The 548,825-nt window shown below is 36.5% G+C and overlaps 3 protein-coding genes and 1 long non-coding RNA gene across 20 annotated transcripts; 3 read left to right on the top strand and 1 right to left on the bottom strand.

The window, feature by feature from the left end:
- The first annotated feature begins 84,388 nt into the window (after positions 1-84,388).
- On the top strand, positions 84,389-305,147 carry LOC134746637 (dual 3',5'-cyclic-AMP and -GMP phosphodiesterase 11-like). Of its 9 annotated transcripts, none has more exons than XM_063681094.1 (20): positions 84,389-84,849; positions 125,768-126,055; positions 183,970-184,111; positions 193,152-193,262; positions 198,164-198,338; positions 215,830-215,975; positions 237,641-237,791; positions 257,450-257,557; positions 258,920-259,057; positions 265,033-265,143; positions 285,382-285,540; positions 289,477-289,611; positions 294,052-294,201; positions 294,894-294,953; positions 296,286-296,552; positions 297,726-297,835; positions 300,034-300,222; positions 300,969-301,197; positions 301,448-301,531; positions 301,931-305,147. In XM_063681094.1, exons 2-20 carry the CDS (start codon positions 125,926-125,928, stop codon positions 302,246-302,248), a joined length of 2,913 nt encoding a protein of 970 aa, XP_063537164.1. In that variant the 5' UTR covers positions 84,389-84,849; positions 125,768-125,925; the 3' UTR covers positions 302,249-305,147. The 9 variants fall into 9 exon arrangements, with proteins under 9 accessions (XP_063537164.1, XP_063537161.1, XP_063537162.1 ...); XM_063681091.1 differs by having other exon boundaries at positions 198,146-198,338; positions 294,894-294,944; XM_063681092.1 differs by having other exon boundaries at positions 198,146-198,338; positions 296,298-296,552.
- LOC134746706 (uncharacterized) lies at positions 235,325-453,648 on the bottom strand. Its single transcript, XR_010128257.1, has 3 exons — positions 453,616-453,648; positions 391,921-392,224; positions 235,325-235,474 (listed from the first exon to the last, which is right to left on the bottom strand). It is a non-coding gene; the product is annotated as an uncharacterized LOC134746706 (long non-coding RNA).
- On the top strand, positions 308,580-382,867 carry LOC134746648 (long-chain-fatty-acid--CoA ligase 5). Of its 7 annotated transcripts, none has more exons than XM_063681147.1 (15): positions 308,580-308,951; positions 310,989-311,039; positions 361,750-361,904; positions 368,288-368,411; positions 368,982-369,125; positions 369,357-369,482; positions 370,093-370,292; positions 371,954-372,154; positions 373,631-373,848; positions 375,069-375,219; positions 376,731-376,841; positions 377,207-377,374; positions 377,586-377,729; positions 378,237-378,410; positions 379,812-382,867. In XM_063681147.1, exons 2-15 carry the CDS (start codon positions 311,027-311,029, stop codon positions 379,947-379,949), a joined length of 2,067 nt encoding a protein of 688 aa, XP_063537217.1. In that variant the 5' UTR covers positions 308,580-308,951; positions 310,989-311,026; the 3' UTR covers positions 379,950-382,867. The 7 variants fall into 7 exon arrangements, with proteins under 7 accessions (XP_063537217.1, XP_063537215.1, XP_063537211.1 ...); XM_063681145.1 differs by lacking the exons at positions 308,580-308,951; positions 310,989-311,039 and adding exons at positions 351,613-351,711; positions 359,455-359,724; XM_063681141.1 differs by lacking the exons at positions 308,580-308,951; positions 310,989-311,039 and adding exons at positions 351,613-351,711; positions 359,455-359,727.
- LOC134746633 (cGMP-dependent protein kinase, isozyme 2 forms cD4/T1/T3A/T3B) lies at positions 390,665-526,051 on the top strand. 3 transcript variants are annotated; one of them, XM_063681075.1, is made up of 12 exons: positions 390,665-391,056; positions 440,755-441,464; positions 477,269-477,435; positions 501,437-501,656; positions 507,535-507,676; positions 512,788-512,879; positions 513,288-513,434; positions 514,872-515,191; positions 515,956-516,043; positions 523,165-523,349; positions 523,647-523,863; positions 524,319-526,051. In XM_063681075.1, the coding sequence occupies exons 2-12, from the start codon at positions 440,980-440,982 to the stop codon at positions 524,482-524,484; spliced, it is 2,229 nt and encodes a 742-aa protein (XP_063537145.1). In that variant the 5' UTR covers positions 390,665-391,056; positions 440,755-440,979; the 3' UTR covers positions 524,485-526,051. The 3 variants fall into 3 exon arrangements, with proteins under 3 accessions (XP_063537145.1, XP_063537146.1, XP_063537144.1); XM_063681076.1 differs by lacking the exons at positions 390,665-391,056; positions 440,755-441,464 and adding an exon at positions 472,426-472,978; XM_063681074.1 differs by lacking the exons at positions 390,665-391,056; positions 440,755-441,464; positions 477,269-477,435 and adding an exon at positions 494,746-496,581.
- The last annotated feature ends 22,774 nt before the right edge of the window (positions 526,052-548,825 follow it).

The raw sequence follows: 548,825 nt of genomic DNA, 5'->3' as shown, positions 1-548,825 counted from the left end.
CATTGCCTCACTTTCATCGTGCCTCACGAACAGCCGAAACCAAATGATTGGCCAAGCCGACTAGTCGGCCATCTGAGCACCGACTAGTCGTAGTAGGTATATTAGTATCATAGAGTAACTTATACTAGAGCGGTACTGTCATAGTAAATTTTGTAACCCCAGTAAATTCACTGCCATCTGTCGACACACTTTAAAACTAAAAAAAAATATTTATAAAAATACGATAAAATGTATTTAAATATGGATAAATGATTTTTTTTATTTGCATTAATTATTTTTATGATTTTGACCCATGTTCTTTCACTGATATGCGTTAAAATTATAAATAACAAACGAAACCGTCAACGCCCTCTATACGAGTGTAGGCCAAAACTAGTGGCGCCCTCTGATCGAGAATCAAATTTTCGTGATTTTCGAGGCATGTTTTTTCCTTAGACTGTATCAATCTATTACGGAGTTATATCTATCTTTGTTAGTATGGATAAATAACACTTGCACTGCGTGTGCTATATCAAAATCATTGCAGACTTATCTTCGTCTAACTGTTATCGTCGGAAAGGAATAAAAATTAATTAAACATTAAATAATGAGAGCGCTTCGCAACTAGAAACAATTATACACTCTAGGTACATAAATTTAATTAAATAGACGTTAAATAAATAACGTCAAAATCGAAGTTACAAATCAAATGCAAACATTAATTGCAATAATATATTTATAAACATGTTTAAAATTAAAATCGGGTATCATTTTATATGATAAATAACGGCTTATATAAAAATAAAAACATATGACCAAAAACCACATATGAATTTCAGTAATCCCGTACGAGGATATCCCGCGTTAAAAAATATTTGCACAAATAATAACTTTATTTCTATCTATTCACCAAACGTTTTCTCTCAACGGCGAAATTGTACCTATTATAACTTGACCCCTAGCATGGTAACAACTGCGTGGTCGTAGTGCAGGTTTATACTAGTCATCCCGAGTAGTTGTCTTGAATAGCCGAGTTCGGGCAAACGTGATTGGATACCACGCCACGATTTCGAGTTTCCGTTCAATTTGAAATTTACTTAGGACGCGGAGATTATGGCGGCCGTTTGCGGAGTGGACCACAACAATTCATATGTGGGGAGAATTATGAGCACAAGATACTCGTTTACTGGTCCGGTGCTCAACATTGCCAACTACGCAATACATTGGTCGCCCTTATGATTTATTTTCCCTGAACACACAAGCTTAAAATCCTCTTTTAACCCCCTTAGGGGATGGATTAATAGTGTCTTTTGCTGTAATAGTGTCTTTCTACAATGTCCCTCACTCACAAAAAAAAATTCGTTCCCGGTACAAACATTCATCCTAAGTTCAAAAATGTTTTGCTGTCTCAAAATTTGTAAGTAAATACTTATTATCTTACCGTGCTAACAATTTATTGTGTTTTTACTATGAACTTTAATAACAGAAGATTTTATAGTCAAAATTAGTATTTAGCTTAATAATTATTCCACGATAATGTTGTGTACAATTGTAATGTGTAAGTTGCTTATGTAAGAAATATTTTACAATGTTGTTTGCCTGCATTATGTTATTGTACCTATCAAAATAAAATAAAATAAAATAAAATAAATCCCCCTTTTTACCAACTTAAGAGATGAATTTTTAAACACGCTGATTTTCGATTTCTTCTATTTTAATAAAATACCTTTTTACGAAGTTTTAAATTCCTAGCTTAAAATAAAACTTGAACCCCATACAAACTTTCATCCTCTTTTTAACCACCTTAGTTAATGTTTTGTTTTGTAGTTATACCTAATGTGTGCAGATAGTTAGTAAAACAAGAAAACAATAATACACAGTAACCTATACGAACACTTTCTGAACAACCGAGTGGTGAGGGCTTGGAACAACCTCCCAGAAGACGTGGTTTCAGCACAAAATGTGAACCAGTTTAAAAATCGTTCCGTGGTGCTAGAGAGTCGTGAAAAGCTTGTGTCGGATATTGAGGGCACTCTATCCAGAGTTTCGGTGCGGGGCCGGGACAATTTAGTGCGATTCAACCCCACCAAGACACAAGTTTGCGCGTTCACCGCTAAGAAAACCCCATTTACTGTGGTCCCACAGTTCGAAGGCACAGCCCTTACCATGTCAGGGAGTATTGGGATCCTCGGTGTCGACAACTCCAGTGACGTCCAATTCCGTAGCCACCTGGAATTAGGGAAGGCTGATCTGGCATCCAAAAAACTCGATGTGCTCAATATAGCACGGCGATACTTTACTCCGGGGCAAAGGCTGCTATATAAATCGCAAGTCAGACCCCATATGGAGTACTGCTGTCACCTTTGGGCAGGAGCACCTGGATGCCAGCTTGGACCCTTCGACTCAGTCCAAAGGCGCGCTGTACGAATCGTCGACGATCCCAAACTCACAAGCGGTATTAAACCTTTAAGTCTAAGGAGAGACTTCGCCTCCTTTTGCGTGTTCTACCGCTTGTACAATGGGCTGTGCTCCGAAGAACTGTTTGACATGATGCCAACGGCCGCTTTCTATCACCGCACCGTTCGCCATCGGCAGGGTGTTCATTCTCACACCCTAGCACCTAAATGGTCGCGTACTGTGCGGTTTAAGAGGAATTTTCTCCCGCGTACGCTTCGGCTGTGGAATGAGCTCCCTGCCGAGGTTTTCCCGAGGGGCTACAGTATGGGGTTCTTCAAAAAAGGAGTGTACAGGTTTTTAAAGGGTCGGCAACGCGCGTGTAATATCTCCGGTGTTGCAGGCGTCCATAGGCTACGCTAACTGCTTACCATCAGGCGGGCCGTATGCTTGATTGCCACCGACGTGGTATAAAAAAATAAATAAAAATAAAATTGACATGTACTACTCGTTTAAGATTACGGGATAGAGGCCATATCGGCTGTAATAACTGCCTGCCTGCTTATTATCTGGGAAACCGAACTTTGCTCGGAAAACATATAAAAATTAAAAAATGCGCGTTTTCCAAGATCCCTGATTTAAAAAAATTTGGCTGTTTCATACATTTTGGCTGGTCCATTATCTATGGGAGGGTAATTTTATTTTTCGCAATTTCATGGTTGGTCCCACAGTAAAAGTTGCTCAGTATAATCCCAAAACCTCCCTGGCAACGGGAATGCACTTATTTTTTAGCCACCCTGTATATACCAGATAATAAGTCTTCAAACTAAAATAAAATTACCTAAGTTAAGGCTAAGGTAATTTGTGGGTGCGAGTGATGTGTGTTATCATTATCGACAATTTACCTGATTATCGTTTAGCTACATCTTACTTCGCAAACTAACTGGTGCAACTTGGTGCAAAAAAACATGATGGAGACGAATAAGACTAGACAATTTTTGTAGTTAAAAAAATCTACACAGTCATCCACCGCGACAGCGTGAAACGAATCACAAATACTGTCGGAAACAATGTGTTAATAGTTATAATAACACCAAGGTTTCTGTTGCCTGCCTAAACAGTCTACAAAGTTTAACCTTTTCGACGCCGTGACAAACACAAAAGCTGTCATCCAGACGCCACGTCACCGCAGTGTCAAAACTGAAATTGAACTTTATCCCTATGCATGTAGGTGCATGTAGGTCTATGTTGCTCTGTGATCTATGACGGATTAATCTTTGGCGTTAGACCTACGGTGCGTATATATCGGTCATTGGCGTTCAAAAGGTTAAAAACGTATTGCATAAGCCATGTTACGAAAGATTTAGAGGCATCAACAATTTGAAATAAGTTCGACGCAACTACACGGCACGTGTAAGAAAACGCAGAAGGGTCTGTCGTAAACAAAACGTCGGACCACAGATTCCTAATTCATGGAAAACTCCACTGAGCCTTCACGGTTAGCTGGCCAAAACTACAGACAAGTCAATAATACAGACAGACGAAAACTTACAATAAAACAATAAGGTTAATAATAAAATGTAATCCTGCGCGTATGTGGCACGTCTTTGTAGGGTTAATAGCATTGTATAAGAGTTATAAGTACATTTTATAAGATATATACTCCATGTTGTCGAAAATTACACCATTTTTTATATTATTTTTTTTACCCTACTAAGTGTCCCACTGCTGGGCAAAGGCCTCTCCCCTTGATTTCCACGACTCCCGATTTGGTGTTTCCTCTGGCCAGTTGTTCAGGAAGCTGTCCAGGTCATCTCGCCATCTCCGTTTGGGCCTGCCCCGTCCACGCCCCTCTACCGGCATCCACTTGGTTGCTAAGCCCCACCTCTCCGGATGCATGCGGTAGACGTGACCGGCTCAGTCCCATTTGAGCCTAGCGGTTTTCTCGCCTACGTCAGCGATGCCGGTTTTTGAGCGCAGCGTGGTGTTTCTTATGCGATCAGCTAGTTTAACACCTAGAATGCTGCGCTCCATAGCGCGTTGGCAAACCTTCAGTTTGGACTTCTGGATCTCTGTGAGTGACCAAGTTTGGGCGCCGTAGGTTAGAACAGGCAGAACACACATGTCAACGAGTTTGCGCTTCAGTGACAATGGAAGGTTACCCTTCATTAGCTCTTTCATAGACCAGTAGCTCTTCCAGGCATTTTGAACACGGCGCTCAACTTCCTTGTCTTGCCTGTGAAAGAAACTAGCTGGCCCAAGTAGATGTACTCGTCAACATAATGTATGATCTGCCCGTCTACACCAAAATATCAAGTCTTTATTATTAACTAGTCGCTGCCAAAAGTGACCTACATCCCGTCAGGTCTAACAGTTGGGCAAACAAAATGATGGTAGTATATACGTGTTAATATGTTTGTCCCTATGTCGCTTGTGGAAAAATCCTGAGTTAATTTGACAAAATGGTAGCTTTTTGGTGTAACACAACGCAATAAGGACATGAAACGGGTAACGAACGGGTCACTTCCATTCAGGTCAGAATTCTCTTACAAATTACGCGGTTATCAGTATCAGATTATCACACTGATGCGAATTCGAACGTCTCGTCTAGTCATGCGCAAAATGTGTCACTAAAAAGAAAAGATTGATATGCATCTTTCATGGCTCCTCTACACGATGGCCCAGCGTAGGCCAGTCTAAGGGACGCAGCTATGCGGTGGAATGAGATAGCAATATCACTTGCTCCCTCTAACGCGTAAATGCGTCCCTTGGACTGGCCTACGCTGGGCCATCGTGTAGAGGAGCCGTCACACGCTATGAAGTAAGTACTTCACTGTTTTAGTCCATTAGTTTAGTTCAGTAGCTCAAAAGCTCAAAACAAACGAAATAGAGCAAAAACAAGTTTTGTAGAAAAACAAATTCGATGTATTTTTTTAACTTTTCTATCTGAACCTACATTGTATCATAAACTAATTACAGACCTAGATATACCTTATCCTATTGTAAGTACAGTTTCAGAGCAATCTAGCTAGTCGTTTTAAAATGAGAGCGTAACTACGTTTGTATGGAGAACCGAGCTTGCTGCGGACTCTTAGGGAACTTCGTTCCAATATCTTCGTCTTTCTATCAGGTCGCATGATTACATAATCAATTAAAGAAGTTCCATTTCACGTATTTCATACTTGTGACTATTCCATAGTTTTATCCAAATTGTGCTTATGTTCGCCATGTCACAAGTTATAGAAATATGTGAAATAGAACCCTAGAACTACGTTGACCTGTTAGCATTTAAATGTCAAAAGCGTCCAATATGACCACAACTCTGAATTCAAAACATCCTTATCTACATTAATTTCAATTCAGGACTCGTGGTGCCAAAATCCCAAAATCGTTAACGCTCCGTAACGAACGAAACGCAAATGTCTCTGTCGCACTAATATGGAGGAGTGATAAAGAGAGATAGCTACGTTGCGCTACGGAGTGAACGATGGGCACCTTGTCTACGCACCCTGGAGTAGCCAAATTTCCTTTTTAATGTTAATTAGACCTAAGGTTTTCCAAAAAGGACATTGTTTTTATGTAAAATATTAATGGAATAATTATGTACTAGCTGACGCTTCTTTAGACAAACTGAGGGTTTTGTCGATTCTAAATTCCAATGCGCCAATGAATAATTGATGACCTTAATGGGTATTTGCAGTTATTTTACTGCTTTGGCATAATTTATGAAAATTTCTACTTCATTTTGCATCCACGTTTTTACTTTGTGATATATTCAGGACTAGAGTTTTAAACTCATAGTGTATCGTAAACGTAAGTTAATATTTCACTACACCAGCACCTAAAGGCTGTCTTTATTCTTCAAAAACAAATAATAAAGTTGCATTTTATCCTCGAGAGTGGCAATATTAGCACGAGAAGTAAAACAAAAACTTTGCTCCCATGTAAAACAAATAACTGTTAAACTAAAATGTTTTGAATATAAACTATCTTGAGACATAATAACATTAAATATAAACTTGATTCTTGATTTGAATCAAGCCGTGTGTAGTGACTAAATAAATCAAACGTCAAAAATATATAATAAATGCACCTACTGTAATCATAATTTATGTCCGTCTTCAGCGTTCTCCATAACGATGAATATGTAATACGAGTATAAGTATAAAATAATAACAATTATGTAAAGCCATTTGCTCATACCCATAGGTATAGTCGGCATAAAGCTGGTTACTTTAGTTTAAAATTTCATGTTTAAATAATTCTCTAAGTACTATTTATACTTTGTTAATAGACTAAAAAATATCCCTTCGCTTCAATTTTCTCTAAACGAGATGCTAAGTACCTAAAAAGCTTTACATCATTCGTCGGGGCCACTTTGCGGTATTTCAAAATGTTTTACTCTTTCAGCTGTGAGATAAAATCGATAACTTGATCGAATTAATCTAGATAAGTGAACACCGACGTGGGATAGACGGAGTTGTTTCCGCATTTATAGACGCCAAATCGAATTGAGCAGATGACGTCGAGTGGCGTCGTTTGATATACAGTTGTATCGCTCTTATAATATATAGGCATACTTATTACTTTTTCAGACACTTCGGAAATATCGAAATTTAGGGGGCAAAATTTAATGACAGGTAGCGACTTCCGATATCGATAAACATAAATATTGATGCTTTTCCTATATTCTAGTGATCACTCCATCCAAGTTTTGTTTCTTAAAATAATTATAATTTTGTTAAAAGTAGTACCTAAGTCAATTCTCTTCCTCTTTATTCTTCTTTATTTAAAAAGGATATTTAAAACTTGATACTCATTACCGCGGTCATTCAAAATACTCGTATGCTCTGTGTCATCGTCTCCCAAATAATACTTACAAAAATATACGTTACAAACAAAGCTTGCGAGCGATTACTACATAGTACATGCGAAGAGAAACTACCTGTCCCCTATCACCTGACTACTAATACCTGTCATTAAATTTTGCTCCCTGAATTCCGCTGTCTGGTTATGAGGTTATGGCAATTCGGGTACAAACGCGGTGATTGCCATACGAGTATTAGCCGAAAGACGTTTACAGGTGACTGTCCATTTTCAACCGCAGCTGCGTTACTGCTCCGACACTACTGCAGCGGCCTGAACGGTGAACGCGTCAGTGTTATTGTCAATTTCCATAGTAAAATGAATGACGATATCGACTGCACGTAATATGGTGATTTTAACGTTTTCCCAACCGCAGCTGCACTACTGCTCCGACACGTCGGTGCTATTGTCAATTTCCATAGTAAAATTAATGACAAGGCCGACTGCACGTAGCATGGCCATTTTTGCGTATTTAGTGTATTATTGCAACTGCGGCTGCAGACCGCACGTCAAATCTGTCACCTGCACTGAAATGTCTTTGGGTCACAGATATGAGTAGTTCTAAGCAAAGAGGATATAACCACTACGTTCTAATAAGGAGCTTATTACACCCAAGGATATACAACCCCGATGGTACAGTCGCCGTATATCGCAGATATATCGGGTCGGCCCAGGAGCTCACAAATATCTGAACACGCCTTTATTGTCAAGGCGCTAGTGTTCAGATATTTTTAGCACCTCGGTCGCTCCGATATATCTGATGGCGACTGTCCCTACTGTAAACTTTTTTGCTAATCTATATTGAGCCATATCACAGAGCCAGTTAGGAAACGTGTGTGTTGTACAGAATAATTGTGTACAACACACACCGCGCTAGTTGTATGCATGCACAATTAGGATTGTTCATTTTTTTTTTAATGTTCTATTTCGAAAACCATTTCGAGATATGAGGTTTTTAAACAGTTTCCGACATTTGCTGCGATATAATAATCGAAGATTGAAGATATTTCAACAAATATACTGATGACCTTAGTTTGACCTTCTCGCGAGGCTGAATATAATAAAGTCATCGTATAATAAAAGTTATCGAACCATAGTAAATAAATCCGTCACTCACGTCAAAGTTGTCATTGTCATCAATTGTCATAATGAAAATTTTCAGTTAAACCGCTAGTTTTTTACGATTTGATTTATAATTTTGATACCTAAACCACCCTAAACAGTAGATTCTGATTGCTTAATATATCAAAAACGTTGTTCCCATTCGTGGGAATGATTTACAAAAATAATAGTCCGCGAAGACCTACGTGAAAGACGGTGTTGTCGTGAAGTAAATGTGGAATGGAATACTTCAAGTTGTTACCACATTATTGCTGTGAGGGTCACGTCGATGTAAGTATAAAATTAATATTATTTTACTACGAATATTTAAAAGTCCATTTTTGTGGTCGGATCACTATTACCTATTTATTTTCTGTGATGATGTGGCCAGAATATCTAAAGACAAACCGTTTAACACAGCTTGTGCCCTACTAGCTCCGTTTTACTGCTTTGAAGTTAAATTCAATAAACAGACATACATATACGAGTATGTAACTTATTTGATGAAACTGAAAAGATAATTTCTAATTTCCAGGTACAAGTTGCAGTTCAAGGTTCAAGCTGCTGATATCATGATCATGGCGGACAAAACTAAAGTTAATAAAGAGTTGTGAAAAATAAAACAGTCTTATTTTTTACTTTTTTATTAATTTAGGAAAAACCTGTTTCCCAAAAAAGTGTATACATTATATGTTCAACATGTTCTGCACGTGAGGTTGACAATGAGGGCTTTGTTTATTAGAATTCAGTTGAAGTTGATGTAGGTTCTACTCTTGTTGAACCAGAAAATAATTGCATAGTTTGTTATTAAATCTATGCCCAGGCACTATTCTTGCTATAACTTTACATTCTCCGCCTTCTCTAGAAATTTGTACATATCCCACAGCCGTATCTAAAAAGGAAATGACCTGACCACACGTGATGACCTGAAATAGCAGAATACCTATAATTAGCAAAATGTACCTGATTCAACAGATCTCAAATGCAGTGCAGCGAGGGAATGCTGCAGGCATCATGGGAACTTTTGAGCCGGGTACGATGCAGGGTGGTGGCGCATATTAGATGTTTAGTTTATTATTAGTTTTAATTATTATGTTATTTATTATTAATACCTATTGTATTGTATTGTGCTCTTTTTATATTATATTAAGATTTATGTTTATCAAATAAAATAAGCAAAATTGGCAAGTAATACAATATCTAACCAATGGTAACAAATAGGTAGAAATAATCCACAAGGTGCTAAGCGTCCTTAACAGTGGACGCTTGTTACAATTTTAAGAATCAAATCTCCTTACGAATCGAATTACTTACAAAATATATGATGTAACTTGCATTTGTATTTTTGCTACCCTGATTTCAGCCAAGTTACGGTTGGAGTTGGATGTAGTTACTATAGTATATACATCCAATAAAACTAAGTTATATTACTTAATATTCCGTAATCCTGGCCAAGCTATATTTTCCTACGTGATTTTTTTTATCATTTCATGATAAATTCATTAAATAAACTGTTCTTTTAATTTTAGAGGCAAATAGAATACCGAATAATCGGCAAAGTGGCCGAATAGGCCGAATAGTTGCCGAATATTCCTGGCAACTCTAGTCGTAATATCATATTATATAATGTCGTTTATGGCGACACTTTCTAATTTTGTCATTGCAAAATTTGCAAAGCCATTCCTGAGCTAAATAAACGAAGCAATCATTAATTTTTATTACAAGGAGCAAAGATGTTGTTTAATACCTCCTGGTAATATATTGATATCCAAACATACGAAAGGATACAAAATTGAACCACGAGAGAAGCGAATGGTTTAAAATTTAGAATATTGACAGTTGCGGGGGTCTTAAGGCATGAGGTTTAAACAAACTTTGTTACAGTGCAACACGCAATTTTTCATCACACCAACACGAGGAAACCATTTATTATTCAAATTAATTTATTTGAAGTTCTTTCTATCGGCCAACGTGAGGGCAATAGCTTTCTTCATAAAGGATTTCTTGTCTCGCCCGTCAAGTTTTATATGGATGCACGGTCATATCATAAAGAGTGCCGTGCCGCCCATGGACACCTGCAACACAAGAGGGATTTTAATTTGTGTTTCAGTTTCAAATAGGAAACTTGACAATATGAAGTGTAAATTGCGCAATTACTTATAGCTCTTACAAATAATTTTATTTATCGCATCGGATTGTTGTGTGCGGTGGTCACCTGGTGGTCACGCATTTAGGCAAGAGGATGGGGAAGAAAATTTCACATTGTGAACTTACCTTAATGTTAAGAATAATTTTTCCTCTGCATTAATTTTATTTGAGTAATTTGATTGTATTTCGTCAATTATTAAGTCTCATTCAATGTTGAATTGCTTTTCATTTAATCGGCAATATTATCTGAATAAAGGATCACCATTAAATATCAGATTTTTTATTAATATTGCGTAGCTGCCTTCGTCGGACTCTGACTATTGTAGAAAGGCAAACTGGTCTTCTTTTTCATGTAGCATGTAGCATTATCGTCACTCGCTTCTTCACGTAAAAAATACAAAAGTAAATTAGTATTTTATTTGTACGTCTGACATTATATGACTTGACATTGACAAGCCATCAACGAACGCTGTCGCGACTGCACGCCGCAACAGCCGCAGTCGTGCTGCTACAGTAGTGCGGCACCGCGTAACGTCGCAACTGCAGTGCAGCGGCAGTTACAAATGGACAGTCACCTTACTGCTCTCCCAAAGATCTCAATAATGACCGGCTCAGATTCTTCGGACCCTTCCCGAATTGCCTAGAATCTGACCACGCTAACTTTGCACACACTTGGCAGGAAGAATGCATATATACATATTCCTATAATCTCCATTCTTGACGTATTTTGCACTTCGCATGAAAACTTAGAGTGGTCAGTCAAGAACTGCTACATTTAATATTTATGTTTTCTATCTCTATGTAAATATTCAAAAAAATCTGCACGCCACTCTACCATTTAATATTTAGGTATAAAATATATGAATTTGCGCAACTCACACTCCTCGAGCAAAACTTCTTTAACGACTTATCTCCGCTTAGTCGGTAACTATAACATCAGGGTACTAAACCTATGTCAGCTAATGGTGATCGTAAAAATCTTTATTCCTGTCACTGTATATCAAATCAACCACTCGGAGGAACTAAGAGCTTTAGAGCACCAAGCCTCTCGACGTCACACTCGATTCTTCAGAGGCACGTTATCCTTGATAAAGTATTATGTAAGTGCGATGGGGCGAGTGATAATGGAATGCAAGAGGATATTAGAAAGAGAGACGCCTGAGAGTACCATATCATAATTAATCCCTGTGTCTTAGTTGTATGTTATGTGTTATTGACTATGTTCTAATTGCTTTATGTTGTTAATGTATTTCAATTTGTGCCGCTTTGGCATTAGCTGTAAGGTGCAATTTGTTATTTGAAATAATAAATAAATAAATTATGGCATTCTTGTTATCGGGCTTTCCAATCCCTTAATGCGTTAACGCTTTTTTTGCGTAAGGTGCCTACCTGACGAAAATAATTTTCAGAATAATACCATAATAAAATAAAAACGTCGAGACATACTAGGTACATATAGTCAAGTTCATAAATATGTAAGGTGTTCAACTTTTCACCTATTTAATTTCTTGTTCTGATACTATTATGTATCGATCCACACCGGGGGCCAGAACTAATTTGAGTCTTGGCACGTAACAAGTCGTACAACACGTTTTATATAATACAGTTTTGGAAAACTGTTATAACTATTTAACTATTTTGTATAGATACAACATTGTTTTATTGCAATTACTTTTGTAATACAATTACATAGGCAAGAAACTGTGTACTTTTTGTGGAAGTGGAAAAAAGGGCGGATGGTATGGCGGGAGATCGTATTGCCGAGTAAATTAAAAATAACACTCAACTGACACTTGTGAGAATCCTCAGGAGATACTCGGATGTCGGTATCTCAGTATAAAGTCAAGGTTGAAGATACCGCCATTGGTGGCTTGGGAGCGTTTTAACAGATTACTTCAGTGGCTTTCGGGAAAGGGGAGCCACGGATTTGCGGCTAAACCGTATTAAAGCCCTCAGAAGTGCGGTGAATTGCCAAGTAGCCGCAAATCTTAGTGACGGAAGTTAATACCTGGTGAAAGCGGGAGACATTATTATTTGATGTGCCACCTTAAGGGCAAAAATCTTTTAAACGTCTTGCATATGTTCACTTGTTCAGGCGATATCAAAAAAGTGATGACCAAATAGCATGGCACAAAAAAAATGTGGGTGTTGAAAAAAAGGTTAGCTCAGGTAAAGTTTATTGCCATTTATTGTCTTTGTGACGGACGGCATTTGTAAACAAAAATGAGAAATCCAAAATGCATCCTAATTGGTTACCTTTATGGGGAGGCGAAGCTTAGCCTAAACAACAACAACTAATAATCTGTCCTTACTACCTATTGTTTGCCTCATTACCTGTTTCACCCTTTTCATTATCAAAGTCAAAGAATCTCTACGTTTATGGAATTTAGCTCGCTCGTAAGGACCGAGGTAAACTTTTTCTGAAGTGGTACACCGGGAATGTCCCCGATTGTACCATCTGTTAACAAAAATGCTTTGTGCCTAATAGTCTGAAATGTAGTCTTTAGCCTAAAATCCCAAGTAGGTAATATATTATAATTTATAATAACTTTATTATGGTCTTGGCTTATTATTTTGGTGATTACTCTATATGAGCTACATACATGTACCTACAAATTTTATCATATCGATATCATTAATATCATTTTGGTCGAAGTTAGGGCATGTGAGAGAACAATGTGTTCACACATTGGGATATGAGCACGACTCAATTTGCCAAGGCAACCAAACGTGAACGCGATTTTAGAATGTTTAAATATTATTAAGCATTCTGTGTCATAGGTACAAATAATTTTAATAGTGCGTACTGCCAAGTATCTATTCATCACAATAGTTGGACAAAAATAAGCTTCAAGATTAATTTCAGTGCAGTTCAATACGAGTTACAACGATGGCGATTTATCCTTTATCCAATATAGGTATCTGGTATTGCATCGTATTGATTCCACGTCTATAGACAGTGCCACAAAGGAGGGTCAAACTGGATCCGTCCTCTTACTTGCGCCGATCTTCTACGAGAAAATATTCGTATCGTATTCTAATATCTAGTATGCAAATATTGGGTATAATAATGCGCATTTTTTTAGTAGCGGAAAGTTACTGGTAAGAGTGAGATTGTTAAAAACGAATCGCATTGGATAGGAATACTAACACGTGGTAAATTTTGGTATTTTCAAGGTGCGAAGACTGCGAAGTCGGAGAAGGGAGAAGTTGCGCTGATTGTCACAAACACGTAATTTTCTAAAAATGTCAAACATTAATGCTCGGCAGCCATTGTAACTAATTTATTAATACATTTGCTCAAAAAGTGCTACTTTACGTAGCTGTTTAGCGTGCGGAAAGTTGGTTTTCGCGAACTATTGCTTTTTACTTTTCCAATTTTTTTGGCCATGCCAGGATAAGCTGAGTGAGTCTGCCCCCAGCGAGTTTTTGCCTGTATTTTTTTTTATTGATTTGTCTTTCTATTAGTATCGAGTATGCTAAATTTCAGCTCCCCAAACTTTATAGTTAAATAAAAAAAAACTAAATATGATCTTTCTTCAATATATTTTTTCTAGCTAGCCGATTTTGACGTGCGTCACGTATATTGTGCATGTAGTAAGGACAATTACATGATATTAATTTTGTGACATATTGCCATACAAACACTTAAAAAAATATATAAATATTTTTAAATTTTTTTAAAAGTATTATCACGCCAGCGACACCTCCAGATTTTTCAACAAAGTAGGCCTCTTTAATAAGCTATCAAATGAATATAATTACTTTATTTTATCTGTGGCAAAATCATTTTGTTGTTAGTTATTAATTAAGACTTGCGATATCGAAAGTTTATTTTTAAAACCGGCACAGAAAAAACATATTCACATATTTTTTTTAATAAAATAAATTTAATTTAATTTGTTTTTAATTTTTTCCACATTTTTAATTTTTTTTTAATTTTTATCAGTGGCCAGTATTCATGACGAACGTGCACGATTCTCTAAAGTTTGTAAGCGATTAGTTTTAACGAGCGGGTATGCGAGTAAATGTATAGTGATGTATTCAATTAAATAAAACACCACCTATTTCGATACTGATTAGTCAATCAAATACAAACCCAAACAAAATCAGTAGAACAAACAATCACATTACCATCGAGATAATTGATTTGTAGATAGGTTCGATTTTGATTGCTATTACGCCCTCATGAACGGCCTTTTTGACACGGAAACTTGGGCTTTATTTTGCAACCAATAACGTATATATTTCTAGTAGCGTTACCCGAGGTTGACCAAATAAATAGTCGGCATGTGAAACGCTATTTGCTATTAACCGAACGCGCATGCGAACTAAAACGTGACGAGCGCGTTGATCAAATAGCTTAGAATTCGCACTACAACTCTACATTTACACCTTATGTGTGATAAAGTAAACTTAAATTAAGAAAACTGGGGGCCTAGCCACGATGCCAGTCGTTTGCGCTACAACAACGAAACGCTGTCTCTCTATCGCACTAATATGGAAGAGTGATAGAGACAGAAAGCGTTTCGTTGCAAACGATTGTCATATTTTGCGCAGTGGCCCTCTGCTGTGGTTAGGTTTGTAGTCACTTTGTAGTCTTTTTCAATAAACTCTAAGAGCAATCACACGAAACTATAACTAAATAATAGATTAATATTTTTGTTATTATGCAACCACGGCCGAATTTCACCTTCCCATACAAACGGAGTTTCGTTCTCATTTTAAAACTACGTGTTGGATTGTAACGAAACTTTGCATATACAATGACATGAGGTATATCTAGGTCTGTAATTATATAGCTCCAGTTTATAAAACAAACAAAATAGAGCAAAAACAAGTTTTGTATGAAAAACTTAAATTAGCTGTTTTTTTTACTATGGTATGTAATGGTACAGACCTAGATATACCTTATCTTATTGTAATTACAAAGTTTCAGAGCAATCTAGCTAGTCGTTTTAAAATGAGAGCGTAATTACGTTTGTATGGAGAACCGAGCTTGCCGGGGATTCTTAATGTGCTAATAATGTGAATTTATTCCAAAAAGCCTTTTACAGTGTATAATCGTTTTGCATTAAATAAGTAAAACAAACATAAACATGATGAACATTAAGTAAATATGTACAACATCGGTAAATATTTTTGGCTATATCGGCTTGCGGTTATTTGGTATAAGTATGTACCTGGAATTTGTTGTTCTTTTTGTTTTGACTGTGTAGGTAGATATAGCTTAATCCTCGCTACATCTTCATGAGCGGTTGATTTAGATGACAGAGGCGATGATGAGTGTGTGCAAAACACCGCCCATTATGTACGATTACATTGTTATTGTGAATGATGGTGTTTACTCGTTACGCTTTAATATATAATTTGGTGAGAGGAAATTTTACGACGCGACGAAGTTTAATTTTTGTTTATTTCCTCCTATATTTTAGAACTTCTGATGTTTTGAGACACCCCGAGGTGTGCAAGGACAGGAAGTCTTAGATTTGATCTCATAGGTACCAATGTTTAGATAGGTTTTTAGAATAGAATAGAATGGAATAGTTTTTATTCGTAAACACACAGACAATAGACATACATTAAAGGAACATAGTGAAAATAAAGTGTCACGAAATGGCCCCATCTCAGCATGCAGCTCATACAGCTTTTCATCAGACGAGCTATAAGTACTTGCTACGAGCACCGCGCCGAATTTAAGAAATACGCAATATGAAGGGTTCACGGAAAGAACATGTCTAGTCACTTTAGTAATATTTTGAGTAAAAATGTATGGTAACTCCGTGACCAGGTCTTTTTTAACTAAAAACAAAGTTATGTTACATATATTATACAGTGGTAGCAAAAGATATAACTGCAATGATAGTTCACTAAGAGCTCTACATTTTGAGATGAAAATCTCATTTTCCGTAAAAAGTGACTAGACATGTTTTTTCCGTGTACCCTTCATATATACCAGCCAAAATATTGAATCTCTTGTTTTTCAGCTTGTAATTCAATTATTAAGAACGACAACTTCTGAATAAACAACAAAATAAGCCCAGCCTAATGAGATTACATTCCTTTCGTCAAGTTCAATTAAACTTTTCCCGGAGTTTTTGACATAGTTTAAATTAAAGCAGGGACGCTTTCCACATATATTTTCGTGCATCTCTATTGCACGCGCATAATTATATTGCTGTCGCGTCCATGACGCCGGTTGTCAATGTCACTGTGATGCGAGATTGACAGCTGCTATATAATTATGCGAGTGCAATAGAGATAGCAACAGGCGGGTCAATGTGGAAAGTGTCTCTTGTTTAGCGATGGATCGCGGTAGGCCTATTATGAGGATTATTGCAGACATTACACTTCCTTATATTTTCACACCATTAGTGCTTTTCAATTAGCAGCCTCTAAAGGATGACTCACGCTATGGTCCAGCGGTGTCAGCATGGTTGCATTTTTATCACCTGTCACTATGCCTGTCACTTTCGCACTTACATACTTGTTAGAACGTGACAGGCATGGTGACAGGCGATAAAAATGCTACCGTGCTAAGCCCGCAGGTCTTGACCGAGGCTTTCGACACTTCGTTTTCCATGACAAGTGATCGGTGATCACGTGATGCTTTTTATAGAAAACTGACGCTACGGTCCGGACCCGGACCGTTTTGGCGTGTCATGGGTATAGGCATGGGTAACATTCAATGGCCCGAGAAAAGAAAGTACTTGAATAAACTGTAAAATGACCTTGATAAGGACCTTGGTCTGTTATTACGGCATCATTAATTACTTATACATGAACTCTGATTTTATGTTTGTACACAACCATGTCGTCACACAAACGGCGCCATTGACATTTAGTATGTACGTGCATTTGATGTTCGCATTAACTTACATGAGTCCTTACTGACCTTTCCCAGAGGACGTCAAGGGCGGTACGAGGGATGTAAGTTTAAGTGCAAATTGCTGGATGTGATTCCTGTTGATTTGAGAGCAGCCGAGAGCCTGCCTCAGTCGGGCAAGAAAGCCAACTTTAAAAAAAGTATAAAGGTACCTGACTGATTCGGTCTGTCTAATCTAACCTAAATCAATGAGGTTAGACGAGCAAAGGTCAACGCGGATAGTGGAAAGATTCTGGTGATATGTAAGATTTTGTGGGTCGACTTCCGTGTTCATAATAAAAATAAACTGACGAAAGTTTTGGTAGGAAAAATCAGGATAGGTAAATCATACAGACAATCAACCTGTCTATGGAATGAATCCAAAACGCCAAATGCCACTTGATCGAACGAGGCGGTTAATTGTGACGTTTTCAACTAAAAGGTACCACATTGTCGCTTATTGATAAAGTTGATTTCTAATTGAAGCTATATGGAAATAGCGCCTTACTGACAAGCGACAATAAGTACCCTTTTGGTTGAAAATGGCACAATTAATGTCAAGCGCGATTGGTGTCTGGACATACAGTTGTACTAAGTATATGAGCAATTGGAATAGGTTATTTGGCCTCAACTAAATGTAACGGGATTCGCCACACTGACTTTACTTCCGAGTCATTTCCGACTTTAGGTGCAAGCATTTAGCAAATCGACTGCTTCATTCGAAATAGGGTCATTATTTAGCATTTGGCAAGGTCGTTTTTAGAGTGATCAATAGACTGACATTTTTCGCTCATTAAAAAGAGACAAAACAATAGTATTATCTTAGTATAGGCTTAGTATTATCACAGAATAACTAATACATAGTACTATTATGAATAAGGGAACATTATTAAGTTTATCGCTATGTTTCCTTTATTAATGATAATAGGAAAATTACCCTTTTTAATTTGCATTTCTTTGAGGTCCTTCTGATAAGAACGGGGAAACAGACACCCAAAACCTTTTTATTAAGCATAAACTGATGATACCGAGAATATTAAACAGCGCCAATTTTATCAAAGAAAATCAGTTCATTCAGCTTCCTCTGTACAGAAAACATTTCTGAAAGCCATCCAAAGCTGAAAGCTAACAATTGCGTTGCTAATTAAGACGGTTATCATAAAATTCACACTGCTCCGCACCTCGGAGCACACTGATATGATAACCACTGAATTGATGCCTAAATCACGAACACGAGTGATTGGATGTACCGAATCTTACCTATATCTGTCGGTTTCCCGTTACTGAATATGATCGTACGGTCTGGTCCAGGCGAGGCGTCCGATACTTCAGATTTCTACTTGATCATCAGTTATTGAAACCGAAGTACCTGTCGGAAGCCTCGGTCTAGACCAGACCGTTATAACGTGAGTCATCCTTAATTGTGCTAATCGTGTCGATTACGTCGAGATACATAATACGTGAATTCCTGACACCGCATGATACAGAGGGATCATAATAAGCCCGCTTTTCGCTAATATTTCAGGGGTTCGTCACTCCACTAGAGTACTTAGTTTCTGTACTGCTGAATATTCGTCTTTGCATTTGTTTCAAACATTTTTTGCTGACGTATGTAGGTACAACGATAAAGAATCGATTATCATTTATCATACAGGAAGGAAAACGTTTTTTTACACACATGGGCAAATGGCGGCCGATGGATGCAACATGGTGACGAAAGCATAGATGGATAAGACTTATAAAATCTCCAGTATTATTTATTTATGAAAATATATGAATTTTTTGTTATATAGCACTAAATTTCAAATAATAGTGAAGTATTACATATCTTACATCCCTATATTTTCCCTATAGTCATATATATATATTACGACATTATTTCGTTCGACATCCTAGTGGGAATTGTCTTAGGATGTAGGCTATATGTACTGCTTTAACTTTGCCTGTAGATCTTATTGGCCTGTATCTGTTTTTTTCCCCAATAAAGAAAACAAAATAAAATAAGACATTATTTTAACGTATTTTGCATTCATCATTGCAGCCGCCCATTACACATTACACATTAGTCACTACGTACTGTCTTTAGTCTAGTCAATCTATATTGACAACGGCATAAAAATTACGACGCAAGTCTACACAAAGGCATTTTGTTCAGACCATCAACAACAGTTAAATTCTGCTCATTATTAAACCTTAATTATGGTAATCTTCTGACGGGACACGTTGAGTTTGTTCATATAATTCTAAATACAGCAAGTCTTAATTTATGGCAATATTTACGTCACAGTTTGTGTATCACGTGATAATATGCAACTTTCTTATCAGTTTTTGAAAAATAATAATACACTATCAGATAAATTTGTCATGCGGTGAATTGCTCTTGTTTCTCATAACTTCTCTGACTTGAGTTTTGCACACACTGAGAGCCCGCATCATTCTTCATTGCCTCTGCCCAAACTTCCTTTTTTGGATTTAGTACTGACGCCTGCAGCGTGTCGAATAGCTTTGCCCATTGCGATTGTCTCTGCGCTGGTTTTAAAAGGGTGTTAAGAGAGATGTTATTCGCCTCGACATGTTACGAATACGACATACTTTAAAAACATTGTCTTGATTACATGTCTGCCAGACTACAATGACACTGCCCTTGGAATTGACTATAAAATATGTGTAAGATACTGCCCTTGGAATTGACTATAAAATATGTGTAAGGTACTTAACGGACCTGTCAGCAATAAAACTTACGTGTGTACCTACCCTTATCAGTGGACTGTCGCTTGCCTGTAATTGGAACTCGGCCAGGAATGTATTTTTCAATGAAAATACAGGGGAAGATACTCTGCTGTTAACAGCTTTTTCAATTGGCAATTATTTATAGGAAATTTTAAATTGTTTCAAAATTGATGAGTGCCTGAAAATCGATTCTGCTGGGTGAACTATAAGTGAAGTTTTTATGAATCACCATGTTTCTATAAGCTAATATGATGAATTAAGTATTTTGTTTATTTTATAAACATACAGTGAATGATGATAATATGATGAATATGTTAACAGTTTCTACAATAAATAGATTAGACACTATAGACAGCTTTAACTTCGATATTTGGTGGCCTAGTCATAGCCAGCATATAGAACACTAGAACACTAGCTTGCCCATTGTGACTAACCGTGTGATGCTAAACAGTGTTAGGCAATTCACAGATTGTTCACGTATTCTCGTGAGGTATATTTGAAACGACACTTCGTTCCTTTATCACATCTTACACGGGCTAATTCGAACAATGATCTAGATATCAACTAGATATCCACTAGATATGAAACAGAAACGATAACGAGATATTTAAGAAAGTCAATCATGTCAAATTTCCGCGATTCCGAATGTCCTCTTGAACGATCTCTTTAAGATTTGCTTAAGATATTACTTAGACATCCATTAAATATCTAATGTATATCCCAAAACGTCACAATAATTGTAGCGCGAAATGACAATTGGTTTCTCGAATCGAACTGCAAAAGATAACTAGTTGAGAAGTAAACTATAAAGTATCTATTAGATCTCGTATTGTTCTCGTATCTAGTAATTATCACGTTGTTCGAATTGACCGAACAGTTGTCACGAAAAACGTGCATCAATTATTGAGCACAAAATTATCTTCAGGGTTGATAAACAAGTAACAAAGAAATGATAGACTAATCAAGTTAACCAACCCAACGCCAACTAGAACTAAGCGTAATAATTTCTACACGCAAAAAGAGCTTATTGTTTGGTTAAATACGTACGTGTAGTCAATGAACAATCCGCCTGGATCTGATGAAAATTGTAGGAGTAGAGTGCCAAGAACGGCAATAACCTCTTTATAAATAAATAAAAAAACATTTATTTCAAGCTGCAAGGCTCATAATCAGTTTTTACACATGTCATAAAAATAATAAAAACAAATATAAAGAGATCATTGGAGAAAGTAAGTCTAAGCTCAGTGCACGGGTTTTGGCTGATAATAGAGCCTTGAATACATACAAAAAATTATCCTTTTATAGGTAATACATGTTAAAACGCAAACCGACGGTGGGTGCGTCCAACGCAAATGATAGTATGTCCGCGCAAATGCACTTCGCTGCAGAACCCGGCAAATTGCCCGCCATTCCTCCATTGTCCTATCGACCTGCTGTTCAATGAAACAGTTTTATCTACCTTATTGCAACGCTATTCTGAAGCCTGCAAAACTGGATGCTAAATGCTACGCCGTAAAGGCCAAACCACGATAAAAACGACGTGCAGTTAACGCAACAAATTCACTGAAAAACCGTCATGATAAGTAATGCCAGCGTGAAAAAAGATTAGAAGCAAATGGGTTCTCAGACTTTTGGGGCTATTCACTACTCACTTTTGTGCTTATTAGAAATTTTTGTGCCTTCCTTTTTAGTACCTACTTGTGGAGTTTGTACTGTGAGCTTAAACTTCAAAGGTTCCGGTGAGAAATTTATTATAAATGAAATTCTAACACACTACTCGGTGTTGCCGTTTCTGTCGTTTGTAGCAACAAAGCCGCGGTTCGCAGTTCTCCGTTTCATTGTGTAATATTTACTTAGTTGCGCGCATTAAACTAAGAAACACAGATTTATGTGTTGCTCTGGTGCTGCAAGTACCATCAGAGAAATGTAAATGTCTGTGAAATTTCCGTGACCGACTTTATCTCCTCTAATGCGCAAAAAATATCGTTCTTTCGCAAATGTGAAATGCCTACCATAGCTCAGTTATATTTCGGATTTTATGCCGATCTTCAATTGTATGAGGAATTTTCTAATATAAAAGATATAACAAAACCTTAGGTCACTTTGATAATATTTCTTCTCACTACTCAACGTTGGGTCCAAATGGTCCAATTATGTAGGGATGTAATTTGACAGGATAAGACATAAAAGTAACTCTTCGCAGTATATTCGCAGTATTATTCTCTAAAAGAAAATAATAATCAAAGAACGACAGTTAACAAATTCTTACCAAGAATGTTTTCTCAAAATTTTTCTGCTACGAAAATTATGCAGACAACGAAATACTAAATAATAGCTTTGTGTTAAAAAATTATACTGCAGTTATTCTTGAGTTGGTTTTAATTAAATTTGTATTTGACCGATGAAAAAATGAAAATTCTGATAGTGATACAAAAAGTATAATTAAGTATCGTAAGCACTAATAACCTGTGATATTATGACACTGATCATTATCAGTTTCGTTTTCGAAGATAAGGATTTTTTTTCAGTTTTTAATATTGTGTTAGGTAGGTACTGTAACAAAGATGCAGTAAGACATCACACTCAGCGACAAATTACAACGTGGAACCTTTTAATTAAAAACTCTGTCTGAAATGACATAAACAAAAAAATACGGACAGTTCTTTTACACAAATTGACTAAGCCCCACGGTAAGCTAAGCTCAAGAAACTAAAAACGCTTCCTTAGATGTGATATATATGATGATAGTGAAAACTTATGCTACAGATTATACGGTAAATATCCCAGTGCTCCATGCCCAATAGTTGACACCCTGTTTTTATTTCTATTAGCACTGACGTAAGTTACTATGAAAGTTAATAGTTACTATGAGCTGTACCTAAAACTATGTATATATCCATATTTCATGTTCTCTCAAACTTCTTACCCTATCCTTTTATCATATCGACCTATTCGATTTACCCGTGTTTATATACAAATTGATGGAACAAACAACGGGGCGTCGACACGAAAACTTTTCCACGCTGTTGCTGGGCGAAAATTCTACAGGTTTTTTTGTTTTATTGCTCAGTTTCTTTTTATTGTTTCATTGACATCGCATTTCGTGACGAAAGTATATGTAATCAAAGGTTCGATAAAAGTTAAAATCAAACGTGAATGTATGGTTTTCTCAGTTTAGAATCTAAAATATTGAAAAATTAAATTTGGTTTACTATATTCGTTTAATTCGTTTTAATTGTTTTATTGTTGAAAAAACAAGAAAAATAATAAAATTTTGTTATAGGGTTTAGTGACGTTTTCAACCAAAAGGTACCACATTGTCGCTTGTCGATAAGGTAGATTTCTAATTGAAGCTATATGGAAATAGCGCCTTACTGACAAGCGACAATAAGTACCCTTTTGGTTGAAAATGGCACAATTGTTCAAGGAAGCATATAAAGGCTGTTAAGGCCGTTCCATCGGTTTGCCGCTGTCTCTGTCACATTTCGCAAGAAAGAACGGGAAAGATCATGCGCGCCAAGTGTCAATTTTGATCGAATTTTGTCGATTTTTATTTATTTTAAAAACGTTACCCTACAATATCGAAATTCGAAAGCTATGAAATTACTATTTAAGTTTAAATTGTTTTTTCTTCTTTTTTTGTTTATGGTATCACATAATAAATAACCGAGTAAAGTTGGATTAAAAGTCCGAGTTAGATGTTACTTTGGGAATTAATTGTATCGAGCGAAGTATCATAATTCGTGTATCGGAAGCTATGATATTAAAGATAATATAGTCAAGAACTACATATATTTTTTCCACGTCTACGAATATCAACTCCTCTTAGAAAAACAGGATCATATAAGGAGATTTTTCGCCTTCTGGCTCAGGGAACCGCCTTAATAAAAGTGCCTTATAGCCTGTAGGTTTCTACTTACTACTTTATAGTAACATACTCAATTTTCCAACTTAATTTCTAACTATAAGAATATTTGCACTGCCCCTAGAAAATCAGTAGGTTATCAATCTTGCATGCCCCAATTCATCGTAGCGAGGACCGTAATTACAATCGCTTACCAACTGAATAGCCTCTACCGAACCAGTGTAAAAGTGCATAAGGTTACATCATCTCGTACGTCATACATGGATCTCGAAGTTACAGTAGTGCTTCATTGCAGGCTATTTCCTTGAAAAAGCCTCATATTATTATTTATTCGCACGACCGGTCTGGCCTAGTGGGTAGTGACCCTGATGTCCCGAGTGATGGTCCCGGGTTCGAATCCCGGTAAGGGCATTTATTTGTGTGATGACACAAATATTTGTTCCTGAGTCATGGATGTTTTCTATATATTTAAGTATTTGTATATTATATACATCGTTGTCTGAGTTCCCACAATACAAGCCTTCTTGAGCTTACCGTGGGGCTTAGTCAATTTGTGTAAAAATGTCTTATACTATTTATTTATTCGTACCACTTGTTAAGCCTGGGCGAGATGACCGCTCGGTCCAATATAATTTCTTGATACAACGTCCGTTATATGTCCACGGTTTCCCAATAGTATGATGTAGTTGTAGTTGTATCAGGTAAGGAGGTAGGTAGGTAGGTATCTACCTACCTATATTGGTAAATGATATAACAATTCTAGGATATTGATTCGTGGGTTTCCCGCTATTTTTGACTGACGGTACACAGTCCCATTTTGCTCTCTCGTAGATTTTTGATAGGTGGCGACTTTTACCCTTCTGGGCATGCAGTGCTTTTCAATCTTTTTTATGACGCGACCCCCTTCTTAGCATAAAAATATTTTACGCGCACTCCGTCGTTGTTCGTAATTTGTTTTATTTTTTTACTTTTCAATAAAGCTTTTCGAGTCACCGAGAGGTATTAAGGGTCACGAAGTAGCCCTGAGGGGATCGTAACACACTGGCTAAAAACAATGCTTTAGGGCCAACCCTGGAGATCACGTTACCCTGGCGCCCGAAAACTGACTCTCACTCCCACGCAACCAATGCAGGCACGCTAACTCACATTGGATTGGTACTAGTACTACGAGTAGTACAGCAGCGTGGCCAGGCGTGGGTCGTGTTAGTTAATCCCTTGGTTATTTATAAAGGGACCTTTCGTCCAAAGTGGGTTTAAACCCTCGTATTATATCACGGTCAGTGGTAATTACACATACACACTTCTACTTTATTACTTCCCTGACCTATAAATTTTGCAAAACGTTTAGAAATGCGAATCTATTCATAAAGGAGCATTAGGAAAGGGCTTGGAAAGGGCAAATAAACTGTAAAATACGAGCCTTTGGGTATTTTATTTTGATGGGCAATCACTTTGTTCATAAAGTGTTAAGTACAATAAGTAAATGTTTAAACAAAATATAAAACATTTTATTTTAGTTATTAGGGTAAGTCCTTATACGTGAATGCAATTAAATTTCATTTTGAATAATTATTTTAACGATAAAAGAGACCTTTTTGCTTTGGACTCGCTTTGGACCTAAAAATTTAAACGACGTTTTAAAATGAAAAAAGTACATCAAGCCCTAGGTCGAAATTTCGGATTTATAGACCGCATCGTCTACGTGTAATAACACATTTTACGAGCAAGTGCGATGAAAATGTGTTATACGGCGCGAATCCATAAATAAATATTAGCATTTTATCTCCCGTGCATGTAATAGGGAAAGTATGTCGCAGGCAAATTGTAAGAATCCGCCGTTTACAAACGGGGTCGTCAATTTACAAATCCTTTACGTTTGTAAATTGCCGAAGGCAAATTGTTAGTGCGCTCAATAGTGTCAACGTAAACGTGATGGTTGTCTGAGGGTGACCATGCTGGTTTGCTGTTTTATTAATTTATATTCACTTTCATACCACACCATCCTCACGCGCGTTTTAACCGTGGTCCCACTGCTTTGGCTCACAGTCAGTGGGTCCACGGGTATTTTTAGGGTTCCGTTCCGAAGGGTATAAAACCGTCTGACCGTCCGTCTGTCTGTCCGTATGTCTGTCACTAGGCTGTATCTCATGAACCGTGATAGCTAGACAGCTGAAGTATTTCTGTTGCCGCTATAATAATAAATACTAAAAAGTACGGATCCCTGGGCGAATACAACTCGCACTTGTCCGGTTTTTTTTTACCCGTTGTCCCACCGTTCTAAACAGTGTTCGCCAGTCTACGGGTAATTTATTTTTACCATGGTCTCACCGCACAGTTTCTTAAAAAAAAACAGTCCGACGAACTCCAGATTTGATGGACACCCCAGCGTTTTTTATAGTTTTGATGTGCAAGGGTTCAATATTGAATACAATATTGAATTGACATCTATCATCGTACCCTTGCACATCAAAACTATAAAAAACGCTGGGGTGTCCATCAAATCTGGAGTTCGTTGGACTGTTTTTTTCCCTTCCAGTTTGAAAAATACTATAGTAGCTAGTGCTCGATCGTCGGTTAGAACGGTCTAGAAAACTGGAGGAGAGTGACGACCCTCCACGGGGGAAACAATATGTATGTACGTAGTTCACGAGTGGCAAGGGGTCACAAGTAGGGCGGGACAGAAAAAGTTTGGGAGCTGCAAACTTCAGTTTGATGCTTTCAAACTTTTATGAAAAATGATATGAAAAAAGCCGTTACACGTGCCGTGCTCGGCATGCGCACACACTCGCTGTTTTATTTTTAGTAGAATACCTTTGTCATTTAGCAGCAGAATTAGTTACGATCTCGAGGGGATACGAGCTTGTGCAGACCATTTCAACACTTCACCAGTGACAGAGAAACCTAACCCCCGAATATTTACCGTGTGGCCATCAGGGGATTACCTTTCTTCGTAGTTTACTGTAGGATAAAATGTAATCTTATTTAGTAACTTTATTGATATGGTTTCTGGGGTTTTATGAAATGAAGACTGGCTACAACAAGCAACATACTTGTATCAAAAAATAGGGATGATGACACATGTTGAATTTTATAACAAAATCTAGTAACATAGATAGCAAATGAGCAATTTATCACAAAAATGTAGATATTAAAATAATATATGGAAATAATACAAAAATACAGGACTTGAAAGTTTCAAAATTTAAGTAATTTTTTAACTTCTAAAAAGGAAAAAAGTAAGGGTACCATTCGATTCCTTACAATTTATCTAAAAAAAGATTGTACTTCAACTATATCCATAAACGCAATATTTCATCAAAAAAAAACGCAATTTTCTTGTTTTGTCCATACATTCAAAATGGGCTCTCAGTGACCTTGACGTCACTGAATTACTTTGACTATCATTTCTGACTTTTGTATTGCTTTAATGCAAATGGTCCCATATAGACATTTGATCCTAAAAATAAACCTGATCGATTGATACCATTAATAAAAATTCGTCATCTAGCCTATTGGAACTAAAACAAGAAATAAGAGAACAACAAAGTATGTTTAGGATGAAATACTTCCACGTTCAAACTTGCTTTACGTTTTTGCTCAACTGATGTAATTATGTACATATATTTCTGCGTTACTCTTCTAAACCTTTTGATAGATTTAGGAACAAGTAGCCTATGTAGGTAATGTGTGTCTAATCAGTTTCTTTCTCACACATAATAATGTCTAGTAATCTAGAATTTAAATAAGCAATAAAATTTAGCGACTGATTAAATAAAAGCACTGGAGACTCGAGAATAACTTGATTCGCTCACAAACAAGTTATTGCTCTAAGAACAAATTAAATTATTTTCTATGAAAATATTTTAATTTAACAAGTTATTGGATTACACTCATAATAAAATTGATAGTGGTGTGCGCCTTGTAAGTAACATCGAAAAATAAAATAAACGTATAAGATTAGACAAGTACACTGGTAAAACCTACACTAGAATATAGAACAGTAAAATGCTAAGATTTTTTAGGTTAGGGTCAAGTCGGGTATAAGTGAGACTTGGGTAAAAATAAGACAAAAAGACATATTTCATAAAAAAATTCAAACTTACAGAATAATAGCATATAATTACGTATATACTATATGGACATATAACTATAGTTTTCGGTTACGTCTTAATTTTTACCTCCGTGTCATTTTTACCCCATTTGACCCTACCTTAGTACCTATGTAAAGTTTTCTAAGCGGAGATGCCCGGTAGGTAAAGTTCCTTTTCCTAATATAAAAACGAAACTGGGAATTGAATATCCAACAACTGTTATTGAAATAAAATCTTTCATTTGAGTGATTATTTCATCACTACATAATTATTTATTATACATATCATTAGTAAGTAAACAAATCACCTGTGCGGTCTATCCTGTGTACTTTTTTCCTACTTAAACGAACGTGAACACGGCCGGACAACTTTTAATGGAAATATTTGCATGAAATTCTATGAATATATTAATGATATTTTCGTGTTTTCTGGTTAGATGAGCCTCATAGCTCGTACGTTCCTATATACGGCCGTCTATTACGTTACAATAATATTATCATCAGTGATCGGACAAATCATCGCAAAACCATCAACAATCATTTATATCTCAAAATAGGACAAGATTTATTAAACTCGTATTATGTACAGTATTTTTATATAAAATTTCCGGATTATACTCAAAACTGCAGTTTAAAATTGTTCAATTTTTTTTATCCTGTTCCATACCATATTTATTTTTGCGATAATTAGTCCGAACTCTGATTATCGTCATAAGGCCTCTGAGGCTCTCACATCTTGGCATGTGATTTGAGCTACGTTTGTACAGTAATTAATAGCCCAACTTAAGTACCCACGTCGCCACTAGCTGTACCTATAGAAAAGTGGATACTTATCTGAGGGCACCGACTGTACGTGAGAGAACGTCTACGGTCTATTGATACCTATGTAACTACCAATATTTTTACACTAGTATAAGTATACTTCCTATTCAAATTAGTAAATATTACTAAATATTTTAGATTAGTGAAGATGTGAGTGATGTTGATATCTGACATGTGTTTGATATGCGACTGATAAAAGAATGGAAAGTAGTCAGGGAATGAATGTAATCATAAAATTAGGTACATCAATGATGTACCGTACATCACAAACATCTAACCTTACAAAATTTTGTGTTTGGAATATAATATTTAACTATATATATATTTTTTTTAATTTATTTAAGAAACAAACAGTCTTTTATAGTCATACATAACACTTGAAATTTTCTTAAAGCTAGACTTACAGTTTCCTTAATAAAAATATTTTAAAATCATGCATATATGTAGGATTGATATTAGTATTTTGTTCACTATATTCAGAGTTCATGTAAAATATTTGTATGCAGCTCACAAATTGGTCTGTTATTCCGTCTGTCACGTACTTTGGTTCATGTGACGGATGTAAATTAAATTCCTCATTGTTTGGAAGGAATGGTTAATGTCACGGAAATACGCCACTGTTTTAATATTTCGTTCGCGTTATTTTTTTGCCATGACTCGGAAGTTGGAAATAACTTGGTATTTTGTTTTTTGACGACGTTAATCCTGAGTTCCGGTAAGGGTTCCGTTTCTGTGATGAGCGGGAAAACTAATAGTTATCATTGTAGATGACATCTATGCACATATCTTAGCCTGATCATAGAACTTGATCATTTCATGAAATGCCATTTTAGAATTGATCACTTCATGATATGGTCAGGTTCATAATGTGGCCAACCGCTCATTTCATGAAATGATTGCCACATTATAAAATAATAAAGTTAAGAAACACAATTTTTTCGAGTACTTACGCATTACAGTTATTTGTCTTCATTATTAAGTATATTTCTGTAATGCCATGTTTTTTTTTCGATTTTTACGTGACAAGGGCAATTGATTTCTAAATAAGGTATGTATGTAATAAGGGTAGGATATATCCTACCAGCAGTAAACATAACAGTAATACTCCATACGTATGTATGTAGTATTACTGTTATGTTTTTATAACTTCTACTTTCGTCTGCAGGCTATGACCTACTAATATTAATAGGTTTCGTGGTATAGGATTTCCTCGTTGAAACTTTGAGTTATGAACTAATCATTGGAAACTTAGCGTTCGCGATCGAAGTGGCTGCTTGTCGACTTGGAGGCCAATTCTCTTTGAACAATTTGATAAAGCTTTCATCTTTTGATGCGAGCTTGAGTCGTGTCACTAGGTACCTGACGCGCATCAATAAGTCCAAACGAGGTGCCCACAACTGATTGCTCGTGCTGGTTGGCGTGCCCGAAATGCAATTAATACAGTTTTTGTCTCATTAGGCACTCTATCGCGCACTAAAGAGCGAATTAGTGAATATGTGAGCGGATGAGATTCCTAATGACATCCATAACTGATTTTTAAATCAGAATCTACCTCTTGGCCAATCCGAAGACTCGGAATTGGGCTTGCTCAAGTTTACATTGCCACTGCAATCTTGGAATGTATTATGAAGTGTAGGAGCATTGCAGGTTCCCCCAGAATGACATTTCGGCTACATTACCCGTTTGCTAGCTAACTTAAAATGCATTAAGTTTGACTCGAGCTTAGTAGTAATAGTAGTTAGTGCCTGCTGATGTTTTTGAATGAGATGTTCACGTAATAACATTCCGTAGTTAGAATTCATGAGTAAAGGATGACTCACGCTAGCCCGGGCCGGGGCGTCCGACACGTCATTTGTCTCTGATGGCTAATCGGTGATCACGTGGTGCTTTCCGTAGAAAACGAAGTGCCGGGAGCTCCGGCCTGGCCCCGGCCCGGTCTAGCGTGAGTCATTGAAGGGACTAAGGCAAATGTTAATTTTTTTTTTCCATATAATACATGTGGCTTAAGGCTTATATTTCATTAACATGCCGGTGCTGTAGTGCTTAGTACTTTATGAGGTTTTACTATGAACTACCAAATAAAATAACTAGCCCCCTAAGTTCAGTCTATGATACATTTTTATACAAAAAATACTTAATTGTAACAAAACTTATACTTACAATAACAAGTAAAGAACCATGTCAAATTTGTCATTTAAATACTTCACATGATCTAACAAAGTATTGGAAAAGTTGTACAATAATTATAATTACAATTCCAATAGGCGGTAGACTAATTATTGAGGATTTTTCGGCACATTTTCAACTAAGTAAACAGTCTAAACTTTTACTTCTCAAGCGTAGATAAGAGCAACAAAGTTAAATTAGTTTCTTTACTAACAGTGCAAACAGGTAGAAGTATACAGGAGCAAATACCTAGGGACTCCATGCACACTAAAAGAGGCTGAGTAGGCAACCTAAAAACTTTGCTAGGCTTCATGGAGGAGCTGGGGTGGTTAGAGTAGCGCTACCTCGTTTCACGCAAAATAGTTGTCGAGTTGCGGAAAATGCCCAGAAGCACTAACTAACTTACTTACTAACAGTACAAAGTATACAGAATCTTAAAAACCTAGGTGCATACGAGCTACATTTTAAGAGAAAATAGGACCTAGATATCTAGTCACCTACACACGAGCTTCACAAGCATATAAGGGATAGGAAAAGTTGGGAAATTCCGTGTACGAGTAGGCGGAATGGCAATTATTTAGGATGAACATAGCTTGTAGCATGTACGGAGGTTTAATTAAAATGCCCATGGCCGCAAGTGCCGCAACACTGCATCCAACTAATAATTCTTCCAGCAACCAAGCTGGGGCAGTGATTAGGTTTACTTTCCAGGTACCGTACCTTGCTTTAAAAAAATGTTTATTAACAACTTGTTTATTATATTTTTATTTTCAGTGAGCTGACAGTACGCGCGATTTATTTTGGGTGCTGTCGAAACAAAAACGTAGTTCTTAGAAAGGATACCGATAAGTACACAATATTATTTAGGCACGTTTTTTTATCAGTTGTACTAATTAAAATTGGTATTACTTCTGATCATACGTCTAGTAGGTGTAATAGATACGTCTCAATTTTCATAATTGAGTATCAAGGACTAAAAAAATGAATCCCGCCTGTGAGGGTGCAGCGTAAAAATTAGCTCTAGATTCTCCTAACTTTGCATACCTACATAATTAGGCATTAAAACACTCGTGTGATAAGGATCTCTTACTCACTTCGTTCGTTTCTTAAACCCACACTCGTATTTTAATGGTTTTCATTAATCTCATTATGTAGCAGTCACATATCACATATGACATAATAGTTATTTACGATACAAGTGCGGAAAAGAGGAAATTCGAAACGAGTGGCGATAAATTAAAACACGACCGCAGGGAGTGTTTTAAATCAACACGAGTTGCGAATTACCTATTCGCACGTGTATCGTACAACGTTTCACAGTACATATGGCCCTTTAAACTTTCGATATATCCACGAAAAGTGCTCTTTACGCACTAGTGCGAGAAAGTAGCACCATATGTACTGTAAACTACTATTAAAATATCTATAGCTTGTACTCTTATTGATACTCGTCTAACAATAAAGCTATCATCATTAAAATTAAAATAACTGTCATGTTTAATTGGTCCAGCCTTTGTTACTAATGAACAAAAATGGCGGTTCAGAATCTCATTTGCAGCTTTTGTTCGCGATATTGCAAGGGAGAAACCCCTGGTCAATTAAAACAGCAGTTTTTTTACAGAAAAAATCCCGTTGCTGTTTCATCATTTAGATGCTGGATTAAACCTATTAGGTGCCTCATTGACCATAAATCACCACTAGTAAATTATGCTTCTTCTCTACCTAGTCTAGCCATAAATTCTGTGACAAAGTTTATTGTCTCTAGAGACTATAATTTTAAAATTATTAAAAAAGTTTTATATACCTAAAAAAAGGGACTAAAAAAAGGGACTATTAATAACGAATAAAAAATGCCTAATAAAACATACATGCGTAGGGAAGGGAAGAAGGGCCTAATTTAAGCACCATTTTTTTGCGGAAATATGTCAATTTTCAATGCATTCCTTGTCTGAATACAGATCTAAGGAAGCGGCAGATGTAGTTAACAAAGTGCTGCGAGACTTTCATTTCGTGTATTTTATGGTTTTGTGAGCAGGCCCAGTTACAGGGTCACTAAGCCCAATTTTTACGAAAAATTGATCCATTTCAGTGAATACACGTGCACGAGTATAACAAAATACCGTAAGTAATAGACGCTTAAGTTTATCCTATTTGCAACACCGTATTCCATGATAAAAGCATGGCATTTTGTTAAAGCTCATACCTAAAAGACGTAAGTCCTATATCCTTCCTAAACTTAAATATGGATTATATATTATCAAGGTTATTGAGGCAAATTACTGACTCTCGGCAAGTCAATATTTGATCCACTGAATAAAAAAAATGTTATGTATCTTAGAGAACAAGGCCTGCTCTACGTGATACATAAAAATAGTTTGTTACAGAATTTTTTTTTAAGCTATGGGGTCGAAATTCCCGACGGAGGTGGTGAAAAAGACGTGCGTATTATTGAGGCACTTCGCTGCTTCATTTAAAAGCACGTAAATATGCAAGAGATGACAAAAGCTAATAATCATTATGTTTTTTAAATTCGTCATTAGTTTGCCTATTTGATATTAAAATTTGTTTCAATAACTTTTAATTTATAGTTGTTCTATGTAATTTACGTTATAATGGAATTGATGGCTACGTACTGCTTTTTTTTTAATTCTGCGAAACAAATTTTGAGCCAGATCATCGAATCACATCTTCCTAGCGCTATCCCGGCATTTTACCGCGGCTCATGGGAAACTGATGGGGTCCGCTCTAATCCCAAGAAAAGGCTCTAGTTTTTACGATCCGATCTCTCCTCCCAAACCGGAAGGGAAACAAGGCCATATTGGGATTAGTCCTATTTGCTCACGATGTTTTTCTTCACGACAGGCGAGTGAAAATCATGGAATATGTACATCGTTTATAATACATACTTGGTTATCTGTTGTGATGGAGCATTAGGTACCCAGAAGTTATGCAGGTGTTCATTGGTTGTTTCTAAGCAAGTTCATAAAGCATTGTGTACCTTATCTACGTGTGACCTGGGTACGGCGTCCCTTTAAATTATATTATTTCACGAAATTGCTCCACAAAGCAAATAAAATGTAAGCCTAATCTCAGACCGAACTCTCGGGATGGGCTTTATTATTAGACGTGCGCACTCCTTTCTCTAATGTCATTTGCATAGATTTACATGAAACGCTTTTAGCAGGGCCTTATTTGGGATTTAGAAAATACAGGTTTATTTTGCACGCTGAGTTTTATAAGGTGTTTCGGTTTTTGTTTAAAAAAAATTACGAGTATTTGGTACCTGTTGTTATTTCTCGGTAAGCGCAATTCGCCAGGTAATGTAAATGTATTAAAAAGAGGTTTACCCTATTATTAAATATCGTTTATTGAAAAGCTCATTTCTTATACACATATTTTTTACTGACCCCATGTTCTGTGGTGATAACGAAAATAAAAAAAATCTACTGGACAATTCTACTGTCCAATATATCAGAGTATACCTACCTACTAGTACATAGTTTACATTTTTCAAATCAACACTAGGAATGGTTTGCAACTAGCTTTGTCAAGTAATAAGAGGTCTACAATCTACGCCAAAATTAGCTCGGTGAACTACATTCTCCCAGTTGCCAACGCCTTCTTGCAAACAATATTCTATTACTTAGTCCCTTGTCCGTCAACTGTCGTTCCTCGTTTATTAATTAAAGTACTTGTAATAAACAAGTGACTTTCGGGGACAAACTTTACTTGCTTGCTTGCTTTGTTGAGACAGGTTGCAATCTAATAAACACTAAGTACTTCGTTCGTACGATCTTTTCCTACTTAGGTAACAAACAAGAAATAACTTATATTTTTGTATAGTATTTTGTATATGAGTTTGACGCCTATAAGTATAAGATGCATCCATCAACAAATCAGCATATATGTGCAAACATTCAGCCTCTTGGGCTTCTCCTATACAGGATGGCTAAAAAATGAGTGCATTCCCGTTGTCAGGGAGGTTTTGTGATTATACTGAGCAACTGTTACTATGGGACCAACCACGAAATCACGAAAAAAAAAATTATCCCTCCCATAGAAAATGGACCGGGAGGATGGCTCTTGGAGAGTGAGGAAGAACTGGTGGGCGAGCCCAACATCAACGGCGAGAGCAAGGCTGCTCGGCTTCGCTGGCTCGGCCACGTGGAGAGGATGGGAGAGGATCGTGCGGCCAAGAGAGTTTATCTGGGGCGACTAACTGGGAGACGTCCGGTCGGAAGGCCTAGGTACCGGTGGATCGATGAGGTCCAGAAGGACCTATGTGTCATCCAGGCGGCTGAATGGCGTCGGATCGCACAGGATAGGAACGAATGGCGAAACCTAGTATCGGAGGCCAAGATCCACTTCGGGTCGCTGAGCCAGCGAAATAAGTAAGTAAGTATAGAAAATGGACCAGCCAAAATGTATGAAACAGCCAATTTTTTTTCGCGATTTCGGGTTTGGTCCCATAGTAAAAGTTGCTCAGTACTCAAAACCTCCCTGGCAACGGGAATGCACTTATTTTTTAGCCACCGTGTATATCAGTGATCGGCAATCTTTTAGTAGCCAAGGGCCACATAGTAGTTGGCCGCACTTTGTTAATATTTGTGACTTTATCAGACATTGTCTTTTGTCAATATTACATACAAAATGACTAGGGAGAGTAGGGAGGCTCGCGGGCCGGAAGTGAGAGGTCGCCTGTTGCCGACCGCTGCTAAATATGTACCCGGGTCGTTATCTTTTATATTGTCCACAGAAGATACCTTTTTCTGAAATGTAGTCCTAGGAGGACTTTCTTCTAGTTTAGTAAATATTTGCATTTTCAAAATTATCCCGCTTTCTAAGTTATCCCAATGCACTTTACGTTAGGTAACTACAAAATATTTTATTAGACATAAGGTACTTACTTACTTACTCCTCTGGCGCAGCGACCCAAAGTGTGTCTTGGCCTCCAACACGACAGTTCGCCACTGATCCCGGTCCTGTGTAGTTTCTCGCCAGTCTTGGACCTGGAGCTCGCGCAGTCCACCACATCCGCCCATCGGTACCTAGGTCGCCCGACCGGGCGGCGTGCTGTCGGTTTTCCCTCAAACGCTCTTTTCACCGCCCGATCGTCTCCCATTCGCTCCAGATGTCCGAGCCACCGAAGCCTTTGCGCCTTTGTCACACCAATGATGTTTGGTTCAGCAACTAATTGTTCAATTTCGGCGTTTTTGCGGATTCTCCAACTGCCATCGGGTCTCTGCGTTGGACCGAGGATTTTGCGGAGAATCTTCCTCTCAGCCACCAGCAGCTTACTTTCCTCCTTCAACGTTAGTGTCCAGACTTCAGACGGATGTATGTAAAAATAAAAATTTTTTTAGACATAAGGTAAGCATACTTAATCAATTTTCTTGCCGGCAATAAATTATGTTATAACTTTACAATGTACCAGTTGCCTATAAGTACGTTCTAAGCCAGGGGTTCCCAATCTTTTTCAGTCCGCGGCGTACTTCCAAGTTAAAAATATCGGCGGCGGCGCCCTAACTTAGGTAGGCTATTCGAAATAGATAGGAAACATGGTGAGACGGATTGCCTCACGGCGCCCCTCTACTGTCTACGGCGCCCCAGGGCGCCGCGGTGCATAGTTCGGGAGCCCCTGTTCTAAGCCTTCATAAGTTTCAACAGTTGCTATGAAACTAGGAACTGTCGCCTACGAAGTAGCGGCGTAATTACTTAATTCCGCTAACTTTAGCGGAAGCACAATATTGTCCGAGGAAGTTTTGCCAAGTGCCATTAAGTTATGTCGCTGCACAGATTACTAAATTATAGATGGAGCATGTATGATCGCTGATGTCTAAGGCTTGTAAGTTTAACTTACATAACATACATACATAAGTAGGGACACAGCTATACTACAGAAATGGGATATGAACATCGTTATCTCGTTCTAACAAATACATTCTAATAAATATATTTTGATAAATTTTGTCATTGCTAATCCCATGCCGGGTAAGCTTAGTCCAGTTCTAGCACTCGATTCTGATAAATAGAACAGTGCGTATACACTACCCAGTTATGTAGCATCCACTCATGTGGTTTTTCTTCATCTTTAACCGTTCTTACGAGTGAGTTTGGTAAATTTAGAAAAATGGAAATCGCGGTGGACTTGAAGTATAAACTGGTGCAACAGTTTATTGATCCGGCTTGCAGCGTACTTTGTGATTATAAAAGAACCTATACGTGTTGAGCGCAAGTGTCGATAGATTACTAATGTTTAATCTAGAGGTAGTAATGTATGTTGCGGTACTCAGCATCAACATTCCGTACTTAACAAGTTTGCTACAGTCATTAGTGCAAGTGACTGTAACAGACAGTTTCAGCCTTCAGGTATAATTAAGATGGTAACTCGTGAATTTTTAAAACTAACACGGGACTTAATCGCGTACAAACTTACGTTTATTTATGACCCGACGTTTCGAACGTGACGTTACGTTCGTGGTCACAGGCAGACTTGCGAGGAATTGTATCAACATCTTCTTGCCGCGCGGGTTTTGCGAACTAGCCGCACTTGATCTTGATTATTAACTTGTACGCTAGGGTGCTTGGGTAGGGGGCTTGTACTCGTGAACTTCTTCTTCATTTCCCTCAAAGACATATCTACAATTATCTTGCGGCATCCACTTGGTAAATAGCTATGCTAGATTGCTAGCCCACCTATCCGTACGCATCGGCATACTGCGTGTTCTCTCGTAAAATGTGTGAGACATGTAAAATGGGGTGAGTAGGTTTAGCGGGGAGAGTTGGGTTATGAATGGGGAGAGAAGGTTTGAAAGGGGGGTGAGATGGGTTTTTAGGGCTACTGCTACAAAAATAATGTATTCCAAATTTAAATGGAGCTATAGTAATACTCATAATAAAAAAAAAAACGATCCAACAATCTTCCAAAATCACCTTTGTATGAAAACCCATCTCACCCCAACTACGAGGGACTACGGGGTGAGGTGGTTTTTCCTGTTTATCGTCAAAGTTATGAAATGGAACTACCCAAAATAAAATAAAAACTAAAATAGAAACGTCCGGAACACTTATTATATACACCATTCAGTTTGCATATGTAAAAATAAAATGTTATCGAGGTTTGAATGTCAGTTTTGCTCCTACTCACCCCATTTTACGGTACCTACTAATTCAAACCTTCATAAAGAAAAGTGCCCATATCAAACAGATAAACCGGCATGCGTGTAAGTACGAGCAGGATGGCTAATCGACCATAAAACCTCAATACCTAACCTTCCATCAGGATAAAGCGAACTCATTGCCGCCGCAACTCGATAAGTTCCAAAGAAGAATAAATTTCCCATTAGAATTTTTTACCCGTCCGAATGCATTTAAGATTCCATTATGAACGACTTAACCCAATTAAATGTAGCCACTGTGCCTGCAACTCGGGTTGGCCGTTTTAATACAACTATCTGTTGGATCATTTTACATAGATTATGTTACACAACAGCAGTTTTCTTTGTTGAGTTACATAATATTGGAAATTACAAGTATTTAGGTATATTTAGGTATTCGCGCGTGTTTTAGAAATATGAAAACTATTAGCTTTGAGTTTTGTTCTAGTGTTGATAGGTGGAAACCGCATGAAAATCCGTTTAGTAGTGTTTGAGTTTATCGCGAACATACATACAGACAGACGCCGCGGGGCGTAGGTCATAAGGTGTAGTGAATGTAGTGATCTACACATTTCTAGCTTCTATCTGCTTTATTAATTAGATATTTACATTGTTTTATTCCCAGACTAGAGGGGCCCACTATCAGTCCGCCGGGCGATATCGGCCTGTCAGTTGATCGGAACTGTCAAATTTTTGTTCTAATTCACAGGCCTATATCGTCCGGCGGACTGATAGCAGGGGTGCGAAACTCCTCGCTTCGGGCAAACTCGGCTCCGTTCGGCTCAGCATTGCTCCGAGAAATTATTAGGGTTGCCACAACTTGACGTCCCTTTGCATGCACGACCACAGATAAGATAATGACTTGAATTTTGACAACCCTAAATAGCCGAAAGGGATAGTGCCATATATTAGAAAGGGACAGCAAGATTCGACCCTGAACCGATGTCAAACTTCGGTTTTGTAGGAAGTTTCCTTTCTGTACGGTAGTACTATTATTTATTCTGTGCTGATAGTCAGTGGTTCGCTTAAAGGTATAGATTTAATAAAGTGCTTGTTTACTTTAGCAAGTTCGATACAACGATGAATTGTATCAATGTTAAATTTACAGGTAAAAGCTGAGCTACATTTACTTGAAAGGCAACGAGGGCACTGCGAACAAATTGGAAGTCTCGAGTGGAAATGAAGACTAAGTAGCGTTCGCCTGTTTCTTATAAGTTTTCAAGTTGTCTAGCGAAAACTTAAGAAATTTATCATGAGGATGTTGAAAGTTTTTATTTCCTTAAAGTAGAGGAAAGATAAAGCGAGTCATGTATTAATTATTGTCACTGAGAATACTTATATTCAACAAGCAACTTATAGTAAATAATTTATTTAAAAATCCCTTTAAAACACGTCAAGCAAGTCACCGAGCAACAAAATTGAAAAACTGATGGTTTATCAGGTCACTATCATCATATAATATCACTAATGATTATTATCTGACAATTCCTTACTTAGATAAGTGAGTAATGTCTAACGAATTTTATAATTCGTTGTAGCTATCAATCCAATCCGCATTAGGTATTAGATTCGGCCTCCAAACATAATTTTCTAACATCCTACGAAGCAAAAACACAAGAGCTTCATATACGTACGTACATGTACCTATAGCAAAAATAATTACATAAAACCGCCAGGCCTTTTGATGATTGCAAGTGTTCGTGTCCTATTTCATTAACCCATTACGCGCTCAAAGTAAACAATTTCATTAAGGAATTTTGGACTTTCATTAATTCGAGTATTTGTTTACTTCGTTTTGCAATTAAATTCATTGTAGCGAATTTACTCGTATTGCCACTTTTATTGCTCAGCTGATGAAGAAGGAAAGGTAGTTAATTATAGCGTATTTACAGTCACATTTTAACCTACTATCTCACTATAGAGTTTAACGGGAAGTCTACCTTAATATATAAGTAACACAGTTGAGAAATGATACACACACTAGACATTAAACTGAGAACAGCCAATATTAGCTCTCGGTATCTGAAATACAAGCATCCTTTTTCATACGTACGTGTACGTACCTCAGTCCTTTATTAAACCTGTGTAGGATTTATGTGTGCTTGTAAGACTTCTAAGCAACGAAAAGGAAGGGAATTGTGAATGCAAGGGGCTTACACATGTTCATACACGTACATAGAATATAGAATAACTAAAGGCTGGCGTTTGACGCCACGGTCGTGATAATTTGCAACATGTTCGGTATTACCTAAAAATTACCTTAGACTTTGCAAATGTTAAATAATCTGCAATGTATGAGGTATATCTTATGTAACAAACAATAAGGTGAAACTGGTACTTACTTACTTTTAAAACTCACACGGCGGGGATGCGTTAAGGTTGACCATTTTTTCAAATGAACACAAAGAAACGATTTTCGACAACTTCTCTTTTCAGCCATTTGCAAATCTGACAACAACACAGTGTTGCTGTTCTAAAAAAACTTTAAAAAGGCTGCCAGTAGTAATAGTACATTAAGGGGTTGCCGGCCGAATGCATATATACGGCCGAACGTAGTGAGGCCGGATAGTTATGAGGCCGACAACCCCTTTTCACGCCGATGTATGTATAGTGCTTTTCTCAAACATGCAATGAAATAAATAAAGAAATCTCCACGAAATCAAAGTTTTAATTCTATAGAAACTAAAAGTAAACTAGGCACAAAATATAACTACCACTTGTACCTATCTTTATCACACGTGTCGTATATTTTACACATGTAGTTAATCAATTTATTACACAAATGTTCAAAGGTATATTTATGTATCTTTGATTTTTCGCCTTGCATCCTTCTGACTGTAGTTTTAGCCACATAACTAAGATTACATCGTTTTTTATGTTGATATTATGCTTCACATAAATCGTTGCCTTAAACATGGAGTATAATTAACAGGTATTCATTTAATATTTTCGTCGGAACTCATATTAAATAACACAATAAACAACGCACAATAAATCCAATAAAATAGAGTTACAGATACACAATGAAAAATGTTAAACTTTACCTCCAAAACGATTAAAAAAACACCAACGCGTGTTTGAGTAGACATTTTTACCGCTAATATTTAAATGAAATATGTTTGTTAAAGGACTGTCTCATTTCAAACATAGACAGAGATAATCATACTATCTTTGTCTTACACTGGTACTAGCACCCAAAAGAAAAGGATGAGTATAGTTTTTTTGTTCTTATTTACTGACAAACTGGTTTGACCAGCTATATTTTAAATCTGTATTTGTAGGTAAATTTGTAATTCAATATTATTGGAATTTGTTAATAATGTTTTATTTATATATTTTTTGTAAATTCGATACAAATAAAACTGCAAAATATATTAATTATCGTTTATTGTTTTTTTTAAGGGGTATTGGCAGAATGTCATTCCGAACCATAAGCAAATATTGGTTAGTTTTTTTTTTGGCTGAATGCCATGATGCTGTCTCACAAATATATGTGAAATGGAAATTAAAAAAGAGCCACTTCCCGGCCTAGGCCTGCAACTTTGTATGAAATTTCATTACAGGCCCTTCGTCTAGCCGCGCCGGAGTCGTGATACTTCCCAGCCTAATATAAAGAACGTAATATCAATATTACATAGCATGTTTGAGAAAAGATAATTTTCTACCAAGTATCGCATGTTTATATTACCACGCGCGGTGGTGACACGAAAACTGAGCACAAAATGTATGTTGTTTTAAAATATATAGTTATATATCCATACAATTTTTAAACAGTGTTGTAGGACAGGGATTATGTGTTTTATATTTGATATAAATTATTGCAAAATCACTTTATAAATTAAAAAAAATAATAATATTGCACTAAATCCGGGGAAAGCACACTGCACGGTCCGTGACATTTCGCACTTATACTCTTAGGACTATGGACGGTATAGAAAGGACGACAATCTCTTATGGCAGAACTATTGCAAAAGTGACCAGCTTTCAGCTGTAAATAATAGTTCCTAATTTCTCCGGTGGCGCTAGTTAGGCTCTGGGACATGAGTATAACATGAACCATATAAGGCAACAAATAACCCGACCAAATTACGTAGGTTGTTTTTGGTAGTATTTCGGTGTATGGTGGCGCCGCCTAATTACTGTTTTTTGATGGACACTTTTCGTACATAGAGATTTGGCTCCTTTATATAGTCTCCATGCTTAGGACAATACATTTAGGTTGACCTAAAACTAGAGTTAAATTGCTAAGCATATTGATTTATAGAGTTTACTTATTTTCTTAAAAATATATGCTATTCTTACGTGTAACACAAAAAAAGCATAAGTATAATAATTATGAGCGTGTGTACATATTTTTAAACACCTCACCCGCTAATCCATTTCTATTTCTACTTTTGACTAAGTCTAGTAATTCATAACAAAGATATATCGTATGTAATTCCGTGTAAGATAAGTAAAGTCTAAGGAAAAAACGTGCCTCGGAAATCAAGAAAAAGTTATACTCGAATAGATGGCGCCACACCTTTGGCCTATAGTCGGCTAGATGGCGTTGGCGACACCGTTTGATATTTAACAATTTTAATACATATCAGTTAAAGAACATGGGTCAAAATCATAGCCGTTCTAAAATATAAAAAAAATCATTTATCCATGAATATACCTACATTTTCATTTTTAGTTTTAATCCTGTGCCAATAGATGGCAGTAAATTTACTGTGACTACAAAAATTTACTATGACACTAACTCTCTATACACTCTATTCTTTTTGTTCATAGTAATGATTGTAATGAAAACTGGATAAAAATTTCACTGTTTAAGTTACTTTTGTGCTCACTTTTTTTCTTTCGATTTCTGTTAAAAATATACATTGCCAAACCCGCGCGCTAATAAGCGCGACATTCAAATTTTTTATGGGAGACAATTTGCGCCTACATTTTTTATATTTGCCGCATTGTCTACTGACAATGCGGCAAATACAATGCGGCAATGGTTTGCCAAACTATATTGTAATATGAGTCGCTTAACTTTAAACTTGGGTAAATCCATCTGTCAGATAATGTGACTTTGGTATTAAGAAAAGGTAATAACTAATAGGGTAGATATTTTCTGAGAGGGTCGAATGGATTTACCCGAGGTTGAAGTTAAGCGACACGTATGGCAAACCTGCATAGTGCAACTACCGCGCACGCTGGCCGGTGTTAAAAAAAAACTAAGCCTTTCCACTTGTTTTGTTTCTCTCGAGAATTGCCTCTCGCAATTTGTCTGCAAATCTACAAATCACAAAACTTTAATTGTATTTATTTAATGTAACTCGATGCTCATGAATCTCATGATTTATTTGCGTTAAAACAATACTTGTACTTAATACGTGGGGTGCAACTAACGCAGGTAAAATTATATATATTTATAATAGTAATATTTAGTTTCTACTTTTTTTTATGACCCAGGGGGAATCCTTTATAGACTTCACTGGCCCGGGAGAAGCCAAGTGGACATATCCGACTCTCACAAACCCTTTCCTCTTAAATTCAAAAAGTTTAAATAAGGTTATACAACGTCGGGGAGGAATAGTTTTGATGAGCATAATAGTATGCCAGGTTAGGTCGGTTCAGCGTAGTCCAGATATTTCTGTTCCCAATACGGTTACTTCCTTGAACATGTACATGACGCTTTATTGTAATGTAGAATATAAGCGGTGGTGGCCGAGTGGATCTTTCGTCCGACATTCAATCCGGAGGTCGCGGGTTCAAATCCAATGAGTATTTCGGAACGTATGTGAAGCTTTTCCATGAATAAAAACATCGTGAGGAAACCTTCATACACCCGAGAAGAAATTCAAAGGTGTATGTGAAGTCGCATACACCGCATTGGGCCAGCGTGGAGACTATAGCCCAATCCCTCTCGCTCTTACGTTTCAAGTAATGTCTTCGTAAATACTGGTGTCCTCTCAAACTTCACATAAAAAAGTTTTTGTCATAAATTTCATTTTTAATATACGGTACCTATTATCGCAGACTACTTTTTTTTCAACAGAACTAATACTCATCGAGACAATTCTAGCAAACCCAAACAAAAATAGTTTGCGTTGTTTTATCACAGTTCATATGGCCACCTCCTGTGTTCATCATCAGATCAGCTCGATAGTTTCATAATATTGTATGTCACCCAACTTACATATGTATATGAAGTTTTAGCTCAATCGAATAGGAAGTGGGTCTAATTTAGCTTGCAATATTTGACCCGAACATACATACAAAGTATACAAACATTGCAAGTTAAATAAAAGCTTGTAACGTGTAATTAAATCCATCTCCTTTCCTTAAATACCTATGTCACTATGTGTTAGCCACAAAGAAAAATTGATGTTATGTGTAGCGTAACTATATACCGCATCCAGCCACAGCGTAGTCCGGATATTGTTTTAGCAATATCTCCGGCAAGAGCTATATATAAAGCTTTTTACTGGGCTTATGGCAAAATGAATTACTAGAGATTTGATTGGACACAAAATGTGATTTCTTTATCACTAATAGTTTTTCGTTAAACGAAAATGCCATGAGGTACTTACACTAATTACATCTCCAAAGAAATTAACAAGGTATCGTGTATGATGACAATATAAAATCAAACTCACTGGGACCTAATTATTAAGAGCTCACCGGTGTCACATACGATTACATCACTACCTAGTACCTGCCTATGTATACTTTAATACTTATGAAACTGGTAGTAAATCGCTGGGTAGTAAGCAGTAAAAATTACACAAAAAAATCGGGTTACTAGCATTTTTGTGGATTTAAAGAGTAGCGTTTCGTAAGCGACATTGGTGGAAGGCTCTATTAAGTATATCAGCCGGCCTAGCCAAGGTGACAATCGCTATCGCTACGACAACGAAACGCTTTGTGTCTCTCTATCACCCTTCCATATTAGTGCGACAGTGACAGTTGCGTTTCGATCGCTACGGAGTGTAAGCGATTGGCATGTTGGCTACGCGGCCAGTTATTCATCCTCGTCAGATCGTTCCTATATGTTTTCATTCATAGTCTTAATCTAAAGATTAACTTTCTAATAAAGAAAATTACCTTTCGTAATTTAACTTCCTTACATTATTTACGTTTTATGAGTTTTATCGACCCAAAACAGTCGTCGAGAACATTATAAAGACGAAGTCAGAGGGTTGTTGTAATTTGTAATTTGAGGATGAAAGTAATAATCTGATCTTTGACGTCGCATAGTTGTTACGAATACATAGGTCTAAGTAAATCTGGTTCGTAAGAGCCGACCTGCGGTCTGCCAGCGATAGGTAATACACCTGTAAAGTTACGGAGTTATTAATTAGTTTTATTTTTGTTCAGGTCTTCAGCGGGACCGCTGGAGGCGCGGAAGGTCCGGTTTCAAGAGTGCTGGAGGAGTGAGTATTAGATACATACTTATGGCGTTTTGTTTCCTAATACGAAGCATCTAGTAAGAGAACGAAAAGTTGTATGAGAATTGTTAGTTAAGTATAATGTGGTAACCAGCTCACGGCTCCTGAATCATTCTGTATAATATTATAGAAGGTAGAGTACAGACTAAGGCCCACTTGTACCATTCCACTAACCCGGGGTTAACCGGTGAAACCTGGAGTTACCATGATTACCAGTACAATTTGACACTGAGTTAATGGTTTAACCGCTTAACCACGGGTTAGTGGGATGGTGCAAGTGGGCGTAAGAATCGGAGAATATAGATGTCGCGAGTATATCTATTCTTATTTGATTATTTGCGTGTTAAGTAAACAATTTGGTGGATTACTTAGGTGAGATTATTTAAAATTTTACAAAAAATGCCATTGTCAACGACAATGAAGAGCAAGACACCATGTCTTTTGACACATGGATTGTTCTGTTGAGATAGTCAATTTATGTGACTTTATTTGTATTATATTCTTTTAAAACATCAAATAATAATACCTTACTATTTTTATTATAACTTGTGACAAATAGTTGTATTTAAGTCAATAGCAAAATAGAAAAAATAACATGATTATTTCACAGAAGTTTCCATTTTCCATGAACAGCGCCATCTCGCGGAAAACTCGCGTACTGTTAAGAACAGTTGATTACGTAGCTTTGCTGTATGGTGTTTTGTCGCTCACGTTTCGTATTCCAGTTGTACTTCTCAATGTAGTTTCAGGTCGTTCTAAAAGATGACGCTACTCGTAGGTTTATGGTATAGAAGACTTAAATGAAAATATTTACCTAGAGAAGCAAGTTATTTTTAACCCCAATGCAAAAAGAGGGGTGTCAATGGTGTTATATGTTGAAGCCAATGTATGTCTGTCTGTGACATCGTAACGTAGGGTGTAGGGTGCTTTTTAGTATATTTTTCTCTGAGCGTTTTGTTTGGTCTCAGGCGCAATATGTTTGTACTCACGATTTTTTTTTTGTTAAGAAAGGGTTAATATACTTTGATAAAAATCAAATGACTAGAGGTAGAGTCGTAGGTACCAATTAATAATCTCTTAAAGTTTTTCATCATTTTCCGTAACTTGTAAACCAAGGTTATGGTAAGGTCCGTGCTCAATGGGGGTAATTTCGGAAACAATACGGAGGTTAGAAAATACTGGTCTACCAACACGTTCAATAACAACGACGTTTAATAAAGTCGATTTTTTAAAGCAATGGTTTACTCGACAAAATGTAGATAGGGACAACCAACAATACCTTACGCTTACGGCTACATCTCCTGGTTAAATATGATAAACAAATACAACTTTTCGAGACTGTTGTTTTCTTACATGTACCTATTGGAAATCTTGCACTACAGCCTTGTTTGGATTTTGGAAGTTCATATCTTTATCGAATAAAGTTAACACAGGGCTATTTTGCTTACAAATTTGTGGACCGCCGGTTATAATTTAAGTAATACTGGTTTAATATTTAGATTTGAATAAAATTGTTTATAGGTGACGGCCTGAAGCTGGCTTCGTCGGGCTCAGGCAGCCCGGCGCCGCCGGTGCAGTGGCGTGTGCGACGAAAGCCAGGTACACAACACAACACACACTATTCTACCTACACCTAAGGCGACCGGCTACCGGAGGATTTAGTCCATGTGGACTGAGGATTGCCACACCCCTAGGGGTTTCATGTACTATATTGTAAAGTGTTGAATGCAAATAATAATAAAAAAATGAGAAAAATCTAGTATCCAGTCTGGTTCGAGTTAAATCTGCCCCGAAAACGTAACAAGAGCTGTTCGTTAGCCGCTTAATGAAATTAGTTTAATATTATATTAGAATGCTAGTAAGTCGAGTTTCGGTTTGCCGCTGTTAAGCCAAGCCATAAAACTCATAAAGTGTATTCACCAGACGGCTTATTTCTCACAAACGTACATATAGTAGCATTTGTAACGATACTGGTGGCATGTTACAAATGTTCTTGAGAAATACAAAACAAATGGGTTAGATGAAATTTCACTGTAGGCATAGCTTAGCGTGTACTTCATAGCATGTTAAAAGTACAACTGCATACACAGGTACACGATCAGTTAGTTGTTATTTTAAAGAAAATACGTTTTGGCCATGAACGCAATGCACAACGTATGAAAAATTAAATTTATCTCATTTCGTCATTGTCAAGTCAACAACCCAAGTCTCATTCGCATTTGCAAAACCGTATTCTAAGAAGATAATGAGCCAATAACTTCACTAAATACATCCCGTTTAATCCTGTCTAGATTCTCAGAGGTACGGCGTTGAGGGAAAACTATAAATTCCCCGTTTACGATTCCCGTGAAACTGGTGCGATAAACAGGTTACCTATATTTATGTTCCTATAAACCTCATAAATTGTCTAAAGATAAAATCAACTTTGAGATCTACGACATAGAGTTGATATTTAAGAATGAAGTGAGCGAAAGATACGCGATTTTTTAAGTAAGGATAGGGAATACGAGAACGATAGCTCAGTATGTTTCATGATTCATAAACCATATCTCAATAAGATTAAGTCAATCAGCTGCACTTTATCGTCGATCATACTCACGGCGGTTGGAGGAGATTTGACTAGTTACAATATTTTTGTTAACTTGCACATCTTGATATGCTTGGCCTTCAGCAAATTCTGTGTTTTTAAATTTGTTGTCTACTACGTTCTGGAATCCGACTAAGCTGAAAAGCACATTCACTTTAGTGCCAATAGTAGGTATTAGATTATGATATAACATTGACACCGTCGAGCTTGTCTGATGATGATCGTGGACCAAAAGCCATTTAATTTAACAAAGAAACCCCTTTTTTGGTTTCAACATTATGTTCAGCCGTCGAAGGAAAGTTGTCGGCAAAAAACGTTGCTCGTGAAAATCATATTATGTTGACAGTAAATAAAGAGTGCTGATGTCGATTCTAGATAATCGTTTCGCAAAAACTTTAAGGTTCCGTATTTATATGAAGGGAAAAAGAGCGATTTAAATAACAGACGTCCAAGTTGAGTCAACCATTCATAAACCTTAAACACATAGTAAGGTCATTGATTACCTCTCTCTTGGAAGGCCTCTGTATTCTGTATACGTTTGCATTCTGGAAATCGACTGTGTATTGCGTTTGAATGGAGCGCATTATTAAATTAAGATATCCAATCTCCGGAAGAAATGCGTGGGAACAAATAGAATATCAAGAACATCGATAATTGTGTGAGGATACTACTGATACTTGTCGCGTAAAAAGTTAATAACGTAAAGAGAGAGAGATGGAAATGAGCCCCGTTCTGAGTCATGGCTTGTCCAACAGGTCTCCATCGCCATACAGCGGGATAACGCTGCTAGTGACCTTTGGACCCGGCATGGCTCAGAGCGGGTCTTATTTGTTGCATAATTATAAGTATTAATTGTGGTCGATTTGTTGAAAATAAATATATAATAACGTAAATATAGCAGTCGTTTAAACCCAAACAAAACGTTATTCTGACGGGTAGGTATAGCCGACAGGTAAAATCTTGATTTTTCGTTATACTACGATTCTTAAAATAATTCTATTCACAAGAAAATACCCTTTCCAAACAACTCGACTGTCTTTTTCCATTGAAATAATATTTGTGTAGATCTCGAGACTTTTTAGATACCTAACTAAGGATAGGTATCTAAAAAATTCGCTATTGTTACTACGTTTAATGTTATTTCTAGTTCTATTGATATTTGCTTCAGTAAATCCATCGTCTTATTATAACGTGTTCAAAGGTACACTATTATAAATTATAATAACATTCTATTATTAGTACCTCAATAATTTAATAAAAGCCTTTGATATACATGTAAAAACAAAACATTCCATGTAACTGTAAATAAAACATTTTCTCAAGACCTCTTACGTGTTCTTTATCCTTTTGAACCGTGAGCTCCAAAAATATAAGCTTAATTTTGCTAAAGCTAAATTTGTCGTGCTATTTTTCTAATATTATAGTATTTATTACGTAAGGGTTTACTGAGCTTCATCTATATGGCTTCGGGGCGACATTTGTACCAAAATATATTAAATTAATTACCACAACATAACGATACACATAAAGTACGTAACATGTATTGTTCTATGTTAAGTGCGTTGCATGGGATTTTAGGATTCCATACCCAAAAGGTAAAAACGGGACCCTATTACTAAGACTGCGCTGTCCGTCTGTCTGTCTGTCTTTCACCAGGCTCTATCTCATGTACCGTGACAGCTAGACAGTTGAAATCTTCACAGATCTTTGATTTATTTCTGTTGCCGCTATAACAACAAATACTAAAAAAGTAACGGAACCCTCGCTGGGTGAGTCCGACTCGCACTAGTCCGGTTTTTCTGTTCGTTATGCTATGGCACTTGGCGGGCAGACGCAACTGGAAAACCCTTGGTAAAATGGAAGCTCTGAACTGCTACAGGTAGCTACAGACGCGTAGAGATCGTAGCGACAGCTCTGAACGTGCGTAGCACAACTACGAAATGAATAAGCTTGAATCAACCGAAGTGCACTCTAATGGGGAGTTGCTGTTCACTGTCTAAAAGTCACGTGACTTTTCGTAACATCTGTCATCCCGGTTTTTTTTCACTTTTCGTTTGGCGTTTGTCTATGTACGATTGTTATCTTGGCTAGGCCCCCAGAAGTTGCCCACGTTTGCAGCGTCGAATAACTCGAATATAATCAGTGACATGGAAAAGTTCTGCGGTCTTATTCAATTTTTTGGATGGTTTGGTTTTCTTTGGTAAAGCAGTCCGCATTCTACTATTAATTTATACCTAGCTATTATAAAAAAATTGCTTTTAAATATATGAGGAAAATCACTTCTCCGGCTTTTTTTCTTGTAATTTTTGTATTGAGCTCTGTACTTTCTATTTATAGCTGTTGGTACGTAGAACTTAAACTAATTCCGTAATAGTTAAAGTGGATGGACATCAGTTATTAACTACCCCATCTTCTGATAGCATCGTTATTACGTCGTTATCCCCCAAGGTAACGCGATGTAGCACCATCTAAAGGAAAAACAGCAGTAGATATAGCATTGTCGCATATACTTGTACCCTTTTTACATGTTGGTAATATCCATCGCGTGCTGGCGGCGCATATCGCTGTTTCCAGGAAAACCTATAAACATATACAGCTCATCCTTTCGTAATTAAGTTAAGAACAGAGAGGAACATTTGTTACAGACTGGCAGTCTCCATTAAGAGCCCATTCCCACTGACGTTCAGTTTTTTGCGGGTACGGTTTTCTGCAGGATCCTGTTTTAGTAGTATAAGTGCTAATATAGTAACGTTCATACCAGGGACCGGCCCGCTATCCCTTATCGGGGTTTTATAAGGGTATTGCATAAGGCTTAACTCACCATACCCTTTGCCAGACGAAACCCTTTGTTTTGGTTTTAAAAACCCTTATATAAAGCTACCACATTTGAGTAATCGGTAGCCCAAATACCCTTACAAAACCCTTATCATCCGCTCACCAACACCTTGCATATTGCTTATAAGGGTTAGCCTTATAAAGGGCTTCCCTTTTAGCATATAAGCGTGCTAATTTAAGTCGTCTACCTTGTTCATAAAGCACACATTACTTCGAATCCGAGCGATCGTCGGCGGCGACGGCGGCGTTCTTTGACTAGGCACGTATTTTCTTTCCTTTTCATATACTACCGTAGATATATACTAATCCTGTCTCTTTCACGCAAAGGGAAACCTTTATAAAAAGCGCTTAAAGATAAGGGTAACCCTTATTAAGGGCTAGCCTTATTTTTGGTTAGCTTTTCGGTAAGGGTTAGTCAAAGGTAAGGGTATGAATGGGCTTGCAGTTCAAAAGGGAAAGTCTTTCAATGTGTTAGCCGTGTTTAAGTGTCGCCCATTGAAAGGGTTTTATCGCGGAAAGGGTTGTCCGGTCCCTGGTTCATACGAGCATTCTATTTGCTGGGTACTGCACGCATACTACAGAAAACGGGATCCTGCAGTAAACCGTACCCGCAAAAGACTGGACGTCAGTGGGAAAGAGCTCTTAGTCCCCGGCAAGCTCGGCCAAATTTCACCTTTCCATACAAACGGAGATTCGTTCTGATTTTAAACTACGTGTTGGATTGTAATGAAACTTTGCACATACATTGGCATGTATATCTAGGTCTGTAATTAGTTTATATAGCTCCAGTTAATAAAACAAACAAAATAGAGCAAAAACAAGTTTTCTCTGAATTTTGTTCTTAAATTCGCTGTATTTTTTTAAGTATGGTCTCTGAAGCTACATAAACTAATTACAGACAGAGATATACCTTATCCTATTGTAAGTACAAAGTTTCAGAGCAATCTAGCTAGTCGTTTTAAAATGAGAGCGTATCAAAAGTCGCAATATCGCTTCAGAAGATGGAGTGAACATACATTACCGCCAAAAACACCTTACGTCTGGAGGATGATAAAAAATCTTTAAAATAAACATTATTTACGGCGAGATATTTCGGTCAAATCAGAAGTGTACAGGGTTCACCACACCTACTTTTTAAATATTATAATAAAAATGTTTCTGAAGTTGAAAATTGAAAATATATAAAAACCTTTAAAAATTTAATGATGATGTGGGACTGTAGGTATGTACATTATTAATGGTAGGGCGGGTTGTCTTATGGGTCCCAAAAAAATTACATGCACAATAATACGTACCTATTTATTATAGGAATTAAAACATAAAATAGTTTTACCTTTACTTACCGAAAAAATACATGTTTCGTTTTGATGCGGTTATGAATTTTGTAGGTAGGTATTTAGGAATTACTGTCGGCGAGGAGTTCATCAAAAAAACCTTATTTGATTTTTATTTATTTCTTTTGAAACCTTGATCCATATCCGAATACGAAATATTATAAATATATTACTTTATTATTTTAGGATAATCATATAAGGAAATTGTGATGTAAGCTTTTGTTTCTCAAATAGGACACTCATATTAGTAGATTACATTTTCCATAATCCATCTGTAACAAAACAACATGCCATAATCCCGCCATTGTTTCTCAAATGGAACTGTGAATCAGGTTAGCCATCATAATTCATCATCTCCCTTACTTCAAAGTATTTTCAAACCCCAATTTCCCGTGGCACTTGGTTTTTAGGTCGCAGTTTAACAAATTTGTTTGCGAGATGTTTCCAGTAAAAAAATTGTTTGTAAGGCCGTACGGTTCTCATTAATATTATTGAACTGGGTTTTCCACTACGTATGTCGCATTTTATCAAATTAACTATATATATAATATTAAATTGTAGAATTTATGCACCAATTAGTTGGATCCTCATGATGATCGGAGATGGGTGAATCACCCTGTAAAATAGTCGTAATACGGAATTTTATCGCATCAATCCGCAATTTTTATTCTTAACTACTTCTTTATTTAACATAATATTTTAAAGGTACGTATATCCTAGTTTGACCTAGATTACATTGAACAATGTGAATATCTAGACCATAAAAAATAATAGGCTTACTTGCTCTACGCTCTATTTAAATTTTGGGAGTTCTTGAATTTAACTTGTTTTAGGTACCTACTTTTAACTTGTCTAACTACATTATGTTATGTCTTTATAATTATGTTTTTAGAATTCATGCATATCAACTTTTTAAATTTTATTCCTTATAAATTAAGTCCGTAAAGCCTATAACAATGGTCGTACGCAGTTTCTAACGTAAACCACACGTAGACTACTCCAGCGGATGAACAACTTATGTGTTGAGTTTTGTTATTCTACATTTCTAAACCAAGTCATTAAGGTAAGCAATCCTTCGATCATTCATGACGCGTTTGACTAAACTTAGTGTGATGAGAGGCGTTCGAATACAATAATTGCAACGTGTCCCGCATATGTAAAACGGCCTTTGACAAGTTAGGTCCAACAATAAATTGAGTTTCTGAGGTAACCAGCTTAGGTATTGAATTTGATTTGATAACGGATACGATATATTATGCACGTGAACAAACCTACTTATGCAATTCTCGGAGTATCAATTAAGATTTCCGTGAACCTAGTGGGTGTATCACTGACGTAAATTGACTGCAGTGTAAATCCAGTAAATAATATGTTTTCAAAGCGGAAATATTTGTCAGAAAATCAACAAAATGGTTCTATGAATTAGACCTGTCATTCTAACATCTCTAACGAAGAAAATTAACAATACAATACAATACCAATAACCTTGATAACAATCACTCTTTCTTTACAATAATAAAATGATAGGTCATAAGAATCTAGTCATAGTTATAACTAACTAACTAACTCCGCTGGCTCAGCGAACCGAAGTGAGTCTTGGCCTCCGATACGAGTTGGCGCCAACACGTCCTGCGTTGTGCGATCTCCTCCCAGTTTCCTGCTTGCAGGGCGCGGAGATCTTACTATGGTCATAGTTATAGGTAATACTTATTATTTCTATGCCTATTCAGGCAGGATGTGCTAACCAAAAATTGTTTTCAAAAATCTTTATTGTACCGCATTCAAGAAATGAATAAATGATTATGATTAATGATTAATATTTATGAAAATCTTGATGTTTATTTATCATGATTTTCGAGTGTGTCATTCTAATGAGGTCAATGTTGGAATTAAAGATCGAGCAAGTCCGACTATAAGTATAGGTTTTTTGTAATTGTTTTACTTTTCAAAAGTTTCGTGAAGAATCATTTGTCATTTATATATAGGTACATGTTAAATCGTACCAATGTACCTAGTCATGTCTAAAATGTGTCTTAAAAAACCGGTCAAGTGCAAGTCGGACTCCCACCGAGGGTGTGGGACAACAAATACTAAAAAGTACGGATTTTTAGTATTTGTTGTTATAGCGGCAACAGAAATATATTATCTGTGAAAATTTCAACTGTCTAGCTATCACGGTTCATGAGATACAGCCTGGTGAAAGACAGACGGACAGTGGAGTCTTAGTAATAGGGTCCCGTGGCAAAAAACGGAACCCTTATAGATTCGTCATGTCTGTCTGTCTGTCCGTCCGTATGTCACAGCCACTTTTCTATGAAACTACCTATATAAGCCCTATACTGTTGAAACTTGGTAAGTAGATGTATTCTGTGAACCGCATTGAGATTTTCACACAAAAAAAAACAATAATTTTTTGGGGTTCACCATACTTGGAACTGAAACACAATTTTTTTTTTTCTAAACTGAATAGTTTGCGCGAGAGTCACTTCCAAAGTGGTAAAATGTGTGTCCCCCCCTCTTACTTCTAAAATAAGAGAATGATAAAACTAAAAAAAATATATGATGTACATTACCATGCAAACTTCCACCGAAAATTGGTTTGAACGAGATCTAGTAAGTAGTTTTTTTTACGTCATAAATCGTAAACCGCAATTTACCTTTCACTCACGTTTCACATAAAAATACATTGTTTAAATTGTGTAATGTACGGAACCCTCGGTGCGCGAGTCCGACTCGCACTTGGCCGGTTTTTACCCTTTGGGTACGGAACCCTAACAATAAAAAATGGCATAACTTCGAAACTTCTAATCAATCAATCAATCAATTTTATTGATAAAATAGAAGTAAATATTTTACATGTCAATACAATACTTACAGCTAATGGGAACAGCATTTTATTATATTTTGAATTAATATCACATAATTATCTAGGGTACATTATTTTTGGGTCAAAATTTGTTTTATTCTATTTTAATTCCAATTATACAGGATAATTTAGTTATAATTTTATACTTTCAATTGAAAGAAGAATTTAAAGTAACTTACCTATTCTATAACATACAATCTATAATAAAATTAATTGTTAAAGTCTAAAATACATAAATAAATACCTATCTTACACTAGTTATTCTAAACATAATACATATTTGTTTGTTGATGGTATATTTATTATTATACCTCCTATTTACTTGGAGCTTGGGCAAGCAATCAGGTGGTCTCAGGGGGCCGAAGGAAATCATCTACCGAGTATAGCGCGTCAGAAATCAACTTCGCCTAATCCATATGTAAAGTAAACTTTTTACTATATTTTAGGAGTACATATCTAAAGATGATCAGGAATGCACTGGTAAAATCCTCCGGGATCGTCCTAAGTACCCGTTATAAATCAACCTCACTAGCTAAAAATATTATTTTTTATTCAAGCTTAATATCAACTCTTACTTGAAGGCTGCATTTTGTTTTTGTTTCCCGTATACATCGCAAACAAAACATCCGACGGGCGTGCCAACTTTACTCAACATAAATGAACTATAAAGTCTCTAGAGGGTTCACGAAGCTAGTGATCTTCTTGCGACTTTCCGTAGTATCATTAATAAGATACCTTCATTCGGTACAGAACTACAAAAACAGAATAGTCAGGCGTGATACTTTTGGTTTCAAAGGCTGGGTTAAATAAAATAAAAAGATGGAACACTTAAAACAAGTTACAGGTCGTTACGCAGCGTAGGCGAACAACTACCACCAGGGTGAATCAATCCTTTGATGCCTATAGAAGTGTCCTACGTGGGCGATCTCGTTGCGAACGCGAACGCCGTGGGCCCGCCGCGACGCCACACGTTTCTATGTGTGAACGGCACGTCTGTACACGCGTCATTGTGTGAGTAAGTCGCTTAGGGTTGTCTCTCGTGCGTTGCGCGGTTATTAAAACACACGAAATGTAAAGGTTTTCTTCCGCTCCAATTGCCAATATACTAGGTCGGTTTATATTCCTGTACGTAGGTACTTGGACTCTCAAAGCGCCATTATTAAATGTAAGATATTGTTTTTATTTATTGTATAGCACACACTGTTCATTATTACAGTGACAAACGAACGCAAACGTCCCTAGCGAGATGTCCTTTTTGTGACATATAGAAATCTAGATAAGAAACGAGTTTAAAATAAAATAAAAAAACGTCGAAATGTATTATAAATTCAATATACGCGATATTATCCGTTTTCATAGTTTTATCGCGGTAACCGAAGACAATAATAAAATAAAAAAACTTGGAATATCTGTGTACAGTTTTTGTTAGTAGTCTGTGTTAATAAAAACCGGTAGGTGTATATAATTACATTAATTATAGAATTCACACTGTGTTTTTATGTAGATACTTAGTGCATTTGTCTTTTCGAGACATAGTAATTTTAATAAATAAATAAAAAAGCAGTAAAACCCATTGGGTTTGTAAATCTCTTACCTTCGCCAAAAATTAAAAAAATTACAAACATAATTATTTCGCAATTCACATACGTAAACTTTGTGTTTCTCTCGATACGGAATAGCTATAAATTTGCCTATTACAATATGATTACATTCAAAACTGTAACCTTATTTACTCATCTGCTTTCATCTTTTGGATATTAGAAAATTCATGACATCTTATTCCTAGAAACTGATAACCCGTGCATAGCACAATACACCGACATTTTGAACGTTCCATCATCGCGTTGCTAACCGAACGGAGCGTTCGCCAAAAGCTCGTCAATCTTCTGTCGAGGGGCGAGGTAACTCGAATCGGGGCGGAGCGGTGCGTGGCCGTTCTGTATTCTTATTTTGTGGCGCCGCGCCGCTTTGCGTCGCGTTCGCGAGTTGTTCGCTCACGTAAGACGCAGCGTTAGAAGACGGCAAGACGTAGGTAAATTTTAATAGTTGGTAATTAAATTTACAGAGTAAAAATGTCTTTCATTTGACATATTTTAGTTTCAATAACATACACGGTTCTTAATTATAACCGACTGCCTAAAGAATAAAATTCAAAGGAAAATTGTTGTTTCCAATGTATGTAAACGAAGCCTTTCCCCGAAGTTGTGCCCTGACAGTTTAATTTAGACTGGCATTCTCTTTAATTGTTTCCCTTCTGAAATATAGACAGCGTAAATTCACAGGGCCAGGGTTCATTTGGAGTCTGCCTCGTTTATTCAGTAGAATAAGGAAATATTAAAATAGTTTACGCTTTAATGTTTTGAAAATATTAAAATTATTAGTTACTATTTAGATCCTGCAAGTTTCGGATAAAAAACTTTTTTAGGACGCGGGCAATTATTAATAATGAGTCACGGGTCAAACGCTTGGAAGATGATAATATGTTACGTGTAGGTACGTAACTATGTGTTAATATAGTGTTTGTAATTATTTTAATTATTCTCAATAAATGTATTCTTTATTCTCTCTTTAATGTATATGTTGCCTGTAAGTGTACTTTCGCTATTGAGCGCATAGATACGTGATCGAGTAAATACCAGAAAAGTTTTTACGCAACCTACATAATATAGTCCTGCATTAATTCCCCATTGTGCGTAGCCCAACACGCACTTAGGTAGTTTTTTTTTTGGTTTCTGTACGCTTCGTACTACGTACGTTTCTGTACGAGCATGAAACAAACTTTGTTTGGCTAGCTTACTAAGGGATCAACAAATTTTTGGCAAACTTTATCGTTTCGCAACTGTTTCATTTGGCAAACGTACGAGTACTTTTTTTAGGAACTGGAAACATCGCTATTACATTGCTATATTAATAGTATAGGTACCAGCAAAAAGACCCTGGTTTCGGAAAGTTGAGCAGCGAATTTTTGGACTGCATTGTATATTATATACTAGTATATTATATCAATTTTAGTGCTCCTATCCTTTTATACTGAATGACACTTAATAGTTTATACTTAAATTTATAATATTCAAACATATATCAAACACATATCTAAACATATATCTAGTCTTATTAAGATGGCATATAGTCGAGAAATTCGGACGGGTACCGCCGTGGCGGGGTGGCCTAGGGGTTCATGGCGTTAGCCGCGATAGCTAAAGACGCCGGTTCAAATCCGGCCTTCACCACTGGAGGGCTTCGTCACTTTTTCTTTATTATATGACATCTATTACAGTTTATAATTTATATATAGTAGTGTGACTACTTAAAAAACACGATTTGTTCCCAAAATTGAGTATATATCAAGAGCTTATAATTATTTTCTGCCGCTTTTGATAATTGCAGTTTAGTCTCGGTCTCGGATAAATACATGCATAAAATCGCGACCGCTTCGTGAAAAGGTAGGCATGGCAGAAATCACTGGTTTTTTCTTTCACTTGCTCCGATCCTCCAACATCAAATTCATACGCTTTCAATAAATTCTTATCATCGGTTCTGGGTGAATACAATACTGTTGGACTTTGTTGAGCTAGCTTAATATTAGATAAAAAAAATCGGCCAAGTGCGAGTCGGACTCGCGCACGAAGGGTTCCGTACCATTACGGAAAAAACAGCAAAAAAATCAGGTTTGTTGTATGGGAGCCCCATTTAAATATTTATATTATTCTGTTTTTAGTATTTTTTGTTATAGCGGCAACAGAAATACATCATCTGTGAAAATTTCAACTGTCTAGCTATCACGGTTCATGAGATACAACCTGGTGACAGACAGACAGACAGACGGACAGACGGACAGCGGAGTCTTAGTAATAGGGTCCCGTTTTTACCCTTTGGGTACGGAACCCTAAAAAACATTAAATTCAATATATAAGTGGGACCGTGTACGTAAATGACAAAATAACACCTACTTATTACGCCTAGCAATTCTTGCAAGGCGCAAACCGGCGGAGCGCAGCGCAGATCACCGATGAGGATTTACTCCGCGCAGCGCACACTGACCAGGGAAAATCCCCCGTGATACCGCGAGCAGCGCCCGCCAGCGCGGCGCCGGCGCATTAGTGAGCACTTCGGCGCATACCGGGGGATGCCGCGGCATGCTGCCGCCTACCGCCACGTGTACTCTATCAAAAGGCATCAGTGACGAGAGTGCACGAACGAGCTCTCCCCCGTCGTTTGCCGAGTTGCGCCAAGCCTTTCCCTCCGCAGCCCCGCTACCCCGGCGCACTCCTGAAGCCTCGGCGCATACCGAGGGATGCCGCAGCATGCCGGCGCCTACCACCGCGGTATCCTCTAACGTGTTCCTCGATGCCACTGAGTAACAATCCTCCGTGATGCTCCGAAGTCGGTCTCATTCAAATTTATTTTATACGTGAATGTAATTGAAATAGGGAAGAATATACCTACATTGATAAATTTAAAGTGATATGCGCTGCGTTCCGCCGGTTTGCGCAGGCCTGTACTTGTCGTCATTATTTTAATTCTTAGGTAAGAAGGTAAAGAAAATACTAAAAGTACGTAGTGTCGGAAGGCACACTGAAATTAAATATCTCTCGAGCAACATTTGTACTGTCAGGCACGTTTCTGTTTCTGTACAATTTATGTCAAAGGTACGTTTGCATGTTTATTTTTAATAATAGAAATAGGTAAGTGTATTAAAATGTAGACGTCCTATTTACGTAAGAGCCCACATTTCATGGACGTATGTTTCACACGTGCCAAGTGCTTCCATAACAACAAATGTTAGCAATAACGTGATTAATTGCTTAGGAGGCTTCGTTAACAAATTATAACCAACTAGCTTCTGCCCGCGACTCCGTCTGCATATAATTATGATTTCCGTGATAAAACTATCATATGTCCTTCCCCGGGACTCAAACTGTTTTCATTCCAAATGTCATCTAAATCGGACAGACAGACAAAGTCATTGCATTTATAATATTTAATATTACTAGATACGGTTTTCTAGGTTTACATGTTACGGGCAACTTGATTAACCGGGCTGTATAAATAATGACCGGTCATTATGAATAATGCCCAAGAGCGTCGGGCAAAGTGGTACATTTGTTACTTTGGCTGGTCCATATTAATACTGGCCGACGGCCCTTGGTCCATTTAATAAATCAAGGTTTGAGATAGCTTGAATTTATCACTTGGACTGGGCACTTTTGAATACTTCCCTACTTCTAGCCGGGCAATGTGATAAATTCGGTCGCGCCGTGTGGTGGAAGCAGTTTTTTCCTGTGTCTGTGTTGCAATTCTAACCTAATATAAACCTACTTACTTTTCTAAAAACAGTTCTTTTCTGTGGGGGGATTCAATTCTAACCTAACCTAAACCTATTTTTCTATAAGGTAAACAATTCGTTTCTGTGGGGGGTTGCAATTCTAACCTAACCTAAACCTCCTCTTCTGTTAGCAGTTATTTCCTGTGGAGGGTTGCAGTTCTAACCTAACCTAAACCTTCATTTCTATATACAATTCATTTCTGTTGGGGGTTGCAGTTCTAACCTATCCTAAACCTACTTTTCTGTAAGTAGTTCCTTTCTGTGCAGGGTCGCAGTTCTTACCTAAACTAAACCTACACTACAGCTCATCTGTTTTATTACATTGCCCAGGGGCCCCAAGGTAGGGTCGTCATTATTCATACTGCCCAGTCAAAGTTTTATATACATTGTCCACTTGATGCGGGCATTATGCATACAGACCGGTCATTATTCATAGTGACCAGACTTATCAAGTTGCCCGTAACATATAGTTATTATTTAGGGCCGTTTTATCTTAATCAATGGAATGATTAACGCATACCATAGAACTATGAAACTACAATTTTAGCAAACGTCATTACGCTGAAAGACGTGGTGATACATATTTATTTGTATTTTTTTTAAGATCAAACTTGCAACATTTATTCGTTAGAAAAAACTTGAAATCCATACTAATAAATGCGAAAATCTGTCTGTCTGTCGGTGTGTTACCTCTTCAAGATTAATTAAATCGCTGAACCGATTTAGTTGAAATTTGGCATAGAGATAGTTTGAGTCCCGGAAAAGGACATAGGATAGTTTTAAAGCGGGGTGGAATTGAAATAATTAATAAAGTGCCTTATAATTTGTGTAGGTACATAAGTAATTAAGCATATGCTAAAATTGCATGATTGCTATTACACTTTATGCAGGCGCTATTCTTACTCTAGCTGCGGTTACTAAGTCCACGCAGACGAAGTCGCGGGCAAAAGCTAGTAAATAATATTTCGTTTAAGTTTATTGAATGACTCTGCTCTATAATATACCAGAAAATCCTTATTTCAGTGCGGCATCATATGCTACATATTCAATAACGTTTTACAGTTTCATTGAAATGAACTCTCAAATACTCCTTCATTAAAATGTTCTCAAAAAGCGAACTCAGTCCACCAACGAACTCAAAACTAATTTTCTAACACTTTCCTAATGATACTCCTTAATGACTGATATTTAACGCCCATGAAAACCCCTCTCAAACTATGCGAATTAGGTAACACATTGTTCCAGGCAAGTATGCCAACATTCCAACTTCAATTAATAGCAAAACTTGACGCTATTAGCCCGATCAGGTGCGGGGGAGATAACGTGGGTTGATTTAAAAAGTTCTGCGCCTGTGGTTAGAGATAAGCCTATCAAGCGAAAACAAAAGCGAAGTTATACTTAAGTGGGAGTAGATTGTCCCATCGGATTGTTGGAAATGTTCTTACGGCCTGATTCAAACTTTAATTTAAGGTACGTCAAAAATGTGCTAAAGATACACATGGATAGGATATGTATGTCAGTATCAAAGATGACGTTTTTGTTTGAAGAAACGTCAAAAAACTCGCTAGACACTGACATATCCGATCCATGTGTATTATGGATGGTATAGAAAGGATGCCAATCTCTTATGGCAGAATTGTTGCAAAAGTGACCGCTTTCAGCCTTAAATAATAGTTCCTAATCTCTCCGGTGGCGGTAGGTAGGCTCTGAGACCAAAGAGTATTGTAATATATAGGAGACTCTATGACATGAACCATAGAGGTATAATAATGTAGAGATGAAATGGGGGAGGGGCAGCAAATATCCCGATCAAATTACGTAGATGTTTCTGGTATGTTGTCAGGAATGTTAAAACGTGTTTTTAATTTTGTCGCATTGCGTATGTTCTGTCCCTCACGGTCGCACGGGTGCACATCTATATAAATACTAGGTGTATGGTCTAGGTACTTCAGTGTATGGTGGCGCCGCCTATTTACTGTTTTTAACGGTCACTTTTTGATACATGAAGATTCATTTCCTTACCTCTACTTTCCATAATGTGTAGCACATTTTTGACGTATCTTAAAGTAAGGTGAAAACACGTTCCGGATGACAGGGAAAGCCTCCAACAACTTAGACCGATGTTCTTTGACAGATCTTCGAGGTGAGCACACGACCGGGTCTGGCTAATTAATTTGACTTGGTTACCTTTAGGGCAAGTGTCGACATCATCGGAAGAAGATACTGTTTCTTGTCAATTCGTTGTTTTATTTTGAAAGTAAACAAAAAACATTTTTGCGAAATTATCACAAATAATAATTTGGGTTTTTAAACTATTTAAAAATAAGCTATTACAAAGTGTTGCGGCAACGAGGAAAATACATAAAGTGGCCTAATGCAATAGAAAGAAGAAACCGCGGATCGTTTGTTACTACGCTTATCGCTACGCCGGCGCCGTAGCTTGTATTTTCCGCTTTGTAAAGAAAATCCTTCGTAGAGGTGTGATTGGCGCTCAATGTTTTGGTAATGGTACGAGTATATTTAACTTATGATTTGAATTCTTATTTAATTGTGCTAACTCTACTGCACTGCACGCTATGTGTATTCTACACGTGTCGCATAAGAAAGTGACATTCGTGCCCAATTTTATTACTTATTGAATATTATCGATTATGACACACTGCGTCGTAAAAGTGCGATAACGATAAGGGCATTGCGTAACTGCATTTTATTACGCAGTTTTGTCGACGGTGACGCGGTGTTTAAATTTTTTAATGAACGTAAGTTAAATATTTCGATACTTACATTTATTTTGCGGTTTGTCTTCAAATTTTCACGTGTGTTTTAACGCATAGAAATTACATTGGACGCCTATTTGCACCTGATCACTCACTGGAGCGAATGTAAAATCAAATCGGCGGTGCGCTGATTATCAAATTGAATAATAAAATTTGAACTTGCTTTTGCCGAATGCAAGGTGACCTTTTTGCATGTACCTATGGGGAATGCAGTATACTTATTATGAATTTGTTTTTTTTTTAGTTGAATTCTGTTATAATTGAAATAGATAACATACACCTAACGTCCTGACCACTAGACCACCCTAGTTTATAATTTATATAGTAGTGTGACTACTTATAAAACCACATCAAAAATATTTCATAAAATAATTTGATTTGTTCCCTAGTTGAATTCTTTTATTGGATTTATATGTATTGCATATCAATTCAGGATTCAATGAAAGTTGCGTTCTAGTCTAATTCCGCCAATTCTATATTGTCCTACGCCCACCTATCTTATTTAATTCAGGTCGTCTAAATTACTACTATGAAAGCAACTAAACTATTTCAGTGAACAGAATCTATAGATATGTCAACCTTATTTAAACAATTGGGCACACGTAAAACGTTGGGTAAAATAACGAAAATTTGCCGAATGTTTGCCAAAGTAAAGTTGGTTGGCAAGTGAAATTCGGACAATAAAACTTCGGCAAAACGTCCGAACACCATTTTTGGCTGTTTTCATCCTCTAAATCGACCCCTAGGGTCCCACCAACTATTAAAACTATCTTGCATGCGTACAGGTTTTTAATAACGAGGGGCAGGGATTCGTTAATTTTTGTGACAGATTAACAAACGACGGTTTTTATACATTTGTTTTTCTACCTTACTGTTATAATCATAAACTAAATATTATATCAGAAGCATCATACCATCGGCCAAATTTCTTGAAATATGGACTTTATGGGGTGTAGAGTCGAACAATGAATAGATTAAAATCACTTAAAAATTTGAAACTAACTTTGAAACACCTGCACGTGCCTAGATGAGGCGAACAACAAGATTAAGATAAATCGCTCAAATTATTTTTGAATCAAACAATTTCACGCAGCATTTTCATTTCAACTCGAATGCTGTATTTTATTTATAGTATTTTAACTATAAAACTCCCGTGAGACTCAAACATATTTAGATCCAATTTACTTAAGTTAATTGTTTACTTAAATTGGATCGAAACATGTCGAGTTTTAAAATAATTTTAATATTTACAGTATTATTGTATTCCCGGTATGCCGGAAGAAAGTCCGCACTCGACTTGCCTCATTGTTGCGTCTAAATTGAGTATAGTTACAAAATATCATTTTCGCAAATTCGGGATGGCGTGAACGCTTTGATATCAAATTGAAAGTGAGACTTTGCAAAGTCTTTTAGAGAGGTCAATTTACCAAAAGTTTTCTTCCTTGCCTGGTCTACCTACTCGTCAAATACCATTGTCGAGACTTAACTCATAACTGATCATTCATTAAGCTTATCACAACGGCATAAAGGCGATGGTCATTTTAAAGTTGCTCTTAGTACATTTTTACTTTAACAGGCATCACTCTTGTTACAGTTCCTGCCAAAAATAAATCCCAATCGTGTTGCTATTAAATCATCATCAATATTAAATAACTTATTTATTTTAAATTTCCGAAAAGAAGAAATAGACTTTCGAAAAACTACAAATGTTTAATAGTCATACTTGTTATGAACAAAATGCTGCACTTCATGATAAAAGCAAGCCGCTTTGCACAGTGATAGTAGGGACCAAACTGAGCGATTTGACCCGCAGCAGCGGCAGTTTCACCCCTTAGGAACAGAGATGGCGCCACTTCTTTAAAAAATATTTCAAAAAATTCTACAAGCTAAACCAATGAACCGATTTAAATGTTTAATATCTCAAATGAAAGCGCATTATATACATTACTTTTAAAAAAATACTCAAAAAATATATACTCAATACTTTTGAGAAAAACGGGAATTTTAAGTTTGTTTTTTTACTCGATTGATAGTTTTTACTTGATTTCTCAAAAAAATTGTATGGAATATGAATAGTTTAATGCATGTATATATTACTGAATAAATAACAAGTATTATAAAAAAAACCCGACACCGATATCTTTCATACTTCTCGAAATATGAAAGTTTGAATGTGAGTGTAAATTTCTTCAAGATATATTCCAAATAATTCTACAAGCTAAACTATTCGACCGATTTTAATGTTTAATATCTCAAATAAAAGCTCATTATATATACTACTTATAAAAAAATATTCAAATAACATATACTGAATACTTTTGGCAAAAAATGGCATCTTAAGTTTTTTTTCTTACTCGATTGATAGTTTTTAATTGATTTCATAAAAAAAATAATTATGGAACATGAATAGTTTAATAAATATATATATATATATAGTACTGAGTATATAAAAGTATTACAAAAAAACCCGACACCCATACCTTTCATTCTTCACGAAATATTTAAGTTCAATTATGCACGTTCTTACAAATAAATTCTTTAAAAGAAATCTTCAACTGCAGTAAGTGCACTGATTTTAATATGAAATGTGTCATATGAAAAGAAATCACCCAATTTATTTTAATAAATAAAAAATAAATAAATAAAAACTGAATAAAGTTTTTTCCTGGTGCTGAATTACAAAAAAATATAACAAATCTAAAATTAGGAATTATTTTTATTTAAAGTGACTACATTTGTAAACAAAAAACTTAAATGTCCTCTTCGGGTTCACCGGTAGATGTAGAACTGAAAAAAAGTCGTTTTGAGAAGTACTCGTACCATTTCAATACTACAAAATCACCGATCATACATGAACTGGTTGCTGTAGATTACTGTTGGAAAATTTATGTGCCTGTAGATTTACTGTTGAATTATTTTTGTGCCTAGTTGATTACCATTAAACCTATAATTTTGTGCCAGACCTATAATCAGTGGTCAGCATGCAAAATAACTCTGGATTGAAAATTACATTAACTTACTTTTGATTTGTACAGCCACCTTTGCATGATTTACACTGGGCTGTGCATGGTAAGCTGACGCGACGACACTCACAACGCATAGTTTCGCAGCCAGATTTGCAGCCACAATGGTCCAAGAGGTTTAATTGCGACCAAATCGCTGTAACTGCCGACCATTCCGGAGTCCAACTCTCTTTTTCCTCAGTCCATCCCCAAGAAGATGGACATGGTATGGAAACTTCTGGTTTCATAGCGTTTCCCCATATATGGCCCGCTTGGTAAGCGGCTCGAAGTTCATGTTTATAGAGAGCAGCTGATGTAGGTGGCAGGCTTGACACAAGCTTGTTTTTTGAAGCAAACAAATATTTGTGAACTTCATTTACGTTTATGTGTTCCATTTGGCCAAACAATAACACAAATCTAGGGTTACTTTATACTAAAATTAAAATATGTAGTTACACACCTGACAACCGACAAAATCAAAAACTTAAAAGTTGACATACTCCTATTTTCCCGTCTTTTTATAGTGGCCAGAGAAAGGCAGCTTGATCTGAACGAATTCTTCCAGTACGAAAACCAAATTTGTCCACCTTCGTTGTCAGTCAATGGAGGGCGTCGTTCAGGGAACAAATCTGATTTGGCCGAGAAATTAGAACCTGCCAACCCTGCCACCTACATCTGCTGCTCTCTATAAACATGCACTTCGAGCAGCTTACCAAGAGGGCCATATATGGGGAAACGCTCTGAAACCAGAAGTTTCCATGCCATGTACATCTTTTTGGGGATGGACTGAGGAAAAAGAGAGTTGGACTCCGGAATGGTCGGCATTTACAGCGATTTGGTCTCAATTAAGCCTCTTGGACCATTGTGGCTGCAAATCTGGCTGCGAAACTATGCATTGTGGGTGTCGTCGCGTCAGCTGGCCATGCACAGCACAGTGTAAATCATGCAAGTGTGGCTGTATAAATCAAAAGTAAGTTAATGTAATTTTCAATCCAGGGTTATTTTGCATGCTGACCACTAATTATAGGTCTGGCACAAAATTATAGGTTTAATGGTTATCAACTAGGCACAAAAATAATTCAACAGTAATTTACAGCAACCAGTTCATGTATGATCAGTGATTTTGTAGTATTGGAATGGTACGAGTACTTAACAAAACGACTTTTCTTTTTCAGTTTTACATCTACCGGTGAACCATATAATTTAACATCACCTAATAATAATTATTTGCCCGTTTATTTTTGTATTTAACACACTGACAATTATCTGATTCAATTCGGCTTATATGTATAAAAACTACTAAATTGACCTACTTTTATATTAGTAGTAGTAGTAGTAGTAAACTCTTTATTGTACAAATATACACATTAAAAATTACATGGTACAAATAATGAGATGTACAAAGGCGAACTTATCCCTTTGAGGGATCTCTTCCAGTTAACCTTTGAGTAGATAAGAGGAGAAAGTGAAAAGAGGGTGACAAATGTAGCAAAATGTACAACAAGGTACCAGAAAGATAAAGGATATAAATACATACAAAATTAATAGGATAAACATATAATATATTACACAAAAAGGAATGGGGAAAATACACTAAAAATTGGAAAGAAGTAGAAAAATATAAAGCAACATACAATACAAATATAGGCACATAAGTCAATCAGATAACCACAGCTTCTTTAACCTCTCCTTGAACGACGCAAGCGATTGCGCCTGTCTGAGCGAAACTGGCAGCTCATTCCACAGCTTCACTGAAAGCACTGCGAAGGACTTGTTGTATCCACGAGATTTGTGAGAGGGGATGGCAAGTGATAAATTCGCGCTAGAACGGAGACGGTGGCCACTGCCTTCAGCCAGAAATTGAAATTTTTGAGAGAGGTATACAGGAGAAGAAGGTGTAAAAAGAACATTGAAAAGAAGAGAAAGAGTGTGAAGATCTCTGCGGCGGCGGATTGGAAGCCAATTGAGATTATGACGGTAGTAAGATACATGATCGTACTTCCGTAGGCCGAAAATGAATCTTATACAGACATTCTGTAAGCGCTCTAACTTGTCCAAGAGTTCTTCTGTCATGTCATATTATACACATCGATTTAAGATTAGATCCTAAGTATGCATGTAATATTGCTATGGCCCCACGGGGTCCATGTGGAACTACCAAGAATTTGTAATACCTAAAAAACCATGGTTGCAATAAATAAATATGAAATATGAACCCGAAGAGGACATTTAAGTTTTTTGTTTACAAATGTAGTTACTTTAAATAAAAATAATTCCTAATTTTAGATTTGTTATATTTTTTTGTAATTCACCACCAGGAAAAAACTTTATTCAGTTTTTATTTATAATTTTTTTATTTATTAAAATAAATTGGGTGATTTATTTTCATATGACACATTTCATATTAAAATCAGTGCACTTACTGCGGTTGAAGATTTCTTTTAAAGGATTTATTTGTAAGAACGTGCATAATTGAACTTAAATATTTCGTGAAGAATGAAAGGTATGGGTGTCGGGTTTTTTTGTAATACTTTTATATACTCAGTTCTATATATATGTTTATTAAACTATTCATGTTCCATAATATTTTTTTTAAGAAATCAAGTAAAAACTATCAATCGAGTAAGAAAAAAAACTTAAGATGCCGTTGTTTGCCAAAAGGGTTCAGTATATGTTTTATGAGTATTTTTTTATAAGTAATGTATGTAATGAGCTTTTATTTGAGATATTAAACATTGAAATCGGTCAAATAGTTAAGCTTGTAGAATTTTTTGAAATATATTTTGAAGAAATTTACACTCACATTCAAACTTTTATATTTCGTGAAGTATGAGAGGTATCGATGTCGGGTTTTTTTATAATACTTGTTATTTATTCAGTAATATATACAGGCATTAAGCTATTCATGTTCCATACATTTTTTTTGAGAAACCAAGTAAAAACTATTAATCGAGTAAAAAAAAAAACTTAAGATGCCGTTTTTTGTCGAAAGTAATCAGTATATATTTTTTGAGTATTTTTTTAAAAGTAATGTATATAATGAGCTTTCATTTGAGATATTAAACATTTAAATCGGTTCAGTGGTTTAGCTTGTAGCATTTTTTGAAATATTTTTTAAAGAAGTAGCGCCATCTCTGTTCCTAAGGGGTGAAACTTGCGCTGCTGCGGGTCAAATCACTCAGTTTGGTCCCTACTAGCACTGTGCAAAGCGGCTTGCTTTTATCATGAAGTGCAGCATCCGGGCAAAAAATGGCCATAACAAGTATGACTATAAAAGGTACATAGCAGTCTTTTTATTCAATTAACCAAAGTATTGGTAAAATGATCAGTCATAGAAAAATAATTCTGCCCGTAATGCAACTCTAATCGAATGTTTATTTTTATGAATAACATATTAATTTGGGGCATTTTCTATGAAAAGGGACCTTATTGTCGATGGCGCTTACGCCGCACAGCGTCGCGCGGCATTGTATTTATATCGGAGCATCGTTAATAATGGCGTAAGCGCCATCGACAATAAGGTCCCTTTGTATAGGAAATAGCACATTTTACCTTGTTGTTATGTTTTTAAAAAGATATTTAGTTATGTAATACGAGGTCTCAATAAAAATACCGGCCAAGTGCGAGTCGGACTTGCGCACCGAGGGTTCCGTACTTTTTAGTATTTGTTGTTATAGCGGCAACAGAAATACATCATCTGTGAAAATTTCAACTGTCTAGCTATCACGGTTCATGAGATACAGCCTGGTGACAGACAGACAGACAGACAGACGGACGGACAGACGGACAGCGGAGTCTTTGTAATAGGGTCCCGTTTTTACCCTTTCGGTACGGAACCCTAAAAATGAAGTTTAGCTTATTCTAGTTCCAAGTAGTTTTTCTGAAAACAAGTTTTGACATTGATTTGACGAAGGTTTCAGACAAATCGTATTTCTTGAACGTTGTTATTATGCTTATTGAACAGCAAAGGACGATCCATCATATCCAATACCTTTTTCTCAGAAAATGATAATATCAGATTTTTTGTGCCACGTTCATTATTTTGAAGGAAATCCTTCTTGTTTTCAAGTTGAATATCGCGTTATAACCATAATCATCATTTATTAATAATATATAATTACATGTGAAAATGATAATATCAGATTTTTTGTGCCACGTTCATTATTTTGAAGGAAATCCTTCTTGTTTTCAAGTTGAATATCGCGTTATAACCATAATCATCATTTATTAATAATATAAAATTACATGTGAAATAGGTACTACAATATGTAGGTATTACATAATTGTACTCTTATTCTATGACATAGGTTTACTTATAAATAGCTCTCTGTGGTTATAGAACGTCTGCTCGAGGAGCCATTGCAGTAACAATTTCACGCGGAACCGCGGAATGCAATTGTATACTTTACTACCCATTCCATGAGTTAGCTTTTTCGTTTTCGCAAGTCTGTGCGATACAAGTGGCAGCATTCCAGCGCGCGCGCTACGCGTTGCGTACCTACGCGGGGCTTCGATTATTGGATTTTAGTCCACTTCATCGCGTGTACTCGTATTTATTGCCATTTGCATTATTAGAAGCGAGGGCAGCGTGAGTATTCCCAACGACTTGAACAGTGGCCTCGCGGATTGACATTGAGGGACGCGGACGATCGCGCGAACGGCGCGCTTCTGGAGCCGGAAGACCCTCTCCCAATCGGCGGCACCGGCTCAGAGTTCGACTCCAATTTTAGCTATAACTGGAATTATTGCTATAGGTCTGTAAGCGTCGATATCCTCTCTCTTTCAATACCTTTGAACAACGGAGAGATTCGGCTTTCTTTAAGTGGATTCGGAAAGATACCTTCGCGTAGACACCTGTTATAAACTATAGCGAGTACGGGTGCTAGTTCCGAGGCAACGGAGTCGACTAGGTTCACAGACATGTCAAAAATATCCCTAGTTGCTTTTTTAGCTAATCGGCCCGTGATAATGTTAAATACTTCGTCAGGCGTGAAGGGCTTCAGCCTGATGCAGCAGTCGGCAGGCGGGCGCGCGGCCTGCAGCGCGGCGAGCGAGCGCGGCAGGTCAGCAGGCGTCGCGCTACAGGCCGCGGCCGCTCCGGCAAACCATTTGTTTATACTTTATAGCATCGGCTGCCGCCTTTTTTGTTTCAAATTTGTTTCCACCTAAGTCGGTGATTACCTCTGTAAAATCGAGTTGATTGAGTTTACATGAGTTTAAAACTTGTAGACTTTATTACGAGTGAATTTAACAAGCAGCTTTTAAAGTAACTTCCACATGAGGTATTCAAAATGATGATGATGATGATGATTGGTAATGATCTTGGCAAGTAATTTTACTAAGAGAACAAGAGTATGTGAAGGTTAAGTTGGGATTCCACCAGTGTGCGTAACTGTGCGGCACAAGCATTTTTGTACTGAATATGCTTGTGCCGCGCCCTGGTGGAATCCCGCCTTTATATATTGAACACCTCGGACGAACTTACTGTGTTGATAACAATTGAAGTAAAAGCGACGGTAAACATCGCACGACAATCAAAAGTAAGTAGATTTGCGTTGGGGGTGATGCTTGACACTCAGTGAACATTTATTTTATTTACTCGCATTTCCAGTTTCATGGTAAAAAGAAAGCGATGTATCAATCATTGGCTCATGTAAACCTAGCATTATACATGTAGAACACGTTGTTCTTTCGGTACGTACCTACCTACTCGATCAGTCTTTTTGCGTATAAAAATTTTGTGCTCATAGGGGCGAAAAATATTATACTACTTTCCTGAAATCTCGAGGCGATGTTACTTATTTATGTAGCGATACAATAAGAAACGACACTAAATTCCCTTTGAAAATAGGTATAACGCAGGCAGTACAATACGATGCGTAAATATATACGTAAGTTTACATCAAAATATGGGTGATATTAAATAGAACCTGTGTTTAGTATACTTAAATGGCGGATTAGCGTTCCTCTTGATCGGCAGTACCTACTGTGATTAATTAATTTTTTTTTGTTGATGTCTAAAACACAGGTCTTTATTTATCCAGAAGCAGCACACATTTGTTATTATAATTCAGAAATTGCTTCGCATCGGTATCGATAAAACTTAAGTCGATATTTAATTAATCACTAGCACTGGTCCATTTTTGTCCCCGTCAGACCGGTGTATGGACATAAAAAATATCGTCAATATTAATAAACTTGAAAGGAAAACATTTCAACGCTTGATTGATCTATCGAATAAAGTAAACATGGACACTTAGCTTATGAATTACGACAAAGGTCATTCCCGAAATTACAAATTTCTGTAGATATCAATCATTTTCTTTGTGTGGGGGATGCAAAAGTTAAGTCGCCTGTGACAGGGTAGGTAGGTATATTATCATTGCCGGCAATTTTCGCCCGCTACGTTAAATTTCTCGTAGTCTCGAAAAATGTTTTTGTATCGCATTTTCACTTATGTATTTTGCTTCGACGCCGTTTGACAAAATTTCACTCAGGACCATTTCGTTTTTGCGATTATTAAGTGCTTGCGCGCCTCAATTCGTTTTACTCGCAAATGCTGCAGCAGTTTTGTTAAGAAAAATATATGTATGTAGATAACTATTTATTTATTTAATATTTTAATATTCAAGTAGAAAAAATATTTATTTTATGAAACTTACATTATAACGTCACAATAAAAAAAAACAGTAAATAGAAAGTCCATGCATAGATCGTGATCGGCAACGCAGTCTTCGTCAAGTGGAAACAAAAGCAAATCAGCAACAGGCTTCGTCATCTACTTACAAATGATGTGATCCGCAACAGGCTTTGTCAATCTTAACCACTAAATTAAACTAGGGTATGGTAGGATAACTAACTTGATTAATAGTTTGATATTAAAATAACAAACAAAATCTCTGTTTGTTATTATGACATTTCTCTTGATTGAAGCGATTATTAACAAATAAAATAATCATATCCAAATAATAATAATCCACGGTCGAAAATGTAGGCCAGAAATAAGTCAGAGGGCCACGTTGTTTGTCCAGGCCGCGCATTTCCATTGCTTGAAAAAACGCGGACAAACGTTTTTGATTAACCAGGGCAACGCGGCCTATAGAGGTGTATGTATAATCGGAGAGATAATGCCCCATCGAGTGCCGCCGAAGGTAGGGAATCGATCGGAATGAGTTCATCAGGTACTATTCCAAGCTGACGTCTCCGGACACGGCGACGCATCCAACTAAAACAAACACTGATCGTAAAATTCTCTAATACTCACGGAAACACGCCGACCCGACTCGACCACTTGGTAAATTTAAACTAACATGAACCTTGTTACCTTGGAATAACAAAAATGCGAGGAAAGTAATGCAAATAGCAAATCTAATAACAAATTAGAAACTGGTTCAGATTGCTTGAAAATATTCTTGAGATACCTTGCCATAAGTACGTACATGCTTTTTGTCCTTCCTAATTCCTTAACCTAATGGTTAATCCTACTCATATTCTGACAAAAGAATTGTGCTTACTTAAAGTACATTACTGCCGAATTTCATGATTGGTTATATTAATACTTAAAATATCTTCTAATAACCATGACACAAATATGAAAAGTACACTTCAATCGGTCGAATATAAGCACATCAAAAAGTTGTACCTATCTAAGTAGGTATCTACCATAATATGTTATAACTGCCTTTGTGAAAATTGTTACAAAAAATATACACAACGAGCCAAGAACGTAACTGTAATAATTCTGTAAGAGGAAAGGCACCACCTATCCTCCGCTAGAGTTTAGGTAAAGTTCAACGCCCCCGATCCGTGCCGGGATCAGATATCGTATATCGTATCGTTTTCTCTTCCATTTGATTTATTGCTCTGAATGGATTCTGTTCTGTGTAATGAATGATGCGTGACGTGTAATACCTATATTATAAATAGGAACGTTATCGAAGAAAATCTTTGAAGTATACATACATTTACACAATATATGCATAGTTGAGAACTGCTAAAGGATGGAATTCGCGTCTGTGGTTCATTTTGTGAACCATTAGGTACAATCTAGATGTCTTCAAAGCATAACTGAATGAATAGTTTATTACAAGAACAGACATGCCTATTCCTCCTGGTCTTCACTTCCAATAAGGTGAAATTTCACTAGACTTATATTGACCTAGATATTAGATCGTGATTACCTTTTGTATTGTTTATGAGCTCCCGATATTTCGAAGCAGTAATGACGGTCTATATATATCCCGGTCAATATAAGTCTAGTGAAACTAACCGTGAATCATTCAAAACTCTTAAGGTGAAATTTAGGTGAAACGCTGGTTTGCAGGGAATAATAAAAAACTGTTCATATCCCATTGTGATATCCCTTCCAATCATATAGTACCTACTTACTTACTTTCATATAATATATCAATTATTTGTACAAGTTCAATATTTTTGTACAAGAGTTAGACTCGCTAAAAATACCTTCAGTATCTTTATACCAGCAATAAATTTCGCTATAAAAGAGCGATAAGTCTAATTTTGGAACGATGATATTCTGAATGATCCGTGTGCTCGTTACGATAATCGTGTTTATGTTGCTATCTTTCATGATAGTCATTTAGTCATTTATTCAATATTGCATTATCATGTACATAATAAGGTGTTACATTTTATATAGCCAGTTCATGACACCCTGTAAGGGCACACAATAGTACAGTTTTTCTATAATATTAATTCTAATTTACACATTGTAATTAAGGTAACTAACTGTCAAGTAGAGGAAAGCTCTCCAAGTCTGCCAAAATAGTATGGAAAGAAGCATGTTGAATATAAAACTTAGAGATAGAATAAAACTGGAGGACATTAGAAAGAGAACAAAAATAATCGACGTAAACCACACTATGAAAAAACTAAAATGGAAGTGGACCGGCCACATGCTCCGAGACAAAAGAGAAAAATGGTCAAAAGACATCACAACATGGTACCCAAGAGACGGAAAAAGGGATGATGGAAGACAAAAAATGAGATGGGAAGACGAGTTCAGGCAGGTGGCTGGAGCCTTCTGGAGAAGACAGGCTCTGGACAGGGACTCGTGGAGGAATATGGGAGAGGCCTATGCCAAGGGCAACCAGACAAGACGTCTGCGGAGAAAGGCTAGCAGTAAGCAGTAAGTAATTAAGGTAACATAATAAAATTAACATATTAGCGTATCAGTGGTTTAGTAACCTATTAGTTAAATAGGAAACCCTTATAATTATGTCCGTACCGTAGGTAGAGGTACGAGTATATGGTCCACGTGGAATGTGAAGCTGGTGCTAGGAAAGCTAGTTAGCACTAATATTCGTAAATATAGCATTAAGTCAAAATATGACAATTTGCGGTGTTTTTTATTCGATTTTCTAGTATACGAACTTTATAACACTCGTGTAACCAACTATCATAGATTGGTCCTCTATTGGTACATATTACAAAAATGAATAAATATTAAAATAGTTTGATAGACAATCGAAATACCATTACTAAATGGGTTCCTTCCGTTTGAAAGAATATTCAATGTAAATATATCCGCCTTAAATTTTAATAACATAAGGGAATACTTTGTAAATTCTTCTTCCGTCTAAGGCGTTAAGACGGTTTAAGACGATTCTGTAGGCGAACTATTCGCAAATCGAAAAGGTGTTTTCATCAAACGTTCCTATTTACGATGTCGCTCTCAGGATTCTCAGGAATTGAATTTAGCTTTCGCTAAATCTATTTATGTTTCGACAGACAAGAAAAGAAAAAATGGTATCGAAAATTTGATTCCCCCGATGCGTAAATTTGCCGGATGTCAATTGGTCCGCGAAAGGTACCTAGAAATAACGCGAACTTTTGTCGTCTTAAAATATGTAACATTTTAGGGATCCGTTTAACAATATAAATCTTCGAATTTAAACTATCGTGAGAAATATAAAAATGCGTGACTAAAAATACGTAAGTGAAACCGCTAAGTTAGTTAAGTAACATATAAATCTTATAGGAATTTAGGGATGTTTTTATCACATGCAGAAACGTTCCCTGCATGGGGTGGTGGGGTGGAATGCAAACTCCGAAACAAGGAGTGAAATTGAGTCGCTTAACTTCAGTCTCGGATAAATTCAACAGTCAGATAGGTAAAAGGGTAGATATTTCCTAAGAGGGTCGAATGGATTTATCCGAGTGAAGTTAAGCGACACAATTAACCAGTTTCACGCAGAAGAATTCAAGGGTATGCGTTATTAAAAATGTTATGTAGGTATTAATAATTCCTGTTGTTTATTTTTATTTATTTTTGTGGTTTAATCACTGAAAATAGGCATTGTTTATCTATGAAGCGGGCTGCATGATGGTGATACGTTTCGGGCCGTGTTCCCGTCCCATGAACAACTGGGTGGAAAAAATGGCAAAATATTATGTTATTTCCCAGCAACTACTATTTTTCGCATAACGCGATCCCAGCAAATATTGAAGAAAGAAATATTGTAATACGCCCGTGACGCCAATATTGGATGAAAACCTTTAGCCAGTGCCTCTATACCTGTATCGGATGGTAAATTACATTGTTCTCAACAACGTTACAACAACGAGACATCGGAACTTTGCGAATTTAATGAAATAAGATTCAAACCCCGTTCGGGTTGTCCATGTCAACGAATACCCCTAACTGTATTTGTAAGTTACCTCTAACTAAACCAATTTCAGATCCATTTAAGTCCAACCAAAGAGCTGAATTTTAAAAACAAGATACTTTTCCTCAACCTACATAGCTTCATGTTTGATTAATAAATCCTATGATGGGATGGTGTGGTGCCTGTTTTACGGCTAAAGTTAGAACATTGAATAAATTTAATAGTCTCAAAAAGTTTAGTAAATTGGAAGTTTATTGATATTAAGATATTTTCTCATAAATCTAAGAGAGTAAGAAAACAGTGAAAAATATTGTACAAGCTTGAAATTAAATAAACTTCAGACGGTAAAAGAAAGCGGAATCGACACAATTTCTATAATTTTGTTTAAATTCCTTGGCAAAGAGTCGAACATGAGGCAACCGAGTTAAGAAATGTAGGTCAGCCTGCAACATCCTTGTGAACGTGTGATTTCGCTTTTTGTCTTAAGTTCTACTGCAGTGTAGTGCCAATGAGCCTGATGCCAAGAAATCTAGATAAGATATGGACTCAGCAAGGCACTCAGGTCATCCCCCCGCTGGCGTCAGCTAAGTTATTTATTTTAAGGTTGCAGCCAAATCCGTTTCGACAAGTGTGGCAGTATAGATTAAACACAAAACGAGGGATACGTTCACTGGTGGAAGCGATTGTAAGTGGAAGATTCATATAGAGCTGAGGAATAAATCAATACTTAAAATAAAGAAAAAAAACAGTGATGAAACCTTAAAAAAAATAACAACTAAGTTGCAGCCAGAAATTGCCACAAACTTTCCAAGATTTCTCATAGCAAATAAGTTTCCAAACGTACATTGGTAAAATCCACGTGGTAGGGATTTGAGACACTTTACAATAAAATACTTTGTAGGAATGGAATGCATTCTGAGACGCCGCATTCGCGCGCAACTAAGGTGAACTTTCTCGGAACGTGCGGTTGCAGAAATTCTAGTGGCGAAATATCTAGTTGTAGACCAACTTTGTAAAAGTTTAAGCCCTAAATAAAATATTAGATTGTGGTCGTACAAGTGATATCTACCGTATCCGTGCACATTTAGGGAGAAATTAATTTAGAAATAAACCTAAATAATAGTTTTCGGAATTATAGTTATATTATTTTTTCAGATTTCTTAAGTGAAGGAATGCTTTTTATGCGTGGGACGTTTACCTCCTACGCTAAGAAGTTTCTTTAAAAATACGGTGTGAAAGATGTTAACGTAATTTGTCCCGGCACCCGGCACACGTTTCTTGTTACTGCTTTAACAAATTATGACCGATTTCTCAAGCTGAAGCTGAAGCTGACTTGGAAGAAATGTCATTGAAATAGAATAGTGTGGTAAAAGTCAAATCAATTACTTCTTCAGGTAATACTAATACAGTAAGCTAGTATCAAGATTAATAGAAAAAATTAATCTTAAAGTCGCAGTCCTATGGAATTTTTGTTATATTACTTTCTTTTTTTACGAAGAGGTAATTTGAAAAAAAATTATGAACTCAAATAAATACAGCTGATCTATTCATTTCCACATATTTTAATTAATGTTACCGATTTCTGTTCTTGTAACTGTTAACTATTAAAGACCGAGCGTCTTCGATAGCCTGCCACCTTGTTTAAATTAAACTAAACCAATTTATTTCCTGCTTATTTAAATTTGACATTGACACTTCGTGTTGCTCCTTACAATTCGCACACCCTCCTGTGCCCGTCGGAGGGCCTGCCACCTTGTGGCTTACATCCAAAACTTTGATACTATACTATGCGCCAATAAACAGGGGCTCCTGTGCTGCCCTCTACAGATCACTAACTCTTGCGCATTTCCTACGTGCAGGTGGTGTGTAAAGTCATGCATGTTCATTAATTACCTTTTCTGGCAATCGACTGAATGTCCGAAAGAGGTCGTCATTAATATTTCATTGAAACACCAGTCAATTAGCGGACAAAGACGTCCAAGGCCGCGATGGAGTTTCAAGTTGATATCAAAGTAGCAATATCGATCAGCTGTTTGTTTGCACAGCCAGGTCGGCTACCCACTCCGGCGATGACACTATTAGCTCAGATACAGATATAGACTACCTCCGATAGGCTACGCAATTAGAAACCTATTTTCAATTGCGTAGCCTCAACACCATCACACATCACATCAACATCGTCCACGTAGAGCTCGTTAAAGGACTCCCATACCTCCTCAGCCTCTGTACTACCTTTACTTCTAATCACACACTCATGTCACTCATGGAAAATGATTCACGGGATAAAGTATCCCTTATTGACCGAGCGAGCGCGAAGCGTCGGCGTTTTTACTTGGGCGAAAAACCTTTCGTATGTCCGGCTATTCTCCACCACAGACCGCATCTCACAACTGATTCTTTTCAAAGTGGCGGAGCCATGGGGGATGGAGGTTTTGGGGGGGTTAGTATCCAGCTCACAGTCACAATAATAATTATGAATATACGAAATACTACGCCGAGAACTTTATTGAACTCTATCCACTCTACATATTTTATAGGTACGAAAGTCTATTTTTTTATTCCGTAGACTAAAATTACATTTCATGTGTTGCTAGTTTTTTACGTCTTATATTTATACGGAACATTTTAGTCTACGGAATAAAAAAATAGACTATACAGCAGTCCATGTTAACTGAGTACTTATTTTTTAGTGTACCTATTTAGTTTAAGATTATTTTAGAGCGCATCGCCAACAAACTGTTTCACAGTTTGGCGAAAAATTACATTAAGGTACTTATAATGTTGTAATTCTTGTTAAATTTTCAATAAAAAAAATGTTTCACCCTAAAGCTTTTGATACTTTCAATTTACAAGAGTACAGTCGCAAACGTAAACACAATTGAAACGAGCAGTCGCTCTCTAATGTCACCTAAATTAGAATGGGACCGTTAAAGTTTTCTATATGGTCCATTAGTCCATCTAGTGGTAAGGTAAGTGATCGGTGGATACAGGTAAGCCAGAAATACATTCGTGAATGAACGACTCTTCAATCGGAGCATTCGTGGAAAATTTTACACCGCTACGTTTGGAAATCGAATGACGTCAAAGGATTTTGACGCCTATTTGGAGTATGAAACAGAGGAAAATGGCATGGATGCGACTGAAGATGATTCGGGGATAATAGTATCGTATTCGTTATTAATTATTTCTAATCTCATATGTTATTTTACTTCGACAAATCATATGTTAGATAACGCACTTATAAAATTAGACGCCTACACTTAAGTACCACTGCACTTAAGTTGTCTAATAAAATCTGCGACGGAGTGTAGGAAAGAGAGAACGTGGAGAGAACGGAAAATGTATTTTTAAATGATTGGGAAAAATTATATTAGACATTTTGTGTTTCTTAAGCGCATTATATACAAGTAACAATTTGTATTAGGGATGTACCTAATTTTATACATAACTAGCGACCCGCCCCGGCTTCGCACGGGTGCAATGCATATAAACCTTCCTCTTGAATCACTCTATCTATTAAATGAAACCGCATCAAAATCCGTTGCGTAGTTTTAAAGATCTAAGCATACATAGGGACAGACGGACAGCAGGAAGCGACTTTGTTTTATACTATGTAGTGATATTGTTTTACGCTTCTACTAGTAGCTCGTCGATTCAAAGCAATTCTATCCCCGACCATCACTAACACTACTGGTGTCGGGTATCGTATTCCTAATGATGTAACTGAATATCCATTTATTATACTAAACTGGTAATCTATTACACGGATAGCCGGATTTTGGTGATTGCCAAAACATGTAATAGGCAATCCAATATCGTAACAAACACGTAATCCTAATCATGCTTCAAATTTCATGGCTGCAAACATAGACAAAGTAATTATAAGATACAAAGTGATGGGATCGTGTAGGGCTGGTTTTGACAGTTACGTTAGATGGCGTTGTATTGCCTTCTACATTTTGCTGTGCAGTAATTGTGTTGTCAAGCGTCAAATTTTGACAATCCACTAGCGCTTTTCAACAAAATATTAAAATATCTAGTGATAATGCTACAAATATGTCCGCTTAGTATGTCATGTTGTTGATGTAAGCCCTAAGTAAGAAAAATGAATTTTGTAGCTTAAGGTAAGGACCTACTAATTATTTAAAAAAATGTGTTTTAGAACCAAAGCCAATATTGATATTGAGCAAAACCATAGAATCTTAGGATATGTAGGTATATTATGTATGTAAGCAGTTAGTGACGTCTGACGCTACGCTACTACATTTTATGCCTTTGTAAAATGAATTGTGAATACAAAACCGCATAGAAGTGAATGTTTAATTGACTTCAGGTACAACAAAGCTTTGGCCGGCCGCCACTGAACGGAAATGGCACCGTACAGTCGGATAGCGGCACTGAAAATAGAATTCGCGTCCATTCTAACTAATGCAGTCTTTTCTGAAATTCATGAAGCTTTAATAACAAGTGTGCGAAATTCGAAAACGTGAGGCGTTTGTAATTAGCAAAGCGCTTTTCGTGAAATAATTAAATTTTGTACGAACATTTTACAGAAAACCACGAGTAATAGTTACATATTTAATTAAATACCATAACACCGACCGACATATATAAGACCAATAACACTAACGTATTGCCATATAGCAACGCGGGCCAAAAAATGGTCTAAGGATTGATAACCAAAGGCCAATATAATTTCTTACACAGCCAAAAATTTAAGTACTGTTGATATACGTATCTCCAAATGTATATGTCGTAGGCATTTTGTAAGAATCCGCCGTTTATAAAGTTTATAAACGGCGCTGTACGCGAAGCGGTTTGCAAATTGCCGAAGGCATTATGTTAGTGCGCTTAATAGCGTCAACTTCAAACGTTGTGGGTTTCGTTGGTTTTAAAAAAACTTAAACTTTACAACTTAACTAGACGCGGGGCTCCTATTTCTGGGCGGTTTGCCCTTCGGGCATCTGAAGCTATACCTAACAAACCTGACCTACAACCTACCATTGATTTAGTGTGACGTCTGTGAAAACATTATACTTTGGGGAAAAAAGCGTAGGTAGGTACTTACCTAACCTAACCTTAATAGGTTAGATGTTTTCACGGACGTCACACTAAATCAATAGGTAGGTAGGTTAGGTTCGTTAGGTAGCTTCAAATGCCCCAGATCTCCCAGAAATAAGAACCCGCGAAGCCGGGCTCCGTCTATTTAGTAAGTCATGAAGGAAATGTTTTTTGAAAAGAAATAGTCCGACGAACTCCAGATTTGATGGACACCCCGTTTAAATTATGGTGGTAAAATAATGGTAAATTAAAGAACTAATTCGACCCAAAATGCCGCGGAAAAAGGCAAACGGCGCCGTTAATGCCATAAGGTATTTTACATAATGCCGACTTTTTACAAATTGTCTTCAGCAATTTGCAAACCGCTTCGCGTTTATAAAATGACGGCGCCGTTTGTAAACGGCGGATTCTTACAAAATGCCTGCGACATTAATATACTATCATATAAAAGTACACCAATTAATAAATAGTTTACTTATCGATGCTGAAATATTCTGACCGACATGTGACGTTATGCGCAATTCATTCATATGCACTTCTTGCAGTAGGACCATATTAAGTGTTGTAAAATAAGAAGAGTAACACATTTTACTTATCGGTCCGGACCCCTTTTTATTTCTTGTCTAACATTCTTGAGTACAATTTCTTTAAGCTAATTGGCACTAATTAAAACTAGAGATCCTTGCTTATAAATAAATTCGCTTCTATTAGCTCCTCCAAGGACAACTTCACTTTTACTTATTGTTTGCTGTATTAAAAACCTGCAATAATCCCTTTTTAATTTCTTTATAGTTTTTATTTCAGGTAACTTCCAAAGAATACCAGAACTCGATTTATGTGAGTACCCTATTGTTTTTTTCCTTTGTTTGTGCTTGTAAAACTTAATATGGTAAACCATCACCATCATACGGTGTGTTCACATAGTATCATTATCTAAAAAGTTGGAAAATGTGTTATAGGCAAATGTTTGGCTTGGTACTTTATTATATTTTGTTGTTTTCCCTTTTGCTTGTGCAGTTATTAACATTTTAACCGAAATAAAAAAAAGGCACGGCAAGGCAAAATAGTCCCAAGACGGACCGAGAATGCCTGGAGGAGCTTTTGGTCCATGAAGGGAAACCTACCTATATCACTACGAGTAAAAAGAACTCATGGACATTGTGCATTCTCCCCATCCTTACCTGTGGAGCACAGACTTAGTCTTCGACATTGGCTCAGGATGGTGGTGTGGCTTCACCCTTTAACATCCATCACGTTTTTACGTTGACACTGTTGAGCGCACAATGGTTTACTAAAAAGGCTAGTCCTGCACTCTGGTGGCAGAACTATTACTGCAATCTGCAATGTTTATCGCTCGAATATGCAAGAGTGACATAGATGTTAGATAAAGAAATTTTCTTGTTTCACGATAGACCCTCAGATTGTGGTAGTGGCGCCTTGGCGCCCCCTACGCAGAGTTTCGCTTAATATTCCCTATTGGTAACGTAAATATCTAAATACAAACTAGGCCGTTTTCTTACATCTCAAACTGAACAAGTTTCACTATGGTTTATATATTATATATCTTTGTCTGAGTACTTACCCACAACACAAGAGCTTAGTGGGGCTTAGTCAATTTGTATTATATATATTGAAATAAAGAAAAAAACTACCAAAAAACTATGAATTTTTATAATTTGAAACAATAACGATACATACGCGATACGGACGCGAAAAGGGAAGTGGATGACAGATGACGGCAATGTTGCCAGTTGTTTTTTTCTTTTTAGTGGCTCTGAAAATCGCGTTGGACAACGAAAAGGCGAGCTTCTTCTAGTAATTATCTCGGACTAAATACGAATATAATATGACGGTTTCAAATATTTCGGCTGATCACATGCCTATGGAAAGGCCAAATCTGGTTGGTTGATTTGTTGGGTCCTAGTATCGGAGTTGGTCCCATAGTAAATGTTGTTCTGTATACTGACATGATCAAGTTAAAATATTTTTTTTCTATTTTAATCGTTACGGCATTTTGTCGTGTAGGGATTTTGTCCTGCAGTTGTTTTATTCAACGGCGTGGAAGTCTAATTGAGAATGGCAACAACTATTAATTGTAGATCATAAATTGCTTCGTTTCCTGCGGCGTCTTCAATTAATTCATTCATTAATGCTCGTGTCATGTCTCCTATCGCGTCTGGCTGATATGTCTCTATGAACGTGTGACACCGAACTAGTATTCGCGACTTGACAGTTGCGTAGTGCATCTTGCCGACTCGCCTATACACTGTTTATGTTTATTGAGTGTATGTGCAGTTGCAGCGTGTGTAGTTGTTTTATGCTGTTTATCAGTTTCATTCTGTGTTTGTGTGAGAGGGTTGTGAGCGCGTGTGCTGTGAGTGTGTAAATGCGCGAGTGTGTGGGTGTTCCTGAGCGGCGCGGAGTGCGGTTAGACGGCGGCGCCAGTTGACTCCCAAGCGCCGCGTAGCTACTACGCTTAGCCGCGTTTCGTCCGCACCGCGATCCCAATAACTTTGTGCACTGGAAACTTTTCAAAGCAATTTTCGCGTGTTATCGAAGTTCGCTTCACGTTATCGTCGCGAATTACGTGTATCGAGCTGCGGGCGTGCTTGCTCAGCGATTAGACACGCACTTTCGCACGTGTAAACGCATCGGTCGGTCTATTTTTGAATATTCTCTAAACGCTATCGCTACACCGCGAAGTTTTCGAAACGCCCGTACCGGGTTAACGCCCGCTGCACAGTGCAGTCGCAACGGCAGTGTTTTTGTTGACGGATAACATTTTGTGTTGTTAACCTCCGTTCAATCTGAGAGACGTTATCTGTAAGTATGACCCCGGTTATGATACTGGCTGTTTGTTTAATCTATTACGCTGTGTTCATTTCGACATCAATGACATTCCTTTTCCCTAGAGATGTTCAAATAACCCTTTTAAACTAGAACTGTTTATCGCAGTACTTATTCTGTCATTAGTATCATTACAAAATATACAAACAAACTGGGAATAAATAAGAGTAAGTGATCGAAGAACACGTATCAGTGTTTTATGTGTGTGCATCTTTGTGGGTATGCGTGAGGCAACACATGTACATACAAACAAATGTGCCCACCGCTTCGGACTCGGTCGTACTATAGATACATTTACGATATGATGTTAGTATGTGCCTATAGGTACATTTCGCGTAGCTTTACCAATGTTTAGACTGAGTTTGAAATGCGTCGCGTAGGGTATGCAATCCCGCATGAGGAATTTAAACCCGGTATTTAGCGGGATTGTCAGTCTCAGTCCCGCGGGATCCTGGTATTTGCGGGATCCCGCAAGTTACTATACAATTTTACGAATTGGGGAATTGGTACTAAATTTGATAAAACTTCTGCTTAATTTCGGTACACATACATTACAGCCCTAGGTCCAAATTTAGGATTTACGGACTGCATCACCTAGCAAGTGTGACGTAAAAAACACTACAACCCCAGGTCGAAATTTACGATTTACGGACCGCATCGCCTACGTGAATAAGTAACACCTTTTACGAGCAAGTGAGATGAAAAATTCTTTATTTAACTTCTTAAAAGATAATTATTAGACATTACTGGTATAAAATACGCCCCACAGTTTTATTATTGTTTGACACAACTTGCATTTTGCACTGCGAATCTTCCGCCTTCAAAATATACTTTCACACAGCGTAAATTTCCTAGTAGGTACTGTTGCTGTACTACTACCAGTACTTGGTAACTCTTTATACACCGTCTCCAACATACTTAACAGTATGTACATACAAGCAAAAATATTTGTTCATATAAATAAATGTTTATTTTTGAATATTTAATCAAAACAAATATTACTCAATTCACAAGATAGCATAAAATAGACAAATTCGGGCGAAATTCTCTTCCGTGTCCCTTCCCCCTTCCTCCACAGATGCATCTAGGCTCCGTGATGAACTTTCGCCAGTAGGAGACATGTTACTTGTACTTAGTAACACGTAAGAACCACGTTGCTCCTCAATCCCACAAATCCCGCGGGATCCCGCTTATTTTACGCGCGGGATTAATCCCGCAAATTGCATGCGGGATCCCGGTATTTCGGGATCTTGGTATCCCGGTATTTCGGGATCCTGGTATCCCGGTATTGCATTCCCTAGCGTCGCGGTAAGGAATTCACAATATACCTACAACATAATGGCTCCTCGACACGATGGCCCAGTGTAGGCCAGTCCAAGGGACGCATTTATGCGTTAGAGGGAGCAAGTGTTATTGCTATTGCATTCCACCCCATAGCTGCGTCCCTTGGACTGGCCTACGCATGGCCATCGTGTAGAGGAGCCATAATAATAAAGTAATTATCTTATGGACACGAAACGAAATCTAGTAAATTATAACAGTTCAAACTAAATTGATATACCGTCAACCGGGGTGAATAGGGATGGATGGGGTGAATAGGGACAAAACTCAAAACGTGATTTACCTGACAATTTCTTAATAACTACCCACACAAATTGTATCATACAAAATCTAATATTATTTTTAATCGAATTATACAATTTTTGTGGCTTTTTTGCACGAAATTGTCAGGTAAATCACATTAAAACTTTTGTCCCTATTCACCCCAGCCATCCCTATTCACCCCGGTTGACGGTACCTATTTTACTTTGATATACCAAAGAGGATATAATAGGATAGATCGGTACTGTCATAGTAAATTTTGTGCCACAGTAAATTCACTGCCATCTATCGCGACACACGATTAAAACTAAAAAATACAAATAACAAAAAATGTATTTATATATGGATAAATGTTTTTTTTTATTTGCAATATTCGCATTGATTATTTTTATATTATTTTGACTCAAGTTCTTTCACTGATATGCGTTAAAATTTTTAAATAACAAACGAAACCGTCAACGCCATCTTTATAGAGTAGGCCAAAGGTAGTGGCGCCATCTGATCGAGAATCAAATTTTCTTGATTTTCGAGGCACGTTGTTTCCTTAGACTGTATCCATTAATAACGGAGTTATATCTATCTTTGGATATACTTACCGTTTTCACCTTTACTGTTGCAACGTTACTGCTGCAGTGTTGGGGTGGGCAGTGTCACTGTCAATCTCCTTGACAAAATAAATGACAGATTGAAAGACTCGCGACAGAAATGCGGCAACAACAGCAACCAAGGGCCTGGCACTCTGATAGAGAAAGATAGTCTTATTGCGATTCCTATAAGAGGAAAGAGAAAATAGTGCCATGCTTTGGCCTTATCACCGACCGGGTTTTTGTTCATGGTCGGGTTATGGCAGCATAGGTAGGAGGCGATGGCGAAATACCGAAATTTATAAGAGTGAAAGAGAAAATGGATTATGCTGCCATACATTAACCTGTCAATACATGACTATGTCTTTCTCTTACCCCTGGTCGCTCGGTTTCATGTCTATAACTACTATACTATGTCTATGACAGCAACGCAATTTATGAAGGATATTGACAGTGACATCTCCCATATGCCGCTGTACCAGCGTTTGTTGATTGATTGTTAAACTTCGCAAACGATTATTAAAATAAATTAAATAAAAGTTCAGCGTGATATGCACCATAGAATTTACGAGTATCTATACCATACAATATAATACATTTTACATTCATCCCTCTCACTTTTTTAATAATTTGTAAGTAATTATATGTACTTACTTTATATTTAATACATAACATGTATTTATACAGATGCCGCATGGCGCATGGCGGACTTTATGCCTAATGGCTAACCTACATAGGTCCTTAACTTAACCCCTAACTAACCTAACCCAACCATTTTTTTTTTTTTTTTTTTTTTTTTTTTTTTTTTTTTTTTTTTTTTTTTTTTATAGAGGGGGAATGCGTTACGCATACCACCCAGGCGCAGGGACGGGCCTGGGATGGTTATGTGGGACTCCCATACAGGCTAATGGGACCCATGGTTTACCCACTAAACCCCCTCTGTTGCCGCCTCACTGCTATACGGCGAGGTCCCAGGAACGCCGAAGTACTCTTCCGCAACCTCGCCAGAACCTAACCCAACCATAACCCAACCCAAAACACTTGCTACTTGCTTGTTAGTAAACAACAAACGCTTCTTGTTGGTCATTATAATACCTATTAGAGTCGGAACACGCTAAGTTTTCATGCCAAGTGCTACGTTAAGTATGGAGCTTATAGGAATATATATGCTTTTTTACAGGGACCGGACAACCCTTTCCGCGATAAAACCCTTTTAATGGGCGTCCCTTAAACACGGCTAACACATTGAAAGACTTTCCCTTTTGAACTGCAAGCCCATTCATACCCCTACCTTTGACCAACCCTTACCGAAAAGCTAACCAAAAATAAGGCTAGCCCTTAATAAGGGTTACCCTTATCTTTAAGCGCTTTTTTATAAAGGTTTCCCTTTAGTAACAGCCATGTGAAACGTTGTCACCCTACCCGACTGTGTTTGTAACTAAAAGGGAAGCCCTTTATAAGGCTAACCCTTATAAGCAATATGCAAGGTGTTGGTGAGCGGATGATAAGGGTTTTGAAAGGGTATTTGGGTTACCGATTACTCAAATCACTCACAAATAAAACAATAAAACAATAAATGTGTTAGATTTATATATAAGGGTTTTTAAAAGCAAAATGAAAGGGTTTCGTCTGGCAAAGGGTATGGTGAGTTAAGCCTTATGCAATACCCTTATAAAACCCGGATAGGGGATAGGGGGCCGGTCCCTGCTTTCTTACTGCCAAATTTGTGCAAATTCAGGTCAGAGTCTACTTAGAGATATAGGTCACCGGCTGCTAAGGAGATAATTCTAATTTAGTAATCGGAATACCTATGGGATTGGAAGGTCTGATTAAGTTAAGTGATGCCATGCCACACTAAAATAAAGCCCTATCGATTGTTTAGTTTAACCTTATCTGTCAAGAGCTACTGTGTTCAGTTTTATCTCTATTGAAAATTAAGCTAAGCTAATACATATTTATATTTCGATAACAAACTACACAATTTTTCGAGACACTAGCGCCGTGTGCCAAACAATGCGAACGGTTTGTAATGTAACCAAATCGCGTGTTTGTTTATACTTTGTTAATAATTATTTAGTCAAAATACTCAAAATACGTAGTTTAGTTACCATTAGAGACAACAAAGTAACGCATCTTGACATGATAATATGACTTTAGATGACCTACACCACACCTGTAAAAATTATTCAATTTTGCAGCATATTTAATTTTATGATATTTGCTTTATGTTAAAGTTACAAAAATACAATTTGCTTAATAAATATCAGCTGTAGGTACCTAGTCGCGCATCACTGTTAAACAATAAGTAACGCACGCGAAACGCTTTGCCGCAGTTTAAATCAATTAACATCGTAATTGTTATATCACTTAATGAATAATGACGACCCAAGACCGCACGTAAAGGAGCAAGGACCGCCAAATGAACCCGTTAAATTACCCTAAGTCAAAGTCAAATCGGATAATTCGATTGAAGGTTGCTTCAAATCACTTAATTTCGTCAGCTCACTCTAATCCATTATTGAATTGGGTAATCCATCGTTCTCCTGATTTTTGTCTTTTGTTCATCCACTTTCTGTTATTTCTGTAGGTAGGTATGTATTGTATCTTAAGTTCCCGGCAAGCTCGGCCGAATTGCACCTTCCTAGGTATTATATTAGCGACGCTCACGGGTGTAGGAGGTGGTTGGACCACTGTATTGTGACCCAAAGTGCTTATTCGCTGATTCGAAATATAGCTGTCATGTATGACGTATTCTGGTCCGACCACTTTCCTATGGTCCTTGAGTGCAACCTAGGCATGTTGAAACCCGTTGCTAAAGTAATGGAGGTGGATGTTGAGAACAGAGTGTTGTGGGGGGTAAGGGCTAATGATCAGATCGATGAGTATCGTGATTTGTGCAACGAACGTCTGAAATCAATTGATTTTCCGGTAGCACTTAGGGACTGCTGCGACGGAGCTTGCACAAATCGCGATCATCATACTCTGTTGGACAATATGTATAATGATATCGTATCCGCTCTTACTGATGCAGCAATAAGTACATATAGAAGCAAGCGCAAAAGGAAGGGCGGATATATCGCTGGTTGGAATAAGTTCGTTGCAGGTCCTCACAGGGAAGCCAGACTCCACTTCATGCTTTGGAAGAATGCAGGGAAACCGCGTCAAGGTCACTTATATGAGCAAATGAACAACAGCAGAAAAAAGTTCAAGGCTAAATTGAAGTGGTGCCAAGACCGGCAGGATCAGTTGGCCATGGACAAGCTCGCTCTTGCTCATAGCGGCGGTAAATTTAGTGACTTCTGGAAGCTAACCAAACGTATGAATGTGACGTCTGGGCTGCCTGTGAGTGTTGGCGATAAGAGTGAACATGGAGACATCGCGGAACTATTCCGGCAGCATTTTACGGTAAAGTCCGTGCTGAGGGATACATCGTCATTTGCGACTGACGTGGGTGATGCTGGGGCCATTGACAGGCCCAGGAAGACATTTTTCACATCTAAAATGGTTGCAGACGTGATTAAAAGAATGCAAAGAGGAAAGTCGCCTGGGCATGATGGCCTTAGTATTGAACACTTTAAGTATGCGGGCAGTCATCTGCCGAGGGTGCTCTCTATGTTCCTCAATTTATGCATAGGCCATTCATACTTACCTGCAGCTCTTATGAAGACAACTGTGGTCCCCATCGTTAAAAACAAGACTGGTGACCTGTCGGACACGGGGAACTACCGGCCAATCTCCCTTGCCACCACTGCCGCGAAGGTGCTCGACAGTATGCTGAACTCGACATTCGATAAGTACCTAAGCATCCATGACACCCAGTTTGGGTTCAGAACTGGGTTATCTACGGAAAGTGCCATTATGTGCCTCAAGCATACTGTCGGGTACTACACGGACAGGAAAACACCAATTTATGCATGCTTCCTCGACCTCTCCAAGGCATTTGACAGGGTTGATTATAACATGCTTTGGAAGAAAATGGAGGAGGCAGGTATTCCGGACGACTGTACAGACTTGCTAAAGTTTTGGTACCAAAATCAAACAAACCAGGTCAGGTGGGCCAAGTCACTGTCCGTTGAGTATAGGCTTGAATGTGGTGTCAGGCAGGGGGGGCTCACGTCTCCGAAACTGTTCAACTTGTATATGAACGACCTGATAGACGAACTTAGCAGCATGCATGCAGGATGCTATATTGAAAACACTTGTGTTAACAATATAAGCTACGCAGATGACATGGTGCTGCTAAGTCCGTCTATCGGGGCTCTTAGACAGTTAGTGGCCCTGTGCGAGAAGTACGCCGCCGCACATGGACTCGTATACAACGCCGCCAAGAGTGAAGTGATGGTTTTTAAGGCGGGTAAAATAAAGCCATATTTTATCCCTCCAGTATCGCTTGGCGGAGTTGTACTTAGAGTGGTGGAACGTTTCAAATACTTGGGCCACATTATAACAAATGATCTGTGTGATGATAGTGATATCGAGAGGGAGCGAAGGGCGTTGTCGGTGAGGAGTAATATGCTGGCTCGAAGATTCGCTAGATGTTCCGTGGAAGTTAAAATAACACTATTCAAAGCATATAGCCAGTCTTTTTACTCTAGCGGTCTTTGGGTTCGGTACACGAAACGAGCCTACAACGCCCTTCGCATTCAATACAACAACGCTTTCAGAATGCTGCTGAGACTTCCAAAGTGGTGCAGTGCATCTGGAATGTTCGCCCAAGCGCACACGGACGATTTTCACGCAATTATGCGTAAAAAAATCACGTCGCTAATGGGTCGCGTAAGGGAAAGTCGAAACAGCATTCTGAAGGTGATTGCTAACAGATTTAGCTGCCCCATAATGTGGCACTGGATGGAGCAGGTTAGGTCTACTTTGACCTATATCAAGTGACCTAGGTGTATATAAAAAAAAAATGTAATTAAAAATAATTAGTGTAGGTAACTAACATAGCTTTTAAGTTAATGTAACTAACCATATATGGACTTGTGGGTCTGAAATAAAGATATATTTAATTTAATTTAATTTAATTTCCGCTCTCATTTTAAAACTAGTCATTGGATTGTAATGAAACTTTGCACATACAATGACATGAGGTATATCTAGGTCTGAAATTAGTTTATATAGCTCCAGTTTATAAAACAAACGAAATAGAGCAAAAACAAGTTCGTATGAAAAACTTAAATTCGCTGTATTTTTTTAACTATAGTATCTGAAGCTACATGAACTAATTATAGACATAGTTGTAAGTACAAAGTTTCAGAGCAATCTAGCTAGTCGTTTTAAAATGAGAGCGGAACAACGTTTGTATGGAGAACCGAGCTTGCCGGGGACCCTCAAGTTCCCTACTGCAATCGAAAACTTTTAAGTTATTTATTTATTTATTTATTTTAAACTTTATTGCACAAGAACAAGTACAAAAGGCGGACTTAATGCCTTGAGGCATTCTCTACCAGTCAACCACTTGGCCAAACAGAAACCATTATTACAGCATTTATCTCAACGATTGCAATTGTATAAACAGTTAACTTTCTCATACGCGAAAGAATCGTAAAAATCATATCTGTTTGCGTGTAAGAATTTTTATTGTTTTACGTGCTGACTTTCAGTACAACTCAAGTACAAGACGTATTCAAAAGAAATAAAACAAGCTTGTCCCACGTGTTTGAGCCAGTAATTTAACACTGGAAAAGTTACAAGAAACTGCAAAATTGGTAAAATTAATAACAGCGTCTCGAATTGTGCCATTCTTGCTTGTTTTGCCACGGCCTTTGTTTACTGTTAGCAGTTGTCACGCCGGGACAACAATTGATAGAAGCCGATAATAAAACACAACTTTTCCAATTAGTTCTTTGCGTAGACTATGTTTTGTGAATTTACAATTTGTGGCTTGTGGTTTACGATTTAGAAGTCTGTCTGAAATTGTTTTTTATATATTATATATTAGAGCTATATTATTTTTTTTAATTTATTTATTCACTTTAAGTATTCATACAACTTTTGCCAGCATGCCACTATTGTAAACCTCTAGGGTTTATGTAATAGTTGGCGAGATCGCGAGGTCCGATCCGCGTTTGCTTAATACTATTAGGTATATAATTATTATACTATTATATATATAAAATTAATCTATACACATAAAATCTCTGCATGTATTTTATACATTACTCTAGACTTAGGTAGTATTTTTTTAGTCTTGGCATACATTTGCCGTGGTTTTCAACAATGTTAATGAGATCATACACTACATTTTTAGGTAAGGTGTTTAATATATATGGGAGTAGAAAGTCAGTTACTCTTTTACCGTATACATTATTACTTTTTGGAGTTGTATATGCAGGTAGATAATCTAAGGTACGTAAATAACTAGAGCGAGTATTTTTATCTAATAATGGTATAATTTCACACTCCTCTGTAACTAAGGACAAGCAAAACCTATCAAAGACGTCAATAACTGCAATGATTAAATAGACCCTTTTTATCATTTTTATACTTTTCTTTAATTTTATTTGGTACAATTGTTTTTAAAAGTACAGTAAAAGTAATTGTAGGTTATAGATTTGTTCCAGGTAGGTTTTGAATGTCTGTCCGTAGCTTGTGATACCATAACTTATGATTGAGTCGGCGAGTGATAAATAAAGCATATGTAGTGTATGTATGGGAGTTTGTATTTAAGCAATGATAAGTTGGCCATGACGGATCTAAGTTTTGAACATATAAAATCTATGTGTGGTCCCCAATTGAAATTATTATCTATAATTAGGCCTAGATAGGTGTGGTGTTTGACAAGTTCAAGTATTTCGCATTTGCAGTTATTGCTAGGGTTGTGTAAGCAGTGATGTGCATGTGCTATGATGTTAGGGACCCGTATTTATCTAGTGTACGGTGATCGTATGTGGATGACTTTAGTTTTTTTAGCGTTTATTGTAAGGTCTACGTCATGAGCCCATTTGCATAGTAAGTCGAAGTTATTTTGCATGGTTTTTTGAGCTTCGAGTAAGTCATGATGAGCAGTAAGTAGGCACGTGTCGTACGCTACAAACGTACACTACATACGCTACGCTACAACGCTACAAATTACTTTGTAGATAGAACGGTCCGGTATAAGTAATATAGATAGGTAGGTTAAAAATCAAAAGCTTTCATTAATTATATATATGCTTTGGTCGACAGAACTAAGGAATAGATATACAGAAGTATCATTTCCAATGTAATATGTAGGTACAAATTACCCATGTTCAATGACATAATCTAAGTTTATTGTCGATAGTTTGCTTAATAATAGCAGTTCTGACGCCATTTACCCATTGTTCTACATAAATTACACGAACCAATCTAAGCGCTGTTAGTTCTGTAACCTAGGTTCTCTGTAATTGTTTACGCGTAATTATTTACTAAGCTAATAGGTTCTAGCTCCTCACTGTAACCATAGATAAATAAGTAAGCGTAGAATGCTCACTCCATAGGTACATCAACCAAAACGCTTATTATTCTCGTAGTCGAAATCTAGCTTCAACTAGCGGATTTATTAATACTGCTACTTGACACTAGATGTCACGAGTGTCGCGCTATCTGCTAGATGTCGACTACGAAAATAATAAGCGTTTTGGTAACAAAACTAATGTAGGTATGGAGTGAGAACTCTATGCTTACTTATTTCTCTATGCTGTAACATTGTAGGGCCAAACAAACGGTTGTGAAGTTTTAATTATATTCAGAGCCACTACAAAGCCGGTTAGGTCTGAGAAAGGAAATTTGTTGAAAGGTTTTAAGGTTTATTTGGGTGTCTTTCTGATAAATAATAAAGATGAACCAGTTGATGGCACCTTGGTGCCTTTATCGAAACAGAGGTTTGATAAAGACAAAATTTCAGCGAAAGTTTTGTCTATTAAGGATTTGTCTGTTATTGTATAAGTAAATAAACACATTGGAACTGAAGTAATTGAACTAAAGATTAATTCGAACGTTTATTAAAAACAACACAAGTATTAAAAAATAAAATTGATTCGCATAGTTGTTCTTTTAATGGCGGATTTATAATTCGTTCTGCTTATTTTTAACATGATTGGAGGCGACTGTAATAACTGGACTGGATAAACGGGATCTTGTTATTGGCGATTATTTTATGTTTAAAAAGCATTAAAAACAAAACCGCTAGAATTCTGATTTTTTTAATTAGGTGTTTTGTTTTGTTCTGAAAGTTTGTTTGAAAGTTGGGTTCTGTTGGATATGGAGCCCTTGGAGCGATTTAAAAGTGCGTTCCATAACATTTATGTTTTAACTTATAAATTTAAAGCATTTGTTACTTTTTTCCAAACATTTCTATGTTGTATGCAGTCAGCTGAGACCCACGCGAGCGACGGTACATGTACTTAGTAATAGCTTACCAAGTTTTACTTCTGCCAAAATAGATAATAAACGTTAACAATACGAGTTCATTACGTCCATTAATATATAAAATAAATCCTAATAAAGGAATGATTACGCCGGGTCGCGAACCTCGTAATTAGGGATATTATACTGAATTAACAGTCTAAAAGAAAATCAATCGCCATTCCTTATTCTGATCCCGTTTCTTGTCGTTAAGAAACCAAGGGAAACGAACCCAAAACCGTCATAATACGCGCTTTTGCAATTTGATCCTTATTCGCTTTGCTATTCAGTTCGAAATAGATTAAAGTCGGAAAAATAATGATAATAATATGTGCTTGGAATAGCTGAAAGACCATACTTAGTCATATTAACATGGTTTAAACTGTGCATTTTTTTAAAACAGTAAAACGTATCTAATCTACTTATTCGTTAAATATCAAGGCTACGTGATCAGCTTTAAAAAAATGAAAATGAAAAAATGAATATTTGTTAACAATAGAGGGTACAGTTGTAAAGGTTGGAGTCTTCTAGTAGTTAACTATAAAATACCTATGTCAGAAGACCCCGCTCTTCCATAACATCACGTGTACAACTTAATTAACAAATATAAAACAATATTGTTGACTAAAAAGATAAAATATAAATTAGCTTAATATCGCCTAGCATGGTACGGGCATGTGATGCGGAGGGATGAAAGTCATGTGACGAGAAAGGTATTAAGAATGAATGTGGAGGGAAGTACGAGGAGAGGAAAACCGAGGAAAAGGTGGATGGACTGTGTGAAAGATGATATGAAACTAACGCAAGTGAATGATGAGATGACGGGTGACAGAGACGTATGGAAGAAAAAGACATGCTGCGCCGACCCCAAATGAATGGGACAAGGGCAAGCGAATGATGATTGACAATATTAATTAATTAGCTAAGTAGCTTTACATAATAATTATGTATTGTGTAATGATTACGTGCGTAATATGACGTGTGTTTTTAAATAAATGTGATTAAATTTTTAGCTATAAGCAATCAAAGCAATAATAGAAAGTTCGACATCGAAATCTTTTCCTACATAATACTTATACTCTACTACATACATAAAACCTACGTACGTACGTATACTTATTGTTTCCAAGTTAAATAGCTGTGACATATGGACAGACAGACGGACGGACGGACTGACTGACTGTGTATCTGACTGTGTATAAGGACTATAAGGGTTCCGTAGTTGCCATTTTGACTCCGGAACTCTAAAAATAGCAATACTGCGTTACTTCTGTATGACTTGTATGTAAGTAAAATAATCGTACTGAATATTTTGATTACAAAGTTAGACCAAGCTACTTATAATTTCATAGAAGTTTTATGTTTAAAATAACACTTGCACAGTCTGGGCCATCAAAATCGCTGCCAACTTAACTTGGTCTAACTCTAGGTATTTTTTCTACCTTTGTATCTGTAAGTCGGGTAGTCGGTCTAGTTATTAACTGTGAGTATTAATTTTTCACCACACCAGCTGTCTCCGTTGATTGTTTAAAAACTGATGAGTGATGAGAGAGATGAATTTTATCCACATGTGGGGCAAAGTAATCAAATGTAAATGAGTTTTTTCCTTATGTTGGCTGGCTCATTTTAAATTGATTGGCTTTGATTTTGTTTGATATTTTACTGTTAGTATTTTCCTTGTGTTGGTGTTGTGAAATTTTTTGTGTTTCACTCGTGCCTTGAAACCCTCGCGACGCTCAAGATTCCATTTTTCGAACCATTCGCTACGTGGTTCAATTTTGGAATCTTTCGCTTGCTCGAGTATCAATATTTGCACAACGAGAGGTTAGACAACAATTTTGCCCCCTTGTAAAACAAATAACTATTTCGCTTGTGTCACCTTCATTAATAACCTTGGAACTAAATACCTATACATGATATTAGCACAATTTAAAACACGTCATTGGCAAAAAAATTAGAGTAACTCCGCATACGGGATACGGGTTAAGCAAAAGTGTTTCTAATTAACAAGATAAATGAGATGGTGCCTAATATTACAACGAGACGAATGTGTTAAGTTGAAGTGTAATTTGCTGCAATCCATAACAATATTGCTTGCGGCGTATTGCCACGAATTATTAGAAAACAATAAAATTTGTTTAGATAAATTATATTGGATCTTTTTTCTTTCTCTCTCTCTTTAAGGTTACAGTTGATTTTAAAACTATGACATATATGTGAGATTTATAAAACAAAATATCTCAAAAAGAAATAAATTAATCAGTATTGTTTTAGTTGACAAATTTAGAAAATAGAAAATTAGCAAAAATTTTGTGTAAGTTTCATAATTGAGTTTAAACGTGTTGTTTTAAAGCGGAATAGAAAAAAGGTGCCTTTATTTTACGCGTAATGTCACGAGATGTTAGTACAGAATAAAATAAAATTAGCTACACTTACTTACGTATAAACAAAGAGGATATAATAGGATAGAGCGGTAATGTCATAGTAAATTTTGTGCCACCAGTAAATTCACTGCCATCTATCGACACACAATTAAAACTAAAAATAAAAAATGTATTTATATATGGATAAATGATTTTTTTTATTTGCAATATTTGCATTAATTATTTTGACTTTCACTGATATGCGTTAAAATTGTTAATTAACAAACGAAACCGTCAACGTCATCTATACGAGAGTAGGCCAAAGGTAGTGGCGCCATCTGATCGAGAATCAAATTTTCTTGATTTTCGAGGCACGTTTTTTCCTTAGACTGTATCCATCTATTACGGAGTTATGTCTATCTTTGGTATAAATCAACATATTGTTACTGCATTCTAGAGAAAATTGCTGTGATAGTAATGTAACACATACCGTTAGATTTATTTATTTATTAGGTGTTAGTGCCAATCGTCGTTCAATTTATAAAAAAATATTATCTCCAAGACAAATTTATAAGGTTACTTACTTACGACCAATAGTTTAATTAATAAGTTTCATAGTTAATTTAATTAAATCGCAATCATAATTTACATTAATATAAAAAAAATGATTGCGGTTTAATTAATACTAATAAATGCATTTTAACTATAACACAACGCTTCGTATAGGTAGTTGTATAAGAGTTGGTACATTATCAACATAATAACATAATAAGTTTTAAAGGTAGGTGTTAACGGCAAACAACGATAGCTGAATAATTACTTGTGTACTAAACCAACACGTAATACTTAATTGAACTATTTGAGGATGTAATTAATATTCTAGCTACCTAATACCACCTTAATTACCTAAGTCATTAAGTTTATTATACAGTAAACATTGATAGAAATATATTCGAGTCGCAATGATGTTCTACTCCAAAGCGGTTTCTGATGGCTTTTAATCTATATTGAAACAGCAATTTGTATTTATACTTTTAAGGCTTTCAGTCCCTATCTTAGAAAATGACTTAATGACTTGTTTACGTATTTCCGCATGCAATAATTTTTTTAGACAGTTTAACGAGTGATTAGCAGAGACCGGAATTCATCATCATCATCATCACTTAAGAGCTTTGCTCTTGTCGGTGGAGTAATTGCCAGTCCTTTCTTTCCTGAGCCAGTCTTTTGATTTGCTCGTACGATGCATTCTCTTTTACTTGGCTCAGGTATGTGATTCTAGGCTTTCCACTGCCTCTCGTCTTTTCAATTTTTCCTTCCAGGATGTTAAGGAAAAAGTTGTCGTTTCGTATTAGGTGTCCTAACATCTTGCCTCTCCTATTCCTTATGGTATTTAATAAGCTTCGCCTTTCTCCTACCATATTCAAAACCTATTCATTCGTCTTTCTTTCAGTCCAGCTAATCCTTTCCATCCTCCGCCAACACCACATTTCGAAAGCTTCCAACCTTTTTCTGTCTTTTTGTCTCAGTGTCCACGTCTCACTCGCATACAACGCAATGCTCCAGATAAACACTTTCATCAATCGTTTCTTGGCCTTTTTGGAAATGCGTGCCTTAAGTAGGTCTTTTTTGTTATTGAAGGCTCCTTTAGCCATAGCGATTCTCTGCTTAATGTCTTCGGTGCATCTAGAGACCGGAATTATGTTGGCATTTTTTAACTGTCATAGGGAGTTCTCATTTATCGACTTCCGATAGTTATATGTCTGTCTGTCTGTCGATAAGTCTGATTTATGTCTATTTGTTTAGCTTGAAGTTTTTTTTTATCAGTCAATTTTTTGGGCCCGGAACACTTTTAGGCGACAACCGGAACAGTTCTGGATACCTATAGAGGTGTGACACTGCACTTTATCACATTCCTACTTAAAACGTAGTACGTAGTATTAAATAATTACGCGATATAGCCGGTTAAAACCAGTTTAATTCAAACACAAGTGTTCATAATATCACTATTAAACTTTCCCTTGTTTGAACACGAGTGCATGTTTCACGACATTTTCTATCTAATAACTGAGATACAATTCTGCTTCGAGCTTGTAATGCATAGCGTCACGCGAAACGTACCTAGCTAGACTATAGTCACAGTGAAACAAAAATATCAGTAGAATTTAGAAAATTGTATTCATAACAATTATGGTATATTTTATTTTATTGATAGTATCGAGCACAATATGTATAAGTTAAGATAAAGATAATTTATTTGTCGAATATGTTACACGTGTCAAATTTATGTATTACGACGTAAAAATTACATATAAAGTTACCATATAAAAAAAAATTGAGGTATACAGTGTGGAAAGATAAGTCGGGCCCTGGAGGGAAACTACCTTAAATCCTTAAGCTGGCTCATTTTACTTAAAGGAGACATTCCTTTATTTTTAAAGAGAAATTTTATCCTGAATAATAATACTATCGGTTAGTATAATAAAATAGGGGTGTTTGTTATTTTAATTTTAGTAGGTTCGAGTCCCGGGCGAGGCAAGCGAGTTTTAGAAAATCTTTGAATGCAGTTTTGTTTCTTTTTAAAAATAAAGGAATGTCTCCTTTAAGTAAAATGAGCCAGCTTAAGGATTTAAGGTAGTTTCCCTCCAGGGCCCGACTTATCTTTCCACACTGTATATCGAAACGTTGTAATAAAATACTTGGTAAAAAATTTAAACGGAATAATTACATTGATGGTACAAATATTAAACAGCTGTTTGTGGGATGGGTTACAGTTATCTCTATTTTGCATACGCCTCATTGACCTTTTGTTATGAATACACCTCAGTATCAATCAAGCTTGTTTCCCTTCACACGTTTCTTGTAACTACGACTGGGTCTAAGCCCTATCACATGTTCCTTTTATTAGTCCTCTTCATAATAGTAACGGTATAAAAGTTGGAGTCAAGTTTGAAATGTCCATGTCCAATCATTTCAGTATTTGCGTCAAATTCAACCCATCTCTTCATTTGTTTGTTTTTGACACAACGTATGCTTTCAATTTAATTCGAATGATTCTTAAATCCGTATGTTTATTGTTTATCAACAAACTTTAAGCTTTTCAATAAATGTCATACTTTTAAATTTTACGGTTTTATTTTCAAATATATATTTTCTTTTATTATTACATAATATTGGGTTATTACTAAAAGTAATAATTGAAAAATAAAAGTAAAAAAGTGGTAGCAAAGGCTTACACTACACCCCAGGCCAAAAGTATTGAAACAAGCTTGTATTTAAATAGAAAAGTGTGATCTTTTAAGCGATGGATTTTATACTACTCATTGACAATTTGGTAAAAATAATAATTGAACATTTTAAAAATAAATTACTCTGGCTGTGATAGTTGCCAATTCAAAATTTTGTCATGTAATTAAAGGGTGGGTATAATTATGTAACTTTTTCCTACTTTATTTTTTTAGCTTTTTGACAATATTTTAGGATGTTTTGATATTAAGCGTGTATTTTTAATCTTTTGGGTTTGCCTAATGTAAGTCTTAGTTTACAAATATATACAACAAAGATAGAAACATGAGATATTAAAGAAAACAACGTTGTTTTCATACTTTTGGCCTGGGGTGTATATCGGTCGATGTTATCTTCCTGCTAAATCTAAACGCTTACTGCTATTGAATCGAGTGCTGTGGTGTCGTGTTATTAAACAACACATAGTAGCAAATTTTCCACAGCGAGAAAATTGTTTGTGAAGCAGCAGTTATCTCGGGAACTCTGACTGCGGAACCGATAAAACAGTTCGCAGTAAGACTATTTCTTTACTGGTCATTAGACGCGCGGTGCTCAGTGGCGTAACATTTCGGATCGAAAAGGTACGTACTTACCTGTCAACTGTCGGATAATGACAATGATCAGTTGACAAGGTTTCAGGTAACTACCTGGCAGTTATTTGCTATATGAATCTTAAAAGAATGTAAACAAAAAAATTACTTTACTCAGTTGTTCCTCTAATGACATTATTCCCTAGATAGAATATGTTGTACCTGATTGGCTGAATTACAGTAGCACGTTTTTTGTTTACATTCTCTTAAGATCCATATGGAATACACTGTACGTAAGGGCGCTTTTAGGGTACATATTTTCAATAATCGTGTACCCCTTGTAGTGAAAAAAAGGAGTTTATGGTACCTATTTACTTCGTTGGTATAACATTGATTGATTCAATTAAGAAAAATATAGGCTAAGAACAGGATTTCCCAGATCGCCAGAAGACTGGCAGCGTTACCTCTTTGGATGGCCACAGACGTATTCTGTGGCCGAAATAGCTGCCAGCCCTCTGATCACTTGAGGCATCCACAAGCCGCAAGGATATCTCTGAATAGAAATTTCCCGCTACACCCCCACGGTTCAAGAGTTTCGACACCAAACAGCCCTCGCCGAGGACAGCATATTTGTGCCGCTTGTTCTGTTCCGCCGTTGTCACGTTGTGACCGTAGCCCCCTTCGATAAATTGCGTAATTTGTTGTTGTGTTTATTAATGGACCTACATAACCACCAAAACAACCTTTTGATAGAAACAATTAAGCCAACTAAAGTCCTTTACATCTAGTAAGTAAGTCACGAAATACGGTAATCTCTCTCTAGGTGCAACTTATTTTATATTCATAATTATTATCCGATTAATTTTAAAGGCTGAGTAGGTTAATGTGCAGGGAACATTTAATGCAAATCTAATTAATCTTAATTAGATTGAACAGCTTAACCCCAATTAGCCTTTTCTCTTAAAAGATAAATCGCTTAATTTTTATCGTAAAAAAGGGGTTTAAATTAAACATTGCAGGATTTTTTTATGAATGTCTAAAGTTGCATTAGCACCCATTTCGCCATTAGCACGTTTCATACGTCTAAACCTCCTAACCGAATCAGATCCTATCAATTTTACAGTGTACGGCTTACAAAGTCAAACATCGATCTCGCCAGGTTTCCCGTTCAAGCTCAGTCGTCCAGATATCTCAAAGCGGGTAACGGACGTACCATCTCCGGCCCGTAACCGTGTCTCGGCCTCTGTACCCTCTTTACTCTATCGCTATCATCCGAGGCGTATCTATGGCGCCTCTTAATTGCCTTCAGACTAATAATTATCAGTTTGCGTGCGCCGCGCCCCTTTACATGTACATGAACACTCACACAAACTTAAAACTCACACTTGTGTACACAGCACGTGCTTGGGTCCTAAGCGTGGTCACGCGGTAATAACTATGTAGGTATTAGTTAATTATATGGCTGATCTATGCGTTTCACTGGAGCCGCGACGCCATTTTCGACTTTGATGGATGAAAATTGCGATGCTTTATGCTTCATCTAAAGTCTGGGCTGTCGGGATCGTGGTCATGAATTATCTCCTCCGCTTGGCGCTTTCGCGATCTCATCTTGCTCAGCTGGTAGCGTTTTATATATTTTATAATTTTTATATTGTCAACAAAGTAAATTAATGTCAAGAAACTACCGAAATCATGTGTATCAAGCAAGACATTTATGTATTACGATATCAGAAATTTTAACCCAAAGGATCAGAGAATAGACGTTATTATTTAATTAAAAAAATGCTCTATTTATTAGGATACATAATACATGTTACAAAAAGTGATCCTAAAAATACCCTGTAGGTATCCCTGTAAGTAGTGTTGCATACTATTACACATATGTTAATAGGAATGGTTACGGACAGCGGAAACGCTGACCTTATTCGTCCTTCAAACGTTCCATAATCTGCAACTAAAAGGACCTCACATCAACAATAAACACCTGTTCGAAGGTCATTTAACCAATAGTGGCAATAGTGCACTCGTGTTTACAAAATATTTTTTTAAACTAATAAACACGTTTTTTGCTTTACGTCTCGTAAATATTTTCAAAACAACTTCGTGATTGCAACTTCTGAGACAATCATCGGCATTAAGTAAGTATGTTGGTAGGTACTAGATTTTTATTGTATAGGTATATTTAAATTTCGGGTCCAGTCCTCTCAAAGATTATCTTACCGGGATTACTAGTAAATTATATTCTACATTGGTCGCCGCTACATTTTCCATCCATTGTCTTTCAATAGTACATATGTTGTATTGATGTATTTTAGTAATATTCCATGACGTAAGAATATTTTGAATGAATATATTGAATATAATGAACATACCTAACATGTCTAAGTAAATATTGTTCAGCTAGACTTTATTGACCGTGAATCCTTCAAAACTTATTGTTCAGCTACGTTCGGGGTTAGCTAATTATAACTTCATTGTCTCCTAATAAAATGGGTATCAGCTACCAACTGAGTAGCTTAAACTCCACGTGAATGTCGATTAAACTGAAAAAAGTAGGGAATAAAAAAAAACAATAAGGGATAATTGAAAGTATTTATAGAACTTGCATTAGAAATGACGGTAGCGCATTGTAAACTCTAGATGAACTTCGTATCCGTCTGGAATGTCGTAAAATGTTGAGATAATGATAACAATAATGTCACAAAACAATAACTTCGCGGAATTAAATAAAACCTAAGTACATAATAGTATGTTACTAAAACAACATTATTTACGAAACGCCGAGTCGAGCCATTAATTCTGTAGCAGTTGAATAGCCTCCAACGCACCAATCTTGCTTAGAATATCAATTGTTTTTCTTGGAAGCTGTTGTAGTTGTAACTACTTTCCAGCGTTGTACAATTTATGTCAAAAATAAGTTTACATTTAAAACCTTATAAGACTTAATTTATATAGATGTATTTGCCGGTACATTAGTTTTGGTGTTAAACCCCTGAACTAGATGGATATCATATTCTATTAAGTACTTAAACTTCGCGGATAAGGAAAAACAGATTCGTTCATTATCATTGATCATTATCATCAAGTAAGGTCCGCATAGAAATATTGACGGTGCTGTAGTTCGAAGGTGTGTGTAAAGTGCGATTATGATGATGAGTTTCCGAAGAAAGAAAATAAAAACTTATTCATGGATACCACCACGACCACCACCACCAGTTAGATATTGTAATTAACAAGTAAATATTTACTCCGAAACGATAAACACATTATTCTGCCGGGCTAGCACATGATTGGCGCGAGAGTATCTCGCCGCGACATAGACTACCCGTCCCCGTTTAATTCATACAGTTAGTAAAAGACGGGTAGTCTATCTCGCGGCGAGATACTGTCGCGTCAATCATGTGCTCGGCCACTGATGCGTCTGCGACTTTTAGATAAAATAAAAAAGGATAACTTTTGTTACTCTCTTGGCCTCAACCTATTAAATATACCTATAAGAATTCGAAAACCACACGTGAACCATTCCATAAGTAGGTAAATCATATTCATAAAACACAGACGCCAGTGTATTGTGAGGTCTCGTGACCCCGCTATCGCGACGAGCCTCTCAAAAGGAACCGATTCATTGCTTATCGCCAAGTATTTTGCAATGACGATGACGACTGGAAAGCTGATACGATTTCTATGGTACGTGCTCCATTCTAATGACATTTTCAATACGTGAAGTCAGTATTTACAATTTTACAGTAGCGATTTTGGAAATTTAAGAATAAGAAAACATTTATTGCCACACAAAAAATTCCAAGTCTTAATTAAATATGCGAGTATAAGGATATCTTGGATAAATGGAAGTCAGTTAGTTCTTAGGCAATAGGCTGGTATTCTGCCGTCATATTAGTGAGACCGAAATATTGATCAGATTTTTGAGCTAGCATAGTTAGAGCTAGGATAGAAACCAAATTATGTAAACGTGATAAAAATTAACTCTGTAAAAATTTTCTGTTATACTCAGCAAAACGGGTCCTTACACATGGCAAAAGTTTTTGTAGACCAGAAATAGTGTTGTTAACTGCTAGAGTCTAGAGTTCTAGACTCTGCTGTAGAGATACAATACCAAATACACCCTAATTAGCCGTATGGGGTAGTTGTACCGAGAGATGTGTACGTATTATAGTTGGCAGCAAATCTAACCGAGAGTCGTGCAGAGCCTCTTTTGAAAAATTAGGTCTGCCCACTGTTTCTGCACTGTATATAATAGAACTCTGCAAACTAGTTCGCCGGCATGTAAATAAATTTCCTGCAAAAAATAACTTTAATAGCGACAGACTAAACTCAATGTGTAAACAAAAGACGGCCGCTGGAGCGAACAAATGCTACATTGGTACCCGCGCGACGCTAAGAGATCACGGGGTCGCCCGTGGCGCCGCTGGCGGGACGACATCGAGGCCGTGGCTGGCGTAGCCTGGACAAGAATTGCCGCAGACAGAAATACATGGCACACGATGAAGGTGGCCTATGTCCAAAAATGGACATCTCAATAAATATTTATAAAATAAATAAATACAATAATTATTAAATTACTTATAGAATTAAATTATAAAATGCATGGAACAATAATTTTAAAACGAAATTCAGTACTTATCTTTATAATTGTATAAATTTAAACTGCATAAATTATGAATATATTATTAATACTAAATCTATTTACAAAAACCACTGCATGTTTTGTAAAGTAGTGTAATATTTATTGAAATAAATGGCTCTACTACTACTACTACTAAACTCAATGTTTGCCCACGATATTCGGGCTCCTGTTACTACGGCAGCAATTTACCAGCGTAGCACTATCTATGTTGCTGCTAAAGTGTTTAATACGTTGCCCGTGCAATTTAAGTCACTCAATGACTTGAAGTTTTTGACAGAACTTTTTGTCATTGAGTTATGCCCGTTATGCTTACGTGAATACTATAATATAAACTGTTAGTTAATAAGTATGTAAATATGTAGCTACACCCACCGGGTAAATTTGTATTGATCCACACTGTTCTTGTTCAACATCAACATGTACATATACAATTTATGGCTATTGAATAAAAAAAAATAAAAAAAAGTTTTGGTAAAAAAATAGTTTTTGGTACAGTCAGCTGCCGACAAAGTTCTGTAAATTAGTATGGACGTGGGGTATCTTTTCTCTGCAGCTGACTGTAAAAGCTTTTATCGCTGACTGTACTTTTCTTACGACAGAAAATTCTAAAAACCTCAAACACAATTCAGTTGCGTTGTTTCATCACAGAGTTCCTATGGCCACCTCCTGTCTCCATCATCAGATCAGCTCGATGGTGCCATAATATTGCATTGTCACCTGACTAACATATGTATGCAAAATATCAGCTCCATCGGAAACCGGGAAGTGGGTCAAATTTAACTTGTAAGATTTGACCCGTACAAACATGGTTACATAAATAAGTATGTACATAGTAGGTACATACATTGCAAGTTAAATAAAAGCTTGTAAAAATAAAACCAGTCATAGTTACACAGTCATGTAACTCATAATGTGTTAATCATGTAACTCATAATGTGTTAAAAATAGATGTTAGATCTACTTCTCTCATAATTACCTATTACATATCATCCCTTTAAACATTTTAAAGAGCCTAATTCAGATTTTTCTTTTTAATACCAGTATACATAAGTTAAGAATTGCAATGAATACATTCATTTGCTTACACTATATTACAATATCATTGATACCAAGTATATCAATAAAGTAACCTCTTACCTCTTTTGTGTCTATGGAGAAATATGGACAATTACACTAATTCCCAGAGAATACTAAACTGAATCACAAGATGACGTGGCGTACGTTTCCATGATAGATCCGTTCGCCGGGGGCGTTAAATCTCCAGCGGGATTAAGAAGCTATTCAAGTTATCAACACCTCGGCCCTACCCGGGGCTCGTGGTCTATGAAACATTGTTTTTGTTCTGACACAAACATACGACACTGCGATTGTAAAGCTAAAATGAAGATAGTGTTTTGCAAGCATTGATGGTGGGCAGATTTGCTACTAAAACTGTACTCTGGATCGATTGCTCTAAGGATTCTGAGTTGAAAGACCCGAAATTTTCGAACAACTGTAACGGTCCAAACAGCACAAACATTTAGCGGATTTCGTAGAAATATTTTTCGGCACGCAAAATAAAAACACATATATGTATATACCGAAATAATTACGGTTTGAATTTAAATGGCAATCCGTTGTCACGTTACTCCCTCCTCCACGTATATTGGAGGAGTGAGTAACGGAGCTGGGAGTGAGGAGGTAGAAAGGAAAAGATAGATATAACAGGGGTAGGTTCTTTATTTAACGGCTATTGTCTAAATATGACACGCTACAGATGGTTTAAATTACAAAAAGAATAAAATAAAGTTTATAGTCGCGCTAATAGCACGTGCAAGGCAGGAGCACGCACACGGATAGGCGCGCTGATAGCACGCGCAAGGTGAGGCGCGCTGGTAGCACGCGCACAGTAAGGCGCGCAGATAGCACGCGCAAAGGTAAGGCGCGCAGATAGCACGCGCAAGGTGAGGCGCGCTGGTAGCACGCGCACAGTAAGGCGCGCAGATAGCACGCGCAAGAGTAAGGCACGCAGATAGCACGCGCAAAGGTAAGGCGCGCAGATAGCACGCGCAAAGGTGAGGCGTGCTGGCAGCACGCGCACAGTAAGGCGCGCTGGTAGCACGCGCACGGTAAGGCTCGCTGGGTAAGGCGCGCTGATAGCGCGCGCACGGTAAGGCGCGCTGGGTAAGGCGCGCTGATAAGCACGCTCTTCAAAGAGGCGAGGCGCAGTGACAACACGCGCCTGTTGAGGCGAGGCGCGCCGATAGCGGGCGAGGCGCGGTGACAGCACGCGCCTGTTGAGGCGAGGCGCGCCGATAGCGCGCGCCTAGGAGACGAGGCGCTCCGCTAGAGCAACTGCAAAGCACCACCGGACTTGGGTGCGTGCAGAGAGCGCCAGACTTCGCCAGGAACACAGGTAACCTTTTAAGGAGCGCGATCGAGGGTTTCTTGATGGTGCGGGGCCTGGCTTGGCCCCGCACGGACCCTTACAACTGATGTTCCTTTGTTGGGAACTAGAAGCAAACTGAATTCAGATGTCCGCTGGGCCGCTTATATAGCTAGCAATAACATTTTCTAGAATTCTTCTTTACTTCGTTATTAATTTTGAAAATATTTGAAAATATTTGTTCACCAGTAACAATTTTTAGGTAAAATTTAGAACAAACTACTTGAAAACTATACGACCTAAACTTCATGCTAAAGAATTTAGAGTAAATTATTAGTTTGACGGATTATGTCAAAACAAAGAAACAAATATGTCAAGGAAAATTTATAGTGAATTTTAGGTCGATTAGCTTTGAAATCATTATAAAAACATGAAGTGATTAGAAAAACAGCAAGGTAAGTAACCGGACGGGTCAGGGCCGTATTAGGGTAGAAGGAGTTTAGGGAGAATTGGAAATGGTAGCCAGAAAGTAAAACATTTTAAATCAAAAGTTTCAGAGAGTAATTTGGAAGACGAGAATCAGACAGGAAGACAAGGCAAAAGCGTTAAGGAATTATAGCCGATTGGAGAATCCAGAGCATCAGCCCGTGGGAGTAAGGACTGGGAGTTAGGACCCAGGTATGAGATGCTACATTACCCCAAAAACCACGGAAAAAAAAAACTTTGTCGTAATCTTAAACGGAAAAGTTTTTTTTTGTGAAGAGTTAAGTTTAGGGGAAAGTAAAGGAAGTAAGGTAAGTAGGTAAGTAAGTAAGTAAGTAGGTAAGTAATTAAGTGGGTAGGTAAGTCAGTAAGTCAGAAGAAAGAAAGAGCAAGCTCGTTAATGGGGATGAATAAATGGAACGAGAGGATGAGTGATATAATGGAGAAGAAGATGAATAGATCGAGGAACTTCCCTGCACTCATACATCTCCTGTCATAATCACGCATTCATAAGTCTCTGGCAAAGGAAGGGGATGTGGTTCACGCTCTATGACGCACACTCCTAAGAAGTCCTCGCTATGACCTGAGGCTTCTTTATAGAAGGGAGTAGTCAGCCGCTCCACTGGAAAAGATAATAAGATAATAATGAACGACCTAAGGCTTATTTTAAGGGAGTAGTCAGCCGCTCCGCGAAGATAAGTTTATGTACAAGTTCTAGTCGGTTTAGAGCCGACGAGAGAATAGAGAGTAGGGGTAGAACCTACTTCTAGGTTGTGGTAGGGGTAGACCTACCACAGTAGAGTAAAAAAAAGTAGTGTTTGACCATAAGGCTTATTTTTTTCTTCAGAGTTGGACTACCGCTCTGCAGGGTGAAGAAAAGAAAAAGAAGGGCACCTGGCTTATTAAGCCACCCAAGAATATGAAGAAATATCTACAGATGACACACTCACACAAAATGAAAGAAATGGAAAATGACAGTTAATGAAGAATGAAAACGAGCTTGAAGAAGGACAAAGGGGAGGAGGAGGACGGGCTGAGCTGCAAAGTAAAAGAAGTACAATTATTATAAAGTTAAAGACCTATAAAAATACATCATTAGAAATAAAAGTGATAAAAAAGGTAGCTATCTAGTCTGATTGCTATAATAAGATAATCTAAAAAACGTGCCATATTGACTAAGGAAATAGAAAATTAAACAGAAAGAGGCCGAAAAGTTATTTAAGATTTAAAGACACGGATTCTGTCTATAATTTAGAATTTAGTGGGATTAAGAAAGCCGGTAAATTTAAACGTTGGGCGCCAAAACTGTCACGTTACTCCCTCCTCCACGTATATTGGAGGAGTGAGTAACGGAGCTGGGAGTGAGGAGGTAGAAAGGAAAAGATAGATATAACAGGGGTAGGTTCTTTATTTAACGGCTATTGTCTAAATATGACACGCTACAGATGGTTTAAATTACAAAAAGAATAAAATAAAGTTTATAGTCGCGCTAATAGCACGTGCAAGGCAGGAGCACGCACACGGATAGGCGCGCTGATAGCACGCGCAAGGTGAGGCGCGCTGGTAGCACGCGCACAGTAAGGCGCGCAGATAGCACGCGCAAAGGTAAGGCGCGCAGATAGCACGCGCAAGGTGAGGCGCGCTGGTAGCACGCGCACAGTAAGGCGCGCAGATAGCACGCGCAAGAGTAAGGCACGCAGATAGCACGCGCAAAGGTAAGGCGCGCAGATAGCACGCGCAAAGGTGAGGCGTGCTGGCAGCACGCGCACAGTAAGGCGCGCTGGTAGCACGCGCACGGTAAGGCTCGCTGGGTAAGGCGCGCTGATAGCGCGCGCACGGTAAGGCGCGCTGGGTAAGGCGCGCTGATAAGCACGCTCTTCAAAGAGGCGAGGCGCAGTGACAACACGCGCCTGTTGAGGCGAGGCGCGCCGATAGCGGGCGAGGCGCGGTGACAGCACGCGCCTGTTGAGGCGAGGCGCGCCGATAGCGCGCGCCTAGGAGACGAGGCGCTCCGCTAGAGCAACTGCAAAGCACCACCGGACTTGGGTGCGTGCAGAGAGCGCCAGACTTCGCCAGGAACACAGGTAACCTTTTAAGGAGCGCGATCGAGGGTTTCTTGATGGTGCGGGGCCTGGCTTGGCCCCGCACGGACCCTTACAACTGATGTTCCTTTGTTGGGAACTAGAAGCAAACTGAATTCAGATGTCCGCTGGGCCGCTTATATAGCTAGCAATAACATTTTCTAGAATTCTTCTTTACTTCGTTATTAATTTTGAAAATATTTGAAAATATTTGTTCACCAGTAACAATTTTTAGGTAAAATTTAGAACAAACTACTTGAAAACTATACGACCTAAACTTCATGCTAAAGAATTTAGAGTAAATTATTAGTTTGACGGATTATGTCAAAACAAAGAAACAAATATGTCAAGGAAAATTTATAGTGAATTTTAGGTCGATTAGCTTTGAAATCATTATAAAAACATGAAGTGATTAGAAAAACAGCAAGGTAAGTAACCGGACGGGTCAGGGCCGTATTAGGGTAGAAGGAGTTTAGGGAGAATTGGAAATGGTAGCCAGAAAGTAAAACATTTTAAATCAAAAGTTTCAGAGAGTAATTTGGAAGACGAGAATCAGACAGGAAGACAAGGCAAAAGCGTTAAGGAATTATAGCCGATTGGAGAATCCAGAGCATCAGCCCGTGGGAGTAAGGACTGGGAGTTAGGACCCAGGTATGAGATGCTACACCGTCTAAGGGTTAAAACCATACCATATAAAGAAATCACATGGTGTCCCTTTTAATCGGTAACAATACTCATGGAGTCATTAAGACTTTGCGATTGTTTCCACGGCCGTCAAACGAGGGAAGGGATAAGGCGGTCGTTTGCAATCGCTTCACACGCGACCACACGTGAGCCCACATCTCATTAATTCCGCCGATACGCCGTGGCCAAAACATTGTGTCATTGTGAGCCATTCCGATCACATGCCAAGAATGAGAGAGATGAACCAGTGTAAAACGTGAGGCGATTGTGCGGTTTGGCAAAGTGATCTTTTCAAAATACTATACTATTTTACCTTACGCTTAATTACAGATTCCTGCAGTCTTTTTGTTGCTTAGGTTTGTTGAAAAACTTGACTAGCTCGTAAAGCGGAGAACTGTAGGAGGAGGAATTAAAACATATTTCCTTCAAATTTTGTAGAGCTTCTCCAAGAAATAATTTTCTGAAGTTTAACCCCTATAAGTAGGTTAAACTGGGATATTATTAACGATTACTGCACGGACAAAGTCGCGGATAGAGGCAAGTGGAAATATATAGGAATAATGCCCTTGTTATATTCCATCGTCTCTTACGAGCAACGGGTCAAAGTCTGAGGTGCATAAGAGCGCTCTACAACAAAGCATACTTGTAACAGATCTCAAGGTAACATTACACTGGTCTGCCCAAGAACTCGATTCTAGAAACCAATAACATTACACGGCCATCACATTACTGAGGCTACAACCGGCTCAATTAAGAAGCGCCTCTCTCTGAGAGCATTATGTGCTCACTGGAGCTATTTAAATTAGCACGTTGCTTGCCTTAATCCAACCGGTGGTCCCATTGAACGCGTTGTTTTATTGCATTTGTTGTCTTCTATTCTACAATTGTTTCATGAAATAGTGAGTCATGCTGTAATTCATCGTGTGAATTGTCTCTATCTTCTATTGTTGTGTTCGTGTCAATATATTCATTACGATATTAAAATGTAGATACTTGACCATATCACTTTTATGTTATAATATTGTCTTCGGTACCCGAAGCCCGCGGTTTGAGTACATTAAATTCATTGCAAGTAGTTGTCAGGTTGTCACATTATGTACATATTTTATTGTCGTTACAACAGTTTTTCCTTTCTTAATTTTACATTGTCAATGTTTAACAGGCTACCGTTTTACAGTAGTTCTTTTTTTTCACAGTCGCATGTCGCCCCGTACGTGTATTTTGTCATTTATTTTCTTAACCATTGATCAGATTGAAACAGTTAAATAAAACCATTCCCTATTTGCCTTCACGAACTTATGTCGTACACAGGAAAAGTGCTTTTTAGAATGAGACGAAACAGCAAAGACAAAACCAATTAGCCGTTTTTTGCAACAAATAGTTTCCATACTCCGGCATTCGCCGACGTCAAAGCGACAGCGGAATGTAATAAACACGTATATAATAAGTCCAACGTCGGGATGGATGCGTCTGATGTGGAATTATACGGACGTATTGACGCGAGGGGTATGGACGGGGAAATTGTTTAATTCTTGGCAGTTTTACCTTATTAGATAGATCCACGATCCACATATAGAGCTTCATGACTTGTTTTTTTTTAAAATATTTTTTTAACACTGACAGCACTTACACTACGCCTCTGCAACTCTTATCAAGGCTTTTTAGTAAATATATCACAGCTTACAAGCTTACTTAGTTATAATATAATACACAGGAAAAAATTGAAGTTAAAGTGCTAATTATTGCAAAGTAAGCGTTTAAAATATTCTGCATATTCGTACGATCTTGTTTTCGTACCAAATAAATCTTCTATTTTTAGATTCAGATTGTTGTGAACCCCTGTGAACTTATATTTTACGCTACAGCCAATTAATTCTGTTTAGAGTATTTTTGAAATTAAAATCTATGATACTAATGCAGTTTTAATCACAGCTGGTGGGGCTGGTTATATAATCGCATTTCATTAGAAGGTTTCAGAGGAAAATAACTTCACCTGAAAAACAAAAGATTTATTACAAAATGTAATTTGGTAGTATCCCAGCTGACTCCAGCTGAGTTAGTGGGCATTACAAATGCATTAGCGCTTTTTAAAGTTGCTCTCGTTTAATTATTAGAGTTTTTGTCGTCCCACCGAGGGCACGACCTCGCCGTGACGTCACGGCGCGGATGAATGAACATCCACCCTTAGACTCCCCCGAGCCCCACCCGGCGGTCAGTCTCACACGACCAATATCGCAGTCATGACGTTCTGTCTGGCTACACTATCGACGTTTGACAACGATTCTTGGAGCAACATGCCTGTTAGCGGTCTTACAATACAATAACCTTTATGAATCGGTCAAGTTATGTTCTAATGTATGGGGAAGACAAACAAATTATAGCCAGCATGAAATGAATGTAGTACAAGCACATACCTCTGGGTATGGTGCTTTAAGGATGACTCACGTTAGACCGGGCCGTGTCCGGGCCGGAGCTTCCGGCTGTTCGTTTTCTATGGAAAGCACCACGTGATCACCTGTCATGTCATAGAAATGTAAGCGCCGGAAGCTCCGGCCCGGACACGGCCCTGTCTAACGTGAGTCATCCTTTACGCACACTAGCGTGACTAGCGTCCCCTCCCCTCTACCTGACGCAAACCCCCCTTTTAGCATGAAATATGTCCCGGTTAACGGTTTTTTTTGAGAAAAGTATTACAGTTAGGAAAAAAGTGTCAAGGTAAGAAATAATCCGTAATAAATTTAATTATACAAAAAAGGTTATATGCAACTTTTTGGCCAGACTCACCATATTCATGTATTAACGTGTTGAAGTTCAATATAACATAGTACGTGATAGTACTGACAGAAATCGTATGGGGAGAACCAGCTTGTTGAACGGTTAAATTTCGTCGAAGTTCATCTAGCTATAACATGAATAATTGAATATGGTGCATCATATCAAAAAATGAACATAACCTTTTTTGTTAAGAATTTATAAGGATTAATTCTTTCATTGACACAGTTTTCCTATATTGTATATTTTCCCCAAAAAATAAAAAATAAATGTCAACCGGGATATATTTCATGCTAAAAGGGGGGTTGCGTCAGGGGGAGGGCATGGGACACCAGTGTGCGTAAAGCACCATACCCAAAGGTACTATCATACTACATTTATTTCAAACTGTTTAATTTTTTTTTCAAAAAACTGACCGAATCATTATTCCGCATCTAATAGAAAAAAATCATAGATCATGGGGCACAAAAGTAGATAATACCTGCATAAATAACAAGCGGTCTTGTCGCCAAGGAGCGATTTTTCCAGACTAGCTTATGGGCCATAGTAATTTTTTTTCACAATGTGTACTTTATCGGGGTGTTTGGGATTTTTCACTAATTCACTAATAAAGTTTACTATTAAAAACTGACAGATGAACCTTTTGGGTGACTTGTGCCGCATCCAACTTTTGTAGTAATCTCTAATTTAATGGCAAATCTGTGACAGCGGCTTACCTACAAGATTATAAATTATAATGTTAAATTGAAACGTGAAACATGTAATGAAAATGCTCATTTATCGCTAACGCTCGAGCAATGTGCACATTTATCAAGAGCTTTACAAGCATAACATTTTTGCAGCACACTTTATTTTGACTAAAGCGCAGTTCTAAGTATCTGCATTTCTCTAATGGTAAACCCACGTACTTGCTAGGATTTCGCGACGATTTATGTTCGTTTACATACGAGTTCACTCCTGTAATTAATATTGTTGATCCGGCTTTAGACGTTGCATTTATGGGCTAGGTTCGTAGACCAGTGCCATATTTGGTGCTGTGAGTCATGCGACTAGTCGCAAGTGGGTTGGAAGCGGAACATACCAGTACTTAAGTTTATAAGGAGTAGTAAATCTTTAATGCGAGGGCTTCAAGCGAAAAACAAATGAAACACGCTGCAAGGAGGGACGAACCGCTGACGTTGTATCCGAAATTCGTAAGTCGAAAGTATCACTACGATAATTCCTAAATGGCAAATAATATGGGCCGGGGTAGGGAACAGTGGCTCGGAAAAAATAGCCGGGTACAGTGACTCACTCAACCTAATTCCAACATGAGAGAGGCTACTATTTGCTTCCCTGCTAATACAGCAGAAACATTTAGTACCTAATCGAACAAATTCAATTGGACGAGCAATGGCTATTTTAACACGTCAAGGTGCTACAGTGTATAGTAGTATTTGGGTAACTGAGCCACTCTTTGCGTTGAGCCACTGTTCCCTAACTGCAATTGTCCTTATTCTGTTATTATACGTACTCGTAATATAGATTGGTAGAGTAGGCACGTAACGATCAAGCCCGTCACAGACGGAGCGATAATATATCGGCAGATACCGTAAGATACGGCATCTTACGATATCTTTTCCGTACTATTTGACAGAGTCCACACACGGAGCTGTAATAGATATTTTGGCATTCTACGATATCTTATCGCAAGGCATCTTAAGATACTTTAAGATGTTATAGCTCGGTATATATTACGATATTACGACTTGTGTTGTACTTAGTTGAGTACTAAGATTATTTATTTAGTTGTGATAATATATATATATATATATGTATATATATATATTTATGGGTATATATTTGTGTTTATATGGATATGTATTGTATATATATGTATATATATGTTTATTTTATATTCTAGATTACAGGTTTTAATTATTTACGTTTGTAATAATTGAACCATAATTTACTTTCTGTTCATAGTGTTCGTTTGTCTATCTTGATCTGTTTATTGTTTCATTCTCAATTGCTCAAAGGTTGACTGGAAGAGATCCCTTATAGGAATAAGTCCGCCTTTGTACATTGTATATATTTATGTTCTTTTATTGTGTTTGTAATCTGTCTTATGTACAATATGTACAATAACTTATGTACAATAAAGTGTTTACATACATACATACATACATACGATATATTTTGGTATACTTCTTCTGTCTCACAATGTAGGTGCTAACAGAGAGCGATATATATTTTGGTATCGTTGGCGTGCGTGGTGCTTAACGATACTCTAAGACATGTCGGTACGAGTATCTTACGGTATCTGCCGATATATTATCGCTCCTTCTGTGACGGGCTTCAAACGATGTCCCTCTACCGTTCAGCGTACCCAGATGTATGGATGAGACGGATTGTGTTGCGTAACTAATAGCTTTATCAGTTGTAGCTGGTGGAACTTCCACGTAACCTTCATTGATTTCCTTTCATAGCATTTTCAGAAAAATGTTTTCTCTTCCAAAATGACTTTAATTTACCTACTAAATCGGTATGACTTCTAATTTTGACTTGAATGACCACAATATTTTAATAAATATAATTTTTTAGAATATTTTAAAAGTGTATATTTCTAGTGGAAAAATCCCTTTAAACACAATAGCCCTTCGAAATACTCATATTGTCAAGCGTTCGATTTCGTATTGTGTTCTTAGAGGAAAGGGGACGGCCGCTTCTCCATACAAACGTAGTCCCCATTTTCCTCTCTAAATAATGAGATTATGGAAAATATTTTTACATAATTTGATGTATAATTAACCATAGCTATGCCTAAGTGACTTTTTTCGATTTTTTGATTATTGTATAAATTAGGTGCGAATAACAGATTTCATACAAATTTGTAAATGATCCTAACTTAACTACTTAATAATAACTAAAAAAATCGAAAAAAACAAACGTAGGGGCATAGCTGTGGTTGATATACAACAAATTGACAAAATATTTTTAAAAATGTTAATATCCAGAGAAGAAAATGAGGACTACGTTTGTATGAAAAGGCGATTTCGCGCGGGTCCTTCACTTTCGTCTTTAACCTCGAAATTCCCCACGGCTTCAAGTGGCCTCCAACCGATAGGGCCCCTATCTGACAGGCGGAAAATTCAGACTTGACAGATGATTGTTCAGAGCAGGCAGACCCTTGTGGAGATCCCTCGCTCGTGTATAAGCAGACAGTCTCCGGTTGAAGAGGACTCGCTGTCAATTAGGGCTCGGTTTTATAAAGACCCGTAGACACAAGTTAAGTTTAGAAATTCCAGTGCATTACCTACTATACATATATTTGCTACTTTCATGTCATTTAAAGGGAAGGGGAGACCAAAAATTAATCTTTTTTTAACAAAAAAAAATTCACAGCATTAGGAACAATGGTGAGTTAGTTATACATAGAACTATTCGTATGTCCGTCTGCTGACTCGCTGTCAATTAAAGCTCGGTTTTATAAAGATCTATTGCGTTATGCAATGCAATGTCTGAAAATTAACTACATGTTTATCTTGTCAAAAAAGTGCCGGCCGTTTTTCAAGACATGCGTCGCTTAATGACATAATCCGTCGGTCTCTTGCCACCATCAATGTACCCGCTCTTCTTGAGCCGACTGGCATTATCAGAGATGATGGCAAGAGGCCCGATGGGATGTCCTTGGTTCCTTGGAGCTTGGGACGGATGTTGGTGTGGCATGCTACCTGCGTAGACACACTGGCACCGTCCCACCTCCAACGGACTAATGTAAAAGCGGGCGGAACGGCGGAAAGCGCCGAAATTTTAAAACGTAATAAATATAAGAGCCTCGGTAGAGAGTATCATTTCGTTCCATTTGGAGTTGAAACTCTAGGTCCATGGGGTCCCAGCGCGCATAAGTTGTTTGCAGAAATCGCGAAGCGTCTGGTTGACGTAACTGGTGACCGAAGAGCTGGCGGCTTTCTCGCACAACGTATCAGCATTGCAATACAGCGGGGAAATGCCGCCAGCATCCTTGGTACAATGCCTCAAGGGCCTATTTTAGATTTAAGCTAGTTATTAATTTCGTTTACGTAGTACCACTGTATATATCTTGTATGTAAATAAATGTATTTACTACATAACTAAATTAAGCAGGGAAATAGAATATTATGAATACATGTTCTTGTACTGTGGTTTTTAATAGGAGACAAAAATATCCTTAATTTTTAATCATAAATTTAGTATCAGACGTACAATACGTACATGTATGAAGTAACAAAATCAAACTGTCCCATTTTTTAAAGGTAAACATTAATAGCGAAGAACTTACTATATACGGAATAATATAAAACCACTTCCAGCCTCAGGTATAGCGTCTTGATTAGGTATAAAGGGTCCATGTCCATTTCCTCCGGCTAGTCTAACCGTAAAGATACGTAAGGGATGGCTATTATACGCCTTAATAAGAAACTTGCCCACATGCCCGGCATGGATCAGACACATGATATTGATTCTGGGCGTATGTACAATTTACATTTCTGTGTTGGCTTTCGTTGGGTTACAAAAATTGCTTGACCAGTAAAATAAATTAGTAAGTTTTCCAGTAAAAAAAAGTGAACCCAAAACAAATTGTTAAACGTTTAATATTAAAAATAATCATATAGATTTAGGACGAGTTAGAGCATCTTCTTTTAGCCGTTAATTAATGACAGCGACAGACAATTTTTTGACAGCTATGTTTTCAATTGTGATACTTTTTCGATTAATCTCAACCTTAAAAAGTAGTCAACCAAAAATAGGGCCATTGTGGATTGTCAAACTATGATATATTTAACTAGTATAAGTGCTTAGAGCATAATCTTCAAGATCATATTCCACACACCCGGGTCGCGACGGTAGGTTTCTGAGGGCCTACCGCGAACCACGTTCGACGTGCTGCCTCTCTGTCGCACTTGTAAATTCGTACGTAAGTGTGACAGGGAGGCAACACGTCGAACGTGGTTCGCGTTAGGCCCTCTAGTCACGAATAAGGCGCATGCCCTAAAAAGCAGTTTCGTGGAAGCACTAGTATCCGGTTACCCAGCACTGCGTTACTTGAGTCCGGGCGACACGGTGGTCTCTTGCGTTACACGCGCATTAAACGTGACATCTGATTACGATTACTGAAATTAGAAACCAGGCATGCTTTGTTTGTCAAACTCTTTGTTATTGACAGAAAATGGATCATAAAGTAGGATACCTGACTTGCTGATTTTGCTTGCAAATATGCAGTGTGAAAAAAGATAATACTGGAAATTAATAAAAAAAAATTACTACGCTAATAAAAATATTAATCTAATTTAGTAATATAATTATTTATAATTAGTAATATAAGTTAATCATAAGAAAGACCGCTAAGCTTAAGTGGGACTGGGCGGGACATGTCTGTCGCATGCACCCGGAAAGATGGGCCAAAATGGTTACTGAGTGGGACCCACGGAGCACCATAGACGGTGCAGGCCGGGGTTCAGGCAGACCAAAAAGGAGATGGCGGGACGACTTGGACGCATTCTACCCCAAATGGTGGGAAAATGGCGATGACAGGGTCGAGTGGAGAAAACGAGGGGAGGCCTTTGCCCAGCAGTGGGACACCAAAATAGGCTAAAAAAAAAAAAAAAAGTTAATCATGTAATTTAGATTAAGGTACTAAAATTTCGTCGTTATACGTAAGTTTAGCGAACCTAATATAAGTTTAAAATACACCATACGTTTTTGAGATTTTTTTAAATCTATTTAGCCATAGTTATGATCAAGGCTCGGAACCGGTTTTTTTCAAATCCCCGAAATAGCCCAATATTTGTAATTATTTTATGCTCTTTACGTAGGACTGAATTATGTACTTAGGTAACAACTTCATATTTAGATTGTCCCATAGAAAGTTATAATACCGGTATTCTTTGTATGAAAAAAAAAACCGGTTCCGAGCCTTGGTTATGATTCTTTAGGATTATATTAGGTAGTACATGTAATAAAAATTTATCGAAATGACAGCAGTGGACGAAAAATTACCTGATCCTCAGCATTTCTATACATTACTTACCTAAGGTTCTATTGGCGTTTTCTATTAAGCGATTTTCACCACAGTACTCTCAAGATTATTACTATTGAGTAAGAATAACGGCAAGTTTTTCTTAAAAGGTTTTATAGGTATTTGCCTACCATCCTATACACAGGTAACATTATAAAACCTCATCTAATTAACGCACAAGGAAGCTTGCTAAGTAAAAATACGTGTTCTCGCAAGAGAAGCATATCCCGAGACCACTAAATAATTGCTACTATCTGGGCAATAAATAATTCCGAACACAACAGCGAAACATATTTTATGTTGTACTGGAGAAGCCTACAATTTTTTAGACGGAAGATTTATTATCACGAAAAGTTGGTAATGAGCCGTTACTAATTTTCTTAGCTTGTCTTATTCTTTTTCATTTCTCATGCTCTGTAAGAGGGTCATTGATGTTCTAAAAGGTGTGCAGAAAATTCTACGTGTCTGCACTAGAGCAATTTACGTTCGAAGTACGATTTTTTTTTTTTACGATAAGCAATTGAAAGTTTGAGTTTAAATGGATTTGTTACACAATTTTCATTCTGATATTTGACTCTCCATTCCATAAATAACGATACTTTTGTCTGAATTTTTACTTGAAAGTACCCTCAAGAAATACTATAAAAATGTATACTTAGTCATGTTTTTAAAACAAACACATGCATTTTACTTTCCTCTTATTCGAAATGAAGTAGAAGGGTTTCTAAGGGTTTTCATTAAACACGAGTATTGTTACGTTAAAAAACCGTTAAAGAAATTCGGCCCTTAACAGCTAATATTCATGAAATTTTGCCAAGTATTTTAAAACATCCAATTAAAATCCAGATAGAGCACCGCCAAGCCACTGTTTTGTATCAAGTTGATTTATTTCGCAAAATAATAATTGAAGCTGTAATTCACCAGGTTTAAATTGACCTTGACCTAATAATTCATAGCACATCTCAGTTAAGTTTTTGCCTTTGTAACTAATTGGGACTAGCACAAATTTTTGTCGACCTCATTTCTCCTGTCACGCTATTTTTAACCGACGAAAAAGAACGGAGGAGGTTCTCAAGTCGACGCATATATAGGTATATATATATATATTTATGTATGACCACGCATAACTTTTTACAGAGTAGTCCGATTTAGAAAATTCTTTTTTTATTTGAAAGGGTATACCGCGAAGTTGGTCCCATATAAATTTGATAAAAAAAAATCCAACCCTAAGGATACCTAGGAAAACAGGGGATGATTGATTGTTCACTCACTGATTGTAATGAATGACCACGCATAACTTTTTACAGAGTAGTGCGATTTTGATAATTATTTTTTATTTGGATGTTACATGTTATACAAAAAAATAATTTTTTGATTTTTTTTTAATACCTCATAGTTGGTCCTATATAAATTAAAGAAAAATCGTACCCTAATAAGGGTGGGAAAACAGGGATGATTTAATAGGGGTGATAAACACAAAAAAAATATAATATAATAACTTTTTAACAACAAAATTAAACCGCCGAAAAAACTTAAAATCAAAAAATTATAAACCTTTTTTATTTAACCTTAATAACTAAGATCTTAAACGAATGGTATGTATATCTAAGTGATTTTGAGTCAGCGCCAAACAAACAAATTAATTACTAATTACGTAAAGAAAGCTTGATGCGCGGCGCCGGAGGCGCGGCGCGACACCGGAAAATGAAGAACTTGATTGATAATTTGATACTATCCATTATTGTCTTTGGGGTTTTATATGTATTGTTTATTATGTGACGCGATACAAGCAAAATTGTGGCCTGCAAACCTGCTACAAATAAATCAGAAAAAAATTAATAGGTACTGTTTATAGAATTCGATTTTACAATTTGCGATAAAACAAAAAATTATCAAAAAGTGTAAAAAAATATCGAGTCGCTACGCTATGTCAGCAGATGCGAATCTAATTTACTAATCGACGGAACTGACGGAACAGAGCTCTGTTTTTACCACTAGATCTAGAATGGGTGCAAAAAGTTTGAAACGTGTCAAAACCTCGCCTGTCGCGCTGGTGAATGCCCACATTTACACTTTACAGTTACGAGTGTTACGACAGTTCCGTACAATTAATTGGTTCGCTACGTTTCACAGTTGTCGTTATCTACGGGAACTGAATTCGGTCACAAACTACTCGCTTTTAACTCTTCCCACGCTAGGTAAAATGGAATTGCGAACAAACAAAAACTCCACGGTTTCAGCGAAATATGCCCCACCCAACGGATGTAGGAGTTAAGTAAATAAAATTGGTCCACTGTAACTTTTCGCGACTGTGTTAATAAAACGGTAACAGGGTGTCTGTTTAATCCGAAAATAGTGAGCTTATTTCTACGTAATGTTCCTCTGGCCAATCTTGAAATAGTTCTGCCTGCAGTGTTTTTTTTTAATTGTCAATGATCAGCTGGGCGACAAGAGGCCAATTTACTTAAGAGTATACGAGTGTTAAACGTGCAACGTAGTGAACAACTATTTTACCAATTTCATTGCACCTGACTTCCGCATTTTCATCGTTAGAGTGGAGGCACTTTTCTCAAACTAGTACAACATTTGCTTCACATTTATATTCATGTACCTACATATACCCAGCTTTTGAACCTTGCGAAATGCATTATTTATGCCGTACCTATGTATCTTAAAACTCGACACGAGGAAGACCTTATAAGTTTGTTCTAAGGTGTGATTTAGGTAGGGTGTGATTTATTATTTGTTGTTTAGTTTTTCGTAAGTTACCTAGGCCTGCGGTAGGCCATGTCGGTCTCGCATCGGTCTTTTTAGCCATCAAAAACGGTGTCTCTCCGGTGTTACACCATAAATCGTCTGCAACAGACGATAAATCCAATGATGATGAGTTTTTCGTAAGTTACCTAGTTCTGGTTTATTCTCGAATATACATACTATTACGCTGAGGTTTGCATGGGTTTCTTTCTTTTACATTATTACGCATCAACGTGCAAGAATTTTTATTTGTTAATATGTAGTTACTACTCGTATTTGTATGCTGAGGTGCTCACCGCTCACTGCTCAGCTAAAAGTTTTACTGATTTTACATACTTGAATTGACTATTAACCAAACCTCGCGGTATTTCAATGACAGACGCGTAAAAAACGGCTTCGTTTCGAAAGAATGTGAATCATACAAGAGTATTTGCACTTGACCTTCCCTATCGGGTCTGTGACCGCGCACCAAACAAACCTTGGCGGCGGCACTTACTCGAACAACTCCGCAGTTTTTGTCAATCGGTTTATTCCTTCAGAAAAAATGTTTACGGGTAAAAAACCGCTTAAAACCAAGACTGTGCTCGTGCAAGAGCGTTTTCACATTGTCCGATTTGATATCGGATGTTGAATACGATTACAAAGAACAAAAAATTAAAAAAAAAATGTGTGATTATTATTTGTTTATACTTTTAATCGTGGATTGTTATTCAAAGAAATAATATATGCAAAAATAAAGGACTTATAAACTGAAATAAATATCATACGCTACAGAAAAAGTGCACCAAGTCCACTGGTGGCCGAGGCGGGAATCGAACCTGCGTCTTCAGCTTACGCGGCTAACATCCTGACCACTACGGCCAGGCAGGCTTGGTTACTTTTTCTTTAGTGCATGATATTTATTTCAATTTATATATAGTTATTAGTTAAAAACATATTTCATAAAATAATTTGATTTGCTCTCTAGTTGAATAAAGGACTTGATGCCATAAAGCATTTTAAGTAGGTTATTTTGTTTTTCTCCAAAAGTCATCCGACATCGGAAATATGAAAACACTAATATTGATTATTAACAAACACAGAGTAGGCCTTAGTCCAGGCGTTAGATACCAACATAGGCTAAAGAAATAGAAGAAAAAAGTTTTATACTGTAATGCCAGAAAATATAATTCGTGTTATCGGTTTATAATTTATTCTTGCATGATTTCCTAGGTTCAGAGGTATTTTTTGTATAAAAACATTATACGTAATGACTGAGTTTTTTGTATAATGACGAGGTTAACGAAGACGTATAAATTGATTATAAAAAAGGTGAGTACCTAGCACAACCGCCTAAAGGTTTGAAGCACTTAAAATGTCAAATTAGAATACAATATCTTATCATCTTATCAACAAGTTACTTAATCATTATTAATTGCACAAGATCAATATTGAAATATGGCTTCATAAATTAAATGATTCACATAATGAACCTGAATATCAATATTTTTTTCTGATATGAAATACGAATAAATTAAATAAAAGTTTTTTTAGTTAAGTTGATGTAAAAGATGCCTTACGATAGGAGACACTTGATGTCACTTTATTACTTGAGTTACCTTGCAATGTCGTACTTTGTTCGCATTTTAATAAATTTGGATACAAGATTTACAGCTCATACGTCTCGTGTTGAGACAAGATACGCTCCCGGGCCGGAAAGTGGTATTTTCGGTAGTTATATGATTACAAGAACTTTGCTTGATAAATAGAAAATGAATCCTAATTACCTGCCCAAGCATATCTCGCCTTAATAATATTTTTGACACGTTACGAAGGACGTGCATCACCATGGTACAAACACATTGTCTTTATGAATAATTAAGTCAATAAACCGGTTTTATCATACATTTAGGTAATTAATAAATATATACAACGTATTTCGCAGACAATGCCGAGGTTGTTAGTAAATGCATATTTTTCCACTTTTTATTGTGGTCAGTCAGGCCATTTATTTTGTAATTTAATATCATGTCTATAAAAACAAATATCGTGTTTGGCTGGTTCTTAAACAAATAATATTGTTCTCAAACACGTGACATACAATAAGTAAACCAATATTTTTCGCATCAGTTATAAGTAACAAAAGCTGTGGCAGACTGTAACGAAACCACTTTCATATAACGTTAACGGGACAGCACAAAAACCAACCGGCTTCAGTTTCACATTTTTGTTTCGTTCTTTCGTACATCGACAGCGAAAGTGGCCATAGACAGCGATCATTAAAGCCCCCATAAAGTTGCATTACTTTCATTGCTTTTTTTTAACCCAGTTTGGGTCTCACATTTTTTTGTTTTTCTTCTTTACAGTGGTGCGCGCGCCTGTAACCTCTCGGTCGAGTGATGACTTCGGATGACCTTGTTAGTGGTTTATCTTTGTGAGTGTCAGTGAGAGGCAGTAGTGCATGTGCTGTTACCGGTAGTGCCAGTGATGTGACAGTTTATGGAAGTGTCAGGGTTGACTCGGAATGTTCACAAAGAACGCCAAGGCTCCCGAGCGGTGCCGACACCCTCATAGGAGCTACAAGAAGAAAAAGCCCCTGCCGCATACACCCTGGAAGTACTTGATGAATTGCCCACTCGTTAGGAAATGTTTTGGTACGGTATTTTTTATTTTTTTATATTAGTTTTTTATTGTTTTTAAGGCACATTTAATTTCACTTTCATAACTTTATTAATAACATTTTGTTTAAGACACAATGATTTGAGAAGTATACCGGAAAAATCGTTAATATTGAGGTGTTTTCATGCTTATAGTTCGCGCCTAGATGGGTATCAAAAGTTACGAGTATATTTACGGCCCATGGCCTATACAGACGGGTACTTTACTTAAGATTTCTCTCCGACCAAGTAAAGAAATAGTATGGAGGGAAAGGTTAACCGGGAGTGTATAAATATAACTAACACAGTTTGGAAAATAATCTCTAATCTATATTTTTTTATGGCATATCAAAATTTTGTGGTGCGATGAGTGCCTCATCAGGTATTCGAATTGTTATTTGCCCAGGTAGACTTAATTTATTATATAAAATATTTTTTAAAGTAATTATCATGGCTTTCAATTGAATTTATTTTAAAATATAATTTAACTCTCCCGAGGATTTAAGACTCCCGGACTCACACCGATTCCCATTTTAATCATGCCACCGTCCAAAACTGAAATGCGTTGGTAGGTATTAAAACTAAAATATTTCTATTCAGTCGGATATATATTGGTTAACAATGATGAATTTCGCGTCCCGCGTTATTCTCAGCATCTGCGCTACAGGAATGTAATAATAACGTAATCCAGAAAACAAGTTCTTGCGCACATATCGTAGAATCGCGACGGCCGACGAACGTTCCCGACCTTGCCTTGCATTCCGTTCGCGGCGGACTGTCAGGCCGACTGGTCCGCCGACCGGTTGAGATGGCCAAGCTGCAAACGCTTTCGTCCTTTTGAAATAGGATTTGAACTCTGAAGCATTTTTAAGAATTCTGCAAATCGCACGTCAGATTTTAACTTAAAACTTAGGTGCTAAACTTAGTAACTTCGCAGACGCCCGTTTGATACCTTCGTCAATTAGGAGTTGTCAAACTTTTAATTCGACGTCTGTCAAAAACTTCTGTTTAAATGGTCATTAAGTTTCGTTTGTTCTTACTTGCCACAATTGTAACAAAGAGTCGATCTTCCCAATCGAAAGAGACATGTTAAGTTTCACGAATATCTTAAATGTTACTTACCTAAATTAAAAGATGTAGTTAGGAAAATTCAGTAATCACGCCATGATAACGGCACCATAATTCATTGATCCAGAAAAAGTGCTCGTATCAATCTGCCATCAGATTAATGACAAACTCAAACTACTGTCTTTGTAGCAAAAACTAAAGCAATTTCACCTACTTACATTTGCTTTTACACTTGTTTTGTTTAAAAAGTCCGAACAATTCTGAAGATCAATAATCTTGATGTAGGACGGACCGAGTAACAAGATTCCCGAGACAAATGATTCTCGGAGTTTTTGTTGAGCGAGTTGAACGATTATAGCTGAGCGAACTCACCTGTTGCGTGGCCTATTGCAGCTGCTGACATACGAGGCATTTGTTTTTATTAGCCTGCTTACAAAACTATAAAGGTTGGATAATATGTTTACGTTAATAAAAAAATTCTATCATGATGATTGAATGAATGAAACGCCAAAGGATTCAAGCTATTGTAGGCTTTTACTTCTGAGGTTACTAGAACTTAGGTGAACACATATATTATATCAGTAGTATCAGTACTGGGAAAATCCCACCAATATTTGTTAGTTTCTTTTTTGTCAAAGTAGGTACATAAATGATGAACATATTCTAATAAATAAGTACCTAATTAAACCAAGAAAGATCTTACATAAAGTGAGTTGCCAAAATAGATTATTTTTGCTCGAAAGACTTCCCTATTTACTTTTAAGTAAACGTCTATTCTTACATATTTTTTAATACTAGTACGACAACGCTATGTCTATATTAATTATATAGCTCACTTAAAATCCTAATGGAAATTTCCGTAAGACCGACGGTTTTATGCATTAAGCTGGTAATGAAGTACTTGCAATCTCACAGTTAATAGTCAAGAGGTCGCCGTCAAATTCCTAGTTCCCAGGCGGCGCATTCAGAATTTAAAAACGATATACTTACGTGATATCTACCTCAAGTCAGTGCGACACGCTCGCACTTTCATATCGGTGGAAAAGGGACGCATTTATTTTAATATCAGATCAGTATCGTGATTTAAAATCTGAATACACCCGCAGTAGCCACTTCTTGGCGCCAGCTGTAATAAATCCAAGCAAAAGCATTAAAAATCTCGTTAAAATTCTCTCCAGTAGCAAGCCACAATCAATCCTTTGGGAAGCTAACATGTTCTTAGCTAACTACAGATTGGAACGGGCAAACTAAAATACCTAAGTATACAAAATGAAAGAATTCTTTTGCTTTACTGCTCCTCATCTTAGCGCTTTCCTGATTGTTGCAGCTAACGCCTTAATTGGTGTAGGCACTATGTTTTCTGGGGAAATGATTTCAAGCTTTATTCGCTTTAACAACGTTAGGTATGTTACTTATTTACATTATTTATTTTAATAAAAAAGTGATCGATAACGTTTTCGACCAGCATATTGTTATTTACAATTGGCAATTTTGTTTAAGGAAAAAATTGCGAAATAAGTATGTATAATTCTGTGGCCCTAGTGAAAAAGGGTACAAGTCTCGCGAAGCTTAGGTATAAAAGGCATAAGTGTTACGTGGAACTTACGCCCTTTTACAACTGCGCTACCCGAGAGTTACCCTTTTTTACTAGGGCCACAATTGTACCTACCTAATAATTCGTTATCTTTACGATACTTCTCTCTATATCTGACTTATCTGAGCAGATACATTGCAAGCCGGGAGGCCTGAATGAAACCGCATATATTAACCAAACTTACGGCTCAAATTCAAATGTTTGTTCACAAAACACACACAAACCACAAAAGAACTAGGCTCCGAGAGCCAAAGACTCAAATTTTGCAAATAGTACACAGCTAACCACTATATATTATGTGGCATATTAATAATTCGGTTGATATTACATTCGACGCGCGTGGGCCCGCGGCGCGATTTTTCCCGGATGAATACATTATCGCGGTTAGTATTCAAGTCGGGCGCCACAGATTGCGTTACCTTGTCGCCTTGAGGGCTCATTGCATATTGCAATAACTGCGGGTGAATCATAGAAAACGTGCTGAAATTGTATACCGTTATGTTGGGATGCGGTTTTGAATGTGACGGACGCGTGAGGACATGGAAATGACACTGCGTCAATGATACCTGACGGGAGTGGCGGCGTATTCTTTGTTGAGTGAGGTGAGTCGAGTTTAGAGTTGTGCCGTTCACGGTTCTATGTTTTTTTTATTTCAATGGCTTTACGGATTTTTCTACTACAAAATCCACGATTTGTAATGTCATCTCGAGAGCTGTTACTACTTTGTATAACTTCAAGGGGTATAACATTAGCCAAGGAAAATACTCCCCAATTAAATGCGGCTGACAGCGCTGTACTGTTTACAATCTTTAAATCTTGAGCTACCAGGCCCCGTAGACAACATGCTAATTGCTAACGCTACGTAGCGAACGAAACGCAACTGTCACTGTCACACTAATATGGAAAAGTGGGTAATGGAGACACAAAGCGATTCGATACCGAAGCGCATCAAGCGATCATCACCTTGGCTAGGCCGCCAGTCTTAGAATCATTCTTTCATCTAGCTACATAACTTCATATTTAGTAAAGAATTGCTGTCGAATGTACTCGTATTAAGCATATGTAGGAAGGTGATCTAATGCTTAATCACTTCAAGGGAGTCATTTTAATCGACAATATCGAGAATTTCTCTTCGTCTACGGTTGACACCGTCCGATGCGCTTAGAATCACAATCTATACGAAGAAAGATTCAATATTTTACAATTTATCATAAAATTTTACTGTACGGGATAAATATACGGCTTGTCAACCAAAGACCATTGTTCGTGTATGTTCAATTTTTGAGAGAAGCTCGTTCTTAATTATTGGGGCCCACTTGCTACGTAAAACGGTAATTACTGGCTGCCATTTTACATAAATAACTCGTACCATCATAATATGTTCACGAATTTAGATAAATATTATGATGATATGAATATTATATTAATATCAGCATTACAACATTAATTTAAATTCGTTCCAGAAATCGTTACAGGCCCGTGACGCAAAGGCTCTTCCGTTTTCTCGGAAGCTTTTAGACTATAATGTATTATGCCGACCATGTGCCACGAATAACACTTACTAATCCCATGGGCAACATATACATACATACACCGTATTATGAATTAGGATAAGCATAAGACTTATATTGACCGGGATATAGACCGTGATTACCTTTTGTATTATTTCCCCGTATTGTCACCCGTGAACATGATGCATGTAACTGCGTCGAAATATCGGGAGGTCACAAATAATACAAAAGGTAATCACGGTCTATATCCCGGTCAATATAAGTCTAGTGAAACTAACCGTGAATCATTCAAAACTCTAGGATAAGCATAGTCTAATGTTAATATTTTTATAATCTAACTAATTGATAAAGAAAACCAGTGCTTCTAAAAAGTAGTCTTTCTTTACATACATTTCTTTAAATTTTCGAAAAAAGTTTTGAAGTCTATAATACCCTGTCTGACACATTGAAATCCGTCAAGCCGTTTAGGGTGTAGGGCGAGCCAGAGGAAAGTATTAAAAAAATTGCAATTTTATCACCGGAAAATAAAACTTATTAACTTATAAAAATCTTGAAAGGTCTTACAAGGAGTATAAAAAAGACGAATAAAGATCTAGTAGATGTCTCAAAGAAAGGCTTTCCTGATAAACTTTTCAGAATAGGAAATGTCTCCCTCCAAAGACGTTTTGTAAAAATGCAATCAGCCGCCGCATTCAGGACTGGTGCCCGTCCGATTTTAAGTTATTCATCCACTGTATTTGAGATCGGGAAATAGGTTTATTAAAAATGGTTCCTAGGTGTTTTTACAAATTTTTACTTACCTTTGGTCCAAGTTTTCTTCTTGCTTGCACAAACCCGTTACTTTCCTTATTCATGAAGAGTCCGCATCTGCCAATTCTGAAACGGCATAATTTTGAGGAACCTTTTTATTAGTAGGTATGTGTGTTAAGTATTGGAAACAAAAAAATCCATAAAAAAAATCCTACAAAATTTGTAATTATGAGTTTATGACAAACACAAAAAAAGAAACACTTGGGAACAAGAATTTTAAAATACCAAGCACCCCTCTCAGTTGTAACTTAAGTACATACATAATTATATTATATTATGCACAGCATTTAGTTAGTTTCAAATGTTTTATGCACAACAACTATTTATGTTCGTTTTAGAGAGTAATAATGTTGCAAGTTGTAAACTCTTTATTGCCCTGCAATAATTCAATTTTTACACAATAATATCCAACAATACAATACACAATAATATCTAATAATATCCATGTTGTTTCTTGTTTCCTAAAACTTTTCTGGGTACCTTTAATATTATTTACTTTTTTATTCTTACTCGAGCTCCTAAATGTCAATTTGACCAACGAACAGATAAATTTTGCTCCAAGCAGTATTAGGACTTTATACTAATTAATATCTGAAGCCTTACTCCGGTTTCTCCAAATTTGGCCCAAGGCGCATATATAAGATCTTTTGATATATTATTTTCTTATATATTTACCCTCCAAGTGTTGCTACTTACCTACTAATCACTCGGCTCGCTTCTTCTCTCCTTAATAAATAGTATTAAACAGTCATAAATCACGATTTAAGTACGTTACACGTTACAATGGGACTTGGAGCAATCTTTACAGGCCTTTAAGTGGATTCTGGGAATAAATCTCGCATTTCATAAAATAACATCTCATTTATTAGGTACGCTTGTTCAATAGCTGAAAATATTATACGTACTTATTGCAAATGTCGTTGGATACATGTGGGTACATACGAAATAGTTAATTTCACTCAACTTGGGTCCTGTCCCTTACCAAGAGGTTCTAGCCAAGTCAACTGATACTGATGACATCTACTTCATACGTTCATTTACGTTAGATATTTTATCAAAGAATATATAAAACACACAAACCAAACAAAATGTAGCACCACATTAATAATATGAGTACGTTGACGTTAGCACACACTTAACTAGAAAGTGACGATAAATAAAAAAATATGATTTTTATGTAAGTAAAATGCTGTTGTAAATTTGCGATTTTGTAATTCATAAAAGCGTACGTACTTCTTTAGAATGCATTCCAAGCTAGAAAACCCGATCGTGGTAATAATAGTACATTGTGATACAAGTGTGCTACGTTGGTCATTAAAGACGAGGCGATATCGTGCGCGCGAGCTAAAAGCGAGCGCGTAATAAGAAAGCCGATGTGTGTAATGACCAATGCACACGTGTTTCATACGACGTTTTTCAACACACTTGCGAGGAAATAAACAAAACTATGTAAGTATTAGTAAGTAATCAAATTTTAATTGTTAAAACAGTAATAGTCCAAAATCTGTGATACTGCCCGCCCCCTCGACCCTGCCGCGGGCGGCCCGGCCGGCGACTGCCGGCTGCCTGTCTGCCCGGGCCCCGGCGCCCCGAGTCCTTGTTGTAAAATTTACACAACCAATTTAAGAAGGCAGAGGGAGCCTCCATATACAGGTTGGTTTAAAAATAAGTGCATTCCCGTTGCCAGGGAGGTTTTGGGATTATACTGAGCAACTTTTACTATGGGGCCAAAATCGCGAAAAAAAATTTGGCTGTTTCATACATTTTGGCTGGTCCTTTTTCTATGGGAGGGAAATTTTTTTTTCGCGATTTCATGGTTGGTCGCAACGGGAATGCACTTATTTTTTGCCACCGTTGTATATTATTAGCAATTTGTTACAATCTTAACTCGATCGGTTATCATACATTACCGCACACGTGCGATAATATAATAAAAAGCACAGGTGCGTAATATCTATTATGAGCCTAAAAGCGGTTAAATAAAGTTCCACGTTACGAGTGTAATGCTTGGTAATAATTAGTCATAAAAGGCGATAAGAATAATTTTGCATTTGTAATGTTTTCACAAGTTTCTGCCTACGTCTACTCAATGAGTCATGTCATGAAACTCGAATGCTAATTTTGTATTTAAAGTGGACTGTTGTTTACATTGCTATATAACGGAGCTGCATTTTCATTTTGAAGTCTCGTCATTGTATTACATACATGTGCGATTATTGTCTACAAGTAGACACACGTAATTTGAGACACTTAAATACGAGTACATACAACGCGTATATTAATTCAGGAATGGAAAAAAATCAGTTGAATTTTAGGAGTGTAGAATTTTGTTATTGTGTCGAAGTGGAGGAATGTCTTTTTTTCGTTTATTTGTAACGAGAAAATTTTGTAATAAATTGCAGTAAATTAAATAACTTTCCTGATATAATTACGAATGCCAAAATACCAAATTACGAAGAAGCTCCTTACAAAAACGCAAGATCAGTAATTTCGTAAAAGCTGACATTTGGAATTCGGGAACCGGGAATTCGAGCCAGACGTTTGATGACATCGTTTAAAGGGATGAGAAATGTTAGTAATTAAGGGAAAATGTATTTTTACCCCGATGGCGTAGGAGTCGTAAAATACAGTGGATTTAGGATATCCTTCGGGATACGTCTGGTATTAGTGGCAATATTTCTTACTCTAGACAATTTTTTTCTTGTTCAAATATATTTTCTACGTTAGTTCTTACTCATGGGATATGACTTTATATAAATACATTATTTAGAACCGTGGAACGGTCTATGCCGTATATAGTTTTCATATTTTTTAAATATTTGACTACATTAACATTTAACATGTACAATTTAAACTTATGCTAACAAAACCTAAAACTAAACCTTAAATATAAAAGACTTCTCCCAAATCACCCCCTTCCGGCATGGTCGCAAGGACGCTAGCGGCGTTACCCCTCTGCACCGCCAGACTTAGCCTCTGGGCAAAGAAAGCGCCCGCCCTATGATCGCCTGAGACGCCTATCAACCGGACCGACACTTCCTTTACAAAATTCTTGGTGTCGGTCGACCACGGGCCCAATGTCTCCATTGCAAGCGCCGCAAACTCGTACTCATTCGACAACAACGCGTATTTGCGGCGCTTGATACTTTGGGCCTGGTCCGCGGCAGTCCCAGACTTCCGAGCCGACCCTTCCACGTGAGACGGAGCCAGCGTGTCCACTCAGGTGGCGTCCCACGCCAAAGGGCGAACCAGGCTCCAGGGCACGAGCGTGCAGCCATCGGGTCTCTTCCCGTCAGCTGCGCAGAGACCTGACGGCTCCAAAGTCGCTGGGAGAGAGGCAGTGCTGAGGGCGCGGCGGATTAAGTCATTTAAGGTGGCATGCCTGTAAAGCCTGCCAGCGCTCAATCTGCAGTGCAGGCCATGCCGCCCCAGAGTGTCCACCGGCAGGGCGCACCTACTGCAAGAGTGGGATTCGCAAATTCGCAGACCCAGGCGAAGGCAAACCGCGATTCGCAGAGCTGATGGTTCTAGAGCGGAGCCCAAGTTTCGTGAAGGGAGCGCGTGCAGCCAATAACCCGATTCTTTTTCCGCCACAGCCATGAGCCTGGCTCGTTCATGGTGGTCCGCGGAATTTTGTAAAATAATTTGGTGGTTCCTCTTAACATTAAAAACGTCTTGATTGGCTTGGCTTGATTTCTCTCTCGGTGCTTGATCGACAGAATGGTCCGCCTCCCAAGCCATTTCCGCGTCCGCCAGGCACGACACCAACACGTTAGCGGTTGCAGGATTTCGAAGAATACCGCCAACGAGGGTGAATGTACTGTAAGCAGACGACAAAAACGCCGGGAGGGCTAGATCTCCCGTCAAACGGATACCGAGTCCACCAAATTTAATCGGGAGGGTAGCCTGAGTCCAACTTGATGGTGTAAAATTGACTATATTGATGGTGATATAATTGATGGTGTATATTTGACTTAATTATCTTCTAAGTATATTTCAATAATAGCCAGAATAAGGTTCTAAATTAAATATAAATTTTGTTGTTATAATTTCCCGCTTTAATCAGCATTCTTCCAGGAATATTTTGAGTCATAACTACAATAAGTCTTAAGAAATCATGTGGCAGCGGGATATTTTGGAAATGCTTGATATAGTTATTGTAATAGGTATGTGTTTTAGGCGACGATATTGTGATTCGCATTAAAATGAGTAAACTATATTCCTACTTCCTACGAAAACGACAGTGGCCGGGCCGGCCTACAAATACGGCCCGATACGAAAATGAAAAGTCACAGCGGTACGATATCGATCTATCAGTGTCAAAAGTGACATTTCGTCAACCAAAAAACGTCACTTTAAACCCACGCGCTTTGAACACATATAACAACAAAACAATGAAATTAAATCGCGGTAGACCCGTTCGTGTAATTAAATATGTGCAAATAACATCACTTTTTGACTGACCGATCGATATCATACCGCTGTGACTTCTTAAAGCATTGTTCGAATCGGCCCGATAAGCACGCTCCATCTTTATTTGTGGCGGACGTTACGGTACTTAATTATTATATGTATTCTGAAGCTCTTTTGATTAAAACAAACAAAAATACACGGAAACGCATTTTACGAAATTAATAACTTGCGTTTTTGTACTAGTCGTGTCCCGGCATACAAATATTTTTGTAATTAATAGCAAATCGCGTTCATGTTTTTTTTTCGGTTTCAAATTACTGGCCCTTTTCAATTTGGACGTGCAAATAAATCGAGTGATAACAAGTTTCACAATTTGGTCTCGACAAATTGACGACGCAGTGTTTTTTTAATTAACTGCGATTTATGAAAGTGAATTAATTGGTTTGGTGTTGTGCGCACTTGGGCGTCAAATAAACTTTTTAATTTTTCTTACACATTTTTTTGAGATATTGTTTGTTTTACCGTAAATAGCAGTAGTTTATAGAATTTTTAATACTGGACGACGCCTTTAAAACTATACGGAATTTATCACTAATTTTTAAACAACAATAGGTACGTTAAACTGTGCCTTGTTCCCCGCTTCCGCTTTTATGAAGATTAAAATCTGCATAACTGATGTCTGTTTCTTGTGATAGAGTAGTTTAGAGAATTTTGTAGTTTTTCCTCAGTCACCCGTTGACCACGAACACTGTAAAGGGTTCGACACGTCGGGATGTATTATAAATTCAATATACGCGATATAATCCGTTTTCATAGTTTTATTTCATAGTTTAGAAAACTTTTGACGGTGACGTTGACGAGAGACGTTGAGAGACGTTTCTACATTATTTAATCATGTATTTCATGAAAAACATAAATATTTTACAACGTTAATCACAAGTTTTCTAAATTTTAGAATAAATAAAGGGCTTTGGAAAGAATTAGATGAAAATTTTATATGCAAATTTATGTTATTTACCTATGCATATAAACATTGATGTGTTTCATGTTAGGGTAAGTGTGACTGGCATTCACATTGGGCCATGTTTACGCATTGATTAGTGTTTATTAGTAAATGTATGAACTCGCAATAAACACAAATTAATGTGTAAACAGGCCCAAATCGACCTTTCCAAAAATTAGGTAAGTCTAAGTAGGTGAGTTGCTTTGTTCAGGGATCTTTGAGCCTAGGAAAATAGTTTATTTCGTAATCAAGTTTGTCTATTATTTCAATTAGGCGATGAACTAGTTGGGCCTGGTTTAAACTTAAAGTTATAGGTACAATATAACAATAGGTATACACGTGACACAATAATAATTTATCGTTTAACATAAGTCAACGATACCATATTTCAATAAAATGCCATTTACTGCATTTCCGGTAAAATACAGTTTCGAATTTTTACAAACAATTTGTTCACGCTGCGCATTGGTCCATATCGGCTAGGTACATTTCTTTTAAAATTTTCTTTTAAAATTTTCATATGTACGTTACATTATTTTGAATAGTAAGCCTTATTGTAATATGAACTAGGTTATTTATCCTAAAAAAGGGTTGATGAGATAGGAGTTTGCGACAGTTCACATTCGGATAACGTCGTCTGGGCGTCTGCTCTGACGGGTCAAGCTTTGTAAATATAGTTTCAATGGATTTCATTCAATATTTTTAAAAGTCCAATGCTCTCTTTTGTTGGTCTAAATTGTCATGCTGTATTTAAGCCTTCGAGCTTGTTAGTTTCGTCCGACTACGTCAAAGCCATAGGGAAGGGTTATAATTGTACCGATCTATTAGCCGTAGGGTTTTAAACAACTTCCTAATAGAAGCACGAGGGGGGTTCTTATACTTACGAGATAACCCATATTTTGAACTTTTTACTTTGTAGATTTATTTATGTGAAGTCCATATCAACATTTAAACAAAAAAATTGGAAAACGTCTCATAACGATCTCCCTATCCATTGCTTACCCTCACAAATTTTTACAATATTCCTGTTCCGCTTATCCAGTTTAATCTATCCCTGCTCAGACATTCACCTCGTCAGATTCAGGGCTATTAACGCGAAGTTTGTCTCAGACCATCTGTTTAACTCATACAACATTCGAATGTTATAACTATGTATTTAGACGAAATTCTAAAACGAAGTTCGCGGTAGACCCCCAGTGTGGTTCTGATTTGTGATGGTTTAAACATTCAGCCAGTACCAGTACCAGTACCAGCAAGTTAAAAATATTGAGCCAATCAGTGAAGTGGAAAGATGTAAGTGTAAAGTGACCTTGGAGATGTAGCCAATGGCGGATGGCGGGCAGCGCGGCGTAGCGCCCGCATGGGGCAGACGGCGAGCATGTGCCGCCTTAACGGATCATGTCTCCACCACAAGAAGAGTAAGTACTTGTACTTTACAAGGTATTAACCATCTCGAGCTTAAACTTCGAGTGTTTTCAGTCCACGAGATTCCTCTGGGCTCGTGTATAGATTGTAGTTTACTGTTTATTGACGTACCGTAAAATCAGGTAACTATAGTCCTTAATTAGTTATAGTTCAGTTTTTAACGTTGATTCTTTATGATTTGTTACATCTATTTTGGAGCTTAGATACACTAATGCTCTTTATATATTATAAACTCAACATAATTTGAAAAATACTTATACATATTTTACTGGAACTTGAAATTGGACCATATTTGTAAGTTGTGGACTAAAGTTACCTGATTTTACGGTATACGATTGACGTTAATGCTAGCCCAGAGCCCAATTCAGATTTTAATTTCTTGTTTTGAAACTGTTATGGATTTGGTTTGCCTGTTTTTGATCCTCTGACTTTTGACAGCTGACAGATCAAATCCATAAACGTTGCAGAACAAGAAATTAAAATATTAATCGGGCTCCTGGTGTTTTCAGCTTCAAATCATGCTTATTTTTTCCTATAAAAAACGCTATTATTCGATATTATTTCTGGTAAGTATATGTATAAGGTAATTCATATTTAAATTGGTACGTACCTAATACTCGTAATTTTATTTAGTCGTATGGCAGTTTTTTACAAAATAGGCAATTACAATTTACATAGATACAATTTTACAGTTTTATCGCGAAATGATAAAACGGGTCCAAAAGAATACAAATCTAAAAAGTTATAGGTCAACATTTAAGCAGTTGAGCCACGCTGCTGCATCGGGTGTGAGTTGCAGCAGATCTTCTCTAGCTCCAGTGTATGAGTGCAGAGGGCAGCGTTCAATTATATGTTGTATGGTTTGGATGTCCTCGCCGCATTCACACAAGGCTGAATCCTTCCATCCCCACTTGTTTAAGAAGTAATTGCAGCGACCGTGGCCCGTTCTGAGTCTGTTAAGGCGGCACCATAGTTTTCGGGGAAGATCGAACCCTGGAAGCTGTCGTGTGGGGTTCACGATTCCCGAGCGAGAGTCTGAATTTGCAGCGGCCCATTCATCTTTCCATGCCTCGAGAATGTTGAAGAGTTGCTGAGCAGCAACACATGAAGGGTTCCGGGACTTCAGTCGCTGAGGTGGTGGGTAACAGAACTCCGCATGACAGGGTAATGAGGCAGCGGACTCAATCTTAGCAGCTTCTCTTTTTAGAGCACACTTCCTTCGCAGGTGCGGCGGGGCTATATGGCATAGTGTCGGCAACCAACTCGTAATTGCTACAAACTACTACTAACAAACATAGCCGAAAAACTTTCTTTAAACAAAATTTCATAACTTACATAGGTTAAAATTTGGTTCTCCAGCGCAGTATCAAAAATAAAATAAAAATACTCGGAATGTGAAAATAAAAATACCCACATGATGAATAAGTTTCCATGCTAATATTACGTAGGTGGACAAGGGCCGTTCATCATGTGAAAAGAGGTTTCGTTAAATTCAACTAGTGAAGTATATTCTGCTGTCCATGCCACTGGACCGGGTGTCGGGCTTTCAAAGTAAGTACAGAGTATTCCATCTTCAAACAAGGATACAAGGGGTACGAGTATGAAACAAGTGACGAAAAAACTACAAAAACACCGCTCGAGTAGACGAGCAGTCGTAGTGTTGGAACAATAAACCTCGACGAAGCATTTAGGCTTTAGGCGCAAATTAAGAAACCATTTGTTGGATAACCCTCTGTACTCTGTAAATGAGTTCATGGATTTGTACTCGCTTTTTCACGCCGCGTGCGCATCCCGAAAATAAGGCGTGGAGGGCTATTTTCAGCGTTAAATTGAATAAACTGTAACGAATAGTTTTAGAATAGAATTAGTTAGATTTTTTTATTGGAAATTTCCTTTAGGAATGTTTTTTCATTTGTTAAATATTAATAGTTTATGATATATTGGCAAAAAACAAAATACTTTATATTATATATCTCTTCCAATTTTTTATGTCTACATTTCCAGACCTACATTTCTAGACATTATTTCGAATCCAATGAGGTATCACACTTATTTTTAGGAGCAGTACTTCTATTTTCCACCATTTGAACTTGTCGACTAGACTACTTAACGAAATCTTAAAAAAATGCAGACTAAAAGTTCCTTAAGGCGCTTCGCGCAGTTTTTGGCCAAAAACTGTTACTTTTTAGAGCTTATAACTTCTAAATGAGTCAACCAAAAATTATGAAAAAAATATATATGCATCTTCGCTCTATGGACAATAATCGCAACATTTGACTTTTTTCCTGAAATTTGTAGTTTCACCGAAAAAAAAATAACACGACAGGCCGTTTTGCGGCTAACTTTGCTTATAACTTCTAAACGGCTTAATCGATTAAAATTATTTTTAAACTAACAAAAATGTTTTAACTGGTTCTACAAATGCAACATAGCTTTTCTTAATCAAAAAATATTTTCTTAAGAAATCGAACGTTTTTCCACATTTCATGCGTATGCAGCCTGAAAATGGCGTGGCCGGCAGTCGTGTGCCAGCTTTGAGACGAGGAGGCTGTGTCGCTCGTCGCTCCGTGCCTTCCTTGCACTATGTTCGCTTATGCACAAGCAAAGTGCTATAATATCGGAGTTATTGTGGCCAAAGAATAAATAACTGCAGAGCGCTGATTTGGTTGCGACGCGCATTAGCGAGCGCAACACGGTATTTTGCGGTCTATTACAATGAATGTAATGATAATATCCGTATATATTATACTATAATATACGTATGTTTGAGAAAACTTCATTTGAAATAAATAAATAAATGTTTTCTAACCGACATATTATAATGTCATTCAAGTTTTACCTTTTGAATAATGTTCCATTCCATCTCGAAACAATAAATAATTGATTTAACATAAGCTACCTATTACGTTGTATGTATGAATAGAACCTGTTAAAAAATATTGTTTTTGTAGTTTAAAAATAATTTTAATCGATTAAGAACTAGCAAAACGGCCTATCGTATTTTTATTTACGGAAAAACTTACTATTAAGTTTATTGTAGGTTTAGTTAAGTAGTAATTAGTGTTAAATAGTGTAATTGTAGTTATGTCTGTAAATTTTTCATGGGTGATAAATAAATGTTTTCTAACCGACATATTATAATGTCATTCAAGTTTTACCTTTTGAATAATGTTCCATTCCATCTCGAAACAATAAATAATTGATTTAACATAAGCTACCTATTACGTTGTATGTATGAATAGAACCTGTTAAAAAATATTGTTTTTGTAGTTTAAAAATAATTTTAATCGATTAAGAACTAGCAAAACGGCCTATCGTATTTTTATTTACGGAAAAACTTACTATTAAGTTTATTGTAGGTTTAGTTAAGTAGTAATTAGTGTTAAATAGTGTAATTGTAGTTATGTCTGTAAATTTTTCATGGGTGATAAATAAATGTTTTCTAACCGACATATTATAATGTCATTCAAGTTTTACCTTTTGAATAATGTTCCATTCCATCTCGAAACAATAAATAATTGATTTAACATAAGCTACCTATTACGTTGTATGTATGAATAGAACCTGTTAAAAATATTGTTTTTGTAGTTTAAAAATAATTTTAATCGATTAAGAACTAGCAAAACGGCCTATCGTATTTTTATTTACGGAAAAACTTACTATTAAGTTTATTGTAGGTTTAGTTAAGTAGTAATTAGTGTTAAATAGTGTAATTGTAGTTATGTCTGTAAATTTTTCATGGGTGATCCTTGCCTGTTAATAAACGTTTTATTATTTTATTATTATTTGTATCTCCTTCTGGATTTCAGTAATTATTTCATTGGGTCAACTTGGTGTATTATGTCTTCTAAACGGGTAAACAAAAAATTATGAAAAAAATATATATGAATCTTTATTTATTGTTCAACAATTATAATATTAAACTTATTTCCTGATATTTATAGTTTTACCGTAATAAAAATAATAAAACAGGCCATTTTGCGGTTAACTTTGGTTATTTTTACTAAACGGCTAAATCAATTAAAATTATTTTTAAACTAACAATAATGTTTTAATAGCTGACGGTCTTTCCACCGCGATACAACCGGCCGACGAGTTGTCTTATTAACAATATCATCTAAACTACCATCTGACAAAGTATGAAATGGGATGCGATGACTGAAAAGATTTTTTTACATGTTCATGTGACCAGCTGACGGTCCACCGAGATGCAACCGGCTGACCATTTTTTTAATTCACAATAGCATCTAAACTATCATCTGACACAGTATCAAGCGGGAGGCGATAACAATTTTTTTTTGCGTGTTTCGGTGGCTGCCATTCCTCAACCCATCAACGGAGCGGCAGCTGACGTCCACAGGGGTTCATCATACATAGCCGTTAACCACTAAAAAAATAAATGACTGCAAAGCGCTGATTTCGTTGTGGCGCGCTTGTAATAAAAACCGGCCAAGTGCGAGTCGGAGTCGCGTTCCAAGGGTTCCGTACATTACTCAAATTAAACAATTTATTTTTTAAGTGAAACGTGCGTGAAATGTCTTTAATAAACCTGTAGGGGTTGGATCAAAAGCTAAATAATTAAGTCCGACTCACGCTTGACTGCTCATTTCTAATAAGTTTTCCTGTGATCTATAGGTAAAGATCTATTTTGTGTATTTTTTTCAAAATTTTATACCCAGTAGTTTCGGAGATAAAGGGGGGGAATGCTCATTTTTTGCCTATTTTCGTGAATAACTTCTAAACAATTTAAAAGTGCTTGTTGCTAGGCCTATTTGAATAAAGAATTGAATTGAATTGAATTGAATTGACTGTTTATCCTAAAATTATAAAAAAATATACAATTGAGATTCTCACAATGAGCTCTTTCATTTGAGATGTAACACGATATAGTTTGAAAAACTTTTTTTTAAATTTTCTCTTTTACCCCCCAAAAGTGGCCCCCGTATTTAAAATTAATTTGTTTACGTTACATGTCCGTCTTTGGGTCACAAACTTACATATATACACCAAATTTCAACTTAATTGGTTCAGTCGTTTCCGAGAAAATAGGCTGTGACAGACGGACAGACAGACAGACAGACGCACGAGTGATCCTATAAGGGTTCCGTTTTTTCCTTTTGAGGTACGGAACCCTAATAATGATGATATTCCCACGTAATGATTGAGAAAACTTCGAACTTCGAAAAATAACACGTTTGTATATGAAGCTAGTATGTACTTTAATTTTATAAGTTAACTATTAATGGCATTATTTATATTTATTTATTACGGATAAAAAAACTGTATAAAATAAACGCACTGTACGCCTCAATTTAGTACATACCAAGCTTTAGCTATAAATCTTAATCTGTCGATTTGACTTAGGTATTTATTTGTAAGAAACAGATAAAACACAAATTAACTAATTGAGGGTTGTAAAGTATAATGCATAAGGGAATATATTTTTATTATAATTTACGACCTCCACTACACGCATGATCTACTCATACTCAAACAGCAAAATATCTGCAAAAGATACACAAATACGAGCGCCAAATGCCGCGCGCCTCTGGGTTGTAGGTTATTCTTTGAACCTCGTTCCGCCGCAGTCGCCGCACCGAGACGAAATTCACGTACGATCGCAGTGAGCGGGGTGCGGGTACAGAGACGCTGAGACGCTCAAGGCCAAATCAGCGAGAATCGTCTTAAACGAGAAGGTTACTCTGCCGAATGAAATTCTTACAATAATTGTTCTCCAAATTAACACAATAGCGAATTGAACAGTAAAACTAGCAAATCTCGTCTAAAAGTTAGATGTTCGGCGAAATGTTGTCAGTGAATCGATAATCTGCGAAAAATTGGTCGGCGAATCATTAGGGGGGGAGGGGGGTTCTTCTGTGATATTTTTATTTTTGTTTGATATTTAATGATGATTCTAAATTGCTTACATTAACATCAATTTTAGACACGTTTTTGTTTATACATACTTATATGACGATCCGTATTGGGAAAGAAATTAGTTCAATTTGTTTTATATTATTTAGTATGTAATGTTTGACGATCATGATGAGAAGATAAACAGAGTTTTGACGTTGATGCCATGCAAATTTATAGTGTAATTTTTATCGTGAAGTAAAGAAATCTAAATCTAACACGAAATAATTTCTAAATGACAGAAGATGAGTTACTGTCATTGTGCCTAAACTGTGAATTCGTTGGTCATGGGTCATGGCACTGAAGAGGCGGGTGTCAGCGTCTGCTACTTGATTTATTACAGTACGTGACTCGTTTTACCCTAGTTTTTTCCTATTTGAAATTTGGGAAATTTAAAGCTGAATACGTTTTTATGAGTCTCGTTATAACTTTGAAGTAGTAAAGTTTGTTGACTTTGGCAAGGCTTCTTTTTGATTAGAGATGTCCTGAAATTTGAGCAATGTATCTAAGCTAATTATTAATTAGTCAGTGAGTATTAGTTTATTTCCATAATTTAACTTGCCTTGTTACGTATAACTAAGTTTTATAGACTAACCTGATTTTCCATTGCCTAATTTTCTGTCATATAAGCGAAAAAAAAAGCCTGTAAATACGAGTAGAATATAGAATATTAATAGTATTGCTGGTTTTTTTCTAACTCGCAAAGACAACAAAGATTACGCAGATTTTCTAAAAATATGGCATCGTGTCCTACATTTGTTATTCGCAAAGCAGCTCAGGCTTTTAAAGAAATAAATAAACAAGTAAATACTGAAGGGGAAATTGTTTTCCCTGTAAGATAAATAAAGAAGGCATCAATCGGCAGTTATATCGGGTTACAGGCGCGCCTAGGCAGGAACAGAAGCTCGGTAACTAAGTAAAGGTTTGTGTTCAATATAAAGTAAAATCCTACTCGTACACCATTGAATAAACAATGATTTTATATTAAATATATTAATTTGCATAAGTATGTGCAATAAGTTCGGACGATACTGAGAATATTTACAGGGCATAAAATAATTTACTCGAGTGCAAATCGCGGAACAATATGCCTGGCTAGTATACAATGTGGTGCACTATGATTTTACAATATATATTTGCGACCTTAATTAGGCCAACTTAAGTATCTTGTACAATTTTGCGTTTTGTGACGACAACGAACCCTTGAAGGCACACACTTAAAATAACAAAATTACTTTCGTTTTCGCCACGAAACACTTGCTTTTCACATTGATAATTAGTTCTGTAACAACCCCTAACCGATCATCAAAGGTATCTATACCTACGATAAAATCTATACCTAAATTAAAATCTACCTAAATGCTCTTATAGTACACTAAGATTTATAAGTATCGGTTGGTTGGGACCTATACTTGAGCGCGACCGTAACCACGTTACGTAATTTATAGGTATGTATAAATTGCTCTCAGCGGTCGCGTGTTCGGGCACAGTATTAAATAATCGCACTTGCATGTCACACCAAAACGGAAACTTCCATTCTGAACTGTAATACAGTAAACGTGCTGTTAGTATTCTATACGGCTCTGTTTGTTTACGTTTTATATTCATACAGACGGTACCGTACTGTTTTCGAGTTTCTTTTGATCTAAAAATACATCTACTAAATTAAAAAATGATTCAGACATGCTGCTTTTCGTGCGTAAAACGCAAAAACTTACATTAATACACTTAGATACAGTTACAGTACAGTACTTGTACGTCTGAATGATGTTTAGTTAAGACATGACACGTTGGCCTGTTTGATTTGACAGAATAAGTCACTACCACGACGTGGCTACCGTATGGCCACTTTATTGTGAAATGAGAAAGTAGACATAGTTGATACGTCAGTAGTATAGATGTGAAAATATTCCAAGAATTATAAACGTCATCTATTATTTCCGAATGCCTTGTTCGTGAATCATTTGGAAAATTTTAATTTCAGAAGTAGTTTTATGCTGTATTAAGCACTTTTACTTTGTCCTTTAACTTCGTATGTAAGTCTGCGAGTGCTGGCACTGCTGTCCTTTTAGTTTGTGTATTTCGTTTTAATTGTTATGACAACATACAAATAAAAAAATATATTAAATATATATCTTTTAATCTTACTGATGTTTAGTTAATAAAATCTGTTGTGGGTATTTTTTATTAATTAAAAATCCTAGTATCTCTAATGGCCATAATAGCTCTATGTTATCCGAGTGGCCATCTAAATTTTCCCAGCCCGATAACCAGTTGTACGGCGGAGAACCCACTGCCGTGCCAACTATAGATGGTTGATTACTGTTCTTAAGAGTGTTATTAGGGTGTGTTAACTCACTACGAGACGCTGTACTAGACTTGATCAGATGACGTTTCATACCTTCTCCAAAACTCATAATTATACACTGTGAAACGAAAGCAAAACGAATAACGTCATGTCCAGACATCGGATTTTTGGAGCCAAATTTTAATGACAAACAGGGAGAGGAACACGAACCTAGGGGACCTTAAATTTAATTAGATTAACAAAATGTCGTCAATTTAAATTGGCTATAAGTGCTATAACGACTAAATTGCTACAAAAAGTGAATGTTCATGTTGGATGACGTGGCTTCATGGGCGCCAAAGATAGATATAACTCCGTAATAGATGGATACAGTCTAAGGAAAAAACGTGCCTCGAAAATCACGAAAATTTGATTCTCGATCAGATGTCGCTACTACCTTTGGCCTACTCTCGTATAGAGGGCGTTGACGGTTTCGTTTGTTATTTAACAATTTTAACGCATATCAGTGAAAGAACATGGGTCAAAATAATAAAAATAATTAATGCAAATATCATTTATCCATACTTAAATACATTTTATCGTATTTTTATAAATCTTCATTTTTAGTTTTAAATTGTGTCGATAGATGGCAGTGATTATACTGTAGTTACAAAATTTACTATGACAGTACCGCTCTACAATATTATATCCTCTTTGATGGGCGCTAACGTATTTGATGGGTCACATTTAAAATGGTTTCGTTTTTAGAATAAATACCACCATAAACAAGGATTCTTCTTTAGATTCGAGAGTAACGCTTCATAAATAGCATTTCAGAAATATCTGCTTTGAGAAGCTAAAGCTATATTAATAACTTGTATCGCTCCACTCAGATCGCAATTTCAGTGCTGGTATTCAAATGTATTGCACAAATAAACGTCTATTATTATGTATCACAAAGCGATAATGTGATAAGTGTCTGCTAATATAACTGCGATCTAAATATAAACAGTGTTTAGTACTAGATCCGGAGATCCAATAATACATGTGCTTGAGAAAATTGTTTGTCATGTATCACTTGGTCCATTTTTTGTAGGTACTATGCTGATCTCTGCAGGATGATATTTTCGAATAGTATATCAGAATAATATATTATATTACTAATGTACTCTTCAAATAAATCATTCTTCTCTCAACTTGTTAGGGCACCTACATTCTTTTGCTTTGATCCTATCAGAATTTTTGCTAACTTTAAAAATTGATCCTAAAATCATACACATAATATATTTCGCCTTCGGATGCCTAGAATAATTATGCCGCGTGTATTTTGTCTCACTGTAAGAGAATGACAAGAAACAAGTTTTTATTTAGTGCTATATGTGGTACACTGCAAATAGCGTCCCAAATCCCCACTTCGTCATTGTCCTTTCCAAACCAAAGTAACTTGGGAACATTACATTTATTTCTTTTCCGGGGCGAAACCATTTCGTCTGTATCCCCAGGGTATATTTTCTTCTTTATATTGTTTCTTTAGGATGATTAAACTCAATTCTCTATTTGATTACTTTCGTACCGTTTCTCACTGAAATCCTGACCTCTTTAAAGTTTCGCTCGTAAGATAGTGGGTTCCACTTAAATATTTATCCATCCTCTTAAGCTTATTTACATAAATATTGCAAGCCACCGAGAGGGACCGCTCGAGGATAAAGCAAACGGAATATTTAGAATTTGGTTGGGATCTACATATATGAAATTCACCGAGCGTTTTCTTAGTTTAGCATTAAATAAAATGCTTATACATTATACACTGTACATTAAGAAGAAATGTTACATGATCACTACATCTTATAAAACAAAGTCCCCCGCCGCGTTTGTCTGTTTGTATGTATGTATGTTCGCGATAAACTCAAAAACTACTTAACGGATTTTCATGCGGTTTTTACCTATCAATTATAGTGATTCTTGAGGAAGGTTTAGGTGTATAATTTGTTAAGGTTTTGTGTAACCCGTGCAAAGCCGGGGCGACTTGCAATAATATTTGGAAATTTTGGGATCTTGTTTTAAAGAGTGCTCGTGTTGTGAATTTCAAAATAATCAAAATGAACTGGCACATTTTCAAGTTTTCCTCCACTCATATTTTTCGTTTTTGGTCAGATTATTATTTTACGCGTCTGATATTTATTGGGTTATTTTATTACCGAGTTGATGATGAAAATTATACTTGTACCAATCTTTTAACTTTATTCGTTTGTTACTAACGTAATAACAACCAATTTACAATAAATACCTATTCCAAAACGTCTTCACTTTAACTTGGGACGTACTCGAACTGGCCACTTGTCACTTAAATACCCGCCTTATTATAACAATTCAAAATGGCTGGAACCAGTGACAAGTAAGAGTCAATTGATACTCTTTTATAAGCTAATCATAAATAAAAGTAAGAATCATCAAAATATAAGCTATTAATAAATAAGTATCCTTACATTTAGCTTGACATATAGAGAAGATTTAATCCTTTCTTAATCTCTATCTTATCTAAATTATTTATGGAGCTTTACAATAGGGAAAAGGGAATATTACGCAAAACTCTGCATAGAGGGCGTCACTAGCACAATCACAGGGCCTACAGCGAAACACGTATTTCTAAAGTTCATTTTCTGCCTCTCTATCACTCTTGCATATTCGATCGATATAGAGCAAAGATAGATATAACTCCGTAATAGATGGATACAGTCTAAGGAAAAAACGTGCCTCGAAAATCAAGAAAACTTGATTCTCGTTCAGAGGGCGCTACTAGCTTTGGCCGACTGTCGTATAGATGGCGTTGACGGTTTCGTTTGTTATTTAACAATTTTAACGCATATCAGTGAAAAAACATGGGTCAAAATCATAAAAATAATTAATGCAAATAAAAAAAAAACATTTATCCATATTTAAATACATTTTATCGTATTTTTATAAATCTTCATTTTTAGTTTTAAAGTGTGTCGACAGATGGCAGTGAATTTACTGGGGTTACAAAATTTACTATGACAGTACCGCTCTAGTATAAGTTACTCTATGATATAGAGGCAGATAACGAAATTTCGATTTTCGCGTTTCGCGGTAGGCCACCTGTAAACAAACCGCGTTGATGCTTCAACTAAAAACTGTATAAGGCATAGTATGTATATGTTACTCTATAGTTAAGCATATGCACTAGTGCTGCACTCTGGCGGCAGAACATCGCAGTAATACTCCCTATTGATTAGGTTGAGAAGTTTCTATAATTTAAAGGTCCTTCGGTTTCCGCTTAAGTACTCTGAAGGCAGTTGTTTCGTCTGTATTGTTTGCCTATTGTCGTCTAATCCTTTTGAAATTCTTCCGAGACGACAATGCCCGTCAGATGTTATCGTCTTTGTCCATAGCTGGTAATGGTTATTCGAACGAGTTTAATTTGTTTAAATTTAGAAATGACTAAGGGCTCTTAAAGTTTGCATTTGCAATACTCGTGACTCGTGAGTTAGAACTTTGCAACTGCAATCAAATTTGGAAAGATAAAGCTTGTCCCAGAAAAAAAATGACACATTTTAATTTCACAAAATATTACACAACAGTTAAAAATCAACTGTTTGATGGTAAATTCTTGTTACAAATTTAATAAACAACATATATGTACGCATGTTTTGAGTCTTTGACTATAAGTCCAGAAATTTCGTAATTTTGTTGTAATGGCTGCCATCCGGTTTTGTACATAGGACTGTTATCAATTTTTAAGCTTTTTTCCATTTCGACTTGAAGTTTTCAACTGATATGGCGTTAGATTTATGGTTTAAGAGTTTCAGATTCATACGAGCCCATTATTTTTCAATGGATCGTCGGATTCAGGGCAGTTGGGAGGAATAAGGTGTTTTTCCACAAATTTGATATTGTTGACTTAGTCGCTTTTAGTTCATGCGACCAGCTGATGGTTTTTCCACCGCGATACAACTGGCTGACGGTTTTTATTATTCATAATAGCTTCTAAAACTATCACCTGACAAAGTATCAATCGGGAGGCGATGACTGTTTTTTTTTAAATAATATGTTCACGTGACCAGCTTACGGACTTTCCACCGCAATACAACCGGCCGACTATTTTTTTAATTCATGATAGCATCTAAACTATTATGAGACGAAGTATCAACCAGTAGGCGATGACTGGCGAAATTTTCGCCTGGCCTGCGGTCTATTAAAAACTAACTGAAACATCCCACTGATTTATTGATTGGCTGTACTTGCATCTTCAATTCACAAACAGGGTGCCAATTATTCAAATTCGGTTGTCAAAAGTTGGCACGACAATATTGGTAACCTTATGTTTTCCATATACCTAACATTTGTGTCAGGTCGATCACATTAAATGTTGAACACGTGGACAGATCTGGTTAACTGCGTTCTGCGTTGTAAAACAAGATTGATAATGGTTCAAGTTTATTGCCTTCCATTTAGCTGTTTCCCGGCACTTCCGTATTGATAGACCAGTGTATTTTGTATATTTTCCTCTAAGTTATTGCTTTTGCTTTAGTGTAGTTTAATACCTTTTATAATATAATTTTTAAGAAAAAAAACCGACTTTAATGAGGGATGCCGCTAAAAGTTCACTTATTGTTGATGGTGCACTCTTAGATTCCAGACAATGAAATGAAAAAGACAGCATCTTTTGCCTAATTATGTAGAAAAGGAGGTAAAACGACCCACTTTTCTAGTAGCATTTCGTTTTTGTAAGGGTCGCAGTTCTAACCTAACCTAACCTACTTTTCTGATAGCATTTCGTTTCTGTAAGGGTCACAGCTCTAACCTAACCTAACCTACTTTTCTGATAGCAGTTCTGTTCTGTGAGAATCGCAGTTCAAAACCCACCCACCCACCTAACCCACTTTTCTAGTAGCATTTCCGGGTCCGGGTCTGGGTCCGGATCCGAGTCCGGGTCCGTGTCCGGCTGTCCGGGTCCAAGTTTGGGTCAGAGTTCGGTCCGGGTCCGGGTCCGAGTTAAGGTCCATGTTCAGACCCGGGTCCGGGTCCAAGTCCGGGTCCAAGTTTAGGTCTGGGTCCATAAGGAAGAAAACAAATCGCCAAACGTGAACTATGTGTCATTGAAGAGTTCTATTCTGATCTTCATCAGCAGTTCCACTTCACCAAATGTCACTTTTTTAAATGTAAATGCTGGATTTGTTGATAAAAATAAAATAAAAACACTATATGTATGCCTTTCACATTTGAGGAGTTTCCTCGGTTCCTCGTGGGTCTCATCATCAGAACTCGAGCTTGACAAAAATATGTCTTAAAAACTTAAGTTGCTTAACAAACATAAAGAAGAGGACAAATCGCCAAACGTAAACTATGCGTCATTAAAGAGTTCCATTCTGATCATCATCAGCAGTTCCACTTCATCAAATGTCACTTTTTAAAATGGAAATGCTGGATTTGTTGATAAAAATACAAAAATCACTATATGTATGCCTTTAACATTTGAGGAGTTCCCTCGATTCCTCATGGATCCCATCATCAGAAATCGAACTTGACAAAAATGTTTCTTGAAAACCTAACTTGCTTAACAAACATAACGAAGAGGACAAATCGCCAAACGTGAACTATGCGTCATTGAAGAGTTCCGTTCTGATCATCATCAGCAGTTCCACTTCATCAAATGTCACTTTTTAAATGTAAGTGCTTGATTTGTTGATGAAAATACTAAAATCTTTATATGTATGCCTTTAATATTTGAGGAGTTCCCTCGATTCCACATGGATCCCATCATCAGAACTGCTTTTTGACAAAAACGGGATCAATATGTATATACTTATAATCAAAAAAAGAATTTTCAAAATCGGTCCAGAAATGACGGAGTTATGGAGTAACAAACATTAAAAAAAAAAAACAAAAAAACAAAAAAAAACATACAACCGAATTGAGAAACTCCTCCTTTGAAATCTTGAAGTCGGTTAAAAAGGGAAGAGTGGATTTGGTTGACAACCGAAGAAATACTAAGCAGATCATTATAGATCGACGAGCATGAATAATGTACGTTACGAAAGAAGTGCGTCAGAGTGAAGTAAGTGAGAATTAAAATCGGTTTACGGACGATAATATTGCGTGATAACGTCATAAAAAAACATTGATGAAAAATTGCATACTTTTATTTATGAATTTACTTGAATTATTATCTGTCCACAACGTGGCCGTAACGTTACCATGGAGATCTGTCCACAACGTGACACTTTTTCGTGCATGCTACCGGTGTTCATCGATTTATAACACGTTATCACGTCAAGAATATGGACAGCTGGCGTGACTTAACTATATTATACCTCAGTAATGAAAGTAGATAAGTACACAGTTTCGATATAAGGCTTGTCTAAATTTGTGTATGTAATAGATACATAGAGTTTGCTCCAACGGAAGAGTTATTAACATCATGCAAGTTTCAGAACAGTTGTTAACGTTATACAGTACATGCACCTCTGTTACTAACTGGTACTTTGAGTTTGAAGTTAAGAAAATGCCTGGTCTACAAGCGACCTTTAATCTAATCTCTAATGAATGTTCTCTTCAAAATCGATCTGCCACAAATACATATTCTACAAACATGAGGCGTGATAGATATGTTTGGTCTTATACTTGACAATGTTTAAATTTAAAACGTATTAGCACCGCTCTCGGTGTAAACATAGCAATTTAGGTAAAAATTTCAGTTGAACGAACCTCACGTGACGTCAGTACCTAGTCGTGATGCAACGTACTTCTCTGCTAGATGAGTGCATCGACTGGCATTTAACAGCGTTATCTGCAAACCATTTTTAGCAGTACTTTCAGTTGATTTTCCTTTTTCATCGGCAGTATCCTTTGTATTGTAAGTTAGGTATAATGCAATTTCATGGATCAATTCACGTTTGCTTTTCAATTGGGTACTAAAATCTACCTAATGTAAAATTGTAATTTATTGAAATATCTTTCGAATTGACTTACGTGGGTGAACTACCAACTCATAAACTTCATTTTACATTAACCAATATAATAAATATTCTCGTAGACTGGTTTTATACCAATACCTATTGTATAAAAACAGTCTGTCTCGTCTGTTTAGACATGAACACGACTTGAAATAATTTCAATCCTTATCATGTCACACATATCAATCTGACAATACAACTAGGTACTTAAATTTTTTGCTCGAGTTGTACTCGTACTGTTGAATTTGTACTGCGAAATAAATAAAATCATATACCATACGATTATACTTGTCTAGAGAGAACCAGCTAGGTACTTTTCAACTATTATTCTCATTAGTTAGTTAGATTTAGGAACCTGTTACAAGAACAGTAGTTCAATAGGTAAAGTGAGTTATCTCGGGGACAGAGTTGCCACAAACCAATTTAAACTTTAGGAACAAATCACACAGATTGCTAATTTTGTCTGACCAACTAAACAGTTTCGTTCTCAATTCCAAACGGGAAGTAATTAAATGATCAGCCATTTTTAAAACTGATCTGCAAAAAAATAGCCATTAAATCATTTGGGCAGCATACAAATATGTTGCCGGCAATAAATAAAAATTGGGCTGCAACTCTTGTTCAGCAAGTAATTCACAAACGGTCAACATTATAAACCAATATCCATCTGCTTAATAAATAGTTGAGCTGCAAAATTATTATTTGGTCAGCAAGATTTAAAAATTGGTTGGCAGTTTAATTGAGACGTATGCATATTAAACAAATGGTAATTTGATATAATAAGATGGGTTGCGTTTGATTTGAAAAATCGGCAGGGTTGCAGGCGGAGCGGAATCGTGTGCGTGCATTTCATTCGATGATTATTAGCAGTCACATTGCGGTGTTCTAAGGTATTTGTTGGTGATATTTATCCGTTTTGGTACTTTGGGAGTATTATAGGTGTAAAATGGAAGATTTGGAAGATGGAAGAGCCCTAAATAAACCTTCAAGAGCGGATATCTCAAAAACTAAATAAGATATCGAAAAACTTGACTAAATAAAACTTGTAACAAATTAAGTCTCTTTTCATTTTGTATAAGTGGCCAAGTCGCTCAGACGCATAGTTTCCGAGATATAATCGAAAAGCCGAAAAATGGAACCTTCAAACCCCCTCTCCCCCAGGACCAGGGTTACGGCCGGGGACTTTTGATATGTTCATCTCCTAACTAGTCCAAACAAAGCTACGAAGTTAAAAATTGTGTTCCTAGCATTTCCCTCTATACCTTCTCATTGCTTGGTCTATTTGTAACAAGATAATTTTCCTTCGATTGAATGTAAAATAGTTCACTGGCCTTTGTACGAAGATGGAGCCGATCGATCTAGCCACAATACTCGTGTGAAAACGACGGATCGTTCGGGGCCGTGAACATTGTTTACGATTTTAGCGTCAGAGCTACGGGGTACGGGGGCGTCGAGTTGATGTGTTTGATATAGGTATAGTAAAGTGCTTCAATAGGAGTCAGAGAACCTGAATGGATTCGGAGAATAGGTTAAGAATTATTGAGACGCCGTCTGAAGCGTGGGAGTTTGGAAAACTGACCTATGTAGGTATGGGTAAACTATGATGGGCTTAAAAGGTTGTTGTTAGATACAGTGGTGTTATGTATTGGTGTTAGTAACACATACACTGGTATTTTCTCATTAAAACTTGCCAAAATTAACTCAACACTCAGTTTTAATTAAGGAACCCTGTATCAGTGTGACATTTATATGAAAGTAGTTACTAAGCAAAATAAAAAAATATACATGTAAAAAAAGTGAGTGAGTGTGAAAACTAGTAAATATAAGTATGTAGTAATATTATATAAAAATAATTTGTTTTGTTTCAAAGTTATATAAAAGTAGGTACTTATGTACTTTATTTCATACCGAAATTGCATTGTTCTCGCAGACCGATAAATAATTACGTGACCGTTGTCCACTAAACCATTATTTTTAATATCGATAAATCTAAGACACATGCATTAAGTAGCTCATTTACTTGCATAAAATAATAGCTTTGTTTAGCAAAGCGATCGCGTAACGATACAATTCGAAGACATTAGAATATATAACGATCAGAACTTTAACCAGGAACCAGGCACATCCAAACCTAACGGCCAAACTTTGATCTAGCAGACCTCACCCAACTGTTACGCAATACTATTTCAAGCATTATTGTTCAGCCCACGTCTAGCTCCGTTCCACTCGACTTGCATAAACTTAATTTTCTTGTGCACTTGCACAAATTAAATAGCTTCACTGAGTTTCTGCAACATTGAGTTATGACGCTTAAGATTGTGCAAGACGGGAATGAAAGATTTTTAAAATGGAACGCGCTCTTTGTTGCTTTTGAGGAAGACTTTTAAATAACTTAGTTGCTGACTGTTCTTAGTGACTGCCAACAGAGCCCAGTTGTTATATTGGGTAAATACTCGAGTAGTTTTCTTGTAGGAAACGGGAATAAAAATAGCCAGATGGACTTTGGAGGCTCCTCTGTATAAACATCTTAAAGCAAGTAATTGCCATTTTTATGGTACTCCAATATGTATCTAACAAAATAATGGGTTATTGGGCCAACCGGGTGATTTGTGGCAACTTGTAACCTTTCTGACTACATACATGGAAGTTCAGCTCATTAGAACACCACAAGGATGACAAAACAAACATTTAAAAAGAAATTAAGTTACTTTTTATTAAATAAAATAAAGGGTCAAATACATTACAATACATAACCCTTATAATACATTACATTTGTAAACTGTACGCTCAGATTGGAAAGTTAACCTCTTACTTCATGTCAAAAATAAAATAAGTATTTGGTTAAAAGTAAACTTTAATAGCTAAAAACATAACAACCATATAAGGCTGCGCGTGCAGTAAAGGGTTAAGTAGGTAAGTTTAGGTTTAAGATAAAGTTAAGTTGCATATCAACAGCTAACACAAACGCAAAGGAGCCTCGTCTGCCAACAAACCACTGTGTGGTTTGGCAGAAGAAAATAGGTATTTAGTTGTAAGTAAGATCTTTGAATAAACGTTTATTTATTTATTTATTTATTTTTTAATTTGCTGTTGCTTAGATATAATCAGTTACGCGTTTCTTCCCATCAACCCAACGTAGTGCCATCAGTGTCGTTTTACAAAGGAAACAATGTGTGGCACACTAACCCGGAGTGGGCGAGCGGGATTCAGCCCACAGGCTGCCATCATCGACCATAAAGCAAATTCGTGTCAAGTTCGCTCGCACTTTATGAGCTGACGACCGATATAGTTAGGTGTACTAGGTAAATGTGCGTAAACAGAACAAATTTATTATTTTTGAGCCCAACTTTGTCGATAAAAAGAATCGTATGTGGCTTCTTGTAAACTGCCAGGTTCAACATATATAAATACGATGGTGTAACTGAAAACCGCCTCGTGTATTTCTTTCAAATTGATGCTCAAAGGATTTAAGAGTAACTTCGTAGATACATACTCGGCACGATAATACTCATTAAAAGTATTTAGTATTAAGTAACTTTAGTTAATGTTTTACAAAAACATTATGACGAATACTCTATAAAAAGTAGTTTTATTATCAATATTTAAAACGTTCTACGGATTTTTTTTACGTCGACGATGAGCATCGGTATTAAGGCCATCACAGTTAATAAAATATCGAACATTAAGGCACATATTTATCTTCATTATATTATGTATAGCAAGTAAAATAACCTTCGCTTTTCTTCCATCCTTTCATATTTTGCAAGCCATTAATGGACTTGTATTGAGAAAAAGGAACTTACTTAGGCAATTAATCTGCTTTCCAAGGCCTGGTTCCTTAGATCACAGAGTGAAGTTTCCTATAACATTAAAAGCCTTAATTTTCAGTTAACTATGCTTCAGAAAGAGAGGTTTCTAATTTCCCTAAAATTGAGTCCTTTGTAATTGCTTGTTATAAATTAAAGGCACATTGTAGTTGAAACACAATACCTTAAACACACCGTTTTTGGGCATACGAAAGCTGACAGACATAAATACAAAATAATATAACCAGATTATATTAACTGCTTGAGCTATCTAGATCTTTATCTTTATCTAGATCTTTATGTTTAAAAAAAGTTTCAGATGACTCATGTCAGCCTTGCTAACATTTAGTTACAATTCGAAATATTCAAATAATTTATCTCTATTTGATTAACTTTGGCCTGCATTATATTAATTTAACTGGGATGAATCGTGTGTACTTACTAATATTGATTTCATATACGTCAAGATATAGTTTTAATTTTGTACCTATATCTTAGTTCTAATCGGGCCGTTACTTTCTATAGTTTCTATATATCTCGCTCGCACTAATATGCGAGTACGAGCGAGATGCATACAAAGTAAGTTACGTTTTCGATAGCGTTTATGTCAGTACTAAACTGGTGGTAGCCACACTGGTCACTCAACCAACGATACCCACATAACGTAATTATCCGATTGTCGTAGCAAAACAAACATTAGAATTGCAAATTAGACTAGATGCTGATCCGAAGGATTACAAATCCGATGAGCCGATGGAGATTAAACATGGGTAAAGCACAGTAGAAATATTAATCAGTACTTAGTCTTCGAAGTTTGTTTGAGAGCGTACCCATATTATAAATAAAATTAATTAATTATTAAAATTAAAAAAATAATCATTTATTTCAGGCATGGCCCATAAAAGTGTTGGTAACAAAAAACTTAAATACTAATGTTAAACAGTACATTTAATTAAAACCTACAATGTAAATCAATATACTGAGAGCTAGGACTAGGACAATACAATACCGGATGAGCCGTACACCCGGCCGTATTATAAGTGGGTCTACATTTTTACAGCTGTGTGTACATGACAGTTGATACCGGCAGAGCGTTGCAGCACGGTTTTAAAAATGAAGCCTGCATTGCAATATCTAGTAAAAATTGGGCACAAGTTTCGTTAGAAAACAAACTGAAGAATTAGAAAAAAGGGAATAAAAGATGCATAAACATTGTTTCGAGCTTTTTAATCTGTTTTATTTACTCGCTTTGTTATGATCAGATATTACATGCATTACTATTGCACATACGCGTATCTCAATTCATACCCACCGCCTGACGACTCTATCGTAGGTAAAGCTATTTATTTAGTGTAAGCTTTTATTTGATTGTGTTACGAGCCCCGATGCAAATTAGTTCGTCTAGTCCCACACAACAATTTTGTTTATTCTAATAAATTGTACACATGACGATAAAATGACCCAGTAATGGGAACCGTAATAGTAATGTTTAATCTAGTTTATTTTGATCGTATAATAAAATTGCATGAGACTCTTATTGTTAAAAAAATGTACTTTTCAAAAACGTTCTCCAAATCATATTGTCCTCTCCTATAGCACTGCTGCATGCATGGACTTAAACCAAATTGTCAGTACATTGGTAGAGCCTTGTTGCTTTCTCTAGTAATAGCCCTTTTCACATCTGTTATATTCCTACCCGTCAAATAAAAAATAAAACAAAGCTGCTAATAAAACAAGAGCAGCCTGGAAAATAATAAACCAAAATAAATATATATCACCGAAAGGTATTTCTAAAATTGATCACAATGGAAATTATATTACAAATCCCACAGATATTGCAAATTCATTTAATAATACATACACGAATCTAGTAAAAAATTTACAAATTGGCAAATCTTCTCTTACAGAAACTAATATAGATAAGACATTACATTCCCTTTTTTTGACACCAACTACATCAATAGACATAAATAGAATAATAAAAAATTTGAAGTGTACTAATAGTACAGGTTATGATAACATCCCAACTATAGTTATTAAGCACTGTTCAACCTTTTTGGCTGGGCCCCTTAGCTATATAATTAACCTATCGCTTAAAGACGGAATTTTTCCAGATAAACTAAAAATAGCAGTTGTAAGACCACTATTCAAAAAAGGAGACCAACATCTGTGTGATAATTATAGACCCATTGCACTTCTTCCGGTTGTTTCAAAAGTGTTCGAAAGAGTAATACACAACATGTTATATAATTTCTTAGAAAAGTTTCACATTTTAATTGATGAACAATATGGTTTTGGAAGGGAAAAAAGTACTAATCTGGCTATATATGATTTAATGAGAACTATTGCAGAGTGTCTAAATAACAAAGTACCTGTCATGCAGGGACCGGCCCGCTATCCCTTATCGGGGTTTTATAAGGGTATTGCATAAGGCTTAACTCACCATACCCTTTGCCAGACGAAACCCTTTGTTTTGCTTTTAAAAACCCTTATATAAAGCTACCACATTTGAGTAATCGGTAGCCCAAATACCCTTACAAAACCCTTATCATCCGCTCACCAACACCTTGCATATTGCTTATAAGGGTTAGCCTTATAAAGGGCTTCCCTTTTAGCATATAAGCGTGCTAATTTAAGTCGTCTACCTTGTTCATAAAGCACACATTACTTCGAATCCGAGCGATCGTCGGCGGCGACGGCGGCGTTCTTTGACTAGGCACGTATTTTCTTTCCTTTTCATACACTACCGTAGATATATACTAATCCTGTCTCTTTCACGCAAAGGGAAACCTTTATAAAAAGCGCTTAAAGATAAGGGTAACCCTTATTAAGAGCTAGCCTTATTTTTGGTTAGCTTTTCGGTAAGGGTTAGTCAAAGGTAAGGGTATGAATGGGCTTGCAGTTCAAAAGGGAAAGTCTTTCAATGTGTTAGCCGTGTTTAAGTGTCGCCCATTGAAAGGGTTTTATCGCGGAAAGGGTTGTCCGGTCCCTGCTGTCATGTCCGTGTTTATGGACATGACAAAAGCATTCGATTTTGTATGCCACAAAAAACTGCTCCAAAAGCTTTATGCCTATGGTATTCGAGGTCCAGCACACGCACTCATTAAATCATACTTAACCAACAGACAACAGGCTCTGCCAACTTCTTCTCCCAGGAAATTGTATTTCAAAAACAAGCTTTTATACAAATACCATCTACACAATGGCCCCTAAATTGTTTAACAAATTACCGGATCTGCTCAGAAATGAACAGCTGTCGACATTTAAGATTATGTTAAAAAAATTATTAAAAGATAAATGTTATTACAATATTGATGAATTTCTGATGGACACTTTGACAAATGAATGATTGACTTATATAATTACCCATTAATCATTATTTATTTTAAATTATCAATTACAACTTATTGATTATTTTTATTTTAAATATAGTGACATTTCTAATAATATTGCATATTCATTACCTGTAATGCACAATTGATGAATAAATGATTCTATTCTATTCTATTCTAAAGAAAAAATCGTTATTTTTTTTCTTTCAGTACAAACGGTATTTCTTGTATTTGGATTCAGTTATTGGAGAATATTACCATATAAAATTAAATTACATTAGCATTAGCGTTAAATGTAATTGATTTTTAAACTTAAACATTATTTTTGTACAAACGCGAGAACCTCAAAAAATGGTCTGACTAGACGAAAACATATGCATCGGGGCTCGTATAGACATACTTAAATATTATTTCACTTGGGTTTTAATATTCTCATTTAACTTAAATTACTGATTTAATTTTATTGTGAATGAAGCGATCATAGCAGTGTTCAATCAGCGGCTTAGGTAAATACGGGATCGATTAGTGGTCACCGACACGATCGATTCCAGTGCTCAATGACACAGTGGATGCAAAAGTTCACTGTTCTATGACGTTATTACAGCGTTCACTAAAAGGTGACCAAAATTTAAACACGTTAGGGCAGCATTTCCCAAACAATGGGTCGCGAGCGAAATTTGAGTGGGCCCTAAAACATAAGACGACATGTGGACCTATTGGGCTATTTTATAATTTTAAGGTGGGTCCCGAATTTGTCAGTTTTTGTTAGGTGGGTCTTTAGTCTTGAGTGAACTTTGGGAACCACTGCGTTAGGGCGATCTTGTAAGTAAGCGTGTCTGTCCCGTTTCAAAATACATATATACAAAGAAAAAAATATATGGAACAATGGATTTAGTACAATTCTTGCGAATATATCCAAAAGATATCTGGTTTATTTTGGTTTCAATTTTAAATAACGACTCTTCGGTATCCATAGGTATATAATATTAGGCCAGACTGGACCCCACATTTATACCTATATTACCTATGTGTGGTGGTCGTGACCCATTACGGCTAATATGAAATTGTACGAAGTAGTGTTTGTCGGTTTGCCCTTTCACTAACGGGGCATGACTAGGCATACAAATATTTTGTATGCCGGAGAGTGATCTATGATTGTGATAAGTCTTTCGGTTTTAATATCGTAAAACATAGGTACTTTAGTGTGTAATATGCTTTGACTGTTTATTTTTTATCGCGTTTATATAACGAAACTATAGAGCGCATGATTTATCTTAGATGATAATACACTCGGAAAGAGCTCAGCTCAACGAAAATGTGTAAATAATAATTTGCAATGAAAGCTTGATTTAATTGTTTGTTACAAAACTTGCTTTATCTCTTATTATAGTACATTAAAAATACTGTGACTTAAGCTTTTGATATTTTGATATTGTACTTATATGTCTAGTGTTATAAAATTAAAAATTGTAATTGTAAATAGAAACAAACTATTGCTCACGGCCGTAAACCAAATTAACATTAAATATAATTAATTAGTGCATGTATCTCATTAAGTGAAATGTAAATTTCTTTGGAGATCAATAAAAATCTTTAACCACAAAAATATACTTAACATGATCGAGGTATTACCACTAAAATATCGTACGATACATAATCTACAGAAACCGTGATTATCAACGGAAGTATTTAATGTAAATAAGTACATACACGTGAAGCTAATTAATATAATACTTAACTGATTTGATCTGTATCTTACTGATTATCGTAAAACACTTTATCAAGTTATGTCGAAACTGTTGATAGACTTAACAGACGCCGTAATCTAATACAATCAGCTACAATTTCATAATAATAATAAAAAAAGAGGCGTAACAAAATAATTAGCTGTTTATTATAAAATTGTACTTTTCATTATTCGTTTCGTGCATTGGCTGTGGCGCCGCCCTGGTGGGTGTGGGACATATTACTTATTTGACATTTGGCAGCTGTCAAACAGTAAGAAGTCGTGCGTTGGTGTCGCTTTTCTTCCCCCCATCACCAACTTCGCACATAGTCAATTAGGTTTTTTAGCAAAAAATACCTACTTGTCGCGAGTTAAAATGTTAGTATGTATTAAATTTACTCCCACCAAATTAGCTTTCAAAGAAAATTGCTTCTAGTTTTGAGCAGAGATTGTGTACTCGTGACAAATTAATGTTCAAGTAAGAATATACAACGTAATAAAGAAAACCCTTTCTTGTTCATAAATTAAATGATGTTGAAACTGAAGTTTCTGCCTAAATTTGTTAAAACGCACGAAAGGCGTTTATTTCGTTATCCAAGATGGTGGTCTATCCGAAGATCAGTCGCATTCATCAAAGTTTGCAAACTCCCGTAATGTAACGGCGTGTTGATTCTGATTCAGCGACCTCTATAATATTAATAAGTAGGCTACTCTGTGAGATGAGGGTAATGTCTTTACTCTAATTTAAATAATGAATAGAGTCAGGCGTTCCTTTGCGGAAATCCATATCGTCCTGGCAACGGGGGGTTTCGTTGCCGTCAGACCTTCAACATCTCCTGAGGATGCCTCGTAGAGTGGCGAAACACGTGTCGAGTATTATTCTTTTGGTGGTGGTTTGTTATATTTATTTGCGTATTTATTTTTGCGGTGGGAACATTAATTGCATGTAAAAAATACGCAAGTAAGTATAACGGGTTAGCACTGATTGACTAGCACGTTATCTTTTCGCGGATTAGCAAAGTAATAAATGTAATATAATTTAAATTTGAGTAATTAATATTAATTAATTAATTAGTCTAATTTAAATTTTATTTTAAATTTTAATTGTGTGTAAATCTTGACCTATTTTAGTTATTTTAACTTATTAACATTGTTTGTTATTATTTTAATTTATTTGACATGCCTAGAATGATTTTGTTATTTTAGAACAAGAATAGCTCTGCTGTGCCCTTCGGAGACCCTTATTGCCTTATTGCATGCATGCTCTAATGGGTAGATTATGTGTTCTGATAAAAACATTGTATGTAACATCTTTACTAATGTAAATGTACCATAATCTTGCAATAAAAACATTTTTAAATGAAACTTTTATTCTATCGCCCCAAATTTTTTGGGCTGTCTAGCATGTCGCGTGATGCATTACATTTTACATTACATCATTAGTAAAATTCTACTTTATTCCTAGTACTTAGAGTTCATAGTCTTTAAAATATGCATACGACTTTTTGTTTTTGAACATCACGGATACAATACTTAATTCATTGTGGCTGATAATTGCTTATAATTTCATACAAAATTTAAGGACAGTAGACCTTATTAACCTTAAATACGGTGGGCTTCTGTCAAATTCAAATAGAATCAGTCAAAATACATTTAAAGAACGAATTTGTACGTTAGTAAAATTCTACTTTAACTGTAGTAGTTAGAGTTCATAGTATTTTGTCATTATTCTTTATGTTTATCTAGAATATTCGATATTCTAAATGTGAAAGAACATTCGCTACTTAGATTATATTATTATATTGTACTGTGAATGGCAAATAGTCACCCTGGCAGTTGTAACTTAGCAACTGTTGTTTACTGTCAGACAAATGAAAACAGATACGATATAAGCTTATTTTTCTCTATTAATTTTAAAGTGTAACCGAATAACAAGTAACTGTCAAAAAAATGTTTTTGTGACACACACTTTTATTGCTGACTGCACTTCTTCTCATTTGTATGTCTATCTAGTACTTCTTAAGACCTTTCTAATGAGCCTAAACTTGATGTGTTTGTATTTTTCAATCGAGGAGTTCCTTTGGCTATGTACCGGCTGAATCATCAGAACACTTGCATGTTAGCATATTATTGCATTGTCACCGGAATTACGATAGTACTCCAAATTTCAACTGAATCAGATACCGGGAAATGGTTTAAATTTTAGGTTCAAGATTTGAAGCACTATATATATATATATATATATACATACAAAGGTATATACGCAGTGAAGCTAAATAAAAGTGTGTAAAAATGGAGCAAGCTATAAACATGACAATGAAAAAATACTAACTTTACTATTACGTTTTTGTTATTTCATTCCACTTTTTAAAACCTTTAAATTTCAGTTAAATGCCTACAATCCGAAAAAAGTTTTACTTTCATCGTGGTTTCCTAAAACCACACAATTATTTTCTTGATTTTGATTAAAATATACTTCTAAACACTCATTCTCGTTTTATGTCAATGCAACCGGCAGTCCCAACCGCGATTGTTAGCATTTACATGACGCGAGGGCACCGCTTCAAATTGCTTGAGAAGTCATTCGTTCCTAGCTACATTTGAACACAATGTTAGTCGAGCTACATTTATGTGGAAATAGCGGCGGTGATAAGCGAGGAGTTTCCTTTTGTTGTGGAAGATAAAAACCATTTCAACTGTGTGCTGCAATCATTCTGCGGGTTAGTTTTGAAGGGCTATGACTTTGTTCGAATGTAATGTATAACTAGCCTTATGAACCGATTTTGCATGTTTAACCAGCCTTAAAGTTTATTATAGTTCATTATTTTTGTATGTGGGTAGATTTTCCTCACCCGTTGATCACGAACGCTGTAAAGGGTTCAAAACTTCAGGATGTATTATAAATTCACTATACGCTTAACCTATATAGATATACTTAACCTGATTTCATGGTTTTATTTCATGAACTACTACAAACTATACAAAGGCCGAAGGTAGTCGAACTAGTGTGTGACACAAGTAGAAGCGATCATATCACAAGTGATTACCGTATACAAATAGCTACTAACAGTTGAAATACCTGTCCATAATTATCGATTCATTATATTAGCTCGATCAAGGTCAAATCCCTAGGTTTGCCGGTTTGTGGTTAATTGTTAATTACGTCTGTTACTATGAGAGTAACTAATTACTCTAATTAGTCAATTTCTCGCGGTGGCGGACACGATTAGCCTTTCAAGGTCCTCTGGCTTGATTAATGCTCGTCCAACACAACATCAAATTCCGTAGCCTAGTTGATGGCCCTAAACGTGAACGTTTTGCTGGCGAGACCAAAAGATATTTGTTAGATTGGTTATACTATATGAAGGGTACACGGAAAGAACATGTTCAGTCACTTTTTTCGGAAAATGAGATTTTCATTTCAAAATGTAGAACTCTTAATGAACTACTTATTGGTTATATCTTTTGCTACCACTGTGTAATATATGTAACACAACTTTTTTTTTTGTTAAAAAAGTCCTGGTCACGGAATTACCATACATATTGACATGGTTCCAAATTTTAAAATTGCTTAAGTGACTAGACATGTTCTTTCCGTGTACCCTTCATATATTTGATACTCTACGAGTAGTCAAGCGAGAGCAACGAAACAGGATGTAGGCAGATAACAGATGGTGTAGAATTTTGCTATTTTTGCTAACATAAAATAAGTAGCACTTCGTTAAAACGAGGGTTAAATATCACTAAGTGGCCGGATCAGCAACAGCTCGACTTCTTCTTCTTGTTCGTGTAAAGATATCAAACTTCTTAAAACTAAATTTTTGTCTGCCAATGTTTTGCCACAGCTTGACTAATTTAGGTTATTATACCTACTTCTTAGCTCACATATTTGTTAGTTGGGTTAGAGATAACTTTAAAATTTTCTTTTGAGACGACAGAAGATTACCTATACATAAAATAAGTTTTGCTCGAACGTGGTATTCCTGACGTTCACTCGAGGTTCGGCCTAAATGCATCGTATGAAAACGGCTCAATCTTGACCAAAATCAGTAACATAGCTTAGTCTAGTGGGAATAAGATGCACCTACCGGTGTTCTAAAAGATGCCCAGAACTAACCAGGTAAATAAAACGCCCGACCCCAGATATCTGATCGCAACGCCGCCATCCTGTTTTCAAAGTTAAACTTAGAATGAAATTCAATATAATATTGGCATATTTATTGGCAAATTACAGGACGACTCCGGGTGGCTTTTTTAGGCTTTGTACGTAGTAGGTACTTGGTAGTTGGCTACGTAATTTAGTGAAAATAATTTGTATTTACTATTTCCGGTGGTTTGTATAAAATAGCGTGTGACGGGGTCAAAAGCATAATAAGGTTCAAAACAAAAGTCTATTAAAATGAAAGGAATAAGACTTCTCTAAAAAAAGGTCTCGGGACTTTTTTATCTACGGTTCCCTTTAGTGAAGGGAAAAGTATTAAAATATTATATTTACTCTCTTCTCACTTTGCATTATGTCAGCACGGAAAAACCACGATGCGCGATAGCTATCAAGACGTAAGGATATATGATGATGGTTTTGTGCCCTTGTTACCTTCTTTTTTTTTGACGCAGGGGTAAATGCATTTACGCATCTGGCCCCCGGGCAATGGGGAAGCCCATAGTCAGAGAGAGAGGAGGAGAATACCCAATAAAATCCCCTGCAGCGTTTCCGTCACCTGCCGTTGACGGGAGGCGCCATGTTGTGCCCTTGTTACCTGATATATGTATGCAACATAGTATATTTTTTAAACTAAGCCACTTGACCGTCCAAATACTGCCTGCCATTCATAAGTTCGTTTATTAACTTTGTTAGTGAGCTATCTCGAGCCACAGAGAAATAAGTAAGCTTCGAGAGCTTTGAGAAAACTTATTTGCAATAAAATTGTATCTTAATTGTATCAAATTTTAAGCGAACGTACCTAAACTATTTCGTTTATTTGAATTGGTTTACCGAACCGAAAAATGGATACTTTATGCATATTGCTGAAAATGCATATTAAATTTATGCGCTTCATTCATTGGTAGTAAAATTTATGCTATCTTTATTAATATGCTGATCCTCGTTCATTTGAATATCAGTTCCATAAAATGGGTTTGCCAGATGAAAACTGAAATATTCTTTTGTTGAAATACGTTTTCGATAAGCTTCTTCTCTTTTATCATTCAACTTTATTATATCATTGTCATTTTATTACTTTCATATGTCTTTAAACTGCGGTTGCCAAATATTACCTTTGTATATACATATAAATAAAATTTAGATTAGGTATTTGATCGTACATGGAGACTGGATCATGTAATAAGGAATTTACATTAATATATTTTTTTATCGATTTTATTGTAATGAACGCTATAGCCCTATTTATAATGTAACAGCTGCCTAGCCACAGATTATATAATAGTTTTTACGAACAGATACTTATCTCTCAAATAAAACGCAAATACCTGCCGTTTTGCTTTTATCAATAAAGTTCTGTATTCTGTTATACCGTATATACCTATATACATAAATACAATGGAGTGACCTTCAACGCGCCGCTCCCCGCACCCCGCGCGCCTAGGGTTGCCGACGCTTCTTTTAAATACCTACATCTAAAAACAATTTAATAGATGTTCTACATGACATTAATGCTCTCCAAGGGGCCTCTACGTGTTGGATCTATATCCCCACGCAAGCCCCACGTAGGCCCGTGATATCCAAGGAGATAACAGTAGGTAGTAGTAGGTGTAAGTACCTATATTGAGAACGTCTACTTACTTTTCCTCATCTGTCGAAAACGGAAATAAACGATATTTTTTATTTGTTTTGTTGTTTCTGTATCCATCCACACTGCAAGCTGTGTTATTTGTACGTGACGAAGACATTTCTTTGGCCTATGACGCGCCGTGACGTGCGTGCGTGAGCGCGTGTGGCAACCAATTAGCTGGCTTTTGTACCGCCGGCGGGACGAGATTCGTAGGCATAAGTCCGAGCTCGCGCGGAGAGTTCCATAGGCCTGGCCTAGCCTAGTCGGTAGTGACTAGTGACCCTGCTGCCTACGAAGCTGGTGGTCCCGGGTTCGAATCCTGGTAAGAGCATTTATTTGTGTGTTTATCACAAATATTTGTTCCTGAGTTATGGATGTTAAGTATGTATTTATCTATATAATATGTAAATCTTCGACTAGTAACGTAGTAACCCATAGTACATGCTTTGTCTAGCTTGGGGCTAATTTCATCTGTGTAAGATTGTCCCCCAGTCTCCCCTTCAGAACGAGCTTCAAAGCAATAAGTCTAAACATTGCCTACTTCATGAATAATTGATTCTACAACGGAACTCAATGGTAATTCAACTCGTGTTGTTGAATTCCTTGTAGCGCTAAAATTCATTAGCGTTATAAAGCCTTTAGGACACAGATCACTTACACTTGGATGATAACTATACGACGGCTTGTGGTCACCGTGGTCACATTGGCACTTCCATACAATCCATACTAATTTAGCATTATAGCGCGACTAGCTGATACAGGTATGTTGACCTCACGGTCTTCCTAAACGGTTCATGGATCATACACAAATTTTAAAATAATGTTTAATGTTTGTTTTGCGCATATGAGTACAATCATTTTATCAAACAGGTTAATAAAACCAGATACAAATTAAAAATTTTAAATCCAAAAAAAATTATGGCAAAAATGCCCTACATCATTTCACGTAAAAAAAAACCGCATCGAAATCGGTTCATCCGTTGGAGAGCTACGATGCCACAGACAGACAGACAAACATTGGCGTCAAACATGATTATAACAACACCCCTTTAACTTTAACTCTTTAACGGGTTAACCCCAGACGCAGAAAGCGTCGGGGGTTGTTAAAAATAGTTGCTCGTGCTCTCTTTATCTTATCCTCCTAAGGCCCAAGGTCCTACCTATTATAGTACCTCTTCAGTTCGATGAAATTTAAATACTATACAATTGGAACAGAGTCGCTTTTGCTTTGTTTCGTTCAATTTTCCAACAACGCAAAATCAACGTAGGTAGTGGCAAATTTTGGATTTTTCATTTGTATGGCTGGGCCTTAGGACAAGATACCATTCCCCGGGGCTAGCTCTGCGTCTAAAGCGTCGTCGTCTGCGGGTAAGGGCTCAATCACAAAATTGGGCTTCATAGACCTTAACTTCTAGCTAGTCTACACGAGACTCCTGAACCTAATATCTGTGTATTACCCCTATAGCGTCTATAGGTGGTACTCTACGCTGCAGACATTCCAGTTTCCAAATGAAACGTTTGTGTTCCAATTATAAGTAACGACGCATTCACACGTGCCTCGTGTCATTTTCAATTAGGCGAAAGCAAACGTTCACCGGCTTGAGTTTCATTAACGACACGCCATCTAAAACTGTTATCTACTCAAATGTTTAATTGCTTTAACGACCTTGTCTCCGGTGGATAAAGTTCATATTTGAGATGAAGTAAAACTGAGATATTAGGGTGAGAAAGTAATCGTAGGTTACGTTACGTACGTAATACGTAATACCGAAATGTCTTATATGATTTCATATGATGTCTTTCAATTTGATACAATCATATGCAATCGTTTTTTAATACTTTTTGTATCTTACATTTATCACTTTTATCAGTTACTAGATTCATAGAATTCCTTTCTTTTAAGATACTATGTTACTTAAGAAGAATTATTATTTTTTGTCTATTCTTTCGATTGGCATGATAAAAATACGGGTGATTTTTTTGCACATTTAAGTCGGTTCGATTCCCAGACGAAGCAATTTTTTTTAAAATCTTTGAATGCAGTATAACTAACTTTTAAAACTAACATAAAGCCTGCTTTCAGCAAAACATTTTTTTGTTATAGCGGCAACAGAAATACATCATCTGTGAAAATTTCAACTGTATAGTTATCACGGTACATGAGATACTGCCTGCTGACAGAAAGACGGACAGACGGACAGCAGTCTTAGTAATAGGGTCCCGTTTTTGCCCTTTGGGTACGGAACCCTAAAAACATTACCTACATCTTTAAAACAATTTAATAGTACCTTCGTAGCTTGTAACTATCGTAAAAATAATAACAGTAGGTGACGTACCTAAGTATATTGAGAATGTCAACTTACTTTTCCTCATTTGTCGGAAAAGTAAAAAATTATAATTCATTACTCACACTACAAGCTGACCTATTTTTTCGTTGCGAAGACATTTCTTTCGTATGATCTCTAGCGTATTGGAGCGCGCGGTAGCGCGTGTGGCAACCAACTGGCTTGGTACCGTGAAGGGGACGCGATTCGTAGGTATAAATCCGAGGAGTTCCAAAGGCCTGGCGTAGACCTAGCCATCCCCTTTGTTTTTCCTCTTAAGGGTTTCGGGGATCAAAAGTATCATATTTTAATTAACTTCTACCTACAACTTTGTCTACGTAGAATGATGATTTTTGTAATCCTATATTCTTCCCCAGAACTCAAATGAATTTCATACCAAATTTCATTTCGTTTCAGGGTATTTGGTTAAAACTGTGTCAAAAATCTTTTTTGCCTGTTTGTGTATACTTAACAAGCATCAATGATACAAAACCGCATACATTTCATAACACTAATACTACTAGGTACTACAATTTATTTTGATTTTGCCGATATAATATTATAAGTACTACTGTTTACCATTACAGTTGATTGCTTCGAATAATGAATCCACAAATCTATATCTGTATAAATATAACACAATTAAGTAACGTTATTAGAGGAACTCCGATAAAGCAATCCATCAAATAAACAATCTGACTGGCGCGTCGAATAATAAATCCACAAATTCTAATAATATTCTTATTCATTAAATATAACACAATTAACCCTTAAATGCATGATTTTTTCTTTTTGTCCGTAATTAATATATGGGAAGTAATTAAATGATCCGCCATTTTTGAAACTGATCTGCAAAAAAAAAATAGCCATTAAATCATTTGGGCACCATACAAATATGTTGCCGGCAATAAATAAAAATCGAGCTGCAACTCTTGTTCAGCAAATAATTCACAAACGGTCAATATTATAACCAATATCCATCTGCTTAATAAATAGTTGAGCTGCAAAATTATTATTTGGTCAGCAAGATTTAAAAATTGGTTGGCAGTTTAATTGAGACGTATGCATATTAAACAAATGGTAATCTGATCTAATAAATTAGCTACTAGAAAAGTGGGTTAGGTTAGGTTAGAACTGCGACCTTCACAGAAAACAAATGCTCCTAGAAAAGTGGGTTAGGTTAGGTTAGAACTGCGACATTCACAGAAACAAACTGCTACTAGAAAAGTGGGTTATAGGTTACGTTAGAAGTTAGAACTGCGACCTTTACAGAAACCAACTGCTACCAAAAAAGTGGGTTAGGTTAGGTTAGAACTAATTTTTGCGGATCAGTTAAATTGTAATCCAAAATGAAATAATCCGCTTACCCACTGACTGCTTAACAAAATTTGATTAATGGTGGATCGCTTACTGCCGATCAAATAATTAATTTGCCAACCAAATCAATTTAGAGCAGCTCATTATGACATTAATTGCGAACTGATTTTGAAATACTTGCCAACCTTAAGTTGCTGATCAAATACACATTTTGGCTGACCAAATATATATTTTTGTTTATCAAAATAGGAATATTTTGCAGATCGATTAAATAACACCCTTAATATATCTGTCACGTTATTGTTTACTGATTCTGGGAAAAATAATAAATAAAATTAAATCATCGAGTTTTATTGCTAAATCAGTGTTAGAAGTTACATAGGGCAAATCATAATTATGCAAATATACAATTATTGGTAAGATATATGAAAAATCTTACACCCATTAGAAATTTACACTATTTGTGATATACCTATAATAAAGTTTTTAAATATAAAATAATTGCATAATACCCAGAAAAAAATCGCCTAAATCATATACTAACCACCGGTGGACTTAGTCACTTATTCTTAAGTGCATGATATCTATTTCAGTTTATAACTCATATATATATTAAAAATCATCAACTTCTGGCTCTTTCCAAATTTTCCGTCATTTCGTCTTAAAACGTATGTAAATTTTGAAAACAAAAATACTGTGCATATTTAAATAAAAAAATCTGAAAATGTATTAATTTAGTATCGAAATAATTGTACATAAAATTATATGTTTATGTTGTGTAGGCTGCATCCATCACTATACATTTAAGGGTTAACCAACATTATTAAGGGAACTCCGATAAAGCAATCCATCAAAATTAAATACGAGTAAACAATCTGGCTGGCTCGTCGAATAACAATCCAATACTGCCCATAAACAAACACCGACACATAATACTTAATAGGTACCTACATATGTATAACATTTACATATGGCAATATAAAACAATGCTTGGAACGTCATTTACGAATGAAATTAAAATAATACCGAAATCATATTACCTGCGTGCTCTTGCTTATTCTTATGCGCAACTTTCTAAGGCAAGCGCGACGTAATGATGTGAATATTGAATTGGTCTTAGATTTTGTTTTCTAATTTTGGTCCAAAGTTGATCGAACGTAATACCGTAATCGAGTTTTATTATGCCCTGTTACACTGTTAACGATGATCGTTTCCACTTCTCGTATCATCATCTAAGCTCATCTGAAATGTGGACCTTATTTTGTAGCGAGCAAGATTGACTTAAAATATGTATACTTGCTTGAAATACGAGGTTTACGTTTTAGTTAAGTTACATCCTCGTAAAGGGTAGCCTGTATTTAATAGCTACCTGTGCAATTAGAATATTATTATTTACTCGCCTACGAGTTAAGAAGGTTACTAATATAATAAGGGTATACATTTGCATTTCTTTAATATTTAAGTACCTACTTGTCTAAAGGCTGTCTATAAAATGTCTATAAAGGTAACTCTATTTTTTTACCTAATACAAGATAATATAGTACATATTTCCGCCCACTAATAGAGACGCCGTTTCGTAAGCGTAGTTTTAAAACTTCATTAAATTTATATTATAACAACAGGGCTTCTAAAAAGGATCTGGTCTATAAAAAAAAATTCTAAGCGCGTGATCTCGGATGACGTGGCAGAATAGTTAATGAATTTTCTTGCGGCGGTTCCGGTGTCGGCTGATTATCAACCTGAGCGCAGTCACTCCTGCACTAGACAATTTAACAAATTTTACCAATCTAAATATGTTTCACATCATTTCTAAACACATTTTTTCAAAAAGCAGCCATGCTGGTACCACAAAAATACGTGCACACCTCTCTAAAGCCTTAAAAATCTACGTTTTCTGAGTTTTCAAACCAAGAAATTTAACATTTGAAGCACGTAGCCTACTTTTTCTTTAATAGTTCCACGTACTGGGCACTAAATATCCCAAAATTGCATTCTAGAAAAGTTAACTTCGATGTTTGTATATAAAAATCAAACAAATAAAAATTGGGTTATTTCGTAGAGAACCTCTACGCTTGAGTTACTACACAAGTGTAGAGGCTACACAAAAAAACTTGCCAAAATCGGCAGCATATTTTAATTTCATCAAAAGTATAGGGAATAATAATTATTGTGATTTAAGTCCCAAATGTACTTTTTGTTCTGAGAATGACTGAAATAGCATAGCACTTTCATGCGTTTCAAATTTAATCACGATTGATTCTTGTTTAATCAGAACTGTGTGTAAAAATCGTAAATTTAAACTGTCGTGAGAGAGTCCTTGAAAATTAAAAAGAATGGGACTGTTAATGGAGACCTAGGCTCTCTGAAACAACTGTTGAATTAAATCTTAAAATTTATTTAATATGGAATCATTTGCCATGGCGGACTGGATAATAAAAAATAAAATAATTAATAGGATAAATGCTAACTCTACTCGAGCTCCATTATAATTTCTAGAACACGGAATACCTACTCATACTCATTTATTGATAATATTATTACATATTACACGTCAAAAATTGAATTACACGAGAAAGATTATATTATTTTTATATTCGTCGTATATTTCCTGGCATTAGGGTAAAAGTACCTTTACCTTAAGTGCGTTTATACCGCTCGTTTACGTTACAATACTTTTCGGGACAGCTTCCAAGATATTTCAGCGCAACATTAAAGAGATATTATCATAGAGATATTGTCATTTATTTTATAGAGGTTTTAACATATTTTCTAGACGTTTCAGTTATCTACCTGTTGTTATTGTTATGGGAATCGGAAGTATGATTATATTTTAACACGTTCACTGTTACACTAATTACGAGTTACACTAATTGCCGCAACGAAGGGTAATTTTTAAATTTAGTTAACAAATCTGTCCTGATATTGAATTCAATAAAAAATATAATTTTACTAACACTGTTTGTGACAAATACGCTTATGGGTGTATTCTTTCAAATGCCTCAAATTGTTAAATTCGCTGTTTCATTCTAACACATAACCAAAAGAGAGGTAAAAAACAGTATCCCAATGGCTTCGATTTCGGCAGGTTTCGGCTTAAAAATCGTGCTTCGATCGAAGGTTCGGTTTCGGCGCAAAAACTGCTGAAACTTTCAACATTCAAGATAACAGGCGTAGCTCTTAAATAACCAGTAGACACTAGACACCTTTTGTACTTTACTTTAGGATGAGTTTACGACTCCATTATTTTTATGAATAATGATCCAGTGGGAATTCTAACTTCACATTTAATAAAAGTAGTCGAAAAAGACTATCGTAAAATTTTAATTCGTGTTCCGTAAAATACAAAGGGTTGATAATGGTATAGTCTAGACGGGGCTATTACATATATCAAACGAAAGTTGGGTGTGGGGTTCTTGAGGTACCTAAATCTCATAATGTAGTTACTTCGACCGTTCTTTCAATATTTCACTTTTAAGGCGGTATTAAATAGGCAATCGTTTTTAGAGGTTCCATTCAATTCAATGGTGATACACGACTTTCTCTCTAAAATAGTAAAATGGAAAAGCCTTTGAAAGTCTACGTTGCAGTCTCTTTTAAACAAAAGGACATTGAAATAAATATTTGTCATAGTTTTCCCTCTATTGACTCTGCACAATTTATTTAGTAATGGAAAATCTAATGTTTTATGAGACGAAATGCAGCATGAATGCAGTTTTGAATATAATTTAACGTAGATAAATTACGTAGATTCAAAGTTTTCTCTTCCAAGAAAAACAGATTATTGCGAACATTTAAAAAAATACGGATGATTTTATTTTTCAATAACCGCACATATTTACATTTTGTAAACGCTATTGATTACATTCAATACAGGTTTGTATATTAGGCCTAACAATTATCCTAACTAATGAAATCTTTACCATATTTGGTTCTGGGCGTATATAGCTGATTACGCTCTCCATTTCCAGCATGTTTCGGTTGCTACCTAGCAGGAAAATTATTAAACATTAACTACCCCTGTCACGTCCTCTCAAACACAAAAGGGGTATTTTGTACCATATCTGCTATTATTATATTATTGAATTATTAGTGTCTAGATACTTAGTATTGTCTGAGCAATAAAATATGTTGCGTAGTCTTAATCTTGTCGAACCAAAAAGCGCACAGCACGAAAGTATGAATTCTGTCTAATCAAAAAGTAACCATCTTAATTAAACAATAATATCTAAATATGACCGCTAGTTATTTGCAAACGGCTAATGTATTACAATACATATTTGCGTTAGACGGCTAATGAGTTACAATATTTGCGCTAGACGGCTAATGAGTTACAATATTAATTTAGACATTGTATTTGTTTCGAGAGCATGTTTTTTGTACTGTATACCGTTACCGACCAGTTAACCATTCATTTTAAAATCACAATACATTGTACTTATTTTTGAAGAAATCGCGATAAATATAACTATGCAACATTCAATTACAATGGGAAAATAAACAAAAACAAACATACTAAACACTTAACCTATAGGTAAAAAATGTGGTCTAAAGTCTAAATCGCCGACAACGGGCAAGGTGCTCGGAAGGCTGGCTGCACTTCCTCGCTGTATGGCGATACTATACATGATAATACTACATATTATTTATTCTGTGCTAATACGCTGTGCGAAATAGTGGCCAGCCCTCTGGTCGCCCGAGGTCCCTATTAGGCGCGCCGACAATATGTTATGAATAGTACCTATTATTTATGCAAAAGCATTCCATTCATTACTGTAAGCTGCGATATCTACGATCCTAAAACAAATAAGTTAATTACACGTAAACAATTACAAGCTTTCGAACGTTCATTTCTTTCCAATGTCACGCAACCCGTGACCTTAAGCAGTTATTTCGATTCATTGAACGTTCCCGCCGAATAAAGTGCTAGAACGCTGCAAGTAAACAAGCAACAGGTGGTCGCCATGCTGAAAGGTCGAACACCTGGACACGTATTGTAGGTATGTGGTATAGACTACCACCAACAGATGCTTTATAAAAAAAAACCGGACAAGTGCGAGTCGCACTCGCCCACCGAGGGTTCCGTACTTTTTAGTATTTGTTGTTATAGCGGCAACAGAAATACATCATCTGTGAACATTTTACTATCTAGCTATCACGGTTTTTGAGATAAACCCTGGTGACAGACAGACGGACATACAGACGGACAGCGAAGTCTTAGTAATAGGGTCCCGTTTTTACCCTTTGGGTACGGAAGCGTTCTAAGACCGTGATGTCATCACACAGTAGCGGATGAAACAACGCGTCAAAAGGATCTGCCACCAAGGAATACTTTTCCAAATAGAGATACTGAGATACATCTCTATAGTTCGCGTTCGAAACTGTTTGTTATATACAATCGAATTGTTCTACATATAGAGCCATATCTCATTTAATTAAGCTGTTAGATAATGTAAGATACTTTTTATGCATAGTTTGATCCGCTACCTTTGATGCTGACTATACATACAGCAATGACGTCCCATACAATTAGCTTTGTCGAGCTTTTACGAAGACAAGATCACCAAGAGCGCCAATACCATACATTGGCGCTATATCATTTGTATAGTACCACGCCGAGAACCGCACGACTTTCTTCATTGTAAACTAAAACAGTTTATGTTTACCCCTAAGAGTTAAATTATTTATATTCATATTTGTAATTTATAAGAGCATAGCTCGGAAAGTGTATGTTATATATTTTTCAGTAATCAATAATCATATAATAGTCATTGTATTCACTTAATACTAAAAATTTACAGTAAGAAATATTTATTAATGTTTATTAGACAAAATTATCCAAGCTATGATAAAGAACGGCCGCACTTTTATAAAAAAAATACATTTATTTCGGACAATTTGGAATCCGTATCACATATCAAATATAAAATATTAAAAATTAAAATTAATATTCAATCAACTTTAAAAATTAAAATTAAAATTACAACATTGTTTAAATTACAATTAAAATAAATAATTAAATTAAAATTTTAAAAATTGATTGATAAAAACGAACCTATCAAATTAAATTAAACATCTTAAATTAAATTAATTATTGAGGCTAACGTGCATAGAGGACCAGTGCTTCAGAAGGCCACTGTCCCACCTAATACTAGCCACGACGGCCAGGAGGCTGTGGCGGCTGTCGCGCACCCTACCAAGCATCGCGCATGGCTGTATATTGTGACTTCTCATCCCATACGCTGCGTCTAGTAAGCAAGTGGTCTGTGGTACGTAGACGTGCTATTTAATATGCAACACCACACACCACGCATGCTGATTATTAATGCGTGAGTTCACTGGGTTGAATGAAATAGCACAACAATGTCGACTTGTGCAAATAGGCCATTCTCCCTCTTCAGTTTATAGTTGTACTGTGGCCGATCATAGTTTACTTGCAGCAGATATATCGCAGCGGCCAGGTTTTCACAAATATCTGAACAAAGTTGAAAGTTCACGTGCACGTTCTGATACTTTTGGGCAACTTGGCCGCTTCGACGTATCTGATGGCGCATGGACATATTTATGATTCTGTTTATTAATTATTCGCCTAAATATTCTTAAAATCAAGACCCCTGACGATACAAAGTTATTTGGATATTTTAGGTGAACGATATACAGGAATTTATTAATAATAGTAGGTCTTTTCATCTGTGTCAGATGTTTTAAGCAGCATCCCGGTAACGACACTTGCGTTCGTGGCTGTGTAGCCCTATGCGGGAGAGGATCCCTCGTCCACACGCGGCAGGTGTATGCTCCCCCAGGTGGGCGGGGGTTGGAGGCCTGCTCGTGGCGCCCCAAGCGTTTTTCGTCGCTGCGTCTTTCAAATAGGTGAACCAGGCATCGTCGTGCTTGGCTTGGCCATCATGAACAACACGTCGCCACATGGGTCGGTCTACGGCCAGTTTTTGCCATGCCCAAGCCACCTCAGTCGTCTCTTCTTTAGTAAAAAGAGTAATTAGTAAGAGTAAGTAGTTGTATTTATTATACATGTATGTAGTAACACATTCATAAGCTACACACACATAGTGTATATGACGCACACCTAAAACTTGTCGTCGCCAAAGTTGACTCAGTTTTCGGTAACTCATCCCATTGTGACCGCAGTTTCTGTCATTATTATCATTTCTATAAGTCAGTATTTAGTTTAAAAGTTTTTTCCGTTTTCATAGTAGGTATAAAGGAGCCCGCCTCACAGAACTACACATGTCCACATGACGAGGGTGCTTCGTAACTTCAGCCGTCATAACACTGATACCGCCGTCAATTTGGACGGTTACCGAATATTGTAAACGCATTACTAACTTGTACATTACGCACACAATAATATATCCAAATTTTAACATTGTTAAATAATTTTGAAACAGCACTTATCTAAGTGTTACTCACGTTTGGGGTATAGTTTAGTTTAGTTTATTTATTTCATAATGATAAATTACAGTATAAATTATTCTTAAACATCTATAGGTATATGAATTTATATTATGATCGTCAATAATTTGGCACGCAAACATATAATTATAAAATGTCAACAATGATAATCAAAAACAATACAAATTATGAAAACTAACAATTTATAAGTTAAAAAGGTATTTGAAAATTACCGTCAAATTAGAACTTAATAAATAATGCATGGTCACAGTCCTGACCGCGTAAGCTGAAGACGCGGGTTCGATTACCGCCTCGGCCACCGGTGGACTTGGTCACTTTTTCTTTAGTGTATGTTATCTATTTCAGTTTGTAAATAATGGAATACATGTCAAACAAAAAAGGTATCTCATAATGATCGTCATACTAAAACTAAGAGCAGTAATAATAACAGTTCAGAACGAATGTAAAATAAAATCCATTTTACATAAACTATAATGTCAAACAGTTATTTCAATTTTAATTCCATTTAATTATTCGTCTACTGAATATAAAGGGTTATTCAATAAAAAGTTCCTCAGAATGCTTCGTCAGATAATTCAGTTCTTAATTCAGCGGGTAGACGTTCGTAATAAGTTGGGCCCATAAAGGGGCCCACTGACTATTAGTCCGCCGGACGATATCGGCCCGTCAGTTGTTCGGAACTGGCAAATTTTTGTTCTAACTGACAGGCCGATATCGTCAGGCGGACTAATAGTCAGTGGCCCCTTTACTCGCGAATTCTTACATGAAAGTGGCATGCGACGCGGCACTGTTCGCAATATTCCAGTCGATCTGATAAATAAATGCTTAGTACAAATAACATTTTCTCAAAAATGGACGGCAAAGTCGACATTGCCGGTTAAAAAGTAGGTCGCGAAGTGCGTAGTTTATGGTCAGTCAAAAAATTAAAAAGTTAAAAACATTGCAGTCTCGTTTTCGGGACTGCAATGTTGCATACAAATTCCATTATTTGTCGAGTTCCAAACTTTTTAAAAGTTGAAGTGGGCATATCAAATGAAGGCATAGGTCCATTAAACAGCCAAACAGATGATCAGTACTTATTATTATAATGTTGGTACCGCGACTATTTAGGTGTCTCAAATAGGTTGGCGTATTTTCAGCAGAAAAATACACTTCCATTTTTAATTAAAAAAATAAAATGGCGGCAAAGCAAATCTTTTTACTTTTTTCTGTGAAAATATATACATAAGAACGTTGCTTCTGTAAAATATTTCTATTGTATTTGCATTTATTGCGCCATTTTTGAGAAAAGCACTATATATGACTCGGCTGGAAGGCTACTTGCAGGCTTCGGATTCAATTAAACGGACTCCCAAGGTCGTCCGTTTAAAACGAATCCTCAGCCAGCAAGTAGCTACTTCCGAGCCTCGACAATAATGTACTATTATTGCTCCGTATCGACAAAAGTTATCTACCATAAGTATTAGTAGATAAGGTTCTGTATATTTCCTGTTCCCAAAGAACATTTTAATGTTTCATACCGAATCGAACTTTCTTGGTCATATCCATTTACTACAGGTGTTATTTCAAAACCTAGAAAGAATGAAATTACTAAAGTACTTAGCATTATATTTCTGTTCCTGAAAGGTATTTTCATGGCGCCACTGGCTGGTCTAACTGGATTAGCTCTAAGCCGTTTTGAGCTAAACACGGCGGGAAAACTTGGCACCGCAGCTTGGAACAGCTTAGACGAGATTGGAATAAAGTTTTAAGATATCATCTAAGATGTTTATAAGATATTCTCTTCAGTTTATGTTTATTTTGGTTACTACTCACGCTTACTACGGTTTTTAAAGCGTATTGATATATCGATGAACGTATAATATATTCGTTGAAGTATTAACAGCAACACTATTATGGGTAGATCGGTGATTTTAGGTTTAGAATTTTTTAGTTAATAGTGAGGACGATGGTGTCCAAGCGAAGTTGCCGTTTCGGCACATTTAAAAATCATGTTTCGGCCGAAGGTTTAGTTTCGGCCAAAAAATGCCGAACATTTCGGCTGCGCCAAAGCTGTATTTTCGGTATAGTTCGAAGTTTATTTTTCGGCCGAGGGTTCGGTTTCAATTTCAGCAAAAAAAAACTGTTTCGGTCGGACACATACCTTAAGGGGCTACCTGAGGTTTTCATCGATTTTTGACAAGTTTTGAATAGTATCTCCTACTTTTGCACTACATATAGAATTATAAGACAAGCGGCTATCGGTTCTTCAATCTTTTATCTCCATGTTTGTCTACCGGATTGTGAAAAAAATGAATACTTATTTATTTATGATTGTTTTATACATTGTCTAAAAAAACACTTTTTACGTATCTCGATTGCTGTGAAAGATCTTACTTATACGAAATCTACATATTTGGACGATTGGATTTATTTGTCTTAGACGTCTCTAAAAAATTGTCTAAGGTTTTAATTTTAAACTAATTAACACAAAAGTTATGGTCAGAATACCAGTTTTTTGGCCTAAAATTGTTCAACTTTGATGCCAAATATTTCGAAAACAATGAACTTTGAAATAAATATGGAATACTATATTGCTAAAATCCGTTGCTGTTAATATGATAAGCTACAAAAAAACATTAGAAAACTAAGGGATTCAAATCGAAGGTCATTGGGGCATGGGATCCCCTTAACTGGTTGCCAGTACCGGTTTAACATATTCATCGATGCTTGTGACTATGATAAATGTAAGGATTTCTACTTTTCTACCTAATTTATTTCTTTTTTTGCTTCTTGAAAGTAAATTGGGCAAGGTAGATATCTAACTATAAATGTGTCATAAAAACCGGCCAAGTGCGAGTCGGACTCGCCCACCGAGGGTTCCGTGCTTTTTAGTATTTGTTGTTATAGCGGCAACAGAAATACACAAATACATCATCTGTGAAAATTTCAATTGTTGAAACTATCACAGTTCATGAGATACAGCCTGCTGACAGACAGTCGGACAGCGGAGTCTTAGTAATAGGGTCCCGTTTTTACCCTTTGGGTACGGAACCCTAAAATACCTAATCATAGATGGGAATTTATTTCAGTAGTTTTCAAAGAAAATCAAGTAACACAAGTTTAGTATACTGGAAAACGACGGAAATAACTAACCACAGCCAACTTGGACTTCGCTCTTGGCAGTTGCAACTTGTTCAAGGAAAACGCGCGTTTTCGTCAAAGTTGGAGCGAACTATTGGCTTCACACTAGTTTTCCTGCTTTAAATATCTACTATTGAGTATTCGGCTATGATTTAAGTAAAACTATGCATTAATAAAAAACTTTTTAATAAACAAATTAAACCGCCGAAAAAACTGAAAAGCAAAAAATAACCTTTTTTATTTAACCTTAATAATTAAGTTTGGAAGGTAATTTAAGTATACCTAAGTAATTTTGAGTCGGCGCCAATCAATCAAGGCGAAGAGGCATATCGCGCCGCGCCGCCGCCGCGCATCACGCTTTACGTAATTAATTAATTTACTTGTTTGGCGTCGACTCAAAATTACTTACGTTACTTTAAGAACTTAATTAAACGTTTAATAAAAAAGTTTTACTAGTTTTTGCTTTTTAATTTTTGTTGGCGGTTTAATTTTTTTGTTAAAAAGTTTATTTTATAATTTTTTGTGGCTATAATCTACTCACCCCTATTTTCCCACCCTTAGAGTAGGAATTTCCAAGTTTTTATGGGACCAACTTACCCTTTCCAATAAAAAAAGAATTATCAAAATCGGACTTTCTCTGTGCAGTTACGTTCTGTACCTTGTTATCGTCGCTTAAAAATTGAAAGCTCTCGTTGATTAGCACCCAAATTACCACTTTCGGGAGCCAATCTTCCCAGAATTGCCTTATACGGTTCCATTTTCCAATAATTACTTCTACCTCTATGAATCGCTTGTTAAAGGCTCACAGGTCTATGATGATTGCCAACAAGTAGCTAGGTCTGTAATTCCTCGCCAGTCTGCCTGTGACCACGAACGTAACGTCACGTTCGAAACGTCAGGCCATAAATAAACGTAAGTTTTTACGCGATTAAGTCCCGTGTTAGTTTTAAAATTATGAAGTAGCTAGTTGCCGACAATAGCTTCATTTACCCTATTTATATTAGTGTACACTTTGAAGTTCGTTATAATAACGTTACCAATATGTCTAAAAAGGTTCGTTGCCACCTTGATTTCCTAATTTGACAATGACTTAGAAAGGACACGAAATAATGTCATTTTCTTAATATTGTGTGTAATCGTTTTGAGTCGGAATATTACAATTTTATGGCTGGGAAATTACTTTCATGTTGTGATTTGTGGAAAAAAATAGGTAAATAAGATAAGCCTAAAATGTTAGATTTAAGTTGTGTAAAATATGGGTTGCTAAATCAGTGTTTGTCATGCTGATTAATGAATTTGTTGATTTGTAACATATATCGTGCAGTGGTCATTATTTCTACATAACCTGATTTTCATCCATATCGCTTGTTTTTATATTAATTGCTGCTTATTGTATTATACTTATGTGATATTTTTTATTCCATCTGAAATTCTTATAATAATAAGACATAATAATAATATTCTTTATTGTGCACAATGAAAACACGATTAAATTAACATAAAAAACTAATTAAGTAAGCAACAACAGGCGGTCTATCCCTATGTATGAAAATATATCACAGTTTAATTTACTCGATAATATCCAACATACAGTGCTTTAATTCTAGAGCAATCATCTGCCTTTCACAGAAAAAAGTTAAGCGCAACTTTCAAAGATTTGTGATCTTTGTTTTTAATTCCTTTACGTTATTCACGTTTAATTTATATCTGTTTTATTGCATTTTTGACATTGACTTTACCTCTAACCGAGTCTGGTTAGGACCCTAGAGACCACAATTTATCGTTTTATGTTTTAATGTACATTGGCTTAAATTTATGTACAGCCTAAAATATTGTTTCGATTCCACGTGGATTCCACTTTGACGATGGCTAAATCATCGACAGTATCGATGGAACCATATTCTCTCTCTTATCCTAGCCGACTGCATTATATTCCTTAGGTGCGGGAACTAAGCTGGTTCGCCCGCTAGTGCGCCCTCATGTGACTGCAGTAGCCAATCTTCGTCTGTAAAGATTGAATTAAATTCTCATCATCTCATGTTCTAAACTATGGTTTCCATTGTTACAGGTCTACAGTTGCGCAGCATAGAGGAGCCGGCAGGTGGCGCGGGCGGCGGTGTGCCCGCGGCCACCTGCTACGATGCGGAATGCGCTCGCACTGAGGCCTGGCTGGACGAGAACCAGGAGTTTGTGCATGATTACTTCTTAAGGTTGGTTTTTTACTATACTATGATGGAGAAATCCTCGGCAGGGGAATAATTCCAGGAGATTTTGCGGAAAATTTTAGGTTCCAGGGTATGAGGCAGAAAGAGGCGCGCGCGATGATGGTGTGCTCGTGGCCTTGCATGGCCACTGCAACCTGCTACTATATACCTATATATCCTAAGAGAAGTAGTTTAGGTTCTGATCTGAGGCCTTTGAGTGGGCAAATGCATTTACGCACCGTCCCCCCGGCCGCGGGAAGGCCATTGATGGGGAGGGGGGGAGGGTTAGAACCGCTTCATCCGCCACGTAGCTTAGCTGGAAAAGACGCTACCGAGATCATCAGTTATTCCAACCAGATGCTCCCAAAACTATGACATGGAAAAAAAGTGTATCATGGAACTCACTTAATGTTTCTTAGTCATAGTGTTGATCTTAAAACATTCAAGCTTCAATACTTGAATCGGGAAGTAATTAAATGATCAGCCATTTTTAAAACTGGTCTGCAAAAAAAAATCCCTTAAGTCATTTGGACAGCATACAAAAATTTGGCTGGCAATGAATAAAAATCGAGCTACAACTCTTGTTCAGCATGTAATTCACAAACGTTCAACGTTATAACCAATATCGATCTGCATAATAAATAGTTGAGCTGCAAAATTATTATTTCGTGGTCGGCAAGATTTAAAAAATGGTTGGTAGAAAAAACATGTCTAAGCAGTTTAATTGAGACGTATGCTTATTAAAGGAACGGTAATCTGATATAACAAGGTGGGTTATTTTTTTTTTTCTTCTTTAATCTTTATTTAGGAAAAAAGGCCTTCGTCGCTGAGCGATGATGCCGGCCTCATAATAATTACATAATATGATTAACGTCTACAATTTAACAATTTGATTATTAAGTGGTACAATTTAATAGTCTGCTTAGATGTAGGTTTAGACAACAAAATATCACATATGCCAACGTCAGTTAGATTAAGTTCATCAAAATAGGAATATTTTGCAGATCGATTAAATGATACCCACTTGAATCTAGTAAAAAGTCGATAGTATGGAATTTTTTTTGCCATTTCTCAACAAGAATGCGACGGCTCCTCTTATAGAAATATACATTGATTGAGAAAGTGCAGAATTTCTACATCTATACTATAAATAAAAAATAAAATAAAATATCGTTTATTTCAGGCTTTCAGCCCATACTACAAGCACATGACGACACCAAATAATAATAAAAGCAAAATAAAAAGAAGAATGTCAACAATGATTACTAAAATATAACTTAACTAAGTACCCTACGTCATTTAGCCCAGTTATGGGACACTGGTGCATGCAATGACAACCAGTGTCCCATAAATGGACCGTCAAGCCTGTCGGCGACGACTGCCAGAAGGGCGCTGCCGCTGGCGCGCACACGCCGCGCTGCTGAGGTTGCTCTCTTGCGCATGGTGGCGTAAAAACAATCCACACGCGCCTCCGCGAACATTCCCGAGGCGCTGCAAAACCTCGGCAAACGCAGCAGCGCCCTTAACGCATTATTGTATTGAACACGGAGAGCGTTGTATGCCTTCTGTGTGTATTTAACCCACAGGCTGCTCGTGTAAAAAGTGGTACAATATGCACGGAAAAGTGTAATTTTAACGTTTAAAGAACAACGAGCAAACCTGCGGGCTATCATATTGGCTCGGACTGACAACGCTCTCCGCTCCCGTTCAATATCTTCGTCGTCCCTAAGGTCGTCAGTTAGCACATGGCCCAGGTATTTGAACCGATGAACACGCTTTACACTCTACTCGTACAATTGCTTTTGGAGAGGTTGCCCTGTTTGTTTAAAGGAAAAGTATTTGAAAGGCATCGTTAATACCTTAAATGTTCTATTATTAATTGTTGGAGCATTATTTCGATCTACTTATTAGACTTCTCATGTCACTGTGATAGACAGATTTGTGCGCTAAGTTTGCCAATATTAGAACATATTGTCTTAGCACGATTGGCGTCTGTCATGAGCATGGGTTAATTAAATAGTGTAGCGATATTGATATAGATCTTATCATAGTATTAGTTATTTGGCTACATTCTATTTTAAATATTTTTGAACGAGCGAGCGAAGCGATGTGAAGTTCTTACATTCAACTTGGAACACACGGCTGACACATAAATTTGTTCTAATTTAAATGAAATTGGGCAACCGTGTAGATGAAGGCATTATATTTTAGTCATTAAATTATGAGCAGGCTCGATCAAGGGGTTATGGCGCTAGAAGAGCCTAGAAGGCCAAAAAGCTATTTGTGAGAGGTCTTACTGTTTTGGTTATCTTATTTGCAAGAAAGTATGGTCGAGTTTGGTATCAAATGAAAGTGCCCGGTTTACACATTTAATAATTTACGATATTAAAATAATTGGCAGGATAAAAACGAAATAGTTTAAACATATTATAGGTAGGTATTTGAGATTTGACAAAAAATATTACGGCTTACGACAGACACAGTTTATTTTAATCTCTATGGTGACTTCTACAATCGCACGCGGTTTTCGATCCTTTTCCGACTTGGTAGGTGCATTCAATTGATCTAACTTTTTGGCAAACCGCGAGTTCTCCGTTCGGGGCGAACTAAGTTTAATTAAATTTTCATATTGGTAAATTTCGCTAACTTAGCGGTTTCACTCACGTATTTTTAGTCACTCGCGAGACATGTTTGGGAGAGCCTACGTCTCCATTTTCAAGCACTAACAGTGCCTACACTAACTACCAGAGTAGCGGTCACTAAAAATACGCGAGTGAAACCGCTAAGTTAATATGTCTCACGATAGTTTAAATTCGATTATTGGTACATTTCATTAAAAACTGGCCCGTTCAAGTGTAATAGACATAATGCTTTCTGTGAAATTAACTGATACTGACGGTAATACTATTAGTAATTCTGTGTACTGACCATGCCCTCATAGACATAGACATAATTTATTGGTAATAAGATATTACAGGTCACAATTGCGTCAGGTCATAAACGCTGTGACCTTGACTTAACCTCAGAGATAACACCAGATACAGTTACACCAGTTTTAGTGTAAGCTGCATGTGGCTGCAATACAAGCTGCATTTTTAATAAATTTACGAAGTGATCCGTAATCACTTAATAATAAATTAGTAATTTTCAAGTTGCATCACTTGTATTCAGATGGAGTAGTGACCTACGAGCATAATGGAGCTTCCATCGCTTGCATACCAAACACACGGGCTCCCAAAACTCATTAAAACACGATAAGCAGACATAACTTTGCATTGTTGCCGTGTTGCAGGTTTGCCAGTAGGTATAAACTTTGGCTTTTGCTGAAACATCATGGTTTGTGTTAGTTCAGAACTCGGGGGAAGTCGTAAACATGAAATGGATGTTTCAAATCAAATTATCTGCCATGTTATTAATTAAACCGCTGACTTTTTGACAATTTAATGTTACGAAGTGACTGATCTTCTTGAGCCACACTTTCGATTTGACCGTATATTTTCAAGAACTATTTATAGTCATTTCGTGTTATTTTTTTTCACAGAATGATGCTACGTAACGTAAATTGTTTTCTATCGAAACTTTATGCTGGCAAATGAGGTTGCTGCTGTCCACCGTATGGTTAATCATTGAGGTTGTGTAAAGCGTTGTCCGCCAACAACGTCGATAAGCCTATCGCAAGCCGTACGACTGTGGGTTAAGCCGTTCATTACATGCATATATATATTGGCCGTGCCATGTCATTATTAAACGGCATATGCGGTAATCCTGCGGATTCAGAGCTCGCTGAACAATTGCCTGCGAGGTCACACGAAAAAGCGTTCCAGATTTTCTAACCAATAAATATTTAACACACTCAGTGTGATCTATAAGAGCTAAGCCATAAGTATTACACCGTGTCCAATAAATCCGTATACACATCTTTTTACCTTGGCTCTAAAGACATACCTACGAATAGGCCATCAAATTCTTATTTTAAGTAAAAAAGTATGTTGACGTTATCAAAATACAATCACTTCAAACGTCGATTTGTAGTTTGCTTTGTATCCATGATGAAACTGTTTTGTGAAACGATTGTTAGAAAATTTTGCAATGGCGTCAGCCCCGGTGCCATTTTTAAGGCGTTAAAACCTCTTGGAATTAAACACAATCTAGTTTACACTACAATCAAAAGGTATAAAGAGACCTCCTCAATAGAAGACAGGAAAAGATCCGGTCGGTCAACGTTCAGCTAGAACCGATACGGTAGTCATGATTGTAAGAGAGCGACTTCGACGAAAAAAACACCGCTGTATACGAATATTAGCTGCTGACCTGAAATATCCCAAGGGGAGAGGGGTTGGGGGGTCGGTGCACAATATTTTGAGGGTGGATCTTGCTTGGATGCCATGCTTATAAAAAACCGGCCAAGTGCGAGTCGGACTCGCGCACCGAGGGTTCCGTACTTTTTAGTATTTGTTGTTATAGCGGCAACAGAAATACATCATCTGTGAAAATTTCAACTGTCTAGCTATCACGGTTCATGAGATATACAGCCTGGTGACAGTCAGACAGACGGACAGACGGACAGCGGAGTCTTAGTAATAGGGTCCCGTTTTTACCCTTTGGGTACGGAACCCTACAAACGCAAAGTAAATGGCATTTTCGAAGCTACCAAGGAAAAGAGAGTGCAAAGATCTACATAATACTTTCTTGGCACGCAGGTGACGAGTTTGTTTTTTCTGACGAGAAACTGTTTGAGTTGGAACAGCCTCATAATGCCCAAAACGATCGATTATAGGCACCATGGATAGAAGACATTCCGGACAACCAGAAAAATGTTCCTAGGTTCCAGAACTCACCTACGGTCATGGTGTGGGGTGCAGTATATAAGAGGGGTAAACTACATTTAGTATTTATAGATAAAGGCGTTAAAATCAGGGACCGGACAACCCTTTCCGCGATAAAACCCTTTTAATGGGCGACACTTAAACACGGCTAACACATTGAAAGACTTTCCCTTTTGAACTGCAAGCCCATTCATACCCCTACCTTTGACTAACCCTTACCGAAAAGCTAACCAAAAATAAGGCTAGCCCTTAATAAGGGTTACCCTTATCTTTAAGCGCTTTTTATAAAGGTTTCCCTTTGCGTGAAAGAGACAGGATAAGTATATATCTACGGTAGTGTATGAAAAGGAAAGAAAATACGTGGCTAGTCAAAGAACGCCGCCGTCGCCGCCGCCGATCGCTCGGATTCGAAGTAATATGTGCTTTATGAACAAGGTAGACGACTTAAATTAGCACGCTTATATGCTAAAAGTGAAGCCCTTATAAGGCTAACCCTTATAAGCAATATGCAAGGTGTTGGTGAGCGGATGATAAGGGTTTTGTAAGAGTATTTGGGCTACCGATTACTCAAATGTGGTAGCTTTATATAAGGGTTTTTAAAAGCAAAACAAAGGGTTTCGTCTGGCAAAGGGTATGGTGAGTTAAGCCTTATGCAATACCCTTATAAAACCCCGATAAGGGATAGCGGGCCGGTCCCTGGTTAAAATTAACGCGCTTTACTATTAAACCGAGGTTTTGGAGAAGATTGTTGCCCCAAATTTAAAATGTATGTTTTGGAATGAATCGTAGTAACTATTCGTACATTTATTTTATACACTATTTGTACTGTATTCCGACTTATTGGACACGGTGTATATTAACAGGATCGCCTTTTTAGTATTATTATTGGTACGACATTATTATTCTTGGGATATCTACTCGAAGGCGTAAATATCACCAGACTATTCAACGGAGCCACGAGGTTTTGTCGCCTATATACCTATATATATAAATATGTTAGTCTGTAAGATATATGTAATATGGGTCTTGTTGCCTGATTTTAAATAAAATAAATAAAAATATCAATCAAAAATGTATGTAGGTACAAACAGCAACACCATATGTGGACCTTATTACAAAAGGCATAAGGTCCACCGATGTAAAGTTAACAGTGTGGGCGATTTTACATGCACCCAGCCGCAAAATTGTATGACCACTTTATGCATGACTGTCGAACCTTCTACGCTACCTAGTACGCTGGGCTGACAGGTGCCATTTGTGAGGGGTTCAACCGGCCCTGAAACTTATTAATAACTGATTTTTTTTGTATATCATCCGAAAATTATTACCCAATTGTAACAAGTCGCGTTCATGTGCAATAGCAGTGAGTGATTCGATAAATCAAACTTAATGTGCACAAGCGTAATGAAACTAATGAATGGCCATTCAATTACTTCAATTACATAAAATATGTAAATGTCCACCCACGTTCATTTAATGACGCGTTATTTTGGTGGAATGAGATAATGCGTTGGTAGTAATTTGAATAGTTCGTGAATGAATATACATAGTTTTCGAATTATGTTTCTTATGAAGGTAATGTTACTACAACGTTTAAAGAGTTGTCTCCATTAAAAACATAATTCATGTATATCACGCTTTTTCATTTCTGCTCATTGCGTCAATTGAATAGTGTTGCATATTAAATTGAATAATTATTTTCAGGATCCTATACCTAGGTTGATTCATTAGAGTGCGAGATTTGCAATGAACTGTCAAAATGATTATAGTATAAAATCCACGCCAGATTTCTTGAATTAACTCATTACATCGATACTTTCCTTTCCTGTTTAACCTTTTCGCCGCCATTGACTTGATATAAACAAAGTCAGTATATTTCGTGCTCCACAAGCCACGACTTGATATGTTATACGGGTTGTCTACGTGCAGTTTTTGACATGGCGTTGATGACAATGATGACACTTACTACTATTACTTCATTGACGTGGCGGCGAAAGGGGTAAGGTTCATACGAACGATAACGAGGTTTTGACATTAAAATGGTGAACATGGCGTTTAATTGGAGGATGCTTCATTCCCCAATGGTATCCATCCTCGCGCAATTCTCGACCGCAGCCGAACCACCTTCAAAAGTAGGCCATGCCGTAATGAGATTTCAAGCTTTTCGAGCTTTCTGACGTAGCACGTGGTTACAGTTTGTTTATGTAAAGGCATCATACTTCGGCGAATATTGATTTGATAAAATACTAGTAACAATATGAGTATTGTACCCATCTATCCGATTTGGATTATTAGTAAACAGCTTACTAAATAATTGTAGACGCTTCATCAAATCATCACTGGAGCTTAGCTCTTACAAAATATGAAGCTTCGGAGGTGGTCTAACACAAAATCTGTTCCGCTAAATACCAATTATAGGCATACGTACCAATTATAGGCATTTTTTACGGTGAAAGAATTTTATACTAAGTTTAACATGAAATGATTCCCAGTGTATTTTATTTTATTGACATTTGTATTTTTGATTTTTAATGGGTTTTTTTTTGACATTTGTATATATAACTATATTGTGTGTTGTGTATTTTTAATTTTATTTGTATTGCAATTTTTGACATGTGTTTTTGACATTAAAGATTGATTGATTGATTGATTGATTAAGGTGTTAATGAACAGGGGACGTGTAAAACTTTCAAACAAATACAAACTTTACAAAATCGATTGTTATAGTATCTAGTTCAAAGGTGGGAGTTAGTTAATATCCTCTATCTTGCCTATATAACTATTTAAAAGTTTCTTAATAATGTTCTGTTTTTAATACCTTACCTAGCTAATAAATATGCTAGCACATATTTTGAAATATCTGTTATACAAATGGAAATAAGAATGTTGTGATGTGCTATCGGACCACAATTTTCATTTTGCAGTCATTTCTTAGCTACAAATTCAACACTTTAGTGAGCATCATTAGGCTCCTATATAGAGCAGTGGAGGCGTGTCGCAGCTTGTTAAAATGAATATTTAACTTGAGTGCCGTATTGAGTTTGGAACTCCGCACTCGTTAACTCCTAAGTTCACCAACTTGATTTGCCAGTTCCTACAGTTTTCCGCCAACATTGTAATCTTCCGTTGTACTCAGATACGGTTAAGTTTATTTTAAGCTCATTTCCTAAACATTTTAATGTTTAAGGCGTAACAGTGTTCGTCTCAGCCCGTGTACGTTGAAGGCGGTTGGTGTTTACAAGTTTCAAGTTATTTTATTAAAAATAGGAAGTTATTTTAGTCTTGTGAAGTATGTTTTACATGCGTTTACGGATCGTGTATAAAAGAAGTATTGACTAACGGTGTTGCTGAAATTAACAGATAAGACGTGTGTCTTTGATACAAGTAGTTTTCGACATACGTTTTATGACCGGTAAAACATTCTTAGGCCATAAAAAAGAAAACAGTTATACCTATTAGGTGTGATGACATCAAAGAAAACGTTCTATAGATAGTTATGGCCTGATCTGAACAGATATGATTATGAACAATTGCGTTCTTAAAGGAAATGTCGTCTGGTAAACAAACGTTAGCTGTCTCGTTCCTCAGAATTGTCTTGATCCACGCGATGACAAGTAAATTACAGTGATAATTTTCTTGTTTAATAATTTACACTGTTATAACCAACGGCGTCTGGAACCCACCGAGGTGAAGCGGTGCAGACTGCTTGTTTACAACTTTGTGATTGTGGTTTATGTGAATGTCTATTACCAATGCTCACGTGTCACGCGTTTGCAAGAATGCACTAGTTGACAGTTAGTCTACATCTGTCAACCAAGCGCTGCACTCTGCACTGCACTGCAATTTACTTTAAACGTTCACTCGTAGCATCAGATAGAAAAGTGTACCTTAACAATGAAGTACTGCCATTTAGAAAGCTATCCTCTTAAACCTGACCGCATATTTAACGCGAGGTACGTCGATGTTGAATAAGTTTGAAATGCTATTTGAAACGGGAACTAAAATAGTGGTTGCGAGCGTAACGTAAGTGAGCATCCATTCGAAGTAAGCGAGTGTTTTCTGCTGCTGTGACCGCTGTATTGAGATTCCATGGTCGGAAAATAAATGACTCTTGACTTGGACGTTGATAGTTTAGGCCTTGGTCTCGGGTTATATTGTAATGACGTTGGACGCGACATGAATCTAAGATCAAAGACTTATTATTGTTTTTTTTTCGACAGGAAAGCGACGCGGCAGGTGGTAGACGCATGGCTGGTGTCGCACGCGACGCCGCCCAGCGCCGAGCTCGCGTCGCCGTCGCGGGCAGGATCAGGCGCCACCACACCTGTCAGGTCAGTATGATACTTGCTCTTTTGATCATCAATTCGCCTCTCTCATATTTCAATACTTTTGTTTGACTTGTATTATTTATTTATTTACACTATTATTTTTGTGTAAAATACCGTTTATATAGGTGGAGTTAGAAAGAAAAATCTAACTAATATGGTTATTAACATTTTATTTACTTACCTATTATTAAAAACGGGGTATCAATCATGTCATGTGTATATGAACTTAATGCTATTTTGTACTAATCAAGCTTTAGACAAACACCTTGTTAGCGGGATAAAATACAGAAATAACTAAACGGAAGTTAGTATTTCAATCGTAAATTACGTTGAAATACTTTAAAACCCTCATTTTATTTTACCCATTCATTTCGTATTTGTCCAATTAGTAACTAGAAACTACTATTGGTAAGAGTTTTAAATGATTAACGGTTAGTTTCACTAGACTTATATTGACCGGGATATAGACCGTGTTTACCTTTTGTATTATTTATGAGCTCCCGATATTTCGACGCAAATTCCGACGTGATTACCTTTTCTTCTTCTTCCTAGCCTTATATCCCATTTACTTGGGGTCGGCTCTCCTTATACGGCGTCGCCAGGAGCGTCTGTCCTGGGTCGTCTCTGGTGGTAATCTTTTTTCTTTAAGGTTCTTTTTTACAAGACCTATCCATGTTATCTTGGGCCTTCCGCGACCCCTAGGCTTTTCACTCATCTCTAGCACCTTTCTCGTCATGTGGTCTGGTGGGCGCCTCATGACGTGGCCATACCATCGTAGTCGATTTTCGGTGAGCTTTTCTTCGATTGGCCTTACTCTGAAACTGCCTCTAACGTGGATATTCCTAATATGATCCAACAACGTTACTCCGCCAGCCCATCTCAGCATCCTCATCTCCGCAGCATGCAGTTTCGCGACTTGTTCTTTTTTGAGTGGCCAACACTCAGAGCCGTATGTCATTGCCGGGCGCACAGCTGCCTTATAAACTTTGCCCGTGACGTGATTACCTTTTGTATTATTATAAATAATACAAAAGGTAATCACGGTCTACATCCCGGTCAATATAAGTCTACTGTTGGTAAATTATTTTCCAGCCTTGATAAGCACTTGACTAGCAAGAAGGTGTTTAGTCCTGCCTATTGTAGAGAACTGCACTAAAATGTGCATTATTATGGACATTAACCGTTAGTAGTTATTACGCCTACCTACTGCCTGCTGCTTATTGTACTGTAGCCTGCGTGTTATTGTATAAGCCTACCGATTACAACCCGGAAAAACATAAAACCCAAGTCTTATTTACATACACAGCGTGAGCTCTGAGTACTCTTGTTCGATAGCTTAAAAAAATACTTTCAGTAAGAGCATTTTTCCAGACTGCCGACAACCCCATGCACACCACTATAGCGAACATGTCAACAGTCAACACAGATACTTATTTCTTGTTCTCAAGTTCGTTCACCCTATAACCCGATTTTCTCCTCAAAGATCGGAATCCGGCTTGTCTGAGTAGGTTAATCCACAATAAGGTATAAATAGCCGCCCGTAATAAGCAAAGCTAAGCCCCGTCATTGTATTCAACTCACGAATCGAGAGAAAACTCATAGAGCGCCAACCCTCCCGGGATTACCTCGAATACTCGAACCTACCTTCCGCTGGGGAATGTGACATGTTAACAAGTGCCATTTTGATTTCTGTCAAAATCATGGCTCGTATGTGATCTTGAATTCTTGATCTATGATGATGTGCAAATTGAGGGTTCAGGTTTATTTATCTCATTTTATTCGTGAAAAATACACTACTATGGTACATGTAGTCTACACTCTTACACTTGAGGCATATAGAATAGATTGCTAAACAAATACAAGTATGTATAACCTACACTAACGTTACATTAACTCAAATATATATTATTTTACTGTTCGAGTTGTATGTAGTATGTACCCAAAATCGCAAAAAATAATAGTTTTATACATTACAGCACTTTGATGTTTCATATATAGGTTAGCCAATATTTTTCGCGAGATTGGGGTAGGTCTCATAAATCTCATAATGGTCTCATACCACAATAAATGTTCACCTCACTGGATATGGGAAACACCGCATGCATTTTAAAGGCAATAGGCAATAGGTTGGCTGCTGCATCAGTGTATATACCTATTTTTGCAGATGTCCTACCAAATGAAATATTTTTCTATAAGTATTGAGTTAGTAGTTAAGTCACATAAATATTATAGTGATAATAAAATATTAGAATTCCCGAGCTAGATCATCAATAAAATGCACCAGACGTCCAGACACTTCTCATCAATCTTCCGGTTTGCGCTGATCTTATGCCAAAGCGTTTTCCCCTCCGTTGTTCTACTTCCACAGACATGACATGTTTAGACTTGTCTTCCCCTTGGTAACCCTAGTTTTTGGCAAAACTCGCAAACCTCGTAACTCCATTTCAACACACTAGGGATTTGCTACCTTAGCTAAAAATACCTAAAGTTGCAAACCTAGTAACTCCTCCGGAAGAGTTACGAGGTTTGCGAGTTTAGCCGAGGAATAAGGAACGCCTATAATAACATACACAAAAAATATTCAATTAAACAAACAGTTTCTCTTGTTTTGTAATTGCTTTCCAGGCTACCCTTTCCGTATATATATATATGCTTATCCATTCTCGCTCCGATCTGCCAGGCACAGAATCATAACTGTATGAATAGTTAACGACTTACGAGAATTTTATATCGTGCTGACAAAGATAACTTGAGTTGATGACTAAGGTTAGGTTAGGTAAATAAAATGCGTCAGTGTCTGTAAAATTTATGATAACCATCATCTTTCATAACTGTGCAAGACAGTAGTTATTTTCTGATTTATACTGATTTATATAAAGGGTCAAAAATGGGAGAAAAGTTCAAATCTTAAATGTTGGTCCTTCTTATCTTTAATCTTCTTGTGTTTGTCAAAGTCGTGCAAAGTCTGTAACTAGATTGATTGTTTTATCTACTTTACTGCTTAGTTTGTAAGTTTGTATTGTTTGAAAGTTACTGGGTCTTTGAATATCATGAAAACCACCAAAAATGTAAAGTAAATAAAGGGGCCCACTGACTATCAGTCCACCGGACGATATCGGCCTGTCAGTTGTTCGGAACTGTCAAATTTTTGTTCTAACTGACAGGCCGATATCGTCCGGCGGACTGATAGTCAGTGGGCCCCTTAAGGTAAAATACTTAAAAACTCAACGAAGTTCTAAAAATGTTCCGTAGACTAGCCAGGTGACAGAAGTCAACGTTGTCTGGCATTTTGGTTAAAAAAAACCGGCCAAGTGCGAGTCGGACTCGCCCTCCGAGGGTTCCGTACAAGTTTAAGTTTATTTTATTTTTTGTTTCTTACTTTATAGTATTCTGATTTTTCCCCGTACTTATAGTGTAAGAAGATATTACTTGCCAAATTTCAAGGTCAACGGGAAGTACCCTATAAACTTTGATTCCCTTGAGAGTGTCGAAATATACGTTTTTTGCGGCATATACGGCCTATCTATTTTTAAGTTTGATTTTTTACAGCTTCAAGGGGCTGTAGACTTGAGTATAATTATGGTTTTAATTTCAACTCGATAGAGGACGCGTTCCCGAGATATAGGGTCTTGACAGACAGACGTACGGACAGACGGACGGACGGATGGACAACAAAGTGATCCTATCAGGGTTCCGTTTATTCCCTCCTGTAAGGGAACCCTAAAAAACGCTATTTCGGGCAAGTTCGCGCTTTGGAGTGCACAGTTTTAATTAACTATGGAATTACCCGTTAAAGGAACGATTTACCTTTGCAGGACAATGAGGGCTTTGAACGATGTCAGTATTTAACCCAATTCCGTTTTATTTGGTGTCAAGTTACAGTTGCCAAGATAGGATTGGCTCTTGCCGGCACAAATTGTTTGAGTACCACTTATTTAATTAAGACCCTGTTCAGACGTTTGAAGTTATCTCCGTATTTCGGTCTTGACCCAATGCACTCAATACTCTCGAAGCGAAGAAAGAGTGATTCGACATCAATAAAAGCTTACCTAGATAACGTACCTAAATTAATTTTAACTTCATTAACTAGAAAAGAAACCGTGTCATCTAACACACCAATTTTTATCCAACTGTTTCCATTCCTGCGAGTGATTGTTTGTTTAAAAACTGCTGCATTTGTAAAATGGGTTAAAGTCTAATAAATCCAAAACGACATTCAAAAGCGATTTGGAGCTTTTCCCAAATCGCGCGGTGTGTAAACAAAGCGAGAACAACTCTTCCTTATCATCTTATCGGATATTAAATTACGCCTGGCGTGTGTCCAGTACGCCTAATTGCTGATTTACTTTATGTCGGTCTTGTCACCACTAAAGTTGGTACTAAATTCCATTGCAAGAACAGAAAATTAGTTGTTATTACATACCCCTTAATATATTTTGTTTATGATACACGTGTTTGGCAATAGAACGGAAATATGCAAGAGTTAAATGAAAATGTGAATCACTAAATTCCTGGATTTTAATTACATGCATTGCACTATAGTTCAGATATTACTGATTCATTTCAGCTATATTTGATGAATGTAGTGTTTTCACAAATATATTTCAATAATTTTAGCTCATATCTGCTTATTTAAGTCAATTCAGACAAGTCGCGTGCGAGTTACGCGCCTTTGTCATTAGTTGAACACTCGACGTCAATGTTTTTGACGGTGTTATAATAGGAAATGAGTTGATCTTGTCAAGAATATTGTGTTTCAATCATTTTTGGAAACAATTCGAAATAGGTAACAGGTATTATCTTTATTTTTTGTTTGTATCGTATATCATCTCCATTATTATTCCTCGCACTTCGCCCCAGAAACAGTATCGTTATCTAAAAGACAGAACGCATTTCTTCGGCAGGAAGATATCGGCGCACGAGTTCGAGCGCGGCGGACTGCTGAAGCCGCTGGTGACGACGGTGGACGGCACGCCGACGTTTCTCGGCGACCAGCCGCATGCCGCGCCGTCGCGGCCGCAGCGCCGCTCGCGACATGAACTGAGGCAGCTGGATGAGAAAGAACTCATATTTGAGCTGGTGAGTTATATAGTCTAACGTTAACGGGTCTTCTTGTGTAGAAATTTGTACACGGGATATTAGGTTTACATACAGATGATTGGACTTAGCAATCTGTTGATGTGTTGATGGAACTATGCCAACTAGGGGCGTAGGTCTATGTTTTTCTATAGATAGGAGGCGCTGCTTGGCTACATTTTTACGCTTATCCCTTAGGCTACTGTAGCAAAAATAAATTCGTATAAAATTAACCACATTAGATAAGTCGCAATTTTTAAAACTCCCAACTCCTCACAAGCAAGCCTGATAAGAAAAAATTGTGTTGGTTCATTTCGTATGAAGTTGCGAACTCGATATTCTTTTTTCTACTCCAGCATTCTTATTTAATTTTGTAGATTACTGCCAGTGAGATCGAAATCAACTTCATATAAGAAGTGCGGCGCGCGGGGCCCCGGCGCCCAGTGTTCTTAGGAATATTCATACAATATTATGCATCGTGTTTTTTTATTCTGACTTCTAATGGGCTATCTATAATAGTAGTTTATGAGACTGCTACATAATGCCTAATTATGTACAGTTACATACACTGCTTTACCTACTCACATATTATAAACTTTCTAAGTTCACTTACCTCATATTACAGCCGACATTGGGGCATAGTTGCAGTGCTCTCTGGCGGAATTCGCGGATATGAAGTGGCGTCTCCGAAATATCTTTATCGCACATTTTACACGAAACTTTTGCTAGAGTTACTTTAAAAACAACAAAACGAATTATTTTTTACCTACAAACTACCTAATTTAAAGATAAACTGCACGTCAAATGGCGGCAAAGAAAACTTTTTTCACGCATTTCACGCATCCGTATTTTTTTTTTATTCAGAGAGAAACTAGAGTGGGGGTCGATTGCCATATCGTTCGATACCAACTAACAAGCGAGATTTGTCAAATTTGTATGCAATTGACATTTCCTTTCGAATAAAACGTTATCTCGACTGATATTAGAATAGAGGTCAATTTCTTTGTTTTTCAGAGATGTTCGAAATTTGAATAAAATAATATTATCGAAATCGATGTTATTATTTAGCGATGATAACATTTTCACAGATAAAAAATTTGCTGTAACAAAACAGTTTATCTTAATGTTGGTCATTATTTACGGATTTTGAAGGCATCATAGAGGGTTTATGATATGTGTGTAGATAAACAAATATTTACATTGATTTAATGCATAATTTTAGGTGTTTGCTGCTGTCTGAGAAAAAATATAGTGTGCAACGGTACAAAGTTCGGCTCTTGTCGCTTTGTAACAACAAAGGTCATTACTGTCATTAGCGACCACGAGAATTACAATTTCATATATATATCGATTAATTTTATAAATCTAAGTACACATGTAAATATCCATTATTTAATTAGGCAACTTACAGATTTCTTTCTTTCTTATATGCTAAACACTTAATTAAAATATGGCTCACAGTTAACTCCAAACCGCATTTATCACATTTTTTTTCGTTCTTAGTGATAAGATAGGAATGGGTTAAGTTTATGTGTCCTATTTTTACCCGACTGCCAAAGGAGGAGGGTAATGTTTTTTTACATAGTAATAGCGATTTGATCTCTTCTACACGTGAATGGTATCAGTGGGGTTCCAAAAACTGATTCTCTAACTCATGATAAATCACTTGTTTCCAAATAAATGATTTATGAGTTACCACTTTTCCAATAATTATTCCAAAATGTTTTGACACCTGATTTGATCAGTTTTTTCTTCAGTGTAGCTGGATTTAATTAAATAATCTATGTGTTGATTTTTAGTAGCGTTTTTAGCCTCGACATCAGCTTTTTCATTTCCAATAATCTCTTGATTTCCTGAAATCCAAATGAATTCAATTCTGAAATGATTTTCTAATAGGTCAATAATTTTTTATTTAATATGTAAAACAAGTGGATGAAAAGGGCACTTTGTGTAACTACTTCAATAGTGTGTTGTACCCTTGTAAAACTTAGGTGTACTGACATTATCCTCTCTACAAGCATTTGTATTATAAAGCGAATACGCAAGTTATTTAATTAAAGTTTGAATTGAAATATGTTTGCCAAAACAATGTATGTACATACATTTATATATAGATTTTGTATATAGAAACGTCAGCCGTTAAGTTTAGTAATTGAAACTCAATTCACTCAGTGAGTCGTTGTTTGTTGTTTGTATTAATTGACGAGGCAAGCAATTATCGGCGGCAAGCTTCGATTCATTTACTACATTACCTACATTACCTACATTAAATAATGGTCACTGCATCTCTATGAAAAAAAAAAATGAAAATGAAAAATGTTTATTTCTTTTAAAACATACAGGTTATTTTACAATGGTAAAGATCTCCTAGTAGGTATACAATACCTGTGGCAGGAGATCCTGCTCATCCGTTATGTTACGAGTAGTTACCTATATAATAAAAATAAATGAACAAAAAGTACTTATATTAAGTAAGATTAGAAGCTTAAAAATAACAAAAGGGAAATTGCATGATTTTGTGTAAGTACATACTTAAGTGTGTGTGTGTGTGTGTGTGTGTGTGTGTGTGTGTGTGTGTGTGTGTGTGTGTGTGTGTGTGTGTGTGTGTGTGTGTGCGTGTGCGTGTGCGTGCGGGCGTGCGTGTGTGTGTGGAGTTATATTGAATGAAGGAGTCCTTCTACGTCATTGTAATTTAAGGTTCTTATCCATTCAGATACTACTTTCTTGCACTTATATTGTTGTAAAGCATATATGTTAATTTTTTTATTTATTCTATTATACAAATGTGGTGATAGTTTGCTGAGAATTTATAGAGATGGAAAGTCACAAAAGGACTAAGAAATAAACTTAAATGTTACTATATTTTTTCCTTTTTTATTGTGGGACGTACCACATTATTAAAATTTAAAAATTGTATATACAGATATATGTCAATCACAATGAAAATACCAACGAAGATCATCAAACTCTGGTCAACGTGGGACTCGAACCCACATCCTTGGATTGCCGGTAATGCCGGTCCAATGCGTTACCAATTGCGCCAGCTGACCATCCGTCAATCAACGCGAATTTAGTCATTGCAACTGTGACCACGTCACTAGCGACATCTGCATATTAAGGTTCACAACCTTGACCACCTGTCCTCAGAGGTGGGAATTTATAGACTAAGAATAAAATTGATAGCTCATTAGAATTCTACCCCTCTGTTACAAATAGATACTGCCGAAGAAAACTGTTGAGGTATTTATGTCTGGAAATTGGTTGTGTTTGGTTAGACCTTATGGTGCATTAAGTATTGAGTCAATGCGCCTTATAGAAGCAGAAGGTTTAATCAAAGTTTTCTGTAGTTTCAGTTTCACTAACAGTCGCGATCACAATTCACATTATCTTTATTTTAGCTTACTTTGCCGTGGAATTGCGCAGACGGTTAAGCTTTTTAGTCTAATTAAGGTTTTCTTTATCAAAAAGATGTTATATATAAATAAATCAGTAGCTTTCTACACCTCGCCGGTTTCCTTTGCTGACTAATGAAGCAGCTGGGCGCTAGCAATCTTGACTTTAAATACCTATGTAGACGGAGACCTGCTTAAAATACGCTTTACACGGTTTTCTATGCCCCAAGGGGCCTAAAACATCCAGTCAGTATTGTGCAATAAACGTTGAAATGTCCCGTAATCGCCATCGGTTGGCTTACGTGTGTACAAATTAGTCCCCGCCGGGCCGAGTCACGATAATGCGGGTCAGCTGATAATGAAATGTCAACAACGTTTCCGTAACAATGTTTTAGCGGGCGGCCTATGAGAATTAAAACTTATTAAGATAGGTACATTTTTAACCCTTCAGTGATTAGACTTTTCATTATTAGAAGGCTCTGCTGTAAACATTTGTTTCGAGTCACACCCAATTTTGTACTATCCTCTAGTCGCCCAGAGGCCTATAAAAAGGTCCGCCATTCCATTGTATTATGATTTAGATTTAGATTTATTTATTTCATAATATTAAATTACAATACATATTATATATTATTATTTAATTAATAGATATTATTATTATTATTAACTTCATTTTGACATTGTATTTGTCAAGGCAAGTTTTATTTTGTGAAGGGCTTGAGGTTATACTCGTAAGTGTTTGGAATAACAGACTCTGCCACTCTAATACTATTGCTACATTTAAATGGCGAATATCGAACAAAATAACGTTTTTTTGTTGGGTGGGCGGGTCAGACCCCGTTCATCAGTTGCGCGGGCGATTAAGTTTTAGAAAAAACAACGTAATGTAATATTGAGATCTGTAACAGGTATAACAATAACAACTAATACATAATTAATTACTATAATCAGAAAGCTCTATATTCGTTTGCAATTCACCGTCTCGTCAACTTGCAATCGGTTGGAACGTCGATGTCGCTCAGCACTCGCAGCAGCAACAGCCTTAGTTACCAGAGGTCACTGGCCGTTTGGTGGACGTGCTCGTAATCTCATCTGAAGTGTTATTATTTCAAAAACAAATGAACGTGACTGTCTTGAGCGTACAGCTGTTAAAAATACACCAAGCGTATAAATAAAATTTTACACTATTGTGTTGTCATTTTTCTCATTATTATAAGTGTCGAAAACATAAGCTTTTGATTGTCGGTACATTTTTTGCGTTTATTTTTTATCTGTAGCCACGTTTCGTCTCATTTCGTGCGAAACCTTTCATTTTGGTTGGTTCGACACGCACTTTTTCTAATTGGTGTGGCTAATATGAGGGCCAGTATTTTTTATTGAGGAATATAAGGAACCACTTACCTCATGGACGAAAACTATTGAGAAGGATATGGAAAGCCTTAACTTACGTAAGGAAGACGCTCAGAATAGAACGGCCTGGAGACTCAGAATGAGGAAAGGCGACCCCGTATAACAGGGAAAGGTAAGGAGGAAGAAGATTAGGAGAATATAAGGAACAAGATTGACAAACTGTCCTACTCATCTCGTTACGGTTCTTTGAGTGCACCGGAACAGGACTGATGTCATTCGACTCTGACTATACAATATGTAGTATAGTTTACACACAACAATAACGTACACAGATCATCGTACCGCCGTGGCCACGTTTGATAATGATAAACGATGCGCGCGCGCGGGTGCACGTGCACTGAAAGCAACAAGCTTATCTGACCTTTAATGGACCATATTTCTTCACTACACATACGGTTGATAAATAGTTATTTACGATACAAGTGCGGAAAGTAGGAAATGCGCAACGAGTGGTGAATGTGGTGATAATAAAACACGACCGAACCGATTGTATTAAATCGACACGAGTTGCGAATTACCTATACGCAAGTGTATTGTGTATTGTACAAAGTTTTACAGTACAGTCGCCATCAGATATATCTAAGCGGTCAAGGGGCTCACAAATATCTGAACACGCCTCTATTGTCAAGGCGTTAGAGCGCGTGTTCAGATATTGTGAATACCTTGGCCGCTCCGATATATCTGATGGCGACTGTACATTAGCCATTTAAATTTTTGGCATAGGCACGGAAAGTGCTTAGGCATTCGGAAAGTAGCACCGTAATTATGTACTGTATGTATTATTGCAGAGGCCGGGAAAGGGCAATTCGTGGATGAGTTTCGATTTTGTCGGACGACGCGAAGCTAGCCATGGGCTAGCTCCTCGTATATCTGTGACCACGAGATCGGTTTGTAATGGTCGTGTTTGCCGATAATTTCGTTTGTGAAACGACAGTCATGTCAAAGGCTGCCTTATACATATGTGTAACTCAGATATGCTCACTAGAGCTGTGACAGTTTAAGTCAATCAGTTTTCATATGTATTTATAAAGAAACATTAGAAATCCAATCCGCATCTCCCAGCTATAAATTTGAGCTGAAAGCCATTATTTACACAAATGTTAAAATGTATATGACGTATAATAGAACCATTTTATTACAATAATATGTATAGATGAAAACAATAATAATGTTTACTTACAGGCACCCGTCGCTTTGACACGACAGAATGCATTTAAATGTCTCAAGAGCGGAAGCTGTGGAAACTGTTCGGATGTACGAAAAGGTTTTACTTATCACTGTTCATATGTAGATTTTATAGCACGTACTTTGATCGGACTTCTGACCAAAAAGGACAATTTTACGAGTTGTTATCCTAGATCTTATAAAACCTTTTAAGTCGATTGCCCTCCGCATTTTAGCACTTACTTATTTAATCTGAAATGCGGGACTCTTACTGAAAATGTGCGTAGGCACTGCGTCTGCTACTTGATCTTCCGGTAGAGAAGACTGTAGTTAGTTGAGGTATTGGGATTTTGGGACGGATTCTCATAACTTTTTGTTAACTACACATAGAAGTTGAAACGACTTACCGCTGCAAATTACATACTATTTCTTATATTTATAAAACTCTGGCCAACGTGGGATTCGAGCTCACATCTTTGCATAGCCGGTCCAATTTCTTAAATTAATTAATTTCAGATTCAACGTAATTGTCAGTAGGTGTTGCACAACAACATTATTTTTGGCCTGAAAGTTCTGGATTTATTATTCATTTACGACCGCCCATCCAACTCGTTGGTGCAACTTTGTTGCGTGATGTGTTAATTTGTTCAGTTGCGCTGTGCTTTGCTGAAAATAGCCGCCTTATTTTAGTTAATAATTTAGCACACAAACACATTTGCAATAGAAATAGAAAATATTTATTTGGCGTAAAAACATACATCACATCAACAAAATTAAATAATGATAAGTACACTAAATAGGATGCCGCTCGCGCACGTACGCTGGTTTTCAAGACACCCAAAATTAAATACTAAGTTATAACTAAAACAGAAACACATTTATCGCTCTAATTCCTTCTTCTGTACTAGTTAGGTCCCAACTTAAGCACTGTGGATACCACTATCTTGAACAGTCCTTGATGACAGTAATTATTGATTTAAACATAACTATAAACCGTATTACAAACTTTATCAACCCAAATTATTGTGGGGTATCTTGATTACTGGAACGATTTCGAAATTCGCCCACACAATAGGTATCTGCTTCGTCAAAGCGATCTAGACCCTTCCATTGTCTAGCCGCTTTGATTAATTTGACTAGAAATGTTCAGTTAATAAGATGCGTCAGCGAATTAAAGCCCGCAGCTCAATTGAATACATACCGATTGAGGTGCATCCGACACGAAAGCGATTGAACCGAATGATTCATTACCGATTCATTGAGAGCTGTCTGCAAGCCGCAACTAGGGTTGCCAGCCGGCCATTTCACCGAATTGACAATGTCACTTGACAATGACATTCGCTGTACATCTCTGAATAAAATGGACATGTAATTATGGTAACTATTGACTATTGTTACCTGTTGACCCAGAAACCTGTGAATTATCAGTTTCAGGTGACAAATGACATACCTGCTTGACGAAAAGGGCCAGGGTCAAACTAAACAAACGACGAGGTTATTATTTAGGTTATCCAGGTTCCCTAATAAAAAAGCTAATATACATAATTATGTAATCACTTTTTGTTATTAAGTGCTGATAGGATTTCATTCTTATATTGCGCCCATAAGGAATCTACTTTTTAGATTTGTAATTGACATCCCTAACCGAATGACAGATAACGGGAACAGATAAAGCTGTTCATACAAATACTTCTGTGTAAATCGTTGCTGTCTTTCGCATCTTTATTTATGATCCATAGTCGGCGGTACGTTCAAGCGCAGTCGTACTCGATAGTGAGTGTTTTCGTTATACTAACGGTTTTAAGAAGGTAATAATGGCTATGGTTTGGTATTGGGTGCAAGGATGTCTGTGCTCCATCACCATAATTATTGAATTGAATTAAATACTTTATTTTAGACACATTAGGTATCCATAAATATTGGTTAGTACTTAACAAATAACAAAACAAAAACAAAACAAGGATAATGTTAGTATTACTTAAGGCTAAAACAAAAAACTAAAACTAAAAATCCTAACCTATCAACTGCGCAGTCTAGATTGCCCGCTGTCACCGGACATGTAATTTCATCCAGTGGTGCTGGAACGGGCAATCCAGACTGCTGGCCACTACACGTAGGAGGCTGTTGGGGCTGGCGCACACGCGTCGCATTCTTTAACAAATAACAATGGCTGGATATTGCTGTTCAGTGCAAAAAATCTGAAAATAAAAGGAATGTGCAATAAATATGAGACAAGGAATGAAGTCTTGACACTCTTGACAGTAAGCATTCATACTCGCAGGCTTTAGATGCCTTTCTTTATACGTTTCAATAATTATTATGCAACAGCGTAGTGATCTAGGCAAATAGCTAGGGCATATGGCTAGTCAAATATTTTAACCTGAAATACGTCATCATTTGTAATTTTTCTAACATTTATTAGGTAAGTCGACATAGCGCGTATCTATGTATAATCTGGCGTATTCTTTACGAAAATGTAGAGCGGGCTTGAGACGTTGGACTTTATAATGAACGGTATTACTATTAGGGTAAGACGGGGACAATTGAAATATGCTATGATGATCATATTTTTTATAAATTACCTATGCATGTGACGCAATACTCAGGCTATGCGGTCAGTCATTCTTAAATCCTGGACCGATAGCGCTCGAGCGCGCGAGCAACGCAGTAGACTTGAGGAGCCGTTCAAAAATTTCGCGGTATAAAGTGAAGGACCTGTGCTCGCATACTTTTTCGTAATTTTTTTTTACTTATGTATTTTGACTACTTGAATTCTTTTGGTGTTTTGGATAGGAATTATGGAATATTTTAACTGCCATTAAACAGCGATGAAGTGTTGTTTGTAAATAATATTTAATTAGTCCTTGAAGTAAAACATGTGACGTGGGGACGGTTGAAACAACGTACTTGGGGACGATTGAAACGTTTCCAACAGTTTTCGTTCTTTCATTACCCAACTATCGATATCGATAAAAAAATGTTTCTAACTCTTGCAAGATTGCGACAGCTTTTTGTTTTGCCGCAAAAATTCAGGGCTCTAAAAATAACAAATTATCTTTCATTTTGCCGAATATAGATAGATAGATAGATAGATAAATTATTTATTGCCACAACAAGGGTTTTTTTTTTCAAAGGGTTTTTATTATATACATATTAAGGTGTTTCAAACGTCCCCACATAGTGTTTCAATTAACACACCTATGGGGTCAATTGAATCACTCTTCCACATTCTCTTTAATTCCCTATCATTACGTAACCATGGGCGATAGGCTTCTCAAACACATTTTATTTAAAAACTAAATAATTAACCTTTAATAATAATACAGGCACATACCCTTTCTAACTGTAAAAATAAAATAGTTACAGGCGGTGGCCTATGTAACAAATTTTGCTCTTGAACTTGAGAATAAGTAGATCTTAAACTGGCATATGCGAATAAAAAAAAACGTTACAGACGTGCTATTTATCTCCATAACTGGACAAGTAAACTTTTAGCACACTCCGTTAATGCCATCGGAACTTAATTAGCATAAAATGAAGTAGTAACAATGTGCCAATGCTGGCAATGTATGTAGTCTTTGACGATGTCCATTCTGTATTAGCAAGTAATCGACGTTTAATTACGAGAGTTTAAAACAAATGAAATTTTGGTTGGGTAGTTACTCCTTTCGGGGAATCTTAGGTTTTTCCGGTTGCAGGAGCGCAGGAGACGCTTAACATTTTCATTTCATTTCATTACGGACCGAAGAATTGCCGAAAGTTTTTACGAATCCAGCGACTGCTAGGTATAATAAGAGTCAAACGTTATGTTCAGTGTTTTGTACTTACCTTGTCGAATTAAAGGTTACTTATAAGCATGGATGAATGAGTCATATATGCCTTCTTCTTCTTCTTCTTCTACCTAGCGTTATCCCGGCCTTTGCCAGGGTCCGCTTTCCTACTAGCCTTTCTCCACTTTGCGCGATCCTGGGCGTCCTCTCGTGTGAGCCCGTTTACGCTCATATCGGCTTTCACGACATCGAGCCATATCTATATCCATATCTATGCCTATCATATTTATATTTTAAATTTTACCGTAAGTATTTTTTTAGCGAAGCACATTTGCATATGTAATGTACGATGTACGAATTTTATATATTCATCTGTGTAGCATAGGTATAACCTATAGATTAGATGAGATGATTCGGAGTTCAATTTGCCCGGGTCACAAACACATCTGAACCTAATCTACGCCGGGATGGAGGGCATTTGTTTAATTCGCCATGGCAATTTATCCCTGTCGCGGTAGATAAACGAAATGATTAATTATCGACGATTTAGGTCGAACGTGACCGGTCCAATAATCCTGCAAGGACTAAAAGGGATTCAACACTTCGTTTTTTATGGTTCCGTACTCGAAAAGGACAAACGGGACCTTAGCTTATACTAAGCCTCCCCTGTCAGTTTGTCTGTCTGTCAGAATTCTGTCAACCTTCTCATTCTGCTAAGCTAATGAAAGGGGGACTGAGTTATTTATTTGCATTCACAAATTGATTCTTGTTGTTTTGTTGATTTACATTTAGATATTTTAATAACTATGCATAGTACGGTTGAGTAATATCTAGTTATAATGTCATTGCTATAACGTTTCCGATATTATATAATATCCCAACGGTAAACAATGAGGCTAAGTAAATCTCATCAGTCAGAACGTTCAGACAAATGAGCGAACGAGCGAATGAGTGAATGAAATGAATTGTTCGATAGTTGTGAAACTGTTGCGGCTGCTCAGGAACTAATCATTGGTTCTTCCGGCTCGTGTGATGTAGGAATAATGGAGATAAGACTTCAGTCATTCTATTGTGAATGTAGTTGATCTAACGTGGTTCCTGAAATGAAACAATGTAGTTGTATATAGAATTCATTGAAATATATATATATGTATAAGATTGGTGATTTTATATGTCTATGTACTAATCGTATCCAAAGTATATGTATAAAGTACCTATGACATGCCTACTTGACGTCAACATCATCAATTGTATCCATACTATAATATTATAAATACGAAAGGGTTTCTGTTTGTCTGTCTGTCTGTAACATCTTTAGTTGAAATCTGGTATAGAAATAGTTTGAGTCCTGGGGAAGGACATAGGATAGTTTTTATGCCTAAAATCATCCCTTAAGAGGGTGAAAAGCGGGGTGGAAGTAACATAATTGATGTATCCCCTGATAATTGATGTAAGCATATGGGGCATTTTCTATAGAAAGGGACCTTATTGTCGATGGCGCTTACGCCGCACAGCGTCGCGCGGCATTGTATTTATATCGGAGCATCGTTAATAATGGCGCAGGCGCCATCGACAATAAATTCCCTTTTTATAGTAAATACCACATATATGCTCAAATCGAATGATTACTATCACACATTACCTAGGCGTTATAGTATTGTCCCTCAAATAAGGAAGATAATAATATGGGGAATCAATAAAAAAGCATATTGGATAAAAATAAGCTCTTCAAATTACTAATTCTACGCAGACGAAGTTGCCGGCAAAAGCTAGTAAGTATATGTTAATGTCAATTTAGTCAAAGTCGTCAACATTGTATACTCGTATATTCATTCTATGATTATCCTACCAACCGAATTTAGGCGTAGCTATATTATCGATCAACTACTTCGTATTTAATTCATAGGACCAACAATTGCGCTTAATTGAGTGAAACCATTCATGAGCGTAACAAAACACCAATCAAAATTAACCAGAGCTGCTTCGTAACCAAATAAACAGTCATTCGAAATATGGTAAAGCAAAACAGATACGTCGTGAGCTTTATCTGCCTATAACTAGCCCATACACGTATGTTATCCTTCGTGATGTTGCAAAATGAACTTTATCACTTGCTTTATAATGTTTATATTCGGAATGGAATAAGCGTTGACAAGAGATGAGCGTTGGGAAGTTAGTGTTTATGTGAGAAGCTTGTAGATAAATGCCGCTTTCAGTCGACATCGGCCATCAATGAGGACTATGAATATTCACGGTTGCTAAATAAACGCAGGGCGCTTGTTTCTACGGGAACTGATTCTGATTTATACCGAATTTCTCTTCAAAATGATTGTTTCAACACATCGTAGCGTAAACTGCTTTGAAATAACTGCTTCTGCTGCGTGGCGCGGCTTCAAAGTAGGTACAGCCGTGTGCAATATAATAGCAGTCAATAGGAAAATGAAAATTAAGAGAAAACTATAACTTTAGATCAATTTGTTTTTAATTCTTCTGCATTACTAGACATTGTTTCAAAATCAACTTGCTTAAATAATACTGTAAGTATTTAAAAAAATATCATGTAAATCGTTTTTTTTACTACCTCGCGAAAATTCTTATAAAAACGTAACAATCTACGAAAAAAATACAATTTTGTACTGTAATTGTAATTTAGTATCTTGCCTATTATTTCCAATCAAAGCTTTACATCTAAACTCGTCATCCAGAAAAAAAAATTCTCTAAGACGATCTTTGTCTCAAAGTGTACTTACTACTTTTTTGTTGATTTTTACCCAAATACTTGGTTTTGTTTGTTTGCTTAAGGCTCTAAATGATAGTGCCGCCCATGAGAAACCAAGTATTCGGTCAAAAATCAACAACAAATTCCGAATGATGGACTACTAGTACACACTGGGACGGAGATCGTCTTATGGAAAAAAATTCTGGATGACATGGGTTTAGATGTAAAGCTTTGATTGGAAATAATAGGCAATATACTAAGTTACAATTATAGTACAAAATTGTATTTTTTTCGTAAGTTGTTACGTTTTTATAAGAATTTCCGCGAGGTAGTAAAAAAGCCGATTTTCATGATATTTTTTTAAACTTCCAATATTATTTAAGTAAAGGTTACAGTTAATTTTGAAACAATGTTAAGTAATGCAGAAGAATTATAAAAAAAATCCAATATAATTGATCTAAAGTTATTGTTTTCCCCTAATATTCATTTTCCTACTGACTGCTATTTTATTGCACACAACTGTATGTAGGTATCGATAATATTCTCTTTACGTTACGTACATATTTAGGATAAAATAATATCGAACCTAGTCATGTTGCTATTTTATAAACAAGACCTGAAGTATGTATTCATCACTGACGATGCTAGCTTGGACAGAAAATATTTTAAGACACAAGCTAACTGTATATTTACAACCAAAAACTATAATCTAACCTCGTTCCTTGAATTTAACAGCCGTCTATTTCGTATTTATGACCGTGACTCGCAACAAATAAGGTCCCAGCTAGGACCTAGGTACGCCAATTGCAGTAGTAACCTCAGTTAGCCAGAATAGGACCGTGTTGGTCAGCCAGTCGAACGCAGTTACGCAGCGATGCGACAAAGTGTGATCATTGGACCGCGGACGGCAATGGGTGCCGTGGTGTTGGTTGGTTTACCGACACATCAAGATGTTCCTGACTCTTAAGATGTTTTAATGTTTACTTGGGCACAAACGGAACAAAAATTATTTAATATAATATTATTTATAAGTCGTTGCACCAACCTATAAAGTTGCCACTAAATAGTAACATAGGTACATAATTATAAAGAAAACAGTTTCGTACTCTTTTCAGCAACTTAATAACATTTGACGCATTATGAAGAAACTTAAAAATACAATAGAATGCGCCATCATAGTTTGCCCCTATTTAGGGTTCCGTACCCAAAGGGTAAAAACGGGACCCTATTACTAAGACTCTGCTATCCGTCTGTCTGTCTGTCACCACGGAACCCTCGGTGGGCGAGTCCGACTCGCACTTGGCCGGTTTTTTCTATGAGATTTTGGCTTAAAGGGCATAAAATTCCTTTAAAAAAAACAAAAATTTTACACAATTGGCGCCATCTGCTGAACACTTCGACCGGCCAACCCCATTGTTTCATTTATAGCGACCTGAACGATTGCTCAAAAAATTGGCATAGATAATATTAATATCCATGGATCTTGAATAAAAAAAGAACTTCGTGTAGAAGAAATAATTATAATGTAGACAAAGTAGTCTATGTCTATATCTACACAGAACTAATAATTTATTCTCATTGCCTGTTCTAGAAATTAGTGAAGTTTGTCATTAAAGCTCCTGCTACAAAAAATAAACGTATCAAGCCGTCATTTCACCGTGGAAAATTTTATGTGGCTAAGCCTTAGTATTTTTTATGTTCATAAATACGTAGAGGTTTTATTTTTTGTCTAGTCATCAGCATAATAATAATGCCTTTTCATCAATACAGCCAGACCGTTATTTAGATATACATGACCGAGGTATTTCGGATTGTTTCGTTCTATCATGTTGTTTTCCATACTTTATATCCACTCTTTCCCTCAAGGAAATAGTATATATTCATGAAAATTATCAGTCACAGTACCATCGCCCACACAGAAAACATAAGGTCCTGGAAAGTTAAGATTGTTGCTGTTTGTACTATGATGAAAATATTATTAATAAACAAACATACATGTTTGATAATATTCCTAGTAGAGTGGCCGAACAGGCTTTAGGTTACTTTTCGCTCATGTCGTCTTGGAGATGGGTATATTTGGTATTAGTACATTCAGTCTGATGTCCTGAACACAAATATATGAGATGACAAGCGCGAAAGTGGTGGGGATAGTTGCTGTGACGTCATAAAGTCGGCAGTACAGTTTTTTACTTTTTTCTTTTAAAAATATCACGAGATGAGCGAAAATCGTTTTCTAGAAGATTTCTAGACGAAAAACCGACCCTCTATCCGTTCCAAATCTATACATTTAGTTGCGGAAATTGAACGGAAATCGAAGCTAAAGGTGAATTAAACCTGTCGGGATGAGATGAAACGGGTGGAGGCAACGCTGTTTTCGGACCCTTCGTTTTCCTGTTAGCCTACGATTAAGCGAAAATCACAAATATAAATATAAATATGGAAGAGTATTTAACGCTATTGTAACCAAATCATATAGTGACAACAAGGCGGAGGAGTTAAATAATATTTCTATTCAAAACATAAACAAAAAAATAACTGATAATATTGATGCGTGAGTGACTAACGATAAAATATTGCTTGTTTCCTCGCTTTCAGCTTTAGCATAGCAGCAACAGGGTTAAGTAATAACAATAAACAACCTGCATAGTGCTTAACAGCATTCGCAAAACATGGCGCTTGTTCCTTAAACAATAGAACCGCAATTTGGAACATGAATGAAGTTTTCCGACACCCATAACATGAAGCAAACTTTGTACAGAAATGACTCAAGTTTTTATAATAAAAAGGGACATTATATATGGCAAAACTAACTATGATGTTTAGCATTGTTTTGTTTCTCAATTTTTTTTAATAACATAGAAAATATAATGGAAAATATAAAATCAAATGGAACTAGTAGATCTTCAATTTGGTAAAAATATGAATGAACCCATCAATTATCAGTTCATTCCAGTTAATAATAAAAATAAGTCACTCGTCTCCAGTTCAATTCTTCTTGTTCTATCTTCATTATATTAAGTTCCGTATGCCAGCATTGAGCATGTTAGCTAAAATAACAAAATATCATACCAATTGAAAATCAGTAGGTAATATTCGCACTCTGTGGCTAACCAACTAAGTGCCCTTAAAATCTGGTGTACGTTTGACTTAATTTAACAAGAGAAAACACGAAACTCTAGTCAATTCAACAGGCTGTTAACTAAGACTGACTAAGCTACCGAGGGTTTGACCAGTTATTTGCTTTGACGAAGTTTGTTTAGGTGTATAGTTCGGGTCGTATTACGCGTGGATGCGAGATTTAGGTCTATTATTAGGCTGGTTTTTTATAGATAGTTAGAGAACATATCCGAAGATTTTATTGTTGCGCTTAAAAAATTAAGAAGGGGTAAATTAATGGTTTCTGATAGTGGTGACTAAGGTTGCCCGAGTTTCCAATAATGCACAGTATGCTTAAGGGACTCGCATTTGTCCCTGACTCTGTCATAACCGTCAACAAATGTGTAAATGTCCGTGTAAGACTTCGCTGTTGTGACAAGCGTCATAAGGTAGCTTGAATTCGTATTCGTTCGTGCGTAACGTTTATATTTACAAACTAACACGCTATTAATTAAAATGGTTGTACTTCTACACTTTTATTAAAAAACATTGGCTCGGAATAATTACCTGAGGTATTCTGGATTGGAAACTGGTGTGAACCCGCGCAGAACTGGGTAAAATGGCGTGCACTTTTTTACAGGCCAAGACTCATTTTGGATCATTGCGCCAAACTAGTAAGTAAGTACCTGACGTATTCGTAATAAATTGTTTGAACATAATTGCAAACAGTACATTCACATTCATCCGGCGGTTCTTCAGGCTGTGATCGATTTTCTACTGTGCAGTCACGTGTGATATGTTCCATCCATTTTAAACCCTATACCGATAAAACAAGGTTGAAATTAGTTTTGCTAGCTTTACACGTTATGTATCAGTCAATTCGATCTTGCACTTGGGGTCGCTTCACACCCTTCCGCGGACGGAGACGAAGCGCCGGAGTGCTGACTTGAATAATGATTTAGTCAATGCAACATACGGTACCAGCCAATATGGGCTATGTGCAAGACAGTGGGAGTAATGTAAACGATTGCATTGCCATGGCAGAAACGTGTAAAATAATGGGGGACTGACTTTTGACGTTTGCTGTACTTACATACCATCGCGTATTGGGTCTCTTATTTTATTGAAATGGATTTTCGTGTGTAGGTACAAGCATCATTCATATAAGTATATTTTCCATAGTATAAAGAATATATATTTATACTAAACGTTTATGATTTCTCTAGTCATTTCGAACGTGACGTTACGAGCGCGGATTTCGAACCATTTACGCGGGTATTTAATAGGGAATTGTTGAATTTTATAACAAAATCTGGCAAATGAGCAATTTATCACAATAATGTGGATATTAAAGAAAAACCGGCCAAGTGCGAGTCGGACTCGCGCACGAAGGCTTCCGTACCATTACGAAAAAACAGCAAAAAAAGTCACGTTTATTGTATGGGAGCCCCACTTAAATATTTATTTTATTCTATTTTTAGTATTTGTTGTTATAGCGGCAACAGAAATACAGCATCTGTGTAAATTTCGACTGTCTAGCTATCACGGTTCACGAGATACAGCCTGGTGACAGACGGACAGACAGACAGACAGCGGAGTCTTAGTAATAGGGTCCCGTTTTTACCCTTTGGGTACGGAACCCTAATAATATATGGAAATGATAAAAAATGCAGGATCTAAGTTTAAAAATATTAAGTTTTTTTTTAACTTCCAAAAAGAAATAAAGTAAGTAAAAATGTTTCTAACTCTAGCAAGATTGCGACAGTATTTTGTGTTGCCATGAAAATTCAGGGCTCTGCTTGTCGGAATGCACGGAGGGGCGTCGATATTGGGCTGTTGCCGCGCGCGACAGTTTTTGGCTGTCAAAGGGTTAAGTCCCGTTTAGTTAAAATAATCCTCAAAAACCTTAAAATTCCAAACTAATACATCCCATTGTTTCTCAGGTGAAAGACATCTGCAACGAGCTGGAGGTGCGGGTGCTGTGCCACAAGATCCTTCAGAACGTGTCGATACTCCTGGACGCGGACCGGGGGTCCCTTTTCCTGGTGCAGGGCGAAAAGGCGGCGTCCCCGCATCCTCAGAACGGCAGGTAAGAATTACTTCACTGACTCAGTTACCCAAAAAGGATCTTGGCCTCTGACACAAGAGAACGCCACTACTCTGCCCTATTCTGTGCCACTTCATGCCAGTGGGTAGTCTGAGAGCGAACAGGTCTTTTAGGGCTTCGTTACTCCATCGGTATCTGGGACGCTAGACGGACGTTTTCGTACATCGCGCTAAGATCAATACAGTAGAACCTCGATTATCCAAACGCTGCACAGCAGCCGTTCGTCGATTAATAATTGACAAATTTACAAAAGCTGGCTACGCGCTACGGGCGTAGCATATGTGTCAGTATGTGTACTACGAGTATACCCATATATTCATATTTTTATGAGTATACCCGTATATTATATTATAGAAAATGAAGCAGCCAAAATGTATGAAACAGCCAAATTTTTTTTGCCATTTCCAGGTTGGTCCCATAGTAAAAGTTGCTCAGTATAATCCCAAAACCTCCCTCGCAACGGGAATGCACTAACTTTTTTGCCACCGTGTATACGAGTTACGTTACGACTACTTTCCTATAAATGATCTTATGTTCTTTGTGGTACCTATTCAAACTATACTATTTATGTGGTCAGAAATAAATAAATTGGAATCGATATTTAAACCCTCTTAACAATTAAAATTAAATTAAATAAGCCTTTATTCCATATAAGAGACAATTGTAAATACAAGTTCAGATATTTAGTCGTTTATGTTATAGGATGACTCTTAGTGTGGTGTACCTGTCGGCACAGGCCTCTTCCAACTCTTCTCAGTACTGCCTGCCTAAGGCAGTAAACTGGATGGACCTCTTAACAATAATCTGTTCTTTTTTAACTGCAAAATCCCGTTCACAATACTTTTACCACTTTCGATTCTATTAACTGGCCTACCATTTATTAAGAAAGTTACTGATTGCTAAACCGTAATATTGAAACAAGAAAAAGGGGAAACCGAAAGTTATTTGTCTCGAGTGACATTATCATAACTGGGGAATCATTATTACATTTAATCTACATCCAGGTAATAAATCAGAGTGCCCCACCGCATTTGTCTTTCTCGGCTAATCTGAAAAATGAGCATGATTTAATATCCTTAAATAATAATACAGCGGGTTGTTCCTGCGAGTTTATTTTGTTCGCGATTTTATATTTTGTCGTGGTGGATAAACGCGTATTACTTTTCACTCTACACTTGTCACTTACTAGCTAATAGCGATCATATCCACAGCGATAGATAAAAATGTGACAATCATAACCCTGGCGTTCAATGTGTTGGTTCCTTATAGAAGAAAAAAATAAATTAATATGTATTATGAGAATTATTCCAATCGGAATAAATCGACTGACCGGTCTATAGTGCACGTGACCATTATAGACAAAATTATTATAATATGCTTTTTACACTAAACCACTACACCTCCAATTAATCATTTACCCCCGTGTTCATAAAACTTTACGGGCCTGATTTAGTTACATTATGTTTTATCACTTTCTTACAAATACATAAGGCGGGAAATAGGCGTGATTATATATATGTGTATGTATGTATGTATGTACATAAGTCAAAATGACAGATGAAGACAAACGATTCATAGCTAATTCAGACCAGTAACGCGTTTATGAATAACGCCATTAGAGGCTAATAATGGTGGTATACCGCTAGATGAATATGGTTTACTTAAACAGAGAGTAAATCTGAAGCCGTCTTCTCACTAAGTACAGTATAATCCAAAAAAATACGTTTTGTGTAAGGTCAATGTGAGGAAGACCGTCTATCAGGCAATACCGTCTACAAGCTATTTCGTCGCTTCTAGCTCTTGCGTTTGTACACATACTCCACTTACAGACTCCTTCCTTTCTGACTGTTTCTGAGCGAAGTTAGTGAGCGAATTAGTAACTTCTAGAAATAACCCTAAACTTTCCCAGACAAAGGCACATATATATATATATGATCGCGTAAAATAGTTTCGTTTACCACGTCGCCCCATTGTCGGTTCGTGTTTACGAGTTTTCTGAGCGAGTACTATTTAAATCAGTATATTATGCACGTGCATCAATAACCTTAGATCATGTCAGTAAATTGGAATATGTGCAATATATTTCTAGCTTCTTTATTAGTGAAAGCGGGATGACGTTTATTATAATTTCAGATTACTTCTTTTGCTCCGGTTCAAATGCAGGTGCTTTCACCGCTTAAGTTTAAATTCAATGTTTTTTATTTATTAAAATTCGATAACATATGACTCGTAGAATATATATATAATACAAAATAATGCATTTGTATGCAAACAAGCAAAGGTAACACGTGAAACATTCACGTCAAGCTGTTTTATTAACTTATGTTAGTTGCCACACTTTTTGTAGGTATTATGATATGAAATAGAATGTATGAATGAAAAAGCAGCATAAATCCTGTAAAGATCCTTTGTTTGTTTAGGACAAGCCATATTTGCCGTTTATAAGTAAGCAAAAACTTGAAATGAACTGAATTTTCGCACACGGCAACTAATTGCGGCACAATCGCATTGTTGTCGCTGGTCTCAGTGGTCTCTGATAGATTCTGAGGAACACAAGTAACGTTTCGTTTTTATTGTTACGTTTAGAAAGAAAAAGTTATTTATCTATCGCGCGCGACATAACTCCCGAAGTCACTTGCGCCGTGTTCTCTTTACCTAGAGCATTAATAAGAGGAAAGAGAAGTTTTTGATAAAAGAGTTGGAAAAACCCTCGTCAAAAACCTATTGCTACAAAAAGTGGTCATGTGGAATTGATCCGGGACCCGCGACAACCCTACGTTCTTATTCATGGCAACATTTCCAGTCTTGCCATAAAATATACCTCGCAAAGTATGCCTAAAAGCATCAAATGACGCGCATCCCCGTCTCCGAATATTATTACATACCCAGCTTGCCAGATGTCATGTGTACGTGCCTCGTCTGAACACTCAGAGGTATTAAAAATGAAAGGAATGGAAGCTGCTAACATGTGCATAGTAAATATACGCGGACATATTTGCGACAGTATTTCTAGAAACCCGATGATGCTTTGGATTTGTTAAAAAAAGACATATATTTAGTGTAATGTGCCAGCTTTAAATTGATTAGTTATAGGTAACTTAAGAACTATACTCATTTTATGGTTACTAAACATAAACATGTCTCTGATATACGGCCCGATTCGAACTTTAAGATACGTCAAATATTAGGTCTAGAAACGATATAGATTAGATTATGACGCATCTATCTTAAGGTTCGAATCGGGCCGATAAAAGACATAGCGATCCCAGAAAAATTGACATATGATGCTGGAAGTAGAACACAACTTACTTCTTTTGCCTAATCGAAGAAGTTCGCTATGCAAAGAGGCAGTAAATTGTCAATTTGGACGATGATACTCATTTTATGGTTACTAAACATAAACATGTCTCTGATATACGGCCTGATTCGAACTTTAAGATACGTCAAATATTAGGTCTAGAAACGATATGGATTAGATTATGACGCATCTATCTTAAGGTTCGAATCGGGCCGATAAAAGACATAGGGATCCCAGAAGAATTTGACATATGATGCTGGAAGTAGAACACAACTTACTTCTTTTGCCTAATCGAAGAAGTTCGCTATGCAAAGAGGCAGTAAATTGTCAATTTGGACGATCTAATAAAAACTTGCTTACGGTTGTACAGAAAGAAAAGGATAATAAGGATAGAGCGTCCACAAGAGCTAAATAGTTAATATCTGAAAAAACGAAAAGTTCCGTACAATTACGCAAAAAAACGGCAAATATTAGGTCATAAACAACAACATAAAGATAAATGAACTATGTATTTATATGCACACGGTTCCAACTAAATCTAATAGTTAACTCACATAAATATTTGATCCCATGAATCTTATACTACAAAAGCTTCTATCTCAAAAATTAGATATTAATACGAGTACTACCTTCGTACACAATAAATGTTCATTTATAAAATAAAGTCTCTTAATATCCTTATGAAATGCAAGAGCATGTCTGGATTGTGAAGCTCATAATAATATATTCATCTTCTCGCGTCTTAGCGTCTCTTCGCACGTCTTGGTAACGAAACAGGCAAGCGAGATAATAGGTAAATATTACTTAAGAACCTAGTACTTACTCACTAATGAATGAGTTTACCATATTGTTTTAATGTCTTGCTAACGACTGGTAGGTTTCTTACGTACTTACAATGAATTGTTTTGTTTTCTTTAGTTAGGTATAATACATTCAAATCTTGTAAATTAGTATCCCACCAAAAACATTTTCATGTATAATGTTGCCAAGACGAAACCATAAGGCTCGCACTGTCAAAAAGTTATCAGATCTCTTGTAGAGCCAAGCTTCTAACTACAAGCCCAAACTGCACAAACTCCACCTTAGTTAAATTATGTGGCTTGGCCGTTTAGCTTTTCCTATTTTGTTTTATAACCCTGAAACTAAAACTTATTTAGAAGATTCGAAAGGGCTTTTAGAGCGCATCTCAAGTGAGAAGGCGTGTTAACCGTGAAAATATGTATTAAAATAAATTGACGGAGTTGATCGTAGTAAGCACTGGGGTGTCCCAGAAGTAAAGAAACAAATTTATTTTCAAAATATGTAATTTAAGGTAAACATTAAAAGTAATGATTTTGGTTGAAAGTAGTCACAAAGTTAATTAAATTATTAGATTGATACCGAATTTGCTCCATAGACATAGTATAGTAGTTATAGACATGAAACCAAGCGACCAGGGGTAAGAGAAAGACATATTCATGTATTAACAGGTTAATGTATGGTAGCATAATCCTTTTTCTCTTTCACTCTTATAGATTTCGGTATTTTGCCATCGCCTCCTACCTATGCTGCCATAACCCGACCATAAAAAAAAACCTGGTCGGTGATACGGACAAAGCATGGCACTATTTTCTCTTTCCTCTTATAGGAATCGCAATAAGACTATCTTTCTCTATCAAAGAGTGTCAGGCCCTTGATTTGCTCCCACGACAACTTATTTTTTTTTTTTTATCTTAGATTGATCGCGGCCAGTCACATTACGGCTGTTCAGGATTTTGCAGCCGTCTCGTTTGGCCATACAAAGTATTTAGTAAAAAAATTGGCTTTTGGTATAATTTTTTGGTCCTAAGTCACATCTCTACGACTGAATAGAAATTAATGAATGGTTGTACGGAAATGTTTCCTTCATGAACATCATTGGGATTTAGCCGGAACATAGGTTCAATCGTCAACAAATCGTTGAGTATTTTTTCCAGCTAACTTTTATAAACGTATTGGTTACCTCCTTTGGCATGTTCCTCTTGGTCCTTTACATATCTTAGAAGCAGTTTGTTGCACATATGGTTTTAAACCTAGTTCGTTCTTTTTTTATTCGGGTGACAGGCGAATTTGATTTAATTTATCCGCTGCCACTCTGACGGACGTTAAAGGAGTCTTATCAAAAATAGATTTAACTCGGTTAATATTTCGATGTACCGTGATTGTCCTATTTCTTATCGGAATCTTCCTAAAACTGTTCTCACCCGTTTCTTCATAAAGTCTTATTATTATATGTATACTAGTTTGTCTAGCTTTTACTTGAAGTGTGTTTTATTATATCCTTTTTGATATGAGACTCGTAAAATAAAGGCAATTCTGAATAATCCTATTAGCAAGTGCTTCATATTCTGATCATTCATTTTGAAAAACTAATATGCAATAACGAAATTCCCGCTTTAAATGACAGATAACGAAATCGTAGATGCAACGCCACAAAAAAATCTTCTGTTTTAATAATACTTTCGGCCAGTAAGACTTTGAAAGTTGTCTCTTTACATCCGGGACAGCCTATTCAAGCATTCTGTACTAAAACTGGTAAGGCACTTTCAATTTAACCTTTATAAATATTTTTAATATTCCATGTTGCGGTTTCTGTTACAAAATGCCACGGCTAAGTGATCACTTGCAAGTTAAAGTAAATATCTTATTTTAAAAATTCTCTTCAGATTGGAACACTTGTAAAAAGTCAAATAGCGATGCAGATGAAATAAGGCTGCGGTTGCACTCACCGCAGATTTATTGGTAATTATAATTATTTTGACATTTGATACAAAATAATATGAAAAACATTCAATGTTAAAATAGTTTCTCGAAAACACCACAGATTAATTTATGATTTATGATTCTCGAAATAAATTATATTTACCTATTTTTACTTTTAAGATATTTTTTTGTAAAACATGTTTTTTTTGGACAATAAATTTTTCATTCAAGTATTTTTGGATCAACTGCTGGTAGTTCAAGTTAGGTTTCAGTTTTTACACTTTTTACACAAAAACGTAAGGTATTTCTAGTTAAAATTTGTCTTCACCACCTTCATACAAAATATACAAGAAAAAAAAGAACAAGTTTTAAAGTCTTTACAGACTGATTATAGTGATTATTAGTATTAATACGAAAGCGTTCTTGAGTCACTTGTTACCGAAAATAAAAGAAGACTAGTTATTTATTGTCCTAGTCTTTAATTGGACGTCTATTCCATTGCAAGGGCATGTCTTTTGTCGGTAACAAAAGACCTTTTGGTAAATTATGTACCTACCTACTTATGTTGGCTTAAATATTGGTGTTGTATCTCACCTCTAAGTACCTATGTGAAACGAATGCGATGCAGCTATATTTGCGCAAATTTTTACGGCCGAGTAAGTTTGACCAAATATAAGGAACAAAGAGGGTGAACAAAGAGGGGGGACACATAAATATGAGCATCCCTCGGGAACAATAACTATGTATTGTGCTAAATGTTACGTTTATATGGATTTCATACTCATACTCATTTATTAATAATATTGTTACATATTACACGTCAAAAATCACTCTGGTCTGGTCTGGTCTGGTTTCGGAACTTATAATGGGATCTTCGATCAAATATTTAAAATAAATCATCGGCTAAGTTACCTAATATGAAGTAAGAACATCAGGGTTTTCAACGATGAAAATAGTTATTTGGTTTTACAAACGAAAGATTCCAAAATTGTCAACTTCAATCATTACATTTAAAAACTTGGCACAAAATATGACAATTATGAAAGCTTCGTGGGATATTGTGTCGTTTAACTTTAAACTTGGCTAAATCCATTCGACCTTCTTAGGAAACATTAAAGTACCCTAGGTATTACCTTATCTTAATACCAAAATCGCAAAATCTGACAGTTAGTTTTACCCGAGTTTGAAGTTAAGCGACTATATTGCACGGTTGTACGGTTGCGTTCGTGCCCCACAAATGGTCTCGCCGGAAGACCAGCGCTGACTTTAGGGTTAGCATTATGCTGAGGCGGGGACCATTTCGTGGTAAACTATATACTTTTTGTTCTAAATATACTTTTTTGTAATATGTTTGTATGAAATGTAGTTTACCATGAATAAATGAATTATTCTATTATATTCTTATTCTATAAAGGATTTATTATCTTCTATCAACATAATATATTTGATGTATTTTGTACCTTTTGTTACCAAAGCTGCAAAACGCAGTACAAATAAATTAGCTGCCTCCATTATGAATTTTACTGGCGACCTGACTTACCGCTCTGTCAAATAAACATCCCGACATGACAGTTTTATTAGCTGTGCTTTATTTAGCATTATTGCTTTGGCAATTCAGGACAATTTATCTTTTACATTTTATTGGCCATTTTTGGACGCGGTCAGGATTTCCTGTATTGTGTTCTTTTATGTTTTAATTTTTCCCGACTTTGGCAATGGCAAAGGCATTTTAGAAGTATATATCTAGTCGTGGACAGTATGAGTTAGTTCTGAGGGTTTTTACCCAAAGAGTACGGGACCCTATTACTAAGACTCCACTGTCCGTCTGTCTTTCTGTCACCAGGCAGTATCTCATGAACCGTGATAGCTAGACAGTTGAAATTTTTACAGACGATGTATTTCTGTTGCCGTTATAACAAAAATACTAAAAATTAAATTTGTACGGAACCCTCGGTGGGCGAGTCCGACTCGCACATGTCCGGTTTTTTGATGAAATCACGTATAAGCTATTACTGATTTTAATTCCGAATTGCCAAAGGGATTTCATATGTTAATATATGTGACGTTTTCACCGAAAAGGTACCACATTGTCGGTTGTCGATATGTTTCATTTTAAATTGAAGCTTCATGGAAATAGCGCCTTATTGACAACCGACAGACAATAAGTACCCTTTTGGTTGAAAACGGCACGTATACCTAACTATTTGGAACGTGCACTGACATCAGAATTACCCTTTTGGTTGAAAACGGCACGTACATACCTAACTATTTGGAACGTGCACTGACATCAGAATTACCCTTTTGGTTGAAAACGGCACGTATACCTAACTATTTGGAACGTGCACTGACATCAGAATTACCCTTTTGGTTGAAAACGGCACGTATACCTAACTATTTGGAATGTGCACTGACATCAGAATGATATCTGAATCCTGTTATTTAGTTATCGTTCATTTCGCTCGTACTTGTCCTTACACGTCTTGGACTGTATATACTGTTGTATAAACTCGTGACAAAGAGTATGAAGAAGGTTGGATCCCGCCAGTTCGCCAAAATAATACTACTACAACTTTGAGTCTACTGAGCTGACCTTGAGTGGTAGATGAGGTTCTTATTACTTCTTATCGATAATTTATCTGTTATTTATTTGTATGGTGCGGGCTACCCAGTAGTACTCGTAAGTTATCTATAGCGTTTATGCTATTAAAGGTTTGAAAGAACAGGAATTCTTATTTTAATTGCACTCTTCAGCTCAGTCCCATTGTTCATCTAAAATTGCTTGTTGAAACTCGCGGTAGGCTTTTGAAAAGATTCCATACAGTTTTCACGCGATTAAACACTAAGCTTTATTGAATTTATAGTTTTGGTGTCAATCTTAGGTACCAGGTAAACAATAATAGATACCAACCTCATCAAATAAGCCACGTCGCAGATATTGGACATCAAGATCTATAAATGTTTTAATTTACCAGACGAGTATGAACATATCCGTCGCCAGTTAAAGGATTTATTTCTCTTGCACACTAGCTAACTAGAAAAGGACCGTCCGATCGTGTTAGAACTATACGCCGTAAATAAAACTAAACTAAACTAGTTATAGTGCGTGTATCAACTTCTGTACTAATTATTCTCTCTACTGTCCTGTACTCTACTAATTGTATGATGTAGAAAACATAATATACAATTTCTTAAAAGTAATCTAATTAACTCTACTTTTTTTTTACTCATTTGCGCACCATAATCCCTTGGTTGTAGTGATTACTCATTTTAATGTATGATTAGAAACCACAAGCACTGCAAAGTTTAACAGATAAATACCAGCGAAGGCCTTCGTAACGAAACCCAAAACGGCTTTCATTCTGACGTTTAATTAATTACATTTAGATTAATAAAGATAAATCGTTGACGAGAAACACTTCAGTGGAAGACTTTAATATAATTCTTGCAACGAAATAAATTAATGTAAGTAAGTTGGCTTATTGTTATCTCTGGAGAGATTACGAAGAATAAAGTACCTACAATATTTTTCGCTACGTAAACCGGAAGTCCGCAAGAGTTTATGTTATGTAGATGGAGGTAGTGTGTTTCAGAATTAGTTAATAAATACATTTTTGACGTGGCCACCATCATTATTCAATACATATTATTTCCTTAAAAGTTTATTTATGATCCACGTTAAAAAATCTAAAAACTGAAATTGACGGTTAGCCGAAATTTTCTCTTAAAAAATTCTCCTGAAAATAAATACAAAACTCTTACGTCTTTAAAGGACTCACAAACTGCCATACTGTTAAACGTCTCGTATATACTCATAAATCCTTTGTACCTAAGATCTTTTAGTCCCGGGACGAAGTATAACAAGTTGCGGGACCTTTAAACAATATCTCGCGACACGGACAAGCTTTCTGATTTTTATTTAAAAAAAAACCTTTATTACGCAACTTTGGAGATTTCGTCTTCTTGACGACACGTTTTCTTCTTATATTTTGACAACTGGATGGGATCGGGATGTACTTGTATGTATTTTAATCGTAAGATTTGATAGGTTTTTGTTACATTTTGATATTTTATGTTTGATACTGTTAATGTTTGCGCCCACTTAGGTAAACTGTAAATAGTTTGTTTGTATAGATATAAATAATGTGAGTGAAGTAAACTAGTTATCCATTCCATAAAATGTCCCATTTCCAATTTACTTCATGACATCACTGGAAAAAATGATACTAAACACTTACGTTTATTTTCCGAGCTTACGCATATTATAAGTGGTACTTTACAGGAGATGAATTCAACAAAGGCTTCCACAGAAGGATTCGACGAAAACTTTTCCTTGGGTATTTTGCCTTCTATTTAGAGAAATACTAGCAATAAAACCGCCCGTCCCTACCTTTACTGAACTAAACGACATATTTAAATTGAAATCTGTTCCTTAAACGGGAAAAAGTGGTGGCACTTCAAGTATTCAGTTCGTTCAGAAGCCCCTAAGCTTAGGTTCTAAATATTACTTTAATACTAATAATAATAATTAATATTACTTTTATAACTTTTAATTTCCCTCGTGTCGTTGATATACTTTTTTACGTGTCAAAAAGAAATGTATTAAGTACTTATATTATTCTGTTCATTTATGTGTTTTTGTCTAGACTAATAAATAGTAATAAATTATATCAATTGCCTTGGACTCTATGGCAATAAATAAGTAGGTACCGTCGTGTGAGCCATTTATAATTCCTGAGTCTACTTTATTTGTAATGGAGAAATGATTTTTTTAAGTAGATTGACAATTACAATTTACAGTTAATTATTTTGAGCTACCAATTGTAATGTGTTGTGTAGACGAGCTCACTCTCACAATATCATGTCACAGTTTATGTATTAACTTCCTCAACGGGTGTCCGTCCGAGTGGTCGGCTGTAAATAAAGTCTCGTTTTAGTTTGTACTTAGGTACTACCGTCCCGTAATTACTAGTGAAAGTATTTATACCATAAAGTATTTTTAGACCTGTCCCCGTGCCAATACCTGTTACAGGAGTTGTGTAACAAGGTCGCCAGATGTCGCTAACAAGTCCGGGGGCAAATGTCATTTGCTGCATTAAAATTCATCGGATCCCACGAATCCGCTTTGGCAACAGGCTATCTTTATTACTCTTGATAAAGTTATGAGAATTATCTTCAGGTAATTTGAATACTTGCTGTAATTCAAAGGTCAAAACGTCTTAATTTGCTCTTTACGAGCTATTTCATTAAACAATTTACTATTAATTATTGGTACTTTATAAAAGTAGTGCAAGTTAATTTGCCAGTGTCTAAATGTAACTTTATTTAGCCTTAGGGGTTTTTTCCTTTGGGTTAACCAAATCCTGAAACCTCTTCTGTCAATATAAAGCAATAGGCTGTAATAATTGATATACCATCTATTCTGTTTACTTAATAGCGACAGCCACTTATCTCATTTATATTAACCGATACGAGAGAGATAAGATTTTTGCCCCGACATAACATAAACACAGCATATTGAGCAAGCGTTATTTACCCAATCCACAGATGGGATAATCCCAGCATATTTGTATATAAATATCACCATATTGTACAAATGCAATTGGATAAAAGCCGAGAAAATGTCAAGAGCAAGGACTAGGGGTCATTGCGAAGGGTAAACTTGTTTGTTTTGTTTTCCTTTGCGACATGAGAGAATTGACAAGTTCGAAAGAGAGGGAACGAGGAGAATACGCCTGGATTTAATAATAATCGTAAATAAATCATAGTGCCCTTGAACTCAATCAAGTCGTGAGTCATGCGTTGTAGAGGAAACACATTATACCTGTTGAGGATTCGCTTTAGTATTAACACAGTGTTTATCAGTCTATGTATGTATGTGTCTTCCTTTGTGGCTTTAATGTAAATGGACTAACACAATATGGATTTTGAAATCTGAATTAAACAATTTTTAAACTGAAATAAATGTTATATACGAAGGAAAAAAAATTACCAAAACCTCCAATAGTTAGTTATATAGTTTAAATAGTAGTGGAAAAAACACAAATTAAAATAATTTAATAGAAAATAATTTAATTTGTTCTTAGAGTAATCAATTTTATTTTTATTTTTTATTTATACAAAAAGCGTGGGCCAATTTTGATTAAGAAACTTGTATATATGACGCTTTATAGGTCTCACTTACATAATTTATTACGCTGTAATTCTTTTTTTTATTTGCTTGTTCAAACCATGCTTTATTAAAGCTTAACTACAAATGGCTGTGGAATAAGGAATAACGTATTTAATCTGTATTTAATACTTAGTGATAACTAGGAGGATATAACCAAACGGAGACGAGCCTGTAATTTTCTGTACAACAAAGTCTGCCGATTTTTGCGCGGGAGGGGAACATCAAATGTATACGTAAAAATAGCCATGTCAGATAAACGTCAGTCTATATTGTGTAAGACCATTGGCCGACTATTTTCGACAGAGGGGAACGCCTGTTAATGGCTACTCCGTTTGGTTATATCCTCCTAGAGTGATAACGTCTAATCTTTATGTTTTTACCACAGAACTGTTATTTTCATTATGGACACGATACAAAATGTTCTTTTCATTATGAAAAGTACAAACAGTAATAAAATTATATTTTTGTCAAAAAGTAATGTCTCATAACTTGTTAAGCACCGGGAATTGAATTCTTGTTTAATACATTAAGCACCGGGCTAACTAGTTTTCGTGCTTGGCACCGTTGCGCGTGTAATCCCTCGGAAAATTACATAAGTTTCTGAAACTCCTCTGACCATTAATTTTCTTGAGACTGCAACTTTGAGATATACATAAAGTTTTAGTCTGACAAACTGACAAGATGGTTTACGCTGCGGTTACCTATGGCTTTAGCATTACCGTCAAATGGGGTAACTGGGGACGGATGGGATAGCTATAAGACAACTTTTTTGAGTATGTTCTAATCTAGCTAGTTGAAAAATTGACACTAAGACTGTTAAATCATGATTCAAAGATTATAAAAGGAACACTTTTGTCAACCACGTTTATATAATTAGGGAATATTTCCTTTAAATGCACTTTTCGTCGGGTAGTCACACAAATCTCTGTTTTGACATTTTGCTGGGACGTCAGTTAGCCGCGACCACGACCAGTGAAACCTGTGTCGAAACGTCGGTAAATAAAGGTAACAAAACAAATTCGCGTTAGACCCGATTGTAAATGTGATCCGATGTTCAAAACGCGAAAGTTTTAAATGTTATAATATTTCCTTTGTCTATTGTTACCCCACCTGTCTCCAGTTATCCCAATTGACGGTACGAAAATTCCTGTCACATTTTACACGACGTTTAAGGCTTAGCCAACACGAAAGGCCATGATTCAACCTTTCATATGTGTGTCGTGGTCAAAAATCGTATTAGGTTCAAATCGAAATCAAATGCAAAAAAATACCACTAAAAAGTCGGTTTGGAGCTTGGATATTTAAACATAATAAACAGCTCGTCCTTAACTAAGATCGTGTAAGATATTATTGCTATTGACTGTTGTACCCTTTTGCAACATTGAGCTACCGATTGTCCTTCTTATGCGGGAGGCCTACGCAATGCGTAGTACGCATGCTGCGTAAGCTGCGTTTCCCAGCCAGTTGACGCTAACTCTCCCCAAAAAATATTTCAACTATCCTGTTATGTCCATCCACGGGCCTCAAACTATTTCCATACCAAATTGTATCTAAATTCTAAATCGGTTCAGCGGTTTAAGCGTGAAGAGGTAACAGAAGGACAGAGATACTTTTGCCTTATAGTGGTAGGAGGTTTTTAGTAGGGATTAATAGGGATCTAGTCTTGTGATCAAAATCGTATATTGATGCTTAATAATAACTTAAGAATGTAACCTGCAAATCACTTCACCAATATCTTGTAAATGTTCTGTTTCGCCAAGTTATCGTCTCAAAACTCGAACGGTTGGCAGAGTAATCAAAGTAGATCCAAGTTCGCAGTTGATTTAACAAATTCTGCGCCCGTTGCCACAGCCGTACCGCAAACACAGCCCTCGAAATGGCTTCTCGACGATTGGCTGGCCCAATTACCAATCGCTTACAGAGTCGAAAGCTTAGAAACTAGTTAAACTTTGGACTAGAAATTTTTAACAAATATTCGTAACCTTTCTTTCACAGATTTCTGTTTTTTATTTTTTTTATTTCTTCTATTTGCCCGTGCTTTATCAGCGATTGGATTATTATAACTGGAATATTTTCATTGGCCTTTTTGCCTGTTGCCGTAAAGGACTTAACATCACTTCAGACGGACGCAGCAAATATTTTTTGATTTGGAGAATGTAAAGGTTGAGAAATTTTTCTACCTGTCGTGCTCTTTCTCTGTCTGTCTTTCTCACCAAATATTGCAAGTTGTTTCTAGTTACTAAATATATATGCAGTTAATTTATTTAGAGAAAACCATTTGTTTAATACCTTAATAAGCTGCAATTTAATATTTAAAGTAAAAACAAACTTGCTAGTTAAACAGCTAAGCTAAATGCGTTTTCAAAACTCGCTATAAACTACATAAAACATGCAATAAGGAACGCGTCTGCTTAACCGCACATAGGTATGTGTGTACATAATATATATAGAATAGCATACATAAGAGGTTACTAATCAAATTCGACACTTTAATTCGCTGAGCAAATAAAAATAAAAATTGAAATAATTTCCCGGGTCTCTATTTGAACTGAGGAACGTCGTTATCACGGTCTTTTTTTATTTGTGGCTGACATTTATTTCAAAATCTACAGTTAAATCATAAATAATTAGAAGTAGATGTCAGTCACGAATATTATTACTGTGATTAGGACGTTCCTAAGTTCAAAAATTGATTTTCCACATCAAATTAGCGAAAATGAATATAACTTCATTATCAAATCGTTATTTACACCAATTTATCTACAGAAATTTGTAAATTATATTTCATTCAAAGAAACAACGTTGATAACTACTGTGTGGGTTGTAACGCTTTTAGGGCGCGGATAAGGTCACGTACGAGTAGGTTCAGCGATGAATGACGCGAAAGGAACAAGGAAATATTGCTATAATGAAGAACTCATCCAATGAATACTGGTATTTTCACGGTAATATGTGTTTAGAAAAAGAAACTGAAGCTATGTAAACTTGAGGTTAAATTTCTCTTGTATTCAAATAGGTTAAGAGTACATAATATTTATTCAGAAGAAGAATAATAGTAACGCGGCGTTGCAAGTTGTTTTCCAGGCCGTATTGCCTGAAATCTTTACTTTTATTCCCTTTCTCTGTCTTTGCTGCAATCTGAATTTGCTTTTCTGTGTATCTTTTACCAGCTATCCGGTTGCATTGTTGCAGGCATCAAGTAACCTAACCCAGAGGAACAACTAGGCATTGTTGAGATGTGTTACCTAACTCAACGAAATTCTTATTTATTTTTTCTACGGCCACATCTAGCTAAGTATAAATACGTGAGTGTGCATGTAGGAATACAGTTACTATACGTGTAGCAGTCACTTAAGCCTCAAACCCTCGAGATTTTGTCGAGTATGTATGAACTCTCACGCTAAAAGCCCATGTTCTTATGGTTTAAGATGTGGTGTATTTACCATTGAAGACATTCGAATGTCCTTTACCTTACGTATTTGCGATTTACGATACAAATTGCTCCGATCATGTAACCCTGGGCGTTTTGTGTCTCGTTAGTTTTTACTAAAGTCTTAGCGCCACTTGCACCAACCCACTAACCCGAGGTTAACCAGTTAAACATGGAGTTACCATGGTTACCAGTACAATTTCACACTGGGTTAACAGTTTAACCGCTTAACCCCGGGTTATAGGGATGGTGCAAGTGGGCCTTGGTGAATCTATATTTACGTGTCGTCTAGAGGTAGCGTTTTTCGTCCTCCGTACTCTATGCTTGTTGCTGCCTTATACATATTTAAATAACTTATTTACTAAAGTTTGTTGGATCCTATAAACGGGCTAATTATAGGTAAATTAGCCTCGACCTACAGCATCCTCGTTTCTTTTAATAAAAGTTGCGAGTTAAGTCGAGAGTTTTTTTGCGTCTTTAGGAAATAAAATGATTTGTTTATATTAATGTTAATAATATTGCACGGTTTTCTAAGTAAAGTTTTCATGGCAATTTTCAAAACATTCTGTACATATTGAGATATTTTATAACTTCATTTGGTAGTCACTTAGAACTATGAAGGAACGTGTTAATAATTATGACTTCATATAGGTCTGCTTTTGTAATCCATTAACACTCATCACTTGCATTGCTTCATCTATATAACTGGAAAACAAAAACATCTCATATTCGTCAACGTCCTTATCATTCTAACACAGCATTTTTTTTGCAACTCAACTTCTTATTGACTGCGACAGTTCTATATCGCCACAGAATAAATAATAGTACTACCGTACAGAAAGGAAACTTCCTACAAAACCGAAGTTTGGCAACGGTTCAGGGACAAATCATGCTGTCCCTTTCTTATTAGAACAACCTTAACCCTTTCCCCTCCTACCCTCTCTTGTCAAAATTCAAAATTCAAGTCATTAACGTCATTATCTTATCTGTGGTCGTGCACGCAAAGGGACGTCAAGTTGTGTCAACCCTAATAATTGCTCGGAGCAATGCTTAGCCGAACGGAGCCGAGAATATCCGAAAGGCGGAGTTTCGGACCCATGATATCACACCGTACGCTCGACTGAATATTTTCACAGCAATTACTTCCCCTGTTTTGGCGAGGCTGTATCATGTGGCGCATCGATTTGTCCGACCACACGCGGAACTGACAGCCGGCTCATATTATTTGTCCGGCGAAGTTTTATTAAACGGATTCTTGCTTTTTCCGATTGGGGAAGTTCCCTTAACGACAGTTGGGAATTCCTTTATGTGACACCTGCCGCTTTACTCCGATACTTATTTTGATTCTACGTAATCTGTTCAATCGTGATGCAAACAAATCGTAGATATACAAACCATTGCCACAAACCTCGACAAGTCTCCAGTCAAGTATTTTGTAAATGCAGTAAATTTACTGTTTAAAAAGTGTTTTTAGGGTTTTGTACCTCAAAAGTAAAAAACGGAATCCTTATAGGATCACTCGTGCGTCTGTCTGTCTGTCACAGCCTATTTTCTCCGAAACTACTGGACCAATTTAGTGGAAATTTGGTACACATGTGTAAGTTTGTGACCCGAAGACGGACATGTAACGTAAACAAATGAATTTTAAACATGGGGGCACTTTTGGGGGGTAAATGAGAAACTTTCAAAAAAAGGGTTTAAACCATGTCGTGTTACATATCAAATGAACGAGCTCATTGTGGGAATCTTAAATATATTTTTTTATAATTTTAGGACAAATAGTTTAGAAGTTATTTAAGAAGATAGGCAAAAAATACCATTTCCCCCTTTATCTCCGAAACTACTGGGTGTAAAAAAAAAAAAAAAACATAAATAGACCTTTACCTGATGACAGGAAAACCTATTAGAAATGTGCAGTCAAGCGTGAGTCGGACTTAATTACTTAGTTTTTGATCCTACGTTTTTAAAGACCATTAAAATTGTAACGCGAGTCCGACTCACACTTGGCCGGGTTTTTTTTGTATAATACAGTACAATTAAAAAATCTTGGTAGCAATTTTATGTAAGTAATTACAGTTCACCGGCATTGCTTAATGCATTTACAGTCGTAAATCATTGTTGACCGCACAGGTTGGAATTAGAGTCCCACGGGAACCAGGATTTATTGCGCATTGGCACATTACGGGCTGCCATTATTAAACTATATATACTGCAGGAAATTCAGCAGTCACTCATATGAACAACAATATCCTGCATATTTACTCCCCCTCCTGCTTTCAGAGGGTGTGGATAATTTATTTAATATCAAAGAAGAACCTATAGATAAAACATTTGGCCCAAATCGCTGTCAACGGCAAGGTGTCCAGAAGACTGGCCCGTATTTACTCGCTAAATAGCGATACTTGTACGCCGCGAATCAGTGGCCAGCCCTTCTGGTCATCAAAAGCCTATATTGTGCCGACAAATCTTTATACATTCAGCCGCCGCGCACTTGGCCCCCTGGTTCTAAAGTTTCATAAAATACCTTTTCTCAAACATGCAATGAAATGTGGTCATTTACGTGCGTTATAACAGGCTTCAAAGTATCAGTCACGTTTCGGGCGGAGCAACTCGAGAGAACTGTAAAGGAATTTCATACAAAATTGAAGGCCTAGGCCGGGAAGTATTTTATTTTTATTTTAATGTAAACATGGCGTCTGTGTTCATGAACAGGCTAAACAGCGGAATTATATTTTTTATAATTTTTTTCACCTTTATAGGGCTGTATCTCCTAAACCGTGCGTCGTAGCGCAAAAATAATCAAATTTTTGTTCCCGTTTAATACTCCACGCACTGAATAACCTATCACATTAGGACATGAAACATTATCTCATCATCATATTTGAATTATTCTTTCATTGCATGTTTGCGAAAATCACTATACATACCTCGGCGTAAGAAGGGGTTGACGGCCTCATAGCTATTCGACCTCACTACGTTCGGCCATCTATTCTATTCAGCCGGCGACCCCTTACTTCACGGTCTTTGTAGTAATGTACTATAAATATAGGAAGTCGGGAAAGCGAATATTCCCGATCCATAATCACTTAGCAAGAAAGAAACAGTATTTTTAGAATGTAACACACACACAGTGTAAAAGCATACGAGAATGGATAGGTGCTTCAAAGCTTTTAACAATAAAAACGGAAACCCTTTCTTTAGAAGCTTTTAAGTTCATGGAATGAATATTCTACCGGCGCATAATGTGAAATTCATATAATTTATTATCCATCGATATCTCGATAGCAATTGCTTTTAGATTCTTCTACGCCATAATTATATGTTTTAGTATAACTATTTTTAACAAACATGAACGTCTAAGGGACATGTAAGGATAGGAAAATGTCACTGTTGGAAAGCTTGTGGAACATTTTATCGATTCTTCTAGCGACCGGTAAAGGAAATCCCACCAAAAACATTTTCATGTAAAATGTTCCCAAGACGAAACCATAAGGCTCACACTGTCAAAAGGTTATCAGATCTCATGTAGAGCCAAGCTTCGAACTCTACAAATTCTACAACTTAGTCAAAATATGTGGCTTGGCCGTTTCTCTACCGTCACATGGGCGTAAGGTGAAAAATTTATTCACTATTCATTACTTTTTAGGGTTCCGTAGCCAAATGGCAAAAAACGGAACCCTTATGGATTCGTCATGTCTGTCTGTCCGTCCGTATGTTACAGCCACTTTTTTCCGAAACTATAAGAACTATACTGTTGAAACTTGGTAAGTAGATGTATTCTGTGAACCGCATTAAGATTTTCACACAAAAATAGAAAAAAAACAATAAATTTTGGGGTTCCCCATACTTACTTAGAACTGAAACTCAAAAAATGTTTTCTCCCATCCCCTAATTTAAAGGGTTATTTACAAAAAATCCTGAAATATCAATCAATTTCCAGACCTCTAGCATCAAAATTTGCGGAAGTCTCATACAAACTTTTATCCCCTAGTTTAAGGGGTTGGGAGGGTAAAAGTTTCAAGTTTTAGATTTTTTTTTGTTTATGTGCTTATACTAGCTTACATACCAAATTTCAGCTTTCTAGGACTTCAGTAAGTACCCTAAGAGTTTTGATGATTATCAGTGAGTGAGTGAGTGATTCAGTGACGAAATCGGGACTATATAATATAAACTTTCTATGTTTAATAACTATTGACATCATTTCCAAATAATTTTATTTATCTGGTATAATCCAAACCCAAGTTACATGTTCGAAAAAACGACGAAGCGCTTCGAGAAAAGGTAGTTTAGTGCCCTTGCGCTTCGCTTTGCTTGTCTTGGCGGGCATACAGCAATGTAGGCAATTGATCACGGCGCACACTTCACATACACACACACACTTGGATTTCCCGTGTCGGCAAAAAGCTTTATACCTACTACTAAGGTTGTCGTTTCGTTAGACTGTCGCTATAATTCTTGGTCGGTATAAAACTCAACAAGGTTAAATCATGTAAAATGAATTCGAAAGAATTATCATCGCTAGTAAAATTCACGTATTTACATTTAGTTATTTCGAACCTATCCAAATATAAATGTAAAAGGTCGTATAATTATATTGTCGTTTGGAAACTAATGCGCCCTCTAGTGGTCTAATCTAAAATCAGTAGAAATCTCGTATAAGTGCGTTAACTCTGAGAATGACATTCGTTTTTCGAGTAAAATCGGACGCAATCGCGTAAAAGAAAATGACAGTGTCTTACTGATTAAGTTGCAATCCAACACCCAAAAAGTGCAGTCGTCTTTTCAGCCTTAAACTATACATATAGAGTAGTTAATACCACCTTAACAATAATATCACAATTTTCCAATTGTATAATTTTACCATATGGATTGAAATATGTGACTGGTATTATCAACTCTATATAATTTCCGCCAGAAGTGACGGTGTGACGTTCTCTTTTCAAATTTGTTTTCGAATTTTAATTATTCGATTCGATTATGACAAAAAGTCAAATCGCAATATAGTCATCCACCGAATATTAAGCATAATGTCATTAGATTAGGGCTTATTTTACATTGAGACAATAGGTATCCTTAACTTTTTGCGGTAAATTTAAAACTTTTTGTGAGTTAATAAGAAAGCAGAACAGCAGTATCACCTTCGCGTTTTACCGCCGATACCCGATGTATCTTTCTAAAATCCGAAGGTCATTCTGAGAGTTAACGGACTGTATTTTACTTGATAGTTTATTTAAGATAGGTGTTTCATTTGTCAACCTAACCTACAACAATCAGCTCAAATGTCTATTGTTAACACCCCGAGAGTAGATATTCCGACGAGCGGTACAGTACAGGCAAATTCCTGCGGATTATTGCTCGTTATTCATTAATTTGGGGCTTTTCTCTTCTATCGGGGTCGGATTATTATAGGAGTCATTTGCATGAATATTTCGACTGAATAAGAGCCTAGTTACGACTCGCTTTGTAATTAGCAGAAATAATATCTACATCGGAACTGTTCTTTAACTTATTTGACAAAGAGTTATTTAATTTAGATGGGACAGAACAATTGCGTTGGATACCTTCAGAATTTATAAATTCTCTTTTGTCCCCTTTATGGTGAATCTGTATTGTATTAGATAATGTTTGCCATGTAATCAGAAAACGTTTTAGAAGATTTATTTTCAATTTGCATAAGGTTCGTTCTCCTTTTCTACCCCGCTGGTATACCGAAATAATTCAACCAAACAAGAAAAGCAGTTCAATTTTCTTTTAAATTTCGGTAAACAGTATAACCTTGATGTTGTTATATATGTTTGATTTGGATAATATTGCTAAAAATATATGAAATGGTGCCCCGATGCAGATGTAGTATGTACGTAATACTCGTACATAAATATTAGTGCACAATTTTATAGAACATGTGATTTCATGGATTACGGATGATGCTTATTATTTTTGTCATTTAGCATTTACTTGTTTCCACTGAAAATAGAAACATATTATTTATCGTTTTTCGTCGTGATTTTAACCATAGACATTATCGGCAGATGCCTCGTGTCGAAGCTGTTCGATGTGTGCTCCAAGTCCACGCCCGAGCAGATGGAGCAGTTGGAGGAGATCCGCATCCCCTGGGGCAGCGGGATCGTCGGCTACGTCGCGGAGAGCGGCGAGCCCGTCAACATACCAGACGCTTACAAAGTAAGTGTGCACCAGCCTCGTGTCGATACTGTTAGTGTGCTCCAAGTAGCCCGAGCACATGGAGCAGTTGGAGGAGATCCGCATCCCCTGGGGCAGCGGGATCGTCGGCTACGTCGCGGAGAGCGGTGAGCCCGCTAATATACCTGATGCTTATAAAGTAAGTGTGTGTATTAGGGATAAACAGAGAAATAGTGTCGAATTCTATCTCGTAATTTCGAGAGTGGGATATCGGGCGGCTGCTCTATCGACTGTGTTGCCGAGATTTTGACCATATTTATATGTTTTATTGTTATGTGCCTTTGGAAGGCAACCATTTGTTCTTCATTTCGTTAGACTTCTCTGCTGAGAACCTTCCAAAATAATAGTACTTACTTGATGTTGCCGATGGAATTCCACTCGATTGACGTTTCATAAGAACATAAGACTTTAATTTGAGCCACACCTGAGCATAGAGAGCATGTACAATTACGTTTAATATCATTGTGTTAAATCTATTGCTGTATTGAAAAACAGTTAGCATTGCCGACCTCTACGTCTAAATCAGAGAAATTTAATATTTACTTCCGTGTTGTAGTATACAATCTCCGTTGTAGATAAACTACGCGTATCTGTCACGTTCGAATACCTAAGTATAAAAGTGCGAGATTCGCGGATGTTTTATTCATACCTAGAAACGATATAAATGCGACCATCATTGGATTTTTGGTCGGTGTCACTGTCAGCCTCAGTTTACGACATCGGACATTCTCTAGGAAGTATAAAAATGTTGATGACTTATCAACTCTGGACCCGATTTTTAACAAAATTTCTGATAACAACAAAATTGATCATCGAATCATCGTGTAATCGAAAAAATATGTAAAGGTATTTAGATAATTGAAGCTTCTAATTATATTACTTTCTCATTTACTTTCACTTCAATTTAATTAACAGACTGATGTAGAACAAGCTCGGAGTATTTTTTTATGAATCATTTTCTTATTAGGGGCGAGTATCCTGATGTTCTTTCAATTTACATTACTGAAATGCAGCTTAAAGCTAAACTGAAAGACGTAAAGATATTGATATAAAGAGAATTTATGAATAGATTTTTCTCGAATGAAGATTTATTAGCTGTTAGTATTTTGTATACTGTCATATCGTGTTAGACGGCTCTTTGCCAACACGTACTTAAATTATTCTACATGAGATGTAACCTAATGTTGTAAATAATTAAGTTTAATTTTTGGAAGATAAAAGGATCAAGAAACTGCTCCTGCTAAACATTTATCGAAATTTGAAAGTAAGCTCGATGAAAACATAGATCTTGACTAATCCTAAGAGACTTGAGAACTCCCATTTGTTTTAAAAAACTGTTAACCTAGAGCATAAAAAGAAACGAGGTTCAAGCTTCGTAAAAGTAGTTACTTACTGGAAACACCCGAAACTCGCATTGTAGTATTTTTAATCACCGAAGTCTAAAACACATTTCGTACTCGGCAACCACACCAAAGGGCCATTGCAAAAGCAATTTGAGCGCTATTTATTAGTTAACCAACCACGTCATAAGCAACCTTTTACCAGCCCGGCCTAAAGCCTAATTAGAAATTGTATTAAAATTTAATTTTCTTGCTGAAATGGTAAGTAACACGACAGGGGACAGACGTTTCTCGTTCTGAGAGATCACCGTACGACTAAGTAAATAAATAATAATAACAACAAATAAATAAATATTATAGGACATTCTTACACAGATTGACTAAGTCCCACAGTAAGCTCAAGAAGGCTTATGTTTGTGGGTACTCAGACAACGATATAATATAATATACAAATACATAAATACATAGAAAACACCCAAGACTCAGGAACAAATATTTGTGCTCATCACACAAATAAATGCCCATACCGGGACTCGAACCCAGGACCATTGGCTTCACAGGCAGGGTCACTACCCACTAGGCCAGACCAGTCGTCAAATTATAAGATGAGAATTTTTTTTTTCTACTTACCGTCATTTGAAGAAGTAGGTACTTATTAACCAATAACAGGTACATGTTTAACAATTAAATTCTTCTGGTTCCTTTGAGCGAGCTATTGATAAGAGTCTAATTAGAAAAATAGTACATAGTAAAAAGTGAGGTCGAAAGTACTTACCTTAAATTGGCAAATATGAACGAAGTATTAAATACTAGGTTTTGCCCGCGACTTCGTCTGCGTGGACTTAGTAACCGCAGCTGGACTAAGAATAGCGCCTGGATAAAGTCTAATGGCAATCATTCAATTTGAGCATATGCTTAATTGCTTACACAAATTATCAATTTAATATTTATCTAAATTCCACCCCGCTTTTAACCCGCCTTTTTCGGGATAAAAACTATCCTAATTACTGTAATTATTACAAGTAAATTACGTTACCCCTCTATATAACTATTAACATATACGATTATACAAATTGTTATAATTATATGCGTATAACAAGTAGTTACTATTGCATGCCTACCTATACCTAATATGTTATGATAAATTGCATTTAACATATAAATTTTAAATGTTGTATTCTTGCAACATCACTCATGTCTTTCTTACACTGCTAGAACTTTTAATATCAAATGCACACGGATCCCGAGAGGTTTCTAGACTTCAGCTGTTTTTCCAAGTACTTACTTCATCACAAAGTTTTCTCTAAACTAAAAATAACACGTCTGCTTCTAACACTGAAGGTCGTGAACATTTCATGTGAATTGACATAATGTTATCTCGTTTTATACTCACGGACTGAATTTCTATTAGTTCGAGTTCTATTTGCGTCGATGTCTTTTGGCGCTAAATCAATATCTGTATATGAATCAATGTGAATTATCTAATCAGTAAAACTGTATTTCTATGCGTATACTGAGTACACCCACTTTGTCAGTAGAAAAAGGCGACGAATTAAAAAAAATAATTAGACGCAGAGTTGACTTCTCATAGAATTTTTTTATATCGCGCCTTTTCGTAAGTATATCTATAAGTAAAGCACTGCGCCATCTGGTGGATGTGCGGGACGTCTTCCAAATGAAGTAATTATAACTGATTGTCAGCGCTTCTCCCTTTTAAGGCTGTGACCTGACTTTTCGCAGAGCGGTACAATACAAACGCGCATTCGATAGCCCCGCGATTACATCGCAACACCGGCGTAGGCGAGCGCGTACGCGTATCAATAACTTTTTAACCCAAGTCTTAATAACTCATTCTCAGAATCGATACACAGATCAAAGTACATTCGCAGATGTTTTTCTATTCTTTCCGTAAATACATCAAAGATAAGCCTTCGGAAATAAACACGCCCGAAGGGATGTTCCATGTAGTAGTGCTATTTGTTCCCCTTCAATTGCATAAAGGCCGGGAAGGCTTATAAATACACCACCAGGCGTCGACAAAGGCCGACAGTTTTTGTCGGTGCGTCCCGCTTGACATCAGTTCATAGACTACCTTTCACAGATTCCGCATTGTAAAGGTTTAAGAAGGCTGGCGATCACTAAACACAGGGGCTCTTTTATTGTTCGTGTAAAATACTACGCAACATTCATGCCGATCAGTTTATAATAATAAAAAAAAAACATCGTAAGTTCTCAATTTTTAGGGTTCCGTACCCAAAGCGTAAAACCGGGGCCCTATTACTAAGACTCCGCTGTCTGTCTGTCTATCTGTCTGTCTGTCTGTCCTTCTGTCACCAGGTTGTATCGTACAGCATCAAACCAGAATAAAATAAATATTTTAGTGGGGCTCCCATACAACAAACGTGATTTTTTTGCCGTTTTTTGCGTAATGGTACGGAACCCTTCGCGCGCGAGTCCGACTCGCACTTGGCCGGTTTTTTCAAGTCGTAAATCGTAGACGCAACTGAAATGAGTGGTGGCACCCTCATACTATAATTTAGTTGATTGTAGCGATCGTCTTGTACCTATGCTCCATTTAAGTTAAGTGATCCTTGGTCGCGCGTGACATCAGACGAGACAATGTATTTTTTCCGCTTCACGCGTTAAATGATAACACCCGAAATACCAAAAAGGTTATTATTTTCTTTTCCATTTTTATTGTTTGAGCTTCAAACAAAAGAGACTCCAGAAAAAACATTTCACATTTTTCCAGTACAGAAACGTTTTGTTTATAATCTTATATGAACGCTACGCCCATTCTGTCAGTATCTCTGAAGTCTGAATAGTCGTACCGATGAGATTTCTCCAAGTTCAAGGTTTATGCAAATGCGGGGAATCAAAGTTGGCGAAATCCAGATGCCTTAATGTTATACCCCGAAGGCTTTGTTCTGTTTCGAGACGTAAAATATATTACGAGTAAAGCAAAAAAATGAAACGGTAATGCCTCTTTACGACCGGCCATTAAACAATGACAAAGCCAGGGAGCTTACATTGCTCCTTCTATTACGGTAATTGTTGCGATCATCTCCCTAATGAAAGGAAAGCCTAACTTTTTCACATGTTAACATTAAACATATTACGTATCATTAATGATATATGACTATGAGGTCGTCTATCGGATTAATGGCTTCCATCAAAAAACGTGATGTAGGCGTTAATTTACGAGATATGCCCTGGCTTGTTATATTGAAGCCGTTAATTTTAGATATGATTATGACAAAAATGCGTAGGAAAATGTAATTTCTGTGTAGCGATGAATCATATTTCGAGTAGGTGGTCTGGTTTTAGACTTTTTGTGTCTGGTCGTAAACTATATTTTTTCATCACACTCGCTCAGTAAATGTGGAATTGCACGCAGGCTTGGCGGGAACTATACAAAAAGCGTTTTCCCTAGGGAGTTATGAAGTTTCATTTCTCAGTCATGAAGTCTCACAGGAGTTTTATACCTTTTTGAATTAGTATAAAATCATGAATATCACGTAACTCGAGTATGAAAGGGTGTTTTATTCAACGCGTTGTCCGAGCAAAGGTCTTGAGCTTTACGAGTTGTTTATCGTAAAAATTCTAAGCATGTGGGCTGCGTAAACTTTTGTACCGACATTTTCGCGAGCATATGGTACAGTTTATAATCTTTCGCGTATCACATGCGTGCCTTTAATGTTAAGATTGGCTGAAAATAAGCATCTTTTTACTAACTTCAGGAAGAATCGGAGGTTCTTCTCGACTATCAATTTTGTAACTGGATTGAATGTTTTGTAACACAATTATGTCAATCAAATTTGAATTACAATGGGGGTCGCAAGGTCTACAGCTCATAGGGCACTAGTCTGTATAGTGTAGAATTTCATAGAAAGGTTTCCAAACTTACTGCTTTATTACTTTTATTAGCACTGCTATAAATTCGAGTTTCTTTAGCCCTGTGGCAGTAAAATCTGTTGTTTATTCAGTCCATATGTCAGCCGGACCGCCATTAGCTGTGATCCTTCTGGCGGAGCTATTCACTACACGCACCTGACCAACTATCCCCACTGCCTACTCCGGCAGGCAAACCTCGGGCTCAATGACCTACCAGTGTAACTAGATCTTGAGATCTTTTTAATTTGATAGAGCGCTTTGTACTAGCTTGTCTGAGCCCTCGGCTGGCCCTTGTGCTGCAAGCGTTTGGATGTGCTCCGTCCCGGCGGACGCTGGATATTTGAAGCTTTTGAGATTAGCCATCATTATCTGGTTGTGTTTTTATTTTTGAAATGTAGCTAGTATTATTTTTTACTTACTTAAATTTGCTTGACAAGATCCTACAAATTGTTATACAGTTATGTGTGGCTTATCTTAATTTTTTATTATCATTTTATAAGCATTAGCCAAAAAAATTGTCGGTTTTTAAACAAAACAAATTCCAGCCGTTTGTTTTGGTATTAATATTAATGGCTTAATTTAATATTGGCTTTCAGAGTAGGATAATTCCTAAACATTAATTACAAATATAATGACGCCGAGCGAACTTTTCACTTAGCCGCTTAGAAGTACTCAAGTTTGCGGATTCTAGATTGTGTTCCAAAGACGTCGCAGTTTGAAGCATACCCCAATGAGCCAAACAAATTTGTACTTAGGTACCTATCTATGATAAGTATGATATGAATTATGAAGCACTTTGGCACTATTCAGTTGCATGACTATTCCACATCAGTTTATAATTTAACATGCCTTGTTTATCTCTGCAAGTCTGCAATGACAATATTATTAATATTGTTTGCGACCCAGATTTAAAGACGGAGAAATATAAATCTTTGAATCTTTGAACTTTGAATGTACCTTCCGACGCATACACGAGATTTTCTGTGAGTTTTAATACAACTTTTAAAACGCCAACCTCCTGACGCCCGGGTTTCAAAATTTGCCAGCTTAAATTTAACTCTGTCAAGTTGACAAAGAGTCGAAAGTTAATTGGGGCCTATGTAGGACGCTGGTACTCATCAGGAGGATAATGAAATTGTATGCGAGTTTATCATCTCTCAATCCAAGCTTGATCCCATTTAAGGTCTAAGATGAGTGGGTTATTCTGCACGTACTTATTGGCCCGATTCGAACAATTCTTCTAAGACATCACTGCGGTACGATACCGTTAGTGTGAAAAGTGACGTTTTTGGTTGAAGAAATGTCGCTTTTAACACTGACAGATCGTTATCGTATCGCAGTGGTCTCTTAGAAGCATTGTTCGAATACGGCCTTATATAAAGGTGGGCGCAACTTTGTCATATAGGAGCGCCTACGCTAGGTGACCCGCTTTGTATGCGTCATCTAATGTAAGTGATCTGTGTTTCAAACATAACGTTCATTATACTGCCATTATACCGCGACGTTTTGATTTATCGTGTAGGCTTTATCATGCAAAAAGTTAACAAGCTACTCATTACTGATAAACTGAAATATTGCTGCTTCATGTATTGGCGCCTTTAAGCTTCACCTTTGGTATTTAAACTGTCAAATGCCACAAATTGGTTAAAATGAAAAGAATGTGACAAAAAATGCGATATTTATGACTTCGAGTCCGACTCGGTTGGGCAGCGTTCGAGAAGCTCCACAGTATATTTTCGTCCAAATTGCCGCAGTGTCTTAAGTCAAAAGTCTTTGACCAGTGTGTGTTGCCAGTGAAGACATACGGATCTGAGACGTGGGCGCTAACAATGGGCCTCATAAGAAGGCTCAAGGTCATGCAAAGGGCAATGTAGAGAGCTATGCTCGGGGTTTCTCTGCGTGATAGAGTCAGAAATGATGATATCCGCAGTAGAACTAGGGTCACCGACATAGCTCGCAGAATTGCAAACCTTAAGTGGCAGTGGGCGGGGCACATTGCTCGCAGAACTGATGGCCGTTGGGGCCGGAAGGTTCTGGAGTGGCGTCCGCGTACCGGAAGACGAACTGCCGGTAGGCCTCCAACAAGATGGAGCGACGACCTGGTGAAGGTCGCGGGAATTCGGTGGTTGCGAGCGGCACAGGATCGGTCGGAGTGGCGAGCCTTGGGGGAGGCCTATGTCCAGCAGTGGTATCGGCTGACATGATGATGATGATGATGATGATGATGACTCATCAAAAGCAGTGGTATTATGTGCGGCTAGTTAATATAATACGAATAAAGCATAAAGTACTGAAGTTTTGGCAGTATCAAAACATGCCATATTACACTTTTAATACGAAACGCTCTATAATACATTGTGCTCACTAAACGAGCCGCGAGAGCCGTACAAATTTATGGACAAATCCGTTGTTGCGTGTCTGCGGTGTGTTTCGAGGTTGGCGGAGGGAGTTTGCAACACATTATGGTACAACTTATATAAATGTGGCTTCCATCTGAGAAGGTTCCTTGCACATGGACCATAAAGACCCTTTATAAGCATGGAACGCCACAAATTATAATAATTCATAAAGGTCTACTTTGTTGGGGACCTGACGATGCTACCTTAATAACCTGCAGTACTATGTTGAATTTAAAGCTAGTTATCAAAAATTATCATGCCAAATATCGGCTTCTTAGCTTTATCAGAAGTATTAAAAAAATTACGTCACGTTCCCCAGACCTACCTGTAAACGGTTAAAATTGGTTTTTAGGTTTCCGTACCCAAAGGGTAAAAACGGGACCCTATTACTACTCCGCTCCGCTCCGCGACTCCGCTGTCCGTCCGTCCGTCCGTCTGTCTGTCCGTTTGTCACCAGGCTGTATCTCATGGACCGTTATAGCTAGACAGTTGAAATTTTCACACATGATGTTTTTCTGTTGCCGCTATAACAACAAATAGGTACTAAAACAGAATCAAATAAATATTCCTCTCTATAACTCTAACGTATTCTCCCATACAACAAACGTGATTTTTTTGCCGTTTTTTGCGTAATGGTATGGAACCCTTCGTGCGCGAGTCCGACTCGCACTTGGCCGGTTTTTAATAACGCTGAACACTTGAAAGTTCGTTTCAACGCTGAAAAGTGACATGAGGGAGACTCGTAAGTCATTTGGATGAATTTTAATAACAAAACTTCCGTGAGACACAGACATATTAAATATAGGTATATTAATAACGGGTCACTCACGTGTTTTAAGTCGAAAACGCTCGACATACTTAAAACACGTGAGTGACCCGTTATTAATATATTTAATATGTAATTTGGATGAAATTTATTTTTCGGTGTTCTCTTTGGGAACAAGATTAATTCTGCATTGTATTGAATCTGATATAAATCTTCGGCAAACGGGCTGTGCTCAAATATTTATTTGACGACCGGTCTGGCCTAGTGGGTAGTGATACTAGTGACCCTGCCTGTGAAGCCGATGGTCCTGGGTTCGAATCCCGGTAAGGGCATTTATTTGTGTGATGAGCACACATATTGTTCCTAAGTCATGGGTGTTTTCTATGTATTTAAGTATTTACATAATATACATATCGTTGTCTGAGTACCCATAACACAAGCCTCCTTGGGCTTACCGTGGGATTTAGTCAATCTGTGTAAGAATAACCTATAATATTTATTTATTTATTTATTTTATAGGAATAGGTGAAAATACGACCAATGACTGGAAATTTTAATGAAAATTATTTTTAACTGTCGCTTTGTTGCTGCGTTTCTAAATCGTTGTACCTACTCGTTGTCTGTGAGATGAAGTATTATATAAATCCTACTGAACAATTTTAAGACCAACCCCGAAATTACAAACGAAAAATTGCCTATCCCGTGCAAAACAATGACTTCTGATGAACGTTCATCATACATCCCGTATATACTACCGTTATCCACCAATAGCTACTAGAACCTGTTCTAGTAGCTACCCCTTGCCATGACTACCGCGGACGTAAGTGTATCTCGTCCGCGCCAATATTAAATACGAGAGAAATGTACCTATACCTGAGTGAGTTTATGTAGTTGCTATAGTATCCGGAAACCAAAATGACGATCGAGATCATATTACCATCTATTGCACTTCTGATTCGACTATGCAAGTGTGACTAAGAAGTTTTACGACCCCATTCGTTAGTTTAGTTTGCTGATAGTACCTATAAAGTCATGCTAAGTATACGTCATAAATATCAGGATCTCATTTCTCAGTGTTTTGAAGTTATCATTATTTTAAGCCGTTAATATTAAAAACTAATTTGTCATGTCTGTATAAACATTTATTCCGCCCTCGTTTGTTGACCGACCTGAGCTTTATCCGAGTGGAAGAACAGTTACTAGTGGTTCAGTTTACAGGATATAGCGATGAAACTTTAATATACACGTCTCTACGAGATGAATAGTAGTAGTTTTGTAATAGACTCGAGGAAGGTTGATTGATGGATCCCATTGACTTTAATTTTTTCAGGGTTGAACATAAGTTTGGATTTCTAACATACACTATACTCTCCATCTACTAGTGTCAAGCTGCGTTTTTATTTGTTTTCCTCGCTCAGCGTTAAGTGATTCCATTGGTTCAAAGCGCATCTCTCGCTACACGTCCTCGCACATCTCTGGTGGAAACGCAGCCTCAGGCTGTGTGCTAAACTTAACAAGGCATTCAGAACTTAAAATATTATTCATATATGCAGAATATACTGTCGCGTAGAGCTCTACGCTTGCCCCAAGCCAGAACGTTTTAAGCAGTCAAGCTGGCGTGAGGTTTATTCATAGTATCAATATTTCACGAGTAGGTACACGACTAGTACCTATCCGTGAGCGAGATGTTCCCATTCGTCAAGATCTTTATATTTGCCCGATTTCCATCACCATCGTAGACATCGTAGTGGCTTGTATCTAAGATTGGGATTGTGTGTCGGGTTGTGTGGGGAAACTATGTCGGTTGTTTTTGCAAACTTTTACAATATACGTTGTTGTAAGCAGAATATTAACAGTACCTAGGTACTCGGCAGTTTAAATGTTTCTATGTAACAAAATCAATTATTTTTAAATTTTCTGTTTTATTTTTCAACCACTCTTTGTCGTTGCATTCAACTGTAATTGTGTCATTGTCGTATTGTTGAACTGTAATCTAAATATTGGTTATAGGTTGCTTTGGAACAATGATAAATACATTAGATTGATAAAGTATTCAGTGAGTAGGTATGTACAGAGTAACTATTTATCACGTCAACCCTTTTTAGGGTTCCGTTACCCAACGGGTTAAAAACGGGACCCCTATTACTAAGACTCCGCTGTCCGTCTGTCCGTCTGTACGTCTGTTCGTCTGTCCGTCTGTCCGTTTGTCACAACAAATACTAAAATGTACGGAACCCTCGGTGGGCGAGTCCGACTCGCACTTGTCCGGTTTTTTTTTAATTAATGACGTACGTACTTGTGTACTATCCGTGCTTCACTCGTTTATGGCCCCGACGGAAGACTAGCGTTGGCCCATCCAGGCTAACACCATGCTGAGTCGGGACCATTTCGTGGCTAATATTTTTTGTGTCATGTAATGTAAAAATATGCGTTGTAATGTTATGTGTAAGACTGTTTTTCGTTCCACTTTTTTATCTTATATTTATGTGCCACTAATAAACTATTTCTATTTCTAAAACTTATGACGTACGTTCTCAATACTTACAAGCAAGGTTTATATTGGTTCGCTTCGTGTTGTAACTATTGTGTGACGCTTTAGTACTTAGTTGGTTACTAAGTTCTGTTACTCGTATTGTAATAATCTTTTTCTCAAAAATGGACGGCAAAGTCGATGTTGCCGGTTAAAAAGTAGGTCGCGAAGTGCGTAGTTTATGGTCAGTCAAAAAATTAAAAATTTAAAAACATTGCAGTCTCGATTTCGGGACTGCAATGTTGCGTACAAATTCCATTATTTGTCGAGTTCCAAACTTTTTAAAAGTTGAAGTGGCCGTATCAAATGAAGGCATAGGTCCATTAAACAGCCAAACAGATGATCAGTGTTTATTATTATAATGTTGGTACCGCGATTATTTAGGTGTGTCAAATAGGTTGGCGTATTTTCAGCAGAAAAATACACTTCCATTTTTAATTAAAAAAATAAAACGGCGGCAAAGCAAATCTTTATACTATTTTCTGTGAAAATATATACATAAGAATGTTGCTTCTGTAAAATATTTATATTATATTTGCATTTATTGCGCCATTTTTGAGAAAAGCACTAGCAGCTGGCTTCGGATTCAATTAAACGGCCTCCCAAGGTCGTCCGTTTAAAACGAATCCTCAGCCAACAAGTAGCTACTTCCGAACCTCGACAATAATGTACTATTAATCTTTATCTTATTGAAATGAAAAGCAATAAACTATATATTAAAAGAAAGTAACAACCAGGATGTACAGTGAGCTGCAAAAGTGCATGCTTACTTTATGAATGAATTCCATTCCATTCCAATTTTGCAGCTATATGTATATCTGTAAATATTACTCACGGTGACCTCTGGTGTGAGCACAGAGAGATGGAGAGAAGTTGCGTACCTACTAACTAGGTAGATGACGTATGGCGTTCATTTAAAATAGGCGAGTAGTTTAGCTTGTATTGTTGTTTTATGTTGGTGTGTAGGTAGGTAATATTTTTGAATATGATAAATGATGGTTAAAAGGTTGTCCTTACAAAATATAATCAGTATTACAAAGTTCTTAATTTAGATGGTCCTCCTCGTAGTTTACAAAGTGTGAAATGAATCTAAACAACGAATTGACATTTAGGTGTACATATCTTGGTAACGCCATTATTTAAAATTCATAAGATTTCTGTTAGAAACCATTGCGAGCCGAGGTCGAGATTTTTCTAAACGAGATCGTATAAATAATTCCAATGCGCAGCTGGATATACCGCTCTCTTATAAACGCTATCCCTCCAGAAGTCGTTCCAAATGCTTGACGAGCTCAGCTAACTTGAAAGATCAAAAAACCAACATAAGTGGGCTTTCCGATTGCCATAGATCTCATGGCTACATTACACTATTTAGTCTGAAATCTCTAATAGTACTAGTAGTGAGAATAGCGACCTGGTGATAAATTTCGATGCCAGTTGAGACGGACGGAGATTTCAGGCGATGTTCAAACATTCAGCAGCAAACATAGCTTCATCGATGCAGTGCTAAAGTTATCCGCATGTCAAGAGAAGAAGGATTGTGTCGATCTATTTTTTACCTTAAATCTTCTTAGCTGAACATCGTGACGTGACATCCATGCTGCTCGGCGTTAAAGTGTTTTACCCTTCTGCCTTCTTTATGGTCTTTTGAAATTTGCGACGCGATTGCATTAAACTGATACCAAAATACGATAATCATCTGTTTGCATTTCTCGCGCTCTTCCATTAGTTCAGTAACGATATCTTCTATTTTCTATGTTCGCGGTTGCTGTCATGTCAATGAGTAAACTGATGCTTTTCTAATATCTCATCTGACCAAGTTTCCGAAGAAATATAATTTTTCAGGTACCAGTCTTTGTGTACTGTAAATCTGAAATGTTAACTGCGAAAATACATCAGTATTCGCAGCTGTGACTGTATTTCAGTAGGCTTGTCCATTTACTGTATTGAAAATCATTTGCTTAATAAAGAAGCGACACTAAGTACACCTTTCCTTTTTCCAATAGCGATAATGTCATTGCAAATTGTTATTTAATTTCCAAAAGTTAAATTAAAGCATATTTCAGTATAGTCTGCAGTGACTTGTTGTGGCTTCACCAACATAAGCGTCATAATTTCATATGAATTTTGGCGTTTATGGTGGCCACATTTGCCACAGCACACTTTACATTAACAGATTAAAATACGAAAGATGTCCCATCCAACTTTTTTGCTATTTTAGCTCTTCTGCTTGACAGCCTTGTACAACATTTTTAAAGCGGTGCGAAAGTACGAAATTTAATCCCTATAATTTGTCTACATCGAGTTTCAATGTCAGCGATGTAATAATAATGTTGCGTAAGGGCGTCCTTTTATTCCCCTTTCAACCGCCATTGCCAAGGTCATGATTCTCTAAGATCAATTCATCACGCTTAAATAATTCCTTGCCATCCCGGCATTAAGGACAAGTAAATAGTAAAGATTGTTAATCTCCATTGAAATTCTGTGGAAACATTGAACAATTCACATAATTCACACGTGAGGATGTTTTCAAAATACAAACTTCCTTTTGTATTCTAAAATTTCCGATAACTTTTACAACTACTTAGAAATTTTCAGCAACTTGCACGTCTGCTGTGCCTAAACATTGAACACATTGTGTGTACGCCATCACTTCCCAATTAAATAGCCATAATCGAACTACAGTGTTTGAGATTATAATTCTGTTTTTATGTACTGTCTTAACCACCATCTTAGCCGTGACGTCACCGTTGGCACGCCTCCAGCCCTGCGGCCTTGCCACCAGTTCATGCGTTCTCACATATCCATACTTTATAAAAACAATTTGCATACAAATGCTGAATGATCGCACTAGACAGATAGTGAATCTACTCTGCGAATCTGCGCGATATTTAACCTTACGGCGCTGGGATATGATCGAAATTCTTAGACGTAGAGTAGTGTTTTGTTCTGTTTATGCTCATATTTGAAATTTGTTGTGGTAGAACATTGAAAAATTGCTACTGCATTTGATAGTATAGGCAGTACGCGTTGGAATGTTTTGCTGCTATTGTATGTTAGTTCGAAACATAAACATGAATAAAATAAGTAAAAGCTATAACACCGCCAAGTGGTAAACCGTTGTACGTATCAAATTTTCTGCATGATGCCTTATGCACAGATACCCAGAAAAATGCGTCAGATCTAATCAGAACCAGATATGATATACCTGTGAAGTTATTTTCAATGTTGGTTTAAAATACAATGTCGATCATACGGGAGCATTAGAAACTCAAGTATGTATTAGTATTTCGTACAGTAAAATCGGCAATTACTTATAAGTCAGTGCCAGGTCTGAACTGCAATGCTAACGTTTTGCATTCTTGTACTGTATGTACCTTTTTAGGGTTCCGTGCCCCAAAAGGAAAAAAACGGGTACCTCAAAAGGAAAAAACGGAACCCTTATAGGATCACTCGTGCGTCTGTGTGTCCGTCTGTCACTGCCTATTTTCTCCGAAACTACTGGACCAATTAAGTTGAAGTTTGGTATATACATATATGTAAGTTTCTGACCCAAAGACGGATATGTAACTACGACAAATGAATTTTAAACACGGGGGCCACTTTTGGGGGTAAATGAGAAAATTAAAAAATAAAGTTTTTCAAACTATACTGTGTTACATATCAAATGAAAGAGCTCAATGTGAGAATCTCAAATATATTTTTTTTATAATTTTAAGATTAACAGTTTAGAAGTTAATCAAGAGAATAAGCAAAAAATTACCATTCCCCCCCCCCCACCTTTATCTCCGAAACTACTGGGTCTAAAATTTTGAAAAAAATACACAAAATAGTTCTTTACCTATGGATGACAGGAAAACCTATTAGAAGTATGCAGTCAAGCGTGAGTCGTACTTAATTACTTAGTTTTTGATCCGAGCACTACGGGTTTTTTAAAAACATTTCACTCACGTTTCACATAAAACATAAAAAATACATTGTTTACATTGTGTAATGTACGGAACCCTTGGAACGCGAGTTCGACTCGCTCTTGACCGGTTTTTGAAGATGGGTACCTACAATTTAATCCTACTTTTCTATAAATGTCGGAGTACTATGTCCGTAACTGATATAGTACCTATTGTAGAACTCCGTCTGGCCTACAACCTACAAGTACCGAAAACGTATTGGAAAAGCGAATGACATGTCGATTAAGGTCAGAAGGATATATTACCGAAGCAAAAAAGAAAGTCAAAGAACGATGTTTTCGGAGTTCGACCTTTTTACTAAGATGTCATATTTGAAGCTAAATATTGTATCTATTCAAGTTGGACTAGAATATTCAGAATAGCCAGTGTGACAGTGGGTAGGTATTTGTTATTTGATATAGTTTGTTAAAATAAGAAAGTAGGTATTTTTATATTTATTTGCTTTGGGATGATACATTGGTTACACTATATATTGCAGGTTCAGGACTAGTCTTAAAAAATATATTTAAATTATATGAAATCTTTCATGACTGAAATATGACTTTACTGTGTAATGTGTATTAAATTCACCAAATTGTCTGAATATTTTCACATTTATAATATTTGTAAAATGTAGCCTAATAGCTAGGTATTATAAATACATAAGCTTTTCCTTTTAAATCATGCCATTGCAAAATATGTTTTCTATATTTATTCGACTCTTCTCTCGTGTAGATAATCTTACTAGCAAAATTCAAATAACATGTTGTTACTTTGTTCTTCATTGTTTCTGTGTGTACAACGAAAGCTCTTTTATCATAATACTTACATATTCATACTTATTATGCTAATAGGATTTTCTAAACCCTAAGTTAGATTACCTTGACAAAGAAAATATCCATACCAATTATGATGGTAATATTAGCGAAGGTTCTAGAAATTTCCGTATTTTTTTAGATTATACTCTTTTATTTACTCGCTTATGCAAATGTTAAGGAAGTTCATCACATTACTTTAATATGCATTTTACTAACTCGGAACAATGCGACTGTATAACAAGTAACTGCGAATGACCCAAAAAGCAGCCTTCTCGACGATATGCCTCGTGATTTGTTTGAACAGTAGCCGACGTAAACCCGCTTTAACGTCAGATAAATCAGAGCTGAGCCGTGTCACGGGACTGACAAAAATACCGCTACGACCAAATGTTATGATTCAAGGGGAGAACGGCCTCCAATGGGCGAAGAAAACTGACGTAAGTTTAACACTTACGAGTGCTAAAGAAATTGCTGTTTGCGAAAAACAAAGTCAGGCCTAACTCGTACAAATAAGGTTGAACTCAGGCTAGTAATGTCAAAGTTAAGTGCAATCATAATGTTGCTACATTTTATGGTGTGAAAATTGTTGTAGAGAAGAGAGCAATAACGTAAATGAGGCAGTGATTTGACTAAACAACTAAATAATGTTTCGCGCAGTATGCTTTTAGTGGAGGGTGTTGTGATTTTGTGACTTTATTTTCTGGGGTTTACTTTGAATTTGCAATCTGGTCTTGATTAAGTACGTTTTCCTTTATGCTGGCGCTTTGATATTCTTCAACAAGTGAGCATGGACGTCGCGTGTTAGTTTGCTTCGTTGCGTCATAAATAAGTAGATTATTTCATTTTCTAATAGATTATGTTATACTTTATACGAAGGCTGTCATTGTCGTCAGTGTAATTAAGAATCTAATCAGATACGCGATTTTATTTGTGGCGTATATTATTTGATATTACGTACTATGTCGTTATACATTCATAGTACTGATAATTGTATAAATTATCTGTTATACCTATGTTGGATTGAAGTAAATATTCCTCAAATTGACATCATTACATTAGGTCAAGCATGTAAATAACTTTTACCATTATTTCACAAACCAGTGTAAATATAGGTACTTATATTAATGTCACATCACATGAAACATGTCAGATCATTTAAAGTTTCTTAAAGAGAAACTTAATCTCCGAACGAAACGCTTTACTTTTACGATACTTTGAAGTCGTAAAGTAAACCACGGAATCGGAACACATTTCATTCTGATTCCTGGTTTTGGTTTCTACAAACCCACTAAGTTTCATTGGTAAATTTTACTCTCCGCTGGAAGAAAATAAAATTCCTCTCGGAGCGAAGTTACTGTTGTCGAATCGGATTTCATGCAGTGGTTTACGGCTATTGAGCGCGAAGGGAAAAAAGTTTTTTAACTTAAGTGTCCTTTTCAGTGAGCTGAAGTTTCTAATGTAATAAAGTTAGTGATGTAATTTATCCCTCGAAACTAAAATATTTCCATGATGTTTATATTGGAAAAGATACGAGAAATAGACAAATTGACAGTGTCATGGGTTTAACGCTTTTTATGTATCCATTTCAATATCGAAATGAATCAAGATGGGCCATAAATGGGAAACATTTATTCTCAAAGGCAGTATTTGTCGATACCATTAAGTATGTCAATTTGTTTAGGTAGTTAAATTACCTTTTTATTTTATAGTATTATGCTTCAAATGTCAGAATACCGGATTCACTCATGTCCGGTATTCTCAATGCATGCCCATTCACAATGTTCATTTCACTAAGTTGAAACTTATATTCCCAATTGGAATTGGCTCCGTATTAGCGGCATGGGTTCAGTCAACGATTTAAACCCAATCTGTCCAGTCGACAGGCGTGTATAATGGACGGTAGCTCCCATGTTCCTAGTGTTATGACCAACACCGTTTTACCGATTGTAAAACGAAAAAAATTGCTGACGAAATAAACGTTGTCGATGGACTTGAATTTAGATGAAAAACCCCGCTGATGCTGTGATTTTTTAAACAAATTATTGTCGTCGATAACAATCCGTGGCATTAACGAACATACGTAAAGTTAACGTTAAACATTATGTTCGTTGATAGATCTTTGTAAATAAGTCGTTAAATTTTATTTAGTTAACAACATTAAGCTTTTTAAAATACATGATGATGGTGATGATAATGATAAAAAAGAATGATAATTAAAATAAAAGAAAAGCTCCAATAAGTACTTGTGACATGCATGGCAAATAAAAGCTAGATTTTTTTCCTTGAAGATTCTTAGGAGAACTTCGTAATTCCGTATAACGATTTTCACTCTGTACCTACTAACATTTTAGGTAAGTTTGGATTTCTGATGTTTCTAAATTAAATATCTCTCACTTGGTAATTGCAAAGATAGATATAACTCCATAATAGATGGATACAGTCTAAGGAAAAAACGTGCCTCGAAAATCAAGAAAATTTGATTCTCGATCAGATGTCGCTACTACCTTTGGCCTACACTCGGATAGATGGCGTTGACGGTTTCGTTTGTTATTTAACAATTTTAACGCATATCAGTAAAAGAACATGGGTCAAAATAATAAAAATAATAAATGCAAATAAAAAAAATCATTTATCCATATTTAAATACATTTTATCGTATTTTTATAAATCTTCATTTTTAGTTTTAAAGTATGTCGATAGATGGCAGTGAATTTACTGTGGTTACAAAATTTACTATGACACTACCGCTCTATAATATTATATCCTCTTTGGTAATAGGAACAATCAGAATACTTAGAATAGTTCGCATGGAGGCCTGCGGTCTGCAGTCGCCACTGGCAGTCCGATTGCACTACGCCCCCTTAATATTCTTGACTCACTATCTAAAAGGGATTATATTCCACCACAAGACTAAGGTCTTTGAATCCTTATTAAAACCTCGGTACTAGTATTGCGAAATTTTATTTGCAAGTACTGCTGGTTGAGTGAGATTGCGTTGCTGTTCGTCTGTTGTGCGCGGTATGAGGATTAACTTTGATAACACGTCGGCCCAGGGTCTTAATTCGGATTCGTTTGACCTATCAACGCTCAACACCAATATTATAATAGCCTAATACTTGTTGCGTTATAAATGCATTTATATGTTGCGTTATAAATGCATTTTAGGTTTTCCTTTGAGGGTATATTTGCATGATGCATGAAGCGGCGGAGGGGGTGGTCGCATCTTATATGTTTTTATTTTGTAATTTTAATTTTATTTTATTTTAGTTTTCCTTTCCTTTTAATAATATTCTAACATAGTTCTTAGGTAAAGAGTTACTAACCATATTATGGAACCTATGTTTTCTGAAATAAATGATTTTTATTTTTTTATTTTATTTTATTTTATTTATATTTAAGTTAAGATTCCATGCGCCTTGACCAATAATTTCATGCGACTGACTCATTTCTCCGACTATACTATACCCGAATGGGTAAAAAATATTGCTTTTAGAAGCTTTGTGGGTCTGACTGCCAAAAACTGTACCGAGAGTTGTATGATCAGGAAAAACAATAAACGTTACAACATACGGCTATCCGCAAAATTACATGGCCACTTTATGATTTATTTTATTTATTTATTTATTTATCGTATTTCATTACAGTAACTGGATTTAAATTGAATACTAATCTAAGGATTGAGGTTTGCACTCTTCAAATACATGACAAATACTTCAAATAATGATAGAATTAGTTCATATTAGTTCATGTGTCCATGAAAGTTTGCACCTCACTGTAAAATGTTTTACGTGCCTACCTACTTTACGTATACATTCCGTTCGTTACCTTACGACTAACAGCTTTTGAAACCTTGACCCTTGTCTTGTAGGTAGTCTGAAGCAATTAGTCGAATCTTTGTGTTTTTATGCTACGTTTTCGCGTATTAACAAATTGTATTTTGTTACAGGATGAACGGTTTAACCACGACATCGACCAGCAAACAGGGTACAAGACGAGATCGTTACTATGCATGCCTATAAAGGACATCAATGGAGAAGTTATTGGGGTCGCTCAGGTTGGTATACTAGGGCTAAAATATAAACTAAGATAATTAATATTATATATATATAAGAACAGAAGCGCTCTTAACAAAGATATAATACCTAATATCTTACCTAATCTTCGTATGCATGGATACACACACAGCAACGTTTGTAAATTTCTAAAATTGTATATTTAGAATTAATATATATGGTTATCTTAATAAGTAAATTAAGTTTGATAACCATATTGCTATGATGTGATTACTAAACAGACGGGACGAAAAAATTAAGCTCGGTAAAAGATGATATTAAAAAAGTTCCCCACGCCCTTAACGTAATAAGATTAAATGTTCCAAATAACTTTGGAATATTTAATCTTATGCCCCTTGAAAATGTTAGCAGAAGTTGGAATTATTTCGTAGCTCCTGACTGTTGCCGGTGGCCGTAGGGGAAATGAAATCTTACATAAAGCGTAAATAATTGACGGAATTTCGACTGATTGATTTTCGGGCCTTGACAATTTTAAGGAGTGATTTGCGTGAAGACCTACTTACCTCAATCAGAATGCCGATATATTTAGCACTTCTTTGTTCTTAATATTATACACCTTTTACTTTTTTTTTCAATAAAATGTTTAGGTTAGGTACCTATTTATATTTATATTATAATGTTGATATTTAGTCTTTTAATCAGGGTATTTAGGTTTTATTCAGGGTTACGTACCGTAGTCATTGAAAACGTTTATAACTTCTGGAATAAATAATTGGTCCCAACAGCAGAGTTATTCTAATATTCACTCACTGACTAAAAATATATTCACAGAGAAAAAGGTTAATTAGAAAAGTTGGGCCAGGCCTGAAGTCTATGTGATAAAACTGATAAATGTTAAATTTTGTTCATTCATTTTGGCAATGTTGAGTGACTTCTATTCTCTAACTAACTCAACACTTAGTACAGTCGAAGGCAAAAATATCGATCCAGACAAGTGGCTCAAAAAATATGTGAACACGACTATTTCCTAAGGTGTAAGGTGAAAGTGTACACATAGTTTTGAAACTTTGGGAATTTATATATGTTTATGCCCTTGACTATACATAATCAACGTCATTAACACACTGGGAGTATAGTGTAGAACAAATACCGAATATAGATATTTTTCCCGTTTTGAACCAAGTTTCTAACTCGTAGAAGTCATATTCATCTCTACACTGATACCGCAACTGTTCCGGGTGTTTTTAAATTATTTATTGCTAAAGGGGTTAAGTACCTACATCTTATATCTTGTCATTTTAATTTATGTCATTAATTTATATTGTACATCCATGTTGCCTAATTGTGTACTTACTGCATGCGTTGTATTATTTTCTTAAAGAAATAATATCCCTTTCGTCCAGGTGATAAACAAACAGAACGACGGCCCGTTCACAGCGAACGACGAGAAGGTGTTCGCGTCGTACCTCCAGTTCTGCGGCATTGGGCTGCGGAACGCGCAGCTGTACGAACGGTCGCAACTGGAGGTGAAGCGCAACCAGGTAAGGTTCTCGCTACAAGCACAACTACATTCTACTCTCTCTCAGTCCATTGCTGGTCGTGTTTTCTTCAGGTGATAAACAAGCTGAACGACGGCCCGTTCACAGCGAACGACGAGAAAGTGTTCGTGTCGTTGTAGCATCTCATACCTGGGTCCTAACTCCCAGTCCTTACTCCCACGGGCTGATGCTCTGGATTCTCCAATCGGCTATAATTCCTTAACGCTTTTGCCTTGTCTTCCTGTCTGATTCTCGTCTTCCAAATTACTCTCTGAAACTTTTGATTTAAAATGTTTTACTTTCTGGCTACCATTTCCAATTCTCCCTAAACTCCTTCTACCCTAATACGGCCCTGACCCGTCCGGTTACTTACCTTGCTGTTTTTCTAATCACTTCATGTTTTTATAATGATTTCAAAGCTAATCGACCTAAAATTCACTATAAATTTTCCTTGACATATTTGTTTCTTTGTTTTGACATAATCCGTCAAACTAATAATTTACTCTAAATTCTTTAGCATGAAGTTTAGGTCGTATAGTTTTCAAGTAGTTTGTTCTAAATTTTACCTAAAAATTGTTACTGGTGAACAAATATTTTCAAATATTTTCAAAATTAATAACGAAGTAAAGAAGAATTCTAGAAAATGTTATTGCTAGCTATATAAGCGGCCCAGCGGACATCTGAATTCAGTTTGCTTCTAGTTCCCAACAAAGGAACATCAGTTGTAAGGGTCCGTGCGGGGCCAAGCCAGGCCCCGCACCATCAAGAAACCCTCGATCGCGCTCCTTAAAGGTTACCTGTGTTCCTGGCGAAGTCTGGCGCTCTCTGCACGCACCCAAGTCCGGTGGTGCTTTGCAGTTGCTCTAGCGGAGCGCCTCGTCTCCTAGGCGCGCGCTATCGGCGCGCCTCGCCTCAACAGGCGCGTGCTGTCACCGCGCCTCGCCCGCTATCGGCGCGCCTCGCCTCAACAGGCGCGTGTTGTCACTGCGCCTCGCCTCTTTGAAGAGCGTGCTTATCAGCGCGCCTTACCCAGCGCGCCTTACCGTGCGCGCGCTATCAGCGCGCCTTACCCAGCGAGCCTTACCGTGCGCGTGCTACCAGCGCGCCTTACTGTGCGCGTGCTGCCAGCACGCCTCACCTTTGCGCGTGCTATCTGCGCGCCTTACCTTTGCGCGTGCTATCTGCGTGCCTTACTCTTGCGCGTGCTATCTGCGCGCCTTACTGTGCGCGTGCTACCAGCGCGCCTCACCTTGCGCGTGCTATCTGCGCGCCTTACCTTTGCGCGTGCTATCTGCGCGCCTTACTGTGCGCGTGCTACCAGCGCGCCTCACCTTGCGCGTGCTATCAGCGCGCCTATCCGTGTGCGTGCTCCTGCCTTGCACGTGCTATTAGCGCGACTATAAACTTTATTTTATTCTTTTTGTAATTTAAACCATCTGTAGCGTGTCATATTTAGACAATAGCCGTTAAATAAAGAACCTACCCCTGTTATATCTATCTTTTCCTTTCTACCTCCTCACTCCCAGCTCCGTTACTCACTCCTCCAATATACGTGGAGGAGGGAGTAACGTGACAGTTTTGGCGCCCAACTTTTAAATTTACCGGCTTTCTTAACCCACTAAATTCTAAATTATAGACAGAATCCGTGTCTTTAAATCTTAAATAACTTTTCGGCCTCTTTCTGTTTAATTTTCTATTTCCTTAGTCAATATGGCACGTTTTTTAGATTATCTTATTATAGCAATCAGACTAGATAGCTACTTTTTTTATCACTTTTATTTCTAATGATGTATTTTTATAGGTCTTTAACTTTATAATAATTGTACTTCTTTTACTTTGCAGCTCAGCCCGTCCTCCTCCTCCCCTTTGTCCTTCTTCAAGCTCGTTTTCATTCTTCATTAACTGTCATTTTCCATTTCTTTCATTTTGTGTGATTGTATTCATCTGTAAATATTTCTTCATTCTCGGGTGGCTTAATAAGCCAGGTGCCCTTCTTTTTCTTTTCTTCACCCTGCAGAGCGGTAGTCCAACTCTGAAGAAAAAAATAAGCCTTATGGTCAAACACTACTTTTTTTTACTCTACTGTGGTAGGTCTACCCCTACCACAACCTAGAAGTAGGTTCTACCCCTACTCTCTATTCTCTCGTCGGCTCTAAACCGACTAGAACTTGTACATAAACTTATCTTCGCGGAGCGGCTGACTACTCCCTTAAAATAAGCCTTAGGTCGTTCATTATTATCTTATTATCTTTTCCAGTGGAGCGGCTGACTACTCCCTTCTATAAAGAAGCCTCAGGTCATAGCGAGGACTTCTTAGGAGTGTGCGTCATAGAGCGTGAACCACATCCCCTTCCTTTGCCAGAGACTTATGAATGCGTGATTATGACAGGAGATGTATGAGTGCAGGGAAGTTCCTCGATCTATTCATCTTCTTCTCCATTATATCACTCATCCTCTCGTTCCATTTATTCATCCCCATTAACGAGCTTGCTCTTTCTTTCTTCTGACTTACTGACTTACCTACCCACTTAATTACTTACCTACTTACTTACTTACTTACCTACTTACCTTACTTCCTTTACTTTCCCCTAAACTTAACTCTTCACAAAAAAAAACTTTTCCGTTTAAGATTACGACAAAGTTTTTTTTTCCGTGGTTTTTGGGGTAATGTAGCATCTCATACCTGGGTCCTAACTCCCAGTCCTTACTCCCACGGGCTGATGCTCTGGATTCTCCAATCGGCTATAATTCCTTAACGCTTTTGCCTTGTCTTCCTGTCTGATTCTCGTCTTCCAAATTACTCTCTGAAACTTTTGATTTAAAATGTTTTACTTTCTGGCTACCATTTCCAATTCTCCCTAAACTCCTTCTACCCTAATACGGCCCTGACCCGTCCGGTTACTTACCTTGCTGTTTTTCTAATCACTTCATGTTTTTATAATGATTTCAAAGCTAATCGACCTAAAATTCACTATAAATTTTCCTTGACATATTTGTTTCTTTGTTTTGACATAATCCGTCAAACTAATAATTTACTCTAAATTCTTTAGCATGAAGTTTAGGTCGTATAGTTTTCAAGTAGTTTGTTCTAAATTTTACCTAAAAATTGTTACTGGTGAACAAATATTTTCAAATATTTTCAAAATTAATAACGAAGTAAAGAAGAATTCTAGAAAATGTTATTGCTAGCTATATAAGCGGCCCAGCGGACATCTGAATTCAGTTTGCTTCTAGTTCCCAACAAAGGAACATCAGTTGTAAGGGTCCGTGCGGGGCCAAGCCAGGCCCCGCACCATCAAGAAACCCTCGATCGCGCTCCTTAAAGGTTACCTGTGTTCCTGGCGAAGTCTGGCGCTCTCTGCACGCACCCAAGTCCGGTGGTGCTTTGCAGTTGCTCTAGCGGAGCGCCTCGTCTCCTAGGCGCGCGCTATCGGCGCGCCTCGCCTCAACAGGCGCGTGCTGTCACCGCGCCTCGCCCGCTATCGGCGCGCCTCGCCTCAACAGGCGCGTGTTGTCACTGCGCCTCGCCTCTTTGAAGAGCGTGCTTATCAGCGCGCCTTACCCAGCGCGCCTTACCGTGCGCGCGCTATCAGCGCGCCTTACCCAGCGAGCCTTACCGTGCGCGTGCTACCAGCGCGCCTTACTGTGCGCGTGCTGCCAGCACGCCTCACCTTTGCGCGTGCTATCTGCGCGCCTTACCTTTGCGCGTGCTATCTGCGTGCCTTACTCTTGCGCGTGCTATCTGCGCGCCTTACTGTGCGCGTGCTACCAGCGCGCCTCACCTTGCGCGTGCTATCTGCGCGCCTTACCTTTGCGCGTGCTATCTGCGCGCCTTACTGTGCGCGTGCTACCAGCGCGCCTCACCTTGCGCGTGCTATCAGCGCGCCTATCCGTGTGCGTGCTCCTGCCTTGCACGTGCTATTAGCGCGACTATAAACTTTATTTTATTCTTTTTGTAATTTAAACCATCTGTAGCGTGTCATATTTAGACAATAGCCGTTAAATAAAGAACCTACCCCTGTTATATCTATCTTTTCCTTTCTACCTCCTCACTCCCAGCTCCGTTACTCACTCCTCCAATATACGTGGAGGAGGGAGTAACGTGACATCGTACCTCCAGTTCTACGGCATCGGGCTGCGGAACGCGTAGCTGTACGAGCGGTCGCAGCTCGAGGTGAAGCGCAACTAGGTAAGGTTCTCCCTACGAGTACGGTCGAGTTCACAAATAGTACATTACTAGTTACTACAGAGGCCGGGAAGTAAGGTGTTGCCGGCCCGGCTGAATACACATAGTTATTAGGCAGACAACCCCTTTTCACGCCGAGGTATGTATAGTGCTTTTCTCAAACATACACTGAGATAATAATAAATAAATGGTAATGATGATGATTGTTTCATGTCCTAATACTCCTAATGTGATAGGTATTCAGTGCGTGGGGTAGTTAAGGAGAACGAAAATGTGATTTAAAAAAATCAAATTTGTGTTCTTCTTTTATACCCCTAATAATTACTAAAAATACAACAAAAAAGAAAAACAAAACAGTTAGAAATCAGAATGTCATAACGAACCAAAAATATTGCTTATAGAGTCAAGAGTCAATATATTCTTTATTCAAATAGGCCTAGCAACAAGCACTTTTAAATTGTCAAGTTTTAAATATTACCTTAATCTAAATATCAGAGCAATTTATTGATGCAGTTATTATTATTCTTAAAAACATTGAATTATTATAGATATGTTAAACTTAATAACAAGAATTCACAAAAGGATCGTCAAACACCAAAATTGTATAAAAAAATACTAGTCTAGAAACTTTCTAGAATAAAAATCTAAATGTCAAAAAATACGGATTACCTAATATACCTATAGGTATTCATTGAATTATCAATTTCATCATTATTAACACAATAATAAATAATTTATTATTTTCAATCACAATCCCACGGTGTTTCATCATTCATGTAGTCTTGTGTGCTATAATAGGCTTTAGAGATGTTTACGTTTTACATATTTTTTAAATAAATATTAACAGATAATTCAGTGATGATATTTGGAAGTTTATTATAAAATCTTACACAGTTACCCATGAATGATTTTTTAATTTTATGGAGCCGAGTGAAGGGTACTGCAAGCTTATGCTTATTTCTAGTATTAATGTTATGTATGTCACAGTTTTTCTTAAAACTGGCAATGTTTTTATTATGTACATTGTACATACAGAATATTCTCATAAATATATTGACAGTGCACTGTCATTATGTCAACTTCCTTAAATTTATCTCTAAGTGAGTCTCTTTGGTTCATCATATAGTTTTTTTTATGGCTGAATGACATAATGCTGTATCACAAATATATGTAAAATGGAAATCTAAAAAGAGCCACTTCCCGGCCTAGGCCTGCAACTTTGTATGAAATTTCATTAAATACCTCTCGTCTAGCCGCTCCCGAGACGTGATACGTCCCAGCCTAATATGAAGAACATAATATCAATATTGCATTGCATGTTTGAGAAAAATACCGTTACACGACTATATTGTTAGAGTCTTAGACGCGTGTAAATATACCTTTTTGTACTTGTAGATGTTTTATAGGTAATTTTTGTAACTAGATTCTACTTACTCAAACAGTCCGTTGCTGGCTATCATTAAGCTGTCTAATATAGTGTGTCTATTACAGCCCTTAAAATCCTTCTTAACGACGCCGAATCGGTTTGAGCACATGACGTTTCATGCTTCGAAGTTTGCAGTCATGTCCGATCGTGGCGTTCGAGACAAAGCGAGTGAAATTCTCGCATCGTCCGATGGCTTGCAGTTACTCTTATAATATATCGAATATTTGTTTTTGCTCTTCTTTCTAAAATCGATTGGGTCCATCGATCATCATATATTTATACAATACAAAACCGTCCGTGGAATCAAATTGATTAGCATGCTTTTAAGAATTGTCTCAACACAAATGTTATGTTATTATTGACCAGGTGCTGCTCGACCTGGCGCGCATGGTGTTCGAGGAACAGAGCACCATAGAGCACATGGTGCTCAGGATACTCACGCACACGCAGAGCCTCATAAGGTGTCAACGAGTACAGGTAAGAGTCCATCATTTGATTGCAGTAGCAGACTTCTTGACATCGTGCCTTCTACCAGGGAGAATCCGTTTTTTAGGGTTCCGTACCCAAAGGGTAAAAACGGGACCCTATTACTAAGACTCCGCTGTCCGTCTGTCTGTCACTAGGCTGTATCTCATGAACCGTGATAGCTACAGTTGAAATTTTTACAGATGATGTATTTCTGTTGCCGTTATAACAACAAATACTAAAATGTACGGAACCCTCGGTGGGCGAGTCCGACTTGCACTTGTCCGGTTTTTTTTAAATAATACCCTTCTCAGTTTATATTTTAAGATTTATATTTACTAGCCTTAGTCTATGTAATTAATTGTTTAAAAACACAGAAATATCTTAAAAATCGAATAACCCTTATTAAAAACAGACTTTACCGGTTTTTCCGACCCCCGCTTTTCACCAACTCTAATAAAACTTTATGCATCCAGTTTTCAAGTTTGAACGTGACGGACATAAAATTGACTAACAGGTGAAACATTTTACGAGATAAATGTTTCCATAGTATGCCTGGTCTGGCTCTGTAATTAGTAGCCGAGTAGCCGCCCCGGGGCAGACCCTTTTCCTGAATGAAAACAATCCCATGTAGCATTGCGAAATAAAAGGCTTGTACCTATACATAAATTATGTAGGTATGTGACATAATTAAATAAAAACGGATTTGCGTATTTGGAATACGGATTTCATATTATAAAAAGAAACAGTTTTTAATTGCTCTTTGTAAGGTGTCCATGTAATGTTTTATTACTAATGTTTTATTGTTTTTGTTTGTAACTTTTCTACATATGTATGAATAAAGCGGCATCAGTAGAAGAACTGTACACGGAAAAGTCCACTTGAATTAAATGAATTTTATTAAAACTGTTTTCATCAAACTATTAGAGGAATACTTGTTCGAAACAAATTAATACAACCACTTTTTTACGTTTAACCTCTGCCTATACATTCGCAGTCATAATTCCGGCCAATTCTATTATTTCACCTAAAACACTACGAGCCCCGATGCAAATTAGTTAGTCTAGTTCCACACAACAATTTTGTTTATTCTAATAAATTTTACACGTGAAGATAAAATGACCCAGTAATGGGAACCGTAATAGTAATGTTTAATCCAGTTTATTTTGATCGTATAATAAAATTGCATGAGACTCTTATTGTTAAAAAAATGTACTTTTCATAAACGTTCTCCAATAGTAGATTGTGTCACAAGGGATCAAAATGCCATATTTACGGCGAGGGCGTACAATTGAATCCTAAACGAAGCGAAGGATTCTATAATAGAATCCTGAGCGTAGCGAGGGATTCTAACATAGAATCCTGAGCGTAGTGAGGGATTCAAGTGTTAACGCCCAAGGTGAAAATAATTTTGCTACCATGTGACACATACTGCTTTTCACATCAACTATGAGGAAAACACATACATATATTAGTATTTTCTTTATTTATTATTTTTCTCATGTTAGGTTTTTTATAATATGCATATAAAAGTAAAATATAAAAACACTTACAAAACAATACAAAATACATATAAACAAATTATAAAAAACCTAACCTAGGGTGCCGCCAGCAGCGGGGCAGGGCCCAAGCTGCCGGTGGTCAGGGCCGCAGAGAGAGGAACCGGCGGACTATCCGCGCCGTGTCCAAGATCACCGCCTTCTGCATCTGACCCTTGATCCAACCACCTAGCGAGAGTCTCTCAAGGTGTTGGTCGAGACTCTTCGCTATGAGACCGTTCGCTGAAACGAAAATAATGTATTTTTATTATTATACATATATTAGGTTTCAAAACATTATTATTTTAAGCAAAGATTGATACGGACAAAGTGCCAAAAATATGTATACACGACCTTTGTATAGGTACATACTTCTGGCACTTTGTCCGTATCGATATTTTCAGACGTGACTGTACTGACAAATTAAAAGTACCTACAGCACATAATTATGTACCTAATATCTTTTCAAAGAGCAGCAAACAACTAAAATGATACAATGAAAATCAAGTACATTATTTTTGTAGAATTATCTGGGAAGTTGGTAACAAATTAGCTCTTACCCCTTTGAACCAAATCTTCGGAAGAACACTGATATCACTTATATTTATTATTATAAAGTTATTGATTTAAACTAAGTATTTACAAATGTATACTTGTGTATACATTTGTAAATACTTGTTGTATTGTTAATATTTGTTGTATTGTTACAGAACCGCATAATTATGCTTTGTGAAATATTTGTACAAAACTTTTTAAATTGCATAGACAAGTATGGCTGCGTTTAAGGAGACCTAAAACTTCAAAATAAAAATTAAATTATTAAACTAATGTTTTTTACGTTTCTTTGTAAATATTACGCTAATTAATTAATTTACTTAATTTAAATATGCTATTTATTAATTTAAAATATGCTAATTACATTTATTGTTTACAATTACAACAAAATATTATTTAATTTAGAAAATTGTATGCACGTAATCGATTATAAAGAAATTGTAATCGATTATATGCATACTAATTTCATATGTCTTTGTGTCAATATTTCATACTGGCAACAAAATGTCCTTGCACAGAAAAGTGCCACTTTGATCCCTCCTAGCAGGGAAGAAAAGTTTCCTTTTCGAATAGGTGATGTGAAAATCATATTGTCCTCTCCTATAGCACTGCTGCATGTATGGACTCGAAACAAAATTGTCAGTACATTGGTAGAGCCGTGTTGCTTTCCCTAGTAATAGCCCTTTTCACATCTGTTATATTCCTACCCGTCAAATAAAAAATAAAAAATCGTTATTTTTTTTCTTTTAGTACAAACGGTATTTCTTGTATTTGGATTTAGTTATTGGATAATATTACTATATAGAATTAAACTACATTAGCATTAGCATTAAATGTTAGTGATTTTTAAACTTCAACATTATTTTTGTACAAACGCGAGAACCTCAAAAAATGGTCTGACTAGACGAAAACATATGCATCGGGGCTCGTACATAATAGATTAATAAATAATTGAGACCGGAAAATAAAGGACCAAAATGGTGAATATTGAACAGCTTTTACTAACAGCTTTTTTTTTAGTTGCTATATTTTTCTCCATGTCCTATGGTTCAAAATTAATAGTACATTTCGATGCTAGTGCGGAAATCATGTCGTTACTTCACGAGTACCGAGATATCTTGGCACGAGCCGTAGGCGAGTGGCAAGACTCGGGACGAGTGAAGAATGACATTTCCGCACGTTTATCGAACGACGTTTTTTAATACAGTTGCGAAAAAATAAGAAAAACAACAAGAAATTCGAAACTTTTATATTATTAATTCTGTGACATCATTGACATTGACATTATGAAGAGGTGTTTTTTTGCTTTTATTCGACTAGAATGGATTTTGTTATTATTATTGAACCCACTTCAATGAAAGGTTTTTTTTTTCAAATGTATGTTCTATAAGACAGAAACAATTGTAAATATAAAACATTGTACTATTATTACCTAAATATCGTTATTTACGATTATTTGTGTATCTTATATGTATAAAAACAATATCGAATGTTGCCTTTGGAAACTTAAAACATTCTTGCAGTAAGAAAAAAAATGCCTCTTCTTTGACAGGTGTTCCGTTCCATTCAGACAACTTATTAAGAACGGTTTTTCAACATAAAAAAATAAACGTGTTATAATACATATAATGATGAAGAGGTAAGTAATAAAATATGAAATATGCATATTTTTCGTATTCTTACATTAACAGTAGGTTTTTATATTGATTACGACGTTTAAAGGAAACTAATATTAACACTCATCAATAAGTAGAAGTAGTCATGAATTGGAACAAGTATAAATTTAAAAAAAAATGGAAAAGTAAAAAGCACTAGTTCGCGAAAACCAACTTTCCGCACGCTAAACAGCCACGAAAAGTAGCACTTTTTGAGCAACTGTATTAAAAACTATATTTCGACGCTTGTCACTTAAATAAATACTCTGATACAAAATCGCTCTATGCAACCTAATTTTATTGTGAGCATGTGCTGTCAGCTCTGTTACTTTGTAAATCAGAAGTCCGCACCCGGATTAGGTTACGCCATAACTCTCCCCTGTCCTTGACTTTTTCGACGCAAACATATTCTTTTCGGTATTTAAATTAGCATAAACATTATTCTTCCTACACGTTTTATGCAAACGCTAATTTGGAACGTCGACGCCATCCGTGGATTTAAAAACGTAATCTCACTTTAACTCCCGGTGGGTGTGGTTCCCAAGATATAAAATTCTAAAGTGCAGACAAAATTGCTTATATGCAGTATTAATACAATTAATTGGCGTGTCAAAAAACACATTAAAGGATGACTCACGTTAGACCGGGCCGTGACCGGGCCGGAGCTTCCGTTGCTTCGTTTCCTATGGAAAGCATCACGTGATCACCAGTCATGTCATAGAAAAATAAGCGCCGGAAGCTCCGAAGGTCTAACGTGAGTCATCCTTAAGTTTATGTGGCCAAGAAATACCCCCACAATATCCAAATATCATCCTCATCAGTATTCATGATCAGTTTTACTCGTTTATCCAAAAATCTTCACAGTTTTGTACACTTGCTGCTAATGCAGCCTGACAAGTATTCAAAATTCCCGACGTCAGGAAAAAATCCGCTGTCTCTTGGAGTTATTCTTAATTAGAGCGCTTATTTTGTCAAAAGCATTAAATTTAACAGTCAAAATGGACACAGGAAATGCGAGTTTTTCAGGGGTTTTATGCACGTGCTTGAAAGAAAGAAATACGGAAAAATATTTATACCTGACAAGTTTTAATAGTGAGACAATAAAGAATCTTACAAATATCAAAACAGCCATGCATTTTTATTGTAATCTTATATAATGCCAATTCTATTTAATATTATATAATGCCAATGATCCAGATGCATGATTAATGTTATGTTTTTTATCGTAATAATAGAGTAGTAATACCAAAAGATTCGTACCGACTACCGCGAGTTTATTATCTTATACCTTTAAACGAGCAATCGTCATATCAGCCGAAAGATGTCCACTGCTGGCCCAATTCTTTCAGGGATCTCGGATACAGCTCTAGCGATTTCGATGAAATTTGCTATATGGGGGTTTTCGGGGGCGAAAAATCGATCTAGCTAGGTCTTATCTCTGGGAAAACGCGCATATTTGAGTTTTTATATGTTTTCCGAGCAAAGCTCGGTCTCCCAGATATTTCTTGAATTAACACGGCACATTTTCTTTTATAATGTGTGTTCAGATTGCTAAACATTTCAGAACAGTAGAACGTTAATTAAAAGGTACATTTTCGTTGAAAGCGTTGAAGTGAATACGTAAATACAGAGAGATTGCTTGTTATTATGTATTAGGGGTACACATTTCATTTCACATTTGTGGATGTCGCGGCACCATTAACGGGGCGGTGGTTTAGAGACGAGAAATTCGTTCCGGTGTCTAAAAATCACCGTGACTTAGTTACTGACAGTGCCGGATTAAGCCAGCGCGGGGCCTGTAGCAAATTTTATCAAGGGGCCCTTAGACTGTTTTATTTAGGTTAGGTACTTATCGAGTTTATGGTATGAAATAAAACAAAATTGTTACAAACAAACTTTTCTTGATTGAACTTGGGCAAATTTATAAATAATGCTGTTGATAAAAACCGTATCGTTAATTATGGGGCGTAAACCTGGTCTAACTATTTACATGTGTATTATTTTGTATTACTATGTTCTTAGGGTATGATCTGAGGGTATTTTTACGCCATATCTGATATAAGAAGGTTTTACATTTTTTTATTTTAGGGACATTATGAAGCTTTCAATATTGTCTAGCAAATATAATTTGGCCAAGCCTATCCAGCTGAATTTGAGACTATTTCACCGACTCCTTGGTACGATTTATAGAAACACAAGGTTAATATGAGCATCCACAGAATAAATGTGGTGATTTTTTATTTTTACATAAAAACGACATTTTACGCAACATTTTGGATTCCCGTCAATTTCTGACCCAAGAGGAACGAGGGAGACAGCTAAAATAATCTACCAAAAACCAAAGCCTAACGGACATTCATGGCGTTGAACCACGACAAGAGCAGGTCGATAGAAACACTCCATGATAGTTATATTGGATATCAAAATCGGAGTTGTCGTAACAAACATGCCATATTCTATAAAAGGCCACCATGCACAGGTCTATTACTTTTTTTTTACTAAAAGAAATTGTTACACTATGCCCAGATGTTTCGCTTTACGAATCATGTGTAATTGCTGTTTACATAGTACGGTTTTTTTGGCTAATATCGTCTTGTTCGTAAACCGTATTTTTTTTGGTTAGTATTTGTCCAAAATCGTTATTGTTACCGTGTTATATCCTTTACTTTACGTGTAACTCCCAGGACGAATGTTAATGTGTACCTTATTAAAGCACTAATTAAACACATGTGTAATTTTTAAATAAAAATATGGTACCAAAAAAAAGCGGCTAAGTAAAGTTGTACCCATAATTAACGATACGGTCTTTATCGATTTCTCGAAGTAAATCATGTTCAATATTCATTAAAGTGAGGTGATCAAGACGTTGTTGGCTCATCAGGTTCCTCAATTAATTATAACACATTTTAATGTTAGGGAAATATTAGGGAATTCCCCGTTTTGTTTAGCAGTATTGCCAACTTGCGTGTAGTGCGGTGCGAAACATTATTTTTGGTATGACCAGCAGATAGAAAAATAAAATTATAGTTGATCACTTTGATGCAAATATTTTCTTCTTAGTAATTGTGACTAAATCTAATATATAAATAATACCTACTTTTTTATGGTCAGAAAACGTTGTTGCGCGGGGCCCGTAGCATTTGCTACTCTTGCTTCGTGGCTAATCCGGCACTGAGTACTGACAACGATATTTGTTACTCTCCATGACGTTTAACACTCCGTGTCACAAAGATACCTCTATATTGACGGAATTACGCGCCTAAACTAACAAAAAAAAATAGAAATAGTAATAGGGACCAAGACGTGAAAGTAATTTTGTAGAGATTTCAAATTCTTATGTGACGAGTCACAGTTCTTCTTGATAACAGATCACTGTTAATTTTTCATTGTTACTTTACGTCATTAATCCTTCATCACCCTCTTTTTCGCTCTGGTAGTTACCACAATACGTTTGTTTTCGAAACGTCGTTGTCGGTGTAATTATTTCAACTATTAAGGGAATGTGGCTTATTCCACTTTTAGCTCCGAGGGTGCGAATGTATATTAAATATCTTATTCTGTTTCCACGAAACGCTCAATAACTGCCTCTGAATGGAATGCAATGTTATTTCGCAGAGACATCTGCCATATACATATTTTTTTATGAATACATAATTTCAATAGGTATTGGAGACTATGCTGGATACATATAAACAGCGAAACCTTAACCGTCTTGAAAAATTTAAGTCTCCGATTTCCTCTGTAGAATACCGATACCGGCGGATCCCGACTCAAAGGCGGAGATATAAATTTCTGTTGTGGATTGAAATTGAAACCTATACTTAAGTATCGAGAGTCCCAAATACCTAGACCGCATTTATTTGGTTTTGCATACAAATCGTAGTGTGAGTTTGTTATTACATTTCTCCTGTATTGATGCATTTTTATATTTTCCGTGTGATATCGTGATGTAAGTACCTACTCAACTGCCCGTGATTCGCACCGAAAGCACGGAGACATTTTTAGTTAGCGTTTCGCGATATGGAATATAACTCGTGAATGATGATTGTTTCTCAACAATAATCAACGAACCAATGTAGAAAATTACTTAAAAATCGTTCTGGTTACTATTTAATTGACATAGAATCAAGCTTTAAATATTTTAGGGGCAATAAATGTATTTCATGGAATATAACTCGTGAATGATGATTGTTTCTCAACAATAATCAACGAACCAATGTAGAAAATTACTTAGAAATCGTTCTGGTTACTATTTAATTGACATAGAATCAAGCTTTAAATATTTTAGGGGCAATAAATGTATTTCAGTAAGAGTTACTAAGTAAACATGGAGTTAGTTTGAACTTCTTTTGTCATCTTTCTCTATTCTTGGTTTGTCAAATTCGTGAGTAATGTAAATGTTTGAATACTTGAAAGTGTTTACATAGTTTAAATAGTACAGTATTCAACTTTGTTGTGTATTTTACCGACTCTCAAAAAAGGTCGAAAATACAACGCGTTTATATGCGCATATCTATATCATATGTAGTACCCCTGGTAGGTACAAAATTTAAAGCTAATTATAGTTTTAAACTGTAAATTATTTTTCAAATTAACCCTTAAATTTGCAAGCGCCGATATTATTTAATATTATTTGTTTTAGGTAGTGTTAAAAAGAATACCCAAAACAAGACTGAGTCATTGAATAATAAAAACTATGTTTTAACATAAACGTACGTAGTGTCTTTCTCTCCAGCTAATTTACCATGCTATGTTGCTTCTACTTGGCTTATCTTTACGAATTATCACCAAACCCCTCATTGGCTATGACGGACGCAGTCTTATAGAGCAGGCGCCTTCTGTCGCATATGTATGCTGCATGTAACTGACAATAGTACGACGACCGGTCTGGCCTAGTGGATAGTGACCCTGCCTGTGAAGCCGATGGTCCTGGGTTCGAATCCCGGTAAGGGCATTTATTTGTGTGATGAGCACAGATATTTGTTCCTGAGTCATGGGTGTTTTCTATGTATTTAAGTATTTATATATTATATAGATCGTTGTCTGAATACCCATAACACAAGCCTCCTTGGGCTTACCGTGGGACTTAGTCAATCTGTGTAAGAATGTCCTATAATAGTTATTTATTTATTTATTTAATAGTCGAGATGTAGTAAACAATCCTTTGTCGTCGTATTTGTCATGCTGCTTTTTGTACTGAGACTGACTGAAATAGCATAACGTACGTTCGTGCGTTTCCGTGAAAATACGAAGATTTTACAGTCGTAAGTGGCATATGTGAACGTTACAATTACAGCTCTTTTTGATTAGAGAAAGTTGAGTGGAGTAACATTTAAAAGTTTCCCTTTTATATTGATCATTGAATACTGTAACAACTCATAGTATCAAAATATTATAAAACCCATAAAAAATAAATTTACTGAATATTACTTAAAAGACACGAAACATTACAGCTAAAATGATACGGAAAAAATATTTGGCATAAAACTCCCAAGTTCATTCATCATCGATAACGAGTTATCTCGGAGTACGCGGGAAGTGGAGAAGTATCGTACGTCTTATTCATTTGGCAGCCATCGGTCAGGCGCGACTTTGGGAAAATGCCGACAGGGAAAAATTTGAAAAATTCATCTTAAATTCAGTTTATGGAATTTAACTGTCTTTGAATAAAATGTACCTAGGTAGGTAGGTGTAGGTAGGTAGGATCGTTTTGGTGGTGCAGTGGAGTCGTTGTTATTATGTACCTACTTACTTCTGATGATTGATTGACGAATTGAAGTTCAAGATATGTAACATTTCGTATAAAAAAATGGTAAGTGTGTTTTTCTACGCTCTTTATCTGTTTATTTTCATATCATCATCATTATATCGGCCCTTTATCGCTGCTGCACTGCTGAGCATTTAGACGTAATTAAATATTAAGGTGGCCGAAAATCTCAACTTTCTGACCATGGGGCTTTAAATTCAGGGCTCGATTCTACTCGCTAAACTGAGCTACTTTTATTAAGGGACCAACCCCGAGATCGCGAAAAAAACTTGGCTTTTTCATACATTTTGGCTGATCACACGTCAACGTTTTCTATGGAAAAGCAAAAAAAAAATTCGCGATATTAGGGTTGGTCCCATAATAAAAGTAGCTCAATTTAGCGAGTAGAATCGAGCTCTGAATTTAAAGCCCCATGGTCAGAGACATACTGTATAACTATTGCCCTCTATTGTCTGGGTCTGAATGGTTGAACTGGCCCCTGGTTATTAGAAATTTAGAATCGATAGTTTGTAGCGTTTATCTGCATATCAACTTTACCTTTATCGAGTTAATATCTATACAAACTGGTTTTATTTTATAAAATGTAGCATTCGGTACCTATTGGATTAGTGATTGAACAATGACCAGAGAAGTTAAATTATCTAACAATACAACTGGTCCAAAACTATGATGCCAAATTTTTTTAAGAATAATTTTCTTACACAAATATCATAAAAATTAAAACTACATAACTATTATTTAACTCAGGGGTTTCCAATCTTTTTCAGTTCGTGGCGCATTTGCAAGTTTAAGTATTGAATCTAACCTAACCTATTAGCTAGGATATTCGAAATAGATAAGGTACATGGTGAGGAGGATTTAGGACACAGTTTGGAAACCCCTGATTCAACTAAAACAAAACGTGTTTCCTTTAAAATATTCTCCTTTAGCCAAAGCTAATTATCAGCTGTATCAAAATACTCAAACAATAGTCCGTTTAAAAAAAAATATCAACGTATTTTTCGGCCACTCTGTATTAGATTAAGTTAAACCTTAATAAAATAATTAATTGCATAACCAACTTATTTTTTTTTAACTATCGGCATTGTAATACGCGTAGTTCAAGCACACACATCACCTTATTAGGCCTTAATAAACAATTACGACATTTACGACTCAGGTAGCCAAATTAAAGTGTGAAGGGCCGGAGGTGCTAAAAGGGCGCCGCCGTAAGCTCAAATAACAATAGAAAACGATCGGCTTTAGCGCGACCCGACACCCTTGGGATGCTCTCAACAGACTCCGGCCACATTGTAGTTATCTTGCGAAAACATGTCCTTACCTTCTAATGCTGCGCCTTGGGGGTTACAGACTGGGGCTGAATTACGGAATGAGCGAATAATTGGATGGAAAACCTGTTTGTGTATATGGTCGCTAGCGCTAATTCGTATATAACAAAATCATTAACTGGTCTTGGCATGACAGTTTCTGTTTGGTGGAATTTGTTATGTATGCAGTCTCTATAGCATGAAAATTTAACTCATTGTATTAAAATTTGCGATGTATCGTCATTCATACGCAACGATAGGTATTCCCTACTTTATGAGCGCAAGACAATAGAGCAAATTGAGTGTTTTATTTACATTATAATATGTGTACATAGTCGCAGAATACAAGCCCTGAATTTAAGATTCTTGGCGTTGAAGGAGAAAATGTTTGTCTTTTTTGTTTACCGTGGAATCTTTTTTCCTTCTATTAGTGGCATCAGCAGGTAGTATTTTATATATCCTATATATAATATATATAGTATATGTTATAGTATTTAGATCGAAAAACAACCGATCCAAATGGGCAGTTAGTTACCTACCTACTTTATTTTTAAAAATCTGTTCTCTTTTTCAAATGCGCGCGTGAATTGGTAACAAACAAATACATAATTCAAAGCTGATTATATAGTAGCTTGTTAGTGTAATAACACAAAAGTGATTAAACGCACCTCTTTGTGAGCAGTTTTACGCGTAATACGCCTAGCAAATTAAACTAAATTTGCGGGTACCTTTCCGTCAGAAAAAGTAACGCAAACACGTGAATGGGTGCCAACTGCCGCGTGTTAGTTAAATTTATCACTAAGGCCCACTTGCACCATCCCACTAACCCGGGTTTAAGCGGTTAAACCGTTAACCGAATGTCAAATTGTACTGATAACCATGGCAACTCCAGGTTTAACCTTTGGAATGGTGCAAGTGGGCCTTCATTTGTCCAATCACTGCCTTTGATGCATGTCAAATTAATGAATTGAGAGAAAAAAAAATCACGCGCCTCGACCAATCACATATGAAAACTAATTTATAGAATGAAGGAAATATATTTTGGTGTTAACGGACTTATAAACTGACGCGATATAAGTGATATTTATTACTGTAGGTTGTTAAGAGATGAATTATATCTACTCTTCATAAACATTACACTTATTTTAAATCAGTTAGATAATTACTAATATAGTATTTTTAGTAAAATATGTCGACGGATATATTCGTAAGAAAATACGAAAGTGTGTGAAATTAATTTTATAGATAATAAGACCCAACGATGGCCGCAAAAATGTCTGACACGATCTTATTTGTAGAGCCATAAGAGCGTGTCACTGTTCGGTAAACGGGGGACGCTGGTTCGATTCCAGCTCTGGACATTGGAAGCTTTGGTCATGTTTTCCTTCGTATATGACATTTATTTTAGTTAAGCGTGTCACTTATTTTTGCGGTCTTAGAAGAGTAACATATTATTGCAGGTGACTGTACTTAGCATCTATGTCGAGCCAGTCTCGAGGGTTAATATTTTATTGGATCATTTCCAAGCAAAACTCGATCATCGCGAACGGGAACAATATGTATAAGGAGACGCGAGAGTCCCTGGAAGTTTGTTCTTGCGAATGTGAAAGCGGTAACAAATTTACCCTGTGAAGTGTAATAAGTGTTAACAGATGAATAAATTCCAAAAGTTAGATGGTTAATTATGGTTAACACACAACTCATGTTCTTGGGGAAGTATTCACCATCTATCTTTCATCGCCTTATGGCATGAGAAGATGGATGATGGATTAGTTATTTGTGTTACATGGGGGCAAAGTTGTTGTTTAACCTCTCGAACTAATATTGGTACTCGAGCAAGCGAAAGATTCCAAAATTGAACCACGAGCACAGCGAGTGGTTCGAAAAATGGAATCTTGAGCGTTGCGAGGGTTTCAAGGCATGAAGGTTAAACAAACAAACAAACGATTCAAAATGAATGTTATTAAATATTTATCATTCAAAATCATCATGCCAACATAAGAAAACAACTCAAAATTAATTTGCCATTGATTAATTATAACATGTGGATAAAATGCAGCTGGTAATTTATTAATTAAATTTGACTGACTATCTATAGTTCAAGTATTGAAAATAAATTCATCAAATGCAACTTTCTTATCAGTTTTCAAACAATCAAGAGAGCGTTTACCAGCTGATGTGGTGAAAAATTATTTACATACTTTATGTGTATTGTACACAGAACACAGTTCATGTAAACTTTGAGACTGGACTCCTAAGAGTAGTTAAGGTACGACAGAGAAGAGGCGTAAATCACTGGAGATTTGTAAAAAAAAAAGTCAAATAATTATCTTTAGTACATGTACAATATATGTGACTCACGCTAAAATTGATTGGCTAGAAGAAAAAATAAATATTGACGAAAATTCATCTTTTTAGGGTTCCTTACCCAAATGGTAAAAACGGGACCCTATTACTAAGACTCCGCTGTCCGTCTGACCGTCCGTCTGTCCGTCTGTCTGTCACCAGTAAATTTTCTGTATCTCATGAACCGTGATAGCTAGACAGTTGAAATTTTCACAGATGATGTATTTCTGTTGCCGCTATAACAACAAATACTAAAAACAGAATAATATAAATATTTAAATGGGGCTCCCATACAACAAACGTGATTTTTTTGCTGTTTTTTCCGTAATGGTACGGAACCCTTCGTGCACGAGTCCGACTTGCACTTGGCCGGTTTTTTCTTTACTCAAAACTATGAAGTTTGGGGGCTGAAATTTTGTATTTTGATTACTAGCCACATCACTCGTAAAAATTACAAGCCCAAACACGGTGGGGGCACAGAATCACTTAACTTATCCTGGCACGGCCTTTAAGGAACTTAAAACGATTGCGGTGATTTCGTATAATTTATAATTCACATCAAAAATACCTCCGAGTAAACACTCAGTAATTGAGTTTCAAATTTCAGCCCAAAAATTTTCAATTTATAAGAATTTCAGACCGCATTGTATTTTACAACAATAAGAAAAAAGCTCGGGCGAAATCCCGCTTTTGTAAATTTTCTGTAAAAGGGCTTTTATAAATAAATACCACGTAGCGCCTAAGTTAATTACTTCCCGCAACAATACAGTTAACAATAAAATCTGCATTTATATCGAGTCGCAAAATGAAATTAAATCGAATGGTTGACCCATGTAAAGCTGGTCCGAAATGAACCCAAAATTAACACTGTTTGCTAGCATAACAACGTCCAATTTTAACTCTCATGCGGTCACCGGGAGTAATAGATAGTTAATGGTTTCAGACAAATTGGGGAACAGTTTGTCGACCTACAGGTAATTTTAGATGTCCTCGTTGAACAATGTCACGATTTTACCGTTTATATTACTACCTAGGCATTTTCCACGTAAAGCGTGTTTGTTTCTAATGCATTCAAGTTTTGTTATGTCTTGGTATTTTCCAACAGAGACACAACAAAATAATTTGAGGTTAATGTAAGTTTCCCTTGAATCCCGTGATACAACTAGCCGCACGGTGAATCTATTATAAAATAAACAACCCTCAGATTACATTTTAGTGTTCTGAGAAACTAAAAATATCGTAAAATTGAAAGAATACTACAATTTTATTCGTTTAAACGTATTACCGGCTTCCAATCCGCGCAAGCTGTCGCGCCGGCGTTACTCATAACGATGTGTCCACGTGTGCACTTTGCACTCTCATATATTTGTTCCTTTTATTTATTTTGTAGAGTTATTGCTTTAAACACGTGATAGAGTGCTAGGAGCCTAGTCAAGTTGACAAGCGCCAATCGAAAAGTTAAAATCTGTATGAAGCGTGCAACGAAAAGGGACGTGATCGGTTCCTTTTCATACAATATTTAAGTTTAGTTTGGCGTTTTCTATAAAGGATTGGCACATCTAGCCACGTCTAGACAGAACTATCTGACAAAACATTTGTCAAACAGACTTTCTGATCAAAACATTTAATTAGCGTCAGTCTGTGTCAGCGTCAATTTCGCTATACAGATTGTACTAACTCCACCTTTATAAATTAAAGTGTAAATAAGAAACAGGCAATAAGTGTCCGAGAAAGGGGAAAATAGTACCAATTACTTTACTATAATAGATCTTTAATTGTTCTTTTGGACACAGCGAGGTTTCAAGAGTTCAAGTATCCGTTGACGAAGGTCACCTGAAAGCTCCACCACCTCTGACTAACGTCACTAAGTTTTATGTTGTACAGTCAATGGCATAAATATATATACATTCCCAAAAGTATGTGTACACTCACACCTTACACAATAAAGTCGTGTTTACATATTTTTGGCCCATTTGTCTGGATCGATATTTTTTCGTCCTTGTCTATGCACACGTTAATATTTAGAACACATAAAATAAGTCAACTCTTTCATACTATGCAAATTAAAATACTTATCGTGAAGGCAAACTCTTTATAGTCATTATTATTAGTAGCATTTTAAATGATTTTAAATTTTATTCGTAAACATCAATGATAAAGTTTACAGCTCTTATCTGTTGAATGCATCTAAACAAAATATCGCCATCACACCATCTAACTCACACCAACGTGCTTTATTGTCAAATCGGAGACAATATCAGTCTTTGAGGGCATCGTAAAAACAATAATGGAAGGATGCTTATCGTCGACTGGTCAAAGAACAATATTTCGTCTCGACAGAGCGGTCATTTCCGTTTGAAGATGTGGCAAATCAGACGATCGCTTTTATTGTGTGTTTGCACAAAAAGCGCCACAATTTTTCCCGTTATCGGAATGTCTTTTCATTTTCGTACGTATCTTGTATTTATTTATTGAATCGTGAAACGTAGTCGTAGCATTAAAGTAGTTAACGATTCTACGATTCTAGACTACCATTATATATTTAATGGTTAGTATACCTGGTTAGTGCTTGTAAGATGCCTTCTACCACATGTTTAGTACATTGTAAGGTTGGATTCCATTTAAGCTGTTTTCAAGACGGATCATAATATTATCGTTTTGGCGAAATAGCATTAATGTATGTAGCATAATGTATTATGATATATGTATGTCTCCTTTTTTTTCGATTATAGCACTTCAAAAACATCGGTAAATCGCTGCTAATTCTGCAATTTTTTGCTTTTTTTATGTACACAACTGTTATTTATTTAAATATGAAACAAACAAACGGTCATACATAAAATATTGTTACAGTTTCTTCTCTTAGTCTAGACCTATAGTTTCCATTTTTATTAAACATATCTTTATATATAGCACGAAAAAGTACCTATCTTGGCTTAAGTTCAGCAGATTAGTAAAAGGTTACACAGAATTTGCGAATAGGTATCGACAAACATGACATAATAGGTATATTAACACTTCTAGATATTGACAGATCGCGGCTAGATTTACATACTAGTCCTGAATAAAAATTTTATTGAGCCTATGGTTAAATATATAATAATAATTAAATATGACTACATTTTTTACAATGTTATTATCATTATAAAGTGCATATGCTCGCTTAATAAACATATTTTTAGAATAGTTATTTCTACTACATGGGATGGAGAATAAGTGCTTGTATCTGAGACGACATCGGCGTTCTTTATTACCTGGGACTCTTATACATATGTCTTTTAACAAGCTAGGGGCATCAATGTGACTATTTATTATTTTATATAATAGAAAAGAATCAACGCAGTCTCTCCGACACTCAAGCGACTGCATTTTATGACGGTTTAAGGATTCGACATTCGACTGTTTATGTATTGTCATTATCTGGTACTTATTATACCCGTATATCGTCGTTTAAGTAGGTAGGTAGTTACCTATTATCGTCTATTTCGACCTTTTTGACATATATTCATTTCGTTATAATCGGAACCGCATATTAATAAAAATGCAAATTCTACATCCAGATATTTAAATTTCGTATCGCCAGTCTGCAGTATTCATTAATCGCGCGAGCAGGGCAGTGTGTGGCCGTAGCGGGCAACATCGCGGCAGCGCGAGGAGCATACTCATAGTATGGCCGTAGTATAACTTCCGTCCCAGATGGCCAGATTTCGGCAGACATAAGGCAGTGAAATATGCTCTGCGGGGCCGTTATTGCAAAAGACGCATAGTGATTACGTTTAAGCTGCTTAACAGTACAGTCTGCACTGCCAGTTTTCTTAGTTATGTAGGATTTGATCGCCTCCGGGGTGCTATCTACATTAAAAAAAACAATCATGTAGTTTTTTGACACGCTCGGACGTTTTCGGATCTAATTATCTATTGGTCCAGTGCCGGTTATCGAGACGCGCGATTGGTTTCTGTTGCATACGGCCTTTGAAATATGATTTGTACGGGACGCATTTACCCAAATTAAATATACTATTTTCTACTTGATGTTGTTAATTGCTGTTTTTGGCCCATTATATTGATTATGGGTCTCTATTGTTTCCCATAATTATAGTTTTAAGTCATAATGTATTGTTTGTCCACATTTTCGTTAGTCATAATTTAGTTTTCTCAGAAAAAGCGTAACTTTTCAGGATTCACTAGACTTAAACTAGCCACCCCAGCTTTAGCTAGCTAGTGAAACTAACCGTGAATCATTCAAAACTCTTTTCAGGATTGCCATAAAACAAACCTAACCTAACCTATCTATAGGATAACCTGAGGAAAATCCTGAAAGTTAACGGTTTCATCAGAATTATGACTAATGATAATAATTATGACAATCATTAGTATCATTACATTATGACTTTCAATAATTATGTCAAACAAAGGGACCCCTATTGATTATATGTACTTCTAAAATACTGTATTAAAACACGTTTCATGAGGTTTGAAACGTGTTTTATAATAATTGTTTATAAATTTATTTTAAAAACAATACACTCCTTTTTTGGGCAGTCGTGTAAAAAGAGGCAATTTGCCCAACTGGGGCAAACGCGTCAAAAGTTCCGTTTAAAAAAAACCTCTATATAACTTTTTAAAACACAGTGCAACAAAAAAGTTACTTCACGAATAATGTTAGCAAAGAGTTGTAGAAAGCACACAGCAAAATAATAGTTCTATACACTAATTAAATATTTCGTATTTGGGGTTAAAGGAGAGTATTTTTTTTAAACGGTGACCCCATTATCCCGGTAACCTTAGATCAATTTTCGGACACGTATTGCGCATGGAGAATGGAATTAAAAATGTAATGCCTGCGCTCACCTGCACAAGCACCGCGCGAAGTTAGAGGGCGACAAACCGATAATCCTAGTGCTTTAAATTAAATTATGATTAAATTGGTTCTCGCTGAATACAGCCACTGGATAACGCGCGCTTTATTACCAAATCAGACAATATCAGTGATTTGAGAGCGTCGTAAAGAGAATGAAAATGATCTTAATGGTCAGTTACGGAGTAAAATATGTTTTATGTGCGCCAGTAACGTTTCAAAAGATCTTTAGCGTCATCTTCTGCGCCTTTAAACAGACTATTTTCATGCGAAATGCGTGCATTCGGAACCGTAAAGTATGTTATATGTTAACTACACATGCGGGCTTTATCGATAGAAAATTTATCATGCGTTGCATGTCGTCGTTTTTATGTGAAATCGTTTGAATATGTATATTTTATGTGTATGTACTTATTGATGCGTTAATGACCATTTAGGCCAGTCAATTTATAATGACCTGTATTAGTGACCCTCCTTATAAAGTTAAAGGGCCTAGCAGCTCATCCCTGTAAGAGATTATACGTATTTGTTTTTATGTCATGAATGTTTTCTATGCATTCCTGTATTTATTTGCCTACAGGAGTGCATAAGTACAAGCCTCGTTCATGTTATTTCTGGTTTGGTCGATCTCCGCGAAATCGTATCTAAATATTTACTTATTACTTAGGTTTATTTCATTTTCTTATCATATACTAGCGACCCGCCCCGGCTTCACACGGGTGCAATTCTGATGTATTACATATAAACCTTCCTCTTGAATCACTCTATCAATTAAAAAAAACCTCATCATAATCCGTTGCGTGACAAGTGGCAAGGTGTAATATAAATAGTAGGAATCCGTTTAAGAGCATATTCGGTATGTGTTCTGATTAGAAAAAAGTAGAAGATCTTTTTTTAAGAATGTAAACAAATAAAACTATGTAACTACAAATTATACTTACAAATGGGTGTCATGATTTGTCTAATTACCGAGTCACGTGTTAACAGTAGGTATATAATAAATAATAATAATAATAAAAATGTTATTTATTTAGGTATCAACCCATTACATTCAGAATAATTATTATATTAATCTAATTTATACATTCTAATCTATATTAAATTTTACTATTCTAAACTAAACTAAACTAATTATTACCTAATCTAACACTAATTAAATATTTGCAGCGGAGGCCTTGCTCATACAGTAGGTTGCGTACACTACGCTAACAATGCTGTTCATCGATTCGCTCACTCTCCCGACAAACGACCAGTGCCTTTTACGCATTATAGCGTAAAAGTCGTCTACTCTGTTCACGGCGAACATGCCAGATGCACTACACCGCCACGGTAGCCGTAACATTGCACGAAACGCGTTGTTGTACTGTATATATCAGATATCTGCTAATTTTTATCAGTTATAGTATTACTTCCGTAGATACATTTCATGGATTAGGAATATCGAGATAAATGTATTGTTCCGTATAGTCGTATTCGAAGTTTTCTCTCTGGCCGAAACTCAAATCTTCGAAAATAAACCGCTTCCATCGACTGTAACCGCGCAGTGGCAATGTAATGTTTTATTAGATCCATACCCCTGGGACGACAACTTACATAAAGCCCTTGAATTATGAACAAGAATGTTATCTGTTCAACCTTTTCAGAGTTCCGTTGTCACACTGAGAACCTTTATAATTTTGTCTTGTATTTTATCTGTCGGAAGGAGGATTTATTACCCTTACCCATAAAACATGCATGTTTATAGGGGCGTGTTAGGTTCGGGTACTCTATCGAGGAACGCATTAGTGCCAAGTTTTCACGAAAATTTATTGGCACAAACCGTTACGTTTAGGAATGGAATTTATTTATAACTCAGAGGAGTCAGAGGTGTGCACCGTTTCCTGTTTTTTTGGTGACCTTTTTCATTTATTTTTCTTAACGAATATTTCATTTATATAATTATATTTTCTAAATGTACTTATTGTGGGCAAGTCGAAAGTATTGTTTTCTAACTTTATTTCATGAGTTTTAGGGTTTGGTCTACTACGGCAATTAGATTATTGTATGTATGTATATTAGAAAACGAATCTCTCTATTTACAAAACATCAGACATTATCCTTTTCCTAGAGCTGGTATTAGATCGGTCCATCTTGATAGTTACCAAGATGGTTTTCTTACCCAACTGCTTATAAGTACACAACCTTTCTGGGCATTATTCTCAATGATCGTTTGTGTTTGTTCCAGGTCCTTCTAGTCCACGAAGCGTCGAAAGGCAGTTTCTCCCGCGTGTTCGACCTGGAGGCGGGCGACGAGACAGAACCCGGCACGCCTAGAACTTCCCCCTACGAGAGTCGCTTCCCCATTAACATAGGTATCACCGGATATGTGGCCACCACGGGAGAGGTTAGTCACACGACCCTAATACTTGGTTTTATGATGACGTGTTTGTTTGACTTTGCTGGCCTGAGGGAAGAATATGGAATACGCTTAGGGCTATTTACTTTTCTAGGCATTTTTCTACCATTACTGCATATGCTGCCATACATTGTTTTGTTGAAAAACAAACGTAATACAACTTCGTAGGTACCTACCCTAAATTTATTCGAAACACTATCATGTCAAATGACTCGTGAAAATTAAAGCTTAATAACGTGTAGGCTACGCAAAGCTTTGCGCATAGATCAGGTAATTAGATTAGCATAGTATCAAAACGTAGATCGACACATTTGCATCCGATGATGTACCTACACACTACGGATGGAACGAATACCTTTGAACAAAGTTAATCAAAATCGCGCAAAATGTGCCAACAAATAGCATACGTTGCAGACTTTGCATTAAGTTCCCACCTTAAAGTCCATGTTTGCAGAATCTGAACAGAAAGAGTGCCCTTAAACGCCGGTAGGCAGGAAGAATCTGAACCGATTACACTTTCCTTCTACATTATTCCCATCCGTTTTCCACTTTATTCCAACCTTGTTCCACAAAAGACACTGAATTGGACTGTTCTTCCAATAAAGCTATAAAAGTTTTACTTTAACGATTCCCGTTTAGGCACTTTCCAAAGCGATTGCTCAGCCGGCCTAGCCAAGGTGACAATCGCTATCGCTTCGGCAACGAAACGCTTTGTGTCTCTCTATCACTCTTCCATATTAGTGCGACAGTGACAGTTGCGTTTCGATCGCTACGGAGCGTTAGCGATTGGCGTGTTGGCTACGCGGCCAGATCTCAAACTAAGTGAGAAAGATAAAGCAACTACAATCCGATGCTAAAAACTTGAAACACAAAGTTTGAAACAGATTTCCCTGAATAACTTGCCATTTGTAATATCTTTTTGTAAAGGGCTTATCCTTTGTGTTTTGAAGTAACATTAGGGCCAAAACGCCCAAAACAATAATACAATATCATCTCGTAAAAAAATGTATTATATAGGTAGTTCGTTTTTTTAGCATTAGAAAGAAGGTAATCGATCTTGACGTGTCTTTTTATTAAAAATTACTTTTGAAAAATAAGTCACAGCAAATATGTTACAATTATAAATCATATACGATATTTTACATTCTTTTGCTTTTATTAGTAACACAAACTATTTTTTTAAAAGCGTTTTTCAATATTTTTTAGTTTCAGCGCTTTGAATTTCGAAATTCCAAATTAACCTAATTAGCTAAACATTGGGTAGAGGATAGGTAAACAAGATTTCTGGAAGCGTACGTAGAAACTATTAAATGGTCGATAGATAGAATTACACATGTCAAAAATTCCAAAAAATACACAATGTTAAAAAATACAATAATTAATAAATACCAAATAAAAACAAATCCACATTAATATATAATAATTTAATTAACATTTTTTGTCTAACAATGGTGATATTACCCAGGTACCGTTTGTAGCGGAGGCACTAAACAAATGGACCACTTTCTGCGGTGGCGATGAGCGGCCGGATAATCCCATCGTTCAGCGGGGGTGGGACGATATATTGTGCAGAAGGACCATGGCGAATATGTTAGGGGAGGCGGTAGGATCCGACTTGGCGCGCCTCAAAGCCGCTTCGAGGGTTGAGTCGGGGGCGTGGCTACACGCATTGCCTTCCCCCTCGCTAGGCACACTTTTAGATAATGATTCCTTAAGAATCGCGGTTGCCTTGCGTTTGGGGTGTAAGGTGTGCGAAGCACATCGGTGCATTTGTGGGGTCATGGTTGAAGAAGACGGTCACCATGGCCTTAGCTGCATGAAGTGCGCGGGTCGTTTTTCCAGGCATTATGCCATCAATGATGTCATCCGCAGGGCTTTGGTGTCGGCCAATATTCCTTGCGTTTTGGAGCCTCCAGGGTTGTGCCGCACGGATGGCAAGAGGCCTGATGGTCTGACATTGGTTCCATGGCAGAGGGGACGATGCCTCTTGTGGGATGCAACGTGCGTGAGTACATTTGCGCCGTCCCACTTGAGTCTCACCGTCAGGTCTGCTGGTACTGCCGCGGAGTATGCCGCCAAAATGAAGCATGCCAAGTACTCTGCCCTGGAACCAACGTACGACTTTGTGCCGGTTGCAGTCGAGACTGCGGGACCTTGGGCTGTGGAGGCTAGGGACTTTGTGAGGGATTTGGGTCGGCGGCTGAGGGACAGGGGGTGCGACCCTCGGTCCGGATCGTACCTGGTCCAACAGATCTCGTTGGCCATTCAGCGCGGTAACGCTGCCAGCGTAATGGGGACATTTGAACCAGGTGCGATTCGTGACGGTTATTTTATTAAAAAAAAAAAGTGACGAAGCCTGTTGCGGATATCATCATTGGTATTTTTGGGACGAAGCATGTTGCTGATTTGCATTTGTAGCCACCTGACGAAGCCTGCGTTGCGGATTTTTTACATGTAACTAAATATTATTATTTTTTAAGATTTTCTTTATAAATAAAATTATTAATTATATATGTATTTAATTAACATAAAAGACTTTTTTAACTATGTAAGATATAACCCAGAAAGAGACGGGTGGTCTATGTCACTTGTAAACAACAGATTTGTCTCCTAAGTGAGCTAGTAATTGCGGGACTAATAGGTGCTTCATAATCTCCCCCGTAATCGCCCTAACCCTTAATCTGTCACGTGGAAGAACACACTTCCTTCGGGATTGCTGTAATATGTCGGCGGTTTCTTACATATTTGTTTCCGTGGAATGACAATAATAATGACAATGAGGTAATTGTTTTTTTTTTTTTTTTTTTTTTTCATTTTAATGTGGTAATTTTAATATAGTTCTAATATAGTAATTTCGGCATGTGGATGTGGAGAACCGGAACAAACTATCCGTCACATGGTGCTGGAATGTCCTAACACCAAATTCGGTGGCAACTTGGAAGAGCTCAAGACCTTGACTGGGAAAGCCGTGGATTATTTTAAGGATTCTAGTTTTAAATTTTAATTTTATAATGCAGTGACATGTAGAGATATGCCATACGATAAATAAATAAATATGGTTCTTTGTGAAATTAAATTTTAGAATTGCTTTTGTATCCGTTCTTGGTGTAATCTAAATTTTTGAATTACAAAAGCCTAATTAGAAGTTACACGAACTGGTTTTGGTATGCCGAGGATTCTTTTGTATTTTTATTCTGAGTACAATCTTAATGTAATTAGCAAAACAGGATAAATGTGTTCATATATATTTTTAAAGGCGCAACATTACATAAAAAATAGTCCGAACCGTATTCTTCTACCTTTGTACCCTTAAGGTCCGACTTCGCTTTCAGTTTGTCATCTGCGGCATACAATTTAGCGATTACGAAGTAGTTCAGTTTAGGTCAGCAGCAGCAGCACCATTAATATAAATTTAATAAATGTTATTAAATCACATTTACAATCGATCCTTTGCGAATTTATTTTGTTACCTTCATTTACCGACGTTTCGACAGGTTTCACTGGTCGTGGTCACACAAATCTCGTGTTTTGACATTTTGCTGGGACGTCAGTTAGCCGCGACCACACGACCAGTGAAACCTGTGTCGAAACGTCGGTAAATAAAGGTAACAAAATAAATTCGCGATAGACCCGATTGTAAATGTGATTTAGTATGTGTTCAAAGCGCGAAGGTTTTAAATGATATAATTAATGTTAATTACTTTTGTAAAATTTTACACTAAACATGTGGTTGTATGTGATCAAAGCGCGAAGGTTTCAAATGTTATAATAAATGTTACTTTGGTAAAATTTTACTAAAGATGTGGTTGTAACGGTTCTAGGGGCGGGCACGGAACCATTGTTCTCCTTTGATTTGGGAATCTTAGAAGAAGGCTTTGTCTATTATTATTAATTTGGGTTTAGAGCAATTATTGTTTCTTACAGACTGTGAACATAGCTGACGCGTACCTAGACGCCCGGTTCGACCCCTCGGTCGACGAGGGAACGGGCTTCAAGCACAATACCATCTTGTGTATGGCCATCAAGAACTCCGAGGGCATGATAATCGGAGTCATTCAGGTAAAATATGCATTTCATTTTTGTTTCATCTCTAGGCTTTAAAAGCAGCAAGCTGGAAATATAGAGTCGCACCTGTGTGCATGGCATTTGCAACGACAAAGTGTGGCAGTGTCACCATTAATGGCAAATTGTAGATTTTTGGAAAAAATAGTCTATATCAATCGAGTTTTGGTTAAAAATAGTGAATCTGTATCCTACAATTTTAACGTTACAAATGTCGGCATATATATTCGGCATAAAATTTTTTTAGGCAACAGAGCTTGCTGCTTTAATTGCAGCAAGTTCGAGTAAAAATAGATTTATGGCATGGATGGCAACTTCATGAAGGCATTAAATAAAATAGTCTACTAATGCACGTCACGTTTATTGTTAAGGATTTGGATAGGTATGCTTAACAACCATATAAGGCTGCGCATGCAGTAAAGGGTTAAGTAGGTAAGTTTAGGTTTAAGATAAAGTTAAGTTACATATCAACAGCTAACACAAACGCAAAGGAGCCTCGTCTGCCAACAAACCACTGTGTGGTTTGGCAGAAGAAAATATGTATTTAGTTGTAAGTAAGATCTTTGAATAAACGTTTTTTTTTTTTTTTAAGTAGGCTATTTGTTTAATTTACGGCGTTTATATTATTAGTACCGTGTTTATGGTATAAATACATTTCTTCTTTGAAGTTTGTTGAGAATAGAAAGTAAGTTAATTATGGGTTTCAAAATGAATACACACTATAAGCCTTTTGCAAAATTTTAACTAACTTTAAACTTGCTAACATTTTAACACCGTTATAGCGATAAAATTAAGCCGGATATGAATTCATCCCGTGCTCTAGTAATAGTTAAGTAACAACTCGGGTTAATATGTCAGCGACTCGGCTAAGTCGGCCGGAGTCGGGCGGATTGTCGCATGCGTCGGCGGCAGTCGCTGGGATTGTCGCATACGGCCGCAATGCGCAACAGCTTTATCACAATAATTCCACTATTACTTCGTCAGCCTCTTAACTGTATCAACAGCATCACTGCAAAAGCAACCTCAGTTTGTGCAAAATAAAGTTCACATTTGGAATACAGATAAGAGTTTCTGGATGTGAGGTCAAATTGTCAACGCTACCAACTGTAATTCTTAATTTTCTTTAAAAACCTTCTGCTCCAAGCAGAAGTTTTTCAAGTTGTTGCTTGTGTTAGGGTTCACTGTTTAGTTTAGTTTGGTGTTCTAGTTGGACTTAACGAACCTTAGCCTAGTTCGAAACTGCTGTCTGTTTTTTGGTTCGTTCATTATGGAAATGTCTTTCATTAAGCATTCTCTGAAGTTCAAATAAGAACTGACTTTTATTCTTATCGTCCAATTCTTTTTTAGATATTCATCAGACAATATGATGCATAAGTGTATAACTTAGAGGATATAACCAAACGGAGACGCCTTGTCTGTAATTTTCTGTACAAAAAAGTCTGCCGATTTTTGCGCGGGAGGGGAACGTCAAATGTATACGTAACGTAAAAATAGCCATGTCAGGTAAACGTCAGTCCATACGTTGTGTATGATCATTGGCCGACTATTTTCGACAGAGGGGAACGCCTGTTAATGGCTGCTATGTTTGATTATATCCTCTTAATTTTTTACCATCACTGACATGAACAACACATCGCATCTTCTGGTAAATCAGTGGAAGTGAGACCTCGAGTTCTGTATGAAAATGGTGTATTTAGAAATACACTCACACTGGCAGCAGCGTGGGAAGCGATGTACATTGAGCATTGTGAATGTTTGTCCAGTAAGCTTTTATGAGGCGTTTTTTCTTCCCTAATTTGTTTTCGGTACAGCTATTGCGGATTTCCTTTCTAGTTAAGCGCTTTTAGAGGCATTAGAAAAACGAGTTTTAACCCACTTTTTTAGAGAAAATGGGGTTCATTCGTTTTAGTAAAAAATACCAATCATCAAGATGATCGAGTTTAACTTGTTTAAACCGGTTCATGAAAGTCCTAAACAGATCGCATTATTTACTATCTTTTGAATGACGTATGTATGTGTTAAAATTATAATTATAATAATAAAATACAGCTTTCTAATAAAATTAGGATAGAAAGTTTTTTAAAGTAAATTTAATAATTTCAGTGCACCTCATTAACACGTGTGCTAACTCGGGGCACGAATACTAAAGTGATGTAATGTAGCAAAATTTTATATCGACGAAACGAAAAATTATACCTATCGTATCGTACTGTCAACATCTAGATGTTTTTAAACATAAATAAATATCATTTATATTCTCTGCATTTAAAATAAAAACAATAAATTAAAACGTGTATATAATTTTAAATGGATTTCATAGTAGGTATGATTATTTTGTATTGAAATTATATCGGTATACTTTTATTATCTAAAGAGGCTCGATATCACACATGATATCGAACCTGTTTATAGTAATCTAGGATTTTTCAGGGAGCACATTTATATATCGACCTCTTTTTTATCGACATCAAATCACTAGAACGTGCCCCGAGTTAGCACACGTATGCTCATTAATTTACTTTAAATAGTGTCATTGGCAAGCTCACTGTGTCATCATTAACTTCTTGTCCAGCGCACTTGGCTCTTTATCTCTGAGCCTAGCCATTTTGTATGCCTATTCAGCTCCGCCCTGCCTTGTCATCGGATTTTCACTGTAATTGGCCCTAACTACAACCTAATCACAATTAGGTTGAATAAGAACATCAGGACACGTTCGCAGATGATGTGATAGCGTTAAATAGTATTAGATCATTTACTTACACGCTCCGATGTCTTACCATCTTATGCCTGATGGAAATAATATAAAAACCGGCCAAGTGCGAGTCGGACTCGCACACAAAGGGTTCCGTACCATTACGGAAAAAACAGCAAAAAAATCACGTTTGTTGTATGGGAGCCCCATTTAAATATTTATATTATTCTGTTTTTAGTATTTGTTGTTATAGCGGCAACAGAAATACATCATCTGTGAAAATTTCAACTGTCGAGCTATCACGGTTCATGAGATACAGCCTGGTAACAGACAGACAGACAGACGGACAGACGGACAGCGGAGTCTTAGTAATAGGGTCCCGTTTTTACCCTTTGGGTACCCCTAACCCTAAAAACTAATGAGAAAGTCGCATCTAAAAGGGCAAAAACTAATCAGATGCAAATTTTGGGTTGTTTATTTATGTTAGCTGGTAAAATTTACTTTTAAATGATGGTTTTGAATGATATTTTTTTTATTATTTAATGTATGTGTGATGTATTTCTGTTGCCGCTATAACAACAAATACTAAAAAGTACGGAACCCTCGGTGCGCGAGTCCGACTCGCACTTGGCCGGTTTTTGAATAATCATGACTATCATGAGGGTCTTTACCAGTTAATGTGGTGAAAAATTATAAACGTGCCCTTAAAATCTTGAACATACGTCGTACGGCAAGTGCTTATAGAATTAGTCTCACGGGAAATAAAACATTATACTCTCGCCCGGGACTACCGCGTTTATTCATTATTTAATTTCTATTTAACTCCTATTACACGGTCTCTTAGGAAATGAAAAGGATTAATTTAGCTATGTAAAGCGGCAGAGTAGATAAATCTTCAAAGCTATTTGTGGGAAAGAGAAGCTTCATTATAAAAGCGAAATAGCGAAGCAAAGGACTCCTCAGAAACAACCTTAAGCGATAGGCCATGAGATTTGGGATCGCATTTCATATCTGCTGGCATGATCCGAGTGGTCGTAAATAAACCTAATTTATAGGCACAGCAGCGTAATCCATATCTAGGCACTAGATCCTAAAAGCCTTTGGTTTGGAGAACAAAATGCTTGGAATCTGAGTATTTATCATACAGAAGATATGCTTTAGCGTATTTCATTTCGATATTTTGACGTAGAAATGTTTTAACGTTTTATATGACAAGTATTTGCGATATTGCGATATTACTTTTATAGAGAGCTATTAAAATATTTCTAATGATTAAAGTTTCATATATCAAGTCTCGTCTAAGATCTATGCTAATATTACATTCCATTAAGCAATTCTTGGGACCACGTGAACGCGACATGTGTATTATCACAAAGCACATTTCAAGTTAGGTTTTGGTGTCCTATTAAATCTGTACTTTGTATAGTTATAAAGATGCGAATTTCCACCGTTTTCCATCACATAACCAAAAAATGGCCACAGCTAGATAAAAAATGTCCCAGAAAACTTCACAAGGACCATTATTTATACACTTATAATTATATTTTTTGTTCAACTTATTGTAATTATTACCATCTAAGGCCAAAAATTTGGTATTTTATTTATGTACCTAGATTCTAGGTATAGTGAGTTGCAGAGATAACTTGTACGTAAATATAATACTAATTTTTTATAGACCACAAATTTCTCTCAGATTCAGATTCAGATTCTTTATTTATAGTACACGTCAATCTCTTTGATTACAGTTAGTAAATAAATTCGACGAGCTGCTGTTCACGAAGAACGACGAGAATTTCGTGGAGGCGTTCGCGATATTCTGCGGGATGGGCATCCATAACACGCACATGTACGAGAAGGCCATCACGGCTATGGCCAAGCAGAGCGTTACTCTAGACGTGAGTTGTTCTTCTAATTCCATTTACCCTTTCCCACAGGTTGTACAACAGCCAGGTACTTTTCTCTCATTAAAAACGGGAATACCTGCCGTTTTAAATACCTATCATCATCACCCATTATTATTATCATCATCTACCTATACAATAATACAATAGTGTTTTTGAACACGCGGGTCATTGACCGCACGCGCCGGCGAATCAACGCTAGGGTTGACTGCGCGCTGAAATGAATTGTCTGACGATCTCTGCCTTTTTAGATACACTACACATATAGTAGAAGTCATCACAGCCATGGTAAAGCAAAGCATTACGAGTATGTATAGTTGGTCAAGCAAATCTTGTCAGTAGAAAAAGGCGGCAAATTAAAAAAAATGTAGGCGCGAAAGGTTATCGTCCCATAGAAAATTTGAATTTCGCGCCTTTTTCTACTGACAAGATTTGCTTCAACAACTATAATTAAAAAAGTTTCTGCTCAATTTAACTTTGACGACAGCTCTGCGCTCGATTTTTGTTAAATTTGTTTTGTAGAAAATTAAAGATCGATTTTCCCGTGATTGGAGACTTTAAAATTCGCTCGCTAGTTTTTCAAATAGAATGATTTTAATCTTCTAATTTACCAGACCTCTTAAGTTAAGCAAAACTGTTTCAGATGACAAAATAACACATTTTCACTTCAACAAATTTGGTTTCAGGTTTTAAGTTACCATGCATCCGCTACATTAGATGATGCACAGCGGTTACGAGTAAGTAATGTAATTGACTTTTTTAATTTTTATTTGCTTTGCCGAACATGCTTTAACCATAATTTAGATGTGTGTGAAATGTTATTAATACCGCATGATCATCCATTACCTATCGCTCCTTCTATCTTTCCTCTGTCCTTTCTAAGGTAATTAGCAGTAATATTTGGTGCTCTACCAATCACAAAATATGTAAAGACTAGGCAATACTTCTAACTAGATTCGACCGAAGAAATTGTTGTTTTTAACCTTTTGTCCTAGCTACGTCAACATTTAATGGTGCTCGCCTAAAACAAAACTCTTATTTCAAAGTGACTAGCTTTCAACCCTGCTCAACATAATTAGTCAACTAGGCAAGGTGTTCATCATGTACTAATAACACGTATTTTAACAATGAAGTTTAAATCAGTTTTAACACTTCTTTTAGGTAATTCTGCTGCTGATTCTCTTTAATACAAGTCTAGAAGCAACTATCCAAATGATTTAATAAGGTTTTGACTATTGTACCAGTAGGTACTTACCAGGGGGTTCTTATGAATTCAAGTTACAGGACATCCTATGTTTTATTTATTTATTTTATTTTATTTATTTGGAGATCCAACAGCTGTGACATTTAACATAAAAATTATAGTTGATACAGGAAGCCAATTATAGGAACTCACAGGTAGTGACATGATACAAACTAATAGGTACTATACTAAGGTTGCGCACTATCGCAGCCACATATTATGTGAACAGAGCGTATACAAATGATAACTAATAAGGGAGTACCTAAAATACAAATTAACTTAGCAATGAAGACAAAAGGCAAGAAAAAAAAAGAGAGAGTAATAAAGTAACTAGTAATAGGCATTCAAGAAGGCGACAACACGCTCACTCAAAAGACTCAAAATATCTCTGCACTAAATTACGTCTCACGCTAGGAATTCTACAGTTGAATACATCTACATCAAATTCTTTAGACAACTCATTTAGGTTACGACTGGCGCGCGTTAAAAAACTATTCTGTCTGTATTTGGAAGATGCATTTTTGATTGCTATTGGGGGATGATACCTTTTAGAACGAGAGGGGGATATTAATTCTAATAGAATTGAACTGAATAAAATTGATTTATTTGGTAGTAACTAGACATTTTCTTAAATTAGGTAGACAAAGATTGAAAGTTTGTCAACCCCATTTTAATTAATTTTAGGGTGACGGTGACAGACTTAAATTGTTTAGCCATTTGGTTCAAGCTAATTTGGTTGTCAATACTAACGGTATGAAATGTCCAATGTAAACCCTAAATGGCTCAATAATTAAAGTCCATGACTGTATACATTAGCGTCATCGTTTACTCGTAGTTATATTTCCAGACGCTAAGGATAGCCTCGTCGGCCCACTTCAGCCTCCATGAGCTGGAATTCGACGACATCCAGATGAGCGACGACGACACACTCACCGCTTGCCTGCGAATGTTCCTGGACCTGGACTTCGTGGAGCGGTTCCATATCGACTACAGTGTGCTGTGCCGGTGGCTGCTCAGCGTTAAGAAGAATTACCGGAATGTGACTTATCATAATTGGAGACACGCTTTTAACGTTGCGCAGATGATGTTCGCTATCTTAACTGTGAGTCTAAAGATAGATATATAACTCCGTAATAGATGGAAAAAACCTTGACCTGGTCTAAGGAAAAAACGTGCCTCGAAAATCACGAAAATTTGATTCTCGACCAGATGGCGCCACTAGTTTTGGCCTACTCTCGTATAGAGGGCGTTGACGGTTTCGTTTGTTATTTATAATTTTAACGCATATCAGTGAAAGAACATAGGTCAAAATCATATAAAAATAATTAATGCAAATAAAAAAATAATTTATCCATATTTAAATACATTTTAACGTATTTTTATAAATCTTAATTTTTAGTTTTAAAGTATGTCGATAGATGGCAGTGAATTTACAGTGGTTACAAAATTTGCTGTGGCAGTACCGCTCTATCTTATTATATCCTCTTTGGTATTACGCTTTTTTTATATGAGGTTTGATTTATCATCTTACATCTTACTCGGATTTTGTGGAGCATCATATCGACTACAGCGTGCTCTGCCGGTGGCTGCTCAGCGTAAGAGCGTTTTCACATTGTCCGATTCGATATCGGGCGCCGTCTTTAGCGGTCACTACAACAACAAGCATTAGGCCTACAGTTACACACGCACACAAACAAAATTTATCGGTCCGGCAGCTAACGGGGGGCTCCGACATGGCTGAATTTATCGGAAGCGCCTTTCCGATATCGGATGTCGGATGGCGCCTATGACAAAAACAGCTGTAGGAGAGCGCCATTGGCATTAAGTCCGCCTTTTTGTGTTATTTATTGTTGTTTAGTAATAATGATTTAATAAATGCATAAATAAATACAGAGAAACACATATGTATCTTACATTTTACTTCCTTCCGACATCTGATATCGGATCGGACAATGTGAAAACGCTCTAAAAAGAACTAGGTACCGGAATGTGACTTATCATAATTGGAGACACGCTTTTAACGTCGCGCTTCCATCTTCCGTAGACTACGAATACCTATCGTATAATTCTAATACGCAAATGACGTGGCAGGTTGCGTTAGTTACAAAAACCCATCTTAAATGTACGCAGTAGGTTCCGGTTCCAATCTACTTAACATAAAAAGTATGCAAACCTTCTGTAAACATGGTATTTCCTCGATTTGAACTCTTTCGTATAATATTACCAAACGTTTAAAAATAATTCTAATGCAATGACGCCAATAATTTGATTCCAGGAAACCCAATGGTGGAAGATCTTCGGAGAGCTGGAGTGCCTGGCTCTGATCATCGGCTGCTTATGCCACGACCTTGATCACCGAGGGACCAATAACTCTTTCCAGATCAAGTGAGTTGCGGTATTGCTTCTTTAACTTACTTATAAAATACAAACTGAAATAGATGTCATATATAGGTATATTATAGAAAAAGTGACGAGGCCCTCCAGTGGTGAAGGCCAAACACAAAATCAAAAATATTATAATAAAATAATTTGATTTGTTCCCAAAGTTATATTACTTATAAAACTTTACAAGCCTCAATTACAAATAGGTACATAAGTCAAGATGACAGATTAAGACAAATCATTAATAGCTAATTGAGGCTTGTTAGTCTAGACAAAAAAAAAACAAAATCGCTCTCCTTCTTGATGCGACTGGCAAATCATGTTACTTTTTGGCAACCGGATTTTTTAAACTAATTTGACCCCGCTGAATCCGAATTTGCCGGTTGCCCGATCGAAATCTTGACCGGAAGTGAGATATTCAAGATGGCGGCAATTATTACCCTACATATTTATATGAGTTCCTTGTATGCAGACATATTTTTATTTTTATCAAAGATAGATATAACTCCGTAATAGATGGATACAGTCTTAGGAAAAAACGTGCCTCGAAAATCAAGAAAATTTGATTCTCGTTCAGAGGGCGCTACTAGTTTTGGCTTACTGTCGTATAGATGGCGTTGACGGTTTCGTTTGTTATTTAACAATTTTAACGCATATCAGTGAAAGAACATGGGTCAAAATCATAAAAATAATTAATGCAAATAAAAAAAACCATTTATCTATATTTAAATACATTTTATCGTATTTTTATAAATCTTCATTTTAAGTTTTAAAGTGTGTCGACAGATGGCAGTGAATTTACTGGGGTTACAAAATTTACTATGACAGTACCGCTCTAGTATAAGTTACTCTATGATTTTTATAGAAATATGAGAATAGGTACGAATATTAAATGAATTTATTGTTTTATTAAGCAATTAATCGGGATTGTAATGTGTATACCGACAATCCAAAACCTAAAATCTTAAATATTGTCAAAAAAAGTCTCACATTTTCATGTTTCACGCACGATTTAGCCCCCTAAACCAAAAATTGTTATAAGTACAAATGTTAAGGGCTTGAAAGTGAGTATGATTTTATTTTACCTATTCTATGTATTTTTAAACAAAGTCATTACTTTTACCTACGCGAATCAAACGCGTATTTCAAAGTATCTAAAAATAGTTTGATTGCTATTAACTTAACACTTTAAACTCTCGCGTTTTGTACACAAAATTAATGTCTTTACGGGTCTAACGCGATTAAATTTCATTATTTTACCTTTTTTCCGACGTTTCAGCTAGGTTGCACTAATTCAATTCAATTCAATTCAATTATGTAGTGCATTTAGAAATAGCCCCAATAATTACGGCCGATGTCATTAAACTCATTAATATTTGTCTGTACCTACATATCTATGAACCCGACTGTACATCAATATGATAAATACGAACAAGGAACAATTTCCTTGTGCGTAAATAAAAAATAAAATAAAAATAAAAAGCTTTTTATTCGCGAATTGTGCTTACATCTAATTACAATAATTCTTCTGCCAAACCACAATGTGGTTTGTTTACAGACGAGGCTCCTATAAATTTAAATACTTGTCATATTGCAACAACTAAGTTGCCATGATGTTATGTGTAGGTATACAATACGCATGGTGCATATTATTCCGGTTACTTACTTTGCTATTTAAAACGTGTAATAGCTATCGATTTTACAGTTTTTCCGTTTGTTGGGTTTTTACAAAACGTTTTATTGTAAAAGCTTAATTGATCAAGAATAATTCGGATTACAGAATAGTCTATCAAAGCTTTTAGTGCCCGTCCCACTCATCCATCTATAGATAGAAACATTTTCCAGAATTAGATCATGTCAATTTATTGTACATTTATCAATACTCAATTACGAGCCCCTTTGTTCTCTGTCTTTTGATCAATTAAGTTCAGTTCAGTAAAACCTAATATTATTTCTTGATAAAATGAAGACTTTTGCGCGTTTGTTAATTAGTTTTTAGTTTTACCCGACTAAAGCGAAAGCCGAAAGGAAGGAGAATTTCTCGTCATATTTTTTATTACAAGTTTCACCGTAGCATTGAAATTACTGATGAATGACAGAGTCCTTTTCTACGAAAAGCATAAATAAAATTCCACTGACGCTGATCCTCGCTGTATAATCAAATTGCGAAAGTTTATTAATGAGTAAACTTACATTTCCAGGGCATCGTCACCCCTAGCGCAGCTATATTCGACGTCCACCATGGAACACCACCACTTCGACCAGTGTCTGATGATCCTCAACTCTCCTGGCAATCAGATATTGTCCCATTTGTCCTCAGACGATTATGAGAAGGTCGTCAAGGTGCTTGAAGACGCGATCCTGTCGACTGATTTGGCGGTATACTTTAGGTAATTTTTATATCTATTTTATGTTTACAAAAAAAAAAGACAAAAACTTGTTTTGATAATGATAATCAATGGGAGACATCACGAGATATGGAAGAATTAGAGAAAATAATAAATAAATATGTCTACCACGGAGAGTTTAATTAAGCGAGTCAAGTGTAGAGACCATTTTGAGCAGTGCGTGGATGATCCTTAATTCTCCTGGGACTAGGTTATAGTATAAATATAATATTCACAATGAATGAATGGGCTAAAGTGGGGCGAAGCCAGAAGGGTCGTTGAAGATAGGAAGGCGTGAGCTTGTGAAACAAGGACTTAGGACAACAACAACAATATCCACTATAGTACCCCACCCCATCGAGCAGTATCTGCTCTCTCTCTCAACTCGTTTAACAATTAGATCCTGTTCCAGAGAATAAAATTAAAATAAAGTATTTTGGGTCAATTTCATTTACACAGATGGACATGGCCCGAAACTGAGCCAAGCTTGCTTTAATACCAGAATAAAAAGTCGTCAGTGTTTTGAAACACTGCCCAGTGAATTCGCCTGGTGTTACTGGTAATTTTAGTGCCGTTAAATATTTGATAGCCATACATTTTACATAGATTAACTAAATTAAAAGTATTTTAAGAAAGTCACATTGGATGCATTATTTGTCCTGCAAAATCAGACGTAACACGGATGACGGGACGTAGCTTATAGCTTACGAACTGCCTTAGTTGATTGAAAAATACTCGTCACATTTCAGCAAACGCACGTCCTTCATTGAGCTGGTGGAGCAAGAGCGCTCGGTAACCGCGGAGTGGGGCGAGTGCGAGCAGCGGCGCGGCCTGCTGCGCGCCATGCTCATGACCGCCTGCGACCTGGCCGCCATCACCAAGCCCTGGCCTGTCGAGCGGCGTGTGGCGGCCTTGGTGGCTGGAGAGTTCTTCAGGCAGGGGGATCTCGAGCGGCAGAACTTGAACTTGACTCCTATTGTAAGTACAATATGGTCAGTTGTACCTTGCTCGTGACCGCTTGCGCCGTTACCAAACCCTGGCATGTCGAGAGGCGTGTAGCGGCGTTAGAGGCTGGAGTTATTCAGAATGGGCGCACACTACTGCACAGTATCATATATATGTATATTTTTATCTATTAAGATTGTGAAAAACCCTGCGGTCCGCAAAGGTCATTGTGACTTACATAATAGAAAATATGATTGTAGTATTATTTTTTTCTCCATTTCAGGATTTGATGAATCGGGATAAAGAAGATGAGCTGCCGGCCATGCAAGTCAAATTTATCGACACAATCTGCATGCCTATTTATGAGGTAAACTATAAACGAATCAATCCTTTGAAGTGGATATTAGTGTTTTTTTATTTTGTGTGAGCTAGTGAATCCTTTTAACCTTTAGCCGCCCAGACATTAAAACTTACTAAGAAAAATTAAATTTAGATAAGTCAAAATAAAGATTCAAAATAAAGTGGAATGGGAGACCTTATATTATAAACAGGCATCGTAAACTGTGAGCGAAATGCATTGAAATGACGTATGACAACCAGTTACAACCCTAGTACTTCAATGGATTTCGCTCGCAGTTTAGATGCCTGATTATAAACATCTGGGCGACTAGAGGTTAAATATGATATGCATGACCCCTAAAAATATTTTCTATTTTTTATATCATGAAAAGAAAACAAGAACTAATATTTTATCTCTTAATTCCAGGCATTCGCAGTCCTATCGCCAAGCCTACAGCCGATGCTAGACCGAGTCAAAAGCAATCGAGCGCACTGGATCGAGCTCTCCAACAACGACAAGAACGACTACATGGACAAGGAGCCAGAAAGAGACAAGTCCAGCCTCAGCTCCCACGTCGAGGACACCGATACGTACGAGGGAGACAGCAGCGGCGCTGTCAGCTTGTCTTCGGAGACTAATTTCAAGTATGAAAACCTCGAAAACCCAGTCGTAGGGCTGCTAGCCAACAACGCACTCGCGCTCACAAATCAGGGTAAATTCAACAACGTCAATGATGTCAACTGAAACGCGTTCGAAGTTTCAAAGGCCAATAGAGAAGCCAAATCGTCCAATTAGATAGCTTAGGGTAAGGTCCGTATCCCGCACAGCACAAGACTTTTACTTTCAACCAGCGATTTCTGTAATTTGTTTAATATACATCCATGTTCCTATTGGTCTGACTGGGAGATATATTTCACATGGCGGGCGTAGAAACAGATGTGTGATATTTATGTAGTAAATAGTTGATATAGTCAAATGAATTTCCCATAACGCATGGCGTTTAATAAATAACTTGTCACCTGTCGCCGCACTATTTTTGTACACTTCATTTACTAACGTTTTTAATGAAAAAAAGTAATATACTTACTTCGAAGTCTGTAACTATTTATGAAATTTTACTCGTTAGAAACAATAACGAAATAACTTCTATTTTAATGTATTTATGAGGATAAAACTTCGAAATCGAAGGTTTATCTTAAGATACGACTGTATGAAATTTACAGTGCCCAATGAGTTTTTAGTCGAAATATAACTGAATGACATTTATTGTTTACTAGATTTTAAGTATCGTAACGTGTCAAACATAAATGACCAAGAAACCAAAAAGTCTTATTGTACTAAATTATTATTATTGTTTTTGAATTCACTCCGTAAGCTTTGAGTATTACGAATGAATTTCGTACTGTTGTTTTAAAATTTAGTTTAGATGGAGCATATCGAACGATAGATTGTTTAAAAATGTAAATTATCTACTAGCACAATGTAAATAATAATCAAGAATGTTACTAACAAAATAAAATTCACTGAGTACTTATTTTCGCTTGGGCATTTTTTGCCAAAATCGTTTGATGTTTAAGTGTCGAAATGACGTCGAGGTCATATAATATCCATATTTATAAGTCTGGCTGCCTACTAGGCTTGACACGATTTATTTCTTACTTTGATTTAGTAAAGCTCTCGTGAAATGCTAATAGAAACGACTTGACGTTTGACGACTTTTGACACAAAACGCCTCAGCGCTTATTTTTATGTTCGGGTCTGATTGGGACCGGGAAACTTTGTCTATCTTATCCTTAAGGAACAGTGACCTCGCAGGTTTAGTTACAGGATATCCTCAAGGAGTTGTACTTCTAGTTGAATCTAGTATTGGTAACGACTCGATCCCTTGGACTCTTCGTCGTCATTTTTTTAATACGGGTTTATATTTTTATTACCAGAGAACTCTTGTAAGACGAGTTCTTATTATTATTTTTTACATACGTACATTCATGTTCTTTTTCATGCTCGTATGTATCGTTGACTTTCAATAACATGGTTTCTTTACTGTTATGGCTTAATAGGGCTTGTCTTTTTTAATTATAGGTACTTCAAATGGATTTTAAAGGGACCCGACTTGACAAAAAAAGAGTAGTCTTTAAACTAACCGGGAACCAAAAATCGAAGCGAATAATGTCTTCTATCACTCGACACAAGAGTAACAGAGATGCAAATATACGAAACTTTGATATTCAATATTCGCGGTAGCCCCCCTGTGACTGAGTTGAGTTCTAAATGTAGACTCGTGAGACTCGACTCATTACCAATTCTAGTTGAATCTGCATGTTTTCTTATTACCTCATTAAATTGTTAAAAGTTGTTAGACAGTTACGGTACCCTATAATCCTTCGAGCAACACCGGAAAGGGAGACGGCATTCGTACTATTTCCCCGTCTGCCGAAGCATAGGTACAACTGTACCTATGGCGGTGCGTGTTGTGACTCGTCCGTACACAAAAAGAGATCGAGGTGTGCAAGACTATCTTTGACGTGTGTCAATTCATTTTCTATGTATTTGTGTCGTCATTACAGATTGGATTTAGTATGTAGTGAGTGAGAGGTGCGACTGTGTGCACGTTTCCCCCCGCAAAAAATGGCAGAACGATTTGTACGATAAAATCACTTGGGCTTCTCCCTTCCGACATGACGGAAGCTGGTGTTGCTCGAAGCTATAATCCATTCCAATCTTTGTACCTACCTTAAACCATTCGTGTTGTATATATGGCCGATTTTGTAAACGATATAAGACCTAATAATAAAGGTTGTTCGTCCCGAGGACAGAATTATCGTGGAATTGGCCCGTAATTAAAATTGTCAATTAACGTAAAGTTAATACAAGTTAGAATGTATTTAGCACATTTTCTGTAAATTTATTTCGTGCTTTGTCCAAATAAATTAATGATTGTCATTGTAATTCCTGATAAATCTTATAATCAAAATGGTTTTCGAGTTATATGAAAACTTTAATGTACTTACTCATTCCATGTCAAAATAGTAATTCTTAACGTTTAATCTGGCTTATTTCCTCTAAACAAGACAAGACTTTGACCAATTTGTTCCGTAAAGGAAAATATGCAAAGAAAATATTTTCTATTTGGAATATCTCTCTATAAGAATTAAGCGTTGTTATATATTAAACACTCGATCGCTTGTAATTTAAAGTAACATCTGAAAAAGACGTAGAATTCTGTGTATTTATTGGACCATATTTGACCGTTCGGGTAAGTTTGTCTCCTGGAATGCTAAATAATATGCAGCCGAGCGCGATTATCTGTGCATCTTCTGTGCGTTAGTAGCACTATTGCTTATCTGTGTGTCTATTTTTTATGGTAAAAATAAGGTTTGCCGTTGGCTACATTTCACGACCGAAGGTGTTTAATATGTACTAACGCCCTAAATATTTTACATGAAGAAAATCTCAAATTAATTGTGGTAATAAACTATGTACAACTATAATGTTAAGATTGCTGTAAGTATTATTAGAAGTAAATAGACAATTAATAACTGTAATTCACTAAATGAAGAGTTGTATGGTGTGTGAATATGGAGGTTGTTTTGTTCCAAACAAAAATGTTATTTATTTATGATTAAACGAAATTTTAAATACTTTTACGTTTTTATTATTGGAAATGATTACAATGATGATGAAACCAGCGAGTATCCTAGATCTACCACTTAAGAGGATAGTGGACGACCACTTCTCCAGACAAACGTAGTCCACATTTTCCTCCCGATAGGTATTTACATTCTGGAAAATATGTTAATACAAATTGATGTACCTATCATAGCTGTGTGTCTTTTAGACGGCGTGCGAAACATTACCATTTAGACAGTGCGGCCATTATAAGCGAAAAATATTCCTTACAAATTTTTAACTCTTTTACCGTCATATTATATCATAAACGATATGATATGAAAGACGTCAACTGATGCGCGGCTACAGCCCAATTAACCTTCGTGCATACGTGCATACCGACAAGGTTCACGATCAGGCGCCGTGCTCAATAGGCGTGGCGTTTAAAGGGTTAAAAGCTCTTATAGCTCCTCTACACGATGGCCCAGCGTAGGCTAGTCCAAGGTACGCATTTATGCGTTAGAGGGAGCCAGTGATATTGCTATCTGATTACACCGCATACCTGCGTCCCTTGGACTGGCCTACGCTAGGCCATCGTGTAGATGAGCCATTATAACGCATTCATAGCCAGCGTGAGCTTACGTTTGTATTGTAACCGATAGCACGTTTCCCATCTGTAGCGAAAAGCGCCTACGAACAGAGTATCGGCCTAGCGGGTCGCTGGCAGTAAATGTGTTTAAAATTTAAAGTAAAACGAAGGGACATAATTATCTATAGTGGTAAATATCTATACTCTGATTTGTAATTAAATTCCAAAGAACTAACCTCACTCAGATCCTTTTTCTTTCGTAATAATGGAAAATATGTAAAGAAGTAAACTCAAATTTCCCTTTTGCATACTCTAGCATTTAAAATAAATATAGATGTATCCTTTTAGCTTTGTTTAGTTTCTTAAATCATACGGAAAAGAGAAAAAGTGAGGTTAGATTATTGGAATTTAATTGTAAATCAGTTTATAAGTACCTTAAATAGTGTAAGTAGGTACAAGTTTGAGAAAAGCAGTATTTAACGCCATCTCCCGAATAGGTACATTGTCAACGAAAGAGGCATGTTAGGTAACTGCAAGTAACTGTAACCACGACCCCTTCAGGTGTGTCCAGAAATATTGCTTTCAGACGTTAGAAAGTACTTCATTGGAAAAACGTAAGATGACGCTTTATTTTTATTCCTATACAGTGAACTAGTAACCACTTCGTAATTAAATACTGTTCTTAGACCCTGATGGTTGTATTAATTAACGTTTTTCCAACGTTTACTAAGTTTATAAGTTACAAACAAGAGATGGGCCGAATATTTGGTAATTATTCGGTATTCGGCATATTTTTCTATGATCGTATTTAGTCGAATAGTTCGGTTCGTACGCCGAATATTTACCGAATAAACAAATTTTTTTAAGGGCGTCCGCTAGTTAGCGCGGAGCACTTCGCGATCAGGTATGAGACATTTCCGTTTCTTTTCATAAACATTCCCAGTCGGTCGGGAGAAGGGTCAAAAAACGCAGATCGCGGACTTAAATGAACTTGTTTTCAGCGTTTTAGGCAGTTTTAGCCCAACCGAATATTCGGATCGGTATGAAGTGAACCGAATATTGGGCCGAATATTGGTATTCGGCAAAGTTCATATTCGGCCCATCTCTAATAATTACATTTAATCACATTCAGTGTTAGCAAAGATAGTTATAACTCCGTAATAGATGGATACAGTCTAAGGAAAAAACGTGCCTATGGTGTTTGCTTTTTGTGAGTGCCGTATAGACATAGACAGCTAGTGACGATTCTAGTGCTAAGAATAACAGTGGTGCGGGTAGTTTAGAAACTTTTTTTACTACTTCACTACCGTGACGCCAAAATAAACTTATGCATGTGAGTGGGTAAGTCCTATGTTTTGATTATTAAATTCCCATTATGACGTATAAATGACGTCACTGACGTCACTTTTCTACCTAGGTTACGGATACAGTCAGCAGCAGAAGTCATTTTGAACACCTCGCCCGCTTAGCAACTTCTGCTGCTGACTACGTTTAATTTGAAGGAAGGATTAACTGTTTTGCTTTGCTCGAAAGCTGGAGTAAATAAAACTTACTTTAAGTTAGTATTCGCGTACAGTAGCGAAAAATAATCTATCACATTTTTTCAGATACATTTGCATATATATTTTTTTTATAATTTCTCAAAAACGGCTTTAGCGATTTAGTGGAATCTTCAGCATTACGAGGGCTTCAAGGCATTGCTACCGAGTGAAATACAAAATTGTTCACCACACCAAAGCGAGGAAATACTAACTACAAAACATTAAGTATAAATCAAATCATCAATAAAAAGCATTGACATATATAAAGACGGGCCTTACGGGCACAAATAATGGTGCCAGTTCAGCGGTGTCACTCACGGCTTCGAGCCAGTCGTGTCGTGCAGTCTACAGTCTGCAACTAGTTGCGATTGCGACCAATCGCGCGCGTGATGCGAACTCATTAACCAATCGTGTTGTGGCGTTATACTAAACGATTGGCTCGAATTCGTGTGCGACACTGTACTGGCACCATTCTTAGTGCCCGTAAGGCCCGTCTTTATGAAGTAATATTAATAAGTCAATGACTAAAAGTCAATTCAACCAGCTAACACGAGGAAACAACTCAAAATTTGTGTCAAATTATTTTGCCACTCCTGTCGATGAAATGTACCTTTCTCATCACTTTTTGAAGAATAAAGAGAGCCTTTACGAGCTGGTGTGGTAAAAAATAATTTTGAGCCAGTAAATGTATTGTGGGGTTATTCAGTATCCTAGATATAAGAAGTAAATGAATTCGATAGTGAATTGAGGGTTAAATTATACGCGTTAAGTCCAATACCTGCGAGGTGCCAGAAACAGTCGGCAATAAAACAATTAAATTTTTTATACTTATAGTCATATTTTATTCAAGAAACACCAAAGGACAAACGGTAAAAATATATATTTGTATTTTAAATGCGGCTGAATAAACTGATTGTGTACCACGCCCAGAAACCTTATGTTTTCGGGGTGCGTCTAAATCATTCAGCAACTTATTGACTGACTTCTGAATAGCGTAGGCGTGACTCGCACGACCTTTTTATAGCAATTTTTTAGGGATTTTCTAATGTAAATAATTAAAACGGAGCAGCTGTGTGGCGCGACCGGCGTAGGTGCAGTAACAATACCGAATGACAATTTCAACGGCGTGTTGGATAGAAGCCAATCAAACAGTTTTATTTTAATTTAACTAGTCGGCTAACGCATCGTACGCAAGTAAGCGCTCCACTTTTCTAAAACAGATTGTTTATTAAATTGTACAGCACGCAGTTTCCCGCCAACATTTACATCAATAACACTGCGCATGTTACTACCGCACGCGTCTGGCTCTTTCTGTTTTGGGGGAAGTGAAAGGGAAAGTTGATAACCTGAAAATTGCGCGAGCATGCGCAATGAAAAACTTAGTCGTACGATGCGGCTGCCATGGTCTGATCCCGGAGTGTACACCGTAGTAGCGATCTTACTGCGGTGCTTTTACAATAAAGTACTTAAGTTATAGACAATTTATTTATATGTAGTTAAAATACTGTGATCATAGCAAGATTAGTCAAAATAGAATAAGTAACGCTGTAGATATAGGTCGAGTTTATTTCAAATGGTAACAGAAAATAATACAATCGATTTCATGTGTACATAAACAATTTCTTGTTAGATTGTTTTAGGCAGTTTTATCGGTGAAAATGGGTTGTGTGTAGTGAATTTTTAGAACGAATCCAGTTCTAGCGACTCGGTAAGTACTAATGTTTATAAATTTAGGTTTATTATAAACCTAGGGTTTTAGATATAGTGCTTGAGTTAGGCAGTGATAGGTATAATACGTCACTAAATCACGAGACAGTCCTTGGTAAAGCACTAAAATCAATGATACCTTCGAATGACACGACATTGTATACGGAAATTATAGAGTCGAAGGCATATATCTATTTATTATGTACTTAAAATACTTAGATGTCAGGAAATACTAATGTAATTACATACATCATTAGTACCATGTAATGTAAAGGAAAAACACTTATACCTACTTATTTGCAATACTTAGTTCTTAACGTTCTTATACACATGTAACCAGACGTACCTATCGACGATCAACCAAAGACCAAGAAATGTCTGCAACGATTTTGATAGCATACGCAGTGCATGTGTCATAATTTCATTGAAGTTTGACGTTTAAAATAACACTTGTACTGCTATCAAAATCGTTGCAGTCTTATCTTGGTCTAACTAGAATCCTTGGGTACTTACTATACAAGAATTGTGTCATAGTGTATTAATATTCGTCAATGGTTCAACATAGGTTGGATTTTTAGTCCGGACTGATCCATGATTTACCGATTACCCAACTACTTAAATGTTACTGCTTAGCGTTTCCGATGGTGCCTTTTATACCCTTTTTAATTTGCAAGTAGGTACCTAAGTGAAAATAAAAGACATTAAACCTTGCTTAGAATAAATATCAATCCTTGAACTATCCAACTTTTTTCAATTAAGCGAGTTAACTGGCTGAAATACAACAATTTCAGTTAAAAACAATAGCTATCAGCTCTATTGTCAAAACTAATGGCGTGGTGCTGCGCGCCTTATCCCAGTGGGGGGTTAGCGAAGTATAAACAGAAATAACAATCAGTTGCATATAGTGTAAATGTGAAACGACCACGTTTTTCAAGGTGAACCTGATATTGACCTTTATACTGTTGTTTTACACCAGATTCTTAATAACATGTAAAGAGAGATTGTTGTTACATTATTCGCAGCAGAGAACCTCAAATTTTAATAACTTATAATGAGTTTAAAATAATATGTCACATTTATTCAAACCAACCTCAAGTAATGTTTTTTTAGATGAAACAGGTGATTTTTTTCAAACAATATCGATATCATGATCCCTTTTCGGCTTACGGCTGGTCATCTTCATCTTGTCCAACAAATATCTCTAGCCATAGAGCGAGGAAATGCTCACAGTATTTTAAGGAGTTTTTGATCTTAGTTTAAGTTAGAACCAGAAAATTGCGGCGGAAATAGGTGGTATTAAAGGCATTTAATTGGCACGATAATCTAGAAAGTGTGTATAAAGAATATTGGACAGCAATTAGCTCCATGCTTGAATTTATTTTTATTTTTGGATTCATAATTTATATCGTTGGAACACCGGAAATGATAAAAATACTTCTGTAAACCTTAACATTATTTTATTAAAAAATATTTAAAATGTTGAAAATTTTTGAGCGGTTGAAACGCTCATAATTTTTGGCGCGAATTCGACAGAGCGTGATGACATCACACGTTGGGCGGCCCAACTGACGTTTGCTACTAATGACACTAATCTGTCGAACGCGTGACGTCACGTGGCGTTTCGAGCGTTTCGCTCACTAGCTTTTCGCGGGAAAATTTTTGTACTTTTTATTTATAATTTTAAGTAATTAAATGGTAATTTAAAAACGGAAATGCATTTGTAACATGATATAACGGTAACAAACATCCGAATAAAACATATTTCGTTCAAATTTAAACTTCATGCATGAGTCTAATTCATCGCCTTACGAGGGATCTCTATATATTACTGATAGTAACTTGTTGTTTTACATGAGAATTCTTAACTTCTGACAACACGTCCTCGTTTAAGCACACATATATGCTATTCGCGTGATAATGCAATAGATAATGTATTACGTACTCAGTAACCAGTCGGTGCGCGCCTCTGAACGTTTATTTTGACTGAGTTTTAGTTTTTATTTATAACCAGAAGTGTTTACATAGTTGCTTTTTAAAGGTACGGAGAGCGGCGGTGGTGAATGAATTCGGTCCTGCATGATGTCAAAATGTAAGTAACTTTTTAATAAGTATTCATACATTAAATAATTTCACGGTTTAGACTCACTTGTTTTAGTCACTCGCGCGACATGTTTCGGAGAGCCTGGGTCTCCTTTCTCAAGCACTAATAAAAAGAAATTTTTTTTTTTATTATTATTGTGAAATTATTTAATGTTAGTATGTCCCACACAAGTTTAAATTCGAAGTATGCATACCTACGTAAATGTTTATTTTACTTGGAAATACTTGTGTTTCCTGTAACAGATTTCAAGGTTAAGCGATCCAACAGTGAATTTTATTGGAGTTTATTTAGAAAAATTACCGGTTGGTCTCTTCTTAACTTCTAAAACGGGGACATTTTTCGCAATTTTTTACAGTAGAGAACATTTTTGCAAGCTGTTATTTAACTTCAAATATTTGTCACGTAGGTAGCTCAACGAGGGTGCTGAGTGTTAGGGTCGGCAACGCTCATGTAACTGCTTAACATCAGGCGGACCGTATGCTTGTTTGCCACCGACGTAGTATAAAAATAAAAGTACCTACTTTGCTAAGGTTAAATCTTGCAAGCAAGGTTAAAATTAGTTTCTTCGTAACTTTGGTAACAGTACATACATATATATCATGGTTAGGTACGTTACGAGTGGTCTGGTGAAGCAGACCGAAAATATCAATAGGAATTAGGAACATTGACAAAACAATAACTTACCATACATTAGAATCGTCACTAAGTATGTATCTAGTAAAAAACTATCTAAGGAAGAGTACAACCAGTAATGAAAGATTTCATGTAAAATAAAATTATAACACTTCGTTTTGTACACATAATTAATGTCATTACCGGGTCTAACGCGATTAAATTTCATTAATTTACCTTATTTCCGACGTTTCAGCTAGGTTTCACTAGCTGTGGTCACGTAAGACTGATGTCCCAGCAAAATGTCAATTGAGATATTGGTAAACAACATTAAACTACTCGACATTAGTTTATATACATGTTCGGGGTAGACAAATATAATAATAGGTATAATAAATGCAGAAAAGCTAACATTTTTAATACTTTTTTACTGCCATTTATTTAAAATTCTACTGCTGCGCGATTGTGGTAACACACATTGGTTAACAACAATCAAACATCTCGATTATTCAAATTGACTAAGTAGTGTAGAATTTTCAAGGGAGTTTTAGTGCTTACTCAAGCCATGGGTTGTATAAATTAGTAAATTCCTTTTGGCATATTAATATGCATACTCTACGTCTACGTCGAAATAAATATAATATAAGTACGTCACGAAGAACATTTTTAGGGTTCCGTACCCAAAGGGTAAAAACGGGACCCTATTACTAAGACTCCGCTGTCCGTCTTTCTGTCTGTCCGTCTGTCACCAGGCTGTATCTCATGAACCGTGATAGCTAGACAGTTGAAATTTTCACAGATGATGTATTTCTGTTGCCGCTATAACAACAAATACTAAAAACAGAATAATATAAATATTTAAATGGGGCTCCCATACAACAAACGTGATTTTTTTGCTGTTTTTTTCCTTAATGGTACGGAACCCTTCGTGCGCGAGTCCGACTCGCACTTGGCCGGTTTTTTTTGTTTTTTATGATATCACTTAATATTATAATTTATAAGTGCCATTGTTACTCTTCCTGTCTGTCTACCTGTTACCTTATTTTTACGGTTTAACCACTAAACCCATTTAAATAAAGTTTTATATGAAGATATTTTAAGGCCTGATGAAGGGCATAGGAAGTTTTAATCGATCATCATCATCGCAGACGAACTCGCGGGCAAAAGCTAGTAAAAATATAAGTCTCATAAATCGGCAACTATAAGATGAGGGTAAATTAAATTTGTTGTAAGGATTCACGTGATCGTTTTGAAAAATAAATTAGATTTTATTCCAGTGTCGATAGATGGCAGTAAAATTATTGTGACTACAAAATTTACTATGACAATAACCTTTTACTATTCCCTTTGGCATTAGTATTGTAAGTAGTACCTAACTGCCTTGTTACTGTCGCCGCTGCTGGTCACTTTGTCTTGCACTCGTACCTTCCAGACTATGAAACGTGCACTTGCAACTTTAGAAATGATCTCGGGAGAGCATATTCTTAAGGACAACACGACCACTGCCGCCAGAAAGGTACTGCACCAGGCAAGACATGCATGTAATGCTCTCGTGTATGTACTGGTCAAGTGGTGATTTCGAATAATGTGTCCAAGGGCTTTTGCGAAGGTGGTTATTAAATATTCTTGAGACATTTGAATTACTCTGTGCGCGTTTTTTAATAGGTAATTGGCCAGTGGCCACTATCTGTTATACGATTTTCCCCCAAAAATTACCGTTAGTAACCGTCACATCATAGAAATCTGGGCTAACGCTGTGTTTAAGGTGTAGTGATTAGGATAGCGGTATACACTGGTTCTACAGCACTAAGCATAATAAATACTTATACATTCATACGTATAATAATATATACTTAAACAGGTACTTTAACAAACTCGTAGCTATAAATATTTTGAAATATGTCTCACGATAGTTTAATTTCGAAACTTGTAGCTGTTTATTATTAAAATGCAAGCAATGAATTTACTAATTAGTAATTAGTAAATTCATTGCTTGTAATTAGTAATAACCTACTCGTACACTTTATTCGATAGCTCTTATCTTAGTATATTATTTTTGTATCCTTATTTCCGCATATAATATTGTTATCCTTCCATTAGGTACCTATTCTTAAACGTGTAGGTAATTACTTTAGAAGTATTTAGCGTCAACCCATAAAAATTGTCGATTCGGGGGTAATATTATTAGTCTAATACCGGAAATGGGCCCCTAGTGTGTTTTTATAAATACATAGGTTTAGGTATGTACCTAAAATATTGTTTACCTACTTAAAACCCGCTTTGCAATCCATTTTACTTCGGTATTTGATTTTATGATTGCTACAAATTCAATAGGTACGCAACGCTATCGCCCAGATCGTACTCGTATCACAAAAGACACAAAATGATATAATTTACATAAATTGCGTTTGTTATTGACTAGGCAAGCAAAACCATAGTTTCCGATTTCATAGGTAATTATTTAGGTATATACTCGTGTATATATATATATATATATATATATATATATATAATTATAGCGAATGTAAAGTGAGCGGCCGCCGCCGGGGTTTTCTCGAGAAATTACAAAATCCATGGGGTCTTGTGACACAAATAGTATAAGGTATAATAGAGATTATAATAATTATAATACTAGCTTTTGCCCGCGACTTCGTTTGCGTGGATTTAGTAACAGGCTAACAGCAATGACGACCGGTATGGCCTAGTGGGTAGTGACCCTGTGTGAAGCCGATGGTCCTGGGTTCGAATCCCGGTAAGGGCATTTATTTGTGTGATGAGCACAGATATTTGTTCGTGAGTCACGGGTGTTTTCTATGTATTTAAGTATTTATATATTATATATATCGTTGTCTGAGTACCCATAACACAAGCCTCCTTGGGCTTACCGTGGGACTTAGTCAATCTGTGTAAGAATGTCCTATAAAATTTATTATTTATTTATTATTATTATAACAGCAGCAGCTAAAGTAAGTAGAGCGCCTGGAAAAATTCTCATAGCAATCATTCAATTTGAGCATATTATGCACACAAATTAGCAGGCGCTTCATTAATTATCTCAATTCCACCCCGCTTTTTACTTTCGGGATAAAAACTATCCTATGTCCTTCTCAGAGACTCAACCTATCTCTATGCCAAATTTCATCTAAATCGATTTAGCGGTTTAAGCTTGAAGAGGGAACACACAGACAGAAAGACAGACAGACAGACTTTCGCATTTATAATATTAGTATGGATAGTATGGATAAGGAGTTGGTATTTAACGTTTATGTGCCACCTTTTAACTACTCGACGATTCGTGCGTTCGTTTCGTTTGACAAGAACATAAATCATCATCATCACCTTCCTAGCGTTGTTCTGGCATTTTTGACACGGCTTACTGGAGGAGCCTGGGATATAGTTGGTAATCTGATCAAAGCTACTGTCAACAGTGTCAACTGACCTTCAAACGCAAAGGGGAAACTAGGCCTTATTGAGTCACGAACATAATAATTATATAAAAAAAACACCTGCCAAGTGCGAGTCGGACTCGCGCACCGAGGGTTCCGTACTTTTTAGTATTTGTTGTTATAGCGGCAACAGAAATACATCATCTGTGAAAATTTCAACTGTCTAGCTATCACGGTTCATGAGATATAGCCTGGTGACAGACAGACAGACGGACAGACGGACAGACGGACGGACAGACGGACAGACGGACAGCGGAGTCTTAGTAATAGGGTCCCGTTTTTACCCTTTGGGTACGGAACCCTAAAAAATATTTCAAATGACATACATCCTTTTTTGTGCCGATGACGGAACACATGTGTTCTAATATGTTATCGATGGTACTTGAATGGAAGTGGAACATGTCTCTGTCAGTGGTGCAATGCGGGCAATATATGGGCCATGGCGAGTCTTTCGGCAAGCTGTTACATTATTCGTAGTTTATCTCGCAGCTTGATGCTAGTCTTGAAGCAAATTCTTATCTAGTGTTGTACTATCTAGTGTTGTACTAAGGCCACATACATTAAAATAACGTTTAGATTTAATAAATAAAACATTTAAAATATGAGTGAAAAACTGAACCCACGTCCAGCAGCGCTACAATAAAATTATTAATTTTATACCTAATACAAATATTTGTACTTGAATTATTTTATCATAATATTTATATAGGGTGCATTGGGATAACATTGAACGGGTTTTTCATGAGGGGTAAGACAAAAAATCGTCCGTATGCCGAAGCGTTACGGGCGACTTTTCATCATACTCCGCATGAAAAACCCGTTCAATCTTCTTACTCCAACGCACCCTAATGATGTTTAATATTTAATGACCAGATACTATGCAATACTTTTAAATGCGCTTACGATAATAACTATAAAAAAAAACCTACGCATTATACCAAGAAAATCCGTTTTATGCCAAAAATGCCTTACATCATTTTGGAAGAGAGCTGATACTCAAACTGCTGGATCGATTTTTATGAAACATGGATAAGAGCCACAGCAGGACAACTCGCTTTAACGTAAAAAAACCGCATCATAATCGGCCTATCTGCTGGAGAGCTACGATGCCACAGACAGACAGACAGACATTGGCGTCACACACAAATACCCCTCTTTTTGCACCGGGTTAAAAACTGGTAAATACGCCTATCAGATCAAATAGCAACAACATGGACGAATAAATATAGTTTGAATTTTCTCAAATGATTTTTACGGCAAAGACCCTAATCTGTTAAACAAAAGCCATTGTTTCTTTTCTGTGAGCGCGTGGCCATTGTGACTGAGCGCATGGCCATTGTGCCTGAGCGCGTGCCACGCCGCTTATAGCTACCGGATATTTTACCAAGTCGTGTGAGAAATTATTTATAAATAAAGCTATTTATTTTCGTATTTAATAAATATACTGTTATCTATTTCGGTGTTAGTTGGTAGAAAGGTATTTGCTGTTTGATCCTTACTCCTACTCACCGAAACTGTATTAACGTTGATGCTATTTCAATTGCTTACAGAGGCTAGGCGAATAAGAACCGGTATAAGTGCGCTCTCTGATTACCAGTATTCGTATTTTATACACAGTAATCTAGCTCACAATTACTGTTTCACTCGTCTATCATCAATTTTTTATCCTTTTATTATTTTTATATTGAATTTTTACACGTTCTAATGGAGGACAAATGTCATGAAAAAATTTACACGGAAACTACATAGGCTATATTTGCAAGGGCAGACTTAGCCAAAGCTTTAAAAGGTTTAATTTGTCTCGATTGGAAATTTGTGTTCTTATTTACTGACAATTTGGTTTGACCAACTATAGGTTGCACTAGCTGTGGTCACGGAAGACTGACGTCCCAGCAAAATGTCAATTGAGATATTCTTAAAATACCCGACCACAGAACTAAATCACCGACATTAGTTTATATACCTACCTAAATGTTCGGAGACTTCGGAGTAGACAAATATTTACATTAATTAAACGTGAAAACATGTCTAAAGTTCATTTATTTTTATGAAACAGTATAATTTCATTATAAACAAGCTAGTGATATAGTGAGAGTCAGGATGGCGGGTGTACCTAAATAAAAATAAACAAAAAGCATACCATATTTTTGTACTTACCTAATTTGTACTATTTAGTACCTCCGTAAAAAAAATACCTAACCCGGTACTTAAAGTTATTACCAAAAAACATTACACCCGCCATCCTAACTCTCACGTGCTATAGCCGATGGATCTGGCTAAAAACTCTCGCGACGGCCATATCCGTATTCCGTCGCAATCCGTCGCAAGTTTTGTTTCCTTCAAATTTCTTGGCTTTACGCCCCCTCATAACTGACAATTACTAAAGACAAAAGGTGCATCGTTGTTCAGTTAAGTTTTGCTGTTAGGACGCTTGGAAAGCGTTTAGAATAAGACCATAACGCTGCGTTTTACGTAAGCGAAGAACTCGCGAACGCGAAGCGAAGCGGCGCGGCGGACCCACGGCGTTCGCGTTTGCAACGAGATCGCCCACGTAGGACACTAATTATATAGGTATCTAAGATTGATTCACGCTTCGCGTTCGCGTGTTGTTCGCCTACATAATACGCTGCGTAATACCGACGTCACACGAACTGACGAGGGGACAGAAATGTCATTGATTATTAAATTAGGGTAGCGGGAATAAGTAGAAGGTAAAACAAAGCGGGCGTGGGGAACAAGGGGTTGCGTTACGTGGGACAGAGGTATAGTAGCGTTTATTTGTTGAGTGAGTTTTTGCATTAGATCCTGTTTTTAATTGCTTGTAATAATAGTTCACACAGGAACAATAGGGTAAATTAAGAATGAATACTGCCAGGAACTTGATCTTTTACTAAAGCAATAATTCCAAAAAAATGTGCTTTTAAGATTGTACTCAGGCTGCATTAAGCTGTTTCTATATTCCAGATAATATTGACAGTTGCTCCAAATTCTCCAACCGATGTGTTATTATAGTACAATTTTGGTACAAAAACAGGATGATTAGATAACTAATTGGCCAATTTAACTGTGATACCAGTACCTATTTGGAATTTTAAAACAGACATTTATTATTGTTATTGAAGATATTTTTTGATAAGTGTAACGAATAAATAATAAACACGGCTATTATGCTAGGCCGAAATAAATCTTATGCCGATGACACAAAGACGCTGTTTACATTAACAGAACTATGTTTAAATTGGTAGATATTGCACGTATTTGTTATATTGTTTTGCAGGCAGGCAAATAGCATGGCATATAATTACTGCAATAGGCTATTATAAAATGTAAATTACTACGCACTACGCAGATACCTATACCTACAGAATTCGTAATACAATACTTCCTTATATGTCCTTATTGAATGCTGAGACCATCGCAATTTGATATCGTTCTTACACCATCAAATTATAAAGAACAAAAAAGCATTTCTATATTGTTTATTGTCTTAAGTATATATGATCTCATGAGTATATCGAATCGAAAGGATCAACACCCTTAAGACAATAGTAACTGTAAATACTGTAATCAACATTTAAAGACTCGTTGTCAGTTTCCTTTCTCGACAGTAGGTCGAGGTCATTGTATTGCAATGTCATCACATTATACATGCTGGTACCCTTCCCATGTATGCAGCTCGATACATCCTATTGCGGTACAAAGTACTTACTGCCTTCGAACAAGACATACGACATGTAGGTAATAAAACTCAATCATGATTTGTACATTACGATACAAGTACGAAAAATAGGAAATTCGCAGCGAGTGGCGATAAATTAAAACACGACCGAAGGTAGTGTTTTAAATCGACACGAGTTGCGAATTATCTATTCGCACATGTACACCGTTTTACAGTACATGTGGCCCTTTAAATTTTCGACATATTTACGTAATGTGCTAATTATCGCACTAGTGCGATAAAGTAGCACCATGTGTACTGTAATCATTATTTATATGTAAAGAATTAAAAGTATAAATAGATTCTGAGTATATTTCTACACTAAATTGGAATCGAACAATAAAGAAATCCATAAAATACCATCCACGCCATATCAGAAACTTCAAAAACTTTAGCTGGAGTCCAGAATTCACGGTGGTTTTGAAATTTGGTACAAAAACATTGGGAGCTCCTCAAAGATAGACTTAACTATAAATTAAAACCGGACTCGCCCATCGAGGGTTCCGTACTTTTTAGTATTTGTTGTTATTACAGCAGGAATACATCATCTGTAAAAATTTCAACTATGTAGCTATCACGGTTCATGAGATAAAGCATGGTGACAGACAGACAGACAGACAGACAGAAAGACGGACAGACGGACAGTGGAGTCTTAGTAATAGGGTCTCGTTTTTACCCTTGGGTACGGAACCGTAATAAAAGTAACATACTAAATAAAGCGAAAATACATTCATTTCATCTACCTTATTTAAAAAAAAGTATGTTTATGTTAAGAAGGTAATAATAATTATTCCTACATCCTTTAAATTCATTGTACATTTTAATATAACGGTATTTTAATGAAAATACCAAGACAACTTCTTTCAAATAATGTTTGTTTCAAATATAAATAAAATATTTCTTGTCGATTTCGATCAGTTATTTAATTCGTTTTATCCAAGACATTTCGTTTAATCAAATAGAGTGCTGTTAGCTGTAAGTGTCTTTTTACCGAAAGAAGCTCGTCTGTCAGTGCTGAGTGTCAGGGCTGAGAAGCCCTGAATATTCTATTTATGTGCAAAAATCGATAAAACGAATTAACTGATACCGTCGTTGAGGGAAACAGCTGTCATGTTGAATATCAGACTCACGCTAAATGTGATATTTATGTAGCTATGTAGCCACCATCGCTGCGGGCGGTGAGGTGAGTGCAAAGATTATCTATCGGGTGTTCCAGAAAGTATAACACACCTTCGCAAACACAACTAACACAACTTCGCAATGCTGCTTTTTGGATTCACTAACTAGAAAAAAAAGTTACATGAAATCGTCAGTTACTTATTTAAATATTTATCTATAATTATTTACATTCGTCTCAAAGTTTGTGTGCAAAATACGCGAAACGCGGGGCATTTCTCCAGAAAAACGAAAATATATTGTGCACAAATGGTGAATGATTCCTAACATCGTTGGCGAATTCTGCAGTAGTTATTGTAGTTAACATCGGATCCGTGCGAAAGTATAGTGAGAATTCACCTTTTTCGATGCACCAAGAAAGGTGGTCGGATAAGGAGGCCTATGGATTTAAAATTGGACCGTAAGATACTTGAGGAATCTTACGGTCCAATTTTAAATCCATTCAATCCATCCATATTCCGCTGAAAAAAATACTCGTCTGTTAGGGATGTGGCCAAAAAGTTACGAACATCGGAATAAAACAACGGAAAGTAATTTACAAACAAAATAATTATACAGGACCAAATAATTTTTATCTAATTATGCATAAAATTATATGTTTTTTGTTGTGTACATACATACATCACTATGCATTTAAGGGAGGGTTGATTGAATTTTTCAAAACTGAATCTTATATCTTGTACACATTTTTCATAGTATTTTCAAAATCTATTGTAAAAGTAACGTATGATGTGCAAATCAACTTTCAAGCTTTTGTAATTTTGGCTTTATGTCGACGAGTCAGTCAGTCAGGACATACGTTTACCTATATATATATAGTACCCCGATTATTCTGTTTTTCAGGGAGGTTTATTTACCTTTACCACTCACCCTGACCTAAAACTATATCCACTGACTATGACTGTAAAATTTCATGTAAATTGTGCAAGGGTACGAATGCGATCTATGTATTTGGTCATTTTCGGTATTTTTATAACATTCTGCACGATATTATATAGACTGGGAAATAGGAAACATCTTAAGTGTTTTTACTTATTCAATCTACCACACCCTGACCTAAAACTGCAACCACCGATTCACAGATTACGAATACTAGATGGAACATATAAGACTACTAGCGTTCGTCTCTCGTTATTGGTATTATTACTCATGTACAGTCACCTACACAGGTTACCTGCAATAATATGTTACTCTTCTAAGGCCGCAAAAATATGTGACACGCTCTTATGGCTACAAATAAGATCGTGTCAGATATTTTTGCGGCCTTCGTTGTGTAACATATTATTGCAGGTGACTGTACGCACATGCACGTAGTATTGAAGCACACATGTAGAATTGAAGATGGAGCCATAAACACATGAACTGTTGTAGTATACAACGTGGTACAATGGAACTAAGTAATGCGGCCCGCGGAGTACTTTTCTACCGGTGTGAAGGATCCTTTGCAATGTGGGAAAGGATTAGTCTATGCACTGTAAGGTAAGGTTGCACGTAAGGCGTGCAAGGATTAGTTACACCCGACCGTGTAGTTCAGTGCGGCGTACCGGGTTTCTGTGTCAGAGCGACCGGATCCTTTACAACGCGGGGTCTATAAGAGGCAGTCTGTGCACTTGTTACATTGCACGTAAGGCGTGCAAGGGTTTCTGTGTCAGAGCAACCGGATCCTTTACAACGCGAGGTCTATAGGAGGCAGTCTGTGCACTTGTAACATTGCACGTAAGGCGTGCAAGGGTACGAGATGCGGTCGTTGCACCCGACCGTTTTGGGTCAGTGCGGCGTACCGGGTTTTTGTGTCAGAGCGACCAGATCCTTTACAACGCGAGGTCTATAGGAGGCAGTCTGTGCACTTGTAACATTGCACGTAAGGCGTGCAAGGGTACGAGATGCGGTCGTTGCACCCGACCGTTTTGGGTCAGTGCGGCGTACCGGATTTCTGTGTCAGAGCGACCGGATCCTTTACAACGCGAAATCTATAGGAGGCAGTCTGTGCAATTGTAACATTGCACGTAAGGCGTGCAAGGGTACGAGATGCGGTCGTTGCACCCGACCGTTTTGGTTCAGTGCGGCGTACCGGGTTTCTGTGTCAGAGCGACCGGATCCTTTACAACGCGAAATCTATAGTAGGCAGTCTGTGCAATTGTAACATTGCACGTAAGGCCTGCAAGGGTACGAGATGCGGTAGTTGCACCCGACCGTTTTGGGTCAGTGCGGTGTACCGGGTTTCTGTGTCAGAGCGACCGGATCCTTTACAACGCGAAATCTATAGGAGGCAGTCTGTGCAATTGTAACATTGCACGTAAGGCGTGCAAGGGTACGAGATGCGGTCGTTGCACCCGACCGTTTTGGGTCAGTGCGGCGTACCGGGTTTCTGTGTCAGAGCGACCGGATCCTTTACAACGCGAAATCTATAAGAGGCAGTCTGTGCAATTGTAACATTGCACGTAAGGCGTGCAAGGGTACGAGATGCGGTCGTTGCACCCGACCGTTTTGGGTTAGTGCGGCGTACCGGGTTTCTGTGTCAGAGCGACCGGATCCTTTACAACGCGAAATCTATAGGAGGCAGTCTGTGCAATTGTAACATTGCACGTAAGGCGTGCAAGGGTACGAGATGCGGTCGTTGCACCCGACCGTTTTGGTTCAGTGCGGCGTACCGGGTTTCTGTGTCAGAGCGACCGGATCCTTTACAACGCGAAATCTATAGGAGGCAGTCAGTGCAATTGTAACATTGCACGTAAGGCCTGCAAGGTACGAGATGCGGTAGTTGCACCCGACCGTTTTGGGTCAGTGCGGTGTACCGGGTTTCTGTGTCAGAGCGACCGGATCCTTTACAACGCGAAATCTATAGGAGGCAGTCTGTGCAATTGTAACATTGCACGTAAGGCGTGCAAGGGTACGAGATGCGGTCGTTGCACCCGACCGTTTTGGGTCAGTGCGGCGTACCGGGTTTCTGTGTCAGAGCGACCGGATCCTTTACAACGCGAAGTCTATAGGAGGCAGTCTGTGCAATTGTAACATTGCACGTAAGGCGTGCAAGGGTACGAGATGCGGTCGTTGCACCCGACCGTTTTGGGTCAGTGCGGCGTACCGGGTTTCTGTGTCAGAGCGACCGGATCCGCCGGCGGCTCTGTGCCGAGCTTAATGCCTAAGCCGGGAGTACTAACTTTAGAATTAATTTCGTAGAACTCTGTCTTATTTATGTTCGGTTGTATCCTCAGCTATTTTTGCGCAGTCCAGTGGCCAAATATATCGGAACATATCCTTATTTTAATTGTAACGAAGGTGTGTTAAGATATATATGGCCACTGGGCTGCGTCACAATAGTGAAAATAAAACAATGTCAATACAAAAAATTAAATCAGGTTCAGTTCTAGAAAGTACAAATCATAGTAAATGATGTCAATAAAAAATAAATACTAAGTCCAAAATAAAATAAAAATGAATTTATTTATTTCCATAATATTATATTCTTGTAAGACAGCGTTAAACTACATACAAAATGTAAAGTATATAAAAAATACATAAGTTTATGGGTACAGCCCAGCTGCTGTAATTTATATAGAAACAAAATAGCAGTTGAATTGCCTACTTTATACAGGTAAATTTAGCATGAACATTAGGATAAGTAGTTTATATTATAATATTTTATTATTTATCTAGAAAGTTCCTTTTGCAGGTATCCTGTATTAAAGTCTTTCGTAGATATATTATTTTCTTATTTCAAAAAGAATATAACGGTTATACTTGTAGCTGCACAATAATTCATACATTTGCGACCCCAACTAGTTTTTGCGAACGAGATGACAAACCAAAAGCAGAGAAGAGGTCAACGACCGAAGGCTGCCGCACAACATATAATATTATGATTCGATAGATAACTGTACAGATATATATTTTTTATTGCCAATGGATTGAGGTTATGCATTTGACTTGTAATTGCATGTCGTTTACGTACGATTAGTTTTTTGCTTTCTCTTATTATATATGATTGTTGTAATTGTAACGGTGTTATTCAACAACACGACGGGTTGTAATATGGTTTAACTGTTTTATATTTCAGCTTTTAGAAATTTGAGTTTAGTTGGAATGCTAAATCGATATAAAACATTTAGTACAGTCGTTTTATGGCTACTCTACACGATGGCCCAGCGCTGGACCAGCGAGATGGCCATGCGATGGTTGAGAGTACGCACTACGGAATGGGCCACTTGTAGATGCGTACACACCATGGCTGGCCCACTACCTTTGAGATGTGCGGACGATAAGTCATCCGACACCACTACCCTCTATACACGCTGCGCTGGTCCATTTAAGTGGGCCAGTATGATGGCCCATCGTGTAGACTGTGTAGAGCATTATTGATTTGATACATATTTGCTTTGATACGTATTTGCTATGTAAGTATGAACAGCTACACTCTTAACTGAGTACTGGTATATCGTATTGCTATATAATGCTTACTAGTTGCCAGTAATCAGTGTGGACGATAGTACTTGTTTGTACTAAATAGTACTATTTTACGACGATACTACTCGATAGTACTACATATTTTACGTACAACTTCCCCTTAAGGGTATTTGGCAAAATTTACAAGATAAACATATTTAACAATTAAAAAGGCAATTACAACATCATCATAATGGACAATGGTCAGTTTTTGTACAATTTCCACGGATATGGGTCAGAAACATCACATAACTGCGCATGACACAATACAAGTCGGGTTCAGATCGTTGGCATCGAGTAGTGCCCCAAAGAATGTCAAGTACAGACAGCTCCAATACCAATGCAATTTATTAAACTCTCGCTCAAACTATTGACTAATGGCTTGATATTGTCATGATTCCTTTATGTCTTGACGTATTCGTTGTTTGTGTTTTATCACTATCCGAATGACGCTGATTTATTATGAGAGTTGGAGACAAGCATTAGTTTGGCTTTACTCATTTAGTGTAACGCCTCTAGACGAGTCAGTAGACGGGAAGTACCTAACTATGCCTGGTAGACAGTGTAAGAAGTAAGAAGATATCTGAATTCATTTAAGAGATTGCCTACTCGTAGTTAGCGGGGATTCAAAAGTTAGGAATACAAGTTTGGTTCCAACCGGCTTTAAAACTACATCCTCTAGCCAAACGTTCTCAAGTATTCATGTCAACCCTCAAATTATTAGCTAGTTTAGTTCTATAGATCAAGTCCTTTTTAGATGGAGCTATTGTTTTATGCGGAAACGTTTTAATTTTTTTTAGAAGAAAAAACAGCGATTAGTCACAGTTAAAGACTGTAGTTATTTGACTGAGATTTGACATCTACACATTTTTGTCACGGCTAGCGTTGTCATAGCTTAATAAACCGTAGTTATGCAATCAATGCAGAAAGCGACCAAAGCCACTGAGTTAGGGTGTAAGACACTTTGACAAAAATAAAAAGTTGGTCGCTTTCTCGGCTTTCTACAGAACTACCGTCCCAATACCACTTCGCTATACGAAGCTGCAATTGTTCAATAGCGGTGAGAAGCATCGCTGATGAACATTTTGCAGTAGCGCATCTGCAGTAACCGCTCTTGGTCGAGAGTAGGCGAAACTGGCTCCATCTGCTGCTGTACCGTTAGTCGACACAGTAACCGCCGTGCGGGAGATTAATGTGACCCGTCTGTAAGGGCGATGGTTCAATAGTATTGTGACCAGGCTTTAACTACAATACCAGCCATTACCTACATTACCTATGATGTCACATTCGCGTCTCGATAGGAACGAATCGTCTCTATATTAACTATCTTTTCGTTGGTCAGACGACGAATCTAACAGGTTTATTCGAACGTACTTACACTGACATCAGAATGATATTTGAATCATGTTATTTAGTAATCGTGCGTCTCTCTGCGCCAATACATACGGACAAGTACGAGCGAAATGCACAATAACTAGATAACATTAGTTAGATGTCATTCTGACATACGTTCGAATTGGCCTTTAATTGAATGACAAAACTTACAGCAGTTTATAAACTATATCAAGTAAAAGAGCTCCTTGTGACGATTTCAAATATATATTTTTTATAATTTTGGGATTAACGTTTTAGAAGTTATTCAAGAAAATAAGCAAAAAATTACCAATTAAAAAAAAAACATAAAATTGTTCTTTACTTATAGATGACAGGAAAACCTATTAGAAATATGCAGTCAAGCGTGAGTCTGATTTAATTACTTAGTTATTGATCCGACCCGTACGGGTTTTTTAAAGACATTTCACTCACATTTTACATAAAATAATACATTGTTAAAAATGAACGGAACCCTTGGAACGCGAGTCGTACTCGCACTTGGCCGGTTTTTTTTAAATTTCCATTACATATTTGTAACACAGCATCATGACATTCAACCATTAACCTTTTTGACGCCGTGTCAAACACAAAAGCTGTCACTCGGACGCCACGTCACCGAAGTGTCAAAACTGAAATTGAACTTTATGCACATGCACGTAGGTCTATGTTGCTCTGTGGTCTTTGACCGATTAATCCGTCTTTGGCGTTGGACCTGCGGTGCCGATATATCCGTCATTGGCGTCCAAAAGGTTAAAAAAAACTATGGGCAGTATTTGCTTTATGGTTCGTATTGACTTTCTGACATTCTGACACTATAAAAAAAACAATAAACAATATTTTCTCTATTTTGCAGTATTATTTATATAAAATTGACATGAACATAATAAATAATACATTATTAACAAATTCCAATAAATGTGAATTGCAAATTTAACTATAATAAAATAAAAATAAAATAAAAAAGCCTTTTATTTCGAGTCCAAGTTAATTACATTAAATAAGTCAGTTTCGTTACAGTAAAGCATTTATAAATATAATTTTATGTATTTTTAGTATGTCAATTTAAATAAGTCAATTTTTCACATATATTATTAAGTAATTTGATATTATAATCTTATAACAAAAATTTAGTTTGCGGACAAGAACCCCTCATCGGGTGAAGGCTTTTTAATTTAACTATACAAGTACACATTTAAAACATTTCATTTAAATATTAGCGGTAAAAATGTCTACTCAAACACGCGTAGGTATTTTTTGTCGTTTTGGAGGAGGAAGTTAAAAAAAAATCATTCTGTAATTCTATTTTATTGGATTTATTGTGCGTTGTTGATTGTGTTAATATGAGTTCCGACGGAAATATGAAATGAATATTAATTGTACTCCTACTAAATTGAGAGCGGAAGCAAAATTAACTTAAAATAACTTGCTGCCGCCAAAATCAAAGGCGAATATGGATGCTCAAGTCAATGTTAGAAATTGAAAATCTAAAAAAAAGCTCACATGTTCAGTTATTGCTAACAGCTAATCTAAACCTTTTGGGTAAACCATTTTCCTCTTACATCCTAATCTTCTTGATTATTGATTAAAAAACTTCGTGTTTCGGGTGCTACAAATAGTTTGCAAATGTGTTTTCAGTACATAATATGTTTGATATGTAAGTATTATGAGTGTGACGCCATGAATTTGATTTTTAAGTTTAAAATTGTTTGTTTTTAATTTCATGACATAAGGCATTTTACCGTTAAAAATAAATAAAAAGAATCCAACTAAAATCTTGATTAAAACACTGATCGTCACATAAGTAAGATAAATAAACATCGCACTCGATTTACGAAATTAATTCATCGCACCTTCATGATCATCAAATCATCATAAACGCCTCTGTTGCTCAATAAATCATGACAAACGGACCGCCACGACGTTGGAATCCTTTCAATGCCATCTCTGATGGGACAATTCAGACGTAAAAATTTGCTCTTTAAATTTTTCGCATTTATATCTGCAGAGATTGCCTTTAGAAAATTGGGCAAATAAAAGTACAGTCGGTTATAGAAGTTAAAAACATGCAAATACTTAGATGCCGTCTTTCAACATATACTTTACAATTTACAGAGCAACTTTAAAGTTTATTTTGCGGTGACATAGGTACTAATTAAGTACAGTCAGCAGCAAAAGTTGCTAAGCGGGCGAGATGTTCAAAATTTCCTTGACACGCTCTTATTCTATTAATAATAAAGTCGCGTCAAGATCATTTTAAGCACCTCGCCCACTTAGCAACTTCTGCTGCTGACTGTACTACCCACCCCTAAACGGGAACACCCAATAATTCCGAAATATGTTTTTCCGAATTTCATAAGCACGATTTTTATAATCCCGATTTTTGATAAGTCCGAAATATCAAAATTACGATATTTAAAAACACGATGGAAGAAAATCACGAATGTGCTATTTCCGAAAATTTAAAATCCGATTGTCATTTTACCGAAAGCTTCCGATTCCGATTCCGATTTAACACTTTTCCGAAAAAATGTTTTCCGAATTCTTAAATTCCGAAAAACCATTGTCCGATCGGAAATAAGATAATTCGGAATTCAGATTTTCGGTCTTTTGTAAGGTCGGAAATATGAAATTCGTGATATTCAAATGAAGACACGTTTCGTTCGAGTAATTCGGTATTCAGAAATTTGGTCTTTTGTAAGGTCGGAAAAATGAAATTCGTGATATTCAAATAAAGACTCACGTTTTAGTAATTATTACGGGTGCCTGTCGTGCCGCATCACGTTAAATTCGGCATTCTTAAATTCGGCATAAAATATTTTTGGCATATAAATTCGGCATAAATAAATTCGGATTCGGAGATTCGACCTCCAAGAAAACGAACTGTTGCCAGATAAGTGGGTTAGGTTAGGTTATAACTGCGACCCCGAAATAAACGAACTTTTGCCAGAAGTGGGTTAGGATAGGTTTTAACTGTGACCCCCAAGTAAACGAACTGTTGCCAAATGTGGGTTAGGTTAGGTTTGAACTGCGACCCCCAAGAAAACGAACAGTTGTCAGAAGTGGGTTAGGTTAGGTTAGAACTGCGACCCCCAAGAAAACTAACTGTTGCCAGAAAAGTGGATTAGGTTAGATTAAAACTGCGACCCTCAAGAAAACGAACTTTAACAATATATTGGGAATATCGTTATTCGGAAATTTAAAAATTTGGGATATTTAAGATAGAAATAACGTCAATTCGGAATTATAAAATTCGGAATAATGGCAATTCGGAATTCGTGATTTCAAAACTCGTAAATGTAAAATTCGACGTTTTTCACTGTCGGAATTGTTATAATCGGAATTATGTGGTTCGGAATTTAAAATTTCGGAATAATGGCAATTCGGAATTCGTGATTTCAAAAATCGTAATTGTCAAATTCGGTGTTTGTCACCATCGGAATTGTTATAATCGGAATTATGTGTTTCGGAATTTACAAAATTCGGCTTTTCGGAAATATAAATCTTCGTGATTTTCTTCATTCGTAATTACGACAATCGGAATTTTGATAGGTCGAGCATTTAAAAATCGAAATAATAAAATACGGTATTCTGAAATTCGGCATAACGTTTTTCGGAATGATGTAGTGTACCCTGCCTAAACACCGTCCTTCAAACTAACACGTATAATACCAAGTTCTAAAATTGAATGTATTTCACGTGTTTTTTTCCAATTTTTACAGAAAAAACAAGTTTGTTTGAACAAGTTTTATTTAAGTTCCGAATAAACGATGAAATAATCACCAGCGCATTACAATTATGTAAATTGACATGTACTGTAATCTTACTGATATATCTGCCAAAAGTAGGCCAAGTTTGCTTCGCTCATGTTCAAGCTTTTAAAGCCCGACCGACCGGTTGAGGGCGTCGACCCCTCAACCTACTGGCTGCCTGGCCCGCTCATTTCGCCATTTTATTATGATACCTAGCCATGTATTCTCACTGGCCACTCAAACGCGAGCCTACCGAGTTCCTAAGCGAACCAGAGTAACGAGATATTCAGATCTATAGAGACCCTGGAGCCCAGGAGTGCTATTATACCGAATTTCTCCTGCGATCAACTTGCCTGCGATTGTAATGACACCCTTAGCCGTAATCGTAATCCACTCTCGAGACCATAGTTATGAAGGCTTACTTAGACATCCATTAAGATAAGCCTGCAGAATAGGCAGTAAAGATCGCTGATACCTGAACGGGTTGCACTGACTTGTTTATTATTATTTGTGCAGTTAATATAATAAATGTAATGTTGAATGATATTTTGTTTGTGGCGTACTTTGTAAGTGTCGGTGAGTTGTATAAATTTATTATATTCCGACAAATATCAGACACTTTGGAGACCCGGTTTAAACTGTCCCAGAACTTGTCATAAAGTTCTGATTCTGAATAACTTTACTGAGTTCCGCTTTTCTTACTATCAATTCCAGTTTAATTATAGTTTTCAGCATCGTTCGAAAAAGTTTATAAACTGCTGCGAGTTCGCGTCGGCTTATCCGGATTTCACTATAAATTTTCATACTATTTATGTTGTATTCATAAGGACCGTATCATTAATTATGTTAAACAAGTTTGTGATGATCCGAATAAAATGTCAATAATTTGGGTTTTCTGTCGTAATGCCAATTATCGAGTATACGGTTTAAATTAGAATGTAACAAAAAAACGCTTGAAAAACTTCTTTTCTGAAAATCAGTTAGTGATGTTGTCTAAATTGTAATAATTATACCCAACTATTTTATTTTCAGATTTTTTCCTCACTGCTTTATTCACAAGTTTAAAAATATCTATGAAATATTAGTTAGTAGATACCTACTTATGTATATCGTGTCGTCGGCGTCGCTTGGCAGACACGAACCTTGTTTTTTTTTTATATGTGATAGTCAGCAAACGAGCAGACGAGCCGCCTGATGGGAAGCAGTCATCGTCGCCCATGGACGTAAGCAACATCACAGGAGCCACTTAAGCATTCCCGACCCTTGAGAACCCTAAATACCCGCTTCTTGAAGAATCCCATGTCGTAGCACAAAGGAAATACCTCAGGAGGCAACTCATTCCACATTCTGCACGTTCTGGGAACAAAAGAGCGGGATGCCCGCTTATTCATGGTGTGCCATGTGTCTAAGAAGTGAGGATGAGCTTTGCTCCTTTGGCGGGAGGTGCGGTGATAGAAACGAGACGATGGCACCAGATCAAAAAGTTCTTCAGAACATTCCCCATTGGTTAATTTTTAAGATCTGTGTAAGACTGTCTTCAAGTACATTTATTATCTTACTCAAACAAACAACTTACCTACACAAACTTGCACAAGTAACTTCCAGCTTATCGTACTGTGCTACAATCTAGGCACTTAAAATAAATTTCTTATTTATAACCACGCTGACTTGCGGGAACCGAATAAAACCAAATAGGAATAGAATTTCTAAGTATTTATGTATGTGTGTGATTTTACATGTGTGTAATACGAATATGACGTGTGGCTAGAAATGGCGACTGCTTTCGCATTCATCGCTTGCGTTGCATCGACCTTAGATCAAGTTGGAGCTGTAGATGCGACATTGTTTTCAAAACAAAGAAGTTTTGTCAATTACTTTGTTGGAACATATTTCTCTAAAAATATTATGTAGTTATTTTGTTAAAATATAATTTTGATGGTATTACAATGCACACACAACGCAATAATTACTTAGTTTTAAAACCGTTATTAAACTAAGGCAAATTAAAGAAATTAAAGAAAGAAGAAATTAAAGATAATTTGTCGCATAATAAAATAATTTGGTGTCAACCTAAACGATCTTGTTTTTTAATTCCAGTAAGTATAATACCTTCTGTGCCGGTCAGCTAAATAATACCTAGTAGTAGTCAGCTAAATAAGTAGTTTATATTATGTAATTGAGTTTTGCTCGAGAGAGAGTTATTTACATTCAGGTTGAGAATACACACAAAAAATTATACCTTATATATTATGTCTATGTCTGACACCAAAATAATTACTTAATTTTGTAACAGAAAATACTTTGTACCTTATAATATGTAAGCCCATAATTTTATGGGTATTCTTAGCGCGGATACTGTATACACATAACTATTTTACAACATATCATGTCATAATTCTCCTTCGGAACACTCAGGAAACAATTGAAAGACAACGAAAAGTTGATTAACCCATCTACAATATTATTCATCGAATGTGTGTTAGTTCAAGGCTGGTCATCTCGCGCTTCCCGTCACTTGCGCATGCACATTTGGCTCCCTATAGGGCGAGAAGATCCTGGCAAACCTGTGATATCTTGCATAGTAAACACTCTATTTAAAAATTATTAGCCTCCCAGTATACACTGTCGAGAGTATTACAGCAATTACGTAAAGTAATAGTACTCTTAATTATTGGTTTCCAGTTGACGCTGTATGCTGCGTGCAGTGTCAAGTGCTATAGAATTGTTGGGGTATTCCGTGCGGTTTTCCGAACTTCCATATTAGTGCGAGAGGGGAGGCGTTTCGTTCGCTACTGATGCGCAAACGATTGTCATCGTGGCTAGGCCCCCTGAACAATCTTACGCGGTATACTACTTTAACCGGAGACCTGAGCCTTAGGGTTATATGGAGGTTTCACTAAATGCAATGAGGTTATCACCATTAAACCACTATTTAGTTATCGACACAGTCCATCAAATTCGCAAAAGTTTCATTAAATTGGCCAATTGCTAATTAGGTAGTTGCTAAATTGATGACAGTTACTTTTGACGTGCCCTCAACGGTCTTCTTCAGCCCATACCATGTAGTGGCTATTTATGCAAGATAGCTAGGGAGATACACGTTCAGGTAGGTACTATCAGGCCTGTCAGCTTTTTTCCGCGGGGTACCCTGACGAACTGAGCGGCGCGTAGCGCCTGGCTCTGACCCCAGGCCAATACCAACGGGTTGGAGGTAGACACACGCACGCTGTGTCCTTTTCCTGTGGTATTATTTTGACACTGAATGACACTATCGCCTTCCACGCATATCTAATCTAGAACCAGTGTAGTCAGCTCTGCCAGTATTTCTCTGCTCCATAGATGGCACAGATTGACGTTTCTACGAGCAATGAGACCCGCACTCTGTCGCCTACTTTAAGGTTAGCCAGTTTCTGACCTTAGTTTTCCTTCGTTTTTTTAAAAACTAAATCGACAAAGTTTGCACAGGATTGCTGAAGCTACTCACGATTACGAGGGTTGGTCGGGAGGTGTAAACCGTGGAGTGGAGAACAGCCGCATAGACAGCCGGTCAGACAGCCGAACGACCAAAGGCATTTTTGCAAGCTAGCCAATTGAAAATAGGCATAGTAGGTATATTGTAAGCTTTGGGTAGTAAAATGATCCGAGCCGAGCGAATGAGACGAGCGGACAGAATATCACCGTGATCGGCATATCATCCAGCAACACCTCTCCTGGAAAAGACCCGCCCTATACGACCAGTGTTGCGCTCAACTTACCCAACGGTACCTTGCTGGCCCCCACCCTACGCTCCGCTCGCCAGTACGTGGTCTTTCAAGAAAAAGAGGAAATACGTCGAGTACGAGTACCTACGTTTAGACGTCCAGATGAAAAAGGCGAATTCATCAATGCAGCAACAAAAATATGTATATCATATTTAAGAAACCGACAGCGAATCAGAAGAAGAACCAGCACCTCGAATCGACGAGCAAACGGCATCTAAAGATGACATCGCTTGATGCAAGATATTACGAAGACCGAAACGGAAACGACGAGCAGCATATCACCAACGCACTCCTTCTACGACATAACCTACCTTCCAATATTGACTTTAGGCTACATAGCCGGCTGATTATAAATATCCCTCTCCTATCCCAGAGCGTGTCACTCCCCATAAAATTACGTCCCCTGGTATGCCGACTGGTCAGGAGCAGGCATGTCCCTGGCTGGAAGTGGCGTCTCTTGTCTTGTCTGGAAACGATGCTATAATATCTACGAATCTACCGCTGGCACTCATCGAATGCACCGAAGTTCAAGGATGGCCATCTCTGCTTCCCATTGCATGCACGCATTAATTCCGCTCACAATCGCGACTACGTACCACCATTGTCTATCACCGGGCTCAACAACCTCGTAAAGGATTAATGACGCCATTGTATGGCGTTTATTACGTTCTTGGGGCTTGAGGTCCCGCGGTTTGGGTCCAGTGGATGTGGGACCTTATGCAACTTGATGCACCTTTTGGGTTAAGCTTGTATATTTATATAAATTAAATACTTATTGCAAAGTAAAAGGAAGTAGAAAAGGCGGACTAAATGCCGGACGACATTCTCTAACAGATATTAAAATTTTCATGTGGAAAACAATACGTTTGACACTTTGACTTCAACTATTCTTAATTGACAAATAGTTTAGTAGGTTAAGGGAGTTACAATCCAGAGGGGAAAATGGGAACTACTTGTGTATATAGAAGCGTTCACGTGACTTCGTACCCTTTCTTCTAAAACGTATTTAATTTTCAAGATTTTGTAACACCCTTATCATGATAGCTTTCTATAATTATTTCGAAGCAACAGATTGACGGTTATGGCTAAACGAAATGTTCATAAATAGACGCGGTTAAGAATACAGAAGGATTATCACGAATTTTAAAAAGGACAGGTTAAATATAAGGTTGTAATAACGGGATTACAAGATGTTTATGAGCAAAATTAATTTTCGCAGCTGTGCTCGGTCGGTGTCACGATCAAATTAAAAAAAACGGCCGGAGATGCGTCGAGCCGCACTTGACCAATTTCTCATTTCATACTAACACCTGCAGTGTAGTTCACAAAGCTTTGCAAACAGTCGACCCAGTATAGTCTCGTTATGGTACGAATCGAACGAGCTTACTACGGTAGAATACAACATCTTTTGTGAATAGACCCCTCTAGAGCCCGACTCGCGGTTAACGCATAACTTTTCACGTCAAAAATACTCGTTGGTAATGGGTTTTTGAATTCTTTGCAAAGTTAAGGTTTTTTGCAGTGGTTGACTTTTTGAAATATATAATAAAACGATACAGTTTTTCTAAACAATAGGACTATAAATTTTGATATACTATTCCATACATTAGAAATAATTTATTTAAAATCAACTGCTTAATTCCATGTTGTACCAAACAAGTCCGTTAGTAAGTAGATAGTTAGGTGTATCAAACGCGATTTTCGACAGGAACTTCACACGAATCATGCCTTCCTTTTCTGATTTTAATTTTAACGGTGCCCCTGTAAACCTCAACGTGGCGCCAAACGGCGAACTACTAATTCCTACAGCAAGTGCTAACCACTGGGATTCGACAATCCCCAAAGCCAATTAACGACACTCGCTTGTCAGTTATGAAAATCCGTGCGCATTTCCACTGCAAATTCATTCATCTTCCGCTGACGTGCTAAATGCCGTTGTCGATACTTTACAGTTTCTGAAAAGCGTCTATTATTTACAGCGAAGTGCTAAGTTAATCACTTGGCACGTGCAAAATCGAAAGCAATTCTAGTTTCAATAGTGAGTTGATTTCAAACAAATGTACATTTTATTTGAAATCAACTCATTAATTCCTTTTTATTCGACTACAATATAATTCATTCATATAGTGGGTATGCACGTTTGCAGCTCGCTGTACCTACATTGTGAGGCGACGTCTGGCTGGCATCGAATCTATTTACTAGTATAATTCAATATTATGGCTCGGTGATATAGCCTACATTTTTAACTGATTTGCAAAACAGTTTTCAATACGAAAATAAATCGTAGCCTGGTTATAATTTTGTAAACCTATTAAAAGGAAAGAAAATTTCATTAGTCGTAGCGGTAGTGAGTGTAGCACTATTTAAATGAAATGAAAATCTTTATTTCCAGGCAACTATTGGCCCATAGACACATACCTTAACACTAGCATACATATTATTATAAAATATATCTTAAAACTAAAACCACATAATTATGGCTGCGATGCAGTTCGCAACCCCGCAGTGTCAAGGTTAAACGATATACCTACTTAACTAATTAAGATGTTATGATAAATTGTATGTTATGGCTAGATGCTTTTAAATTTACACAGTAAACAACGTCCTTACTTTATTCTATCTTATCCTTTGAAAATGTGCAAAGAGTAAATATTTTACGACTGATTCTAAATTAAGATTAAAAGAGCGAGTTAAGTGCTTATAAATAAGGGACCGGCGACTTACACAATCCCTTAATTAACGCACGCTGTGTTTATTACCAAGTAAAACAACTAATTCTTACGGTACACATGAAAATAAAAGAAAACTGCCGCATTTCAACTAGGTACCTTATACATGCTCCGAGCGAGTGTATTATCCTGTCTTTATTTATGCATTATTTGTTTAAGGTGTTCCACAATTTTCTCTTATACGGAATTAAAGAGAGGAAAAAGACGTTTGCGAGCGGGTATTTCATTGGATTATTGCGTTATGGTATTAAATTTTTTACGTTTTGGGACTAAAGCTACTTTTATATAAGGATGTGCGTACTCCTTATCTATCATATGAAATATGGCGAAATAAAAATAATGTATTTTCCTAATTTTAGATATCACCTTAGTGGCTTTGGTCACGATCTCACTACGTAAGACGAAGGCGAAGCGACAATCGTAAATACAAGACGCGATTTTCTTATAGGTGCGTTCGAGTTTGTCACATAGAATACGTCATTCAACGTTGTATGTTCTGTTGGTAGTTCCTAAAGCTACTTTTTAATTTTTTTATTGACTAATATAGAAGTTCGAATGCGTCAGCATTAAATCTGAATATCGGTCAACTTATCTTAATTTTTTTGAGTTACGTAATGTTTCATTAAACATAGGTACTTTTTAAGTAAGATGAGCTAACATAAGATTTTAAGGCACTTTCCCTCCAGGGCCCATTATTTTTTTCCACCCTGTATAGTAAGCTTAATTTTTTCCTTTTCCTTAGTTATATTTGATTGGACACTATATTTATAAAGACTATTTCGATGTTAACGCGGAGCTCTACGTTATCTTAACCGAAGTATTTATGTTTATGTCTCGTATTGTTTGGCAGCAGTGTTTGTAGTTCCACTGTCAATATTTATTCGGTCTAGTTCTCGTCTTGTGGGCTTAATATTTAAAGGTATTTCAACATATTGCTGACTGTACTTGATTTTTAGGGTTCCGTACCTCAATAGGAAAAAACGGAACCCTTATAGGATCACTCGTACGTCTGTCTGTCTGTTCGTCTGTCACAGCCTATTTTCTCCGAAACTACTGGACCAATTGAGGTGAAATTTGGTATACATATGTAAGTTTGTGACCCAAAGACAGACATGTAACGCAAACAAATGAATTTTAAACATGGGAGTCACTTTTGGGGGTAAATGAGAAAATTAAAAAATAAAGTTTTTCAAACTATATCGTGTTATAATATATCAAATGAAAGAGCTCATTGTGAGAATCTCAAATATATTATTCTTACAATTTTAGTATAAACAATTTAGAAGTTATTCAAGAAAATAGGCAAAAAATGACCATTCCCCCCCTTTATCTCCGAAACTACTGGGTCTAAAATTTTGAAAAAAATACACAAAATAGATCTACCTATAGATTACAGGAAACCCTATTAGAAATTGCAGTCAAGCGTGAGTCGGACTTAATTACTTAATTTTTGATCCGACCCCTACGGGTTTTTTAAAGACATTTCACACTCACGTTTTACATAAAAAATACATTGTTTAAATTGTGTAATATACGGAACCCTTGGAACGCAAGTCCGACTCGCACTTGGCCGGTTTTTTTTTAAAGTTTAGTACTTCTCCTTTACTCTTTCAAAGTTAGCTTCTGCAGCTAGCTAGCTAAAACTACATATGTGCACGTAGCGGGAAGTTTCCAAAAACTTGGAAAATTTCTCAAATATTTTGTAAAATTTCACAAGATTTAAAAGAAATTTTCAAATATTTGACAACTTTTCCAAGTATCTGGAAACTTTACAAGCACATCTGTTGCTAAAACGTATATCTACTTCAGTGATACGCCAAAAAAGCTCATGTTTAAATTGACGTTTTCAGGAAAATAATGTATCATATTTTTTCAGATACTTTTGTATATCTTTTTTAATAATTTCCCAAACACGGCTCTAGCGATTGTGATGAAATTTACAATATAGGGGCGTATGAAAACGACAATTTGATCAAACTAAGGTTCATTCTTAAAATGATTAATTTTCCCGAGTTTTCGCGGTAGCCCAGTGGATATTAAATTATAAAGTAATGATGCGATGTTATTTTCAAATCAAAGGCTTACAAGGGCGGAAAATCTATTCATTTAGATTTTATTTTTGGTAAGATTCGCTTTTGAGTGTTTTCACGTAAGAAATTCAATATTTACAACATAAATTAACTGTGTGTGTGAAGTCCCCAGTTCGCATTGGGCTAACGTGGCTGCCCACGTGCCACATGCAGTGGGACGAAAGTATTCATATATTATGATGGTGATGATGATTTGATGATACTATAATTGTTTACATGATATAAAGTCTAATTTCGCGAATTTTCGAATAAATGCATGTAATAAATAGACGAAGATAAAACAAAGTACTAGTTGAGTGCCTAAAAAACACCGATAGCTGAAAAATTCGATAAAAAAAATGTTATGTCACTATGGCTTCTTCTTTTTTGTATAGCATTGCGAATCATACATTCATCTTTCTCCTGCACTATATACACCTGTTTTATCCTATGATTCACACATAGACAAAAGCAACAATCATCAAATCCAGTAATTATACATTATTATGTACCTATTAACTATTGTGCAATACGCTTGAAATACAATGAACGTCCAAAATACTGGACGTAACCTATGACCCTCTTTTTGTATTTTTGTCTTAACCAGAATAATTGATACTATTGAGCGCCGAGGAGGTTTGAACTCCGACTTTCGGTGTTTTCTGTCGATTTAAGGGTTACATGTTCCAAATAAGCACAAATACTTGTATTTTCTACTAACGAAGTTTACACTATTATTTGAATCTAAAATCCTTTTATCTAGCAGAGATGTTAAAATGTGGTAGGATGACTTTGATCGCCTTTGACATATATTTTCTTTGTAGTGCACAATAAAGTATTTTATTATTATTCCTTTATTTAATTTGGGTCTAAGGTTAGGGTTTTACAATGTGAGTATAAAAACACTTCGAAACACTACAATAAATATATAAACACATTATAAAAAACCTTACCTAACCTTATTATATTAATATAAACTAAAAAAACTATTAGTGCACTGCCTTATGGGAATATATTTCAGATCCGGAAACCGCTTTCAACTTTTAGTATGTTGCTGGGCATGGTACTGGGTCTCCAAAACTGCCGGGAGACAGCAGCGCCGGCCATCTACTTCAGCGGAATGACGTCATTAAAATAACTCCCGCCTCGTTGCGAATATTGCATTTTGCACCCAAACTCTGCATTGCACATACACGTGTGGGGTATTAAACGAAAGCCAATAAAATATGATATATTTCAATAATACACTATGTACCAAAATATACAATAGTTTAAAAGAAATTTAAAAATAAATCAAAATGATGAAAAAAAAAAACGATTATTTGGGTTTTTCAACCAAACCAAAAGTCGGACGTTAAAGCAATGTACAAAATTGAAGCTGATGTCTCAAGCCATACATTGATATCAAAATAATCAAAATCAGACCAAAAATGTGAAAATTATGCATCAAAATGTAGGTATTTGCTAGAACAAATGCATTAAAGTTAAAAAAATCGAAATTGGCCATTTTCAGGATAATCCGCATAAGCTTCTAGTATGTTATTAGCAATATAAAAAGGATCATAAAACTGCTGGGAGACAATCTCTATAGTGCCTGAGTGACAAATAATGGCGTCATACATGTGACCGCTGCCAAAATTTGCCAAATCGAAATTATAACTACACCATGAGTCATACATACACGTGTGCTATATCAAACGAAAGGTTATTATAGTACATTTCGATTCTAGTGCGGAAAGTATGTCATTATATACTCCACGAGTACCGAGATATCTTGCCACGAGTCGTAGGCGAGTGGCAAGACTCGGGACGAGTGAAGAATGACATATCCGCACGTGTATCGAACGACGTTTTTTAATACAGTTGCGAAAAAATAAGAAAAGCAACAAGGAAGGAATGGAATTCGAAACTTTTATATTATTAATTCTGTGACACTGACATCATTGACATTATTCACATGAAGAGGTGTTTTTCTAGCTTTTATTCGACTAGAATAGATTTTGTTATTATTATTGAACCCACTTCAATGAATGTTTTTTTTTTTCAAATGCATGTTCTATAAGACAGAAACAATTTATAAAAACAATGTCGAATGTTGCCTTTGGAAACTTAAAACATTTTTGCAGTAAGAAAATACGCCTCTTTTTTGACAGGCGTTCCGTTCCATTCAGACAACTTATTAAGAACGGTTTTTCAACATTAAAAAATAAACGTGTTATAATACTTATAATGATGAAGAGGTAAGTAATAAAATATGAAATATGCATATTTTTCGTATTCTTACATTAACAGTAGGTTTTCATGTTGATTACGACGTTTAAAGGAAACTAATATTAACGCTCATCAATAAGTAGTTATGAATTGGAACAAGTAAAAATTTTAAAAATTGGAAAAGTAAAAAGCACTAGTTCGCGAAAACCAACTTTCCGCACGCTAAACAGCCACGAAAAGTAGCACTTTTTGAGCAACTGTATTAAAAAATATATTATGATTTGTTCGTACATTATTTATAAAAACAATGAATATTTTAGGAGCTACAAACAAAGAAAAACCACTTGTTTTGAGAAAAGTTCGTGTATATATATTTTATAGCTAAATTAAAAACGTTATAACAATGTTGCGTCTAATATAAAAGAAACCAGTTATTCAACTGTACGTCACAGCTAAAAATTTTAATTTCCGACAAAACCTGTGGAAGTTGTACAAAAAAAGCTAAAGCGCCCAACAATTCTACCTTAATGCGCTCATATTATGCAAAGAATAGTCCTAATTATGGGGTATTGCATGAAAGAACATTACATAAAACACATGAAAACGATATTTTGAAGTGGAATTATAATTTATTTAACTTTAATGCATTTGTTCTAGCAAATACCTACATTTTGATGCATAATTTTCATATTTTTGGTCTGATTTTGATTATTTTGACATCAGTGTATGGCTTGAGACATCAGCTTCTATTTTGTAGTACATTGCTTTAACGTCCGACTTTTTTGGAGTCCCAGTACCATGCCCAGCAACCTTCTAAAATTTTGTCAGCGGTTTCCGGACCTGAACTTTCTCTTCGACCGTTTCCCATAATAGTACTATATGGCTCTCAGATGAAGAACCTGTTGACAGGTAGGAAGATGTGTGCGGTCATAATATATATTTACATTTATTTTTGTATTTATATAAAGATATTTATGTATATATAAGTCGTTTATAGTATTTAATATTATATAATTACTTTAGGTATAGATTTTAATTACTTCTTTAGGTTAACTGGAAAAGATCCCTCTTAGGGATAAGTTCGCCTTTGTACTACTTTTATCTGATGTAACCATGATCCCTTTCTTTTTCGTACATACCATAAAGTATTTTGTTTCTCCATTTTTGATTTCACGGGCCTATAAATCCCGGTCTTTTGATAGACTTGCATGGGGATATAGATGTCGCGGAGATCGCGAAGTCTATTATTGTGGTATGTATCCTATCTGTCACTCTTAGCGTACTTTTCACTGGTAACACTGGCGATCGAGGTCGGCCAGTGTTATAGGTGACGAGCAGAGCAAGATGGCGGGAGCGAGTGGAGACAAGTTGAGAAAGGTCGTCTGAATGCTGGTACGTAACACGTGGTGTCGTGAGTGCATTCAGGTACAGGAGACTCTTGGTAAGCGAAACATATCTATATTTTGTGATATATAGATATTGCAGTGACCTTGAATTAACGAGAGAGACTTGAGATATGCTTGAGATAGAGCTGAGTTAAAGAATCGTTATTCTTTGTTTGTAGCTCGAGTTTGAATGTAACAAGTGAGGTGGCTGGAGGTTATCGGTTTGAGTTACTGGAGGTTTCTTATGGAGGCTGATGGATGAGCTGTAGGGGTTGTTGTGGAGGCTCGTCGGGGACCACATGGTTCCCACCTCAGTACTCATCGCATGAGGTTGAGAAGAGTATACCAATGAAATGCGGGATGCACGATGAGTTCTCTTGTCGAGATTCAGTTGTGCCGTGCATCCACTGATACAAGCCACGGGACTTGGGGCCCTTCTAATCTCCCTGAGAGTGTTGAGGTTACATTCATAACAAGAGAATAAGAGATATGAGATTGAGAGTAGATGGAATTGTGCGCCCATCGAGTGTTGATTCCTGGTCAGTGCAATAGCTATTTTATACTGTGCTTTGTATTCGTAGAGATCCATGTAGCGAGGTTATCATTACATCCCCCTTGGAGTAAAACTCCGCTACATGTTTTGGTGGAGATGCTTAAAAAAATCTATCGGCTACGGTTCACGTGTTTGGACTTTAGAATGAGAATAAGAGTTGTCGTACTTAATGTTGAATTATTTATTTATTCAACTCGACTTTTTTTTCGGTTTGGGTATGCCCATGGTGGTGCGTACACATGGGATAGTTTTGACCCATTGTGGTGCGTACACATGGACAGTAATATTTCCCAGCCGCGAAGAGAATATGTATGTCTCGAGCTCAGTGCGGACTGATTGTAGAATTTTATTACACGGTGGACCGGCCGACAGACGATTCCTTGTTTTTTTCTCTTCTCGATAGATCAGCATTTTTTGCGTTGATTTTGTTATTTGTTGTAATACCGTGTTTAATTATAGTTGGTCAAACCAAATTGGCAGTAAATAAGAGCAGGACGCTGTACTCATCCTTTTCTTTTGGATGCTAGTACTGGTGTGGGACGGGGATGGTATGGTTCTCTCTGTCTATGATTGAGGTGAGACAGTCCCTTTGACAAACTATAATTACGCTTTTTACTCTGGCAACACTGAACTTAGTCTCTGATCACGTTCAGAAACACGCCACTGTTTACGTTCGATCAAAATTATTTGCAAATTTATTTATTAAATATGTACTTGCGCACGTTTCCTCGTTAGCTTTATTACACCAACTTAATTTTTATTGTGTAAAAGACAAAAAGAAGTATTGAAACATTTACTTGTTGTATTATTTTCCCTACGGTCATTATTTACGTTACGGAATATTTATTGTGTTTGGTATGACAGATCGATCGGTCGCGTCGTATAGAGGCGATTTAAGTGAAGTCTAGAAACTCTAGAAGTTTCAAGTTAGTCTATGGTTTTACTTTTGCAAACTTACCCGTTTTTTCTTTCGCCGGTTGTGAGAAAACTTTTGTGTTAGAAATATACAATCGAATAGAAGTGCAATTACTTAATTAAAAAGTGCAAAAGTGTTGAAGTGGACTGCTAAATAAGCCGTTGTAAGTAATAGTTTTAAGGCGACTCCATTATGAAGTAATTTGGTAGTTACAATTTCATGTAAAACTGACAAACTTTTATGGTACTTAAACTCTACTTCAAGTGAACGCATTTCATTGCAGATTAGCATCAAGCAAAATGCAAGATTCACATAAGATTTAGAAGCATATGAAGTATATCGGTAGCTTGCATTGCGTACAAAATGGACTTTCTGCTTTCCACGTTACAATTGCGCCTAGAAAGGCTAACAGAAGCATTAAAGGGAGCCACAGAGGCCCTTAACAGTATTGAGACTGGCGTAGCAAGGGACAGGATAATTGCTGTGAAAATTAATGTTAATAGTAGATTGTTATCGCTCACAACAGATTTAAATAGATATTTGTCTGGCGCGACGGACATCAAAGAAGATTTCTGCAATGAATGTCGAGATATGCAAGTAAAAGCGGAGGACACGCTTACCGAATTAGAAATTGCGATAAAACTATACTGCCATGAGGGAGAAAACAATCATAGAACGCGTCTACCTAAATTAGAGTTAGGGAAATATAATGGTGACATCCTAAAATGGAACAGTTTTTGGGATAAATTCGCGGCTAATGTTGATAGTAAGGACATTGCCAACGTTGAGAAGCTTTCATACTTGCTAGCGTCATTGGAGGGACCAGCCCTTCAAGCAGTTGAGGGTCTGGAAACTACTAACTTCAACTATCCGATTGCGGTAGACATTCTCAATAGCCGCTTTGGTAAACCTACGAAGGTCATCGATGCTCACAATGATGCTTTGCAAAATCTGCCTGTAGCGAAGGATTCACCTGAAGATTGTAGGCGCACTCTGAACATTATAGAGAAGCACCTGAGGGTATTAGAAGCTCTAGGGGAGAAAGTTGATGCTAGTTACCTTAGAGTTATTGTACTTAATAAATTTCCATCAAGAGTGGTATACCAAGTGTGGCTTATGTCAACCGATGATTCCTTTGATGCAGTCCGAAAGGCTTTGGATGCCGTAATAACAGCCATGGAGAGTTCAGTTGTTACAAACATGGAGAGTTCTGTGATTCCGGTAAAATCCAGTGACACAACGGAGATGAGTACACCTGCTTCAACAGCAACACTGCAAATTGGAGCTGTAAGGAAAAGGAAATGGCAACAAAAGAGAGAGGCAATTTCAGCTCAACCTAATAGGAAACGCCCTAAGAGAATGTGCATATTTTGCAATGAAGAACATTACAGCGAGGATTGTACCAAATTTAACACATATAAGGAGAGGATTGGCAAGCTGAAAGATAGGTGTTATGTGTGCTTCCAAATAGGACACCGTGCCTCTAAGTGCACAAGAAGGAGGAAATGTGTACATTGCTCTAGAATGCATAATAGAGCACTTTGCCGACAGAAGGTGCAGAAGGGTAAGGATAGTGATATGGTTCTTTCAAACATGACTTCAGTCAATGTACAGTTAAATAAGCCATCTAATTTCTTACAGACGGCAGTAACCCAAGTAAGGACAGCGGAGGGGAGAAGTCTGAGCGTTAGACTTTTACTTGATTCTGGAAGTCAACGAACTTATATTACAAACAGAATAGCAAAATTATTACGAATTAAACCTGATGGAGAAGATTGTTTGATGATTTATACATTTGGATCAGAAAAGCCTAGAGAAATGTTTTGCCCATATGCAACAATAACTGTAGTGAGTAAACGTAATGTTGAAAGACTGATTAGAGTGAATATAGTTCCATACATCACCGCAGAGGTACCCATGGCTAAGGTAGAGTCACCAATGATAGACATCTTGGCGGACGATGCTTCTACTGGCGCAGGCATCGATTTGTTGATTGGAAATGATTTATACTTCTCATTTATCAGGAAGAGTGTTGATTTGGGAAATGATACTTTCCTAGTTGATTCTGATTTTGGTTGGTTCCTCGCAGGAAGTGCTACTGACAACAAGGAAGGGGACACTCTATCAGTGGCCACATATTGCCAGTGCCATGAAATTAATCAAGACTATTTTACAGAACCAGATCTTCCTCTGCGTACCATAGATGTCAAATTTTTATGGTCACTTGAGAGCATCGGGATATGTGATTCTCCAAAAACTACATGTGAGGAAGAAGCCGTTCAGCATTTTAACGAGACTGTCAAATACAGTGAAGGAAGGTACCAGGTCAAGTGGCCGTGGATAGAGTATCCTCCAAAATTGCCTACTAATTTTGGACTTGCCTTTGGAAGATTAAAGGGTGTATTACGAAGATCAAATAAAGAAGTCATGACGGAGTATGAGAAAATTTTAAAGGAACAGCTTGAAGCTAACATAATAGAAGTCGTGGATCCTACCATTCCTGGTGACCATCCAGTTCACTATCTGCCCTTTCATATGGTTCAACAGAAGGATAAAAAGGGTCGGCTAGTCTATGATGCTTCAGCTAAGCTAAAAAACGAGAAAAGCTTGAATGAGTGCTTATACAGAGGTCCGAACATGCTGGAAGACCTTACAGGATTGATACTGAAATTTAGAATTAGGAAAATTGCTATCACCGCCGATGTTGAAAAGGCTTTTCTTCAAGTTGGTCTACAAGAAGAGGACAAGGATGTAACCAGGTTTCTCTGGGTCAAAGATTTGAATAAGGAACTGACTGAAGACAATATCATGCAATATAGGTTCTGCAGAGTGCCTTTTGGAGTAATATCAAGCCCTTTTCTCTTAGCGGCAACAATTCGATATCACATTTCAAGGACTAACAAAAGTCTTCTTCCAGTGATAGCAGATAAATGTTATGTAGACAATTTAGTGACGTCAGTTCAATCGAGAGAAGAGGCTCTTAATTTGTATGCTCAAACAACAAACTCATTTAAAGAATTAGGAATGAACATACGAGACTGGATGTCTAATGACAAAGATTTTGTAGACAAATTCCCAAGCAAAAGAGAGCTAAACAGGAAAGTGAAATGAAGATCCTCGGTTTGGTATGGAATTTGGAAAATGACACTCTACGGCTCAAAATGAATAACGAAACCTTTGAGAGCGAGATCACAGACAGAGGCATTACAAAGAAAGGAGTCTTGAGAGTGCTGGCCCGTCTGTATGATCCATGCGGCTTTGTATCACCGCTCATGCTACCAGGAAAACTCTTGTTCCAGGAGATTTGCACTAGAAAGTTTAAATGGGATGAGATTCTGCCTGAACACTTGTCGACATCATGGAGGAGCATAATTGAGAATTTAAAAGCTGTTAAGAATGTAGAACTGCCAAGACATGTCGCAAGTGGATCAAAGTCAGAATGCACGAAGTATGAACTACATTGCTTCACTGACGCATCTATGAATGCATATGCAGCAGTCGTTTATCTGCGAGTCATAACTGAAAAGCAAGTATCAACTTCTTTTCTCATGTCAAAATGTAGAGTAACCCCAGCAGAAGACAAAAGTGATCTCAAAATTCCTAGACTTGAATTGCTAGGGTATCTGATAGGAAGTAGACTTCTGAGGTATGTTGAAAGCCACATAGACCTAAATATATGCAAGATATATTTGTGGACGGATAGTCGAGTTGTCATAGCTTGGATCAAATCAAGTAGACTACTTCCACCATTTGTATCGAGACGAGTCAATGAGATCAAGCAAATTAAGGACAGCTTAGGTGCAGAGCTGCGCTATGTCAACTCAAAAGAAAACCCTGCAGACATAGCTACCAGACCAGAATTGTGGCATCATAAACAGGATCTATGGCTCCATGGTCCAGATTTTCTTCTAAAAGAGCAAAGTGATTGGCCTAAGGAGCAGAGGAAGGAAGAAATGTGCTTGGCCGGGAGGGCTCTGGACACGGTGGATGGTCCAGAGATGACAATTAAAGGCTATGAAGACCAAGATAATGATCTTAACCTTTCTGAAATGGAGGCTATTCCTGCAGCCACTACACTTCATGAAAGTTTGGATTCTATGCAAAACCCCTCAGATGAAGAAAAGTGTGAAGAGACAGTGACTGAGATAAAGAAGTTGCAAGAAAAATTCTTTGCAGAAGAAGTTTCAGGAAAGGTGACTAGTTTGTCACGGAACTTAGGTATCTTTGTAGACGAAGATGGGATCTTAAGATGTAAAGGAAGATTCGCAAATGCTAATTTATCCTATGATAAGAGATATCCCATTCTGATTCCGAAGAAATCACCCTTCACAACCCAGATAATACTTAAGACGCATAGAGACAACTACCATGTTGGGGTCCCACACACGCTAAGTATATTACGCGAAAAGTATTGGATCCCTCATGGGCGAGCCCAAGTACAGAAAGCTCTGAAGAGATGTTCGCAGTGTGAGAAGTATTCTGGAGGTCCTTACAAACTGCCACCACCACCTGCACTACCCAGTGAAAGGGTTAATTATAGCTCTCCATTTACCTTTACTGGATTAGACTACCTGGGTCCAGTATTAGTGGAAACAAATACTGGCAGAGAAAAACGATGGATTTGTCTTATGACATGTCTAGCAGTTCGTGCTGTACATTTGGAGTTGGTCAAGGCTTTGACGGCTGAGGAGTGCTTGCTAGCGATACGCCGGTTCGTGGCGGCTAGAGGATCACCTAAAGTATTGATATCTGACAATGCACTACAGTTCAAGCTAACAAGTGAAGTACTAATCCATTCATACTGCCAGGAGAAACACATCAAGTGGAAATTCATCACGCAGCTTGCACCCTGGCAAGGCGGCTTTTACGAAAGATTAGTTGCACTGGTAAAGCATTGTTTAAAGCGCACACTTGATAAGCATTTATTAACAGACGGTCAAATGCATACAGTAGTAAAGGAGATTGAGGCTGTATTGAACACAAGACCTTTGACTGTAGTGGGTTCTGACCCAGAGGGAGTGCTACGACCAGCTGATTTTCTGTCTCTAGGTCAGTGTCTAGAAATAAACCCAGAACTTGGTGAGGGCACCTCACAAGGCACCAATACTAAAGTCGACTTGGTTGAAGGCTGGAAGAGAGGTCAGAGGATTCTTAACGAGTATAAAGAGATGTTCACCAATCAGTACCTACCGAGTCTGCGGGAAAGATTCAGCCATTCTCATAAACAACAGCGAGTGATTTCAAAGAAGTCGCCTGAAGTCGGTGACATTGTACAAATTAAGAACGATTCCAAAAATAGAATCAATTGGAAGGTTGGTAGAATCTCAAGTTTAATCCGAAGCCGTGATGGTGAATGCCGAGCAGCCAAAGTGGTAGTTGGGAATACAGAGTTTACGAGATCCATAGCCCATCTGTATCCGTTAGAGTCTGAGACATACGGCCCAATAGATTATGCACAACTACCATTACAAGAAAACGAGATGGCAGAGACACCAAATGAGCACATGGAGATGGTTGAAACTATGGAACCCATAAGAGTATCAGAAACGATAGTGTCACCCGAGCCCGAGATGGAAATTGATGAGCTAACAATCCCTACTGAATCGGCAACCGAGAAAGAAGTTTCTGTGTTAGATTCTGAAAGTAGTCCTACGCAAACTGAGCAAGCTCCCGCTGCTGATACATACGAGGCAGAAGTGAGAGAGCCAAGAGTTATGGAAGAACGGCCAGAGGAGGCGACAAGAGTAAGGCGGAACGCTGCCATTTGGGCTAGAGAACGAATAGCCGAATGGACGCGTCAGCTAATGACGCTACTTATGTAATTTTTTCGCCCTCGGGAGTGTCGCGGAGATCGCGAAGTCTATTATTGTGGTATGTATCCTATCTGTCACTCTTAGCGTACTTTTCACTGGTAACACTGGCGATCGAGGTCGGCCAGTGTTATAGGTGACGAGCAGAGCAAGATGGCGGGAGCGAGTGGAGACAAGTTGAGAAAGGTCGTCTGAATGCTGGTACGTAACACGTGGTGTCGTGAGTGCATTCAGGTACAGGAGACTCTTGGTAAGCGAAACATATCTATATTTTGTGATATATAGATATTGCAGTGACCTTGAATTAACGAGAGAGACTTGAGATATGCTTGAGATAGAGCTGAGTTAAAGAATCGTTATTCTTTGTTTGTAGCTCGAGTTTGAATGTAACAAGTGAGGTGGCTGGAGGTTATCGGTTTGAGTTACTGGAGGTTTCTTATGGAGGCTGATGGATGAGCTGTAGGGGTTGTTGTGGAGGCTCGTCGGGGACCACATGGTTCCCACCTCAGTACTCATCGCATGAGGTTGAGAAGAGTATACCAATGAAATGCGGGATGCACGATGAGTTCTCTTGTCGAGATTCAGTTGTGCCGTGCATCCACTGATACAAGCCACGGGACTTGGGGCCCTTCTAATCTCCCTGAGAGTGTTGAGGTTACATTCATAACAAGAGAATAAGAGATATGAGATTGAGAGTAGATGGAATTGTGCGCCCATCGAGTGTTGATTCCTGGTCAGTGCAATAGCTATTTTATACTGTGCTTTGTATTCGTAGAGATCCATGTAGCGAGGTTATCATTACATCCCCCTTGGAGTAAAACTCCGCTACAATAGATCCAACACGTAGAGTCCATTTGAAGAGCTTTAATGTCATGTAGGCAACAATAGACACCCATGAACTGGTCTCAGCAGGCATTGGGACTATTGTAGAAAAAGTGAACATTATACCGGTCTATGCATTGAAGTTGGGTGGACAATGATTCTGGGTAATTGTAAAGACGTCCGGCCGGACACCTGCTATAACAATGTTTTGACTGACCTGATAACTTCGAGGCAGGCGGCGACTTGCCGCCCACTAAATGGGCCCCTGAAACTATCGTCGTGAAAACAACGAGCAACACCGGGTCGGTGTGAGCGGCTCAGGGGTGTCGAGAGGTGTGCGCCGCTTTCTACCTAGTGGCTGTTAACAGCCACTGTGCCAACTCGCTTCTTGTGCATCTTCCACTTCCACCCCTGGAGCATATAGCTCTAACGACTCCTCTCTTGACGGCCAATGAAGGCAAGCCAGAGTCGAGAGTCCTGCGGGTCCCCTTGGGGTCCACTCTGACCGACGAAGACACGCCGGAGATGGCGACCCTGACCGTCTCTTGGGAGCACTCGGGTCCGTGGGGTCGTTATTCCCCAACAGCTCGCCACAAGCTGCCCTGCGGGCTTATTATTATTAATTATTATCGCCTATCCATCCAATAAAATATCTGAATGTCATATTGACTGTATACATAATACATGTATCTAGTTTTATCTTTTATCCATTCTTTTAGTCGATATTTTAGAATGGTAGAAGTAACCTAAAAACTTAAGTTAACCTAATAAAAATGATCCTATAAGGGTTCCGTTTTTTCCTTTTGAGGTACGGAACCCTAAAAACGGTGAAGCCATAACATAGGTAAATGAAATTTCAATTCTAATAAATATTCGTTATCGGTCGTTGAACTTGTAATACGAAACCAGTCCCATATTTCGGTAGTTCGTTAACCTCATCATTTGGCAAGGAAGTAATCAGACCATATCAATTATCTCACAAAGGCTTGCGACTGTTTCGCTTGTAATTTAGGAAAGTTTATCAACAATATTGTAAAAAATAATATTTAATAAAAACTAATATAGATAGACATCACAACATATGAACTATCCGTTTACCTGTGAATAAATGGCACCGCGGATGTAAAGAGTCACGTAATCGTAATGCTACGGTGTTCACTTACCATTGGACAGGTCATACGTTTGTTTGCCACTATCGTATTACAAAAAAAAACTTGAAATAATTTAATCATGGCATGTTTTTACAAGCTTTTTATTATTATTAACTTGCAATGTACCTATGTATGTACGGGTCAAATCTTGCAAGTTAAGCTTGACCCACTTACCGATTTCCGATGAAGGTGAAAAATTGCATACATAATTATGTAAGTCGGGTGACAATGCAATTATATGGTACCATCGAGCTGATCTAATGATGGAGACAGGAGGTGGCCATACGAACTCTGTGATAAAACAACGTAACCTAATTTTATTTGGAGTTTTTCGAATAGTCTCGATGAGTATTAGTTACCTACCTGCGGAAAGAAAGGTACAGTCAGCGATAAAAGCTTATATAAAATAAGAATAATTGTTTAAACCATGCATCCTAAGAAATTTCAGTGTTTTAAAGGCTATGCTGGCTGAAAACAATAATGATAAGTGATAACATTGAAACATTGAAAATTGTTACTATTACATTTTACCAGTTCTTTAGCAGACCCCAAACGAAAAGGATAAAACAACCCGGCTTACCGTTGCTTGTATACCAAAAGAGAGAGGTGGCTAGTGAATAGGAGACAGGGTACATGGCGAGGCATGAGCGCATTGTCGCAAGGGCCGCCGCACCGGCCGCGCGTGAACGCAAGCGCATACGCGATCGATCAGTGATCTACGATACTCGAGTGTTTGTAAATATCGTTCCCGCTTAGCCTTCGGTATTGATTTTTGTGCGGAATGAATACGTTTGTTTAGGAAGCTTTGCTTCTTTTGTTTTTTAAAATTACATTGTGTTTTGTTTTTTCTTATAACGTTAAATTGTTGTACATTAGTCTTGCGGTTGTTGGTTTGTATATTTAGGTTAAATAGTCGTTTTAGTAAGTATTGATATCAGTAAGATTGAATACTGTTTGTTATGTTAGCTTATCTTCCTTTGTTTTGATTTCTTTATACAAATATGCCGTCGTACGGTCTTCGGTATCTGTAGGTCCTATATTGTCGGTATTTTATCTAATGATCACGATTTTTAATTAAAACGGCCGTCGCATCTATCGTTTAATACTTCCGCCTTGCGCTGACAACGCTATTGAATGCACTTCATTTATTCCACTTGAAAAGCAATCTAGACTGTTGAAATGCTTTGTTTTACATTGAAATTTATTGCTTGGAAAGGTTATGAAACTTATTATTAATAATAGCTACTATGCTCGTAGGCGATAGGCGAACGTGCCTGCGATCACGGCGGGTCTCGGGCAGAAATTTGATAGCCATATATGATACAGTGTTTGTGGGTCAGCGCTTTATTGCGATCTGTAGGTGCGTTGTTTTAGCGATAGGTAACAATAGGTATATACCTACTTATTTTGAATCAAATAGCGTAACGGTGTCGTTGGGTGATAGATTTATCTTTAATGATATATACTTCCTGTGACAAAGTAAATTTAAGCGTCAATTTGGCTCGAAAGAATATAAAATGGTATAAAATTAGTCCATGTAATGTTTAGTATGTGATTAACTTAAACCTTCATTCTATTATCCTGAGTATTTTTAGGTTGTTGCCATTTTTTTTCCATGAACAAAAATGAAAAGCATATTGAAACAATATTTTGTTACATAATTATAGTACAATATATCATATATGTAATACGTACTAATAAGAGAATTTGGCCATAATAGATGGCCTTACAAGCCTAAAATAACGGTTGCCCTTGAGCTCTCTTTTTATTCGGCCCTTTTCGTACGTTCATTCAATAAGTACCGGTTCAAAACATACCGGTTTGGCATAGAGTCTTTACTGGAGTAATAAATAAATCGTAAAGTACAAAAGAAAACATCAAGGATATACCATCTAAACTACAAATTAAGTTGGTGTATGTCGGGTCTTTCGTTCTGGGACACCATTTATTGTTACACCACTGTAATTATTAGATAGTACTAAATTTAAAAATATATTCCCTTAAAAATTTTACTTTCAATTTTAATCTGGACTCAGTGCTGCTACAATATTACAAAGGGCATCAAAAAGATAAAGGATAATAAATATACAATCCTCATCTAATTTGAATAAAATGTTACAATGTAGGCATTCTGTTGACGTTCACCCAGTCGTTTGCGACCAACAACACGACGCATAAACATCATTATTGTCTTACTCAGCGCAATGATGTACCTACATAACTACGGTAAGTAGATACCTATAGAGCGCGTGTAAATAAAATCATAGTACAATTTTAACAACAGTATGTCAGTCCCACGGTATAGATGTGCTGTGGACATTCATCCAGGCATTGCGACCAATAGGAGCATCCAAGTTTCTTATATGATTTATTTAAAAACAACATTTTTTACACAAGATCAAGATGATAAATATATAATTGAAACTAGATTTTTACTAAGTATTGTATTCGAATGGTAGATGTTGGGACGTTTACCTCGAGTTCGAAAGCTCTGAAGTCAAAGAGCTCATAGTGAAATAAAAGGTAAACGTTCATTCGATAGCCTAATTCTGCCCTGACTGCCTTAATTCTAATCTCGATGCCCTGTTAGTGACCTGTATCCTAGTATGTTTCTGGTAGCAAGTTAGTGAAAAAACGGTAAATTCGACATCAGAATAAAGGAAAATAAAAAATATCCTAATTGAGCTAGGAGCGTACTGCTGCCACTAGTTGTACTGTGTCGTGACTCAGTTAGCCGTATGTGCGCCTAGGAAGTGAATTTGTTTTACATCGCGAATTATCCGTCGGTCACGTACACCGCTTAAGGAACCGCTTTAAAACACTTTTCCTGCACGTTGAGACAGTATCTTAAACAAGATGTTTAGCCTAAAATTGGTTTCTTTAATTTCCATTTTTTTAGCACAACCTTAAACATTTGTACTTACGTTTCACTTTTTGTTGCTGCATTGACTACAGTTACCTGCCAATTTTATATCTTTCCTCCATAGATTCTGTAATTTTTAAATGGGTACCTACCACCATTTGACTTTCGTAAACCTGTTGTATCCTGTAATAGCTTTTTGCAGATTTTTCTTAATTATGGGATAAGAAGTTGATATTATCTTTCTGGCCGTTTGTGTATATTTATAACAGGCTCCAACACTCAAAGGTTAGCGTTTTGTTAAAGTGTCAAATATCGCGGTACCTATGTAAAACTAAAGAGTAAACCTACGGGATATATGGGTCTCAATCCGGTTTGCTCTGGCGGATCGCGTGCCGTCAACGGTAAAATTTCACCACAACGACATGACTATAAAGCAATTAAAACGTTCCGTAGCGTTTTTTAACTGTAATATCAAGAAAAAATGCCGGATGGCGAATTGGCGACCTTATCAAAACACGTTACTTTCGCAGTTCATTTACCTTTTCGTTTGTTATTGCCGCTCGTAACACAATCACGCCGATTATCGAACTGGGTTATATTGAGCACCGTGTAACTACCTACATTGCATGCAGTTGCATATTTTGTTGGATATATAAAACTAAGCAGTCAAGGGTGCTTTAATGCGATTTTGTACTGCGTTTTGATTCTTCATTACCATCACCACATTATTGGCCGTTTTATAAAAGCAAACAGGATCAAATCATGTTATGACAAGAATAGCAGAAGCACGGCAGTGCTACAAGATAACCGAAATGACTTCACCATTTATACGCAGTTCGTCAAAAATGTGGGAATGGTGATGAAGCGATTGGTGCGACTGAATAATCGCATAGAACTACCCTCAAGATCTTTTAAAGCTTCATAAGCTCCTATCCTCGATTGCAGATTTATGAAACACTGTAAAAATTATTAAGCAAGAAATCTCTCAGATTTTTGTAAATTATATTTTATCTATAATTTTGGGACGAGAAGCTTTTGGCAAGTAGGCACTAATATAACGTAAACTATGTAGTACTCTATAGGTGTGCGTAAACCATTCGGATATTGTCATAGGTAATCGCGAAATGATATAATTTTTATGATGCAGTTATAACAGAGGGTGATGACATCCGAACGAGCCTACGGTAGAACAAGTTTCGGTGACAGGCGTGTAATTTTATTGTTTCGTGAACCAGATCGAAATGTCAGAACCACCGTTAGGTGTGAATGTGCCGATAGCGGAAACTGTCAGTAGTACTATCGCAGTACCAACCTAACAATGGATGACGGTTACGTGAACTTTATCCTCTCGGTTGCGGTCGGAAGCAGTTCTCGGTAGTACCGCTGTTACAGTACCAACCTAACAATAATGGATACCGATAACTTTATCGTTTAGATTAGATTATTTTGAAACTAGGGATAAAAGCGGAGAACATATTAAACAACTTTATACGTTCACGTTCGTCATGAACACTGCATGGCCACTGATAAAAATTTAAAAAAATATTAAAAATGTGAATATGTTTTTTCTGTGCCGATTTTGTTCTTAGTTATTAATTAAGACTTGCGATATCGCAAGCTTATTTGAAAAACAGGCAAAGAAAAAACATATTCACATTTTTAATTTTTTATTTATTAGTGGCCAGTGTTCATGACGAACGTGCACGATTCTCTAAAGAGTTTGTAAGCGATTGGTTTTAACGAGCGGGTATGCGGGTATAAATGTATAGTGATGTATTCAATAAAAAAAAACACCTTGTTCTACCACAGATAAAATAAAGTAATTATATTCATTTGATAGCTTATTAAAGAGGCCTACTTTGTTGAAAAATCTGGAGGTGTCGCTGGCGTAATAATACTTAAAAAAATTAAATAAAAATTATATATTTTTTTAGTTTTTGTACGGCAATATGTCACAAAATTAATATCATGTAATTGTCCTTACTACATGCACAATATACGTGACGCACGTCAAAATCGGCTAGCTAGAAAAAAATAATTGAAGAATGATCATATTTCGTAAATAAGCTACCCAAATTACCAACTCCACGCAGACGAAGTCGCGGGCAAAAGCTAGTTTTTTTATAAACCCATATCTAACAGTTTCGACAGTTTGTTAAGTCTAGTGAACCCATATCTAGTCCCAATATTATACATAATGTCACATTTATTATAAAGCAACCTATATTAGCTGCTTCCTTCTAGAATACATAAGTACTCATGTGAATTCTAAGCTTCCAAAAACTGCAAATATTTTGCTGAGAACCCTGTATAGCTAAACCCTATACTTTGGCAACCAACGACCCGATGTAAAATGTACATTAATAGTACCTCAATTAAACCGCTATGTACTGCGTAGGCGTCTTGAACCACCGCCGGGAAATAAACGGCTCCATTTACTAATCACTCGATTTGTTAGTAACTACGCTTTCTCGCAAAAATATATGTATTGGTAGTATCTCAGATATAACATACTTAAATTACAGACACGGTCTAGGCAGGACCTGAGTTGGTAGAGATTAATTGGAGAGCCTTATGTTTAAAAGTAGAAGTTTGTGGCTGATCTTGATGGCACAACAATAACTTGGTTATCCTGAAATGAATTTTCGTGAGATGCACTGAGATATCAGGGCATATCAAATATATAGCACGTTTTAATATCTACTTAATGAATACGCTCCTTAACGTCCCACTTCTGACAATAGTTCATAAACGACAACTATTCTATTGCATTCCAAGAAACCACAAGCACAATCAATTTTAAAGGCTCATTAGACCTTTTAGATGTAGAAGCAGTTCTAGTCAACTTTACTGTTTCGGGCGTTATTTAATACTTCTGTTTGGTTTAGTTACTGCTCCTGGACGTTATTTATCGCTTTACGATTGGGGTCAATGTGACAGGGGCTTTGGAAACAATTATTGTTGACATTAAACTAAGAAAAGCCGCGTGTATATTATGAGTGATTTATGATTACGCTACTCAAAGGAACTAAGTCCTAGTCCTAGTCAATAATGAATTCTATACCAATAACTTAATTGTGCCTGAGGTGAGAATTTGGTCCTATTACAAAGAATGCATGAACTTAACAAGTGTTATCCTTTAGCGAAAAATAAGTTTTGCTTTCTTTCCCACTCTAAAGACCCAGAAGCAGTTTTTTTTAATGAACTACCTAGAGGAGGGAATATCGCACTTGCCGCTTGCCGGCTTGCTTAAGTACACCAGTTTTTGCAATGCATTATGTGTTTGCTATATACAAAATTGTGTGTAATTTTAAATTAATATTGCTCACGATTTGTCAGTCAAAGTACTCTGCGCGAATGCCCTGGTTCGCATTAAGTAGTAGCTTCTAAAAGCCGCCTTTGAGAAACCATTTCAATGGTTACTGTAGTTATTAGGTCAACACGCCGCTCTGCACTCGCGGCAAGGATTAAGATTTGTACGATACCGCTTCTCCATACAAACGCAGTCCCCGTTTTCCTCTCTAGATATTAAACATTACATATTGAAAATATTTTTCAAACGATTTAATGTATAGGTACGTTTGTATGAACACGCGGTCGTCCACTTTCATCTTACGATTTATAGTGTGTTGAGGATTGTTGGTAGGAGCCATTTCAGCCTATTAGCAATCAGTGTTTGCTGTTACATATGGTCAGGATTCATCTCGCTTTTAATTGGCTATTTATATTCAATATTATACTGATTTAAACTAACACGATTTTTACTCATAATTTTAAAACTAACATAGGACTTCATCGCGTACAAACTTACGTTTATTTATGGCCTCACGTTTCGAACGAAACGTCAGGCCATAAATGAACGTAAACCCGTGTTATTTTTAAAATTATATTCAATAATTATTGCTGGCTCTTTTAAGAGATATGTTTAAGTGGAATTTCGTCATCAGCAGACTAGAATAGATACTCGTTTGTATTTGATTGAATATATCACCAAATATCATCAGACAATAATTTAGTCTGCTATTCGATCTAGACCTCCCATTTTAAGCTGTAGAGCATGAATTCGCTTTTAAAATCAATAAATTACTTGTAGCTGTTTTTACTAAAGCTAGTGTGTGATAATTTGTTCCTTTTTTACATTTGGGGATAGTCGAAGGAATAATCAGTTTGGTTTATATTTTTGAACTTGATTAAGGTCCCAGCCACCTGATATAATACTTAGTTTAGTTGCAAACACAACTTGCTAGCACGATGGACTACCCTGATAAGTTTAGTTCTTCGCCGGATCACCTCAGCACGGACTCGATTCCTATTTCCTACATTTATTTCGGTTTTAAAACGCCCTTACTTAAGAACTTGCAATTATACAAATTTTTTTTACAGAAAACTATAAAGAAAACCATAATTTCCACTCTGTTGGTAACTGCCGGGTCGGTAGTTAAATGCGTTTTTAATGTCTTAACATGCGGAGCAGTTTATGATCGTTAATCACACGTTTCCTTTCATACTGGACGGGCATGATTCTCGGCCAATTATACAATACCCCTAATAATTACTCAGGTGATTTAACAACCATAAATTGAGCTACCTATCTATGCAGATCGCTTTTCGCAGTGCAATAGCAAATGGGTGTCGTAAACATAAATATCTCCGAAACCTGGGCGCTGTGGATCTATTAGAACGTAATAAACTGTTTTTGCAAGTGCATCTTTCTTGTACGTATGCGTGTGCCTGACATTATGTTTATCCTTAATGCACTTGCAAAACACGTCTGAATAAAAGCCAGCGAAAACGCACCCATACACGCTGTTTACTTACCGTCAGCGGTGTGGCAGCTACCATACCTTTGTGGACATATAATTTTTTACCTTGTTTCCTATTACCATTATTGCCAATTTAGTAAATACTTATATTATTTTTCAACATAGCAACAGAAACCTTCCTGTTGATGTATATTACTGACCGTAAATAGATATACATATACAAGAGGATTATAAGTAATCTCCTTTAATTTTAACAGACAATTTTAAATATTGCAATACCTTCGTATTCCAATTAATTATGTCATTTGCTTAAAGCATCGCTTGTTAAGTTGTCATATGTTGATAGACAGACAGGTCTTGATATGACACTGTTTTAAAACAACTTTTGGCATTGCTTTTGATTTTAAATAAATGCCTACATAAAACTGATAATATTTAAATTGTTTCTGCTTCAGCGGACAGAAATTATTTTGCACTTAAGTGGAAACATCAACCGCGACGACTTTTTCAAGTGTTTACATTTCCATAGCCTATCGGGCTACTTTAGACTTTATTATGCTTGCAATCTACATTTGCCACGGCAATTACAATACCTAGTTCATATTCAGTTCAATAACCGGTAGACCGATAAGATGTAGGTACATCATCAAAAGCTAGATTATTCCGTGATACCGAACGACGGAGTTAATGAACTCCACAAGGCCACTACGTCCTCGATATAACTATAAAACCTTTAAGTTTTATTGATTCCGATTCATTCTGTAACAAAATTACCCGATATCGATATCTTTACTGCGATTAAGCGTCCATATTTACATACATTACCGAGTCATAAAATGTTTTTAAATTCAGGCTACGCCTTGTGTATTAAGTGCCGAGGAAAATGATGTGCAAATAAAAACTATGTGAAACTGTGAATAAGAACTACCAAAATGGGAAGTGAGAAATTCGGTTTCAATGTTAAAAAGGACAAGGTGGACGCGGAAGAGGCTAATAAGACTGAGTTTAGTGTTAAGGAAAGCATTCGGAAGATACAGAAGAAATTAAAGAAGACTGAAAAACAAAAACAGAAGACTGAACATGTCAAGGAGAAGACTATTTGGTGGAACCAATGCGGTGGTGGTTGTAAGTTTTATTTTATTTGTACGGTACAGGGTATTCTTCAAAGTTTTTGCAGACTACCTTAACAGTAGTCTTCCTTACCCCTTTTACTTGACGATTTGTTTAAGTCCAAATTGTTTCTTGTTTATGATCATACTTAATGACTGGCTAGTTTATGCTTGTTGGTTATAACTACGTCATTTGACGATATAAAATGCATAAGATTACTGCCGTAGTTTCCGCCGAGGCCCTTCAAGGGCCAAGATTGTTACGCTCTTTGAATCTACAATGAAGGGAAATTAGAGCAGCAAAAGCTTTTGAAATCGACCAATACGAGGTCAACATCGCGACCTTAAACGTCGCCTTCAAATCGTATGAGAGCCCTTCTAATGTTTAAAACATTGATTTCGGCATTGACTTTTGCGTATCATTAGCCCTGTCCCTAATATTGAGTACCACTTTTGCTTATTGCGTAATCGAGTAATGCGTTATTACGGTTGAGCAACATGCAAGCTATTTATTATTTAACTGCATCATTCGTTTGTTAGTAAAACTTCTTTATTTAACGTATTGATAAATGTAAAGGGCATTATTTCACCATATAAAGCCGAGTTGTTTTAAATAACAACGCTAAAGTGTGTCAGTGGAAAGCGCGAGAGAATCCCGAGAAATCTATGCGCTAACGACGCCGCGTGTGCTCGCGCCCCGTTTCCACTTTCTAAACTGGCTAGACTGCGCAGTTTATAGTTCAGGAACTGTTGCTCCGAACATGAAAGTTGTCTTATTGACATTTCCTTATTAAGCGGATGGTATCGCTGTGCAAATTGCAATGTTGCATCTATGAAATTTTCAGTGCCTTTTGTTGTGTATAATTGCTTCAAAGAGTTTAGTAAGAGCATTTATAAACCCTTATTTGTAGTATTTCAGCATTTATTATGCATATATTACTTTGTATTTGGATTCTGACAATCATATAAGTTAAACTTAATTCAATAATGATTTTCTTTTATAAAATGCTTCCCTGTCACCTCGAAAAGGGATTAACTTTAAAGACTCAGTAGAAGGCTCGCGTCAATTGTCATTAGTCAAGTTGTGATTGACATCGAAGGCCGGCGCGCAAGTGGTCATTATCGAAAGCCCTAGCAGCAGACAAGTATCTTGTAAACCATTAATGGTATCCGCCATTAAATACCACCTTATTTGGTTTTAACGAGTTATTAATCAGACGGACAGTTCAAAATGCACTCAGCATGGTATTAACATCTTTCTCACTTCCGTAGACTGTTATTGATAAATGTCAGGACCATTTTAGTAGTCTATAGACTTGTAATTAAACTATTTTTAAAGTGAATCATAATTATATTTGTTTTGTATCGACTCATCTTAACACGACTTATATGGTGCAGTTCTAGGTTATTTTTCTTAACCAGATAAAATTGGTTAAATAGTAGTAATTTGCGGGTCGTAGCAATTTATTTCGGCTATAAAATAGCTTTAAAGCTAATAATAAATAATAGCATGTGCAATTGTGCAACTTAAGTTGCACAATTGCACATGCTATTATTTTGGTACGTTAAAAATGTTTGGTACGTTAAATATAGCTTCCACGTCTTTAACTAAAAGAAACAGGAAAGATAAATCGGGACCTAAATTATTTATGATTTCATCATCATCATTCATGATTTCGTCATTAAACATTAAATATTAATTAGGGCCACTTACACCATTCACTAACCAGGTTACCAGTACAATTTTACACTGGGTTAACGGTTTAACCGGTTAACTCCGGGTTAGTGGGATGGTGCAAGTGGCGCTTAATAATTTGTCTGTTTTCTGTGTATATAGTGATTGGTTTCTTTCATTGCATTTGAAACACCTACTAACATATGTAAATTTATTAATCTCCGCTACCCAAAGGTTGTCTGGAACAGATCGCTTTTTAGCGATAAGACCGCCTGTTGTTTACCTCTGCTTGTGTTTCTGTTATCTTATATTGAGTTGTGCAGTATTTGTATTGTATTGTAAGTATTCACCTTTTGTCCCCAGTGAGCGAGATCGACCAGTACCTATGGATGGTAGGAGGATCAGCCGGCGCGCTGGCGCTTACGGGCGTCGCGGCCGCGTCGGCCTTCTACCTCAGCACCCGGCCCAAGCCAGAGAAGCCCCTCGTCACGCTGCACGAGCAGAGCCTACTTGAACCGGTAAGAGTAAAAACACTCACAGTAAAGCCCCAAAGTAACAATAAAACAACAAGTACTCGTATATTTAGGAACAAGATGATGCATGAAAATATCTTGTTTCAAGAAGAGCAGCTTCAAATTTAGCAGTTTATACTTGGTTCTGGGACTTTTCGTGACGTCGGTTTAGACCAAGGTCAGTTGATTCTTTAAGCAGATTCCCTATCCAAATCACGAAGGATCATCACTATCATCAGATAACGGCTTAGAAGCTTTGCCTGATAACTCCAGCAATACTAAATAAAAATAATGAGTGATAAAAAAGTCTGTCTATTAAAATAACAAATTGCAAAATTATTCCTACGCGCGATAAACTATGAGATATTAGTCGTAATGGTGGACTATGATAGATAATATTTTGTAGCTTCACAATTATTATGTCTGCCACCCGTTCTATAAAAATCGAATTAAATTATAAATATAGTGATGACGAAAGGGAACTCCTTTATACTGCGGTATCGAAGCTCTACTTGTCCTAATCCAAGCGGGCGGTGTGGACTTGGCAGAGCGCATCTTTGAGCGGTATTTTTAACTCATTGTACAACGAACGGCCCTGCTGGCTGCTCTCCTGTCCAAGTCTCTAACGAAAGTGATAGGAAGTACATCGTTTCCGAACTCGAGAACCAAACCTTCAACTCACCAACTCAATATTTGAGAAACTTTTACCGAGGTGCTGAGTGTAAAATGTCTCGACTAAGCTGCATTCGGTTTAAAAGACAGTGTTGATTGCGCAATACAGTGTTGTAATAGTTTCCTTAATATCGTTAGTGCGTTTCGTGTGATAAGACAATCAGGATGGCGTGCTGCGATTGTTGCATCGGGACCTTGCCCATCCGCCCTCCGATCAACTTGGCGGATCAATCGGAATCATGTAAAGTAAGTTAGTCGTTCAAACCATTTGACAAAAGATATAAAAGATGAAGGAGAGTTCTATTCGTTTTAGGTTATTGATCAAGAAATTTTAAATGATATTTAGAGCAATGATATTATTTTTATTCGAATCCAGCCTGAATATCAAATAGAAAATAAATAATGATAAAATAACTCAAAATGTAGATTATTGAATTATACTAATTGAAGATGGTTACAATACCTAAGTTTATCTAGATGATAAATAAACATTACACTAAAAGTAATTGGCGTTAGGCTCGCTACTTTGTAGGACTCATGCCGACCTCCCGAGTATAGTTGGCAAAGCTCTATAACATCGGGACTAGGGACGTTTATCTGGGAAATATTTCTCGTGGCCTATCAAAATACCTAGATAATTTCTAGATTTTTCTTTTCATTGACTTATTTTGAATAGTATCTAGGAAATACAAATAATAATGTAACCTGTCTGAACTCACATTATTTGCATTTCATTTAAGTTTTGCAAGTTGCAACCACTGCCCAGCATCGGACGTCAAGTCTGGTAGATCATCCGGGCTACCCGAGTATGCGCGGAGTGAGCAACGCTAGATGATGTGCTCCATGGTCTGGTCCTCGATGCCGCAGTCGCAATGCTGTCGCATAGAGTCACTACAACAAGTTGCATCGTCCGTGCACGGTTCTTAGGCGGTTTAAGCGACACCATAGTTTCCTAGGAAGGTCGGTCCCCTTGTTCATGATAGTCGGGTCGATATTCACGGCCGGGGTACCGTCAGCTTGCTTCATCCATTCTTGTTTCCAGTGCTGCCTTATAAAAAAAATACTGTATATAATTTCGCCACATGATTAAATAAATAAATGCATTTCATCTAGTAGACCGAAAATAAGATAAAAATATCCATCCTACCTGATATATTTTTAAATTATTTGTTATAGATTTTGACTTTAGATAGGTAATTGAAACTTAAGGAAATTATAAAAAAATGGACTTCGTTAAGCAATTTATAAGATAACTAGATATATTTCTTAGTTGCATCTGATTGTATTTTATGTGCTGTAGTGTTTACGTGTTTCTTGAGTACGACTCTACATGTTTATTTATTTTACACATCTGCTAGAATCGCTAGATAACGAGTTAAGATAATTACTCGTATTATGCTGATTGTACTTGTTTAAATTCGAAACTAATAATATTTGTACAAAATTTTAACAAATCTTGTTCTTCTGAAACAAACACAAATGTGTGGCATTTCATATATTACTTTTTAACTTTTTAAACATGGTCTAACTGCTGAATGGCTCCTTTAAACTAAAAATAATTATCGAGCGGCCCTAAGTATCTTTAACTTATTTTAAGCATGTCAACAATAATAACTGGAATATGATATTTTGGCAGATGTTTATTTTATTTGAACATAAACTCTAAACGCCACTTGCACCATCTCACTAACCCGGGGTTAACCGGTTAAACCGTTAACCCAGTGTCAAATTGTACTGGTAACCATGGTAACTCCAGGTTTGACCGGTTAACCCTGCAAGTGGCCCTTAATGTTCCTACAACAATTATTATTTACAACGACGGGACTTAATCGCGTAAAATAAGTTTTAAATTCGTTTCGTTTGAAACGTCGGAGGTAAATTTAAAACTTATTTTACGCGATTAAGTCCCGTCGTTGTAAATAATAATGAGTAAAAATCGTGAAAGTTTAAATCAGTGTCCTACCACAATTGACATATCGTAAACATCAAAATAATAATTATTGTTACCTAAATATAATAAATAAAACAATTGGTTAATAATTGCATAGAATATTAAATACTGTGAATGACACATAATAGATATTACCAGGAAAATTTCATTCAAAATTTATTTTAAATAATAATGTAATTTATAGCTAATAGAAATGCCATAAATTTATATTTTATGTTGCCTTGTTATCTTATGGGGAGTTATTAAAAGTTAACAGCTGTGTAAAAAATAGTAGGTTCAATGTTACGTTAGTAGTAACAAAAAAGTTTTAACAAATAAAATATAGCATAGATCATTAGCATCCCATTTTGAAATTGTTGGCAAAGCGTCCAATAAAGTCACGGGGCGTATGAAATATTAAATGTATTTAAACGAGAAGTCATTAAAATATATAAACGCTTATACACCATTATTATTTTTGTTAATTTATACAACGCAAAGTATTCCAGTTGTTTGTGAGTAAAAAATTCGAGCGATAATAAACACGTTTCATTCATAAATTACTGTTAATGTGTTTCAGAGATTTAGTTCGTTCGATTATCTCATAAACATTGACATGCCAGTTAATCTCGGAGCCGTTTATGATGTTTGTCCAAACAATGGACTCGAAGCAGTCACATGACAGCTGAAATATTTCTGAATTCCTCCTTCCCGTTGAGTAATTCTCATGCCAGTCGTTCCTATAAATAATTTGTGTGAATATTGGAGAAGATCATGGTCGTAGTCGCTAATGACAAGCTGTTGACGAATTGTTACATAAACCGGTCACAGTACGAGTATACGGGAATTAATATAATTTTTCTGAATATTGGAGATCATGGTCGTAGTCGCTAATGAAATGACAAAGCTGTTGACGAATTGTTACATAAACCGGTCACAGTATACGAGAATTATAATAATTAGATTTCATTGTAATATTCTTTTCGTTGTCTTGTTTTTTGTCCCCAAAAAATGTGACGGAGTGGGGCTTTTTTATGGGGTGAAATTTAATTTTTAATTTTTCTCAAGAGAATTATATTCTACAGCTAGAATGACATGAAAGATTACTCAACTTTTTTATTTATTTCATAAAAGACATAAATAGAAGCGTGACAGAGTGATCAGAACAAGACAACGAAAAGAATTTTGACCCGATTAATTAATTATAGTGTAATAATTGATATAATAATTGTATTCGATCAAATGTGCAAAATAAACAAAATAGTCCAACTTTTGTAAACAACAATTAAAGAGGTCGATGCGTAAATATAAACTTCAGAACGTTAACATGTGGTGACACTTATCTGTCAATACAATGCAGAATGTAGTTTCAAAAATTCATGTATCAAATGCAATAAATCTTTTTTACATTGCAACGTGAATTGAATAATAACAATGCATCACGCGCATTGTTAGTGTGACGTCAATGCATTATCTAGTAGGGCGATGTCTTGTGACATCTGAATCCTTGCCAATCATTTAATTATGTTACAGTCTCGTATTGACACGTGAATTCGTGCCTTACATGTGGTCCCATGATTCAAGCATGCTAGAAGTCTCCTATAGTAATACTTGCTTTAATTTTATTGATAAATATGTTGCTATGCGACTATCGCTAGATGTCAGTCACACGCTCAACGTACTTATATCTTTACCCCTTATAATTTCGGTATTTATTTATACTTTGTAGACATGCCAGAATAGTCCACACGTTTTTTTTACACGAATAACAGAAACGAATAATTTCTACTAAGATTAAAACTTCAACGATAAATCTGGATAAACAAAATAAAAATGTCCGGGCAATAGGGCCGCCGTGTTAACACTCAACCTCAGCGTCGTATACAACGCGGAAATAGAACTCCAGCCAAACGTGTCCACAATGTCACGTATTTCTGTGAGACTTGTATAATATGTATTTTTACATGCCAAGATCAACTCTGCAGAAATGCCCTTCTCAAAAATTTCCTGTTTTTTTTTAGAAAATCCGACCAATGTTTCTTGTAAAATGATAACAGTTTTACCCATATCCATACCGTAACATATTCTAACAATGAACAACAACTAACTGCATGTTTTAACGAACCAATACTCATAAATAATAATGATGATAAAGATGGAAATCACAGTGGTTAGTTGTTGGAGTTCATTTGAGATGTGCAATATACGTTAAATATTTTCCAACAATTTTAAATGCACACGATTCTCATCTTGGAAATGATAACTTCAGTAGGCTTTACCTTATAGTTTTTGGTTCTGAAGAAAATCTGTAAACTGTATTTTACAATGTATAATAATGTATCTTACTAGTGGTAAGGACTATTCACTAGTGTATACGAACTGCTAGCAGACCCTGGGTTCAGAAGTATAGGGTGCAACCGGGATAAATGCTAAGATGAGAGTCAAATATATATATGAACTGTCTAATCTATATGTTTTAAGAGCAATAAATAGCAGTGACATCGATGCAACTCGCTTTCAGCACCCAAGGTCATTTCACTCAATTATTCTATAAATTTAAGTGGCGTTCGCCTAATGATTCCAGAAATAACGCACACGCTTTAACATGTCACTGTACCGGCTAAAAATACTCACTACTGTCGGCACATTTTTTTAACTTTGCAACCGTTGACCACTTCCTTACAGTTTAAGCAACTTGATCTTCTGATCTTGGTTATGATGAGCATGTCATCAATTATTATTTCTATGTATTTACAACTACATGTATTTAAAAGTAAAGTTTAAACATTATTAACCTACTGACTCCTTGATGTCATTCCTGATATACTTGCGTTATTGTAAATATCTATTCGAAGAGAAACTAATGCTTTTACGGTCGATAGCGAATGTCATATGAATGCATAAATGATCTGCAGCCCATTGCTAGTAAACAGTTGTAACAAGCTTAATTAAATATATTGTATTATATCCGTCCTAAATTTTGTTTCACGAAATTGAATCGGATTACCGCCCGCCTCTTATGTAAAAGGAGTCTGTTATATAAACTATACCTAATGATATCTATTCCTAGTTTACAGAAGTGTCTCTAATTTATAGAAAAACATGTTTACATTTTGAACGGATTGAAACGAATTCTAGGCATTAATAGAAACCTGTTGCATAAGAAAGTAAGCAATGTTCTTTCAAGATCAAAGTTGAATAACCCCATGACCTATAAAGAAATCACGCGCTAAGTAATGTCCTATTCATAATCTAATGAACAGCTTGCCAAAATCGTTTGTATCTTTCCCACAACTGACTTTGACCCGTTCGTTGTTCCATTTATCATTGTCAGCAATAGCTATTTATCTGTAATATACCGTAACATGTAAGATTAGTTCAGAACTTTAGACTACAACTCAAAATACTGAGTTACCAGGCCAAACGCGTAATGTCATTGGGTTAGCAGAGAGTTATTTACATGTTGTATTAGTGGCTCTGTGTAACATATTCGGTGTTAGTTTGTTTGGCTGCATTTTTGAGGTCAATGGAAGCGTAAAATATTTGAAATTTGCATTGGGCATATGTTGGACGAGGTGAATGGGGTTATAAATAACCCGGTTACAGCTGCAAGTTGCGTTAAGGAGATTACAACTGATTAGTTCTGTGTCGTGCGGATTCAAGCTAGTGACCTTTTATATTAAATTTCTTCCTCTAATAAAGTGCTAGCCATAGTATAATTAAAAATAGTTTAATAAATATTATTTTATTGTCAGGCATTATAACGATCTTTTTCCTTTTGTTTCAGGGTCCGGAAATGGTCCGAGTGTCAAAATTCTACAAAGAAGCAAAAAATGGTCGATATCTCCGTTACCTTCACGAAGATACGCGCACTCTGTATGAAACTTTCCGCCGAGGAGTTAAAGAATCAAGTGAGGGTTTCTACTTTTAACCCTATTTTGAAAGTTGCTAATCAATTGTTATCTTTCGAGATACCTTTGGTAAAAAGTTACTACTCTGCTTAACGAATATGAGGCCCATAATTTAGCTTCATACTTACAATTAGATACACAGTCGTGACTCACTGCCTGCAGCCGTCGCCGCAAAATTCACAATTGCGAAGCAGGGAGTGCCCCAGGGCACAATTCTAGGGCCCACCTCATTTCCCTCCACGTTTCCGCTCGTTAACGATAAATACGATAATACACGTTTATTACAAAATATTGAACATGAACCTCATTGGCGAACTGGCTTGGGTACAGTTAAACGTATTGCTACTGAAGTAGTCGAGCCATTAATGTTTTTTGCTATCTTATTGCCTCCGAGCCTTTTTGCGGAAAAAAATTAAGCGGGTTTGTCCGTGGAATGTTCCTTAGCAGTGTTGCATTGAGATGCATTTTTAGATCAACAGGATAATAAATGTACGCGACATTCTTGCTTTAATGGAGGCAAAGGGTTTTATGGCCAATTTACGTTAAAAGCTTGTTTAATTTACTCAACAGATAATGGCAACTGCCTCGGTTGGAGGGAAAGTCCAAATAAGCCTTACGTGTGGCAGAACTACAATGAGACCCTGCTGCGAGCGAAAAACTTTGGATCAGGACTTTTATGTCAAGGTCTTACACCGGGACAAAACACATTTATAGGTAAGAAATTTTTCTTGGACATTTTTCTCGATGGTATCAAGCCAACCACCAACAGATTTAGCCTTGGATATTAAAGTCTAATATAACATGGAGTTTTAACTTTTTGGTCGTTAACTTTACTGTAAAAAATTATTGAAATACTTAAACGCATTTGTATTTGGATATGGTTTTAGATGTTACGTTACGTAATTTATTCACTGATCGTATTGGGATAAATGCTTTTTTTTTCAGGTATATACTCACAGAATTGTCCAGAATGGATCATGACAGAACAAGGTGCCTATTGTTATTCAATGGTCATAGTGCCACTGTACGACACGTTAGGAGCCAACGCATGTGCCTTTATTGTTAATCAGAGTAAGTATTTACAAAATACATACTTATGTAGTTTCCTTCACTTATTTTTTGATTAACATAGCGATTTAATTTATTTACAATTTAAATTTAATTTTTATATATAATATAATATATATTAATAATAATATAATAAGTATCAAAAATTGCTAAACAGAACCTTTTTGTTTTAAGGCTTTTACGAAACTATTAGCTTTGCTATAGACTTGACTCTACAGAAACTATGACTGTGAAAGTGTGATTGAAATATTTATCATAAAATAACAGTATAAAATTACTTTGCGGAGTCTGCGGGGTCCAAAATAGTCGCTGAAGATGCAACCGGGACAACTATAATATAATATGAGACGGAGCAGCCAAGATGTTCAAAATTATCTGAACACGCCCTCAACGTCTTGACAATAGGGGCGTGTTCAGATATTTGTGAGCGCCTTGGTCGCTCCGATATATTTGATGGCGACTGTACTAAGTTTAAGTGCACAATTCAAGTCTTAATATCAATGATTTTTTACGCGTAAATATCACGAGTGTAAACTATAAGGTCGTATCGATAAATAAGTAACTAAAAAAAGTGTTTTCAATTTTGTCTACAACAATATTTGAATATTTCCAGCTGACATGTCGCTCGTCGTTTGCGAAGACGACAAGAAAGCGAACCTGCTGCTCGACCAGGCGCCGCGGTGCCTGCGGAAGCTCGTCACCATCAAGCAGGTGTCGCCCTCCACGCACCAGCGCGCCAAGAGTCGCGGCGTGGAGATCATCAAGTTCAGCGACGTCGAGTTCCAGGGGGCGCAGAAGGATCACCCTTGTGTCGTAAGTGATTTATCTGATTAGATAAAGAGTGATTTATCTGATTATATAGATAAAGAGTGATTTATCTGATTAGATATAGTAGGGATTCCTACTAATATTATAAATGCGCAGGTAACTAACTCTGTCTGCCTATCTGTATGTACCCCTTCATTTTAAACCGCTGAACCTATTTTGATGAAATTCGGTATGGAAATAGTTTGAGGCATCTCACGCCGACGAAGTCGCGGACAGAAGCTAGCTAGTATGGTTACAAGTTTTTAATTTTGTACTCTGAGCCTTTTAAGCAGGCAAGTTTGGCTGAAACCACAGAATAACTAATAGTACTACCGTACAGAAAATCACTCCTTCACAAAAACCAGATTTAGGTACAAAATTATACCTACACTCGCCGCCTGCAAGTAAAATTGAAACTTATAACCGCGCACGAACCGTGAATCTTCTTTGCGCGCCGCAGTTTTATGACCGAGCTGCGAGTGTCGGCACGGGGTTGTCACTTGACAAGTTTTTGTACCTACACCTACAAATTTATTATTTTTAAGATAAATATGTAGGAATTACAAATGTTGATTCTGTAAACAAAAAATTTTTAGCCGGAGATAGAATGTCTGATTCTCACGGAAGTAGGTATGCCACAGAAGTACTTATTCCTTTGAAAATATGTCGGTCAATATAGTCCGGAATTTAAAATAAATGTTTTTTTTTGCTTCCTTGTTCTTCCGTTTATTCAGACATCCGTAAACAGAACATTATCTTTTATACAGATTAGATTGCGATTTAGGATTCGAAGCCATTGCGTATTTTCAATTTTGCGCGAGCGGCAGCCCACTGCCATACACCTGCCCGGGCGGTGCGCCGGCCAAATATACCTAAACTGCGCAGTGACACCCCCCTGCTGAAACTTCTAAAAATTAAAGTTTCTTGCTTGTGTATAAAGATCAGAACACATATATCTTCTTCTTCCTCGCGTTTTCCCGGCATTTTGCCATGGCTCATGGGAGCCAGGGGTTCGCTTGACAAATAATGCCGTATATTGACGTAGGCACTAGTTTTTACGAAAGCGACTGCCATCTGAATTTCCAACCCGGAGGGGAAACTAGGCCTTATTGGGATTAGTCCGGTTTCCTCACGATGTTTTCCTTCACCGAAAAGCGACTGGTAAATATCAAATGATATTTCGTACATGAGTTCCGAAAAACTCATTGGTACGAGCCGGGGTTTTAACCCGCGACCTTCGGATTGAAAGTCGTACGCACTTACCGTTAGGCCACCAGCGCTTCAGCGCAATCAGAACACGAATATATACCCTAGAATGAAACCTATGTTCTCTCAGATGGGAATTAAAGAATCCTGTGTCTCTAGTCTCGTACATTCCCAGACAGAAAAATAAATAAAACATTCTATTCTGCATTTCTTTACTGGAGAGCTAACAATGGATTAGCATTCCTATAAACCAACCGCAGCTATAGTTTTCAATGTAAATAATTTAAACTGTTTGTTAGAAATGACTTGGTAATAGAATAGATTCGATTTCGAAGAAATATTTTTGTAAGTTATCGAACTTCGTGAGTGATTCAAAACCGGAACGAGTAGAAATCAAGGCCTTTAGGGCCCGATGTTGGGGCCCAAAATACTGAATTTAACAATAGATATTCTATTTCCAGCCGCCGAAACCCGAGACCATTAGCACGATTTGCTACACGTCCGGCACGACGGGCATGCCCAAGGGCGTGATGCTCACCCACGAGAACGTGGTAGCGTCCATGTGCAGCGTCATTATGCAGCTCGGCGAGCACCGGCCCGCTAAGACCGATGTCATGATCTCCTTCCTGCCGCTCGCTCATATGCTGGAGCGATGCTGTGAGGTGAGTCATTGCTAAGATTGTTTTTCAAGGCACCAATATATACGGCACCTACCTGTGGATAGAAAAAAAAAGTTTATAGTATACCTGGTAAGTAATAGGAATTCGGTCAGTCAGTATATGTATATAAGTATTTTTTATAATAATCGGAAAATTACGGACTGATACTGACCTGATTAGGATCTGTAAATCGTCAAGAGGAAAATTACAATGCATATAGTTGACAATCATTGTGTATGCAACTGCGAATGGGTGGCTAACGCATAGTGCTATAAATAAATACCTATCATTGTTCAAGTTCAGCAGCAAATTGTATGAACCGTGACTTGGCAGTTTCTCAACATTCGTTTCCACGGTTTGCATTAAGCTGTCATCTAATTAGTGTTTATTAATCATTAGTGGTTACTAATCATAAACCATTTATTTGAAACTATGTCAACAAACATTCCTACCTTGAAGGCAGATGTGTAATGAAATCATGAATTTAATTAAAACTTTGGTTTTTAATTTTCTATTTTGAGAAATTATACAGAATGGCCTAAAAATAAGTCCTGCCTGGCAACGGGAATGCAGTTATTTTTTGGTCACCCTGTATAAGCGAGCGGTCGATTGGAAATGGAACGATCAAAGTATGCGCAAACCTTAATAATTTGAACGAATTAGTAACATAACATTTTTAACAAGCAGAAACGTCTGCGACCGATGCTATTAAGCTTAGAAGAAATTGAAAGTGCAGTTGGCAGAGCGCTGCAGTATTGATCCAGAGGCCGTGAGTTCAAGTCTCACCCAAGGCAGTAATTTTCCCATTTAAAAAGAATGAAATAGTGACATGTTGATAAACGGTTCTTTACTTGCTCTGACGTACTTACAATCGTAGGTCGAGTAGGGATGGTGGGTTTAGAGTTCATTGGGTTCCCCAATGATTTGTAAATGGCCGCTGTCAGAACTAGGGATACACCGGATATTCGGTTACTATCCCGTATCCAGCCTAACCGGCCCTTACTTTAATATCCGGCCGGATACCTAATAGTAACTGCATGATTTCGGAGTAAAAAAATTGGATTTAAGAAACAATTACAGTCATAATTGTTCTTGTTTATTATTTAAAAACAAATGTTAACATTCCACTCACATGCACGCGCACTCATTTCAAACCTAGAAAAGAAATGAGTCCGCGCGAACGTTCGCTACGAAACAGTTCAAAACCTTTCACAATGCGCACCTGAAAAACCGAAATGTAGGTATAGTTCCGCCGGCCGAATATTCGGCGGCCGGATACTGAATATTAGGCGGCCGAATACTGAATATTCGGCCGATGGTCAGGTCAAACATCCGGTATCCGGTATATCCGGCCAAACAACTATCCGTTGTATCTCTAATCAGAAAAACTGCGGTTCTTCTAGTTTATTGTAGTCTGGCGGAAACATACCTACTTTGTATAGGTAACTAAAGTATGTAAATTGTAAACTCTGGTTTCAGAATGCTGTATACATGGTAGGAGGAGCTGTCGGCTTCTACAGCGGCGACATCAGGCGGCTCGCCGACGACCTGCAGTGCCTGAAGCCCACGATGATGCCCGCGGTGCCACGGCTCCTCAACCGCCTGTACGACAAGGCCCAGTCGGAAATCTCCAGCTCCAAGATCAAGAAGATGCTGTTCAACATGGCTTTGTCTGCGAAGGAATCAGAGTTGAAGAGGTATTATAGTCAGTTAATTGTATATAAAGGGAAGAGTGGTCGCTGTCCACAGTGTTAACAGATCTCCAGCTGTAAGATTAAGATGTTGCTCTTCAACATGGCTTTGTATACGAAAGAATCAGACTTGAAGACGTAAGTCTGTGAATGCTTTATATACTGTTTATGGTACATGCATGGTAGGAACAGGGTATTTACAGCGAAGACATAAGACGGTTTTCATAGATTAGCGACGATCTCAGACACCTGCTGATCAATGTGCCCACAAAGCTCATAGTCTTTGGATCTTACTTTTTGAGTTAAAAATTCTATTACAGTTTCAGCTATAAATTGCTTCCTTTATCTTTCCGGAAAGCCGTTCTCTTGTATAGTTATTTTTAGGGTTCCGTACCTCAAAAGGAAAAAACGGACCCTTATAGGATCACTCGTGCGTCTGTCTGTCTGTCTGTCTGTCTGTCTGTCCGTCTGTCACAGCCTGTTTTCTCCGAAACTACTGGACCAATTAAGTTGAAATTTGGTATACATATGTACGATTGTGACCCAAAGACGGACATGTAACGCAAATAAATGAATTTTAAACATGGGGGCCACTTATAAATAAATAAAAAATGAATAAAAATGGTAAATGAAAAAATTAAAAAATAAAGTTTTTCAGTCTATATCTTGTTATATATTAAATGAAAGAGCTCATTGTGGGAATCTCAAATATATTTTCTTTATAGTTTTACGATAAATAATTTAGAAGTTATTCAAGAAAATAGGCAAATAATGACCATTTTTAGACCCAGTAGTTTCGGAGATAAAGGGGGGCTTTATCTCCGAAACTACTGGTTCTAAAATTTTGAAAAAAATAAACAAAATAGATAACAACCTATACATTACAGGAAAACCTATTAGAAATCGCAGTCAAGCGTGAGTCGGGCTTAATTACTTAGTTTTTGATCCGACCCCTACGGGTTTTTTAAAGACATTTCACTCACGTTTCACATACAAAATACATTGCTTAAATTGTGTAATATACGGAACCCTTGGAACGCGAGTCCGACTCGCACTTGGCCGGTTTTTTTTAAACTCAACTGTTATTGATATGACCTTCACACGACTCACAGTCACAGTACATCTCGCGTGGAATAAGTGCGAGCGATCGTATATTATAACATAATCGGAATATCGCTCCTGGACTGCATGAAACATGTTGCTGATTCACCATTGTTTGATGGCAGGGGCATCATCCGCGGGGACTCGATCTGGGACAAGCTGGTGTTCCGCAAGGTGCGCGAGGGCATGGGCGGGCGGCTGCGCATCATGGTGGTGGGGTCGGCGCCGCTCGCCGGCAACGTGCTCACCTTCGCGCGCTGTGCCCTAGGCTGCCTGGTAAATATCATTATTATTTTCTTCAGATATAGGGGACTAACTATCCCAAAACTTTTCGGTCAGATGAACGACCACTTTCACCTTCGCGGTCAAGGAATATGATTTTTTAACCACTTCATACCGTATCTTGTCACAGTGACAATAATACGAGTATGAGATGCCGGTACGTATTTTATCACGGTACCTAATACGAACTGGCACAGAAACCGCTTGACTGCATATCACGTCATCACGTTACGTGATATCTTTTATGTACTTAACCATAATGTACCTACCTATTTATTTCCACTTCACTAAAAGTTTGAAGCAATCCGCCTGCTATGTGATTGTTTAATATTTGTACACATTAACGTCAGACTGCATAAAATTATGCCACTTCCTCCACAACCCACTCAGTTTCTGCCAAGAATAAAACGTCTATGTTTTAATACCTACCCTTACATAAAACTCATGACTATACTCTTCATTCTCACATTCCATCTTTTACCGTGGCTTTAATTTTAATAAATACCTACGTTAAAGATGCATAGATAAAAATAGTAACATTATAATTAGTTGCGGTCTTGAATTAGATAGTCTAGACTCTAGATAGTGCTTTTGAAAACCATAAATTGTACGTTGAAACTGACATTACTGATTATCCAGTTACCAGTAATATTATCAAAATAAATAGTTGGTTACTATGGACCAGATATTTGATCAATATTATTTTTATGATATAGTAGTTAGGTTTGTATAATTGAGTAAATACATTATAAAGGTCATGCGGTTTATATTAAGGAAAACTACCGGAGTTCTCAACGCCCGTGGTCATGAAGACGCTAAAATAAACATTACTTTAGTATATCTGGAATATCTTTACAGTCATAATATTTTGAATCGCAAGTAATATCTACTTATCTAAGAATAGATAATCCGGCAATAAATATATACCGACTTTACTCTGATCTTGAAACCTGCTCTTAGTGAATCAACTTGACTTTGAAAGCATTCCTTCTAATTCGTAATGGCGTAGTATAAACGTTTCTCATGATACATGCTGTGAAATAGGTACTCTACCTACATACGTAAGAATTTTTATCGTTCTCTTTGTTGAGTTCAGTACCAGAACAAAATGCTACTTCGAAATAGTTGGAAAATTAAGTTTCTTTGTATTAGTCTTCAATAATACAATGTACTCGTAATGTCTCAATCGTAAAAGTAATAAATTGATGTAGACTAGGTAAACTGAAAAATAGATTTATTTGTATAGCAAAACTATTGTGATAAGTGATTCGGATACCTACTCGTACTCCTCGTCTTTTAAAGTATGGTCAAGGTTTTTAAGTTTACATAATTATACTCGAAAAAGTAACGTTGGGTCCATCATGAACTACGGATGCCCTAAGGGTTATGGCCGTTACGGCGTTAACCGCGAAATCTAAAGACGTCGGTTAGAATCCGGCCTCGGCTTTTAGAAGGCTTGGTCAGCTTTTGTAGGTATTTGAGTTTATAACATCATTGTTTTTCAGATCGTGGAAGGCTACGGTCAGACGGAATGCACCGCGCCGGTGACTCTAACCGTTCAGGGCGACCACGTGCCTGAACATGTCGGGCCTCCCGTCGCTTGTAACAAAGTGAAGGTAAATTAGATTACTTATTTAAAATAAATTGACCTGTTGCTTAGTGCAGCTAGGCCATAGTGAACAGAGAAACACAATGTCAAACTAGGCAATAAGGTGCAAGTAGGAAAATATTGTTAAAAAAACTCAAACTTACCATAACAGAACAGTTTCCAGAAAACGAAGCCTGTAGTAGCAAGTTGCGGTAAAGATTAGGGCGTTTTATTTGAGATCCGATCTCTTAAGATGTTTTACCTGTAACAAAACAGCAGTTGGCTGTTGCCGTACGGTTGTTAATGGAAATAACAATCCACTTATAATTCATTCTGGGGGTTTCCTTTGAAGGCTTATCGCGACGTGTGATCTAATCATTTGATTATTCACAGCTTGTGGACGTGCCCGAAATGGAGTACTACGCGGCGCAGGGGCACGGCGAAGTGTGCGTGCAGGGCGCCAACGTGTTCAAGGGCTACTTCAAGGAGCCCGAGAAGACTGGCGAGGTCATTGACCACGACGGTTGGCACCACACTGGCGACATCGGCAAGTGGCTGCCGGTGAGTTACTCCACTTTATATGATGCGCTCGAGGTGGAGTTACTGTGTGTGCCGGGTGTGACTGTGACACGCGTTTTAGGACCTTGTAGGTACTTTAAAAAAACGTGTGACTGGCCTGTTTTGAAACATTTAGAAAAAAACATTTTTTTAGATTTTAAGTTTGTCGAATACTTTATTTACCTAAGTGCTTATTGTTTTTACTTTCTTTCAGAATGGCACCTTGAAAATCATTGACAGGAGAAAACACATTTTCAAACTGTCACAAGGCGAATACATAGTTCCTGAGAAAATAGAAAATATTTACATAAGAAGTCAATATGTCGAACAAATATTTGTTCATGGAGAATCATTGAAGGTAATTTGTATTTCTTATTATTTTACTTAGCACTTCATAGTAGTATTTTATAGTCAATGGTTTCGCATTAACTAGTTTTTAAAGGGTCGGCAACGCGCATGTAACATCTCTGGTGTTGCAGTCGTCCATAGGCTACGGTAACTGCTTACCATCAGGCGGGCCGTATGCTTGATTGCCACCGACGTAGTATAAAAAAAAGTCGTGCCTCAGTCATAGACAATGTCAAACACTTCCAAATCCATAGGATTTATGACTTTTCATACATTTTCCATGAAATCGCGTTTGTGGTTACTTTTCTGCCGACGCAATATCGCGTCCCCGGCTAGGGGTTAAACCTCTCCATTCCAAAGAAATGGGTAATTCATCACAATTTCCCATTGTCTTGGTGTCGTGATGTAGCACAAATAATAAAAGAAATAGAGCTCATATTTCAATGTGATATTATCCATTAGGATTCAACTTTTAAGCCATGAATGTAGAGATGATGTTACATACACGTGTTTCCAGTCGTGCATAGTGGCGGTCGTGGTGCCCGACGTGGACGTGGTGAAGTGCTGGGCGCTGGAGCGTGGCATCAAGGGCACGTTCTCGGCGCTGTGCGATAACCCCACCGTCAAGAAGATGATCCTCGACGACATGCTGCAGTGGGGCCGCAACGCCTCGCTCAAGACCTTCGAGCAGGTCAGTGCTGATGCCCTTTTATTTTACTACGGGTAGGTTTCCGCAACACGGGGTTGGAGGGGTAGGCTAGTCCAACCAGCCCCTCCTCAAGGAATCTTGTCAAACCTTTGATATTGAATAGGATCTCTGGGAGATCCCTCGGAGATCCGAGATGTTTTGCTCTGTATGGAGCCACTCCGCTGTATTCCAGCCTGCGCTGAAGGTCCTTCATTATTGGCTAAAAAAAACTGAAGACAAGTGCGAGTTGTTGGTAAAATCTTCTAGGTGCTCTATGCGGTACGATTTATAGAAGATAAGACAACCTTAACACATTCAAATCTCATACGAATTGATTTAAAATTTTGTTTCTTTTTTTTCTAAATTTAAATATTTAATTTTTCTTCAAATTTAAACATTAAGGTAAAGCCTTTTTGGGTCAATTTTCAAACTCTAAAAGGGCGAAATTTACTGCTATCTCACGTCTCCCACGTGCGGTTTGGCTCGGCAAAAAAAAAACAACAAGTTTGGATATAGGCAACGTATCATCAAATGTACTTGATACCTTTATGTAGAGAATTATTTAGAAAATCAATCTACTTATTTATATAAAATAATGCGTCATTTATTAAAACCAGCAACGCCTTTTTGTCGTTGTCCCACGTGGCACTGTATTTGTTATGACTCAAGGATACCTCCCTAGATCTGATTTGTCTATTTATCTACCATTACATGTTAATGAACGATACAATAGTACATTACTTATGCTTCAATCTCCAATGGTAGTGGACGCAATGACGGAATTTTTGATCGAAAAACAGTTAATTTTCTTGAACGACATTTGTATGGCAACACGGCTACTTTGACCATAAAAATGTCGAAAAGGTGCCATACAAATGTCGTCAGGGTCTTGCAAATGCCACAAAAATAATAAATGGTGCCATAATAATTTTCTTACTGCCATATAATGTCAAAAAAATGCCATTTACATGTCAAATGCGCCTTACAAATGGCTGAGTAGTGCCATACAAATGTCGATATTTAAACGTCCCTATCTACCTAACTAAAAATAGAGTGGTGCATCGTACAGTACAACAAAAAACATATGTTGTTTTATAAACCCTTCCTAAAACGATGATTGAAATCTGATTTTTCAAAAATTAAAAAATTCTTAGGTTTAATTTCTGTCAAGTAGTATAAACCTTCTTACTGTAATCCTGGCCGACGGCGACATGCAAAATGTGATTGACGTTGTTGTTGACTTTCTATTCTTGTTCTTGTTTTCTTGTGCTAATAAACTGCTATACATTTTGTTATAAAATATATGTTTAAAATAACCCATACATTAAAATTACCATACAAATGTCGAAAAAACCCCCTCTTGAAAAATTTACCCGCTTAAAACATGATGTTTTTCATTTACAGGTAAAGGACATCTACCTGCACCCAGATCCATTCTCAGTGCAAAACGGCCTACTGACACCCACCATGAAGGCGAAGAGGACAGAGATCAGGAACTACTTCAAACCCCAGATAGAGGACATGTATAAACAGCTCGAATAACACTATCGTACAATACACTAGATAATTATATTTATCACAAACTATTTGTGACGTTGCAGCTACACTGGGCTGTTTTAATAAAATAGAAGTTTGATAATAAAATAAAATAAAGATATTATTAGACGTAAGTGAACACACCGCTATAAGAACATCTGTTTTATTAAAACAGTCCAGGTCATTAGACTAAACTGTGGTGTATAACATCACTATGCTCTTTAGTATCCTATCACAGTACAATGTGTTGTTTATAATTTATAATTTTAGTCACTTTTCACTTTCTTAATAATATCGTTTTACTCTTGATAAGCGTAAATCAGAATGGCGGTGTCATGGAAAAGTGTTGTGACAGTATTTAATGCTATTTTTTTAATTGCTTCGAAATGATCACGAGGTACTTCGTCAAAAACAATTCACTTAGGCAAAATGAAGAATTTTTAAGCCAATGTAGATCCTGATCGTTTGGTATTACATCTATTTTCCTTTTGATAGCAATAATGAGGAGCGTTGTGCCTAGGACAGTCAATTAATGTCTTTCATCGCTTTTGTATCTTTCTGGTGATCTCCAGCAAATCAAGTAAAGACTAGTGCATACTCAAAATCGTCGGTAGGTATGATGGCGGCCTGGTAATTGATTTCATTAATAGACAGAAGTTTTGAAAAACCGTCCGAATTTTAATGAGGCATCATTATAATACATGAAAGAAAAAGAGAAACTGTACTCACCTATAATATATCAATCTTAGTGTCATCTGTTAATCTCGGCATTGTACCTTTCAAGACTATCCTTAGAACATAAATAATCAATTACTTCAGTGATATGCAATTCATTAACAATAAGAATAGATTTATTAAAATGAATTAAATAAAGTCTTAAGCAATACTTTTGACAGGTTAGTAAATGTATGAGAATCTTCACTTTAACTGAATTTGATGTGAAATAACCCTTTTCCAAAACAAAGCCATACTTGTTTTTGAGGTTTGTATGTCATGGCAAATTTGATTGAAGTGGACTTTTGTCGTTAAAGAAAGTTATCCTATAGGTAGGCTTTTTTATAGCTATAGAGGGTAATATATTGTCGTGGCAATTCAACGTTAAAGGAAAAAAGTGAGCACACAACTATACATATTATACATGTTAAGAGGTACTGCGACTGCGACTTACTCAAAAGAATTAAAAAAGACTAATGCCCAAATTTTAGCTGTAACATTTTTGGAAACAATATTCACTGCTTAGAGTCACATTATACTCGTAATACAAATTGTAATAAATTTATACATAGAAAAATTTCATTTTGACAGCGCGTTTAGCTTGCGGTATTTAAATATGATGTAGAAGTTTTATTTTTCTGAAAAATAACTGCTATAAAATGTTGCAGGGATATCCTTGATGGGATTTAAAGATATCGGAAAACCTATTTAAAAATTGTAAAATGGGCGCTTAATTTTAAATTGTTTAATAGGCCATAATTATGCACATACAATTTTGGAAACTTATTTGTAACTTACCATGAATTTTACAGCTTATTTTCAGTAAATGAAATCAATATACATATGATGACCTTGTAAAGTAATGTAAGTAGGGAATACTCGTATTTTGAGCTGTGCCTTCTACCAAGTCCTTCAACAAAAGTTACTGCGTACTGTATTGCAACCATTTTTGGGTGTTTATATCCGGCGTATTTACTGTCTACGATTATAAAATAACATGGATCAGCCTCAGCGTATTTTGAGAACAAAAGCAGTTGGTTAGTTAAACACAAAAATAGATGCAAAGTACTTATGATAACATTTGTACAGAAAAAACAACAAAAACTAAGAGGCAAAAGTTACGTAAATACTAACAGCAACAAGCGCTTAACTGTCCATCGGTGGACGTTTTATGTTTTTGCAACAAAAAAAAATATCAGTTGACGACGGTATGTACAGTTTAGCCAACTAGGAGGTATACAACTTTTTTTGCCGCCATTTTGTTTTGACGGTAAATATGCCAGTTGCTGCATGAAAATGACTTTGTGTAGATACGGCAACTTTGTTTTGGAGCTTTTTACGACGGAACAACGTGTTTTAATCCCAGTCATATATTGCGGAAACTAAGAAAATTGCGGAAAATTCGAGAAACGGTGACATTGATTGGCTCCCAAGATCGTCTGATTTAACAGCCTTTTTCTGTGGGGCTATCTAAAGGGACGTGTCAATGCTAATAGGCCAATGAACCTTCAGCAATTAAAACAAAATATTCGAGACACAGTCACTGAGATAACTCAGGAAATATGTGAAAATGTGATGAACAACGCGATGAAAAGGGTTCACATCTGCCATGCTGCTAGAGGTGAACATTTGTCAGACGTTATTTTCCATGTTTAACTGCCGGCCCTGAATATTATATATAACAAAAAATACTTAATAGTTTTTATATTTCATAGAATAGAAGTACAACTAGAGTGTATACCTGTTATTTGGCCATCCTGTACCTATATTTTTATTTAGAAATTTCTTTCTATATAAATATTGCTGATATGGATTTAAGTAAACTGTGTGACTAGTGGGTGAATCTCTTTATGTTTGATCATTATTAAACTATCGACTGCCTTATTTTTAAATTGAGTGGTATAGTATATTTTTGTTTTTACCTATATTACAATCGTAAAAATTAAATAATAGTTATATTCGAAAGCAAGTCAGTCGATAGTTTAAAAGTAGAAGTTGGCCGTATATCTCCTTAAACTAATTGAAATGTTAAACATGTATAGGTCAAAATATTCGCACTTTGTTAGTATAATTTTGTATCGTGTATGCTATCCGATTGGTTCAGCTTTGGGCGGAACGCCGGGCGCGTTTCATGTTGTTCAAATCAAAATTTTGTTGTTATTGGTGCAAGTTGCTACAATAATTTATTTTTAATAAAAATTGAAATAATTCGCATTGTTTTTTATTGCTCCTCCCTTCACTTTCTTGGTGTGATTGTAAATTACGTACTTAATTTACTTTAGCTCGTAAAATTCCGATTGTGAATTGAGTTTGAATTTCGAAAGATTCTTATCGTTATTGACATTTTGACATAGTTAATGATAATATTGTCTTCGGTTACCGCGATAGTTACTCATGAAATAAAACTATGAAAACGTATTATATCGCGTATATTGAATTTATAATACATCCCGACGTTTCGAACCCTTTACAGCGTTCGTGCTCAACGGGTGACTGAGGAAAAATTAACAGTGCAAAAAATACCCACATACTAAAACTAATGAACCATCATAGATTATAAACTTTAAGGCTGGTTGTACATGCAAAGTCGGTTCATAAGGCTAGTTATACACTACAATTATTTTCAAGTAAAGATATATATATATATACGCGATATATAGCGATATAATCCGTTTTCATAGTTTTATTTCATCGTTAAAGATTTTAAAAGCTTTCAAAATTACTTAAGTATTTTATTTATTTTTAATAAGTATACCTTTTTGTACGATGACCACGATGACCCACATTCAATCAGTTTTTAATGGTCAAGTCGTAAAACTTTATAGTAACTCGTGAATTTTCTTAACGTGAACTTAGTGCCCGTTGCACCATCCGCAATTGACAGACTGAACAACGTCACCCGGCGCACCGCGGCAGTTTACTATGAAACTATCCATACAATACAATTTTGCGAACTCTTTAACGATGACAAACAGTTTGGTGCAGTCGTCCTGTGTTCCCGTAAAGTGGAACTGCCGTGCAGATAAAACGATGTACACCTTTTTTTTATACCTATCTTGTCGCTGCACTGTGAATGAATGAATGATTTTAGGATTCTGTAAAACAATTTCTGTCAATCAATGAATATAAAATATTTTAGGTATAGTTATGTCTACCGTTTAACTGAGGCGGTTGGTAAGAAGGTATGTATGGTCAGCTAGGGTCTGGTTCAAGGCTTGGCCGCATGAAGCTGATTTGTATTGTGTTAAGTAGAAATGTAATATAAGTATAAACTATTTTTAGTCACAAAACTCGGCTACCTTTTACTAGAAAATTACCGCACTACTTCTTTACCAACTGCCTGAGATTAACTGTTAGACCTATGATTGCTTTTATCATACTATACACGTTGAAGGTCTCACTACTCATACCTATGGAATAGGTCATAAGTATACTGGAAGTTTGCCAATCAGATCAGTCACAATCCGTCAGAGACCTTCGGCACTTCCTAGCACGGAATTGGTTTCCTGGGTTAGGTATCCATTATATTGTCTTCGGTTACCGCGATAGTTATTCATGAAATAAAACTGAAAACGGATTATACCGCCTATATTGAATTTGTAATACATCCCGACGCTTCGAACCCTTAACAGCGTTCGTGGTCAACGGGTGACTGAGGAAAAACTACAATGTGCAAAAATACTAAATAATTGTTGAATGGCTAAATATTAATGAATTGAACATTAATATATCAAAGACGCACGTAGTTCAATTTCATTCCGGATATAGATCATCATTACCAATTGACATAAACTATAACACAGAATCTATTGCTATAACAAACAATTCGAGATTTCTTGGATTGTTAATCGACAACAATTGCAATTGGAAATTACATATAGAGGATCTGTGTGCGAAGCTTTCTAGGTTTATATATCCTCTTCGTAGAGTTGTACATAGCACATCAGAAAAAGAGGGAATTCTTGCGTATTTTGGATACGTTCAGTCGTTGCTTTGCTATGGCATTATTTTTTGGGGGAATTCCACGAACTGGCTGAAGGCATTCAAAGCTCAAAAACAATGTGTTAGGGCTCTGTATGGTGCATCCCAACGTGACTCTTGCAGGCCATTGTTTGTTAGATATAAGATATTACCGCTACCATGTCTTTATATTAAAGAGGTGGCGATGTTTGTTAAAATACACCTACAACTGTTTGAAAAAGTAGCCAGGTATAATAGAAATTGTCGAAACAATCATAAATTGGCTAGTATTCATTGCCCACGCACTGTCTTCTATAAGAACAGTATTTATTTCATGGCAATTAAAATATTTAATTGTATTCCAGACGAATTTAAATCCTTTGATGATAACAAATTTAAAAGGAAAATAAATGAATGGTTACTGCATAGAATGTTTTACACGGTTAATGACTTTTTAAATAATAAAGGGTGCTTATAATTAAATACTATTATATAAAAAATGTCTACTTTAAACTGATTGTCAATTAGTCTTAGTTATAATTTATTATGCTTAGCCAAATATAATTATGTTAATATAGGTACTAATTATGTTATCTTTTGACATTAAATATTATTGTTAGCTTTAAGAAATATTGTACGCCATTAAGATGGTAGGCTATGGTTTTAGTACCCATAAAATGTAACACCTTTTTTTTTACCTATAGTCACAATAAATATATTATGATGATTATGATGATGAATACCTACATACAAAAATAATGAGCATAATAAACTAAGTATAAACTTTAAGGGTGGTTGTACATGCAAAATCGGTTCATAAGGCATCATTTTAGGGTAGGTCCATGGTAGGTCCTACCCTCCAGTGTCAGTTTGATGTGATATTTTTGGGACACCCTGTATATATCTATTTTGTAGGAAATTTTATACATATTATTTACGTACAAGACTATTTTTTGCTATGGGCTACCATTTAGGACTTATTTACGAGAAACTAAAAAAAACGACCTTAGAATAAATTATAGGTAACTTTCCCACTTTAATATATGTGACGTTTTCAACTAAAAGGTACCACATTGTCGCTTGTTGATAAGGTTGATTTCTAATTGAAGCTATATGGAAATAGCGCCTTACTGACAAGCGACAATAAGTACCCTTTTGATTGAAAATGGCACATATTTTAAAATAATGATCCTAGCGAAAAAGTGTACTACTTACTTAAATCTTTTTTGTAGAAAATTTCATGTACATTACTTATGTAATAGAACTTTTTTTGCTACAGGCCACCGTTTAAGTTATTTACGAACAATAAAAAGGGACCCTAAACTCCCTCTTTGAACATTTCACTCACGCAATGCAAGAAGGCTTTAGTAAAGTTTTTTACCTGTATAACCTTATTGCAGGCTGAGTACTTGAGTTTTTTGTGTTTTTCTTTGGTATGATTTTATTTTAGGCTGACGTACCTCACCTTGCCACCGTTTTGTACTTATAATGATCAATTTTAGGGGAATAATCGAACGTTTAAGAAAATGTTAAGACAATAACAAAACAGACAATACCTACCAGACGACTTCAAGAGCCCACGATCGTAGGCACGAGGGCTATTTTCATATCGTGATTCACGCAACGCCGTGAGATCGTCGCCGTGAACTAAATTGTACTTGATTATCTTTATCCTCAGGTACGAGATAATAATAGACGTAGGTTATATCCGACCTTAGGAGAAGAGGATTGAGATTAAAACTAGAGATGAAAGTGGTCTTAAGTGATTAGAACTAAAATGCCCTAGAGCTGTAAATACGTTTAGCAAAGTGTTAACAGTTTATAGGGAAACCGTGGGTATAAATTAGGCAATAATGAATTAAGTAATATCGTAAAGGGCGTATAGTATGGAGGAATAAAATCTTTATTTTAATTATCCACGTTGAAACTTATTGTTACATGTAGGTTTAGTTATTCTCGAATGAACTTTTAATATTTTGGAGTTGGATCATGAAAACGAAAAGCGCGGTGCATTAATAATTGTAAGTAATTTTAATAATCGCTAAATGTAGCTTTTGTATTTGGGTGAGTACATGCATAACATTTAAAATCATTTTAACTAAGAATCAAAAAATAAAACACACACATTTGCTCATCACCATCACTACAAAATGAATTGCTAATGGCTCTACTAGACATCAACGAGTAGAAAAGAATGCAGTTTTCTCATCGTAAAATCAAACGTAGGTGTTACGATAACAAACTAATGGTAGAATCAACCCGACACACTTTTTCCCACGCAATCAAAATAAACACGTGACACATCGTGCTGAAAGATGGAAGCGCCGGGAAGTGCGGGTAAACATCAACACACCGATGTCCAGAAATGTCGAGAACCTTGTGGAAGTCGAGGCCAGCAAAACCATGACTTACTCAAGAGATTACCTTGTTGGTTCTGTACTTATTGTTCTGTTAGATATTGGCTAAATGATATTAAAACAAGTGAAAGTATAAACAAAAAGCGTAAGTATACACACAAGCACAATAAAATTATTTTAAAGAAAACGGTTCATGTCATCATGTCAAAAATAATTTTCGTCAAAATAAAAACTTTACATCACGAATTTATTACTTTTGACGCCGTTTCAATTATTTTCGGGCAGTTTAAATATAACTTTCTATAAAAAATATTTCGGGCATCATTGGCTGAACCGTTTTTGACGGGAAGGGTCATAATTTGAAAATTATGTGTTTTCTTTTTTTTTTATTTTGGCTACGGAAAGCCACTTACTTAGTCGAGAAGCAGTTTTATATGTATTTCAAATAATTTTTATTTTATTTTATAGTTAATTTTAATGTAATTTATTTTAATGTACCTTTTGTTTGTATTTAATTTAAATTTAATTCTAAAATTTTTAATAAGCTCTTGTTAGATGGTCAAACCACGGGCATAGAACATGCTCCCGGTATTTGTTTTGTACGGCTCGTACCGTAAAATTTCTGTCTGTTTCATATCAAAATCTACCCTATCAGTAAATTTTCCAAGGAAAGATATTTAGTAAATATAAGTTTTACAAAAAAATCACTGACGGCGCGATTCGGGGAATGAATTAGAGATTCACTAGAAATGAAATAGTAAAGATATGTGACGTCCCACGGGTAAAGGTACCGTATGGCGGTTGGAGCTTACGCTATTATTAACGCCGCTCCAATTAATATTGGATGGCGCTTACGTCGCATAGCGTCGCAAATTATTGCGGCCGCCATAAGGTACCTTTTGCCGTGAAATGTCACATATCTTTACTATTTCATATCTAGTGAATCTCTAATTAATTTCTCGAATCGCGCCGTGAGTCTATCTACAGGTACACTCAGCCTCAAATAGATAGTGACGGCCAAATTGGCCACACATCATTATTCCTATGGTCACAGAGGTGTGGTTTGATATATGTGGCCACTATTTGTAACTGCCGCTGCTTGCTGTAACTATTTGACTTGCTCCATTGGCGGCGGCATCCTTGGTTAGGTTAATTTGAGATACGGAACCCTAAAAACAAACCAACCATATCGATCTAATGTTGTAGTCAAATAAAAGCTTATTTTCTACGGCCAGCAAGACTTACAACCGCTCATCGGCGTAAACGAGTTAAACGACTGAACATAAAAATCCTGGATCGCTCCAATAAACTTGTCTAAAGCGGTTTAAACAACATCTGATGCTGTTATTATTAGACCATTTTATTCGTCGACTCCTACGCTTAGCTCTTTAAGTGGTCAACGCAAAATTCTGCATTATGTCGCATGAGCAATCTTGAACGTTAATCGCTTCGCTCAAATTACTTGAAAGGTAACAAAAAAGATCATTTTGAACCAGTATCTTGAAAGATACTGGATCATCTGCTTCGACCTAGCGTTTTCCCGGCCTAGCGCCAGGGTCCGCTTTCCTACTCAATCTTCTCCACTTTGCCCGGTCTTCGGCATCCTCAGGTGTGAGATTCTTCTCTTGCATATCCGCTATCACGACGTCCAGCCAGCGCTTCTTAGGCCTACCGCGGCCGCGTGATCTAGGGCTTTGGACAGAGAGGTTGAGGCATCTGTTTCCAACGTAGTCCACCGGTCTGCGGCTTATATGGCTTTCCTGCAGCTTATCCGCTAACGTCACGGATTCCGAGGCTGCCCCGGATGTGTTCGTTACGTATGCGATCTAGTCGCGTAACGCCACACATCCATCGCAACGTCTTTATCTCCGTGACGTGAAGCTACTGGACATGTCTTCCGGAGACAGGCCAGGTCTTGCTACCATATAGTTAGGACTGGGCGGATGATGGTCTTGTACAGAAGGCCCTTTAGCTTCACCGGTATCCTGGGGTCGCAGAGGACACCGGTTACTTCCCGCCATTTTGCCCAAAAAGCGCTTATTGGGGCTTGGACGTCGTGATCGATTTCACCAGATTCGTGCAGCACGGACCCACTGTATTTGAATTTATTCGTTTTTACTACAAATTCGTCTCCTACCTTTCGGGTCGGGGTCCGTGCCGCCACATACCAAGTACTCGGTCTTCGCAACATTTAGTTTCAGGTTGAAAGATACAAGGGGTCATACAAGGTAATAAGTTAGTAATAACATTGTTTTTATTACGAGTCAATAAAGGTTTATACTAAATAGCAGTCAATAGATATTTAAATAAGGTGATATCTAACCAGTGGAACCTCCAAATTATGTAGGTATATAATGTTAATTTGACTAAGAAAGCCTACTATAAAATATCAGATTATTTAACTGATAAAAATGTTTGGGATGATTGTGATATTGTAGCGTAAAGAGTACATACTAAGTCTGTATAGGTGTTAATTATTACTTGTAATAATACAAACTGATATGTAACAATAATATAATGTACACGACGGACACAAATGTATCTTGTATACGTATGTGGGATATAAATAATTTAAACGTACGGGTTTAGATGCCTACGATACCTATGACAAGACATTTCAAATATCCGACAAACTTTGAAGGTAGCTCTACTTCTGTCACAGTAGGTCAGGCGCATGCACTGATTTGCCGTCGGAAACTTTTCAAAATTGCGAAATTTTCACATGGAAAATTTTCGGAAACTTCTTTGTATGGGAATCGAAACTTTCCATTTCCAAAATGAAAGTTTATTTTAGTTCCTGTCAATCCATGGGCCCCATGATATAATTTGCTACAGGCCCCGCGCTGGCTTAATCCGGCACTGTTAATTATATTTACCAATGAATCCTGATAAAAGTGATAAAACGAAAATCAAACACAGAGCATTTTAGAAAAAATTGAATTAATACTTGTCGAAATCGTTTCGCTTTATTTCCAATTAACGCCAGAGTATATTACAAAGATCTTTCTTGTCTATATTTTATTGTATGAAATTTTATTACGGCGGAGTTATTCAAGTAGGTACATTACATATTTGAAAAATAACCTTGATCGATACCTACACTGATTATCATTCAGCGCGAAGTAATTAATCTATTATTAGCATGACTTCGTACCTATTAAAATATTTATTGCTAAAAGACATAAAAAAGTCGGTACTACTGTTTAATAGACTGTTATATAAGTACCTATGATTAAACAGTGTTCAAATTATGATACAATGGTAATAATTGGCCTTGTTCCTCACTGAACTTCCGCCTAGCTACGTGTGTGTTCATTGGAGTTGGCAATTGTTAAAGGTTTGCATAGATGGCGCCATCATAGCCTGCCCCTTTTTCTATGAGATTTGGCTTAAAGGGCTGGCATCCAGGGTATAAAATTCCATTAAAAATCAAAAAATTGACACAATTCTAGGGATTGACAGAGCAAGCTATGCTGGCGCCATTTGCTAAATACTTCGACCGGCCAACCCCATTGTAGGTGCGACCCTACTTAAACTGTAATACAATTAAGGCAATGGGATGTATAATAATGACGTACTCAATCAAGCGTAATAAAATTGCTAGAGCATTCATTCATTTTCACAACGCCGCGCGTTTTTATTTATAGATTTTATACCTTATACCGCTTATCGGCGCATCACGTAGGGGCATCTACTGTTTCTGTTAGTTGGCATGCGGGCTTCACGCTAGCAACTCGCGTCGCGATCGCGCCTCGTGCTGCCATCTAGTGGCTCGCCGCTCCGCCAGCGGTGACCTTGCCAGCCTACCGCGCCGTTCATTGGCCACAGACGCCACGATCGCTCCTCTCTATCCATTTCTCTTGCTCCTAAAACTATGGCATTCGGGCACAAAATACACCAGCGATGACAATAAGCGTATCCACCAAAACAGGTGGCGATGACATCGCCTGTGACCTGTCAAAATGACGTGACGTTAACAGACAGTCGTGTTTATAATATAACCTCTCTGTGCAACTAATCTCTATATTCTAGTGTAAACATGTTGTTTGACAAATTGTGGATGGCGTTTCAAGATGAGTTAGGTGAGTAAACTTGTACTTGTTAAGTTTTAGGTTACGTAATTATGTTTGGACCGGTGTCGGTCGACGCTTCGGATAATATAACGCTTGATTGATATTACGGAGACAAAGACGTGATCTCTGTTTCTATAAATAACTTACTGGCACGGCAGTTAATCAGCAGTTTACTTGATTCAATGCATTTGCCACTATTTGTCGTAACTGCTACGTGCCTACCTACTTAAGGTTTAGTGTGGCACGCAAGTTAGTATTACTTACTTGCATGCATACCAGTGGGTATCGTGTTTGTTTCGTTACTATATGAATAGGTAGGTAAGTTACATTACGAACACTAACGTTTTAACCGACGAGTTGCTAGGTATGCAATATCATCGTCATTAAACATTTTTTACTTTGTTTATTTGTTGAAACAATGAAATAATGAACAAACTAAGTAAGGTTGGATCGCCTAAGATCGGACGCTTTTTTTTGATTTTTGACAGTGATGCGGTTTTTTTTTTACATCTTATATATATAATTATTTTCTAAATGTCCTGTAAAGGGAAGTAATTAACAATAAAATATTGAATGTGGTCATATTTTTTTATCAACAAACGCAATTGTTTGTGTGAGACACGCCTTAAAAAGTGGCGGTTTTTTAGGGTTCCGTAGCCAAATGGCAAAAAACGGAACCCTTATAGATTCGTCATGTCTGTCTATCTGTCTGTCCGTCCGTATGTCACAGCCACTTTTCTCTCAAACTATAAGAACTATACTGTTGAAACTTGGTAAGTAGATGTATTTATGTGAACCGCATTAAGATTTTCACACAAAAATAGAAAAAAAAAACAATAAATTTCGGGGCTTCCCCATACTTGGAACTGAAACTCAAAAAAATTTTTTTTCATCAAACCCATACGTGTGGGGTATCTATGGATAGGTCTTCAAAAATGATATGGAGGTTTCTAATATAATTTTTTTCTAAACTGAATAATTTGCGCGAGAGACACTTCTAAAGTGGTAAAATGTGTGTCGTCCCCCCCCCCCCCCCCCGTAACTTCTAAAATAAGAGAATGATAAAACTGAAAAAATATATGATGTACTTACATTAACCATGCAAACTTCCACCGAAAATTGGTTTGAACGAGATCTAGTAAGTATTTTTTTTAATACGTCATAAATTTACCTTTCACTCACGTTTCACATAAAAAATACATTGTTAAAATTATGTAATGTACGGAACCCTCGGTGCGCGAGTCCGACTCGCACTTGGCCGGTTTTTTTTCTGGATACGTTTCAAGAAGCTTTGGCCTCACCAAAGTTCGGACTACTGCCTAATTTCAACTCTGTTGCTACGGCATTAGAGTGCACAGAAGGAAAATATCTGATCTTAAGTTAACAATAACATAAATCACAAAATTGTCCTGATATTCCGCGTGGTGTGGCTAGGACAACTAACTCTTTTTTTTTGCGTTTTTATAGTCTGATCTTCCCTCCTCAGGCAAATTGGAGCTAAATTGAGATTCTGGCTCAGCCGGGGAGCATTCTAAAGCCCGTCACAGACGGAGCGATAATATACCGACAGATACCGTAAGATACCGACAGATATCTTAAAGTATAGCTAAGCACCATACACGACAACGATACGAAAATATATATCGCTCTCTGTCTAGCACCTACATTGCGAGAGAGACGAAATATCCCAAAATATATCGTAATATACCGAGCTATAACATCTTAAGGTATCTTAAGATGCCTTGCTACAAGATATCGTAAGATACCGAAATATATAATTATAGCTTCGTGTGTGGACTCTGTCAAATAGTCAAATAGTACGTAAAAGATATCGTAAGATGCCTTGCCTTCTAACGATATATTACCGCTCCGTCTGTGACGAGGGCTTAAGATGGTGAATTAAGACCGGATATACATAGGTTATTTGCAAAAAAAGGGCTGAAGTCACGTAGATATATTGTCTTGTCATGTGTCACGTCTTGTCATTATATATCCCTTTATTACTATCCGAACTTTTGAGAACTGCTGAATTTTTTAAGTGCCTCAGTGATTAGTCCGATGTTCGGCAATGTGAGGAAAGTCCGGATCTCGGCCTACAGATTGGGTTGCCAGATCGAATGACCCCAATATCGGGAGAAAAAGTAAATTTTTCGGCATTTTGGGACTTCAATATTCAACATTATTGTCACATAGTCCGCTGCCGATATAGAAATGTCTACATAAATATTAAGTTAAATACATTAAATACATTTCTTGTCCTTTCCGAACGCCGGAGCGGCAATGTTTAGATTGACAGAAATTTAAAATTATCGTTTTACAAAATGAAGTCATTTTTCGGGACATTTTACACTTTTTGGGAGTCTGGAGGACATGCAAAAATTCAGGAAAATCCCGCCAAATCCCGACCATCTGGCAACCCTCGGTCCTAGGCGTAAACAAATCTATAGAGAATTTGCTAATTCTACTCAATAATGAACATTAAAAAATAGTTAAATGAATATAATACTTCGCATAATTTCCAAACAAACTTCTGGAGGGAAGATCGGATCACCAGTCTTTACAAAAATGGCACAATTATATAGAAGCTCCGGCGCACACATCCTGCTCATCGCATCTCCGATCGCGGTATGACGGCAGAACAAAATGGCGGAGAAAACTATGTTGCCATCAGTGAAAAATGTCGCTTCTTAAAAACATCGGTCTTATGTTACATTAGGCGACCCTACCTTACCTACGTATACATATATATTATATTGCAACTAGGTATTTTGTATTAATATTAATACATACATATTTTTTCTCACAATTATGTTGATGACTAGCCACTAGCCAGACAGTACCTATATAAACCTAGAGGCGTTACCTTACCGCACGCACGAGGAAAACAGTAAAATACATTACAACTTCTGTAGATATTTAATTAAACTTAAACTGTAGGTACTCGTATGATATCTCCAGAAATTGCTATAAAACTAAAGATAAAATTATTTCATAGAAACCATTAAGATCGCCTTGTGACTAATGTATGGAATATGTACAGCCTTTTATTCTCTCGCACCTACGTACCTATTTAATTTGCTTTTACTAATTGACTTTTGTAAATCTAATGAAAAATACATATTTGTTTATCTGTTTGAATAATTAAAGTACCTACCGGGGTAGTAAATGCCTGGGCAAGTAATCGTATTCTGATTGGATTAGTGATTTGATGACTCGATTTTATGACGGGTTGTTGTTTACCACATGCATCAGAATAAAGATAGGCACATATGTCGCACAAAACATTAAGATTAGGTAGGTATAAGTATGCGATAACGACTACTGAACGTGAATATGATGTAACTGAAATGATTGTGTTATTTTGCATACACACCTAAGGTACACACCCACCTATGTTTTTTTATGTATTTGTATAGGTACCTAATGCATAGTTACTGCTTAGTTATTCTATGTGTCCACTACTTCTGGAAATTCTCAAGTGAAGATCAAGAATGGCCCTGAGATTACATACATTTTAGACCTATGGTCAAGGCGGTTAGGTGGTAGGGTTGCCATATGAAAAAATCGAGTCTCTTCTTCTTCCATCCCTTTTCCCATTATTTGGGGTCGGGCCTCCTCACATATTTGCATATTTATATGAAAAAATTGAGTATCCTGACAAAAGTTCGGACTTCACCCTAAAAATCCTGACATTTCCTGGACGGTCATTTCACCCAAAATAAATCCCTTATTCCAAACCTTTTAAACCACTAGCCTCATAACTCGCCACCATAGTGCTGTTACTACATTATAACATTCCCTTTCCTCTGGCCAGCTCTAAAAGTCTAATCTTTTAGCTGACTTCTAGTGATTATTTGAGGTTTTTAAAAAACCCTAACACTAGCCAAGTCCCCCGCAATCCTGACAGAGGACCAAAAATCCTGACTAGTTAATAGACCCTAGATTAGAACTAGATGAGAGATAAGAGTGGTCGCTGATCGTGGTCAGTTGTGTAAAATGGTAATGCTAAATTCACTATTTATTAGTGTATCCGGGCTCTTGATGATGATGTTCAATACTGAACACCATCTCCGAATCGCCATAAAAATATCCCTGCTCCCATACGTTTTGGCTTCTGAAAACATTGCCAAATGTACAAATTGCGTTATCTGTCCAAAATTTTCTACGCACTACCACCATATCACTCGTACCGATAGAAATCAATAGCCACTCATTAATCTAACCTATCTACCTGTTAGTGCTACGTCATAGAAAATGTATTTTGCGGGCCCTGGAATTGTAATCCGATTGCTTTCAAATCAGTAAAACTGATATGCAGATCTGTAATTCATTCTTTCTTTTAAAATTATGGCTTCAGTCCATTGAGACTATTTCTCCAGTATCAAGGTATTAGGAGCTTTAATTACGACTAAAATTGTACAGTTAGACAAGACAGTGTACAGTGATTTTATTAGTTCTTGTAAAACGATAGCTGGACTTTACAAGAAGCACATGGACTACCGGCCGTTGACTCCAAATGGTGGTTAAACGCGCTTCAAGATTTTCTCCATTCACTGCACACTACCACATTAGTTTACTGTATAATAAGCTATCGATGTTATACTTTAAACAATATTAATGAGCAAAACACAAAAGAATTAATCACGAGGCTAACTATTAAAATGGAGTCAGATCTATTAAACATATTAATAACGGGTCACTCACGTATTTTAAATCGAAAACGCTCGATAATGACAATTCGTCTTACATTACTGGCCCCACAAGTAAATATATATTGACGCTACGTTCTGTCCTTATTACTCTCTCTTACCCTTCTTACCTAGGTCTCCTCCTCTCCTCACAACTCGGTCAAAATAAATTTCAGATAGAAACCAAGCCATTGATAATCTAAATTCGGCCAAGATCACGCTGTTACATAAATTTGCAACGTCACTGAAACCCTGTATAAGCTAACCTTGATATTTGTCGTCTGATAAGTGTATAGGAAAAACATAAAACGATTCATTCTCGTATTATCAAATTGTGTCTGATAGAGGGACAGATATAACTGAATTCGCGAGTTTTGTCAATGATGGCCAATCAGCTATAAATGATCGTAGGGTAGGTATTGTAAATACCAATACATATGTATTATATGTTTGTATAAGTCCAATATTTTACCTAATAAAATAAAGAATTACATGCGGTTGTCATCTTGAATATGAAATTGAGACTGTTTAATAATCAGAACGAAAATAACAGGGGCTGCTATTACTTAATGCATAAATGTTCAAAAAACGTCAAGAACTTTGAAGAAACTTTCGTTGCGAAATATTTACAGTCAAGAAAAATCGGCACATAAATATAATTATAACGACCATAAACTTTATCTAGCATTAAAATTTTCGGGTGTTTTACATAGATCTAATCATTCGAATGCATTTTTGGGGATTTACACATGACCGGTAGGCCTATACCGCGAAAATACAAGATGTTTCGATTGTGGCGTTATGCCCTCTGTGATTCTGTGTAATGTGATTCTATGTAATATGGCCTAAAAATATTTTTATTATTTATTTATATTTTAAAGTATTATGTACTCGTATTTATTGCAATAAACATACAATACAATATTATGATCTACATTATATATGGTACGTCGACTACAAAGAGACGTACCCACTTTTTCATTTATTACAATGCAGTAAGGTGAAAAAGTGGATACATCTCTGTAGTCGACTGTACATTAAAAAAAATAAAGTAACATCTATAAAATAAAACTAATACTAATATTGTTATTTATTTATTGTGGTCCTTGTAGTACATAAGTTTAATATTAGTAGTGACAGAGGTTGGGAAGGGCATTTTTAATGAAATATTTATATTTTGTATTGATCGGTGCGTGGCGTGTTTTAATTTTAGCAAAGTTGTTTATGAATTTACTGATGCAAGGCATTGTATAAGGCATGAGTCGTAATTATTGTTCACAAACTTGGGCAATTAAAATCAGAACAATATTAAACATAAAGCCCCAATAAACGCACGATTCAAAATGCTATAAAGTGCCGCAATGGGTGCCTTTAAATAAGACGTGCCAACGAAATAATTATACACTGACCGAGGTAAACAAAGATGTTGTTAGGGAGCAAGGCCGGCAAACCACTTTCGGAACGCTTTGGATTGTAAGACCTAATTGCCGTTCTCAATATTTGTTCTATTGTTATTTAAGTCAGTGTTTACATGCGACGACCGGTCACGAGTTCTAGAATTGAATACTAAGATCACAAGCGGTAAAATAATTTGACATTTTATTTATTGATTTAATCTTTATTGCAAAGAAAAACTTATCGTATAAAAGGTGCACTTAATGCCAAAAGCATTCTCTACCAGTCAACCTTAAGGCAAAGCAGAGAGATTGTGGGCGTGCTACTGCTACTACTAAGTACTAACAAAATATAAAACCTAAACAAAATTCACTTCCAGATAGCATTGAAATATTGGGACAGGCCAAAACCACGTCATACAAAATAAATATGTTAATTTTTAGAATTATTAAGTACTTATCAAACTAACCTACTTAAATAACTAAACTTTGGCTACGCTATTTTTATGTGATTTTTGAAGAATTTATTCAGTCCGATTATAAATTAATTGCAGAGATAACTAGCTTCAATTCAAATACCCAACTTTTTAAAACTATAACGTTTTAAAACTATGTTGATAGTCACCTTGTTAGCATAATCTTAAACAAGTTTGGTGTAGCTGTATGTATAAAGCGTACACATTACACATATAATTTTATTATTATTAAATTAAATTCATGTGTAACCTTATGGAAACGCACGCGACCGGAGGGACACGCACTGTTAACTTTTCAACAGGTTACACGGATTATAATATCACTATAGAGGGGCATAGGGTCATTGCCCGCACTTATCTGTGTTTATAGCCCCAATTTAGTGATGATGACATTGTGCTATTTTCATTTTTATGGTTCTGAACCTCAAAAGGAAAAAAACGGAACCCTTATAGGATCACTTTGTTGTCCGTCCGTCCGTCGGTCTGTCAAGACCCTTTATCTCGGTATCAAGTTGAAATTAAAACCATTATACCTACCGACCGACGACCGGTCTTGCCTAGTGGGTAGTGACCCTGCCTATGAAGCCGATGGTCCCGGGTTCGAATCCAGGTAAGGGCATTTATTTGTGTGATGACACTGATTTGTTCCTGAGTCATGGTTGTTTTCTATGTATGTATGTATTTATATATCGTTGTCTGAGTACCCACAACACATGCCTCCTTGAGCTTACCGCGGGGCTTAGTCAATTTGTGTAAAAAAATTCCTATAATATTTATTTATTCAAGCATTTATTTATTAATTTTATATACTCAGGTCTACAGCCCTTTCATATCTTATAACTTTAAGTTTTTATTGAATACGGCCATATCTGTAACATTTTGACATATTTACTGTTACATATTTTTGTACTCCAAGTATCATGCTTATCATTTGCCTGACTAAAAGGAAAATTCGATCAGGTATGGTGCATTTGTATTGGTCATTGAAGGTCAAATCGATACCTTGATATTTTATTTTGATGATGTTTTAAAATACATAGGTATCTTGATTATTTTCCAACTGTTGTCAAGGTTTGTTTTGAGAGTAGGATAAATTTAGAAGGTATTAGTACGACCAGCGAACAGGGACGATACATCAAAGGATGATGTTAATGATATATTTAAGTATAACAAATCAAACAAATTATTTTTTTGACTAATCCTACTGACACAGAATGTTAGTAGAATAAATTTGTAATTAATTGCTGATGGTAACTTATTTTTTTCGCAGATTGAAAGATTTCCGAGTCAAATATGTACATTACATTATTGACAGGGTAGGTACTGAACAATTTATTAGAATAGATGTTTTCTTTTTCGTTGTTAACACGTTTCCTGCATAAGTCAAACAATTTGCTTACCATAAAACCATTCAATTGTATTATATAATCATTGTGGCAAAACTACACGGTTCAAACCATTATAAATGGTTATTATAACTTTGAATGAATAAAACTATGAAAACGGATTGTATCGGGTATACTGAATTTATAATACATCCCGACGTTTACGTTACAGCGTTCGTGGTCAACGGATGACTGAATGAATACCTTGAAACAGTGTAATTTTTACATATGTATAATTGCTCGGCGGGCAAAGCCAGTGTGCCCGTGGATAGTGATTCGATTTACACATGTGTAAATAAATCGGGCTACACATTGTCGATTAATCGGTCATGTTCAATGTTAGAGGCCGTACCTGGTGATTATAATATTGATTAGAAAATAATAATAAAAATTGTTAAGAGTCCGCAACACGCCGGTTCTCCACACAAACGTAGTTACGCTCTTATTTTAAAACGACAAGCTAGATGGGTCTAAAACTTTATACTTACAATAGGATAAGGTATATCTATGCCTGTAATTAGTTTATTAAGCTTCAGATGCCATAGCGAATTTAAGTTTAAACAAAACTTGTTTTTGCTCTAGTTCGTTTGTTTTATAAGCTAAAAGCATAAATTAATTACAGGTGTAGATATACCTCATGTCATTGATAGTGCAAAGTTTCATTACAATCCAACGTTTTAAAATGAGAACGAAACTTCGTTTGTAGGTACGGTACGGTGGGTATATGGGAAGGTGAAATTCGGCCGAGCTTGCTGCGGACTCTTAATACAGTTTCCTTGCTCCTGAAGTTGTAATGGCTACTGTAATATGTTTCGCGGCAACGTAGAATTCCATAATTAAGTTGGCAGCTTTTTCTAAGAATATTAGCAAAGAGCCGGTTTTAAGTAGTATGAATAATGCAACTATGCATAACATACATGTAATGTAACTCGGAACACGTGACTCGGGTAAATATCGGCCGGGACTGTGGATCGAATGGCAAACAGTCAAACAGACGTATTTCTGTATTGTGATGGCTTTCAGCATTTTTATTATACTTAAACCAAAGGGCCTGACACTCTTTGATAGAGAAAGATAGTCTTATTGCGATTCCTATAAGAGGAAAGAAAAAATAGTGCCATGCTTTGTCCTTATCACCGACCGTGTTTTTTTTCATGGTCGGGTTATGGCAGCATAGGTAGGAGGCGACGGCGAAATACCGAAATTTATAAGAGTAAAAGAGAAAAAGGATTATGCTGTCATACATTAACCTGTCAATACATGAATATGTCTTTCTCTTACCCCTGGTCGCTCGTTTTCATGTCTATAACTACTATACTATGTCTATGACTTAAACTGACCAATGATTCTCCATAGTCTCAAGTGACAACATAAACTGAAATATAATATATTATGTAATTTATTTACTAAAGAAAAAGTGACCAAGTGGCGGAGGCCGGATTCGAATCAGCGTCATCATTTTATACGGCACGCCCTGAGGGCCTACCGCGAACCACGTGCGATGTGTTGCCTCCCTGTCACACTTACGTACGAATTTATAAGTGCGACAGAGAGGCAACACGTCGAACGTGGTTCGCGGTAGGCCCTCTGGAGCTATAGGAAGATTACAGGTTCGCCGGCGCATATATAGGCTGAAGACGCCGGTTTATTCAGATCCGGCCTCTGCCACTGGATGGCTTTGCAAATATTTCTTTAGTATATGACATCTATTTCAGTTTAAATTTGTAGATTTGTTCCCAAAGTTGTAAGTGACAAACATTAGGTAGCTATGTAAATTGTAAAGTACCTAGCTCACTTACCTTCTAAAAATTAGAACATCGACGAAGAACGAATTTGATTTTATCATTTCTTACTATGATCTATGTCAGGTTGGGGCAGGTTGCTTGTTAAACACGAAGGCCGATGGGGCAGAAATATTCTCTAATGACAATCGCACGAGGCTTTTAGCAAGTCAGAGGATACCTACTACCTACCGCGAACAACTAAAATCGCAGCAATTTCGTTATCTGCCTCTTTATTGCTCTTTCCTTTTGTACGATAGGCAGATAACGAAATTTGGATTTTCGATTTTCGCGGCAGCAGAGTCTCTGGTCTAGCCTTGGCATTGGTAAGTATAACTGTAAACGTCTTTTGTCAGAAGGCTAATTCTATGCGCTCATTTGTTCATCTATTTTTAACCGACTTCCAAACCTCAAAAGGAGGAGGTTATGAATTCGGTTCTATGTTTTTTTTAAATATAGTTTTTGTAAATATATAAATAAATTTCAATAACCCGTTGTAACGATTCTATAATGCTAGCGGTTACGCCCACGCATACGTATTGTGTTGCAGCGAGCCTGCGATATGCCTTCTTATTTTTAACGTACCTATATTAACACTTCTATAGTCTTAGTCGAAACTAATTATGAATCCCTGAATGTAATATCAATTTGCCATTTCTATGTAGCTACATAAACATAACTAAGTTGCGTGACGTAGCCATTCCATTTGTGGTCCGACTACGCTCCATTACTGATTACACAATTCCATGACAGACACGGGATCGCGACTTGTATTCTTATCACATTCTACAAAAGAAATATACCTTACTTCACTTGACTAGGAAGCGAATATCAAAAAAAGTAGCCCAAATTTTTATTATTTGGGTTTTATCCATCTCTAAATCAAGTATTATAGATATTAATAAAATCAAAAACTCTCCTAACTAATCTAGTCAAAACTTGCCAAGACGAATGCAATTTTGATTCGTCAAAATTAAAATTTACAATCTGGTGGAATGGGTGGAATGGTGGGTCTTTGAGCGGCTAGATAGAGGCTAAGGTGGTTTTACCAAGAAGGCAATTTTTATTTTACTTTTCCCAGGAGTTGTTTCCATCCCAATTCCCTAACAGAATGCGGCATGTTTTGCAGATGTTGACAATAGTACATTTCGATGCTAGTGCGGAAAGTATGTCATTACTGCACGAGCACCGAGATATCTTGCCACGAGCCGTAGGCGAGTGGCAAGACTTGGGATGAGTGAAGAATGACATATCCTCACGTGTATAGAACGACATTTTTAATACAGTTGCGAAAAAATAAGAAAAGCAACAAGTAAGGAATGGAATTCGAAATTTTCATATTATTAATTCTGTGACACTGACATCATTGACATTGACATTATGAAGAGGTGTTTTTCTAGCTTTTATTCGACTAGAATAGATTTTGTTATTATTATTGAACCCTTCAATGAAAGTTTTTTTTTTTTCAATAACATGCATTGAGACATATAAGACAGAAACAATTGTAAATATTAAAACATTGTACTATTATTACCTAAATACCGTTATTTACGATTATTTGTGTATCGTATATTTATAAAAACAATATCGAATGTTGCCTTTGGAAACTTAAAACATTCTTGCAGTAAGAAAATACGCATCTTCTTTGTCAGGCGTTCCATTCCATTCAGACAATTTATTAAGAACGGTTTTACAACATTAAAAATAAACGTGTTATAATACTTATAATGATGAAGAGGTATTTTTCGTATTCTTACATTAACAGTAGGTTTTTATGTTGATTACGACGTTTAAAGGAAACTAATATTAACACTCATCAATAAGTAGTCATGAATTGGAACAAGTAAAAATTTAAAAAAATTGGAAAAGTAAAAAGCACTAGTTCGCAAAAATCAACTTTCCGCACGCTAAACAGCCACGAAAAGTAGCACTTTTTGAGCAACTGTATAAAAAAATATTTTCATATCTTTGTTTTATTTGCAATCCAATTCGTGGTTTGTTATTTCTCTCTCTCTTACCGCAATATGTTACTTGAAAATGATGCAGCAACCAGAAATAAATCCACGAAATGAGTTGCCACTGAGTAAAGTTACAGACATTACAGGCGGTTGACTTGTTTGATTCCACTCGCTTGTTGATTGGTCTACAACGGCCTCGGTCTGTTTTAAATTTGATACGGCCCGGCTATTTGCATTCAATCGTCGAATCCGCAAAAAAGACATTATTATGTATGTACCCAGCGTCGGTGGAAAATCCTTCATCAATATGAATGAATCGGCCGTTGCTTTGTAGGACCAATTTGTGTACGGACAGACTTGTAAATAGGTATTGCAAAATGGTTAAACTGAATATATATATTAGGTTAATACAAGCTTCCCTTAACAATTAAGTAAAAATTTACATTTTACACTCGTTCAAACAAATAATGTAAAAAGTTAAAAACCTATGTACTTAATTTTTTTAAACTGCGTATACAGATTTGATATTCATAGAAATACGAAATAACATGCATATAGGTCTTATATGACTATATATGCCTCTTTCTATATATATAAAGGAGGTTTTTGCGTATTTTTTTTTAAACCGAGCAGGATTTTTTTTTAGACCTAGTAGTATATTAGTAGGTACCCACATTAAAATCGCAGAAAGCAATTAAACGAAAATAACATAAACAAAATGTGTTTACATTATCACCATTCCAAATATTCTTATTTATTACCCACAAATTTGAAACACTTTCAAATAAAGTGCAGCGGGACAATTTCGACTGGTAAGTTATAAAGTACAACTTTGACTACCGAAAACTACTATCTATAGTACTTTTACTGATTATTAATTGCCTTCATACTGTAGATTAGGTATCTAGGTATTAAGGGGCCCACTGACTATCAGTTCGCCGGACGAGATAGGCCTGTCAGTTAGAACAAAAATTTGACAGTTCCGAACAACTGACAGGCCGATATCGTCCGGCGGACTGATAGTCAGTGGGCCCCTTTATGTTTTCAAACTCACTTCTAAAGATGGTGAGTTTGTATACTTTAAAATGAGTTTTTTTATATAAAAAAGGCAAAAATAGTTGTAATTCCTAGTGTTTGTTCAATTTAATATATGGAGGGGTAATTTCAGGTATGAAAGTCGAAATTAGCCGACATCTCAATTTTAGAGGGGCTATTTAAACTATTGCCAAAATACTAGTAAAACATAAACTACATTAGATTAAGTAATATATAAACATTTTGTCGAAAACAAAATAGCCGCATAGATCACACAGAATTCGGGCTATCAAGCCATCTATGGTGAAATTATGAACAATCTTTGTCGCTATCTGGGCATATATGACACTGTGTTTTACATTATTAAAATGTAAAACATGGAACATATTTCGATTAGTTGAAATTTCCCGCAGTCAGGTGCCCCGCTACTCCTTGTACGATCATGACGAGTTTGTGAAAAAAAATTGATGCTATATTTTTATATATTTTAGCACACTGGCAATTCAGTGTAGGTATCAATCAATATTAGAGTATCATTATCAATACCCGTGCTATTTTTGGCGTATTTCCATTGCCAGTATATACATACACACTATTAATTTTAATTATCAGTGAGTTTTGGCCAAGTGACAAATAAATGCAATTTGCCGCTATCTTTCGCGATAAACAAAAGCATGCGTTAAGATAATTTTGAGACTTGCACCCATTTTAGAATGGATAAACATCGTGGTTTGTTGATCGTGTCCAATTTTGGCCGAAAATTTCAATGTCTCTATTGGAATTTGTTTTTTTTTTCATACCACGTCGGTGGCAATCAAGCATACGGCCCGCCTGATGGTAAGCAGCTACCGTAGCCTATGGACGCATGCAACACCAGAGATATTACACGCGCGTTGCCGACCCTTGTAAAACCTGTACACTCCTTTTTTGAAGAACCCCATACTGTAGCTCCTCGGGAAAACCTCGGCAGGGAGCTTATTCCACAGCCTTAGCGTCCGCGGGAGGAAATTCCTCTTAAACCGCACAGTACGCGACCATTTAGGTGCTAGGGTGTGAGGATGAATACCCTGCCGATGGCGAGCGGTGCGGTGATAGAAAGCGGCCCTTGGCATCATGTCAAACAATTCTTCAGAGCACAGCCCATTGTACAAGCGGTAGAACACACACAAGGAGGCGAAGTCTCTCCTTAGACTTAAAGGTTCAATACCGCTTGTGAGTTTGGGATCGTCGACGATTCGTACAGCGCGCCTTTGGACTGAGTCGAAGGGTCCAAGTTGGCATCCAGGTGCTCCTGCCCAAAGGTGACAGCAGTACTCCATATGGGGTCTGACTTGCGATTTATATAGCAGCAGTCTTTGCCCCGGAGTAAAGTATCGCCTCGCTTTATTGAGCACACCGAGTTTTTTGGATGCCAGTGCAGCCTTCCCTTCCAGGTGGCTACGGAATTGGAATTTAAGATTCTTGTTTAATGTACCATCTAAATCCAGGAGATCGGTGACCTTATGTCCATATGTCAATCTATCCGAAGTCAGTGAATTTTTCCGTGTTATTAGCCTCCAACCAGCCCCTTACATTTCTTGCTTATGAGTCCATGATATTCTTCTCCTTTCACGTTCTCGTCTGCAATAACTTTTCCTTAAATTATCAGTCTTTAAAGGTCGTATGTTTTCTCTTTATATTTTTAACCGACTTTTTTACCCAGAAGGAGGTGGTTGTGGTTTTTTTTATGTATGTTCACCGATTACTACGAGACCTGTGCTCCGATTTGAATAATTCTTTTTTTTTGTTCGAAAAGAGCTGGGACGATGGGATCCATGAGGAATTGAGGGAACTTCTCAATTGTTAAAGGCACGTGAATGGTGATTTGGGTGTTTTCTTAAGCAACGAGCATTATTTCTCTCGAAAACCACCAATTTGATGAAGTGGCCCTGATGATGATGATTGTTATGATGGTAATGATTGTTTTGATGATAATGGTGATGATTTTTGAAATGTAGTATGTTTAGCGATAACCTACTCCGGCACCCGTAATCCGATTTGAGTAATTCTTTTTTTGTTTGAAAGAACAACCTCTAAGGTGTGTCCGTAATAATTATGGTTCTGATCTTATGATGGAATCCATGAGGAATTGAGGGAACTCCTCAATTTTTAAAGGCACGTGTATGGTGATTTCGGTGTGTCGTGTATAAAACGCGATGTTGTAGTGGATAAAAAGGAGATTGTAAAGAATCTAAAGAACCTATGGCGAATTTAGAATAAAGCCTAGATATGCCTGCGGCAGAGTATTGTCCTATTGGAGTACAAGGACCTCTTGTTACATCTAAACCGGTGCTGGAAGCCTAGCAGGGAGATTTCAATTGACAAGGCCAGATAAGTTACATGCAGTTTAATATTAATCGGTAAGAAGGTCCCTACTGTACATGGCCGCTAGGGCAGTGGTCAGTTTACACCCTTATTTCTATGCTAGCGGTCGCGAGGTAGAACGGGACGTAAAATTCCGGCCGGAATAAGGTACAAAAGTTAGTGCACTCACGAAACCTTCATGGACGTCGCTGCTGGTACAATGCCGATGTCGGTAGCGGCGACCAGAGCGCCGGCCGAAAAGTGCGGGCGTCCGTCAAGCCGGGCTTAGCAAAGCCGGGCTGAGGACAGGCCGCAAGGGCTGGCCCTTTGTGTATGGGACCCACATGAAGCGCCTTGGAGTCACGGTTAGGTGCACAGCCTGTGGGTCAGAACTGCGTCCTACGGCGTAAGGTACGGCGTCACTGCGCCGCGCCGAAAAGCTGGCGGCGGGCACCTGCACGCTGAGGGGCGCGGTGTTTCATGCTGCCGAGGGGGTGGCGGCGATAACGAGTCCAACCTCACGCGCACCACAGTAAATCACACGCGGAATCACGTGCACTAAACATTTAAGGGGCTCCTCCCGGCCTAGTAGTAGGGGACAATGGTTTGTTCGTTCCCCGAGCTTCGCTAAAGCGTTCCGTCCCGGGCCCACTCAGTATTCAATCTCCTCTTTCTCCAAGAAAAAATGTCTTACTCGCAGATAACGTTCCAATACGCGTTCGCCTTCCGAACGTCAAATCACCTCGAACTACTTTCTAATTCGAACAATGCTCAAATAAAATATATATTTGTTAACATTAATAATACTTTAAAAGACTAATGTTTATTACTAATAATTATATACTTAATGCCATTCTTTACTTCGTTTTATTTACAATGTCGTTTATCTGTGCGTAGAACTAAACCGTGAAAGTTGTCACTTCAATTTTTGACAGATAAACGTCATTGCCTGATGTACCTACAATTCTTACTTTTAAATCAACCAATGATTTCATATATGATTTTGAAAATACTAAATAACTCGAAACGTGACCGATCTAAATAGCTTCAGTGAACTGAGGAACATTTTGATATGCTTCTGGCCAAGTTCTGTACAGTGGTTGTGATGTAATTTGGATGTCAAGTTTCGCCAAAATCATGCGGTTCTCTTGACCTGTTCTTCGAAGTTGGCTGATTAAGAGGCTGGATATCTTACTCAACCTACAGCTGAGAAGGTATGCTTTAGTTTTACATAAGTGTTATACTGGAAAACATGGTATTTTGTTGAAAATCCGACATTGATATTTTGGAGGCTAAATGGTAGGTTCTCTTGTATATCAATGTATGTAGCATCGCTACAGGTGTTACTTAAAGTAACTCAAGCATTGCCTCCCGAAAACCACCAATTTAATGTAGTGCAACTGTAGCCTTACCACGAGTTTCACACTACATATTCGTTAACGTCTTCGTAACTTACTTTTTATACATCTCGCTCGCACTAATATGCCAGTACGAGCGAGATGCATAGAAAGTAAGTTACGCACACGCTAATATTAAATTAAATATTAGGGGACATCTTACACAGATCAACCTAGCCCCAAATTAAGCAAAGCTTGGGTGCTAGGCGAAGATATACAAACTAATATACCTATATAGGAAACACCAATGACTCAGGAACAAATATTTGTGTTCATCACATCACATCACACAAATAAATGCCCTTACCGGGATTCGAACCCAGGACCATCGGCTTTACAGGCATCAAAAGATCATGACAATAATAAAAAAGACATATGTAACTCCGTATACGATGAATAAAGTCAGAAAAAAACGTGCCTCGGAAATCAAGAAAAATGTATTCTCGCATAGATGGCGCTACCACCTTTGACCTATTCTCAGTTAGATAGCGTTGACGGTTTCGCTTGTTATTTAACAATTTTAACACATATCAAATATCAACCTATCAGTGAAAGAACATGGGTCAAAATCATATTAAAATAATAATATACAAATAAAAGAAATATTTATCCATATGTATATAATTTTTTTATACATTTTCATTTTTAGTTTTAATCGTGTATCGATAGATGGCAGTAAATTTACTGTGACTACAAAATTTACTATGACAGTAACCCTCTTTCCTATATATTCTCTTTGATAATAATCAATAGATCGAAAAGAGTCAAACGAAATGGTATAGGTATGGTTAATATACCTACAATAAATTATGTAATAAAAAAACCCATAATGTAAATATCCAGGGAGGAAAATTGGGAGTACGTTTGTATGGAGAAGCAGCCGTCTCCTTTCCTTTTAAATCAGAAATATTTTACATAGCACGAAATTCTCCATAATTTGTAAGCGACGTAAATATACCATTCAGTTCCGATTTGTTTATAATATAAACGCGGATGAACGTAAATTGTTTACACTATGGGCGTTACCAACCTTTTGATCCTCAAATACACGTCATGAAGAGGTGCTTAATGCGGTGGATTTATTTTCGGTATAGGGCCACAGACATTTCCTTGGTGGACATGGCTACCCGTGTGTCGGAAAATTTAAGACCTTGGTTTCATGTTGACGCTGTTAAATTACCTTTCGTGTGATGTTTTGATAAAAAAATGTTTTCAATACGGCCAGTAAGTATTCACTTGCACAAATAACCAAATGCAACGAAAGGTGTTACGGCGCGATTGCAAATATGTTTACAACTGCAATGCCTACCTGCGTTCTTTTGTTTGGATGTTGTTGCAAGGGTTCCCTATTGTGTTGCAGAAAGTTATTTTGACATATTTTTGTATTGCATAATGTTATTTGGTAAAAATATCGTTTGGCAGAAATACTTTTGGCATACTGCTTTTCGCATAATATTACTTTGCAGATTTTTGTTCGCATAATATTATTTGGCAGAAAACCCTAAATTCTGCCAAATGGATATTATGCGTAATGACTACGAGTATTATGGCAAGTATATATGTGAAAGTATCATACGACTAAAAGTTTTCTGCGATACGTGTTATGCGAAGTGTATTTTTGACAAGTAATATTCTGCCAGATGAGGGTAACCCTGTTGCGAGCGCCTCTACAGACTCGATCGATCTTGTCTAAGGAGATGTGGTCCCAAAGCAACTATTTAACTAAGTACCTGTACTATGCTTATGGTTAATCCGGCACTAAGTATTTAGAGCCCCTCTCTCTTAGACCGAAGAACTGAAGTGTCCGAGGGTAGGGTGAATGCAGATCCGTGCCTGAATGGTATAAAATTATGATATTCACTGAGGTTGCATGAAGTTGCCTGAAGTTCTTACACACAAGCTTCTCCGAAGCTCTCTTCATAATTACTGTTCCACTGCTTGTATTATACTTCGTACATTAGTCAAAAAACTTCTTATTCAACATTAAAGGTACGGGTAAGGTCCATAGGCTAAGGGACTATGTATGCATATATACCTTCATGTAGTACATGTATGATCCGCTAAGATAAGCAAGATACGATCAACAAAACGAGCCTTCAACTATGAACGAAATTACATATATTGTTATCATATACATATTGGACAAACATGTTATAGGGCGATGCGCACAGATATCAAGAACTTAATGGGCAGTTTAATTACGCTGCTGATACGCATGTTTACTAGCTGTCGTTCATATCATGCTCGTATGAATACGTAGTGAACGCCGAAGTAGCTGGACTATAAAGAGATACTGTATGTAAGGTGCATTGGGATAACATCGAAAGCGGGGTAATTTTGAAAACCGCTAATATTTACTATACTATACCGGAAGCATTTTATACTTTGGCAAGACTTAAGAGTCCCCGGCAAGCTCGGCCGAATTTCACCTTCCCATAGAAACGGAGTTTCGTTCTCATTTTAAAACTACTTATTGGATTGTGATGAAACTTTGCACATACAATGACATGAGGTATATCTAGGTCTGTAATTAGGTTATATAGCTTTAGTATATAAAACAAACGAAGTAGAGCAAAAACTAGTTTTGTATGCAAAACTTAAATTCGATGTATTTTTTTTACTATTGCATCTGAACCTACATAAACGAATTACATTACAGACCTAGATATACCTTATCCTATTGTAAGTACAAAGTTTCAGAGCAATCTAGCTAGTCGTTTTAAAGTGAGAGCGTACTACGTTTGTATGGAGAACCGAGCTTGCCGGGGACTCTTAAGCTACAGCAACGCTTACCAAGGCATCTAGCTCAAAAGACGTGTGGGTGACTAACTGTTTTTTAATTAGTAATTAATTTAAATATACTTATTTTAATTAGTATATTTTAATATACTAATTTTAATTAATATATTTAAATTAACTCATTTGTTAATGGCAATACTTAGTACATAGGTACTTTTAGTGCCTATTACCAAATTATTTGTAACATTTGACGTGTGTTTTAAACATCAATGAATAGGGATTACTTTTTGTAAAATCTGAATTCAAAGTGACCTGTTTCATTGCTCTAGAGTGTACTAATAGATAACAGTGGCAGGATTGTTGATTACTCATTACGAGTGACTTTGTAACAACACTTCTATTTACAGTTGTTCTCTGGCCTTGATTGCGTTAATTTGCATCGACAGCGACGTTTACTTGGAGGCAGAAGCTACTTATGCTAGAGACTAGTAAACACTAAAGTTCACTAAACCAGCGATTCTTAAACATTTTTGGTGACCGGAACTCTTTTGGAAAACTAAATATTTGACGGCGCTTCAAATTTAAAAATTTCGTTCGTCACTATGAACCAGACATACCCATAGAAGAGCTGGTTATTTTTATTATTATTACAAGTATTATCGCGGAACCCCAACAGAGGCTTTGCGAAGCCCTTAGGGGTCCGCGGAGCACACTTTGAGAATGCTTGCACTAAACAGTTAAGTTACAGAAAGTTTGCAAATCGTTGGAAAATACGAAAATTTCTCAGGAATTAGAAGTTTTCATTCTGATAAATTTATTTGCCATAAGACTTTTCGAGAATTTGGCGTAATGTTCCCATGTGAAAAGTTTTGCATTTTTTTCAAAGTCTCTATCGGCAAATTAGTACTGAGAAATAATCTAGAAAAAATGCTCATGTCGTATAGTTGCAAGCATAATGCAATTTATTTTAGGGCTGCGAAAATGATCAGTTTCAAGTCGCACCTTAGCGGGGTTGCAGTTACACTCCGTCCTATGTTATTTTGTATGATTTTTAGTTCTTCTGATAACTATTACGACATAATTATAAGTATTAATATCACGTGAACCTTTAGAAAGATTCAATAAGTCGAGTTATAAGTATCATATGCGCAGAGGTCAAAGTATTATGCAAAATATATGAGACTCTGACTTCCTTTCGTAGTATTCTATACAATAAACTACCCAAGTGCAACAAGTTTGCAAGTTTTTTGGCAACTACCAGGTATTAAACTAGACTAAATGTAGATATTTAGGAATACAATCATGAGTACTAAATATGCTAGCCTCTTATTTGTTGGAAAAGTTGGAGCCCGTAGTGGGATTCAGTAGGGGCTGCTGGAGAGATCTTCTACAGCAACCCCAACTTCATTTGGCTTGTGCACGTAAACTAAAGAGGTACATTTTTTTTCAAGTAAGTACAAATTCAGCATTATTTGTGTACTAAATCCTCATATAATAAAAAATGCCAAAACGCAATAAGGTGTTGCTGGAGAGCATGGCGTAATAAACTGTTACTTTCAAAGAAGGACAAACTATATATGCATAATATGAGCAGTCTCAATAGTGCTCGTCTCTGACACCAACGTCAATATGGCACGATGGCGATAAGTATTGAAATTTTGCCCCAAATAGAACGAGCTGATAGTGGCAACTCGTTTTCAATTAAAACTAATTTACAGTGTTGATTATGTTATGACTTCTGGCAAGTAGTGTTGTAGTATTCCCGGGAATATTCACTACACGTAGTAAAATGTGTGAATGTACATTTACTAAAGTTCAAAGATTTTCCTAAATAACCAAAAAAAATCATTTTCAAGGTTATAATATAATGAAGGTGGTGGGTGAATGTAAGACATTTTCACAAGTAAATTTCTAAGTAAAAAACCCAGCTTAATATTTTTATTTTATTACAACTATTATTCAACTACTAAGTATTTGCATATATATTTACTCAAGTGATTGAGCTGAACACCGCAGGCAACTGCTGTAGTCAGGGCCACAGAAATAAATATACCATAGAAGACGCAAATGCATCTACTTCGCGTGTCCGAACCCCGACCAAGCGTCGAGGTTGACCGTCGCTCTTTACAGTCCACGCCGCCGGTTGTTGCAGTCGGACGTCCGTGAAAACTTAAAAAATGCTTCGTTGCATGATAATTAACTGCAGCAGCTCAAAAATTGCGAGCACCCAAAGGCAAGAACATATTTTCTATCACAGATAAGTAATTTTTTTTATGCGTAAATTTTGTATGAAAAAGTCGGCACGCTTGGTTTCAATACAAATCGTGGTATTTGCGTCATCTAAATAGCGTATATATTAAATCTGTGGGCAGGGCAGTGCCGATTTAGAGATCAATATATCAAGTGTTTTTTTAGGGTTCGGTACCTCAAAAGGAAAAAACGGAACCCTTATAGGATCACTCGTGCGTCTGTCTGTCCGTCTGTCACAGCCTATTTTCTCCGAAACTACTGGACCAATTAAGTTGAAATTTGGTATACATATGTAAGTTTGTGACCCCAAAGACGGACATGTAACGTAAACAAATGAATTTTAAACATACCTTTGGGGGTAAATGAGAAAATTAAAAAATAAAGTTTTTCAAACTATATCGTGTTACATATCAAATAAAAGAAGTCATTGTGTGAATCTCAAATATATTTATTTATAAGTAATTTTAGGATAAACAGTTTAGAATTTATTCAAGAAAATATCAAAAAAAGGATCATTTCCCCCCTTAATCTCCGAAACTAGTCTAAATTTAAAAAAAATACACAAAATAGTTCTTTATATATTATATTGATTACAGGAAAACCTATTAGAAATGTGCAGTCAAGCGTGAGTCGGACTTAATTACTTAGTTTTTGATCCGATCCCTTTTTAAAAACATTTCACTCGCGTTTCACATAAAAAATACGGGGTCCCGTTTGTTTGACATAATTATTGAAAGTCATAATGTAAGGATTGTCATATTATCATTAGTCATAATTATGAAACCGTTAACTTTTCAGGATTTTCGTAAGGTTATCCTATATATAGGTTAGGTTACGAGTTTGTTTCATGGCAATCCTGCAAAGTTACGCGTTTCTGAGAAAAACCAAATTATGACTAACGAAAATGTGGACTAACAATACATTATGACTTAAAACTTAATGGGAAACAATAGACACCCTTGGAACGCGATTCCGAGTCGCACTTGGCCGGTTTATTTTTACTATGCATATGTCCAAACTATGACATTGAAACAAGGGCCTGATACTCTTTGATAGAGAAAGATAGTCTTATTGCGATTCCTATAAGGGGAAAGAGAAAATAGTACCATGCTTTGTCCTTATCACCGACCGGGTGGCATCATAGGTAGGAGGCGATGGCGAAATACCGAAATTTATAAGAGTGAAAGAGAAAAATCCTATGATGCCCAAATTTTATATGAATATTCTTTCTCTTACCCCCGGTCGCTCGGTGGCGCGTCTATAACTACTTGTATATACTATGTCTATGCATTGAAAGTATTTTAGCTGACCTGATGATGATGTTGAGATAATTACTTGAGGATCATTCCTGATACGTTCCCACGGCACATCACTGGCTTAGCTCGCGATTATGGCGTGTGCGCGGACGCACTATAATGTTTCTTAATCTTCTACATCCTTTTGCAACTTTATTAGCAGGTTCATTTTAATCGACCAAGTTTTTTGCTTGTTTAAAAATTATTTTAATCTCAAAAGAATTTAAGAAGCATTGTAATAAAGTACTTCAAAATATTTAAAGTGTACCTGTGTTTGTTTTCTTACGAAATAAATTTTGTAAACTATAACTCACTTTGCTATTGGATCCGTAAGTCCGTAAAAGGGCGTTTTCATTCAACTGTGTACCATTAACGGCCGGTTAGCAATCATTACAAAACTAACAGTCAATGTCAAACCCTATACCTTTCGTCACAAAACTGACAACTAGACGTGACGACGTGACTTAACTATGTATTACTTATTCTGTAACATAATTTGTCGCGCTTTAAAATTAAAATGCCCAAAAGTGCCTTGTCGAAAGGAATTGTACAGTCCTCGGGCAGAAGGCAAGTTGCCAGGAGGTGTTACGCTGCAGGAAAATTCCTTCCACGTAGCACTCACCAGATTTATTGGCACCTGACGCCAGGGTGGTGGCCACTGGTTGTGTTTAAATGACGTGTCAACTTTAATATGCACACGACCTGATACATACATCGTATTAATGTTTAACGTGTAAAATCTTTGAATTTAAAACAGTTTCTTTAGAAATACTATCCTGTGAGCGGCACCACCTTTTTTCTTCATAACCTGGTCTACGCTATCACCGCCTTACAGGATACATTCACCTCGAGCGCAGTTCTAAAAATACAATAAAACAAAAGACGAGAGCTATTTCTGCGCAGCTATTTTAATTCCCGAGCTATATTTGTACGGGCCGGTTTTAAATATGACCAGTTTAGTCGAGTTGAGCTAGTTATCTCGATGCCCATCCCTGGGGAGCTATTTTTAGATTCGTTTAGTCAGTCGTGGCCATTTTTAATGTAGACGGACGCAAGGGAAACGATTCCAGTTCCAGTCGCTAACTGAATGCAGACGAGGCAAAATGGTCAGAAAAACTAGGGGCACAGTAGGCTAGATGTCAAATTTTCATTTATGGTATCAATCGATCAGGTTTCTTTTTAGGATCAAATTGCATTAAAGCAATACAAAAGCCAGAAATGATAGTCAAAGCCCGACACTCGTACTGCACTCGCGAAACGCTCCTAACAGAACGATAAGTGAACGTTACGTCACGGTCACTGAAACGTGACGGTCCATCTTGAAGTATGGACAAAACAAAAAAAATGCATTTTTGTCGTATATTGTGTTTATGTATACAGTTTTTACAATCTTTTTTTGGATAAATTTTAAGGAATCGAATGGTTTACTTACTTTTTTACTCTTTGGAAGTTAAAAAAAAAACTAATTTTGAAACTTTCAGTTCCTGAATTTTTGTATTTTTTGCATATATTATTTTAATATCCACAATATTGTGATAAATTGCTCATTTGCTATTTTACTAGATTTTGTTATAAATTTCAACATGTGTCATCATCCCTATTTTATTAAGTTAAGAGGATACATTAGTGGTAATTTTTTCATACAAACGTTCTTGACTTTTTCCTCTGTAGTAATTTTTTATATAAGTTCAATATTACCAGTATCTGTGTCTGTTTTGCTTTTTCTGATATTCTTATTTATATAAAAACTATGTTACTTCAAATAGCGCTAAAAACGGCCAAATAAATGCGCCGTAAACAGACACCTATAGTATACAAAATCGGTTACAATAAACGCAAAAATCAAAACGGTCAGACACAGATAATTTCTTTCTCATTCCGTTCCCATAATTTCGAACGAAACCTCGATTTCTGATATTTTACGCAGGATTTTTCGCCTCAGCTGCAGTTATCCTTATCGCACTAATTTTAGGAGCCGTGCCGGTCAGCGCGACGGAGATATTTACCTAAAATTCTCAAACCTGAGAAAGGACTCGGCTATAATGTCCTATTAAATGCATAAAAAATCTGAGTGAAAATAAATGTTGCATTATTGCATTTGGCCCCATGTTGACATTTGATTCACAAGAATACATGATTGATAGGTTCCTTATAATGAAATTTCACCGTGGCAAGGAGCTCATGGTATCACTTACTGGCTCAATTTACTTGTAAACTACTAACGCTCGGTGAGCAATGGTAATATGAGCAGTGCAGGCTCGTGAATGGAGCCATTTGAATGCAAGCGACTCCAGAGTGTGCTTAAACTGCATATAAAGTGGTTTTATTTGCAAACAACTATATTTTGGTATGTGTCAAAACAGAGCTTCAGGTCTAATGCGTTTTTATCTTGTTTAAAAGTTGGTTTTGCTGTTACATGGACACAAATTTTAGATTATTTGTCTTGTAAAAACACATTCCACTTTGTAGTTATTACTTTCCGATTGTGAGATTGTGACATTTGTATAAAAAAAAAAACAAAAAAAAAATTGTGACTAAAGCTCTAATAACAAAACTATATCTGAACCCCAGGAATCTCCCCAACGACAGATCGTGCGCCCTCGTCTACTAGTAAAAATTCCACTTATGATCTTGACCAGAAGGTCGGTCTAGCTTGTTGTGAACTTTCTTATGCTATGCCAGTAAACAGTTTCATCAACTGTTAGTCAACAAATACCTTATTCTGACGAGCAGGCATATTCCCCTTTGATCTCCACGCACGACTTTTTCCTCCATCTCCGTTTGAGTCTACGTCGCCCGTCGGCATCCTTTGATGATTATTGTTTTATAATTTGATACTTTTAATTGACTTAAGCATTACTAGAACAGGAATATATTCATTTATTTCTAAACACCTATCATTTTTGAAAACAGGAAGTCCACAAATAAACTGGTAATTATAAAGTTATATTATTAATTATTGCGTGTCTATAAATAACAATAACTCGAATAATTAACTATGTGCCGTTTATGGTAATTAGGATTTTATGTTTATTTATAAACATATTATGCTATTTATACCGGATTATTATGCTGACAATTCTGATTAGTCTTTTTATTGACGAAAATTATAGTTATGAATCTTATGATAAATTTTATTCGTTAAGTAATAATTAATTATCTTTTTCTATTAAATTTGTGTATTTTCGGTTCATTTAATATTACAATATAACAGCTATTTTTAGGGCCAACTATAGTTTAACCCATTTAGTTTCGCTATGTCTGTCCATCTATCCGCCGACGGCTTAACTTAGTGATCGTTACCACTAAAGAGCTGCAATTTGGCGTGGGTATGTATATTTTTTATTATGCTCCGTCAATAAAAAACGTATGTATCTATACTTACATACAAAATAGCAATTTAAAGTAGCCTTCTTATTTTATGACGAAGTAAGAAATCTCCAGTCTACAAACAATTAGAAATACTAAAAGCCCTTTGAAGTTAAATGTGAATTTCATATAACTGCTACAATTCACATTAAGCTTCAAAGGGCAGTTTGATACAAATCAAATGAAGACTAAAATGAAGACAAGACGTAGTTAAGCAAATACCAAGCTTTTGGCTGTATCATTATGAAAGGAATGCCGACCGGTTTCCTAACGCTCGTCGACTCTTCGCTACTCGGAGGCTTGTCCCTTATGTATGAGATTAAAGTAATCTATGAAATTAATGGCACGATGATTGCTCGAATATTTTTTTTTTTTGCCAAATCATGTTTTATTTGTTAAATGGATGGTAGTCTTAGGGCTAGACTTGGTCTATTTTCACCTTAAGTGTTGAATTTAATATAAATCAAATCTTGGTGAAACTGCAACATAAAAAAACCTCTATAAATGATTAATATTTTAAGGTCCCAGATAACTGCGACGGTTTAGATGACTGTGCGACGATACATATCTGGGGAACTCAACTTATATATATTTCGGGTCTATTATATATATATATAATAGACCCGATATATAGGTATATTAAGGGTCCGGGACTGTAACTTACATGTGTTAAGTTGGAGGGGCTTTGATATTAATCAACTTTAAGTTTAAGTTCGGTTCTCCATACAAACGTAGTTACGCTCTCATTTTAAAACGAGTAGCTAGATTGCTCTGAAACTTTGTAATTACAATAGGATAAGGTCTAGTCCTTTAATTAGTTTATGTAGCGTAAGAGAGATAAAAAATACATCGGATTTAAGTTTGTCATAGAAAACTTGTTTTTGCTCGATTTCGTTTGTTTCATAAACTTGAGCTATATAAACTAATTACAGAACTAGATATAAATACCCCATGTTATTTTATGTGCAAAGTTTCATTACAATCCTTCACGTAGTTTTAAAATGACAACGAAACTCCGTTTGTATGGGAAGGTGAAATTCGGCCGAGCTTGCTGGGGACTCGCGCACATAGGTAGATGCTCGATTTTTGTGTGTCCAATTTACGATATTTTTATTGCATGTGATTTATGCTAAATTCATTTGCTCGACTTTTTCATGAATTACTTCATGACAAACTACGAGGTGATTTAATAGTAAAAAAATATATAAAAAATACATGCAAAAGGTAGGTAAGGTACCTCAAGGGTCAAGGGGCATAGCGTTCTTGAGAACGTCACATAGGTACATCTATAATTATCTTTCGCACATACTAAGTAACTTAACACGACAAGAATAGAGAGTTCAAAGTTCGTAGCCGTTTTGTTGTGACTTCGCCGGTACCAATAACTTTATTCATGAATTAGGTAGGTACTGAGATTGTATTGGAGTATATCGCGTAATACATCTTCCGCTTCCTGGCATACACCGACTGTCAAGGTTATAGTAAAAAAAACAAACGCTCGCGTGCAGTATAGTATCACTTGGTATTACCAAGTATCACTAACCCGTAATTTTTATCATTGGACATAATTAGATAGGGAGGTACATTTACTTACAGAAAGATGATTCTGTCATGGCATGTGTTTAACGATTTTCTACTTCTACCATGCTGCCAATCATACAATAGATAAAGAAAAGAACAGGTTTAACAGATAGACATATAATAGTAAACACATTAACATAAAAACACTCATTGACTTCTTGGTCTTCTTGTATGGTATTATCATAACAACTATAATTAATTATTGCCAGTAAGACCATATGGGTATATACAAAGAGGATATAATAGGATAGAGCGGTACCAACGGTACTGTCATAGTAAATTTTGAAATCACAGTAAATTCACTGCCATCTATCGACACACTTTAAAACTAAAAATGAAGATTTATAAAAATACGATAAAATGTATTTAAATATGGATAAATGTTTTTTATATTTGCATTAATTGTTTTTATATGATTTTGACCCATGTTCTTTCACTGATATGCGTTAAAATTGTTGAATAACAAACGAAACCATCAACGCCCTCTATACGAGAGTAGGCCAAAGGTAGTAGCGCCATCTGATCGAGAATCAATTTTTCGTGGATTTTCGAGGCATGTTTTTTCCTTAGACTGTATCCATCTACTACGTAGTTATATCTATCTTTGGTATATATTATATTTTTTATAACAATTCTATTAGTTCAATATTCAATAAACAATAATATTCAATATTTTATATAAGTATATTTTATCGCCATCTATCGGAAAAGCTACAAAACTAGCATTTTTCTTAAACAGCATGATGCTAGCGTAACTGTTGTTGTAATTTCGCTACTCGTCACTAGATGGCAGTTGAAAACAAAGTTAATTTTTAATAAATATAAGCATGAAAAACTTTGTTAATATCAAAGATATTTTAATTATTAATATTAAATAGTACATCTATTTAACGAAATATATGCTTTTTGTTTTTTTTTTGAAGATAGATATAACTCCGTAATAGATGCATACAGTCTAAGGAAAAAACGTGCCTCGAAAATCAAGAAAATTTGATTCTCGATCAGAGGGCGCTACTAGCTTTGGCCTACTGTCGTATAGATGGCGTTGACGGTTTCGTTTGTTATTTAACAATTTTAACGCATATCAGTGAAAGAACATGGGTCAATATCATAAAAATATATAATGCAAATAAAAAAATCATTTATCCATATTTAAATACATTTTATCGTATTTTATAAATCTTCATTTTTAGTTTAAAAGTGTGTCGATAGATGGCAGTGAATTTACTGTGGTTACAAAATCTAGTATGACAGTACCGCTCTATTATATCTTCTTGACCCATGTTCTTTCACTGATATGCGAAAGAACATGGGTCAAAAAGATATAATTAAAATTGTCAAATAACAAACGAAACCGTCAACGCCATCTATAGGAGAGTAGGCCAAAGGTAGTGGCGCCATCTGATCGAGAATTAAATTTTCTTGATTTTCGAGGCACGTTTTTTCCTTAGACTGTATCCATCTATTACGGAGTTATATCTATCTTTGGTTATTGTTATGGTCGGTTATAGATATTATGTACTTACTTTTTTTTATAATTCTAACAATTTCAAATCTTAGTCTTATTAAATTACGTAATTAGAGCTCCGTACCCAAAGGGTAAAAACGGTACCCTATTACTAAGACTCCGCTATCCGTCTGTCCGTCTGTCTGTCCGTCTGTCCGTCTGTCACCAGGCTGTATCTCATGAACCGTGATGGCTAGGCAGTTGAAATTTTCACAGATGATGCCGCTATAACAACAAATACTAAAAACATAATAAAATTAATATTTAAGGGGGGCTCCCATACAACAAACGTGATTTTTTTGCCGTTTTTTTGCGTAATAGTACGGAACCCTTCGTGCGCGAGTCTGACTCGCACTTGGCCTTTTTTTTTTCTTGTCTTTGAATGTAATTAGTAACTTTCCTTACACACAACAGAGCCACTATTAAATAAATAGTCGGGCTACTTTGCACAAAAATAGGTCACTGTAGAAGTACTCCACTTAGCTGCAATTAAGCAAATTACACGCGTTGAATAACTAAAATTGTTATTTGTGCCTGTTCAATATTAAAATATGCAACTATATGCATTGATATAACATGTATAAGTTTAAGCTTACTTTAACGATAAGCTCAGTTAACTAAGGTTTTCGGCAGCCGATATAATTTACTTACTTACTTTTTTTTTTTTTTTTTTTAATTTATTGAATAAGGAAGCAAATTACAGTTTTTTTAGATCATTACAAGACCCATCGTAGGCAAAACCTTATGGAGGTTTGTGTGCCGATGGGGAGTTCGAGAATAACATAAAGAAAAACAATATTATATCCTATATCTTATCATAAATATGATTCTTAGTATACATAGCTTGTGTCGTTAGTTTTTAATAAGTGCATTTTAACGACATTTACTTGACTTACTAATATCAAAGAAGATATAATAAGATCTATCTTTGCTAATATACATATAGGTAGAAAGGTAGAAAGTAAGTAGTTAGTATATTTTAATTTATATTATGACAATTTTTCTAAAAAATTCTTACTTTTTGTAATTTCTTGTAATTTGTACCTATATTATAAATACTCTTTATTTACATACAAGATATATACAGTAGTACTACGTAAACGAAATTAATAACTAGCTTAAATCTAAAATAGGCCCTTGAGGCATTGTACCAAGGATGCTGGCGGCATTTCCTCGCTGTATCGCAATGCTGATACGTTGTGCGAGGAAGCCGCCAGCTCTTCGGTCACCAGTTACGTCAACCAGACGCTTCGCGATTTCTGCAAACAACTTGTGCGATAAAATAAATAATTAAGATGATTTAAAAACTCGTGTTCAAAACACACGTTTCAAATAGGGGATATTACTGCAATGTTCTGTCACCAGAGTGCAGCACAAACCTTTTTAGTAAACCATAGAGTAACTTATACATACTGTACCTTTAACAGGTTTTTGACAAGTTTTCAGAGATAATAAAATAGGTATGACCATGGAGACTAGATAAAGGAGCCAAATCTCTATGTATGAAAAGTGTCCATCAAAAAACAGTAATTAGGCGGCGCCACCATACACCGAAATACTACCAAAAACAACCTACGTAATTTGGTCGGGTTATTTGTTGCCTTATATGGTTCATGTTATACTCATGTCCCAGAGCCTAACTAGCGCCACCGGAGAGATTAGGAACTATTATTTAAAGCTGAAAGCGGTCACTTTTGCAACAATTCTGCCATAAGAGATCCTTTCTATACCATCCATAGGTATGACATTTATGCATCAAGACGGTTTTTTACAGAACCTCCCGGGAAACACGAATCCGAAATTACGCTATCTGCCTTTTTATCGCTCGAATATGCAAGAGTGACAGAGATGTTAGATAACGAAATTTCTGTTCTTGTTTCCCGATAGACCCTCAGATTGTGGTAGCGGCGCCCCCTACGCAGAGTTTCGCGTAATATCCCTATTGAGAGTCGAAATCCTGTTTTTTTTTTTCCAGTAGGACCTATCTCGTATAAGTCCAACCGGTCAATTCGAACAACGTGATAATTACTAGATACGAGATCTAGTAGGACCTATCTCGTATAAGTCCAACCGGTCAATTCAAACAACGTGATAATTACTAGATACGAGAACAATACGAGATCTAATAGATACATTATTATCCACAATTACATACATACAGATACATTATTATGGCCGCCAGTATTTTTGGCACATTTGGTCCGGGGGATAATCAGAGTGGGGGGTAATATTGTATTTGTTGTAATTTAGTTTTACTTTTTCGTAGGTTTATTTTAAGACACGTATTGTACCCTTTTTCATTATAGTTTAGTTCTTGACTAGTTATCTTTTGCAGTTAGATTCGAGAAACCAATGGTCATTTCACGCTACAATTTTATTGTGACGTTTTGGGATATCTATTAGATTATTGTTCAAGAGGACATTCGGAATCGCGGAAATGTCTATTTTGACATTACTTTCTTAAATATCTCGTTATCGTTTCTGTTTCACATCTAGTTGATATCTAGATCATTGTTCGAATTGGCCCGTAAGTCAGCGAGTACGTTTACCGGCGCCCGCGCAGGGTGCGCGCTTATCTGTCTCAAGTGGTCTTGCAAATCTGGATTGTCATTCGTAGCTTATGGAGCGCATAGTCTTGTCAAAACCAATATAACTGTGATCCGTAGCAGGATGGATCAACTTTTTGGTGTTGCTATTCTTAGTCGTTGTCGTAGATTATTAAAATAGCTTGTAAAATGATTACTTCCAGAAAAATGTCCGGTCAAAAATTGGTACAATAAATTCAGCATTTTAAGTTGTTTGTTTTTCTGGTCAACGAAACCATGCTAACGAGTGACACTAAAAGTTGATTCACACAACAGTTCAACTTCGTTTGATATTTGTAAACGACGATTAATCCTAAACAAAAGATTATTGACTGTAAACTGAACAAGAAGTGATGTAAACTGTACTGCATCGTACATCATGTGACAAAACATGTGGCGCCGTATACCGCCATCTATAAGTGATCAAACTCTGAAACACTATTTTTTCTTAGACTTTACTCTTATCCCAACAATGAAAAATTTTTCTTTAAAGTATGACGGTTTGAAGGTTACTTTGACAGCATAAGCCGTAGGCATTGCATTACATGTATAAACGTTCTTCGAAGATCACATTTAAGAGGGGGCATACGCAAATTGTTGTTCTTATTAAACTCATTCACTGCTAAGATACCTACCCTTTGTAGCGTTTCATTGTAGCTTGTAGCATAAGTAGTTATCCCGATGTGTTGCGAAAATGCTTCGTAGAGGCAGAGGTGACATAAATGTGTTAACTATTTTATTTAATTATTTATGTCAACAATTTATCAATAATATCAAAGCAGACCCACAGTTTTCTTATTATTCTCTTTAATATATTATAGGAAAATCGAAAACTAAACTTAAAATTTTAGTTTTATGCTGCGGCAAATAGTTCTTCTTAAACGGATTTCTCTGAGGCGATATACTCGACAGTCGTTAGGAATTAGCTTTCTGCCACCGTGCCTTATTTCTTAAGCCTTACCTACTAGTAATTCTCCAGTAAACCAATGTAACCAGATCCCAAAATCTGAAACACCTATTCGTAAACTAAGAGCGTACTTACTGGATGCCTAAATCCTCGTCTCAGTCGTCGGTATCGGAATGACCCAGCTCAATATAAATTTATTACACACCCGCCTTTGTCACGTGCACTCGTCTCTTCAGATAGTGTTGAGAAAATTTTCCGACGTCTTTATTTTCAGTTGTGTTAAATTCGGAATCTGTGCGTGATATCGATAAGCCGAAAAGTAACTGTTGTGATAGTAATTTTGAGTGTTCAGTTACTGTAAAGTGGATTTCCGGCGTTGCTGTTGCGAAGTGTTTTGTATTTTTGGTAAGCCAACTATCTAATATCCTATGACATCTATATCTATTTTCGAATAATTTTAGAGCGTCAATTTATACATAATAAATACTAACATAGCAAATAATATAAGGTGCTTAAAAGGTAACTTGGAAAACGGGGTAATAAGTGTAAACTCCATATAGCGACACTCAAGGGACCGGACATTTTTTTACTCTATAGAGTTTTCGTTATATAGAGAGAAATTATCATTAAAGTAAAGCAAGTCAACAAATGTCGACGTTATAGGGAGTGAATCGTTATATCATGTGATGTTATATAGAATTTACACTGTATCTACTAACCCAGAAGCTGTTTATAGGAAATACTTACGCTACCGTAACATTTACTAAAGCATCTCGCTTACTGTTACTACAGTAGAAAGTGCTTCTGGTGTAGTAGATATTCGTTATTTACATAATTATCTCGCTTACGAAGTTACCTCAATACACCTTATTGTAACTTTTGTTATGATATTTATGATTATATTAATGTCCTTGAATTTTTTTTAATTATTAGTCAAACAATGAGTGCAAACCTGTTATTATCATATGAAACGGAAGAGGATTTACAAATGTTTGAAAACATCACAAAGATATATTAATGGCCAGTCCTTAAATACCTGCACCTACAATGCCTCATTGTTATTGAGCATTAATTTCTTCATTAGTTATGAGATTTTTTGAATGTGTCAAGAACGTCATGCCTAATCAATCATAGCTCTTGCGGACATTTTTAGTAAAATTCAACAATTTCGTAAATCTTCCGTTCTTGTCCCCGGGGGTCCTCTTATCCTATCCAAGCGATCGCTTATAAAATTGTATGTTAAAATGCGAAAATGTATAAAATGCTTTAAAGAAAAGCATAAAACACCAACTTTTAGTGGAGTTCAAAATAAATGGCAGATAATAACTGTTAATTGATATTTAAAAGATTTTAGTACCTATGTGAACTATTGATAATAAGTAGTATGTTTTGCCTTATAAAGTAACAAAATTATGATGACGAAGGTAAATTGGTTTGTTTAACATCATTCACGATTTCTATTGAACTCCACTTTAAATTCTACATAATTATGTCAAATGACAGAAAATATCAGACCAACAGTATAGTTGATAAAGATCAGACCAACAGAACTAAAATAATCAAATGGTCTATTTCTAATTTTCAATCCAGAGGTTGTCGACCGTGGGTACATTGATTAGATACCATTAATCATTTAAATATTTGTTTTACCAAAGAACATATATAGGATAGAGGGGTACTGTCATAGTAAATTTTGTAGTCACAATTTACTGCCATCTATCGACACACGATTAAAACAAAATAAAAATATCAAAAAATGTATATACAGTGTAAACTCCATATAACGTCACTCGATATAACGTCAACATGTGTTGCTGTTGCCTATAGTTGCTTTACTTTAATATTAATTTCTCTCTATATAACCAAAACACTCTATAGCGTCAAAAAACGTCCGGTCCCTTGAGTATCGCTATATAGAGTTTACACTGTATAATATATGGATAAATGGTTTTTTTGTTTTTATTATTTTTATATGATTTTGACCCATGCTCTTTCACTGATATGTGTTAAAATTGTTAAATAACACAAGAAACCGCCAACGCCATCTAGCCGATAATAGTCCAAAGGTTGGTATTGGTGGTAGAGCGACCTGTGCGAGAATAACATTTTGTTGATTTCCGAGGCACATTTTTTCCTTAGACTGTATTCATCTTATACGGAGTTACATATAGGTCTTTGGTTTTACCCATTTAATTTATTATGCTTGCACTGTCGATCGTGATTTATTGGACAAGTGGCTAGTAACACTTTGGTATGTGTTTACGTTGACACCATTCACTTCTAATGCCGTAAGATTTTGAAATTTATTTAATGTCGTTAGTAATGCGACGCACCTTGTGTATAATTACTGTGCTTTATCTTTGCGTCTCTATTTATTTACGTGGGATGGGATATGTATTTATGTAATATTCTACAATCATTTTTCCAGGGAGAAAAAAGACAGAAATTTATAATAACCTAATTATTGATGCTTATGATCCCATAAGTAGAATATTGAACTTTATTCCTTTACAATAAAGTAAATATCGATAAATATAAGATCGGAACAGATAGACAGTGACGCATCTGACGCATGCGTCGACTGTTCGTTTAGCAAGCCGGCTGTAATTGAAACCTCGTGATACGATATAAATATAATATATATGTATACTAAAGTGTCTAAGTAGTTAAGTACCTTCGTTTTGTTCCTTTACTTCTGTCTGGAAACTTGGCAATTGGTCTGACCGTGAAAGTCGCATATTTATCTCATTTAGCTTAGTAAACTGTTTGTTTGCAAATTAATTTGCGCCGAAATTATTTTTTGTAACCGATGAGCATGTTTATTGCTGCAATACCTTTTTAAGCAATCTAAAAATGTTACTTGTTCTGAAAATGATAAAATTAAATTAACCGCCAAAATTGCAATATAACTCATTTCAATAAAATAAGTTCTGAGTTCTGACACTTAAGTATGAGAATTTCTCTAAAAGTCATAGCTAGAGGACGGCAAATCGTGGCTTGCCATCGTTTAGGGCTCTTTTGTAATATAAAATTCAACTCTACAATTTTATTTAAAAAAAGTTGATACACCAAAATCAAAACTGTAGGTCTTTGAAAAACTTAAAATTGTTTTTTTTTTTACTACAGTTGGCTCTCCTTAAAAGTTTGCCGATCCCTGACGTTGCCGATATCGAAGTCAATGATTATTTTTTAGTAATACATTTGCCGATTATACATATCAAATAGCAATAAATCACCACAATAATAGGATAATTTAATAAATTCGACTATTATCTTAGTGAGGTTAATCGCAACGATTGTTCTAACAACTAAACCCTGACCCGATACTAGGAACGCTATTTGTAGGCTACGTTTTTTTATATTGAAATAATCTCATTTATTTTAAGTATTTCAAACAGTCGTAATATGTTATTATACTTATTATATTTAAACATGAACCATCCGTTGATGTAAATAATGGTAAGGTAGGGTATGTTTGATTTTTGCAACTTGTTTTCCTCTTTGCTTTATCCGACACGGGTTTAGAGAGATGCAATGATGCCCCTCCTCTTTCACAACTGAATACATTTGTTTCTTCAGTATTCTCTATTTTCTGACCTCTGTAGTGGATAATGTGGCGTAAAATATCGATATTCGGATTAATTAATAAGTCTGCATGATTCCATCCATAATACACGTATACGTACGTATGACGTTATTAATAAACGCGCTACAAGCCTCAATTAGCTTAGATATTTAGTAATTGTTATAGAATATTGTCTTCGGTTACCGCGATAGTTACTCATGAAATAAAACTATGAAAACGGATTATATCGCGTATATTGAATTTATAATACATCCCGACGTTTCGAACTCTTTACAGCGTTCGTGGTCAACGGGTAGACTAAAACAATCTGTCATGTTGACTTATGTATTTGTAAGAAAGAGATAAAACATAAATTAACTGTACTCTGGCACACCCACTTCGTCAGTAGAAAAAGGCGGCAAATTTAAAAAAAAGTAGGCGCTTAGGGTTGACTTCTCAATCTTCTCATAGAAAATTTGAATTTCGCGAATTATTCTACTGACTAACTGGGTGAGTTTGAGTATAAATGAGGCTTGTAGTTTCATGAAAAAGGACTTAAACATTACGTCTGCTTGCATTGTTTTAGAAAGATAAGTAGAACTAATAAAACTCTGGTTTAGAACATACACTTATACGTAAAGAGCATAGCGTCGTTTTATTGTAGGTGCCTACCGATTTTTATTATTACTAACGAACCCTTATTTATACCTATCAATTATAGTATCTGTCAACTTAAACGTTGTGCATTTTTAGGGTTCCGTACCCAAAGGGTGAAAACGGGACCCTATTACTAAGACTCCGCTGTCCGTCTTTCCGTCTCTCCGTCTGCCTGTTACCAGGCTGTATCTCATGAACCGTGATAGCTAGACAGTTGAAATTTTTACAGATGATAAATGAAATAAATAAATAAATATTATAGGACAATTTTACTCAGATCAACCTAGTCCCACCCAATAAGGCTTGTGTCGTGGGCACTAGACGACTATATATATATATATACAATACATAGGTATATATAAATACTTGTATACATAGAAAGCATCCATAACTCAGAAACAAATGTTTGTGATAAACACTCAAATAAATGCCTTTACCAGGATTCGAACCCGGGACCTCCTGCTGAGAATGCTGCTGCTGAGAAGATGTATTACTGTTGCCGCTATAACAACAAAATACTAAAAACAGTATAAAATAAATATTTAAGTGTGGCTCCCATACGACAAACGTGATTTTTTGCCGTTTTTTTGCGCAACGGTACGGAACCCTTCGTGCGCGAGTCCGACTCGCACTTGGCCGGTTTTTTTAGGGTAACATACCGTAGCTTTACTGATAGCTATAGCACAGATAAAAAATAGGAAACAAGAACCAGATATCTCAACTGAAATATGTTGATCCAAGATATGTTACCTTGGAGTAAGAAATAAAATAAAATGATTTATTTTGAGATAATCTCACTAACGTTTCAAGACTTTCAAGGATGTTAAATTCTCAAAATTAAAGATTGAAAAGTCTGGTGACAAGAATCTTATTATTTTGGTCAAGATATACATATTGAATCAAAACTGACCTTTTTTATTTGATAATTTGTTCTATACCGAAGATCTTGAATACAAGACATTTTATTTGTTTGATGAAGACATTTTCGAGTTTCCTTATATCGAAATTCAAAAACTTTTTGAAACATATAAATAAATAAATAAAAATAAAAATGTTATTTATTTAGGTGATCAATATTAAATTTAACTATTCTAAACTAAACTAAAATTAAATATAACATTAAATATACATATATTTCTTGGTTCAAAACCTTCTTTTTATCCGTGAGGGCATAATTTATTTGTATCCAACATAGGCTTTACCTTAACAAGTCCTGAAAAATGTATTTACTTACAAGTAATTATTATTTACATATGTTTCTCACCTTTAGCAGAATGCCCTCAATAATATTTCGACGCACGATTTTCACGTCACTCAAAATTAAGTCTTCTGGTTGATTATATGCTGTCAAGAATAAGTTTAAGGCCTGTGTTTGTTATTTTCGGACATTGTAAAGCTTTAATGCAGGTTGATTTAATTTAAAAATCAGTTACACCGGCGAGTTTACCATTTCCTTAAACGTTAAATGATTTTATAAGTATACCCGAAGAGAATATATAGGATAAAAGGGTACTGTCACAGTAAATTTACTGCCATCTATCGACACACGATTAAAACTAATAATAAAAATATATAAAAAATATGTATTAATTATTATTTTAGAAATATATATATATATTTATTTGTATTTATTATTTTTATATAATTTTGACCCATGTTCTTTCATTGATATGAGTTAAAATTGTTAAATAACAATGTCAACAAGTCAACGCCATCTAGCCGAGACTATTATTTTTTCCTTAGACTGTATTCATCTTATACGGAGTTACATAGGTCCTTGGTATACCGGTCTACCAGTCGAGAAGTGATATCCTAAATATCACACTTTATTTCAAAACATTGTTGTTTTTACCCGACTACCAAAGGAGGAGAGTAATGTTTTTCATTCTACAACTAGTAAGTATGTTATATTTTCATGCTGAATACTGTTATTTTTAATACGATTAGATATTTCTAAAAATCAATTCTCTAAGTCAAAATATGTTTGCGAAAAAACGTCTGGAAAGGGCCTAATGACTGATTATCTGTTTAGAATGTAATATTTATATAATAATAATATTCCAGCCTATATACGTCGCACAGACCTCCTCTCGTGCGCGAGAAGGATTGGGCTATAGTCGCCACGCTAGCTCAAAGGGGCAACCCCCTTTGAGCTTCACATACACCTTTGAATTTCTTCGCGGATGTATGCAGGTTTCCTCACGATGTTTTCATACACCGGAAAGCTAGTGGTAAATATCAAATGATGTTCCGTACATAAGTTCCGAAAAACTCATTGGTACGAGCACGAGCCAGGATTTGAACCCGCGACCTCCGGTTTAGAATATATATATATTAATATCTATCCTTTTTTGTTCTGTTGAAAATAAGGGGAACTGATGAAAAATGCGTAGAATGTTTGTGTAGTCAGCCATAAGATGGTTGGCAGTCCTTAACTGTGCGTTTCTTGGATGTCTTTGTTGACAAATCATGTGAAACTTATTTAATACCTATGTTATACTACCTTGTACTGACCATGTTTTTAAGCAAATAAAATTTCTGATTTCTTCAGAAATTTCCTGCCTCGTGTTCACAGTTGGAGACAAAAACACAAGATTTAAAGGTCTTTATAGCCCATTTTCTTAACTAAGTAAGTAACTGCATTCTTATTTCTCATGTTTTTATGCATTTAATAATTATGTTATGTTTTCTAAAAGTTTAGTAAAGGATCATGGTATACCTATGTATGAATAAAACGATCCCCAGGGTAGAGTTTAAATGATGACTGTAGAATGATCCATCGCCTCACCCGCGGTGTATCCGGAGTTCCGGACCGATACGACATTCAAAGTATTCAAACCTTCAAGGAAATAGCTTACTCCCATCTTAAAACTTTATTTCGACACCTGATACCCGTTGGTGTCTAAACTCAAGCCTCAAGATTTCTCTACTGATGAATGTGTTTTCTTCGACATAAAATGCAAGGAAAGTTTATATATTGTAAAATTAACTTACCTAACAATTAGCTGTTAATTTTAAAGATCACGAAATACTAAAATGTTAACTTCAAGAGTTATTAAATTTTAAATGAAATCCTTCATTAGCGGGCCAACGTTAAATTACAATTAATATTTTACATAGTCATGATTTTTAAAGAATAATTATTTCGCCTGTTTTCATAATTATCTTAACATTTATTTCTGAGTTATGAGTGAAACTGTCATGGGTCGGTTGTAGCTTTTTGTTGATTTGATTTAAATCTGTCTGGTACTTTTACTGTGCTACCTCGTTGAAGACCGGTTGTGCTTGGCAGTCATACTTCAAGCAATGAGAGTTTTGTTAATAAACGTCAAAAAAATCTCGTAATTATTGAAAAACAAAGTCCCTGCATTTTACTTAATACATTTTTAATGGCCACTTCTAGTTATAAGTAGTATTCGTTGAGCAAAGAGATGACCTGTGCTATATTCCTATTTCTCTTATACTTCCTGCGATCATGCAAGCATGAAAGAGTTATACTTACCCTGTAGTTGTCACTTAGCTTGACGAATAACTCTAAGGCCTACTTGCACCATCCCACTAACCCGGGGTTAACCAGTTAAACCGTTAAACAAGTGTCAAATTGTACTGGTAGCCATGATAACTCCAGGTTTAACTGGTTAACCCCGGGTTAGTGGGATGTTGCAAGTGGCGCTAAGTAGCAATAAAATAAATACATTCATAAATTATAATCCATTAAGGATCAAAGTAGGTATCAAATTGACATGCTGTGACAATTCTCATTAAAAATTTATATCACATGACATGTCTACTTATATATGTCACGTCGCTCAATGTCAATGTTATATCAAGTATCGAATATAAATCATGTGCAGTGTTATTTATACATACACGCATTGTTACATGACTGGTTTCTTTGGGACGATAGTGCACATAATTGTCATATTGTCAATACTTTGTCTACATAGACTATACGACATAGAATGATAAATGCTCTTATACATTACTAGTTTTTGCAACTTCATTTTTGAAAACTAATACACGGCAGCTTCAAAAATGTAATGAAACTGACGTCAGAAGTATGTCCTCAAAAATTGTGTCTGACAACTTGTCAGCAAATGGGTCACTGCAACTTTAAATCTAGTTTTATTATCGAAATATAATAAATGTGTCTGTCTTGTATGCTGTACGGAACCCTTGAAACGCGAGTTTGTTCGCACTTGGCCGGTTTTTCTAAATTAAGCTTTGGGTTTTCGGACCTGGGCTGTCTGTGTCAAGTGAGAAAAATAATATTTTTATCTATTTAAAAAATAATCTAAATAATTGACAACATTTAGACACTTATATTTAATTTTATACTTATGGTTAGATATACACGTGAGGCAAAATAGAAAGTATCGAGACATTATACGTGTATGTAGTCGAGGTACTGATACAAAGCTTGTGTATTAAGCGAAAGCTCATTTAGGCTCCTATTATCAGTTTCACATTGTAACCACATGTCATCACAGCAACACTATTAGAGTCGTTCGAAAATAGACCTTCGATACATGTAAAAAGGATTTATATTTTAGGTTGGGATGAAAAGCAATACTAGTTATCATAAACCTCACAGCAATTTTTACGACCATGTAATATGGACTTAGTATCAATTTAAGCTATCGAGGTATTGAGCTGTTATAAAATACTTTGTTCAGGTATAAATAGGATCGTATACAACTTAAACAGTTAATGTTTTAAAATTTATTTTTTGTATGAAACCACATAAAAATAACAGTTTATAATACTACTTTACTACTAAATTGGGTTGCGAGACTGCACTGACTGCACACAAACACACACGCGACTCGAGCTGACACGGATGAGGAATAAGGAAATTTGCGTTTTACTTTCTAGTTGTATTTAGAGATGGGCCGAATATGGACTTTGCCGAATACGAATATTCGGCTCAATATTCGGTTCAGCTCATACCGAACCGAATATTCGGTTGGGCTAAAACTGCCTAAATCGCTGAAAATAAGTTCATTTAGGTCCGCGATCTGCACTCGTAACGTGTTTTGTTTTGACCCTTCTCCCGACCGACTGGGAATGTTTATGAAAAGAAACGGAAACGACAACGTCTCATACCTGATCGCGAAGTGCATCCGCGCTAACTACTAGCGGACGCCCTTAAAAATATTTGTTTATTCGGTAGTTCGAAGCGAACTATTAGGGGGAATATGAATTGAAAAATATGCCGAATACCGAATAACTACCGAATATTCGGACCATCTCTAGTTGGTATTACTGCATTTTGCTCTTTACAGTCAATGTTTGTTACATATACAGGATGGTTCATACAAAATGAGAACAAACAAAAAATAGAAGAGAAATCATGAGTGATGTATCACATCAGTTAATCCGGGGTCATCGATCTGTAATCACGTTATCACTTGGCGCTGGAGGCTTTTAGCCTTGTTTTCCCCTCACAGATTTTGATTGTTACTTCACGTTTTGTCATTCTTCAATGGACTGCCGTGTGTAAATCTGGCCACAAACAAAATATATGCACACTGAAAATATAACAACGCAGTTCTACTACCATGCTTTAGGTTACTTAGGTACTTGTTTTTAGCTTCATTTGGATTTATTGTGTACCGGTACGTAATCATTCGGAGGACTCGTGATCATTTTATAAAAATATATTTACGTAGTTATGAGTTTGGGTAGGTATTACAAAATTTATTACAGAGTAAAATTATTTATAGAACTTATTAACATGCTTCATTTAACCAATTCGTTGGCAAATGTGTAGACAAAAATAAGTACCTACCCATATGCCAAAAATGAAGTTTGACTTTGCATTTAACATTTTAATGCTAGGAGGATATAACCAAACGGAGTAGCCATTAACAGGCATTCCCCTCTGTCGTAAATAGTCGGCCAATGGGATCACAATCTGACGTTTATCTGACATGGCTATTTTGACGTTACGTATACATTTGACGTTCCCCTCCCCCGCAAAAATTGGCAGACCTTTTTTGTACAGCAAATTACAGACGTGGCGGCTCCGTTTGGTTATATCCTCCTAGTTTTAATGTATGTTTTGAATTAATAATTCAACAATAAATTATTTTAAGTGACAATATGCATGGACGTGGTTAGCATAGTTAATGATCGAACCTCGTTAACGAATAACATAATATGTCATTCGGTCAGGTGACAACCAAAACTCACTAATTACTACCACAAAGTTAATAGCCACAGTGAACCATATGAATACCTTAATAAGGTTGATTATTGTTTAATTATTTTTTAGTATTATTAAATTGTAAAACGGGACTTAATCGCGTATTTAAGTTTTAAGATTTAAATTTTCAAGGACAATTGTGCGTATACTTATTTTAATCTTTAGAAATATAGTTCCGACAATTAACACTCTTTAATGTCGTTTCATATATCATAATTCTTTATTTATTCGGCCATACACTATTTATATCACAATTATTTAACTAACTTGTGTAACAATATAACTCTTTTATTCTGTCTACGTTATTTATTATTATTACTTTTACTAATAGAATTTTATGTGTCTCGTCTGTCGTAAAGTCGTCGTATTTGTCACCTTTATTAATGATTAACCGTAAAAAGTAGCCATTAAATTACTTTATTTAGAACTGGAATCTCGACCAGTTCTAAAATAGGCTCCATAACTCTATCTTCGTTAACCACGCTTACAGAACTGCATTATATATATTGAAAGTAACCATTATATACACTTTTGCGTATTTTAAAAGTGGTAGCGATAAATGATAGTGATTAAATCGTTTAATTTAAGAATTTAAACTATGCATACGTGCAACGTCGCGCAATAACTACAATAGGCTAGATGACAAATTTTTATTAATGATATCAATCGATCAGGCGGTCTAGCATGAGTTGCATTCTCGCGCGCGAGTTCATACTTGAAGTCGCGCTAGATGTATGGAGCCACACGCGAGAACGCAACTCATGCTAGCAGGTCAGGTTTGTTTTTGGGATCAAATGTCTATATGGGACCCACAGCATTAAATCAATACAAAAGTCAGCAATGATAGTCAAAGTCTGACAGTCGTACTTACGAAACGCTCCTAACAAAACGATAAGTGTATGCATCTTGAATGTATGGAAAATAAGTAAAATTGCGATTTTGTCGGTGAAATATTGCGTTTATGCATATAGTTGCAATACAATCTTTTTTTGGATAAAATGTCAGGAATCGAATGGTACCCTTACTTTATTCCTTTTTAGAAATTAAAAAAAACTTTAAATTTGGAAACTTTTAGGTCCTGTACTTAGGTATTACCATGTATGTTATGGAAATGAATAAAGTGTTTATCTATCTGTATTTTTTTATCATTTTCATATATTATTTTAATATCCACATTATTGCATAAATTGCTCATTTGCTATATATTTTACTAGATTTTGTTATAAAATTCAACATGTATCATCATCCCTATTGAAGTATGTAGGCACCGGACTAGTCAAATCAACATCAATAACTTGAGTCTACGTAACAAAAATAGATCAGTCGTCAATCCAGTTTTTATCTGGATATGTATATTTAACAGTAGATATTTAAATATTTGTGTTTATGGTTTTTCACATGATTTTATTTAAAAATCACTCGCGCCAGCTATTTGACACTTGACTCAACTACTGACAAAGGACTATCCTTTCCTTATAAATGACAGCTTCTATGATCTTAACTTTCCTTTCCGCCTATTTTTAGTTGACGTTCAATAACTTCAATTCCAGTCTGGTTGTCGCTCGCGCAATTATGTGATTTACTCGCCTGGCCTGTGCAAGTGCGTGGCTGTTCATAAAACTCAAGGCACCGAATAAATAAATAGTATTGGATACAGAATGGCCGTCCACAAAACCGCCTCGAATTAACTTACTTCACCCCGTCGCGGCGGCAAATTGACTATGAGCATCGCCCGCCATTACGTCGTCAGAGTGTGATTTACCTAAGCTATGCCTGTTTCCCGTGTTTTTATGTATTAAATCCTTTATTTAATTATGTATGGTATTTCCCCTTCAACTGTAGATAATGCCTTCTGCCATTAAGTCCGCCATTTGTGCATTTTTCTTCGTACAAACTTTATATATTATTGCACAAGCAATAAAGTTAAATAAATAAATAAATTATCCCCGGTTTTAGTGTAATGTTATAATAGTGACAGGTTTAAATTTCAGTACCAGTTTTTTGTGAATGTGCGTACTGGTCTGATGCGGCATTTATTCGTTCATTTACTATAAATTGGCGTTTATTGCTCACAGACATTAAGCAATGTTTGATAAAATTCTAGTGCGCTTTTCTCAAGTAAAATGTTCTCTAAGCGTAGCAATATTAGATATAATATTAATATCTTAGGTATATATTATAGTCACTTGTTAATGTCAGGAACTGCAACCAGTAAATTTCTGTTATCAGCTTTAGCATTTTTTCATCAGCTTTATTAATTTTATTCATTGCACGAGAATACGGTAAACAATTGAATATTATTTTGGAACGCTTGGAACTTGACAAAGATCAAGCTAGGTAGGGTTTATTTATTTTTACAGTAGAGTAGATTGTCTGTAATCGAGTTTGTGCCCGTACAAGTTTATTTATTTATATTGATGTTAAATATTCCGAGATAATCTAGAGTTCTTTGTGTCTGTGACTGATGTGACATTCAAGAATGTTTTATTCCACCCACTTACCGAGCGCTGGTCAATGAACCAGTTCAAGTATCATATAAATTATAACTACAAAGTATGTAAAAGGGTGCTAATTTTGGCAGTAAACTTTCACAGTCAAAATGCACTTTAAAATCTAACTTGTCAATTTCTATGTTTGAATATAAGCTGTTAAATCTATTTTATGTTTTCATTTAAAAAGTTCTTGCGAATTTTGAGTTTATTTTAACTAGTTCCATGAGTCCAGAGAAATGAGAATTCTGTCACCAACGCTCGACTTTCTTCGCTATATCTTTAATTCTCCATTTCTAATATTAGCTTAAGGCTGCATAGTCGGCCGATTGTAATCGTCCTTCCTCAAAAATGTGTGTCTCCTGGTATGCTGGCTTGTCTCAAGCAGGCTTGCACCCTGGCCAGATGTGATACCTACCTTTCTGTTTACTGGTTTGACCGAGAACACGACTCTTCCGCGTAACCAATACACGGTCAGCATGCGCCTTGTTCGATTGTGTGTATATGAGCCCTTTATTCTGTCGATATAGTTTATGCACACCCACCGGAAATATACAATTAAATAGCTAACAGAACACCCACTAACGAAACTAGGGTAAGGTTGTCGTTTATCACAATGGTAGGACGTTCTTGGACATATTTTCACTACGTAATCAACCTAGTTTATCTGTTCCTTAAAATCTCATGTGCCAAGCAGCATTTGCTCATTCAAACCGTCTCCTTGATGTTGCTTGTTCTTTGACTGTTTATTGGTAATCACGATATCATTGTTTTTATTCATACTAGCGACCCGCCCGGCTTCGCACAGGTAGAACCTTAAAACAAATTATACCTTCCTCAAGAATTACTCTATTGATAGGTGAAAATCGCAAGAAAATCTGTTCCGTAGTTTTCGAGTTCATCGTGAACATACAGACAGACAGACGCGCTTGGCGACTTTGTTTTATGGTTAATCGATGTAGGGCCTTGGTCTTGCCTTGCTTTGGTCTTCATTCATATTGTAAGCTGCGTACATACAACGGCATTAATATCACAATATATGGGAAGAAGAAACACTTTACAACGGGATTTTGGGAAATAAGTGCTTAGCATATAGAAAAAAGCTCGGCTCAAATTCAGATTTTATAAAAATTATCCAAGTTTGGATAACTTCTTCTATTTACCCTGAACCCATTTGCGTTGGCTCTCCGCCCAGCGGTTGTCGCTTCAAGAATATCAATTTTGTTTTTACAGTTGGGTTTAAGGGATTTTAAAGTGTATCTGTATTTTATTTTAAACTCTCATACAATCTATGTTGCTTATTTTTAATGCCTTATTTTCAGGCCCCGTTCCTGATATAAGTTTTTTTTTTGTCGTGGATATGAATCATGGTCCATGGTGTACTAAAAATGGTTCTGTACAAATATTTATTTATTTATTTTGATTTTATTTATTTATTGATAATAACGATACAGCTATTATAACAGTTGCCCAATGCGATAGTGTAGCAAAATGTAACTAGAGACAATAAAATATTTATAAAATTATTAAAATTATTATTGTACTAGCTTAGAATCAGTTTCTAACGTACACTAAACTCAACGTATATTGTGATAAGTTTTATGTTTGTAAATCACATGTCTCACTCACATATTTGTGTCTTAAATATGCTGCTATAATTGATGACAGTAAAAAAAATTAAACGAGTATCATGCTATTCATGCTATTCACATTAGGGTGCTGCTTATTTCATCGAAGTTATATTTTTCTATGGGGCACGCGTTTAATGTGATATCTATATCTACATTATCTACCACAAAAAAACCAATGTATTTTTTTTCCAGATTTTTTTGAATATATTTTTGGGATCGCTACCGCACTTGTCGTTCCATAATGAAAAAAAAAAAAAAAAAAAAAACATCTTTTATGGAGGGTCCAAATTTTCAAAGTGCAGTAGCGACCCCTAAAATGTATTTAAAAATTCAGTTTTTTTTTTACATTGGTTTTAGTGGTAAATATTACATTAAGCGGGTGCCCGAAATAAATATAACTATGAAATAAGAAGCACTCTACTATACTATTCATGCTATATCTACTAAAGGGGCCCACTGACTATCAGTCCGCCGGACGATATCGGCCTGTCAGTTAGAACAAAAATTTGACAGTTCCGAACAACTGACAGGCCGATATCGTCCGGCGGACTGATAGTCAGTGGGCCCCTTAAAATACATATTTATAGGTTTCATCCAAGCGTCACCAAACGGCATTCTCAATTAATCTAATGCGCTATTATTATAGCTCTAGTCTAGACTGTCATTGCAGTGTAATCAGTGTAATCACGTTATATCATTTTAATCTTAGTTTATTTATAGCAGTCAGGTGCCCTCACCGTCTGGGACGATAATTCAGTTTAAAATAATCATGCCAATTTGATTGTGACGTCTATGCGTCTCTTTCATGCGAGTATTTAAGTGCGAGCGGGAAGTACTGAGTTTAAAATGAAGTTGGTATATTACATTTGAATTCTGAATGTGACTGGGATAACGGAATTGGCAGTGCGGTTTAACCAACTTGTCGATACTAAAGTTTTATTATCCCTGGTGATTGGTTTGGCGTTTATAGTTTATTTATACCTCATTTATTAATAACATGGATGTACTAAATACTTAGGTTACTTGCCAATGCGGTGTTTGAGTCTTGCATACCTATATGTATACATAGTTACTTACTTCGATAGAGTTTTTCCTATTAGGTTTGAAATAAAATTCACTCTGCTGACTGTAATTAAATTTTTACTTTTGTTATTTTTAATACATACTTGTAATAGTGGTGATGATAGATATTATTACATCAAACTGCAATTGTTACAGACATTACTCGCCCGCCTTTACTGCACAAAGTAAATGGTAATTCATTTTTCATCACACTTGCTCGGTAAGCGTCCTGTTTCACGCATGTGCAGCGGGAGCTAATTTAAAGTCCATTTAACTCCCACTCCATTGGCTTTTTTTTTAATTCAGTAACTCATACGAACTAAATAGGGTCTAAGTAAAATACTTGTTAAAATTCCAGGTATAAAATGAGTTTTACTTTCAAAATGCTAACATTAATAATTAGATGGTCTTGTTTATTTATGTTTAAAAATATTTAATTTCATTAATTTAATAGCCGTGTAAAATGTAATTACACAATTTTCAACCGTGGCTGACTGGCGGATTGGTCTGTGCCTTTGATGTCTAACCTGTCAACAAATGACAATATGGCGGACGAATTTAAGAATTATTACATTTATTACTCTTAAAAATTAGTTTTTTGTTCGCAAGTGTAATGAAAAATATTGCGTGTAACCCCAGGGGTAAGAATATTGCAAACTCGAGTCTTTAATGTACTTCAACCTGCGGCTGTCGTGCTCGTTTGTAAAATTTGTACCACCTTTAAAATAATTCTCAGCATATAAGTTGTAATGACCAAGCTGTTGTATCAGCTTATCTCTCGTTATCCTCCCGATGTAATGTCAGTGCAGGAGATGAGTCGGATTAGATACGATCATGTGGACGGTTTGCGTCCGAATCAGGTGATCGGATATTTCGACAAACACTTGTTGATCAGGACGATGAGCGCAGTCTTTTGTGTAATACGAAAAGTTCGATATTTTTTTCAAATGGCGCATTTTTGTGATCAAAGTTTTTGTTTTTTCAACTTGTACTATGACGTTTAAAAGGAAAACAATTATGTATTTAATATTGTCTTCGGTTCTGACCCTACACCTCTGATCTCGGGTCTGAGCCGGCGTAGCTTTATCGCGTATATCTTTATTTGAAAAGAGTTGTATTGTATAACTAGCCTTATGAACCGATTTTGCATGTACAACCAGCCTTAAAGTTTATAGTTTATTATGGTTCATTATTTTTGTATTTTTGTACGTTTCACATTGTAGCTTTTCTTCAGTCACCCGTTGACCACGAACGCTGTAAAGGGTTCGAAACGTCGGGATTATTATAAATTCAATATACGCGACATAATCCGTTTTCATAGTTTTATTTCAAATTTTTTAAATCAATCTTAGACAATTGTTAGATAATTTTGAAATACTTATTGGTGTTTTCTATTTGTTTGCAGGGCGTTGTCGTGGCACGTGGGCCTGACTCCGCGGCGGCCAACCCGCGGCGCGCGCGTATCTCCACTACACCGCCCGTCCGCGCTCGCGTCGCACGTCGCTCACTTCCCGTGCTTCCTGTGCTCGTACACCGTCCACTAGTGTCAGTGAAACCAAACTAAACTAACCTCACCCTCCCCAGTGAAAACCTCAGTGGTGTTCCTGTGAAGTGCTCGGGAGCCGAGTGAATGCGCGTCTGTTTCGATACCCTCTGCTTTGGATCGTCACAGCGAGTAGCTGCTGACGATGAGCCGAGGGTTGTAGTGCATACTGGTGGAGGAGCTCTTACCGTGGCTCCCACAGTCAACGGCGATAGGCGCGCATTAAACGAGACTTATAGAGACATCGAACCGAACGGAATAATGGGGACTCCAAGCATGAATTCCGATTCAGAGAATTGTGTCGCGAACGCGACTGTGACAAACGATATGCAGCCTTTAGTTGAAAGGATTAGGGAACTGGAAGCGTTGTTAAAGCAACGCGACCAGGAGATGCTGGAGTTGCGCTCGCAGCTGGACAAGCTGCAGAGCGTGTTCCCGTACCAGCAGTACGCTCGCGGCTCCCGCGGGCCCCGCAAGCAGAGGGCCCAGGGCATCTCCGCCGAGCCGCAGACCAGCTCCTCGCTGCAGGACCTGGCGCACCAGACCTTCCCCGTCTATGACAAGAACGAATCGTGAGTACCATTCGTATCAAATTCCTAAACATTTCGTAACGCGTTAACGCAAAATATGTGAAATTCTTATGCAGTTTTAAGCTTGTAGTATAAACTATTTTGATCTTGCAGACAATGCGTTGAGTGCTTGATAAATGCATCTAGGATACGCTGCGGGTGCATGGTATTAATAGAGATTAGAATAGGATGAATCACAATTCATAGTCAGTTAAGATTGTTTATACTTTGATGCAAACAAACATAGTTTATGCAATCCAAGTCTGCTGTTGAGTTGTAAACGGTTCTATGTACAAAAATGTTTAACAATGCTTCATAAAATAATTTTCCAGTAATGTTTCCTCGTAATATGGAAATAATGAGTCAAATTTACGTTCAAGAAATGTCATGTTTGTTGTAGATGATTATCACAATTTGTGGGAAGATCATTCTTTGTTCACGAACTGAAAAAACGTGATGGATGTTGAATATCACACATCAAATTCAATTGGCACTCTTTTCAGAGGCCTGAACTTTGTTTATTTGTTAAACTGAAATCCTGTTTGTTGTCCATTATAAATGGTAATTGTATAGTCACAAGTTACCAAACAATGACCGACCATCCTACGAAATCTTGAACTTCGTACAGGATAGTTATGTACCGTTATCAAAGTTCGGGGAGTCATGCTTTATAAAGTAAACATCTGATAAGTCCAATGCCGCACGTTAATTTTTACATGTTCAAGGTCGCTTATAACAATTTCATCAGGAACGTTAAGTAATAAAACTTATTTTATGAGGACGTTAAAACCTTGTTTAATTGAAGACTTATTTTTCGTGCCATTTTTTGATAGTATTATAACACCTAGGTACTTATAAAATAATTAGTAACGCGTATAAAAAAGTTATAATTCCAAGAACTCCACGATGTCCTACTGAAAAATTATGGCTAAGAAAACAAACAAAACATAAACAATTTGCACCAAAGATAGATATAACTCCGTAATAGATGGATACAGTCTAAGGAAAAATCGTGCCTCGAAAATCAAGAAAATTTGATTCTCGTTCAGAGGGCGCTACTAGTTTTGGCCTACAGTCGTATAGATGGCGTTGACGGTTTCGTTTGTTATTTAACAATTTTAACGCATATCAGTGAAAGAACATGGGTCAAAATCATAAAAATCATTAATGCAAATAAAAAAAATCATTTATCTTTATTTAAATACATTCTATCGTATTTTTATAAATCTTCATTTTTAGTTTTAAAGTGTGTCGACAGATGGCAGTGAATTTACTGGGGTTACAAAATTTACTATGACAGTACCGCTCTAGTATAAGTTACTCTATGCCCGCACATAGACATAAACAAGCCTAGAAGGTCGTGTAATGGCCAAAACAGAAGTACTCGCTCATTGATAAAATTAGTATTCGCGTCGTGGCGGTACTTAACGCGCGATCACCTTAAAACGAATCGTAATAGCATGAGTGATCCTGAATTTCAACCAAGTTTGGCGTTTTTCGTATGCAACGCAGCGACATGCGGGAAGGCTAATTTGGTTAATTTTGTCTGCATCCTTCGATCATGTGATCGCTTGTTATTTCTAGGCCACGTCAACCAGAACTGACAGGTTATCAGTGGATCTGACGTTCAATTGTTTTGAGTAAGTAGGTGTCGATGGAAATCGATAACTAAGTAGAATTTGATTAGACCTTGCAATCGATAGTCCAGAAATTACATAAGGAATGCTCATGGTAAGCACCAGTATATTTTGGAATAATCAAAATAAAACCATTTTTAATCTCATAGTCATCACAGTACACAATGATTCGGTAGTACAATTAGTGGAGATTTTAAGATCATTGCAAAACTGCACAGAAACAGGCTTAATACAAAAATGAATATAAAGAGTATTGAGAAACGTCTTCATTGGTAAGGACATTGTAAGAAACCTGTTTAAATCAATGGTGTGTTGAAAAAATATTTCTTTCCCTTAATGCAGTGACACTGTTGCAGTATTATACCTTCAATTAAAAGCGTGAAATTGAAAATTAAGCAGATAAAGATAATTTGCATTTGTAATTAGATCACGTGACTATCTGTATTCATTATAAATTAAGATAAAATTCTTTTATTTAGCGGGTTGGTGTTTATTTTTATTTACTTGAGTAATTTTTTATTTAACGTTTATGTGATGACTAATGATTTTTTTTTACTAGGAAAGAATAAACAAAAACAAAAATAAAAAAAATATGTAATGTACGTGTTAATGTACTATTTCAATAACACTACTTCAAGGAAACTAAGATAACCTTTCTGATAATACGCATCTCATCTCTCACCTCTTTTGGAGGCTCCAAATGTAAAGTTGTGTAATCGCTCTAGGAAGTATGGTTATCTCAACGTCACGTCACAACATTCAAATTTATTGACATATACTTTGAAATAAACAATTCAAAATTATTTTATTAACCAAAAAAAAGGCATACCATCAGATCCACAGCGCAGGCTTCGTCACATTACAATAAGCTCATCCACCTCACGTTCCGTCAAAACAGAACGTTCGTTTACACGTAAGTTATCTGCAACACGCATCGTCAACATTTATTAAAAACAAAGAAAAAAAATTGAGTACAATAGTTAACATAAAAGAGGAAACCTATACCCTAATCCGGTAAGTACCCGGCACAAACGTCCCCATAATACCAGCGGCGTTCCCCCGTTGAACCGCCAAAGATATACGTTGGACCAGGTACGCACCAGACCTAGGATCACAACCCCTATCCCGCAAGCGCCTACCCAAATCCCTCACAAAACCCTTCGCCTCGGAACACCAAGGCCCAGCTGACTCAATAGCAAGAGGAACAAAATCATAAACCGGCTTTAAGTTTGAGTACTTAAATTGAATTGATTGATTCGTCATTATTTCTCTTATTAAGTATTTGAACATTTAACTAACTTTACGATTTAAACTTTTAGACACTCGCGCGACATGTTTCGCGATATTTGAACATGTTTATGAAATTTCGTCTACATAATCATCGCTCCTAAGTCTTGAATTGACACCAGTGCATTGAGCAATATTTTAAAGTTTTAATAAATTGTATATCTTTGACTGATTGCATTTATTAATCATAGTTGTATAATTGCCATACAAATTAATATTTACATAGTTAGACTTATCTAGATCATATATAGGTTTACATCGATTTCAATTATGATAAAACATATCATAAACTTGAAGGTTTTCTCTATGTAGGTCTTAGTAGATATATCAGTTTTATCGTTTATGTTGTGGCTACTGCTTACCTAAATAGTTGTAATTTTAGAAATGAAACATAATATATCTTACTGTGTTCCTTAGGCTAGCAATGCGAATTTAATAACAGTTGCTTTTTGTTGAGGGAATTATACTCCGTTATTGATTCAGGTGATTGACTCATGTAAATAACTCGTGGTGGTTCACAAGTTAGTGTTTGTGACTTCGAGGGGTAAAAGTGTCTTACACAAGAAAATGCATCAAATCATGATCTAAAGTCATGGCTAATTCAGAGCCAAAAACACAACAAACAAGACACGTGAGTTTAAATTTTGTCATTCATTTGTCATCATTACATCCATCTCGTTTACTTAACCTCAACATGTATGCTAATTTAGAAACTAGTGAAACAAATGAAGATTACGAATAAAGCCAGAGCTGTGTCCTTAGTCATATCTTTTAACAAGCCTCTTTCAAAATATCTTATCTAATCTGATAATGTGATAGTACTCGAAATAATTTAATCCATTTACGATTTCTTCAATCATTAAGTAGGTATTTAGACTGGCGTTTTGATTTTAACATCTTACTAGTACATTTCGTATGTTTATATTTTGATACAAGTGTATAAAATATTGTTGTAATGACATAATCTCATTCAAAACCGTCATTTTTTAATGAAACTTCGTGATATTAAACTGACCTTTGACATGAACTTTTTAAGGATGGCCGATAAGGAGGTAAATTTATCACTTAGTCGTAAGTTTGATACTCTTGACTGAATATTAACAAGTTGCGTGCCTATAACCGATAAATATGACACACTATCGCACTGCTTGGATTTCAGATCAGCGCTCTCGAATTACTATAATTTCCTGACGTGAGTGAGGAGTGAGTGGGGTGGAAATTCAACTGTAAGAACACGCCCAAAAGTAGCATTCGGAGAAATGTCGTTCCAAAATTAACCTTTACGTTTATGTACAGGTAGGTATTATTAAGGGTCAGTGACGTCAGTGTATAGTAATTTTACTCAATTAAAAGGTGCGTTTGTGGAATATGTCATAGTTCCCGCGAACGCATACATAAGAACTAGGTCAAGAAGGCGGTAGACCTTGTTTTGTGAAATAAGGTATGGGTGTGCTGCCACAGATTTGCCACAATATTTTTCTTTGTTTCCAAACTGCTTCAAGAGGGTACGAAACAAAACTGTGTCAAGATATTCAAGAGTGTTATCACGCGTTTGTTTTATTGTTCTTGTCGAGAAAGGACATCGGGGTTGAATTGTTGCTAATTGAAACCTAAGGATATCTGCAGCATAATTCTTTATTGCTCTTTTATTGTTACTAATTGTGTTTAATATCAGTATGATAATTAGTTGGCCTGCTTATGATAGGGCGGTAATTGCAGCGCAGCAATTTTGCATTGACAAATTGGGTTAATTCGTGTCTTAATAATCCTGTTCCTTGATACCTGTTATTTTCAATAATTCATTAAAGGGATTCGAGTTGGTTTAATATGAAACGGTAACTTCAATAGAGTATGCAGATTATCGTTTACTTAGTTTAAGTAGGAAGGATATATCTACTAAGATTTTTCCCGTAAAAGAGGCGATCAGGACAAATGTTGACATGTTACAACACGATATTCTTACTCATAGGTAATAATGTCTTTCTCAGTAATGAATAAGGATCAGTTGAATACCTGAGCTATTTTAAAACTACATCAGAAAGCGCCAGACCATATATCAGCGGTGCACCGCGAACCAGTAGCGGCCGCGTGGAAGAAATCATAACCAGTTCGGGACGCCTCCAGCACCAAGATGGCAATTTGCGAGATGCAGGCGGTAAAGATGTTTAGCGTGTTGGTTTTTTGCATAGGTATGTTTTCTTTATGTTTAGGGCCGATTGTTAAGAGTCCCCGGCAAGCTCCCCATATAATTCATACAAACGTAGTTCTGTTCTCAATTTAAAACTACGTTGGATTTTTTGTTGGTTGGTTAGTTGGTTGCTTGGTTGTTGTTTGGATTGTAATGAAACTTTGCACATACAATGACATATATATCTAGGTCTGAAATTAGTTTATATAGCTCCAGTTTACAAAACAAACGAAATAGAGTAAAAACAAGTTTTGTATGAAAAACTTAAATTTGCTGTATTTTTTTACTATGGTATCTGAAGCTACATAAACTAATTACAGACATAGATATACCTTATCCTATTGTAAGAACAAAGTTTCAGAGCAATCTAGCTAGTCGTTTTAAAATGAGAGCGGAACTACGTTTGTATGGAGAACAGAGCTTGCCGGAGACCCTTAAAGTAGTAATTTACCTAATCGTAAATTATAATTAAAAATAGGTAATTTAAATGAACGAAAGTTTGACTGGTACCTATAGTATTTGTTAAGCGCTGTCATTTAATTATCTACAAATTTTCATTCGAACATTTTTAATAATCCCGTTTTGTCACCATAATCATCATTCGTTATAATTTTGTTTCTCATTATTCTTTTTGTAATCATTTGTATTATTACCGACATTTTTCATTAATGACAAGTCTTCCAAAAATTTTGCTCATAATGTGATCACTGAATTTATATTTGCATTCATAATCTTGTTTCTTAGAAAGTTTTAATCGTACTTGCAATTTCATATAAACTTTGGCACGCCCAGTGCATCTCTATCGCCTGATTCGTGCAAAACTACGTATGTAGGAATTTAAACGAGTGTATTTTCGAAACATCCATTTGCGAACTCCTTGTTCTGACGTCACAGTAAAACTATACTTATTAGCCGGTGACAAAAAAGCTGTACGAAGCCGTCATTACATGAAATCGCTGGATAATACGATGTTAATTGCCCATACATGGCGCTAAATTACTTTGAGGTATCGTTATTTAACACTTGATATGTTCGGTATGTATAAATTGCAACTTGAGAGCGATAACTACATGGTTACCAAATACTTACGACAAGTCTAGTGCGTCTATCTAGTGATGGATCCCCTTATTCTTATACTCGAGAATATTCGCAAAACTTCAAAAAATGCAATTTTTTTGTTTCTCTAAAGAGTACAGTCATTTATACATTTTCTAATATTTGTTTTTTAGTTTTAAATGACACTCGATTATTTTCGAAGGCTTATTACGCAAATAATGTAACCATTGATAGTTATGCCCTTGCTATAATTATTTATACTCATTTCCAGTTTCTAGGGACGGTAAAAAATAGTAACATTTCCGGTATCAACGTACCTAGTCATTTTCCAAGTATCATTGATTTTTTTAAAGGACAATAAAACACTTTATTTCCTTATTTTACAATACAAGTACGTAAAAAGTATTTTTACCGACTGACCACTAGCAGTGTACTAAAGAGAATCATTCCTTTAGCGTACATCACTACATGTATACACACCTACATCTAATAAATTGATGTTGCGTGAGGTCCTAAATATGGAGATTGTAGAAAACGTACTTTATTACATGTACGAGAATATTCACAACTTTCAAACCCTTTTAGTCGCAGGTTTTAACCTGGCGAAGTGAAGGGCATAACGTCAGTGTACACATCGCATGTTTGGCTAACACGAAATTATTAGCTTTAACTCTTTCGGACTTGCGTCATTTCGTATTTGCGTGGGCGTTATACTCGAGTTTTAGGGCCAAGACACTTCCAGTCTATTCCTCCAGTACCTGTATTACTAGATTAAAATAATCTGACCACTGATCAGGCTCTCATCAAGCAATACTTTGTATCTTTCTCATATTGTCATTATGTTCTTGCAAAGCATCAAGTTGCGAGCGCTTCTGCGATGCGAGCTGGCAATGGATTTTCCTACAACATTGCTGGCCCTAAGCCGGTTAACTGGGCCTGAGGTTCAAGGTGACGTGTAGACACGACTAGACTTAGACTCTAAAAGTACTTGGACGCCAATCCCTATAATCTCTGGGCCTAGGGTTACAATATACTATTACAAGTTGTTAATTTCCCTCTTAACGACTTGTTTAGGGCCGTTGGTTTGTCATTAGGCTATCTAGTTTTGTATATCTCCACATTATTTATGCAAACAGTCAAACAAGCATGTTTGTTCTATCCCGTCCGATAAATATCTAAGTAGTTATGACGTCTTTTCATCGCATTAGCAAACGGTGACATTCTTTATATTAAGCATTTACTCCGCTTTATACATTCTAAGATAAGATCTCTGCATATCTTATTTATCTAATGGATCGAGTCCGAAAAGTCTAGTTTTATGTCTTGGATACCAGTTGCCAATAATTTTGTCCTTAAGAGCGACAAGTTTACGTTTAATTAATTAAAGGAAACTAAGTCATTACTCTTGGCAACATTATTCGCAGCAAAAAGCTCGTACGTTAAGTACGAGTACTAACAAGATTTACAAGATTCTGTTATTTATTACAACGCATGTACGTAGCGTGTATGTATATACAATGTATACATACATACATGGAGTAGGATTTAGGGTAGAATAGGATAGGGTTCGTATTATAAATTATAGCGTATACACAGAAAGTGCCATTGTTTCGCACGTCTACAGAAAGGCCTTCTTTTTTGGATTACAAGTAGGGATGTACCGACTAGTCGCCGACTAGTCGGGAAAGCCGACTATCCGGCCACATTTGTAGTCGGCGATTAGTCGGCGACTAGTCGGCCAAAATGGCCGATTAGTCGGCCACTTATTAGGTACAGAAAAATAGCAAATAAACGAAGTAAACAGCAAATATTGATCAAATGTTTAATACCCAGTTTACTCAAATTAATAAATTTTTGAACACAGTTAAGCAAGTTACACTATTGTGCATTTCATTTATTAAAACAAATGTATAAAAATAGCGCGCGAAAAGCTAAAGCGACGCAAGGAGCAAAATAAATGTTTTTCAAAGCATCCGAACTTAGACAAAGCTGCTGCAGTGACTATCCGAATGCAAACTTTGAAGAGAGAAAATTATTTATGGATTTGGCAGACTAGCCGACTAGTCGGCCGACTAATGGGCCATCCGAGCGCCGATTAGTCGGCTAGTCGGCCAAATCAATAGTCGGTACATCACTAATTACAAGTTATTAAAGTGATGATTGACTTTAAGTACAGTTTCCTCAGCATGTGCTTGACCATATTTAATTTTTTGTTGATTCTATTGTGTGCCATATAATTGTATTTGCATGCATTTAAGTATGTTTTATTGCAAATAAAGTAATTGATTGATTATGAAAAAAAATATATACTATAAGTAATCGTAGGTAACATTTGAATCAATTCAATAACTGCATTTAAAATAACGATCACGTTTCTGAATCAATTTCAATGAAAAACAATTTTGAAAAAAACTGAATTAGTATTTTTTTTCACCTCAGCAGCTCGAACAAGCCTACTTTCGTCATCCCTGGAGTGAGGAAAGTGCGACTTTCCTCACTCCAGGGAGTGAAACAATGTAGCTTTTTAATTTAGTGAAGGCCATGAACTTCATACTTTTATTACATTTTTTTTATGGTACGGTACGGTACGGTACGGTACTGTACGTTACGGTACGGTCCGGTCCGGTCCGGTACGGTCCGGTCCGGTCCGGTCCGGTCCGGTCTCGTATCGTATCTTATCGTATTGTACATATTATAATACTTTTTTTTTGTTTATTCTGTGTAATTCGAAATACATTTTAACCTTTAATATGTTCTCACTACTGAGGTGAAAAATTATGTGTGCAACACGAGAGCAAAGTTATTTTACATCTCGTGTTTTTGAGTCCCTCGCTACGCTCAAGATTCTACCTTAGAATCACTCGCTTTGCTCGTGGTTCAATTATAGAATCTTTCGCTTTCTCGGGACTCAAAATAAACACTCGCAAGAAAAACCAACTTTCCTCTCTTGTTGCACAAATAACTACAATACGTTTTGAGTTAATTCTCGAAAATGTTTACTTAAGAATAAGAAAAACCGTGGTCTGCGCGTATTTCTCGTCTTGATACCATGCGTCTGCGTCGATCAGCTCTCAGCAAAAATTGCGCATAATAAGCAGTTCCAGTACGGAAGGAGCGAACTAGCGACTTCCGCCGACGAAAGCGACCTCGCTCCAGCTTGTACACTGAGTTTTCTTTATTAGATTACAGTAGATCAGCGATTTTAAACGTCAACCGCCCACTCTAATCTACAGAGCGGTATGGGTCATTTTTAGGGTTCCGTACCCAAAGGGTAAAAACGGAACCCTATTACTAAGACTCAACTGTCCGTCTGTCGGTCTGTCTGTCACCAGGCTGTAGCTCATGAACCGTGATAGCTAGACAATTGAAATCTTCACGGATGATGTATTTCTGTTGCCGCTATAAAAATAAATACTAAAAAGTGCGGAACCTTCGGTGGGCGAGTCCGACTCGCGCTTGGCCTGTTTAAATTTTTAGTATGAGTGAACGTCTTTGTGCACATCAAAAATAAATTTCCTTGGAACCTTTACACTCTTTACAGGCATGTTGAAACTTATTTCTACTTCTCGGCGGAGGTAACTTCTATAGCTTTATTCACAATGGCGGGACTTAATCGCGTAACTTAAGTTTTAAATTTACCTCCGACGTTGAATAATAATGAGTAAGAATCGTGAAAGTTTAAATCAGTGTTATAGAACACTACAAGTACACAACTCAACTCAATTGTAGGTACAGCTATAGAGCTGTACATGTCAAAAGTTGTATGATAAAATATACCCAATCCTTAGTAAATGTGCTCAAATCGTACATCGTCGTTCGTTTGTATGCTTCTGGGGCAGGCGCTTGGTGGGTGAAGTCTTGTCTGATAAAATGGTTTAAGATTGAATCAGAATGTTTAATGACACAACATTTCAGATATCGGAGACAAATCGATTTGTATTAACTACGCTGTTTTTGCAATGGATTCTGACAACTTCATAATATGCGTTAATAGCATTCGAGAGCATAAAGGTGATACTTTTTCTTTTGCATTCGTGTTGCAGTTGCTATTTTGATTGGCACGGCAACGTTGCCCGTAAGTTAAGGTAATAAGAGTGAACACTTTTTGTGAGCCTGAAGGTTAAATTTGGACACCTCTTCTTGATAATTACATTAATTACAGACCACCAAAAAAGCGTAACCGAGAGACGATTACGAACGCAGCCATAAATAAACGTAATTTACTTTGAAAAAGAAAAATTGACTTAAAATTACACTTAAAGAATCGAGTCGGTAATGTTAAATCGGGTTGATTGAATTATTTCTCATTTTAACTTGTATGGAGTGTCATCAGCTCAGGGCCCTTATTAACATCTTAATGGTTTCATGCATTAAATCTATCATAAACTCATTGGTCAATATATTTGTGTATTTCATCTAAATTTCATCTAATTTTCATCTAAGTTTAACCTCTTGTCTGTGTATTGTAAAAGGGGTCGACCTAACAGGGAGGATGTCGTTGGTTCAAACAAACATACGTCGTTTATCTTTTGTATGTTTGTACAATATTTTAGCTACGTACAACTCGACTAGCTCCGATGGCTGCCGTTTCCAGAATGCCGGCCCGCACATCAATGGATGGTATAGAAAGGATGTCAATCTCTTATGGCAGAATTGTTGCAAAAGTGACCGGCTTTCAGCTGTTAATAATAGTTCCTAATCTCTCCGGTGGCGCTAGGTAGGCTCTGAGACCAAAGAGTATTGTAATATATAGGAGACTCTATGACATGAACCATAGAGGTATAATAATGTAGAGATGAAATGGGGGAGGGGCAGCAAATAATCAGACCAAATTACGTAGGCTGTTTCTGGTATGTTGTCAGGAATGTTAAAACGTGTTTTTAATTTTGCCGCATTACGTATGTTCTGTCCCTCACGGTCGCACGGGTGCACATCTATATAAAATACTAGGTGTATGGTCTAGGTACTTCAGTGTATGGTGGCGCTGCCTATTTACTGTTTTTACGGTCACTTTTTGATACATGAAGATTAATTTCCTTACCTCTACCTTCCATACGCACATCCCTTTCGTCTGACAGCGACTACCGCCAGTTCTAAATTCTTTGAAGTTTTGACGCGAGCGATACGCATGGGCGAATGATAACAAAAATACATCATTTAAAAACCATTTTAATGTCAAAATGTAAATTTGAATTGGCCTCTATATCTAAATTACCACTAATTAGTATTTCCTATGTGTCCGAGCGTGTCACCAGGCGCTCTAATCTCCGATCGGTCCCAAACTTGCATTGACGTGCATTAATCACGATCTCTGCCTGTCACCATTGAGGTGAGTAATCTAGGCCACTGCAGGGCCGCATTTGAAAAATCGCTTGGCTTTGGTATGCTTAAGAATCCCCGGCAAGCTCGGCCAAATTGCACCTTCCCATCCCATACAAACGTAGTTCCGCTATCATTTTAAAACTACGTATTGGATTGTAATGAAACTTTGCACATACAATGACATGAAGTATATCTAGGTCTGTAATTAGTTAAAATATATATCCAGTTTATAAAACAAACGAAATAGAGCAAAAACAAGTTTTGTATGAAAAACTTAAATTAGCGGTATCTGAAGCTACATAAACTAATTACAGACATAGATACACCTTATCCTATTGTAAGTACAAAGTTTCAGAGCATAGATAGTCGTTTTAAAATGAGAGCGGAACTACGTTTGTATGGAGAACCGAGCTTGCCGAGGACCCTTAAAAGTAAAAGTAGGCCTGGAATGCATCATGCATCTTTACTTTAATTCCTACAAAATATTTCCGTACCCAACGGGTAAAAACGGGACCCTATGATATACTAAGACTCCGCTGTCCGTCTGTCCGTCTGTCAGTCACCAGGCTGTATCTCAAGAACCGTGATAGCTAGACAGTTGAAACTTTCACAGATGATGTGTTTATGTGGCCGCTATAACAACAAATACTAAAAAGTACGGAACCCTCGGTGGGCGAGTCCGACTCGCACTTGGCCGGTTTTATTTACATTTAATGTTGTTAATGGGATAAACTTACACAAACAATTGAAGAGCGATATCTTAGTTGTATTCCTTTTTGGTAGATTTTAATTCTGTTGTAGACCGCACGAATGCGGCCCTGCTCTACGTATGTAGCACTATTCATACATAATATATATTGCTTTACAACAGTAGTTACATTTTCCCTTGAAAATAAACGTTTCAATGTAATTAATAATGAGCTTTTATCATTATATCACTTGCCTCCGTTTGTGCATTATGTTGAAACGGCTCTATCTGGACATTGATGATGCTCGAAAGTCTAATGCAAGTTTCAAAACAAAATTTTGACAAGTGTTAAATATGAAAATATGATTTTGAAGCATTCCACGGGCTGTCCCGTAAAAACACATTGTATTTCGTGTAATAGAACTTTTTTCGGCGTTTCAAGCCGATAATTATTGGTTTAGATATATTTATGACCATTTGTCACAGAAAAAGAAACTCCTATAACTGTAAATCTTCAGAAAATTGGCCTTTTGGAACTTTTAACAAAGACAACTTTTGGCTGGTATACAACTTGAATTTTTCATATTTGACGGAAACACCCAAATAAATAATAAATGATTGGGGCCTTATTTTATATTTACATCAGTTTGATTTCAAAACACTAAATCGTAGTAAATGATGATTTATTTGTTTTGATGCTTCTCGATTTGTGATGTTTTCCAGAATACATGGAAATATAGTTCAGCCAGTAGTAAACAAGCTATCGATCATAATAGTTTCTTGACTAACAAAGTGTGTAATAAATTAACTTACAAGTATTTGAAAACCTGGGTGTTATTTATAGACATGGAAAGTTATAGTGCTCTCCGTATGGACAGAATAATGTTATTAGTGGTCAGAAAACATGATATTTGTTAACCTCGAATAGTCTGAATACTTTGAATAATAAATATTTGTCGAACTAAAAGGTAGTATATTTTCATAGATTACTTTATATTATCTACTTTCCTTATGCTTTATATGGCTCACGGTTATATATAGGTATTTTTTATTTGCCTTATTAAAAGGGCAACAAAAGTGAAAACATATTTTTGATAATCCCTGTGTAATGACATAACATATACTATTATATTTGTTTCTTGTGGCAATGTTGCAAGTCTTTTGTACCTATACATGTCTTTACAAGTACACTAAGCGCTTTTTCTCGCAACAGTACTTGAATATTAATGCATTAATTTCCGGTGCCTTAAATAGCAAACCGCATACCCTTGATGAAACCCTTAATCAAAGTCACAAAGCAAAGCAAAGGGCCCTATAGATGCCTCGAGGCGAGACCAATTGACAAGTAAACGATTTGTCACAAAATTTCCACTTCACGCCTAAGAAATAAAGGAGCGACCACACCGAAACTAGAAGCAACTGCGTTTGCTTTGTAAACGGTGCGAGACTATCGCTCTTACAAAATCGTATCTCCAGTTTTGACAGTTTTTCTTAGGTTTTGAAAATTTTAAACTACTTCTAAGAATCCAGCGCTCGTTTGATCTCAAAAGGATAAAATAAACGTATTAATTATACCACAGAATAAATAATAGTACTACCGTACAAAATGGAAATTTCCTACAAAATCGAAGTTTGACAGCGGTTCAGGGTCGAATCATGCCCCTTTCTAATATGTGGCAGTATCCCTTTCGGCTATTTAGGGTTGTCAAAATTCAGGTCATTATCTTATCTGTGGTCGTGCACGAAAGGGGACGTCAAGTTGTGTCAACCCTAATAATTGCTCAGAGCAATGCTGAGCCGAACGGAGCCGAGTTTTCCCGAAGCGAGGAGTTTCGCACCCCTGCTTATACGTATTACCTATGCTACGTAGAAAAGGTCTCGTAGGTAATGAAGTTGAATAAATAACTCTGGGGCACTTGGCTTCTATCAGTCGAAATAATGAGTAGAAATAGAAATAATGACATATTTTCTTATCTAAACAAAGTGAGGCGGACAGTTTTCTAAAAAGTGCCTTTACAAGAGATGATTGTAGCGGTGTGGTGTATGTTTTAAAACGTACGTAGGTTAGGTTAGGTTAGTTTGTAATCTTCTTACCGTCAGTTTATTTAACTAGCGAGATTAAAAACTGACGGATGTTTGCAATTTTACGTTTCTATCTGTAAATAAATCAACCAATACAAAAACACGCACCAACGGTAATACTAACTCTCACCGCTCTAGTTCCACGCTCTCCTTTAATGGATCCTTAACGTCTTTCAAACACCAGTGTGGTCGATCCATAAAGTGGTAATTTTATGTCCGTTTTAATATATTTGTTGCCGACTCTACATAAATCCACACCTAATCTGATTAGTGATTACTGGACATGGCCTGTTAGGCCAGTCGAGTGGCCTGTCAACTGCATATTGCTAACTTGATACCGCTATACAATGATACTTGCAGATACATATTATGTTAGAATTGTTGGATTGATTAAGTAAGTGGGCTCATTGCTATTAAAATAGGACGTTCTCTTAGTAAGTTCATTCATCAATTGATAATATTGTAATTTGTGATAGATGACTGAAGAGGTTGCTTACGTTTGTGGTTTTACCTACCTACATATTTATTGCTATAATTTGATAATATTGTGATTCGTGATAGATGACTGAAGAGGTTGCTTACGTTTTACCTACATATTTATTGCTATAATTTGATAATATTGTGATTCGTGATAGATGACTGAAGAGGTTGCTTACGTTTTACCTATATATTTATTACTATATTTTTTTAATTTTCAGTACATTTTGACAGTTTACTTATTTTCTAGTCATATAATACATTGTACTAGCCTTCGGCCACGCCTTCGCCGGCGACTTCGTCCGCATAGGAAACTTTAAACCCCTTTTCTTCTTAGAGCACTAAAACATTTAAACGCGTTTCGAATTTAAAGATTTTACCTTCTATACGGTTTAGGCTGATCGGTGTCTGTCAGTAATGTCAGTATCTAAGATATCTAATTATCAAATTATAAATTAGTAAACATTCTTATTCCTTATTAAAGCTAGGTAGTACTGCTAATTAATATTAGGTATCAAAAAAAAGTTGCCCTTGTATTTATGTTTTATATATATGAATGTTTATAATTTTATAATATCCACTTATACGAGTATTACGAGTATAACTATTTTCCTTAAAATATTTACGCCGCTTATAATTTTAATAACATCCTTAACGTCATAAAATTTGTATGTTGTATATCATAAAGTAGTAAATGGTGTACAGAAGTGATTAAATATTCTTAACTAGTAAATGAAATGCAATTTAACTTCTGTCATAAAATTGATGGGCAGATATTTTTATGTGTTTATGGGAACAGCAACCCTATGACGTGGAAAAAAAGGTTAAAAGTCCTTTTTAATGAGTTACGAATATGACGCTAAGTTAAAATAGTGCACTGATTCTCCGATGCGGGATGGGTCCACACGCTGCCCAGATAAAACTGTCCTATTTATCTAAATTTAGACCTTATTGATAACATATTAGGAATTAAATTAAACTGCACGCAAGTGTACTTCATAAATTATAATTCCGATACGACATCATTAATTCAATTGAGATAGCCAAATAAAGAGCCGCTTATAGGCTACGTTCGCAATAACGAACTTCAATGAATGATTGTGCATTTACATGAAAGATGTATTATATTAAACAGTTAATGAGTTCTCGGAAACCGGTTAATTTTAAAAGGAAGTATGAATTAACGCTCCGTCCATGTTAAAACTTTGATTGAATAAAAAATATCTACAAATAAAAAGTTACATTAATAACATAGATACCTTAGTAGTCTTAGTACATACAAGTTACATTTTTTGTTGTCTTGCGTTTTGTTTTATTGACATGTTGTTTAATATATTTCTGAAATAAATAAGTCTGCAAACAAGTTCCTATGCTGAGAAGTGAGTTATCTCTGCAGCTAACTGTTCATCTAAACTAACTCTGCGACGACTTTTCAGAACAAAGTGTGAAATTGTCATTATTAACGACACTTTGTCTTTGCAAAATTAAAAAAATCGAAAAAAGTCAAACGAAGAGGCATAATTATGTATAATTCAAACTAAAAACATATTTTCCATATTGTAGGTGTCCAGAGAGGAAAATGGTATGGAGAAGCGTTCGGTCACTATCCTCTTAATATTGCTACATTTGTTATGGCTGGTGACGCCAAGCTGAGAGTTTACTTGTAATAATTATGTACTGCACATAGCATAGTCATACTTGAATGACACTGTGTAATTATATACTTACGACTACTGACATGGGGAGTACGTAATTAAAATAATTATGTCCGCTAAGCGCGTTATGTTATAGTCATTTGAGTAATTACGCTAAAGTAGTAAAATGCTGTGTTAGGGTAAGTATGTTATATGCAGTTGTATTTGTAAAATGCAGCTTAGTATAATGATGATATTTGAAGAGTGATGCATAATGTATTAATCATTTTGTACATAGTATAATGAACCGTACTTAGATAAGAATAACTTACCTCTGTTCGCGTCTTTTCCGGCATGCCTATAGGTATACCTATTAAGTAAATGCGTTGTCTCTCAGTATCTAATATAACGGAACTGTTTTACATATAGACATTAATATTCTATATTGAAGTAGCCTTATGCTTTAGGGATCTATTGCTAACTTGATATTATTACGGATTACGGGTAACAAGAATTAACTGATCAACAGATCCACAAGGTTAAACGAACGATTCTGTCAGCGCGCGGCTTGTTAATGCCAAAAAAGTGTAATTCTCACTAATTTTCTGAACGTCGTACGTTTGACTATTTTGCGCCTACTGGAAATCAACTTGGATCTTAATATCATTTGGTTGGCGCATAGCAATCGCGTTGGCTCTCAACATTTGACTATTTTGCGCCTACATATTTGGCAAACAACTTCAATATATATATCATTTGGTTGGCGCATAGCAATCGCGTTGGATCTCAAATCCTCAATTATAATTATATGGGCAAGGTTGTCAATAAATAACACAGAATTCAGATCATTTGAATCATTTCATTTCAGTAATTATTTCTGTTGCTGATTAGGTATATCTGGAATTAGATACGCTGTTCGATTTATGTCGTTTAAGTGTTCTGCGTGATATACTTGTATCTCATATAAACCACACTACCTACTTAATATATTAACAGCAATCGCGCTCTACCAAGCCCACATAAATTTAAATTCTAAAGTGTATCCATTATTCTTGCGACGTAATAATTCAGACCATACAATTCTTACCATAAGAATCTCACACACTAAACAACATTTGAGTGGGCAGTCTATTTTTAGTACATAAACGAGATGTGAACTGTGAACCTCTCATCACGAGCCACCACGCAATCAATTTGACCCATCAAGACGCATTGTTGTATGCCCGCCGCTTGTATCATTGAAATGTTTTGTCATTGTTGAACTTTAGGCGTAGGAATTATTCATAAGAAACATTTTGACAGTCTAAATTTAGTATGTAACAAAGATAGATATAACTCCGTAATAGATGGATACAGTCTAAGGAAAAAACGTGCCTCGAAAATCAAGAAAATTTGATTCTCGTTCAGAGGGCGCTACTAGTTTTGGCCTACAGTCGTATAGATGGCGTTGACGGTTTCGTTTGTTATTTAACAATTTTAACGCATATCAGTGAAAGAACATGGGTCAAAATCATAAAAATAATTAATGCAAATAAAAAAAATCATTTATCTATATTTAAATACATTCTATCGTATTTTTATAAATCTTCATTTTTAGTTTTAAAGTGTGTCGACAGATGGCAGTGAATTTACTGGGGTTACAAAATTTACTATGACAGTACCGCTCTAGTATAAGTTACTCTATGGTATGTAATAAGTTGATAACACTGTATTCGCTTTTTGCAGTGTATATTAAATAAAATTGTATATGGTTATGCAGTAGCGCCATCTGCCGTCGAGTAGCGGAAATGTTCAAAATTGCAGTACTAAAGTAGTAGTTTGAAGTATGACATGGAGATGGCAGCACTGAAAACTTACCAGATGTTACCAGTCTACGTCCAGTCCACAATATTGACTTGCGGTTTTCTAATTTATGTAGGTGGAGTATAAATTATTATATATTTATAGGTACATTAAAAATCTATTGTGACGGTCCTTTAAAATATTATTGTCTTCGGTTACCGCGATAGTTACTCATGAAATAAAACTATGAAAACGGATTATATCGCGTATATTGAATTTATAATACATCCCGGCGTTTCAAACCCTTTATAGCGTTCGTGGTCAACGGGTAACTGAGGAAAAACTACAAAGTGGAACAATACCCACATACTAAAAATAATGAACCATCATAGACTATAAACTTTAAGGCTGGTTGTACATGCAAAATCGGTTCATAAGGCTAGTTATACAATACAACTATTTTCAAGTAAAGATATATATATATAAATTATGAATGATTATGAATCCAATATACGCGATATAATCCGTTTTCATAGTTTTGTTTCACGGTCCTTTAAAGTTTTAGTCCGTATGGGGAAGTGGGTATTATGTACTAAGGTGTGTTCGAGTAATTCCGAATAGTTCAAAATGTTAGGTAATTCATAAAATTCACTGTAACATAATAGAGTTATGTGATTTCGGAATTACCGACATTTTGAAGTAGTTTGAATACTTTGAATTACCCGAATAACACCTTACATTATTTTAAAATGTCCTTTTAAAGTGTCCTTTTGCTAGGTGCCTACTATTTATATATTTTTAACTGTATCACAATTATTTCTATTGACAGGGTGTCACGCCGCTTTTTAGGGTTCCGTACCCAAAGGGTAAAAACGGGACCCTATTACTAAGACTCCGCTGTCCGTCTGTCCGTCTGTCTGTCACCAGGCTGTATCTCATGAACCGTGATAGCTAGAAAGTTAAAATTTTCACAGATGATGTATTTCTGTTGCCGCTATAACAACAAATACTAAAAAATACGGAACCCTCGGTGCGCTAGTACGACTCGCACTTGGCCGGTTTTTTGGGTATTTTTTTAAATATTCAAATAAATATGATGATTTAAACTAACACGATATTCACTCGTAATTCTAAACGAATACGGGACTTAATCGCGTAAACTTACGTTTTTTTTAAAAACGTACCTAAGTTTACGCGATTAGGTGCCGTATTCGTTTAAAATTATAAAATAAATAAATAGGTAATAAAATAATAATGTGTGAAGTTCGTGGTGCGGGAAATATAAACGAAAACTCCTTCTATCTCTACTTTAAAATAATTAACCGATGGCTGGGACACGGGACAATTGATGCCTACTTATCTTGAATACGATTCGGCGACAATCTGTCTTTATATATTTTTGTATACCTATACATATGCCCTCAATTTCTCGAAGACTAATACTGGATTTGAATAAATATTTATATTTCGTTTGATAGAGGACTCCCTAGTTAGTCCCATTGTCATCACGACAGGATCTGGTAATGGGATACTAAACTTGTGAAATTCTTCAAAATATTATATTGGGTATTTTTTAGTAACTCGTCGTTGTACTGCTGAGGAAGACCAAAATGATGGCATACTACTGGTTTATGAAGTCGGTTTTTGTAAAAGTTAATTAAGTAAGGTAAAATCCTCATCATATTAAGGTAAGTATTGTCATTTTTACACGATTATTAGTACGATAACATAAAGTTCGCTCTTTACAAAATCAAATAAGAAATGTAACATATTTATCAACACCGGTTTTACAGAACAACTTAACGCTAACACCACAAAAAATTAATTGTAAACAAAACAGAGTTTTCATCAAAGAGGTAAATCTAAAATAACTTCTCCGTTGAAAAAGGCACACGTAGTGAGGTCGATGTCAAAGATATGTAATATATGTATACAAATTTCGCCTTATCACGATTGAATAAGATGCAAAATAGCTTAAGATATTTTGAAATTTACTGTTAATTTTACTTGAAGATACGCCCATTTAGATTAGGAAGGCGGTTCTGTGATGTTTTATGGCAAAACAGATTCAAGGTTGAAAATATACAGGCAGGCCCGAAATAGAACGCGGCTCGCATACGAATTGGTCATTATGTTGGTAATAGATGCTCCTCTTGTCAATTGTGACCAATATAGGTACTGGTGAAAATATGTCAGCGTCAATAGATAGTAGTGGATGAAGCAACGCACCAAAAGTTTTTGCCACCCTGGAATCCTTTTCCAAATAGAGATGTAGGTACTTATTTCTACAATTCGCGGTCGAAATATCTGTCAGTCTAATTGTATTATATATTGTTTTAATTGTTTTAATGTTTATTTGGGCACAAACGGTACATGTTTCTTATAACTAGTGTCTTATACATAATTCATAAACCAGGACAGTTGCCACCACTTAATAGCTCATTAAAGAAAAACAAAATACGGGATAACTAACCTTAAAAATTAACAACAAGGGTCGAATTAGGACAGTTAGACAGAATATATATAGACATAACTCCGTTATAGATAGATACAGTCTAAGGAAAAAACGTGCCTCGAAAATCAAGAAAATTTGATTCTCGTTCAGAGGGCGCTACTAGTTTTGGCCTACAGTCGAATAGATGGCGTTGACGGTTTCGGTTGTTATTTAACAATTTTAACGCATATCAGTAAAAGAACATTGGTCAAAATCATAAAAATAATTAATGCAAATAAAAAAAAATCATTTATCTATATTTAAATACGTTCTATCGTATTTTTATAAATCTTCATTTTTAGTTTTAAAGTGTGTCGACAGATGGCAGTGAATTTACTGGGGTTACAAAATTTACTATGACAGTACCGCTCTAGTATAAGTTACTCTATGTCTCTATGCTATTAATAAAGAATGATAGATACTTTTGACGTGTAGTCTGATTCGCTACTTTTGATGCTGACGCACTGACGGTTCGATTATGATTACATCCATTTTAGTATCTAAAATGCATACAAAAACAAAGATTCATTTTAGAAGTTGCACATGTCAGAGCCATATTAAATATATAATCTCTATATACGAATTGACGGTGGAATTTTTATCAACTTAGGAGCAACTCTTATACTTAACAAGAAAGATTAAGCAAATTTCGTAGTTTAGACGTATACCTACTGCACCAATTTTCACATGCCTAAATAAAGTAGCATTTTGTTAGTCCATATTTTTAGATCATTCTCTTTCTCTGTCGTCCGGATTTGCAGTAACTGTTTCTTTGTTGGTTTTCTTTAATTTTAAACTGTCAAAAATCAATGAAGTATTGCACACCTGTAGGCCGAGCACATGATTGGCGCGACAGTATCTCGCCGCGAGATAGACTACCCATCTTTTACTAACTTTATTAATTAAAGAGGGACGGGTAGTCTATGTCGCGGCGAGATACTCTCGCGCCAATCATGTGCTAGCCCCGCAGGAAGATAACATGAAATATGTTCGTGTGACATTGCATATACTCGCACGGCCATCGTTGGATTTTTCCATTTATTTACCTTGTGCCCCTTGTGGTTGCTAAGTCGTCTAGAGATCAACGTTTGCGCTATTTTTAGTGTAATGTTTAGGTATCGTAAACTGACATTTCGTCCCGAGTACTACATCCGCTGCTTGCTGGCACGCATACAATATTAAAATTGTAACAAGAATAGTTATCTTTAATTTTGACTACCTTTCACTGTTAGTAAAATTTCATAAATTTCCATGTCGTTTTAAATGTGGCAATTTTATAGCTCAGGCCATCTTTTCAATGTCGTCCGACCACTTGGTTCGTGGCTTTGCTTTGTTTCGGCTTCCCAAATAATATCTAGGTATCATATAATTAAACCATAAACAATTATAATATTGTCTTCGGTTACCGCGATAGTTACTCATGAAATAAAACTATGAAAACGGATTATATCGCGTATATTGAATTTATAATACATCCCGACGTTTCGAACTCTTTACAGCGTTCGTGGTCAACGGGTGACTGAGGAAAAATTACAAAATGCAAAAATACCCACATACTAAAATAATGAACAATCATAGACTACAAACTTTAAGGCTGGTTGTACATGCAAAATCGGTTCATAAGGCTAGTTATACACTATAATTATTTTTCAAGTAAAGATATATATATATACGCGATAAAAATAAACTATGCCGGCTCCAACCCTACACCACGGACCCGAGAAGATTTAATTCCCTCCTAAATTGTAGGAGGGTATCCCAATATGGGACCGGCAACAAACTCGGCGGGACACATCTTTTCAAAACATCAGAATGTCCAGCATCATCCAACACTACGGTCTCACAGTCTATGTCTCGCTTGCTCCTTTATCAGGTGGACTACAGGATCCCAAGCTGGTGGTAGAGAAAAGCCATCTTCCCTATTAAAGTTTGGATATTTCTTAATCTCAACAACATACATAAACAATTATGTTTGTTGTGAATAATATGTTTTTGACCGAACGTAAAGCGTGTCTCTGTTTCAGCGTGGGCAAAAATGCTTTTATATGTCCTGTAGTCCTAGCTGTTGGCGAGGAACAGAACCCTATGGAGGAACCTGGTCTTCAGCAGAAGGACATGATGTCACGATCCTCAGTATTGAGGGACCGACTGAAGAACTGAGTCCTAGCACATGATTGGCGCGACAGTATCTCGCCTGCGAGATAGACTACCCGTCTTTTTCTAACTGTATTAATTAAAGAGGGACAGGGAGGGTAGTCGACTCGCGGGCGAGATTTAAAAAAATACAGCGAATTTAAGTTTTTCATATTACAAAACTTGTTATTGCTCTTTTTCGTTTGTTTTATAAACTGGTGCTATTTAACTAATTTCAGACCTAGATATACCTCATGTCATTGTATGTGCAAAGTTTCATTACAATCCAACACGTAGTTTTAAAATGAGAGCGTAACTACGTTTGTATGGGAAGGTGTAAACAAAAAAATTGCCTTAGAAATTGTTCATTAAATTAAATTGACAATATAGGTACTATTTACATACATTTACAGTTCAGCTCTAGTGTGTTACTCCTTAATTGAAGTATTTACATTGGTACAAGCAAGTACAAGGAATAATAAATATCAAATTACTTTTACACAAATTAATTGTCTTATATATGAATAAAACATGTTCATTTATCTGCCTCACCTACATTTGCATTGTGAGTTATGCTCGTGTAACGTGTCGTATGCTGCAGTAGTGGCAACAATAATAGTAAGTTTCAGTCTGGTTTTTTTTATAGTAGATTCAATCGGGAGGTCTCCGTTTCAGCTGAGGCAAAACAATGCTTTCGTATAGTATTAATCTTCTCAAATGATTTTTACGCCTAAAACCCTAATCTGTCACGCAATATTTGTGCGTACGCATTTCATCTGCAAATCTCCGGGCAATTTGCTTTGTCTACAATTATACTAGACCGTTTATCTGTGACCTTATTATTCCTTTACAATAGGTTTATGAACCGTCAGTTCTTTAACACTGTTTACGATGCTACGAGTAGATAATTACTAACTAGTATAATAACTTACTACTACTTAATTGTAAAAACCTGTTAAAGGTACCTACAGTATGTATAAGTTACTCTATGGTTTACTAAAAAGGCTAGTGCTGCACTCTGGTGGCAGAACATTACAGAAATATCCCCTTGACACTACTTTCCTAAATCCGTTCATAGAATTATGAGTCATCACTACATACACCGCGCATAAGGGTAATTTTAGCTCTGAATACGTCGTTTTAACGCAAAATCAGCGCCATCTCTATCAGCGGTACATCCAATTAGAATTTAATTTATTTAATTATTTTCTCTAGACACCATTATAAGCAACTTCACTCACGCTTCACGTCAAAAAAACATTGTTTAAAATCTTGTGATGTACGGAACCCTTGCAACGCGAGTCCGACTTGCACTTGGCCGGTTTTTTATAACGTCTTAGCATTATCTGCATAGGTAATTTTCAAAACTTTTTTTTATATAAATGAAAAATCAAAAATACTTACATCTAATAAAACTCCTGCGTGTCTTAATTTAAGACAGTAAAGACAGTTCAAACGTTACAGTTGACTGTATGTAAGTAGGTACCTGACACCTGACAAACTAATATGTGAGTAATATTGCATATTTGCTCTGCAAATATTACCGAGGAAAATTGCATGCATTTCAGCAAAGGTCAAATCCTCAAAAAGCATCAGATAAGCACTCCTCAAGTCTTCAGGAAAGCCGCTCCGACACCGCGCAGTCAACGCGCGGCGCGCACGCCGGTCTCACGCGACCGCTCCACGATTTAAAAATCAAACGCGAGATCAAGTGCAAATTGGGCGATGTTTTTAAAGTTATTTAATGTGCAAATTTATTGAAAGGTTTTGCTTTTTTAATTGTAATTGGATTCAACGACGAAAAGACTGCCGGAGATAGGTTGTAGAATCGATGCAACTGTTATGGGTAGAAGAAAATTGGTTAAATTAAGTAGCCACCGAAAATCCTAATTGGTCATGCACTTATATTTTTAATGGATTTATACTTAAGAAATCATTGGGAGAATTGATAGAACTATGATATCATCGTTACAAAGAAATATCAATAAACATTTAGCATTGTAGTGTCAATGGGGAAAATTGACATTGAGACATACTTTTTGGTTTAGCTGACATAGGTATGTTAGCTCGTTTAGGTAAACGACACTTAAGAAATGATTTGATGTTATTTGGACACTTCGGAATTTATAAATTTTCACACAAATCAATATAAATCGTTCTTCCGTTATTTGCCATTAAGCTTATTAAAAATGCATATCTTAATTTGTTTAATCACTGCGTTAGCGCAAAATACGCCCTTGTTAAAAAATAACCGCTTTCACGTAGTTGTCAAACTGGCTGTCTATAGTCTATACGTCATCGGGCCAGATCAGCAGATATTAACAAACCGACGACAAATTATCCTTGCTCTTAATGCCACAGATTACATTAACTTATTATATAGATACTATACTAGTTTTTATTCGCGGCTTTGTCCCTTGTCTGGCTGTTAACCCTTTGCACACTCAATTTTTGGAAAAAAATTGACCTTTTGTACCTATAATTAGGATCTAAATCTCATATCTATGTGCAATTCCAAATCTATGTGCAAGGTACAGTCACCATCAGATATCTCGGAGCGGCCAAGGTTCTCATAAATATCTAAACATGCACTCTGACGCCTTGACAATAGAGGCGCGTTCAGATATTTGTGAGTGCCTTGACCGGTCCGATACATCTGATGGCGACCGAAATTAGGTAGGTACATCGCGTTAGACTTAGACTAGCTCTAGTCACTTAACATGTGTACGAAACGCGAGAGTTTGTGTTTTTAAATATTGACAGTCACGTGCTAAACATATGGTAATAACACACAGATCTCGGAGATCAGAGAGGTTTTGCCCTGTATGAATGTAACCTGTGCACATGAGAGGCTTTCTCTTCTTTCTCCATGCACCCTCGACGTAGGGGACTGTAGGGGACCTTTATTAACGGTAACGTCGAATGCCGTAGGGCTCGCTGCAAGCTGCACCTCTTGAGATACCAGTTACTATTGTGATAAGGACTCACGGTTTCTTAAAAAATCGTGCTCTATCCATTTTGATTCTATTTAGTACAGACTTTAGGTAGGTAAATGTAAGATCGAGTTATGGTAACGCTTAGCAACTGTTAAACCGTCAGTAAAATGGCTTGTTAATTTGATTTGTGGTTATGTTTTTAAATACCCACTGCATGAAATTGTACGTTTTCAGTTTTGAGTGTGAGTCAAATTTTATTTCACTTTTGCCCACATTTGTCTTATTACATACAGATAAGTAATATCTTTATCTACGCAGCTAATTATTTCTTTTAATGCAAGAGCGGTTTGTGTTTAATTAGGTATTTCTTCTTCCAAACAACATTTAGTTTGCGAGAATCTGTAAATCTACCGTAGGGTTTTCTCCATCACTAGGTTATAGGTTTTTCGCGGGCTTGGTTTCCGCAACTTGACGTCATTATGTTGCGCCTATTTTGCGTGATTCTCCGTCGGTCCATCGCTAACTCTCCCTACTAATGTTATAAAATGAAAATTAACTCTGTCTGTTACCTTTTCACGCTTAAACCGCTTTAGTTAAAGTTTTGGATGGGAGCAGTTGAAGTCCTAGGGAAGGACACAGGATAGTTTTTATCACGGAAATCATCATTATATGCAGATAAAGTAACGGGAAGAAGCTAGTTTACCTTAACTCTTTACTATAATAAAATAACAGTATCATAATCGACTGTCCTTTATATAGCCCTTTGAATTCCCGTCGCACGCGCAGCTTGGCAGCGCAGCCGCGACGCATGCGCAGCTTGGCAGCGCAGCCGCGACGCACGCTCAGTGGATTCGCATCGTTGACTTCCGACATCAAGAGCAGCCTTCGTAAACGCCTTCCGGAATTCTATTTTTTTTTTCAATTAATTGTCTGTTGGCTATCTTGTCTTACCATTTTTGCAGTGTTGATATAAATAAATCGATTTAGTAGGGCTTGCCTTGAGAGGACAAGATACGTCGCTTTCTGCATCTGGGTGTGATAATAGATGGAAATCGCGCGATTATTCTTTCTAGTCTTTCTGCTTGTATTTTCCGCAAAGTATATGTGGCAAATCTTTGAAATATTTTGTGCGTTGCATATTGCCTTTAGGTATTCGACGAAACACAATTTGACAAGAGATTTAGATCAGTATACACAAAATTCAACTAAAATTATGTGCATTTAAAATAGCTTCAAAAATGATAATCACCCAAAAGGCTTCTGCTGGAACAACGTCAGTGTACAATATTCATGTGGAATGTGGATAGATAGAAGAATCTCTATCTCTTTATACCTATATACGTATAGGGATAAAGAGATACCTATATACGTAGTAAATCTTGAGAAAAAAATCTGCTTCTCTGTAAACCTATAAAACAATTTCAAGTATGAACCGTTAGTTCTCATCTTTGTATCATCTGATTTATTTACGACACAAGGTAATTGCTAATGTTTCCAGTCCATTTGCATTGAATACCATTGTAGTTATAATTGTCCATAGGGAGAAGTTGATCCCTAATAAGAATAGAACAATAGTGTTAGGTCATATTGTTGCCTCATAGCTTTACTTTGATACAATCCTTGATTGTTTTCTAAAAGCGCTTTCACATCTGGATCATAAATAATCCAAACCAGCTGTTCCTATGATATATGTTTTGTCTTTGTTCAAAATGTAGGTAACCAGAGGGACTGATATGATTTACAACGATGGTGTCTAATACAATATTTAACGTACGAAAATTAATATCAGACATAGATATAGGTATGTTGCTTTAATATCAATCACAAATGCCATGATATTTCAGCATATGTTTTAAAATTAAAGTGTAATTTCGATTTTATGACGGCGACTCTTTTTTTGTTTCTAACTTAATACGTCTATTACTCCTCAGTAGTTTCTTTTTAGCAGTCTTTACATTGGTCTTTACTGTTCTTATGTAATGTCTCGTTTGTTTGTGCTGACGAATAAAATAATTCTATTCTATACGCATACTTTTATATTGTATCACAGTGCATGGCTGCATTATTTTGCTGCCTCAATTTCTACTCTCGTCTATAATGTACTTCTACTTACAGATGGTTCTAAAATATTTATATTCCCTAGTGTTGTTTTAAAACGACACGTTTTCGATTTCAACAGTGGAGTATGAGTCACATCAGTCAAATCTCCGCAACGTTTACAGTGACTAACAAAAATAACTCGTTCATTAAGTGGCTATTTTCCCCTCAGCTGACATCGACCTATTAACTTTTTATTTTTTACAAACTCACGGACGTGCAGAATTTCTCCACAATGTGTGTCAGGGTGAAGTACCTGTAAATACACGCCTAAATCATTAAAACATCCAATCGTGAATTAACAAGAAATAGCAGTACTTAATTATGTGGTTTGATTGGGAACAAATAAGAAGGTGACGTTTATTGTCGCACCGTTCTTACACGTATTAACTTTTCTTATACAGCAAAATTTTAATTTATTGTAGTCATTTTTTGTAGTAATCTCACAGTACTTTATGAAACTCACTAATAATTCTTAGACACTTCTCGGAGGATAAAAAACGGTGCAAGTAGTATTTGATGACGTTTTAAAAAACCAATTTTAAAATCAATAATTATTGAAATATTGAGAGAATTAAAAGCACATTTAAATACGTATTCACGCCAAACTCACTTTTATCCATTGTATTTTTCCTAAGTGAAACAACACTTTCTTTCCTTAAAGTACTTAATAAATATACCTACACATGAGTCATAGGACTCCTTATAATTAAGCCTGGAGAACGCTAAATCGAGGAGGAGGATTTAGTAAGGTTTTATTTTTATTAGCAGCAGTGAATGCAAGAAATTTTTTCATTGAAGTTATATTTCTTAGATTGATTTAGAATATTATAGCCGCATACCGCTTCCATGCCAAAGCAAATTCCAAGATTTACCTCTGATCTGCGATCCAAGGCATAACGTCGCTACCATTTCCTACCATCACCTTACCACGTGCAGACTCACATGTCCTTACGTCATGATGGGATACTTCTGCTAATGGAGCCGGCGTTTGCCGTGATAACGTCAATCCACTGAATAGCCAACTGTCAACCTGGCTAAAACGGGCTTAATTAGACGAGTGACGTCAGTGGTGTCATGGAGATTATCCAGCTTTTATATATTATCGCCAAATTAAACATGATAGAGTAAATTGCACTAACAAGATAAATACAAGTAAATTGCAGATTTTATTCGTAAATAAAATAGTATTTAAGTCATTAGTATAGTAGAAATAAACTGTTAATGTACATTACAGTACAGTTGCGTATAAAATTTTCATGCCGTTAAATTAAGAATAATAATACTAGACAGGGCAGAGCAGGGCAGTATTGGGTTTACAAATAAAATAAAGGTAATTTGTGATATGGTAAAGGTTGATAGCTATCATCCATCATTCTTCAAATATTTAAATTAAGTAGCCATTAACGTGATTTATACATTGCATTGAATGTTTATACTTACTTTTAAAAGGCACCTCTGTTAAATTTATGATCTCTTCAAGATTATCAGCATTTGATTAGAGGTAATTCTTTGCGTTCAGTTTTATTTTGACGTCATAGCCAAGCCATAATTTTCTATTCTATAGGTAAAATGTATAAGAATAGATTTATTTACGCGTAATAATATGAAGTTTATACTACATACCTACTTTTTGTAATTGTAGATTTACTTGGATCTTTTGAATGCTTGAAATTTATAGAATATAAAGGATTAGGCATCAATTCGGATGTAAGATTGGTTGTAAAGGTTCAATGTATCAAACAACATACAATCTGGGCTCCCATCCAACGTGAAAAACGGGTCTAGGTCAGATTGAAGACAGCTATTAGCTACACACATTGCAACAAAATGTGCTTAAATGTTGTGTTAAATAAATATCATTTGCATAGCTTCATCGTAAATAATTTTTAATATTTATATTCTTTTTTGCACATAGTACCATATATTCGAAAAATCACCGTCGAAAATCAACCAATTACGAAGCATATCATGCTATAACCTACCATTATGTCAATGTGACCTTACCCTGAACACACCTCTGCATTACTTAGAAAGGTATCGTTTACAGCGGTGGATCGACCTTCTTAAAGAAATTACCTACGCATAACAACTAGTTCTTTTCACACTCCCACTTTTAAAACAACTATTGATTTAGAGAATAGTGAGTATAACTTGACATAAATATAACAAGACAAAATGTCACTACCATTTATAGTTGTCGAGGACGATATTAAGAAAGAAAATAACAACACGTATTTACCTACACAATCATCGATTGCGATTGTCTTATTAATGTCTTATGTTATTTCTATTAATTCTTTGAAATTTGTTTAGGTACATAATTCTTAACCATGTATGATGGACAAAGTAACAGCTTTTCAAACATTTTAGAATTCAGTATAGCATCACGCGCTTTTCATTAGCTTGCTTCACGTGATGAAGTCATCACTAGATAATAACCTCAATTAACCAGTATTTGAAAATGGCGCTCATAAAACAGAAAGAGCAACATTCCTCTTTCTGTTTTATGGCCAAATTTGCATAGACCTTCATTACACCGTAGAGATCATAAAAATCGAAATGGGCCTTTGCAAAATCCTCGCTTGGGGCAAAACGGAAGGAAGAACGATTTTATTTATGTTTTAATAGTTTAGCTTTGATGGATAGTTAGTAGTTAATCAAGTCTGATTAGAACGTATTGTATGTTGACTAAGCGAAATGTACATTGTATACCTACCAGTATGTAGTCGAATTTATTGTCGTTGAAAGGGTTAACTAATTTAAACTTTGAGCCAGTCTCCAAGTGGCTCGACTCTACTTGAACTATACGACATACTCATTTGTTTAATGTCTTTCGGAACAATGGGAGCGAACGAGTGAAGCTTCTTGATTATTCTAGGCACACTTGTTACTTTTAACCATTGAACATACCACTGGTTCTCTACGGAAGTGTTTCCAAACAGTCGTTAAGTGCCTTCATTTTTCAAAACGTTGTGCAAGTCGTCTAATTCTGTCAAATACGTTAGTTATTTTTAGGAGTTGTGACACTTGTGACGTACCTACTCATGAGTGTAAGGCAACATGACATGTATAGATTTATACATGTAACAAATTGACATCCTAATACTTTTCACGAGTAAATATTTATCTTTATCTATTATCCATATTAGCGATAACAAGACACTTTATTACACAGTTAGCGCTTGTAATACTGTTGCAGTGAACGTGTGAAAAATTATTATGAAATTACATTCGGAACATTGAATTGCGTCACAGTGACCAAATAATTAAACAGTGACAAAAATGGCGCAAACACATACACAGTGCAATATGGATCACAATTACAAATTGGAGAAGAAATATCTTGAGATGAAGCGGCTAGTGATAGAAAAGACAGAAGAATTAAAACGTAGGGATAAAATTATCGCTCTCCTTGAAAACGAAATAGATGAAAGAGATGCTACAATAAGATATTTGAAAAATGAAATTGACAAATTCAGACAAGTTGTTAAGCCTCTGACTAGACAGATAATAGACAGTCATAGAAATGGGACAGATTCCGAAGAAGATGGATTTGTGATGAAAACGCCGGGCGTGGAAAATACTAGAGTGTTGCCACTTATTGAGCCGCGGCTCAAAAGAACCGCCATATCAGCTGAGCCGTTATCATCTCTCACTCAAGACAATGAGATGAAATTAGTCAAGATACCCAAAAGCAACAAGTGAGTACCTATGCCCAAAACCTAACCTATTAAAAATAATTGTCGAGCTACTTTGGGACATAATTTTTTAAACAATTTTACAAAGCATTAGCTCGTCTGTAAGTGTATACCAAAGAGTGTGTACTGTATAGGTACATGCAATAAGGATTGTGTTAAAGTAAACAAATTTAATTTTAACGACGGGTCATTGACAGGTTGAAAGTGTCGCAACGGCCAATTATATCAGATACATATTTGTAACATGTACCTTAGTAGATATATTGAACTGAATTAGGTACCTGCTATTAACCTCTAGCCACCCAGAGGTCTGTTATAAAAGTATTTTCCATTGTATTTTAAAAACTTAAAATTGTAAGGACTTACTAAAACTATGTTTAGTATCAAGCCGTCAGGTATTATGTATAATAAAATAATCATGTTTTTAAAAAAAAACCTAATCTAAAGCCATGCCCAAAATCCATACTTTTATATGGTAAACATTATAACTATACAGGTAAATTAGTTAGTACAGGTAAATGTAAAATTACATATTTGTAAGACCTGGTAGAGTCATTCTTTATCTGATATCACCAAAAAGTTACACGAAATAACAGTTTGACTTTGATTCAGCAAACGGAAGGAAGTTTATAATGTCGTATTTCAGCACTATGATTTTCCATCCCCGCTAAAAGAGACAAGAGGTAAACCGCAAATAAGATATGGAAGGACGTAGTGCTAAAAGATAATGATTGAGTGCAAAGTATAGTATGAATTTTCTCAAATGATTTTTACGCCTAAGACCCTAATCTGCTAAACAATGGCCATTGTTTATTTTATGCGAGCGGTGAGCTTCCGTGTCTGAGCGCGTGCCAAAGCAACAATGTCGTTTAAATAGCGGCTTATCCGAAAATGACGTCAAGGATAGGGCGAAGTGGAAACGAAAGACACGGAAAGCTGACCCCATCACCATGTGGGATATATAGCTTGGAAGAGAGAGATATATCTCAGTACCTCTATGGATATAGCTAGTTTGCATCAGCATATCCATTATAGTTTTAATTGGTCTACCTACTCATGAGTTCACTCTGTCAATACAGTGATCCATCAAACTGATTGAATTCCACAGTAAGCATGTGCATGGGACCGTCCGAGGCCAACATGTGTTAGCCGGGGTACCTTGGCTGAACCCATTTGGTAATAATTGCGTACGGTGCGGACCTGAAGTTTGTCCTCGCCATCGGCTGTGTCACGACTGATGAGATAAATCATAGGCCATATACGGTAGCATCGTTTGTTGTAGATGCATTTCGTTAAAACAAATAGTTAGTTATTTGGTTCTTTTTAAGTTATTTGCTATTTCGTTGAGGACAAGGCTTTTACTTTACATTAACATTATTAGGTATATTAAAAAAAATATCTCAGCAGCCCTGTTTAAGGAAAATAGACCAACAAACATTGTTAGATGACAATCATTATTAGCTTCCTAATGTTATTTTTTAGGTCAGAACTTGTAATATTCGACCTTACCACGTAATGTTTGTCGCTCCCATGCCGTGCACGTATACTCGTACTTCCGAATATGACAAGCTATTGTTGTTTTTAACCGGTCGTTCTTGACCATATCACGTCAACGCAAATACTCTTATTTCCGGTGGCTGAAATCGGAACTATCGTTGTCACGTACAAGTTGCAGTCTAGTTCAAAGGCAGTGGCGCCACGTTTTGCTGAATTGGTGGATGGCAAAAAACAGGTTGACTTAACAGGGCAAGTGTTCAGTATATGTGTCGCTTAACTTCAAACCCGAGTAAATCCATTCGACCATATCAGCAAATATCTACCCTATTACCTTCGCATAATCTGACAGATGGATATACCCAAGTTTGAAGTTAAGCTACTTATATGCAAGTAATGGTTGCCAATGATATCGTCATTTTATGATTTTAAAAAATTATCATTCGCGAAAGATGAGTATTTTACATTTGATTGAAATTTTATTTTACGAGAAACTGCTATTAATTATCGACGAATGTTTTATTGGAGGATTGACGATATCTGATATAAAAGAGAGGAAATGTACAAAAACCACCGACTCGCTAAAAGGCAGACTGAAAGCCAAAAAGCATTTTTACGGAGGTATAAACTAAAACCTACTTACTTACGCACGTTAACAGGTTAATGATATCTAAAATTCACCAGCTTGGGCAGTGCGATGTTGTTTTGCACACCGCGCACACCGTCACCGTCACAATGGCAATGTACTAGGAAAACTAAATCGCGCCCCTGGAGGCCTAGCCAAGGTAACAATTGTACATCGACAAACGCCAAATGAAAAGAAAAAACCGGACAAGTGTAAGTCGGACTCACCCACCGAGGGTTCCGTACTTTTTAGTAATTGTTATAGCGGCAACAGAAATACATCATCTGTGAAAATTTCAACTGTCTAGCTATCACGGTTCATGAGATAAAGCCTGGTGACAGACAGACTGAAAGTGGAGTTTTAGTAATAGGGTCCCGTTTTTACCCTTTGGGTACGGAACTTATCTGCACCCTTCTGCATCTGTCACCCTCGTGACAGTTGCTACGAAAAGTCACTTGACAATTTTCATCTATTTATTAGTTTCGATTGGCATTTACTATCAACGATTGTCATCTTCGCTAGGCCCCCTAGATATGTATTTAACAGACGAATCCAGCAGACGCCTCGTGTAAACGGAGCCTAAAACACTAGCCTCGCCCGCTCGAGGCGAATAATATAAGAGAAGTAATATTTTAGCCCATTATATACCTTATCTCAGCAATCAGGATAGTCTAGCAGTCATTACAGCCCATCATTAGAGCCATGATCTTTTCATAAATCTGTCTTCTAGTTTATGAGGGACTTAAAGGTTATCCTTGTTAAGCCTATTACTGATGTTGCTCAGAACTGTAATGTTTGACATCTGACCATTAACTGCTGATGTATGTACCGCTTTCTGCTGCAAGCCGGTAATTATTGGCTGAATGATAGACTACGAGTGTGATGCCGAGGATAATAAATTTAGCACCTTTTAAGTGTTATTGTATAAATTGCGGGTTGCTCAGGCGTCTATAAATACTTTACGGAAGTCTGGAAAAGAAAATGTGGCTAATACAGAAGATTATTATTAATAAAATAATGCTCTTTACAACAAAATTTCACGAGGTATTTACCAAATACCGTACAAACTATGTTTACCTACCTTAATGCAGAATGAAGGTGTCAGCTGCAGAGACATTCAATTTTGACCGTTTTGCATAATTGTTTGCAGCAGGGTCACCTGACCTAGGTACCTACCTATATCTAAAGCAGACTGTACAAAACGCTATAAAAATTATAAAAGAAAAAGTCGTTGGTTATGACCTGAAACCAGATTTTTATGCCGAAACCTGCCGAAGCCGAAACTTCGGTGGACACTTGTGAAGTTGTGACACCGAAAATACAGTTTCGGCCCGGCCGAAAGGTTCGGCAGTTTTTGGCTGGAATCGAAAACGAGACCGAAAGAAAGTTCGGTCGGACAATAGTTGTTTTATGACTTTTCCGGTTGTATGGAGATTAATTAACGGTTTATAATTATTATTCTCTGGTATTATTCTTTTACGTTTTATCATTTTACATCCTTTGCGTGGTGATGTCTACACTTTTAGTTTACAGACCAGTGTTAAGTAGATAAAGTAGGTGCAAAATGGATAATCATATTATCTATAGGTACATTATTATTTAGCATCGATTAGGTAAACGAGTGAATACCCCAACGACTATGAATTGACTGTCGGGAGAATTTTAAACCTAGGTTGGTGGATCCAAAAAATGTTAAGAAAAATCTAAAAATCGTAGGTATTAGGTGCGCAGTTCGCAACAAACCAGCAACCATAGGTAACTCAGATTTCGATTAATGCGGTAATTTGTAGGTAAGTAGGTAAATAGGTAAATTAGTAGGTAAAATAATGTAATACTTATTATCTATTGATAATCTGGTAGAAACATACCTTATTAACTATTTATTGTTTAAAATAGGTTTAAAACTGCAAAAGGGTTTCCCGTCATTTTATGGCACAGATACATTATCTAATCTTATATATTTAAAGTAAGCTTAATTCGATTACGATTCGGATAGACAGATAAATACTAATTTAATCCAAATAATTATTATGAATGGGACATAGGGAGCATGGAAGTCTCTCATTAATTGAATAATAAACCCACAGTTTTGTGGATGAAAGTACATTATTATTTATTATATCTTACGTATTGTCTAAGATAATTACTCTTAACACAAACCTTTTCGATTTCAGATCTCGGGAACTCATCAAGAGCGCGATACTAGACAATGACTTCATGAAGAATCTTGAGATGACGCAGATCCGCGAGATCGTGGACTGCATGTATCCAGTAGAATATGCCGCGGGCAGCCTCATCATCAAGGAGGGAGATGTCGGCAGCATCGTGTATGTTATGGAAGGTAAATTAATTTTCATCATTTAAGCTTAAAACTGTTTTGAAGCCATCTAGTGGCGAGTAGAGTAACTAATACATTAATATGAACACTACGTGCTGCGTGCTGCCATCTATTTGTCAGTCACTAAAGCATGCAACGCAAGCTAAGCAGCTTACCAAGACTGGTATTAGTTTGGCTATTCGCCGCTAGAGGGCGCTGTTATCAAAATATTTTTTGCTGGAGTTAGTTCTGTTGGTGTAGTACAACAGGTGTCGTTAGTAGTAAAGTCCGATTAGTTTTTCGCGTTTTGTAACATAATAATAACAATAGTAATTAGAAATTAGAATAATTTGATTAATGTGAAAATATGTGTACATAGTAGTCGAACGAAACAAACATTAGTATTTTAGGTACAGTCCAGAGAATTGTACAGTCACGGCACTAAATATCAACACGGACAAAGTGCCAAAACTGCATTCTAAAATACAATAGTACATTATTGTCGAGGCTCGGAAGTAGCTACTTGCTGGCTGAGGATGAGGAAACATTGCAGTCCCGAAATCGAGACTGCAATGTTTTTAACTTTTTAATTTTTGACTGACCATAAAGTACGCACTTCGCGACCTACTTTTTAACCGGCAACGTCGACTTTGCCGTCCATTTTTGAGAAAAATACACCTACCTTCATGAGTTCATGACATGCTCGTAGTCGTAGGTACCTATATGGATACGACAACAGTCAGGGTATAAAGTAAGAGGTAGTAGGTAGTATTTTTTTTTTTACTTTTGAGAACTTCGACGTAGGTTTGATTCTCGATTAACTTTATTCAATAAAAACTCAACAAGTACCAAGTAGGTAAACATAAACATGAACACGTTAAGAACCAGATACTTTCCCTAAGTCGTGTGCGAGAAAGCGGAAAAGCAGGCGATTTTCCTGCGGCGGCTCGGAACTAGTGGAACTAGTTTTCCGCCGTGCGATACCGAATGCTTTCGTACCTTATTAGGAAAATACTTAGCAAATTATTGTAATGTAAAAAATGTTTCCTTAAACCACTAGTTATTTAAATAGTAATGTTGTAGGTAATGTTTAGTCCGAAAAAATTTTTTGCACATTAGGCAGGCTAAAATAAATAATTACTGTTAGGTGTTGTTAACTGCGTGTCGTTGTTTTTGTAGAGGGATTTGAAGGCATTGGTAAGAAAATGCTCACGGCCCCATTCGAACAATGCTTATAAGAAGTCACAGCGGTACGATACCGATCTGTCAGTGTCAAGTGACGTTTTTTGGTTTAATAAATGTCACTTTTGACACTGACAGATCGGTACGCGTTATTCGAATCGGGTTGTCACTTTAGCTCTGTTTCCACGGTCCATTGGTCACTATCCAATATGATAATGTGAAAATAAAAACCGGCCAAGTGCGAGTCGGACTCGCGCACGAAGGGTTCCGTGCCATTACGGAAAAAAACAGCAAAAAAATCACGGATGTTGTATGGGAGCCCCATTTAAATATGTATATTATTCTGTTTTTAGTATTTGTTGTTATAGCGGCAACAGAAATACATCAACTGTGAAAATTTCAACTGTCTAGCTATCACGATTCATGAATCATGAGATACAGCCTGGTGACAGACAGACAGACGGACAGACGGACAGCGGAGTCTTAGTAATAGGGTCCCGTTTTTACCCTTTAGGTACGGAACCCTAAAATACTTTTTTTTTTTTCATATTTTCGGAACTTCTTCGCCTTTTTTGTAAAAATCGGCATAAATTAAATAAAAAAAATTTAAAATTCCACTAATGTACAGTCGAGTTCATAAATATGTATACATTTTTTCACCTTATCGACTGTACCTAATAGCAGAAACATGGAAAATGATTAACGTAGAAGGGGTACTTATCGATATATCCATATATAACAGGATTGTCGATTTTTTTATTTTGTCAGGCACTAACAACATGACGTTCGTGCTAGGAAAATCTCTAGGTCTAGCAATGACAAAGTGTGGCCCTATCATCATTAATGTCAAATTTCTATGAAAACATGACACTTATAATGACACTACCTCACTTTGTTCTATTCAAGTCGATGCAAAGTTAGTTTAGCCGGACTCAAATTATTTTAGAGCAATTGTCGGGGAAATGGTTATATTATATGATATTAGCTTTTGCCCGCGGCTTCGTCTGCGTGGACTTAGTAATTTGGGTAGCTTATATTTTATCCAATCTGCTTTTTATCGATTTCCCATACAAACTTCCACCCCCTTTTTCACCCCCTTAAAGTATGATTTCTGGGATAAAAACTACCCTATGTCCTTCCCCGGGACTCAAACTATCTCTATACCAAATTTCAACTAAATCGGTTTAGCGGTTTAAGCGTGAAGGGGTAACAGACAGACAGACAGACAGACAGGCACACCTTCGCATTTATAATACTAGTATGGATTCATTTACTAGTATTGATAAAAAAAACATGCGTATTGACTTACAATAAAAATATAATAATATCATTACTTGCGACTGCAAATCACTTTTAACGCATATTACAGCACTACAAAATAGATATAATCCATACTGATATTATAAATGCAAAAGTGTGTCTGTCTGCCTTTGGGAAACGTTTCGGGGAAAGAATCCGAGTGACCACTTACAACGCTTTGCTTAAACATTGTAACCTTAAAGACTGCACCATTGTAAAAGCATCTTATTTAAATTTTTACATTCACTTTCTTATGCCGAGACAGAAGATATTATAACTAAAATATTTTAGTTTAGTTTTCAATATTGTATAGGATATTTTTTTTTTTTTTCGTATTTTCAAGTACTTCATTTAAGTTTGTTTTTTCAATACCTACTTTGTTGTGTAGTACTCTATATTTTAACTATTAATAATTTTAATTGTACCTGGTTCCCCGCGAGACAGGCGTAGCTTAGTGCGGAGACCCCTGACATTCTCTGTTATATATTTCATTGATAATAAATTTATTCTTATTCTTATTCTTACCTCTTCACTCTTAATCCGCTGAACCGATTTAGTTGAAATCTGGTATATAGATAGTTTGAGTCCCGGGGAAGGACATATGATAGTTTTTATGCCAAAAATCATCCCTTAAGAGGGTGAAAAGCGGGGTGGAAGTAAGTTATCTTACTTCCTCGCTTCATGTATCGCCAGATAATTGATGTAAGCATATGTACCTATATATGCTCAAATCAAATGATTGCCATTACACATTATCTCGGCGTTATAGTATTGTCCCCCAGATAAGGAAGAATCAATAAAAAGCATATTAGATAATAATAAGCTACCCAAATTACTAATTCCACGTAGACTAAGTCGCGGGCAAAAGCTAGTATGGAATAAATTGCTTTTTTTACGCGGAACGCGAGTCCTAAGGCAATTGTTATGATTTATTATGATTGACAACAATAGTTGTTTTGTTCGCTTCCATTATTTTCAAAATATTTATTTTAAATAATAGTAGACTTGTCCTTGTTATATTAGACCCGGATATGTCATAACCGATGAAGTCAAGTTCAAGTCATCAATAAACATGAAATTCAGTAAGGTCAAAGATAGATATAACTCCGTAATAGATGGATACAGTCTAAGGAAAAAACGTGCCTCGAAAATCAAGAAAATTTGATTCTCGTTCAGAGGGCGCTACTAGTTTTGACCTACAGTCGTATAGATGGCGTTGACGGTTTCGTTTGTTATTTAACAATTTTAACGCATATCAGTGAAAGAACATGGGTTAAAATCATAAAAATAATGAATGCAAATAAAAAAAAATCATTTATCTATATTTAAATACATTCTATCGTATTGTACAGATGGCAGTGAATTTACTGGGGTTACAAAATTTACTATGACAGTACCGCTCTAGTATAAGTTACTCTATGGTAAGGTTAAACAAAGAGGCGAAGTTGTATGAGTCAAGGATCCATGGCTCACATAGCTGATTCAACGCGACATTGCATACTAATAGCACATGTCTCAACAACAACTTAATCTATGTCATTTTTAACCTTTAAGTATTTACCTACTCATATAAGTCCAAACTGCCTGGTATGGAACTGTCGGAATGCAAAAACATGGGCTTTGGTGGACCCTAGACTCATTTTATGCGGATAAAGGTTCAACTTTGCACAGTCATGTAATGTGTTTGACGACCGGTCTGGCCTAGTGGGTAGTGACCCTGCCTATGAAGCCGATGGTCCTGGGTTTGGATCCCGGTAAGGGCATTTATTTGTGCGATGAACACAGATATTTGTTCCTGAGTCATAGATGTTTTAAGTATTTGTATATATATCGTTGTCTGATACCCACATCACAACCCTTATTGAGCTTACCGTGGGACTTAGTCAATTTATGTAAGAATGCCCCTATAATATTTATTTATTTATGTCAAATGTGCACATATCTTACTCAAAAATATGTCCCATAGTTCTTACTTCGCCGACAATCAGTCCTGAATATAAATATTTTTGGGTAAAATGCGTCCACTCATATATTTGTTACACGTGACTGTATCACCGAATTTAGTTCGTCGGTCATCAAATCGCCATTAAACTTTTATATTTGTAGTAAAATGTAGAGCGAAATAATAAGTGTAACCACGTTCAGCCGTAATGCGTTAAATCTTTAAGATGTGTTCCGTTTTATAATTTATTTGAATATCAGGGAAGAAAATAAAGATTTTTTTTACATTCATGAAAAGCCAGAACTCAATTCAAAATAAATACCTGTATATAATCTATTATATAACTGGAGTTGGGTTAATTTTAAAATAGTTGTTCACAAAGTTAACAGTTTCATCATTGGCAAAGAAAGTTAGAAAAATAAATATATAAATCGATTTGTGAGATTTTGTAAATCCATCATCAATTTGCCTAAACGGCATGACTATGATTGACTAGCGAACAGTACCTATACCTATAATAATAATAAAACACTTAATAAATGGTTTTAAACTAGTTTCCAAGTACACAGAAACACATATAATGCATGCATATGTCTTTCGTTTTCACTCGAAAGAAACTTAGAAAAAGCAGAAAGTATAGAAGAACGTTAATAGCGCACTTAGGCATTAATGTGTAACTTTACGCACAGGCAAGTCACGCAAATTATCAGCCACGCCACGTGCCATAAGCAGCCGCTGTATTATCAGTTCAAATAGCTGGGCATTACCCCATCGGCCACCGTAAACATGACTTCACACAAATTACAAGTGATCGGCACAATCGCTACACTTTCACTTACAATTTTCCAACTTAGGGTAGTTAAAAATGCTTATTTGTATTATGTATAAGCTAATCTGTGTCTAAGCAACTGCGTTAAGTTATGTTATGAACGAGACATCTGACCTTCCATTAAGGCCAAGTTCTTAGACTATTATAAATCGACCATAGACTTCAATAGGTAATTTTATAAGCTACCTCTATTCGCAGATTCGCACGCATTTCCATGATTTTTTTGTCTACTGAACTAGAAGCACTTCATACTTTGGCAACACTCATGCTACTGCATCGCTTATCAACGCATCTTACGTACTGTTTAGGACTTCCAAATACCGGACCTCTCGGTATACCGGTATTAATACCGAAACTCTAAATCAATATAATAATAAAAAATAACAATAAAATATAACAACAACAACTTAACAACAATAATAACAATAGTCTCTATATTTAGCTCCTTGCACTACCTGTTGACTTTTGTATGAGTTCTACATTTCCTGCTACCCAAAGGTTGTCTGGAAGATATCGCTTGTTAACGATAAGACCCGCTGTTGTTACCTAGTTCTGTTTTTCTTTAAAAATGTCTTTGTAGTTTTACATGTATGTAAAATGTATAATTTTTGGTTCAATAAAAAATATTTACTTACTTACTCTCTTCATCAATCCCGGGATCCCGGTATTGGAAGCCCTAGTACTGTTGCTACAGTAGAAAGTACTTCTAGTTTAGTAGATACGATTTTCAAAATTACTCCGCTTTCGAAGTTACCCCAAAGCACCCTATAGGCCAGTTGGACTGATTAAGGGGCTACCCGAGGTTTTCATCGATTTTTGACAAGTTTTGAATCGTATCTCCTACTTTTGTACTACATATAGAATTATAAGACAAACGGCTATCGTTTCTTCAATCTTTTATCTAAATTTTTGTCTACCGGATTTTGAAAGAAATGAATACTTATTTATTTATGATTCTTTTAAACATTGTCTAAAAAAACACTTGTTTCGTATCTCGATTGCTGTGAAGGATCTTATAGATACGAAATCTACATATTTGGGTTCGTCTATGACGTCTCTAAAACTGTGTCTAAGGTTTTAATTTTAAACTAATTAACCCAAAAGTTATGGCCAGAAAACCAGTTTTTTGGCCTAAAATTGTTCAACTTTGATGCCAAATATCTCGAAAACAATGAACTTTGAAGTAAATATGGGATATTATATTGCTTAAAGCCATTGTTGTTATTATGATAAGCTACAAAAAACATTACAAAACTAAGGGCTTCCGATCGAAGGTCATTGGGGCATGGGATCCCCTTAACAACAATAATCGGCAATACAATGAAATTTAGCGACTTCAATTTTTTTACTGTAACAGACGGTTTGGTGCAGCCGTACACAAATATTAAAATTAATAATTTGAAGAATATATTATTGTTGTTTTTCGTAAGACGATTACCTATGTGCAAGCAAAGTTTTCGTGATATAATAGTTCGGACCATCACTTTTAATTGCTATGTTTGATGTAGGTAAGTAACTATAATTCCAATTAAATGAATATATAATATTTTTTTAATGTATCGTAACCTGGCCTTAAATGCAAGTATCGGAATAGAATCAAGATCCAATGACGTCACCCTTTCTGTTTCTGTTGAAGTTTGTTGGTCGACTACTCGGCAAAAACTTGACAAGGTCTCGATCTCGGACGGCAAGGCCAATCACGCATTGTCACTAGTTTTTGCTGATGATAACGTAATGGGGCCTGACAATGAAATGCGATATCTATTTACGTTTAGGGAAACCAATCGAGTATCCGTTTTCTTTGAGAAATCGGAACTTAAGTAATATGAGACGTGCACAATGATCACGGAACGCGATGAAAAGACGCCTATATTCTCTATATCGCAATAGCAATGATAAAATTGGCTTGCATATTGCACCTATATTTTGCTGCCTTCAAGTCAGAGCAATTCTAGGTCTTTATTTGTAACAATCATTGTAAGTTATATAAGAAAAATATTTATTACCGCTTAGGTTATCCCATAGGTCCAATGCTTTATGTTATAAAGTACAGTTAGATATTTGGACTTCCTACATAGATACAATTTAGGCAAACACGAGTATGGTGATGTTATGTCTGCTTGTTTCAATATTGTCGTCGTTTAATTTTGTTCTCTGTATCGAAATGATGTTATATCTGTATTGTATATGTATTTCAAAACGTGGTGTTCTGTAGAATCGTGGGCAATAGGCAATTTTCAAGTAAGTTCCACTTGCTTGAGGCGAGAACGTTGGGCAATAAAATAATATTACTACGGCCTTAATGTTTATTGTCTGAAATTCTGTTAGGAGAAGCCAGTCTGTTCATAAAGTAGGTGTTTTGTTGTTGAGAGATTGTTTTTAAACAGAAATTGGCTTTTATCTGGGTGAAGAATTCAAAAGAATCCCAGCTAAATCCATCCTTGTTGAAGTGAAAACTTCTTTCGGCGCGGTGGGCACTTTTTGATATGAGAAAAATCCATTGAACTCGCGACACCGTTACCGACACCGATTTCTCGAAGGCTGATATTTGCTTGTAATTTCATTCAAAATTTTAATTACAGTAGGCCTTATTAAGGCTAATAATATTAACCTTAAATATGGGAAGGCTACTGTCAAGTTCAAATAAATCCCGTCAAAATACATAAATAATAATGGGTATGTACGTTAGTAAAGTTCTACTTTATTTCTAGTACTTAGTACAAAGAACACCCGCTATTCTACAGTGAATGGCAAATCAAATAGTCATATCATAATAGGAAGTTGACAGGGACAGACGACTTTTTGTTTCCGAACATCACTGACTAAAAACTAAAAACTCATAACTAAAAAATAACAACTCAAAACTCAACTCAGAACTCAACTCAAAACTCATTTTTTTGCCGCTAAAATATTATATACAATACCTATTCATCAAATTTTTGTAAGAGCTCATTTCCAAAACTGATTCACAAATTCACAAATATTGCTCGTTTTTTATTATTTTATTTTCAATCAACTAAACGCCTTTAATGAAGATATTGGTCGAATGTCTAGAGCTCATGTCATGTGTAATACACAATTGAGTACGATGCAAAATTAATCTAATTATTCTTCTTGCATCTAAAACGTCAACATTGTACAAGAGAAAATCTTGGCGTGATAGCGGACCGTAACTCGCCATCGGCGTTTTAACTTTTTCACCGGAAAGATCATTAATCTTGGCACTGTTTCTGGATCAATTAGTATCCATTACACGTTCTAATTCCTAGGTATTAAGTGGCGGAAAATAAAGCAATCTAAGCCAAAAGTCCCCCTGTAATCAAAGTATCTGTCCATACGTGCACATCTTCGTATTTATAATCGTTCGTTTCTTTCTGTTCGCCTTCTACGCATTCTGACGATTAGTATATCCACATCACGCGATCTCTCTCGACAATGTTAATCGGATACATACGGATACGCGAATGCATGGTTGTGGTTCACCTGATTTCTGCTGCAGACTTTATTAAGTCAGGAACTGTGAATATATGATATTTATATGTTTATCAATGTTAAATTATTGTTAATCCGGATAAAAACGTTGTTAAATAATTACAGAACGTGCGATAAAGATTATTTTCTGCCGATTACTTAAAAAATCAACCAAGGACGCTCAACTTTCAATTTTGGTGCCACGCAATGTAATACGCAGTTTAAACTAAACTTAACCTAGCACTTAAGACCTAAATTTTATTTCTGATGATAACGTTTTTAACGTTCACTCTGTACGTTAAAAAGGTCACCGGTTTAAATCGTCAATATCGTCATCCATCCATAAAATGACCAGTTCCGTGTTTGACATTAGAATCTCGACGATATCAATTAAGAACCCCTTTCCCATAACTAACTCATTGTGGTCTGAAGAATGTTAATTGTAGGAGCATCCATTGGTACAATAGGACGTACCTAATAGTGGAGTATGCCCGTATGTCGCATTGTTCAATCAAAAGCAGGAACGATGCAGTAATAGTAAACCGCCCTATTCATGCCGAGTTCAACTTGGGTGATTGTGAATAAGATGTTCTTAGCTGTACAATTTGCTGCTTACTCCGTTATAGATCTTATGTTCAGTCTTATGTTTCCTTTTCATAAGTAATTCCGGTTTGTGGCAAGCTCAGTAGTTTTGAAAGATAAAAGATAAAGATAAAAAATATTTTTTATCCACAGAAAGAATACAGATGTAGTACATAACACAAATTTCTGAAAAGAGTTGGTGCATAACTGACTTGACATTCGGAGATTCCAGGAGTCCCCGCACTAGGCTAGGCCTGTATCGCGGGAGACCAGATGTACATTTTTATGTAAATAGAATGATATTTTTACAATTGAGGATAAAAGTAAGATTCAGGTGTATATACCTGGATTTAGATTTCAAGATACATGCAATTATTAAAATTACTACTATAGGTATAGGTAACTATGTCTATCTGTTATTACATTATTGATATTAAATTAGTTTCTACGTTCAACTTTAGTTTCAATTATGTTACTATGATATTTATAGTCAAATTTAGTTTGTTTTATAACTATTACAGTTTTGTGATAAACAATTTTATAAAGTTACAATATTATAGTCTAATTTAGTTAGTTATAAGGTACAGGGGGGCAATTTCGACTGCGGGAAATTTCAACTATACGAAATATCTTCCATTTTTTACATTATTAACTAGAGTGCCATATATGTCCAGATAGCGAAAAAGATTGTTCATAATATCACTACAGACGGTGCTAATAGACCGAACGCTTTCTGAGTTACGTGGCCATTTTGTTGACAGTTTCTGAAAGAATTACATAACCAGGAAATTTTAATTTTGTTTTTATCGATACCTAAAAGGAGACGTTTATAAACTTAGCTGAGGTGCGGTGTAGAAAGTTTGTAAATAGTTACGCAAATAGGTATGGCTGATGTAAACCGCAGGAGCAAATACATGATTATTATTTAAACCGACAGTGCTAAGCGAACACAATACAAGCTACTATTTCCAGCTTCTGATACAGAAACGTGAATCGTACCCGCAGTTAGTTGGTTTTGTAATTTTTTTGGTGCTAAGCTGCATCCTTGCGTACAAAAATACCTTGAACTATGTAAGTTTTTGGCGGCACCTGAATACTTATCTTATAGTTATTCTTGAATTAAAAAATACTTAAAACCAATATTAAATTAGGTGTTTATGCTTTTCGCTTTTCCAAGCCTGCCTTTCTGAAAAGTTTTGATGAGTAGGTCAGGCAGAAAATTGAATACATCGAAGAAAAAATATTATTACAGAAAATGGTCAAGTAACGGTTTATCTGTGAACATTTTAACAGTCATACGAAGCAAGTGAAAAGCCTCCACACAATTATTGTTAGTCATGTCATGAATGTCACGAGGAATAATACTGAAATGCCTATCTAATGAAACATTGTCAAAACAAACGAAGACAACAATAAATATGTGTCAACATTGTATGGCAACAACAATAAAATATAATTTTTATTAGTAACAGCAATGCATTACATTCGGGGTTTATGTTTAATAAAGTAAGTATAAGGCATCTAATGGCTTGGTTAGGCAATAGCCAAATATTTTTTATAACCAGAAGCTAAGCTGTAGTACATAATGGAATATCAGATCGTGAAAGCGAAATGATCACGATTTTTTGCAGCCTTGACCGCGGTCTGATTTACATTATCTATGGCTTCGGATATAAATTTGCATCCTATGTCCATTTCTACTTTTACTTTGAACTTTCGATCTCTGATTTGGCAATAGTTCGCGAAATGTCAAATGGTTTTTAGTGATTCTTTTCTAAACTCGGCAAATTGACGATGATAAGGTATTTGTATCTTTTCAGGGTTCCGTACCAAAAAGGTACAAAAGGAACCCTTATGGTGCGACTCCGTCCGTCTGTCTGTATGTCTGTCACATTGCTAAATATCTCGAGAACTACTGAAGCTATCGATTTGAAATTTGGAAAACTTATGAACAGCGCTAACCTTAACACATTGAAAGTTTTTTTTTATTAATTATGAAAAATGCCCAATATAAAGAGGGGGCAAAAAGGCAAAGTCTAGTTACTAGGTCGAGTGGGATATCATGTGACAGAGCTCGAATTGAGCATTACACAACAATTTTTTATTTGTTTTTTATAGTAAAAAACAATTGACTTATAAAGGAATATGTGAAAAAAATACCACCCCCCCCCCCCCCCCTTATCTCTGAAGTTTACCAACGAATATTTTTTTTAATTTTTTACACAATAATAACAATATCATAAATATTACAGGAAAAATATAATCACACCTCTATCTTAAAGACTTTTTTTTTATTATCAAAAAACATTTTCTAATTTAATTTACAATTTAAGCCCAATTGCGGGTAATTGTTATACTTGAAATGTCTATGAGATTACACTAAAATACCTTCTTTCAAATAAAACAAAAATTGTTTTAATCGGTTCACATGATAAAGAATTACGTATCCTTAAAAAACCAACATACATGACAGGTTGCGCAAATTAGTTAGCCAATTTGCCGATAGATGGCGCTGTACACAATTACGCTTAGTATACTTCTGGTGAAGTCTTTTGTGATTCTATTTACATGAGAAAATTGAAAGTTTGTACGGAACCCTCGGTGCGCGAGTTAAACGAACTCGCACTTGACCAGTTTTTTTTAATATATGTTCGACTAAAAGCAATAAATATTGTAGTCAAGAATTAAACGCATTTTAATTAATTGATACTGTTGCTGGATCCCAGCAATGTAGTCTATGGGTATATGTAGGAAGTACTTAATGTTCTTTTTCTTAGATGATTTAAAGTGGAGAATGATCTCATCCATCGACTATCGTTTGTTTTTGTTATTTGTATTGCCTCCAAGAAATGGAAGTATACCTGCAGCCAGAGAAATCGTTACAAGTAGCATATGCTATCACTATCATCCAATTTGCAATTTTCATCGCTTGGCTGAATTGTCTTAGCATTTTGCAATAGCTAGAATTTCTCTTAATGTTTATCGACATCTTTATTGCTTCTTGTCTTTCTGTTTGTATGTATAAATTTACTTTTACTCAAGTAGTGAACACTTAACCAAGTGCTTCAAAATCTAAAGGTTTTTAGCAACTCTTGCTAAAAGAATATTACAATTCACTGTAATTAAGTGCTTATACTCCTTTTTGTTTCATAAGAACATTTTGTTTCACTGTTGTTTTCAAGGATAACGACGATACTTTAATATTGAATATCGTTTAATTCCGTATTACACTAAGTGCCAATTTAACATTATCATCTTAAGGATTTGGCGTATATGTAGGACGGTTCCACCCTTATTGCAAAAGCTGCTTTTGGTAACAGGTTGGTGATTTTCGGTCCCGGTCACGTCGCACCTTGATCTGGTTTAGACTAGTCAAACGCAGTTCCCGTTTCGATATTCAAGAAGTTTATACCTAAGTCTAGCTAGATTGATTGTTTTGAATTCGACCCGCATTGAGGATGTGGAGTTATTGATATCCTTTATTTACTATTGTTTCTCAATACGTCTCGCCTGTTGAAGACGAACCAGTAACCCTTCTTTGGTTCTGCATGTTCTGATTCATGTTTTATTTTCTTACTTAGGTATATGACTAATTCGAGCGAATAATTACTACATGCATGTCACATAATATCACTAGTTATTTTCAACCGACACCCAGAAATCCGCTATTTCTAGGTTTTAGTTGATGGCTCTACTAAACAACTAAAAAAAATTTTGTTATGACAGACATACGATAGAAAAAAAAAGAAATTTAGAACTTGATTTAATAAAATATAAATAACACTTGAATGAAACCCCGATCAGACGATAATAACTTAATAATCGTGTTGTAGTAGTTTTATGAAAGAAACCGGTTCTCATTTTGCATTTTTTGTCAGAATATAGGTCAGTCAACCGAAAAATCCCTCCCGTCTACCAGCTTGTCTAGCTTTTGTATTATTATTACGAAGTCCTCTGGAGCTTTTGATCCAGGTATATCTCGCTTGTCTGTATGGGGTGGTCTCGCTCGCACGCGTCACCCGTGCGTGCGCCGGAGTTGATTCTTGAGTCTTGACTAGGGCAGTAAGCGGAGCGGCGCTGACGTGATTGGTCGCTGCATTCGCGGCACTTCGCGTTCTGAATTTAAAATAGTCGTGATCGCGTTTGCTGTGAAAGACAAAGACCTGTGGCTTATGTTAAGTTTGGTTTGTGAAATACATTACAAGCTGTGGTTTGTGTCGTGTCTGAAATAGTGATGACAATTATGCTTTTTTTTCGCGGAAGTTGCAGCTGTCACCTCAGACAAAATTCAAAGGATCTCAAGTGTTAATCTTGATATTGAAGTTTCCGGATTGGATACCCACTTTAATGCTATAACAACCTTGCGTTACATTGCTATTTAGCTCACGGTATAGTTGAATTTTAATACTGTGTTGTAAAATATGTCAGTATATTTATTGATTTAATTGTTTACAAACATGGTTAGGTAACGGGAATAATTACAAATAAGTAAAAAAAAGAATCATTTGGATTGTTGATCACTACACGTGCACATAGGTAAACTATGTTATGTTTCGCACTATAAGAAATCTGAAAGTCGTATTTTCGAAGGCTCTCCACAGCCACACTCCTCCAACTCCGCCAAGGTTACTAGCGGCCGTTCTCGTGTTTGCGTGCACTACTGGATGTTATTCGCCGTGAAAGTATTTTTCATTGTTTTCACACTATAGATGCTTAGGTATTTTAATATAAATATTAATCCTCATCTGAACTTTCTAAGGCCGCGTCGTTTCACATCGTGACATTTTTATCACCTACACCTATTTGAATATCTTATGGCTGAATGTTAGAATTGGTATTTATTAACTCGCCTCGACGCCGATTGCATTGTTCCGAGTGTACTGCCCCATATAACTGACGGACTCGTTTAATAATTTATGAACTGTTGCTTCAACATGAATCGGTTAATGCCTCGTGGAAAATTTTCAAATAATTCACACTTTTTATATCCACACTTACATTCTAGGTACTACTACTACTGTACTGTACCGGTTTTGCTCGGTTCATTCGATATGTAGTTTACGTTCTTTGGCAACACATACTTAACCTCTTTTGTCCCTTAGCAAACATATTAAGGACCTACAACAGCATAGCATACAAAGTAGAATAACGTAACATAGTACAATACTTAACTAAGAATTTAAAATGAATATCGGGGTTCATACCATCCTGCAGCAACTCCGCCTCTAAAATCTTAACTGATAAATTAAAAGACAAGAAGTAGACCCACCATACCATGCAACGCCATACAGGCAAGATATGATAGTACTGACAATTTCGATGTCCAGGACATTTTCAATAAAATAACGTGAGAGCATCCTCAGATACATTACAGACATGATCCATCAAAATATCCTTGAGTAGGCTTATTTGGAAATAATCGAAGTAAATTGGTTTAAATAGGTACCTATAAATATTTTGTACCATCATAGTGATGGTACAATAAAATTGTTTTATACCGTTTTAAATTACAACATTTTAAACTTTTACAATGGTATTAACAATTTGCAGATACACTTAAACACACGACGGTATGGTATGCTGAAATTGCTGAACATTTTCAACAATTTGCATAGACACACTTAACACACGACGGTATGGTATGCTGAACATCTTCACCAATTTGCATAGATACACTTAAATACAAGACGGTATGGTTTGCTGAACATCTTCAACAATTTGCATAAACACACCTTAACACACGACGGTATGGTATGCTGAACATCTTCACCAATTTGCATAGATACACTTAAATACAAGACGGTATGGTTTGCTGAACATCTTCAACAATTTGCATAGACACACCTTAACACACGACGTTATGGTATGCTGAACATCTTCAACAATTTCAATCAAATTTAACTTCGATTCGCCAATCTATATTATTATGACTTTTACTATTGACTTCTTGAACTTCACTCATAGTTGTCTTACGTCTAACCTATGACTTAACCAGCGTACTTGAAGATTAACGTCATGTTCGGCCTTCCAAAAAAAGATTAGAAAGTCAGATGTTTATCGCTTCGATTCGGTAAGCGGGTTGGACAGCACAGACAGCACAGTACACACGAAGGCAGTATGACACGGCACGCTGTGTGGATGTGTTATTATGATTTTATCACAAATAATAACGTGAATCATTAGAAAGCCTATCAGACCATACAATGTGTTGTAAACTATTGTCATACCTACCTTTATAAATTATGATGTGGCGCTGTGCACACCTCTGATTTATCTGTTGTTGATCATTTTTAGTCATCATAAACAAAACAAATGTATCATGATCTAACAAACATAAAAATATTTAAATAGCAAACAGTCAAATATTTATTTCAAGACATTACGATTTAAAGATAACGGCCGCATTTATTCAAAGCATGGATGGAATAATAGAGTTTATGTCATTGTGGAGAAAGGAACCGCATTGTCTTTGACTTAAGTAACATACCGTTACAGTTATAAATAAACCCTTGTACGTACTATTTGTGGCATTCAACCTCTGATCTATTTAGAGCTTTAAAAGAAGTCATTATTTAAAACCAGCCTATCTTTATTACAAATTCATCAGTAATCAAATATCATTAAAAAAAGGGTTCAGTAGGTAAAGATTCATTCAATCTATTAGATTATCTATATTGTTGAGCTTATTAGATAAACTACTATTGTTTTGTATACCTGTTTGACATCATTAACAACTAACCAAGAGTCGTTAGGTATTATAATATAATATCTTTATTTATTTTTATCTTAGCCATAAACATTGAATGGAGTATCCCACGGAATACGGTTACGCTATAATGACTTGGATCACTTATCGAATCGATATAAGCTGTATTCGTTTACCCGAGCCCATTAAGCCCGGTAGGTACAGCTGTTTTTCTCCGTTCCTGGAGAGATTCTCACGTCTCCTCTGGCCAGTTCGCTGAATATGTGGACCAACGAACTGGTTTCAACCCGCTATCGGCTGCTATCTAGAAATCGTTTCCTATTAGCCCGATCATGCGTACAGTAATAGCAGCTTATGCGTTACACTTCACTATCCATTTATACTGATTATTCAGTTAATTTGCAACAATGAATTACGCATTTTCTTTCTGCAGTGCAATCAGAGTGAAAGTGCAGTTGATAACAATAAATGCCGCGTGGCTCACTCGCCCAGTCCCACTTATCAAATGTATTATGCAACTTCATTAGTTCAGTCCATTTGCATTCATCTGATGGACTCCAAGCCCCAGTTATCGCTTCCTTATAAAATAAAGGTTTTGGGCCAAAGAACGGCTTATGCAATACATGCTTGCGTCCCGTGACGCATCCGTTCTTGCGAAATTGACCGTAGATGATTTAGCGCTGATACTTTCATAAATTAATTCATATTTCACTTTAACAACTTTATTTAGTCTATTTTAATACTTATTTAGATCATTATCGTGTTGTAATTTGTTTCGAGGGTCAAGTAATCAGGCTACTATCTGTACGACTTGCGTCACGGCTGCTCCATTTGTACCAGGTCACTTGAAGTCTTCATGAACGACTCAATAGCTTCGTGTAAGAATGCCAGTTTGTGAATCTTTTGAATATTAACTTAGCTTATGAAACAGAGGTCGTTTCTTTACATTGCGCGCGCGTTTATGTTGCAAATGCTCATTGTTTCACAAATTAATATTTTCATACGTATTGAAACAATGAAGCCGGCAATTGCATGTTAATGTAGTTCTAGAGATGATTAAATAATAAGGTACCTACCATTACTAGGGATATATACTCCGACACGCACATGCATGGGTAGAAGTTAGTAGCTACAAGCAATTCAGTTGGATTAATCGTATCTTAAATTTCAATGGCAGGATTGAGATACAAGAAGCGTGACTACAATCAATTTCGTGTAGGTACGCTAAGAGTAGGCAGATTAATCCCATACATCCGTTTAAATACCAAGCTAAGGTTGTTATAGCATAAAATAACACATCTATGATTTAAACAGTCTTAGGTCAATGCCGAATGAAGCGGAACACAAAATTATTAACACGAGAAAATGACCGTGATTGCGGTAGAGCACTATGACTTAATGACCTAAACCTAGAAACACTAGTCCGCTAACTCAATCTGTGAATTGCGTCCATCAAACGGGAACATGAAATTACTTTCAAATATGACCCATTCGATTATAGGAATAAATTGGGAATATTGTGATCTACTGCTTGTAAGCACGAAAATATGAAAATTAAACCGTATCCTGGAAAAGTGGTCATGGAGGACCCGTGGCTTTCGATAAATGACAGGACGATGGACCTGGTGTACGCCGCCAACTGGGTCGGAGCAAGGAATCTCAGCGAATACAGGGAACACAGTAATTCACCACCAAAATCTCAATTTAATTCCATAACACGAAGCGAATCGTGCAGAAATATTAGCCGTAATGCCGAACTAAATGGCAGTAAAGAATACTCAAGAGAAGACAATAGATACTCTTATTCCAACAATGTTCCTAATGAAAATATATCTCAGTTAGCCAAGTATCAACAAAACATCGAGGAAAAAGCTAGAGCGAACAATAATCTCATCATGCAGAATAAGTTAAAACATAGCTATAGTTTTAAAGATATGCCCAATGGATATAGACCATCAACATTAAAAAGGGTAAAACGAAGAAATTTTACGGAATGGGATATTGAATCGTTTCCATCCAATGGGAAATCACCACCTGTTCCACCACAACGCAAAGATTCCCTCAAATATGCACATCGGCAAAGAAAGATTGACAAGAAACATCCACTCCCAGATCCAGGTCCTGTACCTCCAGACCCGTCATCAGAATCTTACTACGAATATTATTCAAGAGTTAGTCAACAGGATAATAATACTGATAGCCAAAAACTTAATCATTTACAAAAAGATCCAAGTAAGGATACTAAACAAAACGGAACTGGAACTGTCAGAGGTTTTAACAACGACACAATGTACCAATTAATAAACTCGATGGCAACATTAGATTTAACGCCAATAAAATCCGGTAAAGAGAACACAGATTGCGAAGCGGAAGATTTGGGCATATACATGCGACCCATAAACGGCTTAGCATCTGCAAGCAATCGCCTAACTGAGAACACTACACAGCATACGATCGAACGAAACGGACGCATCGAAGACGCTAAACCTAGTTTTCGTTCTAAATCCCTGAGAGTTAAAAGCGAAGGGCGAGCACCTCTTCGAGCTTATCTTGATGTAGTTCAGCCTGACGGTGAGCCTCACAATGGTGTCACTATCACACAACCGAAAAGAAACATATCGCCAAGCGAACAGTTGATAATGATGCAGTACAAAATGTACAACGGAAACCAAAACCCTCCTACTTCAACTCCTGTGTCCAGTGGATATCATTCGCTTGACAAAATTAAAGAAAGTGATAATCGGACTACAAACGGTGTTTCGAAACAACTTAAGCCCGATAAATATGGTAAATTTTACAATACAGTGAGAGTGAAAAGTGATAGTAGGTACGATAGGTATAATGACATTACAGCTTTTGAGTCTCCTAAAGAACGTTCAGCGGAATTACGCGTCACGAATAATAACGGTGTATACTCAAGAAGTGCTAAAAGTTCCTCAAGCGGTTCAGATTCGGACTTTTCTATTCCTAGACCTAAGTTAATTGTGCCAGTGCATACTTATGGAATGAGAAAAAGGAGGACTGGAAATCTTTGTCAGCGTGACAGCAATGCCACGGAAGCGTCTTTAGATGCCGGGGTTTTGTTGGATGTTACTCTTTTGGAAGAAGATACAAGTGACCAACTGGCTGGAGTCCATATTTCGTCTAATGGCGATTCAGGTAATACATGTTCTTTTGTTTAAATTTGTGATGATCTTGCTTGTAATAATCTAAAAATAGAAACTTATGTTATCACCCGAATACCGACCTCGTCTGTTTACTGATGTTGATCGATGACAGAATGTAATTTTATTCTTTACTGTACAAGATTAAGTTAAAATATTAAGGGCCGTGCATTATATGCGCTATATAATTCTGACGTCGTTTGTTGAGAAATAATATTGAGGCTACTGTCATCACGTAGTATTGCATTATCAGTTACCCTCGAAATTACATATTTATGTATGTCGTCATCAATTATTGAGGTTTGTTTGTATACATTAGCTTTACTAATTCATGCATTAATTATGAGGAAAGCATGGCAATCATAAGTGACAACTAAATACCTATTTATCTCATAGGTTGACTATTGCAAATTACATTCTGCGAAAATTTGATTCATCATAGGTAAATTGAAATGTAAAATTAAAAAAGTGGTATAATATGTGACGAATAAAACAAAAAACCGGCCAAGTGCGAGTCGGACTCGCGTTCCAAGGGTTCCGTACATTACACAATTTAAACAATGTATTTTTATGTGAAACGTGAGTGAAATGTCTTTAAAAAACCCGTAGGGGTCGGATCAAAAACTAAGTAATTAAGTCCGACTCACGTTTGACTGCAATTTCTAATAGGTTTTCCTGTAATATAATAGGTAAAGATCTATTTTGTGTATTTTTTTCAAAATTTTAGAACCAGTATTTTCGGAGATAAAGGGCGGGGGGGGGGATCCTCAATTTTTGTCTATTTTCTTTAATAACTTCTAAATTGTTAATCCTAAATTATAAAAAAAATATGTTTGAGATTCTCACAATGAGCTCTTTCATTTGACATATAAAAAACTAGACATCGTATGGATAGATATAACTAGGTATTCGATATAGTTTAAAAAAAATATTTTTAAATTTTCTCATTTACCCCCCAAAAGTGGCCCCCATGTTTAAAATTAATTTGTTTACGTTACATGTCCGTCTTTGGGTCACAAACATACATAAGTGTACCAAATTTCAACTTAAGTGGTCTAGTAGTTTCGGAGAAAATAGGCTGTGACAGACGGACAGACAGACAGACAGACGCACGAGTGATCCTATAAGGGTTCCATTTTTTCCTTTTGAGGTACGGAACCCTAAAAAGGACAGCAGTTTATGAAAGTTTATATTTTTTATAAAAAAGATCGACAGTGAAAAAATATTTCAATTTATTTCTCAATTCATTTTTAAACGGGAGTTGATAAGAGTTTCTATTTATACCTCTTTTACGATTCTCAATTACTATTTATTCACTTCTTAAGCGAAGTTTAGCAAGAAGTTGCATGCAGTTTTCATTACATTGCGGTATCTGATAAACATTTTGAATGCAGTTTACCTTAGTAGTCAGCAATGTAACGTAAATTGCAAGCAAGTTCTTGCTGGTCTAAACCTCGCTTTACTCTGAAATAACCCAAGTAAACTAAACGTGCGTACTTATGGTGTATGAACTTTTAACCCGCGCTAGTAAATGCTAAAGCAAGTTGCCTTGAAACACTTTCGATCTTTAGCGTCATTACTATGCGTCCGTACTCCGCTGTAGAAACGACATGTAATCCAAATTAATTTATAGCTGGTCAAGCAAATCTTGTCCGTAAATAAGAACAAAAAAAAATTATACTCATCCCTTTCTTTTGGGTGCTAGTACTAGTGTAAGACAAAGATAGTATGATTCTCTCTGTCTATGTTTGAAATGAGACAGTCCTTTGACAAACTACATCTTACAATCATTTTATTGAAGTGCGTATTGGAGAAAATAGAAGCAACTTAACCTTTTATCGAAATTGCAACACGAGTTGACATCATCTGTACGCTAGTTTTTTGTATAACACGTGTACTAACAATTTCTTCTCTAAGAAAGCTACAACAATTATCGTCTCGCTAAGTTGGTCCTATTTTTCTTTATTGACAAGTTATTGATATCTCATATCTCTTTGCCTTGTTGGAAAAGGTGTAAAAAATTACTAAGTTGCGTGTTAGAATATCAGCTAGCTTGACATTTCAATAGTTTCGTACGATGCGGGCTGTGAAATTTGTATCGCCGATTTTCCCAGTATTTTATAAAGAGAAATTTAAATCGATCATGATTATCTTTCTCTTTACTCATTTGCTACAGGCATTTTTTTAGTTTCACATCTTACTCGAGGTCATACTCCGTGATCCGTGTTGTCGTTGAGATTTGATAACCGTATGGTATGATTTTTTTAAATGCATTTTCCCTGATATTTTTATTGACCATCATTATTAATTGTAGTTCTATGAGATCACGCTGGTGATGGAAAAATATTTGTGACCGACCGAAGTTTCGGTTTTGGCAGGTTTCGGCATAAAAAACATGTTTTGGCCGAAGATTCGGTTTCGGTGCAAAAACTGCTGAAACCGGAACCCAAACTGCAGTCGGATACTATTTTTCAGTGTATTTAAGGTTGGTTTATTATGATCTCTTAAAATTTAAACTCAGAATAGTCAGAATACATTTTATTTTAGGTTGTTTTACCAAACTTGTTGTACGATATTATTATTTACCCGAATTATAGGTTAAATATATGGAATTATTTCATTGATCATACGCCTAAAAAGAACGGCCCATTAATATTTTAATCAACAATTTTAATAAGTCTATAAAAGGTTCGGTTTCGGCCGGAACTAGAGCCAACACAGAACCTTCGGTTTCGCCAAAAAAACATGTTTCGTTGGGACAATAGAAAATATATAAATAAACAACAAACAACGTGTATTGTATATGTTCATGTTACAGTTATTGGTGCTTATAGAATTTTTACAATAGTACTGTTAGTTATCACATTCAATAGACAATACTGTACGTGTTAAAGGACAATGGCTCCATATAAACAATCCGGATACATACCGTTCCGACACTACGCGTGTGCAGCGGGACGCGGGTGCATAGGAAGATCATTCAACTGTGCAGGAAAACCTTTGAAAACATTAGTATTCTCAATGGGTTTTAATAACTCGAGGACTTTTGTGTGCGTGCCAGTATTGCCTCATTTTAGTTATATCCTATTAATTAAAAGTCAGAATGAAAGAAACGTAGTGTAGATCCGTTTATCGCGCTATAAAAAAAACTACTTTGGTTCAGATATTCTCATTGCTGATTTTATAAGCGCTTGTAAAGTTTAGGTGTGTGTAGTAAAATAATTATGTATCATAAAATCTTGGATGAACAATTTCACACCCTTCTAGTAGTCTGATTGACTTGATGATTTGATTCGCAGTTATAATCATAACATTCAAAATCTATAATCCAATAATAGAGAAATACTAAGATCTCATTTACAAAAATCGTTTAATTAAAGTAAAAAAAAAAGATGAATTTCATATACCCTTTTATCGTCAAGAACATGTAAAAGCGCACTTTACACATGGTGGTACAATAATTTTCACACGTTTCTCTGTTTGTTCCCACTGTTATCGGCTTCAGCACTAAACGAACCAATCGGTGGCATTGTTCTTGCGATTAACTCTACATTAGTAGAAGCATGTGCCCAACTGCCCACACTGCCCACTTGAAACGTAAGAGGACCATAAATACTTCCTACTCACTCATAAAACTTATAATAAAAAATATACATGTCTGAGAAGTCTTATTCTTGGACGTAATCTTTTTATTAGAGCTTGGGGCTTTTGGGTGCTTACCGTGGTTACATAGAATCCACGGAGTCTAAAAATAAAACTGTTGTTACATCGTTAATAAACACATTGTAAGAGAGTTGAGTCCTTAAAAAAAGGTTACAAACCTATGCCATATATTATATCTATTACAAAAGCTGAAAAGGCTTTTTCAAACAGCTATTTAAGAAGTGAACTTGATTTTATAAAATAAAATCTAATCATAAATTTCATAACAAATCTAAATATAAATATAATTTAAATAACAAATACCACTAGATTGTACATTATCATTACCATTCACTAGAATGAGTCATAGTGGTTTGGTGGCAATTTTATTATAAGTATTGGCCTTGATATTTAAATGCCTTCATTTCCAAGGGACCCTCCCATGCCTGTTTTTTTTACTTGAGTTGATTCTACTAAAAGTGTTAATATTTATGGATTTTTAATTGTTGCAAACACGGATATGATTGTTGGTTCTTATTTTTACGCAGTAATTCAAAACTGAACTGCGTTTGTGATTGGGATAATTGAAGAAAGAAATAATCTTTAGGATATTAAGCAACTATGTAACCCGGATGAGTGATATTTCCACGCATATAGACAGGTACTAGATACCTAAGTACCAGATACATATTAAGATGAGAATTAGTAAATATAATAAAATTTATGGACGTTGACTTACACAAATTACAGAAATCTGCCTCAAGTCTATACTTGGACGTGTATATTTAAAGCCAAACGCGAAAGGTTGTTGTAAAATACTTATTTGTTGAAACCGATTGCGTCAAACTCAGATCCGGTAATTTACAACGTTGTGAATGGGAATGATCATGCAATTTGAGGTTTTTATCTATAGTGGTTAAAAAACCGACGAGTTGAATTTATGTGCAATTTTGATGATATTGCCAAATTATTTTCGCTTCGTGATACTGACTCATATACGGTAAAATAGTATATTTAGAGGCGGTGAACAATAAATTATATTTCAACAAGTAATATGTCTTAAATCAATAATTAGGTATGAACTACTCAGATTAAAAGAAATGCGATGAGGCTAGGAATATTGCAGGTACATATACATATAATATTTGTCTACGTCTTTATTTTACGTTATTCTTCCACATGTAGACGTAATTCGTATTTTTTTTCAGAGGGCCGAGTGGAGGTGTCTCGAGAAAACAAATACCTCAGCACCATGGCGCCCGGCAAAGTGTTCGGCGAGTTGGCCATCCTTTACAACTGCAAGCGAACGGCTACCATCAAGGCGGCCACCGACTGCCGGCTCTGGGCCATCGAGCGCCAGTGCTTCCAGACCATCATGATGAGGACTGGGCTCATCCGACAGGCTGAATACACGGACTTCCTCAAGAGGTATGTAGAATTCTATTCTTTTATCATAATGGTCATCATCTTCATATCAGCCTAAGCCTTCCATATTTCATTCAACCTAATGCAGCATCGTCAGTATTGACGCGCAGACCTTATTTGGGGATCCACTGTGTTTTAAACAAAAAAAGTGTACAAAGTATACGTAGGTCATTTAACTCACTATCACGTAAATAGTACATAGCTTACCTCAGCAGTGTTGATGCCAAGATCCTTGTGGTTAAGTATAAGCAATACCAATTTCTTTGCCATTTTACATAAAAATTACGTTCTCGTCACGCTTTCTGTGAGTGTTTACAATAGTGTGTAGGCATCAGGCATTACGATTGCTTACCGGAATTTCATCGTTGGATTCGTTGGTATAAGTGCACTACGAGTATGAACACAAATTACCCAGTCGCATTCAGTCAATAGGTTCCGTAAACCGCGCAAATGAGTTTAAAATAGACGCTTTATGATTGCGAAATGTGACGAAGAAACAAAGGGAAACTTAAAAATAGAAATTTACTAATGCTGTACTGCACCATTTAAGTTCTAATAGTAGTAGAAATAATGTACCTAAATATGTATTTAGCTTATGTACCTTAATTAAACTTTATTAGCCTTCCGGGCCTTCTCCTCAGCCTATGTTTTTAATGACCATTTCAATAACATCAAACCTTTCTAATGTTGTTAGTCAAATTGTTTTATGATTTACTCAGCTCACCATACAAGAAAAATTGGCATGAATCAATGGTACATATTAGAAAATATAATGTTTTGTTTTAAAATCGAACGAAATAATAAAACAAAAGTAACTCTGTTCCATTTAATAATGATTTGAAGTTTATTGTAGGTATGTAATTAGTAGTATTACCATTTACCACACAGTACACTATCCTAGTTAGTTAGTTAGTTATGCTGGGCATTTTCCGCAAATCGACATCCAATGTGCCTATTTTGCGTGAAACGAGGTAGCGCTACTCTAACCACCCCAGCTCCTCCACGAAGCCTAGCAAAGTCTTCAGGTTGCTAGTTGCCTCTTTTAGTGTGCATGGATTACCTAGGTATTTGCTCCTATACACTTCTACCTGTTTACAGTCTAGGAGAATATGTTTTGTTGTTTCTTCTTCTTCCATGCACGCTCTGCACATGGGGCTGTCAGTTTTACCCATATTATGTAGGTGTTTGTTTAGTGTGTTTTACACTATCCTAATACACTATACCAACTGGTAGTGGGTCTGTCTATTGTCATAATTACTATCCGGTGGCCGATAGGTCTAGTATTGACCAAATAATAACGTAAGAAATGATATTTGACAATTACTTATAAATTGACCGTTTTACATATACATATATAGAGCAAAGTCCAACCGTTTAACTGATAGCCTTAGCTTACGTTATTCCGAATATAATGTAGATTCCTCGCAACGTGACACATAGTCAATTGAGCGGTACAACAGGTATATTTTAAGATAAAAAATTCTTTATCATCCTACAAATATATCATCCTTTAAACCTACGGCTCGTTAAGGTTACAACACGTACTGAGACCCGAATAAAAACTGCTCTGTCCACTAGCAATCAGGATGACCCAGAAATGTATGACGTCGCTGATAAGACGCGTTCAACCAGACTTGAAATGTTTCGGAAGTTCTTCGTACCTACGTTTTAATTGAGGCAGTATTTTAAACCTGTCAATTAATTAAATTAAAGCTACGGAATTGTTTTTTGACAGGAGCTTAAAAACTTGGCATATTGCTTTAATGGTTATTCTTCGACTGAAGAATATCTACTAATATTTCTGGGGTGTGTTGTGTACATATCTCGCTTTGACAAGGGGTGTACCATAACCTGCTATGTTGTAACATAACCTGCTTTACCGGCTTAATAGATTATTAATGTTAGCGTATAAGGTGTCATTAGATTTGTCTTAGTTGCGAGGTAATTCTTTGTGTAATAAGTTTTCTTTAGTTATATGATTGCTTACAACTGTAGTCATATAGGTTCTTAATTCGAATCATTTACTTACGCATTGCATTTTACTTTCTGTTACCATTACGTTCGAATGAAGAAAACATCTCTATCTGGAACGGCTATTTCGGTTTTTTGTTCGTAATGGGACGTTGTTTGTAGCAACGAGGCCACTAACCCCGCTCGTCTTGGATTTATTTAAAAGTTTGTTTTGACGTCCACATAAGGAACAACCGCTCACTCGTTGTTTTATTATGTACCTAAATATTTAAGTTAACATTGTTATTTACCTGATAAAATCTTATTTTTGTCTCTAATTATCATTTAACGTATGGTTACCACGACATAATGTTTAAATAGATATTAACTTTGCTGTTTGAAATTGTTGACACAAAATCACAATGCAATGTTGTAAATATGTCGTCGAGTATCTCGTTGATAACAAGACAAGACAAAATCAAAAATAAACAAACAAAAGACATTCAAAGTTGCTGGAGTACACAAGGGTTCAAGAATTCCGCGTCTAGGGCACAATACCAATGACAAAAGAAAGGATAATGACCTCAAGCGAGACATTTATGCAAATATTAGCCGTGCAGTGGCCCACTCTTCTGCTTTTGAACCAGGACATTTGCATGCACGAATACCTAATATATTCGTATACCTACTATTGTGCATAATATTCGTGGTAGTTTAGTTGGCACTTGGCATTACAAACACAAATGTTAAAAGCGTGCTTCTGTGGATCGGTGACTCGTGACGTGAGGACAACATAAATGCTGTTCTTAATTTTTAATAGCACAGAATTACCTAGGTCATTAGTGGTCATACGATAATATGTGATACTTAAACCCCAATTCTTTGTATGGTAATAGGACACAAGTGTGGTAAATAGTAAGTAAAAATATAAATCTAAAAGAGCTTTAGATTGGTCACCTATTATTAGGTAAGTTCCCTCATTACCAAATAACCTTTACATAAACCTGTTCGACTACCTCTAGTACTTAATGTAATTACAGACAGCCTGGCAATTGTCCAAGGATATCGTGCGGAGGTATGCTAATGTCAGCAGCTGCTACAGTGAATCCTTAGGTACCTTTCATGTTCGCCCTTTATGGCGGTCCATCTTCTGAGAAGGCATTAACACAATAAAGATTAATGTCTCTATCGTGTGGGGTATTATGGTTACCGACGACGGTTATAATTGTTACGCTTAACGCATTAGGAATGTAATGCTTTCGTGGAGTGAAACTCTGTACTGATTGAACTTCAACCCGCGATAAACTAAACGAGTATGTAGACGTTGATAAAATAATAAATATATCCAAAATTTATAAGAAAACTGACTGATTCAGAATGTATTTATTACATTTACACAACTGAGACAAATTTAACTAAAGCTCAGCAGATAAACCAAATAATAGCTTTAATTTCATTTGTAATGATGTAGTGACAGAACTTAATAGATTGTGAACAAGGTAGGTACAACCTATCAAATGAGAACAAAAGTAAAACAAAGGAATTGTTTATGAAACTAGTACTAGTGTCACCGAGTTACCCAAGCGATTTGCGACACACCGGCACGTTCTTCGCCTTCATGATATTCGCAATCCTTTCACTGCATCCACGTCCTCACCAATAACGATTGCTTAGGGTTGCACCAACAGTTTTTAATTTGTCAGGTCCCCTCTTTCTTGGCTCTCGTGATGCATCGAAGCATCAGCTTTTGAGTGTCCCACTGCTGGGCAATTTCCACGACTCCCGGTTTAGTGCTTCCTCCGGCTAGTTTTTAAGGAAGGTTATCCTGTACTGGCTGGATAAATACTAAAAAAAAAAACCTAACTAGTCCAAGATTCTTAATTCTTCCAATTCATCGCTTATTTATACTGAATAACACTTACTGTGTGTTACGTCGAAATAGAAACAAAAACATTACCTGATAGGTATATCCATATTATCCATATTTCATACAATTGTACAAAATTACTAATATATCAGAATAAGTTCTGACATCGGCAACCCTATACTTGTTATTCAATCAGACTTAAATTGAATCAAACATTTAACGACACGTACACGATGCGATATTTCAATGTCCGACGGTCAACGAGTCCTGCAAATGCACTGATTTCTTTAAAGTAGAAATCTTGTCATTTAAATTCTTCAAACTGGTTGCTTGGGTGCACAAAAAAAAGTAATACTGGTATTTTGAATTTTGATATTTAATTTGATCAATAGCCAACGAAAACCTATTTCCCTACATTTTCATCACACGCTCACTATTTGATTCAAGTGTTTAAGAAATCAACACTCATAAAACCATTTTCATGTTCTGCATTGCACTACATAAAAATTTACCAGGATTTGAACCCTCCGCCAGCTTTTCTAGACAAGACTACTAAAGGTGTTAGGGCAATCTCAAATGGCATATGTAGGTAATAGAACTAATAGATTAGTCTAGTCTTATCAAGAAGTTAGATCTCAGGGTATGATGTATGATGAGGGTCGGAGCTATTTTCCTCTATGCGAGACGTAAGTAGCACGTCCTTAAGTTCCCGACATACTTTACTCACAAACATTTACCTAGTGGTTTTAATTGAATGATAATATTATGTTATGATGATGGTCACCCATCATCTCACAACTTGTATTCATGTAGTATGTATGTATAAACTCTTTATTAGAACACAAAAACACAAATAGGTATGGCAAAATGGTGTGAAGACGTTTTACATCAAAAAAGAAAGCTTTACATGAAAACGAGTCACTTTGTATAAAATTTTCATGCAAAGTGTCCCGTTTTCACTACTCTAGAGTGCATTTACCAAAAAAGATAAACGTTTTCGAATCATTATTACTAACTAAAGCAAAGCCGACTTAAGAGGAAAGTCGGCGGCTTCTCCATGCAAATGTAGTCCCAATTTTCCTTTCTGTATATAGACTTTTTTTTACATAATTTTTGTACATTAACCACAGCTATGCCCCTACGTTTGACTTTTCTCGATTAATTGATTATTATAAAAAATAGGAGCGAAAAACAGATTTCATAAAAAAAAATTAAATGCTCCTAACTAATAATTAAAAATTCGAACAAATATCAAACGTAGGGGCATAGCTGTGGTTGATATACAACAAATTGTATCAAAATATGTTTAATAATTATGTTTGACAAGGCGATTTCGTACGGGTCCTCCACTTTCGTCTTAAATAAATATAAAGAAATTCAAGTCATGCAATTACACCATGATTACTGTTATAAATTATTCGATAAAGAGCGTTTTATACGCCGAGATAGAGATAAATTTATTGCATAAAACGTTTTCTACTTGCGGGGATAACTAACTTACACCTATTTCAAGAATTTCGTAATGTGTACGTAATTTTTTGTCCATTACTTTCTACTCGGACGGCGTAAGATAATGCCCCAAACGGGGTTTTTGACCACAATTTTATAATAATCTTCATTGTAACATTTGTGTGTTCTATTTAGTAATAATAAGCATCACATCATAAGTCACGCATGCAACGTCATGTACTGATATTTGATTGTGAATTTCGTTTTTCTATACTCTCTTTATTTAACTGTGCGTATAATTTCATTCGTTCCATTTGGCTCACATTGCTTTACCTGCCTACACTATAATACAGTGCATTTCATCCATTATTTCCATTAATAAATTAAATCTAGTTCAAAAGAATTAACTAACATCAAAACGTAACAACATGAATCTTGCTCTAATTGAAATGCAGTCAATCAGAATAATTAGGAAGTACGTTAACATTAGACACCGACGATAAAAAACCAATCAGAAGTCTCCAAAACCCCTACACCCGCGATCAACTTGCACTTGACCGGTTTCCGATGATGTAACTACTGGTCCAGTTTCTAACTTCTTTTTTGTATTTTCAGCGTTCCGATCTTCAAGAACTTACCCGAGGACACGCTTATTAAGATCTCGGACGTGCTAGAAGAGACACATTACCAGAATGGAGATTACATCGTCAGGCAAGGTGCCCGAGGTGACACGTTCTTCATCATATCTAAAGGACAGGTAAATATCAAACCATATTTATAGTATTGAAATAGCATAACTAACCTTAATTTTTTTGTTTCGCCGTATTTTTTAAATGGAATGTTCGGTCTCTCAAGAAGTCAAGACCAAGCGAGACTTTACTGTGAGCCCGTCCGCCTAAACAACTACTTATTCGGTACAATGATCGTCGCAACGCCGCATCAACTTATTCCTACCTGGCGGTTAGGTGTTTTTTCTATCCCGTCCATTTTATTGACATAGTTACCCAGAACTTTTAGAAAAACCTTCTTATTTACCTTCTTTTGAGGATACGTAATTTAAAACTAATAAAAACACTTTTTAAACGCTATCCTAATTAGCGCGAGAGGAATGCACATATAAATAAAATAAATATAACCGATTAAATATTATGAAATTCATAGTTCGAATAGGAATGTATCTTCATAGTTATCACCTACCTAGATATACATAATAATACATACAATACATATTATGTAAGTAGGTACTTGAATATATTCTTATTATTCCTTTAAAAAAAAACTTTGGACATCTAATTGGGTCGGACATGTCATAGTAACAGTAATGACCGAGGTCTTGTTAGTCACAAGAGTTAAATGAGTCATTAGTCAACATGATTCATATTTTATCAACTTTTTCATCTAATAGGTATTTGTCGTCAAGTCATCACTTTTCAGTTCGTTGTCATCATATTGAACTCGAGATCTTCACTATTAATTTATTTGGATGACATCGGCTGGTACGTGTGAAGATGTTCTCCAAATACGAAAGTCAACAATTTCACTTTCGTTCCGCGGTTCAACTTTCGAGAGACCGGCTCCGGCGTGACTTCTTCAACCACGCCTTTATGTTTTGTAAACATAATAACGTAGACTTCGATCATTACTCATTTTCGATATCGTAATCGTCAAATCACGTAATTATTTTATAATAGCCGGTGCAATTTATGTCTAAAAGGTTTTTTTTTATTATTTAATCGATTCTTGAATTACTCAATGCGTCTGTATAGTACCTACTTTATTGGCTTCCGTAATAAATAATGCTTCTCGTCTGATGACGCTCTGTGGTTCTTAATTTAAATTTGATAAATATATCGTGTAAGAATTTTGATTAGAATAGAAACGCTGGCTTTTTTCTTTGTCTGATCTGACCACAACTTTGTTATTGTTTCACTGCCAGTGTGGTCTACCGAAGGTCGAGATTTGATGTATATAGAATGGGCGTGTGACTAAAGATTTTTTAACTGCACTTAGCTGTAGTGGTAGAGGCCAGAAAGTCAAGCTATTGTGCCCCCAAGGTCAGTGTTCTGTGTGAGGCTTATGCGCGGTATTTTGAGGCCAGATTTTTAACCCGTGTTGGAATATATCATATTGCAGTTGGAATTGGTACATTGCATTTTCTGCATTTTTAACTGTTTAATCGCATTGTTTTCTTTTACAAATTCTATTTTACTTTGCAATTTTCGTAGGTATACAAGTTGTTGGTTTCAAAGTTAGAAAACCATTTTTCAATCACTTCGTACCTAATTAATATACATATGTACTTATACTACTTAGCATAAGTAAATATTCTTTATTTCACCAATAATGATACATTTTACATGTAAAACTACAAAGAAAATTTAAGGAAAATACACAGGTAGGTAGGATAGGTAACATAACAACAGCCGGTCTTATCGCTAAAAAGCTTCTCTTTTAAATAACCTTTGGGTAATACACATAAGTATACTTAAATACGTAACATTATTGACAATGCAATGCAATTACTCGTAGTATGGGTGATGGTAATTATGTCTGTTGGAACCGTGGAGAAGGTGGTATCCGTAGGAATTGTACAATACAATTACCTGCCTAAACCTACATAAGTGATTTGAATTCGGTATTCCTTACAAGCGTCTGGATTAAGTAGTAGTTATTGCTTGTCCACCTGCGATAGAGGGTTCGGCTTTGCAAGTTTTAAGAGCTAACGAGCTCGTAATTAGCAAGGGTCGCCGTTGCCGATCACGGCATGGTCAGCTATATTGTTCAAAACATAGTAAAGTCTTGTCTTCGGATACCGCGATAGTTACTCATGAAATAAAACTATGAAAACGGATTATATCGCGTATATTGAATTTATAATACATCCCGACGTTTCGAACTCTTTACAGCGTTCGTGGTCAACGGGTGACTGGCCATAGTAAAGTCGGCAATAAAGCTGTATCGATTTTGTTTTCGAATCGTCGTACACCAATTTTTATTATGAATGATGTTGAAAAACTAATATTGCGTCATGAAACGGTCTGTGTTAGTAATGTTTGTATCATACCCACATGTTGGTTCGATACCGGCATCTACTAGTTTAACAGATGTTTTTATTCGTTTGAGGTAATGAGCGGCATCCTTTATGTAATCTCTGATTACTGTTCTTCGACAATGTATTGAGCTTTACATAGTTGCTAAACACTATTTTCACATAATTAATGTCATTACCGAGTCTAACGCGATTAAATTTTATTATTTAAAAAAAAGGAAAAAAGAAAAGGGAAAAAAGAAAACTCATAATTTTTTTTAAAGAACCATCATAAACCTAACCACCATCAGATATATCGGAGCGGCCGAGGTGCTCAAAAATATCTGAACACGTCTCTATTGTCATGGCGCTAGGTGCGTGTTCAGATATTTTTGAGTCCCTCGGCCGCTCCGATATATCTGATGGTGACTGTACGACAACAGTTTTCAAGTAAAGATATATAATATACGCGATAAAGCTACGCCGGCTCCAACCCTACACCTCTGACCCGTGAAGATTTAATTCCCTCCTAAATTGCAGTGTAATTGTATTGTACGAGTATTTCATGAGTAGGTAACTATCGCGGTGACCGAAGACAATATTTCAAGCATTTAGATTAAATCTGCGGATTCCAAGTATAGTTATAATTTTTAGGAAAAAAAAACCAACCAAGTGCGAGTCGGACTCGCGCACTAAGGGTACCATTAAGTAAAAAACGGCAAAAAAAATCACTTTTTTTGTATTGGAGCCCCACTTAAATATTTATTTTATTCTGTTTTAAGTATTTGTTGTTATAGCGGCAACAGAAATACAGCCTGGTGACTGTCAGACGGACTGACAGCGGAGTCTTAGTAATAGGGTCCCGTTTTTACCCTTTGGGTACGGAACCCTAGAAACATTAACCCTTTGTTAGTTAACGTAGTTAACTCTAAATTCTCTTTACTTCCTTAAATTTGTGTTCTTTATTGTTTTGCTTTTTACTAATTATATTATAGGTACTGAAAGCATAAGAAATATTAACATTGGATTTATAACAAAGGAGCTTCGGCTACGTGATGTTTTACTTTAACTGCCAAAGTGAATTGCTATAATATTTATTACCGTGAGAATTAAACTGAAAGTACAAAGCACGTTTCCTCGTTCATTCGGTTATTGTAAGGTACTTGACCTTGAGTTCAGTCCAAGGGTATTGTAATAAGCAAAACTATAATTTTCATATTAATCGAACATAACATGTATGACACGGTGGCTAAAAAATAAGTGCATTCCCGTTGCCGGGGAGGTTTTGGAATAATCTCAAAACCTCCCTGGCAACTGGAATGCACTTATTTTTTAGCCACCCTGTATATTTTTATGGTAAATATTGTTTATTGTCAAGTATAGGTAGTATCTTAACGCAGGGGTTAGAAATGAAAATTATAAATTTTGAATTTAATCCTAATAAATTATTACTTATTTTTATTTTATTTGCGTCTTGTTGTAAATATTTAGAATGGATATGACATCCAAGTTTAGAAAAAATGACTTTAGTAAGTAGTTTATTTAGCCTTTTAGAAACATTGTACCCATTCATTTCAGATATTTTCGTCAAATGCTATTGGAATTTTAACTAAACCCAAGCACAAATACATTAACTTTGCCGGAGCCAAAGCAAAGGGAAAGTGTAACCTCAACAACACTCAATTAACCCTGACAAATCGGACAATAAATACAATATTTCCAAAAGAAAGTAGATGAACTAACTAATCCGTAACGAGAATGGCCGGTAATTGTGAAATGGCCGTATTTACGTAAAGTAAACTTGTTACTTCAACCATAGTTATCTCATCCGCTTCCGTAGATAATCGTGTTTACACAAGAGCTTAAGTTACGTCTTTTATGTACGTGGTCAAGTTTTGGAATGACGGATGGTTTGATTTTCTACCTTAGTTATATGATTATAAAATTCATAAAGTATAATATGGATAATATTTTTAGGGGCTGCATTTTAAATAAAGTTTTTATTTAATGTGAGCTAAGGTATAAAATGCAAAGTATGACAGTCATCTGTCAGTTACAACCGTGAGTTTATCATGAAGTTACATTACACATTACACTTAAGCCTCTTTAGTTTGACATGATACGCGTTACTGAATGCAAGTCACTTTTTTGATCTTATCCAGTTCGTTGCAAGTTTGTTGGATTAGGAACTTCTTTTTATGACTTTTTGTGCGGTTTGCTAAATTAACCGTTATCTTATTGCATAATGTGAGTAAAGAAAGTAACAAGTAATATAATATTCAAACCGGTTATGATTATGAAGTTGGCAAAAAGGTCTAATTTTATAAAAACGAATTTACATAACAGCAACAGAACAGCTAATCAAACCATTAAGCATTATGTAAAACAAAAAAAATAATATAACTTTTTAAGGTATAACGTAACTTTATACTGGGTTGTGTAAATTCGTTCCATGTAGTTTGTTATTCAGCAGGTAGGTACCTAAAATGTATGTACATAATACGGTCTAATGATTCTAGTTACATATATAAAACCTACCTAGCTATTGTGTTAGATATTTGATGCCGTGATAGCACGCGATAGTCGCGATATGAACGCAAATCTCACGTAGCATTCTGCATTTATGTATTAGGTTATACAATACAAAGTAAATACATTTTACATGTATGTAGGCACTAAGTCGGGAGTTGTTGTCTATAATGACACGCACGCCACTCTAAAAGAACCTGCTTAACTTGTCCTCTTAAGTATAATTATTCTAATAATGACTAGACTGCCTATGGTCTAAGCCGCTCCGTGTGATGTGAAAATTGAGGCTAAATTGTATGTTATTTCTCCAGGTCAAAGTTACCCAGAAGCTACCTAATAACGACGAGAAATTCATCAGGAGCCTCACTAAGGGAGACTTCTTCGGTGAAAAAGCGTTACAAGGGTAAGTTTTTAATCTATTTTTTTTTTGTGATTTCTTTGATTAATTTTTATACAGGTTGAATATAAAGAAAAGACATAATACCTAATACGAAACATCTTTTCCAAACTCATCTCTCTGGTGCTAAAATGCCTTGTTATGTTTGGTCGTATCGTGATTCATTATTAGGTATAATTTTCGCTGAACATGAATATAGGTACATGTGGATATTGTGGATCAAATCGTTAATCGGTACTGAACTGAACCCTACATCCTGTATGATCTCTCTCTAAGTAATTCATTCTAAGAATTCTCAATATTAACTATGCATAACTATAGCTACTCCTGCTAATTATTTTCTTTGAACATACGAGTAGGTAAGCTGATTACTTGATTAGTTTGAAAATTAATCAATTTCTTTGTAAATTTCAGCGACGACCTTCGAACAGCGAACATCATTGCTGACGCCCCCGAAGGCACCACTTGTCTCGTCATCGACAGGGAGACCTTTAACCAGCTTATCTCCACTCTTGACGAGATCCGCACCAAGTACAAGGATGAAGGCGAGAGCAGAGCTAGGTAAGAGTTCTTGCAAATTTACACAATTTTGTTCCTTTAGGTATACCCATTGTCAACGCGCAGGTAAGCAGAATATAAATATTCCAATAAGTTTTTCGAAGTTTCAAGTTATTAGGCAACAATAAATTGCCTGCAGTTCAAATTACAGAATAAAGGGTCACAGACATTCTAATTGCCGATGATCACGTCCCAGCTATGACGCATGAATGGCGATTCTCAGATGATAATCACCCAGGCATCTGATGACTAATGAGATTTGAGAAAGTAATGAAGTTGCCGAGTATCCTATGTCAAGTTCATCATAAAATCCGAAGCTAAACCGGCTTCGACGCAACAATAGATTTCAATTGAATTCTTCTACTATTGTGTCGCTTATCTTTTATTTTTCACCAAAACAATGCATATTTTGGTGCTTTACGACCGTTGATTTCACTGTCCTTAATTCGTTCTGTTTCTTTGATGCTAACAATTGCGAGGAAAATTGTGGTAAGTGTTGAAAAACATATTTTTTTTGTTTTTTTTTTAAATACCTAATATTATATAAGTGTCACAACATAAATAACATGATGGATGATTTAAAGAAACTTATCAATGTCAATGAGGTTTAAAAGAACTTTAATTATAGGATGGAAGCCAGGGTTTAAGATGGTTATTAACTTTTCTCTTAGCTCGGAAAACACGTGTTTTAACAAGCGGCATTGAATAGTAATTGTGCATTCCCGCGGTTTTATGCGATTGTGAAGTAATGTGAAGTGCTTAGCACAGTTTGTGAATTCTTCGTTTGCCGAAGCGTAGGCGCGTTGAGATTTTGAGCGAACCAGCGTATCCTGCCCCCTAAATCCCTAATAAACGTCGGATATCGGAGAGCGTTTATATATTAGTTCTATCAATTATCTACTCGCCCGAGCTCTGCAAGCGATGTGAATGACACCAGAGAACACAATACGCCTGTGTAGAAGATAGCTTCGTCAAATATAATGGAAATGAAATTGAGAATGAACAAAAGTTAATTAATAACAAAAGAGTTGATTGCTGGTGCATTAGGACTATTAAATATTTCGAAATTGCCTACGTTACTGTATGTATATTGCTCAACCTTATTGTTAAAAAGGAACTTATCGTTTATGTTGTTCGAAATGTTCCACATTCTTATTCTTAACAAGTTACTTGTATTTGTAATAACTATCGAGGACCATACAAGATACAGTTTGTTGCTATTGTATGATGCTTTATTAATTCTATAGGGGTATAGGTATCAATCGCTAGTACGCTTTTGAAGCTCCCTGACGAATCTCGATTTTTAGATCACACATAAACTTATACTTCCTGTTCACAGTTTATTTTTAAACTGTAGCAGTGACAAATCTATTTACGTACCTGGGTACGTACCTAGTTTGATTTTGAAAATGTCTAATAACCTAACTCCAATATTTTCAGACTTAACGAAGAATTCGCAAACTTGCGCCTCTCGGACCTGCGCATCATCGCGACCCTCGGCATCGGCGGCTTCGGCCGCGTAGAGCTTGTCCAGATCCAGGGAGACCCGACCAGGTCCTTCGCGTTGAAACAGATGAAGAAGGCCCAGATCGTTGAAACGAGACAGCAACAGCACATAATGTCGGAGAAGGAGATCATGTCAGAGATGAACTGCGAGTTTATTGTAAAGCTGTACAAGACGTTTAAGGATCGGAAGTATTTGTATATGCTGATGGAGACGTGTCTTGGAGGAGAGCTGTGGACGATACTCAGGGACAAAGGTGAGGGCTTACTACCTATACATATTCTACCAGTATGCAAGTAAAAGGCAAGCTTTTACTCACTTACAAAGAAAACCTAAATACTCTAAATAGTAAAAAGCTTCTAATGAACTGAGCAAAAACTCAGGTTCTACAATGGGTAATATCACCCTGTTACCGTTTTTCTGAGCTCTCGTTATTATAATGTAGAGAAAACTTTACTAGAAAATAATAAAATAAACTCAGATGGCTAAAAATAACAGCAAACTATTCTCATGAATGTTGTTTTAAAATTGCCGTTGTACGAGTATAGCTATATAATTTTGTTAAAAGCAAGCCTACCTCCATAGACCTCAATAAATTATATAATGCAGGCAATTACTAGTAACCAAATATAGAAAAGGGGCTTACCTAGGTCCTTTGTAAACTTATTCCTTTGTAACCTTAATATGGCCAACATAAGCTATTCTTTTGTCAAATTTTAAGTCGACGACCTCTTTTGCATAGTTGTGAGTAGCCTACGAAGTTGGTGGTCCGGGGTTCGAATCCCAGTATGGGCATGTATTTGTAGCATGAACAAGCATATTTATTACGGATGGCACGTATGTATAGTTGTGCACTTGTGCCAGTTATTTACAGTTATTTAATATTCTCGAGCGACAACATTCCCCATACAAAAGGGAGAACGTTCTCGAGAACGGCACAACTCTCTCGTATGCGAAGAAGCCTTTCTTATTTTGGGAATATATATAATATAATTAATTATTAATGTTTTTACGTTTCAGGACAATTTGACGATGCAACTACAAGGTTCTACACAGCTTGTGTAGTAGAGGCGTTCCACTATCTACATTCTAGGAATATTATATACAGGTAAACTTTTAAATATAGGTCTTTACTCTTACATGTATTGTTCGTTCAGAAGAACTAATTTCCCACAGTAAGTATTTCTTTACAAAAACACTCATTATTTGTATGTCTAGGCAATATGACTTTTATTATTTTATTTGTCTCGGTAATATGACTTAAATAAATACACTTTCACTATTTCACTTTACTTGACTATTAACGTGTGGTGTTCAGTCTTACTGCCATATTATTGTTTCTCAATGCGAAACATCAGGACAAATAATTAATGGAGGTACATGTGATTAAGAGGCCTTATTCCTACAAACGAGCGTATTCGGCAAAATGCTTCCTTTTTCATTCAATATTACGACGTAACTATTAGTATTTATTCAAAAACTGTTAACGTTCTTAAATAATCATTTCCTAAACTAGCGGCTGAAATAGTTAAAGGGTGCATTTTCTCTTTTTAAACCTAAAATAAATGAGTTTTCCTGGGAGTATTTTTCAAAATTTGCAGTCAGAAGTGTCGTTTCGGTTGCCAATTTTGCAGTAAACAAGAATCATTTGGTCCATGAATGATTACAATTCAATTCACCATATCTTGTACGAGGGGCTGAAATGATTGAAGATCAAAGATTCATTTAAAAATATTGATAAAATACCTTCAGAGTTTTCTTCATTTTTTCGGTGAAAACAGGGTCGCATAATATTTTTTTATCGCAAATTGTACTTATATTTTGCCCTCAAAATAATATTATAGCAAACTTTAACTTTATGTGAACCCATAAAAAAAAATCATAACTAGGACCTATTTTGCCGTAAATATAAATATTTTTAAAAGACGTATAAATCACGCTGCACGGACGCTCCGCGCTCAGTCTCCGCCGGGCGCGCTTAGGGGACGGACCTGTGCTCGATCGTCAGGCGTTTGTTGCGTTCGTAAACCAGCGAGCTAGTTTCGAGAAATGGTGTATACTGCGATTAGAAAATTTTGATCCTTAGGTGATCAATGTAATCATAGGTGCATTTTAGCACAAATTTTTTTAAATTTTTTTTTATAGCACAAATATTAAATTTATTCGCCTAGGTGATCGGGTCTGTTCAGGGTGCCTAGCCAAGATGCCAACCTTTTAGCTACCTATAGTTTACATTAAAACCAAATCTGTAGCTGGCCTCTGAATGGGTAGTAAAACCGGGTTCCGTATGTCTTTCCCTTTCCAGATGACCAAGGTGCCTAGCCAAGATGCCAACCGTTTAGGTACCTAGAATATAATTTACATTAAAACCAAACCTGTAGCTGGCCTCTAAAATGGGTCGTAGAAACGCGTTCCTAGTGTCTTTCGCTTTCTAGATCACCAGGGTGCCTAGCCAAGATGCCAACCGTTTAGGTACCTATAGTTTACATCAAAACCAAATCTGTAGCTGGCCTCTGGATGGGTAGTAGAAACGGGTTCCGTATGTCTTTCCCTTTCTAGATGACCAAGGTGCCTAGCCAAGATGCCAACCGTTTAGGTATCTATAATATAATTTACATTAAAACCAAATCTGTAGCTGGCCTCTAAAATGGGTAGTAGTAACGCGTTCCTTATGTCTTTCGCTTTCCAGATGACCAGGGTGCCTAGCCAAAATGCCAACCGTTTAGGTACCTATAGTTTATATTAAAACCAAATCTGTAGCTGGCCTCTAAAATGGGTCGTAGAAACACGTTCCTTGTGTCTTTCGCTTTCTAGATCACCAGGGTGCCTAGCCAAGATGCCAACCGTTTAGGTACCTATAGTTTACATTAAAACCAAATCTGTAGCTGGCCTCTGGATGGGTAGTAGAAACGGGTTCCGTATGTCTTTCCCTTTCCAGATGACCAAGGTGCCTAGCCAAAATGCCAACCGTTTAGGTATCTATAATATAATTTACATTAAAACCAAATCTGTAGCTGGCCTCTAAAATGGGTAGTAGTAACGCGTTCCTTATGTCTTTCGCTTTCCAGATGACAAGGGTGCCTAGCCAAAATGCCAACCGTTTAGGTACCTATAGTTTATATTAAAACCAAATCTGTAGCTGGCCTCTGAATGGGTAGTAGAAACGGGATCCGTATGTCTTTCCCTTTCCAGGTGGCCAGGGTGTCCAGCCAAGATACCAACTGTTTACGCTCCGTAGCGAACGAAACGCAACTGTCTCTGTCGCACTAATATGGAAGAGTGATAGAGAGAGATTACCCTATCGTTCGCTGCGGAACGATCGACTGGCATCTTGGCTAGGCACCCAGGTTTAGGTACCTATAGTTTAAATTAAAATAAAATCTATAGCTGGCCACTGTAATGGGTAATAGAAACGCGTTCCGTATGTGTTTCGCTTTGCAGATGACCAGGGTGCCTAGCCAAGATGCCAACTGTTTACGCTCCGTAGCGAACGAATCGCAACCGTCTCTGTCGCACTAATATGGAAGAGTGATAGAGAGAGATTACCCTATCGTTCGCTACGGAACGAACGACTGGCATCATGGCTAGGTACTCTGATTATATGGAAAGCAAAACACATACGGAACTCGTTTCTATTACCCATTTCAGTGGCCAGCTACAGATTTGGTTTTAAGTGGTTTTAACGTAAACTGTAGGTACTAAACCCGAGTGCCTAGCCAAGATTCCAGTCGTTCGTTCCGAAGCGAACAATAGCGTAATCTCTCTCTATCACTCTTCAATATTAGTGCGACAGAGACAGTTACGTTTCGGTTCCTACGGAGCGTTAACGGTTGGCATCTTGGCTAGGCACCCTGGTCATTTGGAAAGCGAAAGACATACGGATCGCGTTTCTATTACCCATTTCAGAGGCCACCTGCAGATTTGGTTTTAATGTAAACTATAAGTACCTAAACGGTTGGCATCTTGGCTAGGCACCCTGGTCATCTCTGGGTACAAATATGCATATTTTCTTAACATAATAAACTGAAATTACTACTACCATGCATATAAAATAAAATAAAAGAGTGGCTATAACAATAAAAATAATGTTACTTGCTATTGAAATCGACAAAGATCAAGATTATTCTTCTCTGCGTTCAAAACGCGTTATAGTTGCCGGCGCTCGCGTACCGCGCGTCAACGCCATCTATTGAGTGTTATTTCGTGAAATCGATGAACGCTCCAGGGAATAAGGGCTCTTAAGTAACGTTTTATGAATAATCTTACAAAAATCCACGTAAATAAGAAACTACTACAATAGTTGTACAAATTAAAACAGATGTGTGCAAAATGCTAATCCGCGACATGCGTAAATAAACTAAAGAGACGTTGTAAATTTAGATTTACCTGATTTAAAATTTGATGATGTCATTGTGTTGTTTGAAGGTAGCTATTTAAATCAAGATCATGTTTGTCGAGACAGAAAGGTTACTAGTTGGTATTTTATTATCTGGTAGGCAATCAGGATCGCCGTTGTGCAAAATGTGCTTTCAGAAATTTTAGGTTTTTTAATTATTTGCATAACTTGATTATGCGATGTTAATGGAATTGGTTAATTGTGTTACATACTCAAATACAATTTTGATTGTTAAACATATCTAAACAAAATTGACCAAAGGTTTACACAGTAAGATAGGTCTAAAAATATCGGAAATCGCAACAAAATGACCACGGGAGAGTAGTCCTAGTCAACCGGGGCAAATGCGTTAATGTATTTTTAATATTTTTTTTTACTCTATTTTAACCCCATATTATGAAATCCATATTTATAATACTAAATGCGAAAGTCATAGGATAGTTGTTGGAAGTCATCCCTAAAGAGGGTGAAAAGGGGGGTGAAAATGAGAAAATTAATGAATTGCCTGTTAATTGGTATAAGCAATGAAGCATGTCGTCGGCCTAAATCGCAAACCTCGTAACTCAATTTGACCAAATTTTACAGGAGGCACAAAAAACTTCATTACCAAAAATTTTGCATGAAGACTTACTTAGTATTTTTTTTAGATAATGTTAAATTAAATTTAGCCATCAGATTGTTAAAACCTATTTTTTTTTAAATCACCTGAACCTGGAAAATTTGGAGTTACTAGTTTTTCTTCAAAATTTCTAGAAAGCTAATCGGGAGTTAAGAGTTTTGCTATAAAAATCCGTAAAAATAGAGGATAATTTTTTGATCTCAACAAGGTAATTGTGGATTAAAAAAAAATAACTTGCAAATTAAACATACATACATACATATAATCACGCCTATTTCCCGGAGGGGTAGGCAGAGACCACGGATTTCCACTTGCTACGATCCTGACATACCTCTTTCGCTTCCTTCACTTTCATAACATTCCTCATACACGCTCGCCGGTTTAGGGTGCTCTTGACCTGGCCTTTCTTCAGGATTTCCCCGATCTGATCAGAGAAAGTCCGCCGAGGTCTGCCCCTTCCAACTCCCGTCTCTACCTCTCCCTTATACACTCTCTTTGTTAGCCTTCTTTCACTCATTCTTTCCACGTGTCCAAACCATCTCAACATACCTTTCTAAATTTTTGTCACTACATCTTCGCTCAGTCCACACTTTTCCCTTATCACACTGTTCCTAATTCTATCTTGTAATCTCACACCACACACAATTCTCAACGCTCTCATTTCCACTGCATTCACTTGGCTCTGATGCCTCTTCTGCAAATTAAAAATATTTATTAAACTTAAAAACAGAAAAGCCTCCTCTGGCTTCCCACGTTAAAGTGGGAGTACAGAATTGCAGCGAGTCGGTATTAGGATCCCATGGTTTGGGTAGCCAGAATCATAGGGGGCAAATGCTTGTCAACTTCCTCGAGAGAGGGGCTTTTCTTGATGAATTCGTTCTTCAACCATTCTAGGGCATTTATTTGTGTGATGAGCACAGAATAGATAGTAAATTTGTTCCTGAGTCATGGGTGTTTTCTATGTATTTAAGTATTTATATATTATATATATCGTTGTCTGAGTACCCATAACACAAGCCTCCTTGGGCTTACCGTGGGACTTTGTCAATCTGTGTAAGATTGTCCTATAATATTTATTTATTTATTCAAGAAATAACCCCAAAGGAACATGGAAGTGGACGTGATGGAGCCCAGATACTATGACAAAAAATGAGATCACAAAAAGCATATATATTCAGAGACGTCTCAGTGATCAACAGGTTCAACACCGGTAGTGATCACCGACTTGTTAGAGGCTCTCTGAATACAACCATAAGCTCGAACGTGTCCGTTTGATAAGTCCAGGCTCCGACTTCCGACCTAGGCTACTCCAAACCATGGTAGGGTCTAAAGCATTTCAGTCGAACCTGGAGAACCGATTCGCTGCCGTGGAAAGCACAAATGCCGTTGACATAAACCAGACCCTCAAAAATGTGGTTGGAATCCTCAGGAAAGAAGGTATGAGATCTTGCGAAGTACAGCGTAAAGCCGGGAGGTCGAAGCTTTCAGAGGAAACCCTCAGGCTCATAATGGAACGATGGGAAAGACCCACCTGCCAAGTTGCAGAAGAAGAAGGGAGGGAGGGAAGGTGGAAGAAGTCTTCACAGCGACGGGCTCTAAACAAGAAGATCGGCAACTAGTACGACGTGACTTCCGGTGCTCCAATACACGCTTCATTGAGCAAGCAATCGGGGGTCAAAAGTTTTTGTCCAGTCCCTTGGAAGAAGTCACCTGACGAAGCTGACCACAACTGATGGGGCTGTTGTATCCTCCCGGTCGGGGATTCTCTCTGAAATCAAATCCTTCTATAGCCTACGCTTCGCACGCATCTCAGTCAGATCCCGAAATGAGGTTTCTAGAGCCACATTGATCCACACACATTTTATGCGGCAAAGCTTCTGGTTTATGATGAGCGGTTCTCATCACGATGAGCCGATTTCGTGGCTTGAAAAGCGATTTTTTTGTGTCCACAAGGTGCCTCCAGAGGCAAGCTCTTGAAACTAGTTACCAGCAGAAAACCACGTAACTAATCTTCATGAGTAAAGATCCAGGCGAAGCAAACCTCGTATGTCCATGGCACGCAACCAAAGGACATTTTCAATAGTCTAATGTGTTTAAATATGATAAATATCTATCAAGAATAAACAATCAATAAAATCGTAGAACCTTATACACATACCTGTTATTCAGCACCCGTTTTCTTCTTAAATATTTACCCAAAACTGACGAGCAGTCACAACGCCATCGCAAACTGTACTGATGGAAGTGGCGGCGGGGGGAGATACGAGGTATTTCTTTTACAAAAATGGCGGTCGGGAGTTGCGAGTTTTTCTATTTTGCTTTTTAAACGTAAACGGTTTATTTTTGGTATTTAAGAGTTTTGCCGTTAGATGCGTTCAGAATAGTACTATCTAAAAGTGTCAAAACACGATTTTCAAAAAAAATGGAGTTACGAGGTATGCGATTTAGGCCGACGATGTTATGCTCAAAATTATTGTCATTAGATTTTATCCAGGCGCTATTCTTAATCTAACTGCTGGAACTAATTCCACTCAGAAGTCGTGGGAAAATTGTATTTAAATATTCCTTTGCTGTGTGCTTTCTACAACTCCTTGCCAAGATAATTCGTGAAATAACTTTTTCGTTGCAGTATAAATAAAGTATATACTTAGAGATGTTTTTTTTTAAAGGGAAATTTAGACGCCTTTGCCCCAGTTTGGCAAATTGCATCTTTTAAAAATAATTTATAAACAATTACGATAAAACTTTTCAAACCTCATGAAACGTGTTCATAATACATTATTTTAGATGGTTATAATCAATACAAGGGGCCATTAAAAAAGTAATATTAAAAAATTAAGATGGTTTTATTTAAGTGTGGGCGAAAGTGTTTCCGATAAAAAAAATCTGGAAAATGTATTATTTATATTGGAAAGCTTGTCAAGCAAGAAGCGAGTTCCGTTCCGTAGAAAAGATAGCATTAGGAAACTTTGTATGGTCTAGGGCTGAAATTTTAACCCTTAGTAACAGGATATATACAGTGGTACTACGTAAACGAAATTAATAACTAGCTTAAATCTAAAATAGGCCCTTGAGGCATTATACCAAGGATGCTGGCGGCATTTCCTCGCTGTATCGCAATGCTGATACGTTGTGCGAGGAAGCCGCCAGCTCTTCAGTCACCCTTAGTTAAATTAACATGTAACCTAACATCTAAACTACCATTCTGTTCCAGGGATCTTAAACCCGAAAATCTCCTCTTGGACTTCAAGGGCTACGTAAAGCTCGTGGACTTTGGCTTCTCAAAGAAGCTGCAGGCCAGCCGCAAGACGTGGACGTTCTGCGGTACTCCGGAGTATGTGGCGCCTGAGGTCATCATGAATAGAGGTCATGACATCAGCGCGGATTATTGGTCTTTAGGTAAGACATGGGAAGCCATATATAGGTCACGACGAACGACTATCTGTCGTTACGACTTACTCGACTTAGTAGGAACGCGGCCTAAAACTTGGCATTTTTTTTATCAGAACACGTTTTCTTCTTATAAGCCAAAGAAAAAAAAATCGCGACCAAATCGAGACATAAGCAAAGAAGAGATAGTATATGCTGCTCAAAAGATGGCGCTAGCGCTTTCGCTTGCGACTTGTTCTAGCAGCTCAGCTACTCACCGACAGATGGCGCTGTTATTAACATTTCAATGAAATCTTAACATTCCAGGTGTCCTCATGTTCGAGCTCCTCACGGGCTCGCCGCCGTTCACGGGCGCCGACCCGATGAAGACCTACAACAAGATCCTGAAGGGCATCGACGCCGTGGAGTTTCCGCGCTGCATAACCAGAAACGCGGCCAATCTCATCAAGAAGCTGTGCCGGGACAACCCAGCCGAGCGGCTTGGGTACCAACGAGGAGGCATCACGGAGATTCAGAAGCACAAGTAAGTTAGGATGAAATTATTCTTATTTCTAAGTTTCTTAATAGAGGAAATCGCCTTTAACACCAATGAACTGGGCCTGCAGTTCTCAATTGCAGGCAACGGCAGGTATCTATGAAGTATGAAATTCTACACTTGTTCATTAAATCATTATCTTCGGATTTGCCTTTCTGAAGAAATAAAAAAGGCGGTTAGGTATAATTTCAGTGAAATATACCGAAGTCTGGCTGAATATCCCGAAAATCTAAGAAAAGTACATAATATTAGGCCAGCTAATTAATCCCTTTACAATTACAGTCAGAGTCCCTGCACCTCTAATTTCTCCGGTTGACGCCGGACTCACAGCGCCATATCCATATCTTATTCTATATAGCTCTAGCTTGTCTCCCCAAACAATGTGTACTCAGCGTAGTTCAACCGTATACCAAGCAAGGTCTAATTCCCGAATCCTTTTCCAGATGGTTCGACGGCTTCAACTGGGAGGGCCTGGCACAGCGCACCCTAGAACCACCAATCATGCCCGTGGTCAAGAACCCGGTGGACACGCACAACTTCGACCAGTACCCTCCTGATGCCGACGAGCCGCCGCCGGATGACCTCTCCGGCTGGGACGCCACCTTCTAAACAATAAGGTGGTGCTTTTTACTAAACTACTTTCCAACCTCAAAGTGGCCCGAAAAATAGCCTTTGAGAGCGAGATAACCTTAACACTATGTTTATACTTTACCGATCTATTGTGGAAGAGGTTATAGCCATTTTGGGGTAGGAAACTTGTTTATGAAAAAGACATGGATGAATTGAATTTAAAGAGTCCTAGAGACTCGATATTCGAGAACGCGACTGGCGAAGCTGGCCACGAGAGGTCGCTTTTGGCGTCACTGCGGGGTAATGCGACTTAGGTTCGGAGATGGCAAAATCCTAAAGTTTATTTATTAATACGAAGTTGTATTCTCAAAGCTTGCCAACTTAAATCTTTTAAATTGCAATTGTCAGAAAAATCCTACGTTGCGACGTAGTTAATGTTATATTGCCATTAACATTAGTTAAGTGATTATCGTTATATTTTAACAGGGTGACCGGAATGCCAAAATATCGTGTTACCATATTTCCAATAACAAAAATACATGTGAATGTATATCAATTTGCTAAAATTATTTAATAACGTCTGTTTCCGTTATTATGTTACTTTACTTTTACCGACCTTCAACTTTTACCATAGTGACCATAATATAATAACTAAGTATATTATTATAGAATATCCCTGTTTAAACCACTGGTGTTGATGATGTTAGGTGAGTATGTTTTTATTTATTCTTCTTCCGTGTATTGGCCGATTATTTTTGTATATAATTCACAGTTTATAAAACTGAATCTAATAGTTGACAACGTGTTAACGCATAAGGCGTTAAGTGTGTAATAATACACACTACAATAATTTAATCAATTATCAATTACTGAACATTGTTTAAAACGTTTCATTCATTCCGCGTGTAAAATTTGAAACTATGTTACTTTTGTTATATCTTTTAATTCAGCATGGTGCTCAAATGGTGTATAAAAGAGTTTACTATTTTTATATTACCTAACAATATACATAACCACATTATGTTTTAAATATTAATTATTTACTAGGAATAAAAATAATTTATGAATATATTTTAATATCCAAAAGTCCACTAATCTTTTGTTTAGTATTTTATCTATGGTAAATGTCCTTATGTTTGACATCAACTGTTAGCACTGTTGTAACCTATATTGCTAAAGAATGAAGGTGGCAACTATTGGGCTAGTGCCAAGTACTGGGACATTTACGTTATTAAAGTTTAGTTTGTCATGTACTAAACGTAGGTTGCTTTCTCTACTGATAGCTATCTCGTAAACATGACATATTGTAAGATTGTTAAGGCTATAATTATAAATCGGAATAATTAAAGTCAATCTAGTTCTAAGTCTTCCATTTAACAACACGTCATTGTAAATATCCTATTAGTAAAATTCGATAACGTTATAAATAACATTTATGATTAAATTGTGTATGAATTTGTAAGTAAAAATTGTTTTTCAAACGTGAATTTATGATGTTATAATTATGAAATATATTTTTTATTTATAAGAACACTATTTTTGTAATCAGTTTAGTAATTACGCGAATATTTGAGAAAGTATGTAAAATATACTTTAGTTTAATAAATTGTGTATTATTTGATGTCATTGCCGTATGGTTCTACTATCAGTTCCATGCGCTTGTTTGTCACCACAATGTTTCCTTACTGGTACTGATACATAATTAATAAATAAAGCAAGATAGAGGAAAAAAGAAAAGTGAAGTGTTCAAATAGTAGGTATAAACAACTGTTTGAATTTAGTCATGGCGAAAGTTATTGTCTTGTAAGGCATTTTTATTTTGAACAACTTCGATGTCATATAAGTTTCAGTAAGTTTAATAAACTGTGCAATAAAAAAGTAATTTTACACTTTCTTTAAATCAATTATTACCCAAATTAACAAAATAACATTAAAAAAGTCATTCATTCGGAGTAGGTATAGACCAAAATACACAATGAATAACAAGGGAGGACAAATAAATAAATTAAAACGGATTATTAATTAGCTGTAATAACGTTGTTTTTCTTAGTGATTTTAAATACCTAGGTAGCAACCTAAGCAACTCGTATCGAGCATCCTAACCCGACATTTGGTATAGGTAGGTAAATTGTTAAAGTATATACGCGACTCAATCCGTTTAAAATGTTTTCAATGCCAGCGACCCGCTAGGTGGATTATCTATTCGTAAGTAGGCGCTTTTCGTTACAAAGCGGTAAAAGTGCTATCGGGTACAAGCTTAGCGCGTAGCCTGCGATGGATTTCAAATATTTCAATCCGTTAATAAGTCCGCGGACAGGACGCACGTGACTGGCGGCGCGGCGAGTGGCAAATCAAGGCAGTTCATACATTGCGCTTAGCTACTCGACCAACAGGCCAACGAACGTACACTTTCAAATATCGAGCATTTCGCTCGTACATATAATGGCGTGGGCGAGATGCAAGATAACTAAATGATATGAATGATATATTATGATCCAATAATCCTTCCAATGTCAGTGGATGTTCTAATATTCGAATTGGCCTGCAAATGTGTGCAAGGCACAGACCTAAAATTTATGCTTAGTTCTGTGGTGCAAGGCCTTGGTTTGCCGCCCGTGGCGCTGCCGGTCGCGTGCGCGGAATCCGCGGCCTTACCCGTACTATCGCGGTAGCTGATGGCAATATTAACTATGAGGGTTGTTTAAATTTAACTGTCGTCATCATTGTCATCAATGTCATCAATGTCGTCGTTGTTGGTGTTGAAGTCATTGAATTTGACATTTGTCGGAGAATCTGTTGTGACACGAAAGCGCGGCCGATCGATAAGAGGCAGCGGCAAACTTTTTAAGGCATTTTCTGAAACAAGTAATATATAGTGTAAGTTTTTATATTAGATATAAATTCATAGTTTACGTGAGAGTTAAAATCTTCTGTTGTTAAATTTAATGAATGAGGACTGGTTTAAGTACGGAATAAGGTGTGTGGGGCTTGAACTTACTATTTATTTAGATTTTCGACTATTGGTTACTCGTTCTGATATTAGGAAGTTAGATTTTTTTTATAGCGAGGCACTTATGCAGGTTTTACGATTCAAAATTATATTTTACTCACCAACTGGGCGGAAGATTAGTTCGTCTGCCTTATCCACCAATCTGTCGAACAACTCGCAGGCTGCCGCCTGTTCAGAAGAAACGCTCATTTTGAGCACAGCATTTACTAAACTCATACCTATCACCTATCCATATTTTTTGCACCTCTTGTGTCAAATGGTCCCTATGTATGGTTTCTTAAGTCTCTTTTGGTAGGGTTAAATTTAAATAAAAATCGGTCGAGAGCATGTTGGGCCATGCTCAGTGTAGGGTTTCGTAGTTACCATTCTGTCAGAACAGGTAAAACGGGGGCTATTAGTACGTATCATGTACATTACAAGTATAAGGGAGTACCTTCGCAGCACTTTGTACGTCTTTTTACTAAGAAGAAAAGCACTTATTTTTATTTTTAGTAGCCTATGTGTGTGTCCTACTGCTGGGCAAAGGCCTCCCCTCTCCCTTTCCAATCCTCCCTGTGCTGAGCAAGCGCCCGCCAATCCCGCTGGAACGCATCGAAATCGTCCCGCCATCTCTTTCTCGGTCTGCCTCTGCCACGACTACACTGGGGATGCCAGCTAGTGGCTATTTTGGCCCATCTGTCATCATGCATCCGGCAGACATGTCCAGCCCAGTCCCACTTTAGCCTGGCGGTCTTCACCCCAACATCGATGACTCGGGTTATTATTTCAGAAAGCGAAAATTTCAGAAAATATAAACTTTATCAAAAAATATTTTTTTGAGACCGTAATTAGTTTTGAAAGACCTATCCAACGATACCCTACACTATTAGGTCAAAGCAAAAAAAAATACAATATATATAAAATTTATACAAAATTCCATTCTAGCTTAATTAATTTACGACGTTTACAAGTTTGGTTAAATATGGTTTATAGCACAATTACATTTTGACTAGATTCACTTTGGATACTATTACTTTTGATCCAACTTCAGAACGGTCATTTCAAGTGGACGATTTTCCATTTGTACCTAATGACATTAAAACCAATTCAAATATAAAAATATAAATTTATTTATTGACACTAGCCTGAGCCCGTCTTGCAGTCCCTTACATATGATTAAATTTATTAAATTTTGTGTTTAGAAATGTAGTGCATTCAGAAATTATTGATAAGTGTTTAGATATACTTACCAGTATCAACACGGAGTACAAAAAAAATTTTCTGTTCATCTTAAACCACGTTAAATCTCGTTCGCAATGTATTCGAAATGAAGGCCTACGGTTGACTAAATGACTGAATGGCAGCTGATCAAATAGCACCCATGTATTGTTTACTCTATTATTAAATTAATTACAGTTTTAAAGAGCTCTTGTCTAAAATATTTCTTAAGCCCCATTTAGATTCATGCAATATTCGATAAATTGCTAACTACCGAGTACAATGAATTCATTTATCTGCATCGTTCGACCAAATACATCCAACTTCTATACTTAACAACAGCTAGTAGTTTGTCCAATTAAATGAAAAATTGAAACTAATTCAAACGGGTAAGAGGGTTAAAGAGATGAGTTTTTACGGCTGGGCAGCTTAAGTCCACTATCTGCCTCCAACAAGCCTGGGTACAGTACGGTTTTAGAGGGATTTACTTTTTTCATACTCCCGAGTTCTTGCCAAGATTACAGTAAATAAATAAATTAAATATTATAGGACATTCTTACTCAAATTGACTAAGTCCCACAGTTACCACAGTAAGTTGTGGGTACTCCGACAACAATGTATATAATATACAAATACTTAAATAAATACATAGAAAACACCCATGACTCGGGAACAAATATTTGTGATCATCACAAAAAATAAATGCCTTTACTGAGATTCGAACCCAGGACCATCGGCTTCATAAATAGGCAGTGCTTTATACAGTTACTATTTAAATAAATTAATTTAAAAAATAATAATAAACTATCTGTTATTATAATATATAATATAATTATATTAAATGTAATTAGTCTCATTGTTAAGTACGTTGTCTGATACAATAGCTGATGATAGTGATGATGTTGATGATGGAGAATTTATTAGCAATAAAGAAGCGTCGTCAGCATACTCGTACACTCCAAGAGGTTGGTAAGGATCAGTCACATCACACCGCTGCTCGAAAGAATGTTTACGCACCATTTGCATAGCAAAATGAATCCATGGTAAGAACGCAACGAACACTAGTCAGTGCTTCATTTCTGCTGAATTAATATAATGTACTTAAAATCAATTATCTAATTGTGAGTTACGTTAGCAACTGACTTAATTCGCTGTATCGTATAATTTCTGAAAACTCATGTTAATATATACATTTACATTAAGGTATGTAGATGAATGAAGAGCTGAGACGCGAGTTAACAGATTCAAGCGATCTTGAAAATTTAGGTACGTTCAGTAAGGAGTTTTGAAGTTGCACCTAAATATTACAGGAAAATTTGACCCCTGACCCCATGAATGATACCCGATGACCATTGTTAAAAAGTATTATTCCATGACTACACAAAAGCGGGGGAGGGCAGGCCACAGACTACTGGACGATCAACGTCCAAAAGGATATAAAAGAATGTAACCTGTCAGTCGACGATGCTTAACAGTGGAATAAATGGCGTCTTAAGTGCAAGAAAGCCGATCCCGCCTAACGGGATAAGGCGAGGACCAAGAAGAGATAGTACGTTCAGTTATTATGATATGTCATATGCATTCTTATAACCGGGGCTGACGGGACATAGAGCTGGGCTCCAAGGAACCAGGACCAATGTCGTCCGGTCTCTTGCCATCGTCTTTCGAGACGCCGTTTGATTCGAGAATTAGTCGTAGCGTTGACGGTGGCAAGAGACCGGCAGATGATATCATCAATTTAGGCAGCGTGCAACATGTTTTGTCTCTAGTTACTTATATATTCTCTAGTTACTTATTGTGAGTTAGGTAAGGTTAAGGTTATCTGGGGAGGCGTCGTGGTTAGAATGCTAGCGATCACATGGCGCCTCCCGTCAACGGCAGGTGACGGAAACGCCGCAGGGGATTTTAGTGGGTATTCTCCTCCTCTCTCTCTGACTAACACAGGGAGCCTTGGGAGGAGCGAGCCCCACATACCACCCCCCAATGGGCTTCCCCATTGCCCGGGGGGCGAGATGCGTAAATGCATTTACCCCTGCGTCAAAAAAAAAAAAAAAGGTTAAGGTTATCTGAGAAAAAAAATGTACCTACATAGGAACACAATCTGAGACACCACTTCCCAGCGATTTAGGAGGAGCAGGAGGAGGATTTAGGAGGTCATTAGAGCATTAGTAATATTTGCCTTTCTTTGACCCGAAGCCGCCTTTCCACTGCACCATCCCCAAAGTCCCCCAACTGCATCAAAATCCGGAATTCCGCCGCGCGGTGGTGATAGGGCCACCACCTCCTTCCCTATCCTGTCCGACTCCCTACAAAGTTGCTGGCCTATTCCTAGTATTCCTGTGGCATATCAAGCGCGGGCGAGTCGCTCAAAACGCTTAGCCGAAACAGTTTAGTAAGTCTGTATGCGTGTAGGGTATGTTCCAAGATTTTTTTAATAACACGTTTTATGATTTTTACTATAGGTAGGTATAGGTAGCCAATTCGTTTAAGAGTGAGAGTTCACTCTTGAACAAGTTGGCTGTTTATCAACCAAAACTAGACATCTTTCATGACTTTGCATACATGTTTAATATTTATTTTTAAATGCATAGCCTTACTAAACATGTGACGCCAGTGTATTAAAGCAGTCGTTACACTTAATGTGTATCACTTGATGTGTAATGATCCCTACCCTACTAATCTATTTTACTTATGAATGCGAAAGAAAGTAATTGTCTCTCTGTTACCTACGCTTAAACGGCTGAACCGATTTAGATGAAATTTACTATGGAGATAGGTTGACTCCCGGGAAAGGATATTGGATTGTTTTTAACGTTGGAAGTTGCGGGCAGAACTTAATACGTTATATGTAGGTAGGTACACATTACTAACTCGTACAAGTCTTGTTTCTGCTGTAAGCTTATGTTGTTAAATAACTATTTTTAAATCTTTTATTAGAGTAGGGTCATATTAAGTTTTTATGCCAATGATATGTCCAGTATGGCGCTCTGAATCCAATGCGATGCAAGCTAAGCGTGATCGTAGTCTATCGTTCGCTGCATACAGTATCAACGGGAGACTCAAGGCCTAAGCAACTGGAATAGCACCCCTTTTCTCTTCCGTATCAAGTGGGTTGCGTTTGCAAATGTTGCGTATATTTGCTCAGCATAATGGGGTCAAGCGTAAAAGACAAAGTTAAATTGAACATAATTCTGTACTTTGCAGGATCATAATGTTGATTTAGAACGAGCTAGCTAATGCATGCATTCTTCATATAAATCTGTGTGCACCACACCCGCCGAATATGTTTACCTTAATATAAAGTGATATTTTTCACTTTGTGTTGTGAAACCCCTATAACGAGTATAACGGCCCCCTCGCATTGCATGTTCTAGATAAATGATGCTTCTCATATTTTGTAGAATATTTATGAAAGGAAAACCCAAAGAGTAAAGTATATTATGGCAAACCAACACAACATTCATTTAGTGGTGTTAGTAAATAAAATAATAATTTTATTTCAAATCAACCTTTTTCGAAACAAAAAAAATCAAATAGATGAAACATTAACAATTGTCAGTCAACGTCAGTGTGCTAAACACAAATACGCTTTTCAATATAATAAAATGTAAGTAATATTTAATTTTATTACGAATAACGTCTTATCTACGTAATTTCATTACTTATTGTTTCTTTACTCCGCTAATGATTAATATAACTTTACTTACTTGCCTTATCCAATACTGAACTAGCAAGAAAATTTACAGTGTTTGTGAATTTCCTAATTCACACCAAGCCAGCAGTAGCGTGGGGGACTTAGTACTTGGATTTCGTCCATTAATTGGAACCTTTACGAAGAAAATCAACAAGTATCCGAGATCAGTCAGGCACACAGCGACAGGGATTGAAGGTCAGTTTTGTTCCGTAATTTATAGGGATCATTATAATAAGGACTGCTGCTGATGCTAAGTTTTCGTCATGCTTTCACGTATGGTGCTCTAAATTATGTATTGTCACTGCCAAGTCAGTGCAAACTTAGCGTGGTCGAAGCCTAGGCATGTACTGTACTTACAATGGTTAGGTACTAGACGATGGATTACAAAAAATCGTCTATTACAATAAGTACGAGTAGGTAACGAAAAAAATATTGCGAATTTTGGCTTCACATTTCAAGCCCGGCAAGCTCGGTCGAATTTCACCTTCCCATACAAATTAAAAGAAGTATCGTTTTCATTTTAAAACTACGTGTTGGATTGTAATGAAACTTTGCACATACAATGACACGAGGTATATCTAGGTCTGTAATTAGTTTATATAGCTCTAGTTTATAGAACAAAGGAAACAGAGCAAAAACAAGTCTTGTATGAAAAACAAATTCGCTGTTTTTTTTGTAACTATGGTATGTATGGACTGACGTTTATCTGACATGGCTATTTTGACGTTACGTATACATTTGACGTTCCCTTTCCCCGCAAATATTGGCAGACTTTTTTGTACAGCAAATTACAGACATGGCGTCTCCGTTGGTTATATCCTCCTGTCCTAGATGGTATCTAAAGATTCTCAAGTTCCATTAACTAATTACAGACATAAGTAGATATACCTTATCCTATTGTGTGTACAAAGTTTCAGAGCAATCTAGCTAGTCATTTTAAAATGAGAGCGTAACTACGTTTGTATAGAGGACCGAGCTTGCCCCCCTTAACTCGTCGGCTTAATAGACCTAGATTTCTAGATTAAGCTACGAGTATTCTAAGTCAGTTTACGGCATATAACGGCTAGCACTGCTCGCATTTATTAGACCGATGTCACTTATTTACATGATCAATGAGCGTATAATTTACAACGCATTTACTAGATGTTGAACATGTGTTATAAGAAAAAAATGCTAGTTACAGAAAGAAGTACATATTTGTTAACAAGTTGACGAGATGTCATGTCACTGTTCTGTTATGTCTTGGCTAAAACAGCTCGCAGCTTGGCTGTACCAATGAACATGACTCATGTTTTTATTGTAAATCAAGAAACTCTGCCCATCGGGTGGTACAAGACACTGCACCAATCTTAATATTGTGTAAATTGTATTCTGTTATATTGTGGCACTTCTTATATAGTAATGTAAATTTTCCCACGTTATGATGGCGTTTATAAGCTCTACAACAAATGTATTCATGAGGTTATTGAAGTATTGTATGCACCGTGTTTATTTTAAAAGGGGAAAAAAGTCAGGCTTTGTTTTGATCTATTTTAGGAAAACAAACTACTTAAAATCGGGAGTAGGTAACCCTGAAGCAGGTAGAAAACTACCAATTCTTTAGTTAGTTACCAGAGCTCACTTAAGCGCTCGTTTTGGGAAAGATCAGTGAGTACCTACTTTTTTTATCTTCATTATACAGTTATTAGTAAGTTTTTTAAAGCAAAAAGGAAGGCTTAAAATATTTTTTTCGCATTCCTGGTTCGTACCTATGTGGGTAAGTTAGTGTCGCAATCCTAGCGTTAAACTATCCGATTTTAAAAATTGAGGTTTCTATCGTTAGGTTTTTGTGGCCATAACGATCTTCAGAAATTTATTTGAAATGTGTACGGTTTTCAAGAAGAAAAAAATGCGTTCTCCTTGAAATCGGCCACTACAAAGATTGCAACAGAGTTTCTAAAACCAGAAATTAATTTCCCTTTTCATTGCCCCGGCCCTAAGCGTGAGGCAAGGAAGCAATACATTTTCGCGCGGTGATCACATCATTCCTGTGGTCCTAATGCAAAATGTAACTTGATCTCTGACTCGTATGAGACCACGTGCAAAGCGAAGGCCTTAGTGTTTCGGTCTATTGTTAAATGGGATAATTTGGTTCCGTGCCAGGGGTCCGACCCTCAGTTATTGGCATGTCAATGGTAGTGATTGGCTTTGGTGGATAAACTGCAGTTTGTAGGAACGTAACGGTATGCAATAAATAGTACCTGTGTTAACCTACCCTATGTGGGTCCTTAGATGTTCACATTTTTACCGTGATAGTGATGGCGTTATCGCTTTCTTCAGCCATAACCCACAAGACACCGAGCTAATAGAACGTGTGGCCAGGAGAAGAAAACAGTGCAACTACATATTCTGTGAATACCACGCCCTCGCTAGACAAAGAATGAAATGCTAACTTTGCTGTGGCCACCTGGAGCCAAGTACTACCAATGAGTTTCATCATTCTTTATATTAAATTGGTGGTGCAGAGGGGGTAAATTCACAAAATATGTAATTAAGTCGAAGTGTATCCACATGGATACAAGGACGTCCTTGTTAGGGGTTACAGGTTACAGGTCAAGAATGTCGCTTATGCTTAATGGTAATTAAAGTGTGCAATAGGGATACCATCACGTATAATATGAACATTTCATAAGTGCGAAACAGGTAGGTGACAAATGAAAAAACATGACCACTTTTGATCGTTTATTAAGAAATCTTGAAGAAGCTGCCTTTAGGAGATACGATGTGTGATTAATTGATTATATCTTGGAATATATAATTAAATAAGTAAATAATACTTCTAATGACACTTGAGATCATTCCTATTTTCGTCGCGTTTTTGATTTTTGTACATTCTAGATCTGTGGGCCCCAAATAAACAGATAAGATGATTATATCATTATATGTAGGTAATTAAAGCTATTGCGCAGGTACTTCATATTTGAATATAAATAATCCCACCAAAACTATTTTCATGTAAAATGTTGCCAAGACGAAACCTTAAGGCTCGCACAGTCAAAAAGTTATCAGATCTCTTGTAGAGCCAAGCTTCTAACTCTACAGGCCCTAACTTCACAAACTCTACATCTTAGTCAAAATATGTGATGAATCATCATCATCAAAATAAAATTTAATCAAAATCTATCAGCAAAATGAAATTTCATATTGTTAATCTAGTTATACATGACAAAAGCTTCACAAAGTGACGAGAGTCAGACGCTCATTTCTCTGTCTTACGATTAGACGTTACAGAGGAGAAAAGGACGACCTCATATTTGTTTAATCCATTAGTACGAAGGTTATTTGCGAACATCATTAATATCGGTGAAGAACTCTGAAGTTGAGAGCAATTTACCAACTTTACCGTGGCAGGAATTCTAAGGCAGTCCAATCATCAACGTAAATTAAGTTAGCAGCAGAAATAGCTTGGCAAATAAAACGCAGAAATTGATCTTCATGCTTACAATAGTAACTACACTAAACTACTTTATTCGCCGCCGCCGCCGTGTTACCGAAATAATGTTTAGCTTGTAAGATTTTTATTATTGTATGTAATTATGTATGTTAGTTTATAACGTATGTATTTATGGGCCCCTAGTTGCCTGATAATAAACGGTATTTAATTTATTTTATTTTACTTTATTTATAGTCTCTCTTGAATAGGTGTGCGGCCATAATCTGTGTAGACTCCGCTTGCAAGTGGCCGCCATGCCAACCAATTTTTTTCAGTGACGGGTCGTCGTGCAAGCACCTTACTATGACTAAAAACAAACATCTTTGTTCGTCAATTCCGGCACATTGCAATGCACTTATGAATGTCAGAACTACCACCCACTTTAACCTACACCACAGACTACAGCCCTGATAGTCGTAAAACTATTACTGACGCAAAAAATCGCATTTCGAGTATAAAATAATTCGAAATATGGTTCCGATCCCGTTTCGAAGTTTAAAATACGTGAGTGACCCGTTTTAATAGGCATATTTAAAAGGTTAGTAGGTACGTCCGCTCAGTTGATGTACCTACATATAATATAGATAAGTTCCATAATAAAATAATACAACCCGAAACTTATTTCTAAAGGAGACCCGAGGAATGAAAGAGGGCCAAATTAATCTAACCCCAGCGCGGACTCGCTTGTATTTTATTATTCTTGGAGTTTCTTTGACTGCTGCATTAAAATTTATTCGGAAAGGCGAAATGAAAAAATACGGATCAACACTTAATTCGAGGAGCTTGGCTTTTAGCATTGTGATTTAACTGTTATTAAGATTTTACATTATTATCTAACACGAGTCACTAGTTAACATATTATATGTCTACCGTTTACCTGAAGCGGTAAGAAGTTTGTATGGTCAGCGCCATGAAGCGCGCCATGCTCGGAATCAAACTTCAAGACCGAGTGAGGAATGTCGAGATCCGACACCGCACCAAGGTGCAAGACGTCGGATACGTCATTACCAAACTTAAATGGAGCTGGGCGGGACATGTTGCCAGGCAGAGTAATGGCATGCCGGACTAAAATGTTAACGGCATGGTGGCCGCTTTCAGACGAAAGGAGTACCTGGCGTCCGTTGGCTGGTTTGGTGGACGACATACGGAAGACTGCGGGTCACTTCTGGATGGAATTGGCTCAGGACCGGGATAAGTGGCGTACTCGAAGAGGCCTATGCTCAGCGGTGGGCGATAAAAGGCTGATATGATGAACGCTGTGCATAGGCCTCTCTTCGAGCACGCCACTTCATCATCATTCGCTTGCCCTTGTCCCATTCACTTGGGGTCGGCGCAGCATGTCTTTTTCTTCCATACCTCTCTGTCACCCGTCATCTCATCACTCCACCACGCCATCGCCGTCGAGTACGCCAGTTATAGGCTGATATGATGATGATGGTCAGCTACGGAGTGGTTCTAGGCTTGTTTGCATGAAGCTGATTTGTATTATGTTAAGTAAGTAAAAATGTGACATTAGTCCCGAAACTCGGTTATCTTCTACTAGAAAATCACCGCATAATTTCTTTACCAGCTGCCTGATATAAGTGTAGACCAATATAATGTACCTAAACTGTACAGGATCGGCTACACTGCTGCTCACAATACTTTGATGCATTTTTTTGTGCAACAATGTTTATAACAAAAACGGAACGCATACGGCATGTTGCTATAGATCTGAACATTGCTGGGTCCAGAGGAAGAGGAAGACCGAATATGAGATGGGCAGATACCATAGCAAAAGACATGAAAACCTGCGACGTTTCAGTAGACGACACGTCCGATCGTGCGAAGTGGAAGAAAAGGACAAGGAAAGCAGACCCCACAATCAGATGGGAATAATAATGCTAAGGAGAGTGAGAGAGAGAGGAACGCATACGGCACGGTAGCTGGTTACTATACCTATCCGTTGCATCAAGTTTCGGTGTGGTCGAGACCTAACTGGGGGTCTCGCCAAAATGACAATCGCTAGATTTGTGTTTTTAAGTAGTCACACTACTAATAAATACTATTTAATTATCCAATTACATTTTATTAAAATTACAGTACAATATTACACAACACAACAAAAAAAACGACTGTAACTGGACAAATCACTCCTACTCTAAACTATACTACAGTAATCATAGAAACTACTAATAATAATGTCACATCTCAGCCGTACAAATCGTCCCGCGACCCCCCCCCCCCCCTGATGCAAAGGTGCCCATCACGCTCGCCGCGTTGCCACGTTGAACCGCGATGGATAACCTTTGCATCAGGAAGGACCCAGAGCGAGGATCCAAACCTATTTCCCGCATGCGTCTCCCCACTTCCCCGAAAAAGGCCTTGGCCTCAGCACACCAGCACCCCGTAGTTTCTACTACAGTTTCTACTAATAAATTATAAACTGAAGTGGACCAAGACCAGTGGACTTGATCACTTTTTCTTTAGTATATGACATCTATTTCAGTTTATAATGACAATCGCTGATAGAAAACGCGAACCGAAACTTAAATAATGTATGGAAATAGTTACGTGACTTTTTGTAGCATCTTGAGTAGGCCCCCTGTAGGCCGAGCACATGATTGGCGCGACAGTATCTCGCCGCGAGATAGACTACCCGTCTTTTACTAACTATATGAATTAACGGGGGACGGGTAGTCTATGTCGCGGCGAGATACTCTCGTGTCAATCATGTGCTAGCCCGGCTGGTCTTACATACCGACCGGCCCTTCCCTCTTAATTGCCTCGGACCTAGACGTTACTGATATATACGTGATTCGAAAAACTGACAGTTTTTAATTGAAAATAGAAAGCGGTAGCCATAATGATCCATTCATGAAGGTTATTCAAAACTATCCCATCATTTATAATGGAGAACAAAAGCCGATTTATTATGAATACCTAACACACAATGGATGTGTGAACACGAATAACATGCAATACGAACATGAAGATATAAATTTTATGTTCTCGCGAATAATGACTAAATGCATTAATTATTGTATATAAAATATCGGCAAATGTATGTAATAATAATACAAATTAATATTAATACATATTATGGGAACATAAGCACATCTGTATAATGCATAATACCTATCGTATCATAATAATTATGGTACCATACTGAGGACCGAAAGGTTTCTTAATTCAATTCATGTGTAAGCTCAGATCTTGTTACTATTAGCATATTTACATTTCAGAGGGCGCTAGACGGGTTCTTAGTTTATTATTAATAATTCAAACGTAACATTGCGTGAGCGTTAATAAGGGTTGTCGCTTACGATTATAGTCACAATCACATAGTATTATTGTATTGGCGGTGTGCGCAACAGTAGTGGCCCCTGTATGGCGCAAATTTTCATATTACTTGACCTTCGGCAGATGTCAAATGGTATTGATAAAACTAAAAAATAACATACGAATATCCTTGCATTATCGAATAGGATCAAAGCGAAACTGATCGATATAATTTTTGAATTAAAAAGATTAATTCATAGAGCATTCTGTACTAACAGCGCTTTTTCTGAAGGCTTAGTATACCACACACTAGGAACGTAAGGCAAAAATTTATAGATTTAGACTTCCATGCTACCTACCTATTAGTTTTCATTACTGCCACAAAAACAATTTCTAGAGAACCGGATCGAAAACACTTCCGATCTTCACTACTCCCACGCAATTAATCCTTTCCACGTAACATTAATCGTTTTTAGGGTTCCGTACCTCAAAATGAAAAAAACGGAGCGCTTATAGGATCACTCGTGCGTCTGTCTGTCTGTCCTGTCTGTCCGTCTGTCACAGCCTATTTTCTCCAAAATCCTGGACCAATTAAGTTGAAATTTGGTACACATACGTAGGTTTGTGACCCACAGACGGACATGTAACATAAACAAATGAATTTTAAACATGCAGGGGGCCACTTTTCTCATTTAGATGAGAAAATTAAAAAATAAAGTTTTTGAAACTATATCTTGTTACATATAAAATGAAAGATCTTGTTATGAGAATCTCAAATATATATATTTTTTTATAATTTTAAAATAAATAGTTTATAAGTTATTTAAGAAAATGGCCAAAAAATGACTAAAATTTTGAAAAAAATATACAGTACCTATAGATCACAGGAAAACCTATCAGAACAAAGAGTAAAGCGTGAGTCGGTCTTCATTACTTAGTTTTTGATTCGACCCCTACGGATTTTTTAAAGATCTCACGTTTCACGTTTAAAAAATAGGTACATTGTTAAAAATTGTGTAATGTACGGAACCCTTGGAACGCGAGTCCGACTCGCAGTTTGGCCGGTTTTTTATTACAATGGACAACCCTGACGTGCCCCTTATTAGTGTGAATACGATGGAATGAACCTAACACTACAAACAAACATAAATTATACAACCAAAAAACAAAATTAGGTAAATTATCAACCATATTACCTTCGTAATACGAGTCAATGCGATTGGATATTAGTTTCGTGAGTGCATCAGGTATTTGTCCGAATGGCCTATATACGGTGAGTAAGGGTGGTGAAAAGGCTGACATTTTCCCTCTACTAAATAATTAATTTATCTGTTGCAAGGGGAAATACGCCGTAGTTTGCTTTTTGTGCTTTATTGCTCTAGTTACAAACTCTATTCTTGGTTGAATTGTATATTGATGAAGTTAGCTCATGGTTTGCGATTTGTAGTTAATTCTAAGTACAAATCGCAATTCATAATCTTTGGGCAAGCTAAAAATATTTTAGCCTGTTTTTCTTCTTCTGGACTTGTGCTATAATTTATGACTTGTTTTACTAAAATCGGTTAAATATTGCAAAATAATTGTATGAAGTTTTGAAGTATGCATTTATTTTTATTCTATTTCAAATCCTGCAAGCTTTGACATTTAGCTGGAGATTAAGTATTTTCAAAGATAGATATAACTTCGTAATAGATGGATACAGTCTTAGGAAAAAACGTGCCTCGAAAATCACGAAAATTTGATTCTCGATCACATGGCGGCACTAGTTTTGGCCTACTCTCGTATAGAGGGCGTTGACTGTTTCGTTTGTTATTTATAATTTTAACGCATACCAGTGAAAGAACATGGGTCAAAATCATATAAAAATAATTAATGCAAATAAAAAAAACATTTATCCATATTTAAATACATTTTAACGTATTTTTATAAATCTTCATTTTTAGTTTCAAAGTATGTCGATAGATGGCAGTGAATTTAAAGTGGTTACAAAATTTACTATGACAGTACCGCTCTATATTATTATATCCTCATTGGTATTTTTAAGTCGTGCGTGGTGCGATATCCTTTGATACGTCCATCAATTTCATCTTATCTTATATTTATTTTATATGGAGATCTTGAGTGCTCTTCTCTTCAGCGTTTGTAAAAATTGTGTTCCATCATTAGGGTTCTGGGCGAGGGCGAGTGAGTTTGGTTGGTTCTCCATTCTTTTACGATATTTGTCTAAGGTGTCTGACACTTCTTGGTTTATTGTTCTGATTTGGAGATCTTGATGCAAATTCTTGTTTTTAGGGTTCCGTACCCAAAGGGTAAAAACGGGACCCTATTACTAAGACTCCGCTGTCCGTCTGTCCGTCTGTCTGTCTGTCTGTCTGTCACCAGGCTGTATCTCGTGAACCGTGATAGCTAGACAGTTGAAATTTTCACAGATGATGTATTTCTGTTGCCGCTATAACAACAAGTACTAAAAACAGAATAATATAAATATTTAAATGGGGCTCCCATACAACAAACGTGATTTTTTTGCTGTTTTTTTTCGTAATGGTACGGAACCCTTCGTGCGCGAGTCCGACTCGCACTTGGCCGGTTTTTGAAGTATACATAACGAGAATATCGTCAAAAATACCGACGTTTGACGTGCTTATTTGCATGGCGTGTACATACAAAAGGTACCTAAGTACTTAATATGTAAGCATATTTGCCCTGGGGAGGGGCGATCAGTTTAAAACTGGTTAATGTCTAAAAAACGTTGTCAAAAATAATGTAGTCATAATATACGAGTACATCGTCACTAACGCCTAACGTCCCACTGCTGGGCACAAGGCAAAGGATTGGGTAACATTTCCCACAATTAATAGCCCACTGCGGATTAGGGACGTGCAATATTAGTGGCGTTATTCATAAATGCGATACTGGCCTGAGTTAGCTATGAATCGTTTGTCTTTTTCTATAATTTTGACTTATGTATTTGTAAGAAAGGGATAAAACATAATTTAACTAAATCAGGTCCGTAAAGTTTTATGAATAAGGGGGCATATCTTTACAGCCAGATGCAAGTTTCTCCAAGATGTTTTCTTCCACCAAAACACTATCAGTATGAAAACATAATATCAAGTGGATCAATGATCATAGGAGATAAATAAATAATAAGATTAAAACCACACAAAAGCTATTTGAAATGTTTTGTTTAGTAAATTGATTTCTTATCGACATATTCTCATTCATATTTAGGTATGTCAATCTAAATACCTACCTAAAAATCTATTACATTGTCGCCGTAAATCTCAGGTTTCAAGAAATAAAACTATGAAAACGGATTATATCGCGTATATTGAATTTATAATACATCCCGACGTTTCGAACTCTTTACAGCGTTCGTGGTCAACGGGTGAGTCACCCGTTGACCACGAACGCTGTAAAGAGTTCGAAACGTCGGGATGTATTATAAATTCAATATACGCGATATAATCCGTTTTCATAGTTTTATTTCATGAGTAACTATCGCGGTAACCGAAGACAATCTCAGGTTTCAAATTAAAGAAATTTATGGTTTCATTGCGATATGAATTAGGTTATTAGGTACCCACGTAATTTAATCAAATAAAATTAAAACAACTCCAGCACACAAGGGAGGTTAATTTAATCAAAATGTCGCACCTTTGTTGTATAAAGGAACAAGTCCAATTAATAAAAACCATATACTCAAACCACCTTACTACACGTTGGTAGCAAATATTAAATTTAATTGTTTACTTTGATATCATGAAATCTAGTTTTTAAAAGTATTTGAATTTCAACTTCATGTTCCTCAACTTAGAGTTCCTTATACTATCAAACAAGCAGTAATTATAGGAGGTTTTGAAACTAAGTTGTCAAAATAAAATGAAACGCCGTCACTGTCAGTCCATTCATATGTTGCGTGAGTTAGAATGAGATGCCATGCCTTGTGGTGACATAGTAATTGAGACGTTACCACGGTCCGGGTACAAATTGGCGTGTAGCGTAGAAACGCTGCATGAGGTCATTGAACTGCGTGAGGTGGAATGAAAATTACGTTTGAGTAGGTGTTAAACTAATCAGTCTTTGATTACTTATTCCAAAAAAATATGTAATATTATCTAATACCTAACCTATTGAATCTTTTGATCGATAAGTACCGCTAATTTAATTACGACACATTGTCGTCGCACCTCTAATTATACGTAGGATTTATGCTACAAAATAAGAAACAGCTTTAGCGAGCTACGGCGTAGCGCTACGAGATGTGCTAGACCGAGCAATTGTCTGTGTCATTTATCTTTTATTAAAATCCATGTTACTAAACTTACCTTATAAAAAAAATAAAAAATATATGACATTCGTATGAGCATACCAAGCGTACATTTACACTTACCTTAAGTTTCACTAGTGATTGTCAGATATAATTTGCACCGCTCTTGATGAGTATTTTTTTTATGGAAATGTAAAAAACACTTCCTGCGAATATTCTATAAGTACATAGGGAAATTACAGTCCAGTAAAATCACTTTTTGCGAATATTCGGTACTAATTACCGTGTTACCGGGATCAAATCCGCAAGTTCAAGTCCGATTCATTAAATTAGTCTCTTGAATTGTCTTGCGTGATGATTGTCTAACAAAGCAATTCGTTTTCTGATTGCCGACCACCCTCAGACACGACATCATGTGTCGTTTAAAAACAGCGACGAGCGAAACGTATGGACGCGCGGTTTTGTTGTTCCGACTAAGGCATTTATGGTTAAGTTTGGCACTTCAGCAGTGCTATGTCAAGATGGTATCTTTCTATTCTAGCGTTTTTGAGTAATATTCACTTTTCTGTTCGTTAAAAATGATGATTTTTTAATTGTATGAATGCGGTGTTTATTACATACGTTAAATAATTTTCTAAGAAAATTGCACGTAAAGTGCTTTGGGGTAATTGCGAAAGCGGGATGATTTTGAAAATCGCTAATATCTACTAAACTATTCAGAAGCACATCATACTTTGGCAAAACTTACGCTAGGCACTGCAATGCTTACCCAGGTATTTTGCTTATGCAGGTATGTTGCTACAGTAGAAATCGCTTCTAGTTTAGTACTTAAATATTTCCAAATTTCAAAATTACCCCACATTCGAAGTTATCCCAATGCACCTTCCCTAATCAATTTTATCGTACTTACGTCTACCTAAATGTGCGCGTTCCTATTACATGCACATACGATCTATATCGTTCTCATAACATCGCTGTTTGTTAGCGTTCGTGTTCGGCGAGAGGGAAAACAATGAGGGTGTGCATTCTGTGCATTTTGTTATGCGTGTAATATGCATGCAGCATGTAATTCCGCGTGCACTGACTTTGACACTCGTTAGAAGTTAACAGTGTATGCAATTAACGGTCTCTTGTCTAAAACTGGCTTTTTTCATAAATAATAGATCTGATCTACATCAAAATAATGAAAAAATTAATATAAATAAATTAATATTATAGGACATTATTAACTACACTAATTGACTAAGTCCTACAGTAAGCTCAAGAAGGCTTGTGTGGTGGGTACTCACACTCAGACTCATATATAATATACAAATACTTTTAAATACACAGCAAACACCCATGACTCATATATACGAAAGTAAAATAATAACTACTAGAAAGCCCTTTTGGAAAAATGCGTGCTTACTGGCATTATGCGAGGCGACACATCAGTTCAGCAATCTTTCTCTATTTTATTCCATCATCGAATTACTTCATGAGAAACGTTGTAGCTTAAACATCTTTTATGTTTGGCGAGAACATAACCACATACTCATACTTTTATATTTATATACTATGCGTCATAGATAAGGAATCTTCCTTGAGATCTTAATTGAGAACTATCATGCTCTCGACAGCTGACTTGCAATGGGGTCAGTCCGTGTGAAACCTTATAGCTGAAACAGCTGTTACGTTCCACTAGAACACTTATGCACTCCTTGCAACTCCTACAAGACACATACGTACAATTATAACATTAATTATAATATCATTTATTTTCAAATTTCCCAAAAAAGTTGAAAATATTCTTTATAATCCACTTGATTTTGATTTTCTTTTCACAAAGTCAAGATATCTTAAAAAAATATATATATTCGTAGGTGATAAGTGTTGATTAGCACTTTACTTAGTACTTACATGTGTACAATCAGCTGTAGATATGTCTCACCACCCAAATATTCTGTAGCAGCTATAGATAATGGGATAAGTAATGATTATTTCGTGTTATGGAATAAAATACTTTATCTAAGTACTTAAAACATCAAGTCAGTTAAAGCTGAATCCTGATATCTAACTAAAGTGACAGCCATTCTGTTGTTGACTGGCCCTTCAAGGGGTCTTACAAAAATCAAACCCTCACCTTCATCTATCAACGTTCCTAAGAAAACTTGAAGAACAATGATGTCACTGTCAGTTACAGGGATCTAGTTATTGCCTTCTAAAAATCTGTCTGGAGTTTTTTAACACAGCTTGACATATAAGGGCCACATGCACCATCTCACTAACCCGGGGTTAACCTGTTAAACCGTTAACCCAATGTCAAATTGTACTGGTAACCATGGTAACTCCAGGTATAACTGACTAACCCCGGGTTAGTGAATGGTGCAAGTGGGCAGCTTGTTCACTGATTTCAAAAAGTCTTTAGTTCGCCTTCGGGGTTTCCTAGTCACTAGGGATTAACCGAGACCGATTAGTTGGGAAAGCCGACTATCCGCGCTCAATTGTAGTCAGTGATTAGTCGGCAAAATAGGCTGATTAGTCGGCACTTTATAAGTGACAGAAATATATGACAAAAAGAAATAAACAGCCAATATTTACCATATGCTTTATACCTATTTTACTCAAATACTTTGATTGACTGTATAAGCGTGAAACGGCTCCGTTTCAGTACTTTCAGTTGGGCAGAAATGTTTTCGTTTGACCGGTTTCAGGAAGAAAATTAGGCTGAAAAATTCACTTTATTTTGTCCACAGGGAAAAATATAACCTTAACTCGTAATAAAAAAGTTTTTGGTACCCTTTTGTTCACCCTTCTCCTCTTCTACTTAATTAGATACCCACTGGTTCAGTAGTTAGGGCAGCATTTAAATGATCCATGAGTTTGTTGTAGGTACATCCAATGTCAAAGATGTTTACACTTTTGCTTCGTACTCCTTTGTAATAAGGCGAAAAATGTTAACATAAATATCTATGACGTCGACTGTACAGTCAGCTGCAGAGAAAAGGTACCCCCCTAAAGGTGCTAAGCGAATAGTATTGCTGACTGTACAGACGTACAGTTATTATTGCGACTGTCCAAGGTGCCTGCCTAGCCAAGGTGACAATCGCTTGCACTAACGATAACGAAACGCTTTACAGTGTCTCTCTATCACTCTTCCATATTAGTGCCACAGTGACAGTTGTTTCGTTTGCTACGGAGCGTCAACGATTAGCATGTTGGCTACGCATCAAGGTTAATCCACGAAAGCCTAGCGTGATTGAAATGAAAAAGGACCGGTCTTCGATCCATTAATTCTCAAGCAAATCATTTTTTCAAGCAAGTTGAACGTTTGCCCTTTGAAAAGGTTTTCAAGCGAAAACTGAGCGATCCGGAGAAATTTTTACTCCATTGCGTATCGATTCTACGAGCAATTTGGTTTCTACGACTTTAATATATCTGGCAGCTCTCCAAGTCTCCAATCTTCTTAATTGTAAAAAGTGTTTCCTCTGTTTATTGTAGCTGTGAGTATCGGGCCGTAAGGCTTCGTACACCATGAAATCAATTCAAACTTACATTTTGATGTCAAAATTGTGTCTAAATGATGTCATTTTGATATCATACGCCTGTGCATTGCGCTCGTACTTATTCGTACATGTATTGGCGCGAACGACACGCACGGGCGAATGAAAACAAAATGGCATCATTTAGATATCGAAATATAAGTTCAAATCGGCCTCCTTGACCTTGTTGACAGTCAGCTAAAGGGAGCGTGATAGTTTTTAATGAGGATCGCGGAAGATTCCTTTATAAGCCTCCGATTGAAGTTAGATTGGAATTGTGTTTGCTTTCAGCGGGCCTAGCCAACTAACAATCTTTCGTAGAAAACGCCAAACGAAACTTAAATAATGTTTTGAAATGATCAGATCACTTGTCGTTGCGTTTATGGGGGTTTTCAGAGAAATGGTACCATTTACTTATTTCGTATAACCATCAACTTTTGGGTTATTTAGACTCAGAATCACGAGTAATATTGAATGAGATAAAGAAAAAAAGTGTCCCCAGTTTTTCATACAAATTTTGGGTGTCAGTTTTGTAACGGTCCATACAAAATGTATGTGAAAATGCGTTACAAAACTGAAATTTTTTTGGGGACATTTAAAAATCATAATATTATTATGACATTACTCGTAGTGCATCTCGCGCACATTAATTTTTGTAAATAGAAGAGGATTTTTGTCTTTGTGTATCTATTTGACGAAGTTTCTGATTTTTCCTTTCTTTTCATCATTTGAGTTAAGCACTGAAATTTCGCATTATCAACACAATCCCGTTTGTTTTACTGTGGCATCCTTCAGGATACTTTCATACTACTTATATCAGTAGTTTGACAACAACTCGTCATTCGGACACTATCAGTATGTTTCCCTACTTAAAAATAAGTACGTAAGTATTAAGTACGGTCAAGGAATATGATTTCCTTATTTACCATCGTCCCTTGTCACAGTGACAATAATATGAGATTTAGCGGTTTCTATATTGATTGTCGCTGTGTACAGGGTACGAAATGGTGCGAAAAATCAAATTTCTCGACTGTACAGTACGCAGTATTTCTTCTTGATTGACGACGAAGGGCGGAAGGCGCAACCCTACATTAACTACAACTTGATCGCTATACTGATACTTACGTGACGTCGTTCTGATTCCTCACTGGGTAGTGAGGACTGGGTGTGGGTACTCTACCCAGCCAGGAAGGGCCTAGTGTTAGCAGGCGCGCTCTCTGAACCTAAAAGCTCCCATGCCCCAATTTGTTTCCTTGGGCATGCCTAAAGATATAGGTACAAAAGAAATAGTGATCTCATGTACCAAATGCACCTACATCATCGCGTTTACGGATGCCGTTATCCACGTAATAAAATAAACATCACTTTTGAACATCGCTTGATTGAAAGAGATAGGCACTGTCGTTGTGACGCTCTCAAGTAAACAAGTACGGCCATTATAATTATCCGTGATGACGACATAGGTATTTTATTAGATGGACAATATTGAATACCCACTATTATATACCTCCGATATATTTTTTATACCACGTCGGTGGCAATTAAGCATACGGCCCGCTTAATGGTAAGCAGTTACCGTAGCCTATAAACGCCTGCAACACCAGAGATATTAATTCATATTACATGCGCATTACCGACCCTTTAAAAACTTGTACACTCCTTTTGTAATGTTAATAACTGACTTTTCTCTTTATTAAACTTGTTAATCGATTTAGTAGATCTTATTCATTTGTCCCCTTCTTCTACTTAGCGTTATCCCGGCCTTTGCCAAGGTCCGCTTACCTGCTTGCCTTTCTCTACTATGCGCGATCCTGGGCATACCTATCTGCTTTCACGACATCGAGCCATCGCCATTTTTTGATATCCCCTTATTAACAAAAATTTGACTTTAGTTAAACAAACCAAAAAAAATACTTGTACAAAAAGTCTTGTTTTTGTCTTGTTATTTATTTGGT

This window comes from Cydia strobilella, chromosome 13 (genome assembly GCF_947568885.1).
Source record: "Cydia strobilella chromosome 13, ilCydStro3.1, whole genome shotgun sequence".
Lineage (NCBI taxonomy): Eukaryota > Metazoa > Arthropoda > Insecta > Lepidoptera > Tortricidae > Cydia > Cydia strobilella.
Note: the sequence above shows the minus strand (reverse complement) of the source record. Positions and strands in the feature narration are given on the sequence as shown.

Coding starts and splice junctions, on each gene's coding strand:
- LOC134746637 (XM_063681090.1), top strand. CDS start 125,926: ATGTTCACAAAGAACGCCAAGGCTCCCGAGCGGTGCCGACACCCTCAT. Junction 237,792..257,449: donor ACATACCAGACGCTTACAAA/GTAAGTGTGCAC, acceptor ATTTTGTTACAG/GATGAACGGTTTAACCACGA. Junction 265,144..285,381: donor TAAGGTGTCAACGAGTACAG/GTAAGAGTCCAT, acceptor TGTTTGTTCCAG/GTCCTTCTAGTCCACGAAGC.
- LOC134746633 (XM_063681074.1), top strand. CDS start 494,970: ATGAAAATTAAACCGTATCCTGGAAAAGTGGTCATGGAGGACCCGTGG. Junction 507,677..512,787: donor TCATCATATCTAAAGGACAG/GTAAATATCAAA, acceptor TTATTTCTCCAG/GTCAAAGTTACCCAGAAGCT. Junction 523,864..524,318: donor ACGGAGATTCAGAAGCACAA/GTAAGTTAGGAT, acceptor ATCCTTTTCCAG/ATGGTTCGACGGCTTCAACT.
- LOC134746648 (XM_063681141.1), top strand. CDS start 359,535: ATGGGAAGTGAGAAATTCGGTTTCAATGTTAAAAAGGACAAGGTGGAC. Junction 377,730..378,236: donor TTCATGGAGAATCATTGAAG/GTAATTTGTATT, acceptor ACGTGTTTCCAG/TCGTGCATAGTGGCGGTCGT. Junction 378,411..379,811: donor CGCTCAAGACCTTCGAGCAG/GTCAGTGCTGAT, acceptor TTTCATTTACAG/GTAAAGGACATCTACCTGCA.